At 42.2% G+C, this 576,716-nt stretch overlaps 1 protein-coding gene and 3 non-coding genes across 5 annotated transcripts; 3 read left to right on the forward strand and 1 right to left on the reverse strand.

Moving 5' to 3' along the window:
- The first annotated feature begins 10,056 nt into the window (after positions 1-10,056).
- Positions 10,057-457,229, forward strand: WDR7 (WD repeat domain 7). 2 transcript variants are annotated; one of them, XM_029059993.1, is made up of 28 exons: positions 10,057-10,110; positions 47,628-47,799; positions 54,453-54,559; positions 55,831-55,909; positions 58,035-58,209; positions 58,658-58,734; positions 60,143-60,262; positions 65,384-65,529; positions 66,106-66,208; positions 71,912-72,053; positions 72,374-72,622; positions 74,748-74,968; positions 91,098-91,293; positions 108,179-108,393; positions 130,281-131,050; positions 133,057-133,145; positions 142,307-142,396; positions 147,028-147,146; positions 148,535-148,658; positions 201,164-201,277; positions 275,645-275,866; positions 317,451-317,637; positions 343,103-343,220; positions 345,976-346,125; positions 346,491-346,573; positions 364,720-364,819; positions 448,513-448,617; positions 454,352-457,229. In XM_029059993.1, exons 2-28 carry the CDS (start codon positions 47,641-47,643, stop codon positions 454,553-454,555), a joined length of 4,464 nt encoding a protein of 1,487 aa, XP_028915826.1. In that variant the 5' UTR covers positions 10,057-10,110; positions 47,628-47,640; the 3' UTR covers positions 454,556-457,229. The 2 variants fall into 2 exon arrangements, with proteins under 2 accessions (XP_028915826.1, XP_028915827.1); XM_029059994.1 differs by lacking the exon at positions 142,307-142,396.
- Positions 271,669-271,747, reverse strand: TRNAK-CUU. The gene has a single exon. It is a non-coding gene; the product is annotated as a tRNA-Lys (tRNA).
- A 57,875-nt stretch (positions 457,230-515,104) lies between the features above and the next one.
- LOC114810986 lies at positions 515,105-515,242 on the forward strand. The gene has a single exon (XR_003758672.1). It is a non-coding gene; the product is annotated as a small nucleolar RNA SNORA7 (small nucleolar RNA).
- Positions 515,243-527,396: 12,154 nt separating this feature from the next.
- On the forward strand, positions 527,397-527,534 carry LOC114810827. The gene has a single exon (XR_003758518.1). It is a non-coding gene; the product is annotated as a small nucleolar RNA SNORA7 (small nucleolar RNA).
- Positions 527,535-576,716: the final 49,182 nt, after the last annotated feature.

Here is a 576,716-nt window from a genome sequence, read left to right on the forward strand (position 1 = left end):
GGGCCGGGTACCGTGTCCAATCCGACTCGCTTTATTCCGGCCCTGCACTTGTCACAGTGCCTTACACGCAGTAATAATAACGTCGGTATTTGTTAAGCGCTTACTATGTGCCGAGCACCGTTCTAAGCGCTGGGGTAGATACAGGGTGATCAGGTGGTCCCACGTGGGGCTCACAGTTCTAATCCCCATTTTACAGATGAGGTCACTGAGGCACAGAGAAGTGAAGTGACTTGCCCACAGTCACACAGCTGACAAGGGGCAGAGCCGGGATTTATTTATTTATTGCCATTGTACTTGTCCGTCCGTCTCCCCCGGTTAGACCGTGACCCCGTCAAAGGGCAGGGACCGTCTCTATCTGTTACCCCCTTGTCCATTCCGAGCGCTCAGTACAGTGCTCTGCACAGAGTAAGCGCTCAATAAATACTATTGAATGAATGAATGACCTCTGACTCGTGGCTCAGTGGAAAGAGCCCGGGCTTTGGAGTCAGAGGTCATGGGTTCGAATCCCCTCTCTGCCACCTGTCTGCCGTGTGACTGTGGGCGAGTCACTTCCCTTCTCTGGGCCTCAGTGACCTCATCTGTAAAATGGGGATGAAGACTGTGAGCCCCACGTGGGACGACCTGATTCCCCTGTGTCTACCCCAGCGCTCAGAACGGTGCTCTTAACAAATGCCAACATCATTGTTATTATTACGTCCTCTGAGCCACGCCGCTTCTCACCTGACAGATATCACAATTATTATTTAAATCCTACTCTCCTCTACTTTGACCGGGAGCCCCCACGGGGGACAAGAGAATGTGTCCAATTGAGTTACCTTGCAACTGTAAATAATAATAAGCCCTTAATGTGTCCAATTGAGTTATCTTGCATCTATAAATAATAATAAGCCATTAACAGGCACCATCATTGTTATCGGTCATTCATTCAAGCGTATTTATTGAGCGCTTACTGCGTGCAGAGCACTGTCCTAAGCGCTTGGAATGGACAGTTTGGCAACCCCGCCCAACAACGGGTTCACGGTCGAAAAGGGGGAGACGGACGACAGAACAAAACGAGTAGTCGGGCGTCAGTACCGTCGAGATAAATAGAATCATAGATATATGCACATCATTAATAAACTAGAGTAATAAATGATATATACGAATATACCCAAGTGCCGTGGGGAGGGGAAGGGGGAAGAGCAGAGGGAGGGAGTAGGAGCAGAGGGAAAGGGAGGGCTCAGTCTGGGAAGGCCTCCTGGAGGAGGGGAGCTCTCGGTTGGGATCTGAAGAGGGGAAGGGACTTAGTTTGACGGATGTGAGGAGGGAGGGCGTTTCAGGGCAGTGGTAGGACGTCGACGGAGGGACACGCGAGAACGAGGAGCAACCCAAGGATGTTTTCACACCAGAGGTGAAACGGGCTTGGAAACCAAATGATCTTCCCAACACTGGACCTTATCAGACGTCAACTGTACTCCTTTTGGGGCCAGGCCAGATCTTGCACTGGTTGAAATGCATTATAAGGTCCTGTAGATAACGGTACGGTTTCAGTAAAATATAATGTGAAGAAAGAAATCCATGATCTACTACTATTAAGCGGAGTCATTTTGCCTCCCAAGTTCCACTGTGCCCTCGGTACGTTGTGGTAGACGACAGATCGACCCAACCACTTTTGGCATTAGCCTTTAGGCTACATCTGCAATCCAGGCAAAGGAAACATCGGTGGGGGGGGGGTTTGTTGTTTGGGTTTGGGTTGGTGTAAAGTGGTGTACACTAGTCATCATGACTGCTGATGTTTGTCAGTATCAGTGCTGCATTTTGGTTTTTCTTTGGGTTAAATAAATGGTGGTATTTGTTAAGCGCTTACTATGTGCAAAGCACCGTTCTAAGCGCTGGGGGATCCAAGCTGATCGGGTCGTCCCACGTGGGGCTCACAGTTTTAATCCCCATTTTACAGATGAGGTAACTGAGGCCCAGAGAAGTGAAGTGACTTGCCCAAAGCCACACAGCTGGCAAGCGGTGGAGCCGGGATTCGCACCCATGAACTCTGACTCCCCAGCCCGGGCTCTTTCCACCGTGCCACGCTCCTTCTCTGTGCCACGCTTATGACTGCTGATATTTGTCAGTATCCATGCTGCATTTTGTTTTTTGTTTGGGTTAGTGTAAAGTGGTGTACACTAGTCATAATGACTGCTGATAGTTGTCAATATCAATGCCGAATTTTGTTTTTGTTTGGGTTAGTGTGAAGTGGTGTACGCTAGTCATAATGACTGCTGATAGTTGTTAATATCAATGCCGAATTCTGTTTTTGTTTGGGTTAGTGTAAAGTGGTGTACGCTAGTCATAATGACGGCTGATATTTGTCAATATCGATGCTGCATTTTGTATTTTGTTTTAGTTAGTGTAAAGTGGTGTACAGTAGTCATAATGATGGCTGATACTTGTCAATATCATTGCTGCATTTTGTTTGGGCCAGTGTAAAGTGGTGTACACCAGTCATAATGACGGCTGATATTTGTCAGTATCAGTGCTGCATTTTGTTTCTGGTTGGGTTAGTGTAAAGTTGTTTACGCTAGTCATTGTGACTGCCGATATTTGTCAATATCAATGCTGCATTTTGTATTTTGTTTTGGTTAGTGTAGAGTGGCGTACACTAGTTATAATGACGGCTGATAGTTGTCAATATCGATGCTGCACTTTGTTTTTTGCTTGGGTTAGTGTAAAATCGTGTACACTAGTCATAATGACGGCTGATATTTGTCAGTATCGATGCTGCATTTTGTTTTTTGTTTAGGTTAGTGTAAAGTGGTGTGCCCTACTCATAATGACTGCTGATATTTGTCAATATCGATGCTGCATTTTGGTTTGGGTTAGTGTGAAGTGGTGTACCCTAGTCATAATGACCGTTGATGTGGGTCAATATCAGTATTGCATTAGCTGCCAAACTACTTTGGCGAGAAATTCTCTGGGTCAGGTCGACACTCCTTTCAACCCACAAGTCGAGACACGTAGAACTTTGTGAACTCCCCAGGGCCATGGATTGGCTGGCCGGGTCACCGGCAAGGGGCAACTCGATGAGCGACCGGGATTCAGCTCCTGACAATTGTGTCCCTCGTTTCATCGGAACTTGGGAAGAAGAGGTTTTCTGGACATATTATTATGTCTCACCATCTGTCAGTTCTCCCCGGGTGTCCTCCAGATGAAGGAAGATAGGTCTAAGGCAAGGAGAAAGGTTGCCCAGCGGCTGATCTTCTCTCATCTGCGAGGGATCTATCCCTTCAAAACTGTTGTGCATCAGCTGGCCATCATGCGCCCGGTGAAGAGGGGTGGAATTTGCATCGCCACGTTGGAAGGTTGTTTCTGGAAATCAGATCAAGCTCCCATCATCGAAGGCGGCATCGTGGGCCTTTAAAGCAAAAAAAAAAAAAGGATGCTTATTCACTCATTTCATTCATTCATTCAATCATATTCATTGAGCAGACACCTGAAGTGTAGGTCAGGTGTGAGGCTCCGTAAAGCGGCGTGGCTCGGTGGAAAGACTCCGGGCTTGGGAGTCAGAGGTCATGGGTTCGAATGCCGGCCCTGCCCCCTGTCAGCTCTGTGACTGTGGGCAAGTCACTTCACTTCTCTGTGCCTCAGTTCCCTCCTCTGTAAAATGGGGATGAAATCTGTGAGCCTCACGTGGGACAACCCGATGACCCTGTATCTCCCCCAGCGCTTAGAACAGAGCTCTGCACATAACGTAACATAAAACGTAACATAACGTAACGTAACATGACAACATAAAACATAACATAATAGCTCCGTGCTTAACGAATACCAACTTTATTATCATTGTTATTACTTAACCTGCATAAAACCTAAGATACCTATACAGTGGGCTTCATAGACTGTCTCCTAGTAAGATTTCAATTTTCATCGGGTGGATGGTTTAGATGTTAATTTGAATATAAGGAGCGAAAAACCTGGGCTCATTGCAAACTTACGTTGAGCTACGCCATTAGATGAAGAGAAAACTGGGGATTCGGGGGCAAGAAAAGACCTCTTTGGTCAAGAGAAAATCAGCTATGGCTAGAAGTGTGATCTTGGTCCCCCTTAACTCTAAGATTAGGATCATAAGAAAAGTTCTAACCAGGCAGGACCTTCTGGCTGCACGGGTCTCTTTTGATTTTAATTGTTAGTGAAATCATTCGATGGTATCTTAGGGCTAACTGTTGTGGTGAGCACAGCCGGATGCCAAAACCATAATCCCCGCTGTGGGTGTAACGGGGCAGCAGATGTCAATCGCGTAGGTAGAGCCGGAGCAAGGACGAGGATGTAGCGGTTAGTAACGTCGTCATATTGGGGTGAAGTGACCGAATGAATAATTGAATATGTGTATACGTTAATGCTGAAGGTAGAGGGCAAGAGCAAGGCCTCGGGAGTCAAGAGGATGTGGGTTCTAATCCCGGCTCTGCCACTCGTCAGCTGTGTGACTGTGGGCGAGTCACTTCACTTCTCTGGCCCTCGGTTACCTCGTCTATCAAATGGGGATGAAGACCGTGAGCCTCACGGGGGACGACCCGATGACCCTGTATCTCCCCCAGCGCCTGGAGCAGTGCTCTGCACATAGCGAGCGCTTCGCAAATACCAACATTATTATCATCTGCCCGGATGTGCCGCCCACACCTCGGTCACAGCCGTGTGACTGTGGCTCCGCCGCTCGTCTGCTGGGTGACCGCGGGCAAGTCGCTAACTCCCATGTCCGTTGCCTCAGCTGTAAAATGGGGATTGAGGCTGTGCGCCCCAAGGGGGACAGGGACCGTCTCCAACCCGATTACCTTGTATCTGCCCCAGAGCTTAAAACAGTGCTTGGCGCTTAACAGATATTACTCTTATCATCATTTTGTCTCACCGTTTGTGAGGAACCTCCGGTGGCTGCCCACCCACCTTGGCATCAAACGGAAATTCTTTACTTCAGTCGGCTCGCCCCATCCTACCTCACCTTACTGATCTTCCGCTTCGGCCCGGCCAGCGCGCGCCGCTCCCCCGAACGCCGACTTTCTCACCTCGCCCCGATCTTGTCCATCTCGCCGGCGACTTCTTTCCCGCATCCTCCCCCTGACTCGGAACTCCCTCCGCCTCCATTTTCGCCAGACCACCACTCTCTCCACCTTCGAATCACGACTGATGTCACAGCTCCACGGGGCCTTCCCTGATCGAGCCCTCCTTTCCCCCCGGCCCGTTGTGTCGTCTACGCGCTTGGCCCCGTGACCTTTGAACGTTTCTTATTCCATAGTATTTATCGAGCGCTGGCTATGTGCCGAGCACTGTACTGAGCGCTTAGAATGGACAGATCGGCAACAGATAGAGACGGTCCCGGCCCGTTGACGGGTTTACTGTTATCTGCCCCACCCCAACTCCCCGGCACTTAGGTGCATCTCTTTAAATAATTTATTATGACTTATTTATCCATATTAACGTCTGCCTCCCCCTCTATCAGGTAAGCTCATTATGGGCGGGGAATGTGTCTGCTAATTCTATTGTATCGTACGCTCCCAAGCACTGAGCGCTCCGCTCCGCACACTGAAAGCGCTCAGTAAATACCACGGATTGATAGATTGATAGTAAGTGCTCGATAAATACCGTTGATTGGTTGATTGACTGTACCACTAGGTGGTAGGTATCCAGATGGAGCATGGCTCAGCGGAAAGAGCCCGGGCTTGGGAGTCAGAGGTCATGGGTTCGAATCCCGGCTCTGCCACGTGGCTGGGTCACTGTGGGCGAGTCACTTCACTTCTCTGGGCCTCAGTCACCTCATCTGGAAAATGGGGATTAAATGTGAGCCTCACGTGGGACAACCTGATTACCCTGTATCTCCCCCAGCTCTTAGAACGGTGCTCGGCACATAGTAAGCGCTTAACAAATACCAACATTATTATTATTATGATTAGCTCCTTAGCAGCCCTAGAACTAGCCATCTAAGGGTAAGGGTGAGACTAAAGAGCAGATCAGAATGGAGAGCGACAAATTATATGTTCTAGGCATAAAACAGTATAGACATCTCTTGATGGTTTTACCCTTTATATCAGTAATTAGACCGTGAGCTCCTCGTGGACAGGGACTAGAGTCCGGGCTTGGGAGCCAGAGGTCATGGGTTCGACTCCCGGCTCTGCCACTTGTCAGCTGGGTGACTGGGGGCGAGTCACTTCACTTCTCTGGGCCTCAGTTCCCTCATCTGTAAAATGGGGATGAAGACTGTGAGCCTCACGAGGGACAACCTGATGACCCCGTATCTCCCCCAGCACTTGGAACAGTGCTCTGCACATAGTAAGCGCTTAACAAATACCAACATTATTATTATTATTATTATTATTAACTTGTATCTACCCCAGTACTTAGAGTAGTGCTTGGGACATAGAAAGCACTATTGTGATTATTATTAGTAGTAGTGATTAGTAATAGGTGATTTTCAGCTCATTCATTCATTCAATAGTATTTATTGAGCGCTTACTATGTGCAGAGCACTGTACTAAGCGCTTGGAATGGACAAATCGGCAACAGATGGAGACAGTCCCTGCCCATCGACGGGCTCACAGTGTCAGCTGTGTGCCTGTGGGCAAGTCACTTAACTTCTCTGTGCCTCAGTTACCTCATCTGTAAAATGGGGATGAAAACTGTGAGCCTCACGTGGGATGACCCGATGACCCTGGGTCTACCCCAGCGCTTAGAACAGAGCTCTGCACATAGTAAGCGCTTCACAAATACCAACATTACGTTTATTAACATTATTAATCTGTGCAATATTCTAAAGTTAGGCACCACAGGAGCAATAATAATGTTGGTGTTTGTGAAGCGCTTACTATGTGCAGAGCGCTGTTCTAAGCTCTGGGGGAGATACAGGGTCATCAGGTTTGTCCCCCGTGAGGCTCACAATCTTCATCCCCATTTTACAGATGAGGGAACTGAGGCCCAGAGAAGCGAAGTGACTTGCCCACAGTCACACAGCTGCCGAGTGGCAGAGCCGGGAGTCGAACCCATGACCTCTGACTCCCAAGCCCGAGCTCTTTCCACCCAGCCACGCTGCTTCTCAATGACTTGGCATTTTAGCTCTTCCATTTTCATCACTTTTCCGGTAACGGCAAGCGGTTTCACTTCCCTGTGCCCGCTTGCCTGTCACGCACACGCAGAAAGGTTGGTATTTGTGAAGCGCTTACTATGTGCCGAGCACTGTTCTGAGCGCTGGGGGAGACACAGGGGAATCAGGTGGTCCCACGTGGGGCTCCCAGTCTTCATCCCCATTTTACACATGAGGGAACCGAGGCCCAACGATTGAAAGAATAATAAGGCTGCTAAAAAGTGTAAGTGTACAGTGTCCTGCACACAGTAAGTGCTCAATAAATACTATTGAATAAGGGTGCTAATAAGTGTAAGTGTACAGTGTCCTGCACACAGTAAGCACTCAATACGATTGAAGAAATGATAAGGAAACTAATAAGCGTAAGTGTCCTAATAAGTGTACGTGTAATAAATGTAAGCGTAAAGTGTCCTGCGCACAGTAAGCGCCCGATAACTCCGATTGAATGAATAATAAGGGTGCTAAGAAGTGTAAGTGTACAGTGTCCTGCACAAGGTAAGTGCTCAATACCTTCGAGTGAATGAATAATAAGGGTGCTAAGAAGTGTAAGTGTAGTGTCCTGCACACGGAAAGTGCTCAATGCGATGGAATGAATAAGGCTGCTAATAACTGTAAGTGTAATAAGTGTAAGTGTAGAGTGTCCCGCACACAGTAGAAGCAGCGTGGCTCAGTGGAAAGAGTCAGGGCTCATGAGTTCGAATCCCAGCTCTGCCACTTGTCGGCTGTGTGACTGTGGGCAAGTCACTTAACTTCTCTGTGCCTCAGTTCCCTCATCTGGAAAATGGGGATTAAGACTGCGAGCCCCACGTGGGACAACCTGATTCCCCTATGTCTACCCCAGCGCTTAGAACAGTGCTCGGCACATAGTAAGCGCTTCACAAATACCAACATTATTATTATTATTATTATTACAGTAAGCGCTCAATAACTCCGATCGAATGAATAGTAAGGGTGCTAACAAGGGTAAGTGCAGAGTGTCCTGCACACGGTAAGCGCTCAATAAATCCGAATGAATGAATGATAAGGGTGCTAACAAGGGTAAGCGTACAGTGTCCTGCACACAGTAAGCGCTCAATAAATGATTAAATGAATAACAAGGGTGCCAACAAGTGTAAGTGCAGAGTGTCCTGCACACGGTAAGCGCTCAAATCCGATTGAATGAATGATAAGGGGGCCAACGAGTGTAAGTGCAGAGTGTCCTGCGCACAGTAAGCGCTCAAATACCATTGACTGAATAATAAGGGTGCTAACCAGGGTAAGTGCAGAGTGTCCTTTACACAGTAACCGCTCAATAAATACGACTGAATGACTAGTAAGGGTGCTAACAAGTAGAAGTGTACAGTGTCCCGCACACAGTAACTGCTTAAGCTAGGATGGACTGAATGATAAGGGTGCTAACCAGTGTAAGTGCAGAGTGTCCCGCACACAGTAAGCGCTTAAGATAGGATGGACTGAATAATAAGGGTGCTAACCAGTGTAAAAGTGCAGAGTGTCCCGCACACAAAAAGTGCTTAAGATATATGATTGAATGAATAGTAAGGGCGCTAACAAGTGTAGGCGCAGAGTGTCCTGCACAGGGTAAGCGCTCAATAAATACGACTGAATGAATAAGTGTACAGTGAATGAATAAGTGCTTAAGATATATGATTGAATGAATAGTAAGGGCGCTAACAAGTGTAAGCGCAGAGTGTCCTGCACACAGTAAGCGCTCAAATCCGATTGAATGAATGACAAGGGTGCTAACCAGTGTAAGTGCAGAGTGTCCTTTACACAGTAACCGCTCAATAAATACGACTGAATGACTAGTAAGGGCGCTAACAAGTAGAAGTGTACAGTGTCCCGCACACAGTAACTGCTTAAGCTAGGATGGACTGAATGATAAGGGTGCTAACCAGTGTAAGTGCAGAGTGTCCTTTACACAGTAACCGCTCAATAAATACGACTGAATGACTAGTAAGGGTGCTAACAAGTATAAGTGTACAGTGTCCCGCACACAGTAACTGCTTAAGCTAGGATGGACTGAATGACAAGGGTGCTAACCAGTGTAAGTGCAGAGTGTCCTTTACACAGTAACCGCTCAATAAATACGACTGAATGACTAGTAAGGGCGCTAACAAGTATAAGTGTACAGTGTCCCGCACACAGTAACTGCTTAAGCTAGGATGGACTGAATGATAAGGGTGCTAACCAGTGTAAGTGCATTCATTCAATAGTATTTATTGAGCGCTTACTATGTGCAGAGCACTGTACTAAGCGCTTGGGATGAACAAGTCGGCAACAGATAGAGACGGTCCCTGCCGTTTGACGGGCTTACAGTCTATGTCCCGCACACAGTAAGCGCTTAAGCTAGGATGGACTGAATGATAAGGGTGCTAACCAGTGTAAGTGCAGAGTGTCCCGCACACAGTAAGCGTTTAAGCTAGGATGGACTGAATAATAAGGGTGCCAACCAGTGTAAAAGTGCAGAGTGTCCCGCACACAAAAAGTGCTTAAGATACATGATTGAATGAATAGTAAGGGCGCTAACAAGTGTAAGCGCAGAGTGTCCTGCACAGGGGAAGCGCTCAATAAATCCGATGGAATGAAGGATAAGGGTGCTAACAAGTGTAAACGTGCAGCGTGTCCCGCCCCCGGGAAGCGCTCAATAACTCCGATCGAACGAAGGACTGAAATCCCCCCGAAGGGGTGACCCCAAGGGGGAAGGGGGCGAGGCCCAGCCGGGCCGCGGCCCGCACTTCTGCCCTCCCCCAACATGGCGCCGGCGCCTTCGGTCGCCCCCGGCGGCGCAGGGGAGGCCGGGAAACCCCTCTCTCGCTGCCTCCCCCTCCCCGGTTTCCCCGGTGACCGCTGCCGTCGGGCAGGTCCTCCCTCCCTCCCCCCCCCGCCCTCCGCTTTTGCGACGGTGAGCGTCACGGCAGTTGGGGCCGCCCGCTTTACGGCGGCGGCGGCGGCGGGCGGTCGCGCTAGCAACGGCGGGGCCGCGCAGAGCGGCCCGAGATCCGACAGCCCGGGAGGTGAGCAAAGGGGGCCAACGGGGGGGGGGGGAGGGGAGGGAGACCAAGCCCACCTCCTCCAGGAGGCCTTCCCGGCTCCCCCGTCCCCTGCACCCTGTGCCCCCCGCCCTGCCCCTTTCTGCATTTGCTGATGATGTTGCTCTTCCCCTGGGCCCAGCGCTGTCAGGTCCTCCGACTTGCCCCACCTGCTCTTTGCCTGGGTTTTATTGATTGCCCCGCTCGTTGTCTTCATGAGGCGCCCATCCCCTCCGTCCTCTTCACCTCCATGGTGTTGCCTTCTTTGCTTTGGCTTTGCTGGGCCTCTTTCCCCCACCCCCGGAGACCGTGAGCCTGTCCTTGGGCAGGGGTGGGCTCTCTCTGTTGCCCGGTTGTCCGTTCTGAGCGTTTAATGCAGTGCTCTGCACCTAGGGAGCGCTCAGTACATACCATTGGAGGAATGAGTGGGCAGGGAGGGCCTCTCTCTGTTGCCCAACTGTCCATTCTGAGCGCTTAGGACAGTGCTCTGCACCTAGGGAGCACTTAATACATACCATTGAATGAGTGGGCAGGGATGGTCTCTCTCTGTTGCCCAACTGTCCATTCTGAGCGCTTAGGACAGTGCTCTGCACCTAGGGAGCACTTAATACATACCATTGAATGAGTGGGCAGGGATGGTCTCTCTCTGTTGCCCGATTGTCCATTGTGGGCGCTTAGGACAGTGCTCTGCACCTAGCGAGCACTTAATACACACCATTGAATGAGTGGGCAGGGATGGTCGCTCTCTGTTGCCCGATTGTCCATTTTGAGCGCTTAGGGCAGTGCTCTGCACCTAGGGAGCGCTCAGTACATACCATTGGAGGAATGAGTGGGCAGGGATGGTCTCTCTCTGTTGCCCGATTGTCCATTCTGAGTGCTTAGGACAGTGCTCTGCACCTAGGGAGCGCTCAGTACATACCATTGGAGGAATGAGTGGGCAGGGAGGGTCTCTCTCTGTTGCCCAGTTGTCCGTTCTGAGCGCTTAGGACAGTGCTCTGCACCTAGTGAGCACTTAATACATAGCATTGAATGAGTGGGCAGGGAGGGTCTCTCTCTGTTGCCCAGTTGTCCATTTTGAGCGCTTAGGACAGTGCTCTGCACCTAGGGAGCACTCAGTACATACCACTGGAGGAATGAGTGGGCAGGGATGGCCTCTCTCTGTTGCCCGGTTGTCCGTTCTGAGCGCTTAGTGCAGTGCTCTGCACCTAGGAGGCGCTCAATACATACCATTGAATGAATGAATGGGCAGGGATGGTCTCTCTCTGTTGCCCAATTGGACTTCCAAGTGCTTAGGACAGTGCTCTGCACCTAGTGAGCGCTCAATAAATACCATTAAATGAATGGACGGGGTGTTCTCTCTCTGTTGCCCAATTGTCTATTCTGAGCGCTTAGGACAGTGCTCTGCACCTAGGGAGCGCTCAATAAATACCGTCGACCCAATGAATGGGCAGGGACGGTCTCTCTCCGTTGCCCAATTGTCCATTCCGAGCGCTTAGTCCAGTGCTCTGCACCTAGTGAGCGCTCAGTAAATACCAGTGGACTAATGAATGGGGCAGGGATGGTGTCTGTTGCCCAGTTGTCCATTCCGAGCGCTTAGGACAGCGCTCTGCACCTAGGGAGCGCTCAATAAATACCAGTGACCCAATGAATGGGCAGGGACGGTGTCTCTCCGCTGCCCAGTTGTCCATTCCGAGCGCTTAGTCCAGTGCTCTGCACCTAGGGAGCGCTCAATAAGTACGATTGAATAAATACTATTGACCGATTAGCCTGTATCCACCCCCAGCACCTAATATGAAGCCTGGCACATGGTCAGCGCTTAACCGACACCGTAATTATCATGTTGATGGCACCGTTGCCTGCGCACTGGTTTTGTTGCCTGTCTCCCTCGTTAAGACCGCGAGCCCGTCGTCGGGCAAGCGTGGTCCCCGGTCTGTTGCCGTGTTGTCCGTTCCAGGCGCTCAGTACGGTGCTCTGCGCGTAGCGAGCGCTCGGTACCTACGATCGAATGCCCCTGGTTCCCCCGGTCGGTGGCTTCGTGGTGCCGGCGGGCGGGGCCGGCCTGGAGGGCGGCACCTCTCCGGCCGTTGCCCGACGAAGGCCGATGTCGCTCTCCCCCTCCTTAATAATAGCGCTGAGTATCTGTTAAGCGCTTACTAGGTGCAGAGCGCCGTTCTAGGCGCCGGGATGGATGCCAGGCGATCAGGTGGGCCCTCGTGGGGCTCACGCTCTTCATCCCCGTTTCCCAGAGGAGGGAACTGAGGCCCAGAGACGCGGAGTGGCCTAGCCCGCGTGGCGCAGCAGGCAAGGGGCGGGGAGGAGAATAATAATAATGACGTGGGTATTGGTTAAGCGCTTACTAGGTGCGGAGCACCGTTCTAGGCGCTGGGGGAGATGCGGGGTCATCGGGTCGTCTCCCCCGTGAGGCTCCCGGTTCATCCCCATTTTACGGAGGAGGGAACCGAGGCCCAGAGGGGTGAAGTGGCCCGCCCCCAGTCCCACAGCTGCCGAGGGGCGGAGCCGGGATTCGCACCCGTGACCTCCGACTCCCAAGCCCGGGCTCTTTGCGCCGCCGCCGAGCCTCTTCCTTCTGGTAGCGAGATTCCACGCTTCTCTTTATCTCGTTGACGTAGTTTGGTTCTGTTCCGTTCGGCTCTGCCCGTCACTGGGCGGGGCCGGCGTCTCTGTTGCCCGGTCGTCCACGCCGAGCGCTCAGTACGGTGCTCCGCACGCAGTAAGCGCCCGATAAACACTATGGAATGAATGAATAATGACGGTGGCGCTTTTCAAGCGCTGACTCCGTGCCGAGCACCGTCCCGAGCGCCGGGGTGAATACGGGGTCATCGGGCCGTCCCACGTGGGGCTCCTTAACGTCGCCGCCCGCCCCCGCTGCCCGTCGCTTCGTCTTCCCCCCAGAAAGCCGAGGGCCGAAGTTCTGCAACGGCCCCCGCCCCTCCTCTGCCCCGTCCCCGAGCCTCGGGGTGACGTCGGTATCCGTTAAGCGCTCACCACGTGCCGAGCACCGTTGGAAGCGCTGGGGGAGAGACGGGGTCGGCAGGCCGTCCCACGCGAGGCTCCCGGTCCCCGTCCCCGTTTTCGAGCTGAGGGAACTGAGGCACAGAGAAGTGGAGTGACTCGCCCCCACGGTCACCCAGCTGACGGGCGGCGGAGCCGGGATTAGAACCCGTGACCTCGGACCCCCGAGCCCGGGCTCTTTCCCCTGAGCCACGCGGATGTACTGAGCGCTCAGGAGAGTACAGTGGCGCAGGGTCGATAGACGCCTTCCCTGTCCACAGCCGGAAGCGGCGCGGCCGACTGGATGGGGCGAGGACCTGGGTTCTAATCCCGGCTCCGCCGCCTGTCTGCCGTGTGACTGTGGGCGAGTCACCTAACTTCTCTGCGCCTCAGTTCCCTCATCTGTAATCTGTGAGCCCCTCGTGGGACGACCCGATTCCCCTGTGCCTACCCCAGCGCTTAGAACGGTGCCCGGCACGTAGTGAGCGCTTAATAAATACCGACATTATTATCGTTATCATCTGCGTGACCTTGGGCAAGTCACTTAACTCCCCCGCGCCTCAGTTACCTCATCCGCCGAATGGAGATGAAGACTGTGAGCCCCAACCCGCTCATCCTGTACCTACCCCGGTGCCGAGAACGGGGCCTGGCACAGGGTAAACACAGATAGACGCCATCGAGAAGCAACCAGACGAAAAAAGCGTCGTCTAGAGGGTCGTGCCCGTTATCCCGTCCGGGGCCGATTCGGGAAAAATAATAACTCGAGACACCCCAAACCCTCGCTGACCGAACAGAATTGAACGGGCCGATGCCAGAGATGGGCCAGCCCGTGGTTTATTTTTATTTTTGGGTCCTTCAAATATGAAACTATTCAAAGTGGTCTGAGGCCCAGTGAGTTTGGATAATTGGTCTTCTACTGTGGAGTTGGGCCTGTCAGGCCAGTGCCGTTCCTCCCGTATTGATTTTTGGTTTCAAGGTTTCGATTTTCAAGATTTGGGGTTCTTTTTCCCCCCCGAAACAATCCTAGTACCGTCGCGGGGCCCGTCGGTGCTACCTGACCCGTCGCTTTACCTGTGCCGAAAAGCACTACCTTTGCCTCTGAGCACTTACCGTGTGCGGAGCGCTGTGCTCGGCGCTTCGGAGCGTACAGTACAATCCACGGGCGCATTCCCTGTCCACGGTGAATTTACAGTCCGTTTCCCAAATGGGGCTGGCTCACAGGCTTAATCCCCATTTTACAGACGAGGGAACTGAAGCACTAACGTTGGTATTTGTTAAGCGCTCACTAGGTGCCGAGCACCGTTCTAAGCGCTGGGGGATCCAAGCTGATCAGGTTGTCCCACGTGGGGCTCGCGGTTTTCCTCCCCGTTTTACAGGTGAGGTCACCGAGGCCCCGAGACGTGACTCGCCCGCCGTCCCACAGCTGACAAGTGGCAGAGTCCGGGATTCGAACCCACGACCTCCGACTCCCAAGCCCGGGCTCTGTACTGAGCATTTGGGGAAAAACAAGCTAATCAGGTTGGACACGGTCCATGGCCCACATGGGCCTCACGGTCTTAATCCCCATTTTACAGACGAGGTCACTGAGGCATAAAGAAGTGAAGCGACTTGTCCAAGATCACACAGCGGGGTCACCCGGCAGAAACCGAGAGGAGCCGGGATTAGAACCCAGGTCCCTCGGACGCCCAGGTCCGTGCTCTAGTCGCTAAGCCGGGCTGCCTCTCTGGTAAGTGGAAAGAGGCCGGGCTCGGGAGTCAGAGGTCAGGGGTTCGAATCGCGGCTCTGCCACTCGGCAGCTGTGTGACTGTGGGCCGGTCACTTCACTTCTCTGGGCCTCAGTTCCCTCATCTGGAAAATGGGGATTAACTGTGAGCCGCACGGGGGACAACCTGATGACCCTGGATCTCCCCCAGCGCTTAGAACGGTGCTCTGCACATAGTAAGCGCTTAACCAACGCCACCATTATTATTATTATCATTATTATTATTAAGACTGGGCCGTGCCTGTATCTCCCCCAGCTCTTAGAACAGTGCTCTGCACATAGTAAGCGCTTAACAAACACCAACATCATCATTATTATTATTATTATTATTATTATTAAGACTGGGCCGTACCTGTATCTCCCCCAGCGCTTAGAACAGTGCTCTGCACATAGTAAGCGCTTAACAAATACCAACATTATTATTATTATTATTATTATTATTATTATTAAGACTGGGCCGTGCGATTCGCAAGGCAGAATTGGGTTTGGTTTAGGATTCCTGCCACCTGGGAGGACAGCATCCCGCAAGCGTGAAATCAATCAGTTGTATTTCTTGAGTGCCTACGGTGTGCAGAGCACTGTACTAAGCGCTTGGGAGAGTACAATATAATAGTTGGTAGACGCCCACAGGGTGCTCGTTACAAGTCCGGTAACCCACGGGGAAAACCCCACCGGGACATTCCTTGACTGTTGTTTCCCCCGGAAGCCCTCGGTTATAGTAATAATGATGATGATATCTGTTAAGCGTTCACTACGTGCCAAGCACTGTTCTAAGCACCGGGATGGATACGAGGCGATCAGGTGGTCCCTCGTGGGGCTCACGGTCTTCATCCCCGTTTTCCAGAGGAGGGAACTGAGGCCCAGAGAAGCGAAGTGGCCTAGCCAGCGTCGCGCAGCAGGCAAGGGCCGGGGAGGAGAATAATAATAATGAGGTGGCTATTGGTTAAGCGCTTACTGCGTGCGGAGCACCGTTCTAGGCGCCGGGATAGATACGAGGCGATCGGGTGGTCCCTCGCGGGGCTCCCGGTTAATCCCCATTTTACGGACGAGCTCACCGAGGCCCCGAGAAGCGAAGTGACTCGCCCCCAGTCCCACAGCTGACAAGTGGCAGAGCCGGGAGTCGAACCCGTGACCTCCGACTCCCAGGCCCGGGCTCCTTCCACGGGGCCCGCGCCGCCTCTCGACAGAGCTCCGAACCCAGGAGGCGCTCACCGAGCAGCGCCGCCGCTACGCCGCCTTGCAGGATTCCCGGGAATACCTGCCACCTTCCCGCTGGGCCACCCGGAGCTTCCAACCCGTGGGAGTGGGATTCTGGGGGAATTTAAGGAGCGGGAGCGGGTGTTTTCGGATTGGAAAACACGGGGCCGCTTGGGGATTCATTCACTCGATAGTATTTATCGAGCGCTTACGCGGTGCGGGGCACTGGACCGAGCGCCTGGAACGGACAGATGGGTGACGGAGAGAGACACGGTCCCCGCCCTCTGACGGGCTCACGGTCTGATCCGGGGGAGACGGGCAGGCGGGAACAGTGGCAGTAGATAAAATCGAGGGGATCAACATCTCGTTAAAACAATAGCAGGTAAATAGAATGAGGGTGATGTACATCTCGTTAAACAAAATAAATAGGGTGATGAAGATATATCCAGTCGAGCGGACCACTCCAGTGCCGAGGGGGAGGGGGGGGAAGAGAGGGTTTAGCCGCGGAGAGGCGAAGGGATGTCACCGGACTCTTGGTCATCCCGGCCGTCGCCCCCTGAGGCCCCTCCGGCCCCCCTTTCCTCCGGACTTGTCGGACTCTGCCCTTTGGATTTTTAAATTTCTTCGTTCCGGTCTCTTCCGATGTCTGCTGACGATAACGTTGGTATGTGTTAAGCGCCTACTATGTGCAGAGCACTGTTGTAAGCGCTGGGAGATACAGGGTCATCGGGTTGTCCCACCTGAGGCTCCCAGTCTTCACCCCCGTTTCCCAGATGAGGGAACTGAGGCACAGAGAAGGGAGGTGACCCGCCCGCAGTCGCACGGCCGACAGGCGGCAGAGCCGGGATTCGAACGCGTGACCGCGGACTCCCAGGCCCGGGCTCTTTCCGCTGAGCCACGCTGCCTCTCTGTGTCTGCCTTTTTCTTAGGTCTTGAAGCTGGAGAGACGGGGACTCCTTCTAACCGCCCCATCCCAACCAGCGCTTGGTGGAGCGCTCTGCGCACGGTAGAGGCTTAATAAACATTCCGATTACTAACGCGCACCTCCGGCCCCTTTGGATCCCCTGGGCCTTGATAAGGTCTTCGCCAGCTGTGAGAAGAAACCTGAGGTTGTCCGGTTCCCCCCGGTTTTTCCTCGCCGAGCTCTCGAGGGGTGGCCTAAAATATAAAGGGCACACTCGTGGGTCTGAGGGATGGACCTCAAGCGTCGTTCATTCACTCAATGGTATTTACTGAGCGCTTACCATGCGCGGAGCACTGGACTAAGCGCTCGGAATGGACACTTGGGCAACAGAGAGAGACCGTCCCTGCCCATTCATTTGTCCGATCGTATCTATTGAGCGCTTACCATGCGCGGAGCACTGTCCTAAGCACTCGGGATTGGACGACTGGGCAACAGAGAGAGACCGTCCCTGCCCATTCATTTGTCCGATCGTATGGATTGAGCGCTTACCATGCGCGGAGCACTGGACTGAGCGCTCGGAATGGGCGACTGGGCAACAGAGAGAGACCGTCCCTGCCCATTCATTTGTCCGATCCTATGGATTGAGCGCTTACCATGCGCGGAGCACTGGACTGAGCGCTCGGAATGGGCGACTGGGCAACAGAGAGAGACCGTCCCTGCCCGACGATGGGCTCACGGTCCAAACGGGAGAGACGGACAGCGGAACAAAAGAGAGCGAAACAAAAACAAGACATCATCGAGATAAATAGAATCAAGGGGATGTACACTTCATCAACAAAATAAATAGGGTAATAGGTAATATATAGAAATGAGCACAGTGCTGAGGGGAAGGGGGAAGAGCAGAGGGTGGAGGGGGAGCAGAGGGAAGGGGGGGGGCCCAGTCTGGGAAGGCCCGAGTGTCTGACTGACACCATGCTTTGTGGCCCGGAGGAGAGATAAATAATAATAATAACGATAATAAATAATGATTACATCTCTTAAGCATTTACTGTGCGCCAAGCACTGTTCTGAGCACCGGAGGGGGAGATATACGGTAATCAGGTTGTCCCAAGTGGGGCTCACAGTCTTCACCCCCCATTTTCCAGATGAGGAAGCTGAGGCCCAGAGCCGTTAAGTGACTCGCCCAGAGTCACGCAGCTGACGGGCGGCGGAGCCGGGATCGGAACCCGTGACCTCTGACACCCAAACCCGGGCCCTTCCCGCTGAGCCGCGCCGCTTCCCTAAAAAGAGGATAGTGAACGTATTTCCTGCTGCTGCTTCATAGCCCTGCTCCAAACTGAAAGCTGAAATTCAGCCTCAGGAAGCCGTAGCGTTTGCGTCTTCCATTTTTCCGTATTCGTGTAAGAACAGGTTTGCTTTCCATCCGTAGTCAGTCGAAGGAATGGCCATCGGGCTCTTGGAGTTATTTTATAAATGAACACCGAGTTAGGTCACCGACTCCTTTATCACCGCATCTCTCTGTTACCCCGGTTGTGATTTTGTAGGTCTTGAATTCTGCATTTTGGGGGCGGTTTGATTTTAGGGCATTGTGTTTTTGACCCGTTCCCGACGCATAACAGATAATCGTCGTGGTGCTGTCGGAATAGAATCAGACGGCATTTTTGTGGAATTTGGAGGAGAAGATGATTCCCCAGTTTCAGTTGAAGAATTAATGTTATTGCCCTAACATAAGTTTTTATGTATCGATTTATCCAACTCTTCTTTTAGGTGGTGTTAAGGTTAGGGTTCGGTTGTCTCTCAAAGTATTTCTTTCTCCCTCTTCTTTCCCCGATTAGACCCGTAAGCCCGTCGGAGGGCGGGGGCCGTCTCTATCTGTTACCGATGGGTCCGTTCCAAGCGCTCAGTCCGGTGCTCTGCACGTAGTGAGCGCTCGATAAATACTATCGAATGAATGACTACTATTCTGTGAAAGTTCTTTTCCCAGTCAAAGCGGATAAATGGTTGTGATTTTCTGAAGAGAACGGGGTCGTGGGCTTTCCGTCCGGCAGTTTTAAGGGTAGCGTAGACCCGATTGCTGTCACGTACTCACCAGGATGATAACTTTGAAGTTATCATCCTTTTCTCAAGGAAATACAGATTCACCCGGTGCCCCAGGAGAGATCCGATCGCTTCAGGCTTTGTCGACAGACTCGAAAGCAGATGGCACGCTGCTCGGTTTTAAGGACTCGGTTTTCACAGGTTTTCTGACATTTTGTTTTCTCCAAGCCTTAACCTTTCGCGATGCTGAAAGTTCTACCGTTCTGGCGTCTTCGTTTTGCAGTGATTTGAAGTGCGCTCGGTGGGAGCGTGGTTAACTTCGTCTCTCCTCATTTTAAGTCTTCAAAACTAATCTCCGGAAGGTCGTCTTGAGCTTTCTGCGTAGTTGAGACCCCGTGGGTATTTAAGATCTTATTATCTAGAGACGCAGCGGGGCTGAGTGGCAAGAGCCCGGGCTTGGGAGTGAGAGGTCGTGGGTTCGAATGCCGGCCCTACCGCTTGCCAGCTGGGTGACTGTGGGCGAGTCGCTTCGCTTCTCTGGGCCTCAGTGACCTCATCTGGAAAACGGGGACGAAGACGGGGAGCCCCACGTGGGACAAGCCGACTCCCCCGTGTCTACCCCAGCGCTTAGAACGGTGCTCGGCACCTAGTAAGTGCTTAACAAATACCAACGTGATTAATCCTGTTGGATTTCTAGCTTCCCTACCTTGTATCGCCAGCCGCCAATTTAGTTCCTTCTAAACGTTTACTGTTTAATGTAACGTTAAAAAAAAGTTAGATGAAATTATTATCACCGTTATCGTCCTCACATCCGGGCCGCACTTAAGAATTTCTACCCGTCATTAAATTCCGTGGCTTCTCCCTTAGCGTCCCTCTCCCCGGTAGACTGAAATCCTCGAGGGCACCCATCCTATCTACCAATTCCGTTGGGCTCTTCTAATCTCTTCACACGGTGCTCTGCAGATAGTAGGTGCTCAGTAAATACTATAAATTTTTTGTCATCATCAAATTCGTACTGACCCTTGTATATACACACCGTTATTCTTGGCCTCTGGATAGTAAAATGTCCTTGCGCTTATGGATTTGTCCCTAGAAGAGGCAGTCACTGTATGGATTTATAATCCATTATTTACTCGCTTACTTCATCCCGACACGTTGGCGCTACAGCCTTTTATCCTCGGCCTCGCTCCCGTTATTGGAAAGGGATTAGTATCCGTCCCCCGTTAGACGGTAAGCTCCTCGAAGGCGGAGAGAGTGTGTAGAGAAGCAGCGTGGCTCAGTGGGAAGAGCCCGGGCTTGGGAGTCAGAGGTCATGGGTTCGAATCCCAGCTCCGCCGCCTGTCAGCGGGGTGACTGTGGGCAAGTCACTTCTCTGTGCCTCCGTTCCCTCATCTGTAAAATGGGGATGAAGTCGGTGAGCCTCACGTGGGGCAGTCTGATGACCCCGTGTCTCCCCCAGCGCTTAGAGCGGTGCGCCGCGCATAGTAAGCGCTTAACAAATGCCGACTTCGTTATTATTATTATTATTATTATTATGTTTTCCTTTGGTCGTACTCTCCCGAAGGCTCACTGCGCGGGTGCTGTAAATACCGTGGAGTCAAAACCGTGACCGACCGACCCCCAGGCATTTACCGTTTCCGATGATGCTTGTCGTTTAAGTGCTCCTTAGGTTCGAACTAATCAATCGGTCGTGTTGATTTAGCACTTCTAATAATAATAATGTTGGTATTTGGTAAGCGCTTACTAAGTACAGAGCACTGTTCTAAGCGCTGGGGGAGAGACAGGGCGATCTGGTTGTCCCACGTGAGGCTCACCGTCTTCATCCCCATTTTACAGATGAGGTAACTGAGGCCCAGAGAAGTGAAGTGACTTGCCCACAGTCGCCCAGCTGACTAGGGGCAGAGCCGGGATTCGAACCCTTGACCTGACTCCCAAGCCCGGGCTCTTTCCACTGAACCACGCCGCTTCTCTGCCTCGCTGAACCTCGCTACTTCTGCTTCTTTTACTGGGTGCAGAGCATTGGACTAAGCGCTTGGGAGTACGACAGATTGGGTTGACCTGGTTCCTGCCCAGGGCGAGCGAACCGATGAGGGGAGACGCCCGTTTACGGAGCCGAGTCTCCTTACGTTTTTACTCTGTCATTTATGTTTTGAAAAAGGAGGAAGAAAACGGCCGTATGAGAAGCAAAACGAAAGCAGTCCTATCGTTCGGCTATTTTGGTCCTTTGAATTCATCGCCCAGGAACTTCTGTATGAAAAGCCAAACAGAAACAGTCCTCGTTGTTCCACTCCTTTGGACTTTTTAATTCCTCACCCAGAAACTTCTGTATGAAAAGCAAAGCCAAAGCGATCCTTATTATTCGACCGTTTCGGTCTTTTCAGTTCGTGGTCCAAACCGCGTTGGCTGGTATGACTTTCGGCGGGTTTAGCCCGAGCGATTGCTCTTCGAGGATATTTTAAAGGTAATCCTCTGTGAAGTTGTTTGCAAAAATGCAAAGTTTTATTTTGTTAACTCAGCCAAGTAATAGTTTGAGCTGCCGACTGACTTTTGGGATAAGATCTAGAAGAAGGTAATCTAGAAGCAGCCTGGCTCAGTGGAAAGAGCCCGGGCTTGGGAGTCAGAGGTCATGAGTTCGAATCCTGGCTCTGCCACTCGTCAGCTGTGTGACCGTGGCCAAGTCACTTCACTTCTCTGTGCCTCAGTTCCCTCATCTGGAAAATGGGGATTAACTGTGAGCCTCAGGTGGGACGACCTGATGACCCTGTATCTACCCCAGCGCTTAGAGCAGTGCTCGGCACATAGTAAGCCCTTAACAAATACCAACATTATTATTATTATTATTATTATTATAAGCATTCTTCACTGATACGATTCGCCCATTTGTGTTAAGTAGAGGTAAAAGGCGAGGAGTGGAGGGAAGACTCTATCGATTGAAAAATGTTAGGTAGTGTACTTTTTTCCGTTACGATACAATGATGCTTTAAATTTCATGTGCTAATAAAGAGTTCTTTAAATCCATCAATAATTATTGAGCTCCCACCTTCTTGACTGTAGATTCATTGTGGGCAGGCAACATGATTCCCAACTCTTTTGTGCTCTCCTAAACCCTTAGTACAGTGCTCTGCACACAGTAAGCGCTCAATAAATACTACGGATCGATGGGTGTGCGACACATTCTGTGTTTAAGGGAATGCACTGGAGGTGAAAAACAAAGCTCCCCGCAGGCAGGGATCAATATAAGAGTAACTGTCGACGCGTGGCATAGTGGATAGAGCACAGACCTGGCGGTCGGAAGGTCATGGGTTCTAATCCCGGCTCCGCCGCTTGTCTGCTGTGTGACCTTGGGCGAGTCACTTCACTTCTCTGGTCCTCAGTTACCTCATCTGCAAAATGGGGAGTGAGACGGGGAGCCCCACGAGGGACGGAGACCGTGTCCACCCGATTTGCCTGTATCCACCCCAGCGCTTAATACAGTGCCTTGCACACAGTAAGCGCTTAAATGCCATAACTATTCAGAGAGAAGCAGCGTCGCTTAGCGGAAGGAGCCCGGGCTTGGGAGTCAGAGGTCGTGGGTTCTAATCCCGGGTTCTGCCACATATAAGCTGTGTGACTTTGGGCAAGTCACTGAAATTCTCTGGGCCTCCGTTACCTCGTCTGTAAAATGGGGATGAAGACTGCGGAACCCCACGCGGGGCAGCCCGATTACCTTGCTCTACCCCAGTGCTTGGCACATAGAAAACGCTGAGCCAAGACCGTCATTATTATCCCTTTTCAGTGATGCTGCCGAGTCGGTATCCGGGTGAAAACGCACATACCGGTTTTATCGTTGCTCGCTGACTAGAGAATATTTGAACCCAGTGCTTAATTTGTGCCAGTGGGCTTGCCGTTTCACGTATAGTAATGCAAATGCGTTTAATGTAATAAAGCACGCTTTGTTCCTAAAACATTCTCATATTATGAATCTCCTTTTGGTCCTCACGACATCCCCGTGAGGTATGGGTAAGGCGGGTATTTTCTCCACGTCGCAGCTGAGGTTCAGTGACTTGCCGGAGGTCTCCCGGCCGGTTCTTCCGGCTTCCAGACTGGCATCGTTTTCCAAAACCCCCCCCGTGGGTCTTGTGCTTGTGATGTATCCGACGTGTTGCACTCCTGGCCCCCCTTCCATTCCCGGGCAAGCCCTGGTGTAGTTTATGCTAACGTCGAAAAGCTTACGTTGCTTCCAGGTTAGCTTTCGGTAAAAAGCCCGGCTGTTTCCACCGGATCGAGGGTGAAGCCGTGACACCCAGATCCCCATCTCCCCGTGACTCTCCCCTCACTGTAGACAGCACCACCACCCTCCCTGTCTCACCAGACCGTAACCGACTCACCTGTTCAGTCCGTCACCAGATCCGGGCGGTTCAACCTTCACATCACTGCTAAAATCGCTAGAGAAGTGGAAAGGGCAGGGGCTTGGGAGTCGGAGAACGTGAGTTTGATGCCACTAAAGCACATCTGCAAGGGGCCTTCCCCGACTGAGCCTCCATTTCCTCTTCTCCCACTCCCTTCTACGTCATCCTTACACCTGAATTTGCACCCTTCATTCACCCCTCCCTCAGTCCCACACCACTTATGTACATATCGGTGCTTTATTTCTATTAACGTCTCTTCTTCTAGACTCTAAGCGAATTGTCGGCGGGGAACGTGTCCACCGACGGTGTTCTAGTGCCCTCCCAACTGCTTAGTATAGTGCTCTGCACCCAGGAAACACTCAATAGGATTGATCGGTCGAAACGCTACTTGGTAGTCACACGTGCAATTGAAAGATATTGATTTGCTATCGTTTTAAACTCCGGGGTTATTTAGAGATCCCCAGACCGGTTTCCGGGAACTAGATTGTGGAGGATTTCATCTTTGTCGAACTGTTCCCCAGAACTGCGCCGGTGGTGTGAACGGTTGCAAGATAACCGCTTTTTTTTTGAACTTCTCCTTAGCGGAGTTGTGCCGTACACCCAATCGGGCCACAGTTTTGCCCGGGGAAGAAAAATTCTGCGGGCCACGACGCTCTCCTTCAAGGAACCGTCCAAAGGAGTCACCGCTTCTGGTCAGTGAGGGGGCAGAAAATAAGTCTGAAGCTTTAGATCGTCCTTCAGACCCAGCAGAGGGAGATAGCGGAGCGGCAAACTATTTCAGCTCTGGCCTGATGCTCTGGTGCATCTCTCTCCTAGTTAGGCAGCCGTGGGGTAGATCAGTGAAAAGAGGATCAAGGCAAGACAGAGAAAGTCGAATCTGTGAGGGATCCAGAGGACGACGTGTGACCCGCAGAGCGGTTGGCGGAGAGGGGTGGGGGCAGGAGAAAGTTGACCATCCCGGCATTTTGTGACTCTCTTCATTCATTCAGTCGCATTTATTGAGTCCTTACTGCGGGCAGAACCCTCTGCTCAGCATATGGGAGAGTGCAGTATAACGGTAAGCAGCCCCGTTCCCCGCCCACCACGAGCTGACCGTCGGGGGAGGGGAGACAGGCTTTAATGTAAATAAATAAATTACAGATAATAATGATGATATCTGTTAAGCGCTTACTATGTGCCACACGCCTAAGCGCTGGGGTAGAGCCATGGTAATCAGGTTGTCCCACGAGGGGCTCACGGTCTTAATCCCCATTTTACAGATGAGGTGACGGGCACGGAGAAGTTGAGACATGCCCGAGGTCATACGACAATAGCAAATTCTGTTTATTTGCTATTGTTGTAATGAGATGTTCTTCCCCTCGATTCTGTTTATTGCCATTGTTCTCGTCTGTCCGTCTCCCCCGATTAGACCGTGAGCCCGTCAGAGGGCGGGGACTGTATCTGTTACCGATCTGTCCATTCCAAGCGCTTAGTACAGTGCTCTGCACCTAGTAAGCGCTCCATAAATACTATCGAATGAATGAATACAACAGTTAAGCGGCAGAGCCGGGGTATTTCCATCCTCAATGCGCTTGCCGTGGCCTCCATTTTTTTTTGTTGTTGTTGTTGTTGTCTGGTTCGTTGATCTCCAGTTGAGCACGAGGTCACTCATTTGGCCCTGTGGATGCGAGAAAGCTGGTCCGCAACTTTGCTTTCCCCTTAGGTCTGGTGTGAAGGTCTGGACGCGTGCAGCGTCGGCAGTTGCCCGGTGCTCGATGGGCTGGAGTAGCCCGAGGATGGCAAGGGCGCCGTTCCCTCTGCACTGGAACTTTTCTCAGTTTAGCACAGAAATTCTTTCATTCGGTCATTCATTCATTCAGTAGTATTTATTGAGCGCTTACTATGTGCAGAGCACTGTACTAGGCGCTTGGAATGTACAATTCGGCAACAGAGACAATCCCTGCCCATTAATGGGCTTACAGTCTAATCGGGGGAGACAGATGGACGAAAACAATAGCAATAAATAGAATCAAGGGGATGTACATCTCATTAACAAAATAAATAGGGTAATAAAAATATACACAATGAGCAGATGAGCACTGTGCTGAGGGGAGGGAAAGGGGGGGAAGGGGGCTTAGCTGAGGGGAGGTGAAGGGCGGGCAGAGAGGCGGCAAAGGGAAAAGGGGAAGCTCGGTCTGGGAAGGCCTCTTGGAGGAGGTGAGCTCGGCAGCAGAAGAGTATTACCACTCTTCTAGGAGTGCTGAGGGGCCTAAATGACACACAATTTAACGGGGCGTTTTTGAACTGTTGAATTTTAAACTTCACCGTGGTGGTGGTTTTGTTTTTCCTGCTACGTATTCCGTTGTATTGTACTCTGTCAAGTCCTTAGTAGAGTCAAACGCTTAGTACAGTGCTGTGCACACAGTAAGTGCTCAATAAATACGATTGAATGAATGAATATAGTGCTCCGCACTTAGAAAGCGCTCGATAAAAATGATTGGTGTGCTGAATATTCTAAGTGCCGGGAGAGATACAAGATAGTCATGTCCCACATGGGGCTCACAGTCAAAGTAGGAGGGCGAACAGATATTGAATTCCCCATTCTTGCAGGTGAGGGAACTGAGCCTCAGAGAAGTTAAGTGACTTGCTCAAGGTCACACGGCAGGGAATTGATGGAACTGGGATTGGAACCCAGGTCCTCTATCCACTAGCCGTACTGCTTCCTTGTTAGGGTGCGTGTCTCACCGGGGGAGTGTTCTGACCTTTAGGACATTTTGGCAGACTGGTAGCTTTTAAGAACCTAGCTGTCAGGTTACCTAAGAGTTCCCCAACTATGGCAACCAGCCCAAATTGCGCAGGGTGAGGAAAATTAATTTCCGGAACAGAGAAGCACTGTGAACTAGTGGATTCTAGTCCCAGTTCTAGCAGTTAGTCTGCTGTGAGGCCTTGGACAAATCACTTAACCCCTCTGTCATAAGAATAATAATAATAAGAGTGTTGGTATTTGTTAAGCAGTTACTATGTGCAGAGCACTGTTCTAAGCGCTGGGAGAGATACAGGGTTATCAGGTTGTCCCACGTAAAGCTCACAGTTAATCCCCATTTTTACAGATGAGGGAACTGAGGGCCGGGGAAGTGAAGTGACTTGCCCACAGTCCCACAGCTGCCGAGTGGCGGAGCCGGGATTCGAACCCATGACCTCTGACTTTCGAGCCCGGGCTCTTTCCACTGAGCCGTGCTTTTTTGTATCCCATTATCCCTATCTGTAAAATGGAGCTAAATTACCTGCTCTCCAAACCTCTGAGAATGTGAACCGCAGGTCGAGTAGGGATTGTGTCCGATCAGATGATTTTATAGGTAACTCAGTGCTTAGTACAGTGCTTGGACACTTAGTAGATGCCATCATAACTAGTAAAGTGCGAGAAATTTTTTTTATCCTGGAATACTTTGGTACTGATAAAGTGCCAGTGATTTGTTTTCTGGAGTACTTTGATCTTGTACTTTGATCTTGAAGAGGCAGTGTGACTTAGTGGATAGAGAACGGGTCTGGGAGCCAGAAAGACCTGGGTTGTAATCCGAGTTCTGTCACTTGTCTGCTGTGTGACTTTGGGCAAGTCACTTCACTTCTCTGTGCCTAAATTCCGTCATCTGTAAAATGGGGATTAAAACCCCGAGCCCCATGTGGGACATGGACCGTGTCCAACCTAATTAGCTTGTATCTACCCCAGTGCTTAGTACAGTGCCTGGCACATAGTAAGTGCTTATCGAATACCATAAAAAAACCCCACAAAAGCAAATTAACAATATCGAAAGAGCCAGAAATGATTTTAACACCCTGTACATTTCGTATTCATTTGGACAGGGAATGTGTGTCTACGAACCCTATCGTATTTTACGCTCCGACACGCTTAGTAAAATGATCTGCACACAGTAAGCCCTCAGTACGTATAATTGATTGATATTTATCCTGTTCAGCTCAGGCCTGGAATACTTATTTTTGACTGTCATGAGCCTTCGTGAAGTTTGCCAGGTGGGACTGAAGGCACGGAATCTGCCGCTAATTTGCCCTATAAGGCTTTCGTCTTACCAGTCGTGGTCTAGACTATAAGTTCCTTGTGGGGAGGGAATGTTTCTGCCACCTGTTGTAGTGTACGCTTCGAAGCACTCTAGTAAAGTTTTCTGCATGCACTAATCGCTCGATAAATGCGATGGATTGACGGTTTTGCCGACCACTAGGATTTTGAGGAAGTTGCTCAGGATGCTTTGTTGTTACACGTTCCGTTGTGCGGTTTAATGCCAGACCAGCGTGGAAATATTCACCTCGATCAGTTTTTCCGATACTATTCAAGGGTTCCTGGGGTCAGTGCAGTTGCCAGTAAAAAGAAGCACCATAGGGTATCCTTAAACCTTCTAAAAGCGTATGGGCTGGCCCAGATTGTTCGAGTCAGCTTGCTGTTTCGTTCTGTCTTTTGAAATTGAATTGTGGTTTATTGTGTCCCTCAACTTCAGTCATCCCCTTCCCTATCAAGTGCTATTTTGCTGCAGTCGCACCCTCTGCGTCAGGCTAGGAGACTAGATTTTATGGGCCTGGATAGTCTTCAAAGTATGCACAGTTAAGAGGCTCCTGATTTTTTATAAAACTGACATTTTCAACTTAGGAGAAGTACTCCAATAATATGTTTAGCAATGTTAATATGACATTTCCGCGCTCATTTTTTGCCCAATGCAAATATTTTGAAAAAATTAAAAGTGCCTGGTAGAATTACCTCAATCTGTTGGGGTTATAGAATATGGTATGCATTAATAAATGAAACATAAAGTTATGAGTATAATATACATTTTTATTTATAGGGACATCAAACCTAGGCCTCATTTTAATCTCAGTTACTTGAAGAAACTGGGTAAATACTTTTTTTTTTCCTGGTATTTTAGCATTCTGAATTCTGGATTCTTTTTCCCATATCAAAAATTGAATTGACTGTGGATTGAATCCTAAAATATCCATGTAGTTAAGTGAAAATTGATATTGTCCTGAACTCTCTGCACATTTCAACATCAAAACTGTCCACTAGAAATAGGCAGATGCTTCAAACCGGTGCCCGTGTTCTGGCTCCCATTTATATGTGTGTGTAATTTTCAAGGGTAGGTGGAACCTACTCGAAAGCCCGTATTCGGTTCCTTATGAAAGGATAAAGCAGTTTTCTGCATGGATTCTGAAATCCGTCAAGTAACTACCTGTCTTTATGCACTGCTTGAATTTCAGCTAGAAAAATAATATTCCAATAAGGAAATAATGTTACCTTGCATTTATATACTGCCTTTCTTTCAGTGAGCTCAGAAAACTTTTACTCCTGTAGCGTTTTTTTAACGGTATTTGTTATAGTGCTTACTATGTGTCAGACAACCTGTTAAGCCCTGGGATAGGTACAACTTAATCAGTTCGGCCTTAGTTCCCGTCCCACATGGGGCTCATAGTCTAAGTATTATCACATTTATTCTTTAGTCATCACTGTGTGTTAAGGAGGACAGAAGGTACTTGTGTCAGAGAACAAATATTTATTGAGTGTACAGAGGTAGGTAGAGCAGCGTAGGTAAATAATTCATGTTACCCATATGGCAGTTAGAAGAAGGAAGTGGGAATTTAAATCCCAGGATCCAGCCCTTTCAGTTATTTGTTTGGGTCAAGCCACATGAAGCAAGCTATCAGTTTTCATTCTTATTTTGAATGGTAACCTCAGTGTCTATATTTACACTGAATGTTTACCATCAAGGAAGAATATTCATCAGTAACGTTGGCTAGGAGAGTAGATTTTGGTCTTTGTCAACCTCTTGCCGGTTAAGGAAGATTACTGGGACCCTGAGAGAACCACATTTTAAAAAATTCCTGGGAAACTCAGGATAACACAATCTTGTTTGTGAAAACGGAAAGGGACCTAAATTTTTACATTTCAAGTTTGTATTAATGAAACTACTTAGACCGAGCTGAAGTCACCCCAACTAGCGTACACTTCTTTTTAATAGTAGTCGTTAAGCGTTTGTTATCTGTCGATCAGTCATCTGTATCGAGTGCTTACTTTGTGCGGAACGCTGTATGTGCCAAGCACTGTACTAAGGTCTGGAATAGATATAAACTAATCTGATTGGACAAAGTCCATGTCCCACGTAGGATTAAAATGCAGTCTAGGTTTGATGTCCTTATAAATAAAAATGTATATTGTACTCATAACTTTGTTTCATTTATTAATGTATGACATATTCTATGTCCCATGAGGTAACTGAACCCCAGATGAGTTAAGTGACTTGCCCAAGGTCACACAGCAGACAGATGGTGGAGTCGGAATTAGAACTCAGGTCCTCTGGCTCCCAGGCCCCTGCTTTTTCCACTAGGCCACACTGCTTCCCATTCACTTTGCTCTAACCAGTTGAAAAAAAATAATAGGCGTAAATCCATGGGGAAACACTGGCCTTCGTCATTAATGATAACCCTTCAGGATTTAGTAAGTTATTGTTTTAGTCTAAAAAGCCTTATCTGAACTTTACATAAATGAGTTTAATATAAAGCTATGATGTATCAACAGAGTTTTACGGGAGAAAACATTACATCCCTGAAAAAGCCCAAATTACCAGGGCAGAGGTGTAATGCCAGGAAAAATAAGAAACGGCCCAAGATACGGCAGTCGTTTACTGAAGTTATTTACACTGTGCTCGTATATATAAAGTAGATGTTACTTGGGTTAGGCTACTTTACATTTATGAGTGCTTTAAAGGTCTTACGGTCTAATACGTGTACAGTACTAGGATATATTTAGCAAAATGCTTTTATAACTTAGCAGTTCAGAGGTGGTTGATCCGAATTCCTGTAAATGACCTTCTCCTCTGTTCTTCCCTCCCTGAATTTTGGATGGTGGTTCTAGTTTAGGTGATCTGCAGCCCTATAATCGCTCTCAAACTCCGTTCTTTTCGCATCCTTCCCCCTCCTCGGAAATCCGCAATTGCTGCCCGTTCCTCTCTGCATCAAGCGAAAACTTCCTGCCGTCGGCCACGTGTCCTCACCTGCTCTCCTCCTTCATCATCAGTGGGATTTGTTGAGCGCTTACTATATTGTACCACATCAGAGTTGGCAGACATGATCCCTGCCCATAATTCCTTCAGTCATATTTATTGAGCACTTACTGTGTGCGGAGCACTGTACTCAGCGGTTGGGAGAGTACGATACAGCAGTACAGACACATTCCCTGCCCAGAACGAGCGTGCAGTCTAGCGGGTGGGGAGACCCATGATGAGCTTACAGTCTGTATAGAAGAATAATAAAAAATAATGTTATTTGTTACGTGCGTCCTATATGTCAAGCACCGTACTAAATACGGGATGATCAGATCCCACAGGGGGCTTATAGCAGTAATTGTGGTATTTATTAGGCGCTTACTATGAGCCAAGCACTGTTCTAAGCGCCGGGGTAGATACCCGGTAATCAGCTTATCCCACGTGGGGCTCACAGTCTTAATCCCCATTTTACAGATGAGGGAACTGAGGCCCAGAGAAGTTAAGTGGCTTGTCCAAGGTCACACAGCTTACAGGTGGCGGAGCCGGGATTAGAACCCACGTCCTCTGACTCCCAAGCCCGGGCTCTTTCCACTAAGCCGCGTTGCTTTTTATAGTCTGAGCAGGAAGGAGAACAGGAGGGAACTGAGGCACAGAGAAGTTAAGTGACTTGCACAAGGTCACCCGGAAGGCAAGGGATGGAGCTAGGATTAGAACCCAGGTTCTCTTCTCATTCCCAGGCCTGTGCTTTTTCCACTAGCCTTTAGAGAAGCAGCGTGGCTCAGTGGAAAGAGGCCGGGCTTGGGAGTCAGAGGCCATGGGTTCGAATGCCGGCTCTGCCACCTGTCAGCTGTGTGACTGTGGGCGAGTCACTTCACTTCTCTGGGCCTCAGTGACCTCATCTGGAAAATGGGGATGGAGACTGGGAGCCCCACGTGGGACAACCTGATGACCCTGTATCTCCCCAGGCGCTTAGGACAGTGCTCGGCACATAGTAAGCGCTTAACAAATACCAACATTATTATTAGTTTACCTACCTCTTGATCTTTTACTCCCTACCCTGCACTGTCCCCTCCTCCTTAGCCAACCTTCTCACTTTCCGTCGATCGATCAGTGCTGTTTACTGAGTGCTTACCATGTTCAGGGCACTGTACTGAGGGCTTGAGACGGTACAATAGAACAGAGTTGGCAGGTGTGTTCCCTGCCCACAGTGAGCTTACAGTCTCTCTGTCATTGGCATTTTTCAAAGTGTTTCCTGGGGGCAGACCGCCGTACAACGCCGTACCCTTGGGAGAGAACAATGCAGCAGAATTGGAAGACGCATTCCCAGCATTGAGTGAACTTCCACTCTAGAAGCTCATTAATGTAAATTAACACGAATAAGTTATGGAAAGGTGCCCAAGTGCCGTGGGGCTGAGGGTGGGGTGACTACCAAGTACCCAAAGGGTACAGATCCGAGCTCAGAACCGCTCCCGCCTCCGTCTTCTGATTAGCCTCCCCTCTCCCGGGCCTTAGGGGAATTTGCCTCCCTTTTCAGATTTGTCGGGATGCTGCTCGCCTCCATCTTCAAAAGCTCCTCTGCCATCCCGTCTTCTCCCGGAAGCTTTTCCCGATTAATATTCTTCTCTCCAGGTTTTCCAGTTCCAACTATCACTTACGCCCTCGCAACTTCCCGTAACTCTTACGTACTCACTGATTTCCACATTCTGCTATATTATTTGTTCACCTATCCTCCATTCCCGTTCTTCTTCTCTGTAAATCGTAGTTTGTCCATTTCTGCTGTTAGGTTGTAAATTTCTCGAGGTCGAGGATGGTGTTTCTTCTCTCTATTTTATTCCTAAGTGCTCAGTACAGTACTCGGCACACAACGCTCAGTAAATGCTATTGAGTGAATAAATACTATTGATCGGTTAGGCTGTAAGCCCGTCGGTGGGCAGGGACTGTCTCTATCTGTTGCCGATTTGTACATTCCAAGCGCTTAGTACAGTGCTCTGCACATAGTAAGCGCTCAGTAAATACTGTTGAATGAATAAATACTATTGATCCGTTACTTCTGCTGGTATGCAAGTTTTTTTTGTACATACACCCGGTTTGCTCCTTTACTCTGGAAAATCAGAAGTTTATTATTAGCGGTGAGTGGGATCATCTCTGAAATGTGATTGTAAAGTCCCCTCATCTTCGATATTTGACAAAGATACCATACCTGAATCAAGAGAAGAATACGATGTACAGACCTACTGTTGTCTTTTCTTTCCAATTCAAATCTCATAGCATGCGTCGGTTGGGCCTCGAATCGTGATTGTATTCAATCGTAATTAAATTGTTTTGTTTCTTATGAAGTCCGTAGGGCCAGAGTCGCATAGTGGTCATTGTATTTCAGTGTTTTTAACCCTAATTTTTCCATTACGTTCCAATTGCAATGCAGTTCTCATCTCAAGCAAAATTTTATTTTCTATGCAGCCACGCCAATCATCCTCTTGGCCTGCTCATTCTTATCAATATTTATACAGTATCTGTTCTGGCATTTTGCATTATTCATGGAACTGAGGCAACAATATTTTTTTTTCCCTGAGAGAGTAGACTTGGAAAGAATGCGTTTTGGGCATAATAGTCCCAAGGCCCTTTTCCTGCTATCGTCTAGCCACCAGAAAGTGTGAGGGAGGAGGCAGACAGTGTAGTCTGGGCCTTCAGATGGCATTTGATGATTGGGTAGAGTCCCCTATTAATAAGCGGCAATTGGAAGCTGGAATTTCCTGACAAAAATGATTTGTTTGGGCCAGCGCAGTCTAACAATTTTGAGATCTACCATGCAGAATTTTGACCAAATGTGAGAAATTCATTCAGCGTATTTATTGAGCGCTTGCTGAGTGCAAAGCACTGTACTAAGCACTTGAGAGAGTACAACGGAAGAATAAATGAAATTCTCCCATCAGCCAATTCATGCGTGAGAATCCTCAGAGACATCTTTTTTTTATTGCAACCTCTCTGTCTACCGGGTGCCCAACATGGGCAGGTCTTCCATATTGTGTGTTTTCCGTGCGAGTTTGGGATGGAGCGCTAGGAGAGTAGCGGGGTGTTCGGATAATGTGCATCGAGCTGGGTAGAGCACATTGTGATTCTGGCCCTGGTAAGGCACACGGTTCCGTCAACATGGAGATTATATTGTAGGAGAACCGAGGGAACAGTGCTCTGCACGTAGTAGGTGTTTATTGAATACTGTCGAAGATGGTATGATGGTCGACGAGTTCTTATCGTGACTTTTTCTGCTGAACTTTAACTGAATGTCATGGGACCAGTTTAACAAGAGTCTTGAGTAGGTAGGGCATTTTTTTTTTTTTCCCAATTTGACCCACACAGGCACAGCTGTAACTTCCGACTGATGTAAAAATTGGATGGGAGCTGGATTACTCTCTTAATTTGAGGGAAACCTACCAATAATAGATTTACAAATCAAGGCTACGACCAGTTCTGCCGGAATGTGTTTTTAGCTATGGTGTGAAGGAATTAGGGAGCTTTTGGATATCGGATGCTATAGTGCGTGTAAGCATGTGATGCCAGGCACCGCAAGTGAGCGTTTCATAATGCGATTTTCTTGTGCCGACGCAACCCCCGTATTTTAGGAGGACTGGATGTATTAAAACCTTAATAGCTCTCTAAAATTGCTTAAAATCATTAAAACCCAAACCGCTTTTATAGGTTGCTTTGGCTTATTTGCTCTAATTTTATTTTTGCCTTGGTTAATAGGTTCGTTTGCAGTCACTGAAAGGAAAAAGAAATATTGATTCCTTTCTGATATTAACTAACCCAGGGAAGGATCTAGGAGTCCATAGGGATATAGGAGCTGCCTAATTCATTCTTCCACTAACGCGAGTTTGCTATTCCATAAAAATGAAGAAATTTACAATGATAGCTCAAAAAAGTCATGTTGAAAAGATCAAATAAATCAGGTGGTGTGGGAAGAACACTCTGTAGAAGATGTGTTGTTTTTGTCGTTTTTCTTTAAATTCCTGTAATCAAATCCCCCTTTCAGGTGAATTTATGAAACAGTAGGGTTAGATTTCCTTTTTCCCTCTAAAAGTCACTTGCAAAATATTTTCAGTGAAGTCACTTTATCTCTACTAAAGGTAAAAACTACCTCTACTTTTCCGTGGAAAGAAGATGCTTGTGTTTCCGTAGAATTAAGAGAAATGTCCTAAATATGCATCATTTTAAAAATTAGATGACTTAGTTTAAAAAAAAATGAACAGCACAAAGTCTGTTGTAACACCCACACAGGATCTCATGCTTCTAAAGTGACATTTAAAAAATGAATTTTCATGTATTATGCTGGACAGTGGGCTATGGAACAAGCGAGCTGGTGGTGCATATCCATTTACAATATGTTTCTAAGCATATTTGCCAAGAAATTCATTTTAATGTTGGATGCTGATCAATACTGTTCTAGTTCCCCTATTCTACTATTAACCTTTCTCATTAAATTGAACTCTTTATTGAAAGTAGTCTAGTAAGATGTAAGAAAAACTAGATTTTTTTTTTAAAGTTAATGAAAAAATGATTAAAAATATGATGTCTAGACATCCATTACATTTGTCCTTTTCTGGTGCTTATTTTTCAGTTGCTTTGCATTGGTAGGAGAATATTATTTTCCATTTAGTCAGTCCAACAGTGATGTTTGTGCCCTGTATGTGCTTTGAACAAAATGCCGTTGTGGGGTTGGGGAATGTTCTTCCAGCAGCACGCACCTGTCCGGGTAGAATGCCAGGTGATGTTGGAAGAATCAGCTGTGCGCTTATCATCACCATCATCAGTGGTATTTATTGAGCGCTTACTGTGTGCAGAGCACTCTACTAAGGAGCTTGGAGAGTCAAATTCAACCCTATAACAGAGTGGGTAGACACGTTCCCTGCCCACAGCGAGCTTCCGGTCTAGAGGGGGAGACAGACACTAATACAGATAAATTATTTTTGTGCATAGCAATAGTAAAGATCTGTGTACTACACAGTGGAATTGGTATTTATACGTCTAAGGGGTACAGAGCACTGTCCTCAGCACGTGGGAGACACTAGGAAGAAACAAGACACATAATCCCTGCCCCCCACGAGGAATTTACGATGTAGTGGAGGTGGGGGAAATTGTTTACAAATAGTGGGAGCCTGAAGAAGAAGAGTACAGTGCTCTGCACGCAGTCAGCGCTCGATAAATGCGATCGAATGAATGAATGAACAAGGAGAGCAGGAAGGAATACAGATAAACAGGATGAAAAATATAGGAATAAATTCGTATAAAAAGTATATGCAAATTAAAAAACAAACCCGTGTCCTTAAGTACTGAGGCGAGGATTAATATACGTAAGTCAGAGGGTGTGTGTGGGGTTGGTGCTACTGGGCTGTCCTTGACTCCTCTCTCTCTCATTCGACCGTGTTCAGTCCATCACTAAATCCTGCCAGTCCCACCTTCACAACCCCACTAAACTCTGCCCTCTCCTCTCCATCCAAACTGCTGCCACAGAAATAAAGTCACTCTTCCTATCACCCCTAGGTTACTGCATCAGCCTCCTTGCTAGCTCCCAGCCTCCCGTCTCTCCCGACTCCAGTCCCTACCTCACTCTGCCGCCCGGATCGTTTTTCTCCCAAAACGTGCAGGACCCGTCACCCCGCTCCTCAAAAAACTCCAGGGGTTACCGGGCCACCTCTGCGTCGCACAAAAACTCCTCCCCATTGGCTTTAAAGCTCTCCATCCTCTTGTCCCCCTCCTACCTCACCACCCTTCTCTCCTAATGATAATAATAATAATGATAATAATGTTGGTATTTGTCAAGCGCTTACTATGTGCAGAGCACCGTTCTAAGCGCTGGGGGAGATACAGGGTCATCAGGCTGTCCCACGTGAGGCTCACAGTCTTCATCCCCATTTTACAGATGAGGAAACTGAGAGAAGTGAAGTGACTGGCCCACAGTCACCCAGCTGCCAAGTGGCAGAGCCGGGATTCGAACCCATGACCTCTGACTCCCAAGCCCGGGCTCTTGCCACCGAGCCACGCTGCTTCCCCTCTCCATCCCAGCCCACGCACTCCGCTCCTCTGATGCCACAGACCTTCTCACCGTGCCTCCATCTCACCTGTTTTGCCGCCGACCCCTAGCCCACGTCCTACCTCTGGCCGGGAATACCCTCCCTCCTCTATTCCGACAGACTGAGACTAGAGGAGTGCACTGTGCAGGCTGGGCTGAAGTAGGTGCTTATTGTTATTATTACTAATATTATTATTATAATCCTCATCCGGGCTTCCCCCAGGTCGACCAGTCAGTCATATTTGAGTTTTCACTGTGTATCTTGGTGCCTCAGTTACCTCATCTGTAAAATGGGGTTTAACTGTGAGCCTCATGAGGGACAACCTGATTACCCTGTATCTCCCCCAGCGCTTAGAACACTGCTCTGCACATAGTAAGCGCTTAACAAATACCAACATTATTATTATTACAGAGCACTGTACTAAGCTCTTGGGGGAGTGTGATTTAGCAGCGTGGCTTAATGGCAAGGGCCACGGGCTTGGGAGTCAGAGGACACGGTTCCAATCCCGGCTCCGCCACTTGGCTGCCGTGTGACTTTGGGCAAACCGCTTCACTTCTCTGGGCCTCAGTTACCTCACCTGCAAAACGGGGATTCAGACTGTGAGCCCTGTGTGGAATCACCTGCTTACCTTGTATCTACCCCGACGCTTAGAGCAGTGCTTGGGACATAGTAAAAGCTTAATAAATACCATCCTTATTATTATTATTATTATTATAACAGAGTTGGGAGGCACGTTTCCTGCTCTTGACCAGTTCACTCCTGCTGGTCTTTTGCCCCAACTTCTCTGCCTCCAGTCTCTCCCTTTTCCAGTCTTTTTTTTTTCGCTCTCCTGACTGAATTTTTTTAAAACATCTTCCTGCACACACGTATCCCCCACTCTTCTCAAATTGTCGATGGCTGCCCATTCGTCTCTATATTATGCAGAAGCTCCTGATGGTTGGCTTTGAGGCACTCAGTTGCTCTCTGCGTCCAAACTTAGCCTTTCCTTTTCCACACGACACCTTAGCTCCCATTCAAACCGACTCGCTCACTGTGTCTTGTTCTCTTTTCCCCTGCCACCCACCTCGTACTTTCACCTTCCCTCCTACTTGGATCTTCCTCTCCCTTCAAATCAGTTAATCACTCTCTTCCTATTTTCAAAGCCCTTCTGAAATTACATTCCCTCCAGAAGGCCTTCCTTGATAAATCTCTTATCTCCCTTCCCTGCTCCCCACCCTCCTCACCCTCTCCTACCCCCACTTAAGGGTCTTCAACACCCCCAGATAGAACTTATGTATATATCTTTATAGTCTATTCCTTTCTCTCATCTGTAATTATTTTAGTGTCTGCTTCATCCACTAGGATGTAAGCTCCTTGTTTTGCTCTCTTTTCCCTCTCCTCAGCCCTTCGTCCAGTGCTCTGCACACAGGTCCTCAAGTTTTACTATTGATTGGGGGTTTACTGAGTGCAGTGAATTTTACTAAGCGCTTAGGAGAGTATAATATAACAGAGTTGGTAGACACGTTCTGTTCCCTGCCCACAGTGAGTTTACGGTCTAGTTTATATGAAGAAATACTTTATTGTAACTGCCGACAGAATAAGTCACACAGTGACGTCGGTTCAGAGTCTAATCGGTATAGGTTCATTAATACGTTAATAATTGATGCAAAGATATCGAGACAGTATATATTTCTGCTGTTTTGGAAATTAGCCAGTCTGAAAAGCAGAATCAGAGGAGGAAGGTTATCTTCTTAATTTCATAACAATTTCTGTCATTTATTAGAGTCGGTGAGAAAACGTTTTGCAGGGGCTTTCTAGCCAACAAAAACCATCACTTCTCTGAAGTAGACAAAGTAAAATATAAAGTTATTGCCCACCTGGATTTTTGAAAGCCAGTAATTTTAGACAGGGAAAGAAGAATGGCATAGTATCTACAGCATTCTGTTTTTAGAAAGCCTAATGCATAGATTTGGCTTTTGGTTTGTTTTCTGTTGAACGTTTATTGGGCAGTGTTGTTTCTACACAGAAGTTTCTGACATTGTGTTTTGTTGCACTGATCCCATCTAGATCATGAATCTTCTAGTTATGAATGTCAGTTTGTTAAAATGGTGAAGCTGAGGGGAGTCGGGCATCACTGTTTGAATTTGGTCTTGGAAGCAGGAAATCCTTTTCATGATCCACCCTGGCAGAGATAGGGTTTTGTGTTGAGTTGTGAACAAGCGGAAGGGTATGACCTAGTGAAGCTTATTCATTCAAAATAAATACGATTGAATGAAAGAGTGAATTATGAAATGGGAAAGTTTGGCAGGGAGACGTACAAGAGGTGGGTTTGAAAGAAAGGAAGGCTGGATGTGGAGGAATTGGAGATGATTGCTGGAAGAGTTGCCGGATTATTTTTTTTATTTATTTTCTTTTAGTATTTGTTAAGCACTTTGTGCCAGCGTTCCAGTACTGTACAAGCTAATCAGTTTGGACACAGTCCATGTCCCCCATGGGGCTCACAGTCTAAATCTCCATTTTATGGATGAAGAAGTAACTGAGGCACAGAGAAATGAAATGACTTGCCTGAGGTCACACAGCAGACAAGTAGTGGAGCCAGGATTAGAACCCACGTCCTTCTGACTCCCAGTCCCATGCTCTGTGCACTAGCCATACTGCTTTATACCTTGCCTTATCTTTTCTGCAGGTGCGCTCTTGTCGACCTTTTATCCCAAATAGAGCTTCTGGCTTGCTCAAGTTAATCAAACGGATTGAAGAAGGACTTTTTATTTTAAATTTAACTAAGCCTATATTACAACCTAGCAGACTTTCTCAGATAATTTTAACTAAAGTCTGTGACTAAAATCTGAAGTTAATATGCCTAAAAGCTCTCTGCAGCTTAATCTGCAGTCAGATAGAGAAACATAAGAGACAAAAGAGAAATGTGAGTTCATTTCTACTGTAAATCTCCCCAATCACATCTGACAGTAAAAATGTTCATAAATGGTTTTTATTGAATTGCACATTTTGATTTTCTTGGAATTTCAATTTTTGAATATTATAGCACTGTTTGAAATATTATTTAAAATTTGTCTTTTGGAAAAGAATGGCAGCAGTAAGACATTAACGATTTATTTTCACATATAATTGAATTTGATTGTCAATCAGTGGTATCTGAGTAGTCTATTTGCCACATTGGGAAAAAAAAAAAAGTAATTTAGCATGGCTGTTAATCAATCAATGGTATCGGTAACGGTAGAGAAGCAGAGTGACTTAGTGGAAAGAGCACGGGCTTGGGAGTCAGAGGTCATGGTTTCTAATCCCGGCTCCACCACTTATTAGCTGTGTGACTTTGGGCAAGTCAGTTAACTTCTCTGTGTCTCAGTTCCCTCCTCTGTAAAATGAGGAGGAAAACTGTGAGCCCCACGTGGGACAACCAGATTACTCTGTATCTACCCCAGTGCTTAGAACAGTGCTTGGCACAGAGTAAGCGCATAACAAATACCATCATTATTATTTTTATTTATTGAGTGCTTACTATGTGCAAAGCGTTGTACTAAGCGCTTTGGAGAGTACAGTCCAGCAGACTTAGAGGACTCGGTTCCTCTCCTTAATGAACTAACATTGTGATGAGTTGGCGCTGGAAGAGCATAAGCGACTTTTGTATGTTTTAATGCAAAGAAAAAGAAAGTGTGGAAACACCTGCTCTAGGTGTTGTTTTTTTTTTTGGTGTGGTATCTATGTGTCAACTACTGTGCTAAGCAGTGGGGTAGGTACAGATTAATTAGTTTGGATGCAGCCTGATTAACTGTGATTAATCTAATTAACTGAGCCTCTTGGGGTTCACAGTTTAAATAGGAAGAAGAGCAGGTATTTAATCCCCATTTTACAGTTGAGAGAACTGAGGCCCAAAGAAGTGAAGTGACTCAGGGTCACAGAGATGACAGGTGGAGGAGCCGGGAGTAGAACCCAGGTGCTCTGCCTCCCAGGTCCGTGCTCTTTCCATCGGCCATGCTGCTCCGCGTGTTGAGGGGAGGCAGCTCTGCACACGGTAAACACTCAGTAAAGGTGATGGAACGAACGTATGAATGGAAATATCATCCGGGTCTGCCCAAGGTAGAATTCTCCCTTGACTGGAAATGGAAGGACCATATCTGACAGTCGGACTGTGGCCACTGTAAAATCAGGTCTCATGTCACTGTTGTCTCAATAGATGAGTGTGCTCATTAAATTCCTAGATAACCAAGTTCTTTGGTTCAAAGGTTCTGGATAAATGGGTATCGCTTGATAATACCTCTATAGTAAGAAGAATTTTGAGTCCTTAAGTTGAAGAAATGTCAAAAATCCCATGGGTTTTGAAGGGGAGGGGGAACAGACTCTCCACACTCGTGATTGCGCTTCTCCTTCTCGCCCTACCCTAACTCCCTCAGATCATTTTCTTTAGTTGAGGATCCTAAATGCCCCGTCCCAGGTGCTGATCATATTAATTAATTAATTAATTCATTCATTCATTCAGTCAGTCATATTTATTGAGCGCTTACTATGTGCAGAGCACTGTACTAAGTGCTTGGGAGAGTACAATAGAACAGTAAACAGGCACATTCCCTGCCCACAATCAAGTTGGTTGCTCAAATTCAGTGTTCTGTTCTTGACGAGGAAAAACGTTGGTTGTGTGCCCTGCTGTTGGTTTTTAAAGGAAATTGAGCTCTTCAGTGGGAAGGTAGTTAATACAAGTTAATGTATCCTTTTGGACACAAAATATGACGGGGAGCATTCAAATATCTGCTAGTTCAATCATTTCAAGCCATTTGTGGTACTGTAAAGCTTAAGGAATTTAAGGTACTCTGTTGTGAAAACCCAAATCTTGAAAATTGTGGCCTTATCAGTGATATCTCAGATTTCTTTCAACAGCCTATGCAGTATTGGAAGGCTACACGATACGTTTTACCGTAATTTTGGAGAGAGAAGAAATAATCTCTTTTACAGAACATGCTTTGTTCTCAGTTCGGTCTGTCTCATTCCTCGTGCTTGATTGATTTAAACATGTTCCATGCCAAAGGGAAGATTTGTAGTTTAGATAGCAGTTAATTGATGTAAATAAAAGTCGACCTTAGCTCTGGAAATAAAACGACAAGTACCACAATAGGTAAACTTTGCTCTCTTCTAAAATGTACAATTTTCCAATTTGAGAAATTAGTGCTGAAAATAATCTGTTGTTGTTTATTTGTTTGATTGGTCTCTGTGTTTTTTACTGCATTGTGTGTTGGGTCACCTCAGAATGAATCCTAGTAGGGAACAGTGGCTGTACGTGGTATTTTTGGATAGGACATTCCCTCTCGGTTCCAAGCTTTTAAATCACCACCAATTTTTTAAAAAAATCCATCTGTTTATCCTCAAGGCTGAAAATGCAAAGGGCAGAAGATAAGACTAACTGTGTTTTATATGAAATGGAATACTTTTGTAAAGCTCATGTACAGCAGTTTAAAATAAAGGGTGTTTTTGTTTTGTTTTTGAGGAACGAAATACCACTTATTTCCTTTTCAGTGCCCCCCGACCTTCCCACCCATTCCAGTGATGGGATCCCCACGCTGAGACATTGAGTCCAGCTATTGGCGATTGATTCTACTTTTTTTTCGGCCTCATGGCCTGGGCTTCTAAAAAGCCTCCACTTGGCGTCATCGAGAGCTTGAGAGACAGTTGGTTAGAGTCCAGTTGGCTCATTCTCCGTAACTTGTAGCAGGACATGGAGGTTAACTTTTCTTTCCTTTTTTTTAATGGTATAAATGCTTATTCATTCATTCAATAGTATTTATTGAGCGCTTACTATGTGCAGAGCACTGTACTAAGCGCTTGGAATGAACAAGTCCACAACAGATAGAGACAGTCCCTGCCATTTGACGGGCTTACGGTCTAATTGGGGGAGACGGACAGACAAGAACACTGGCAATAAATAGAGTCAAGGGGAAGAACATCTCGTAAAAACAATGGCAAGTAAATAGAATCAAATGCTTAATATGTGCTAGGTATTTTACTAAGCACTGTGGTAGATACAAGCTAATCAGGTTGGACACAGTCTGTGTTCCACATGGGGCTCACACAGTATTTATCCCCATAGTACAGGTGAGGGAGGTAACTGAGACACAGAGAAATGAAGTGACTTATCCAAGGTCACGCAGCATTCGCGTGGTGGAGACTGGATTAGAACCGTGGCCCTTCTGACTCCCAGGCCTGTGCTCCATCCACTAGGCCATGCCGCATCTCTTGGAATTTCCTTGGGACCTGTGAGAGGTTCCTTCACAGCCAGGTTTCAGCATCTTATTCGGAATCGATTTTCCCAGCTGGGGACAAAAAAATGCAGATTTAGTTGTGCTGGTTTAGGAAGAGAATAAGTTCTCCTATAGCAGGAAGGGAGGAAAGAGGACTGAGTTGGCAGATAGATGCATTGCAAAGGGAGATCTTAATTTTGGATCTGGCAAGATCCCATTCGGTTACTGGGAAAATTCAGGATGGTCAGTGCTGGGTGGACAGTGTCTAGGTGGTTTTCCATCCGATTTTGCGTCAGGCAGTCTGGTTTTTCTGGGTCTTCCGCCTCTTGACGGGGGAAATGGTATAGTAGTCATTTGTCCGTCTTGCACTAGTTCCTAAGCCGTTTGAAGGCAAGGGGCGAGTCTTCTAACTATAGTACTGTCCTGAGCACTTAGTACAGACCTCCAGAAGTGCGAGCCAATTTTAGCTCCAGCATTTTAATAGGTCAATCAGCAAGTTTTTAAGGTCCTCCAATTCCTACAAGGATTATCTCCTTACGTATCCAAAGTATCCGCCCCAATTAATGTGAGAGTGATTTTCATCTTCTCGATTTCAAAAGAAAAAAATGGATTCAAGGAATGTTCAGAAGTATAAACGGTTGTTTCCAAAAGGTGAATGCGCCCTGTTTTTTGTTTTTGTTATATTTAACAGTTAATTCTTAAAACGAATGTGTATTAAGGGGTCGGCAAAGGGTCGTCTGGAATTCTTGAGTTTTTGCATTGGTCCCCTTCAGCTGTGTCTGGCTCTGAACAGCTCACTAATCTCCTTTACTTTCATCTGCCGTGCCTCCCTCCCAACTAGCTTCCAGAGTTTCCTTTTTTCCCTTTCTCCCCCAAAACGCTCCCCTTTCCTCCTCTCTTTCTTTCAAGATATCCCAGTAACAATTTCAGAGCTAGTCCACCCCAGCCTTTAGTCCTTTAGTTATAAATTAATGCTCGAAAGGAATTACTAGATGTGCTTCAGCTAACCAAGTAACCTAAGAACCACCTACGTTCTGGCTTGAAAGCATAGAATCGTGATGGACTTTTATAGATCATTTTCCAGTGGCTCTTTTTAAAAATTAACTATACATTCCTACAGAGTGATGTGAATGGGGAGGGCGGGGGGGCGGTCCACTAAAGAAGTCAAATGGAAGTGTAATCGGGCTGGTATTTACAGGCTGAGATTTTGAAATATATGGCATTTGAGAGAGATCGGTTTGCATGTCAGCCAAGATTTAACCCAGTAATGTAATGAGAAAGCATTTGGAAAGCGACTTGGGTCATGATGATTTGAGGACCCACACTGGAGGACGGGAAAGATAGCTTAGGAATAAATGCATTGTTTCCTCAGAAAGGGTGAGAGAAATAAAGCTTGAAGACTTGAGAAATTTATTTTAGGAGATAAACCGATGACTTTCTGCTCCTACTGGTTTCTGAATATTGATAAAATAGATGAAAATGTATCCTTTTAATCTTTGCAAATTAGATTGAATTTGAGATGACTTTAGTTTTGCCATCATCAGCAATAAAACCTCTAAGTGGAATAGGAGGAACAGTCTTTATTAAGTCCCTGTTATGTGCAAAGCGCTGCGCCTAACGCTGGGAAAGAAGTTCAAGGATATGAAAAAGATATGGTCTCCGCAGTCGAAGGATGAAGGGTGAGATGTGTTTGGCGACTGACGCGAGAAGCAGCGTGGCTCAGTGGAAAGAACCCGGGCTTGGGAGCCGGAGGTCATGGGTTCGAATGCCGGCTCCGCCACTTGCCCGCTGTGTGACTGTGGGCAAGTCATCTCACTTCTCTGTGCCTCAGTTCTCTCATCTGTAAAATGGGGATGAAGACTGTGAGCCTCACGTGGGACAACCTGATTACCCTGTATCTACCCAGCGCTTAGAACAGTGCTCTGCACATAGTGAGTGCTAAACAAATACCAACATTAGCATATAGACAAAACAAAACTCTAAATGCCAAGGATAATGATAAATACGACTGGAGCAGCAGGATGTCAAGCTCTGACATCCCGAAACCTGATGGCCTGGGATAGATTGAAGATAGTTTGGACACAGTCCCTTTCCCACATAGCATTCGCAGTCTTAATTGGAGGAAGGAGGATTTAATCCCCATTATACAGACGAGGTAACTGAGGCACACAGTTCACGACTCAGACCAGTGGTCCCAAAATGGCCTGACTGAGGTTCGATAAATCGAGAAGACCTCAGGCTGCCAGGGTTGAAGTCCTTCCTGGGCTAGAGCCCGGGCTGATAGGAGTCCAGTGGCCTGGGGAGGTGGGGCCGCCTCTCTCCTGCATCGTCCGCCTGGAGGGGCCGGAGACAGGGAGCAAATTTAGAGCTCACACTTACCAGGCTTTAGTTCTGAGTTGTAATTGAAATTCCTTTTTTTCACAGATCGTTTTTTAGAATCACTGGTTTGGTCCTTTTCCTGAAATGATGACTGGTGGCGAGGCCGGGTGGTCGATCGTCTAGTTAGGTGTTAAAGTTATCGGGCAAGTCTGGTTCTGTAGTAGATTTCCCTTCAGAGTGGGGACTGCGACACCCGTATCTTTTTTGGTAGAAGTTCCTCAGATCAAATTGGATTTGGGCTTTTAATTAGAAATAGGACTTTGTTAGGGAAAAATGATGGTAAAAATCCAAGCCTCGGGTATCTAGAGATTGGAAATGTATTGCTGTGGTTAGTAACAACAATGTCGGTATTTGTTAGGCGCTTACTACGTGCGGAGCGCTGTTCTAAGCGCTGGGGTAGATGCAGGGTCATCAGGTTGTCCCACGTGAGGCTCACAGTCTGAATGCCCATTTTACAGATGAGGTAACTGAGGCACAGAGAAGTGAAGCGACTTGCCCACAGTCACACAGCTGACAAGTGGCATTCCTAATTGCCATTGCATACTGCCCTCTTCGACACATGGTGGGAACTTAATGAATGATGTGAATAGTGATTACCAATCATTTATAGTAAAACATTATATTCGTACAGCACTTTTATTGTTCCAGAGTATTCTCAGTGTATCTCATTTTAGCCGCACAACATCCTGTGCGCTGAGGAAAGGCAGATATCGTTTGAATTTAGGTAAACTGAGGTCAAGTCCCTCTAGACCGTGAGCGCATTATGGGAAGAGAATGTGTCTGTTCTATTGTCCTCTCCCAAGCGCTTAGTACAGTGCTCTGTTTCACAGTAAGTGCTCAGTAAATTCCACTGATCAGTTAAGGCCACAGAGAGTCGGTGGAAGAGCCGGAGCTAGAACCTAAATGTTCTGATCTCCCGTTTCTCAGTCCTTACCACTATACCGTGCTTCCTCATGTAATTGAAGTACTTTTATTCAGGCTGAGTTACTGGATGGAATTTAATTAGTACGGCTTTTGTACTAGAGAAGCAACATGGCTTAGTGGAAAGAGCCTGGGCTTGGGAGTCAGAGGTCATGAGTTCGAATCCCGGCTCTGCCACTTGTCAGCTGTGTGACCGTGGGCGAGTCACTTCACTTCTCTGGGCCTCAGTTCCCTCATCTGTAAAATGGGGATTAACTGTGACCCTCACGTGGGACAACCTGATGACCCTGTATCTCCCCCAGCGCTTAGAACAGTGCTCTGCACATAGTAAGCGCTTAACAAATACCTACATTATTATTATTAGATTTTTTTTTAGTGGTGTCTTTATTCCTTGAGCACATTGCACTCTCTCTCATTGGATAACCTTTTACCTATTTTTCCAGAGAGCTATCGAGCCTTCCAATAAACCTGTACCCTGATTAGTTGCTTGAGGTGGCTCCCCGAGCCCTTTTCCTCCCAGTTGAGTAGGCAACCGAACTCTAGATGACAGGAGCACGTGTTCCACGCCTCGGGCCACGATATGAGTCTGCCGTGTGACCTTGGGCAAGTCACTAAACTCTGCGCCTCAGTTACCTCGTTTGTAAAATGGGGATTAAATCCTCCTCCCTCCAAATAATAATGTTGGTATTTGTTAAGCGCTTACTATGTGCAGAGCACTGTTCTAAGCGCTGGGGGAGATACAGGGTAATCAGGTTGTCCCACGGGAGGCTCCCCGTTTTACAGATGACGTAACCGAGGCACAGAGAAGTGAAGTGACTTGCCCGCAGTCACACAGCTGACAAGTGGCCGAGCCGGCAGTCGAACCCGTGACCTCTGACTCCGAAGCCCGGGCTCTTTCCACTGAGCCCGACTGTGAATGCCATGTGGGTTAGGGTCTGTGTCCGAACTAATTAGCTTGAATCTATCCCGGCCCTTAGAACAGTGCCTGACATATAGTAAGCACTAACAGATACTGTATAAAAAGGGAGATTCACGGGAAAATAACTCAGTGTCGGGAATAATTTTATATTCTGTGTACAGCCAGTTCTGCCACACACTGTGTGGAATCATTATATGCTCCGGTGGAACCTTGTAAGAGAATTAGGCAACATTTGTGAGCCAGCGTGGATACAGCATGCCACTGTTTTAGAAGAACCAGTTTGTGTGAATGTGTGCGTTATAAAACTGGGTATATATAGAGAGATGGAAAGAAATTGTGAAATATAATTATCACTTTATTTTAGGAGTTCTTAGGGAGCAGACTTTATCTTTGGTACGTACTAACTCAAAACAAATAATTAACTTGAAAATATATGATGAGGGAAACCAATTTACCCCTTTTTGCCATTAAAATGTAGTCCAAATTTAACACTCTGGGAAGTTAATACCTTAAATGGAAATGAAAAAAAAAATGAGCACATTTTGACGTCCAAACCGTGAATCGCCTCTTATGTCGTACAGATGGGCTTAATTCTCAAAATCTTGTAAATATGACGTTCACGGATTCCCTCCTTTTCTCTGTGATTCATTAGGCTCTTTGTGAATTTTTCAGGTGTGAAAGCAAGATGGCAGGAAACAGCCTTGTTCTGCCAATCGTCCTCTGGGGTCGCAAAGCTCCGACGCACTGCATATCGGCGGTCCTTTTAATGGATGATGTGTCCACGATTGTCACAGGATGCCACGATGGCCAGATATGTCTCTGGGACCTTTCATTAGATCTGGAAGTAAGTCCAAAGCCACTTTTTTATGGATCTTTATAAACTTGAAATACATGCATCTCCACGTTGGAAAGGGTATCTGCAGGCACATCTGCTCCAAGAGGCCTTCCCTGACTATGACCTCCTTTCCTATTCTCCCACTCCCTTTTGCGTCACCTTGACTTGCTCCCTTTATACATCCCCCTTCCTAGGCTCAAGGCACTTAGGTACATATCTCACTTAACTTCTCTGGGCCTCAGTGACCTCATCTGTAAAATGGGGATGAAGACTGTGAGCCCCACGTGGGACAACCTGATTCCCCTATGTCTACCCCAGCGCTTAGAACAGTGCTCGGCACCTAGGAAGCGCTTAACAAATACCAACATTATTATTATTATTATTATTGTTATATCTGTAATTTGTTTCTATTGATGTCTGTCTCCCTCTCTAGACTGTAAGTTCATTGTGGGCAGGGAATGTGTCTGTGTATTGTCCTCACCCAAGCGCTTAGTACTGTGCTCTGCACACAGTAAGTGTTCAATAAATGCCATCGAATGAATGATTACCACATCTTCTGAAGTAGCGCTTAAGGCAGTTACTTATTCTTTTTCCACACCCTTGAATTCTGTCATGAATACGGCGCCCTTTCATTCTGCGCTGGAAGCAACTCTTTTTGTCTTTATGAAATCTTTTAGTCTCGCCTGCCCAGCTTCTACTCGCTCTCAGAATGGTGACTTGCCCAGAGGCAGGTCTAATCAAATACGGCTCACGGTTAGATGCCTCGCGGTCAGCAGAGGATGGCTGGTTAGCCGCGCTCAGCTCCGTGCTCTGGGAGTAAGTGCTCTGGGCGTGGGGATTTCCAGGGGTTTGCAGTTCATGCAGTTATCATGGAGTGGACACCTCTAGGGTAGATTCCCTCCTGTTGCAGAGGTGGGGGGTTTCTTTGGCCTGAGCAGAACTACTGGAGCTCAGATATATCACTTGTTTGTCCCCCTCTTTCTTTGTCTCTTTTTTTCTCTCTCTCTCACGCACATGTGCGCGCACACGCAATGCGCTCCCTCCGTCTCCCTCATCCTGCGTAAGACTATTTGGCCCACTATTTATCTTAATTATAATGATATGGTTGTTTGGATGTCGACGTTTATCCCTGTCCGTCTCTCTCATTGTACTACCATTTTCTGCTTGTAATGGAGCAGAGATTTAGGGTGAGTAGAGGCTTTTGGATTTGCCAAGAAGGAGGTCACCAGTGACTTCCGGGAGGGCAGTTTCTGTGTAGTGAAGGGAGCGGAAGCCAGGTTGGAGTAGGTCAAGGAAAGAGTTCGAGGAGAGGAAGTGACGGCAGGTGTAGACAGCTCACGCGAGGAGTTTGGAAAGGAATGTTAGGGAGAGGGAGCTGTTGGTCAAGGGAAGATTGATTTAGGATAGGAGATACGTGAACATGTTGGAAAGCGGTGGCGAAGAAGCCTATGGAAAGTGAATGGTTGACGATGAGGGTCGGGAGGGAAGGAGAGAGAGAAGTGTTTTGTTTGAAAAGGTGTGAAGGGATGGGATTGGAGGTACTGGTGGAAGGGATAGATTTTGAGAGAAGGCTGGAGATCCCTCTTCAGATATTTCTGGGAAAGATGAGTCAAAGAAGTGACAAGAGGAGGGACGGGAGAGGACCAGGGGAAACGTTAGGGAGATCATGCCTGATGGTTTAAATTTTATCAATAAAGTACTTGGCCGGGTCAATTCCAGGAAGGAACCGGGGAGAGGGGAGAGTATGTGTATGTGGGGGGGTGTTGGCCGAGGCGGGGTCTGGGGGAGGGGAGGGAGGGCAGTGGAGGCACGGAGGGACAGGGGATTTGATGGAGTTAAATGTGTGAAACAACTGGTGTGGTCAGTGGGAATGGAAGTCAGGATGGAGAAATAACGCTGCCGGGTGGAGGAGAGGGAAGAAGTAAAGCGGGCGGGGATGAATTGGCGATGGATGAGGTCAGCCTGGTTTCTGGATTTCTGCCAGCAGCCCTCCACAGCTCGCTCTCAGGAGGCCCAAGGTGGTGAGCTGGTGATGCGAGATCGTCGGAGGGACAGGGGCCTGAGGGAGTGGACTGGAGCGGATGGTGACGAGGGTGTCGATTTGTATGCCATTATATATCTGTGGTTTAGTTAAACATCTCCGTGCTGTGACTGTAGAAGAGACGCCCAGCGTGGCTTAGTGGAAAGAGCACCGGCTTGGGAGTCAGAGGACATCTGTTCTAATCCCGGCTATGCCACTTGTCTTCTTTGAGACCTTGGGCAAGCCACTTAACTTCTGCGCCTCAGTTACCTCATCCGTAAAATGGGGATTAAGACATCGGGACAACCTGATCACCTTGTATCCACCCCAGTGCTTAGAACAGTGGTTGGCACATAGTATGCGCTTAGCAAACGCCATTAATATTATTATTTTTATGCCCAGGTACCCCCATCTCACTCGGCGGCTCCAGGCATGGAAGCGTAGGCCTCGGGGTGTTGGTGGTGCATCCTGGCTTTGGATGTGGAGCTGTTGCTTGAGGGTGATGCTTAAATATTGATCCAACATAAATCCTCTTTCTAATTACCATTTTTATTTTAGTCGTAAATCACTTTGCAATGAAATAAAAATAGGAAACTACAGACCTTAGTTTTGTGGCTCCGGGGAGTATTTCTCAAATAACCTGAGTTTAGCACTCTACCTTTAGTTATTTAAGTATGAATGCGGCCCACGAAATCCTGGGCTGGAAGTTATTTGCTTCGTCCTCCCACCTCAAGGCGGTATTAAACTTAGGCGACCTTGGACAAAATGTCTCTCGTTTTTACAGTTGGCTGGAAAAGGCACTTCATTAAGCTAAAAGAAAAGAAATTATGAATCCAGAGACTCAAATGAGGCCACAGACTCAGCACTTAGTTAATGTAGGGAGCAGACTGCTGTCTCGCCTTTACAAGTCAGGTGCAAGAAGATGTAGGAGGGAAGGTTCCCGGGGAGGCAGCCGTGACTCTCGTCTGAGACCGGGCCTCGGATCCGCCTGATTGACGCAGGATTTCGGGGAAGCAGGAACACCGGCGGTCCAGCCGGCGCACAGAGTGATTCAGTCGGCCTCCTTTGCATCCCGCAGAAAAGGGGGTACCAGTCAGCTGACTGCCTCCTGCCCAGTTTCCCCTTTTGGACGATCCGAGCTGTTTCGTTATTGCCAGGACGGAGCGAGCCTCTGAATCTTTCCCCGATGTAGTAACCAAAGCAGAATGTTCAGCTGCTGGGGTGTATTTTCAATTTCAGGGCTCTGATATTTAGAGACGGAGCTGATGATGAAAGCGTTTTACAGAAAAGTGCTTGAAAAGGTCAATGTATTACAGGCGGCCCATTCTGTTATGTGTAAGACCTATCCTTTGCGTATCATCTAGAGCGAATCCCACTGGACTGTAGTCTTTCAGTTTCCTGGCTGTTTTCCTTTTTTCTTTTCAGAGAAGGCCATTCAATCAATCAGTGGTACTTCTTGAGCACTTACTATGTGCAGAGCACTGTTCTCAGTGCTTGGGAGAGGACGGTACTCCATTTTTAATGGCTATATGATGGGTGGTTTTGGTGTACGGCTCTCCGCTTCTTGGGTTTTTGTTTTTTTTAATGATATTTGTTAAATGCTCAAGTGTCGGTCACTGTTCTTAGCACTGGGGTAGATAAGGTTATCAGTTGAACACAGTCCCTGTCCCACATGAGACTCGCAGTTTAAGTAGGAGAGCACAGGATTGAATCCATATTTTACAGTTGAGGAAACTGAGGCGCAGAGAAGTAAGGAGACTTGCCCGAGGTCACCCAGCAAGCAATTGGCGTGACTGCGATTCGAACCCAGGTCCTCGGACTCCCAGGCCCATGCTTTTTCCATTAGGCCAGGCTGTGCTTCTCACTAGTCCATGTTGCTTCTCATTGAAATCAGTCAATCGATTGCATTTATTGAGCCCTTCCTATGGGCAGAGCACTGAACTAAGCGCTTGGGAGAGTACAATATAACAGAATCAGCAGCCTCGTTCTCTGCCCGTAACATGCTCACAGTCTAGAGAGGGAGACAGACATTAATATGAGTAAAAACTCTCCGCGCGAATGTTGCCGAGGTATTTTTTCCCCCCTACGTGACTCTTCCTACTGGATGGGTGTCTCGGTGACATTTATTCTCCTCACATGACCGGCACAGCTCAGCCTTGTTTCTGCTTTTTGAAAACAGATGTCTCATCTGGGAAAACAGGCAACATTAAAATATTAACTCTTCAACAGCTTGTCTTACATAATGTTTTTCTGCTCATCTTTTTTCTTGTTTCTATGGAAACGTCAGCAAGGTGGTCAGGAACTGAAATGGTGAATGTCAACACGGTTTCTAGTTGTCAGCTGACCCCGGTGATAATAATAATGTTGGTATTTGTTAAGCGCTTACTATGTACAGAGCACTGTTCTAAGCACTGGGGGAGATAACAGGGTAATGAGGTTGTCCCACGGGAGGCTCACAGTCTTAATCCCCATTTTACAGATGAGGGAACTGAGGCGCAGAGAAGTTAAGTGACTTGCCCACAGTCACACAGCTAAGTGGCAGAGCCGGGATTCGAATCCATGACCTCTGACTCCCAAGCCCAGGCTCTTTCCACTCAGCCACGCTGCTTCTCCATCAGTCTGTGGTATTTATTGAGGAATTAACGAGTGCAGAACACTGCGCCAAACTCTTGGGAAGGTATTGTACAGTGGAGTTGGTACGCACGATTCCTGATGGATCGGTGGTATTTGTTGAGTGCTTACTATGTGGAGAACACTGTACTGAGCGCTTAGCAAGTACGATACAACAGAGATCACGGACAAACTGTTGCAGATACGTTCCCTGCCCACAATGAGCTGGCAGTCTTGATGGGGAGACAATTAAATTACAGATAGGGGAAATGGCATTTTAAAGTTATGTTTACAAGGGTTGAGAGTGGGGTGAATATCTAGTGTTTAAGGGATACAGGTCCCCAATTCATTCCTGTTGTGGAGATCCATTTTTAGTCTGTAATCATATTTTCCAATTTTCAAAGGAATTTTTACTGAAGCAGTAAGATAATAGAAATGATCATTTTGACTTGCGTCAAATTTTCCGGCAGGCTGAGTTTCTCCTTATGAAAAGACGTTAACGTGTGCGCAGTATCGGAGGGGAAGGCAAAGGCTTTGGAGCTGATCGGCCATCGGAGCTAAACGTTTTACCCCAGTTTCGTAATCAATCAGAGCACTGTACTAGGTGCTCTGGGAGAAAACACTAGGGGTAGAATCGGTCATGGCAAAGTGGCTAGCGCACGGGCCTGGGAGTCAGAAGGTCATGAGATCTAATCCCAGCTCCGCCACTTGTCTGCTGTGTGACCTTGGGTAAGTCACTTCACTTTTCTGGGCCTCAGTTACCTCATCTGTAAAACGGAGATTGAGACCGTGAGCCTCACGTGGGACGGGGACTGTGTCCAACCCGATTTGTTTGTATCCACCCCAGTGCTTAGTACAGTGCCTGGCACATAGTAAGCGCTTAAATGCCATTATTATTATTTACTGAGGGCTTACTATGTGCAGATCACAGTATGAAGCACTTGGGATAGTATAATACAACAGAGTTGGTAGACATGTTATCTGCCTGCAAGGAGCTTACACCCCAGAGGGGACACCAACATTAAGATAAATTACAAATATGTTCCTAAATGCGGTGGACCTGTGAATGAAGACTTTTTTTAATGTTTTTTTTTAGCATTGATTGTAAGCTAGGCAACTGAGCTGATCAGGTTGGACACAGTCCCTTTCCCATGTGGGGCTCGGTCTTAATCCCCATTGTACAGATGTGATAACTGTGGACCGGAGAAGCGAAATACCATGCCCGAGGGCACCTAGCAGACGAGCGGCAGAGCCGGGATTAGAATCGTAGAATTAGAATTAGTACAGTGCCCTGCACATAGTAAGCGCTCAATAAATACTATCGAATGAATCGTGGTCCTTCTGATTCCCAGGCCCGTGCTCTATCCCAATGGGGTCATGCTGCTTCTCCTCGGCCTCAAGGAATATGTAATTTGAGGGGAAACCAGTGCAAAGGAATTTACAGACAGAAGGCAGAAGTGTTTAAATTGTAGCCTACGTTCATTAATACGTTCAAAAATGCCCTGGGGAATTGTGTTTAAGTGCCGCAGAAGTGCTGGGATGATCCTTGGGAAGTTGGGACCTGTTATTCTAGGATGAAATTTTGCTTCTCTAGCAACAATTCCCTAACCCTCTTGTTGTATATATCATCTTCCTTGTATTTTATATTGTGTGTTACATCCTTCCTTAGCAGGTCTGTTGGCCTTCACCTCTCCCCTCCCGTATTCTTAGATCCCGAACCCTGGAGAGCTGGGGATCGAGTCTTTTCTCTGTTGTTCTCTCGACAGAGCACTTAGTACAGTGCTCTGCACCAAGGAGGTACTAAATGATAGTTTTGAGTGGTGGAAACAAAGAGCTAAATAGTTTGGCCGTTCCTATTTCAGGGTCTCTTCATTCCTCCTCCCATTCTGAGCACTTATTAGCGTAGAATATTGTCCTGAACGCCCAAGGGATTAGGTCCTCAGGGAGTGTATATTTCTATTGCAAAACGTTTTCCGTAGCGAGTGATTAGCGTCTTTGGGGCATACACAAATATGTGCTTTTACTATTCTAGATGAACCCTCGGGCTCTGTTGTTCGGCCATACAGCTTCAATCACTTGTTTGTCCAAAGCCTGTGCTTCCAGTGACAAGCAGTATATTGTGAGTGCCTCTGAAAGTGGGTAAGTCTTCTCACTTGGTCATTTCTCAAAAGTGGGAAGGAAAATGATGCCAGTTCATTAATAATGTAGAAAGTTTTTTTGGTTTGGTTTTTTCCTTTTGTGCCAAAATAAAGTTTTTGGTTGTGTCTAAAGGCATTAATTTTAAATGCATTTTTAAGGATAGCACTCAGCAGCATCTACTGGGCGTTATTATTTTTGTGACTATTTAGTATTTAGCTTTTCCTCCGGCAGGCCGTGGGCACTTGACAAATTCCTACGGAATGGGCATGATATAATGAGGTTGGGAGAATGCTTTCAAGTTATTTGGTCTCATTATTGGTTAATATACTTCCTTGCTGTTAAATGTTACAAATAGGGATACCAGTCACTTGATTTTCAAAATTGCCCCGTTTGTAAAAGGAAGCCTTAATGCCCAAGTAGAAAACCCGAAGCATTCGTTTAAAGACATGAAAACATACAAAAGATCAGAGTGTTTCTTAATGACCTTGCTTGCTTTCCACGCAGTTAATCCTGAATCCAGTTTATTCAGATGTTAAAATAATGTATCTGAGTGCAGATATTGCGGTCTCCATCTGATACTGAATTTTTTTCTTTTTTGGACGTTAATTCAGTAAGGTTAGAAATGATGTGATTAGAATCAGAACTGGAACATTGAATTTGATTTACAGTATCATGTGCTGTAGAATAGAATCCTGTTGACCATTTCATTACTCTCTGTCTTGGAAAAACTGAAAGTATTGAAACTTCTACCTCTAAATTAACTCAGGTCATGTTTTTTATATAAAGAAGTGGCGTTTTTATGTAGCAAAATTATTATGCTAAATCACATTTTAAATTTTCCATTATAGATATCGAAACCATAAATCAAAGGGAACCTGTTTTCTTTGATTTTTAGTGAAGTATGTTTCGTGAAGCCTAAGAGAAAATTCGTATTAGCATCACTTGGAAAGAGTCAAGGATTTTGAGTTCTCTAAATCCTGCTTACATCTTTTAATATGTTATGAATCGAAACCTTCTCCTTTTATTCCATTAGCAATTAGGAATAATGAGGTTCATCTTCATAGTAACAGATGAATTCAATCACCAGATATTACTCAAACTGAAAAGAGGAGGATTTAAGGAAGAGTGAACATTTTGTGTTGGATTAAATGCCAAAGAAAACGTTTCGGTCCAAATCTTCCTGTGGATTAAAAGGGGATCCTTTGCAGAATAAAAGTATATTCGGCCAAGTTAAATGATATCTTTGTTCCTTTTTTTTTTTTTTTTTTAAGAGAGATGTGCCTATGGGACGTGAATGATGGAAGATGTATAGAATTTACAAAATTAGCCTGCACCCATACTGGTATACAGGTCAGTGCTCCAGGACACCTTGTCTTTGTCACCGCATGTAGACTTTCGTTATGCGCTCTAGATTCTAAGCTCGTTATGGGCAGGGAACGTGTCCGTTTATTTTTATATTATATTCTCCCAAGAGAATATATTATATTCTCCCATTTCCCCTATAGTACAGTGCTCTGCGCAAAGTAAGCGCTTAATAAATACTAATGGATGAATGGACGAATGCTCCGCATCTACAGCTGTTAATCATCTTGCGATTTAAAAACTTGAAAATCACCTGGTCGCAATCCTTGTCCAGATGCAGGTGGTCTGTCGATATGGATTGGTGAAAGATTAAGAAGGGGTCCTGGGAGTAGACTGAGAGGGAAGAGGGAGGTGTCTGTTCATCTGCCCTCAGGAGGATTCAGCAGAAAGGATGGGAAAAAAGATCAGAAAAATGAGATAATCAGTTACTACTAGATTTTTTTTTATGTCACTCAGCTTTTATGGATAAAACATTTATATTTTCAAAGCCACTGCATTTCTTGACCGCTTCATGATGGGTATTCAGTCCACGGTCCTTCGCCTTTAAGAGACGCAGTGTGGCGTAATGGAAAGAACCCACGTCCGTAGAGCCAAACAACCTGAGTTCTGATCCCAACTCTGCCTCTTGCCTGCTGTGGTGACCTTGGGCGGGCACTTAACTTCTCCATCCTCTAGTTTCCTTATCTGTCAGATTCAGTGATTCAATGCCAGTTCTCCCTCCTATTTAGCTCCGCGAGCCCCCTGTGGGACAGGGTCCGTGTCCGATCTGCTTATTTTAGATTCACTATTAGTGTTAATAATAAGAATAATAATGTTTGAGCACCTCCTGTCTCTCTGGCCTCCTTAAGGGTACTTCCTTTAAGGCTGCAGCCATGGCTGGTGACAGCTGGAGGACCCCCATCGTGGCTCAGTGGAAAGAGCCCGGGCTTGGGAGTCAGAGGTCATGGGTTCGAATCCCGGCTCGGCCCCTTGGCAGCTGTGTGACTGTGGGCAAGTCGCTTCACTTCTCTGTGCCTCAGTTACCTCATCTGTAAAATGGGGATTAACTGTGAGTCACGTGGGACAACCCGATTACCCTGTATCTACCCCAGCGCTTAGAACAGTGCTCTGCTCATAGTAAGCGCTTAACAAATACCAACATTATTATTATTATCTGTCAGTTTCTGGCCTTGCCCCGGCCAACGTGAGTATTGCGTATATGGGACACCTCCCGGGTCTGTTCCCTTAGTAGCTTACAGAAGTCATGAAGCTTGGCACAGTTCTGAGAGTCTTGGCTATGTTTTTTCGGACTCCCAATTCTAGGAGCTTTCCCTGAGATTAGAATGAATGCAGGCCATGGACTCGGGGATGCTCTGTTTTTTTCTTTTTCCCGCTTCCCCTCCCTCTTAATACCACATCAGAGAAATGATGAGGTGGCAACAGAACTCCCACCGCTGCCTCTTTCCCCTGAAGGAGGAGCCAAGAGTGGAAAGGGGCCAGAGCGGTGACGCTCCATTGCTCTCTCTCTCCGGATAGGAGGTGGTCTCTTCTGTCGCTATCTACGGACCTATTCTGTATTGAGGAAAGTAGACATAATACGGAATTCGTTATAATTGGAAGCCCGGCTTAGGGGCAAGAGCACGGGCTTGGGAGTCAGAGGTCGTGGATTCTAATCCCAGCTTCGCCACGTGTCTGCTGTGTGATCGTGGGCAAGTCACTTAACTTCTCTGTGCCTCAGTTACCTTACCTGTAAAGTGAGGATTGAGACTGAGAACCCAGCGTGGGGCAACCTGATGACCTCGTATCTATCCGAGCGCTTAGAACAGTGCTTGGCACATAGTAAACGCTTCACAGATAGCATAGTTATTAGTATTATTATTATAGTGCTTGATATTATGGGGCAGGGACCACGTCTACTTCCCATCTGTGTATTCCAACGCTTAGGTGGGTGCTCTGCACACAGTAAGGGCGTAATAAAATATGGTATTACTACTACTTGTCAAAGGGAATAGAGATTTGGGATGGAATATTAATTATTTTCTTAAAGCACTGGACAGCTGGGATTTTAATTAGGGATTCTTAATTGCGATATTGATGGAAGTGTGAAAGAGACTCTCTCTTTTCATTAATTAAGTTCTACCAGTTCTCCATTGGGAGTCAACGCGAAGGAAGACTACTCTGCCACGGGCATTACCCTGAAATCCTCGTCATGGACGCCACCAGCCTTGAGGTTCTGTACTCGCTGGTGTCAAAGATATCCCCTGACTGGATCAGCTCCATGAGCATCATTCGATCTCACAGAACCCAAGGTAAATATAGATTCCGTTCTTCCGAAATGGGTGCGGTGCCGTGTCGTTTCACGGTGGAAACTCGCTGTGCAAATAAACTTTGTTTCAATAGTAATAATAATAATTATAATGTTGGTATTCGTTAAGCGCTTACTATGTGCAGAGCACTGTTCTAAGTGCTGGGGGAGATACAGGGTAATCAGGTTGTCCCACATGAGGCTCACGGTTAATCCCCATTTTACAGATGAGGTAACTGAGGCCCAGAGAAGTGAAGTGACTCGCCCACAGTCACACAGCTGACAAGTGGCAGAGCCGGGAGTCGAACCCGTGACCTCTGACTCCGAAGCCCAGGCTCTTTCCACTGAGCCACGCTGCTTCCAAGCTTTACCTTGCTAGCATGAAGAGTGAAATATAATTTGGATGTAATTAAGAGGGCAGTGCCGATCATTTGGAACGTTTTCCGTTTCAGAGGATACCGTTGTAGCAGTTTCAGTGACGGGCATTCTGAAGGTGTGGATCGTTACCTCTGAAGTTAGTCGTATGCAGGTAAGGAAGATGGAGCTGGGGGTGGCCAGAGCCTCCTTATTTTCCCTTTTGTGTCCCCTGATAATAATGTAATAATAATGTTGGTATTTGTTCAGCGCTTACTATGTGCGGAGCACTGTTCTAAGCGTTGGGGTAGATACAGGCTAATCAGATTGTCCCACGTGAGGCTCACAGTCTTCATCCCCATTTTCCAGATGAGGTAACTGAGGCCCAGAGAAGTGCAGTGACTCGCCCACAGTCACACAGCTGACAAGTGGCAGGGCCTGGACTGGAACCCATGACCTCTGACTCCCAAGCCCGGGCTCTTTCCACTGAGCCACGTGCCCGTAAGATCCTTAGAGGCAGACTACAGTCTGCCATCTCTGTTACGTTGTACTCTCCCAAGCGCTTAGTATAGTGTTCTGCACACACTAAACGCTCAAGAAATACCGCGGATTGATTTTTGGCTAGACAAGGCACCGACCTGGATATGTCAGTGATTAGGAAAATCCTGTGGATGAGAGAAACTGGATGGGTTCAGTACTAGTGATTTTGTGAGAGTAGAATGCAGAGTGAGAGATGGCGTTTGTTAACGCTTCCCTCACACTCCTCCACACTTCTTTGCCAATAATAATGTTGGCATTTGTTAAGCGCTTACTATGTGCGGAGCACTGTTCTAAGTGCTGGGGGAGATACAGGGTAATCAGATTGTCCCACGTGAGGCTCACAGTTAATCCCCATTTTCCAGATGAGGGAACTGAGGTCCAGAGAAGTGCAGTGACTCGCCCACAGTCACACAGCTGACAAGGGGCAGAGTCGGGATACGAACCCACGAACTCTGACTCTATCCATTGAGCCACACTGCTTCTCTGTAATAATGGTGGTATTTGTTAAGCGCTTACTATGTGCCGAGCACTGTTCTAATCACTGGGGTGGATACAAGGTGATCAGGTTGTCCCCCGTGAGGCTCACAGTCTTCATCCCCATTTTACAGATGAGGTAACGAGGCGCATAGAGGTTAAGTGGCCTGCCCAAGGTCACACAGCAGACGCGTTGCGAAGCAGGGATCAGAGCCCACGTCCTCTGACTCCCAAGCCCGTGCTCTTTCCGCTGAGCCACGTTGCTTCTCTCAGGGTGTCTCTCTCCGGTGACCTTCGTAATATGTATCGATCCTATTTCGTCCCGTGTGAAGTCTTACTAGAGATTGTCAAACCAGGCCTGGCAAACACATTTATTATTGAACGGCTCTGGAACTTCCCGTGGTGCCTCTTTCCTCCGCCCGTAATAGAGGAAAGGAAACGTTGGATATGGCAACCTATCCTTTCCACTTATTTCGTTTCGTTTTGCTTACGCGAAATTGTCTGAACTGATGAAATGTAGTGGAACTGGTCTGACTTATTTTGTCGGTTGTTTTTTTCTTTGTTTGTAGGATACCGAACCGATATTTGAGGAAGAGTCCAGACCGATTTATTGCCAGAATTGCCAAAGCGTCTCCTTCTGTGCTTTCACTCAAAGGTCACTCTTGGTTGTGTGCTCAAAATATTGGAGGGTAAGAATAACCAGTTAAGTTCTTGTCTCTAGAAGTGTGGATTTTTTCAAGCCGTAGGTCGGGGCAGAAAATTGTTTTAATTTGGCCTTATGGAAAGAGCACCGGCCCGGAGGTCAGAGGACCCGGCTCTAATCCGGCTCAGCCCTTTGCCTTCTGTGTGACCTCGGGCAAGTTGGCTTAACTTCTCTGGGCCTCAGTTTCCTCATCTGTGAAATGGGTGTTAAATACCCGTTCTCCCTTCCCCTTACACCGTGAGGGACTTTTCGGATCTGATTATCTTGTACCTAGTCCAGCGTTTATTTCAGCGTTTGGCCCTAAGTAGGCACTTAATAAAAACCACAACTGTTATTGTTAAACTCTGATTTTACTATCTTTTAACTTGAATACGCCCTGTGGTACGAATTAACCTACAGGAGGTCGAGCACTAGGGATGAGTTAGAGGTCACGAGCAATAAGCGAGCGGCGAGAATTGTATAGACTGGGAAGTAGCGGTCCAGTTAAGGATCTCTGAGGGTCTGTTCAATTTTGGGTACGTTGAAGCTGTGCAATAAACCATCGGTCTTCGAAGACATTGAGAAGCTTCGTGCCACAGAGGCGTCTCTCCAGAAGGAGTGAGGGGGATGCTCCCTTCACAGCCGGCTTCGGACGATCCACTGCTCTGAAGCAGCACGAGTAGGTTTCCACCCCGGCGATGTTCCGTGCAACACGTTATAGAAGAACATTTAATAATGTTGGTATTCGTTAAGCGCTTACTACGTGCCGAGCACTGTTCTAAGCGCTGGGGTGGACATAGGGGAATCAGGTTGTCCCACATGGGGCTCACAGTCTTAATCCCCATTTTACAGATGAGGTAACTGAGGCCCAGAGAAGTTAAGTGACTTGCCCACAGTCACACAGCTGACAAGTGGCAGAGCCGGGATTCGAACTCATGACCCCTGACTCCAAAGCCCGTGCTCTTTCCACTGAGCCACGCTGCTTCTCTACCACCTACACAGCCTCACTGCCCCGTGGCTTCTGCCTTACCCTGGCGGTCTGGGCATCTTGGCCCTGCACTTTGCCCCTCTACACTGTGAGCTCCTCCTATACACCGCGAGTTCCTTGTAGGCAGGGCTGGGGTCTTCCAATCCTGTTATTATACTCCCTCCCAAGTGCTCAGTTCAGTGCTCTGCACACAGTGAGAGATCAGTAAATACCATTGATCGTGCTGCGCTAATGGAGCACCGTCGCCCCACCACCATCCTCGAGTAGGGCGACGTCACGGTTATCTTTGAGGAAGCCGTGTGGTGGCCCTCCTTGAGAAGAGAGATAACGTGACCGTGTTTGGGAGAAGACACGCAGCAGATGCTTTCGGTAAGGGCTGGGTGACCATCATCTCTGGAGGGTCCCTCGTTGTTGCCCCACAACACGCACCTCCTTCACGCAACAGCCCAACTCAGGTTCCTGAAGCCAGCCCGGTGTCCGCCTCCGGGAGTCAGACCAGCTTGGAAAAGAGGGCAGTGAAAGGGCAAGCGACCCCCTTTATGATACGTGTAGGTTTAGTATTCAAGTAGTACTTGTGAAGCATTTACTATGTGCCAAGCACTGTTCTAAGCCCCGGGGTAGATACAGGTACAGAGAAGTTAAGAGATTTACCAAAGGTCACGCAGCAGTCGAGTGGCAGAGCTGGGATTAGAACCCATGACCTTCCCAGGCCTGTGCTCTGTCCACTAAAACATGCTGCTTCTAAGGTACCCTGATACTTTTCTACAAATACTGATGGAATATTTGCAAGCTCACCGCTCCCCCATTTCCCATCGTTGCTCCTGGCTGCTATTTCGTCCGTACTTGAAAGCGTTTACGGTGGTGTTTGCAGTAGGGGTGCCGTCCGGGTCCAGGCAGCTGATCAGCTCCGCATTCTGATACGGAAAACTTCAAAGCCAAGGCTGTCGGGGACATATGATGGTGCCAGTTTCACAACTCAGATCTCGATGTTTTCCTTCTTAAAAGGAGTATATACTTCTCAACGTAGCGCAGGGGGAAGGGGAGGAGAGGAGATAATAAGCCTAGTGGAAAGAGCGCAGGCCCGGAGTCAGAGGATCTGGGTTTTAATCCCCACTCTGCCAGTGGCTTGTTGTGTGACCATGGGCAAGTCGCTTAACTTCTCCGGGCCTCAGCTACCTCATCTGTAAAAGGAGGATTAAATCCTCCTCTTCCCCCCCCCGGGCTCTGCCATTTAACAGCTGTGAGACCTTGGGGAAACACTTAACTTCTTTGTGCCTCAGTTTCCTCAACTGTAAAAATGGAGGTCCAATACCTGTCCTCTCTCCTACTTAGTCTGCGTATCCCATCTCGGGCAGGTTAAATTGTACCTACCCCAGGGCTTAATACAGTGATTGACACAAAGTAAGCCCTTAAATATAATTATCAGCACTTATGCACACCTGCTTATATTGTGCTACTTAGGAGAATACTTAAAATTATGAGCACTTTTACAACTGTACAGACGAACGTATTTCATTTTTTTTTTAACTTTCCGTAGTCTTTCTAGTATTTATATTTTTCTCAAGACATACAACTTCTATTTTCGAGTATAAACTCCTTGAGGGAAAGGACTATGTATTTTTATTTTTATAGTGTTCCTCAAAGCGCCTGATATATTGCCCTGTCTGCAGTAGGTGCGAAATAAATGCTAACTAATGAATAGGTTTCCTTTTAGGAAAATTCCATCAGTATTTATAGAAAAGTATCAGGGTAATAATAATAATAATGTTGGTATTTGTTAAGCGCTTACTATGTGCAGAGCACTGTTCTGAGCGCTGGGGGAGATACAGGGTCATCAGGTCATCCCGCCCGAGGCTCACAGTTAATCCCCATTTTACAGATGAGGAAACTGAGGCACAGAGAAATTAAGTGACTTGCCCACAGTCACACAGCTGACAAGTGGCAGAGCTGGGAGTCGAACTCATGACCTCTGACTCCAAAGCCCGGGCTCTTTCCGCCGAGCCACGCTGCTTCCCCAAGGGTCCCTAAGGGTACCTTAGAAGCAGCATCTTAGTGGATAGAGCACAGGCCTGGGAGTCAGAAGGTCATGGGTTCTAATCCCAGCTCTGCCACTCGTTTGCTGTGTGACCTTGGGTAAATCTCTTCTCTGTACCTGGATCTACCCCAGGGCTTAGAACAGTGCTTGGCACATAGTCAATGCTCAACAAGTACTATTATTATTATTAAATACTAAAACTACATGTATCATAAAGGGAGTTGCTTCTATACTAACGTATTTTGCAAAAATATAGGAAACTAACTTCATAGCGTGCCCTAACATATGAGAAGCAGCATGGCGTAGTGGATAGAGCATGGGCCTGGGAGTCCGAAGGTCACGGGTTCTAATCCCAGCTCCGGCACTTGTCTGCTGCGTGACCTTGGGCAAGTCACTTCACTTCTCTGTGCCTCAGTTACCTCATCTGGAAAATGGGGATTGAGACTATAAGCCCCACGTGGGACAAGGGACTGTTTCCAATCCAATTTGCTCGTATCCACCCCAGCGCTGAGTGCAGTGCCTGGTACATGGTGAGCACTTAACAAATGCCATTATTATTATTGTTATTATCATTATTATATTAAGAAACATTGTCTTCTGCCTTCAGGACAAATCTACTTGGATGTTCCAACTACGCCTCAAATTTAACATATCCCAAACAGAACGCCTTATCTTTGCCCCCATACCTTGCCTTCCCCTGACTTTCCCATCGCTATAATAATAATGATAATAATTGTGATATTTGTGAAGTGCTTACTGTGTGGGCTGATGGGACTGGACACAGTCCCTGCCCCACGTGGGGCTCGCAGTCTTGATCCCCATTTTACAGATGAGGTCACTGAGGCACAGAGAAGTGAAGTGACTTGCCCAAAGTCACACAGAGAAGTGGCGGAGGCCGGATTAAAACTCAGGTCCTTCTGACTTCCGGGCCTGTGCTCTATCCAGTGGGCCATGCTGCTTCTCTTCTAGACAGCCCCCCCGCCCCCCCGTCTCACGAGCCCATAACTTGGCGTTATCCTCCGCTCGTCTCATTCAGACCACTCATTCGGTCTGTCACCAAATCCTGTTGGTTCAGCCTTCGCAACATCTCTAAAATCCATCCTTTTCTCTCCATCCTAACAGCTACCATGATGATGCAAGCAATAATAATAATAATGTTGGTATTTGTTAAGCGTTTACTATGCGCAGGGCAGTGCTGGGGGAGAGTCAGGGTAATCAGGTTGTCCCACGTGAGGCTCACAGTTAACCACCATTTTGCAGATGAGGTAACTGAGGCCCAGAGAAGTGAAGTGACTCGCCCACAGTCACACGGCTGCCCAGGGGCAGAGCCGGGATTTGAACCCCTGACCTCTGCCTCCCAAGCCCGCGCTCTTTCCACTGAGCCACGCTGCTTCTCATCCTTATCCTATCGCACCTTGCTTACTGCATCAGCCTCCTTGCCTGCCTCCCGTCTCTCTCCATTCCGATTCACACTTCCCTCTGCTGCCCGGATGATTCTTCTGCAGGTTCAGTCCACGTCTCCGCACTCCTCGAGACCTGCCAGTGGTTGCCCGTCCACCTCCGCATACAACGGAAACTTCTTGTCATTGGCTTTAAAGCCCCTTCCTCGGTTACCTCGCCGCTTTCCTACTACAAACCAACCCAGACACTTTGCTCCTCTAATGCCAACCTTCTCACTGTACCTCGATCTGCCCACCTCACTGCTGACCCACATCCTGCCTCCGGCCGGAAACACCCTCCCTCGTCCTATCTGACAGATGATCGCTCTTCCCACCTTCAAAGCCTTATCAAAAGCACTGAGCCCTCATTTCTCCTTCTTCCTTGTACTTGGACCTGCCGTCTCTGCGCTCCCGGCTCCACGGCGCTTACGTACCGTTCGTAATTTATTTATATTCATGCCCGTCTCCCCCTCTAGACCGTAAGCTCGTTGTGGCCAGGGAGTGTATCTGTTATATTGTGTTCTCCCAAGCGCTTAGTATATCGCCGTGCACCCAGTGAGCGCTCGGTAAATACGATCGATGGTTGAAGTCCGCATTCTAAATACTGTCTCCTAAAAGGTAACGACGTGGATTTATAACTGTGTGTTTTCCTTTGGTTTCTTGAAGGTATTTGATGCGGGGGACTATTCCTTGTTGTGTTCGGGTCCTAGTGTAAATGGAAAGGCCTGGACTGGAGGTGACTTTGTGTCAGCTGATAAAGTGATCATATGGACGGAAGATGGGCAAAGTTATATTTACAAGCTACCGGCCAGGTACTCGCTCATAAATAGCAGGTTAGGACTTGAGGAATATATTAAAATTTCAGAGTCAAGGTAAAACGTACACTAAAGTTGGTTATTTTAGATATTACGTCTTGTGGCGCGAGAGCATGGTGAAAATTGCAATGAAAACATAGTGGTGTGCCTATTTAAAATGTTTTATGCTCCGAAGATTGGTACAGATTTAATATGGAAACCTCTCAGATGTAGAATTTTGGTACGTTTCATTTGAAAATTAAGCTACGTAGTTATTTTATGTTTTTGAAAATGGGTGCTCTTCAGGAAAGTGGGGTTTGTATACTCTAGACTGTAAGCTCACGGTGTGCAGGAAATGTGTCTGTTATATTGTATCCTACCAAGCGCGTGATACAGTGCTCAGCACAAAGTGTGTGCTCAATAGATGCGATTGATATTCATGTAAAATTAGTAAATTCACAGATTTTTAGACACAGCGCCTACATTAGATGGATAATGAGATTGCTGCGTTTATCCCCCAATTCAGAAAAACCCTACTAGTGAAATGTTGGGATTTAAGGTTTTTGAGTTACTAGTGTTTTCTGTCATCCTCAGTTGCCTGCCGGCTAGTGATTCGTTTCGCAGTGATGTGGGAAAGGCTGTCGAAAATGTAATTCCTCCAGTTCAGTGCAGCCACTTGGATAGAGAGGATAAAGAGGTAAGAAGTTATGTAAAACTGTGCGTGCTTTTCAGATTTGAATATTTTCTCTTTTGAAAATTTCTCCATGTAAAAGAAAAGTTTCCTGCTCTTGATAGCTCAGCATTTTAAAGAATTATCTGATCATCCACTTTAAATCTCACAGTGCATATTTTCATTTTCATCTCGTCTAACCTCCCCTCTCTCCTTCCCCCACTACCATCTCTCTCTCTCTCCCTCTCCTCTTGCCCTTCCCACCTCTTCCCGTTTTAGCATGTCCAGAATTAACAGCGATCGATCGATCATGAGTAGGGCTATTAAGTTTTCATTTTGAGCCCAGGGAGTGTACAGATTGAGCTGGCCACCTACTTCATCAACAGAATTGAAACTAGCAGGCATGATCTCCCTAAAATCTCCCCTGCTCCTCTCCAATTCCCGCTTCCTCTTCTGCCCTCTCCGCCTCTCCCTAACATTCCCTGTACTAATTCAAGAAGAGTTCTCTCGCCTCTTCTCGAAATTCCCCACCCCCCACCTGCGCTTCTGACCCCGTCCCTTCAAACCTTTTAAAAATCCTCACCCCCTCCCTTTTTCCCTCTTTGCCTGCCATCTGCAAATGTTCACTTTCCAATGGCTTTTTCCCCACTGCTGCCAAACATGCAGTTTCCCCATCCTAAAAATAAGAAAAACCTTCTTTGACTCCACCATTCCTCTTCAAACTTTGTGACAGTTATTTGCACCCACTGTCTCCACTTCCTCTCCTACACTTCTCTCTTTGATCCCCTTTATTCTAGCTTCTGCCCCCTTTACTTCCTGGGCTTTTTCCTGCCTTGGGCACTGTAGACCACCCCCTTCTTGAAAGTTTATCCAACCTAGGCTTCACTGACACTGGCCTCTCTTGGTTCTCCTCTTATCTCTCTGATCGTTCCTTCTCAGTCTCTTTTGCAGGCTGTTCCTCCGCCTCCCATCTTCTGACAATAGTGGTCCCTCATGGCTCAGTTCTAGGTCCCCCTTTATTCTCCATCTACACCCACTCCCTTGGAGAACTCATTTCCTCCCGTGGCTTCACCTACCATCTCTATGCAGGTGATTCCTAAATCTGCCTCTCCAGCCATCACCTCTGTCCTTCTCTGCAATCTCATATTTCCTCCTTCCTTCAGAGCATCTCTATTGGGACGTCCTGCTGACACCTCAAACTTAACATGTCCAAAACAGAACACCTTATCTTCCCATCCAAACCCTGTCTCTTCCCATCTTTCCCATCACTGTAGACAATACCGTTATCCTTCCTATCGCTCGAGTCCATAGCCTTGCCGTTGTCTTCGACTCGTATCTTGTCATTCCACCCGCATAGTCAAATTGTCACCAAATGCTGTCTATTTTACCTTCACAACATTGCTAAAATCTGCCCTTTCCTCTCCAACGAACGGCTACCGTGCCGACGCCAGCACTAATCCAATCCTGTTTTCACTCAACTACTGTCTACCTCCTCACCGACCTCTCTGTCTTTGTCTCTCCCTGCTCGTTTGTACTTCATTCTGCCGCACAGATCATTTTTCTAAAAAAAATTCAGTCCACGTCTCCCCACGTCTAATGGTTGCCCATCCACTTTGGCATCAAACGGAAACTGTGTATCATTGACATCAAAGTACTTAATCCACTCACCCCCTCCTATCTCGGCTCAGTGATCCCCTATTACACCCCAGCCCGCGTACCTGGTTCTCGTAGTGCCAGTTTGCTCGATGTTCCTCAGTTTCGTGTATCTCTGCCAACCCCTTTCCCAAGCTTGGAACTCCTTCCCCCTCCTTATAATAATGTTGGCATTTGTTAAGCGCTCACTATGTGCAAAGCACTGTTCTAAGCACTGGGGTAGTTACAGGGTCATCAGGTTGTCCCACATGAGGCTCACAGTCTTCATCCCCATTTTACGGATGAGGTCACCGAGGCCCAGAGAAGTGAAGTGACTTGACCAAAGTCACACAGCTGACAAGCGGCAGAGCCGGGATTTGAACCCATGATCTCTGACTCCCCAGCCCGGGCTCTTTCCACTGAGCCACGCCGCTCCTCACTACCACTCTCCCCACCTTCAAAGCCTTATTAAGGTCACATCTCCTCCAAGAGGCCTTTAGTGATTAAGCCCTATTTCCCCCGGTTCCCTCTCATTCACTAATTCATTCATTCATTCATATTTATTGAGCGCTTACTGTGTGCAGAGCACTGTACCAAGTGCTTGGAATGTACGATTCGGCAACAGATAGAAACAATCCCTGCCCAGCGATGGGCTCACGGTCTAAACGGGGGAGACAGACAACGAAACAAAACAAGTAGGCCTCAATACCATCAAGATAAATAGAATCCTAGTTATATACACATCATTAATAAAATAGAGGAATGAATAATATATACAAATTCTGCGTCTATCCACTTGGATCGCTGACCTTGGGGCGTTGCATATTTGTTTCACCCCAAACCCCACAGCACTGAGGTACATCTCTTTAAATTACATATTATAAATTATCTATATAAACATCTGCCTCCCTCTCTAGACTGGAAGCTCGCTGTAGTCTGAGAATATGTCTGCCAACTCTGTTGTACTGGTCTCTTCCAAGAACTTAAGTATGGCGGTCTACACATAGTAAGCACTCAGTAAATACCATTGGCTGATAAATATTGATCAGTATTCAGACTAAAATGAGGACATAAGATAGAGAGGGAGCAAGAAAGAGAGGATATGGGGAAGAGGGAGAGGAAAGAGCAGAGGAGAGAGAATAGTACAGTGTTACGGATTTACCTTCTTCCTCATCCCTGTTAGAGAGAGAAAGGCTTTTTTCCACTTTTTGCAAGACCAGTTTGCATTGTAAAGTTAGTGAAGCGCTACTGACCCAGTAGTGCAACTTCTGAATGTTTGCAAAATCACTTTGACTTTATTTTCATTATTTATTATTAGTGAATATTCCTTTTTATAATAAATTTTGCTTAGCATTTCTTGGAAGAGTAAAGGTGAAACGTCATTGCGGGGAGAGATCGTACAATTCTGAAAAAAGCTTAGAGTGCTTGTTGTAACTAAGGAAAATCACACACCTCAGAGAAAAGTAATCAGGTTGAAGTGACTCGGCTTGCACCCATTTTAATGAGCATTTCACCATTTTTTCTTGAAATTAACATTGCAAGAGTGCAATTCTGGGCCTTAATTAGTAACCCTACACAGTTGTACACAGTACAACCCATCTACCATTTTAACTACCATTATTAGAAACTACCACTGAGTGCATCTAGTTTGGCTGACCTTGTAGGGATCACTACTGTGTTTTGCCAACACAAATATAGGGTTGGGAAAGAGGGAAAGGGCTGAAAGAGTAAAGTACAGGAAGTCTAATAATAATAATAATGTTGGTATTCGTTAAGCGCTTACTTTGGGCCGAACACTATTGTAAGCGCTGGGGTAGATACAGGGTAATCAGGTTGTCCCACGTGAGGCTCACAGTCTCCATCCCCATTTTACAGATGAGGTCACTGAGGCACCGAAAAGTGAAGTGACTTGCCCAGAGTCACACGGCTGACAGGTGGTGGAGTCGGGATTAGAACCCATGACCTCTGACTCCTAAGCTTCTGCTCTTTCCACTGAGCCACGCTGCTTCTCTAGGGGATGCAGATAAAATCATATAGTTCAGGGAGAAATAAAGGGCAGGCAGAGAGAAATGGTTGTGGAAAACAGGGAGCGGTGAAAGAAGTGGGAAGGTAATAAGCTATACAGAGGCAGTGTAGTGGATAGAGTATGGCCCTGAGAGGCAGAAGGACCTGAGTTCTAATTCCAGCTCTGCCACTTGTCTGCCGTGTGACCTTGGGCCAGTCGCTTCATTTCTCTGCGCCTCAGTCCTCATCTGTAAAATAATAATAATGTTGGTATTTGTTCAGCGCTTACTATGTGCAGAGTACTCTTCTAAGTGCTGGGGTAGATAGAGGGTAATAAGGTTGTCTCATGTGAGGTTCACACTTTTCATCCCCATTTGACAGATGAGGGAACTGAGGCACAGAGAAAAGTTAAAGTGACCTACCCACAGTCACACAGCTGACAAGTGGCAGAGTCAGGTTTCGAACCCATCACATCCGACTCCCAAGCCCAGGCTCTTTCCACTGAGCCGCGCTGCTTCTCTGGGAAAAAATGGGGATTGCGACTGTGAACCCCACGTGGGACAGGGATTTTGTCTGACCTGATTTGCTTGTATCCACCCCAGCTAGTACAGCGTATGGAACATAGTAACGCTTAAATACCACAATTATTATTATTATAGATGGGACAGTGTAAACCAAGGGTTTACTGACACAGTTCTCTCCTGCTTCTCTTCATGCTTCTTTGTCCGATCCTTCCCAGTCCTTTTGCCAGCACGTCCCACCCTTTTACTGAAAAGCGGCGTGGCCTAGTGGATAGTGCAGTGGGTCTGGTCAGTCAGAAGGACCTGAGTTCTAATTCCGGCTCTGCCAGTTATTTTATGGTATTCGGTAAGCACTTATTAAGTGTCAAACACTATTCTAAGTGCTGGAGTTGGTACAGGTTAATTACCAGGGAAGTGGCGGAGCTGGGATTGGAACCCAGGTCTTCTGGCTCCAAAGGTTGTGCTCTTTCCACTAGGCCACGCTGCTTTTCTTGTCTGCCTCATGACCTTTGGCAAGTCACTTAACCTCTGTGCTTCAGTTGCCTCATTTGCAAAATGGGGATTAAGACCGTGAGCCGCATGTGGGATTTGAACTGTGTCCAACCTGATTAGCTTGTTTCTACCCCAGTGCCTAGTACAGTACCTGGCACATAGTAAGAGCTTAACAAATACCATTTTTTTTAAAAAAAGTGACAGAGTACGAAGAGGCTGACAAGCATAGTGGAAGACAGGAAGAGATGGACTGTGTGAAACACAAGTATATTTAATGTGAATCAGCTAGTATTAACCCAAGCATCTTTAGCAGTTGTATTTCATTCCTGTTCTCAGCACTTTTGTACATAGATATATATTTTTTTCTTTGCTTTTTAAATTATTCAACTGTTTAATAGTATTAGTATTATTGTATTATGTGTTTACTGTATGTCAAGCACTGTCCTAAATGCTAGGGTAAGTATAAGTTAATTAATAGTAATAATGATGATAATAATAATATCGGTATTTGTTAAGTGCTTGCTATGTGCCGAGCACTGTTGTAAACGCTGGGGTAGATACAGGGTAATCAGGTTGTCCCACGTGAGGCTCACAGTCTTCATCCACATTTGACAGATGAGGTCACTGAGGCACCGAGAAGTGAAGTGGCTTGCCCAAAGTCACACAGCTGACAGGTGGCAGGGTCGGGATTAGAATCCGTGACCTCTGACTCTTAAACCCATGCTCTTTCCACTGAGCCACGCTGCTTCTTTGGTTTGGACACATCCCGTGTCCCACAGTCTAATCTTGATTACTACTTCCTGATATATCTTTGTGAATTCATCCTGTGCCCTCTATTTGTAAATTCTTTTTGTCTTTTTCACTAGATTGTAAACTCCCTGAGGATAGAAAATTTGTTTTCTGTTTTCTTTCAAGTGCTCAGTACAGTGTTTCACACTCAGGTGACCTTCAGTAAGTAGTACTGGTTGGTTGATACAACTCTGGGAAAAAAGGAGAGTGGTGTTCTTCCATGAAACCCAATTTTCTGCTGATTTGTAACATACTCTAACTGGAAACTCATGGACATTTCTCTGTTCTGCAGTTACTAATCTGTCCTCCTGTGACTCGATTCTTCTATGGACGTAGAGAATGCTTCCATAAACTACTAATCCAGGGAGACTCTTCAGGAAGACTCTGCATTTGGAATGTGACCGACACACTTGAAAAGCAAGCCGGCGTAGACGGTACTGACGAAAACAGTATCTTTTTTCCTAAATACAGTATTTCAAGGAAACATTTCTTCCTTTGACTGTATGAAAGTATAATTTTGGTGGGGGAGAATAAATGCGTAGACGGTACTGATGCAAACAGTATCTTTTTTTACTAAATACAGTATTTCAAGGAAACATTTCTTCACTTGACTGTATGAAAGTATAATTTTGGGGCGGGGGGGGAATAAATGGGAAGAAAAGGTAATGGCTATATTTTGACATTTTCAGAATGTATGTTTTTACCTGTGCCGGGTTCCATCCTTTATTTTTCTGTCCCCCCTTAAAAAAAACAGGATTGAAAATGACAACTTCCACTTGTCTTCAGGAGGCGTTTGGGAAACTCACACCCTGTCCAGCTGGGATCATAGACCAGCTGAGTTTGCTTCCCAGCAGTAATGAACCACTTAAAGTGACAGCGAGCGTGTACATTCCCTCACACGGGCGGCTCGTTTGTGGCCGGGAAGATGGAAGCATCATTATTGTGCCAGCGACACAAACTGCGATAGTGCAACTGCTGCAAGGGGAGCATATGCTCAGGAGAGGTACAGAAGTGCAGTTTTGAACTCTAACAAGATAATAGTGAAAATAATTTAAGGATTAGGGTATTATGCCATTGTTGCCTTTGTCTTTTTTTTAAACCATATTCCGAATCAGGTGCTGGGTGTTGCTCACGCACTGTTGAATTATGTCAGCTGGAACACTGTTGTTTTCATGATCAACATCTCTCCTTTTGAAATTAATAGAGGTGACACTTAAGGGAGTTTACTGGGGGAAGGCCCAGGAACTTGTCCTACTTGCTCTGTCAGTGGGGAGATGATAAACTACAAAGCTCTCCACCAGCACTTCACATCTTCTATGTGGCCTACTCCTGAGCTCACTGTCTCCTCTCTTCCCAAGGTTAATTTAAAACCGCACCTAACTCTTGCCTCTCCTGCCTCTGTCAACTTGCTCGCTCTGTTCTCCTGGCCTGGAACTCCCTCTCCCACCCCTCAATGTCCACCAGACCCCGTAGTTTGCCCCCATCTCCTGGCTTGCCTGATACACACCTTCCCCAGTTATTTCACGACACCCTCATATCAATTTGGCAGCCACCCTGAGCATATAACTCTTTTATGCCCATGCTCAGTACCCTATTTATAATTTATACACATACAGTTATTCAGCTGTTTTATCCTGGCACAGTCATACTCCCGCCTGTTTTTATTGTCTTCCAAAGACTCCTGCTATTCTGATAATAATGTTTATCAGTCTTCATCAATAGGTTGGAAAGCCTTCACTCTCCAGTGGCTTTTCCCCTGCTGCTTTCAAACGCACTCATGTCTCCTATTTTTTTTTTAAAAAACCTTTCCCCTACCCCTCCACAGCTTCTTCCAGTTATTGCTCATCTCTCTCCATTGCCATCCTTTTCTAAACTCCTGATGTCCTCTCCTCCAATCCTTTCCTTGATTCCCTCCAGTCTGGCTCCTGTTTCCTTTACTCCACAGAAACTGTCCACTCAGAGGTCACCATGATCTCCCTCTGGCCAAATGCAACAGCCTTTACTCCGTCCTAATCCTTCTTGACCTCTCGGCTGCCTTTGACCCTGTCAACCACTCCCTTCTTCTGGAAACATTATCCAACCTTGGCTTCCCCGACACTGTTCTCCTCGTATCTCTCTGGTCTCAGATTCAGTCTCTTTCTCATACTCCTCGTCTGCCTCCCGCCCCCTTACTGTGGAAGGCCCTCAGGGCTGCAGCCCTCATTTAGGTGTCTATAATTTATTTATTGAAATTAATAAATTTCCCTGTAGACTGTATGCTCGTTGTGAGCAGGGAACATGTCTGCCAACTCTGTTCTCTCCCAAGCAGTGCTCAGCACGTAGTAAGAAGCAGGTGGCCAAGTGGATAGAGCAGGGGCTTGGGAGTCAGAAGGATCTGGATTCTACTGTGACTCTGTCACTTGTCTACTTTGTGACTTGGGGCAAGTCATTTAGCTTCTCTGTGCTTCAGGTACCTCGTCTGTAAAATGGGGATGAAGACGGTGAGCCCTACGTGGGACGTGGCCTGTGTGCAACCTGATTAACTTATATCTACCCCGGAGCTGAGTGCAGTTCCTGGCACATAGTAAATGCTTAACAAGTAACATTAAAAAAAAAAAACAAAACACTCAGTAAGTCTGATTGATCTGTTGTGGGCAGTGGATGTGTGTTTTGCTCTGTTGTACTTCCCCAGTCAGGCTCTGCACACAGGCAGTCAATAAACACCACTGATGGATCAATTGATCGTTAAGTACAAGAAAGATGCTGAGTCAGCAACAAAGGGAAACGCTCTGGAGAGTTAAACGTTAAAGAGCCACAGCTGCCCCTGCTGTTACCACCCAGCTACAAATAGTTTCCTTGGTTCAGTTTCTTCTACCCGGTCTCACAACGAGGTGGGGATCCTGAAGAAAGAGTTCCAGAACCCTTATTTTATAAAGAAACATTACCAGTAAGTGAAAGAGCTGAACTGAAGCACAGTAAAACGTGATAGCGATAAATGTCTTTAGCACTTATCTGCTAACGTTATTTTTTAGTCATTTAAAAATGGTGAGCGTTTTGGATGTCCAATTCACAGCTGTAGTTTGAGATGTTTATTGGAAATGAAAGACTAAGATGATTCTGCTCTAATTTTTAACCGATCTCCATCACAGGTTGGCCACCTCACAGAACTCTACGGGGTCATCGGAACAAAGTTACATGTTTACTGTATCCTCATCAGGTCTCCGCTCGTTATGACCAAAGATATCTGATCTCTGGAGGGGTGGATTTCTCCGTTATAATCTGGGACATATTTTCTGGCGAAATGAAGCACATCTTTTGTGTGCATGGTGGCGAGATTACCCAACTCCTCGTTCCTCCTGAAAACTGTAGTGTAAGTTGACTATAGAAGGAACAAAAAAATCAGTGTGTGAATCAAAGATGAGACGCAGTTGTGTTTAAGCAGAGCGTGCAGTAGAGGTGTGTGAGGTTAACTTGCCTCGGACAGAGTTTGAGTATGTAAAAATATGTGACTGTTTATAATTTTTAGAGCATACTTTCATTTTATTGCTTCTGAGGTGGTTACATTATGAAAAATGTTATCGTGGCCAGTACTCTCACCTTGCATGGTAGAGTACATGTTCATCCCTGAAAGGTATTGTTGCCCAATCATCAGATATATTTTTTATCAATGGGACAAAGGATCTTTAATCAATTTTAAGGGGATGGGGATATTAGTGTATGTGTTCTTGATATGGATTATTGATTACTTAAAGGGTAAAAATCTTTTCTGGAGAGTGTTTTGTGACTTGTTAAAATTACTTCTGGACTCATTAAATGCTTGCCATGTTCCAGGCACTGTCCAAAGCACCGGGATAGATAAAAGATAATAAGGTTGGACACAGTCCATGTTGCATGTGGGGCTCACAGACTTAATGCCCATTTTACAGATGAGATAGTTTAGGTGCTGAGATGTTAAGTGACTTGCCCAAGGTCACACAGATGTCAGATCTGGGATTAGAACCCAGGTCCTTAACCTCCCAGGCTTGTACTCTTTCCACTAGGCTACGAAGGGGGTCATTGAGTACAGACTGTGGAGGGCAAGCCATCTGGTTGCAATTTGGTTTTTTTAAATACACTTTTTAGGTTTCCACATCTCAGTAGTCTTTGAGTGCTGTGTGGCTATTTTGGGTCCTTCTCTTTCTCTGTGTCATTGTGAAGGACCCACGGCCATTGGTATAGGACTAAGGAGTGAATATTTGAGATGAGAAGGTATAATACTGATAATAGAAATTGTGCTGTTTGTTTCATGCCTACTATGTGCCTAGGCCTGTACTAAGATCAGTCACAGTCCCTGCCCCACGTGGGGCTCGCAGTCTAAGGGGAAGGTAGAATGGCTGTTTCATCCTCATTTTACAGGTGAGGAAACTGAAGCCAGAGAACTTAAGTGCCTTGAACAAATCAACACAGCAGGCGGTGGCGCCGCCAGGAATACAAGTCAGTCATATTTATTGAGCGCTTATTGTGTGCAGAGAACTTACTGTGTGCAGAGCACTGTACTGAGTGCTTGGGAGAGTACAATAAACAGACATATTCCCTGCCCACAACGAGCTTATGGTGTAGAGGGCAACTCAGGTCCCCTCACTCCCAGGTCTGCCCTTTCATTCAGTTGGTTTTATTGAGCGCTTACTATGTGCAGAGCACTGTACTAAACACTTGGAAAGTACGATTCGGCAGCGGATAGAGGCAATCCCTGCCCAACGACGGGCTCACAGTCACTGCCCTTTCCATTATGCCACACTGCTGCTTATTTGCAGTGTATCAGGACCCTCTCTGCACATGTCCCACTTGTGTTTGCCCATTCCCAGGGCGCCTCCCTTCAGCCGACCCGCTGGGTACCGGCTTCAGATGGAGGGCAGAGTTCCACTTTAATCTCTGAAGCAGCTCCTGGACTTCAGCCTGAACATTTTTCGGCATTTAAATCTAAACCGTTGATTGATGAAAGCAGAGTTCCAGATGCTGTATTCCCCAGGCTTTTTGAGGCCAGGGATTGTGATTGCTCTTATTTTGTCTCCTCAGCTCTTCCACAAGGGACGGGTTCCGCGGCTAATTTCCACGTCGGTACTCTTTGCTTAGTACAGTACACAATGAATGTGTACATACGATTACTGCAAGTGCTCAGTGAATATTATTGGTTTGTTCCTGACATCTCAAAGCTATCTGAGAATATTGAGTAGAGTACAATAATCTCTCTCTACCCTTTTAAAGAACCAGTGAAATTAAGCTAGATTCCTAGTTGATCTATGCAAAAGATGACATAGGAAATGACTGACTAAATTAGAGAATCGGATCTCTTACATCAGTACTCTGAGTTAAAAATCATCGACTTGAGTCATTTCTCAAACGTATCGTGATTCTAGGTCTGTGAAACTCTACTGAAATTTATCCTTTCTCTGACAGTAACATTTCTTTAAGTGGTCATTTCCTATTACAGAAGATAAACATGAAACTTCAGAGTTTTTTGGGTTTTTTTTTTTTTTGAACTAGAAGAACAAATACATTTCCAAAATTGAAGATTTCTTTGCTTTATGTATTTTTGCTTATTTATATAAAGGCATTAAGTTGACCTCCATACCAAACAATACGAAAATTTGTATTTGAGCCATTTGTCCGATTTTTGTAGCTGGCAGTGTGTGTGAGCTTCACTGTTTGGTAGCTGATTTTCAGCACCTTGAAAAAATTATAATTTCCTTCTTTCTTATAACTAACATTTAAGACTATTGATTGGGCCCATCACGCTGCCCTCTTGTAGGCATATTGTAATTTAACAAGGGAAAGACGTATTGCTTGCAGTCGCTTGTTCGGTGAGCTGGTAGTTTTCAAGCATATCAATACATGTGCTTAAAGACCACTGGGTCTGATGGATGCCAAACAAAAAACCGAGGATGGGAAGAGCATTGAGAAAATCCAAGCAAGCGTCTGTGGTCTTGTACACTGCAGAAGCGGTGCACGGACTCATGACCATAATATTTCTATTAAGCTGGCTTAATACATCTCATTTAGTGCCTGGAGAATGATTGGTATGCAAATTTATTCTGAATTGAATTTTAAATAGAAAGCTATTTTATGGCAACAGAAGATACTTTATATGAAGTTGACTATCCTTGAGATAGAGCAGAAACAATTTAACACTTTTTTTTCCTTCCTTGAAAGTTTGATGATGCCTGTAAGGATATTAATATTTGAAGCGGCTATTACAGTTGTTTTTCTTTAAAGTGGTATGCTTTTTATACTGGAAAATTAAAGGCATTCAAGCAAGAGGACTGTTTGTTTTCCCTTAATACTGAAGCTTCAGGTTTAAGTAGCAGCATTATTCCCTGTTGTGAATTATTCAGTCTTAAGTTCCTTCTTGTTGTTATAATTATTATTATTATTATTATTATTTTAAATGGTATTTGTTTAGCCTTTACTTAAGTCGGGCGCTGTTCTCAGTGCCGGGGTAGATACAAGCTAATGAGGTTGGACCCGGTTCATGTCTCACATGGGGCTCACTGTCTTCATCCCCATTCCCATTTTACAGAGGAGGTAACTGTGGCCCAGAGAAGTAATCGGTATCAGCTGTGTGACTTTAGGCAAATCACTTAACCTCTCTGTGCCTCAGTTACCTCATCCGTAAAATGGGGATTAAGACTGTGAGCCCCACGTGGGACAACCTGATTACCTTGAAAGGTGCTTGGCACATAGTAAGCGCTTAACAAATTCCATCATCGTTATTATTATTAAAGTGACTCACCCAAGGTCACACAGCAGATAGGTGGTTTAGACAGAATTAGAACCCAGGTCCTTCTGACTCCCAGGCCTGTGCTCTTTCCACTAGGCCATGCTGCTTTTCTTATTTTGGCAGCCATGATGATGCTTTGGTTTTCTTGGCTGTTAGCCAGTGTCAGTGTTTTTCAGTGGGATGGAGCTGCTTTCCGAATGCCAGGGAAGGATGCTCAGTTGCATATTTCCTGTCTTGTTCCACCTTCATTCTTCCTAGCTCATCCTCTTTAAGGCTAACATTTCTCCTTCATCCCACATTTGTCTTTCCTCAAATCACTTCTGTATTTTCAAGATGTCTCCTTTACAGATATCTTCACTAAAATTGACATGAGCCTGGTATTTCATTAAAAAAAAAAAAAGGAAATGATTTTATGTGCTTTGTGGATTTGAAGCGTGGATTTTAATTTCTTTTTAGGAGGGGACATCTTTCTCAGTAATGGAAAGCATTTTTAGAAGTGTTTAATGGAATGGATAAATCGAATGACTGGTTTCTTATTTTTAAGTATAATTGTCATTGGTCAGAAGACATTAGGGAAAATAGGAATTCCAAAGACCTATGTAAAATAAGAAAGGGTTGAGCCTTATTTATATTGAGATTTGGAAGTGTCCTAAGTACAAGTGTTCTCCTTTGTCTCTGAGACTTTGTGAGGCATTCGGTGAAGACTATAAGGACTGTAACCTATATGGGCATGGCATCGGTGAGGCTCTGCTGTGGCCATCAACTTCACCTCCACAGTTTTTCAGGGAGGAAGGGTAGAGTGGCCAGCCTACCCTGCCTTTGGGTTTGGAAAAGAATCTAAGGAGGATCCAAGATGGTAGGATGTCTGTGGCTGGGTCCTCCTGTGAGAATGGGAGCCTAGGTCTCCACGGCACCTTTGCACGGAGCCTTTGCAAGGTGAACGCTGATCCTCATAACCCTAGCGGGAGCTTGATACAAACAAGCATTTAGCTCTGGAGCGGCTGGTGTCGTGGCGGCATGTTTTGCGTGGATCCTGGGAGGTGCGCGATGGGGCGGGATTGAGGAGGAGAGCTCCGTGGTGGGAACAGAGGAAGCTGCTTCACCTGCCCATTGCCCGATGATGATCGGGATTTGCGTGGTGAAACAGGAGCTCTACATTTTGCACCTCCTCTTTTCCCTTGCCTCTAGGTTTTTTTTGTTTTGTTTTCGGTATTTGTTAAGCTCTTTTTATGTTTCAAGAGCTGTACTACGTGCTGGTGTAGATAAAGCTAATAAGGGTAGACACAGTCCATGTCCCACATGGTATTCACAGTCCTATTCTCCATTTTACAGATGAGGGAATTGAGACACAGAGAAATGACTTGCCCGAGGTCACACAGCAGAGAATGATGGAGTTGGGATTAGCACCCAGGTCCTTTGAACTACCAGCCCCATGTTCTTTTCACTAGGCCTTGCTTCTCTCTCTCTTCTCCACCTTCTTTTCCTCCCTTTTTCCTCCGATTTTCCCTCCGCCCTCTTCCTTCACTGCTTTCTCTCTAGTTCTCTTATAGCCCCACCGAAATTATCTTTATATATGCTTGTCTAATTGATTTGGGCCATTCTTTAGCCTGGTAAACTATTTCAACAGCGGTAACCCAGCTTGTGCTGAGCTTCCACTTGCATCTTGGTCAGATTTCGTACCCACTTAATCCTTTTGGAGGGCACTGGGTACAGAAAGGTTATTCCTTCCCCCATGTAAATAAATAAAGTGGCCCCAGAGTCACTATATATCTAAGTAAGCTTCTGTGTGTGTGTGTGTGTATATATATATATTTCAGATCCTGATACAGTGTATATAGAGTCAGTCATTCATATTTATTATTTACTGTGTTCAGAGCACTGTACTAAGTGTTTGGGAGAATACAATTCCCTGCCCAAAATGAGTCTGTAGTCCAGAGCGGGAGGCAGGCATCAATATCAATAAACAAAAGTACAGATATGTACATAGGTGCTGTGGGGCCGAAAGAGGGAATGAATAAAGGCAGCAAGTCAGGGTGATGCAGAAGGGAGTGGGAGAAGAGAAAAAGAAGGGTGAAGTCAGGGAAGCCCTCTTGGAGACGATGTACCTTCAGTAAGGCTTTGAGGTCGGGGAGAGTAATCGTTGGATATGAGAGGGAGGGTGTTCCAGGTCAGAGGCAGGATGTTGAGGATGTAAGAGGTTGGCGGTGAGAGAGTGAGGTTGGCATTAGAGGAGCAAGTGTGTAGGCTGGGTTGGAGGAGGAGAGTAGTGAGGTGGTATAAAGATCACCAAATACTAGCTTGCATGGGTAGACATATTTGTATATTTATATATACATATATGTATATATCTATATATAAAGAGAGATTATCTTGGGGTGTGTGTACTTTATAGCAATCAGACTGATGTAATTGTAACTCTGGGGCCACCTTATTCATTTACATGGGGGACGGAATAGCCTTTCTCTACTCGGTGCCCTCCAAATGGATTAAGTGGGCAGGAAATCTGACCAAGATGCAAGTGGAAGCACGGCACAAGCTAACCATAGTTGAAATAGTTTTTACCAAGCTAAAGAGTGGCCCAGATCGATGTAGAATCAATATTACAGTCGGAAAGAATTCAAAAAGGAGATTCACATGAAAATTTAAAGTCACACAGATTCAAAGCTGCACATACGGTCAGGCCACGTGTGCATTTCACTCTGAGACTTTTCCTCAGACGAGAGTTGAAATAACAAATCCCGAAAGTCATTCTTTATGTGCATGGCCCATTTTATCTCAGTTACCGGTTTAGCAGAGGAACTCAACGTGTCAGAGCAAACAGGGATAGATTTACACCCCATCAGAGAGCAAAAAGAGAATAATCATGTATAAGAACTCAGCTCTGTCTTTGATGTGGGTGAAGATTGCCTCTCTGGCCTGTGCCTTTCAGACAGCCCCTGGGCTGGGGGGCTTGATGTAGCCAACAATCAGTCATATATATTGAGCACTTGCTATGTGCAGAGCACTGTACTAAGCACTTGGGAGAGTACGTACAACAGGAAGCTGGAGTGCATGATTTTCTAGGATTCTCCGGGACAACTTGTCTTTATAACTGCAGGTAGACTGTTAGTACGTGCTCCAGACTGTAAGCTTGTTGGACAGGGGATGTGTCTGCTTATCATTATATTGTACTCTCCTAAGCTCTTAGTACATGTTCTGCCTCCGGTACGCAATAATAATAATAATGTTGGTATTTGTTAAGCGCTTACTATGTGCAGAGCACTGTTCTAAGCGCTGGGGTAGATACAGGGTAATCAGGTTGTCCCACGTGAGGCTCACAGTTAATCCCCATTTTACAGATGAGATCACTGAGGCATAGAGAAGTGACTTGTCCACGGTCACATAGCTGACAAGCAGCAGAGCCTGGATTCAAACCCATGACCTCTGACTCCCAAGCCCGGGCTCTTTCCCCTGAGCCACGCTGCTTCTCCTAAATACGATTGAATGAATGAATGAAAGAATGCCAGCATGTCGCTTGGAAAAGAATTGGGAGTAGGCTTCTCCTTCTGACAGGGAAAAACAAGTAGTGTATTTGCTGAAATTTCTTAATCATTTATATTTTATGAAAGTAACTTTGGTGTTTTCCTTTTTGCAATGAAATATTTCATAATATCTCTTCCCTCTAGACTGTTTGATCACTGTGGGCGGGGAACACGTGTACCAACTCTGTTATATTGTACTCTAAGTGTCGTGTGGAGTGCTGTGCACACAGTAAGGGCTCAAGGAACACCACTGATTAAATACTATTTACAAGAATATAAATGCCCCGTATAACAGAGAAGCTGAATGTAGTTGAGGAAGAGGATAGTCATATGGTGTTTGTCGTATTTTCCACGTAACTCAGGCTACGTAATGAGAAAATGGTCATTTGCTTTGGGATGTAAGCTTTGAGACGAAAATGTACTTAAATATTTTTTTGAAATTCAGCAGTAAGAATCTAAAAATACTTTGTGTATTTCATTTTTCACCAGTTTTATGGTTTCAAGCCTGCTCCGGTTTATAGCTCCAGCTCTGCCACTGACCTGCTGTGTGACCTTGGACAAATCTCTTAACCTCTCTGTGCCTCGGTTCCCTCATCTGTAAAATAGAGAGAAGTAGGTGCCCTGTGCTCTTTTTCCTGTTTAGGTTGTGAGCCCCATATGGGGCATAGGCTGCCAGAACTGATTATCCAGTATCTACCGCAACATTCAGCACATGGTAAACCCTTAATGCATGCTGCTATTTTTCCTGCTCTTTTTAAGCCTTTTAATGAATGCTGCTCCATTTGCTACTATCTGCAGATATTTCTTTGGAAGTTGTTAGATGACTATGTGGAATTTTGCCATTCCAGGTTACTATGTCATTAGAAACTCTTAAAGAAGAGGTTAACTCACAGACTATTTTAAGTTGCTTAGTACAGTGCTCCGCAGACGGTAAATACGATTGAATGAATGAAGTTGCTCCTAATTTTGTGTAGTCCTGAATATGCTTCGCCCTGAGTAAGCGCTTAAATGCCGTCGTTACTAATTTTTAAAAGCTTAAAATTGCTTCACAGCTGGTTTAATGATACCCCATCAACTACAGTGGTGGGTTTTCTTTTGGAGATGATTCTGTTAAAGTATTGGTCTTATAAAAAAAAAAATTCGTGATTTTATACACAGAGCATTTTTATGAAGTCTAGGCTGAATTCTTTATAGATTGAGAGAATTCTTTGTTCGCGGTGAAAGATGAGTAGCTGTCGCCACATACGCAGAACAGACAGCAGGGGACAGCATAGGTTTACGGCTGCTGGTGTGTTTTCCCCTCCTGTACCACAGAAGACACTAAGAGAATCTCTTTTAGGCTAAAGAGGTCTGGTTTTCCTTCTCCTGGAAACGGAGTTGCAGTGGGAATGAAACCCATAATAAGGCGGTGGATTTCTGCCGTCATAAAACATTAATGATACAATTCTAGACCTATCTTACTACTCTTTTTTAATCTTTAGGCGGTATCATTAATGATGATCACTGTCAGTGTGTGCACGTGAGGCTGAAAAAGCAAACAAAACTCCAAACTGATGACTAGCGAACAGTCCCATCCAAATGCCATGCGTGCTAAAAAGTCATTTGATTTGTACTTGTAGCTGCTGTTTGCTGAGTCTTTTCTCTTTTTCTTCTGTCCTCTTTCACTTTAATAAGGTACTTTGATTCAAAAAGATCCACCTAATTTCTGTTTGTGACTCATACACTTCCCTGACATTAGAGGAAGGAGGTTTAGGATTCTATTTTCATTTTGTAGCTAATAAGGTAATTTTAAAATAGGAATTAGTGTTTCTGTCTCGGGCTATTTATACTATCAGTTATTTTGCACACTGAGAGGATCGGGAAGTATCAGATAAATAGATTTCCCCATTTCAGTGCCTGTATAAAAAGTAGGATCGAGGGGTCTATGAAATGGATAAAGCACAGGCCTGGGAATCCGAAGGAACCGAGTTCTATCCTCGGCTCCTCTGCTTCTCTGCTCTGTGACTTTAGGCAGGTCACTTAACTTCTCGGTGCCTCAGTTACCCATCTCTAAAATGGAGATTAAGACTGTGGGATGTGGACTGTGTTCACCTGCACAAGTCTACAGACTCTTATATTTACTCTCCCAAATGCTTAGTTCAGTTCCTGGCCTTAGTTCACTTGGTGATGAACAAGTGCCATAAAAAAGTCTGTTAGGAAACAACAGTCATTTCTGCCTACTTTAAAGCTAATGGTCATTTGCAGAGAGAAAAAGGCTTGAGAACCTTTATGTTAATAGAGCAAATGCTTTTGGAATTATTTTCAATTTAACAAATTTTCAACACTATCTCCCCTCCCCCCAATTATATTGTCATAATTTACATGGATTGCATGAAAGCTTTTTGGGGCCCTACCAGAAGAATGTCCAAAAAATAAATAAAAGGGAGTTTTGGAGCCAATTAACCCAAGGTGGTCTTTGATCGCCGAATGACTTGATTTTGATTAGCACATTTTGGACACATCTTCTGGAGGACTGATTCTCTGGAAAAGACACTAATGCTAGGAAGAGTCCAGGGAAAACGTGGAAGAGTCAGACCAGCAGCTAGATGGATAGAAACCATAACAGAAGAACTATTATCAAGTTATGGATTATGGTAGAAAATAGGGCGTTCTGGACAAAATACATCCATAGATTTGCCATGAATCAGAAACAACTCAATGGCATTTGATAATAAAAAAACCAAAAGAGATTTTGACTTCATTCAGTTGCATTTATTGAGCACTTACTGTGTGCAAAGTACTGTGCTAAGTTCTGGGGAGAGTATAGTGTAACACTGAACAAGCACATTCCCTGCCCACAATGAGCTCACTCAGAGTTTGCATGCCAGGATGTGCTTCCCGATTGATTCGGCAGATATCTGTGGCTCACCTCGTTTTCCTCTAATCTTCCTAACCTACCTTGACTATGGGGACTTGGGTGGGGTGTTTCCAAGACCACTCGTATCTGGTCTTGGGGCTCGCGCCCGTCCGAGTACAAGAACAGCTTTATGTATAGTTGTGCATCTCTCTCCCTTTCTATCTCTGTCCCATTCTCTCAGTACCCCCATGCAGTGCTTATAAGTACTGTGTATGTTTGGGTGGCTCTTCACACAGATCTGAAGAAACTAGTGATGCACGTAACTTGCAGGCGCACGTACGTGATGCTGAAGGTTAGATTTGCTCCAAATAAAGTCATGTCAAAAATTGTTTTCAGCGCCTCTTCCCACTCAGTCCATGTTTCACTCTCCCGAATCGTTTTTCTAGGGGGGAAGAAAAAAGTTCACTTTTTTTCACTCCCCACTCCTCAAGAACCTCCAGTTCTCCTCCAGCGGTTGCCCTGCCACTTCTGCGTCACACAGGAACTCCTTATCATTGGCTTTAAAGCACTCAATTAGCTCATCCCCTTCTACCTTATCTTGCTGATTTACCATCACAGCCCAGCCACCGTGTTCGTGGGGCACCAGCTTGCTCACTGTGCCTCGCCTATCTGGCTGCCGACCCCTTTCCCGTGTCTTTCCTCTGATCTGGAGCAGACGCCGCCTCCATATCCGACAGACCACCACTCCCCCACCTTATTAAAAGCGCATCTCCTCCAAGAGGCCTTCCCCAATTAAGCCTTCTTTTATCCTGCTCCCTCCTCCTCCTTTGTCATCTATGCACTTTGCTCTGAGCCCATTAGAAGCAGCGTGGCTTAGTGGAAAGAGCCCGGACTTGGGAGTCAGAGACCGTGGGTTCGAATCCCGGCTCTGCCACTTGTCAGCTGTGTGACTTTGGGCAAATCACTTAATTTCTCTGTGCCTCAGTTACCTCATCTGGAAAACGGGGACTAAGACTGTGAGCCCCACGTGGAACAACCTGATTACCTTGTATCTAACCCAGTGTTTAGAATAGCGCTTGGCCCATAGTAAGCACTTAACAAATGCTATTATTATTATTAAGCATCTGATATTCCTTCCTCCTTCCACTTACATATCCATAAGTTTGTTAATGTCCATCTTCCCTGTCTAGACTGTAAGCTCCTTGTGGGCCAGGGAATGTATGCAACCAACTGTGTTGCATTGTATTCTCATAATAATAGTGGTATTTGTTAAACTCTTACTATGTGCAAAGCACTGTTCTAAGCGCTGGGGGGATACAAGCTGATCAGGATGTGCCACGTGGGGCTCACAGTATTAATCCCCATTTTACAGATGAGGTAACTGAGGCACAGAGAGCTTAACTGAGTTGCCCAAAGTCACACAGCTGGCAAGCTGCGGAGTCGGGATTAGCACTTAGAGTGTTGCGTACACAGTTAGCACTCGATAAATACCATTGATTGAAAACCTCTTTCAAAAAATTACTGTGTCCATGTCTAGCTGCTCAGTCCACGTTGGTTGGAAAAAAATGAATGTGTAAAATTATAAGGAAGTAATTGACTATAATGCAAGATTTTAACTTGTTGCTGAATCGTCCTTTCCAAACACTTAGTACAGTGCTCTGCACACAGTTAGTGCTCAGTAAATATGATTGAATGAACTTTTGGTAAGAAAGTCTAGAACTTGTGTCCTTTTTGGGAAAAGAATCTCTGCTCTTGGTTGAAAAACAAAAACAGGAATAGGGTACTGTTGTAGTCCACACTTCCACTAGCATTTGTGAGTGGTCATTCGCGGGGTAGAATTTTTAAAAGGAGGATTTAAATAGTCATCTCAAGTAGATGGATATCTCACAGAAGACACTTCTGGGAAGATGTAGGCACAATAAGTAGGAATGATTTGTAAAGTAGAAAAAGAAACTGAATACCTAAGGTGGATTAATGGTGACTTAAAGGGAAAAATATTATGTGTAAGTAGTTTTGTCCTGCTAAGGCCAGGGGAAGAATGTCCAGAGAGTTGAAATTAAATTTAAGGGGACTGTATGTTCAGGTTTGAAAAATGAAGGCAAAACATACTGTGATGGGAAATAATAGATTAGAGTAGCTCCCTGAAGAGCTGGTTTAGAGGGTGGGCTGGTTGTCTCTGATTTCTATCATTCACAATGATATTCAGGAACGGGTTACATAAGAGGTTTCTGGGAATGGTTTAAAACGAACTCCTATAAAATGCAAAGGGTCAGACAGAATGACCTAGGTGGTATTTTCTGACTATCATATTCAAGATGCTTGTGGTACTTTACTATTCAGCACTAATGTATTACCGGGATTATCTACTGGGAAATCCAAAGAGGGACTTTGTTTTGTTTAATATTGGAGGTCTGTGATTAACATTACTTACCTTGCATACGATAGTGGTGAAACTCATACAGTTGATTCACCATCCCCTATTCCCCTCAATCCATTTGTTTTCTAGGCAGAAATAAGATGCTGCTTAAGGTCTACTTTCGCATAACTCCTTTGTGACATGCATCCTGGCAAAATTCATCTCAAATTTATAAGTAAAATAAGGATAATTGGTTCTAAAAAAAACATTTAGGCAATGTAACTCTTGTCCCGAAGTTCTGCAAAATCAACTTTATCGATCCTGTATTAAGAAAATGTCCATTTTAAAGGAGAAATCATGAGGTGGTTATTTTCTCTTCCCCTGAAAGGAAATCTTGGGTGTAAATAAAGTATTTCAAAATTTAGAATCTGAAAGAGAGGAATTTAATTTCAATTTCTCCCCCAAAGCAGGATGAGTTCTGAAGTTAATGTTTACAAAATACTTAACATTACAAAATTTTATAAAGCACACCTTACTAATTTGGATTAAGGGGACAAGTGTCGTCGAGGGAGGGATGAGGGGGAAAAAAAAAGCCTCATTTTAGGAATTCATTAAATTAGAATTTCACTATGAGTGCTTTCAATGCTGTTTCAAACCTTTTGTACATATGTGATATGCCTGTGTGTGTGCATGTTTGTATGTTGGTGTGCATTCTTATGTGCTAAATTTAGATTTGGCTTCCAATGACCTTCTCACTTTCTTCCTCTGAGTCTTTAAATCTGCCATGGGCAGCAGGAAATTCAGGAAGTATTTGAAGTCTGCCTCTTGATGTTTTCCTGTTGCTTACAGTTTACTTGAGGCTTCCTTTTGTAGGATAAAATCGATCTTTGGTAATAATAAAGAATCAATCAATGGAATTTACTGAGCACCTACTGCGCGCAGCGTACGGTAGTAGGAAAAGGACAAGGAAGAAGGTTTCGGAAATGCAGAAAAGGAAGAGGAATATCTAGCCTGTATCATCACTGAGTTCTGTATTATCCATGTATTGTGCTAGGCATAATATTGCCACTGATTTCAAAGTGCTGAACATACATTATCATAACACTCTGAGATCCAGGAAGTGATTAGACATTTTCTCGGTATTCCAATTGAAAAAATCAAGACCGGAAGGGGAAAATACTTTCCCTAAATCACAGAGGTATCCCAGTAGGTCTGGAATGCTCATTTCTTGAGAAAGGAGCCTAAAATATGTTAATTTCACCTGAAAAATAGAACTAACATTATCAATTAAATATATTAGATATCTGTCCTTGCCTTGAATAAATGATATTGATTATTTCTTTGTGAGTGTTTTCAGTTGTATTTATTGAGTGCTGACTGTGTGCAGAGCACTCGACTAAGCTGTTGGGAGAGGACAATTCAACAATAAACAGACACATTCCCTGCCCACAGCAAGTTTACAGTCTAGGGGGGAGCTTACAGTCCAGAGTGGTATAGTTAACTCTATACCTTTATAGAGTTGTATCCTTTACTCCCTGTTTGAATGCTCAGTGATATTAATTTCATGCGCAATACTACATTTGTGGAGAAGATGGAGCAGATGTAATAATAATAATAATAATAATGTTGGTATTTGTTAAGCACTTACTATGTGCAAAGCACTGTTCTAAGCACTGGGGTAATCAGGTTGTCCCATGTGGGGCTCACAGTTAATCCCCATTTTACAGATGAGGTAACTGAGGCCCAGAGCAGTGAAGTGACTTGCCCACAGTCACACAGCTGACAGGTGGCAGAGCCGGGATTCAAACCCATGACCTCTGACTCCGAAGCCCAGGCTCTTTCCACTGAGCCACGCTGCTTCCCAACTTGTAACTGTGATACCTTTTTTATCTTTGGTTTAATATTAATAATGATGGCATTTGTTAGCACACTTACTATGTGCAAAGCAGTGTTCTGAGCACTGGGGAGGATACAAGGTGATCGGGTTGTCCCATGTGGGGCTCACAGTCTTCATCCCCGTTTTCCAGATGAGGTCACTGAGGCACAGAGAAGTGAAGTGACTCGCCCAAAGTCACCCAGCTGACAACGGCTGAGCCGGGATTGGAACCCATGACCTCTGACTCCCAAGCCCGGGCTCTTGCCACTGAGCCACGCCGCTTCTCTAAATTGTAAGAGGAAGGAATCCATCTGAGGACTGAAACAACACTTTAAAATAGATCTTGGTAAAATACGGGACTTAGAAACCTCTTTTGCCACTGTCGGAGCAGAATTCTAGTGTGGATGGAGCATTGGTCTGGCATAGTATTGGCATTTTTTATTTTCTTAGGTAAAGGTTAGAATTAGATTAGAACATTTTCCCGAACTTGGATTTCTGAGTCACAGAGCACACTGTAAAATTCACTTTGTATATATATAAAAAAAAAAGTCTCATGCTATCTGCTTTTTTATCCGTGTGTTTTCTCTGGTATTACTGGTTTCTCACTGTACAGTTACAAGGTCAGAATTCTTAGAGAAACAGCGTGGCGTAGGTGGATAGAACACAGGCCTGGGAGACAGAAGATCATGGGTTCTAATCCCGGCTTCGCCACTTGACTGCTGTGTGACCTTGGGGAAGTCATTTCACTTCTCTGTACCTCAGTTCCCTCATCTGAAAACTGGGGATTGAGACTGTGAGCCCCACGTGGGACAGGGACTGTCCAACCCAATTTGCTTATATCCACTCCAGCGCTTAATACAGTGCCTGACACATAATAAGCACTTAAGAAATACCATAATTCTTCTTATTATTTTGCTTACCAGGTAAGATTTTTATCTTTGGCTTCCGGTTTTTGTCCTTTTGATGTTATTCAATCTCCGTGCCTCTATTTACCCCTCTTTTTTAGTGATGACAGAACTCCTAATTGGATGTGACCTTTTAATGAAGTCTATAAATTCTATTGAGTTTATTTTAACGGAAAGTTCTGTAAATACTGAATGTAATAAAATAGCATTAGAGCCACTATTGTCTTCCGGGAAATGGGTCATCATTTTACCAATTAGTGAATTCAAAATTAAGTGATGCTTATTTTGGCAGAAATAGAAGGTAGAAATAGAAATGTGGTAAGTGCTTTCATATGTTTCTATGTGTTTTGTGAAATTAATCAAATATTTGAAATTGAAGACCTGACAGAAAATTATTTAGTGGTGTGTTATTGTATCCACTAGAGTTAAATTATTTTTGATGGTTTGTCTTTTGATTTTTTGGTCTATAGTTCAGGTGCTTAGTACATTGCTGTGCACATAGTAAGTGCTCAATAAATGCTATTGATTGATTTATAGTCACCCTTTGTTGATGGTCAGAAAGACCTTTGGTAGTCTTTAAAGGCATAAATTTGATTATTTTTTAAAAAGAGAAAATTCCTGAATAATAGTTTGATTAAATATGTACGAATGAAAATGAGCATTTGGTGTTCATTGAAATAATCTGTCATCTTTCATTTTTGTCAGTGTCTGATTGAATTTAAGAAAATTTTGTGATCAAATTTTATTTCCTATTGAGTTTGTGAATTTCTTCTAATAATAATTCACTTTCTCCCTTCTTTCTAACCTATTAAAAATGAGCAATAAAAATAATTTAAGACTAAAGCGACATGTTTTGCATCGAAGTAGCTGAGTACAAAATTTCCGTGTTCATTTTTCTGTGTGACAGCCTTTCCATTTTATAAAGTAATTGTTAGGTACACAATTGCAGTATATTTCAAATGCTCCCTCTAGACTGTGAGCTCGCTGTGGGCAGGGAATGTGTCTGTTCATTTTTGTATTGTACTCTCCCAAGTGCCAAGTATAGTGTTTAACACACAGTAAGCACTCAAGACTGAATGAATTAAATGCTATTCATGTGTCATATCTGTATACATTCATGATACTGAACAGTAGGAATGCTTGTCAGCAATAGTATATTTAATCATCTCATATATGTGGTCTATCAGAAGACTATAAACATTATAGATATCACTTCCCAGGATAATTCAGTTGTGTTTTATTTTTCAGACGAGAGTCCAGCACTGCATCTGCTCTGTGGCCAGTGACCATTCAGTAGGTCTTTTGAGCTTGCGAGAAAAGAAGTGCATCATGCTGGCATCCCGTCACCTTTTCCCTATCCAAGTAATTAAATGGAGACCTTCGGATGATTACCTCGTGGTGGGATGTTCAGACGGCTCCGTGTACGTCTGGCAGATGGATACCGGTAAGAATAAGCGGAAGGGTCGGAGAGCAGATCGTTTGAATGCGTACGGTTCTTCAGCGGTGCGTATTCAGCTTTAGGAAGGATGTCTGCGCAGATATGAAAAAGTTGCTTCCTGGCACTAGCGGTCGTCTGCGTGTCGTGCTTAATTAATTTGGAAGCATTAAATGACTGAGATTGTCCTCATAAATGGCCAGATATTTAAAACGTGGGAAAAGCTTACGCGCATTAGAGCAAACACAGCCCAGAAAGTGTTTGGTAGCATGTGTCTGCCCTGGGCAAACCTCTAAGTCAAGTTTTAAAAAAAATCAAACCAAGATAAACTTTGTAGACTCCACTCTGACTTCACTAGCCATTTCGATTGGGCCGCTTGCTTCTGGCACTTTTTGTCCTAATTTAGCCTTATGGTCGGACTCATGCAGACAGAGAGGTTTTGCCATTGAATTACATCCTTATGTGTGTGCCACGGTAATTGGTTTGGCTCAGGATTTGCACCGTTTGTCTGGGTGTGCTGTCAACCTGCCCTGGAGAATAAAAGGCCACTTGGGCCATCAACGGAACAGGGGACAAGGTCAAGGGAATGGGAAAGTCTCAAATACTGCATCAAGCCATCAGGTGGCCGGCTGGCCACATAGATGCGGGGAACCAGAGGCAGCCCCGGAGGGCGGATTAGAGATCTGTGGCTCCAGAAACATCCGTCTTATCTGCACGGTGCAGTCTCCTCTGAGATTACGTGACACCTCCCGCTAGGCGAGTCTCATGCAGATTCCCGAACAGACTAGGATATTATTTTATCAGTGCCCCACGGCACTGATGTTCATATCATTCATTCATTCAGTAGTATTTACTGAGCCCTTACTACATGCAGAGCACTGTACTAAGCGCTTGGAATGTTCAATTCGGAAACAGATAGAGACCATCCCTGCCCAATGACGGGCTCACGGTCTAAATGGGGGAGACAGACGGCAGAGCAAAACAGAACAAAACAAAAATAAGATAACATTATCAAGATAAATAGAATCAAGGGGATGTACACCTCATTAACAAAATATATATATAATTTGTGTATGTGCGTATATATATATATTACATATATATATACACAAATGAGCACAGTGCTGAGGGGAAGGGGGAGAAGCAGAGTGTTGGGGGGGAGGGGGAGGGAAGTGGGGGGACCGTCCTCATAAATGACTCACAAATGACTGATATGATATCAGTATATCACAGAAGCTGCTTGGCTTAGTGGAAAGCCATGATTCTGGATTCTATTTATTTCTATTGTTTTTGTCCGTCTGTCTCCCCTGATTAGACCGTGAGCCCGTCAATGGGCAGGGATTATCTCTATCTGTTGCCGAATTGTATATTCCAAGCGCTTAGTCCAGTGCTCTGCACATAGCGCTCAATCAATACTATTGAATGAACGAAAGAGCCCGGGCTTGGGAGTCAGGGGATGTGGGTTCTAATGCCGGCTCTGCCACTTGTCAGCTCTGTGACCTTGGCAAGCCACTTAACTTCTCTGTGCCTTGGTTACCTCATCTGTAAAATGGGGATGAAGACTGTGAGCCCTACAGGGACAACTTGATTACCTTGTATCTACTCCAGCGCTTGGCACATAGTAAGTGCTTAACAAATACCATCATTTTTATTATTAGATATCTTTAAATTATATTATAAATAATTTATATTAATTTCTGTCTCCCCATCTAGACTGTAAGCTCGAGGTGGGCAGGGAACATGTCTACCAACCCTCCAGTATGCGCTCAAGACTGTGAGCCCTGTGTGGGACAGAGACTGTCCAATACGATTATCTTGTACCTACCCCAGCGTTCAGAACAGAGCCCGGCACAGAGCGCTCCACCAATACCATAATTATTGAGAAGTAGCATGGCATAGTGGCTAGAGCACAGGCCTGGGAGGCAGAAGGTCGTGGGTTCTAATCCAGACTCTGCCACTTGTCTGCTGTGTGACCTTGGGCAAGTCACTTTACCTCTCTGGGCCTCAGTTACTTCATCCGCAAAATGGGGATTGAGACTGTGAGCCCCGTGCGGGACGGGAACTGTGTCCAACCCAATGATCTTGTATCTACCCCAGTGTTTAGAGCGGTGCCTTGCACGTAGTAAGGGCTTAACAAATATTTTTATTAGTATTATTCATAAATACCAATGATTGTGGTATTATAAAAAGTCTTCAAAACACTCTTGCTCCAAGAGGGTTGTTGTTGTCCGCCCTCCAAAGTGAGTTCATATTGATTATCTCAGACAAATGCCTAAAGGTGATTTAATCGATCATTTTTTGAGCGCTGAGTGCAGACCACTGTACTAAGCACTTAGAGTATGAAATAAAGGGTTGGTAGAAACGTTCCCAGCCCACAGCAAGCCCCATTTTGCGAGATTTGTTTCAGTACACCCATTTTCTCAGACTTAGTGTTTTTCACACTAACCAGCTAGGAAATAATCCTTTTCTTCTTTTAAGCTCCTTTAAAGACATATGCATCTACTTAGAACTACATACATATTCCAGGAAACCATTCTTAGTTCCGAAGATTGAATGATGATTGCCATTAATGTCTCTTAAATCAAATCAGGGATTGTAGTACTGGAAGGTCTATGAATCTGCTTTTTCAGAATTTTTGTAGATAAAAGTTACAGTGAGCTAATTCAAACCTATAGGGGCATTAGTGGATGCTGTTCTTCTAACAGATGCAATTATACACGAGTTTATAATCATGAAATCTCATGGTTACATTTTGACCTCTAAAATTAAGCCCTAGATGCCAACCAGCCATGGATTTCTTCATAATAAAATGGAAAAACTGAATTTGAAAAGTGTTCAGCACTAAAAAAAGGTACACATTATCTGTCTCTTTTGCTGTTCAGGCTTCCCGAGTAGAGATATAAGTTTCCCTCGGGAGTCCAAAGGGCATATGCTGAAGGTCTTGACATTATTTATTTATTAAATTTATTTATTTATTAAATAAATAAAAAATGAAGCCCGATGAAGCAAGCCGATCCAAGGTTTTGATGTATGAAGATTACATAAACTCTGAACCGATATCAGCCTTCTCTTGTTGGTATTTATTTCGAGAATGAAGGTCTGGTAGAATAAAAATATTCCGACCTATTGGTGAGTGTGCCGGTTAACTGAGTTTTGGCTCTGGGTGGCATCGGTTTTTCTTATTTAAAGAACTGTTCGGAATAATTCTCCTCTTTTTATCGCTATTCAGCTTCTTTACATTTTTTCCAGGAGGTATTTGTTTCCATTTTCTTAATTGTCATGGAATGCAGTGGCAGGCTCTTGATTTTCAGGAAGAAGGAGCCCTGTATAACGTGGCCTAAGCCGAGCTCGTGAGTAGTTCTCTCCCACAAAGGGGGTGAAGTGAGAGCGACTGGGCGTATGGTTGGTAATGTCCATTTGTGGTTTCCCCGTGGCCTGTTGGGATTTGTAGTCTAAGCAAGCTTCCAGGAGAGTTCTGTGGGGAGCGGGATTGTGGTCAGTGGAAAGCAGTGACACTTTCCCGGCCCCAAGAAGGCTTTCAACAGATAAAAGCCCCCTCCCTGCACGGCTTTAGAAGATGGTCCGAACTCGGGAATTCCTGGAAGTGTGGGCTGTTTTTAATGCGAAGACCCTTCCAGGAGTCCAAACTGTTCCGAAGCTGGGGAGGCTTCTGTGGCTTTGGGCTTGGAGCCATGTGGAGAGCGAGGACTCCTCCCTGTGAGAACTAACTGGCCGAACCACTCGGGATTTCTCTCACGGCACTGCCACATTGCGATGGCGTATCTTTCAAAGAGAAATCCCAGGCAGACTATACTGTGTACTGCATGGCACTGGCTTTGGGGCAACAGCAGAAAATGTTCAACAACAACAAAAAAAAATGTGTACAGTTTAACTGAAAGTATAATAGGGCTTGTGTTCAAGATCTCAGTCTTTTCATTCCGTTCAGATCAATCAGTTATATTTATTGAGCGCTTACTGTGTGCAGAGAGCTGTGATTAGACTGTAAGCCCGTCAAAGGGCAGGGACTGTCTCTATCTGTTGCCGATTTGTACATTCCAAGCGCTTAGTACAGTGCTCTGCACATAGTAAGCGCTCAATAAATACTATTGAATGAATTCTAAAATGCGAAGAGTTTAACTGAAGGAGTAATGGGGCTTGTATTTAGGATTTCAATCTCATCCTTTCATTCAGCTCAATCAGTAATATTTATTGAGCGCTTGGGAGAGGACAGTATAACAGAATACTCTTGGGGAAATAAATTAAAAAATTGACAGTAGCCTGATTCTAACTTGTGATAGAGTTAACTGATGAAGGATAGTTGTTGATCACCCATTCTGGGAAAAAAAACAAAAGAAAACACCTCTCCTAACCTCATGGCACTCTCCAGTTACATCCCTCCTATAATTCCTTCTCCAAACTCCTTGAGCGAGGTGTGTACTCTCACTGCCTCCATTTCTTCTCCACCCCCTGCAGTCTGGCTTTCCCCTCACCCTTTACTCCATGAAAACAGCTCACTGTAAGGTCACCAACGACATCCTTTTTGCCAAATTCAATGGCTTCTATTCCGATCCTAATCCTCCTTTGACCTCAGCTGCCCACTGCACTAGACCACCCCGCTTCTACTGGAAACATTTCGTTAACCTTGGCTTCACCGACAGCTGTCCTCTCCCGGTTCTCCTCCTGTCTCTCTGACTGGTCTTTCTAAGTCTTTTTAGCTAATTCATCCTCTGCTTCCCTCCTTCTATCTCTGGAAGGGTGCATTAAGGCTAAATTCTGGGCTTCCTTCTAGTTTCCATCCACATCCCTTCTCTAGCTCCTACAACTTCTGCTGCCATCTCTACACAGATGATTCCCAAATCTACCTCTCCAGCCCTGGCTTCTCTCCTTCTCTGCAGTCTTATATTTCCCTCCGCCTTAGGGACATCTCGTCGACACCTCAAACTAAATATGTCCACAATAGCACTCCTCACCTTCCCACCCAAAAATCAGCCTCCCCCAACTCTCCTATTACCATAGACAATACCACCAACCTCCTTTTATCCTTACCCATAACCATGGCATGATTCTCAACTCATTTCTCTCATTCAACCCCCACGTTCAGTCCTTCACGAAGCCCTGTCGTTTCTATCTTCACAACATCTGTAGAATCTGCTCTTTCCTCTCCCTTTAAACTCTTAGCACGTTGTTCCAAGCACTTATCGTTTCCCGCCTGCACTACTTCACATTAGAGAAGCAGCGTGGCTCAGTGGAAAGAATCCGGGCTTGGGAGTCGGAGGTCATGAGTTTGAATCCCGGCTCTGTCACTTGTCAGCTGTGTGACTATGGGCAAGTCACTTAACTTCTCTGGACCCCAGTTCCCTCATCTGTCAAATGGGGATTAAGACTGAGAGCCTCGCGTGGGACAACCTGATGACCCTGTATCTACCCCAGCGCTTAGAACAGTGCTCTGCACGTAAACGTTTAAATACCAACGTTATTATTACTGCATCAGTCTCCTTGCTGACTTCCAGACCTCCTGTCTTTCCCCTCAGCTACTCCAAACTTCACTATGCTGCCTCAGTCATTTTTCTGAAAAAACATACTCAGTCCATATGTCCCCACTCCTCAAAAACCTCCAGTGGTTGCTTATCCACCTCTGGATGAAACAGAAACTCCTTACCATTGGCTTTGAAGCACTCAATTATCCTTCTCCCTCCTACCTTACCTTGCTGATCTACTGCAACTCAGTCTGTTCACTCTGCTGCTTTAATGCTAATCTACTCTCTGAACCTCAGTGTCATCAATCCCATTGCCAACCCCATACTCATGTCTTGCCCAGAGCCTGGAAATCTCCCCCTCTTCATATCTGACAGACCACCACCACTCCCCACTTAAGAACCCTCCTGAAATCATATCTCTTTCAAGAAGTCATCCCTAAGTCCTCATTTTACCCATCCACCTGCCCTTCTACATTGACCATGCACTCGGCTGTGTACCCCTTAATCAGTCAATCTGTGGTAATTATTGAGCACTAACCTTGTGCAGAGGACTGAACCAATTGCTCGGGGAAGTACAGTACGGCAGAATTGGCAGACCCCTTCCCTGCCCACACAGTTGTGAAGGTAGAAACGACAGGCCTTCGTGAAGAATTGAATATGTGTGTTGAATGCTAAGATTTGAAAATCATGCCAAGGTTATGAGTATGGATAGAAAGGAGGATGGTGGTATTGTCTATGGTGATAAGAAAGTCGGGGGAGGCTGATTTTGGGGAGGGAAGATGATTGCTATTTCGGACATATTTAGTTTGAGGTGTCAGCGAGATGTCTCGAAGGCAGAAGGGGAGACAGACATTAAAAATCATTAGACAGGTACATAAGTGCTGTGGGGCTGTGGGTGAGGTGAAGCACTTGGATACTACCCCCAGCCCCACAGCACTGATGTACCTATCCTTAATACTCCGCAATTATCAGTCAATCATTGATATTTGAGTGCTTATTGTATATAGAGCATATTACTAAGTGCTCAGGAAAGTACAGAACAGCAGAGTTGGTAGACGTGATCCCTGCTCACAAGGAGCTTATTGCCTACAGAGGGAGACAGACATTAGAATAGGGATAAGGGAAATAATAGAATATAATAATATTTGCGTAAGTATTGTCGGGCTGCGGTGCATATCGAAGTCCTTGAGGTATATACAGTCAAGTTGACAGTTGACTAGGAGAGGAGGGCGGATGGGAAAATAAGTTGCTTAGTTGTCTGGGAAAGACTCCTGGGAAGTCGTGATTTTAGGAGTTTTGAAGGTGAGAAGTCGGATATGAAGTGGGAGGGAGTTTCAGGTCAGAGGGAGAATGTGGTCAAGGGGTTGGTAGTGAGATAGGTGAGATTAAGGAGCAGAGGGTAGGCTGGAGTTTTCCCTCTCTGGGATTTATTGTATTGCTTGTCTCCCCCTGAGACTGTAAGGGCTTTGTGGGCAGGGATCATGTCTACCAAACTCGTATTGTAGTTTCACTAGTGCTCAGTACAGTGACCTGTATACAGTAAGCATGTAGTAAATTCCATTGATTGATACTTGTTTTACCTGGCTGATAATTTTCATCACTGCCATCCCTCCCTCCCTCCTGCCTGGAAGTCCCTCCTCCTACATGACAGATCAGCCCGTGGAAAGAGCATGTGTCTGTTTCCTGTTATAGTGTACTCTTCCAAGCACTTAATACAGTGCTGTGTACTCAGTAGGTGCTCAGTAAATACAGTTGAATGAATGAATGTTCATTTCTGTTCAGGAAGCCTTCCCTTCAACTGTCATCCCCCCAGCAACTTATTTTCCCTCCCAGCTGCCTCACTCATGCACTTAGTCCCACCCCTTAAGCACTTAGGCGCTCCCTCTGTGTCTACCTACTGTATTATATTCTCGCGTGCTCTTAGCACAGTGGTCTGCACAAAAAGTAAGAACTCAAATACCATAGATTTGATTTGATTTTTGACTTGCACCACCCCCCTCCCACCCCGAATGCTTAGCACAGCACTTAATAAATACTAAAATTGTTATTACACGTTCCACCTATAGCAAGTAAGAAATTTACCGCCCACAGAGATTTTGTACACAAAGACTGCAAGCTCGTTACGGGCAGGGAATGTGATTGTCTTTTCTTGTAATGTGCTCTCTTAAGCACTTAGTAGCTTGCTCTGCACAAAATAAAAGCTCAATAAATATGATTGAATGAATGAATGTTGTAAGATGTGGTATTGCGGCCTCATAGGTGAATATGACCACATACATATTAATAATAATGATGTTGGTATTTAAGTGCTTACTATGTGCAGAACACTGTTCTAAGCGCTGGGGTAGATACAGGGTAATCAGGATGTCCCACGTGAGGCTCACAGTCTTCATCCCCATTTGACAGATGAGGGAACTGAGGCCCAGTGAAGTGACTTGCCCACAGTCACACAGCTGACAAGTGGCAGAGTCGGCATTCGAACTCATGACCTCTGACTCCCAAGCCCGGGCTTTGTCCACTGAGCCATACTGCTTCCAAGCTGTTTGCGTGGGTTGCGAGTTACCAGCCAGTAGAAGCCGAGAGTTCTAATCCCGGCTTCGCCACCTGTCTGCTCTGTGACTGAGCAAGTCCTTCACTTCTCTGGGCCTCAGTTCCCTCATCTGTGAAATGGGGATTAAGACTGAGTCCTACGTGGGTCAACCCAATTACCTTGTATTTACCCCAGCGCTTAGAACAGTGCTTGGCATATAGTAAGCGCTTAACAAATGCCATCATTATTATCATTATTATTATTATCAAAGCAATTTGGCTATATGCTGTGAAAGTTCACCTTTATGAAAACCTATGAAAAGTGCATCGAAAGGAGACGTGAAAGAGCCTTTTTTCCCCTTACAATTGTCACCTGGTTTTCCTTAGATAGACTTGATTTAAATTCTTTGATTCTGTAATATCAAAGTGAATCTGAATGGCTCATTTAAGCCCAGTGACATCGATTTTTGTGTATTTAAAGTTGAACTCCGACATTGTACAAGGTTGATGGATGTTTGCTAAATGCGTTCACTTGCTTTGTGTGAAGTATTTTCCCAGATACAGGGCAAAAATTAGGAATTAAACAAAGCAGAGTAATCAATTGCCAGAAATTCAAAATCAGACTTTCCACAAAAGTGCAGGCTTGTCTACAAGAAACTTTTTTCCAGAACATCACTGTGCCAGCTTTATGAGTTTGTGATTATTGTAATGCCCTCTTTTCTCTTTCAGTAGATTTCTCATAAAAGCAGGAGATGGTGCTGCGGTTCAGTCTTACGTTTAAAACTGATATATTTGAAGTAGCACACAGCACTGGTTATGATTTGTGCTGACATATGGGTCGTGCTCTATTTAGTAAAATACAGTATTTTATGAACTTTGAATTTTCTTTAGAATTCAGGTGTATTAGTTTTACATTGGTCAAATTTTCTTGTCTGCAGTGACTCAGTTTTCTTGGTGAATAATGAGGGAAATGCAGCTTTAGGACTATATAGATTGTAAAGATAATTAATATTTATGATATTTAAGTGTTTATTATGTGCCAGGAACTGTACTAAGCACTGTACAAGCAAATCAGTTTGGACATAGTCCATGTTCCACGTGGGGCTCACAGTCTCAATCCCCATTTTACAGATGAGGTAACTGAGGCACAGAGAAGTGAAATGACTTGCTCAAGGCCACACAGCAGACAGGACAACTTCCCCCCTTCAAAGCCCTACTGAAAGCTCACCTCTTTCAAGAGGCCTTCCCAGACTGAGACCCCGTTCCCTCTGTTCCTCCTCCCTTCCCCATTGCCCCGACTCCCTCCCTCTGCTCTACTCCTCTCCCCGCCCCATAGCACTTGTGTGTATATGTACGTATTTATTATTCTATTTATTTTATTAATGATATGTATATATTTATAGTTCTATTTATAATGATGCTATTGATGCCTATCTATTTGTTTTGTTTTGTTGTTTGTCTCCCCTCTTCTAGACTGTGAGCCTCTTGTTGGGTAGGGATTGTCTCTATCTGTTGCCGAATTGTACTTTCCAAGTGCTTAGTACAGTGCTCTGCACACACTAAGTGCTCAATAAATACGATAGAATGAATGAATGGTGGAGCCACGATGAGAACACATGACCTGACTCCAAGGCCTGTGCTGCAGCAACTACACCGTGCGGCTTTTCAATAACAACTGTGGCGTTTGTAAAGCATTTACTGTGTGCTAAGTGCTTAGTACAGTGCTCTGCACACAGTAAGCGCTCAGTCAATACCACTGATTGTTATGGCAGGTTTACGTTTAGGCCTAAGACTAAGCTTAAATGGAAGTGGCTCCTTTCTACCTTAGGAGTCAGTGGAGAATGTGGCAAGACTGTTTCTGGCCTCTGCAGAATGCAGTGCGAGAATGTCTGAGACCCCTGAAGGTTGACAGTTTCCGAATCATTTTGGTACAAAATGGAATCACTCAAAATAAAACAAAAATAAATAGTACCTGAGATTTGTTAGGTTTATTTTTCTCCTAGGAAATTGTTTGTACCAGTGAATATGAGACTCAGATTCAAATTCAAAGTGAAATTTTATAGGCGGACCCAAATATAACCCATCTGTTGTTGAATATGTATTTTCTGAGATCCCTTTATTCAGCAGTGGTTTTTAAACTCACTAAAATGTGCATTATATTTCACTGTCAGGTATGCAGACTTAAAAAGAGCAATTAAATGTCACCTAGGAAAATATACATTCCATGGATTGATACATTCGTGAGTTTTTAATGAAATCCTCTGTTGCTGAATTTATCTGGATTATTTGTAGGGCATTCGTGTTTAAGTGCTTGATTAACACATACAAATTCCACTTCTATTCCCTCTCCTTTTTTCAATTATTTACAAAAGTATCTTCATTATATGTTAATAGAACAGTGTTCTCGCATAATGCGGAGAGCATGGCATTACTCTTCCAAAGTCTGCTTAGAATCTCAAAATAACATCTAGAGGAGCAGCGTGTCAGTCATCAATCAATCAGTCGTACTTACTGAACACCTACCGTGTGCAGAGCACTGCACTAAATTCTTGGGAGAGTTGATAGATGCCTGCCCAAAACAGATTTACAGTTTAGAGGGGGAGGTAGATATTAAAGAAGGGAACAGACAGTCTAGTGGTTAAGCGCATGAGTCTGGGTGCCAGAGGACCTGGGTTCTAATCCTCAATAATAACAATAATAATGTTGGTATTTGTTAAGCGCTTACTATGTGCAAGTACTGTTCTAACTGCTGGGGCAGATACAGGGTCATCAGATCGTCCCACGTGAGGCTCACAGTCTTAATCCCCATTTGACAGATGAGGGAACTGAGGCACAGAGAAGTGAGGTGACTTGCCCACAGTCAGCTGACAAGTGGCAGAGCTGGCATTTGAACCCATGACCTCTGACTCCCAAGCCCAGGCTCTTTCCATTGAGCCACGCTGCTTCTCTATGGAAAGTGTGTGGGATCGTGGGCAAGTCAGTTAACTTCTCCGTGCCTCAGTTACCTCATCTGTAAAATGGGGTTTAAGACTGTGAGCTCCGCTTAGGACATGGACTGTGTACAGCATGATTATCTTCTATCTACCCCCGTGTTTAATACAGTGCCTGGCACATAGTAAGTACTTCAATACCCCAAAAACCACCCCCCTAAAAATCTCAAAATAAACTGTCTCGAGTGATTACGTAGGGAGCAAGAGTCAACTCAGGACACCGGAGAGCACAGTACAGACCTATTTGGGAATGTGTGTGAGTTTTACTAAATTGCAGTTATATAGCAAGAGGGTGTCATTCATTTTTATTATGATTACAGCCCCAGTTTGTGAACTAGTCCTCAACTCACTCAGTTCCTACATTTGTCTGACCTCCATCCCCTGCAGTGTTTTGCAGAAGTACCATTAATATTCTTAAATTACTTTAAGATACTTGGAACATATAAGCAATCTGTTTCTATTATTAAATCATCACAAATTTGGGCTGCAAAAGAACACAATGAAGATTTAGCAGGACTAATGGCAAACTGGAAGGAATTTACTTAAGCTTCTGAGGACTGCATTCTCATTCTTGTGAGAGGTTTTAACTTCATTAGGAAATATTAATTCCTTTTTGAAGCATTGTGTTTCAAAGCTGTTTATTTTTGTCATTTATATCTGGAATTTTTTTTGGCATAGACTAGGCGAGATCAGGAGATTGGTAAATTTTAGATCAGGTTCTGTCATGATGGATTTTTTGCCGAGGCCACGGGTGACTTTGTCCTAGCAGTAGTTGAAAGACCTTTTTCCATCTTGATTCTTCTTCTCTAAAGCTTTTTGATCTAAACTTAGACACTGGGCCATGTTGGGAAGTAGCATGGCCTGGTGGGAAGAGTACAGGCCAGGGAGTTACGAAACCTGGGTCCTTATCCCCCGTTCTCACCTATCCCGCCGCCGACCCCTGGGCCACGTCTTCCTGCGGTCCTGGAACACCCTCCATCCTCACCTCCGCCAAACTCATTCTCTTCCCCTCTTCAAAACCCTACTTAGAGCTCACCTCCTCCAAGAGGCCTTCCCAGACTGAGCTCCCCCTTTTCCCTCTGCTCCCCCCACCCTTCACCTCCTCTCAGCTAAGCCCTCTTTTCCCCCCTTTCCTTCTGCTCCTCCCCTTCTTCCTTCCCTTCCCCTCAGCACTTTACTCGTCCGCTCGACTGTATATATTTTCATCACCCTATTTATTTTGTTGATGAGATGTACATCACGTTGATTCTATTTACTTGCTATTGTTTTAATGAGATGCTGATCCCCTCGATTTTATTTATTGCTATTGTTCTTGTCTGTCCGTCTCCCCCGATTAGACCGTAAGCCCGTCAAAGGGCAGGGGACTGTCTCTATCTGTTACCGATTTGTACATTCCAAGCGCTTAGTACAGTGCTCTGCACATAGTAAGCACTTAATAAATACTATTGAATGAATGAATGAATCCCGGCTCCGCCATTTGCCCATTGTGTGACTTCGGGGCATATCAGCTAACTTCTATTTCTCAGTTTTCTTATCTGCAAAATGGGGGTTCAATACCTGTTGCCCACTGTATATTAGATTGTGAGCCCCAAGAGGGATAGGGACTGTGTCCAACCTTATTATCTTTTATCTACCCCTGGGCTAACAGCCCAGTGTTCTGCCTTGGCAAGCATTTAATGAATACTCTTACTACCACAATAATTCTAATTAATAATTTGGACTCAGATACAGTATTAGTTTTGTTTGCTTCTAATTGGTCCTTCAGTTTCTTCTTTGGAGATAGGTGACTTTTTAGATGGCATTTGTTAAGGGCTTGCTACGCATCAAATACTGTTCTAAGTTTTGGGGTTAGATGCAAGTGAATTAGGTTGGACACAGTCCCTCTCCCCCATGAGGCTCACGGTCTAAGTAGGAGAGAGTAGAAGAGAACTGAGGCACAGAGAAGTTAAGCGAGTTGTCCAAGGTCACACAGCAAAGAATTGGAAGAGCTGTGATCAGAACTCAGGTCCTCTGACTCCCAGGCCTGTATGCTCTCCACTAGGCCAGGCTGCCTCTCCGTGATCCTTTGCTTTTCTCTTTAGGTCCTGGCTTGGAGGCTGATTTTCTAATAGGGCTATGGGCCCCAGTCTGGAGGGACGGAAACTATGCCTGATGGATCACCTTGAAATAATAATCAATGTTGGTATTGATTAAGCGCTTACTATGTTTAGAGCACTGTTCTAAGTGCTGGGGTAGATACAGGGTAATCAGGTTGTCCCACGTGAGGCTCACAGTCTTCATTCCTATTTTACAGATGTGGTCACTGAGGCACAGAGAAGTTAAGTGACTTGCCCACAGTCACACAGCTGACATGTGGCAGACCTGGAACTTGAACCCGTGACCTCTGACTCCCAAGCCCATATTTACCCCAGTCCCAGTATAGTCCCAGAACTATACCCCAGTATAGTTCTCAGCACATTGTAAACGCTTAACAAATACCCATAATGAGTCAGTTTTGGCTTCAAATTTGTGCCCATCTATCCCATATGTAACCATGACGGCCCAGTCAGTGAACTGACCTCATGATTGGTAGGGTTACAAACCCCCACTTTTTTATGGTATTTGTTGAATGCTTACTATGCGTTACTAAGAGCTGGGGCGGATGCAAACTAATCAGATTAGACGTAGTCCGTGTCCCAGACGGGGCTCACAGTCTTAATTCCCAGTTTGCGGACTGAGCACAGAAAAGTTAAGTGGCTTGCCCAAGGTCTCCCAGCGGACAAGTCGCATAGCTGGGGTTAGAACCCAAGTCCTCTGACTCCCAGGCCTGTTCTTGATCCTCTAGACCATGCTGCTTCTCGAATCAGACATGAAAGACAGAATACACACATGTGCATACTACTCCCAAACATACGCATACCTATGTGTATGTATTGTATATATATAAAGTGATAAAAAAAGTTTGATATTCAAAATGAGTTCATGAACACAGCTATAGAGATGTTTTATACTGTATTATGACAGTTTGCTGAAAGGAAGATAATGCGTTGTGAATTTCAGAATAAGTTCATAATGGAACACCTTTTGTAATAGATGCTTTTGTAACTTAGACTTTCATAATTAAAATACCAAGGGGTGGCAGAAACATAGTGCCAGTGGGTGACAATGATAAATCATCTCCGGCTCCAGCTAATCTGAACCATTCCCTTTGATTCATTTACCATCCACACGGCTAGTCCTGAACATTCCATTCCGTTGAAGACGTATCCCTCACTCAGCGTATGGGACATGTCAAAGTGGTTGAAAGACAGCTTGGAGATAGTACAAGAGAGGATTCACTGTGAGAGGGTACACGTGGAGAAGAGAGGGTGAAGGAAAGTAGAGGATTTTAAGGAGTAGAGAAGAAAGATGGGGCATAAACTGAGAGATACAGATATAATAATAATGTTAGTATTTGTTAAGCGCTTACTATGTGCAGTGCACTGTTCTAAGCGCTGGGGTAGACATAGGGGAATCAGGTTGTCCCACGTGGGGCTCACAGTTTTAATCCCCATTTTACAGATGAGGTAACCGAGGCACCGAGAAGTGAAGTGACTCGCCCACAGTCACACAGCTGACAAGTGGCAGAGCCGGAAATCGAACCCGTGACCTCTGACTCCGAAGCCCAGGCTCTTTCCAATGAGCCACGCTGAGTTTTGTTTTTCCGTAGTGCTCTGACATTTATTTCCTTTGTTCTCACAACGTTCCCACTAGGTAGGTGTTACTCCTCCCGTTTTACAGATGAGGAAACTGAATCCCAGAGAAGAAAAATGGCTTGACTGAGGCAGCACCCTAAATTGGTGGTGGAGCTGGGATTAGTTACCCTGTAAACTCGTAGTGGGCAGGGAATGTGTCTGTTTACTGTTGTATTGTACTCTCCCAAGCGCTTAGTATAGTGCTCTTCACACAGTAAGCTCTTAATAAATACGATTGACTAACTGGTCCTCTGACTCCCAGACCGACACATTTTCCGGTAGACCACGATGTCTCTTATAGGCAGAGCTTTCTCTCTTGCTTGAGTTCGGGGCTATGCCCTTGATGATTTGAGTGACCTAGCTAGATTTTTGTTTGTTAAGGAGTAGAAATCAGTAGAAGTCAACAAAACAGTGGAAGTTGAAGGAGTGAAAATATTCGAAAGAATACCCTTGATTTTAATAGATAAAAGGGATTCGGTTCCTGGTTGTGGGTGATGCCGTGAAAGAGACTGATAACCTCGTGATCAGTGGTATTTATTAAGCATTTACCGTTTTCTGAGCTCTGTACTTGTCTACCAACAGAATTGGTAGACTCAATTCCTACCCCCACCAGGAAATTACATCATCACCATCATCAATGTTATTTATTGAGAGCCTACTGTGTGCAGAGCTTATACTAAGTTCTTAGGCGAGTACAACAGAGGGCTTTTTTAATGGTGTTTGTTAAACACGTACTCTGTGACAGCAACCGTACTATCACTGGGGTAGATACAAAGTAATCAGGTTGGCCGTAGTCCATGTTCCCCATAGGGCACACTGTCTTAATTGCCTTTTTACTGATGAGAGAACTGAGGCACAGAGAAGTGAAGTGACATGCTCAGAGTCTGGTTGGTAGACACATTCCCTGCCTACAACAAGCTTACAATCCCTCTAGAGTCCCTCTAAACTGTAAACTCTTTGTGGACGGAGAATGTGTCTGTTTATTGCTATATTGTACTCTCCCTGTCACTTAGGACAGCCCTCTGCACACAGTAAGCGCTCAATAAGCACAATTGGCTGATTAGAGGGGTAGACAGATATCAATATAAATGCATAATTTATAATATATACTTTACGGGTATGTACATAAATACTGTGGGGTTAAAAGTGGAGCAAATATTAAACGCTCAAAGGTCGCAGATCCAAGTGCATAAGTGACACTGAAGGGAGAGGGGGTCTAGAAGGGGATATAATAATAATTATGGTATTGTCAAGCATTTACTCTGTGCCAGGCGCTGTCCGAAGCGCTGGGGTGGATACGAGCAAATCAGGTTGGACTCGGTCCCTGTCCCACACAGGGTTCATAATCTCTATCCCCATTTTACAGATGAGGTAACTGAGGCACAGAGAAGGGATGTGACTTGCCCAAGGTCACACAGCAGACAAGTGGCAAAGCTGGGATTAGAACCCAGGTCCTTCTGACTGCCAGGTCCGTGCTCTGTCCACTAGGCCTCGCTGCTTCTCACCATCATGTCAGGGAGGTTGGAGAGAGTAGCGTCCTAGTCGGGTGGTGATTTCTGGGAGATGTCGTGTCATATGGCTTTGATGTTGTTGAAGAAGATGGCAAGGTATCGTGTGCCGACACAATCAAGGGAGCGAAACTACAAGCTTCCAGTGGTTCCGAGGGATATAACGAGTTTCCCGATGTCCTCTGGTTGGCCGTTGTCCATCTCCCCTACTAGACTGTAAACTCCTTGATGACAGGATCCCGTCTACCAATTCTAATGAATTTTCCCAAGGGTCTAGGAATGTGCTCTGCACACAGCACTCTCTCAAAACCATCGATTTGTGAGAACTTATAGTCTTCACAAGTGAGCAGAAAGAACCGAGAAGCCTGCCTTCCCACGTAGACGTTCACCCAACTGGTGTGGAGCAGAGGCAGCAGATTAGGAGGCCGAGATTTGGCAGGTCTCACTGAAGGGATCGAAACAGAAGCCAAGATGCTCATTGTGTTGGAGAGGGGAGCCACACACCTTATAGGTGCTGCAAAATATGTCGTCTAATGAGTGATGACCAAAGATCTTGTTAATTTGAGGTGCCGTATGCTACTGGGAAGATCTTTTTGGAAATATTTTTGGGCAGTTCATCATTTAAAAATCTGATAGACCGTACCCTACCTAATGTGCAATCTATAATGTTGTTCCAGGTGCTTTGGATCGTTGTGTGATGGGGATCACAGCGGTAGAGATCCTGAATGCTTGTGATGAAGCAATCCCCGCTGCCGTCGATTCCCTGAGTCACCCGGCTGTCAACCTGAAGCAGGCCATGACCAGACGGAGCCTTGCTGCTCTAAAAAATATGGCCCATCATAAGCTCCAAACCCTCGCGACTAACCTGCTGGCTTCCGAGGCGTCTGACAAAGTGAGTTTCGTGTCTGAGGACAAGTGCGTAATTCTACAGATGTTATTTTTGCAGTGTATTCTGAACCTTATTTTGGCAGAGTGGCTTTTGAGACTTGGCAGTGAGCATCCTGATTTTGGTGTATCGTTATTCGGTGGACTCGAATCTTCTTTATTTTGAAAGATATCCAGTTCTAAAGCAAGGCAGAGAGCAAGGGTGGAGATGCACAAATCTCCGTTTCAGTCAGTCGTATTCACTGTGTGCGTAGCTTACTGTGTGAAGGGCACTGTACTGAGCACTTGGGAAAGTAAGATATAACAGAGTTGCCGCTGACACATTTCCTGCTCACAGAGAGCTTCCTTGGCCCTATGCAGGCCCCTTTTAGACTGTCAAGCTCATTTTGGGTAGAGAATGTGTCTGTCGTTGTACTCTCCTAAGACCTTACTACAGTGCCCTGCACACAGTAGTAGATACTCAGTAAATATGGTTGATTGATTCCACAAGTCAAAATTTACATGCCTTTTAAAACTTGGGTAAATTGGTGGCTGTCAACTGGGATGGGAAAATTTAGTTGAAAGAAATTTGGAGGGAAGATAAGGAGATCAGGTTTTAGCTTATGGAGCGTAAGCTGTCGGCAGGACATTTGTGAGGAAGTGTCCTGCGGGGCGAGGAAATGGGAGATTGCAGAGAAGGAGAATGATCGAGGCTAGTGAAGTAGATTTGGGAGTCATCCGCACAGGTGGTAGGTGTTACTCATGTGAGCAGATGAGCTCCTCAAGAGAGCGGGTATAAAGTGAGATAAGAGGACTCTTGGGTAAGTACTAAGTGCCGGGGTAGATACACACTAATCAGGTTGGATACAGTCCATTATCCCCCATGGGACTCCCAGTCTTAATCCCCATTTTACAGATGAGGTAACTGAGGGACAGAGAGGTGCAGTCACTTGTCCAGGTTCAAATGGCAAACAAGTGGCCGAGCCAAGTTCAGAACCCAGGTCCTCTGACTCCAGCCTGAGCTCTTTCCATTAGACCACCCTGCCTCCCCGTTACGGGGTGGGAGGCCGAGGGAGAGCTGACCAAAGAGTCCGAGAAGGGTCGGCCCCAGAGGTACCCGGGGAGAACCGGGAGAGGACTGCAGCAGTGAGCCAAGGGTAGGTAGGATTTTTAGGAGAAGCAAGTCATCCACAGTATTGAAAGCAGCTGAGAGGTGGAGAGAGAGAGAGCCCCCGAGTAATCGAGTTAGCTGCATATAGTTTGTAGCACACAATCCTAATTCAATTTAATCTGAAGCATTTCACATAATGTTGTGCTTGCCAATTCCGTGTTTCCCTAAAATATAAAGATCGTATTGATTTTACCCTGTCGGGCCGCTAACAGGTATGTGTCTGAATGTCCGAAGTTCTTTACAAATTGAATTTAACTTTGTGTAGATCTTGGGAACTTGTTGGCAAAAGCAGGTGTATGTGTCGGTCTGATTTCAAATCTAAATGATTTCTTTTTCTCTAAGTGATCCTCTAGGAACCAGAACTACAGAAAAACCGATTCACAACTGGAATTTTGAAAAATATGTGGTATTTTACCATTTATGAAAGCCTTTTGTAAGTGGTTATGGTCCATTATGTGATTTTTACAATCTTGTTTGTCCCCGTTTTAATGGCACGTTTTATAGTGCAATTAGTGATAAAAGCACCAGATATCAGAGACACTACTCTTATGTATTGTAAAATATATTGCTTGTGAACATAGTTGGTCCTGTAGCAGTGGTAATTGTTGCCTAGCCTATGAGGAAAACAATTATAGAAGGAAAAAACAAGCTTTAGGAGCTGAGGCTGCAAGAGGATAATCACTTTATGAAAAATGTATGCCGGCTGAGCCATTAGGGATTTGTCTCACTGCACTCCCAGGTTGAGATGGCAGATCTTTCAAAGGAAAATCACAGAACGTAACCGTACTCGCATGACATCAGCTTTCGGACCCCAGCGGAGAATATTCCAAAAAAATCCGAACAATTAAACCGAAGTCGTCCTAGGCTTTCTTTTCAGACATCAGTCTTTTCCTTACGTTTAGCTGTAGTTTAGCTCTCGCTGTAAAACCTGACGGTGGCTTGATTCTAATTTGTAATACCTGCTAAGGAATAGTTGGAGGTGATAAATACTTTGCATGGATGATTACATTCATCCCTGCGAGTATATACGCCACGTACATCAGCCTCGACAGTAAGCACAAGATATATACCAGCCCACAGAAATTTTTTTATATGAAGATACTCAAGTAGTAAAATAGTCATTTTATAAAGATTTTTTCACTACCCATTTTAGTTGGAACATTACTGTGTTCCATCGGCTTTAAAGCACTTAATCAGTTTGGCTCCTCCTACCTTGCCTCACTGTAGCCCAGCTCACGCGCTCCACTCTTCTAACGCTAATCTGTTCACTCTACCTCAGTCACACCTATCTTGCCACCGACTCCTTGTCCACATCCTCCCTGTGGCCTGGAACTCCTCCCGCCTTCGTACAGATGCCCCCTCTCCCCACCTTCAAAGCCTTATTAAAGTCACATCTCTTCCAAGAGGCCTTCCCCAGAGAGGTCCTCATTTCCCCTACTCTCTCTCCTTCCGCATCGCCTGTGTACTTGGATCTGTACCTTAAAAGCACTTATATTCACCCATCTTCAGTCCTGGAGCACTTAGGTACAAATCCGTAACTTATTTCAAAGTTTGTCTCACCCTCTAGGCTATCAGCTCCTTGTGGCAGGGAATGTGTCTACCAACTCTGTTGCTTTGTGCTCCCAGGTGTTTAATACAGTGCTTTCCATACAGAAAATGCTCAACAAGTACTACTAATTGAAGAATTAGGGAGCTCTTGTTCCACAGCACGTATTTGGATGAATACGACGTCAGAAGAAAGAGTTTGGGACATGTGTATGGAATCTTTTAATACATGTTCAAAGAATGCAACGTTCTCCAGCATTTAAATTCCAACGTTAGAGAACTAACTGTATGTGAAATGGGAATCTTCGATCCCCAACCAGTCACTAGCAGGTGGAGTGCAGCCTGGTACACCTTCCCATCGTAAGTCCCTCCCCACCTGCCACTTCAGCATTTTGAGATCATCCCACCCCTTGGACACTCACACTCCGCCAACCCCTTGGAGCTTGTTATGTGCGCGTCTTTATACTCCACTGCTCTCCTCCAACCAGTAATTCGTTTCAGTGTCTGTCTTGTGCCAGAGTGGAGAGCGAGGAATGGTTTGAAAGATAGCTTGGGAGGAATGAGCAAAGGGAATTGAGAAGTAGCAGGTCAGGAGAGTAGATAAGTAAAGTTGGGTGAGTTGCTTTAAAAAAAAAAAACAAAAACAAAACCTTAAATCCTACCCAGTATTTTCTGGGAGTCTCAAGGGGTCTGAGATAGGGCTAGCTGGAGATATTTATTGTGTAGCCCTATTGGACCACTTGAGAGTTGAATCATCTCACTCGATCATTGGTGTTTATTGAGTGCTTACTGTGTGCAGAGCATTGTACTAAGCGCCCCGGAGAGTACGGTCCAATAGAGTTGGAAGTCATGAGACTTGCCCCCAAGGAGCTCCCAGGCTATAATCCTGCTTTCAAAATCCAGCCCCTCGACCTCTGCCTCCCAACCAGCGCGGCTCAGTGGAAAGAGCCTGGGCTTGGGAGTCAGAGGTCATGGGTTCGAATCCCGGCTCTGCCACTTGTCAGCTCTGTGACTGTGGGCAAGTCACTTAATTTCTCTGGCCCTCAGTTACCTCACCTGTAAAATGGGGATTAAGCCTCTGAGCCTCACGTAGGACAAGATGATTACCCTGTATCTAGCCGAGCGCTTAGAACAGTGCTCTGCACATAGTAAGCGCTTAACAAATGCCAACATTATTATTATTATTAACCCCATTCCTTTTAATATGCCCACTCTTCTTGCTCCCTGGCTTTCTTCAACTGCTCACTCTCTGATGGCTCCTTCCACTCTTGTTTCATACATTCCCATTTGTCTTCTTCCCTAAAAAAAACCCCTAACTTTTCTGAACCCCATTATCCAAACCAGCTGTCACCCCATATTCTTCTTTCTCTTTTGGTCATATTCCTTGAATGGTTTTTATTTACTTTTACACTCCCCCCACACTTACCTGGCGCATAGTAAGTACTTAGCAAACATCGAAAAGAACCCCTTTCACACTTTGTTACACCATCCCTACAGTACTTTCATACATATTCTCATACTCTGCTGGTTTCTCTATCTGTAGTTTATTTTACTGATTATCTCCCCAACTATGTAAATTCCTTGATAGGGGATACTGTCTCCCAACTCTATTGTTCTCTTTCAAGTGCTTAGTATAATGCTCTGCACATAGTAAAGGTTAAATATCCTTGAGGCATTGATTGGTTTACTGAAGTACTTAAATGGCTTGTAGTGGGGAAAATAAGAGAGGTGAGAGATTAATCAGTCAAGGCCCCTGGAGGAGATGCAATTTCACAAGGGCTTTTTAATTTGGGGAGATAGAGATCCAGGCAGAGGAAAGGGTGTGTTCAGGAGGTTAGTTTTGAGGTAAAGTGTGTATCTTGGTTTGAGAGGAATGAAGTATGTGAACTGGGATCTAATGGAAGAGGGGTGAGGATAAGTAGTGGGAACAGAGCTGATAGAGTCCCTTGATACTAAATAAAGTTGTAAGATATAGTGATCTTCGGTGACCTTCAAAGGAACAGTTTCAGTGGATTAGAGGAGTTGAAAACCTGATCGTATAGAGTCAAGGAGGGAGTTGGAAGAGAGGCGGCAGGTGTAAAACAAATTCATTTGAGGAGTTTGGACAGGAATGGTTAATCAAGAGTATGTGCGTTCTTATCACATTGGCACTTCCTTTTGGCTACTGAACGGCTATCTCCTAATTTTGCAGGACCTTCAAGGCTAAGTTCTAAATCCCTCTTCCATTTTCCAATTGATACCTGCTCCCTTGGAGAACTCATTCACTCCCATGATTTCAAATACAACCTCACTGCAGATGATTCCCAAATCAGTCTTTATAGCCCAGACCCCTCTCCTTCTCTGCAGTCTCATATTTCCTCCGACTTCAGGAAATTTCGACTTAGATGTCTCGCTGACACCTCAACGTACATGTCCAAACCAGAACTACTTATCTTACCACCCAAATCCTGGCCTCCCTAAGACTTTCCTGTCACTGTAGACAACACCACCATGTTCCCTGAGTCACAAATCCATAACCTTTGCATTGTCCTTGACTCATCTCTCTCATTCAATATGCATATTCCGTCACCAAATCCCGTTGGTTCTATATTCACGGCATCTCTAGGAGTCACCCCTTTCCTCCCTTGACTACTGGATCAGCCTCCTTACTAAATCTCTCTGCCTTTTGTCTCTCCCCCCTCGAGTGCATACTTCATTCTGCTGCCTTATCATTTTTCTCAAAATCCATCCAGTTCACATCTCGCCACTCCTCAAACACCTTCAATGGTTTCTCTTCCATCTCGGCATCGAACGGGAACTCCTTATCATCGGCTTTAAAGCACTCGATCAGCTCTCCCCCTCCAACCTCACCTCATTGATCTCCTACTACAACGCAGCCTGCACACTCTGTTCCTCTTACACCAACCTTCTCTCTGCATCTCGATCTCATCTATCCTGCCATCGACCACTTTTTTGGGCCCTCCCTCTGGCCAGGAACTCCTTCCCCCTTTATTTCTGACAGACCACTACTACTCTTCCCCACATTTTGAGCCATGTAAAATCACATATCCTCCAAAAGGCTTTACCGGACTAAGCCCTCATTTCCTCCGTCTGCCCTTCCTTCTGCATCACCTCTACAGTTGATTTGTCCCCTTACATACTCCACCTCCGTACTTCGGCACTTATGTCCTTATGCTTTGCCCTTTTCTTATCTCTTATTTTTTAAATGTCTATTTTCCTCTCTGGACTATAAGCTCTTGTGGGGCAGGGACCATTTCTGTCAACTCTGTTGTACTGTACTTTCAAAAGCTCATAGTACAGTGCTCTGCACACAGGAATCATCCAGTAAATATCAATAATAATCCTCAAATTGAACCCCCTTCAAAATTACTTCTTGTTACTCTTAATGAAAAGGAAAAGTCATTGATTAGAATGTCACAGAGGCTTCTCTTTGTTTCCCCTCAATAGGAAGAAAGCCAGAACAATAGGGGTTTTAAAAAAAGTTTTGAGAAAGTCAGCCTGTTTGCACATTAGTACCCTGTAGGGAAGTGATCTTCTCTTCTTGTTTCCCTAAAAATCTCTCTGCTCCTCTCAGAATTGTTTCCAAAAACACTTGAGCTGTTTTCAGTTGACTTAGTGGTTTCCCAAGAAATGGACAGCCTAAAGTGAAGAACATAGTTTTGTGGAAAAAATAATCTTTTGTGGAAAAGACAGCCAGGTGAATTGGATTCTCATCCTGACGACTATTGATAATCTGTTTGACCTTTAGAGAGGCACTCGGATTCATTCTCTTATCTCTTATTCTTTATGGAATTGGTGATGATGTATCTCACAGAATTTTGTGAAAATTAAATTCACTGGAATTTGGGTACAGCAAAAATTCACATTTGGGGCATTAATTGATCAAATCCTAAAAAAAAATATTTTGGGATTAGACCACCAGTGTTATGACAATATTTAGCTTTTGAGTGGCTTCTTAGACGTTTTAATTAGTTCTGAGATGATGAAAAACTGAGAGACTAGATCCAGTTGATCTTTTTTGCCATCATCGCCAATATCTAATTTTCTATGAATGTTAGTGACCAAATTCCTTCAGGGACAAGATGGAATGTGGTAGCAAGTAGCAATCAGTTTGCTACCCATTTTAGAGATTTCATGGTAAAGTGCAAAAGAGGCATGGATATGTGAAGAAGCCAGAGGGCTAACACCTATGTTATAAGAGTAGCCTTGGTTAATAATAATTCTATTATGCAGGGTAGTAAAATGAGAATAAAAAGTCTGGGCATTCTCGCTCTTGTTACCTCACACAATGAGTGGGTTGGAGAAGCAGCGTGGCTCAGTGGAAAGAGCAGGGGCTTTGGAGTCAGGGCTCATGAGTTCGAATCCCAGCTCTGCCACTTGGCTGTGTGACTGTGGGCAAGTCACTTAACTTCTCTGTGCCTCAGTTCCCTCATCTGTAAAATGGGGATTAAGACTGTGAGCCCCACGTGGGACAACCTGATTCCCCTATGTCTACCCCAGCGCTTAGAACAGTGCTCGGCACATAGTGAGCGCTTAACAAATACCAACATTATTATTATTATTATTATTATTAATATGTAATCTGGTGATCTGTGGAGACTGTGATATAAATTTCAGAGAATTTGGTTCTGATCTCTGTCATTTGTTCTTCCAAGGTGTGGATTGTATTCCTGAAAAAGCTCATGTTGTCCAAAAGCTGTGATTTATGGATTCTGGGTTTGCTGCTGCATATGTGGGTGGAACTGTTTCTTCCAACTTCATTTACCTTGATTGGCCACATTGTGGTCCATCTGGACAAATCAGTTAATTAGTGATATTTATTGAGCACCTACTGTGTTCAGAGCACTTTACTAAGCATTATGGGAGAGCGCTGATTTTGAAATTGGTTTCTTTCTATATGGGTAATGAAAACAGGCATTATGGCAGGTATTATATTTAAAATTTTCATCCATGCTGTGATGCATGGAGAGAAAACTATGATCAGTAAGTTTATTCTTAGCCACCAAGGTGGTACAGGCACTTAAGCATCTCAGAACAAGATAACAATGTAGTTTTCCTGTTGCCTATAAAATGTAATCCATTGGGTACCAGTACAGCTTAGTGGAGATTAGATGGGCCTCAGAATCACTTTGACACTTGCCTGAGGTGTGACCTTAGGCAAGTCACTTAACTTCTCTGTGCCTTGTTTTTTTTAAATCTGTAAAATGGGGATTAAATCCTAAATAATAATTGTGGTATTTAAGTGCTCACTGCTGTACTAAGCCTTGGGGTAGATACAAGATAATCAGGTCCTACACGGAGCTCACAGTCTGAGAACAGGTATTTTAAACTGAAACAGGTATCGAATCCCCATTTTACAGACAAGGGAACTGAGGCACAGAGAAGTTAAGTGACTTGCCCGAGGTCACACATCGGGTAAGTGACGGAGCTTGGATTAAAACCCGGGGTCTCTGACTTCGAGGCCTGTGCTCTTTCCACTAGGCCACTCTGCTTCCCTGCTTCCTACTCTCTCCTCTTTACGCCATAAGCCCCAATTCATTCATTCATTCAGTCGCATTTAGGGTGACGGCGAGATAGACGATATGGAGGTAGAAAGAACGGTTGGCACTAGGGAAGCGAAGTGTGCAGGCTGGGTTGTAGTAGGTTGGCACCCTTTATTCACCCCACCCTCAACCCCACAGCACTTAGAGAAAGAGCGTGGCCTAATTTATTTGCCATTGTTTTAATGAGATGTTCTTCCCCTTGACTCTATTTATTGCCATTGTTCTCGTCTGTCCGTCTCCCCCGGTTAGACCGTAAGCCCGTCAAATGGCAGGGACTGTCTCTATCTGTTGCCGACTTGTTCATTCCAAGCGCTTAGTACAGTGCTCTGCACATAGTAAGCGCTCAATAAATACTATTGAATGAATGAATAATGGATAGAGCACGGATTTGGCTTCTAAATCCGGCTCCAACACTAGCTTGCTGTGTGACCTTGGGCCAGTCACTTTGCTTCTCTCTGCCTCAGTTACCTCATCTGTAAAATGGGGGTTAAGACTGTGAGCCCCCATAACTCGATTTGTTATATCCACCTCAGTGCTTAGTACAATGCCTAGCACATCGTAAGCGCTTGACAAATACCAAGCAGCGTAGCTCAGTGGAAAGAGCACGGGCTTGGGAGTCGGAGGTCATGGGTTCGAATTCCGACTCTGCCACTTGTCAGCTGACGGTGGGCAAGTCGCTTCACTTCTCTGGGCCTCAGTGACCTCATCTGTAAAATGGGGATTAAGACTGTGAGCCTCACGTGGGACAACCTGATTACCCTGTATCTACCTCAGCGCTTAGAACAGTGTTCTGCACATAGCGCTGAACAAATTCCAACATCATCATTATTAGTATTATAATAAAATCTGTAATTCATTTAAATTCATGTCTTTCTCCTGCTCTGGATTGTAAGTGCCCTGTAGGCAGTGAACTTATCTATAGACTCTGTTGTAGTTTACTCTCCCAAGTGCTTAGTACAGTACTTTACACACAGTAAGCAGTCAATAAATATGGCCGATTGATTAGCTAAGAAAGGTAGGAGGGGGAGAGCTGATGGAGTGCCTTAAGAGAAAAGAGCTGATGAAAGGGGGAAGGGAAGGCGGAGAAAGACAGGCTGGTGAAGGGAAAATTTACTGCCATTCCAAGCCATCCTCCTCTGAACTTGACTCCGTACCATCAACTAATCCCAGATATCTTGTCCAGGCCAAAGGATGATTCATTCATTCATTCAGTCGTATTTATTGACCCCCTCCTGTGTGCACGGCACTGTACTAAGCACTTGAAAAGTACAGTTCGGCCACCGTCAGCACTCCCGCGGTTAGGGGATCTGTCTCACCGTCGGCGAGTAAGCCGGACATCATGGCGGGTCCTACCATAGTCTTTTCTGATGGTGAGACAGGGCGCCAAAAAGGACTCACTTCCACCCAACCGAGGATGTCTGTTCTCCATAAGTTATTGTGGATATGAGGGTAAGGAGGCAAAAGTAGGCACATCACTTTAAGCATCATCAAACAAAAGGTTTTTTCTTTCCATTCTTTACCAGGGCCACAACTCCATAAATGACCACAATATCATTATGGTCCCTTGCACCGTTTTCTAGTTGAAATTCTTATTATTGTCCTTCTAAATAAGCCTCCCGGCCTTCAGTTATCATGGCAATCTGTACACGTATACTAGATGCTAACTCTTAGGTCAGTTCATTCTAGGTGAGTAACCTGCTATTTGAGTAGAATAGCAGTAATAGTCTTTCCTTGAAATGGTTTAAGCAGCACTCTGAAGGGGCAAATATACAATTTCTTCTAAGTTGTCATTTTGCTACCCTTTATTACTTATCACCCCAATTCATTTCTACATTATTCCATATTTCCGCTAGCTCACAATGTGTATCCTATGTGTCCCATAAACTATTTCATTTAATTTTTGCTCTCCATTTTCTTGTCACCCAATTCCTTTGGCCAACTGCACTTAACATCCTTTGGCTCCTTGAGAAATCTATAATTTAGATACCCTTGCATTCTTTATTGCTTCTGCACATTGCTCTCGGGCATGCTTTGTCATTTATTCCCCTGAATATCAGATTATCTTTAATGAGCCGCTTCTCATTCTCTGCGGTCCTTCAGGTGTTTCTGCAGTTCTCCCTTAAAGACAAATAAGAGTAGGTGGAATTATCCCAATTTTTATGCAGGGAAACCGAGGCACAGAGTTTCTAGTTACAGCACTAATTAGGGAGCCACCTGGTGAATTGGTGTTCCAGAATGAACCAGTTGCCTGACAAATATATACATTTACTAAAATATCTAACTTGCATCTATCTAGGAGAGAGCTTTCTTATATGACAATGCTAATGTCCTTTATCTTGGGTAAGTTTTATTTAAAAAACAAATAAGTTCAGAAACTATTTTCCCAACTAATTTTTAGTGGAAAGTTCCACATTATCTGTGATTCCATATGGGGAAAAGCCTTCTGATCGGTACTCAATTTAGGGGTTGGGATTGTGGAATTGTAACAGTCCATTAAGGAAACGTCATCACCAGGGCATAACCATCGTAACCCCTCGTTTCCCCTCCTTCCTCTCCCTTCTAGGCTGTAAGCTCCTCTCTAGACTGGATAGTCCTTGGGGGCAGGGAATGTGTCTACCAACTCTGTTTAATTACACTCTCCCAAGCACTTAGTATTCATTCAATAGCATTTATTTTCATTCATTCAATAGTATTTATTGAGCGCTTACTATGTGCAGAGCACTGTACTAAGCGCTTGGATTGAACAAGTCGGCAACAGAATAATACAGTGCTCTGCACACTGTAAGTGCTCAGTAAATACGATTGTATCTCCCTTGCCCTTGGATTCGCACCGTTTATTCACCCCACCTTCAGCCCCACAGCACTTATCTACGTATCCGTAACTTACGTCCTTCTATTAGTCTGTCAGCTTCTCGTGGGCAGAGAGCGTGCATACCAACTCTGTTAACTTGGACTCTCTTAAGTGCTTAGTATAGTGCTCTGCACCCAGTAGGCGCTCAAGAAATAGGACGGATTAACGCAGAGGTGGAGAGGCAACCGATAGAGATATTTGAGGAGTGGGGAGAAATGGAGTGAACGCTGTACACACCTAATATTTTCTGTTACTTTTGCTATCCCTAATTTATTTAGGTGCCTTTATCCCCCCGCTATTTTGTAAACTCCTCGAAGGCAGGTATCCCGTTGTTTTATTCCTTTGCCCTCCCCCAGTGCTTAGTACAGTGATTTGTACGTTGTGAACACTCGATAAATACTTCCCATTGAGATCCGGCCGCGTGGAGGGAAACAGGATGTTGCCAGGACTCCCGGAGAGTTGCGTGTGATCCTCGACCAGTCAGTAGGTTTGCAGAAGGAAGGGGCACAATGGACGCGACGCCTCATCTCCGAAACAGTAGCCTCGGCTATTTCAAGGCTAACCATGCTTAGATTGGAACAAAAGATAGTAGTTGCTGATCCTGTTGTTGATTGATAAATGAAGCAGGAGCCACAACAGCTGTTAAGCGGGAGATAGTGTCCATTCAGATGCCTCCTTCTCTTTTTCCCCCCCCCCTTAAATTGCTCACCAGTTTTGTGTATTGTCCATATGATGGTTATTACCTTTCCTGCTTTTAAGTATTCTTCTTTTTAAACAGGTTAATAATTCGGTTTCCTTTTCATACAGATTAAATGTTGCGATCATTTTGATGCCAAATCCTAAAATCCTTTCAATTATGCAGTGAAAAAAATCTATAGCGCTTGTCTTTTGCTCTGGTTTACTGTGTTCCTGCACGCAAATGGCAGAAGGGCGGCGGACAAGCTTCCTCTTTGATTATTGCTGCATAGAAGCCCGTGATGGTTTCCTATCCAAAAACAGGGGATTGAGATAATTAAATTAATGCATTTATCCAGTTGCGATTCAAGTGGCTTCTCAGAAGGGAAATGGATTTGCTTTATAATGTGCCACTGGTGATTTTAATAACAATGGTGGAACGGCAGAGGGCACCAAATATCCATTTTCAATTTTATTTACACCATCCCTTAACTTTTCCTTCTACAAATTAAGCAATTTACGTTGCATTACAGTTATTTAGTATCAGGAAACGAACCGCCCGGATATTTTATGATGATTTGCCCAGAATGGTTGGCATAAATATTTGTTCTAATGAGCGTTCCCTGCTGAAGCGATTTTAGTGTTTCATTAGTGGTAGGCACCGATCCTCAAGTGTTTTTTACATTGAGCAATTAGCTTAATACCTCTGCTATCAACCCATGAAACCACAAATAATCTCATATATTAATAAATACAATTATGGGCTGTTTGTTCAGAAAATGTAGTTATTCAGATGTATTAACATAAAATTTAGAGTAATTGGATTACAAAGTAGGTTATTCTATTTCTTGGTCTATTAAGGTTTTATATGTGAATCAACATTTTTTTCCTCAGTATCGTACTTACAGGTGATGATGTCAAATGTGCTGACTAAAAGAAATGTTTATCTCATCTGTTATTTCAAGGTATTTAATCCCTGGCTGACTTTTTTTTTTTTAAGTATGCATATTTTTTTTTTTTCCTTCCCTCTTCTATTGTTTCCTCATACTATCTGACATTGATTACCTATATGTCCAGGTAGTATTCTGTACGATTTTATACTGTTACTGCATATTAAGTCCTAATGTTGAATGCCTTAAAGAGCATGGGCCTCTTCAAGCGATGTGGACTAGAATTTTTTTTTAACAAAGCGCTTGTAAACAAATTGAGGTTTTAAGCAAGGGTATTGAAGTGAGGGGTGAAAAATTATTTCTGTGGTCACCATGTCTATTTCCTACACATTCAGGCAACCAGCCTTTTTCTTTACTGAGTATTTGTCTCACAGTGAAAATGTGGTGATTTCCTTATAGCCTGGAATTCAACTACTTTTAGCACGTATTTTTGTCTCCTGAGGCCCCATTGTCTCTCACCCCTCAGTCAATCAGTTTTATTTATTGAGGGCTTACTGTCTGCAGAACACCATACTAAGCACTCTGTGTACAACAGAGTTGGTGGATTCATTCCCTGCCCGGAAGGAACTCACAAACTAGACGAGACGTGACATTAATTTGAACAGATAAATTAGAGCTATGTATATGTGCGGGGGTGCCTAAAGGGAATAGATCCGAGCTCAGTGTGACAGGGAATGTATCTGTTTATTGTTGTCTTCTCCCAAGTGTTTAGTACAGTGCTCTGCACCCAGTAAGTGCTCTATAAATATGATTGAATGAATGAGTGAAGTGCATAGATGATGTAGAAGGGAGAGGAAGTAAGGGAAAAGAGGGCTCAGCGGGGATGGACTCTTGGTGGAGATGGGATTTTAATAAGACTTTGAAGATGGGGTGAGTGGTGGTCTTCCATCTATGGTGTAGGAGGGAGTTTCAGGTCAAAGGGAGGACGTGGGAAAGGGCTCTATCAATCAATCGTACTAAGCGCTTGGGAGAGTACAGTATAATGAGTTGATAGACACATTCCCTGCCTACAGTGAGCTCACAATCTAGAGGTGGGAGCAGATATCAATATACATAAATTATAGATATGTACTAAATGCTGTGGGACCGAGGGAGGGATGAATAAAGGAAACAAAGCAAGACATCGTTATCGCAGAAGGAAGTGGGAAAAGAGGAAAGGTGGGTTAGTCAAGGAATGCCTATTGGAGAAGTTATGCCTTCAATGAGTGGAGAAAGTAAATGTCTCTTGAATATGAAGAAGGAGGGTGTTCTAAGCCAGAGGCAGGATGTGGTGAGAGGTCGGCGAGATAGATGAGATCGAGGTACAGAGAATAGGTTGGCATTAAAGGAGTGAAGTTCATGGGCTGGGGTGTAATTGGAGAACTGTTAGGTAAAGCCAATGGAAAGTAGTTTCTGTTTGAGGAGGAGGTGGATGGGCAACCACTGGAGGTTCTGGGGGAGTGGGGAAATAATGGACTGAATGTTTTTGTAGAAAAGCAATCTGGGTAGCAGTGTGAAGTATAGACTGGAGCGGGTAGAGACACGAGTCGGGGCGGTCAGCAAAGTGACCGATAGAGTAATCTAGATAGGCTGGGATAACTGGTTTGAATAACGTGATGATAGCAGTTTGGATGGAGAGGAAAGGGTGGATTTTAGTGATCTTGTGAAGGTTGAACCGACAGCACCTAGTGAGAGATTGAATATGTGGAGAGGAATGGTAGGAGGGAGGTGGGGCGATACTTGGAGGGAGTTGTGGGGTCAAAGGGGCTGTTTTTAGAATAGGTGAGACTTGGGCATGTTTGAAAGCGAAGGGGAAGGAGGTATTGGACAGTGAACAGTTGAATAAGGTGGTTAGGGAAGGAAGAAGAAAGGGAGCAAGTGGTTTGATAAGATGTGAAAGGTTAGGGGCAGATGCACAGCTGGAGGGAAGTGGATTTTGAGGTAAAGCAGGAGATCTCCTCTTGAGATACTGCTGGGAAAGATGGGAGAGTTGAAGAAGGACAGGAAGAGGGAAGGAGGGGTGAGGAGCAGGGGAGATTTTAGGGCAGTCACGCCTGATATTTTCAATTTCCTCAATAAAGTAAGGGGCCAGTTCATTCGGGGCAAGAGATGGGAGAGGCTAGGGTGGCAGGAGGTTCGAGGAAGGAGTTAAATGTCTGGAACAATTGGCAAGGGCAGTGAGCGTGGATGTCAATAAGGATGGAGAAATAATTTTCCTGAGCAGAGTTAAAATACATGAGATATACGAGGTCGTCCTGATGTCTAGATTTCCACCAGCAGTGCTCTGCGGCTTATGCGTGGGGGCGAAGGAAGCGAATGTGGAGTTGATCCTGGACTGTGCGTTAGTAGTACGAGAATGACAAAGTGATAGGAGAGCGAGTGAGTTGAATTGAGTGGAGATCGTGATGTTGAGGCCATCCATTTGGTCATCAAGGAAGGGTAGTCTGGGTATGGTGGCTAAATGGGGCGTGATCACTTGAGAAAATTAGGGTCGAAATATCAGTGGTCTCTTTGGGGGATCAGGACAGATTTGCAGGGAGGAGTGTGTGTGGGAGAGAAGGCAGGTGAGGAAGTTGTGTTCAGATAATGGGATTTCAGAGTTAGTGAGCATAGAGATTGTACAGTGACTAGAGATGATGAGATTGAGTGTGTGTCCAGGTGGGTGAGTGGGAGAGCTGGGGTGGAGCTGGTCAGTGGAGTTGAAGGGAGGTAGAGAGAGGGCAGCAGGGGCGTCATCATTAAGGGTCGGCAGTGAAATAGATGCGAACGGGTACAGTGAGCGAGCTAGCGTTAGTGGAGCGAATCATGGTACCTGGGCTGTGGTAAGGCACGAGGAGGAGAGTTGAGTGAGTGCTTTAAAGCTGATGGTAAGGGGTTTCTGTTTGTGGAGGCGGTCGATCACCACTGGAGGTTCTTGAGGAGACGTGGAGTGAACTTTTTTTTTTTTAGAAAAATGATACAGGCAGCAGAGTGAAGTAAGGATTGAAGTGGGGAGAGACAGGAGGCAGGTAGAACAGTGAGGAGGCTGCTGCAGTAGTTAAGGCAGAGTAGGATAAATGCTTGAACCAGCGTAATAGTTTGTTTGGAGAAGGGAAAGTGAATTTTAATGACATTGTGAAGGATGGGCCCATAGAATCTGGTGACAGATTGAGTATGCATGTTGAAAGAGAGAGATGAGTTGAGTACTTGGTAAGCGCTTACTCTATGCCTTATCGATCAAGTTGGACACAGTCCCTCTCCTACATGGGGCTCACAGTCTAAGTAGGAGAGAGAAGGATTGAACCCCCAGATGGGTAATTGAGGCACAGAGAAGATATGACTTTCCCAAGGTTGCACAGCAGATATGGTGCATAGCCAGGATTGGAAGCCAGACCCTCTGACTCCCCCGGCCATGCTGTTTCCACTATGCCAAGCCGAAGGGGGTGTAAACCGGATAGGAGGGGAATAATCATTCAATCAGTGGAATTTATTGAACACTTATTGCGTGCAGAGCACTGTATTAAGTGCTTGGGAGAGTAGAACAGAGCTCGTAGACATGTACCAAGGAGAAGAAGTGGAGGCAGTGGATCAGGGAAGGAAGAATGAAGTGGACAAGTTTTTTGATAAGGAGAGAAGAGATGGGGAGAGAGGCAGACATGTGGAAGGGGTAGCTTTGGCTGAGGTGAGAGATGTCCTCGGGAGATACCGCTGAAAAAATTGGGGGAGTCGAAGAGGATGCAGGAGGAGGGAGAGACTGGAGAAGAGGAAGGGAGATTTTAGGGCAATCACGCCTGATGGCTTGTCTCATCAGTATAGCATGTGGCCAGGTAACGAGGAGATAGAGATGGGGTGGGGAGTGAGAGGACAGAGGTTTGAGGAGGGAATTAAATTTCTGGAATGCCTGGGCAGTGGGTATGGGAGTCAGGGTGGAGAAGTGTTGTCAGGTGGAGGAGAGGGCAGAATGAGAGCAGGTGAGGCATAATATGAGAAGGATGAGGGCAACCTGGTGTGTGGCTTCCTCCGGCTGCACTCATTCATTCATTCGATCATAGTTATTGATCGCTTACTATGTACACTCTGCAGCTCGAGCCCAGGAACAGAGGAAGCAGACTGTGGAGGTGATCCAGGATTGTGGGTCTGTGGTACAAGATCGGTGGAGGGTCAGGGAAAGGATAGAGTTGAATTCAGTGGAAATGGCAGGGCTCATGGCCTTCATTTGTGCATTAAGTGAAGGTAGGTTGTGCATGGAGACCTAATGGGGCATGATGACTTGAGAAGATTGGAAATGATCAGAAGATCGGCGGTCCCCCTGGGGCAACAGGACAGATTTCTGGGGAAGGGATGCGTGAGAGAGAAGACAAGTGAGGATATTGTGGCCCGATAGAGGAATTTCGGAGTTAGTAAGGATAGAGATTGTACAGTGACTAGAGTTGATGAGCTCGAGTGTCTAAGTTGGTGAGTGGGTGAGGTGGGTTGGAGCAGGAGGTCAGTGGAATTGAGGAAAGAGAGGAAGTGGACAGTGGAAGGGTTGTCGGGGATAGCCACGTGGATATTGAACCCCTGGATCAGTTTTGGGATGGAGAAAGTCACTTACTCCCTCCAACCCGAGGTGCCTCCAGTCCAAACTTGACCCTATAGGCTGGATCATATTTCAGTTAATCATATTTGAGTGTTGGCTTTATACAGCACACTGTGCTAAGCGCTTGGGAGAGTACAAGATAATGTCGGTAGACACATTCTCTGCCCACAAGATCTTACAGCCTAGAGGAGGAGCTTACTGTCTAAATTTTTTTTTTTTAAAAAAAGTTCAGTCCTCATCTTCCCCACTCCTCAAAAACCTCTACTGGCTGCTCATCCATTTCCCTATCAAACAGAAACTACCTACCCCTGGCTTTAAAGTTTTCCGCTCTCCCCCTCCTTTATCTCCTGATTTCCTACTTGGTTCCAGCCTCACACTTCACTCCTCTAACGCCAAATTACTCACGGTACCTAGATCCTCACCTATCTTCAAAGCCTTTCTCAAATCTTAGCTCCTTCAAGGCACCTTCTTAACTCCTCATTTTCCCATCATATTCACCCTCTCTTCTGTTTTGCCTCTGCACTAGGCTCCGTACCCTTTAAGCACTTTGATACTCCACCCCCAACCCACAGCATTTAGCACAGCACTGTACCCTGCCATTTCCCCTATCCCTAATGTATTTTAATGTGTTTCTCTTTCCTACTAGGCTGTACGTTCCTGGAGGGCAGGGATTGGATTGGAGAAGCAGCGTGGCTCAGTGGAAAGAGCACGGGCTTTGGAGTCAGGGCTCATGAGTTCGAATCCCAGCTCTGCCACTTGTTGGCTGTGTGACTGTGGGCAAGTCACTTAACTTCTCTGTGCCTCAGTTCCCTCATCTGTAAAATGGGGATTAAGACTGTGAGCCCACGTGGGACAACCTGATTCCCCTATGTCTACCCCAGCGCTTAGAACAGTGCTCGGCACATAGTAAGCGCTTAACAAATACCAACATTAATATTATTATTATAAGGATTATGCTTACTAACTCTATTGTATTTTACTTTCCCAAGTGTTTAGTGCTGTGCTCGGCACAAAGAAAGCGCTCAATAAATACCATTGACTGATCTATTCTAATATCTAGTAGTAATTGTAATATTTGTTAAACACTGACTATGTACCAATCAATGTACTAAGCACCAGGGTAAATCAATCAGGTTGACACAGGCTCTGTCCCACATCGGGCACACAGGGTAGGGGAGATGGAGAACGTATATTTAATCTCCATTTTACAGATGAGATAACGGAGGCACAGAGAAGTTAAGTGTCTTGCCTGAGGTTGCACAGCAGGGAAATGGTAGAGCTGGGTATATGAACCCAGATCCTCTGGCTCCCAAGCCCTTTAGTCTTTCCACTAGGCTATGCTGCTTTTCTGAACTAATAAACAGTCTTCTTTGATACTTTTCAAAGGCTGATATTTGATGCCAGTTGATTTGATTACATTAACTGGTATAGGTTTAATATTTACCTATATTGTCAAAATATAGCTAAATGAAGCAACGTGGCCTAGTGGATAGAGCACGGGCCTGGGAGTCGGAAGGACTTGGGTTCTAATCCTCGTTCGCCACTCGTCTGCTCTGTGGCCTTGGGCAAGTCACTTCTTTGTGCCTCAGCTACTTCATCTGCAAATTGGGGATTAAGACTGTAAACCCCCATGATTGAGACGTGGACCGTGTCTAACCCGATGAGCCTGTAATACTACTAAAAATGGTGGTGTTTGTTTAAGCACTTACAAGGTGCCATGCACTATTCTGAGCGCTGGAGTGGATACAAGCAAATTGGGTTGGACAGAGTTCCTATCCCACATGGGGATTACAGTCTTAATCCCCATTTTCCAGATTAAGTAACTGAGGCAGAGAGAAGTGACTTGCCTAAGGTCACAGAGCAGACAAGTGGTGGAGTTGAGATTAGAACCCATGGCCTTTTGACTCTCAGGTCTGTGCTCTATCCACTATGCCATACTGGTTCTTTATCTACCCGTGCTTCATACGTAGTAAGCATTTAACAAATATCATTTAAAAAATGGTATTATCTTGGGCCTAACCAGTGTCCTTTCCAAGAAGGAAGTCCTATGTTACCTTTCACTCCCAACTGCCGGTGAAAGCTTCTGTGGACTTTTCCGTGAACCAGCTTCCGGTCGCAGAAACTGTGTACTCTTCTTCATTTATTTTTCTTCACCTTTGCTTCTCAGGTCATTACTGACCTGTGTGTATATGGTGGTGGAGCTAGCTTCAGGAGCAGTGTTGTGCTTTATAATAACGACAAGGCAACGCAGAGTTCTAATGAAAATGCAGTGGTGTTATACATCAGCCTTTTCAACTCCCAAGAGAAGGAAAATCTTTGGACATTTTCCCAAAACATCCGAAATGAATTGATGCTCTGCTCTCATTTTACTCTCTGTGCCTTATTTCTTTGAATGCATATATTGGTTTCCAAGACAATTAATGGCAGAGCAGATTGTAATGATTCTTTAGGTGAAATTCTTGAAAAATTCAAGTACACTTGACCCCGTATCAATCTTACTACCCTGCCTGTAAATGTCATGTTGAAGCCGTTTTAACCAATGTCTGGATTTCAAAAAGCCCACACCGTCTTGCATGATAGAATTAGGACATCGGGATATTGATGCTATGATGTGGCCATCGTCTCTCTAAAAGCTTAATTTAGCTACCAGGCTATGATGGACAGTGTAATTTTGAGCTGTGGGAAGGATTTTGTACATTCGTTTACTCTTCCCATCGAAATGCATCACACTCCTGAGAATGACTGTGAGATCCTACTGGCAGATTGCCTGTGATTCCTTTGTTAGACTTGGTATTTACTCAGCTACCACTTTACCAGATTTGAAAATCTAGGAAAATCTTTTTGTAGCCGCGAGTGGTTTTTGTGGTGATCAGAATCCCACTGGTTGTGAAGGCCATGGGACTTGCAGCGATAATGGTTTTTGACTGTAGCTCTTGCTACAGTCACGCCTTTCACCTGAACCAAAATTTGCAATTAGAGAGTTCTTTAAAGGTTCCAGGGTTTAAAAAAACAACTTGAAAGGGAACTAGGAGAGTTGTGATTTGCTGTTGCTGCAGACTGCTGAATTTTTATCAGAACTTCCAAATTTAAGAGCTTTCTTAGCTTGACATGAATGATCAATACATATATATATATATATATATGTGTATGTGTGTGTATATATATGTGTGTGTGTGTGTGTGCGTGTCCAGTGTAATCTAGTGAAGGAAATACTGGACAACGAGTCAGGCTACAGTCCTAGTCTTCTCACTTGTTTCCTAGGAGGCTGAGATATGAACTGGACAGATTCCCAGCTTTTCCACCGATTAGCAGGGTGACATCTCTAGTCTCTGTTTCCCTACATGTAAAAACCTAGAAGAAAACAACGGCATTATTACGGTAGATGGGTTTGATAAAGTACTCCATGCTTCTTGGTAGAAAACTATACAAAAGGCAGTATGCTTTTATTGGTTTTTCCATTTTATATCCAAATTTTATCCATCTTAGAATGCAGAGGAAATCACCTGACCCGGAATACTTTTCAACCAAAATTTCTCTTAAATTGAGATTTCTATCTTAATAACATTGCCTTAATCTCAAACAATATCTTTGTGAGCCTTTTGCTTTTTAATAGTTGTTTTATGGACTTTGAGTGAGATAATGTATTGGGAATTCAGGATTTTGAGTAAGTCAGTGTTGTGTTTCCTTTTCTCCTGCGTCTTGTTAAATCAGATCACTGTTTTTTATTTAGAGTCAAGTTTCTTAGACGAATTCCTGAACTTTGAATATACAGTCAGTATTTCCATACTGTGAGCTTCATTGCACATCAATCAGGGGTTTTTATTGAGTCCCTCCTTTGTGCAAAGCACCATTTTAAGTTATTGGGAGAATATAACAGAGCTGTTAGACACAATTTCTGACTCTGAGGAGCTTGCATAAAAGGGTGAAAATGCCCAATGAAGATACTTATTTTTGGAGAACTAATTGTATATCTCCTTTTTAAATACTGTAAAAGCATGTCAATTTGGGCTTCATGAATTCAGAATTAGTTATAATTTGTTCATTATGAACAGATGCCATGATTTCATTATTCAATGTGGGGGCAAAAACTGGTAGCGATTTTAGGGGGTCTAGGACCGATCTTACAAAACCTAACACTAGGGTAGCAGGCTCAGCTCCTTCATCTGTAAAATGGGGATGAAGGATGATTTAGTCCTTCATCAGATAAAATGGGGACTGTGAACTCCACATGAACCATGAACTGTGTCCAATCTGAGTAGTGTATATCTAACCCAGCACTTAGTATAGTGCCTGGCACTAGTAAATGCTTATCAAATAGTATTGAGGGAAAAAAAAGGTGTAAAATATTCTGAGCTCTTTGGAAAATAGATCTCTCCATCCAAGAGATGATTTTTATTTATAAATTCAGCTAATAATGAAGTGTTTTCTGTGTTTACCAAAATAGGGACTTTTGTAAGTATTCAACGTATGCCTAAGCACAACATCTTTCCATTTATATTTTAACTTCTTTCTGAATTCTTCCAGGTATCTTTGACTCCTACTCTAGAAGACTATATAACTATTTAAGGATAATTTGTGTAATTTTCAAACATGAAAGATAAATGCCTTTAGCTTTAACAATTTCTTAAACATCATTATTGCAGGGGAATTTACCTAAATATTCTCATAACTCCCTGATGGTTCAAGCAATAAAGACCAACCTAACGGACCCGGATATACACGTGCTCTTCTTTGATGTGGAAGCGTTGATTATTCAGCTACTGACCGAAGAGGCCTCTAGGCCCAATACGGCTCTTATTTCCCCAGAGAGTTTGCAAAAAGCATCCGGCAGTTCTGATAAAGCAGGCTCTTTTCTGGCTGGTAAACGAGCAGCAGTCCTCTTCCAGCAAGTCAAGGAGACGATCAAAGAGAACATCAAGGAACACCTCCTGGACGACGAAGACGAGGACGAGGAGACGATGAGGCAGAGAAGGGAAGAGAGCGATCCAGAATATCGGTCCAGCAAATCCAAGCCATTAACCCTGTTAGAGTATAACCTAACTATGGACACAGCAAAACTGTTTATGTCTTGTCTTCACGCATGGGGTTTGAATGAAGTTCTGGATGAAGTTTGTCTGGACCGTCTTGGGATGCTTAAACCCCACTGCACGGTATCATTTGGTCTCCTGTCCAGAGGAGGCCATATGTCTCTGATGCTTCCTGGTTATAATCAGCCCGTGGGTAAGCCATCTTTTGGAAACATGGAAGTTGGACAAAGGCCGCCAGGAGCAGATGGAGTAGGAAAGGGGACTTATGGAGTATCCCGTGCTGTCACCACTCAACACCTCCTCTCAATTATTTCTTTGGCCAATACTTTGATGAGCATGACCAATGCGACATTTATTGGTGATCATATGAAGAAAGGGCCTACCAGGTGTGGATTACTTTTTGTGTGTTAATTTATTTTGCTTATTGTTTAAAGACACCTATATACTAACAGCACCCCCTCAAAAACAAAAAAAAAAACCAATCCCACAAACTTCAAGACCCACCTTCTTGATTTACTGCTTCCTCCTTTCTTCATATCGAAGCTATTTAAGAACAGTGGCTTAATCTGGATAATTTAAAGAATAGTTGAAATGATCGTATTGGTGAAAAATAGACCCCAAGTTAGTTTTATCCCCACCCTAAGAAAATGCTCAACAGCTGAGTTAATGATCCAATTTGAGAGCGTATTCCTCTTTTGTGAGATTTACTGAGAAAAATGTCATTCCAGGGTCAGCACTTGATTAAATCATACTATCCGTGGAATTCCACCTGACTCCTACTAAATGTTCCTACTAGAATTTAATTTAATATGTTAAATCCAAGTAATCTAATTACAGTGATTTGCTTCTAACGTGTACCTTTGTAATGATTACTATTCAGTGGTGACCTTACATTCTGTGGCCTGGGCAGTGATTCTTTTGGGAGATGACTGGGAATTTCTTTGTGATTCTAAATGTTTTTAGATGCATTGTTGTGACAACGGGGAAAATTCTCTGCACGTGAGAGTCCTCTTCCTCATTTTTTTCAGAATATTTTCAACTAATATGCAATAGGAATATGAATTGTTGCTCTCATGTATGAGTCCCTGAAACTTGTATAGTTTGTGGTGTTCCCCTTAAATTGCTTTTTTATGGTACATATGTGCTTAATATGTGTCGAGCACCATTCTAAGTGCTGAGGTAGATGCAGTTAATCACAATGGGAACAGTCCTGTCCTCCTTGGGGCTCATAGTATAATTACTATTATTAGTAATCAGTATTCTAATTAGCATAATTAGGAGGGAGAGCAGGTTTTGAATCCCCATTTTACAGTTGAGGAAACTGAGGCACAGAGAAGGTCCCAGAGCAAGTAGCCAGAGCCGTGATTACAGCCCCGGTCCTCTTTCTCCCGCACCTTTACTCTTTCCCCCAGGCCATGCTGTTAACCGTGCGCAGAGCACTGTACTAAGCACTTTGGAGAGTGCAACAGAATTGGTAGACACAATCCCTGTCCACAGAGAGCTTGTAGTTTAGTGGGGAAGACAGACATAATAATAATGTTGGCATTTGTTAAGCGCTTATTATGTGCAGAGCACTGTTCTAAGCGTTGGGTAGATACACGGTAATCAGGTTGTCCCATGTGAGGCTCACAGTCTTCATCCCCATTTTACAGATGAGGGAACTGAGACACAGAGAATTTAAGTGACTTGCCCACAGTCACACAGCTGACAAGCGGGGGAGTTGGGATTCGTACCCATGACCTCTGACTCCCAAGCCTGGGATCTTTCCACTGAGCCACGCTGCTTCTCTGACATTAAAGTCAATGACAGATAGGGGAAAGAAAAGCGTCTGAGGGAGAAACTAGTATTCTTGCTTTGCTTCCCCAGTCCCTTATGCATTTTTAAAATTGTAAGATCAAGGATTTAGAATTTCCACTTTGCCCTGCTTATGCACCCTGGGTAGATCAGGTGGCCAAGGGAGGATTGCTGTCTCAATTGTGCTGGTTTTCAGAATTTCTTGGAGCGTTTATTTCTACTTCTTTAAATGGTCATTAAACAATTAGTGATAGTACCTTAAATCTCTTTTAAATGGCTTCTCCTTAGTCAAATATTAGAGAAAATTTCAGGTACCAGATTTATATTTTTCCTATAATATATATATTATTTTAATTGCTACAGTCACAGTAGGCAAACATTCATGCCGGGAAGCACATATGGTTGCCTTTTTAGTGCAGTGAATGAAACTACTCAGTTTGATGAGTTTACAATAAATACTTTAATAAAACTATAAAACTAAGGAATTAAGTTTTGCGTTTCAGTACTTTTTTAACTGGATTGAAATTGGTGTATTTTCTTTTGTTTATTGTCCAGTGGTGAATTACAATGTCCTTGTGTCTCTCTCTTTCTTTTAAAGGCCACCTCGGCCAAGCACCCCAGATCTTTCTAAAGCAAAGGGTTCCCCTCCAGCTTCCAGTAATGTTGTTCAAGGACAGATTAAACAAGGTAAAATTAAATCATCTTATGTAATTGACTTGACATTTCAGCTCTAGAAACTGGAGAAGCTCAGCTAATGCATAATAATAGCATTCGTTGTGTCTGTAACTGTTAAAGAAGAGAAAAGCTGTTATATTCCAGATGAAAATCTGGGTAATTAAGATGTCAGTTAAAAAAAAAAATGTGGTTCATGTAGTAGTAAATGAAAAATGGCTGATTTTGCTATATTGGAATAGTCTTTGCATAGGATAGGTCTAACTAAACCTTCCAGTAGCTAAAGTTATACGGGCAATATTCAGTACATTTAAGAACTATGTAAAATGTAGCCCACATTTGCAGAATTTTGGGGAGATACTTTCGCTTTGATGGTAAATGAGATGAAATCATTGGATTTTGAATTCAATAATAAAAAATCCTACAGTGAGTTGTCCTCTCAATGTGCCTACCAACTCCGTTATATGATGCTCCCCTGAGCGCTCTGTACAGTGCTCTGCACACAGTAAGTCCTCAATAAATACCGTTGGTTGATCCTGTCTAGTCTCTATAGTTAAAAGTTGAGAATTGGGATCAAAATTCTTTAGAAGTCTGCAGATCTGTGTTTGACTTTGAGCATGTACCGTTCTTTTGACATTTGGGACTCTGTCAGATTTTGTTTCACTGAAGGAATATGATTTCTGATTTCTCAACCCATTCTGCAGAATACCAGAACCGAACTCTAAAAATGACCACTGTCTCGTAACAGGCTCAAAAGAGAACAAGTTGCTAAATATTGGCTTCTCTCTTGGACCTTCACTAAATGGGAAAAAATAGAACAACAGATCTCTCTCTCTCGGTTTTTCTTCCGTGCTTATCTTCTGTTTTCTTCATGTTGCATAAGAAAGATTTTCTGGGGTGGTGAGGTAAATTCTTTTCTGCCACTTTGCTCAATTATGCAGATCAGGCAATGATAGTCCACATAGAGGCTGTCACTCAAGGGGAAATGAATTCGTCCTATTTAAAAAAATTTGATTAAAGTGTCTTGTAAGAATAAGTTCACTAAAGTTATTTAGCTTTTGTATGTTTAATGTAGTTAAATTCAACTGCATCACAGACTTCCTGCCGTTAGGGAGATTTTTATTTTTTTCAGTAGGAGGTCTGTTTCTGCTCTCGTTCTTTTTTCCTCTTTGCAAGGGGAGCGGATGTTAGAAAGTGTTCCAGTAGCAATATGTGACACGTTCACTAGATATCAATCACCTCACCACCCCAGTGGTGTTGAGTTGGATGACCTGGTCAAGTCATCCCACTTTCATTTGGTGCAAATGGCTGAGAGTAGAAGGCTTAATGCATCCCCACCCGGCGGAGCATTGAGTGTTGAGAGCATTGAACGGGGCATTGAGAACTGAGCTCTAGATTGTTCATTTTAGGGATTGAGTTTGACAGTTTCCGGGCTGAGCCTGTAGAGCTGTAGGACACGCATTAGCCTCCTGGATATATTCTTTAGCAGCAAGATCATCAGGCATCTCTTCTTCTAGAGGAAGGTTTCGAAACTTTCACAGATAGCCTGGTTCCACGCAGCGATCTCTCTGAATACGGAGTGGAAAATCAGATGCTCATTGCCTCCATCCAGCAGATAGATCAGGGTAACTCGATCTGTGCTGCTCTCCCACTTCTCCTTCTGGTTTGATTGTACATTTTCCCCATGCTCCAAAGATCGTACTGCTCTAGGCTGTAGCATTTTGATAGAAAGCATCGTTCCAAGGAATAGGAAGGACGGCTACGGACAATCCATGTAAGGGAATGTAGCTGGAAAACTTTTATAGGGACTGGACAGAGAAATGCTGGTATCCAAGCCAGCCTGCATTGTTTTGTTTTCTGCCGGAATGTCCATATCGTACCACCTGTGTTCCTTCTCTAAATTTCTCTGGCCTCACACCGCTATACAATCATCGTTCGATCATATTTATTGAGCGATTACTATGTGCAAAGCACTGTACTGAGCACTTGGGAGAGTACAATAGAACAACAATATACCCGGCGACAATAATATACACTATTCCCTGGAGGAGTTCTGTCGAGAAAATCCCTGTCCTCCGAATTTGACGCGCTCAGTCATTTTTGGGAGACAACAGTGATTCATTAAAACCTTGCACCTGGAAGTGATTTCACGTCAACTCTTGTGTGGAGCCAAGTGTTGTTATATGGTACCTGGAGCCTTGGCTCTGTGGTTAAGACCTATAAATTGTCACTATTTTTTGTACCGCTCAAGTCTGAGAGCTTCTGCAGTTTATCCCCATCTCTATGGCACGTGGTGTTCGGCTCCATCATCATTTGATAGGATGGGCATTGAGATGCAGAGATCTAGCTTCCAAGTTTCAAAAGCATTCTGCCCTATCTTTTGATTCAGTGAGTGCTTGCTTTGAGTATTTTTATCATCTCTCGCTAAAACGAAGGTTTCTCTTGCACGAATTCAACTTTATTTGTTAATGTTCTTGAGTCTTTCAAAAACGGTCAGTGGCAAAACATTATCTGACTCTTTCTGGGGGGTGTGAGGATCTAGGGATTTCGGCAACAGGAAGGGCTAAATTTAGGTTCTGTCTAAATAATTCCTGTATTGCAATTAAAATTTAACCAAGTTGAATCCTTTTTCCCAGTGGTTCTTGATAGCAGAAAAACTGATCGTCATCAATAGATTGTGAGCCTTTATGGGACTAGGACTTTGTCTGAACAGACTATCTCATTTCATTCCCAATGCCCAAGCACAAGTCTTGGCACATAGCAAACTCTTTAATACTAATAATGGTGGTATTTGTTAAGCGCTTATGATGTGCAAAGCACTGTTCTAAGCGCTGGAGAGGATACAAGCCGATCAGGTTGTCCCACGTGGGGCTCACAGTTTTAATCCCTGTTTTACAGATGAGGTAACTGAGGCACAGAGAAGTTAAGTGACTTGCCCAAAGTCACAGAGCTGGCAAGCGGCGGAGCCGGGATTCGAACCCACGACCTCTGACTCCCAAGCCCGGGCTCTTTCCACTGAGCCACGCTGCTTTACAAATGCTATAGTTCAACTGTGGTCTTAAGTGATTATTTTGTCAGGCACTGTGTTCCTCGCTGATGAATACAATGATTAACACCTCTGTTAAACACATAATTCTTGGTCCCTCTCTTACAAGTGTCTCGGTATAAAATGAGGAGGGCAGAAATATAGAAAATAGGTAACAATTACATACCAGTCACAGTATATTACAAACAATTAGACTAAATATAGTCAACATTAAAATAAGTAGCTCCAACAGTCCTAGGAGGATGTCACGTTGCTCCCCTCCCCCCTTGCCCGCCCCCAGACTGTAAGGTCATTGTGGAAAGGGAATGTGCCTGTTTATTGTTGTATTATACTCTCCCAAGAGCTTAGTACAGTGCTCAATAAATACGATGGAATGAACAGTAATCTTTGCTTAAAAACTGCTGCAGATTTCCCGGCTTCTAAAGGGCTGGGAAGGCAGGCTTCACTCCCATAGTGTCAAGTGGAAGGTCAGAAGTTGCCCCTACTTTCTGACCGCCCTCTGCAAAAGTAGAGCTGTAAATGGTGAGGATTCTCTGGCCGTTTACGGTCTAGCTCCTCCTCCTCTGGTTCTGCGGGGTTGGGGAGAGGCAAGGGTGGGACTTCACCCCCACAAAATGGGATGGGACGAGAGAAGGTGCCCCTGGGACCCGGCTGTGCTTTTTATACTTACCTGGAGCTGCTGTTCTTAATCTTTGAAGTCAGCCAAATAACGATAATGGTATTTAAGCGCTTACTATGTGCCAAGCACTGTTCTGAGCACTGGGATAGACACAAGAAAGTGAGGTTGTTTCACGTGGGGCTCTCAGCTTAATCCCCACTTTCCAGATGAGGTAACTGAGGCACAGAGAAGTTAAGCGACTTGCCCAAGGTCACACAGCAGACAAGTGGCAGAGCCGAAATTAGAACCCATGTCCTCTGACTCCCAAGCCTGTGCTCTTTCCACTATGCCATGCTGCTTCTCAAAGAACTGTCTGGATGTGGTTACCAAGAAAAAATGCATATCCCGTCATTATTCCAGTTGGGTTTTGTTTCTTTTTTAATGGTATTCGTTAAGTGTTAGACACTGTACTAAGTGTTGGGGTACCTACAGGCTACTCCGGCTTATAGACGCTGTTTATATCCCACATGGGGCTCTTGATCCCTATTTTACAGCTGAGGTAACAGGCACAGAGAAGTTAAGTGGCTTGCCTAAGGTCACATAGCAGACAACTAGCAGAGCCGAGAGTAGAACCCAAATTCCTCTGATTCCCAGGCCCGTGTTCTATCTGCTAGATCATGCTGCTTCTCAGTTATGAAGTGCTCAGCAGTTACCACTTACTCCTAATGGTTGGAATGCCATCCAGGAGGCCATATGAAACTGCCTTCTCTTTTGCTCCTTTTTTGATGGATGCCCAACTTTTTCTAGCCTACTGACTTTTAGCTCTATGAAGTCTGATCCACATGAGCCATTGTCTTCAATGTTAATACAGTAATTGAAGAGCTTTGACTATAGACACCTTGAAATCGGAGTCCAGATATTTTTTTTTTGTATGGAATAGTAGCTAGCACACTGTGAGCGTTCTGTTAATTATTGGCATTGTAAAAATCAAATGCCAAACTTACTGAAGTGCTGTGCCACTCTTTTCCGTGACGGCACACATTTTCCTCTTGGCATACTCTCTATTTCAAAATGAAGGGTTTTATAGGATAGATTCTGTTTTGAGGGATTCCTCTATGATGGAAAAAAAAAAGAAATCTTCCTGGGTGGACAAGGAACAACTTTTAAAGTGAGAATATTTCATATATATTATTTATATATGAAATTTATATAGGAGGGGCAACCATGCTTTCAGAGAGTGGGATTACTTTAGTTTTATTATTCTTGAGCAGCAGAAGGGTGAAGGTGAGAAATACTTTAGTTTCATTCATTCAGTCATTTATTGAGCGCTTACTTTGTGCAGAGCACTGTACTAAGCGCTTATGGTCTGCCTTTTAGAATCTCACTGTCTGAATTAGTAAAACCAGAAAGGGAGGCTTTATGCTTGTAGACTAGATTTATTTATGTCAACTGAACAAATAAGATTATACTAACTGGAAAAAAAGTAAATTCCATTACTACCACTACTAAAAAGGGGCAAGAGTTGTTAGGAAACTTTTGGAAACATTAAAAAAAAATGCCTAATATTCCTCTTAAAAATAAGTGGTTACCTCAACTTTCTAAACTGAGATGTGGGGTAGGTAATGGCTGATAAGAAATGCCAATTATAAGAAATAAAGGTTGCTGGGACTCTTACTCAAGTTTGAAGTAAAAATTAGTAGCTAATATTGATGGAACTTGGATTTAGGGCCTTGCAGCCCACGTTTGGCTTTTAGTTTTTCCCAAGCAACATGGTGGTTTCCATATTCAGGTCTTAGTTAAAAATGGAAATAAATTATTAATTTTCAAGTGCTTGCCAGGAAAAATCTCCTGCATTCTGTTTTTGTTCTCTTTTTGCAAATGGGCTGATGGAATAATTTTATTCTCTTTACTAAATTTTTGCTTTTTGTCCTCTTAACTCACAGTTGCAGTTTGGTAGTCTTCTTACTTAGCCTGCACAGATGGGGATGGACATTGGTTAGGCATCGAACTGGTGGTGCCTTTGTGTAGAGCGCTTCCTTCTAGAGGCATATATCATATTACTTAATGCATTTTTAATATTTTTGGCCTTTACTGCAGGTACCCCACTAAAAATGGGAATTAAAAATCCAATTTCAAAATAAGAATAATTTAAAATGTAAAACATTTTATATTCTTACATTATATCTTAAGGCAGTCAAGTAATTTGATTTCAGATTTCCATACATTAAAGAAGTTATCAACTTCAGATGGCTAGGAGGTAAAATAATTAGCCTGAAAGAGATGTGCTACTCTCATCTCAATGTCTACTGTATTTTTTAAATGGTTTTTTATTTCCATCTCTGATAAAGCTGCAAAATTATATCTATGATATGGCAACTTCTGGGGAAAAAGGCATATTATTGAATATATTTTATGGTGCATCCATTCTGTTTTTTTTGTCGTTGTTTGTTGGTTTTTGTGAAAACAATGAATTTTGGGTTAGATTGATGTCCAGATCCCTGGGCCTGAGTCCTTCCCCTTTACTATGCCCCGCCTGGCCCCATCGCCACGCCCTGGCTCCCTGACTTTGATTCATTCATTCAATCGTATTTATTGAGCACTTACTCTGTGCAGAGCAACATACTAAGCTCTTGGGAGACTACAATACAACAATAAACAGACACATTCTTTGCCCATAATGAAGTACTTCTGACTGCCCCAGCTCCCCATAGGGACCTCTGGATTTTGATCCCTGTGGAGTTCTGACTGTACACCATCTGATGGCCTTATATCTACCCCAGTGTTTACCACAGGACATGACATAGTAAACCTTGTATCGGTCCCTCCCACGCACGTACTTAATGTGCCGCCATCTTCCCTGAATCCTTGGTGTAATTTTAATTGTGTCCAAAGACCCAGAAATCCCCTGCCAACTTAAGTTGTTTGGAACCAGGGTGACTGTAAGCTCCTTATCAATCAGTCAATCATATTTATTGAGCACTTAATATGTGCAGAATGCTTTACTAAGCACTTGGGAAGGAACAGTATAACAGAGTTGGTAGACATCTTCTCTGCCCTGCTTTATCGCCTATGACCTAGAGAGGAGCTTATGGCCCATTCATTCATTCAATCATATTTACTAAACCCTTTGTGCAGAGCACTGTGCTAAGCGCCGGGTAGAGGAGCTTGCAGTCTAGAGAGTTCCTTGCGGGCAGGGATTATGTCTACCAACTCTGGACTTTCCCAAGCGCTTAGTATTTAGTACGCTGTAAGTGTTCAAATACTATCGATTGATAATTTCTTTCAATTTTGTCAGAATTGTCCTTTCCCTTTATATGCTGTCCCTTCAACTTTAGCTAAAATTCCCATTGCCAAATAACTTTTTCAAACATAATATTGTGAAAGGTTTACACCAATACTTGCCAAAGAATTCTAAGAAAATAATTTCCCTCTGAAATTTTTAAAAATCCATTGCTGCAACCTACATTTTAACGTGATGCATTTCCTTATATAGTGCTCTGATGACAATTTTTTGCATACTACTTTAAGTGATTTCTATGATAATATAAGTTAAGACTGTTATTGAATAGAATGTTTTATGTCATTTACATATGTAATCTATAATCCAGGAGGGCTTTTTCTTCAATATTGTTTTGTAAATATAGTGGATTGTCAGAGGTGGTGGAGCAAGGAATTCCAGCCTATTGTGGCTTGGGTGGTTTGAAGTGGGGCCAGAAAATGTGCAAAGCAGTGAGAGGCAATATTGCAGTGATGACAAATGCCACTTTTCCGTATGTGTTTCTAGAAATAGTAGAGAGCCAGTGACCCTACTTGAACTTATTGCTAACATCACTTCCAGCGGTGGCTGAGACTTTTATGAAAAGCTGTCCTTGGTACACTGAGCCACTAAAAATCTCTACGACTATGTAAACGTTTTGTTATTTTTTCAAGACAGTGTTTTCCTCATTTAACTTAAAAAACTTTATCTGACTTTTAATAGACACTTCATTCCCACCACTATCTACAAATTTCTCATACTCTTTTGAAAGTATACTAAAAGTCTAGCCCTTATTTTTAGGGTTTTTTTTTTCCTAAACAACGATGAAATAAGTTCTCAAACCAGGGAAGCCATATTTTAGTTCCTCCTGAGCCAAAGTGGTAGCAGGGAAGCCCAAACCTGAAAATCCAGACACAAGTCCATCAGGATTGCTCTTTCCTCATAATGAAGGTGGTAGATATTTTCCTGGCTCACACCAGTTGTACCTGTTAATATAAATAGAAAAAAAAAACGGATTGAGAAGTCAGTCTTTAATGGATTTCACAATAAATTGGACTACTGTAGTTAGATTTTGGGGGATTTGAAATTGAAGGCTAAATGTATTTTCCCCGGTAAGTGCGCATTAGAGTAAGTTTAGTTTTATCTGCAAAAGGCATCGATAAGGAACCACCTTTTGCATTTCTCTAGTGTGCCGTGGGTTGATGGTTACCCTAGTGTTCCTGATCTGGTCACACGTGCCAGCTTGACATTATGATGCATTCGTGTGGAAATTATGAAAAAGTAGTTTTCATGCAGATGTCCTAGGGTGACAAAAGAACTTCACTGCATGAAAAGCAAACATACCATTCAGAAAACAATGCTTAATCTGTTCAGGAGCCTGAACCTATTGCTGTTCAGCAACTGAATAAAAGAGAGGGATTAATTTGAAGATGCTTGTGCATGACATATGCTAATTTCTCCATAGGAAGGAAGTGTCAAATAGTGACCTCGAAATCTTAACATTGACCCCCAGTTGTAGAATGTGTGTGCCATAAGGTCCTTTTGCCTTTTCATATGATAATTGAAGCCCAGAGGTAATAGTGGGTAAAATAAAGTTTGTTATTCATTTTGAATTGCCGTCATTGTAACAGTTAGGCAGTTTTTAACAGTCATCTTTAACCCCTGGGATATTTGTCCTTTAGAAAAAAAACTTTAATGGAAAAGCATAGATTATTTATATATTGGTTTATACACAGGATCTCTCGCTGTGATTTTTTTTTTATGATTGGTTTGGCCTTTAAAAATATCACAAGTAGAGAGATTTATTTGGTAGTTTAGAATAACTTTTGTAGAGTGGAAGAGAACTTTCAGGAAAGCAGCCGAAAATATGGCATTTCTTATTTTGAGGATAATTCACACTTAAGGAGAGATATTCAGGGGCACACTGTAGCATGAGATTAATTTCCTAACAAAATGGCATTGATACCACTTTTTGACCTTTCTTTGTTATAGGCAAAGTTTTGCCAGTTGTGTAACAATACTTGGCATGACTTCTAACTTGAATCAAAAGTTAAATTTAAAAATAGTAAATATTTGAATTTGAATGGGAACACACTCTTTTGCAATTTTTTAATCGATGGGGCCTTCTGGTAAAATATTTTCATTTCTGTAATACATGTGTCAAGGCCTCTGCCTGTTTTCCTTTTTCATTCTTTCTTCACTAATGCAGATGAACGTTTTCTGGCACTGCTGTATCTCACTTTCTCTCTTGTCTTTATTCTATTTTCTTCTGAAAGCTGCTGCACCTGTTGTTTCTGCTCGGTCTGGTGCTGATCGCTCTGACCTTCCTACTCCTGCTTTACATACCTGTTTCTTAGTAAATGAAGGTATTTTCACTTTAGTTTCTAACAGTTTATTCCTTTGCTTTCACGTTGTGCTTACACTCTGTTGGGAAATGGTTCTTTAACTTACACATGCATTTGTTTTGTAGTCTGTGAGAACAAAAAGTTCCTGGTATAGCTTTAGCAGTTAGGACGAACTAAATTTAGTCCTGCTCGCATGTTTTGCGTAGGTCATGCTTCCTCAGCGATCAACTGTTTTCTACTCTATGTTCTATTAATTTTTAGGTTGTGAGCCCCTGAGCGGCCAGGGATCATGCCTAACACCTCTCCTGTGTAAATGCTTAATATGTTATATCAACATTATTATAATATTACTCCTATTATGTGACAGGATGATGATGTGTTATGAAAAATTTCTGTGTGTATGCCCAGGATGTTTTTGAAAAGTCAATACACATCTGTTTTTATCTCTGAGAAGCAGTAGGAAAGTTATAGAAACAGCCATTACAGGGATGAGGGAGAGCTATAGTTGTTTAAAGTCTTAGGGTAGTAATAGCTTCTGATTTTCCCTGCTTGGGTATTATTCTTCTCCTCCATTAACCTTTCCTGGACTGCTGCTTCACCGTTATGGTTTCCTCTTTCCCACCACCCCGCTTCCCTCTTCCATCTCTTCCTCTTAATTTGCTCCCTGATAGGGTCCTTGATGTTGCATTAGTGTACCGTAAAGAAGCTTTGTCCGTGTTGGATTGCAAAAAAAGTTAACCCTTCAATTTTGATTTGTTCAAATACAATAGACTTCAAGTTGGCATATCATTTTTAGTGATGAGTGGTTCTCCTGATAAGGGTGATGGACAAGTTTCCTACTAGGAATCAGTTTTGATTCCAAAAGTAAAATTCCTTCATTTTGGGACCATCAGAACCCATCAAACACAAATTGCAAACTTTTTATCAAGTGCCTACTGAGTTCTGAAACATAGTAATGGGCTGGAAAGAATACACTGAATCACAGATGGCTCTTAATTGGCATAAACCTGGAGAAAAGTTAACACGGACCCCAAGGAAGCCAACTCAATAATTCAGCAGTCAAAAACAAAATATTTACGGCTTTGAAAAAATAGTCCTCTGGCTCTCATGCTTCTTCATCGCTCCATGCTGGGCTATCTAGGGAAAAAACCATTATGCCAACTCCTCTGCCCTCCTTGTGTCTATACAGAGGGCAAGGTATATCTGTGGAAGCTAATATGAAGTGGAAGCTGTCTTGACCTTCAGAGGCTTCTCCGTCAACCTCATAGTTCAGTTCCCCTTGGAATCAGGTCAACCCTTGGTGACCTGAGGTGCTTTTCCTCAGTGCATTCATATTTTCCTTTGCCTCATGTGATTTCCTGAATCTCTCTCAATTTTCTGGGGGTGACCCTATCATTTTCTGGGGGTGACCCTGCCCTTCAGGAGGCCTTCCCAGACTGAGCCCCCCTTTCCCTCTGCTCCTCCTCCCCTCCCCATTTCCCCCCTCCCGCCCTCTGTTCTACCCCCTTCCCCTCTCCTCAGCACTGTACATATTTGTATATATTATTTATTACCTTATTTATTTTGTTAATGATGTGTATATCTATGCTTCTATTTATCTTGATGTCTGCACTAGACCGCTTGTTTTGTTTTGTTCTGTTTTGCTTTGCTGTCTGTCTCCCCCGTTTAGACTGTGAGCCCGCTATTGGGCAGGGATTGTCTCTATCTGTTGCCGAATTGTACACTCCAAGCGCTTAGTACAGTGCTCTGCACATAGTAAGCGCTCAATAAATACTCTTGAATGAATGAATATTAGCTTATGTGAACCAACTAAAGTGATTTCTTGAGACTCAGGTAATATGTAATCTGAAATATTGCCCAGGGCTTTCTTTTTTTTAATGGTATTTGTTCAGTGCTTATAATGTGCCAGGCACTGTACCAAGCACTGGACTGGATACAAGCTAATCAGGTTGGACAGTCCATGCCCCATGTGGAGCTCACAGTCTTAATCCCCGTTTTACACATGAGATAACTGAGGCACAGAGAAGTTAAGTGACTTGACCAAGTTCACACAGCAGACCAGTGGCTGAACATGCTTAGCTAAATATGTGCGTGGTATCATAAACGTCATCATGGAGTGCGTTGCCTTGGAGCTATCTTCTGCTTCCATGTGCTGGAATAAGTACCATGTTTTTTGGTGGGTTTGGCGTTTCCAAACCAAAAAATGGCGAGACATTATGTATATTTCTAGCCCTTGACTATAGAAATGTAGTCCCCAATTACCAACTCTTTTGTATTGTACTCTCCCAAGTGCTTAGTATAGTGTTCCTCACATTGTAAGGTCCTAATAATACAATTGGTCACTTGATTTATACTGAAGAACCACTGCTTCATTCCCTGAAGGCTGCATATATGTTTGCATGTGGTATCAAGTATGTGGAAAAATGATGATTTTTAGAAGTGACCTGCCTTTTATTTAATACCTAAGCTTTCTCTTTAACGGAGAACAGAACTTAGGTTTTTTGCCCAGAAAAATATCCTGAATGAGACTGTTGGAAATGATGGCCAGGTGGTGTTTTTGAAAGTTCTATGTTTTTTTAAAATAATTTTTGTTGCTTTGTTTTAGTAATTTGCTTGATGGTGCGCCTCAAACAGAAACTCCGTACTATCGGCTTTAAAGCAGTAAATCAACTCCCCCCACCTACCTTACTTACCTCCTTCATTTTCTTCTACAACCCAACCTGCATTGTTCCCTCTTCCAATGCCAACTTATTTATTATACCTCAGTCTCGTCTGTCTCACCACTGACCCTCTACCTACCTACCTCTGGTACCCTCTACCTACACTCTCCCTCTGGACTGGAACTCCATCCCTCTCCATATAAAAGAGGCCTCCATTCTCCCCTCCTGCAAAGCCTTATTGAAATCGTATTTCCTCCAAGAGTCCTTCCCGGTTAAGCCCACTTTTCCTGCTCCCTTCTGTACTCTTGGATCTGTACTCTTTAAACACTTGATATTTAAAATGTTTTCCATAATTTTAATTTATTTGTACTGATCAACATTTTAAACATCCCACAGCAGTGTGCTATAGCCATTTTAAAATTCATTATTTCAGTGACATTCATTTATTCTTAGATAAGCAAATCACATATGGATTAGAATTCTAAAATAACAGTTAAGCACATTGAACTATTATAAAAGTAGAGGGTGAATACCAAATTAAAAAAAATAGTTTAAAGATGAAGTTTTCAGCTGTTTTAATTTTTTAATTGTCTACAACTTTTGGGAAAAATATTATATTAGGTTTAAATTTGTATTTCAGTCTGTAGGTGGGTGAGAATATTTTAATGCCATTGCTTCAGATATAACAACTCATAAGCAGTGCATCATTGTATAAGCAAATGTGCTGTGTGCCTTTATTTTTAAGGTAATTTTAGAACATTTAAACATAAGGATATCTTCCTCATTAATGAGGTGACTCCTGATAATTTATGCTTTTCTTTTCCTCAATAGAAATTAGGTATATGTAGTGATGCAATTTCTCACACATTTTGTAATCCTAAATTAGTTTATTTTTACAGAGTTCATGGGATGGGTCAGATAAGTTGTCCCATTGTTCTGATTCAGATGACTTGAGGGAAGAGATTGACCAGGACACATGGTCTAATCCAGAGAAGAGTCCAGTCTTGTAGTTCTCGCTCTGAAGACAATCTGGTCTCCTTTTGCACAGAAATCATCATAATTTGACTTCAGATTTTTAAAAGAACATATTGGCACCCAATTCTGGACATATGGTCGTATTTGTATAGTTTTAAAAATCTCAGCCGTGCATAATTGGACATTTAAATCTTTTATTCAGGAAACTAGGATTTGTATTTTTGGAGACACAATATTGATAATATATTTGCATGAAAATGGCATGTGAAACGTATATTTAGCAACCTTAAATTTGTAATGTCTTTTCAAGGGAAAAATAAAAACATCTAAAATATCAAATTAGTTTTTCATTTCCGCACCGCCCCCCCTCCAATTAATTTACCTCCAGTATAAGTGTAGAAATTAAAATTAATTTTGGTCAGTGAGAAAGTGGATTATCAAACACTTTAAATAGGGCCTCCTCCCATCCCCGCCCCACAACAGAGAAGGAATGAATTTTCCTTTTCGGCAGATGACAGTGACACACAGATGGCCTTGTTTTAACTGACACATGCTCATCTTTTGATCTCTGCTTGGAGCCCCCTTTAAATGGATATTTGAAAGCAGTTTCAAATCTGTCATCAACAGGTATCTATAACTGTTTCTGTGCCACTCTATTATTAAATGTATGTTGCATTTCAATGGTGTTCCTATCCATTTGTGTTGTTTCCACATTTCTGGGGGTCAGAAATTTTGTTTAATATTTAATATGAACTTTTCTTTGAGGTTCAAGTGGCAAATTCCAAATTATAAATCAAAATACAGTAAATTTGGGGCCACTTAAAATTTATTTTGTCTGATAGCCAGTACTCTTGTAGGCAATAAGCTTTTTAGCTACTCATTTCTCATCATAGAAGAGTGCAACATTGACACCAATTTGGACAAATCATATTTTCTGTGCACATACAGAAAATACAAGTGTAAAAATTTGAACTTTCCAAATTTTTTTAAATGTTATTTTCATATCCAATTCAACAGGATGGAGTCAGCTAGCTGCTATGCACTGTGTAATGCTGCCAGACCTACTGGGATTGGATAAATTTAGACCTCCACTTCTGGAGATGCTGGCTCGCAGGTGGCAAGATCGATGCTTGGAGGTAATATTAAGGTGGTATAATTAGAAAACAAAAATGGATATTGGTTATGAAAATGGCAATTTTAGACAAAGCTTATAAATAGTTCTGAAACAGATTCTTTTTAAAATTTCTGGTTTGAGGCTATGTAATTCATTTAATAGGAAACAAATTTTGTACAGCACTGGAAAGACTAAAGTCTTTGATGAATAGTCTGAATAGTTTCAGCAGTTTTCTTTACAAGTTCTTTTATTGTTGAAGGTGCTTAATAATGCATTAAAAGCCAGGTACTGACACAATATCCACCATGTGTACTGCATTTTTTTCGTATGTAACCAATAATTGTACTTGTCAGGAAATGCCTTTTTACCTGCCTTAATCTTTTGAAAGATTGTTTTAATTTTGTGAAATCTGGAATCACACTTAAAACAAAATCTATTTTTGTTTAGCAAATGTCTTTCTAGGAAACAAATTTTACTCTGGGAGCAAAATGGAAAGTAATTTACCTAATACATTAGCGTATACTCGTGTTCTTTGTTCTGCTAGTTCATTTGCCACTTTGTTTCAGCTTAGATGCAATTTAGAAATAGTTGATAGTAAGGGGTTGAAAATTTAAAGACTCATTTTTGAGGTGTAATATTTGAAATTCACAATGCTTCAATTCTTAAAATCTCACTGAGATTAGATATTTTTCATTTGTTACCAAGGTGCATTTTCTAAGGTGCCTGGAGTCAATAAATGATTAGGGGCTGGTTATTTGATCACTGACTAATGGCCTTGACATCATACCTGTGCTGCCTTGGCCAAAAAAAAAAAAAGATTGAATGTCTAACTTTAAAAGGAGCAAGGATAAAATGTGGGACAACCAGAATATGAGTAGGTATATACTGATTAGTTTAATTGGAAATCCACTTGATTCATTTTGTGCCAGCACACAGGGAAAAAAATAGTATTTTGTGAATATTTTAAACCCACAACAGAATATTTTTATATTCTCAAGCTACTATTAAGACTTTATAATAGTTCATTAAAAGTGTATTTTCTGTCATTCGAGCCTGAAAAGACTATAAAGTGTGGTCTTAATTCTGCAAGATAGTATATGGCTGCCATTTTTTGCTGAGTGAATGTTCCAATGACCTTAATTCAAGATTTATAGCCAGCTGAAATTACAGGGCTTAGTGTAGTATGCTGCACAGACTAAGCGCCTAATAAATACTGTTACCCCTTGGCTGAAATACAGAAAAATACAACTAAAAACAATCTTGCTTTATATTTTATATTTGTCCAGCTCACTTGAGAACTTTATGTTTCGAGGTAATAAGCCTATTTCCCAACCTAGTTTTCGATAGACAATGAAGCGGAAGTGATGCTAGACCTCCAGCTTTTAATTTGGGTCCATTTGCGTTATTTAGGTAAGAGAAGCTGCCCAAGCCTTATTGTTAGCAGAACTTCGGAGAATTGAACAAGGAGGACGGAAGGAAACGATTGATGCCTGGGCTCCTTATTTACCTCAATATATGGACAGCGTTATGTCCCGTGAGTATTTATTTTTTGTTTTGGCTTGCCCTCAAATGGTTCAGCTGATTGCATCTATTTGTAAACCTAACGATCTGCTCACCAAAAATACACTTGCCACTGCCAGTGACCATCAAGCCTGTCCCTTGATATGTATACCTATATCTCTCTATATAGAATGCTATAGAATATAGAATAAAAGAGACAGAAACATATATCTATCTATATCTCTCTATATAGATATATAGCAGTGCTGTAGGGTAAATGGCACAAGTCACACTTGGCATGTTCTTGGCATTAGTGGAGCTTCTCATTCTGGTTTCCAGTGGTCACACACCCACACACATCCCTCCCTCCACTTTTCTGACTAGCCTGGTATGAGTGGTGTGTGGTTCGACTCAACGTTTCACCTTGGTTACTAGCCTTTTCTCCTCCATCCGGTCTGGTTTGATATTAATAACAATAATAATGTTGGTATTTGTTAAGCGCTTACTATGTGCAGAGCACTGTTCTAAGTGCTGGGGAGATACAGGGTAATCAGATTGACCCACATGAGGCTCACAGTCTTAATCCCCATTTTGCAGATCAGGAAACTGAGGCCCAGAGAAGTTAAGTGACTTGCCCACAATCACACCCCTGACAAGTGGCAGAGCTGGGATTGGAACCCTTGACCTCTGACTCCCAAGCCTTTGCTCTTTCCACTGAGCCATGCTGCTTTTAGGATATTGCAGGATATTGGCATTCCTGCTAAGGGGTTTAGTTGTAGACAGGACAGTTTCATCAGTGTCACTCTTGTGCCATATTTAATATCAGTGCCAAGACAGAATCGCAAACAATTGAGGACCTGTTCTAGATCCAGTCTTGCTGGGCAGGGCGTGTGAAAAGAATGTATGGCAGTAGGATTCCCCCCCCAGATTGTTGTATGGTGTGCCCAGTTAGGCAACCAAAGTAGTCTAGGGGGGAATGACGGTGACGGGCAAGCCCAGGAGTTGCACAAGAAGTTGTACTCATAGTATTCATGATTAGTTGTGCTTGTTACCTTGCATTTCTCCTTCCCTGATGCAATCCCCTGGCCCTCGGGCCAAATTCTTTTTGTGATTCTGTCATGCCCCCCAGTTCAGATTTTCATATTAGTGTGCTAGACTCCACTTTTGGAAACAACTCATAGACAATTTATATCACCCCTTCATAGATGAAGGTCCTTAGAGAAGCAACAGACAGTGATAATAGTGAAGGTACCAGAAGTGAATATTTATTGAGGGGCAGTTTGAGGATGGAGGAAAGAGAAGTAGCCAGAAAGACTTATCAGAATGCGTATTCACAGTCAAAATTTTTCCTTTGGGAAAAACTCAATATATACATACATTTATGTATATGCACATATCCACACACTATGGAGAGATATACATATAGACATGCACACAAACCTATAGAGAAAGATATACATTGAAGCAGAATGGCCTAGTGGCAAGAGCACGAGCTTGGGAGTCAGGGGACGTGGGTTTTAATCCCGGCTTTGCCAATTGTCTGCTGTATGACCATTGGCAAATCACTTAACTTCTCTGTGCCTCAATCATCTGTAAAATGGGGATTAAGACTGTGAACCCCATGGGAGACAACCTGATTACGCTGTATCTACCCCAGTGCTTAGAACAGTGCTTGGCACTAAGTAAGCACTTAAATACCATCATCATCATCATTATTATTATTCTCTATGTATGTATACACACATATATATTCATAACAGAAATACTAGTGATTGTAAAAGGAATGAATGGATAGTGGAGGCAGTCTGTGATGTGGAAGAGAAAAATAACTTGGAGTTAACCAGATTGTGCATTTCAAGACAATTTTTTCATTTTAAAATAAGCTCCATGTAATTTATTCATCTAATCCTCACAATTATAATTATATTCGTAATTCAACTTCCTGGTATGAAAAGTAATAGGCAGCCTAGTTATGACAATGTTTAGTGTCTTCATTGAGCCTTGCCCAGGAACTTAGCGTGGCTCAGTGGAAAGACCATGGGCTTTGGAGTCAGGGCTCATGAGTTCGAATCCCAGCTCTGCCACTTGTCGGCTGTGTGACTGTGGGCAAGTCACTTAACTTCTCTGTGCCTCAGTTCCCTCATCTGTAAAATGGGGATTAAGACTGTGAGCCCCACGTGGGACAACCTGATTCCCCTATGTCTACCCCAGCGCTTAGAACAGTGCTCGGCACATAGTAAGCGCTTAACAAATACCAACATTATTATTATTAACTTCATAAATTCAAAATATTTTCTTAGCTTTGAGTATTTACCGTATGCTGAACACTACTTAGCATTTGGGAAAATGCAGGGGAGTTGGTTGATAGAATCCCTGCCCTCTATGAGTTTCCATTCTAGTGGGATATTGACTGACTCTCATTGGTGCACATTTTTGCCAGACTTAACCTTGGAATAATTAAAAAAAATGTATTTGAATAAAATCATTATGCAGTGCTTATACAGGTGCTTTTTCCACCAAGTTTTCTCCCAACTGGCTTCCTAACCTGCTGATCCCTTGTCCCAGCTTCACAAAGTCTGCTCAGAAACCCTGCAAGGACACTGAATCTAAAACCCAGGACTTCAGTTGAGTGGGATTAAATTATCTGATGTTTCAAATCCAATTCCAGAAAGTAATTACTCACTGAATATGGAAATTTTAATTCCTTTTGTGTATGTATTGATTTATGTGATGCTTCAGGTAGATATGAATGTTTGTCTTATGAAGGCTTTTCAGTAGTATTTATTTTAATTACCTAGTTTCACTACCCTAGTCAAATAGAAATAGATTTTACCAAAAGTTTTTAGGTCTAGAATTTTGATCAAATATTTTTGGCGCAAAATATAAAATAAACTCTCTTAGAATTTATGTATTCAAAAACATAGACAACTGCATTTCATATTGGAAGATAACACTGCTGTTGATGAAATGCTGTCCAAACTCCCCCTGAGTGTGCTTACAAAAAGTGTGTGTTTAACACAAACTGTGCCAAACTAAATGCATTTAAAGATTGTCTTTTGTTGGGTTAGTGCTTTTTGTTACTCGCAGCACCTGTTGCTGTTTTCAAATCTTGGAATCCCAATCTTCCCAAAGCCTCTGCTCAGGGAGAACAACTCCTTCCCAGATGCCACATTCCAAGCTGCTCTCTTTCCTGCTGTCTGCAGCTGCTCGTCCTGACACAGAAGGCCTGATTTCCAGTGACACAGTGGTGATTTTCTTTGTCATTGATAGTTTTCTATTAGTTATAGCGCCACAGAGTTGAAAGCCCACCAGATGCAAGACTTTGATGGTTGTTTTGTGAGAGAACATGGCGGGCAATTCTTACAGCTTCTTTTCTAACCCCTTTCGCATTCAGAAGAAATAGTGCATTTCTAAATAGGGCTGCTTAGATTCACAGATTTTTGTGATTTGTCATGTCAGAGATTGAACAACTGCAGGCCACCTCATTATAATAGGACTTTTTTTTTTTTAGGAGTAGCTTGAGAATATTTTATAATCAGTGAAAATCCCTTGATATGTTTTTCCAGGAGAGGAGATGGATGCTTTGAGCTATTCTCGAGCTTTTTTCTGGTCCTCCAGTGGCCCACAACAATAAAGTCTATGTTCCCTGTTAGGAGATTTGAGGGAGATCTTGTCAGTTGTCCCTTGGCTAGTATTCAGAAGAAGTAAAAATATTAGTTTATAATCTTGGGAGAAGACAGACATTAAAATAATTTACAGAGGACGAGGAAGAAAAAGAGAAAAGGCGCATGAGTTCTTCAAATGTCAAGTCATTTCTGACCCATAGCGTCTCCATGGACGCACCCTCTTCAGAACGTCCTATCATCTGTCGTAAAGTCGTTCTGATATGTGTATCCAAAGAGTTTTCTTGTTAAATATACGGAAATGGTTTACCATTGCCTTCTTCCACACTGTAAAAACTTGAGTCTCTGATGTTATCTGTGATCAACGTTTTGATAATGATGATGATAGTGGTATTTATTAAGCACTCACTACAGGCCAAGCACTGTTCTCAGCAGCAGGGTAGATATGAGGTAATCAGGTTAGACAGAGGCCATTTCCCATGTTGGGTCACAGTCTTAATCCCCATTTTACACATGAGGTAACTGAGGCACAGAGAAGTTGAGTGACTTGCCCAAGTTCACACAGCAGACAAGTGGTGGAGTTGGGATTAGAACCCAGGTCCTTCTGACTCCCAGGCGCGTGCTGTATCCCGCAGGCCACGCTGCCTCTCACTCTGGCCAGCAGTGCCTTTCCCATGCCACTGCTGGCCAGTACAGGTGAATCGACTTTGGCTTAGACCTTTCCATTATGGGGAACCCTAGAAGCAATGTGGCTCAGTGGAAAGAGCCTGGGCTTAGGAGTCAGAGGTCGTGGGTTCTAATCCTGGCTCCGCCACTAGTCAGCTGTGTGACTTTGGGCAAGTCACTTAACTTCTCGGTGCCTCAGTTATCTCCTCTGTAAAATGGGGATTAAGACTGTGAGCCTCACGTGGGACAACCTGATTACCTTCTATCTACCCCAGCGCTTAGAACAGTGCTCGGCACATAGTAAGCGCTTAACAAATACCAACATTATTATTATTATTATATGGCATATCTCTGTGCTTCATCTGCATATGCATATTCACGATAAGGTGTCAATTCATAGGAGAGGTATGAGTTAGTGCTCATGTAATAAGAGTATGAAGTTGTGAATATGTGTTGTAGGTGATTTTGTGTACACAGACGTGCAGGTGGTGAAGTGCTGAAGTGGCATTTTCGGGAAGCTAGAACCTGGGGTGATTAGCAGTTAATCTGGGAAGGCCTCCTGGAGGAGACGTTACATTTTGATCTCTACTACTAATTTCACAAAGTGGGGTTCCCATCCAAATGCTTTTGGTTGATATGTTATTTCCCATATTTTCAAACCAAGAAGTAAGAGCATGTGCATTTTTTATCATCGTTTCAGCTTGGCTATGTCAATATGGAAAGTGATCATAGATTCTCTGGACTAATAGGGACTTTGCTATGTCTAGTTGTTTGTTGTTTCTGGGAAAGATTACTCTGAAACCATCCCAGGAAAATATATCTTTCCTGGTTCTTAACAAAAATCAGGGAAGTTGACGACATATCTTCAGCCTCATTTAAAGTCAGTCCGTAAAACCATCAGCAATCAGTTGTTACTGTGTAGCCAAGTCTAATGTTCTTCCAAGGCTTCAGTCATGTCCCGTATGGTCACATTAACTCTCAAACTCTTTCTCAGTTATGAGTTCCAATGAGTTCCAAGAGAGACTAGCACCTTTTGGTCTTCTCATAGGTGGGCATGAGTCTCCCGAGCTGACCATTTAGGGATAATAATAATAATAATGATAATTATGGTATTTGTTAAGCACTTACTTTGTGCCAAGCACTGTTCTGAACGCTAGGGTAGATACGAGGTAATTAGGTTGTCCCACGTGGGGCTCACAGGCTTAACCCCCATTTTACAGATGAGGGAACTGAGGCACAGAGAAGTTAAGCGGCTTGCCCAAGGTTACACAGCAGACAAGTGGCGGAGCCGGGGTTAGAACCCATGTCCTCTGATTCCCAAGTCCATGCTCTTTCCACTAAGCCACGCTGATCCCTTCCAGGTTGCCAAACTTTGGGGCCACCCTGCCAGGGGGCTGGGACTCACTGGGGAATCTTTGAAGGTTTTTTCTCATTTGAATCTTTTTAGCTTGGGGTCAAAAGCGTCTCCCAGAGACTGAACCTCTGCAGTTGATTTCAGGAGGAGGAGCACTAGTAATAATGGTATTTATTGAACACTTATTGTGTGCAACTAAATCAATCAGTTTTATTTCTTGAGCGCTTACTGCATGCAGAGTCTTTTGCAAAGTGCTTGGGAGATTGCGGTATAACAGAGGTGGGAGAGATGTTCCCTTCCTACGAAGAGCTTATGGGCTAAAGGGGACAGATATTAAAATACATTTTGGGTATATTCATAAGTGCCATGGAACTGAAGCTGGAGTGACTAATGGGAAAAAAGTGCAAGCACAAGGGCAATGCAGAAGTGAGAGGGAAGTAGGGGAATCAAGGGATTAGTTGGGAACGGTCTTATGGAGAAGATGTGATTTTCATAAGGCTTTGAAGCTGGGGAAGAGTGGTGGTCTATTGGATAGGAAGTCGAAGAGAGTTCTTGACCATAGGCAGGATGTAGAGGAGGGGTTGGCTGTGAGATAGAGTAGGTTGGTGTTAGAGGTGCTAAGTTAGAAGCAGTGTGGCTTAGTGGAAAGAGCACAGGCTTGGGAGTCGGAGGATGTGGGTTCTAATCCCGCCTCTGCCGCTTGTGTGCTGTGTGACCTTGGGAAGTCACTTAACTTCTCTGTGCCTAAATTACCTCATCTGTAAAATGGGGATTAAACGTGTGAGCCCCACGTGGGGCAACCTGATTACCCTGTATGTGCCACAGCACTTAAAACAGTGCTTGGGACACAGCGAGCACTTAAATACCATAATTATTATTATTATTATATGAGATTGCTGGGTTGTAATAGGAAATCAGGGAAATCAGCAAGGTGCGAGGTGATTGAGTGCTTTCAAACCAATGGGAAGGAGCTTAAGTTTGATTCAGAGGTGGATGGAAAGCCACTGGAGGTTTCTTGAGATTTGGGAAGCATGGATTAAACACTTTTATAGAAAAATGATCCAGGCAGCAGAGTGAAGTATGGGCTGGAGTGGGGAGAGAAAAGATAGGGTGGTCAGCATAGAGGCCGATGCATTATAAGATGGGATAAGATAAGTGTTTGGATCAGCGTATAGCAGTTTGGATAGATAGGAAAAGATGGATTTTAATGATGTTGTGAGGGTAGACCTGGCAGGGAGAGGTGACATTGAATATGTGGGTTGAATGAGACGGATGAGTTGAAGATAATGCCAAGGTTATAGGAGGATAGTGGTGTTGTCTTCAGTGATGGGGAAGTGATGGGGAGGACGGGGTTAGTGTAGGAAGGAGAGGAGCTCTGTTTTGGATGTGTTAAGTTTGAAGTGTCAGCGGGATATCCAAATAGAGATGACTGGAAAAAAATATTAAACTGTAGAGAAGGAGAAAGAACAGTCCTGGAGCTGTAGGTTTGGAAATTGTCCTCATAGAGATGGTAGTTGAAGCCATGAAAGCAAGTGAGTTCTCCAAAGAAGTGGGTGAAGGTGGAAGATGGAAGGGAATCCAGAATAGAGCCTTGAGGGACTCCCACAGTTAGTGGGTGGAAAACCAGGAGAAGACAGTGTCGAGGAAGCCAAAGCTGGATAATGTTTCCGGGAGAAGGAAATGGTTTACAGTGTTTTAGGCAGCTGAGGGGTCGAGGAGGATTAGGAAAGATTAGAAGCTGTTGGATTTGGCAAAAAGGAGATCATTGGTGACCCTTGGCAGGGCAGTTTCCGTAGAGTGGAGTCAGGGGAACCAGCTTGGAGAGGGGTCAAGGAGAGAATTGGAGAAGAGGAAATGGAGGTGGAGGGCATATGCAACTCTAAAGGAGTTTGGAGAAAAATGGTAGGAGGGAGATTGGGGGGTAACTGGAAGAGAGCCGTGGGGTCAAAGGGAGTGTTTTGTTTTTAGGGTAGGGTTACATCAGTATGTTTGAAAGCTAGTTTCTCTTTCCTACTGGGGTTGCATAAACTAGGATGGAATGGAGACTCCTCAGTGTTATAGAGGGGAGATGGTGCTGTTTCCTGGAGAGGGGAGGTCATGTGACTGACTGGTGCCTTGACAGGTGTTGAGAAGCAGCATGGTTCAGTGGAAAGAGTGTGGGCTTGGAGTCAGAGGTCACGGGTTCTAATCCCGGCTCTGCCGCTAGTCAGCTGTGTGACCTTGGGCAAGTCACTTGACTTGTCCGGGCCTCAGTTACCTCATCTGTCAAATGGGGATTAAAAAGCTGCGAGCCCCACGTGGGACAACCTGATCACCTTGTACCCCCCAGCGCTTAGAACAGTGCTTTGCACGTAGTAAGCGCTTAACAAATACCACAGTTTTTAAGGCACGATTTTCTCTTTTCTACCGGGTTGGGAAATTCTGGATGGGATGGGTTTCATACATTGTGCAGGGAAAGCCAGTGCTGGTTCCCAAGGAGGCAGCTTGGCTGGCTGGTTGGGGCAGCTGCTTCTAGCTCATTTCCCCCAGATTTTCTCCCGTAGATTCCAAGCTGAGCTTTTCCATTTTTCTGCTACCTTACATGACCTCTAAGTGTCTTGACATTTAGAGTTGGACAAACCCTGTCCTCTTCCCAGCTGTCCCACCATTATAGATTACACTGGCATTCTCCCTGTCTTCCAAGCCCATAACCTTGGCTTTCTTCTCAACTCATTTCTCTCGTTCAGCCCTCATATCCAGTCTGTCACCAAGTCCTGTCAGTTCTTCCTTCACGACGTCACTAGAATCCTCCCCTTCCTCTCCATCCAAGCTGCTACCATACTGGTTGAAGCATTCTTGTATATATGTTTATTCACCTCTATAATCAATTATTTATTTTGACTGCTATGGTTATAAATACATTTAATACTAATAATGCTACTTGTTATGCCCTTACTATGTGCCAAGCGCTGTTCTGAGTGCTGATCTAGATACCAGTTAATCAGATTGGACACAGCCCGTGCCCCGCATTGGGCTCACAGTAATAATGTTGGTATTTGTTGGTATTTGGTAAGCGCTTACTATGTGCAGAGCACTGTTCTAAGCGCTGGGAGAGATACAGGGTAATCGGGTTGCCCCACGTGAGGCTCACAGTTCATCCCCATTTTACAGATGAGGTAACTGAGGCACAGAGAAGTGAAGTGACTTGCCCAAGGTCACACAGCTGCCAAGTGGCAGAGCTGGGATTCACAGTCTTAATCCCCGTTCTTTACAGATGAGGTAACAGGCACAGAGAATAATAATAATAATGTTGGTATTTGTTAAGCGCTTACTATGTGCCGAGCACTGTTCTAAGCGCTGGGGTAGACATAGGGGAATCAGGTTGTCCCACGTGGGGCTCGCAGTCTTAATCCCCATTTTACAGATGAGGGAACTGAGGCACAGAGAAGTTAAGTGACTTGCCCACAGTCACACAGCCGACAAGTGGCAGAGCTGGGATTCGAACTCATGAGCCCTGACTCCAAAGCCCGTGCTCTTTCCAGTGAGCCACGCTGCTTCTCAGAGAAGAGAAGTGACTTACCCAAGGTCACCTGGCGGACACGTGGAAGAGCCGGGATTAGAATCAAGGCCCTTCTGACTCCCAGGCCTGTGCTCTGTCCACTGTGCCATGCTGCTCCTGTTTGTTTGTATCCCCCATTAGAGTATAATAATAATTATGATGATGATAATTGTGGTATTTTTTAAGTGCTAACAATATGCCAGGCACTATACTATACTAAGCAAATTGGGTTGGACAAGGTCCCTCCCTGTCCCACTTGGGGCTCACAGTCTCCATCGTCATTTTACAGATGAGGTAACTGAGACACAGAGAAGGTAAGTTATTGGCCCAAGGTCATATAGCAGGCAAGTGGAGGACCAAGGATCAGAACCCGGGTCCTTCTGACTCCTAGGGTCGTGATCTATTCCGGTGGCAGCACACTTTTCTCGTCTTTAGTCTCTACTTCCCAAAGTATCTGGTACAACTGCTGCATCAAGGAGGTGCTCAATAAATACTCAGTCTTTAGTTATAAAGTGCTAGAAGAAGCGAAAACAAGATGGGGTATTGTGGTAATGTAAATGCAGGCAGCATGAAGGAATCTAGTTTGGAGAGGGATGCTTATACCTCTTAGCGTGCACACAGTAGGAAGATCTCTAGTGGAAATGGAATTGAAACATTGAGGAATAAAAATTTGTAAAATTTTTCAAGTGAGCACCTGGGGCATTATGAATTGGAATAATGCATACTGGTGGTAAATGCAACCAATCTTCCTATCTAGATTGTAATCTTCTAGAGGGTATGGATAACTTGATTGTGTTACACTGCGTCCAACTGAATAGTGTGTATCTACCCCAGCACTTAATTCAATCCCTGGTACATAGTAAGCGCTTAACGAATACCTTAAAAAATCCTTAGTGTAGTGTTCTGTAAAGAGCTCAACTGTATATATTTCCATTACCCTATTTATTTTGTTAATGAAATGTACATCGCCTTGATTCTATTTAGTTGCCATTGTTTTTATGAGATGTTCTTCCCCTCGACTCTCTTTATGGCCATTGTTCTTGTCTGTCCGTCTCCCCCGATTAGACTGTAAGCCCGTCAAACGGCAGGGACTGTCTCTATCTGTTGCTGACTTGTTCGTTCCAAGCGCTTAGTACAGTGCTCTGCACATAGTAAGCGCTCAATAAATACTATTGAATGAATAAGTGCTCAATAAGCACTATCCATTGATTGATTAACTGCTCCTCCCCCCTCCCCTCCCCTCAGCACTGTGCTCATTTGCTCATTTGTATATATTTTTATTACCCTATTTTGTTAATGAGATGTACATCCCCTTGATTCTATTTATTGCTATTGTTTTTGTCTGTATGTCTCCCCCAATTAGACGGTAAGACCATCCATGGACAGGGATTGTCTCTATCTGTTGCCGAATTGTCCATTCCAAGCGCTAAATAAATACTATTGAATGAATGAATAATTGAAATCTAGGTTATTAAACATAATATTTTCTCCACCTAACTGTGCTATTTCTGGAGGTCACAGATGAGGTAGCTATCAGGAATAGTATTATCTGCCCCTTCCGAAGTGAAATTAAGATGTGTGTTAGAGAAAGGGATTCAGTCTTAACCACTGAATTGGGAGAAAGTCTTTCCCCAGGTCTGTGGTCCCCAAGGGAGATGGTGACTGTTTCCAAGAGGAGTATCAACTGCTGGAGAGCTAAGGGGAAAATCTTACAGAACATATTCTAAGCTAGGAGGTATTTTGAGTAAATGAAAAAAAGCCATTGTATTCTGAGTCATTTACTTCCCTCAGGATATTTGTAGGTTTCTTCTTTCATTGTGTGTTACCATAATGGTGTGTTAGGATGTCTGTCAGTTCACCTGAATTCTATCACATAGGAAGGTTAAACAGCAGCACTTCCATCAAGGCTTCAGTAGACAACTTTGGATGAAACATTTAAACAGGAAAAGAAGCATGGCCTAGTGGAAAGAGCACAGGCCTGGGAGCCAGAGAACCTGGGTTCTAACCGGACTCCACTGCTTGTCTGCTGTATGGCTTTGGGTAGGTCACTTAACTCTGAGCCTCAGACACCTCATCTGTAAAGTGGGATTATGAGACCCTGAGCCCCACCTGGGACATGGACTCTGCCCAACCTGATTAGCTTGTATCTACCCCAGAGCTTAGTACAGTGTCTGGCACATAGTAAGGACATAACAAATACCATAAAAAAAGACAAACCCCAAACGTAATCCCACAAAGAACTCAAAGACTCTGCATGTACTACCCATGAAACACTCACACCTATTCAACAGCCTGTGTATTTCCATATATATGTAGCATTTACATTTTGACTCTCTTGCCTCTTCTGATAATAATAATAATGTTGATATTTGTTAAGCGCTTACTATGTGCAGAGCACTGTTCCAGGCGCTGGGTAAATACTGGGCAATCAGGTTGTCCCACATGGGGCTCACAGCCTAAATCCCCATTTTACAGATTAGGTAACTGAGGCACCGAGAAGTGAAGTGACTTGCCCACAGTCACACAGCTGATGAGTGGCAGAGCTGGGATTCGAACCCATGACCTCTGACTCCCAAGCCCGGCTCTTTCCACTGAGCCATGATGCTTCTCATTCTATTCATTCAGTAGTATTTATTGAGCACTTACTTTGTGCAGAACACTGTATTAAGCGCTATTAGAGGTCAATAGAAGTAATAGTATATGTTTTAAGTACTGGTTATGTGCAGAGAATTGAACTAAGTGCTAGGAGAGAATATACAGGTAAGAATTAGACATGGCCCTTGTCTCTCAGGGAGGCTCACAATCCAGAGTTTAAGTAAGAAGAAGGGATGGGAGACAGATGCCTCGGAAGTGAGGAAGCATTAAAGCCCAACAAAGATAAAATAGGCTCAAAGTTGCAGCAGTAATTGAGGGGTCGAACAGCAGGCGGGACCAAGTGGGCCCAGTCCAGGAGAAGGAATTTTTCGTGGCGGGAAGGAAGATGTGTTACTATAATGCTTTTCTTAGCGGCCAAGAAAGGGTCCAAGAGTTCATGAGAGCAGATTTTATGAACCAAGTCATTTACTTAAAGTGGACTTAATTTCTAGTTGAAAGCTTTTCACTTTGTAAGCACTCACCAGTGGAGGAGATGAATTGGCATTGGTGTATTGTGAATTAATAATAATAAGATATTTGTTAAGCACTTACTATGTGCCAGGCACTGTGCTAAGTGCAGGGGTGGATGCAAGCAAATTGGGTTGGACACAGTCCCTGTCCCATATGGGACTCACAGTCTCAATCCCCATTTTGCAGATGAGATAACTGGGGCACAGAGAAGTTAAGTGACTTGCCCAGAGGCACACAGTCAGACAAGTGTGTTTTACATTGTTTTCTTTATAATGCTGTGACCTATGACCTTCTGATTCCCATGCTCTGGCCACTACACCGTGAGTTAAATCACATTTAACTCGTGGATAACGGATGTGTCTACCAACGTTTCTGTTTTGTGTTCTCCCAAGCACTTAGTACAGTGCTGTGCATATACCATAAATGCTCAAAACATATCATGGATTGATTAAGTGTCTATTGTATGCAGAGCACTGTACTAAGTGCTTGAGAGAATACAATACAAAGAGTTGGTAGAGATGTTCCCTGCCCAGAAAGAGTTTACAGTCTGGAGAGTGAGACAGACATTCAAGAAAATTATGGATTTGTGCATAAGTGTTGTGGAGTTGAGGGTTGGGTGAATAAACGGTACAAATCCGAGGGCAAGAATGATGGAGAAAGGAGAGGGAGTAGGAGAAAGGAGGGTTTAGTCAGGGAAGACCTCTTGGAGGAGATGTGATTTCAGTAAGGCTTTGAAAGTGGGCAGAGTGGTGGTCTGTTGGACTTGAAGTGAGAGGGAGTTCCGGGCCAGAAGCAGGATGTGGGTGAGGGGTCAGTGTCTAGAGAGACGAGATTTAGCTACAGTGAATAGGTCGGTGGTAGATGAGTGAAATGAGCATGTTGGTTTGTAATAGGAAAAACATTGAAATAAGTTGGGGGGGGGGGGGGGGGGGCAAGGTGATAGATGGCTTTAATGCTAATGGCGAGGTGTTTCTATTTGGTGTAGAGGTGGATGGGCCGTTCATGAGGACTGGGAAATCATGGACTGCAGGGCTTTTTAGAAAATTATCCCAGCAGCAGAGTAGAATTTGGACTGTAATGGGGAGAGACAAGAGGCAGCCAAGTCAGCAAGGAGGTTGATGTAGTAGGCAAGGCAGGTGTGGTTAAGTGCGTGGATCAGCGTAGTAGCGGTTTGGAATGAAAGTTAAGGGTAGATTGGACTTTTAGTGACGTGATGGTAGAACTGACAGGATTTGGTGACAGATTGATCATGTGTGTTGAATGAGAGGGTGTTGAGAAGAATCCCTGATTAATGGGAGGAAGATGATGCTATCTGTAGTGATGGGAAAATCATGGAGAGGACAGAGTTTGGGTGGGAATATCAGGAGTTCTGCTTTGGATATGCTAAATTTGAGGCGTCAGCGGGATTTCTCCTAAAAAATAGGAGGAACTCTGAGGCTGCAGAGGAGGAGAAACATCGGGGCTGAAGATGTGATTTGGAAATCATCCGCAAAGAGATAATATTTGAAGCCATGGGTGAGCACAGGCAAAATTGGGGAAGGGAGATTAATTGCTGGCCTTTAACTTTGGGCACTAGTAGCTAATTATGAAGTCAGTGTTTTAACCACCTATTCACAGCTCCAGCCAGACTCTACAGAGCAACTTTTACTCTGTTAATAGGTATCAATCCAGTTAGTACTAGGACAAGATTAAAGCCTGTATTAATTATAAATTAATTTTTAAATTAAAAGAATATCTGCCAAGCCATCCTTAAACGTATCCTTTCATTAGATTGCAGTTTAGTGGAGTAATATATTTTTGTTATCTCTTACCTGAAATGGAGGAATTCTCAACCAGAAAAGAGTGACTAAATAAAGATTTATTAAGTGAATGGAACATCTTCAAAGCCCCGCCACAAAGCTGAACAACTGGATTCAATGATTTTGTTGGGATCAAAGACAGCTTGATTAATCCATGTGTCCTACATTAAGCCATTTTATCTTCCAGCAGCTGCTTTAGTTGGGGAGAAGGAAGTCCTGATCTGTGTTGTGGACATGAAGAAGAAGGCTAGAAAACTGTATTGAGTCTTGTGACCTCTTTGCCTATCCATGATTCTTTAATCGTACTGAATTAAATTACCATAGAACGGACAAGAAAAAGGAACTATTCAGTGAAAAATGGAATCATTTCAGTATTTTTTTAAAAAAATTGTTTAGACTGTAAAATATTTTTCCCCTAATGGGAATCTCCCTCCTCCCACCATAATGGAACCTGAAATTTAATGTTCAGCTGGGATTCTGTTTTTTAATATCGAGTGCAAAAATGTTAGGCACAAAATGCAAAGCCATCGAAACAAGAAAAGTTATTGGACTTTGGAACAAAAATGAGTTATAGTGAACCTTTTTCAGTTTATTACTAAATTTTATGTTTTTCCACAAATTTCTTCATTGTTCAGATGGTGACCTGATTAACATTCCTCACACCCAATATTAAATTCAAGTGATATTATTGACTAATGCGATGTATATGTATTCTGAGTCATTCATGAGCAGTGTGCCAAAACATTTACCTTTATGTATTTTAAAGGCCAAATTTTTTTATTCTATTAGTCATTTTTATGAAAGTCCTAAAGCCGTTAACTAAAATTGACAATTGCATTATCGTACCTCAGGAAAACATAAAATATTATAAATTTGTCAGATTTTGAACATAAATATAAGCAGTCAAAGGAAATATAGCTTTAACTACACTGAACATGATCTGGATATTATAAATACTTTTGCCATTCTTTGTATTAGGATTTTTCGGAGGAGTGCTTGACCTTTTTATGAGGTCAATTATACTGCAGTTTGTAGAATGTGACTGTTCTTGTGCTTCATTTTGAGGAGTGGCTACTATAGCAACTACTGATGGCCCCTAATTTCTTTCCTCTAGAGTGATGCAGACTGACCTTAAAGGGTACAAGGTCACAAATGTAATTATTCCTGGTGTGTGTGTGTGTGTTTGCTCACACTGACTCGTGTGATTTCTGCCTTATATCACCATTTGTAAATTCTAACAAATTTTTAAGCCATTAAAAATCAAATCAGTCAAAATCTCTTCTTCCCATCCTACAGTCTGACTCCCTTGAAAAATATCATTGACAGATTAGTAGATTAATACATTTATTGCAAAGGCTGATAAAGGAATGTGCAGCATCATGCCTAATACATATCGATGTCATCTGAAAGCACCATCCTTTGTTCTTGGTGAATCTCTGCCTTTTTAGCTTCCTTTTGTGTTAAGGTTACCAGGGTCAGAATCCCCTTTTTTTCGTCCCCCCCGTTGGCCGGAAATGAGGATTTCTTTGTTCACTGAAACCTAATCTAGTAAGTGTTTTGAAGTGTTTGTGGATAAACTAATATTTATGTTGGAATTTCCAAAAAGCCATGCCATAGTGTCTTTTAAGTTGTGGCATACTATTTAAATGATGTGCACCCTTCTAATGCTACTGTAACAATAGTCAATCTAAGGAGAAATTGGGATGGAAAAAGTAAAACACAGAGAGAAAGGAAGGATAGTCACAGTGACATTAAGCGGAGGAAAATTGTATAGTAGCCAGTGAAAATGAACATTAATCTCTAGATATACGTAGAAATACTGATACTTAGCTGGTTGGTGTGCAAAACCTCTTCTAGAATTCTAGACTGAGTTTTCCTGTGGAGGAGCGATCACCCCTGACTAATAAGAAAGGGCTCAGGAAGCAAAGAGTTCCTTCTCCCCACCACCTCCTCTCAAGGCTCTCTCAGATACCTTCAAACGGTAACTCTACAAACTCTGTAAATAGTTCCTTTGGTCTAGGAGGCAGAAATGGTGGGGTACGGCTTGTGTTAAATCCAAACCCGTGCAGATACGATTTTTACTATGCCTTTGGCCAAATAGGATTCTGCGATTGGAGTTCTTTTCTAGAAGCCGATCATGTGCTAAGGGAAGAATTTCCTTTATTTTGCTTTCTGAGGTTCCCGAGTGATGAATGCCAAACCAGCAGGGGAAATACTCATGGTATATGAAATAGCGTATTTATGATCGGGCATCTTTATCTGTTTGAGATGATTCTTTGGGACTCAAGAGATTAGCGGGTCTTCTCTCCAAAGGAGGTTGAGGATTTCGGTTCCAAGACCGGGCCAGGAATTGAAATTAATTTTTAAGCAGCACAGATTGATCATGAGGTGAACGGCTTTTGAATTGTTTTACTACTGACCTAGACCGTGCAGTTTTCCTTATGGAGTAGCAATAGGATTTCTTGCTGACAAGTATAACTGCTCTCTGCAATTCGTCAAAACCATTTAGCTCTTTGTGATGTCAGTTGAAGGGGATACCGTCCAACCATCATCAGAGCTGGTCAGTCTTATTTGTTTTCTCTCTGTTAGAAACCATAGAAAGCTGAGTGAAATGACCAGATCATTAGGAGAAGTGGCTTCCTTTAGCTAAGCCGTCAGCACATTAGGTTATGTGCCGCATGCTGTGGGGTTCCTAAGAGGTCAGGGGCTCCTCAGGATTCATCAAATAACTTTAAGTTGTCAGACAACTGTCCTCCGAGCTAATAACCAGCCCTGGAGTAGGATGAATTGACGTGCCCTGACCACTGTGACGTGGGAGAGCAATGCATCGTATTTATTGAGCACCTATTGTATACCGAACACCCAATATAACAGAATTGACAGACACATTCCCTACCCACATGGAGCTTATGAAGTAGAAGGGGAAGATCAGGCCCAGCACCTAGCTATCTTTGTCGTCTTCTCACAGAGGATACAGTCCAGTACCTGAATGCCACTGTCCGGGCCTACTGTCCGGGCCTAAGTCTGGGGATTCCCCCACAGTGGTGGTTCATTCTGTTCCCGTCCTTTCCCCTGCCAGGCCAGTAGAGTACTCTTTTGCTGAGAGGCAGTTTGTAAGCCCAGGGAGGACGACTGATTGCTCCTCCATTCGACTCCAAAGGCAGAAAATGATCCTTACCGCTCACGGACCTCAGCGGGTGTTACTCTGTCATCCAGAGTCAAGACCCAGAAGGCACTAGAAATTTTCCACGCAGTCATTTGTGCCCCCTTTCTTGTGTTCTTGTCTGTGTTTTCTGTAAATATTGTGGTTTTGATAGGTGAGGCTGCTTCAACTCTTTATTGTGACGAAGCAAAGCACACATTCAGAATGCTTCTGAGTGTCACATTCAAGCGTTGTCCAATATGTATGACAAAAACGGGAGGGCTCGAAATGGAAATGCTGATGTACCTTAAAATAGAGTTCTTCTAGTAGTCCTTGCTGTAACAAATGACCTAATATTAGTCACTATGAGGAGTATGATATTGATTTGTGCCATTAGTCTCTTGCTGATTTGCTGAAGAACAAAATGTTATAATGCTAATGGAAATAAAGTGCTTTACAAAAACTGCACATGAATACCGGAACATGGCCTTTCAATAGAACAAGGGTCTAGTAAGCTTTTAAAAATATATTTACTTTATTCTAGTACAGATACTAATAATTTGTCAGAGTTTTATTTTCTACTCTTATAGTAGAAGACCTGTCTATTTCCTCATCTTTATAATATAAATGGACACCCAAGAAGACATTTTTATTTAAAAAAAAGTTTCAGAATGTAACATGTCACATTCTGGTAAGAATACTCATTTTATTACCACTTAATGTGTATCATTTGTTAAATTCATTTCTGGTATTTACATATTTTACTGTTGGGAAAGGTATTTTAGTGGTGATCATATGACAGATTAATCTTATTTTTGCAGTGAAGGGAAGGTCTTAATTTAGACTTTTTTTTGATTGAATTGGCTTTGCTCCTATGCTCAATAGATACAATTCTTGTTCCACTTCCACATTATAGAATTTTTGCAAAATCAAGTTGTATTTTTAAAACAAAGAAGCTCATCTTCAGTTGTATACCATTTTATAAAGCACCTGGTTGAATTATTACTAGAAACTTTAAAATTTTCTTCCCAGTTAAAATATCATTCTAGGAATTGGTTGAATTTGCTACCAGTGGTATTTTATGAATAGAATTATGAAAGTGCAGATTTTACAGGTTTTGAAAATACTGAGTTTAATTCCTATTTTTACAATCACACATTATGTACCGTTTGTAAAATTGGCAGACACGTATATTGAAATAAGAGCTTAAATTTATAAATATAAAGAAAATTTGGGAGCAAATGCTTTTTTTTTATTGGTAGTAAGCACTCAATTTGACCCCAGACAGATTGAGATTGATCTAGTTTCTTTCAGACTGTGAAATGCCAGTCCACTCATCTGTAACAGTACTTACAATTTTTATAACCATTCATATTGCACTGTACCAAATAACAGTATGCTTAATTTGTTTTGTCTTTTTTAAAAGATATTTTATCAAATGAACATTTTTCATTGCACATTGTGGGAACAAAATTCTTTCACTACAGTCCTTTTTATTCACACAAAAAAGCTCTTAGTTGTATCAATCTGTAATTAGGCTTTTACTTACATTTCTTCAAAAGACCTTATCAATTTCAATTACTGTTTTATTATGGTATTTGTTAGAAGCTTATTAGGCAGTGGGGTAGATGTAAGGTAATCAGGTTGGACACAGTCCCTGTTCCTCATGAGGTTCACAGTCTTAATCTGCATTTTACAGATGAGGTAACAGGCACAGAAAAACTCAGTGACTTCTCAAGGCTCCACAGCAGAAAAATGTCAGAGCCAAGACTTGAACTCAGATCCTCTGCTTCATTAGAAAAATAGGATAATGTGAAGAGGACCATATTCATTCATTCATTCAATCATATTTACTGAGTGCTTACTATGTTGAGGGCCCTGTACTAAGCGCTAGGAATGTACAATTCAGCAACAGATAGAGACAGTCCCTGCTCAACAATGGGCTCACAGTCTAAACGGGGGAGACAGACAACAAAACAAAACAAGTAGTCATAGAACTTATATCTTTTGGGTATCGTTTTAGTGTTGGAGCAAGCAGCTAAATGATTTTGGGGCTGCCTTTGGGGGTACTTTGAATATATTTATAAGCCAAATTTGTGAGGTTTTAACTCCACATGTGTAAAGTAAACTGAGATGCCTCATCATTAGAAGCATCACCTCCTCATCTATCTATTTATCCATCAGACTGGTTTTTGAATCTTTAAATGTTGAATTTGAATAACTATTAGAAACCATAGTAAATTAAATTATTTATTGAGAACTTGATGAGTACGTTGCACTGTACAATGAGTTTGGGAAGATGCAACGAAGACAAAACATGTATTCCCTTTTCACAAAGAGCTGAGGGGGTAGACAAGGCACAGAAAATATTATCAGTTGGTGGGACCAAATAGGTGGAACAAGAATCAGATAGGAAGTAGAGTGAATATGCCAGGATGAAATCCTGGCCTCAGTTATCCCATCTGTAAAATGGGGATTAGGCTGTGTCCAACTTGATTGGCTTTAATAGCTCTTAGTGCCATGCGTGGCACATAGCGCTTAACAAATACCATAAAGAAGTAGTGCTGGGGACCTGAGGGATGGGTGAATAAAGGAAGTAAATCCAAGTATACTAGGGTGATGCAGAAAGGATTGGGAGAAGAGGAAATGAGGGCTTAATGAGGGAAGGCTTCTCAGGGAGATGAGCCTTCAACAAGGCTCTGAAAGTAGGGAGAGTAATTGTCTGTCAGATATGAAAGGAAGGCATTCGAGGTCAGAGGCAGGACGTGGCCGAGAGGTCGGCAGTGAGGTAGATGAGATCAAGGTACAGTGAGTAGGTTGGCATTAGAGGAGCGAAGTGGGTGGGCTGGGTTGTAGTCCGGCGCTTAGAACGGTGCTTGGTGCATAGTAAGCGCTTAACAAAACCATTATTATTACTACTAGTAGTAGGAAAGTAGCAAGATGATGTAGAAGAGGGCAAAGTGATTGAGTTCTTTAAGCCAGTTGTGAGGAGTTTGTTTTTTGATGGGGAAGAGGATGGGCACTCACTGGAGGTTCTTGAGTGGGGAAATGTGGAATGAACGTTACTGTAGAAAAATGATCCATGCAGCAGAGTGAAGTATGGATGGGAGTGGCGAGAGAAAGGAGGCTGATGTGGTAATCAAGATACCAGTTGTTATGCAGGCTGCACTTTATTGGAGATTCGTTTCACAGACTGCCCGGTCTCCAGGCACTGTGGGTGACAATCTGCCTGGCCCAACCCTGGGCGCTTCACCAACTCATTCTGGCAGGAGGTGCCCAGAGCACCACAGGCTCAGTTGGGCACAGAGCCTCAGAGCTTCACCTGGGGGATGCCCCTCCCTGAGTTCCCGTTGTAGACTCTTTTCACACAATTCTTCATCGTTGTCACATTTTGCCCCTTATTTGCTCATTGGTCAATTCACATATGTTTCTCCTTTGTCACTCCTTAATAGGGGACCCTCCACCATCTCTGGATGTAGGCCGAGCAGGGTCCTCTATTTCTCCTACTTATTTAGGGGGGAGATGAAAGGGGGGAAACGGAATCCAGTTTGGCCTTGGGGCCTCTTCCACCGGGTGGTTTCTTATTCTGCTCTTAGTGCTACTCCCAGGTGTCTTCCCTTCCTCTTTGAAGGAAGCCCATGGCTGCTCATACTGCTGGTGGAGAGGAACCTGTATACCAGGTTTTAGTGCTAATTCATATTGGTCTCCTGATTGGCTTCCCTAGTATCCATCACTTTGCCTGGTCCCTTACAATTTGGTAACCTTCCTTAGAGTGACTCATATTTTCTTTTGTGCTGAAGGGAACTATTTCTGGAAGGATTTATTATTCTTTTTTTATTGTGGCAGTCATGGTATATAAAATTTTTGTGACTGCAAAAATGAAGGTGGATGGGTGAAGAATATAGATAGATTCATCTTTTTCATAGGCTCCTCCTCCTCGAATCAAGAACCCAAGATCAGATTAAAACATGGAAGGAGAACTAACAGTTTCTAAAACAGGTTTATGCTTTAAAGTCAAATGAAGCATTACTGAAATATGGAATCCCGATAAATTCTTCAGAGTAAGAACACATTTTCTAACGTGGAAAAAATGTGTTCATAGAACTTGTTCGCTCATCATGATTAGAAACCTTTATTTGATCACCCGTTTGTAAATAGTGTTACGCAAACACTAGTAGTCTCAAGCAAAACATTAATATTTAGCTACTTGTTGTTATCATTTTCTTGGCCTTTAAGATATGGATTTGTTAGTAACTAGTTCCAGTGCTTATTAACTCTCCAATAATTATAATTGGATAATGTCTGAGTATAGATTAGTATATGCTTGACTTAGCTCCTTATGATAGGCATTCAATGGCCAACTTTGACATGTCTCAGTGTTAGTCGTATTTATTTGTTTAACTTAATGGATTATGGTGGATAAAGGTAAATCTAAGTTGCTGTTGATTTGGGATTTCTAATCCTGAAAATCTCAAATTGAATTTGTTATTTCAATTTCATCTAGGGCCTGCCTAAGGAAGTTAAAACTGTTTTGCATGCATGACCTCATTATTCTGAAGTAATGTGAAGATTAGTTACTACTCGCTAAATTAGATATCCCTAATTATTAGCCTCTGATGCTAATTCTGTCTGGGCCACAGTGTGATCTACAGAATAAAGCCCTAAACTAGTAGTTGAAAGATCAGGAATCTCAACCAGTTTTTTTTGTTTGTTTTGTTTTTTAGCAAGTTGCCATGCAAGAAATCTTAGTCATTTTTGATATGTCCTTGATTTTTATCCTTCATAGCTGGTTTTAATCAAATCTTGTTCTTTTTTTCTATATATTTTCCAACTCTGCTGCTTTCCTATTTATCTATAGAGCTACAACTTTATTCTAGGCTTTTACTCTCTCTCCCGTGGATTTCAGCCACCTCCTTAATTGTAGGTATCAGTACCAATCCTCACCAATCAATCCTTAAAACCACGACAACAAGTTGTCTTCTGAATCTATTCATTTGGCCATTCTGCTTACCTCTGTAGGATATGTGATGCTTTTTCACTGTTCTTGAATCCAAAGGGTTCAATATTCCTGCCTTCAAATTCAAAGTCCTTCACCCACCTATCCTAATTCCTCATCTCCTCCCCACTCTGATCCCTAACCCTTCTCATGCAAGTTAGCTCAAGCTTCTATCCCTTTGCTCTAGTCAAGGTACCCCTTTGCTTGTTCCCCAGCAGCTAGCATGAGCCACTCATTCAAGCAGTTGTGGAAAAGTAATGAGTAAATGCACAAAGCCTTTTCAAAAGAGCTGCCATTTGTTTTTATCCTTTAAAATCATTTATGAAACATCTCTCTGAGTATGATGCAGTGGTAGGTACTTTCTAAGTGAGTAAAACAGGCGAAGTCCCAACCTCCTAGAATCTTAAGATATGAGTCGCAGTAGTGAAGCAGACAAACATACAAGCAACATGAAGACCAACACTGAACAAATATTTAGGTTTTGAATTGCTCTTGGTGTATACCTTCAGGTTTGTGTAATTTCATGTTAAAGCCTTGGTCAAAAAGTGGTTAGTTTTATTGTAGTCCACCTCAGTCTTAAGCAACGAGAACTGCTGGATGTGCCTTATTTTTGCCTTGGTTCCTACTTCTTCTTTCAGTAGCAAAATACCTTTAGTGTTTGTTTTCAAAGTGCTGAGGTACTTCTCTCAAGACTCTTAGCTTGTTGTAGATAGGGGATCTGTCTACCAACTGTTTTTTATTATACTGTCACATAGTAATTACTCATTAAATATGACTGATTAATGGAAGACATACAATTCTCAAGTCTATGGTGTGTATTCAAAAATTGTATTTATGAAAAAGAAAAAGAACAGGTTTCTGATTTTTCTCCCTTCATCCCTAAATATTTAAAAGGTCATTCAGTCAGAGTCCATTCCACCTCTTGGAATAAGTCATTAGCTGAGAAAATCTATGTGGCCAATGCCTCATGCATTTACTTCCTATTATTCTTATTTATTATTTACCATAAATGTCCTTTGCACTGTAGTGTATATGAGCTCATGCTGAACAACAAATAAAATTCCTACAGTAAAAAGCTCACAATCCAAAAACATGAGGAGCCCAAGATAAGTGGATTAGTTCTTTTTACACGAAGCTGCCTTTGACCAAATAGTGTAAAATTCGGCATTTAAAAGGTAGGCTTGCCTTTTTCTTTGGTGTTGCTTGTCACAACCATCTTAAGCAATTGGTTGTAGGTCCTTGAAAAAATAATTCAAAGAAGGATAATTGTGTTTCAGAATAATTACAACATCCTTTCTCTTCTTCTGTCAACTCTCTTCTCAGGCCTCTGATTTGCTGCATAGGATATTTGGGTTGTTAATTGGACGCTATGACTAAATGACAAATTTAGCTATGTAGCCTTCTCTTTATGAAAGGTCTGGCTGGTTTCCTCTTTGCTTCATGACAAGTAGATGCCAAAGTACAAATAATAAAATAAAATATGCCAGTTTCCTCTTTTGTTCCCTTAATTGCCTCTAACCTTTCTTTTGGCAGTGATTCTTTATAGTTGGGCTACATTGCTGAAACTGAAGTAGTAACCTTGCTTTTTGAGGTGTGATTACATTAACTGACTTGTGATCCCCTTGTTAATAAAAAGTTTCAGAAATCAGGTAAATGTAGTTCAGAACCCTTGGGACTAGACCATTGTAAATTAACCTTATTCTCAGAATGTCTCAGTACAGAAACTCAAGATTTGGGGGCAAGCTGTTAATCTATGCAATTAAGCAAATTCACATAGTAACAACCTATAGGACTGCACTCTCTTCAAAAGGTTAAAAAGTGAATCTTTGCAAAGCCAATTTTGGAAGCCCAGAAAACTCACAATATTGTAAAACTGCACTAATCTAGTATTTTAGATTTTATTTCTGAAGGAGTAAAATGGAAAAAACCAGCTTGCCACTTTAAAAGGGCTTATAGTATTGGTTTTGAGGAGAATGGATGGAGCTTGTCCCAGTGATCTTAAAAAAAACTTTTAAGCTGGCAAAGCCCTTAGAATCACCAGTCAATTTTACCTGGACAATTATAATGAATATCCTGCATTACAGTGCACACTTCTGGGGAATCCAGAAGATGAATCAGGAAGGAAGGGAGCAAAATGCTAAATAAAGCCCCATTAGTACCAATTGGCCTTTAGTGTTGTATTGCTCTTCTAGCTGAAACTTATGAAAAATTTCTTGAATTTTGCATTTTCTCCCTTTAGCTTTGCTGCCTCTATTTTTGTTCTCTTCTTCACTAGTAAGCACTTGTCGTATCCCTCTTCTTTTCCTACCTCCTTTGTTTCCCTTTCTTCTCGTCCACTGTATCATTTCAGTTTTCCAATTTATATACTTGATCTTCCTTCTCCTCCCGTTAGTGCACCCCTTAATATGTAACATCTCCCCTGCCTACGTTGCCTAGTGTATTGAGCACAGGTCCGGTAGTCAGGAGGACCTGAGTTCCAATCCCAGCTCTGCCACCTGTCTGCTGTGTGATCTTGGGCAAATCACTTCTTTGCTTTCAGTTATCTCATCTGTAAAATGGGGATTAAGACTGTGAGCTCCATGTGGGACATGGACTGTGTCCAACCTAATTTGCTTGTAACCCCGTCAGCACTTAGTACAGTACGTGGCACATAGTAAGCATGTAACAAATACCACAATGAATATTATTATTCCCTTTTCTTCTCCTGTCTAATCATCGTGGTTGGTCTTAGCCTGACTGGTTCTCTCAGCCTGGGTCATCATCAGCCTGGCAGCTTTGGCACATCCTAGCTTTGTCTTGTCTTATGCTGGCAAGTCATCTCCAGAACACGTTTCTCCAGAACATCCCACCTCCATCTGTAATTGGTCTGGTAGTGTATCCATAGATTTTCTTGGTGAAAATACAGACGTGGTTTACCATTGCCTTCTTCCACACAGTACACTTGAGTCTCTGCCCTCGATTCTCTTCCATGCCACTGCTGCCCAGCACAGAGGAGTTTTTACTTGTAGCAGATGGCCTTCCTCCGCTAGCCACCATCCAAGCTAGGAATGGAATAGGTATGCACCTGCTTGACTCTCCCTCCCATAACCGAGACCAGTAGAGTACTGGAAACACTCCAGGTACAACCTGAGAGGGGAACATCCTGCCCAGACCACTCTAAGTGGCCTGGAGCCATCTCCACAGCTGACCTCAGGGCTAGTCCAGCTATGCCCTAACTGCCCATTGGTGGGTTCTTCCAGTCCTTTCTGTTGCTCTGGTCCTGAGTTTCAACAGTCCCTCATCATTCCTGTCTTATTACCCTGCTGGGGAACCTGTCTTCAAGTGAACAGAGTAGTTCCAGTGCATTATTTAAATACTTTTTAGTGGTGTGTGTGTGCAGAAAGCATGGTTGTAGGGTATTATTATTATAGTATTAAGCACTTACTATGTGCCAGGCCCTGTACTAAGCGCTGGAGTGGTTACACACAAATTGGGTTGGTTATAGTCCCTGTCCCACATGGAACTCGCAGTCTCAATCCCCATTTTACAGATGAGGTCACTGAAGCCCAGAGAAGTGAAGTGGCTTCCCCAAGATCACACAGCAGACAAGTGGCAGAGCTGGGATTAGAGCCCACGGCCTCTGACTCCCAAGCCCGAGCTCTTCCCACTAAACCACGTTGCTTCTACACACCCCATTCACCTTATTTCCCTTCCCAGTTTTCAGGGTGAGAGGGGGAACTGGTGCTGACATCAGACAATTCCCTACAGATGCTGGGCTCCCTGGAGCCTGGAAACTCTGGGCGTGGCAATTCTGGTGTTTGTGGTAGCTTCACTCAATTGGTGTGTTGCTGAAGCAGGATGGTCTGGCTTATTTAAGCAATAATGAAAAAATGGATCACTCTCAAATTTGGTGTGTGTGTATGTGTGTGTAGATATACATATATGTGTATAAATATATATTTACATCATCAATCAGTGGTATTTGAGCACTTTCTATGTTCAGAGCACTCTACTAAGTACTTGGCAGAGTATAATAAAGCTGAGTTGGCAGACATACTCCGTACCCTCAGTGAGCTTACAGTCTAGAGGGGGACACAGTTATGTAAATAAATTATATGTAATTAAAAAATATGTACACAAGTGCTTTTGTGCTGACGGTGGGGCAGATACACACCAAATTTGTTGTTATTGAATTAATCTTCTAAGGCTTCTATTTTAGGGAGTTCATTTCGATTGTTGAAGATATTGCCTTTTAAGGCATGAAATTCTTCTCGGTCCCTATGCGTTTTTTTCCTGCAGGAATGCACTAGACTCAAAGTACCTCTCTGGTGAAAACCCACAAGCTTACGACTACAACCCTGTAGACTGAAAGCTTGCTGTGGGCAGGGAATGTCTCTGTTTATTGTTTTAGTGTACTCTCCCAAGCGCTTAGTACAGTGCTCTGCACACAGTAAGCATTCAATACATACAATTGAATGAATGAATGAATGCAATGCTACTCAGCTACTAGTCACTATTATGGGAACAGACACCTTGGAAAAGGTAAATGGAAAAATGTAAATAGAGGTAGGATTTTTTATTTCTTTTTCTTCAAGAGCTTTCTTTTCTCAGCTACTACTCTGGAGCCATCATAACTGAGGACTTTTGCGTGTTCCTCTTACATCAATGTCTCTCAGTGCCCAGATGCAGACTGGAAAGTTTAAAGGAAGCTCTTTGAGGGCAGGGACCATATCTACCAGTTTTATTGTCTTCTCCCAAATGTTTAGTACATTCTGCTTCACGCAGGTGTTCAATAAAGAGGTTTTATTAGTAGGTAGGTAACTTTCTTGGCTGCAATAGGCCCAAGTAGTATCATTTTTTCTTAATGCAAGAATAATTTGATAATATCCAAAAAATTGATTAGTGTGTGCTAAGCAAAAGCAAGGCCATGTTTTAAGGCAGCTTCTAGGTCAGCAGAGAAAGGAATAGTGGGAGGCACAGACATTTTCAAAGGGGAAATGTTTAAATTCCAAAGTATTTTGACAGAAAATGTCTTTAAAATGTTTTCTTTTTCATCAAAACAACACAGTTTCATCAAATATTTCGATAATGGAACAAATGGAACTGGGTCTGGGTATGATGAATGGAAGCATTTGCCAGATTGAAGAAGCTGGTCTGGATCCTTTTTATTTTATTTTATGGTAATCATAGTTTTCTTCCAAAGACATGTACATTACTCCAGTGATTGAAACATTTGATATTATTTAGAAACAAATAATAGGTTTGGAAATCTACCGCAGCCAACTGAAACAACTGAATGAAAACATTTATTTGACATGCATTTTATTTGAAAATGCGTAGTTTTTAATAGAAAATTTGATGGTAATGACTGGAGTGTAATAAGTGGTTGCAGTAGTGAAAGTTCAGTGTAATAAATGAGTCAACTGTCTTGATTACTCCCTACTTAATTAAATTTCCCCATGGACTAATGTGTGGTTGTATCTATTTTGCAATACTAGAGATAATACAATAATAATTGTACTTCTGGAAATTTAAAAAGCACCTGAAGTTAGAGTAGTTGTTTCATCTGATACTGTTAGGTGTATAGTTTATTGGACCATAAAGCACAAAGTATTTTAAACTAAAATTCATTATGCATATATTTGTAATGCAGTTAAAGCAACCTTTTGCATGACTGATTATGAATCTAACTATTCAATAGGCTAAAAGTAGCATTTAGGTATTCCTATTACCCGCAATATATAATATGTATATTTATATATGTCTTGTTGAGCAAAAAAATCCATGTCGGATTTGGGTTCTTAGCAGTATTTACAGTAATGGTAAGCAATTTCAGATGTTGCTTACAAAATCCATGAAGATTAGTAACACTAGTGGAGAAGAGAAGAAGCATCCTACTCAGCAATTCTTGTAGCTCAATTTGTTTGGACTTGGATGATGATAGAAAACAAATGGCTTTGGTGATTAGAGCCTTTTTTATATTCCAAGTCAAATCTATGGTTTCGTATTATTGGCGGAGCTTTTAATGTATGCATTTTATACACTATCTGGACGAACCGTGATGTGGCTAGAAAAGCAGTACTTCACAGAACTTTATAAGTGGTAAGAACTTTCAGAATCATGACTTAATGACTTAACACAAGACCCTGTGGAAGTCACATAGGCGGTCCCTTGATGACTTAGCATAAGACCCTGTGGAAGTGACTTTGGTGGTTCCTGTTTATGCTTACGAGAACTAGGGTAACATATTCATTCCCTTATTGTGAAATGGTCCATATCCCTGTGCATCTATGCAGATCTGTTTATCTAGTACATGACTTTAAAAAAAGGACGTATCCCCTTCCCTCGTCATCTGTACAGCGAAGACTGGGAATTGATCTAGCTTGCACGGTTGAAGGGTTAGTGAAATATTTCTCAGGAGGGGAATGATGTACAGCTGACCCTCATGTACAAAGGACATTTATTAATAACGGTGAGATATTATTCAGGCTTTTGGGTGGGACTGAAAAGACTGATGTGCGATCATCATTTTCTTCTCCAATATGTACATGTGTGATGGTTGTGCAGCCTGGCCTAATGGAAAGGGTACGGTCCGGAGAGTCAGAGGACCTGGGTTCTAATCCTAGCTCCGCCACATCCCTGCTACATGACGTCCCTTCTCTGTGCCTCAGTTACCTCATCTGGAAGAAGGAGATACAATTCCTGTTCTCCCTCCTACCTTTAGGGACTGATTATCTGACCTGATTATCCTGTATCTCTCTCAATTTTGCTTTATGTCACAAAGTCAGTTCCATACCTGGCCATTTTATGAGTAGTGAGTGTCATCATTTGTTAGTCTATTACTATAATTGCTAGTTAGCAATGATAGAATTTTTCTGTTCATTTGTTTTGTTAGAGCTCTACAGGATTAAAGTAAACCCCAAATTGACTAGTATCATGTCACACATCTGTATTCACAATACGTAAGTTAATGAATGATAATTTTTTTATAAATTCCCATAAAATCCAAGTCAAGATTCTTTTTTTACCCCAGACTAGACTATAGATGAATAAATATTCCATATTTATGAGAACACCCTTGGCGTATGGAATTGTACTGTAGTTTGCAGGAAAGGGTCAAAATTTTGTTCAGTATATTATCACTGGTGACAAAAAAATTGTCATTAGGTCAGTTATTCCCTCAATCTGCCTAAAAGTCCACAATCTTCCAACAGGTTTGTCTTGGTTCTCTCAGTTGCTAAGCATTAGAACAGTGCTTGGCACATAAGCGCTTAACAAATACCATAATTATTATCATTTGATTTTGGAGCCCCCCAGAAGGTGTGGAAATGACACGGGCAGTTAACCATAGCCAAGTAGTTATGAAAAGTATTTCCTCCCTTAACTCAAACTGAAATTTCTGGCCCACATTATGTAATAATAATAATAATTATGGAACTTGAGTGCTTACTATGTGCCAAGCACTTCTGAGTCCTGGGGTAGATATAAGTTAATCAGGTTGGACACAGTCCCTTTTCCAGATGGGGCTCACACTGCCCATTTTACAGCTGAGGTAACTGAGGCCCAGAGAAGTGAAGTGACTTGCCCAAGGTCACAAAGCAGACACGTGGCCGAGCCGAGATGAAAACCCAGGTCTTCTGACTCCTAGGTCCATGCTCTCTCCACTAAGCCACACTGCTTCTGTAACACACCTCTGTGTGTGTGCCTTTAGTCGTATGGGGATTTTTTAGGGCATCCTATCAATTCAGTCTCTGTCTCTACCTGTAGACTGTAAGCTCCTTTTGGGCAAGGATCATGGCTATCAATTCCATTGTACTTTCCCAAGTGCTTCTTGCAGTGTTCTGCACACAGTGAGCATGCAGTAAATTCCATGGGTTGACGGATTTAAAAAACAATTCATTTGAATATTGAAAGTACGTCAATGAAATCTTGTTATACCACCACTTTTGGGAGACGGAGAACCTCCCCACATTTTCGGCCACCTGTAGTTTGCCTACAGTGCAGTCTAGAGAAACTAGAATCAAACCAGCTCAGAATTATGCCAGTGTTTTTCAGTACTTTTTCCTCTGTTTCTAGAGAAGCAGCATGGCTCAGTGGAAAGAGCACGGGCTTGGGAGTCAGAGGTCATGGGTTCTAATCCCGGCTCCACCGCTTGCCAGCAGTGTGACTTAGGGCCAGTCACTTAACTTCTCTGGGCCTTAGTTACCTCATCTGTAAAAGTGGGACTGTGAGCCCCACGTGGGACAACCTGATCCCCTTGTATCACCCCTAGTGCTTAGAACAGTGCTCTGCACATAGTAAGCGCTTAACAAATGCTATCATCATTATTATTACTTTTTTCTATTTCGCTCTTTTTATTTGCCCTCCATTGTTCCAGGGGTAATGTGAGCAGCCGAAAAAGTAGCATGTTCTCAGGTTGACTCTCTGTGTCAGGTCCCTTGACCTAATACTATATAGGGGCAGTGACACCCAAGGGGCCTTGAAAATTCATGGTGCCAAGCTTGGCAACCCCATCATTCTGCTCCAGCCATGCCAGCTCTGGGGACATGAGAGGCACTTAACAGAAGTACGCAAAGGAGCAAAAGATGTCCCCGATAGCTTTACATGGTTTAGTGCCATGACCTCGAGAAAGTTCTGTTCGGAAGAAGCCGTTAGAATCCTTTCCGAGTCTATCATTTCACCTGTGGTATATGACTGATTTCATCATCTTGGGAATGATGTTTTAACAGGATTGTTCTGTGGCAAAATAATATTGCAGCTACTCCCTGCTAGAAGTCCTTTCACCTGTAAACTTTGACTTATTTTTCCATCATTGTGCAACTCTGGCATTATTTAACTCACCTGAACTTTATCTCTTACGGATGCCTACCAGTAATAGCATTTTATATAGTCCCTTAAAATTTTATATTCATATACTCACCATCTATCCATTTGTGTGATTCAATGAAACATTTGAATACTTTGGACTTCCAGGGAAACCCGACTGTTGCATGATATGCATTCGTATGAGCCTAGAAAAATGACAAACTGCCGAAGAAATACACTTTCATACTAGTAATGAGTGTAATGCATCTATAGAAGCATGTCGTTATTCCACTACATTACACTGATTAAATCTCACAATTCATTTCAAAGCCTATCCGTATCAACCTCATGATTTAAAGGAGGGCAGAAAGTGGAATTAACTTACGGAGCACCAATCTTTAACTATGGCAGAGCTTTTAAAGAATTAACTTGTAAGCAAAGTTATAAAAATATTGAAACATGGCCAAGACAAACACTGGGTTTGAGATCTAGAAGTAAAATATTTAAAGGGAAAAGCACTAGCAAATGTTTAGAAATCTGAACTAATGTGTTCACAAGTACATGAAGTGTGCAAAACAGCTACAAAAATAGTGTCTAAATGATTGCGAGACCTAAAAATAATGGCAAGACTTTACCTCTACTTATAGATATATGGTACATGGTATATAGACTTTTGCAGGCTCACTCTTGTGGATTTTTAAAAGTATTTATTATGGCATTTAAATGCATCTGTTCTAAGCATTGGGGCAGATAGGTAGGAGGGAGAACAGAGATTGAATCCCCATTTTGCAGTTAAGAGAAGAACAGAGAAGTTAAGTGAGTTGCCCAAGGGCACACAGCAGACAAGTGGCATAGCTAGGATTAGATCCCAGGTCATCTGACTCCCAGGCCATGGTGTTTCAATTAGATTATTTGGTCACATCTAGTTGAATTCAGTTCCAAATTGTCTGTGCCAGCATAGAGAAGACCTCTCTGCAGGGTCACTTATACGTGTCAGAGAATATAAGTAACTTCTTATTTGGAGAATAAATTCATTCTTTTTATTTATTCTTTCAACATTGCATGCCTGTCTGAATGGAACGCAGTGGGGTATTCGAGGAACAGCCATGCACTTGTGCATGGTGTTGATCAAAGCGTAAATTCTGCAGTGCATAATTTTCTTCCAAGTGGGTTTCAAGAGGGTAGTACCCATGTTATTAGGAGAGCTGACTGTATCAACGTTAATGAAAACTGGTAAGTAAAAGCACGATGATAAGAACATTGTGGACTAGCAATATCACCAACTCTGTTAGTTTGTACTCTCCAAAGAGCTTAGTACAGTGCTTTGCACCCAGTAAGCACTCACTAAGCAGTGTGGCTTTATAGTGGATAGAGTACGGGCCTGGAAGTCAGAAGGACCTGGGTTCTAATCCCAGCTCCACCACTTGTCTGCTGTGTGACTTTGGGCAAATTGCTTCACTTCTCTGTCCCTCAGTTACCTCATCTGTAAAATGGGGATTAAGACTGTGAGCTTTATGTGGGTCAGGGACTATGTCCAACCTGATTAACTTGTACCTACCCCAGCCTTATTACAGTGTCTGGCACAAAGTAAGTGCATAGCAAATACCATAAGAAATAAAAATGATTGATTGTGAAGACACTGATTATTGTTATAACTGTGGTATTTGTTGCACGCTTACTATGTGCCAGGCACTGTACTAAGCGCTGGGGTGGATACCCGTAAATCAGGTTGGACACAGTCTGTGTCCCATTTGGGGCTTACTGTCTTAATCCCCATTTTACAGATTAGGTAACTGAGGCACAGAGAAGTGAAGTGACTTGATCAAGATCACACACCAGGCAAGTGGCAGAGCCAGGATTAGAACCAGTGACTCCCAGGTCTGTGCTCTATCCACTAAGCCATGTTGCTTCATAATACGCCTATCCTAACAAGTATTTAAAATCACAAAGAATTATGACTACTGACTGTAAGACTGCAAGCTTGTTATGGAAAGGGAATGTGTCTATTTTGATTGCACCCACCCAAGTGCAGAGTTCAGGGCTCTGCACACAGTAAGTGCTCAATAAATGTTACTGACTGACTGAAATACACATTTCTGTAATTGTCAGTTATATCTGAAATAGAACCTTAAACACAAGTTTGACAGTGGCATTAGGGTTGTTTTTACTTCAGCAGTTTTATGTGATTATTGGTCATGTGAATAGATTCTCCTCAGAACCCTGTTACCTGGTTATTAGAAGCAATCAAATATTTCTTCCTCACTAAAATGCCACTTACATTTGAGAAAAGAAAGTGATCACTGTGCGGTCTTGCATTGGTTCCAGAAGTGATTGTACTTGAGTGGTGCGTGGCTACCCAGTTCTATATATATAGAGAGAAGCAGGATTGCTTAGTGGAAAGAGCATGGGCTTGGGAGTCAGAGGACTTGGATTCTAATCCTGGCTCTGCCACTTGTCTGCTGTGTGACCTTGGGCAGGTCACTTCACTTCTCTGTTCCTCAGGTCCCTCATATGTATGAGTTTCTGTAAAGCGCTTACTATGTGCCAAGCACTGTTCTAAGCGCTGGGGTAGATACCAGCTAATCAGGTTGTCCCACATGGGACTCACAGTCTTAATCCCCATTTTACGGATGAGGGAATTGAGGAAATCCAAATCTGACACTTTTCAAGGAATTAATTTTATTTTCCTTAACATGAACGGACTTTTCCGGAACATTTTTCTCACTCCTGCAGTGTGGAATCTAATTGTATCTAAAATTTGAAGTCACACTTCTCTACTAAAATTAATTGCATTTATCAGTAAGTTTATTCATTCCCTCCTTTTGGGGAAATGAACACATCACTTAAAAAATGGATTGGAGAAATATTAGACCCATGTGATTTGTGAGATTGTGATTTGCTGACTGACGTTCGTGAGGCAAAATTAACTCTCCAGCATCGAGTGTACGCCCAAGAAATGAGTGGGAAATGGAGTCTGGCCAAAGTCTCAGTAGGGGCTCTGCAGATGTCCTGATAGTCGTGGCTGAAGTAGTTAAAGGAAGTGTTAGACAATTGATGCTGAGTCAATATTACTATTGAAAAGAATACAAACGGTAGATTTAAATGGAGGTTTAAAACCACACATCCAAACAGTGATTGCTTGATTGTAAAAGCTCCTCACCACGTAGGCAAGTTGACATGCACAGCACATCTGCACTGTACCCTAAAGGTTTGCTCATGAGCAGGATGAATTCACAAACTTGAAAAGTCACTTCCTATGCCCTGGTATATGCAATCGTATTTACTGAGTGCCTACTGTGAATTTTACCATTGGTATTAGAGAGGGAGAAATACCTCTCACCACATGGAAATCTTCTTGAAGTGTCCAAGACAAGTAGGAACAGAAAAGAGATTGTAACATGCAGAGAGATGTCCTCGTCCAGATTTTCCCATCACTGTAGACAGCATCACCTCCTCTCCAGTTTCACAATTCCGTAACCTTGGCATTAGCCACGACTCATCTCTCTCATTCAACCCAGATATTCAATCTATCACTATATACTGTCAGTTCAGCCTTCACCATATCACTAAAATCTACCCTTTCGTCTTCATCTGAACCACTACCATGTTAATCTGAGCATTTATCCTATATCATTTTGTTTAGTATATCAGCCTCCTTGCTGACCTCCCTGCCTTCTGTCTCTCCTCACTCGAGCCCTACTTAAGTCTGCTGCTCAGGTGATTTTTCTACAAAAATGTTCAGTCCATATTTCCCCATTCCTCAAGAACCTACAGTGGTCGCCCATCCACCGCCGCATCAAACAGAAATTCCTTAACATCGCTTTAAAACATTGTCACCTTGCTCCCTTCTAACTTACCTCACTGCCGTCTTACTACAACCCAGCCTCCACACTTCACTCCTCTAGACCGTCCTCCCTCTTTCATATCTGACAGACAATTATTCTCCCCAATTTCCAAGCCTTATTGAGCTTATTGAGGGCACATCTCCTCCAAGAGGCCTTCCCTGAATAAACCCTCAATTCCTTTTCTCCCATTCCCTTCTGCACCGTCCTGGCACTTTGATTTTCACCTTGATTCACCCCTCCCCACCCCACAGCACTTATGTACATAGCTGCAATTTATCTATGTTAATGTCTGTCTCCCCATCTACATTGAAAGTTTGCTGTCACCAGAGAATGTGACTACCAACCCTTTTATATTTTGTCTCTCCTAAGTGCTTAGTACAGTGCTGTGTACACAGTATGCGGTCAATAAATACGATTGATTGAGATGTTTGGGTTCTGAGCTGTCACTAATGCAGTTCTAGCTTAGTCTCAGAGATTTGTGTAGTTTTCACCCCTGGCAGTGAAGGCAAACACCTCTTAGAAAGCTCCCTGTGCCTCTGGGAAATGTGTGGAAGCAGCTTCCTTGGTCATGTAGTTTTCTTGCCCCCTTTCCTTACCTTTCATTCATTCATTCATATGTATTACTGCATACTTATTTTATGCAGAGTTCTATTCCGAGTGCTTGGGAGAGTACAATACAACAAAAAAGACACATTCCCTGCCCACAGTGAGCTACCTTCAAGTCCCTTGCCAGGTATGATATGAGAGTTTGAAAGCACACCTTTCTTAACCATCAGAGACTGACCTGGACTCAGCAGTAGAATAGGCAGATTAGTAACATGCTACAATCCCAAAGTTAGGCAAATAACTACAAAAGAGTCCAGACTCTAGGTGTTTCTAATTGTTTTTGAGAAGACGGCAAACTGAATGCGGAAAGCAACATTAGTACGTGCACCACAGTATTAGTTTTGAATTATCTTTGGTAGATCGGAACTTCATAGCCTTAAAGAAAGCTGGGCACAGTTGCCCTCTATAGTTTCAGATTGGCCTGAATGTCGATGCTAGTTGATACCTTCCACAGACATGGAGTCTTCTAAGGGAAGTTTTCTAGCTTTCTTGTTTTAGTTTTCTGCTGGGTCTTTTCTATATCCATGCATCGTGGGACACTGTGAAGCTAAATATCAATTCAATGACAGCATTTATTTCTGTGTCACTGATGTTACGGGCTGGTTATGACCCTGATCCTTTTTCAGACCTTTATCTGAATGTGTCTACCGACTCTGTCATCTTGTAATTTCCCAAGCGCTTAGTACAGTGCTTGGCACACACTAAGCACTCAAATGGCATTTGGTATTTGTTAAGCGCTTACTATGTGCAGAGCACTGTTCTAAGCGCTAGGGTAGATACAGGGTAATCAGGTTGTCCCACATGAGGCTCACAGTCATAATCCCCATTTCACAGATGAGGTAACTGAGGCGCAGAGAAGTGAAGTCATTTGCCCACAGTCACACAGCTGACAAGTGGCAGAGCCGGGATTCAAACCCATGACCTCTGACTCCCAAGCCCGGGCTCTTTCCGCTGAGCCACGCTGCTTCTCTGTACCGTTTGACGGTCAGTCCATAGCGTTATACTGATTGTGAAAAATGATTCCTAATCTTCCGAGGACTCCTGCACATTTTTAAAGGTTGTATACGGTGCTTTACTCACCACCAGAACAGCGCTGTAGAGCCGAGGAACCTCCATTCTCAGCACAGAGTTGGTAACAATATTTAAGTGGCCGCCTTTGCCCAGTTTGCAACTAGAATGGCACTTACTATGTGCCGAGCACTATATTAAGTGCTTGGGAGAGTACAGTATAGTAGTAAAACAGACACATTCCCTGTCCACAATGAATTTACAGTCCACTCTGCAGGAATAGCGTGTCTACCGGTACTATTTTCCCCTCATGCTTTGATGAAGTCACAACTCTAGTCAGAGCCATTAAAAATCCTAGGCCAACTGACCTTTCCAATTAGAAGGGATTTGCTGCTGCTTAGTTGCCTTCCTAAGCTTTTCATCAATGGGAGAAACACTGCAGAAATGACATAAGATTCCAAGGAAGCCACCATTATCACAGTCTTCAAGAGGAAAGAGAAGAGATGCTACTCTTATTGTAGTAAGCACTTAATAATAATTTTAGGATTTAAGTGCTTACTATGTGCCAAGCACTGTTCTGAGCACTGGGTAGATACAAGGTAATTAGGTTGTCCCACATGGGACTCACAGTCCTAATCCCCATTTTCCAGGTGAGGTAACTGAGGCACAGAGAAGTTAAGTCACTTGCCCAAAGTCACACAGGTGATAAGTGGCAGAGCCGCGATTAGAACCCACGACCTCTGACTCCCAAGCCCGTGCTCTTTCTACTGAGCCAAGCTGCTTGCTCCACACACTTGATAAATGCCTTTATTATTTGAAACCTTCGGTAGACTTAGAATCTAGGAACTGCTGAAAATGTCTGGCAGCCCTTAGAAGTTTGTCAATATCAGAATATCAGAATCTGACTAGTCCCATCAGAAATAGGGAAATCTTGTTAGTCTGTTTTCCCCTCATCAATAGAGTAAAGCAGGGCCCAGTCCTGTAGGCCTTGTCTTTTTAAACCTATGTTCTGTAGCTATGCTCTTGGACATAGAAGGGACTGTAGATTCTGGTGTCAAAATATAATTAGGACTCAATTCCACAAGCTGAGGGTATCATCAAAAGTTCTTGAATTACATATTCATCCCTGGATAGTTGTATAAAAGAAGTCATGTGGATCATCATCAATGTTAATGATGGTAATCATCAATGGTGATGATCAGTGGTAATACATCAATGAGATGCAGCATGGCTCAGTGGAAAGAGCACGGGCTTGGGAGTCAGAGATCATGGGTTCTAATCCCGGCTCTGCCATCTGTCAGCTGTGTGACTTTGGGCAAGTCACTTCACTTCTCTCTGCCTCAGTTACGTCATCCGGAAAATGAGGATTAAGACTGTGAGCCCTGCGTGGGACAACCTGATGAGCCTGTATCTACCCCAGCACTTTGAACAGTACTCGGTACATAGGCGCTTAACAAATATCAATATTAGTATTATTATTAATTATTGAGCACTTAATGTGTGCAGAGCATTGTACTAAGCACTTGAGAGTGCAATACAATAGAGTTGGTAGACAGGTTCCATGGCTCAGTGGAAAGAGCCTGGGCTTTGGAGTCAGAGGTCATGGGTTCGACTCCCGGATCCGCCACTTGTCTGCTATGTGACTCTGGGCAAGTCACTTAACTTCTCTGTGCCTCAGTTACCCCATCTGTAAAATGGGGATTAACTGTGAGCCTCATGTGGGACAACCTAATTACCCTGTATCTACCCCAGCGCTTAAAACAGTGCTCTGCACATAGTAAGCGCTTAACAAATACCAACATTATTAAGTTCCCTGCCCACAAAGAGCATAGTGCTTGGTACAGCAATATGTGTAGCATGAATGCAGTAAATAATGCTGTAGGCTGGAGGCCATTTTTGGCTGTTTCTTTATGGCATTTGTTAAGCCCTTACTGTGAGCCAAGCACTAAGCGCTGGGCTAATCAGGTTTGACACAGTGCCTGTCCCACCTGGGGCTCACAGTCTTAATCCCCATTTTACGAATGAGGTAACCCAGGCAAAGAGAAGTGATGTGTCTTGCCCACAGTCACACAGCAGACAAGCAGTGGATCCAGGATTAGAACCCAAGTCCTTCTGATTCCTATGCTCGTGCTCTATCCACCAGGCCACGATGCTTCTCTTTGTATTAATGAAAGTTTTTTCCTTGAGCCGAATGACTGGGACCTCGATATCATTTTTAGTCCTACCAATACTAGGCTTACTTTTCTTACTTGAACATTTTAACTAGAAAACCCTAGAAAATTATTTAACTCAGATATGTGAAGACGAATTTAAATATTTTGTTTTTAAAGTTGTAGGAGATTTTTTATTTAGTTAAGTAATAAAAAGAAAATTTCCAAACCTCATATATTAGGATCTTTCATTCTGGAAGAGGGATAGCTTCATCATTAATATAGGTAATTTAAGTTCATGCACCTAAAATCTGAACAACAACTTTTGTTATATTTATAAATATTTTAAGAATAGACTTGAACCATTGTTAAGAATATTATTATCTTTTTTGTGGCGTCAGTAATTATTTTCTCTCACTCAGTCAAAGAATGCTAATTCATCTTTGGAAATAATTTTGTAACATTAACTATGTTTCTCAATTATGGTTCTATGTTAGAACCGCACTGTTGTTTTGCGAGCCAAATTTAACACCCCTGGAGAGGGAGACTATATCATTCCTTGGTCAGGAAAATCTTTCACATCACTGATAAACTGAAAACCAATTTAATCTTATTTGGATAAAAGATGATTTTCTTTTGTAGAATTCTTAGGTGGGTTTAAAATTTACAATTAAGTAGATGTCTAGCAAAGATTTTTAAATTGTAATTTTGCTTTACCTTGACATAGGAATTTTGATATGTGCATTTAGCACACTATTTCCCCCTTAATAGTATAACCTCTGCCTACGCAATTTGAGCAATAACAGAAATCTATTAATGGTTTCTAAGATTGTTTGCCCCAAAAGATAATCCTCCTTTGTAGTATTCTAAGGTATACAACCTTTCTGTTTGTAATTTAGATTTCTGATTCAGTTGGAGGTAATAATTTTAAGTTTATACTTGAGTACAATAAATAAATTAGAGCTGTTGTCAAGACAGATTTGCCTTCATTTCTCAACACTCTGTGGGCTTAACAATAAATCTCTGATTTTATATGTGCCTTCTGAAACTAAAATCGGTGTTGAGTCAGCTCATTGCCTGAAATTCAGAGAGAGACCTGTGTAAAAAGGGCATTGTGAAGTGAAAGAATTAGATCTGATTTCTGCCTTGGATCACATTTAGGCCATTTTTAAGAAAGTCAGGGTTTACTGTACTTTCACATTGGGTACATATTAAGTAAAACTGTTCACTTTCCACCCTATTTTCCATTTTCTGTGTGCCATTAGCAGATATTGCTCATCTATTGTTGTACGCAACAGTGTGCCTTTTTTTTACACAAAAAAAGACTGTTTTACAGTCCAGATTTCCTAACAATTTCCTATGGCATGCCTATTTCCTACCCATTCAGACTGAAGCCTATCAGCACAGCATGCAAGTTGTGTGTGCTTAATTCAGCTCGTAAGAGTTTTTTGCTGAAGATTCGGTGGGCACAATTTGCCTTTCTTTCCCTTTTTAAAATGTTGAAATGATCCCCTCCCAACCAAAATGATGGATTTCCTTAAATTTTCCTAGAGACATATTTGTCTAGCAGGCAGGAATTTGTGGTGAGCGATTTTACATTTCTGATACTGAAGCTGAAAAAATGGATCCTGTGTCTTTAACGGAAAGCTAAAGGTTATCTTTCTGTGGCCTTTGTGTGTATGTGCTGATGTGGATGTAGGCAGCCAGACAGGCAATGTGTGCAAAGAGACTAGAGAACCGGCTGTGGATCGATAGAAGTGGTGTGAAGTGAATTAATGTGAGGCAGGCAGTCTGTCTGTCATAAGGATGCAGGGAATGTGGAGCAGTGTTGGTCAGTCACTGCAGAGATCTGCTTCCAATAAATTTAAACCTTCTGTCTGAAAATAAATTATAGATACTCAGAGCACTCTCACTCCCATATTGTTAAATTGCAATTTGTTCAGGTATATGCTCATACCAAATTGTTGCCTCTTTCGTACTTTAATTGGACCTCTGCAAAACTACAGTTGGGAGAAACAGATGAAATAAAATGCCCGCTATTCTTGAAATTTGGATGTTTTTCCAACATCGGTGGAAATCCATGTTGCCATGGGAATAAGAAATGTAATTTCGTCCTATATATGAATATTCTGCCACCGGATATCTCGACTTATGAGGCCCTGTCGAGGTATTCGTTGATACAGAATTTTGACATTTTTTTCATCGCTGTCTGTTTTCAAATAAAGTAATAAAAATTCATTTGAAAAGGTTTCATACACCGATATAGATTTAGATGCCTTTATTTTAAATACTGTCCTAAGCAATACAGCGATTTAATTTGGATTTATAAGCTTCTGATAGGTGTTAGGACCCTTTTCATCTAAATGATGGGCATTCATTGATATTACTCATAAATGTCGCTCTAAATGATAGGTTTATTTTTTCATACTCAAAGCAGACAATTAGTTGTTTGAAGACTAAATACCTGCTAAAATAAACTCTAACCTCCGACTAATGGGCATGACAATGCCTTTCCCTGTTTTAATTTATAGATTGTGTCGAATTTAAATTCCCTATTGTATTAGCCATCTCTGTCTTCATATTGAATATGACCAGTAAATTAGAGCTAATATCTACTTAAACGGCAGTTACATACATTGTGAAATAATAGGTGACTCATCACAATTTCTTGCAAACAAAAATTGTGGTAATGGGGCTCACATGCTGGCTGAAGCTCTCATCTGTGTCTAATCAATACTGCTAATAATAATACTACATTGCATTTATATAGTGCTTTTCTTTAGGAGCATTTTCGTGTCTGTTTTCTTATTTATCCTCATAGTGCCCCACTGTAAAAGGGGCCCACAGTCCTATTCTTGTTACAGAGGTGGGGAATCTGAGGGACCGAGCAGTTTAATGACCTGGCCGTGGTCATGTGGTGGCTGTCATTGGATTCCTGACCTGTTCCCTCTTTCTGCTCTCCCTCTTCCCCAGTAATGCCTTCCTTTCTTAATCGTCCCCAACATCTGGGTGAATGGTGTCAGCCCACGATGTCGCAATGAAACCATCTGTACATGGACACCGTCGTTATTATATTGCAATGACAGCTGGATTTGAGGGCTGTGAGGGTGGGTGGAGCCTGGAGTCATCCAAAGAGCCTTCACTGTACCTTGTTTTTTGGCTTTGGGATTAAACTCTAGCTGGGCTCTGTGCTGACAGTGGCCAGTAGATCCACCTTGAGCTTGCTCCTGATTCGAGGTACCCTGGGAAGCTGAGTTCATTCCTGAACCCACTCCCTAATGTTATCGTGCTTTGGGGGACATCAACTTGATGGGTGACATGGTGTTGCTGAAAGCATCAGTGCTGTTCTTCCAAATAATGCTCTTTAATTACTACGGCTTAATCGAAAATGCCGCAAACCATACTTGCTACTGGTATTGTCAGCCAGGGACCAATTACATATAAATACAGTAGGAATTGATCATAAATGTCTTTTTGTGTCAGCTGCCCACAAGCTAGTTATATCTTGACTACTCATTTTCTTCATCACCGTCTTCATCACCATCATAAATATTGAGTAGGCACCTACTGTGTGCAAAACATTATACTATGACTGGGGAGACATACCCAAGAATTAATCAATCATATTTATTGAGCACTTACTGTGTGCAGAGAACTCTGTACTAAGCATTTGGGAGAGTACACTATAGCATACTTGGTAGATACATTCTCTGCCCCAAATGAGCAAAGAACAAAACAAAACCAAAAAACACCAGCCCCATCCTTGAGTATGCAGTTGAATCAGGATGACAGTAAACATAATTGATTAATATACAGTAGTTAAGAGTAACAGTTTAGGTAGAAATAAGAATGAGTGAGTAATCCGTCAGTAGAAAATGAACGATGGCACATAAGTGCACAGAGTATGGCTACCTGGGAAGGTCAAAGGAATACTAGTGAATGTCTTGTATAGGAAATGGTTTTCTAGGAGGGGTTTGAAAAAAGGGAACTATGTGGCTTGGAAAAGTTGCTGGGGAGTGGCTTTTAGAAAGGAGGAAAGGGCAGTTGGTTTTCTGTTTTCCAAACCACAGATAGTATTTTTAGGGGGCTAAATAATGTGTCCACATAGTATTTATGTATAGGCCTGAGGTCACATGCTCAAAATCATATCCTAAAATTGTTTTTTTTTATGTTGCTCTTTCGACGGCTCGCAAATCTTATAAGACGACATAAAGCCTTCCCTTCATGGCTTTGGGGATTGTGTACTTTTTTTAAGGGGCTCAGATGGAAGGTCAATTGGAGTAGCTGTCTTTTGGGACCTTGAGCTCATTATAAACATTGTGTGACATATGGAGAGATGACCTGAGTAGGCTGACCAGAATATTTGAGTCCCACAAATTTCTCTTTCCCTTTCCCCGATCCTCTGTGAAATGTGGTTTTCAGACTCCCAGAAGCCATTTGATTTCTTTTGCTGGCTCTATCTTTACCTTCCACTCCCTAAGTGTGGATGCCCCTCAAGGCTCAGTTGTGGGTCTCTTCCTCTCCTTAATTTTTTTTTTATAGTATTTGTTAAGTGCTTACCGTACACCAGGCACTGTACTAAGCACTGGGGTAGATACGAGCTAATCACAAGCTAATGTCAGTCCCACATGGGGCTCACGGTCAAATTTTACGGATGAGATAACAGACACAGAGAAGTTAAGTGATTTGCCCTAAGTCAAACAGCAGACAAGTGGCGGAGCTGGGTTCAGAACGTAGGTCCTTCTGGCTCTCAGACCTGTGCTCTTGCCACTAGCCATGCTGCTTCTCACCCACCCCTTTGGGGACCTTATTTATTCCACCAGTTTGAACTATCATCTTTATGACCTCCCAAACTACTTCACTAGTCCTTAGAGAAGGGACTAGACTTCCACATGGGAGAGTACAACGTAACAGAATCGGTAGGCAAAATCCCTGCCCGCAAGAAACAGTCTAGAAAGGGAGACAGACATCAGGAAGTGTATCTCTCAATTCTGTTGTGTTAAGTGCTGTGCACTTAAGGAGCTCTTAAATACCATTGATTGATTAAAATAAATTATGGGTATGTATGTAAGTGCTGTAGAGCTGAGGGTGAGGTGAATTAAGGGTAAAAATCCAAGTGCAAAGGTGAGGCAGAAGCGAGAATAATAACAATAATAATAATTATGGTATTTGTTAAGCGCTTACTATGTGCCAAGCTCTGTTCTGAGTTCTGGGGTAGATACAAGGTAATCAAGTTGACCCACATGGGGCTCCCAATCTTAATCCCCATTCAACAGATAAGGTAACTGAGGTCCAGACAAGTGAAGTGACTTGCCCGAGGTCACATAGCAGACAGGTGGCGGGGCTGGGATTAGAACCCATGACCTCTGACTCCCAAGCCCACGTTCTCGCCACTAGGCCACCTTGGGCTTAGGAGTGGAAGGCATCTTGGAGAAGGTGGATTTTTGCAAGGCTTTAAAGGTGGGCAGAGATTTGAAGGTGGAGTGAGTTCCAGGCCGGAGGCAGGACGTGGGCATGGGGTCAGTGGGGAGATAGAGAAGGTCAGAGTACCACGAGTAGGTTGGCCTAAGAGGAGCCAAGTGTCCGTGCTGGATTGAAGTAGGAAATCAACAAGGTAATATAAGAGAGGGTCAAGAGAGGGAGTGCTTTAAAGCCAATGGTAAGGAGTTTCTTTTTGATATGAAGGTTGGGTGGACTACCACTGGAGGTTCATGAGGAGGGGGAAACATGGACTGAATCATTTTTTTAGAAAAATGATCAGTGCAGCAGAGTGAAGTATGGACTGGAGTGGAGAGTGGCAGGAGGTCAGCAAGGAGCCTGATGAACTATGTAGGGTGGGTTAGGCTGAGTGCTTGGATTAGCATAGTAGCAGTTTGGAAGGTAACAGTGTTTTTAAGGTTGAACTGACAGAATTTGGTGACAGATTGAATATGTGGGTTGAATGACACATAACTGACTCGCGCATCAGCCTCCTCACTTTCCTCCCCAATTCACATTGCCACCCAGATCATTTTTCTAAAGCATCTGCTTGCATCCCTTCACTTTTCAAAAGTCTCCGAATCAAATTCTTCCCCACATCAAGGAGAAATGCATCACCATTGCTTCAAGACTCTTAATTAGCTCTTTTCCAGTAACTTATGTTCACTACTCTCCCATTACATCCCAACTAGAATGCATTGCTCCTCTCAAGCCAACCTACTCATTTTGCCTGACTCATCTCTCTCACTGTCTACTTCTTGCTCATGTCCTCCCTCTTGCCTGGGACTTCCTCCCCCTTAACGTCTCATACACAAAGCCGTTCAAAATGGCATGTTTTCCAAAAGGCCTTCCCTCATTAATCTCTCATCTTCCCACCATATTTCTTTCCTCCAGCAACCTCAAAACTTCCCCATCGCCTGAGCACTAATTTCTGCCTTGTCCCAACCAGCACTCTTGTGAATATCTTTTAATTCTTTCCTACTTGTAATTTATTTTAATGTTTGAATCTCCTGCTAGATTGTAAGCTTCTCGAGGGCAGAAATTGTCTGGTAATTCTGTTGTATTCCTCCAAGCACTTACTGCAGTGAGTACTTGCTCACTATATGTTATTGATTGACTGGCTATTTTCTTAGATTCTGATTTTCAGACTCTTTAGTAGGGATTCGCTTCCTGGCAAGTTTAGCCATTGAAATGAGGCTCTACCTCTGTATACGTTTTATTACTCTGCTCTGGAAGTAGGGCCAGGTCAGGTACAGGTCTCATTGTCCTGGGGCTACAATTGTTCAGGTTAGGGTGGATTCCAGTGCTGTAGGTCTACTGTCAACTAATGCCTTTCAATTTGAGCCAGTAAGAATGTGGATTCTCTTCCCATCATTTATTTCTCAGTGAGTTAAACTGCCGCCAGAGGAATATCTTTGAACGCATTACGGGTGTGGGTAAATGTGAAGAAAGAGATTTCTAATCACTCGTGCATTGATAAGCTTGAGGTGTCATTACAAGTTGATGAATTTTAGAACAGAGAGTTTATCCAAACCTTAGTATATTTTTTACTGTGCCTCAGTCTCATCTATCTTGCCACCAACCTCTCACCCTCATCCTGCCTCTGACCTGGAGCACCCTCCTTCTTCATATCCGACAATTACTCTCCCCACCTTCAAAGCCTATTGAAGGCATAGCTCTTTCAAGAAGCCTTCCCTGACTCTAAGCCCTCCCTTCCTTTTCTTCCATCCCTTCTGCATTGCCTTGACTTGCTCCCTTTATTGATCATCGTCCCCCCTAGACCCACAGCACTATGAACATATCCTGATTCATTTATTCATATTAATTTCCCCCTCTAGGCTGTGAGCTTGTGGGCACAGAATATATCTACTATGTTATTATATTGTACTCTTCCAAGGGCTTAGTACAGTGCTATGCGCACAGTAAGTGTTCAATAAATACGATGAATTGATTATTGACCTTTATTATCATGTGAGAAAAATAGAAGTAAGAGATATATAGGAGATATTGCCATAAATTCAAAATTGGCAACAGGAAAGATATATAAATGCAAGTTTCTATTATGTCATATTTTTTATTTTGAGTAACAAGATAATAATTGTGGTATTGGAGGAGCAGCGTGGCTCAGTGGAAAGAGCATGGGCTTTGGAGTCAGAGGTCATGCGTTTGAATCCCAGCTCTGCCACTTGTCAGCTGTGTGACCGTGGACAAGTCACTTAACTTCTCTGTGCCTCAGTTACCTCATCTGTAAAATAGGGATTAAGACTGTGAGCCCCACGTGGGACATCCTGATTCCCCTGTGTCTACCCCAGCGCTTAGAACAGTGCTTGGCACATAGCGCTTAACAAATACAAATACCAACATTATTATTTGTTAAGCACTTACTTTGTACCAGGCAATGTTCTAAGCACTGGGGTTAGATACGAGATAATCGGTTTGGACACAGTCCCTGTCCCGTAGAGGGCTCACAGTCATAATCCCCATTTTACAAATGAGGGACCTAAGGCACAGAGCAGTGAAGTGACTTCCCCAAGGTCACATAGCAGACATGTTGGAGCCAGGATTAGAACCTGGGTCCTTCCGACTCCTAGGCCTGTGCTCAATCCCCCGATCCAGGCATGTGGGTATATGTGGAGTATATAAACTCATATGTGCTCTAGAAAATAGGGCATTTTCCACTTTTAAAGGCCCACAAAAATCACATCTCTTCTAGGAAGCATCTCCTGACTAATTTCTCACCCTACTCCTCCCCCTCCACCCCTCTTATGTCACCTTTGCACTTGAGATCTCATCCCTACAGCATTTATATACTTAATCCTCCCACCAGCTCCCAGCACATCTTTAAACTCTCTTCAATCAGTCAATTGTATTAAGCACTTAATATGTGCAGTGCACTGTACTAAGCGCTTGGGAGAGTTCAGCACAACAATAGAACTGACACATTCCCTGCCCACACGTGTTTACTGTCTAGAGGAAATATCTTTACATGATTACCATTCTAATCCAGGTCATTTTTAGTGGCACGATTCCCCACTTAGTATGTTTGGATATTGAGTTTTACTTGGTCTACTTTTTAAAATGGTCTTTATTAAGCCCTTACTAGGCACGGGTCTAATTGCTGGGATAGATACAAGCAGTCAGGTTTAACATAGTCCATGTCCCACAAAGGGCTCATAGTCTTAATCCCCATTTTACAGATGCGTAACTGAGGCTTAGAGAAATCAAGTGTCTTGTCCAAGGTCACACCCTAACTGTAATTTTTTAGTGTCTGTCTCACCTGTTAGATAGTTCCTTGAGGACAGGGATCACAACTACCAACTCTTTTGAACTTTTCCAAAAGCTTTCTGTAATGCTTTGGACAGAGTAGGTGCCCACTAAATAATTTGATTTATACCATAATTATTGGTGATGAGACTCCTCATTTTATGAAGCTTTGCATTAATTTGGTTACGGAGGTCATTGCAGGGATCTTAATAAGAATGGTGATATTTATTAATCTCCCTGACAAGCACTGGGGTAGATACAAGATATTCAGATTGGACACAGTCTTTCACAGTTCAAGAGAGTGGGAGGAGAGTTATTTTATTCTCATTTTACAGAAGAGAAAACAGAGGCACAGAGAGGTTAAGTGACTTGTCCCGGGTCACCCAAAGGGCAAGCGATGAGGCCGGAACTCAAACTTGGTTTCCTGACTCCCGGTCCCATGCTCTGTCTACTAGGCCTACCTACAGTAGTAATAATAATAATGGCATTTGTTAAGCACTTACTATGTGCCGAGCACTCTTCTAAGCACTGGGAAAGATACAGGTAATCAGGTTGTCCCACGTGGGGCTCACAGTCGTAATTCCCATTTTACAGATGAGGGAACAGAGACACAGAATTTAAGTGACTTGCCCAAAGTCACACAGCTGACCAGTGACAGAGCCGGGAAGCAGCGTGGCTCAGTGGAAAGAGCACAGGCTTGGGAGTCAGAGGTCATGGGTTCTAATCCCAGCTCTGCCACTGGTCAGCTGTGTGACTGTGGGCAAGTTACTTCACTTCTCTGTGCCTCAGTTACCTCATCTGCAAAATGGGGATGAACACTGTGAGCCTCACGTGGGACAACCTGAATACCCTGTATCTACCCCAGCGCTTAGAACAGTGCTCTGCACATGGTAAGTGCTTAACAAATACCAACATTATTATTATTTTTATTATTATTATTATTACTAGAAACTATGACTTCTGACTCCCAAGCCCGTGCTCTTTCCACTATGCCACGCTGCTTCTCTAGCTTCCAGGAGCTTCCAGTAACAGTATACCTGAAGCGGTTGGGAGTCTGAGGACTCTCCCCTCCAAGATCCAGCCTCTTAGTTGTTTACCGTTGTTGCTTTGGCTTGAGGACTCTCTGCTTGTCGTTACAACTCACCGCTTTTGATTTTTTTCTGCCTACCCCAACCTAAGTCATGAGTCCCATTTGGGACAGATATAGTGCCTGATCTGTCTTTGCCAGTATTTAACACAGAGCATGGCACATCATAAGCACTTAATGACTATTATAACCAAAAGTATTTATTGAGTACAGTGCACTCTACTAAGAACTTGGGAAAGTACAGCAATTTTTCTTGCCATCAAGGAGCTAACACTGTAATGGAGGAGCATTAAAAAAAAATAGTGAAATAAAAATAATGACAGTTGCATAAGCGTAGTTACACAGATTCTGAGGTTGGGGGTAAATAAAGCACCCAAGTAGCAGAAATGCCAGGTGAGATTGTGTGATTTGGGTTGATAGAAATTAAAGAGGAAAAGCTTGGTAGAAAAGGAGGGATTTGAGTAAGGACGGGGTGTGGTCTGATGAATTTGGAAAGAGAGGATGTTACACTGGGCAGGGGAGCATTGTGAGTGAGGGGGTGGAGAAGGAAGAATTGAGTGCAAGGTACAGTAAGGAGGTTAGGTGAGGAGGAAGGAGGTTAGCGTGGTGGGAATAGCAGGTGAAAAGAGTTGGGGTCGATAAGTAGGAAGAAAAGAGTTGGTGGAGAGCCTTGAAGCCATTCGGAGATGTCTTTCTTTTCATTACCTTCCTTTTATCACTCCAATTCCTCAATTCAGTGGCAGCTACTAAAGGGATGACTACTCCCTTTTGGAAATCTGTTCATTGCAAATCAGCCAGACATTGATTAAATGATTCATAACAGTAGTATTCAGGCAGAAAAATATGCTAACGTGGTTTTTTGCTTATGCCTCCTTATACTAGAAGAAAAGGTAGATTTCTTGAGAAATTTGGCCTCTTATGTGCGTTTTGGCAGATTTTTAAGTGGAAGTTAAATGGAATGAGAAAATGGAATCTATTTTGGAATTGACTCTAGGAAGCTCCTTTTGAAATCAAATATTGAAGAAGTGCTTCTGTATTGTATGTGTTCTATGTGTATTCAATCAAAAGTATTTATTGAGTGCTTACTGCATGCAGAGCACTGTACTAAGCACTTGGCATAGTCCATATCCCACATGGGGCTCATGGTCTTAACCCCCATTTTACAGATGTGGTAACTGAGACGCAGATAGATTCAGCAACTTGCCCGGCGGGGTCACACAGCAGACAAGTGGCAGAGCTGAGATTGGAACCTTCCCCTTCTAGACTGTGAGCCCATTGTTGTGTAGGGATTGTCTCTATCTGTTGCCGAATTGTGCTTTCCAAGTGCTTAGTACAGTGCTCTGCACATAGTAAGCCCTCAATAAATGTGACTGAATGAATGAACCTAGGTCCTTCTCCCTCCCAGGCCCGTGGTCTCTCCGTATTTTAGGTCTCTCCCAGTGCTTAGGACAGTGCCTGATACATAGTAAGCACTTTACAAATACCACAGTGTTCGAGAAGCAGCGTGGCTCAGTGGAAAGAGCATGGGCTTTGGAGTCAGAGGTCATGAGTTCGAATCCCAGCTCTGCCACTTGTCAGCTGTGTGATGGTGGGCAAGTCACTTAACTTCTCTGTGCCTCAGTTACCTCATCTGTAAAATGGGGATTAAGACTGTGAGCCCCACGTGGGACAACCTGATTCCCCTGTGTCTACCCCAGCGCTTAGAAGAGTGCCCTGCACCTAGTAAGCGCTTAACAAATCCCAAGGCTTTTTATTGATGTTCAATATATTGATCTTCTTCAATCCCATCCCTCAGCACTTGGTACCCCCCGTGCCTCCTTCAGCTCTACCCCCCTCCCCGCCCCACAGCACTTGTGTATATACGTACATATTTATTATTCCATTTATTTTATTAATGATGTGTATATATATCTATAATTCTATTTATTTTGATGCTATTGATGCCTGTCTATTTGTTTTGTTGTCTGTCTCCCTGCTTCTAGTCTGTGATCCCGTTGTTGGGTAGGGATTGTCTCTCTCTTGCCGAATTGTACTTTCCAAGCACTCAGTACAGTTGCCTGCACACAGTAAGCGCTCAATAAAAATGTTTGAATGAATGAATGTAGTAAAACAGAGTTGGTAGAAATATTCCCTGCCCACAAGGAACCTACAGGGTAGAGATCTCAGAGAGTGAATTATTTACATTATTAATGTCCGTCTCCCACTGTTAGACTGTAGGCGTATTGTGGGCAAGGACTGTGTCAGCCATTCTTTTGCCTTTCATTCTCCAGTGGGCTTAGTACAATGCTCTGCACATAGTCGGCACTCAGTAAATTCCATTGATTAATATATTGACTGTAAGATGAATTTCCTATTTGGTCAGAAGATATTACTTCTCCAGAGTCTTGGTTTAAAGTAATTGAAGCTGGCTTAGAATGACAGGCTTTCCTCCTTTTCTTCAACAAGAACTAGAGGAAAGGGATGATGGAGGTGGGGCACTCCTTCGCGGAACCACTTTGACTTGAATTGAGGATGTTCTTCAGGAGAAGCAGTACTGCTGTGGGACAGAAGGAAGGTAGCTGTTATGGACACCCAGCCTCAGGCCAGAGTGATTTGCCGATTAGACTGTGAGCCCATCAATGGGCAGGGATTGTCTCTATCTGTTGCCGAATTGTCCATTCCAAGCACTTAGTACATTGCTCTGCACATAGTAAGTGCTCAATAAATACTATTGAATGAATGAATGAGGAGATGGTGGTGATCATGCTGGTCTAAAGCATGTGGGCTAGACTGTAAACTCTAAGCTCGTTGTGGGCAGGTCTTGCAGGCACTTAGCACGGTGCTCGGCACAGAGTGAGCTCTCAGTAAATGTGATTGACTGGATTTGGGACTTGAAACATTTTCAATCTTTTGACTTACTTTTGGCTTAAACTACTCAATCGGTATTTGTGTTAAGGAGTACTGCTGCCAGATAAAATATAGGAACTAATTTTTTTGAGGAACTGCTAGCCACCACCTCTTTAATAGTAAAGATTTTTTTTTAACCTATGGTTGTGTTTTTCTGCCAGTCTGATGAAATAATTTGAAAAAGGCCAAAAGTCATGTCTCCTCTTTGCCACATTACTGATACTAACTCGTCTCTGAACTTTCTTTGGTTCTGTCTGACATTTTTGATATAGGTAGCAAGCTGTTAAATGAAAGATAACTTATCTTTCCAATCAAGATTTTTTTTTTCCAGCAAGTGTCACTATCATAGTAATTTTTCCTCAAAATATTGGCCAAATAAGCAAAATGAGGTTGACAGTTTGTGTCTAAATTGGTTTACTTCTTTAGTGGTTCTCATGATCTCTATATCCATACCACACTTTTCTGTTTCTTCTGATCAAGACAGATTTGCAACTTTATTTTTCATTCTACAAACCATAAAAGAACTCAAGGTGATGACAAGCACTTCTAGTCCACCTTTCTATTTCTAGAATGACTGCATGCCTTCTGAAATGTTGCATTGCTTTTCAGTTTTGTAGTCAGGATATTTATTAGTCCAAACTAATTCCTTACTGCAAAAATTTAATCCCATTTGCTGTTGGTCCTAATAATTAAGAGAAGTGTGCACTGGCTTGGAATTTTGTAAGGATTTCAAGAATCTTTTCTTTAACATTCATAAATATGACTATAAATCAAAATCCCTTTTGTGTTATAGAGTTAAATTTATTCATTATTTTGTTGAGGTTTGTGCAGTACTAATGGAAAGGTTAGCTTCAAGTTAAAAATGGACCTTGTGTTCATCTTTATGGCATATTAACCTCGAAGCCTAATCATGACTAATCTGAACCTACAGAGTTAACTGCTCAATGGATAAAGGGCATACAAAAAACATATTCTTCTCTGGAGTGGCCTATGTGCCCTCCATCCTGCAGACTAGTTTTTCTGTTGATTTCAGTGTTCATTTTGGACCAGCACACTGGAATCTTGTTCCTCTGCCTAAATTGAAAGTGATATTGAGATTCATTTCACAGAACTCTTTCCAGGAAGCAAATTCACAGATGGTAGAATTCACTGTTTTTAATTGCCCTTTTCCAAAAAAGTTGATTGCATGCTGTATTCATTTGTTTTAGCTGGAGTGACAGCAGAATCCATTCAGACTGCCACTTCAAGTCCGGATGCTTTGAGCTCAGAAGTAAAAGTTCAGGAAGAAGAGCATGATCTTGTCGATGATGACATCACAGCAGGTAAGCACGAAGTGCTATAATGGAACGCTGATAGAGTTTCATGCCATATTATTAAAATGTACTGGGTTATAGTCTATAAAAGAACAAAATTGTAACGAGAGAAATGGATCTCTAGTTAAGGTGTACTTATGGTTTAGCCAGTAGTGCCAGACTTGATGGTTTCATGTCTAGTTTATTTTTATCATTTACAGAATGAAACAGATTGTGGTATAAGTTATTTCTACTGTGGGCAGAGAATGTGTCTGTACTATTGTTATACTGTATTTTCTTAAAATTGGTTAATTGATCGAGTGACCTGATGCCTATAAATTTTCTTTTACTAGTTCTCATAAAGCATATTAGAGTTTTCAGATCTGTTTTAGAGTACACTTCTAATATTCTAGGAAACTTATCAAATTCAGCGGACGACAAGTATCAAAAAAAAAGACCTTGAAACCAGCATTCAAGATCTTCTCTATACTAATGACTGTGCTCCAAAGGCACATATACTCAAATATGTAGATAATAAAGGACGTCTCCTCAAATGATTACAGACATCTGGTCGTAGCTAAGCTCAAAGGAGATCGGTGTTATACCAACTTGCAGTGGGGAAACCGTGCATATAAGCTGAAGATTTTCATTGATAATGGGGAATATTGTCCCAAGTAACATTGTCCAATAATGATGAAAATGGAGTCCACTGTCAAGAATGATGGGTGAGCCTTAGTCGGAGACTTCTCCAAGAACCTGAAATCTAATAGTGGTAGTTTGCACGATCAATCAGTGGTATTTATTGAGCACTTACTCTGTGCAGAGCACTATCTTAAGTAGTTGGAGAAGTACAGTACAACAGAATTAGCACAGTATTGCTTGCATTCTGGCCCCTACCAGTTATGGCCCCACTGGAAGACAGAGTTCAAAATATATTAAAATCTTTCTACTTGCATTACCCATTTACCATCTTAGGGCTGCTGATGTACCCAAATGCTCTATCTGAGCAGACAGCTGCCTCATGAGCCACCAGGGCCAAAAACAGAAGTTAAATTGAAATCCAACTATCCACCAATAATTGAGCATCACCAAAATATTTGTCACCATTCTCATTCATTCATTCAGTCATATTTATTAAGCACTTACTGCGTGCAGAGCACCGTACTAAGTGCTTGGAAGACTACAATATAACAAACTGGCACATTTCCTTCCTGCAATGAACTTACAGTCTAGAGGGGAAGACAGACATTAAGTAAATGAATTACAGATATGTACATAAGTGCTGTGGGACTGGGAGGGGAAGCATTCTCATTGCTTCTGCTTGGATAGATGTAATTGGACACGGTCCCTGCCCTCAAAGAAAGCTGGGTCTCTGGGCAGAAATTAGATATGCTAACATAAAATCAACATAAAAATATTCAAATACAATATTTATGGGAGTGCATTGAAAAGCAGAAAGTTTTTGGGAGCACCTTTCAGTTGGGCTGGGGTTAACTAGAGCAACTTCCAGATGTGTACATGAATTCTAAGGAAATTGACTGATGGGTTGGCATTTCATTTGGAAGTACCTTTTTTGAATAGCTTTGAAGGACGTGAGGTACCTGATCTGTCCAAACTGAGAAGGCAGGGTTTGCCGTGCAGCAGAGAAAAGTTTGTTTGGGAACAGTGGAAAAGAATGTATATTTTGTTATATTCTACGCTCCTAAGCGCTTAGTACTGCACACAATAAGCACACAGCGTGGCTCAGTGGAAAGAGCCCGGGCTTCGGAGTCAGAGGTCATGGGTTCGACTCCCAGCTCTGCCACTTGTCAGCTGTGTGACCGTGGGCAAGTCATTTCACTTCTCTGTGCCTCAGTTACCTCATCTGTAAAATGAGGATTAACTGTGAGCCTCACGTGGGACAACCTGCTTACCCTGTATCTACCCCAGCGCTTAGAACAGTGCTCTGCACATAGTAAGCACTTAATAAATACCAACATTATTATTATCATTATTATAATGTAGTGCAAACTGGAATATTCATTGGAAAGACAATGGATAGAAAGGGAGAGGAGAGGTCTTCTGCCTGAAAATAAGTGATGAGTGCTTTAAAATGACTATATAGACAGGATATGCTCATTAATCTCTTCAGCCACATTAGCACAGAAAATATCACTATCCACAGCCGACCATTGGGTATTCTATCATTGTTTTTTGTGCGTAAACATTTCTGTGTTTCACGTGACTAATGTAAAACTAGGCTGTTACTTACATTTGACTTTGTGTAGATTGAAACGACGGTGTTAGCTTTTGCTTTATAGCTTTGAAATCATATTTAGAGTTAGTTATTGTTAATTCAGTGTATTTATTTAGTAGGTAATGACGGATGACAAACTGCTCATAAATTGTTCCTGCTTTATTTTAATTCATTATCTTAGTTCAGTTGAACATCAACTTTACATCCTCGATACCTGAGAGGATGGGAATCTATTCCGTGGGGAGCAGATTTGAGGTTGCCTAATGATCTCCCTAGGCAATCCAAAGCTTTCATTATAGAACATGTTAACTTGGTGCCTGCCACATATGGCAGATGTATAGTTGACTAACTTGAAGAATTCTTTTTTAAAAAAAATGATTCATAGTTTTGGAATAAGAATAAAGTGATGGGTAGGAGTGGGCATGATTGGTGTTTTGCTAAATCGAGTGGTGTTCTAGCTTAGTGGCAATCGTCTGGCAAAGATAACGGTGCACTAAAAAATAGAATGTGAGCCTTGTCCATTTGTGAAAACAGTGCATCAGGTTTTGTGGCTGTATTTTGAGGGGTTTATCAAATAACGTTCTTCCGATACTGTAGGTTCTTATGCTTAAACCTCTGCTAAAAGGCAAGTTTTTTGTTTTTAGTTTTGATTATTTTATTACTGATTTTCCTGTTCGTTTCTTAATTCCCCCACGAAGCATTCGTCTTCCCGATCATCAGAAAGAGTGGCTTGATTCCTAGATGCTTTGGTTACAGAAGGGTCAGTGTGATGCCAGAACATTTCAAGCAGTTTGCCTTCTGGAATGAATTATGTCTCATTAAAGAACATGATAAAGTTACATTGTACCATTGCCCATTTTTATTTAATTGCCCAAATAAGTCAGAAATGATATAAATAAATCCACTCTAGTGATATTTATTTTATACCGAAAATCCTTCCAAAGCCCTAAAGAGGGTATGTTAAGCATATACAGTATGTGTCTTTCGTGAATTGATTTATTCTTTTCATGCCAACTTACATGATGGGTACTAGGGCAAGAACGTCCAATATCCAAATAATTTAAATAACTAAAAGAGACTTCCTTAACATATTGTCAAAGCAACTAGCATATTGCAGTCTATAGATCGTTCATGTTACCTTTAGATTGTGTGACTTGATTGAGCTGGGTATAGATTTTTGTGAGGGTTTAAAAGAAAACCATATTTCTTTTTATTGACTAGAAGCCTATATAAATTACATTATGAAAAATATGGTAGGCACATTGGGAGAAGCATGTATCAAATGCAGTAATCTTATTTCGGGGTATCCAGATGATACAAAACAAGTGCACTATGTGAAAATGGGCCATATACAATCATTACATTTGTAATCTAGCTAATATTCTCTACCACCAGAAAAGCTTAGGCCTAGTCATTTTTTCTCCATAAAGGAAGAGAGATAGCGTCAGATGTATGCTAATTTTTAAAAAAATCCCTCCTGCAGCTCCACATTAAATTATTGGTAGTACTGCATTTTTTTTTAAGTTTATAGAAATTTGGAGTATTCACACATGCACTTTTGAGGGTAATTTTTATTCTTCACAAAATTATATCAAATAGAAATGCGGCACTCTAAGGAAGTCCTTTTAAAATAGCATTAAACCTAGTTGTTGTTTGGGTGATTGTTGTTTAAAATTGACACAAGCCAACAGTCGCATTTCAAATAGACAAGCCAGCTTCTGAACTGAAGGTCTTAGTTATTAAGTGATTGGTTATAAAGGTAGAGGTACATGGATAAAGCTGTATAAATGTAGTCTAAGATCAATTGAAACTAATTAAATTTATTTGAAGTGAATAGTCTTAACTGGAAGAGAACAGCTGGAAAACTGGAAGAAAAAATTGAGTCTTGATTGAGATAGTTGAAGCCTCACCTTGTCATTTTAAAAATATGATGCAGCTTCTTTCTATATCTGTCTTTTTAAAGCTAATATCTATTGATCGGCTCTACAAAGTAATGCTAGTGTGCATTGGTCAACAGGAATTTCTGTAGTCCAACCTAAGGTTCACCAACCACTTTCATTTATACACGTAATATTTTCAAAGAATCACTTTCATGTTAATCCTTTTAGGGGTAAATGCATTATTTAGTTCAGGTAGAGGAATTAAAAAAGCCTGTTACAGGAACATATTTTTTTTCCTAGTACCCAGCGTGGTTTACGAAAAACCTGATGAAATGCTTCAGGTATTTAAAGTAAGATTTTAACGATTATGTGACTTTTTTTCAAAACAGTGTATTTGGCGAAATTGTTTCATGTGAGTATTTTCTAGATTATCGCATTAGCTTTTGTTTACGTATATTTATTTTAAATGTTTTGTTCTTGTTCTGGAGAAGTAAACTATTAAATGTCAGGTAAATAAGCCCTTGAAAATCAATATTTGAACATAAAATGACAAGACATATTTTTGTGCTGGTTCTCTAAAATATCCTAATTATGTAGAGGGGTGTAAAAGTAGACTACAGTAGGAAGCTAGTATTCAATAGCAAATTGTAATACTTGGAAAAAAATACAGCAGTTAAGGGGAGTTGTTGTGAAGTTCGCGGGGGAAATGATTGCTAAGAAATGAATATTTTTTAAAAGTTTTTAATTACGTGATACCGTAGTGTGTTGAAGGATAGAATTTTGATTGTGAAAGAAGGTAGTGATGTATTCCTGAATTTTAAAAAAATATTTCAGACTCTTAATATCTTTGCCTTTTGAAAAGTGTATGTATGCCTTTAAGAAATACTACCGCAGTGTTTGGAGGGTCAGTACTGCAGTGCCTTTCTAAATGGCTTTAGCCCGCCTCTTTTTCAATATAGCAAGAACATGAAACTGACCATATAACAGTGATAAGGGGTCAGAAGTCACCGACATTGTCAAAGACAGACAGCTTGATACTACATCAACAGCGTTGTTGACAGATTCAACTACTTAGAAAGAAGCAATAATACACTGAGCATAACGAATGTGGGAATATGTGTACTGAAATTTCTTAACTAGAAAATTCTTCCAAATCATTTTAAGGAAGGAAGTTTCATTGAACAATTAACTCGTGAGAAATGCGGCTTCTTCTAGGTCTGCTTCTACAGAAGTGGACCGTGCCTGAAGAAAGAGAATATTAGTATTATAATTTATTTAATGTCATTGGTCTGAGTGACACGATCACATATATTTTAGATACTACGCAAGTCTAGTTTGAAATTACTTTCCGTACCTCTAAACCGTATTGTAAATTTTCTGAAACATGTACTAGTAATTTATAATGAAACATTCTATCCATAGCACTTATAACTTTAAGTTAAATATTCATTTTAGAATCGCACATGAGATACTGAGCTTAATTGTTCTTGATTTTACAATCTGAAATCTAGATGTTAAAGCTTCTCCCCCTCATCTTGTGTAGTTCTATTAGGTACAGGAATTCTTAAACCAGAATTTTGTAGAAATATTTGTCACATTTTTCATATCTATTCCTTAATACACTGCAGTCTTTCAAGAACAGAAATGCCATTTAATAAATCAGTTTGAAAGTATGATGGACCTTTAAATCAACATTACTTGAAGATGTACAATCTTATCAGCATTACAGATCTCTTATCATCACTAGACCTTTTTTAAGGTATATTGCTTAAAACAGCCGTATTTTTTGTTCTAGCCATTGATTATTTTCCAGCAAAAATCAGCACTGAGTAATAAACTATTTTCAGGTCCTAACAATTATTTCATATGTACAATTTGCATGCACAGTAACTAATGTTTTCGATGTCTGCCTGCTTTTTTTTTCCAACAGTGATAGAAGACTTACACTTAAACACATACTTGTACACTGAAAATCAACATCTCTGGTGTATAGCGATATAGCTGAAGAAGGACTTTTAGACTGAGACTAAATATTGATTTGTGCACATTACTGCTTTCTGAGGGCTCTATCTCATAAAACGTTTACACATTCTCCCTGGCTGAAAGATGGAGAATTTACCCCATATTACATTGTAATTCAGGTTCAGGGAAAAAAATTTGGTTTTTTTGTATAATAAAATCAGTGTAGGCTACTTGGCATAAAGGTTTAGAAATTAAAAATGATTGAGAACACTTTAAAAAATGTGTTTACATGTTTCATGACTGTAAATTTTAAAGATATACAAAATATGTTGGGTGTAATTTCTTCAGCATAGTCTTTTAGTTTAGTACTTAGATTAAAAATTAGTCTGAAAGTTTGAAAACAATCAATTGAAATCCTCTCAAATTGCTAGCTTTTTCTTTGATTGTAAATTAGGAATACTAGTAATGGAAAATACATTAGTTAAATACATTGACAGTCTTAGGGGATTGTATATTAACAAAGTTTTGATGTATTGTCTGTACTGTTTCTTTCGAACAGAAATTGAGAGAATTATATTGTCTTACATCGTTTTACAGGCATTTGCCTTGGCTCTATTTTTTAAAATGAAAATAAAATTAGTATTTTAAGTATATAACATAATTAGGAGTAAGGTGGTGTATCCTATGTGGTTGAATGCAGGTGTGATTAGAAAATCATTGAATCTCAATGCTGTAAGTTGACTTTGAGAAATATCACCTAATGTCCTGCTCCTAGGCAGGTGGATAATGAAGCCCACCAGGACAGATGGTGGCCTAGGATATCTCCAGGGAGGGAGAATCTTCAGCCTCCTATAGAAACTAATTCTGGTGTTCTATCTTCCTGAGTGTGAAGTTTTCCATATTTTACATCCAGTTCTCTCCTGCTTGGCATTCTGTGGACCTGGGAAGCAACTGGTTCATATCTTTCCCATAAAAAACACCCTGTATATATGCAAAGGCAGTTAATAATCATAATAATGGTATTAAGCACTTACTATGTGCCAGGCACTATAGTAAGCGCTAGGGTGGATGCAGGCAAATCGAGGTGAACACAGTCCCTGTCCCATGTGGGGCTCACAGTCTTGATCCCCATTTTACAGATGAGGTAACTGAGGCACAGAGAAGTGAAGTGACTTGCCCAAGGTCACACAGCAGACATATGGAAGAGCCAGGATTAGAACCCATGACCTTAATAATAATAATAATGTTGGTATTTGTTAAGCGCTTACTATGTGCAGAGCACTGTTCTAAGCGCTGGGGCAGACACAGGGTAATCAGATTGTCCCACATGGGGCTCACAGTATTAATCCCCATTTTACAGATGAAGTAACTGAGGCACAGAGAAGTTAAGTGACTTGCCCACAGTCACACAGCTGACAAGTGGCAAAGCCTGGATTCGAACCCATGACCTCTGACTCCAAAGCCTGTGCTCTTTCCACTGAGCCACGCTGCTTCTCTAGCCACACTGCTTCTCTTCTGACTCCCAGGCCCGTTCCTATCCACTACACCATGCTACCTTTAGCCTTTTCTTCTTTAGGCTAAGCCCCAATTCCGTCGTAGCAGTCAGGTAATCAATCAATGGTATTTATTGAGCACTTTCTGTTTGCAGAGCACTCTACTCAACAACACCTGGTGAAGTACAGTACAATAGAGGTAGTATAGTATAGTTCTAGGGAGCTTGCAGACTATAGGACTGTAACCGCTGTAATTTGTCATCTCTCAACCCTTTCTGCTTTTTCCCTATATTTTTTCAGAGGTGACTTAGACCATGCCCCTCTTTATTGCATGTATCTGCTTTCAAGTAGAGAGCCTCTCAGCCCATTAGACACCAGTAATAATGATAATAATAAGAATTGCAGTATTTAAGCATTTACTCTGTACCACACATTGTGAGGCCCATTTGGGTCTTGATTATCTTGTATCTACCTCAGCTGTTAATATACTCTAAGTAGGAGGAAGAACAGGTCAGGGAACTGAGGCACAGAGAAGTTAAGTGACTTACTCAGGTTTCCTGACTCCCAAGCCTGTGTTCTTTCCATTAGCCATGCCGCTTCCCTTAGCCATCTTTTTGGGGGGTTACATTTGGTGGTTTTTTTTTGTTTTTTGGTTTTTTCCCAGATGTGCCTTTTACTTTTGTTCCCTATTGTATATGCTTTGTGCCTGCTTTCTTCTCCCATTAGATTAAAATCTCTTTTACTTCTTTTCTATGTACCCAAGCACCTAGTAATTTTTAGATTGGGATTCCCCTGGTAGAGAAGGACCATGTCTAATTGCCATCTGTGTATTCTATCCCAGTGCTTATTTAATACAGTGCTCTGTACACAGCAAGCATGTAATAAATGCTATTACTATTATTATGGTTCTCTACATGTAGTAGCCATTCAAAATACTGATGATAATTGAGATAGTTTAAGAAAACGTTAGCAAAAATTGGCATTTGTTCTCAGCAGTATCTGTTGCTTACTATGGCTGTATCACTGACAATATTTTGCGTCTGTGTATCCGATAAACTTGTAAGCTTTTCGAGTGCAGGAATTTTGTCTTTTGTCCTTTTTTGTTCTCCCCTAAGTATTTAGGACAGTGCTGTGCACAGACCAGGTGCTCAATTCATACAACTGATTGATCACTGGATCGATTAGGGAATATGCAGAAGATGTTAAAGACTCACTGATCCCTCAAGGGCCTCAAGCTCTCAAGGAGTTACAATATAATGGGGTAGATGACAGACGTAGGTTGACATAAATTCCATAGATGAAAGTAAGGAAATAGATTAATAGGTACGGGAGAATGAGTGAATAGCAATAAAAAGATAAGTATACCCTGTTATTCTTTCTCTGTGAAAGTGAGTTCTCCATTCATTTTCCTGGTATAGTTTGTGAACTCCCTATAGGTAGAGTTTCATGTCTGAGGTAATATTCTGGAACTTCTGCCCAGTGCTTAGTACAGTGCTGTGCATATTGTACAAACTTAGTTCACTACCTTAACTGCTATTCCCCCTCTAGGCTGTAAGCTCGCTGTGGGCAGGGAATGTATCTGTTTATTGCTATACTGTACGCTGCCAAATGCTTAGTGCACACAATAAGCACTCAGTAAATGTGACTGGCTGACTGACTATATGTAATTGGCCTTCATATTCAAAGAACTTAGAGTTGATGGTGAAGTGAAGTAAATGTGTGAAAATGGGTAATGAGTAAATGGGCCCCCTTCTAGACTGTGAGCCCGTTGATGGGTAGGGATTGTCTCTACCTGTTGGCAAATTGTACTTTCCAAGCAGTGTTCTGCATACAGTAAAAAACCTTAAAATACGATAGAATGAATAAATGAATGACTGAAAAAATTAAGTGGGACCTGCAGTCTTGACCACGTTGTACACACAACAAGGCTTTCTCTGTTTTATTGTAATGTTTCATATTTGCAGCAACCGGTTGTGTTTTTGTTTTGCCTCCTTGTCTCTCTTTGCCTCAAAAAATGCCACTCCTTTCATGATAGCAGTTGGCCATGCATATCTATTCTCTGCAGCTGACTTCCGGTTTTCAGCTGTGATCCGGCATTGTTGGGAGGTATGTTTTTCTCCCTTTAAAATATTTTCTCTCTTCCTGCTTTTGCTTTCCAATTTAAGCTCTCCACACAGCAGTTATCCTGATATCCTGGGTATCCTGATAGGGCTGATGGGAGCCTAGCTTCAGGATTAGGAGTCCGACCTTTCCTCTGGACTGTAAGCAACTTGCCGGTTGGGCTTGTGTCTTTTAAATCGGTCATGTTGTACTCTCCCACGTTCTTAGTACAGTGCTCTGCACACAGTCAATATTCAGTAAATACGATTGACGGAACTTCATTGTAGAACTTCATTCTTTGTGATCTTATCTTGCTGTCTGATACTAAGTATGGACCGTAAACATCACTGAGGAACTACTTAGAGGGATCAGATGATTACTGTTCTTCTATGACAACAATAATAATAAGAAGGAGGAAAAGTGTGGTACTAGTTAAACACTTACTATGCACCTAATGCTGTACTTTGTCCTGAGGTAGAAACAAGATCATCAGGTTGGACATATGTTCTACATATGTCTCACCGTATAAGTAGGAGGGAGAACAGATTTTGAACCCCCATTTTACAGATGAGAAAACTGAGGAGCATGAATGTAAAGTGACTCGTCGAAGGTCTTGTAGAGCTAAGATTAGAACCCAGGTTTTCCCAGGCCCGTGTTCTTTCCATTCTGGAAAACAGGAGAGATAACTAAGAACTACAATTCTCCGGATCTTTAGTTTGGTCTGTATCCTAATACCAAATGGCTGCCATATTCTGATGGTAGTGCCCCAAAGGATATGCTGGCTCTCTTGATTAGTTTTCCACTTCCTTGTCTATCATTGCATTGTAGGTCATATTTACAGCTAGGCAACACAACTCTGTGATGGTATTTACTTATAGGTTGTTGCCAAAATGCATTTTTAGTTTAATGAATGTCTTCTTTTCTATTACCAAAATTGTCACTATAGAGAACTCTGATGTGTCTGACTAGTGCTGTTTATTCGAAAGATTAGTTCCTGACTCTTGTATGTCATACTCATGTTGATACATCTCAGCCTTGTGGTTTTTAAAAAAAAATAATTTCAATATAGTACAATCCTATTCAGTTTCTTGTCAGCCATGACACACATCTTTTTGGCTGTACTCATTCTCAGTTGGAATTTCCTATATTTCTGGTGTTTTCTTACCCCTATGAAATATCACCCTTAAATGCCATCTTTGTGTTTTTTATAAATTTGTGAAATTTGGCATCCCTTCGCAGGTAAGGCTGATCTGAAAATCTGATCAGTATGCTCTCGATTTGTTCACCTAGTTCATCACTAATGATGTTGAATACAACTAGCCCTGGGGCCAGTCCCTAGGAGATATTATTCAGTCTCTCCTTCCCTCCCGCCCCCTCCAAACTGTTTGATACTGAGCCATTGATGAACACCCTTAAGGTGTGACCCTTGAGCCATTCTCACACCAAGCCAACGGGCCTTATGATCAAGTCCATACATTCCCAGCCTGTCAATGAGAATGTCATTTGGGACAGAATCAAAGCTTCACTGAAGTCTAGACAGATTATATCTATTGCTTCTCCCTGTGGTCTGTCACTCTATCATAGAAAGAGATTAAATTTGTCTGGCACTATTTGCTCTTCAGAGCCATGTTGGTGCTTCCTAGTATCTTATGCTCTTCTAGGTGGTTGCAAATTGATTTTTGATGATTTGTCCTTGTGTCTTTTTAGGTATCAATATTAAGCTGATTAGTCTGCAATTAGTAGGGTTTTTCTTTCTCCCGCCCTCCCCCTCTTTTAAAATCGGCCAAAGCATTTGCCCTTTTCCGGTCCCCAAGGATTCTTTCCATGAATTCTCAAAAATAATAGTGGCTTTGCAGAAGCATCAGCCAATTCCTTAAGTATCCCTGATGCATGTCAATAAGGCCCAGCTAAGTTAAATATACTGTTTTTTTAATTGCCTTTAATTGCTTCTTTTCCCATTCTTCCCAACATTATATCCTATCCAGAATTGCAGTAAATGTTTCTTTTGATCTTCTTTACAACTGGACATATTACAGATGATATCTTTTTGCTTTCAGCTTTTCCTTCCTATTTACAAAATTTTGTGATTAACTGAACTGACATCTAGTTACTCTTCTGTCTTTTCTCTACCTTGTCATTGTTGAAGAACTGTCAATTTTCTTGGACTACTTTTCCTCAAGCTTATCTTCAGTTGTATCGTCTCATTTTCTCACCAAGTCAATCCACTCCTTTTTGTTTCTTATTGTCTACTCCTCCTTCCTTGGGATCCTCTTTACCAAAAGTTTTTGCGCCAGGTACATATCAATCAACAAGTTGCAGGAAACATTTGGATATGGATGAGGGTTCCATAATGGCTTGCCATAAGAAAAAATAGGGATATTTGAGGAATGGTTTGTGTGTCTCTGTAAATGTTAAGAACAATGTCAAGAAAGGCAACCATCTTAGAATTCTTCTAAAGATCTTGCAGCCATTCTAAGCAATAAAGTATCAGGCTGGATAGACCGTGGTTCTTATTAGACTCACTTGGGTTGGAAGACAGGAGCCAAAAACTTGCTAAACTACTGAGGATAAGAAGGAAAGAGGAGCCCTTCACCAATCCAAACATTCAAAAAGAATGAAGGATTATACATTTCTGCTAACAATGAATATTTTAATCAGAGATAAAATTATTATTAATAATGTTATTAAGCACTAACTATGTGAAAAGCACCATACTAAGCCCTGGGGTAGTCACAAGATATCAGATCGGAGGCATCTCCTGTACCACAATGAGCTCACTGTTTAAATAGGGAGAACAGATATTGGCTCTCCATTTTACAGTTGAGGTAATTGAGTCATGACTTGCCAAAGACTTGCTCAGAATCATACTTCCGGCAAATGGCAGAGGTGGGATTAGTAGACCATGCAGCTTCTCATTTGAAAAAGAATGTAAGAGGAAATTCAAATGGAAGCTTTATACCTGAACAAAAGACCACAAAATAACATGCCAGTCCCTTATTTTTTTAATTGTATTTAAGTGATTACTATGTGCCAGGCACTGTACTAAGCGCTGAGGTAGATACAAAATAATCAGGTTTGATACAGTCCCTATCCAACATGAGGCTTATAGTCTTAATCCCTTTTTTACAGTTGAGGGAACTGAGGCACAGAGAAGTTAAGTAACTTGCCCAAGGTTCACACATCAGTCAAGTGGTGGAGGTGGGATTATAACTCAGATCCTTCTAACTCCCAGGCCTCTGCCCTATCCACCAGCCATGCTGCCATAATTCATTTTTTCCAACAAGGATCATTAAGACAAGATGCCTCACCGCATATCCCAGGTCAAAACTCAGAGCAAAGCAGCCAACTGCTCTCAGGCCCACATCTAAGGGATGAGGCTTCCTCCAAAATTCTACCAAAGAACTCCAAGAACTTACTTGTCAGCTGTGTGACTTTGGGCAAGTCACTTAACCTCTCTGTGCCTCAGTTACCTCATCTGTAAAATGGGGATTAACTGGGAGCCTCACATGGGACAACCAGATTACCCTGTATCTACCCCAGCACTTAGAACAGTGCTCTGCACATGGTAAGCGCTTAACAAATACCAACATTATTATTATTATTATTATTGTTAATATCCTTGACACCCCCTGACTACCATAAAATGCAGAAAATTTGTCCCTTGGCCTACTGGAATTTTTTCTCCCCCATAGTCATTGTCTATAACTCTCTTCCCACTCCCAACAAGACCGCTCATTGAGCATTTTGAAATTGCACAGTTTTTAACAACTGATTGCTCTTGTGGATTGCAGCATAGTTCTGACCCAGTAAAAGTATTTCTAATGCTCTTACGTTAATATGGTCACTTCCAGCAAGGTATCTTCATTTTTCTGTATTAAGGATCGCATAGTAGTATATATTAAGTCCCTCTCTTGTGTGAAGCACTGTACTAAGCACTGGAAAATATTACCCAGTTAGGAATTAAACACGGTCTCTTGCCCAAAGTCCCAGGACGACATGGAGGGGCACAGCAACGGTTACTGGGAAAGCAGAATGGCCATCTCCTGGCTGGGGCATCATGACATGTGCTATAGCTAATTCCTTTGTTTTCTGCATCAGGAAATTGATCCCAGTGACCAAAAAAATCAGTGTGATCACCTGCTTCTGGCTAAAGTTGTTTACTGTCAGATATGTAACTAGTTAAAATATAAATCCTGACCCCCAAGTTATTTGGCTAATTGACTTTAAAAGCATCAACCATCTTCTCCTTCTCCCTATTACGCCTCACACGTTTCAATTGTTGAATTTTACTATTCTTAGACCTCTAAACATGCATTTATATCCTTAATGAACATGAAAACATCACCTTGATTTTTTTTTATCATTTTCCCTAAGGAATTGATTTCTCTCATATCAACATTTCAATTATGTGTGCTATCCCACTATATCTCTTGTGGTCCAGTTACATTTTAACTGTAGTCTTTAGCTAAGAACTCCAGATATTCCTTTTTCTTTCCAATTTTTCTTGCAGTTATGAATGCACATTTCAAATATTCCGCAGTTTTTCCTTCAGTTACCTTATCTCCCACACTAGAATGTTCAAAGCCTTTTCTGTATATCAAGACTCCTCACAGATCAATGAAAATTTTGATTACCTTTAGACTAATACATATGTCTCCAAGAAATTTAATTTAAAGCCATCACAACTAGGTGTCAGTCTGTTCTTACAGATACATTTTCTCTTCCTTTGTGAGGTGGATCCATTCCAACAGCCTGGTTCATCTCCAGGACGAGTTGGCCTTAATGGGAGGCTCAGCTCAGCTAGAAAAAAATAGAATAAAGTGCTTAGCATCATAAAAATGTACAGTAAATGGATATGAAATTACCTAATTAGGAAACTGACTTTTGACCTGTCTATAAAAGATTCCATGTTGACTTTCACCCTTCCTCCTTGCATATTTTTATGGCTACAAAAAGTGCCTAAGGCTAAAGAAATTCTTCTTAGATTTTTAATTCTGCTAATCTCTTGAAGTTGATTTTTAAGTCTAGAAGATAGTTTATTTTCTGAAATAGGCCTAGTTAGATTTCAACAGAAATCCAACAAAGCATATAAAGTATTATTTAATCACCTGTGTTTAGCTTAATATTCCTCATTTTGAAAAATGTATAACTTCAAGTAGATGTGCCAGTCAGTGATCTTGCAAACAACAGGAGAGATGTTTTGGGTATATTTAAATCTCCTTGCTGTCCCATGGAATGGAATTAAGACTTCTTCAGAAACAGGGAAGTTTAAGATCACTATTTTAAACAATAAATGGTGTTTATTGAGACCTTATATAGAAAATATTACTTGGGAGAATATGATTCAAAAGAGTCGATAAACTCGATTCCTGCCCACATGGAGTTTACAGTCTTGTTGGGAGACAAACTTTAAAATAAATTACAGGTAGGGGAAACAGCTTGTTGTTTACTTGCCATCCTCTCTCTAACTGTGGGAATCCCTCAAATCTCGGTTCTGGGTTTCCTTTCTATTCTCCAGTTACAACCACTCCCTTGAAGAACTCATTTGCTCGCATGGCTTCAACTCCCACCTCTATGTGGATGATTTCCAAATCTACATCTCTAGCCCTGACCTCTCTCCTCTGCAGTCTCACATTTCCTCTTGCCTTCAGGACATCTCTGTCTTACTAATGTCTCAAACTTAACATTTTCAAAGAGGAATGCTTCATCTTCCCACTTAAACTCCGTCCTCTTCCAAGTCTTTCCCATCACTGCAGATAGCATGACCATCCAACGTGTCTCACAAACCCATAACCTTGGCATTATCCTAGACTCATCTCTCTCATTCAAACACGTATTCTGTCACCAAATCCTATTGGTTCAACTTTCACAGCATCATTAAAATGTCCCCTTTCTTTTCCATCCAAACTACTATTACACTGATGGAAGTACTGTTATCCCACTTTCATTACTCCATCAACCTCCTTGCTGACCTTCCTGCTTTCAGCCTCTCCCCACTCTTGACCATACTTCACTGTGCTCCCCAGATCATTTTTCTAACAAAAAAAACCAACCAAACAAAAAAACTCATTCCATGTTTCCCCACACCTCAAGAACCCTCATGTGGTTGCCCATCCACCTCCACATCTAACAGAAACTCCTTCCCATCCACTTTAAAGCACTCAATCTGATTGTCCCCTCCTAAATTACCTTGCTGATTTCCAACTATAAACCAGTCTGCACACTTAGCTCCTCTAACACCAACTTGCTGTACTTTGATCTCACCTATTTCACAACTGACCCCTTGTCCATGTCCTCTCTCCCTCCCCATCCATATATATTTCAGACAATGCCTCTTCTCTCCTCACCTTCAAAGCCTAGTTATAAGCTTCAACTTGATATAAATAGATATATATATATATAATGAGGACAACATTATTTGTGAGTGATTCCCAAATCTGTCTTTCTAGCCCTGTGCTCTAATCCAGTCTACAATCCCACTTCTCTTGCCTCCAAATGAATATGTCTAAAAATGGCTCATCTTTCCTTCTAACCCATGCCCGCTCACAATTTTCCTCCCTAAACCAGAAGCCCACTGCTGTAGTACCATCTTCAACTCTTGCTGTCTTTCAACTTTCATATTCATTCTACTGCACCTGCTGGTTCTTCCTAAAATATATCTTGGATTCTCCCCTCTCCTCTCCATCGAAACAGCTACCACTCTAGTATAAACTCTGTGTCATAGTGTGGCTAGACTATTGTGTCATTCACCTCTCTTAGATGTATGTTACACACTCATGCTTGGATCATATTGAAAATTCATTTAATCATATTTATTGAGTGCTTACTGTGTGCCAAGCATTGTGCTGAGTGCTCGGGAGGGTACAATACAACAGCAAACGGATACAATCCCTGCCCACAATGAGTTCACAGTCTAGAGGAGGAGACAGACATTAATATACATGAATAGATAAATTACACATATAAACGTATGTGCTGTGCAGATGAGACAGAGGATGAATGATGATCCTCTGTCAGGGATCCAAGTCAGGGTGATGCAGAAGGGAGTGGGAGAAGAGGAGAGGAAGCTTAATCAAGGAAGGCTGCTTGGAGAAGATGTGCCTTCAATATAGCTTTGAAGTGGGAGAGAGGAATTATCTGTCTGATATGAGGAGGGAGGGCATTCCAGGCCAGAGGTAGGATGTGGGCAAGAGGTCGGCGGTGAGACAGACAAGATCTAGGTAAAGTGAAAAGATTACCACTAGAGGAACAAGTGTTTGGGCTGGGTTGTAGTAGGATAGTAACGAGGTGAGGTAGGAATGGGCAAGGGGATTGAGTGATTTAAAGCCAATGGTGAGGTGTTTTTATTTGATGCAGAGGTGGATGGGCAGCCACTGAAGTTTCATGAGGCGTAGGGAAACATGGTCTGAACTTATTTGAAGGAAAATGATTCAGGCAGCAAAGTGGAGTATGGACTGGGGTAAGGAGAGACAGGAGGCAGGGAGGTCAGCAACGAGGCTGATACAAAAATCAGGGTGGGATAGGATAAATGCTTGCATTTACATGGTAGCAGTTTAGAGGGAGAAGAAGGGGCAGATTTTAGTGATGTTATGAAGGTAGAACTGACAGGATTTAGTGTTGACTTGAATATGTGGGTTGAACGAGAGAAAAGATTCAAGGATAATGCCACGGTTATGGACTTGTGAGACAAGGAGGGTGGCGGTGCCATCAACAGTGATGGAAAACTGAGTAGGAGGACAGGGTTTGGGTAGGAAGAAAGTTCAGTTTTAGCCATATTAAGTTTGAGGTGATGGGAGGACATCCAAGTAGAGATGTAAGTAATGTGAGACTGCAGAGAGGAAGAGATATGTAGATGTAGATTTGGGTGTCATCAGCATAGAGATGATAGTTGAAGCTGTATGAGTGAATGAGTTATTCAAGGGAGTGGGTGTAGATGGAAAATAGAAGGGAACCCAAAACTGAACCCTGAGGGACACCCACAGTTAGGGGATGGGAGGCAGAGGAGGAAAGAGACTGAGCAGCAAGAGAGATAGGAGGAGAAACTGGAGAAGACAGTGTGAGTGAAACCAAGGTTGGATAATGTTGAGAAGGGGATGATGGAAAGAGTTAAAGGCAGCTGAGAGGTTGAGAAGGATTAGGATGGAGTACAGACCACTGGACTTGGCATTTGATTGGGATTGGAAGTCAGATGGGTGGGAAACATGTCCGTTAATTCTTTTATTGTACTTTCCCAAGGGCGTAATACACAGTGCTCTGCACATAGTAAGTGCTCAATAAATACGTTGTTTGATTCTCTCTCTCTCTGCTCCACCCCTCCCTCTTCATCCAAATTGTCACCCCACTGGTTCAAGCACTTCTCGTGTCTGATCTCAACTACTCCATCCCCCTCCTCACTGACCTTCCTGTCTTCAGCCTCTCCCCTCTCTTTACTTCACTCTGCTACCTTATCATTTTTCTAAAAGAATCATTCTGTGTTTATCTCTCCTCCACTCCACAAAAACCTCCAATCGTTGTCCAACCATCTCCTGCGTTTGAGAAACTCCTTGCCATTGGCAACAAGGCTCTCAGTCAGCTGTCTCCCTGCCATGTATCCTTGATCCTCTCCCCGTGCAGCCAACTTTGAGATATTCATTCAAATCTCTTCCTCCTAATATTAATAATAGTACTAATTATTGTATTTAAGTGCTTACAATGTGCCATGCACTATACTAAGCATGGAGGTGGGTATAGACAAATCTGGTTGGACACAGTCCCTGCCCCATGTAGGGTTCAGTCTCAATCCCCATTTTACAGATGAGGTAACTGAGGCACTGAGAAGTGAAGTGACTTGCCCAAGCTCACACAGCAGACAAATAGTGGAGTCAGGATTAGAACCTATAACCTTCTGACTCCCAGGCCCATGCTCTATCCTCTTGGCCATGATACTTGTCATCTGTCCTGCTGCTGCTACTGTCTGCCATTGCTCCTCGTCCGCTACAACCCAGCCTACACATTTCACTCTTGTAACAACAACATGCTTAATGGGCTTTGATCTCATCCATCTTGTCATTGACGCCTTGCTCACCCCCTTCCCACCCCCTTTATATAGGTAGACCACCACTCTTTCCTTCTTCAAAGTCCTACTAAAATCATATCTTCTCTAGAAGGCCTTCCCTGAATAATTTCTCATCTCCCTATCCTGTTTTGCCAACCTCTGGTATCACCTGTTTGCTTAAGTCCATAGTTACTAAGCACTTTGATACCCACCCAACCCAGTAGTACTTTTGGGTAAATCCTTACGGTCGATTGAATTCCCATTACCTGTAATTTATTTCCGTGTACATCTCCACTGCTAGATTACGAGATCCTTGAGGGGGAAGGGATTAGGCCTGCTAACTCTATTGGAGAAGCAGCGTGGCTTAGTGGAAAGGGCTTGGGAGTCAGAGGTCGCAGGTTCTAATTCTGACTCTGCCACTTAACAGAGAAGTTAAGTAACTTGCCCAAGGTAACACAGCAGAGAAGTGGTGGAGCAAGGACTAGAACCCATGTCCTCTGACTCCCAAGCCCATGTTCTTTCCACTAAGCCACGCTGCTTCTTCCTACAAAACATCTCCCAGATCTGCTCCTCTTCACCCAGACAGCTTCCAATTTGGAATAAGCTCTGGTCATATTGTGGCCAAACCGCTCTATCATCCATTTCATTGATATCCCTCCCTCAGACTCTCCAATCTGTGCTACACACTGCTGCTTGAACCATCTTCTCGAAGAATCACTTGACATTCCTGTCATCATTCTGCAAAACCCTCTCCTGGATTTGTTTGTTTGTTTGTTCTTACTGTTATTTGCTAAGCATTTACTACCTGCCAGGACTGTATCAGGGTAGATACAGGCTAATCCGATTGGACACAGTCCATGACCCACATGGGCTTCACAGCCTTAGCTCTGCCACTTGTCGGCTGTGTGACTGTGGGCAAGTCACTTAACTTCTCTGTGCCTCAGTTCCCTCATCTGTAAAATGGGGATTAAGACTGTGAGCCCCACGTGGGACAACCTGATCCCCCTATGTCTACCCCAGCGCTTAGAACAGTGCTCGGCACTTAGTAAGTGCTTAACAAATACCAACATTATTATTATTATTATTATTATCCCCATTTTATAGATGAGGTAGCTGAGGCACAGAGAAGTTAAGTGACTCTTCCAAAGTTGCACAGTAGACAAATGGCAGTCAGGATTAAAACTTGGATCCTATGACTCCCAGGCCCAAGCTCTTTCCACTAGTCCACATTTCTTGGGGTGACTTGTGTTCCCCAGAGTTTATACAAGTGATTTTGGCCTCAGAGAAATTGTGATTAGGTCACACAGCAGGCAAGTGGCAGAGCTGGGATTAGAACCCAGGACTTCGGACTTCTGTGTCCTCTGTATCAAACTCCTCATGACTCCTCATCGTCCAGATCATCTCACCTAAAATATTAAATCAGCTTACCTAAAATATTCATAAATATTCCCCCTTCTAGACTGCAAGTCTGGTGTGGGCAGAGATTTTCTCTATTGCTGAATTGTACTTTCCAAGCACTTAATACAGTGCTCTGTACACAGTAAGCACTCAATAAATACAGTTGAGTGAATGAATGAATGAGTTCATTCATTCATTCTCTGTATCCACTTCTCACTAATTCAGTCTCTTGGTTCTGCCTAATCTAGTCTTCTAACTCTACCTCACCTCCAATTCAGCACGTAATACAGTGCCAGGCACATAAGTGCTTAAAAAACAAGCATTAAAAAACAAACCCAAAACCCTCTACCATCCCTGTCCCCAGCTCAAGCTGTTCCACTGTCTTGGAATTCCCTTCCCAAATCAGACAGACCATAGCTCTCCTGAAATCATACCTCCTCCAACAAACTTTCCCCAACTTATTCACAGTATCCCAAGTTACATAAATCATTAACCATCTCTAGCTCCTAAATGCTTATGTATATTAATTCTTAGCATTTATGTTTGTGTTTAATTGTGCATGTAACTATGTCGTTTGCTCTTTTTAAATATTTATATGTCTGTCTATCCCATTAGAGTGTAAACTCCTTGTGGACAGAAAATGCATCACTTCTTTTTTTAGTACTCCTTAAGCATTTAGTACAAAACTTTGCTCCCAGTGGGTACTCAATTAATATTATTAGGCTATAATTGTTCTCTAGTAAGGTAAATTCCGTGTTCATATTTTCATGTGGTTGTCCTGGGATCTTGGATGGAGTCAGCTATAGGAGCTGACTAAGATTTAAAAGCAGTGGGACAACAAAGGGATATCAATAAGTCTGGCAGTTCTTCATTGGGCTTCTCTTCCCATTTTCATTAAAGAATGAGCTAGAGGATTATCAATGTGCTTAGCGACCTATTCCATTGTAAAGAATGATTATGCAGTATCGAATAGATTTCCGTGGATGACTTTACTCTCCACTGAGTCTGCTTTACTTGCATATTTCCGAGTATCATTTACAACAGTAAGTTGTTTTTTAGCATTATTGTATGGTTTTCCTGATGTTCTGAATCTCCCTGTTGCTTCCGTTGCCCAGAAACATATAATTGAGGGAGGAACTATTATGGAATGCTTGTCGGGAACCTTCTGAACTGTAAGGGCATGTGGTAGAAGAAAGTGGGTTGATTGACTATTGATTATGACATGCAAAGGTGTCTCTTATCCTGGTTAAAAATCAATTCTTGTAAAAAATTAAGCCTGGAGTTAATTTGTACTTCATTAACGTGTATTTTACTTGAGGAAATATTTTTCCTTCATAGTTAATTATTTATTATGTAAAATTTTTCAAAGGCTAACATTCCAACTGTGAGATAGGTCACATACATTCAATTTAGTAGAAGTCTGCTCGGGAAAAATATGTGAGTTGCTGAAATCACAAATAATCCAAGCAATTTCTCCCAAGGTTGAAAGCAAGGCCTACAATTTAGGGATTTCTGTGCTGCCCTTAGACTTTACTTGGGTTCCTATAAAGCAAAGCATGAATTTCTCAAGCAATAGGGTGATGAATCTCTGGTTCTCTTGTTGGGGCAAATTATGCCGTTTTTTTTGCAGGCCTCCAAACAGAGTAGCCTGAAAAATTCTCGACATCATAGAGCTACCTTTAGCCTTTACAAAGGAGAGTGAAAAGAAGGCATGAATGTTGAGGTTGAAGTTCATGGCATTAGTCCCAAAAGGAAGGGGAAACAGCCCTAGGAGTTGGATGGCCATTTACTTCAAGGGTGGGTGGCAGGTTTCAGTGAGTGAGGAAGTTCATGGATTACATGAATGTGGTTAATCGAGAATTTACTGGAAAAGACTGCAGCAATACCTAAATCAGCTGCATAGATGAGTTTCATAGGTGAGTGATCTAAAGATCTTCTAGCATCAGCAGCTTGCAGTGGGACCTAGATTGGCCATTGTAGATAAAAATTAGGAAGAAACATGATTTGTCTATTACCTTACTGTTTTGCCCCTTAGGAAATGTTTAGACTGTGATTAACGACCAAACTGGTGTAAAGGACTTAAAAAGGTGCATAGCAGTGACCCTTTTTTTACTCAAATTCCTCTTTTTACTTTGGGCACAGAAGATACTGATAAGTGATGGTATACGTGCCATAGCTGCTCTGCAATAACAGTTACAATTTGATAATATCTAACTTTCATTTGTGTCAGATAAAGTGACACAAGGGAATTTTAATATGACAAGGTAACCATGCAGACCTTAAATGGAAAATATTAAAATGTACCATTTTTAGGGAATGAGGTTAAAATGCATGCCATAGAACAGCAGTGAAAAACGGGGGAGCCCAAGCAAATCCTGGAAGATTAACTGCCAGGGCAATGGAGGTCATCAGAGGAAAAGTCATCTTTTCAAAAATAATAATGATAATAATGTTGGTATTTGTTAAGTACTTACAATGTGCAGAGCACTGTTCAGGTTGTCCCACGTAAGGCTCACAGTCTTAATCCCCATTTTACAGAGGAGGGAACTGAGGCACAGAGAAGTTAAGTGATTGGCCCACAGTCACATAGCTGACAAGTGGCAAAGTTGGGATTCGAACCCATGACCTCTGACTCCCAAGCCCGGGCTCTTTCCACTGAGCCACGCTGCTTCCCAAAATAAAATGCTTACCTGGGTCAGGAGAACAGTCATGCCCATAGAAGTGGCAGGACCATGTAAACATGAAAAAGAATCTCAAAATCACCATATAAGGCATGCTGATTTCTGAGACTGGTGCCTTATTGCTAAAATACCTGCTGTGTGAAACCAGAGAGGGACTCCCTGTCAAAAGAGGGCATTCCAGAGAACGTTGGACCAGGATATGAATGGAATTTATACAGAATTCTACAGAAGCCTTGTTGAATTTGGCCAAACCTAAATGATGGTCAGAGGATATTTGGCTCAGAAGAATTTAATTGAAAAAGTAGTACAAGGGAAGATTAAACTGTAAATTCAGAAATAACTTTTCGACTCAGATCTCTCAGTTCATTTTGAAGTTTGAACTGTTAGGATTTGGTGACGTATTCAAGCTGTCACCAAATCCTGTCAGTTCAGCCTTCACAGCATCGCTAAAATCCTCCCTTTCATCTCCATTCAAACTGCAACCATGTTAATCCAAGCATTAATTCTATCCCACCTTGATTACATAATCAGCCTCCTTCCTTTCCTCTCTGCCTTCTGCCTCTCCCCACTCCAGTCCGTACTTCACTCTGCTACTTGGATCATTTTCCTACAAGACCATTAAGTCCATGTTTCCCACTCCTCAAGAACCTCTAGTGGTTGTGCATCCACCTCCACATCAAACAGAAACTCCTTACCACATTGGCTTTAAATCACCTTGCCCCCTCCAACTTTTCTGATTTCGGACTACAACCCATCCCGCATGCTTCACTCCTCTAACCTTGTCTATCCTAATCTAATCATGTCTAACTCGCCTCCAACTTCTCATCAAAGTCTTTTCTCTGGCCTGGAACTCCCTTCCCCTTCATGTCTAACAGCATTTACATTCATACCTGTAGTTTATATTATAGTTTATATTGCTGCTGTCTCCCCATCTAGAGTTGTTGTGAGCAGGGAACACGTTGACTCAGTTATATTGTACTCTCCCAAGTGCTTAGTGGAAGGTTGTGTACACAATAAGCTCTCAATAAATACGATTGGTTGAATTAGTGAAGTCAGAAAACCAGTCCTTTAGTGTTTTTATTAGCCTTTTCCACAAGAATAGTCTAGGTGATTAATGAGGTACCTACTGATATGGTAGTCCCTATGTCTTAAAGTAGGAGCACTTAGAAAAATGTGTGGAAAAGGGAAGACTAATATTTAAACCATAAATTATAAGAGTAATTTAAAAAGCCTTATTTCTCTGGGCTATTTTCCCACAAGAACCAATTGAGCAGAATCCACCACATGGAAAGCCTGATTCCAGGGCAGAGGCAGCATGCTCTCTGTGCCTCAGTTCCCTCATCTGCAAAATGGGGATTAAGACTGTGAGCCCCACGTGGGACAACCTGATTCCCTTGTGTCTACCCCAGCGCTTAGAACAGTGCTCGGCACATAGTAAGCACTTAACAAATACCAACATTATTATTATTATGCCTAGAAGCAGCCTCCTCTCAGCAGAGTATGTGCAGAAAGTGAGACAAGGCTGTCAAGACTCTGTTCCTCAAAAAAAACTCTGGAGCATTTCTCCCTTCAGAACAACTCCTTATTTTTGAAAAATTGTAGTGGTTCAGCCCATTTGCTTCATGGGAAAAGTAGTTTCTTCTTTTTTTCTCTGTAATTCCCTTGCCAGCTTTCAACAGGTCCTTGATTGGATACTTTGAAACCATGGAGCTTTCATCAAAGACAGACTATAATACAGCACTGTATAACAGATGCCAAAGTTAATAGCCAAAGAATCTTCAACACTATTAAAAGCAGGGAACCAGCTAGGAAATCATAGGGCAGGGAGGAGCCAGTTAGGTAATTGATGAGCACTGTGTAAAAGGTGCCCTTTGGAATGGAAAGGAGATAGCTGGAGGCTCAGTGAATTATTTTGTTTGGCCTATAAGGAGGAAGATGTAAGAGTGATTTTCATGCCCAAATTGCATTTCTGGTCCAGACAATCAGGTCAGAGGACCTGGTTCAACTTGCAGTGACCAAAAAGGATCTTTTAGTCTAAAGTGGTAAACTAGATGTAAATAAATCACTGGGATTCTGACGTAACTCCGAGAAATAATTGCAAAACTCATGGTGACCGTATGTGTAGCCATATGGTCTAGTGGATAGAGCTCAGGTCTGGGATTCAGAAAGTTCTGTGTTCTAATCCCAGCTCCTCCACTTTGCTATGTGAGCTTGGGCAAGTCACTTAACTTGCCCGAGAAGCAGCGTGGCTCAGTGGAAAGAGCACGGGCTTTGGAGACAGGGCTCATGAGTTCGAATCCCAGCTCTGCCACTAGTCGGCTGTGTGACTGTGGGTAAGTCACTTAACTTCTCTGTGCCTCAGTTCCCTCATCTGTAAAATGGGGATTAAGACTGTGAGCCCCACGTGGGACAACCTGATTCCCCTATGTCTACCCCAGCGCTTAGAACAGTGCTCGGCACATAGTAAGCGCTTAACAAATACCAACATTATTATTATTATTATTATTAACTTATCTGGGCCTCAGTTACCTCATCAGTAAAATGGGGATTAAGAGTGTGAGCCCCATGTGGTATAGGGAATGTGTCCTGGTATAGGGAATGTGTCCTGCCTGATTCCCTTCTTTCTATTCCAATGCTTAAATGAATGCTCAACACATAGTAAGCACTTAACAAATACCGTTATTAATTAAAGCTCCTGAACCAATGTAATGCATCTCTGTAATAGTAGTAAAGTATTTATTGAGGGCTTACTGTGCTCAGAGCACTGTACTAAACACTGGAAGAGAATACCCAGGTGGGAATAGACTGGGTCCCTGTCCATCGGGGCTTAAAAAATTGATCCCAGGAATTAGATAAGTATATCTCACTAATAAATTGCTATTTTAGAAAAATTGCTAATTAAGTTTAGAATCAGTGACTACTTACAAAATCACAGTCTTTTGTGGAGGGAAGACAACATGGTGTCTATAAGGAAAAGTCACACATTATGAATCTGCTGGTATCCTTGAAGGACTCATAAAGCTTGTGGAAAGAAGCAGCAGGGCCTACTGGAAAGAGCCTGAGCCTGGGAGGCAGAAGGACCTGGGTTCTAATCCCAGCATCGTCTCTTGTCTGCTGGGTGACTCTGGGCAAATCACTTAACTTCTCTATGCCTCAGTTATCTGTAAATTGAGGATTAAGAATGTGAACCCTATGTGGTACAGGCACTGGGTCCACCCTGATTATCTTGTATCTGCCCCAGAGCTTAGTACAGTGTTAGCACAAATTGCACAATTATCATTAATAATAATAAAAGGGGTAGAAAACCAAACAGAAGTCATAGTTTGCCAAAGTACACATCCATGATGAACCACACTTGGAATACTGTGTGCAGTCCTGGCCACTACTTCTTAGGATAGAAAAGAACTGCAGAAGGTAGGAATATCAAGGAGATGGAATTAGGAGAACTAAAAATCTTTCTTAGGGAATAGAAAAAGAATTGTAGGCCAGCCATTAAAAAATATAGGCTGAGCGAGGACATGATTGAAGCATGCAATATGGTGACTATAGCTAGGAAGAAATTGTCACCAAATGCCACAATACTTTTTGCTAGAGCATAAGGATTTGTTGCCTTTGAAAGTTGTGCAAGGCGGTGAAAACATTTGCAGGTGCCGGGAGGCCAAGAAGATGACTGCAGTAAATCCATCAATCGTATTTATTGAGCACTTACTCTGTGCAGAGCAATGTACCCCTGGAAGAGTACAGGATAATAGAGTTGGTTGACATGTTCCCCCCTCGTGGGCTTGACCCTCTCCACAACGTTTTGGGCAGGAAGAGATGACGGCCCATTTCACTCCTTGGAGTTGGAAAGGGGTCAATGGTGGAACAAATCAATTAAATTGGTGTATTTATTGAACACTTACTGTGTTCAGAGCACTTTACTAAACTTGTGGCAAAGTTCATTGCAACAGAATTGGTAGACTTGTCCCATGCCCACAAGGAGCTTACAGTCTAGAGGAGAGGCAGGCATAAGTTACATACATGTACATAAATGCTGAGGGTGAGGTGACTCTCAGAAGCTTAAAGAGCTTAAAGGGTACAAAGCGAAGTGCAAGAGTGACGCAGAAGAGAAAGGGAATAGGGAGACATGGCTCAGTCAGGGTAGGCCTCTTGGAAAGGATTTGATTTTAATAAGACTATGGAGGTGGGAAGAGTGGCCATCTGTCGTATGTGAGGAGGGAAAGAATTCCAGACCAGAGGGAAGACGTGGCCAAGGGGTCGGCAATGATATAGACGGGATCGTAGGTCTATCCACGATCTCATTGGAGGCCCTACAAAAATCTGGTAAACGTGGTTAAAATAGGCTGCCAAACAGTGGGTAACCAGTAGTGCCAAAGTGAGAGAGACAGAAAGAGATCATACACAGTTCTCTTCTGGAAATTCTTACAAGAAAACAAAAGTATTTGTTAAGCAGAAAGAAAAAAATATCTTACCCCATGAAAATAGTCTTCTGGTAGGATCCAGGGTAGGAACAGTCAACAGACAGGTTTTGTCTCTGAGTCATTACTAATTTTTTTTTTTAATTTAGCTGTACTCAGTAATGGGTTTATTTATTGACCTTTGGCAGAGAAGACAAACCCTCTCCTAGAAAGCTCTAGTGACTCTCTTGGGAAATGTAGGCAAACCTGTCCATTTGCCTCCTGAATCCTGTAGGGATTTTTTTTTTCCCCTTTCCATTCTTTGAAATTTCCTAATTAGAATTGCAAGCGCACTGCTATTATTCAAGGGACTTTTTTCACCTAATACCTATTTCTTCCCATCTTTTCCTTTCTGTCACCCTATTTCTGTCTTCTATTCTTCTGTTTTTGTTCTTTTCTCTCGCACTTTGTTTTTTTTGCTCTCTTCCTATTTTCATCCTTGAGAGGCAAAAGAGAAAGCAGTGCCAGGTGCAGGAAACATCGAACAGAAAATTAAACAAAACAAAGTATAGCTTTTTTGTAAGCACATTGGGACTGGAACTATGAAGTACTTTATTGGCCTTTTTAGAAACGCGTGCACTTGTAGGAGAATTTTACCGTCGATGGTGTCTTCTTGTAAGGCAAAGGACAACTCTCTCTATCTTTTTATATATGTATTTCAGATGATAAAGTTTTCACACACACTCTCTAATAAAAATTTGGCACCTTTGATATCAGTAAGTAGAAGAGGGGTTTAAATTCATGGACAAGTGGTCAATAATGGGTTACTGAGGAGAAAGTCAGTTGCATAGTATGGGATGATATTTAGTACATCCCAAAATGTTAGGATTGTTATCAAAGTGGATAATAGCAATAGGATACAGTTATTCAAAGTATCCAATTGCTATGCTCAGAAAAGCAATACTGGACAGGATATACCGTTGGTCTGATGCAGTCATGGTGTTTTTAATGTTCTTCTGAAGTAAAGAATAGAACAAAATTTAGAATTATGGAGCTATAATTCCTCTTTGAAATGTGTTGAGTTCATAAAACACTTGAGCCTTTCTCTTTGATTTATCATATTCCAGCAGCACCTTGATGGAATTATAGTGTCATAATTCATAGCCAGCTTTTTGTTGTGCTCTGTGCTGCTAACTTTTGAATAACGTCTGAAAATAGCCCTTCTCATTAGCAGTAGCCAATGAGTGGAATTTGGGGCAGCGTCTACTAAGGCACTGGTATCTCTGATTTGTACGAATGAATGAATTTGTACCAGTTTTATAAATTCTGTTATGAACTTGAGCAATGAAATCATAGGCTTTTATTTCATGGGACTCGTGGCCCCTGCATCTTATACTGTGTGTTAGTGTCATTAGGTTCACCCCCAAAGCTTTTGGGGCTAAGGCGACTCACTTTTTGGCGCCAGAATGGACTGGCAGTGGAATCAACTTGGCAACCCTGCTCTTTGGTTTCTGTAGGTGAGATTAGACCTTTGGACCAGGAACTTGTAGGGTTTAGCCATCCCTGGAGGAGAGTCACCTCCTCCAAGCCTGCTGACACCAGCAAGCGGTAGCGGACACTAAAAGTGGGCCAGCTTATCTTGAGCCACCATGTTCTGCTTGATGAGAAAAGTGCATTGTGGTGGCTCCTTTTGGACCCTCAGTGGCCTGGGGGCCCTCCACCTTCTCACAGAAATTTATAGCAGGGTTTGGAGAGTGGACTGCTTTTCAGTTGTGTGTGCCCAGAAAGACCTGGAATGTGTCCTCTTTTCCTTCTTCTCTGAGCCCAACCCCAGCACCCAGCAAAGAACTAGAAGCAGCGTTATTAAGTATTGTTTTCTACCCCATTCTTCCCTTCCCCTCTGTCTCCCCTCTCCCTTTTGCTTTCTTTTTTCTCCCTTCTCATTTTAGGTTATTTAGGTTATTCATTTTCTCATCTTCCCACCTCTATTTTTCTCTTCTTCCCAGGCTGCACCCCTATTCATTATAGAAGCAGCATGGCTCAGTGGAAAGAGCCTGGGCTTGGAGGTCAGAGGTCATGGGTTCGAATCCTGGCTCTCCCACTTGTCAGCTGTGTGACTGTGGGCAAGTCACTTAACTTCTCTATGCCTCAGTTACCTCATCTGCAAAATGGGGATGAAGACTGTGAGCCTCACATGGGACAACCTGATGACCTTATATCTACCCCAGGGCTTAGAACAGTGCTCTGCACATAGTAAGCAAATATACCAACAAATACCAACATTATTATTATTATTCCCCCATGATTCAAATTGAGAAGTGGGCATCCCTAAATAAGTGCCTAGTACAGTGCTTTACACACAGTAAGCACTAAATAAATGCAGTTGAATGAATGAATGGGATTTCTGGTTTTTGATGGTATTCTTGTTGGGATGAAATTGCTGAGGTGGCTTTTAGAGAGAGAGCTAAACTGGTGCTAACCAGACCATTTTCATTGACATTTCCCTCTCATCATTCAAACTTGGGAAGCAAAAGGTAAGGTCATTTAAAATATTCATTTCTGTAGTTTCTGAGTTAGCTTCAATAAATAATTAACATTCAAGATAGAAATGTTTACATTTTGAAAGGTACATAGAGGCATATATCTGCAAATATAGTATATCAGTGCACTAATTGGAGCATCTTGCCGAAGGAAGGACACAGAAAAGCCCATTGTTAAAGTAGTTTTACTGGTCTGCAAAATATAATACAAATGGGAGTCAATAAAATAGATGTGTAGAGAGCCATCCTTAATATTCCATTTCCTTGATTATTCACAGCTTGCATAAGTTTAGTAAGTCAAATTTATATTAAATTATTTCCCAGTAATTTAATTCTTCTTTTTAAGGATTTTTTTGTTTATTGTGACGCATATAAAAAGCCAAATCATTTATAACTTCCACCTTACAAAAGCATTTCTTGAATGAAATTTGAATGACTAAGAACAGATGACTTTAAGAGTTCAAATTCATTATAATTGTTAAACATAAAGTTTGGACCAAAAGAAATTATTAATTGAAGGCTGTGTATGGATATAGGTTAGTTCACCCACTTGCCTGTTTTATTGCCCTTCCGAGGCCAAACTTAACGGTTTTCCTGGACATTCGCTTCCTATTGGAGTAAGTTCTTTTTGAATTCAAAGTGACAGGTGCAACCCGCATTACTTCCCTCTCATCTCTGACTAGGCTCCTGCCCAAAATTTGGTGAGAAGTGGAAGTTCACAACAAATGAAACCATCTGCCACCCCCAACAAACAAGCTAATGACCCACTGTTCAGGACAATAAGGTTGCCAAAAGAGTCAGCCCCTCGACAAAGTTCCTGCTGGGATTCATTTAAGTAGGTTAGACCGAACCTGAGAACCTAACATAGGCCCTGTCAACATACATTTTGGTATGTGATCCCTCACCAGCCTGTCATACAGAGATCAAAGAAGCTTTTAATTTGTGTTTAATCACTTCTTAAAAAACCATCCACCATATCCTACATTGACTATTGTAGAGAAAACAACAGATAAGTGTTTTGTTTTTTTTTTAAACTGACTGGACTCCGGGTCTTTCAGATGTTAAATAAGAAGATCCACTGGCTGCTATATTTCTCTTTATCCCTTTTCTATCATCATTTGCTGTCATTTTGAAGTAGATAACATTAGGGTCATTTAACTATAAAAAAAAATGAAAATGTTTTTTCCCATTTAAAAGTATTTTGAGGAAAAGTCCTGGAAAGATGTCCAACCAATTTTATTTCAACCCACAACTTTTCATTTGAGTGACTACCTATCCCTTAAGTGGCCTTACTGTTGAATAACACACTTTAAAAAACTTAACAGATATTTTCCCTTAAATAAAATTGTCAGTATTCACAAATGGAAGGATGAAATCTTTTATAAGGTACTATGATGCCATTAATGCAGAAATACAAGCTGTGAGTGTTCAGATATGGACATCTGCCATTCAGACAGATGTCAACCCATAAACTTCTGACAAAGGAGAAAAATGTTTATGCAGGTTTATTGGATGACATCTGTTTGAGTGACAGATGTCAGTGCAGTTAGGGGGGTATTTAATTTTAGCATGTTAGTCTTAGAAAATGTTAATGTGTTCATAGTTTGGGCTGAATATAAAAAAAAGAACAATGCCAACCAACAGGGGATGTTTTTGAAGAGATTGTGAGGAATAAAAATGCTAGGATGTTTTGGTCAAGTATTGCAAGGATATGACCTGCAAAAGGAGTTGAAAAATAGCCACTGTGACCATTTTGTGAGCCACTGTGACCAGTCAGAAAAAAAATGTATTGATTAGCAATGGCTGACATTTCAAAATGGCTGTGTAGAAAAATGTTATTGGATTTATTAATGTTTCTTGTCAGCGTGTAATCACCAGCAAATTTAGGTAAAAATGTCACAAGCAGAATCCATTTAACAATTTGGTGTTATAAATTTTTAACAAGTTTTATAACCTCTAATTTTGATTAGTTTATTTAAAAATGTCACTTTGTTGCAGCTTTATCAAAGTCAAGCACCACAGAAAAAACTGATAAATTAAAATGAAAAGTAAAAAGTAATTTGGGAATGCAATTTGGCGGTGGCGTTTTCCTTAAATTTTAGATAGAAAGACAACAAAGTGAAATGAAGCCAAGCATCCAAGCAAAGTCGAAGCTATAACTCTCATCCTGCTAATAATCCATCCTGATTTTAGCAAATGCAACTCTCAATTTTGTATTACTCTTTTTGTATAGGAGAAGTAATATTTATTGTAGAAATGCATTCATCGACCGGATAATCTATCTGCAAAAATTGTTTGAAGATATGACTGAATGAGTGAGAGTCAAAGTTTGATTTGTAATCTCTTTTTTTTTAAATTAACTATGCTTAAGAACTGCATAGAAGAGCTACAAGCTGACCTGTTAAGGAAATTCACCTCTCTAGGAAGAGAGTAGCTCAGTGACAATGGAGGGTAAATAAGTGCCTCTTTGCAGCACAATATTTCTTGAAGTTTTTCACAATTGAAGCAACCTAGTGCTTCCTTAGTTCTAACATTTTCTCTTCACCTTGAAATTCCCCATAGTTCCCTCATCCCAAAACATCTTATGCCAAGAAAGAATCACATATATGGGGCAAAACCTATTATTGGCCTCAGTAGCAGTTGATTCTTTTTAATAACTCATTAATATTGATTTCCCCTCTTGTGCCTAAAAGGAAAATGAGTTTCCCTCCCCTCTGTTTTTGATTCTATCATCTGCTTCACTGTGTGTTGCAGATATAGTGAGGAAGATTTAATCCCTTTCTTAAAGTGATTCTCATAAATACTTTTAATATATATCAATCCAAACAGCTTATGAGAAAATATAAGCTAAGAAACTGTCATCTAACAAGAAACACAGAGCCAAGGTAGAACATTAGTAGGCACGGAACAAAGCTGTCTGGTTTGTATTAATTTAGAAGATAGATATTTACATATAAAAATGGATTTGAAGTCTTCACTCATTTTGCTTATATAAGAGAAATTAAACAATCTCCTGTTTATTTTCAGAAGGGAAACCCTTTAATTGAAAATGTGTGGAGAAAATTATTGTTGTCATAATCCAGGTTTCAGAATGTTAACTTGAGTTCAACCTTTGTAAACTCATTTTAGGCAGGGAACACATGTACCAATTATATTGTATTAATAATAATGTTAATAATGTTGGTATTTGTTAAGTGCTTACTATGTGCAGAGCACTGTTCTAAGCGCTGGGGTAGATACAGGGTAATCAGGTTGTCCCACATGGGGCTCACCATCTTAATCCCCATTTTACAGATGAGGTAACTGAGACACAGAGAAGTTAAGTGACTTGCCCACAGTCACACAGCTGACAAGTGGCAGAGCCGGGATTCAAACCCATGACCTCTGACTCCCAAGCCCGTGCTCTTTCCACTGAGCCACACTGCCTCTCATGCTCTCCCACATGCTTAGAACAGTGTTCTCCACTCAGTAAGCCTTTAATAAATACTAGACAGGTAATAGTTCTCTTTATTGTTTTAATGTACTCTTCCAGCACGGAGTATAGTTTTCTGCACACAGTAAGTACTCAATAAGTACGATTGAATGAGAGGTACTTTGATTTCACTTTATTAATCTGATACTTCAAGTTATATTTGACTATTTAGAATTTCACATGATCATTTTTCTTCTAAGGACTGTTTCATTTCCACTGATTGAGAGCTGAAGATTCTTCCCTTTCAAACCACTCCTATGGGCCATAGGCCCTGAAAATGTATGGTTGCTCCACGTCCACCATGGGATCTTGGGTTAGGCCTGCTGCACTCTTAAACATATTTGTGAGTAGCTGTGTAGTTTAATTGGTTTACTTCTTCCCACGTTTAGAGATCATAGGGGACCACTAGCCGAAACTATGGGAATGTCGGGAGGTTCTATGAGAGCACGCTCATAACCAGCTAATCTGCTTCTACCCTTCTATAAGTCCTTCAGAAATTTGAGGCAAATATACTTTGGGAAGGTTTTCCAAACTGAGTTCTGGCCCACAATGGACTCCACACCTTTCGCTATGGGTGTTCTCAAGGCTGCTTCAGGACTCATATGAATCTAAGGAACCTTTAGGAACCCTGAATCAGCGTCAAGTATCATGAGAACCTCTTTAAGGCATCCTTCTGTGGGGAGCCTGCAGTTCTGGTCAACCAACTGGGCTTGTCTTTTCTCTTTTAATTTAAATCATAACATTAATTGCAGAACATCTGCTGCCATCCGGTCTGGGGCCATGGACATGATAGTTTTGTGGAATAACCTTTCAGTAACCATCTACAGATGAACTTGGGCGTACTTGGGATGGCACTTTATTATTTAGACTACCTCGCTCTTCTCTTTTTCTTCCTTTGAAAAACTGAAGTCACAATCTGAAAACCCCACATGCATTTATCGAGAACTGTTGCCCTGTCAAAAGCAGCAAGAATGGATTTAGCAGTCTGCCCCTAAAGAGAAAATAGTTCTAAAAAGTGTTTGATTTTTTTTTTCATTTCTTTGGTTAATAAAATATTATTAGGTGTTATTTACCAAGAAATCTAGCATTTCCTTGAAGCCTAGTACAGCCCTATGAATTTAGCACATACAAATAAACCTAGGTTGATGGTGGCCAAACAGATTGATTAGCACTTACTAGACTTTGTAGAAGTGAAGTGTTCTAAAGAAATCCTTTTTAAGCTTTTTGATCATTTACTTAAAACTTTGAAACACTCCTTGTTGAAAGGAGTTAAAACAGTACTGAGAGTAGTAAAGTATCTGTCCTTGCCGTTACCAGCCAGCCTTTTCTTCAACTCCCCCTCCCCACCCCACAGCACTTATATATGTGCATATATATTTTATATCTATATAATTATATTTATTTTGATGCCTGCTTGCTTGTTTTGATGTCTGTCTCCCACACCCTTCTAGACTGTAAGCCCAGTAAGCCCAGGGATTTTCTCTCTCTCTATTGCTGAATTATACTTTCCAAGAGCTTGGTACAGTGTTCTGCACACAGTAAGTGCTCAATAAATATGATTGAATGAGTGAATGGATTTACCACAGAACACTAATTCGCTTCTGGTGTAGGCTTTGCTTAAAGTGGGCTAATTCTTTGTTTTGTCCACCCTGCTTGATTAAGCCTTATTTCAGTTCACCATGTAGCAGTTGCGTGTGTCCCCTGAAGTGCCTGCCCCTTAAGATCGCATTATGGATTATTTTGTTTTGTAATTTGCTGCAGTGTGTTTTGTTGGTGATATTTATGAAGGTAATACTTGAGAGCCGAGGCATGCCTTCTTGAGCAGGTCCAGATCTCATTGTCATTTAGAAAGTTGTATATAGTAAAGCTTGTGTGAAGCTGCCCCTCTAGACTGTAAGCTCCTTGCGGACAGTGAATATGCCTGTCAACTCCGTTCTGCGGTACTCTCCTAAGCGCTTAGTACTGTGTTGTGCACACAGTAAGCACTCAATAGATACAATTGATCGATTGATTGTCCTTTTGGGACCCTAGTTAGCCTCAGTAACTCTGCACGATGTATAGACAAGAAAAGTAAGACTTCATTTTCCAGACTCGATTAATCCTGTGGCCCCAGTGGTTCTTGTCTTGGTATCAGAGAATTCTGAGGTTAAAACGTCATGTAGGACATCCACATAGATGTTTCTCCAGAATTTCCTGCTAAATAAATCTAAAAATGAATTCCTTAACCTCCCTCCTAAAACCTCTCTTTCATCCAACTTTCCAGTTACACTTGGCAATCCCATCCCCCTCCACATCTCTGAAGCCCTCAACCATGGCATTATCCGTAACTCTTCTGTGCTTTCAGTTCTGGCACCATCATACGTATTTCCCCAATCCACCCTTTCCTCTCATTTCCACCAACCAAGTCCAGACACTTGTCATAATCTGACCAGATTACCGTATCAGCCCCCTTCTGTCTCTCAGCTATTTGGTCCATTCTTCATTCTGCTGCAAAGATTTTTTATACAACACTGTTGGTTCTGTACATTAATTGATCACCCATTCCTCTCCAGATTAAGTAGAATTTCCTGTCCATAAAGGTACTCCATCAGCTCTCTCCCTCTTATCCAATCTGTTGTCCCACTTCACTCCAGCTCACATTCTTTGTTTCTCTTATTGTAACCTACTCACCGCTCCTTATTGTAACATCTCCCGTCTTCCACAGATTCCTTTTCGAAAACGACAAAATAGTAAACTGCTTTTATTCTGAAAGCTAATACCCTAGGCTGCCCACCTACATAGTATTTGGGTGGCTGGTCTAGGTGAGCATGATCAGTTTAATGACAGCAAGAATATAATAGGCACAGAAAGGGCAAGATAAATCATTCGATCATATTTATTGAGCACTTACTGTATGCAACACACTGGGGGAGTACAATACAGCATAATGTAAATGTTTTAAGAGGGAACAAACTTTTGCTCTCAGTCAGTGGAAATGAAATAGTTCTTCAAAGAAAAATGATTCTTTGAAAATTCTAAATAGTAACATATATCTTGAAGCATCAATTTAACAAACTGAAATCAAACACCTCTCAGTCAGTCAATCGTATTTATTGAGCACTTTCTGTGCAGAGGACTGTACAAAGCAGTTGGGAAAAAACAGTATAACAGAGTTGGTAGACCCGTGCCCTCCCCGCAATGAGCTTACAGTCTAGAGGATCATGGAAAGAAGAATAAAAAGCAATAAGTAGATGAAATGAGTGGGGGGGGAGTACAAGTAGAGGATAAGAGGGACAGAAAGAGACACCACGAAGTAGAAAGACAAAGAGATCAGAAGTGAAAACTGCATAAATCATGTGTGATAAAGCTTTAGATGAAAGTAGAATATTGGGAACCGATATGCTAAGAGTTCTTCATCACACTCCCCTCCCCTGCATGTTCTGCCCCTGCTCAACTGAATACTGAGGTGCAGGGCCAACATCAGACAGGAAGCAAGAGAAGCAGCTGCTTCTGGGAGAACGTTTATGGCATTGGCGGATTGATGTCCTCCCTCCTCCAAAGCTTAGGTGAAGGAGTGGTGTTTCCCCCCGCCCCCATCCCCGCTCAGCCAGCCAAAGGTCTGAAACTTACTCTGCCAGTGAAGGTTGCTCTGTGCCAGATCCACTCTCACCTAAATCAAGCATATCATTATTTCTGTTAGTAAAGCATACCTAGGGCTTTATAGTGATTTGTTAGCATGTGTCGGTTGAAATCTTCAGTTGATTGTATCCATTCGTGACCTTTTAAACAATTAGATTCTGTAAACATTTTATAGGGACTTAAATTAGTTGGTCTAAATGTCTAGCATTTTAGATTATATTAAATTGTATAAATTGATTTCTCCTGTTTTAAACGAGGCATGTCTGGCTCCATCATCAAGTTACATCCTTTACCTACTGTTTATATTATGATGTACAATATCAGACTAAGGCATTTTCTTTTAACATAGTGATGGATTTTCAATAAGAATGGATTTGTCACTTTTTTAAAACTCAAGTGTATCTTTACATGTGATTTTTGGCTCTTCAAGGCTATTGCTTTTTACAAGAACAAAACGAATACCAGATTCATGAAAGAGATAAAAGGGGTATCTTGATGGGACAAAGTTACTTAAACTAGTACCCATCAGTATTTGTCATTCAGAAATATGTCTAATTCATAGTTTGATTTTCTATTTTAGATTTTCTATGAAGGCATCTTTTAAAATAATAATTGAGGTATTAAGTGCTTAACAAAAGAGGAAGCTAAGGCACAGAAAAGTTACATTTGCCCAAGGTCACACACATAGGGGATACAGAGGGGAGGACAGACTGGGGAAATGAGGGCTCAGTCAGGGAAGGCCTCTTCAGGGAGATATGATTTTGTAGGATTTTGAAGGTGGGGAGAGTGGTGGATGGTCAAATATTAAGGGGAGGAGTTCCAAGCCCAAGTGATGATGTGGCTTGGAGACGATAGAGGGATAGATGAGATTGAGGTTCAGGGTAATTTGATATTAGCTTGAGGGTTGGGTTTAATGGGATATCAATAAGGGTAACATAGAATAGAGAGAGGTGACTGAATGCTTTAAAGCCAATGGTTAGGAGTTTCTGTTTGATGCAGTGATGGAGGGGCAACCATTAGAGGTTCTGCAGAAAAATCATCCAGTCAGCAGACTGAAGTTTGGACTGGAGAGGGGAGAGGCAGAAGTCGGGGTTGTAAACAAGGAGTATAAATGCAGTAAAGGTGGGAAATGATATGCTTGTGTCGGTGTGGTAACAGCTCGGATAGAAGGGAAAGAGTGTTTTTTCTAGAGATTTTGTGAAGATAGAGCCAACAGGATTCATGGCAGATATACGTATCTGATCTTGGGTATTACTTCTGGATAAAATATATTTTATGCTCATAAAGGCTATTGCTTTTTACAAGATCAAAATTATAACAAATTCATGAAAGAGATAAAAAGGATCATCTTGGTGGTACAAGTTTACTTCTGGAAACAGCACAATAGAAGCTTTCTCCCTGATAAGTCTGAGCCATCATACCTCTAGGAGTGTCAGGTTTTCTAGTTCACCAAATAGGTACTTAAAATGGACATTCTTGTTAATGGTAAATGTTTTAATCTGCAGGTATCCGGTAAAATTACCTTGGCAAGTCTTTTCAGATCAATTCACCTACTCTTAAATCTTCACGTTCGTAAAAGAGGAAAGTATAGAAGGGACAATAACGTCTTGAAGTCAACATTGGTGGTGGAATGATCATTTCAAACAGTGTAGCTGTCTTCCCCAAACATATCCACTCGTACGAGTGTCCTGCTTTTGCTCATATGACATGTTTCCATGGAAACTCCAGCCTTCAGCTGTATTGCTTCAATCCATCAAAGTTTTGCTTGTTGCGCTATTAGAGCTGCCGCATCTTTTAATTTCAGCTCTAATAGAACAAACTTGCATTGGTTAATCAAAAAGTTAAGTACCCAAAAGATGTTTCCCATATTAAGCAAAAGATAATGAATGGCAACTGTGTTTGCTAGCTGTATTTGACCTGATTTTCCTATTCCTTTTGTTGTCCGGAATCAATCAGTGATCCCTTAATACCTTCACACCAGACCTAAGAAAAGATGACCAAGATAAGGAATAGAATGCAGTCCTAATTGCTTGACATTGTCTATGTATGACATCATTCAGTGCAAGCGTCAAAAATTGTTCGGTTGTTAGCTTAAATGGAGTCTTCACTTGGCTTGGTTAGGCACTGTTAGCTTTCTCCTCCTCCATCCCTGTTCCCATACAGATCTCCTCATCTTCTCATCCAAACCGTGTCCTCCCCCTGAATTTTCCATCAGTAGAGACAGCACTGTTATTATCCCTGTCTCATGAGCCCTTAACTTTGGCATTATCCTCAACTCATCTCTATGATTCAGCTCTCATTTTCCAATCAACAAGCCCTGTTGATTCTTTCATCATATTGCTAAAATTTACACTTTCCTCTCCATCCAAACTGCTACCCTGCTGATCCAAACACTTGTCATATCTCACCTTCAGTTCTACATCAGACTCCTCACTGACTTTCTTGCCTCCTTGCCTTGTGTTTCTTCTCACTGCGTTCCTTACTTCACTCTGCAGCCCGGATCATTTTTTCTGAAACAGAATCATTTGTTTCTTAAACATATATGTAGAGAGAGAGAAGCAGTGTGGCTCAGTGGAAAGAGCACGGGCTTGGGAGTCAGAGGTCATGGGTTCGAATGTCAGATCTGCCACTTAGCTGTGTGACCGTGGGCAAGTCACTTGACTTCTCTGTGCCTCAGGAACCTCATCTGTAAAATGGGGATTAAGACTATGAGCCTCACGGGGGACAACCTGATTACCCTGTCTCTGCCCCAGCACTTAGAACAGTGCTCTGCACATAGTAAGCGCTTAACAAATACCAACATTATTATATGCGTATATATATGTAAATGTGTGTGTATATATATCTTTTCATTCTGACTAAATTCTCCACCCTCGTAAGGGGTAACACTTCTTGGGTTAAATTTCTGAGGCTGAGAAAATCCATGATATATTTTAAAAACTTCTAGTCCCAGTGGGAATAGTAATTTCTTTCTTTTTGTTTCAATTTAAAAGAATCATATTTCCGTATGTTGTGGCCGTTACTCATTTCATATTATTGATGGAGAAACAAATCTTGAGAAACAAGGTGGAGTGCAAATTCTCTTGCGGTCCTACATTCTTCTCATGGTTCCAGGATGAGACTTGAGATTATTGCAGCATCAAGCCAGCAGAGCTGTATCAATCAGTCAATCAAGTGTACTTGTTTGTATTAAGTTTTTGGGAGAGTGAAATATAACAGAGTTGGTAGATGTGTTCCCTACCCACAATTAGAAGAAATTCTCAACTCTAGTAAGGTATTTGGTCTTTTAGAGAGCTGTTCCCCATCCCTAGAAGGACCTAGGATCATAGGATCCAGCTCCTTTCTTTTGTGCAGATATATGATTAACCATTTCTAAGAGATGTACTTGCTTTTCCCATAAAGATTTACAGACCTGGAAAAGCCATCACCTATCTTGGTGTCCCTTTGCAGTGTTTCACCACTCCAAACATTTTCCTTACACAAACTTTTTTTCTTACACCCAAACAATAGCACTTTCATTTAACCTCATTTTATCTTGTTTGTTCCTCAGTGGATATGCGGTTATAGTCTTTTTCATAAAAGCTGTTCATATACTTTGAAGGCAGTTAAGTCATTCTTTGTTCTACTGGTTTGTTCTTTTAACTCTTTCTTATAGAATTTATTTTCTTCTCCTGTGTCATTTTTTGTCACTCTTCTGAACCTATCCTAGTCTTAGTCCATATCTTCATTTGCCATCTAGTTGCTAAAGTTAGACACAATAATAAAGGTCTAACCAGTGCAAATATGTCTTGACTCCAGTATGTCCCACTTCTTAATAATGCTTTCAAGGACCTTGTTGGCTTTTTAAATATTGGCACTATGTTGACTCATATTTGGTTTCTGGTCACTTTGACCCCTAGGCCCTTTTCTTTTTAACTTATGCCTAGCCAGGCTCTGCTCATTTTGTATTTGAGGTGTTTGTTTTTCATCTCTTAAGTGCACTGTCTTGCACATTCCCTTTCACATTTCATCTTGTCTCAGAGGGCCATTTTGATAATTTATAAAATTTAATTCGATCAATGGAATTTATTCAGCTCTTCCTGTATGAGGAGCACTGCTCCTCCCCTCTAAATGTTGGCCAGCCCCCACCCTACTGAACATCCCATGCAGGCTGATGGATATCCTTGCTCTAAATTTCTTTGTCGTGGCTATCACTGAAAGTATTGAACAGAACTATCCCCAGGGACAGTCCCAGAGAAACTACCTTATTTGTTGGTACAAAGACACTGAATCCTAAGTTTTGGGTCTCATCTGGAGCCACTTGTCTACCTGCCTAACCGTAGAAGAGTCAAGAACAACCTTTGCTATCTTGTTGATGATATCATTTGGGAAATAATGAACAACTTTATTGATGTCTAAGTTGATTAAATGATTTCTTTCTTTGCATGTTTGACCTTCTAATGCAGGGGTTTAAATTTTGTTTGATTTGGTATTCAAAAGTCCATGATGGTTGCTTCATGGAATCTAATATTATTCTTCTTGGAATTTGTTCTATCTTCCCAGGTGTTTACTAGTCTATAATTACTTGTCTGTAATTTCCAGGATCATGTGAGTGAATGATTGAAAACCAGTAGGGTTACAATATTTTCTTTTTTTTAAATCTTTTTCCATGATGTCTCAAAAATAATGGCTAATAATTCTCTAAAAATAGAGACCAGTGTACAGGTTACATGTCATTGGGCCCTACTGATTTAAATATTTCATTATTTTACTAATGATGGCTTCTTTCCCTGGTATGATTTGTTGTTCCAACTTATTATACTCTGGGGCATTTGCCCTGATGAGTATTCACTTTTGAATATTTTTGGTAAAAACACATAAAAGTTGTTTTTATCAGTCATCTTTTGATTTTACTGTCTTTTCTAACAAAGGTGTGACATTTACTTTGGATCCCCTCTTTGGCATTAAATAATTAAGGAAGACTTTTGTGTTTATCGTCTATGCATCTTACTATTTATCTCTTTCCCAACTTTCTATTTTATTATACTCTCTCTGCATGACTGTGCTTTTTCTATGTAGAGCTTTCTATATCTCCCTTCAGGTCTCTCAAAAGTTCTTAATTTAACCAACTTGACACCTGATGATCCTTTTTGAAATTCCCAGTTAGTTCAGTAGCCTGCAGAAAGGCTTTACGAACCAAACTCAGTTCTTCTGGACTTCTTTACTTTTTAGTCTTTTCTTCCATCTGGTTCTTCTTACTAGTTAGTTCACTAAACCTGCTGAAATGTCCTTTCTTAAAATTTGTTTTTTAGGTGGTTGATTTCTTCCTTACTTTATGATTTTGAATATGCTCAATTATTCATTCAATAGTATTTACTTTAGTACTTAGAGGAACAGCAAGCCTGAGTGGAAAGAGTTCAGGCCTGGGAGTCGGAGGACCCAGCTTCGCCACTTATTTGCTGTGTGACTTTGGGCAAATCAACAGTTTCCTCATTTGTAAAATGGACACTCACTGCCTGTTCCTGTTAAGCACAGAGTAAGTTAAGTTAAGCGCTTAACAAGCACCGTATCAATACTACTATGTAAAATACTGAGTATTGTACTTAAGCACTTGGGAGAGTAAATAGAGTAAGAAACACAGACCCTGCCTGAAGGACCATACAGACACAAGGAATTCACAAATGCTAGGGTTATCGATATCAAAAGATTAGGAAGATAAATAGACAGTTTAGTATGTGTAAATTCAACTACATCAAGAATATGCTTTAAGTGCTAAGCTATATAAATTTAATCTCTGAGTTTGGTAGTTGATTTGCATAACCTGGGCAGATGAAAGTTAATTGAGAAGTGTCTCCTGGAGGAGATGGATTTCTCCAGTAGGGCTTGGAAGAAGGGAAGAGCTGTGGTCTGGTGACTTTGAAGAGGAAAGGAGTGCCAGAGAGAAGGGTGTGAGGAAGGAGATGGATGTGGAATTATTAAGGGTAAGGTGCAGTGAAAAGCTTAGATTGAGTAGAATAAAGAGTGGGAGTTGGAGTGTTGTTGGAGAAGAAGGCTGATGAGAAGAACAACAAAGTGAATGGACGACCAATGTCAGACATTTATCTTTGAGGAAGAAAAGAAGGGATCATCGTTGGAAGCTTTTAGGGATTGTAGTAATGTGTGTAGGATCATGTTCAAGAGAAATGATCTCCTCAGTGAGTGAATAATGGACTGGAAACAAGAAAGCTGAGGAGATCAGTGAGCAGGCTAATATTTTTTTTTTTAAAGCGCATACTATGTGCCGAGCACTGTTCTAAGCGCTGGGGTAGACACAGGGGAATCAGGTTGTCCCACGTGGGGCTCACAGTCTTCATCCCCATTTTACAGATGAGGTAACTGAGGCACCGAGAAGTGAAGTGACTTGCCCACAGTCACACAGCTGGCAAGTGGCCGAGCCAGGATTTGAACCCATGACCTCTGACTCCAAAGCCTGTGCTCTTTCCACTGAGCCACGCTGCTTCTCTAATACAGTAATTTAGGTGGGATATGATGAGTATCTGGACCACGGGATGAGCATTTGGATGGAGAAGAAAGGGTGGATCTGGAAAATAGTCTGCCTCTCCCTGCCTCATGGAGATATTGTGAAGATGAAATGAGGTCATTGGTGTGAAAGCACTTGGACAAAATAAAAGCACTTTACAAATGAAAAGTACTATGATGATGATGATGAAGGAAAGTCCTAGCAGGATTTCTCCTTCTGTCCTCCATTCTGCCCGATTATAGCTTTTGCCATCTTCAAAGCCCTCCAAGATCCCACCTCTTCCAAGAAGCCTTCCCCAATTAATTCTTAACATCCCAATCACTTCTACCACTCAATCACAATGAGCTTCGACTGTAAGCTCATTGTGGGCAGAGAATGTGTCACCAAGTCTGTTATACTCTCCCAAGGCTTAGTACACTGCTCTGCACACAGCACAGAATAAATACTATTGATTGATTAATGAAACAGCCACCCTTAATACTTTTAAATTTTATTTCCATCTTGAGTATTCACACTCACACACACACACACGCACACATATGTGTGTGTGCATGTGTATATATATTTATTTCATCATATCCCAACTGGATTACTCCATCAGCCTCCTTTCTGATCTCCCATCCTCCTGTCTCTCCCTGCTTCAGTCTATACTTTACTCTGCTGCCTGGATTATCTTTCTACAGAAATGCTCTGGGCATGTCATTCCCCTCCTCAAAAATCTCCAGTGGTTGCCTCTCAACCTTGGCATGAAGCAAAAACTTCTCACTCTTGGCTTCAGAGCTCTCTGAATGACTGGCCCCCTCCTACCTCACCTCCCTTCTCTCCTTCTACAGCCCAGCCAGCACACTCTGCTCCTGTGCTGCCACTGACTTCCTCACTGTGCCTCGTTCTCACCTGTCCCGCCATCGACCCCTGGCCCACATCCTACCTCTGGCCTGGAATGCATTCCCTCCTCACATCCACCAAACTAGCTCTTTTTCCCCCTTCAAAGCCTTATTGAGTGCTCACCTCTTCCAGGAGGCCCTTCCAGACTGAGCCCCCCTTTTACTATCCTTCTCCCCTCCCCATCATGCCTATGCCCTTCCCCTGCTCTACCCCCTTCCCCCACCCCACAGCACTTGCGTGTATATTTGTACATATTATTCTATTTATTTCATTAATGATGTGTATAAATGTATAATTTCTATTTATTTTGATTCTATTGATGTCTGTCTACTTCTTTTGTTGTCTGTCTCCCCCTTCTAGACTGTGAGCCCACTGTTGGGCTGGGATTGTCTGTATCTGTTGCCGAATTGTACTTTCCAAGGGCTTAATACAGTCCTCTGCACACAGTAGGCGCTCAATAAATATGAGTGAATGATTGAATGAATAATTGCATTTATTTAAATATTTATTTGCACAATTCAGTTGAGACATTACCTCCTGATATATGTATATTTCTTGCTGGTAGATTTTTATTGTTTTTCTTGCTTTAATTATTTGTGCACTCTTTTTATCTGATTTCACCTATTAAATTATAAACTCTTGAGGGCAGGGAATATATGCCCTGCTACCATTTTACTATTCCCAAGTGCTTAGAAGGTACAATAAAATGCTTAGCACTCTGGTGGCCTGACAAATATCATTGATTGATTTAGCAGTGGGCTGAATATGAGTTCCACCCACCAACTTCGGAACAATCCTTTTTCTGCCAGCTTCATGATTACAGTCAATAAATATTGTTTAATTATTGAGATATTCTGAGACATTATGGATCACTGACCTATACCCAAAATGTTAGATATCACAATAACATTGTGATGATGGACAAATTGAAGCTTTGCAATACCAGAGAGTAGTTTCACTTGGAGATAATAATGCTTGCTACTTAGGTGTCCTAAATATGCAGGTGCCAGAAATAATCTTTGACCCACAGATTTTAGTGCACCTTGAACACAGATAAAGCTCTACTCATACCTGTGTAAGTACATTTGGCATCTGAATATCAGGTTGACCTCTCAGTAATAACTCATGTAGTCACTGACTGTCACATAATGTTCTTTGATATTAAACAGAACTGACTCTTAACATTTAGTCTTGAAACTCTTAGAACATGTCCAGGCATGACTGAGTTGCTTATTAAATACTTTTTAAAATATTCTAGGTTTTATAATACTTCACTTATCATGAATTGGTCAGTCTGATTTTGAAATGTCTTCCTAGATTCCCTTTGCAATTACTTCATAGTATCATATCACTGACTCTGATCTAGAAACTCCTTTCCAAGAAGCATTTCAGAGTATTCTAGTTCTTGGATCAAGCAAAGAATAAAAAACAGAAAAACAAAAATCTGCATCTGAAAGTTGATTCTGCTCCCATTTTACAACAATATCTCTTTGCCCAGTTGAGAGGTCTTAGTATTGGTCAACTTTGCAGTTTGGTTAAGTAGTTTTCTTTTAACGTAGTGAATACAAAAAAAAAAAAATGAAAAATTGGACACTCCTAGAGAGAAAGCTGGAGACCATGTTTCTTCTTTAGTGAGGACTTATATTAAGTTTAAAATTTTACTGTATTTCCTTTGGACCTTTAATAAATGTTAGTTGAACTATCACTGAACACCTTGATTTAACCTAATTTCCACTGGCCTCCTGTAGTACCTCCCACCATTAAGATAAGCTACTTCTTTAACTGTATCTCGTCCCTTCATTAGCAATAAAGGAATTTTTAGAAAAGATGACATTATGATTTTCTCAGTATTTGTCCTTATAGGCATTCCTCATTATTGGCTTTAAGGTATATGCTTCCGTTGTTACACAGTTCACTGTGGAAATCTTGGTTGTGCAATTTGAACAGAAGACACATAAAAATGAACGTATAGTTTAGAATTGTATGCCAGGATCCATGGTTGTGTGGCTCAGTAAGTAGGATAAACAGTAAATGCTTATCACTGTCCTTGACACATAGAAGCATGTAACAAGTACCATAATTTATAATGAAATACATTAGAGTAATGATTGGGGTGATGTTAAAAAAAAATACATGTCCACAGTCTTACCTCGCAGTAGTAGTTCCTGGAATGATGGTAGTCAGTACTGATTCACAACCCGATCATTGCTACTGACTGGAAGTACAAAATGGTAGGTCAGAACCTCCAAAGATAAGTAAGTAGTCTTGTGGGAGTTATTCTTCCATTAATATATTTGCTTCCATAATAAAAACTCAGCACTCACAGCACTCACTTGCATTTAAATAGGATTTACTTATGTAAATTGACAACAGAGTATTTAAGTTGTGATTTAATCACCTCATTATAAAGCTCATTTTGTACAAATAATCACAGTACATTGTATTAGTCTGAATTTTTGTTTAGTTTTCTAGATCATAAATTGGATCTACATTTGGATCTGTTTACAAAATCTGTGCCTTTTTCCCCTTAACCTAATGCTTCCATACTCTTTTCTAATAAAAAAAATCAATACAAGCGGCTAGCACTCATGAGTAACCCTACAATAATAAACCTGTACATATACAATTGAGGAAAAAATTAATTTCAGGGAAGAAGCAGGTTATAGTTTTAGCCAAATTCAAACCTTCATTTTATGAATCAGAAAACTAAAACCCTCCTTTAATGTTGTGGTTTATCTGGGAAAGTGTTTGCCACACTATCTATCTTTAACTATTTTGAATATTATTTCATTTTTGTTAGATAGGAAAATGATGCAATGTTTAATACTGTGGATAAAAAATGTGTTTAAATTTGCCTTTTTTTCTGTTTTCTGCAGAATTTTGCCTTGAACAATGATATTTTTAAGGCTATGACTTTTAGAGTATTTGTTTTCAGTTCACATTGGGGTGCCCATCTTCACATTAGGAAAATATATATATATATGGAAAAATCTTGTTATATATGAAGCAGGCTGAGATATAGCCTTGTAGAATAGAAAATTAAAGGTCGTGATACATGTAGCTCTTTGTATAAATGGGTATATTAGGCTTGAATTATTATCAGTATAGCCCAGAACTGTTATTTCATTTGCATGCCTATTTTTTATAATCTTGTAATCACGATCTTCAGTCATATAAATTAAAATGTAACTTCAGTTCTTATGCAAAATATTGAAAGTGATTCGTTTTCTTCATTCTTTTACCAATCTTTGGTGGTTGCACTTTGATAAATAAATAGATCATCTAAGACTCAATAGGCCAATTGCAGCATATAATAGCTATTCAGAAGCAATTAAACTGCCTTTTTTCATGCCGGCATGTGAGCGCGCCCTTTCACAACCTTCAACTTGATTCGCGGTGATTCAAAATTAACTTAAAAGTCTTGTTTGCTGACAGCTTAAAGCTTAATTGACTGAAAGCCAAATAGAGTGTGTTCTGTATTCAGCACTGAGGCTATTGATAAAGCCATGTGTAAATTGTGCATGTTGAAAGACGGCGATTGGGCCCCCTGTTCTCGTATTAGCCCACAACTTAGCATTGCTGCACAGTCAGAATTGCTTTGTCAAGTCTTTTTATCACACCAGGTTAACTCTCTGGAGTTCCTCCAGCAGCCACAGCAGCCGCAGTACTGTAGCAGTCTAGTGTTCAGTTGCCACAACACTGAAGGCCCTGCTAAAATTCCCATATTTGGGGCCTCATATTTTGTTTTTTGTACTGGGCTTCTGTTTCGGGACCGTGTCGGCTGGTAGCATATTTAAAGGATGGTCCAAAGGATGGGTTGCTTTTTGTTGTCTGTTTCAGAGTGAGGGCGGTCTTTGAGGAGTAATGTTTTGCAGAATCCTAAAACATGAATAGCATCTTATTGATTACTGTTTTATGGAAACTAAATAATTGGTTATTCCAGGTATTTATTTAAGGTGAGGCATACATGCATAGGAGATGTGTTGAGTGATAATCATTTCTGGAAAGCGAACAGAATTAAAGTGTGCAGATGTGGTAGTAATTCCATATGTAGGGAATTTGTGTTATACCGGCATTACCAGTCAGTAAATCTCTCCCTCTTCTGAAATGAATGTTAATCCCATAGACAAATCATAAGGGTAAAATTTTGATATACATATCAAAATTATATAGACATGAAATAAATAATAAATTGTATACATTTGATATATATGTGTATATATGCCTATATATGTATAGTGTAAAGTTGCATAAGCACGCTTATGTGTAAATCTTTAAATGCACCAGTATGTAGGCAAAAGGTGGTAAAACATTAAATCAGTGCTTTCAATTTTGAAGGGGAATAATTCTGAAATAATAGCAGAAAAGTAATTCACCACTGCTCCAAACCATTACCCGTATTTTCCCTACATGTTTGGGAATCCCACGTTAAAATAGTAGTTTGTATCTGGCATTTGTGCAAGCACTTGGGATTTGTATATTTAAACAATGCATATCTCACCCTTAAAATCTTACCGTGTATCTTTATGGGATTTAAAAATATTTAATGGGTAAAGTGGCAGATCACTGATGGAGGGCTTCCTTTTGTTGTTTTAAATTATGGAATTAGTGTGTTTCAAAATTAAGCTTGATTAAACGGAATAGCAAGTATTTTCTTAAATCTTATAATTTATCATTTTTGCAACATTCTCAGTTTTATAAAAAATTTAGATTGAATGCATGCAGAGTTTGTGAATTTAAAGAAAAGTGAATAAAAACAAAATAATATCTTAATATTCAGGACCAAGTTTTAAAAGACATCAAATCGTTTTGTTTCTTTTTCTGCATCTATTTTCCTGTTACAAATCTCCGAATTACAGTGTGACACTTGAAAATATCCCCTGTCCTGTAAACTGGCACCTTTGCTCACAGGAAAATGGAATTTCAGTTTGAAAAAAGCATAAGGCTTAGATTTTGATATTGCTGTATCTCTTATTGATTTTCTGGCAAACCATGGCTATCTAATTTTACCTGCTTTCCAATTGATTTCCAATAAGAGCTCAGTCTATTCATAAAGAATCAGGATAAGTTGCAACTCAGTTTCAAAATGACTGTAATTTAAAATAGTTTGTTACTCTTACATTCCTTTTCAATAAAATAGTAATCATGCTTCAAAATGTGAAATCTAGAAGAGTACTGGTTTTATTGAAGTTTTACCTATATCCAGAGAGATTTGGTACTCAAGGATGAATTGCTTTTATTGATCAGATTTTTTTGTATCAACAGTTAATCTAACATATCTTTAAAAGCTAGAATTATTTGTAAAAACTATTTTAGTTCTTGTTTTTGATTATACTTGTTACCAAGTATATGCAAACTCATTTGTCCGTACGAGGGAGAATGTCAGAGTAATACTAATTTTTTCATTCTAGTAAAAACAATATATAACTCAATTTAGTTATGAAATAAAAGTCTTGGGAAAGGAGCAAAAATTATTACCGGGAAATGCTTTTGTAAATATAATGCATATGAACCATTGGAAAGTACACTATTTCCTAGAATTCAAGTGTTGCCTCTTTAGAAATGCATCCACTTTTCCATTACTCCTGGAAGCCTTTGGAAAGATCAGGAGAGAAAGAGTTAGTTAATTCATCCCCCAAAGAGGAGCAGTTTACCTTTAAAGAGTATTTTATGTAGGATCAGACCTAATAGTTTTAGTTTTCTAGGTTATAATACCATATCTGTTTAAAAATACAAATTCCAGTAAATTATAAATTATTCAAAGTGAAAAGTAGTTATTAAACTTCAGCATTTGTATTGCTTTGGAAAATTAAAGGGTAAACAGTTTTATTCGTTCTGATTATTATTGGAATCCTCTCAAATCTTATACAGGCAGATAGTCTTAAGGTTTTATGTATACACATGTAAAGATATAAAAGATCAGATAAGGATCTTATCTGATTGCCATTATTGCTTTTTTCCCTAATATTGCATTTAAGACGTATCTCAAAGAATTTGAAGATTCCGGGACCAAAATAGTAGTATGAAATATTTGCTTTTACTAGGAAAATGCAGGTCAAATTTTGTATAGGATTACTTAACAAATTTGTTTTTACATGGCCTTTTTGTATCTGAAGGCAAAATAAATAAGTGTTTTATATACATGTAATGAATAGTATAGTGGTGTGGTGAATAAATTGAGTGCATTGTACTATTTCATTCCTTCCTGTTTGAAACTTTAAAAAAAAGGTGTTTTAACAGAAAATAATGAAACATTTTCATCTTGGGAGAAATGATTAACAACATAGGAAAATCAGAGGACTTTTAGTCACATTTACATTTTTGTAAGCTATAATCATCCTAAAAGCCCTAAACGGTATATATTTTACATAGTCCAGTATTTGCACATGGTGCAAACACATGCATTAACATATGCATAGATGGGTGCCCAGATAATAATACCACAATGCAGTTAAAGAAAAATATTATTCAGTGTTGTGATTTATTTAATATTTAATGTTTTTTGAGCAAAATGAAGTTGCTCTACCGATTAGTCGTAAAATGACTTTTCTCTATTTTTTACTAGAAGCTTAAACCCTGATCAAATGAATATATTTCCATAAGCATTGAATAATTCAGGTGATAAGTTAAGGTTGATATTAAATCTCATGAAGTAGCAATCTTTCTCTACTTTGGAAGAAGTTATTTTCTCATTTCCCGAGACAGTTGTGAAAACCGTTTTTGTTTTCTTTGATTTTTTTTTCCAATGTGGTAGAATATGTTGATATCAGGTGATGGTATGTTGTAGTTAAATGAGATATAGTGTTATGATTAGCTTAATTGTAAGCTCATCCAACCACATTGAAACCAGTTTGAATGGGATGAATATTTCATTGGGAATTTGGGGGCTGATCCATTAAATCCTGGAGTAAGTCAACTTTAGGAATTTCTAAATCCAGAAGGGTAAAATGTAAACACATTTTGTCAATGTAAATGTACACTGATAGAAGGCTTGAACATATTTTCACTGTTAAAACTCATATGCATGTGTTCCAGGAACAATATGTAAAATCTAATGGCCAATGCTTTAAGTGAGATCATGTTTTTTTCTAAAGAGTATTGTTAAATGGAGTGATATGAACTTCCTTAAGTGCTAATGAGTTCTTGGGTAGTCTATTCTAATACTTTAGTGGATGCTGAACAAGTTTAGATGTTAAGCTTTTTAGGAAGAGTGAATGATGGCTAATGATTATTTAATGACAGATCTCTGGACTGAAAGGCATTTAGCACTCAAAGTATACTGCAAAACCTATTTCTCAAAGCTTCAGACAGGTTTATTTGGTCTCACCTTGAATAGAACAGGGCTGTATTGATTTCATTGGTGTGGATTTAAACACACTATCGGCTTAGAATAGCACCACTATGCAGCAGAAAATGATTGTCTTAACCCTTACGTTTACTTTTAAGTATTCTTGGTATAATCATTTGGGCGTGCAATATTATCAGGATTTTGGTTGAAACATTTGGGCCCTGGGTCATTTGCAATTAATATGTGTTAATTCCTGAGTGAGTGGAACTTATAACGTGAAGCTTTTAAATGAGATGTCTTTTCATATTAAATTTGAAATCATGCTTTTGCCAGTTTTGCCATATACTTATTGGAGAAGATGAATTTTACACCTGTGAAGTAACATCTGTTACATTTGGAGCTGAGGTTCCTTCCAATCATTACAGATGTCAGGGGATGAGAAATACTAAGTAGTTTTATAATTGTTCAAAATCGTGTGTAATCCAGTACCCAGATCTATCTCTCAATGAAGGAAAATGGATTTCATGTCTGCAGTTCTCCCTTGTCTTCACAGTAATTTATGTTTTTATTATCTGAATGAAGTTGAGTGGAATGTTCTCGACCTTTATTCTCATATGGCTATTCCTAAAATACTGAATTCATCATTTAAATTTCCATACATGTCTTCATGTATAAGCCAATAAAATTGAAAAAAAAATTAGTTTATAATAAGATCCAGGTTTTTTTCTAATTCCCTAATTGTATGGATAAATTGAATTCAAAGGTGTATTTTTTTTTTAATTTCAACTCTAATGATATTGGACAACATCAGCATCGTCATCTTCACTTATCATCACCAAGAAATGATATCCTGCCCCATGTATTCTCTAGGCAACAATAAATTTGAATAGAGGGTCTGTGGCTTTTTTTGATTTTTAAAAAATTTATTTCTTAAACATCCTCCGTGAATCTGCCATCCTGAAGTGCAAATTACCAAGAAGTAATTTTATCTTGAAACAAATTCAGGATGATGCCCCATAATTTCCTTAGGTTTACTCCAAATCACATATGGCCAAGGACAGGCCACCATTTCCTAGGAAAAGATTTGTGAGAGCCTAGAATAAATAGAAAAAAAACCTATCTTTGACAGTTCAGTATGAGGCCTAGGTAGATTTAAAAAGATCTCTGATGATAGCTTTAAGGATATTTTGATGGGGCAATACAACACATCAAACTGGCATGTAATGTTTTCAACATTTAATATAGGTCTTCTGAATGTACTATTTAAAAAAAACTAAACTAAAACCATTGACCCAGAGGCCAAACATGGAGGATAAAAGTATTAATGCATAAGTAAAACACTACCAGGATAAATAAAGCTTTTTTAATGCTACAGAAAACAAGACCTCGGAGGGACAGAAAGTGTTTTCTTCAGCAGGAAATGCCATCAAAACTCTACCTGTAAACTATTGAACTCTGAGAAAGTCACCTTAGGAGATTCAAATTGGGGCGTTTTAACTGTATAACCCCAAATTTGCCCAAAATCAGACATCTGGTATTTAGGGCGATCCAGGAAAAGTATGACCCAGTTGATAGTTCTGTGAAAGCCCCAGGGGCCATGGCTGAACTAGATTCCCATAAAAGAAATGATCAAAGTTGGGATTTATTCAGGCTTCTCAGCTGCCATCGAAATTTCCCTTTTCCTGGAAATGCTTTCTAACCTCAGTTTCACTGATACTGTCCTCGTCTATTTCTCTACCTAATTTTCCGACTACTCTTCCTTTTCATCCTGGCTTCTGCTCTGACTCCCACTATAGGAAATGTGGGGGCCTCTCAGGGCTCAGCTCTACGTCCTTTTCTATTTTCCATCAACATACACTCTCCTAGAGAACTCATTAATTTTCCTGGTTTCAACTACCATCACCAAACTGATGATTCCTAATTCTGTCTTTCCATTCCTGATCTGTCACCTTCTCTGTAGTCTCATATATCCTCCTACGTTCAGGACATCTTTCCTTGGATGTCCTGCCAACATTTCAAACCTAAGATTCTAAACAGAACTCCCTATCTTCTTCTGTAAATCCTGCCCTTTCCCAGACTTTCCCATCACTGTTGGCAACACCATCATCTTCCTTGGTCACAAGCCTTCAAACTTTACTCATCTCTCTCCTTTGACTCCCCCCCCCAGTCATTCAACCAGTATATAATAATAATAATAATGTTGGTATTTGTTAAGGGCTTACTACTTGCAGAGCACTGTTCCAAGTGCTGGGGTACATACAGGGGAATGAGGTTGTCCTATGTGAGGCTCACAGTCTTCATCCCCATTTTACAGATGAGGGAACTGAGAGATAATATATATATGGAGAAGCTGCATGGGCAAGTGGAGAGAATTCTGTACTTACTGGTAGTCAGAGGAGCTGTCTTCTAATTACGACTCTGCCACTTGCTTACTGTGGGGAACTCAACCTCTCTGTGCTTCAGTTTCCTCATCTGTAAATGGGGATTAAGTACCTTTTCTCCCAGTTATTAGGATTGTGAGCTGTATGTGGGACAAGGATTGTGTCCAACAAAATTTTTTTGTCTCTACTCCCGTGGTGAATGTGGCATATAGTAACTACTTAATAAATATCATTTTAAAAAATTATTATTCAGTCACCAAATTCTGTTCATTCTACCTTCATAGCATCTCCAGAATCCACGTAAACTGCCACCAGGCTACCAAGCACTTGTCATATACCAAGCACAACTACAGCTTCAATATCTTCGCTCACCTCCCTGCCTCTCCACTCTCCAGTCCATACTTCTACTTAGACAGCATATCACTTTTCTAAAAAATTGTTCTGCAGACATCCCCCGCTCCCCCTCAAAAATCTCCACTGCTTGCCTATCCATCTCTGCTCCTCTCTTCCCCAACTACAACCTCTCCCTCACACTTTGCTCCTCTAACGCCAATCTTTTTACAGTGCCTCGATCTGGTCTTCCTTGCCATTGGCCCCTTAAAGCCTTCCTCCTGACTGAGATGCCTTCCTCCTTCATATCCGACAGACGGTCACTCTTCCCTTTTTCAAAGCCATACTCAAATCATATCTCTTCCAGGAAGCCTTCACTGACTAACCTCTCTTAGCCCCTCTATAAGCGTCTATACCTGCTAATCATGTTGATACTCATCCCACCCCAACAGAACTTTCGTACAAATCCCGATACGCTATGGCTTCCCCTGTTATTAATTCATTTTGATGTTGGTCAGTCGTATTTATGAGTTCTTACTTGCAGAAAGTGCTTGGAAAATACAATACAGCACTAAAGAGAGACAGTCCCTGCCCATAATGGACTTAATGTCTGCCTTACCCACTTCTCTATAACATCCTTGAGGGCAGGGATCGTGTCTACCAAATAATAATAATGGTAGTATTTGTTCAGCGCTATATGCCAGGAACTATTTCTAAGCACTGGGGTTAGATACAAGATAATTGGGTTGGACACAGTCCTTGTCCCACATAGGGCACACAGTCTTAATTCCCATTTCCCTCAGCACTGTGCTCATTTGTATATATTTTTTATTACCCTATTTTGCTAATGAGATGTCCATCCCCTTGATTCCATTTATCGTGATTATGTTGTCTTGTTTTTGTCCGTCTGTCTCCCCCGATTAGACTGTGAGCCCCTCATTGGGCAGGGATTGTCTCTATCTGTGGCCAAATTGTACATTCCAAGTGCTTAGTACAGTGCTCTGCAAATAGTAAGCGCTCAATAAATATTATTGAATGAATGAACTTTACAGATGAGGGAACTGAGGCCCAGAGAAGTTAACTGACTTGCCCAAGGTCATACAGCAGACAAGTGATAGAGCCGGAATTAGAACGCAGGTCCTTCTGATTCCCAGGCCAATGCTCTAACTCTGTTGTCTTCCAAACAATTAATGGAAGCAGCATGGCTCAGTGGATATAGCATGGACCTAGCAATCAGAAGGACCCTGGTTCAAATCCTGGCTCCTCCATTTATCTGCTGTGTGACTTTGGGCAAGTCACTTAACTTCTCTGTGCCTCAGTTCCATCACTGTAAAATGAGGATTAAGACTGTGAGCCCCATGTGGGACAACCTGATCACCTTGGATCCTCCCCAGCGCTTAGAAGTGCTGTGCACACAGTAAGCACTTAACAAATGCCAACATTATTATTATTATTATCAAAATGTCTAAATAGAATCATAGATATATGCACATCATTCACAAAATAGAGTAATAAATAATATGTACTAATATACACAAGTGCTGTGGGAAGGGTTAGAGCAGACCCTACCTACCTAGTTTCATGACCCTGTCACCAGGGGTTGCTCCCCCTTAGTTTCAGGTGCTCAACCTATGTGCCCTTCACCAAGGTTTTGACTCCCTCTGAATTCAGGTGCTCAATATATGAGCGCTTCCCTCAGGATTCCCTCCTCTCTAAATTTGGTAGCTCAGTGACAAGTTCCAAAAGTGATATCAAGCCACCACTATGTATAATAGCTTTATTTACACCACAAACAGGAAATAGATGCATACATGCAAGCACATACACACACACACACACACACACAGATACAGAATAGTTGCTCATCCAACTGGTTTTTCCCACGTCTTTTCCTGCAGAGGTGATTTCACGTTGGAGAAATTCAAGGAGTCCGGCTGTCCACGGCACGATATCCTGGTTCAAGCCTTAGGTGCTTTGGCGTCTGGCTCAGTAGGTGTCTCAGTGCATTGGTTAGGTGGTGTTGGCATAGGTCAGGGGACCAGTTCTCTCCCCCTTTTATCCACTGTTTCGAGTTTTGGGAGCAGGAGATGTGGTCTTCAGTGTGGCCTTTTCAGGATTGCCTGCTGTCTTCCTCATTTTCAGCTGATTCGGGGGTGATGGTGATCCTTCCCCCAGTGCTTACCGCCCCCGTGAGCATGTCCCCATCCAGCAGACTTTTTCCTGCCCAGCAGCTTAGTTTAGCCCCTCCTCAAGCCCCTCTGCAAAACATTTCTCCACTTCTCCCCATCCATTCAAGTCCTCTACAACACTTTTCAGCAAGATAATTCAGTTTCTCCTCAAATTCCTCCTTTGTCCTTGTAGCTCACAGGGGTCAAATAATCTTCTACGCGACAAGATGGAGTCACTCTTGCTCACCACAGTAAGAGCTCAATAAATACATCGATTGATTGAATATACTGGAGTTGAGATGTATGAGGTAACGTTTAAAGCTACCGAGGCTCAAAACTGCAAGGGTCAATCTTACGATCTGATTAACCAAAATCAGACATCATGTATTTCGGCCACTTAGCCAACTAAGAACTTGCTTGTGAAAATGGCAGGAAACAGGGTTCAGTCTAAAAACATCCCCATATAACTCATCTAGCCTCCCTTTTACCCCGGATCTAACTCAAGTCAAGATAAATCCTTTCCCATCTGGAAATCTCTTCTGTCTGGGTCTACGGAGCAGGCAGACAGATTCAGAACACTGCAGGAAGTTCCAAAAGGCTGACTGCATTCTGCTAACTTTGACTGCAGGAGACCTTAATCCCACCCCTGGGTGAATGGACCTTTCAAGAACCTGAGCCTGACCCCTCCCAGAGTGTTCCAGTGATATTCTGGGAAAGATAGGGAAAAACCAGCCTCTTTGCCCCATTAGTTTCGTTGTTCTGTGCACCTGCCTACTTCCCCGCAGTCCTCCAACCTAACTGTTTTCAAAGGATATTTAAAGCATACTGCTGTGACCTTGCATCCTATCATATGTCCAACTCTTTCCTCAGCCTGAAGAATTATAGTTCTTCTGGAAATCGCTCCAGACAAACAATGTGTGTACCTAGGTGTTACTAGGGTCAATTGGATTTTTATATTTACATCACTGAGTTGTTTTTTTCTTCCATCATTTATTTTTCTTGACTATTTCAACTCTGGATCAGAAGTCTTCTTCAGTTAATTTAAGGATTTTTCACACTTGCACAGGTTTAAGGATTTTTTTATAGATTAAGCCTCTACTATCTTGTGATTCTAGTAGCCATGTTCTCAGTTGGGTTACTAGAATACTGTTGTAAGGTCATTGGTTTCACTTGTCTCAGAGAAAGAGTTTCATTTCTTACAATGCTGTATGCAAGGTGAAGAATTCTACTTTTCATGTGGTTTTTAAAAACAATTCTATGTTGGGGGATTTCATCATAAAGCTATTTCATCTTAGGTTTCTGGTGTTTATGGTTCTGAGAGTTTGCATTCATTCATTGAATTGTATTTACTGAGAGCTTACTGTGTGCAGAGCAGTATACTGAGCACTTGGGAAAATACAGTGTAACAATGAACTGCCCACAGCGAATTTACAGTCTAGAGGACTGGTGGGGACCTTTCATTCTCTACATTAATTTATTGCATTTTTAAGTAGCTGGCACTTCAAGAACTAATTGTCAGCAAGTATTGATAATGGCTAATGTTCTCTCTGGCTCGGATGTGAAAAGAGGGGACAGAATAAAAGCTAGGGTGAAGCGATAGCCAAGAGCCGATAAATGAGAGGGAGGTAACTGTTGAAAGCTTTGAATCCCGGTGGTCAAGAGTAGTTGTTTTCTACCAGAAACTATGTGGAATCATTACAGATTTTTGAGGAAGGGAAAGATCGTCATCATAAATGGTATGTACTGAACACTTACAGTGTGCAGAGCACTGTACTAAGCGCTTGAGAGGGTACAGCACAACAAAGTTGGTAGTAGATAAGTTCCCACCCCACAACAAGTTTAGAGGGGGAAACGGATATTAATATGAATAAATAATTTTAAAAGTGGTGTTACAATTAGTATTTTAGAAATGTGCAGTTGAATGTGGGGAAGAGTGAAGATGAAGTAGGTTTAAAGCCAAAAGATAATAATAATGATGGTATTTGTTAAACACTTATTATATGCCAAGCACTGTTCTAAGAGCTGAGGTAGATACAGGCTAGTCAGGTTGTCCCACGAGGGGCTCACAATCTTAATCCCCATTTTACAGATGAGGTAAGCAAGGCACACAGAAGTTAAGTGACTTGCCCAAAGTCACACAGCTTATAAGTGGCTGGAGCCAGGATTAGAACCCAGGTCCTCTGACTCCCAGGCCCCTGCTCTTTCCACTAAGCCACACTGCTTCTCTGCAAAAGATTGCAAAAGATGTAATGCACACTTTCCTCTTCCTGCACCTACAGCTTGCTCGATGTTTCTCTATTATCCAGCTTGCCTCAGGTTCCTTTCCCACATCCTTCCTCTGTCCTGGAATACCTTACTCCTATATGTACACCAGACTGCCACTCTCTCTACCCTCAAAGCTTTATTAAGATCACATCTCTAAGAGGCCTTCCTATCAGTCAGTCATTTATTGAGCACTAAATGTTTGCAGAGCACTGTAGTAAGCAACTGGGAGAGTACAGTAAGATGGAATTAGTAGACATGTCTTCTCTGCCCATGAGTATATAGTAAGTTTAATTCATTAATGTCTAGAGGGGAAAGTACGTCAATGTAAATAAACAAATAAATAAGTTATGGATATGAGATTATGGATATTTATAAACAAGTGCTGTAGGGTGAAGGGAGGGTGAAAAAAGGGAGCAAATTCCAGGGCAAGGATAATGCTGAAGGGAATGGGAGAAGAAGAAATGAAGGCTTAGTGAAGAAAGGACTCTTCAGTAAGGCTTTGAACCGGGGGGGGGGGGGGGGGGGGGGGGGGGGGGGGGAGTAATTATCTGTTCGATCTGAAGAGGGAGGGTGTCCAGATCAGTGGCAGGATGTAGGCGAGAGGTCTGCAGTGAGAAATAGGTGAGATGGAGATACCGTTTACAGGCTGGAATGTACCGGGAGAGCAGCGAGGTAAAGTAGGAGCAGACTAAGTGATTGCTTTAAAGCTCATGATTTGATGTAGAGGTGGATGGGCAACCACTGGAGCTTCTTAAGGGATGGGGTAATATGGACTGAATGTTTTTGTAGAAAAATGATCTAGGCAGCAAAATGAACCGTGGACTGAAGTGGGGAGAGACAGGAGGCAGGGAGGTCAACAAGGAGAATGATCCAGTAAGCCAGGTGGGATAGGATAAATGCTTGGATTAATGTAGTAGCAGTTTGGAGAGTAAAAGGAGGAGTTTAGCGACGTTTGTGAAGGTTGAACTGACAGGATTTAGTGACAGATCGAATATGTGGATTGAATGAGATGGATGAGTTGAGGATAACGCCAAGATTACGGGTTTATGAGACAAGAAGAATGGTGGTGCTGTTTACAGTAATGGGAACGGCAGGGGAAGGATGGGGTTTTTGGTGGGAAGATGTTTTGTTTTGGATATGTTAAGTTTGAGGTGTCAGCAGGACATCCCCAATTAAGCCCTCTATTCCCAACTCCCTCTTCCTTCTACATTATGTATGCACTTGGATTTGTACCTTTTGGACATTTGATAGTCACCCCACAGCACTTATGTGCATATCATTAGAAATAATTTTCTGTCTTAACCTCTAGTCTTTAGGCTCCGTGTGGGCGGGGATGTGTCTGCAAACTGTGTCGTGGCTCAGTGGAAAGAACACAGCCTTAGGTGTCAGAGGCCGTGGGTTCTAATCCCGGCTCCGCCACCTGTCAGCTGTGTGACTTTGGGCAAGTTACTTGACTTCTCGGTGCCTCAGTTACCTCATCTGTAAAATGGGGATTAAGACTATGAGCCCCAAGTGGGACAGCCTGATTACCCTGTATCTACCCCTGCGCTTAGAACAGTGCTCGGCACGTAGTAAGCGCTTAACAAATACCAACATTATTTTTATTGTATTGTGCTTTCTTAAGTAATTAATACAGGGCTCTCCACAAAGTGCTCAATAAAAGATCCCCGTCTCTCATTCAACCCTCATATTCAATCCATCTCTAAATCCTGTCTGTTCAACTTTTCCTCTCCATCCAACCACGTTAATCCGAGCACCTATCCTATCCTGCCTTGATTACTGAATCAGCCTCCTTGCTGATCTCCCTGTTTCCTGACTCTACTCACTCCAGTCCATACTTCACTCTGCTGCCCAGATCATTTTTCTACAGAAGCGTTCAGGCCAGGTTTTCCAACTCCTCAGGAACCTCCAGTAGTTCCACTTCCACATCACACAGAAGCTTCTTACTATTGCCTTTAAAGCTTTTAACCACCTTGTCCCTCCTACCTCACCTTGCTGCTCTCTTACTACAACCCAGCCTGCACACTTTGCTCCTCTCATAATAAACTTCTCAGTGTAATTCGAGCTCATCTAACTCATCACTGACCTCCCTCTCGCGCCTGTCGCGCCTGTAGCCTGAAACACTATTTTTTTTTAATGGTATTTTTTCATCATTATGTGCCAAGTACTGTACTGAGCATTGGGGTAGATACAAGCTAATCAGCTTGTACTCTGTCCCTTTCCCACGTGGGGCTCACATTCTTATTCTTCATTTCACAAGAGAGGTGACTGAGGCGCAAAGGGTTAAATGACTTGTCCGAGGTCACACAGAAGACACGCGCCAGAGTCAGGATTAGAACTCAGGTTCTTCTGATTCCCAGGCCCATTCTCTATTCACTAAGCCATACCGCTTCTATCCTACGGAAAATTACTCATCCCCATTCCTAGCACCTCCTCCCAGAGGTTTTCCCTGACTAAGCCCTCTTTTCCCTTCCGTCCACTCCCTTCTGTGTTGCCCTGACTTGCTGCCTTTATTCATCTCTCCTACCAGTTCCACAGCACTTATGTACATATCTGTAATTTTATTTATGTATATTAATGTCTTTCTTCCACTGCAAGCTTGTTGTGGGCAGGGAATATAATAATGTTGGTATTTGTTAAGCGCTTATTATGTGTAGAGCACTGTTCTAAGCGCTGGGGTAGACACAGGGTAATCAGATTGTCCCACACGAGGCTCACAGTCTTAATCCCCACTTTACAGATGAGGGAACTGAGGCACAGAGAAGTTAAGTGACTTGCTCACAGTCACACAGCTGACCAGTGGCAGAGCTGGGATTCGAACGCGTGACCTCTGACTCCCAAGCCCGTGCTCTTTCCACTGAACCACGCTGTTATATTCTACTCTCCCAAGTGCTTAGTACAGTGTTCTGCCCACAGTAAGTGCTCAATAAATACTACTGACTACCACTGATTGAGTGCATAGCTCACCTGTAAATTGATGAGATCCTGTATCAATGGGATGGTAGTTAGGGAGAAGAGGAGGAACTAAATTGCAGGATGCAGTGGCAGATGAATGTGAAAGCAGTAAAAGAAACCAAGTCAGTGGTGTTACCCAAAGGATCTTATCTTATGCTGTTGAATCGTTTCCGACACGTAGCAATTCCTTGGACGCATCTCTCCCAGAATGCCCCACCTCCATCTGTAATTATTCTGGTAGTGTATCCATAGAGCTTTTTTTGTAAAAATACAGAAGTGGTTTACCATTGCCTTCTTCCACTCAGTAAACTTGAGTCTCCACCCTCAACTCTCTCCCATGCCGCTGCTGCCCAGCACAGGTGAATTTTGACAGGTAGTAGATTGCTTTTCACTCGCTAGCCCCTGCCCGAGCTAGGAATGGAGTGGGTATGCCTCTGCTTGACTCTTCCACCAGTAGCCGAGAGACGTAGAGTACTGGAAACTCTCCAGATGCAATCCTGAGAGGGGACCCAAAGAATACTCACCTGTTATTTTGAAGCCTTTTTGCTTCTATTCAACTGCCTGGAGTTTCAGCTTCCTCTGTAAATATCACATTCATGCTGCTGAAGTTGATTGGGAAATGAGAGAAGAAATTCGGGGAAGAAGCAGTGTTACTTCCAAAACTCAGGCTTCCATGTCACTTTTTGAGTGAAAAGGAACAACAAATTGAGGGAATGTGCTTCTGACAGCAAGTATCCTTCTGGAAGAAATAGAAGGTACCTGTATGCAGCATTGGTTATAGAGTGAATACTACAGTGCATGATTTCCATAAATTGGGGTTGCAAGTTCAAACCTTCATATTAGAAAATAACTAGAAAAGAAAATTATTACTAGGAAACAGGATATAGTTTGCATTAAATTTTGATGCTACTTCACCGTTAACTAGAGAAAATTGTAGCTGTAAAGAGTTGACAATTTGTTTCATTTCCAGTATTGAGAAGATAAAGTAAAATTTGACCAAAAATGTGTATGTTTTCTCTTTTGTTATGTGATTATTTAATAATGCTATTATTTATTATGTTGGTATGGATTAAATTTGGGAGGCTCATGAACTTTAATAATTTTAAGAGAAAATCTTACATCCCCCCTCATTTTCCATTGGTGTGACCCTCAGATGAATCAGCTAGGTGAAAATCCCTTTAAGCCAATTCAGGACTTGTGGAGTCATTTTAAAAAATTAACTACAGGTAAATGAACTTATTTGACTCCACTGGTGTGGGTGAAAGTCAAAGCTCTAAAAACTCCTTTTCCTCTTGCAGAATAGAGCAGTTTTTATTTCATAAAGAAACCGCTTAGTGCCCAATGGTAAAAAAAAAAAAAAAATAATAAGAGAAATCCTCTGAGCTTGGCTAAAAAGTAGGTTTCAGTATTATATGCAAGTAGACTGACATTGCCATTATAGAAATAGACTTGTGTGGCAGGAATTATAAATAGCTTAGTCTGGCGGCATTCCTAACAGCATGACAGCAGTTGTGAGAGAACTTTGAGGGATATCTCTGAAAGTGATTTGTGATATTTTGGGGGTTTGCATAATTTTATTTCTTAAAGTCAGACCACTTAAGAACAAGCCTATGTACTGTTAAAACATTCATTTCCGCTTCAGGAGAACAGCTCACACTGCCATCACTGCTCAAATGTTGCAGCTTTTAAAGCCTGTGCCATCCATCTTAGATTCAATCTGAGAATGTGTCAGTCATAACTAGAATTGAACATCTTTTTGAAATAACTGTGATCTATAAAAGGTATTGATTCTCTTTTTTTTAAATGGAAGTTTTAGGAACTTATTGCCTTCTTATAAGGTAGACGTAGATATTCTTTTCACCCCCACATAGTCATACAAGATCATTTTCATGGATATTTATTTAAAAAATGATCTGAGCCAAGGAATCACCTTCATTTGCTGTTGGATTTTTGAAGGAAACAAAATATGATAAGGACTTCAAAGAAATTATGAATGCGATCTACTGACAGATGCCAAGACTGAGGGAATTGTTACGTGGCTTATCTTAAGAACATGCAAGTGACCCTCGAAGCTTAAAATGTATAGCTGTTGAGTTAATTGATGTACATTCCCATGGTAGTGATCATATTAAACTTACTTTGAAGTCGAAATCACTTTGGCTTTTCCACATGCGTTGTCTTTATCAGACTTAGAGGGGTTTATGTTATTTTTCTTTTTGTATTTAGGAGGTTAAGCAAGAGTATTGGTTCAAAACTAGATGAATCAAAATGGCAATTCAGAAAGCAGAAGTAACATTATAAAATGTAGACTTTATGGTCTCTCTCTACTTAGCCACATTTTTCTTCCTACTCTCATCCATTCTCTGATCCCCTTCTTGCTGATCTTCTCTTGATTGAAGGGATGGCCAATTAATTTTATATGGCAGACAAATTTTTACATGTTTGAATGTAGGTTTATCAATCAGTCATAATTATGGAGTGCTTACTGTGTGTTGAGTGCTGTAATAATAAAAGTAATAATGGTATTTGTTAAGGGCTTCCTATGAGCCAAGCACTGTTCTAAGCTCTAGGGAGATACAGTGTAATCAGATTGTCCCACATGGGGCTCACAGTCTAAATCCCCATTTTACAGATGAGGTAACTGAAGCACAGAGAAGTTAAGCCACTTGTCCAAAGTCACACAGCCGCCAAGTGGTGGAGTCAGGACTGGAACCCCTGACCTCTGACTTCCAAGCCCATGCTCTTTCCACTAAGCCACGCTGTTGTACCACTAAGTGCTTGGAAGAGTAATTACAATAGAGTTAGTTGACATGATCCCTGGCCACAAGAAGCTTACAGACTTGAATGGAGGGAAAAAAATGTAAGGAAAAGATTTTGCTGATTTACCCACATGCATTCTAGCTTTTGGTAAAAATCAAGGCAGTTGTAGAGACTACTGTTTTTCAAAGAAATAAAAAAAGTTTAAATTAAATTAAAAGTAAGCTCACAAAAAGTTTTACTAACCCATACTTTTCCTATTAGCATACTCTATAAATAGGCAATCAAATAAAGTAAACCAGTATTCTCTTCTAGTTACTCACTTGTCCTACAACAAATGAATGTGACTCTTTTTGATGCTGCCCTGCAAACTGAAGAAAATATATATATATAAATCTGACAAATACACTGGTTCACATTATCAGTTCTGAGTTGGAGCTACCTATTGGGTGAAATACAGTAGGTGTGCTAAAAATTGAGTTGATTATTGGGTGTGAGTGGAGTAATATTTAAATAAAAATGAAAGTGATAGAAGAGTTTAAAGGTTTGGATCATTAGCTACAATATGTTTCTAATTTTTTAAAATGTCATTGCTGTTTTGTTGAGGGGGCAATTTCTTCAAATTTCTTGAAGAACCTATTTTTAATGAGAACTGCGGCATGTTTCCATATGTTTTCTTTCCCGAAAGTCTGGCTTTTAACAGCAACTGACTTTGCTGTGAAAGTTCTAAACATACCAGGCACAGTGGTGTGCAAGATGTTCCATGTAAAAAAAATAAAATAAAAAAGAATGAAAATATGACTAGCAAGCCCTGAAATGAGAGCCAGATTGAGGGCCCCCTTGTTCCCTCCACCCCTACCCTCTTTATCCTTCCGATACGATAAACTCAACTATAGGATATACTCAACTTTAAACGTAAGCAAAAACAAATTAGACAAGATCTGTCAATCAGTCAATGCAGAGCAATCTACTAAACTCTTGGGAGAGCGAAATATAACAGTATAACAGACATAGTCCCTGCCCACAACGAGCATACAGTCCAGAGGATTACCCTGGAGGATACGTTTTGTTGTACTTATTTAAATGGCATTTGTAAAGTGCTTGTTATCTACCAGGCACTGTACTAAGTGCTGGGGTAGGTAGAAATTGCTCAGGTTGGATGAGGGAAGTGAGGCACAGAGAAATTCACTCAGTCGTATTTATTGAGCGCTTACTGAGGGCAGAGCACTGTACTAAGTCTTTGGAATGTACAGTTCAGCAAAGAAGCTAAGTGATTTGCCCAAAGTCAAACAGCAAAGTGGTGGAGTCAGAATTAGAACCCAGGTCAATGCTCTATCCACTAGGCCATCTGCTTCTCAACTTATGAGTGATTTTATTTTATTTTTTTTAACTGCACAAAGTTGACCATTGCAAACTGATTTCTCTTGAATGTGGGTAAATTCTTTCTGATGGTAGAGGGAAGCATTTTCCAGTTCATGGGCAAACTTTTGTAATCAAAGGTAATTCTAAGAAAGTTGCAGTTTGCATCTGATGTTACCGCTAGCTACTGTGATATGCTTCTGTCAGTGCTTAAGAAATCATTGAAATTTTAGTTATTTTGGTGCAGCCAAATATCTGTACATATTCAATATGTAAAATTCCCTGAGATAAATGTGGTTCTGTGATGAATTTTCTGCCTTTTGACAACATATTTCAGTGTTATTTATTTTGTGATATGTATTTTGAGGCCTAGAACAGGAGAGGAAGGAAAAAGTAGGGAAGAAAAGAAAACTGAAGCAAGAGAGGGAGAGTGTTTTTTACCCTTATTGACTATCAGTCTGAGAGCTTTGTATCGGACATGTGCCAAATATTTTCACTGCATTCCCAGCAGTCACAGTCATTTGTAAATTACTTCTGGAATTATTCATTGAAATATTCATATCATCCGCTCCTACTTAATTTCATTTTACTAACTTAAATCCCTGAAAATTCTTACATTGTCATGTGCTTTGTCCCCCAAATTAATTCTTAAAAACTCAATGCTGTGTAATATTCTCTTCTCCCACTATATTCTCATGGTTTTCTACAAAAAGTGCAATAAGAAGGATTAATTCCAAAAAGTAGATGTATCTGATGTTTGTGCTGAAGAGTGTTTGATTTTGGTACTCTGGTATTTGATCATTAATACCAATTCCAGCATTCAATGATTAGGTCCACTAGAAATCATAGTTTACTATTATTATTATTTGCATAGTCCAGTTAGTTTTCCTTTTCATCACTGCTTGTCAATGTAAATTGAAAGAATGATACTTTTTCAATTCATTATCTTCTTAAACATGTTACTCTACAATATTAGGGGAGTAGGAAATAGAAGATTTTCCTAGATTTAATTATCTTAATCAAATTAGGTAATTTAGTATCTTTAAAAATATGTTAGGTTTATCATGCAGTTTGGACTAAATCCCCCCCAAAAAATCATCATAATATTAACTGGAATCACTGATGCTGTTACCTGTTTTTGGCTTGCTCAAATCTGAAATTTCAGACTTGAATCGTCCCTACACAAAAAAGACAGATTGTTGAATTTTTCATTTTGCTTTCTTGTAATATTTTTTTTATATCATCTTGCAGAAAATTCAGATTCAATTTAATTTAGAAAAGTGATGCCAAATCCACCATGTGGCCGAATAATTTTTCCCAGCACCTTGGCAACATCTTAATAATCATAGCCTTTAATGAAGCTGAGCTAGATAATACTCTGGTAGACTCAGGCTATCACTAAAATAATCTCTTTGTTAACAACACGTATTCTTATATTGTAGCCTTATGGTAATAAATTGGTCTGGCATCTACTTCTCCCAGGTTTTAATACCTAATACAATAACAGTGCACCATCAATATATGCCTAATAGCAGATATAAACTATCTTCTGGTAGTCCATCTCTCATAAAACCGCCTTTAGCCTTAATTCAAATCCATTGATTCCTATTCCAGTTAAAGCTGAAGAACTTAATATGTCCTTTAATCCTTTTATTATAAGATAGGATAAAATTAATTTTTCCCTAGAACAGTGCAAAGCCAATTAACATGATCTTTAGAGTTATTTAGTAAAGTGCTTCAAACTGTTAAATTTATCCTGACCTCATGGTTGCACTCTCTGACTACTTTTTAAATGAAGTAATCAATATTTCACAGCTCTTTAACCAGTTTAAACTTCTCAGATGTTTTACTTATGTTTTATTTAAACAATAAGTCAAATGTTTACCCTAGTTAGTGTAACTCTGAAGACAATTATTCTACTCTACTGCCAGTGCATTTGTAGGGAACTTAGTTTCCATTTTGCAGTTCAAGTTAGTATTTAAAGTGAAAATTAGCCATCTTGAAGAAATCTATCATCTCCTTTGCTGTGCAAGATAGAAAGTAGGTTTTATTTCCAATTTTAAATATGGAGCATTTAGCTATTTTCCCAGTGTAGCTTGTGTTTTTCACATTGAGGTTTTTGAGGTTATTAATTTTCTTACTGTGATAGGGTGATCAACCGTCCTGTCAAGAAAATGGATCTCTGTGTCACCCTTTAGCATGATTAAATGGAGGCACGTCTCTATGAGAAAATACCAAATTTTCATGAGACAAATGAAACTGTAGAAAGAACTACTTTTATGGACATTGTTTTTTTCAAATCTCAGAATTTCTCATTCGGTTGTCGGTTTATATGTAGGAAATCGTTACAGTTAATTGTATGTACCTCCCACTATGTCAGATAAAATACTACAACAATACTGATGCAATGACTTCAAATTTTTACTTAAAGGAACAGTATGATATGAATAGTAGAATGCGGACAGGCTTAGCTGCTAATCAAAGTCAAATCTATATTGGATTTTCACTCTTTTGAGGGGGTAGACATTCACGTCTTTCCTCGTTTTTAAAAGGGAATGACTCTTTGTTATATGGATATTGGTCTGAATTACATCTTTGAATCCTGGGAGGTTTACATCACTATATATTTACCACACTGAGCATACGGAGTGCAGTTGGCCAACAGGGTTGTATGTCACGTAAACACCTACGTATTTCAAACTTTGAATTGCCCCGATTATTTATTCCCTAAATCATTTCACATTTGATCAGTTAGGGGCGGGAGTGACTCCGGAGGTAGACCCGAGATCAAAGTTCTCGATTGTTTTCAGCCCTTCATCTGTTGAGGGATATTTTCAGAACGGCAGATTTGTCATTTTGAGGCGCACGTAGGGGTTAATGTAAGATTATTGTAATCAAACAAAAGGAAGACCAACAAGAGGGGAGGAAGAAGTTCACCAAGTGTTCCTGTTGTTTAATTTCTTACTGGAAGAAGCACATGTGTGCTTATTTTTTTTTTTCCTCTTTAAGCAGTGGCCATTGCAGAGGCTGAGTGGCTGGGGTCAATGCCTTGCCTATTGATCAGTATCCCTGCAGTCCCTTGCTCCAGCATCTGCTTCATTGGCTTCTTTCAGTGCCTGCTTCAGTACATTAGAATAGAAATCCATAACCAGAGCTGTGCTCATCCAAGCAGGGGAAGAAACTAAATTAAATGGTATAAAACAATCTTGGATCAGGAGTTTGTGCCAATTCATCTTGATCTTAGATGTCACACCGGGCTCTCTGTCTGAGCACCTGGGCTAGAGGCAGCCATAGTGAAAATAGATGGAGCTGCGATCATTCATTTGTCAGCTAAGGAGCACGGCCGCGGTTAGCAATTCCCTTCTGCAGAGGTCAGCTGACAGAACAATCAGTGCAACTGCAGAATGGAGCTTTCCTTTGAACTATTGTTATGGAGCATGCTTCTTGCTGGGCCTGGGGGAGGGGGAGGGCACAATGTTTGGCTTCCTGCTTCAAGTATTCCATGCCCAGAGTGCAACCATACTGTGTGTCTCTCTGTGTCTCCCTGCCTGTGTGCCTGGATGTAGATATATAGACCTTTTACGCCGGGTTTATGTTTGTGTATATACATGAAGCTGTTATTAAATGCATGCACCGCGATATAGATTATCAAACTGTTAAATATCACTTTGTCTGGTGTTAAGGTCCATTTTCATCCTTCTTTCTAGGGAGGCAGTGATTATTGATTTTTTTTTTCCTTAGCATGGTTAAGCTTTTAGATTTTTTTCTTTACTTGCCATAGAGCTACCAGGACTACAGTTGGAAATGGGAATATCTGTGCTCATCCTTTTTTCAGTAACATTTCCTTTTCAATCATTCTCCAAACATAGAATCTCTAAATAAAGTTAGAAGCACATATGGAGAGGTCAGGAAGCAGTGCTACCGTCTTTATTTTTATTCGTTCTCATTTTACATAGGGATGTTTTCAATCAAGTCATCATCTTGAAAGTTACTAAATGACAATTATTGAAATGCAGGTGCTTGCCTTTAAATATGAACATCTTTTCCGTGATATACACTATTCAGGTCCATAGATCTCCAAATCAGAAAAATACTCAGTAAATCTGAAGAACAGGTGATGATAAACATGAGCTAATTCTAAAAAAAATACAGATTGAATAAGAATTTCCTTTAATAATTATTGTTTTTAGCAGAATTACAGAATCAGTCAATTGTATTTATTGAGAACTTATTATGTGCTGAGAACTGTACTAGTTGCTTGGGCAACTACAATGCAATATAGTTGGTAGATAGGATCCCTGCCCCCAAGGAGTTTACAGTCTAGAGGGGAAAACAGACATTAAAAAATTACAGAGTATAAGGATACACTCATAAGTGCTGTGAGGTGAATGAGGTGAATATCAATTACTTAAGGGATACAGATCTAAGTTTATAGCCTTCTCAGGGAATGGCAAATAGGGGAAATGAGGGCTTAATAATGTTGGTATTTGTTAAGCGCTTACTATGTGCCGAGCACTGTTCTAAGCACTGGGGTAGACACAAGGGAATCAGGTTGTCCCACGTGGGGCTCACAGTCTTAATCCCCATTTTGCAGATGAGGTAACTGAGGCATCGAGAAGTTAAGTGACTTGCCCAAAGTCACACAGCTGACAAGTGGCCGAGCCGGGAGTCGAACTCACGACCTCTGACTCCGAAGCCCAGGCTCTTTTCCACTGAGCCACGCTGCTTCCCACCAACGTGGGGCACGAACCCACGACCCTGAGATTAAGAGTCCCATGCTCTACCGACTGAGCTAGCCGGGCTTAGTCAGGGGTAGCCTCTGATGTGATTTTTAGGAGGGGTCGGAAGAGTGGCAGTCTGTCATATATGAAGTTCATTAATTCAATCAGTCAATCATTGGTATTGATTGAGCGCTTACTCTGTACAGACAGGATGATACAACAGAGCTGCAAGACCCATTCCCTGACCACAAGGAACTTACAGTCTAGAGGGAGAGACAGGCATTAAAATAAACTACGGATATGTTCATAAATTCTGTAGGGCTCAGGGTAGGGTGAATGTCAAGGGCTTAAAGGGTAGATATTCAAATGCACAGGTAATGCAGAAGGGATAGGGAGTAGGGGAAACGAGGACTTAGTCGGAAAAGGCCTCATAGAGGAGATGAAATTTTAATGAGAGTTTGAAGGGGGAGAAATGATGGGAGATCCAGGCCAGAAGGAGGACATGGGTAAGGGTTTGAAAGTGAAATAGATGAGATTGAGGTACAGTGAGTAGGGTGGCAATAGAGGACTGGATTGTGCAGACTGGGTTGTAATAAGAAATCAGCAAGATAAGGTAGGAAAGGGAGAGCTGGTTGAGTGTTTAAAAGCCAATAGTAAGGAGTTTCTGTTTAATGAGGAGGTGGATAGACAACCACTGTAGAGGTTCTTGAGGAGTGGGGAGGCTTGAACTGAAAAGTTTTTTTATTCATTCATTCAATAGTATTTATTGAGCGCTTACTATGTGCAGAGCACTGTACTAAGCTCTTGGAATGAACAAATCGGCAACGGATAGAGACAGTCCCTGCCCTTTGACGGGCTTACAGTCTAATTGGGGGAGACAGGCAGACAAGAACAATGGCAATAAATAGAGTCAAAGGGAAGAACATCTCATAAAAACAATGGCAACTAAATAGAATCAGGGTGATGTACATCTCATTAAACAAACAGGGTGATGAAAATATACATTTGAGCGGACGAGTACAGTGCTGAGGGGATGGGACAGGAGAGGGGGAGGAGCAGAGGGAAAGGGGGGGAGAAGAGGGCTTAGCTGCGGAGAGGTGAAGGGGGGTAGAGGGAGCAGAGGGAAAAGGGGGGAGCTCAGTCTGGGAAGGCCTCTTGGAGGAGATGAGCTTTAATTAAGGATTTGAAGAGGGGAAGAGAATTAGATTGTTGGAGGGGAGGAGGGAGGGCATTCCAGGACCGCGGGAGGATGTGGCCCAGGGGTCGACGGCGGGATAGGCGAGACCGAGGGACGGTGAGGAGGTGGGCGGCAGAAGAGCGGAGCGTGCGGGGTGGGCAGTAGAAAGAGAGAAGGGAGGAGAGGTAGGAAGGGGCAAGGTGATGGAGAGCCTTGAAGCCTAGAGTGAGAAGTTTTTGTTTTGTGCGGAGGTCGATAGGCAACCACTGGAGGTGTTTAAGAAGGGGAGTGATATGCCCAGAGCGTTTCTGCAGGAAGATGAGCCGGACAGCGGAGTGAAGAATAGACTGGAGTGGGGCGAGAGAGGAGGAAGGGAGATCAGAGAGAAGGCTGACACAGTAGTCTAGCCCGGATATTACGAGAGCCTGTAGCAGTAAGGTAGCCATTTGGGTGGAGAGGAAAGGGCAGATCTTGGCGATGTTATAAAGGTGAGACCGGCAGGCCTTGATAACAGATCGGATGTGTGGGGTGAACGAGAGAGCCGAGTCAAAGATGACACCGAGGTTGCGGGCCTGAGAGACTGGAAGGATGGTCGTACCATCCACGGTGATAGGGAAGTCTGGGAGAGGACCGGACTTGGGAGGGAAGATGAGGAGCTCAGTTTTGGTCATGTTGAGTTGTAGGTGGCGGGCCGACATCCAGGTGGAGACGTCCTGGAGGCAGGAGGAGATGCGAGCCTGAAGGGAGGGGGAGAGGACGGAGCAGAGATGTAGATATGGGTGTCATCTGCGTAGAGATGGTAGTTGAAGCCGTGAGAGCGAATGAGTTCACCAAGGGAGTGAGTGTAAATGGAGAACAGAAGAGGGCCAAGAACTGACCCTTGAGGAACTCCAACAGTTAGAGGATGGGAAAAAATGATCTGGGCAAGAGAGTGAAGTCTCATGGCTGGGTGAGACAAGAGGCAGGGAAGTCAGGAAGGAATCTGATGCTGTAGTCAAAGTGGGATATGATGTATCTATATCATCATAGTAGTTTCTTTGTATGGAGAGTAAAGGGGTGAGACAGGTGAAGCGAGGATAATGTCAAGGTTATGGGCTTTTGATACATGGGGATAGTGGTGTTGTCTACAGTGACGTGAAAGACTAGGGGAGTACAGGGTTTGGGCGGGAAGATGACAGTTTCTTTTTTGGACATGTACTGTGTGCAGAGCATTGTACTAAGTGCTTGGGAGAGTACAATGAAATAGATTTGTCAGTGGGCATGAAGTAGTAGTACTATTTTCCTATATCCTCCAGGAAGTCCTCCCTGATTAATCTTTCATCTCCCCACCCTGTTCTCCTTCATTTCTGTGTCCCCTGTGCACCTGAGTCAATGCCACCTAATCAATTAATGGTTTTAGTTGTGTGCTTATTATGTACACAACAATCAATCAATTTACTGAGTGCTTACTATGTGCAAAGCACTGTAATAAGCACTTGGAAGGGTACAGTGGAATAGATAAATATGGTCCTTGACCACAAAGATCGTACACTCTATTCACCCAGACCCCACTTCCACAGCTTTTATGTACATATCTTTATATTCTGTTGCTCCCACTATCTTTTTTTTGATGCTTGTGTCCCCACCCCCACTCAATTGTATTCTTCTAGGGACTACCCACTCTGTAGTTTTGTACTTTCTCAAGCACTTAGTACAGTGCTGTGCACACCTTGTCAGCTGTGTGACTGGGCAAGTCACTTCACTTCTCTGTGCCTCAGTTCCCTCATCTGTAAAATGGGGATGAAGACTATGAGCCTCACGTGGGACAACCTCATTCCCCTGAATGTAGCCCAGCACTTAGAACAGTGCATTGCACGTAGTAAGCGCTTAACAAATACCAACATTATTACTGTAAGCCCTCAACAAATACCACCGATTCTCTCTTGGCACATTTCCCTTCCTCTCCTCCTCATCATTTTCATTTCCCGAGGTTGGAGCCACTGGGTAGAACCAACCATAAATTCTTCCTGCAGTTCCAGTATTTCTCAAAGGGCACTTAATTTACACATAAAAGACTTCTGGGTGCTGATTCTGTGATAGTTAATATCGGGGCTGAATCCACTGTACCCAAATGAGTTGAGACTACTCAACTTGACAGAGCTGCACAACAGTGATGAGTTTGTATGGAAACCTCTGATTTTCCTCCACAGGCAGTCCCCTTGCCAGGTCTAAAAATTAATTTTCAAGTGGGCTTTTCCATTAGACTAATTTGAAAACTATGCCAATGTAGATATGTGCCATGCTCAGTGTTCTGAGGCCTGCATAACCCAACTCCATAGATCAGTTTATTCTGATAACTCTCTTCTCAGACAGAATATCTGACTTTCAGCAGTTGGTTTCACAGATTCTTGCTTCCTTCAATTTTAGGGAGAAGATGAAGGTAGCAATCACTTATAGAACTTAACGACCTAGCAAACGCTTGCTAACTTTGAAAGCCTTTGCAAATCCATTTTTTATTTCATTTTTATCTTTCTGTTTGGATCACTGATCATGGCAAAGCAATAAAATAAAAGCACCGATTAGCTATCCCAATTAATGCCTTACATTTTGATTCCTTTAAAGACAGCGTAAATTGTTTTCAAATATTCAAGAAATGGGAGGAGGGCATTTGATAAGAGAGGTAAGCCATTTCTAAAATAACACAACTCTAGTCTTGGTAAATTAAGAATGGGATTTTAAGTGATTTTTATGGTTTCTGCCACAAGATGAACTCTTTTTTGCTTGTTTGAGGTTTTAATTGGGGCTTTCGTTATGCATTTCAGGTTGCTTACCAAGTCTCCCACAAATGAAAAAAATCTCCACATCCTACGAAGAGCGTCGGAAACAAGCTACAGCTATTGTTCTTCTGGGAGTGATTGGAGCAGAATTTGGGGCTGAAATTGAGCCTCCAAAATTGTTGACAAGGCCTCGCAGTTCCAGTCAAATCCCTGAGGGATTTGGTTTAACAACCGGTGGATCAAATTATTCATTGGCCCGACATACTTGTAAGTATTTATTTATTCCTTAAATTTCTCCAGTCTTCCAGAGCATGTTTATTGTTCGGGAATTGCTTTTCAGTACATATAGTTTTGTCAATAAAATCATAATTAGAATCATGTACATGTGTGGAGCCCTCGAATAGTTGACCCAATTTATATGTTATAGGTCAGGGAAATAGAAGTCATTCTGTTCACTAATTACACTGACTTAATTACTAGGAGAAAAAAACTTCCTTTAATAGAATTTTAAATAGTCATGAATCATTAGCAATCTACTTCCACTTCTGGGCAAAATCATCAAAATGAGTTTGTATTAACCTGATGTTAACTATGAAAAGATCAGCTTTATCCTGGTAACATCTCTTCAGGTCTGTGACTTCTGTTCTCTAAGCCCATGATCATCTTTTCCATCAAACTCTTCACATACTAGAAAACATTCCCACTCCTCCTAAAGCCCAGGTGCTTGTCTATTCCACTTCATTTCAAGCAGAAACTTATCCATTAGCTCAAAGGCACTCACTCAGTTCTCTCCCCTCTACTTATCTATCCTCAGTCCACTCCCACTATGCCTCAGCTCACACTCTTGATAATTTTCAAGGTCACTTACTTACTCTGCCTCATTTTCCTCTCTTCTGTTGCCGACCTCATGTTCATGCCCTTCCCCACCATTTGTAACTTTCTCCCACCTTTATATCTGACAAACTACTACTCTCCCCATCTTCAAAGGCCCTCTGAAAACTCCCCTCCCAATTCATTTCAATTCTCCTCAGTTTACATCCCCCGGCAACTGCCATTTCAACACTTCCATGCCACACAGTTACAGTCTTGTACGTAAATGCCTTTTCTTTCTTTTTTATTTCAGTGTCTCTTTCCCCTACTAAATTGTGAAATCCTTGAGGACAGCGCTAGGTCATTTTTTAGCAGTGCTCAATAAATATTGTTGACCGATGGATTTGAGTCACTCTTCACTCTTCTTTTTGCTTGACTAGATGACCCCAGAGAATAGAGACTAGGTCTTTTGGACTCTGTCTCTTCCTTAGGTAGGCAAAAGCTAGGTTGTAGAATCAAGTAGGGAATAATCAAGGAGCTCATGACTCCATATTAAAAATGAACAGATGCAGTAATTATTAAGTAATAATCTTCCAGCTTTTCCTAGAGTGAATTTTGGAAAAGCAGCCTGGCTCAGTGGAAAGAGCCCGGGCTTGGGAGTCCAAGGTCATGGGTTCGAATCCCGACTCTGCCCCTTGTTAGCTGTGTGACTGTGGGCAAGTCACTTCACTTCTCTGTGCCTCAGTTCCCTCATCTGTAAAATGGGGTTGAAGACTGTGAGCCTCACGTGGGACAACCTCATTCCCCTGTATCTACCCCAGCGCTTAGAACAGTGCTCTGCACGAAGTAAGCGCTTAACAAGTACCAACATCATTATTATTGTTGTTATTTCCTGATATGACAGTTGTGATCACGTTGTTGTCAGCTGTTATATATTTAAAAGTCATTAATTGTACGGAATGCTCACATACAACTTGTGGTAGTAAACAAAGATTGCCATCTTTATTCTACAGATAACATCATTAAGACAAGGTGTGATGGACTTTTATAATTGCTAAAAGAAGACCTTCACTTCTTTTGTCATGAAATAAGTAGAGTTAGAGGAACCGGAGAGAAATAGTTGGAAATAGAAACAGTTCAGAGATGCATTTCTCACTCTCATACTTTCACTCAAACAAAACACCCATTATGCCCCACCTTTTACAAATTCGTATGCGTTGCAACACAGATGTCCACCGTGACAGTAGCAGGTGAAGGTGAGTGAGCCCATGACCCAGTGGACAGAAGAAAGTCAGGCAGCAGGGCTTGTGTGTTCATATAATACTAATGATGATATTTAAACGCTCAATTTCTGCCAAGAACTATGTTACGCTCTGGAGCAGATACAAGATAATCAAGTCCTACATGGGACTCACAGTCTAAGTAGGAGGGAGAACAAGTAATGAATCCCCTTTTCAGATGAGGGAACTAAGGCCCAGAGAAGTTAAGTGACTTACCCAAAGTCTTACAGCACACATATAGTGGAGCCTGGATTAGAACCCAAGTTATCCCAGGCCCATGCTCTTTCCACTAGACCATGCTGCTTCTTTACATTTACCTTCTACTGCTATTGCTGCTTTTCCACAGTAGATTCCACATGGTAACTCGTGGCCCAGAATTTATGCCTCAACCAACTAATACGGGTATTGCATTTAAAATTCCACTCAGGCATGGTGGCTACGGCACTTTGCTTTCCCTGCTACAGCTGAAGTTCTCCTCCACCCTGAGTGTGACTGGCTTGGTAAATTCATGAATCTCCTGAATGAGTGTTCTAAATATTTGTGGGGCCTCTCATATGTGGGGCAGGAGTGGGGGAGATTAGTGACTGGTTTTTCGTATTTTCTGTCCTTCCTATACCTCTATCCACTTCCTCATATCATTGCTTGTCATAGACCCATACACGTCTATGGGAATTGAAGTTGGGGGCTAAGAAGTGGTTGGTGGGTTGTGAGGAAAAAAACAGTAACTTGCTAGGTTTTTAAAATTTGGGGTTTTTTTTTTCTTCTTTCTGTTGTTTGAAAAGACCAAACCACAACTGGCAGAGGGAAGTTATGCTGGGGCAGAGGAGGGGAATGTAGTTTGTACTTCGGGCTTTTTCATGACTTAGTCCTCTGAACCAATTGCCTGAGCAAATTGGAATACTTAGAAATGTTGTTCCAGAATGCTGAGTGATTTTTTTTATGGATAGAGATTAGAGTCTTTCCTAATGATAACAGATATCGTGGTTGTCATGTAATCTTCTGAACAGTCTCTCTTCCTTCATTGTAGCACCACTAAACCCATTGCTCACACTTTTCTTCTGCCTGGGATTTGTTCCCCTATCATCTTTGCCCAATTATGTCCCTCCTCCTACAAAGACTTTTTAAAAAGCCATCTCCTCTGGTGTCATTCTCTGATTAATTCTCCCATCTGTCCATTCATTCCATTTTGTCAACCACTTAGGTACTTGTATTCCTTATCCCTTCATTTTGTTTTTACCAAATAACTTGTGTTTCTTATGTCTTGCCCTTTCCACATTCTTTGAATCACCTCAAATTCATCAATTATGTCTACTTGTCTCTCCCCTACTACTTGAAGGCAAGGAACCTCGCTTATGCTTCTTCTTTATGTTCCAAAATGCAGAAAATAGTATGCATTCAGTAAATCATTTTGTTGATAAAATATATAAAAGATTCATTAAAAAGGACAGAAATTTACAGATTTAGTTTCTGATAGGTTTTATATAAAATAGGATCAAATATCTATAATATTAGATACAAATAATTCTAGTATTTTTTAAGTGCTTACAGTGTGCTAGGCACTGTACTGAGCACTGGGGTGGTTACAGGCAAATCGGGTTAGGCACAGTCCCTGTCCCACACGGGACTCATAGTCTTAATTCCCATTGTACAAATGAGGCAACTGTGACACAGAAAAGTCAAGTGACTTGCCTAAGGTCACACAGCAGACAAGTGGTGGAGATGGGATTACAACCCAGGTCCGGGCTGTTTCCACCAGGCCATGCGGCTTGCCATAGAGTTTGTATTCAAGGTGCTTATGGTCCTCTTTTATCAATTTAGCAAAATCTAATGCAGTCAAATTTTGGAAATAGTGATTAAATCACCACCCTTACAGGCATTCCTAGCCTGGAATAGCAATTGCAATTTCTCTCCCAAATAGCTCCTTTGCAGTCTTCCAGACTCACTGAGAAAGGGGGAGGAGTTGGCTTGCTTCTCCCTCGCCACTGTCGTTTTTGCATCATTTTACCTCCTCCATCCTTTTCTATCTCTTCCTTAAAAAGCCCTCTACCACCCATTCCAGATACTAGTCACAGTTCTTTACCTCCTCCCCCACCCCCCCCACCTCCCTGCCCCCAGGACCACCTCCAACTTTTTGAATCATCTGGGCCCTTTTTCACATTACTTCTTTTTTTCTCCATCCCTAAATTGATCCTTGGGGACTTCAATAACTAAATAGAGTTCCTGGCGATCCTTCCTCTGCCTGCTTTTTCTCACTCATCAACTGCACTGACCATTCTGGTCCACCTCAGCTCTCACCCGCTCACCAACTTTGACACACGCTCGATCTCATCATCTCTAGTCACTGTACTATCTCTACCCTCACCAACTCTGAAAACCCACTCTCTGACCCACAACTTCCTCACCTGCCTTGTCACTCACACACCTCCTCTCCACAAGTCTGTCCTGTTCCACCACAGAGACCTCATCCAATTTTGTCAAGTTATCATGCCCCATTTAGCATCTATACCCAAACTACTTTTTGCTTGATGACCAAACTGACACCCTCGATACCACGGTCTATATTAAATTCAAATCAATCACTCCCTCATCCCTTTGTCAATCTCATACAGCTAACCTACTGCCCAGGGTCACCTCCTTAGCTCTCTTCACTCCTGTGCCACAGAGTGCTAGTTGAAGAAACCTAGATATCAGACTTGGTCCACCTCGTGTTCATTCTTGCGTGCTCTTACTCTGCCTTTTCTGGACGGCAAAATTATTTCTCCATCCATATTGGCTCCCATGCCTATTACCCTCACCCGCTGTTCCAAATGTTTCACTCCCTCCTCAAACCACCTCCTCCCTGCATCCCCTATGTCTTTCTCCCTGCTCCTTTCCAGTTCCTCCCTCCCTCCTTCCCCTTCTTCAACTATCCCATCTTTCCCATCAGTATCTCAAGGCGATCTCCTGCCTTCTCTCAAAATCCACCCCTCCACCTGTGCTTCTAACCCCATCCCTTCTCACTTTATCAAAACACTTGTCCCCTCCCATCTTCCCCTCTCTGACTGCCATCATCAACTCTTCACTCTTAAATGGCTTCTTAGAACTTAAATGGCTCTTAAATGGCTTCCAGCGCTTAGAACAGTGCTTTGCACATAGTAAGCGCTTAACAAATACCAACATTATTATTCTTCCCCACTCCTTTCAAACATAAGCACTTAGTACAGTGCTTTGCACACCAGTAAGTGCTTAATAAATATGATTGAATGAAACATGCTTATGTCTCCCCTTTCCAAAAAAAACCTCTCCCTTGACTCCATGGCTCCCTCCAGTTATTGGCCCATCTCCTTCCTACCATTCGTCTCCAAACTCCTTGAGAGTTGTCTACCCCTGCTTTTCCAAGTCCTCTCCTCCAGTTCTGTCCTAGACTCCCTCCAGTCTGGCTTCCTTCCCTTTCACTCCACAGAAACCACCTTCTCAAAGGTCACGTGGGGCTTACTGTCTTCATCCCCATTTTACAGATGAGAGAACCGAGGCTCAGAGAAGTGAAGTGACTGGCCTAAGGTCACACAGCTGACAAGTGGCAGAGCCAGGATTAGAACCCCTGACCTCTGACTCCCAAGCCCGGGCTCTTTCCAATAAGCCACGCTGCTTCTAAGTCTGAAAGGTGACTACTCTCCCATCTTCAGAGCCCTACTAAAATCATATCTCCTCCAGGAAGCCTTTCCTGATTAACTTCTCACCCCCTCTTCCTATTCTCCCAAGGTTTTAGGCTGTATTCCCTAAGCATTTTGTTACTCACCCCATTCCCACAGCACTTATGTCCATATCCTTATACACTGGTACTTTCCCTACCTGTAATTCATTTTAATGTTTGACTCTCCCACTAGATTGTAGGGCAGGTATTGCCTACCATCTTTACTGTACTCTCCAAGTGGTCTGCCCACAGCACTCAATAAATGCCGTTGATTGATTGATTGGATCAGGGAGACGCTCGAGGCAGGGAAATGAACAAGAAAGCTAATTCAATAATTTAACCATGTTTTACTAGCGTGGTATTTGTTTGGGCTGAGAAGAAGGGGCAGATATGGGAAATGATTAGGAAGAACTAGCAAGATTTGGCAGTATATTGAATGTGAAAGCTGAAAGAGACCAAGGAGCCAAGGATAATACTAAAGTTGCCAGCTTTGGGTACTGTGGGGACGGTGATGAATGAGGTGAGGAAAGTTAGGATATGGAGTGGGTTTAGGGGAAAGATGAGTATTTCTGTTTTTGGCGTACTGAGTTTGAGGTGCTAATAGGACATCCAGGTGACAGACGGAGTGGCTAGAGCCTGGGAGTCAGAACGTCATGGGTTCTAATCCCAGCTGTGTCACTTGTCTGCTGTGTGACCTTGAGTAAGTCACTTAACTTCTCTGTGCCTCAGTTACCTCATCTGTAAAATGAGGATTGAGACTATGAGCCTCATTTGGGAGAGGGGTTTTGTCCAACCTGATTTGCTTGTATCCACTCCAGTGCTTAGTACAGTGCCTGGCACATAATAAGCACTTAATAAATGTAATAATAATTATTATTAATATCCTGAAGACAAGAGGAGATGCATGATAGCAAGTTAGAATGAGTGATCAGGGATAGAGAAGCTTCCCCCTCTAGACTGTAAGGTCCCTGTGGGCAGGGATCATGTCTACCAACTCTGATACATTGTACTCTCCCAAGCTCTTAATACAGTGCTCTGCACACAGTAAGTACTCAATAAATACGATGGGTTGATTAATTTGGGAGTTTTCCTCATAAATATGGGCATTGTCCATGAGCTTCTACTTGAGTGAGTGTGGAACTAGTAGAATAGAAAATACCCACAATAATAGGATGTGACTTTTTTTTCCTCAAGTATATTTTTCATGGTGAGACTGCCAAAAATTAGTAAAGCAAGATCTGTTATAATGTAGCCTCTCATGTTTTAATACTAAATATGTTGCTATCTATAGCTGTGGATTTTGTAACACATTTAATTCTTGGTTTTTAAAAGGTCAAATCAGAAAACCAGATTAAATTTAGGGTAGTTACAATTAGAGACACCTCCATTTGGTTATGTTCATCAGAACTGGAGAGCTTATGAATGATGGTAAAATAGTAAGATTTCTTATTGTATCTTCAAGTTACCATAACATGTAGAGGAAATCCCCAAAGTCCAAAACTGTGTTTTTAGTACTGTGCTCTGTTCCTAACTAGTCAGTTCCTCTGTTCCTAAAAATTAGTACTATAGGGTCCTTTCTTACTACCCTGATCATGTAGCCTGGAGAATTGAAGGAAGATTGCAAGTTGGAGTTACTATCCTTCTTGTCTTCTCTTTCTCAGTCCAACTAATGTACTTTCATCTTCCTGTTTCTTCTGAGAAGCAGCGTGGCTCAGTGGAAAGAGCCCGGGCTTGGGAGTCAGAGGTCGCGGGTTCAAATCCCAGCTCTGCCACTTGTCAGCTGGGTGACTGTGGGCAAGTCACTTCACTTCTCTGTGCCTCGGTTCCCTCATCTGTAAAATGGGGATTGAGACTGTGAGCCTCACATGGGACAACTTGATGACCCTGTATCTCCCCCAGTGCTTAGAACAGTGCTCTGCACATAGTAAGCACTTAACAGATACCAACATTATTATTCTGATGTTCCCTCCCAATTCCGGAACTTCCTTTCATCTGTCATAGTCTCCCTTTTCAACCCTAATCTACTGACCTGTACCTCTGCCTTGCTCCTTTCCTCACTTCTGCTTGACTTGTGGTTATGCCTTTTTATATGATTTTAGTAGTAGTGTTGATGATAATTACAATAAAGATAATAATGATAAGGATTGTTAAATGCTAAATATATGCCAAGAACCGTGTGAGTGCTGGGGTACAAGATAAAAGATAATTGTATCAGACAGGGTCTCTGCCTCACAAAATGCTCACAATCTTAAGTAGGAGATATAGGTAATTTAATGCATATTTTACATATGACGAAACTGAGGCACAGGGCAGTTAAATAACTCATTCAGGCTCACACATAGAAAAGGGTCTTTTCCATAGAACTGCCTTTAAAAAAAAAAATCTTTCCAGGATGCCCATATGGCTGTGTCATATATCCACTCATTTCTAAGTAATGAGGGGCTACACAGATTAATAGTATCAGAAGAAACTATTATAGTAAATAGTGCAGATATTGTCCTTCAGAACTATTTGATTTTCTTAGGTCATCTCATCTAATGGAAAATGCTAAGACCACACATAAATGAAATGATATTTGAGATCTAATCATCTTATGACTGTCAGTTTTTTATGAGGTGTTAGTGAGCTAGATAATGTATAATAATGTATAATATCTATACATTTTGAAGTAGTTAGTGCTTTATAAGAAAAAACTAGAGAAGCCCATGCAAATCCCAGGGGAGCCCAGCAAAAAGATCCACTTAAATTAAAAGCAAAGAGTACATTATTAAATTATCTATTGATAAAATACTCTTAGATCATTTTACAATTATTTCCTAAACATCTATAAGAATATGAGAACACATGAAATGCCATTCCTGCACCGGCCCAGTTGTCTACCAGTGAAATATTCTGGCAATGAAATATGGAGGCTTGCCATCTTATTGCCCCTAACCTCTCTCTCTTCATCCCCAGTTTTCCCTCAAGAAACCCATGATACAATACTTCTCTATGGATTTACCCAAACCATCTTGAGCCCGCAGATATTTTAGCCTACAGAGCATATTATTGACCTAACAAATAGCACGTACCACCCACTCAATGAAGACGTGTTTCCTTTCACTTGTTTTGAGTCTACCGACTTTTAGTTTTAATTGGTGCCCCTTTGTCTAGCTGGTTTTGCTGGTGAATGCTGATTCACTGCCTTAGCTTTCTTCAGAATTATCACCAGTCTGTAATGTCTGACTGAAGTGGGGCAATAGTTCGCTATCATTTGCACATCTCTTGGGGTTTGTGCCTTAGGAGGCAATAATTTGGCTTAGTAGTTAATAATAATAACGGTATTTGTTAAGTGCTTACTGTGTGCCAGGCACTGTACTAAGCACTGGGGTGGATATAAGCAAATTGGGGTGGACACAGTCCGTGTCCCACATGAGGCTCACAGTCTCAATCCCCACTTTACAGATGACGTAACTGAGGCCCAGAGAAGTGAGTGACATTCCCAGGGTCACACAGCAGACAAGTTGGGGAGCCGGGATTAGAGCCCATGACATTCTGACTCCCAGATCCATGCTCTATCCACTGTGCCATGCTGCTTCAGTTCTTAGGTGACTGTTTCTAGGACTGTTTTTGATGCTCACAGTCCACTGAGTTGGAATAGTTTCCTTGAAGAATGGAAATATCTTTTAACAAACATCAGTAGCAAGGCCTCATGTCTCTTCTTCCATTGTGACTGCTTAAAATAAATGGACCCACTCCACCCATCCCTGCATTACCCCTCTTTGGTGATGGGGAAGGATTGGACAGGGCACTGTCAGCCGTGGGGTTTTTAGTAATCCCAGAATCTCCCAAATTTACTGAGCAAAATCCAATTTTATCTACTGATGGTATAAGATGGTTTTGTAAGGTCTGTGGAAGCCATGTTGCCAACTTGGAATACCCCCTGCACTTATTCTATATCTGACACTCTGTAAAGATCATGTGCACTGGGCCACACTGTGATATAAGCAGCATGGCTCAGTGGAAAGAGCATGGGTTTAGGAGTCAGAGGTCATGGGTTCTTATCCCCGCTCCGCTGCTTGTCAGCTGTGTGACTTTGGGCCAGTCACTTAACTTCTCTGTGCCTCAGTTACCTCATCTGTAAAATGGAGAATAAGACTGTGAGCCCCAAGTGGGAAACCGGATCACCATGTATCCCCCCCAGCACTTAGCACAGTGCTTCTCATGTAGTAAGGGCTTAACAAATGCCAACATAATTATATTATTAATTTTATTACATTATTTATAAATAATTATTTTTATTATATTGTCTATATTTAATTAAAAATTAATGATGATGATGAAGTTGGTATTTGTCCCACATGGGCTCACCGTCTTAATCCCCATTTTACAGATGGGGTAACTGAGGCACAGAGAAGTTAAGTGACTGACCTAAAGTCAAACAGCTGATAAGTGGCGGAGCCGGGATTAGTCACCACCTCCGACTCCGTGCTCTTTCCACTAAGCCATGCTGATTCTGGGATGTATGCCACACTGTAATTCCAGGAGCATTTAGTCAGTAATATCCTTCCATAGCCGGTTCAGGTATACTCACTTTGAAAGGGATTGTGTCTACCAACTCTGATTTATTGTACTCCCCAAGCGCTTAGTACAGTGCTCTGCACACAGTAAGGGTTGAAGAAATGCAGATTGATTAATTGATCTTGCCAGTAGTGGAAAATGATAATAGTGCAAAACTGAGCTTATTTCTTTATTTTGATGTTGGTGGTGGCATTTTGGGAATCCTGCAGCATCTCCTCAGATTTTCATTTGTTGAGGAAGATTGGAGCTAAGCATTTAAACAGGACATCCCTTTCATGTTTGTAGATCTCAGAGATTATAACATCACGTCACTAGGGCTTTGCTGATTTTCCAAGGCTCTGTCTGCTGCCAGAACTGCTTCAATAACTGGGATATCTGCCACGTCTTTGAATCTTGGTAGATTTTCTGAGTTTTGAATGACTACATCTTCAGTAGTAGAAGGTGTTGAAGAGACTACAGAAATGTTCCCATCTCTCCAGGATTCAGGATTCCCCTCTCTCTGATTGGGCCAGAGCACCATAACTCTTAAGAAGTGCTGTGTTCCTGGGTCATTTAACATTTTAAATAATGTATACAAGTTATTGGGCTCATGTATCTATCACCAGTTCCTTTACCTAATTTGCAGGTCATAACATAAGATTCTCTAAACCTCAGTTTTGTCTCTGTCCTGAGTTGCTTCTAGGCACAGTAACTGTTTTGTTACGAACAGAACTTTTAATCTCTGAATCATTTTTAGTAGACCTGGTGATCAGTTTCTTATCAGTTTCTTCAGACACCATGGAGAAATGGTCACTGTAACGTATTTTGGAGATTGCGGTAGAAGTTTTCTGTCCTAAAAGGACTGTTGTAATATTGCTGCATAAGAGCATGATGAAGTCGAAATTCTCTGTTCCTAACCTGTTCATAACTGTTTCCACTAAAACAGTAAAATTGGCAGTTTTCAGATAGCTAGTGTGAAAACTGAACGCGGAAAAGCTATGTTTCTTCTAGTAGTTCTTTTTGAAAATTGAGTATATATTGTTTTATCTTTCTAAGCATCGATTTTCCACTTCCTCTCTATGGTCAAGTTCCTCCCTTACTCTCATATACAAGAGGAGTCTGAAATATTGAGCGAAATTATGCTACTATAGTAAAGATATTGTATTTATTGAGTTCGTATGTACTGAGGTGCAGGGAAGTAATTAGGGAAGGCTTGCCTGAGAAAGTGAGATTTTTAAGAGGGTTTTGCATGTGTGAGTCTCGTGGCCTGTCAGATCTGGGTAGGAAGGTGATTTCAGCCTTGAGGAATAGCAAGGGCAAGGGGATGGAGTTGTGAGAGCTGAGGGCAAGGTAGAATTAGATCGGCCAGTCGGTTGTATTTATTGAGCGCTTATTGTCTACAGAGTACTGTAGTAAGTGCTTCGGAAAGTACAATAATAAAAGAGTTAGTGGACACGTTCCCAATCCATAGAAGCATACAGATCTCGGGCTGGGAGGCAGATATTAAGATGCATCATGAATATATACATAAGTGCTTTGGGGTTGAGGGTTTTGGTGGGTGGGGTGAGGGGGTGGGGTGGTAAAGGGCACAAATCGAAGTTCAAGTTAGATGGGTATGCTGCTGTGGTCTTCCTCTGGGTATTTCAATAAGTAATGCTCACTTAGGCCATTCCTGTCAGAGAGAAGGTTATTTATTTCATGGTTATGCTGGAGAATTGAATGATAACAGATTAGATCTGAGAAAGAAAGCCTGTTTTGCACTTTTAAATGGACAATACACCATTCACAAGTATACAGGAGGAGGTGGAGAACACCTCTGTACTCAGTAATGCCGTAGACATTGATTACTTAAGACTAGGGAGTTTGCCTGTAGGGTCCCTGCAGCCCTCTCAGGGCTCAACCACTATAATAATAATCATAATTATTATTGTATTAAGCTCTTACTATGTGCCAGACAATGTACTAATCACCGAGGTGGATACAAGCTAATCATGTTGGGCACAGTCCCTGTCCCCTGTGGGACTCACCATCTCAATCACCATTTTACACATGAGGTAACTGAGGCCCAGAGAAGTGAAGTCACTTGCCCAAGGCCACCCAGCAGACAAGAGGTGGTCAAGATTAGAATCCATGATCTTCTGACTCCCCGGCCCATGCTTTACCCACTACACCATGCTGCTTCTCTGCTTCCCATACATAGTCAATCAGTTAGTCGTAATTACTGAGTGCTTACTGTGTGCACAGCACTGTACTAAGACCTTCGGAGAGTACAGTACAACAATACAACAGACACATTCCTTGCCCATAATGAGCTTACATTTAGCCTTTGATGTCTTTACGCCTTTACTGGGAGGACTGGATGTGCCGCTTTGACTTCTCTTACTTAGGAGAAAATAATAATGATGGTATCTGTTAAGCTCTTACTATAAGCGAAGCACTGAAATCAGAATGGTGAATGCAAAATGTTGTCAGCATTTTATTAATCTTTCTTAGGAGGAAATACAGATGCTATGAAGCTAGGGAAAGGCCCCGGAGAAGGGTAATTTAAGATCTGGGACAGCACTGCTGCCTTACTTGACTCCCATACCTTTGGGAATATTTATAAAACATTCCTGGGAGCATAATGTGTGTCACTAGGACTTCCCATCCCTAGGGAACATCAGGGCAGTGCGTGTGTGTTACCAATCTCCTGGGTGAAACGTATGAGATGCCATGGTATTCCAGACCAGAGTAAGGACTGGGAAGGCTGATGAGCCTGGGAATGGGGTGACTCACCCAGAGGGTGATTCTAAGGACTGGCTTTACCGTCATGTCTGGATAAAGCTAGTCACCTGTGGGGATCTATAGGTTCAAATTCTCTGCTATGGAATGCTGAATGTTTCTTAGGTCTTTCGCGGTTTCTTATTCAAAAAGATTAGGCAATAGACTGTGATTCTGGGAGCGGTAGGTAGAAAAAGTGATAAATTATTTATAATAAGGTCAGTCTCCCTCGCTATACTATAAGCTCATTTAGTATAGACTATAGATAATCTACAGTCTGTACTACACCTGTTCTCTCAGGTCAAGTATGTGTCTACTCTGTTATATTATACCCTCTCAGGAGTTAGTACAGTGCTTTGCATACAGTAAGGGCTTAATAAATATGATTGATTATTCTCCATTTTTCCTTTATGTTGTGGACCTCTCCCCTAGGTATATAGGTAGTTTCGCCCTTAGATTTGGTATTTTAGTTGGCCCTAATGGCAGAGGTCCTGAATGCATTAAGGTAAGTCTCACAGGGGTAAACTTTGGGGCCAGGTCTGTGAAGCTTAGTGATGGTGCCACTTTTGATTCCCAATCGGGCTCCCTAACAGGTTGGGCAATACTAGAAACACTAGTTTCCGACTGCCAAGAGATGATTTTTGATATAGATTAGCACTTGAGTGTACTAAGTTATGAAACGGTCTATGTGAGCTGTAGCTTTTTGTATATTGCGGTCCAAAATTAGTACCTAGTCAGTAGGGAAGCTATCAGAGAACTGTTCTGGTGACCTCGAACCTTTTGGAAATTATTGGAAGATGTTACAGAACCAAAACAAGATGGGCGTTTCTTTGATTTTTATCTCTGTTTGGTAGAGTTTAAGGGGCGATTTCTGGCACATTAAAGATTTTTCAGACTTCTCAAACACCAGCAGAGATCTGTAAGCCACAGAAAGTAATGTATTAAGCTGAAGCTCATTTAAAATTCCACTTTGTCTGACTGACTGTCACATTACAGAGGAGTCTGCTCAATGCGTCTCCAGTGTCATTTCTTTGACCTCCAATAGGCAGTTGGCGTGGGTGGAGCGTGCTGTTCTGTTTCTGGGAAGAGATCTGTTCTGGGCAATAACGTCAAGCCTAAAATATTGATAAGTGGCCATTTTCACAGTCTATTGTTAAAGCTTCCAGGTACAGTCAGTAGGTCATCAAAGCTATTTCATTGGAAACCGTAAAGCAGGGCTTATTCTAAACTCATATTTTGTTAGGCATGTTGCCCTGAGTGATGTTTAGTCAAAATATTCATGTTATATTCTTATTGAAAGAACACAGTATTATGCTGAATAAATGGGAAATTCAATATTCTGCTTCGAGACATGGTTTTTCCATTTAAATTCTAAAACAGCAGAATTAGTCTAAATAACTCAATTAAGGAATGTTTATGTATAATTAAATTATATGTAGCTGTACACATAAACTCATGAAATGCACACACCCTTCACCCGCTTCTCCAGGCCCCCAGCTTCTGGTCTAAGTGAATCATTTATATGCTCTAATATGATTATGGTGGGTGCAGGCAATGAATACTTAATTTTATAACTGGCTAGGGTGATGTTGAAGCACTCAAGGAAGTTAGAAGAGTCCCAAAGCAGGGACATAATCTTGCCATTAAAAAGAAGCCAAAGAAACTAAAACTGACAAGGAAAGGTTGAATTTCATTCATTGGATTAATGAATTATGAATTACTCAATTGCAGATAAACTACGGATCAGAATGTTGGACACAACATTTTGACCACTTTAAAAAACATTTCAGTTTTTGGAGTTGCCCGGTAGATGACAAGCAGCATGACCTGATGGAAAGAGCCTGAGACTGGACGATAGGAGACCTGGGTACCGATCTCAGTTTTGCCATTTCCTTGCCGTGCGGCCTTGAGTAAATCACATAACTTCTCTGTGCCTCACTTTCCTCATCTGTTCTCCCTTTTCTCTCTCCCCTTTAGAACGTGAGTCCCACGTGAGCCGGCAACTATTATTATTGTCACGGTTACAATTTTATCATTATCGTCATCATTGTGATAATTTTGGTGATTTCCTCACCTTGAAATTATATATTTTGCATCTGCCACTAGGCCATGATCCATTTAATAGTAATAGCAATAACAATAATAATGGTATGTAAGTGTTTACTCTGCACTGTGGGCAGAGAACAAGTCTTCAAACTCTTATATTGGCTTATTCTTCCAAGCGTTTAGTACAGTGCTGTGCACGTGATAAGCACTTATTAAATGCAACTGATTGATCTGCCAAACACAGTACCGAGTTCTGGGTTAGGTACAAGATAATCAGGTCCAACACAACCCCTGATCCCCTGGGGCTCACAGTGTAGAGGAGACGGAGACAATTACAGATGAGGAAATTGAAGCACCGAGAAATTAAGTGACTTGCCCAGGTCACTCAGCAGAAGAGAAGCGGCGTGGCTCAGTGGAAAGAGCCCGGGCTTGGGAGTCAGAGGTCATGGGTTCAAATCCCAGCTCAGCCACGTGTCAGCTGTGTGACTTTGGGCAAGTCACTTAACTTCTCTGGGCCTCAGTTCCCACCTCTGTAAAAGGGGGATTAAGACTGTGAGGCCCATGTGGGACAACCTGATCTCCTTGCATCCTCTCCAGCCCTTAGAACAGTGCTTTGCACATAGTAAGCGCTATCATCATCATCATAAATTGCAGAATCAGGATTAAAACCCAGACCCTTCCATTCCCAGGCCCCTACTCTTTCCATTAGCCATGTACTTCATTGCCCAGGATCATCCACTAGAAGCGTATAAACTTCCCTGCAGACTGGTTGTATAGCGGATGGAGCATGGGCCTGGGAGTCGGAGGGACCCGACTTCTAAGCCCGGCTCTGCCTACTTGTCTGCCCTGTAACCTTCAGCAAGTCACTTCTCTGTGCCTCAGTTACCTCAGCTGTAAAATGGGGATTAAGATTTTGAGCCCCATATGGGGCATAGACTGTGTCCATCCGATTTGCTTGTAACCACCCCTGGCACACAGTATTATTATCATCATTATGGTTGTCATTATGAATGAAGAGGTCATTCTCCCATAACTTGGCAGCTTCAGCAGCAAAATATGAGAATCAGTTTCTCCCAGGAGGTTGAATTGTGCAGTATACCTAGTATTTGCATTCTTGCCAAACCCTGCATGAAGAAAAGCCTGCGATGTAGCATTCGCCCCTTCTGCCAACTTACCCATGCACACAAGCCACTTTTCCTGACATGACATCATGGAAACTTCCAATCACTACTTCCCTATTTAGAGAAGTGTGGATCAAGTGAAAAGTGCACGGGCCTGGGTGTCCGGGGACCTGGGTTCTAATCCTGACCCTGCCACATGTCTGCCGTGTGACCTTAGACAAATCACGTAACTTCTCTGTGTCTCAGTTAAACAATCTGTAAATGGGGATTATGCCCTCCTGCTTAGATGGAGAACCCCATGTGGGACAGGGATTTACTTATACTTACCCCGGCACTTAGAAGAGTGCTTAGCACATAGTAAGCAATTAGCAAGTACCTTAATTATTAATAATTACTGTTTCTTAGCAGCATCCTACAGCGGGCTTAGCGGAAAGAGCATGGGCTTGGGAGTCAGAGGATACAGGTCCTAATTCCGACTCTGCCACTTGTCTGCTGTGTGACCTTGGGCAAGCTGCTTAACTTCTCTATGCCTCAGTTGCCTCATCTGTAAAATGGGGATTAAAACTGTGAGCCTCATGTGGGACAACCTAATTACCTTGTATCCACCCCAGCGCTTAGAACAGTGTTTGGCACATAGCAAGCGCTTAAGTACCGTAATTATTATTATTATCCTAGCCAAAATGCTTATTAATAATTATCATTCCCTAGCAGCATCCTAGCCAAAATGTGTAGGGAAAACACATTTTCTGTCAGACAAGAGTCAATCCTGTACCAGCCAAATTTCAGAGAGGAGATGGTGAGGTGCAGCTTGCTGCCCATTGCTAGGACTAAACAAGGAAGAAGCCCAGTTAAGTGAGTAGCTGTGAAAAGGAGAGGCATTGCAAAGCTTGACTAGACCATGAGCAGTGCGGCCCCGTGGATAGAGCATGGGTCTGGCGGTCAGATGGACCTGAGTTCAAATTCTGGCTCCGCTACTTGCCTACTGCGTGCCCTTGGGCAAGTCTCGTTACTTCTCCATGCCTCAGTTATTTCATCTATAAAATGGGGATTCTGACCTCGAGCCCAGTGTGGTACATGGACTCTTGTCCAACCTGATTTGTCTCTATCCCAGGGCTTGGTATAGTGCCTGGCATCTAGTGGTGGTGAGGTCAGCTTTTGTTGACCTTCTGCAGGTCACCCAACCCCCTGAGCAATTCTAAGGGGCAGGAAAAGCCCTCCAGCTCCCTTTTGAACTTCCAGAGGTGGAAATCTGAATTTGAAAGCCCGATGAGGGGAAATAGAGGCCAACATCCTATTTGTAACAGGAAAGAATTTCTTCCCAATGATGAGATGCAGAGATTGACAGTAACAATTAGAAAAGATGTTTTTATCTAATCTTGTCTGTTAATGAGGTTATAGGTAGACATGTCTGCTATATATGCACATTCATACACTGCTATTTGGTTAAAAAAAATTCTGTTGGGGCCTTTTTACAATGCAGATTTTCAGATCTGTGCCAATATTTACAATGGTAGGTTCTACCCAGTGACTGGATATTCTCATTTTGTTGCTGTGGTGGAAAAGGAAGGTCAGCATTCATTAGAACTCACTTACCCTTGTACCACATGTTATCTAAAGGCTAATTTAGGAATAAAGGAGGGTGGGAACTGGAGATATTGGACCATTTTTATCGTGGGGAACCAGCATGGCCTAATAGAGCTCGGGCCTGGGAGTCAGAAGGACTTGGGTTCCAATCCCAGGTCTGCCACTGGTCTGCTGTGTGACCTTGGGCAAGTCACTTCACTTCTCTGTGCCTCAGTCTCCTCATCTGTAAAATGGGGATTAAGATTGTGAGCCCCAAATGGGGCAGGGACTCTGTTCAACCTGATTAGTCTGTATCTACTCCAGTGCTTAGAACAATGCTATGGACATGTAGTTAAGTGCTTAACAAATACCATCATTATCATGGCCAACCCTGGGTTTAAGACCGCAGGCCAGTGCTCTCTGGCAAAAGTATCCTTCCTTTGACCCCATTTCCTGGCTTCTGTGATTAGAATTATTTAAAAATTCTCCTGGTGGACTTGGCATGACATCTAGCATTAATCTCTGTGGACCTTACAAATTGCTCACAAGATATTTAATTATAAAATGCCACCCAAAGAATTCCTCATTACAGATTCATAGACTTGCACCCAAACTGCAGTTAATGCCATGTTTATAAAGTTAATGGGTTGAAGAATCTGAATAACTGTCCTCTCTTGAATATGAAATTAGTAGGCTAGTTTTGAATGCAGCGTTTTGCAAAACCCCCTCCTATAAACGTAGTTCACTAATCATAAGGTTTATGCACTTTAACTCAGTCAGTGTCATGCTAAACAGATTCAGTCCTACTTGTGAGTTAATGATAATCCCCCTGATTTATGGAGTACTTTTGTTCTTAGATGCTCAGATAGATTCAGGTGTGCTGTGTCATTTATCCTACCCTCCTACCTGAGGGGTAGGTAAGGAGCAGGGTTATTTCTTATGTGGAGGTTTTTGGGCAAGGAGAAACTTTGATTGCTTAAGATCAGGCAGCTTATTAGTGTGCAAAAGCCAAGACGAGAATCTAATTTCCCTAATTTTCAATATAAGCTATTTCTCCCAAAGCCCTGGTGATTCCTTAAAGGTCAGTGGAGAATTTCATGACCAAGAAAAGTGTTGGAACAGTAGGAATCAAAGACTAGCATAAGATGGGGTGGGTGAGTCATGGAAGCTTTCTGAGGAGAGAAGAATGGGGAAAAGAGTAGATAGGAATCAGAAAACAGAGGAATTCTGACTCTGGGACAGGGGGAAAGGAGAGCTCTGTGTGCAAAGTGCGAAGGGCAGGGAGCAACTAAGCAACTCTTTTATTGTACTTTCCTAAGCTTCTAGGACAGGACTCTGCACCACATATTCCACAGATTGATTGAGAGGAAACAGTAAAATTAGTCAGAGGCAAGATGACACAATTTGCTTCTGACATTTGTATTACAATATATTAGAAAATCCAAAATATTGGTGAGAGATACAGTAACATCCTACCATTGCATAAGATTTATGTCATCATTAAAAATTTTGGGTAACTATTATTTTTGTCTCCTGGGTGAGCAGTAATATTAAGGAGGGAACTAAAGGTCATGAATCAGTGTTAAAAACTCTGTTGTGGAGTACCAGAATTGCTGTCTGGAAAACCAAGTAGAAAAAAAACCCTAAAACACTTTTTTGAAAATAAAATTGTAATTTGTGTTTATGCTCCTATTTGCATGCTTTTTTCAGTTTGCTTTTCAATTTGTCAGAAAAGTTTAAAAGAATGTTCCAGTTACTACCTTCTGATTTTTAGGGAATGATAATAATGATGTTGGTATTTAAGTGCTTACTTTGTGCAGAGCACTGTTCTAAGTGCTGGGGTAGATACAAGGTAGTCAGGTCGTCCCACGTGAGGCTCACAGCTAATCCCCATTTTACAGATGAGGTAACTGAGGCACAATAATATTAATATTTGGTTGTCATGATATTCAAAAAGTAAAGTTTTCATGATAACTTTAGGTAATTTCTCAAATAACTGTAATAATAAATATGGTATTTGTTAAGCGCTTACTACATGCCAGGCACTATGCTAAGCGCTAGGGTGTATACAAGCAAATCGGGTTGGAACTGAATTTGGTCTAAAAAAAAAAATGTTCCTTACAAATCTGGATATATCTGCACTTCATATAGAAAGATGCCGATGGCATCTTGTATGTATCTGTGTGTATGAATACCATTTACAGGGGGGAATCTCTTGCCCCCTGTACCCGTGAGAATATAGTATGGCACTTTTTTTGGTCTCTTGATATTGGAGGTAAATCTTGTTTCCTTAAATGGAAGTACCGTCTAGACTATAAGCTCCTTGTGGACAGGGAATATGACTACCAACTTTTGTATTTCACTTTCCGAAACGCGCAGTACAGTGCTCTAAATATAGTAAGCACTTAATATCATTAATTGATTGATTGCTCAGACATCACCAAAGGAGCTGTAAAATGACCTTATCTCTTCCTCAACTTAAGATCAGGGTGGAACTGTCTGTGTGCGTTAATCAGGGTTATTTATCGAGTGCTTACTGTGGGCAGAACAGTATACTAAGAGCTTGAGAGAGTACAATACATAAGAGCTGGTTGACATTCCATGACCACAAGGAGCTTACAGTGCAGAGGAGTATTAGGACTTTAGTGTTAATTTGGCAATGATATTTTCTCCCACCAGCAGGATGTGAAATTGATTTGTTATTCCAGTAATAGTGAGGATACATGGTGAGGTGGCCAGCAGCAATAGTAGCTGTAGTCTATGGTCAAGGAACAGAATATATCTGTAAGAATTCAGCTGCATGTCACATTGCTGTACCCTGCCTGACCTATTGTAAATAAGCCGCTTTTGGATACCAAACTCAATTTGGCCTTTGTGGGTTGTAGGGTCTTTACTTCTTTGCCACAGCCAAAACAAACAAACAGAGTAGAACATAATAAAACAAATTCAAGCAAACAAAAAGATTGAGAAGGGAGTTCCAAAAGAAAAGAGGATATTTACTATATCAACTTTAGGAGGGAGACACTGATCTTTGTTTACAAACCTAATTGGAGCCTTCAAGATAATATTTAGAAAAAAAGAGTTTATAGTAGCAGTAGTTATCTTTCCAGTCTGAGTCCATATCCATGGAGAAGAATTGGCCCAGTGCATTGCCTTGCAACGTTGTGGATGTATTGTGATATGTTAATAATGTCCATATTGGAAAATATGTAATGATTTTTTAAATGTTTACTATGTGCCAGGCACTGTATTAAGCTCTGGGTTCGATACCAGAAAATCGGGTTGGTCACAGTCCCTGTCCACATGGGGCTCATAGTCTTAACCCCCATTTTTACAAACGAGAGAACTGAGGCCCAGAGAAGTCAAGTGAGTTGCCCAAGGTCACACAGCAGACAAGTGACAGAACCAGGATTAGAAACCAGGTCCTTCTGACTCCCAGGCCCACTAGGGTTTAGTACAGTAGATGGAGTTTCCTCATGTGTAAAACAGTATGGGATCTCTTAGGGTAGTAAACGTGAAGATTTTAAGGTAAGTTTGGAAGTGACTAGCGTATTCACTTTTTATAAACGTAACATCATTTCAAATGAATCAAGTCATTTTGAAATGGAAGGAACCTTTAATCCACATCAAAACGATAACTTAATTTGTTATCGAAGATGGCATTCTAAAATTGCTTTTATATTGAATTTATTTTCTAGTAACAGTTTTCAGAAGCTTTGACATATAGCTTTGCAACTGTGGCATCCTCTTTATAGCGTTTCTCAAGAAAAAGAATGAACTATCATTTTATTGTGATTTCTTCCATTAGTCTGAAGTGTGGATGGGACAAAATTCCAATAGCAGTGTTTAACCCAGTCCCCGAAAGCCTCACGCTGTCCTGTGGCAGTGTCAGAGTATCCCAGGATATCTAAGTAGGAGGGAGAGGGATTTAATGCCCATTTCACAGATGAGGTTACCGAGACACAGAGAAGTTAAGTGACTTGTCCAAGGTTATGCAGCAGCCATAGGCAGAGCTGGGCCTAATACCCATGTCCTCTGGCTCCCAGGCCCGTGCTGTTTCTAGTAGGCCATGATACTGCTTCTGTATATTTCAGTAATTACATAAATGTTCATAATTACATAGTAATTTAATAAAATAATTTACTTTGGCTATACTTCAATCAATCATTATTCTATATTGAGTGGCTACTATGAGAAGCAGCGTGGCGTATGAGAAGCAGCATGGCATAGTGGATAGAGCACAGGCCTGGGAGTCAGAAAATCAAGGATTCTAATCCCTGGCTCTGCCGCTTGTCTATTGTGTGGCCTTGGGCAAGTCACTTAATTTTTCTGGGCCTCAGTTACCTCATCTGCAAAATGGGGATTGAGATTGTGAGTCCTACATGGTGCAGGAACCGTACCCAACCCAATTTCCTTGTATCTACCCCAGGGCTTAATTAAGTGCCTGGCACAGAGCAAGCACTTAACAAATACCATCATCATCATCATTATTATTATTATTACTGTTGGCAGTGCACTGTACCAGTTGGCTTACGGGTTAGCCATTTAGAAAAAGGCAGAGCTGCCTGTCAGATCAGCCAAAAGCCTTTCTTCTCTTGGATTTAGGAATTCCACCTGACTTTCTAATGTTTTAGGAATCTCTTAGATTCCTATTAGCCAGTCCTGTCTCCTCCCAAATGATTCTAACTTCCCAGGGAATTCTGGAGACTGTGATGTTTGAGGATCAAGGGAAAAGTAATTCCCAGAAATGAAAGGGTTATAAAAATAGGCTTCCATCTCATCCTTCACTCCCATTTAGTTAAAGTTCCGCTTACAATAAGCGCCTGGATATTTATACAGCCAGGCTCTGTCAACACATAGTCATTGGAAGAATCATGCTGTAGAAACCACAAGTTGAATATATGTCAGTAATATATCATCAAGAAGCATTTAAAGATCTCCAGGGAGGGAAACTCCACAACCTCCCTTGCATTCTCTGTTCCATCCTTCCAGTCAACAGTACAATCTCTATATCGTTCTCTGAATCCTCTCCATGGCAACCATCGCTCTTAGATGGTCTTTGTGTACTTGTGCCAGAAGGAAGGGGATTAGACCAAGATGACGTTTTTGAGGCCTCTTTAGCAAATTTTCCTTTGAGCCTACAGAAAATCTTTATTAAAATCAAATTACCAGCTAGTGTAGAAGGAAAAGGGAAGATTCATGTAAAATGGACCCAATTTTCAAAAGCATCATCGTCATGGCCTCGTTAATGCAGTCGAGAGTATTTCCTACTGGTGTGTGAATACTAAAGGAAGGGTATACGTGATTTACTATTATGATTGTATACAAAGAAAGAAATTGGAACAGATATCACATGTGATTGTGGGAGCATAATTTGTAAATGGGTTAGACTGCTACATACACTTTCCCAAACCAAGGAACGTATATTTTGCAGTTTCTATATTTGAAAACTGATGGTATTATCTTAGGGATAGTTTCCATCAATGATTCCTCTGTAAGAATTGTAGTTGGGGAAATAGGACATTTTTCAATTGAGGAGCAACAGTTGCCTGTTGTGTGACCTTTGTTAGTCACTTCTTTTTACCTCAGTTTCCTCATCCTTAAAATGTGGATTCAGTGCTTTTTCTCCCCTCCTGCTAAGGCTGTGAGCCCCATGTAGGACAGAGATTGTATCTGTCCCGATTAATTTGTATTTATCCCAGTTCTCAAGAACAGTGCTTGACACATAGTAAGTGCTTAACAAATATCCTTTAAAAATATTTCCGTTAATTGTGTTCAGTTCATCCTTCTTTGGAAAAAGTTTGCATCAGTTATTACCTGTTCTACCTCCTACTTACTGTGTGAGCCCCAGGTGAGCTGATTATCCTCTATCTACCCCAGCACTTAGCCTGTAATCACTTAAATACTGTTATTATTATTACCACTGTCACTGTTATTACTATCGCTATTATTATATGTTTAAAGGAGACAAAAAATAGTTTTCTTGTGAAAGTTTAGTCAAGGCATATTTTCACATTGCACGTTTTAATAATTGAACTTTTACTTCTACTTGTGAAAAGCCTGATCATGTTCTAACATCAGTACTGCAACCAAAAACTTAATCTACGTTTTCCAATAGCAACTATGAATGGATGTTACTACATGTACCTGTTTACTGGTACTCTTCAAGACTGGATGGGATTAGTTGATAAATGTAGTTCTTTATCTTTGATGTCCTTTTCATCATTTCCATTTGGGTTGCATCACAAATAGGCAGTACGTCAGGCAACATCTTGCAGCCCCTCATTATCTTGAGAGAGAGGTTTATGGAAGCTAGAATCTTTATGAACTGACTAATAAATATTATCATTAATCAGGCACTACCAGAATCAGTATGGCTGTATATCACAGTGGGGCATATTGGAAGTGATCTTTTCAGTATTTCAGATGAAGGGAAAGCACAGACCATCTTTGAATTAAACTTCCCAATTGTGGGTTAACATCAAAGTCTTAATGAATTTCAGAAATATTCTGCCACCATCATCTGGGTCTCTTTTTGTGTTTCTGGTCTCATATGATCCTCTTTCAGTTTAACAAACTATCAGCATAATAGGAAAACAGAGAGAGTTTTGTTTAGGAATTGTCATAGTTACAAGATTATGCCCCAGAGGCATATATACTTACAAATAAGAAAATATGCAGATTATGAACTACTTTCCATCATCACTCCAGCCCATCAAATTGATGTTTAGGCTACAGAGAGCAGACAATAAACCAGGGAAAACAATTGGCCTTCATTAGTAAGGCTGAAAACTGTGAAGGAGTTTCAGTTTAGAAAGTTCAGTGATTAGCTAAGAACTAGAAAACCAAATCAAGCAAGTCAGCATATCCATTAGGAGATTGGCAAGAATGTGGTATCAAGCTTCAAACCAAATGTTCTGGTGCCATCTGACTTCTAAAACATTATAGATGTATTTTTGTAGGCGAGGAAGTTTTCTGTTATATTGTTGTGTTGCACTCTCGCTTAGTACACATGCTCTGCACAAAGTAAGCAAGCAATACATGTGATTGATGGGAAGCACCTCAGAAATAATAATAATGGGGGTATTTGCTAAGTGCTTACTATGTGCAAAGCACTGTTCTAAATGCTGGGGGGGGGGGGTGCAAGGTGATCATGTTGTCCCACATGGGGCTCACAGTTTTAATCCCCATTTTACAAATGAGGTAACTGAGGCACAGAGAAGTTAAGTGACTTCCCCAAAGTCACACAGCTGGCAAGCAGCAGAACTGGGATTAGAACCCACGATCTCTGACTCCCAAGCCCGGGCTTTTTCCACTGAGCCACATGAGATCTGGTTTGTTAAGCAGCCCCATCAGTGTCTCACGTGCTATATTTAAAAAGAAAGACAAAGAATAAACAATCAGTGGCATTTATTAAGCGTTTACTATGTATAGGGCACAGGAACAGAGGACTTATGCCCTGCTGTAGTTGAGTAGGAATGGTGTGACTGAAAATAGTGAGGGCAGAGGAGAGATTTTCAGATGAAAGAGAAGGTTCACCACAGATGGTGCGACTTAATAGCTGAAAGTCGGAAGACGGTGGCGACAGATAGGCCTAGTATTGCCAACCAGCCACTGTCTGAGAACTAATGGTTTGAGTCTTTTGTAAATGTGATAAAACCCAAAAGCGTGCCCTGCCCTGACACATACATGACCACCACAGTGGATGTGCCCTTGTGTGTACATCATATGGTAGGAACCCCTTCTACCCACACTAGCTTTTTCCTCCATACCTCTGCCGAGGAAAGATTGTCACTGGTGTCCATTTTTTGAAACTCTTCAAACCACTGCCCGTAGTGCTTCAGAGATGCAGTCCTCGCTCTTGTACCATAATTGGTTCTTTAAAGTCATATCATATGTCAAAGTGCATTTTCCCATAGGAACAATGTTATAAATTGGGGTTATATTCTTGACCCAGCAGCCAAATAATATATTTTCACAAAAATGACAACAACTGAGTGAATGAGTCAGGCGCCTCCAGACGCACTGTGATGTGTAGGTACTTGCGTTGCCGGCATCCGACGTAGTCAATTTGCACCTGTCTCGGTCGTAAGCGTGTGCTGTCCTGACACTGTGAAGTTGAAGCTGAGAGGAAGCCTTGAAGTTGTAGTAAATCTTAAATTGGATCATTTTCATCAAGTCAAAGCATAGTAAATAAAGGAGAATATAAATTTATCTTCACTTCAGATATGGTTTACGCCTGGCTTTGCATCTGTTTTCTCAGTTATCTCAATTGAATCCTACAAAAGACATGCATTTTCATTTTACCAAATTTTTTTTTAATATTGCTAAATGTTGAAGTGATTGTATACTGTTTTGTCACACAGAACAACCCTGTGTTCCTTATTAAAAACTAAGGTAGTCTAGGGACTTCTGGGTCTATATGGAAGATTCTGGGAGTTAAATGTCGATGCTCTGCCTCGAAGCAGTGGCCAAGTTTCATGTTGTCCCAAGGTCCCTTCCAGCTCTATGTTACTGTACTCTACTAAATACTCTGCTTGCAGTCCATCTCTTCACAACTGTAAGAGTTTCCATTTGTTCCATGGTATTTATTGATGACCTATTTTGAACAAGAAAACAGAATGACAAAGCCAAAGAACCAGGGCCGTTCTTTTATCAATCAGTCAGTTGTATTTATTGAGCGCTTCTGAGTGCAGAGTACTTAGGAGAGTGCAATACAATATATCGTTGGTAGGCTTGATCCCTGCCCGCAGGGACTTTACATCCCAATAGGGAAGACAGACATAATAAATTACAGGTGAGGGAAGCAGCAGAGTGTAAGGATATGTTGCATAAATGCTGTGGGGTTTACAGCTAATTAGAGAGATAATCAATTAATCAACCAGTGGTATTTATTAAGTGCTTACTAAATGCAGAGCACTGTTCTAATCACTTGGGAGAATACAGTATAACATAATCAGCAGAAAATGTACCCGGTCCATAATGAGCTTACAGTCTGGATGGGGAGACAGACATTAATATGAAGATAAGAAAAGCACACAAAAATTGTATTTTACAAGAGAGCAGGTAGAAAAATGTAGAATCATTTGGAATATTTTACAGTAAAACAGTACAGTCATTTATTTTCAATTGTATACTGACTTCCTGCCACAGAGATCATATAGGGAGAGCTCAACCCTAGGTATGATATTTTGTAAAAGAGTGATTGTGATTTTACTAAACATTCGGAAGAACATGAGCGTCTCGGGGAGAAAAAAAGGAACAATTACATATACCCCTAGAAATGGTACTAAGAAGCAATATTCAGGTTACATGCAATTACCTAGTTCTTTGTCCTTAGAAATTTAAATTATGGAATATTTAAATATGCACACCTCCTGCTTTTATAGTTTTCCACAGACCAATTTTGATCAATAGTTACAATTCATTTATTATTTGGCAGTTTTAATCATTTTTAGATGGGCATTAATATTTCAGATTTGTCATTTAAGTTTAGCTATGGCTAGATCAATTTTTCTTTCCATATAATAAAAATAATGATAATGCAGGCCCAGCCGTTTACTTCCATTGGGCCAGAAAATTAGTTAAGAAAATTAAATACTATTATTTACGTTGAGGATTATTGAGTTTAATTAAGATAGTTTAATGACCTATGATAGCATCTGTATCTGTATATATGTAGTATCTGAGCATCTTATGCTTGGGATCATTTGCCCTCAACAGGCCAGTAATACATTTCTCTGTGTTTTATTATCTAAGTCAAAGGAGTTCATATAATGAGCCTCCAGAGAGTACGCAAAACAGCAAACATCTGTAATTACCCCTAATACTTAGGAAAACTATATGGACTCTCATTACTTCAGATGGTGAACATAGCACATACTTTAAAGGGAAACTAAAACCTTCTTTCAATATGATTTTGGGACCAGCTGCCTTCTGAAACGAAACTGGAATACAGTAAATTTCTATATCACGAAAAATGTACAATATTAAATTGTATCATCATATCAATTGGTTCAAAAAGGTCCCCTGACAGCAACTTCTTAAAGTTTATCAAATTCCAAAATACCAGTTCCAAAATGCTGACAGACTCTTTCAAGACTGCTAACAATAGAAAATTAATTTTAGCCACAGGCAAGAGTGTTGTAATTGATGCCCAGTTGAGGAGCAAGTCACATTCATTTATTTCCTCAGCCTGCTATATTATAAACAAATTTTGGGAGAAATTATTGTTTTCTTTTTCATAACTTGTAATATGGTTTTATACACCCAGTAAGTATTTGAGCTGGTAAAGCTAGGTTCTCTCCATAAATTGAAACAAGTCTGATCTAAAGCTCATTTACTGTCTTGGAACGGAATTGATCTTGCTTTCACATTTGATTCACCCACTGCAGATTTTGAGAGGAAGAAAAATAGCATTGTTAGGTCAGTTTAACTAGGCCAGAAGTAGATAGGAAAGCTGGCAAACCAGGTCTTTTCGGGGTTATTTGTGGTTTATATTTTAAAACTATGTAACTTCTTTTAATATAATTAGCATGTGTTTTTGTAGCTATTCTAAATTCTGTTTATAATCCTTCATAGACGCAATGGGAGTGCATTAAGTTATTATTGCACTGTCAAAAAATCAATTTGTGATTGCTAGGATTCACTGGTGTAAAGTCTTTAAATCTATAATACATGATTTTGGCAAAGATCTTAAAATCATAACAATTATGGCCCGTAATAATTTAAAATGAAATAATATTGCTTTTTTTTTTTTTGCCCAAGTGTGTGGCATCACAGTAGTATATTTCATAGACTCCTCAGTTGAAGGAAGAGCTAAATTTGTTAGATCTCAGATTTCATTGGAATTTCATATTGTTTTAGAATTATTAGATGTTCAATTATTGTTAAGTATTGTTCAATTATCGTAATTATTGCTACGAAATTGTAAAAATGTAGACATGAAGGCAATTGAAAAAAGCAAAGGTAAATGTATTGTCTTCATGGAAAGGCATCATGCAACTAGGAACCTTCATTTCATTCATTCATTCAATAGTATTCATTCATTCAGTAGTATTTATTAAGCACTTATTATGTGCAGAGCACTGTACTAAGCCCTTGGAATGTACAAATCGGTAAGAGATAGAGACAGTCCCTGCCCTTTGACGGGCTTACAGTCTAATCGGGGGAGACGGACAGACAAAAACAATAGCAATAAATAGAATCAAGGGGATGAACATCTCATTAAAACAAAGCAAATAAATAGAATCAAGGTGATGTACATCTCATTAACAAAATAAATAGGGTAATGAAAATATATACAGTTGAGTGCTTACTATGGGCAGAGCACTGTACTAAGCACTTGGATTGTACACTTCGGCAACAGATAGACCTGTGAAACTTATCCTGACATTTTTATTCTTTCATGGTTTTATTAATCTTAAAATACTTATAATTTAAGTTTTGATCATTTTATTGTCTTATAGACTAACCCTCTAGAATACCTTATAAAAGGAAACATTTTAAACCAATTCTTGTTAATTCTAATTGCCGTCAATTTATGTATAGTGAAATATAGCTTAGCAATTGGAATATATACCATGTCTGCTGATTTTTAGCTGATTTCTATTGAAATTAGTAGATAATATTCCCATTCACTGTTTCCACAATCCATTTATTTTAGGCAACTTAGTCTTTTTTAGTCTTTAGGCTTTCTTCAAGCACATTTATATTGCTGGGAAGTGAAAACTTCATTGTTTTAAATAAGCCCTTATTTAGGTTCACACATTTTGGACAATATCTGATGAAAACAGTTGAATTTGAATTGGAAAAGAATAGAAAAGAAGAAAACTAAACCTTATTTTGTCTGTGGTTTGTCCAGTATGGCAGGAAGCGGCTAATTGCTTCTCTTCCCTTTTGAAATTTCTAAGATTGAAAAAGATAGAATTTATTGATTAACTACATAGTAAATATACCATTGTCACTCCTCCTAGAAAATACCCACATGCATTCGCATATGGCAGTGTGGCAAGTAAATGCTGGTTGTGCTTCTCTGCACCCAAAAGTATTTAATTTTTAAAATTTGGGGCTGAATCAATTTAAAGTCACTTTTTGAATAGGGTGCATAACTGTTGAACAAACACAAGGTGAGGGAGTATGGAGCTGTTAAATATTTCATTCTCTTTAATACCTAACAAGTTTTCATTTTGCTTGTAAAATAAGGAGAGCATACTCAGAATATATTTTGTCTGCATAGGATTAAATTTTTAATGCTATACTTTGCTCTCTTTGCCCGTAGATTTCCCAAGTGTATATTATAGTAAAATCATCATAGAGGTTTAATGTACTTTTTGGGTAATGAAATTCAATAAAGAATTTAAATATAGTTGAAATAAGTTAAATGGGCATCGCTCATCAAATGTTATTCCTAAATACGGTATGGCTTTCCCTTTATATTTATGATAGCACCCCCATTTAGTGCAGGTAACAGTCATGGCCTTGATTTAATTAAGTGTAATTAATTGCTTCAGCTTTTGGTCCTTGCACTATCTGTACTATTTGGCTGCCTCATTCTCGTTTTTCCTTGAACATTATTTAGATCCTGAAGTAAAACTTGTACTATCCTAAAGTAAACTAAAGAAAATTAATAGGATAATCCATAAAAGGTGACTACTACTGGAGAACGTTGACACAAAAGACAAACAAAATAACGTATAATAATAGTAATTATGGTATTTACTTAGTGCTTACTATGTGCCAAGAACTGTATGACAGTGTTAAATGGATACTAGCACATACAAGCTTAAAGGCATAGAAATTTGATTCCAGTGATTCTTCCCCACTGTTTTCAAACATGTTTATGTATCCCCTTTCCTAAAAAAACCCAAAAAACCTCCCTTGAGTCCATGGCTCCCTCGAGTTATCACCCCATCTCCCTCCTACCATTCGTCTCCAAACTCCTTTAGCAAGTGTCTATACCCACTACCTCCACTTCTTAAATTCTCTCCATTTCCACCATTTCACTTCACCGATAGTGCTGTCTGGAAGGTCACTAGTGGCCTTCTTCGTGCCAAATCTGACAACCTGCATTCCCTCCTAATCCTCCTTGCCCTCTCAGCTGCCTTCAGCAATGTGAACCACCCCCTCTCCTTCTCCTGGAAATCTTGACTTCACCAGCACTGTCCTCTCCTGGTTATCCTTCTGTCTGTTTTGACTCTTCATTGTCAGTCTCTTCGCAGGCTCCTTCTCTGCCTCCCACCCTCTAACTATGGGTCTCCTTCAGAGCTCAGTTCTGGATCCTCTTCTAGTCTGCATCTACATGCACTCCCTAGTAGAACTCATTTGCTCCCAGGGCTTCAACTACCACCTCTACACAGATGATTCCCAAACTTTCATCTTGAGCCCTTATTTCTCACCTTTTCTGGAACCTTACATTTCCTCCTACCTTCAGGACATTCTCCCTGGATGTCCCACTAGCACTTCAAACTCAATATGCCAAAATATAACTCATCTCACACCCAAACCCTGCCTTCCTCTGTCTTTCCATATCATCGCTATCCTCCCTATCTCATATGCCCTTAACCTTGGCATTATCCTCAATTCATAACTTTCATTGAGCCCACATATTCAGTATTACCAAATCCTGTCCCTCTACCTTCACAGCATCCCTAAAATCCACCTTTCCACTTCATCAGAACGGGTACTACACAGATCCGATAACTTGACCATGCAGTAGCCTCCTTGCTTACATCCCTGCTTCTTGTCTCCTCCCACTCCAGCCCACCCTCTAGACTGTAAGCTCACTGTGGGCAGGAAATGTGTCTGTTATATTGTTATACTATACCATCCTATAGTGCTTACTATAGTGCTCTGCTCCATGAATACTAGTAAATGCTCAATGACTACTAGTGACTGAATGACTTCACCCTGCTGCCCGGTTCATTTTTCTAAAATAACGTTATGTCCATTTCTTCCAATTCCTCTAAAGCCTCCGATAGTTGCCCATTCACTTCTGCATCAAACAAAATCCTTACTATCGGCTTCAAAGCACTCAATCAGCTTTCCCTTTCCGACCGTATCTTACTGATTTTATTATTGCAATCCAGTCGCACACTTCATTACTCTAGTGCCAGCCTACTCACTCTACCTCAGTCTTGTCCTTCTCACCACCTACCCCTTTCCTACATCCTCCCTCTAGCCTGGAATGCCCTCTCCCTCCGTAATCCACCCTTCTCACCTGCAAAGCCTTATTAAAATCACATCTCATTGAAGAGCCCTTCCCTGATTAAGACCTCTTTTCCCCTACTCCCTCTCCCTTCTGCTTTGCCTAAGCACTTGGATCTGTAGCCTTTAAGCACATGATAGTCACCCCACTCGCAGCCCCACAGCATTTATGTCCATATCCATAATATATTCATATCAGTGTTTATCTCCCCCTCTAGACCGTTAGCTCCGTGTGGATAGGGAAGTTGTTTAGCAACTCTGGTTTTTTTGTTTTATTTTGTTTTTCAATGGTATTAAGCACTTAGAGTGTCAAGCACTGTTAATAAGCACGAGTGTAGGTACAAGTAATCCAGGTCATATACAGTTCCTGCCCTTGCCCATGCCCCTCATAGGGCTCACAATCTAAGTAGAAGGGACAACAGGTATTGAATCCCCATTTTGCTGTTGAGGAAACTGAGGTACAGAGAAGTGACGTGACTTGCCCAAGCAGGTGGGTGGTGGAGCTGGGTTTAGAACCCACATCCTCATACTCTCAAGCCCGTGCTGTTTCCACTAAGCTACTTCTCATTACTCTTATTACTAGATAAGACTTTTAGATAAATTTCCAAAAAAAAAAAAAAAGAGAGACCATATAGGATCAGATGGCTTGTTTATCACTTAATATTTTGTAATGAAGCATGCTTCCTTTAGTTGAGCTCAAACATAGAACAGTATTCTTTTCTAATGGATTTTTGGCGTGTTCACCAAGCTAAATCACGGTTATATATTATCTATAGCTTTCTGTAGATTTGTTAATAGACATTTGGTAAATATAAAGGCACCCTCATCATCACAGAACTGTTAATGCAGTCTTTGGCTACTATAGCAAAGCTGATGTGTATTGGCGAATTCACATTAGCATAGCCACTGCTTGTCCTGCATTAGATAATGGACTCAAAGGTTAAGAGCAAAGGATTTCAACAGCTCCAATCAGCAGAGCTTTTCCAGGGCTAATTACCTCTTTACTGCGCTGACTCTAATGTGACATGTTTATTGCCTTAACTAACAACTCATTAGCTTAGTTGATGTTTTTGTCAATATTAATTCGTTCATTTAAGCCAAGTCAAAGCTTAAACAAAGATGTCCAGACTGAGAAACGGCAGCAGAGTGACTTTTTGTTTGCTCATCTTTTGTCATTTTAGCTAAATTCAACAACAAAAATGTAAAGGAGAGACATGTCCTACGATACATTTCTTGAAGAGATAGGCATTTGCCTGTTAATTAATATTACCAACTAGGATGTCAGTGTTGGATAACCTAAAAGGGGCAGTTCATAGCCTGATATTTTTGGTAGTGACAAACTGTTGCTAGCTTTTGACCAAATGTCTTCAAAGACATGTTACTTGTGTAGTTCATTTCATTAAAGCCACTAGAGAAAAGCACTGTAGTTCTTCAGAATAATTTAAATAATTACTTCAGATAAAACCCCTTAAAATTGCATTGCAATCTGTCTGAAAATGATGGCTAAGCAACTTAATTAGCAAAGTGTGAATTATTTAAATGAAAGAAGAGGGAATTATGAAGTTTTAATGAAATATTTTCTTCTACTCAGTTCCTGCCATATTAGAAGTTAATACTAATGGCCTTTTTCAAAGAATGTTGCTATTTGAACTTCATTTACTTTTTATTAACGATTTACTAAATTATAACTGTCAAGTAGCAATTTCAGAAGCAAAAATTAATTGGGCTCAATTCTTCCTTTGAAAAGTGAAGGAAGCTACTTACATTGGATAGTTCAGTTAGCTATTTCCAGCCATTTTATTTTGAAAACCATTTAGTTCAGGGCAGTCTAGACTATAAGGTCCTTGTGGACAGGGAACCAGTCTACCAACTCTATACTCTTCCAAGCACTTAGTACAGTGCCCTGCACACAGTAAGCACTCAGTAAAGACAAGTGATGGATTGATAAATAAGCAGTAATGGCCTTTCTCAAAGTAAGCCTTTTGCCACTCAGTGGTAAAGTCAGACTCTAAACTCCTAACCTACACATTTTACTCTGCTAGAGAACAACCGTCATGTGGGACAACCTGACTACCCTATATCTACCAAAGCGCTTAGAACAGTGCTCGGCACAGAGTAAGCACTTAACAAATACCAACATTATTATTAGTTGTCGAGCTCCATTTGGGTGAGGGCCTCTGCCTGACCTGATTATCCTAGATCTACTCCAGAACTTAGTACAGTGCCTGGCACAGAGTAAGTGCTTAACAAATTCATTCAGTCATATTTATGGAGCACTCCCTGTGTGCATAGCACTGCTCTAAGCCATGGATTATCATTATTATTATTATTATTATGGAGTTAATGGTATGCCACAGCCAATCAAGCTTCTGTGGGAGTTGTATGATTTCAAAACATCCAGTCAGAACTTGTGCTAGATGTGGGCTGGGTAAAAAGGAAAAGAAAAGTGAAACTACATTTCTCCAGAAGCAAACGGACAGATTCACTGTATCTCACAGCAGTAATGAGGTTATTATGGGTAAAGTAAAGGTTATATATAGAATTCCCTTAGAGGCAGTCAGGACAAGAGTCGTTCTCTTTACCCAAGTAAGCCACGAGATACACTTCTAACGACTAATCACTAAGGTCCTGTTTTTCCGGTGTGGTTTTAATCATAGTTTTCCATTTTGCATTTCTTTACAAGTATATCCTTCCAAGAAAAGTATTATTTTCTGACAGTTATTGGGTTTGGGAATCCTTGGTCGGGCATCTTCACAAAAGTGCCTTTCAGCTTTTCCAAGAATTTCTGCCGATTGTCTTTTGAATTCCAGCCAGATTTCAAATCTCTTCAAAAATGCCTCAGTTGGTGGAGGATTTTTTTTCATTTTTATCTCCTCATTTGGGTGACTTTATCATGGAGGGTTTTGTCTCATATTCTTGTTCTTTATATGGAAGTAAAATAAGCAACAATATATGATTTAGCCTGATAACCTATGTATGTTTTGTTAGCCATGAAAACAAGGAAAACAATTACAGGGCTGAAATTTTCAATTCACACATATGAAGGCTTATTATGTAGGAGTTGCAAGCATCCTATCTTCGCAAACTTATTTTGCAGAAGATAGACCCTCTGGGACAAATTGTGCTCAATTTATGCTTGAGTCTTACTGAATGGAATTGTTTATTCCATGACCAAATTTTAAGTCTAGGAAAAAGATGTTTTCCTTAAGAAATAAAATATTCTTCTTCAGAGATTTCCCATTCAATCTTAGTGGTAAATTTGGCCTTTACTTGCTGATGGAATTTCAAGTTCTAAAGTTGTGGTTCCTTAAAAGAATTCTCCTTAAATACGTTTGCTTATAGCATTGTTTAGAAGATAAAATGATGTTGGAGTCAGGGCTCCTGAGTTTCCCTCACTAATTTGCGAAATGTTTAACCCTTGTGTGTCACACTGTCCCAGACTTAAGTGAATTTGGAAAGTGAATAAACCTGTCGGTTGAATTTTAATCCAGACAAGACAGAAATGATCCTTAGAAGCTAAGAATAACAACTGAGGGCAGCAATAGGCATCATTAAAACATTCCCTAGACAAGGGGATATGTTGCTTTTTACCTGTCTCCATCAAGTGTTTGGACATAAATAGATTTGGTTTCTAGGTCCAGCCTTGTAATTATCTCCCAGTAAACTGTAGGTAAATTAGCCCACACAGTCACCCCTCTCTATTTCTGTTTGGCAATTTGGAAATGATGTAATTTCCCACCTTCATTAACCTCAGACTGTTAATTATTCGGTAACAGATTATTCAGTGCTCTGAACTCCTTAGAGAAGAATAGCACAATGCAACTTCAAGCAGTGTTTAAACTGAGGAGAGGAGATGGAGGAAGTGAGAAAAGTATCTTGCAAAACCCCAGATCCAGGCTTTTTCTTTCATTAAGGAACATAGTGGAAAGGGCTAAGGTGTACCCCCTGGAGGAGGAAAACCATTCAAACCCATAATTTGCAGAAGCAACTCCAGAAGCTGCAAAGACAAAGTTTAATCTTTGAGGGTAAAGAGTGTGTGGGTCCTACATTGACCTTTTTGCACAGACAACACACACGCACGTGCACACACGTGGAGTACACCAGTTGTGGCGTCCTTTTTGATTTTTAAAAGACAAAGTTTTTGAAGTAAACAAACAGAGAGAAGAAATGGTATCTTTTCACAGTTGATCCTTGTTTTGCCTCGTTGCCCAGGCAGACCAATCCGTACACCAGATGTATGTACTGAGCATCCATTCATTCATTCAATTAGATTTATTGAGTGCTTACTGTGTGCAGAGCACTGTACTAAGCGCTTGGAAAGTACAATTTGGCAGCACATAGCACATTCCCTTCCCTCAGTGAGCTTGCAATCTAAATGGGGTGACAAAAGAAATTACACATAGGAGGAAGAAGGAAAAGGGGATATGTACTTAGGTTTATGTTTAAGTAATAGCATATGTATAGGAGATGACAAGAGCTTGAACAAGATCACAAGCTTATTGATATCTCTGAAATCATTTTCCTAAAATAAATGGTGCCTTACTTTTTCTATAACTTCAGTCAAATGCCACGGATATAAAAGAAGAATTGAAATACCTTTTGACCTGTGTAAATGCAGAGCAAGGCAACTAATTTCATGTAATTTGACCCTGTCTTAGAATTATTTTTATTTGAATAGACTAATTTTTTGAAACCTAAAAGAATGTTGAATGTTCCTGGGCCATGTCTGTTCTGTGACAGACATGCTAGTAAGTGGAAGAGGGTTTTGATCATTAGGTAACACTTTGAAATAAGTGTCCAATCATTAATTCATTTGGCATTCATTGTAATAAGACAAATCATCACAAATTCCTTGGGTTTTAAAGTGCCGATAATCGGTAACCCCAAGGAATTTCATTGTATTGCCCTATTTAATATGTCATTATTTTCAATGTGACCTTTTTCTCCCTATACTTTAGACTTCACTATGGAGGGTGTGGTCCTTTTCCTTCATTCACATATTCAGGGATTACTTTATTAATATCAGCATTCAGGTTTCCTTGGGTAGGAGTCTGAGAGACTTCCCTCCCAGTGGCAGTTCTCATCTAGCTCCACATGTCTGCTGTGTGACCTTGGGCCTTAATTTAACTACTCTGGGCTTCAATTACCTCATCTGTAAAATGGGGATTAAGAATGTGAGCCACATGTGGGACAGGGATTGTGTACAACCTGATTGATGTGTAGTTACCCTACTGCTTAGAAAAACACTTGGCACATAGTAAGCACCTAAGTACTATTATTATTATTATTAGAATTACTGGAATTCAAGCAACAGTTTCTCAGATGGGTTGCAGTAAAGTTTACTTGCCAAGTAGTGAATCCTGTGATTTACCTTGCAGTGTCCCCTAGGATGGACACTGCAGGATGGGCATGGATCAGGATTCCAGGCCTCCAGCAGCACACTGTGTGCACCCTCCATGCACTTCCTCGCCTCCCGGCCCCCCCCCCCCCCAACAGTGAAGTGCCTGGCACATAATAAGCACTTAACAAATACCATAGTTATAGTTATTATTATTATTCTGCATCATTATGAACTTGGATCTGTACCCTTTTAACACTTCATCTCCATCCCATCATCAGCCCTACAGCACTTAGGTACCCATCCATAATTTATTTTAACGTCTCTCTCCCCCTCTAGATTACAAGCTTCTTGTGGGCAGGGAATATGCCTACCAACTCTGTTGTATTCCTCCAAGTATTTGGTACGGTGCTGTGCACACCGTAAGCACTCAATAAATGCCATTGATTGATTGATCCAGAACTTATGTCCTCCTGTTGGCTATTTCCCTTCTTTTGTAGGGTTCCCCCACCATCTTTCAGTAGGGTCCATCATTGTGAAAGTTGTTCCATCTCTTTCAAAGAGATATTTGTGACTTTCAGTCATATTCTGATGATTCATAGGTCCAGTTAGTTGTTTGAACTGAAAGAAAATTTTGCACGTTGGAGTGATCTTGAAAAAAGGATAGACTACATTTCCTACTGAACTGTGCACACCGTTTGTGGAGTGTAAATCACGTTAATTTTAGCAACAAGCAGAGATGCAGTCCATTTGAGGGCAAAAGATCTTTGAGACTAGTGCTGGTTTTCCCTGTCCTGTCATTCACTGTAAAAGCACTTCCAACATATCTGGGCCAAGTAGTCATATTCTCCATACGATCTGTCCCAGTTTGTCAGAAAGATGATTGAAAATATGAAGAAATCTCTCACTTACCCACTTGTTTATCTTTGCTCTTTGGAAAAAATTGTCAGAGTAGTGAGCAAGCTGCCTCAGCAGCTCCCACCACAGAGGCTGAGGGAACTGGCCACATCCCCAATATTGCCTGAATGGTGCTGCCTGTAATGAATACAGCAGTAGTGGAGTACATTTAAGAAAAATAATGATTGAAATACTATAAAACATTGTACTTAGGAAACTTTACTTCACCTTTGCAATATTACTTACCAAAGATATGTCCCTAGGCAGCCCTATTCACTTAGATTGAAAGCCACCGCTGCTGGTTTCTGAGAGGTGTCCTCAGAGAGCAGTGGCAGTGTTTTCTCTCTAGTTCGTACCACTTTCTAGGAATAGAGAATTAACGGGAAAGTGGGAAATTTCTTGGCATTTTGAAATATCAAACTGACGGACTAGAGTAGGCAATGGGTATTAAAAATAATGGAATTAAAATATGTTGTTTGTAAGGTAGTACCAATTGCTAAAGTTGTATTTAGCGAAATACTTCAGAATACCTTTATCATGGAGGGGGAGTTGCTGAACACAGCATAAGCATTTTTGAAAATATAAAAGCTTAAGAAAAAAACCTAAATATAGCCGGGATAATTTCTTAATCAGGTGCCCCCCAAAAAAATCATGAGCCATTTTTTATCCTTTCCTTCTCCAGCTTTTTGTCCTTGGTTGGCCTGAACTAAAAGGGAATTGTAACAGAGAGGGAGATCTGTGGAAAATGGAGATAGTAATAAGAAACAGTCCTACAGGGTATAGGTTCTCTAGTCCTATTCCTATTTTGTTCCAGTCTCGACTTCCATTTCTCCTTTGAGCTAATTTCTGGTGCCCACCCAGGCACTGACCACTGTATATTAGTATTTGGACATTGGACAACTATTTTTATTAGCTGTTCTTCTCACCATCTCTGGGAAAGCAATAGAGTCAACTTTTACATGTAAGACTCTGGTACTGTAAAGTTAATTATATATTCCTCTCGACAGTTGTACATCTGGCTCAACCCATACCACCCTTTTTTCTGTCCACACCGAAGAAAACATCCAGAACGTCCAAAGTTATTTGTTTGGTAAATTTAAAATTTTTCTTGAGCCCACACATCAAAAATGGAAAGACCTATTGGAAGTTACCAACTAGTGAGTCAGGAGGTCATATTCTATTACCTTCAGGGCCATCAATAAATATTTCAGATCAATGGATGTTAATAATGGTGATGATGTTTGTGGTATTTGTTCAACCCTTCTTATGTGTCAAGCACTGCTCTAAGCACTGGGATAGATACAAGTTAATCACATCAGATACAGTCTCCATCCCACAAGGGGCTCCCAGTCTAGAAGGGAAAACAAATATTGAATTCTTATATTAGGACCAGAGAAATTAAGCTATTTGCCCAAGATCACACAGCAGACAAGTAGTAGAGCCAGGATTAAAAACCGGGTCCTCTGATTCCCAGGCTAATGCTCTTTCTACTAGGCCATGCTGCTTCCTATGGATTTATTATTCACCAATTTGTCCACTATATATATATATATATATATATATATATATATATATATATATATATATATATGTAGATATGTAGATATGTAGATATGTATATATATATATGTGTGCGTATGTGTATATAGAGTAATCATACATAGATGTTTAATTATTCAAGTACATTGCTTGTTTGTAAATACTTAGATACTTCTCTCCCCCATTAGGATGTAGACCCCTTCAAAGCAGGGATCACATCTGCCTATTCTATTGTACTCTCCCAAATTTTTTAGTACAGTATTCTGTATATAGTAAGTGCTCCATAAATGCCATTATTGGGTCGATTGATTGAGAGTGGTAGCACCGTGCATTGAATCTAGCAGGTACTCCCTGAGAACTACGACTACCCTTCCCTCCCCACAACCTTCTGCTCTTCCCCTTTCCCTTCCCCTTCCCCTCAGCACTGTGCTCATTTGAATATATGATTTATTACCCTATTTATTTTGTTAATGAGGTGCATATCTCCTTGATTCTATTTCTCTTGACGATGTTGTCTTGTTTTTGTTTTGTTCTGTTTTGCTTTGCTATCTCCCCCGTTTAGACTGTGAGCCCATCTTTGGGCAGGGATTGTCTCTATCTGTTGCCGAATTATACATTCCAAGCGCTTAGTACAGTGCTCTGCATATAGTAAGTGCTCAATAAATACTATTGAATGAATGAGTGAATGAACTACTACAACTACTCTCTTCACCCACTATACCCCAGCTTGACTACTTCATTCCTTCCAAGCTAACTGGCTAACCGAATGTCACACTCAACTCTCCCCCCAATCCATCCATCAGTGGTATTTGGTGAGTGCTTACTGAGTACAGAGCACTGTACTACATGCTTGAGAAAGTACGGTATAATAGATATGGTAGATAGAATCCCCATCCACAAGGATCTTATAGTCTACATTCACCTTTCTCATGCTGCTTCCCTGGCCTGGAACTCCTCTCTCTCAGTCCTAGAGGTCAGAAATTTCCCTGTTCAATGCTTTAGTAAAATCCACCATCTCTCATTAGCCTTTCTTCAATTAATTCCCTATACCCTGAATCTTATCATCCCAATGATTAGTAATAATAATAATATTGGTTTTTGTTAAGTGCTTACTATGTGTCAGGCACTGTACCAAATGCTGGGGTGGATACAAGTGGATCGGGTTAGACACAGTCCCTGCCCCGCATGGGCCTCACATTCTCAATTCCCATTTTATAGATCAGATAAGTGAGGCCCAGAGAAGTGAAGTCACCTGCCCAAGGTCACACAGCACCCATGACCTTAGAACCCATGACTTTATAGACTTTCTGATTCCCAGACCCCTATGTTCTGTCCATTATGCCAAAGTTTCTAAATTACATATTTACTTATACCCAAGTTCAGTACCTGTGTTATTGTGTATATTCTGTTGTATATTCTTGTTTTTAAAATTCTCATCACTCTGTAAATATTTTTATTTCTTTCTACCCCATAAGAGTGTAAACTCCTTGTGGAAAAGACATGTGTCTTTTGCCCCTGTTGTTTGTTGCCAAACACTTAGTATAGTGATTTTATCTCCTGGGCACTCAATAATAATAATAATAATGTTGGTATTTGTTAAGTGCTTACTATGTGCAGAGCACTGTTCTGAGCGCTGGGGTAGATACAGAGTAATCAGGTTGTCCCTCATGAGGCTCAATAAATGCCACTACTGCTTTTTAAACTAAATCATTAAATTAAAAAAATCAAGAAGGAATATGCTTAGGTTTATAAGGTTTATGTAGCCATAAGTTAAAAGCTTCTACAGGTTAGGTTGTTTCTTATATCCCTTTAGGACCAAAATTCATCAAAGTTTATCTGCGATGTAATATATAAGTACATAGTATATTTATGGGGTGCTATATTTATGGGGTGCCTACTGTGGGAAAAGCTATCTATGAAGCATTTGGGAGCATTAAAAAGTAGTAAAATGCATAAATCTTGCCTTCAAAGAGCTTACAGTCTGGTGTGTTGTTTTTTTTTAGTCATTTTAGACATCAAGAAACAAATGACTCACCTGTTTGCTTTTTTCTTCCCTTTTTTTATTTTATTTAAACCATAGGTAAGGCGTTGACATTTCTTCTACTGCAACCACCCAGTCCCAAACTTCCTCCACACAGCACCATTCGTAGAACAGCTATTGATCTGATTGGAAGAGGCTTTACCGTGTGGGAACCTTATATGGATGTTTCTGCTGTCTTAATGGGACTTCTAGAGCTCTGTGCCGATGCTGAGAAACAACTTGCAAAGTATGTCTCTCTTTTACTTATTATTTTCATATTTTCTGTTTCATCTGTGTATTTCCTTACAGTTACTCCATGGAACAAAAAAATTACAGAGTATAAGCTCTTTAATTGAGAGGAGAAAACACAAAGGGTAATCAGTGAATTCTTCCATTTTGGCTTGATCTGTGACTTGTGTTGTATCTCCATTACTGGTTAGGTATCTGTCATGGAATTTGAACAATTCTCAGTGAAGAATAACATTTCTGAAATGGAGCACAATAAAAATGCATATAATCCTGTAGAAAGCCAACATTATAATTTGAAGTTTAAATTCATATTTAACAATATTACCTCAAGATGGTGGCTTCTGAGGGCTTATGCATAAGATTGCTTAATCAAACCAACTGGAACACCAATACCATCATAATCTTTTAATATGAAGTTTGACCACATTTAATTTTGAATGGTAAATGTGAAGGGTTACATGTTGATGAGTTCTTTTATTAATGCATCGATAATCAACAATGTTTAAGTGCCTAAATTGCGATTATAGTTTGATTTCTGCATTTTTAGCAGTAATTGGTACTAGAATGTAATACTCTTTTTTGCCAAAGGATTAAAAAGCTCTACTCTCTCAGCTGGGGAAAAGAAAAACATAATTTCTAGATCTCCAGTTTTAGCCCACAGTCTTGTGTTTACCCTCTTGGCATTTCTGCCGTGGACTTCACCCTCTGACTGAACAGCACTGACTTCACTGATTTTAGCCTGTCACAGGTACTACTTTTGAACAATGAAAAAAAAGACAACACAAGCGAGAGGCATCATAGTTAAATGTCAGAGCTCTTAGAATGAGCTGTGCCAGGACAGTACACTGGTTGGAATTACAAGCAGTTGTCTGCTTTTTCACAGCCAAAGGCAGAGGGACTGTGTGTATGTATTAGGATTTGGTAGGAGAGGGCAAAGAGAGGATATGAGAGATTTGAGAATCGAGAGGTCTGAGATGGAACCAGAACAAGTGGCTAATTCATCCTTGTCCATCTAGACGCTACACAAAATATAAACATTCTTCCCAAAATGAAATCCAGACTTTCTTTGGCCAGTTACATTCTAGTACTTCAGCATGGTATCCATGACTGATAGTTTGGCAATTATTGTTCTAGGAATATGTTTTAGCAAACTCCTCAAGGGTGATTATGTCTACTAACTCCATTCTGTTCTTGAGTGCTTGCCATAGTGCTCTGCACAAAGTAAGTGTTCAAATAATACTGATTGATTGATTGCTGCTGGATCATTTACAAAATTGTTAAATAATCTTTAAACTGGCATGCTCGAACCCTGGCACTATATTTTCTAGCATTTCCTTTTTCTGGTTTTCATAGTTTTTCATAACTTGAGCTTTGAGGCCAACAAAACATATGGGATACATTTGGAATATTTCTGTTTATTCTTAAACTTTCCTGATCCAAATTAATAATACAGTAGTTCACTTTTCATTTCAAAATTTCTGGGTGTTTATCCCATGTTTCATATGAATTTAAAAAATCACAATTATTCACAGCATTTTGCTATATTTCTGTGATATTTAGATCCAGCTCCACAAGCAGTTGCAACCAAACCTATGAATTTACTCGTCTAAGTTGTCAAGAATCAGTCTGTGGAGACAAGTCAGTCAATTCATGATTAGCTGGGCTAAGGTTGAACCTGAGATACATGAATAAATGCATTTCACCCAATTGACTGAAGCAGCATGGCCTTGTGGATAAAGCATGGGCCTGGGAGTCAAAGGACTTGTACTCTTATCCTGGCTTCACCACTTGCCTGTTGTGTGACCTTGGACAAGTCAAACTTCTTTATGTATCAGTTTCCTCAATTGCAAAATGGGGAGTTAATGCTTGTTGTCCCTCCTACTTAGATTATCAGCCCCATGTGGAACAGAGACTGTACCCAGCCTGATTAACTTGTATCTATCCAGCACTTAGAACAGTTTGACACCTGAAAGCCCTGAAATACCATAAAACAGACACAAAAAAAAACTTTCACTAGAGCTACTAACAAGTAGCAGAATTGAGAGATTTAGTTTCATCTTCATAACTTTTCACTGCTCAGGATCTGGAGAATGCTGATAAATGGAGAAGTAGCCAGAAGGCAGGCAGTGAAGAGTTTGGAGGGAATGGATAGGATAGAGAATAATCAAGAAATACATATCTGGTCTTTTCCCCCTTTTAAATGAAAGAAACTCATCATCAAGTGTACAAATGTGAGGAAAAGGTACCTGGAACTGGTAGACTTTTATACTGTGCTGATTGCAACATTTCCTTCCCTTCCAAGATAGGTAATAAATTCCACAGTCCCCATGCAGGTATACATGATTCAGCCAAGTTTTGATATTCGAAAACATTGCTTTATCGTGAATGGCTGCGATTTTCTCATAGCGTACATACAGTTTGCCTCTGTCCTAGAACCAGCCTGGCATGGTGTCTTAGCCCTGTAGGTAAAAGTAAATCCTTCTCTCATCTCCTTCAGCTGCCCTGTTCCTAGCTTCCCAACCCTTCAACATATTTTTGTTTGAACTTCAGTCACTGAAACTACCTTCTTGGTCCTTCCTCCCCATATCCCCCACTCTCCATTGTTCCGAAGAGTTAAACTTTACCGTGGTTCCCACTGGGACTGTCCTGATGGCTGGACGACTGGATCCTGATCCCCTCCACCTTGGCTTTTCCCAGCTACCTTTCTGTCGGAATACTCTCTGGCCAACTTCACCTTCTCTTCCTGGCCATGTCCCCGAGATCTGTGGTCTCTTTGCCCTCTCAGCTTCTTTTCCTTTCCTAGATGATTTGCTGGAACTTTCTGGTTCCAAGCCTAATCTGCATTATTTTTCCAAATAAATATTTCCCCTCCAAATATTTGGCAGACTACCTTTCTTTGGCTTCTTTCTATTTCATTATTCAAATGTGTGGCAAATAGTTTAACAGCTAACAGTTTAGCATAGTCATCTAGCATTTTCATATTCTCTGAAGTAACTAAAATGTAATGTTGGTATTTGTCAAGCACTTACTACATGCAGAGCACTGTTCTAAGCAATTACAAAATTAATTTTGTGATTACAAAAGAGTTTTTTAAGATGGTTTCATATGTTCTAGGTAGTTATAAAGCTTACATATTTTTTACCAACTCCACCTAACATGGCTTAGGTAAGAATTGGGCCATGTTTGGGAAGCCGTTTGTGAAACAAAAGTATCCTTAGCGTGGTGAGAAATAGGGAAGTATCATTCATGATAAACCAAATTAGGACTTATTGATTGATGTATTTCTCTGCACAGAACCAAAAGCATGATTGCTGGTTTTGGTTTTAACTCTGCCTGAATTTAACGTAGCTATTGCCTTCATTTAATTTATGATATATGAGCGTACCATATTATCTTCAGATAATGGGATGTTACAGGTGAATGTTGGGAGGCAACAGTAGCAAGTCAACCAATTCAGAACAATCAAGATAGAACTGCCTTGGCCAACAAAATCTTTGATAAAATCTTGACACTGGGGTGAAAATGAAGCAGTTCCAGGCACTGCAAACGACAAACACCTTCTCACAGTATGGGACAATTTAGTTGAAATTATGAGGCTGGGAGAGATAATTCCTGGATCAACAATTTGAACCAGTTTGTAGAGGTAAATATCATCCTCAGTGGCATCATCTTCAAATATTCACAACAGCTGCATGCGTAATAGCTACTAAATATATTATTTGACAACAGTGATAACACAGATAGATGTCAGTATTGCACACCTTTCAGTGGGACACTGTGTATAAACTAATAACTCCAGTAGTCACTATTTGGGGTCAAAGGTGTAGAGAGAATTGCTGAGCCAATTTTGCTGATGTCTTCAAAATTCAGATGATTTTCCCAGCATTCTGTTCCCAATATGCCAATATGCATTAATATGGGTAAGTAATAAAGGAATCAATTGACACTTCAAAGAAAAATCAGGACAAATGACTTTACCTAAAATATAATTAGCTTTAAATAGTATTTATGTTAATGATTTACCAACTGACTAAAGCCTTAGAAATAGAATTATTTCTATTTGTCTTTCAATCCTAATATGTGTTTTCAAATGTGAATTGAAATTTAATCTCCATTATATATTATTTACGCTTTAAGTGAATTTGATTAATTCCGTATTGCTTTATTCAATAATTAAATTCTTCTATTCAGAGGTAGGATATGTAACTTGAAAATGTCATCCAATTCATCCCCCTGCATGTTCTGTCATCTGTTCATAATTCATCCCTGAGAGATTGTTTCACATAAATTTCCCAAAGCAATTGCAGAAACTCTTTTGGGATTCCATTCCAATAGTCCATCAGGATGTTTTTCCTTACCTAAGGTTAATTTCTCAATTTTATTAGTCTTTCATTTGGAAATATAAGGTCTCAAAAAAAACCCCAAATAAATGTTTTTATAGCATGGAACTGGAACACTAATGGGGGAGGAAGGGAATATGTCCAGGTAATAGAAGATTATGTATATTATGAAGTCTTATGTATCTTTTATTGCTACTCTTAAACTTTTTACTGCCTAAAATGGATAGATGCTAAAGATAAAATTTGTTATGAGGCTACTGTTCAATTTGAATAGAACTGTAGTATGATTTAGAAAAATATTTGATTGCCAAATCCATAAATGTCCAGGTTCACACTTTCCTTGAATATTTCTTTACACATATTTCACTGTGCTTTGTCATTGCCTTTTTTCTTAATTTTTGCAGTCAGATTTAAATCCTTTATAAAGTGTCGAATTATTAGGCTAAGTAACATTTAAACCTAAAATAATAATAATACTATTTGAAGCACTCATGTGCCATGCATTGTTCTAAGCACTGAGGTAAATAGAAATTAATGAGATCAGACACAGCCCATCTTTCACATGGGGCTCCCAGTGAAAACAAGACTTGAATCCCCATTTTATAGCTGTACAAACTGAGGCACAGAGAAGTTAAGTGACTTTCCTAAAGTCACCCAGCAGGCAACTGGCATAGTTGGGATTAGACGCCCAATCCTCTGGCTCCCAGGATTTCACTCATGCTGAAATTTGATTGGGAAGATTTTGCTGTGTTGAGTTTTTATGGTAACTCTGTAGAAAATAGGAATTCATTTAAAGCTTTAAAACTCGTTGGTATGTTTCATCGTTTTCCTTTCCAAGTTATCAAAACCAAAAATGTTTTCCAACTATGAAACTCCTCTGCATGATTTTGCTGACACTATCATCAGTTACTGATATTTAATGTCACTTTGATCTGCTCCAGGGAGTCTTCCTGTCTCTTATCAGTGCTAACCTTTAAAATATCTGGGCAGTGATGAACTCTGTGTGGATGCTTCCTCTCTATGTGAAAGAAAAGGAGGTAATCTTGGGTAGCATAAGCCTTTTCCTGGTATAGTCTTGGTAGAAAATTAGATTCCAATGATATTTTCTATCTTAAAGTTCCAAAATTAAGTAGCTTGGCCAATTTTATGTGAGAAATATTTAGGAATGAGCTTCATTTCATGGTAATGATTATGTTTCAATCTTTCATCCTTGTAATCAGTTTTTAGTTTGTATTTATATAAAGTTGCATTTATATTGGACTTAAATGTAGAATGTCCTCAAATATAAGTGAATATTGTTTTTCCAGAGGTAATTTTAGTCTGGCTCTTCCATCCTTTTTTTGTCCTCCAGATTAGTACGGTTCTCTATACACGAGAGCACATGAGTAAATGAATGTATCAGCAGGAAGCCTTGAGGAACCCAATGTAATTTCCGTCACGATAAATTGCATAATAAGCAAGAAAGTGTTTGCTTATTAATCCATAACAAGATTTAGATTGAAAATGGCCTGTTACATCCATGACAAGTACAGTACTGACTGCAGAGGAACCAAGGTGGAAAGAAACAGAGCAACAATTTTGCAGGGGGTTAAGTGTGCATCTTACCCTCCTGATGCCCTGCTGAGCTGCCCCTTTTTGTGCCTGATTTACCGTGTACACAATAACAGTGCACAGCTGCCTTGCTTCTGTCCGGGATGTTAAGCATGCTTTATGAAGGAGCTTTCATGTCAGGCGTGTGCTTTTTAAAATTTCACTTCACATTTATTGACAAAGGGAAAACACAAGCAATGTTTCCTTTTTTCCCCCCCTATTCATCTTTAGGCCAGCAAAAATACCCTTAGTTCAGGCCTGCTGCCTCATTCCCCTAGCCTATTTAAGCTTCTTTTTTCTCCTCCTCCTGCTCTTCTCCCCTTTGCTACAATGCCCCCTACCCTCAGTCGCCTCTCATCTTCTTTTCCCCTTCCTTCTTATCAAGATTACTATAATACTTTTCTCATATTAACCAAGCTTTGATTTTGGGGAATGAGTTTGCTCTTTGCATTAGGAGTGCCACTGATGTGTTTTTAAGTTTGTCATCAAATTTTAAACCAATGTTGAGAAAGACTGATGGTGGTAGGAAATTATGGGACTTATACTTTAGCGACTAAACAGTTTAAGTTAAAATAATGAATTTAAGGGTAGGAGATTGTAATGAATGACGGGGAGACTCTTTTATTAAGGATATCCATGCTAGCCTCGAGCTTAGAATTTTTCCTGAACCTTCGTTTCTTAATAGATAAGAACTCAATTTCATCCTGGAGATCAACTTAAATCCGGACTTTTTTTTCTTGGTTCTCCTAACAAAAGGGCCCAATTCCTGCTGCTGCTACTGCAGTGGAGAAGTTAGTTGGTTTCCTTTTTTGTAAATCCTTTCCGGATGGAGAACATTTGGATGTGCAATTCACAAGATGCAAAAAAGATTCCATAAAGCTTTTCCATTTAGGTTGAACATGTTTAGACAGCAAATAATTATCTTTTATTCCTTGTGCCATTTTCTTATGCTCAGGATGCTTTGGGCTATTTAAAAAATTCAGTCCTTTAGAAATGCCAAATAAAATAAAAAGGTAAACTATGTCAATAGGGAGCAGGATATTTAAACAATTAGTTGTAAAGTTATTGCTTAAAAAAAAGAAATGGAGAATAAGTACTTTGAAAAGTCCATAATTTTAAAGCTTGTTTAACTTTGGAGGCAATTTTATTATAGCCATTAAAGAAGCTGCCAGAATTTTCAGTTAAAATTTCGTGTTGATATTTTCATGGAGCAGACTTGTGAGAAAATGGCATACTTTCACAGTTATAGCAGTCTCCAGGGACAAGTGTGTGTAGTCCCTACTCTGTGCTTTAAAATAAATAAGTAAATCTTTGACAGTAATCCTGGGAGGAACCATCATTTCATTCTGAAATGTCTTTCTATTTCCAAATATTTAGAGTAGTTTTTGTAAGAGAACTAGAACTTTTTGTCTGCTGTTACTGTGACCTGAAAAATATGTCTAAATACGGCCTATGATGAGCTGGTCTTTCAAAAAGACCACAAGTCCATTTTGGGCTGGGATTGTCTCTATTTGTTGCTGAATTGTACTTCTCAAGCACTTAGTACAGTGCTCTGCAAAGAAAGCGCTCAGTAAATACAACTGAATGAAAAAAGGATTGTTAATAATAATGTTGGTATTTGTTAAGTGCTTACTATGTGCAGAGCACTGTTCTAAGCGCTGGGGTAGGTACAGGGTAATCAGGTTGTCCCACATGAGGCTCACAGTCTTAATCCCCATTTTACAGATGAGGGAACGGGCACAGAGAAGTTAAGTGACTTGCCCACAGTCACACGCCTGACAAGTGGCAGTTTGAGCATGTAAGAAGCGGCATGGCTCAGTGGAAAGAGCCCGGGCTTGGGAGTCAGAGGTTATGGGTTCAAATCCTAGCTCTGCTGCTTGTCAGCTGTGTAACTTTGGGCAAGTCACTTAACTTCTCTGTGCCTCAGTTACCTCATCTGTAAAATAGGGATTAAGACTGTGAGCCCCACATGGGACAACCTTATTACCTTGTATCTACCCCAGAGCTTAGAACAGTGATTGCACATACCTGACAAGTGGCAGTTTGAGCATGTAAGAAGCAGCATGGCTCAGTGGAAAGAGCACGGGCTTTGGAGTCAGGGCTCATGAGTTCGAATCCCAGCTCTGCCACTTGTCGGCTGTGTGACTGTGGGCAAGTCACTTAACTTCTCTGTGCCTCAGTTCCCTCATCTGTAAAATGGGGATTAAGACTGTGAGCCCCACGTGGGGACAACCTGATTCCCCTATGTCTACCCCAGCGCTTAGGACAGTGCTCGGCACATAGTAAGCGCTTAACAAATACCAACATTATTATTATTATTATTACATAGTAAGCGCTTTACAAATGCCATCTTTGTTATTATTAGGACTCTCATACTTTGTAAAAATAATTAGATAATTTTAGTTAATTGAAATCAGAGCCACATTTAGAAGGTGAGCAAACTTCACATGTGGAAAGGCTGCTCTTTATGGTCTCCACTCCCAGGAATAATAATTGTTGTGGTATCTGTTAAGCGCACATTATATGCCAAGCATTATAGTAAGTGCTGCAGTAGACACAAGATAATTTGGATGTGGTCACTCTCCCATAAAGGGCTCAAAATCTAAGCAAGAGGGAGAACAGGTTTAAATCCCCATTTTACAGACAAGGAAACTGAGGCCCAGAGAAGCTAGGAAGCCAACTCCAGTCCTCTGACTCGCAGGCCCATGCTCCCGCCCCATGGAGGGTAAAGCTCATGCTTTTGCCAGCCAACAGCTGAAGGAGCATGGCTTAGTAGAAGCTTAGGAGAAGCAGCGTGGCTCAGTGGAAAGAGCATGGGCTTTGGAGTCAGGTCTCATGAGTTCGAATCCCAGCTCTGCCACTTGTTGGCTGTGTGACTATGGCCAAGTCACTTAACTTCTCTGTGCCTCAGTTCCCTCATCTGTAAAATGAGGATTAAGATTGTGAGCCCCACGTGGGACAACCTGATTCCCCTATGTCTACCCCAGCGCTTAGAACAGTGCTCGGCACATAGTAAGCGCTTAACAAATACCAACATTATTAACATTATTATTATTAGTGGATAGGCAGAAGGATTTGGGATCTAATCCCGTCACTGCCACTTGTCTGCTGTGTGACCTTGGGCAAGTCACTTCATTCATTCATGCATTCAGTTGTTATTTAGTGAGCGCTTATTGTGTGCAGAGAACTGTACTAAGTGCTTGAAAAGTACAATTTGACAACCATTAGGGACAATCCCTATGCAACAGCGGGCTCATAGTTAACTTCTCTGTGCCTCAGTTATTCCATCTGTAAAGTGGGGATTAATACTGTGAGTACCATGTGGGACATGGACTGTGTCTAACTTGATCTTCTATCTACCCCAGCACTTAATAAATACAGTGCCTGGCACATAGTAATTCCTAACAAATAGCATAAAAGGAAACCCGTCAGCCACACAACCCAGTGGAGCTTTTGTGGCCTCTAATCTGGTTGAACTATTCTGTCCCTGCATCTTCCACATCTGAATGCCGGGTGAGCCTGCTGTCCCAACAAAGCCAGCCTTTTGCTACCCCAGACTAGATGGAGGGTATGGGATGTTGGATCCCGAAGCCAGTGACCACCAGACTCAATCCAGGAAGGTGGCAATGTAAGGAGCAGAATTATTAAAGCAGGTTATCGACTTGCCTGTGGAAGCCAAACAAGTAGTTCTGTCCCCAGCTACTATAAAGACTTGAATCAAGAGGTTAAGATATTTATGGCATAAATGTCATGTTTCATTTACCTACCCAATGGAAACCAAGAAGTTTTCAGTTAATGTTCTTAGTATGTGCAAAGCACTGTACTAAGCACTTGGGAGAGTACAGTGCAACAGAGTTGGAAGGCATCTTGCCTGTCCACAACAAGCCTACAGTGTAAAGGGGGTGACAGACATTAATATAAATAAATGATTCATAACTTTTTCTAACGGAGTTCACTGTAGGGTCAACTGCTGGGTTTTCTTTCCCAAACTGCTCCACCTACCTCTTCCAATATCACAGTCTACTGCTTTTCATCTCTGTTAGAGGCTACTGTCTTTGATCTTCACTTTCTGCCATTGCCTTTGATGCCCAGCACTGGGACACAGTGAACAGTGTGTTCTCCCTGGAATGTTTGCCCAAATCTGGAAATCACCAATTCCAAACTGAAAGAAACTTTCAGATATAGCTCTGTTTCCGTGTAAATTCCGGAATCATATTGAGGTGAAAAGAAGTACGATACCTTCTTTAACGTAAACTAATGTGCTGCTGGTGAAGTGACTTTCAATAGGTTGCTTAATGCGTGTAATGTGGTTACACAACTGGATACATAGTGACTGGATGAAAGATTTTATTTATCAATCACTTGGGTTTACAAAGTGATTACCGTATACAGAGAGTGCAATAAAATGGACACGTTCTCTGTCCACATTGAGCTTACAGTTACTGTGCTTGAAAAAGAAGAAGCAGCCTGGCATAGTGGGTAGAACACGGGCCTCGGAGTCAGAAGGCTCTAATCACAGCTCTGCTACTTGTCTACTATGTGACCTTGGATAAGTCACTTAACTCCTCTGTGCCTCAGTTACCTCATCTGTAAAATGGGGATTGAGATTGTGAACCCCACATGGGACAAGGGACTGTATCCAGCCTAATTTGCTAGCACCCAACCTAGCACTTAGTACAGTATTTTTTAAAAATCCTATAGTATCTTAATTTCAGAGCAAAAAATTTTGTTATAGCTCTTTTAAACTACTTTCCTATGGAAAATGGAAAAACTTATATTTTCTATAATCAATTTATGCCTAGATGGTCATATACATATATTACTACATGACTCATATAGTAATAAACTTAGCTGACTTAGTCAAAAATTCAAGTAATGGAAGAAACTAGAGAAAGAAGTTGGACTTTTCTTTTTCTGTCTCGTGGATTTGCATTGGCTTTATTACTGGTAAATTTAAGACATACAAGAGCATTTAAGTCAGATTTTAGATCAGAAATGGCCAAGCCTCGTGAACTAAAGAGCCACATATCAATTGATCAATCAACCATTGGTATTTATAGAACACTTTCTATGTGCAGAGCAGTATGGCCTAGCAGAAAGAGCACTGGCCTAGGAGTTGGAGGACTTGGGTTCTAATCCTGCCTCCGCCACCGGCCTGATATGTGACCTTGAACCAGTTTCTTTTCTGTGCCTCAGTTCCCTAAAGTGGAGATTCAACGTCTATTCTATGTCCCACTTAGATTGTGAGCCCCATGTGAGATAGAGACTTTGAACTGATTATCTTATCTCCAACGCTTAGTACGGTGGTTTGCACATGGAAAATGCTCAACAGATACTATTATTATTATTATCATTATTAATAATTGCACTAAGCACTTGGGAGAGCAAAAGAGGGTAAAAAGATATGATCCGTAGTTGGGGAAGTGGACATTATAGAAAATGAAAAGGATAAGTGTAAGGATATGCTTGTAAGTGCTGGGTAGAAGGATTGAGTACTTATGTGCTTATGGGTGCACACTCAAGTGCATAGTGATGCAGAGGGAAGGGGTAATAGGATGGAGAGATGAGAGGTTAGACAGAGAAGATTCCTGGAGGAGCAGTGATTTTCATTTCTAGTTTAGTTTTAGTGATTTTAGTGGTGGTCTGACAGGAATTATGGGGAAAGAGTTCTAGGTAGAGGCCTGGGACGGTGTCAGCTGATAGAACTGATCAGATCTAAAGTGTCAGAGAGCAGCCATTTCCAAGGGAGGGGTCCATCAGTCAATCAATCAGTCGACAGTCTTTGAGTGCTTACCGTGTACAGAGCACTGTACGGTGGGTGGCTGTTGTTCCCATGAGACCAGCTGGTGAGACTCATATTAAACTCCGTAACTCTGCACCCGCCACCAAGTGACCTCCGGGGAGCTTAGCTTAGCTTGGGCAGAAGTTGGTGTTAGAGAGGGCAAGCAGCGAGCTGCCACTCCTCTTCAGCTCAGCAGCCTAGCCACCATCCCATCCTCCAGCAGCTCCTTGTTCTGGGACTCAAGATGGAACAGGAGATATGTAGACCCGGGCTCCGGGCTGGGCGGGGTCGGGGAGAAGGTGTGGGTGCTTCCTCCAAGCCAGAGGCTTTTGTTGTTTAGAACATTCATTCATTCACTCAGTAGTATTTATTGAGCGCTTACTATGTGCAGAGCACTGTACTAAGCGCTTGGAATGAACAAGTCAGCATTCCAAGAACAAAGCAAGGGGATGGCCAACAAAGATGGGATTTGAAAAGGAGAGACGGGGATGGAAGTGGTGGTGACTGTGTTGGTGGGAGCGATACACTGAGTCGCCTTCTGCCTCTGCCCGGCTTCCACTTCCTCTAATTCACTCAGGTTGGTGGGAGGTGGGTGGGGATGGCCAGTGTTTATCAATCAATCATTCAAAGGAATTTATTAGTAGTAGTAGTAGCAATAATAATTGTAGTACTTGTTAAGTGCTTCTATGTGTCAGGTACTGTACTAAACACTGGGATGAATACAAGCAAATGAGGGTTGGACACAGTCCCTGTCCCATATGAGACTCACAGTCTTAATCCCCATTTTACAGATGAGGGAACTGAGGCCCAGAGAAGTGAAGTGACTTGCTCAAGGTCACACAACAGACAAGAGGCAAAGCTGGGATTAGAACCCACCTCGTTCTGACTCCTAGACCTATGTTCTATCCACTAGGCCATGCTGCTTCTCTTTATTGAGCACTTACTGTGTGAAGAACAGTGTACAAATTGCTTGGGAAAATAAAAGCCACTAGAGTTGTTAGACACAATCCCAGCCCACAAGAAGCTTACAGTCCACAGTGAAAAACAGATATAGAAGTGAATTACAGATCGTCCTCCTCCTCCTCTTCCTCCTCTTCACTCTCTCTTTAAATTGCTCTGACACGTCACCCCCTTAATAATGGTGGTATTTGTTAAGTACTTACTATGTGCAAAGCACTGTTCTAAGCACTGGGGGATATAAAGTGATCAGGTTGCCCCATGTGGGGGTCACAGTTTTAATCCCCATTTTACAGATGAGGTAACTGAGGCACAGAGAAGTGAAGTGACTTGCCCAAAGTCACACGGTTGGCAAGCAGCGGAGCCGGGATTAGAACCCATGACCTCTGACTCCCAGGCCCAGGCTCTTTCCACTGAGCCACGCTGCTTCTACAGTTCACCTGTCCCCCATGAAGCCCTCCCCAGCCTAGAATGGGCTAGAATAGCGTGGCCCTGCAGTAAATTTGGGAAATTCTGCCTGCGTCATTACAAAAATAAGAGATTTCCAAAGGTCAGAAATCTAATACAGGCAAAACAGATTCCAGTCCTAAATAATTTGATTTGCCATTATTTTCCTCTAGAAATATATTCACGTATTTGCATATATGCATTCTTGTCGTAAGAGTGAGGACTTCACTAATGCACCACGTTTGTTGAGCACTTAGCATTCCTTGTAATTAATGTAAATAAGTGACAATTCATATAATTTAAAAATTAATTTTAGAAGGGTCTTTGGACTGAAATCCACATATAACTCTGAATTACAGTAATCCTCCATTATTTTTATATCGCCGAACTCTCCTGGGCTCTCGGAGCATAGCCTTGCGTTCTTTGAAGGTCTGATAGCAGTAAACAAAGATGAGCATTTGCTGTACATTGGAAATCAGCTTCAGCAGCCCAGACAATAGCAACAACGGTGCTGAAATGACTTGACAAACAGAAATGGCACCATTACCGCAAGTACCCAGAAATTCCACCTGGCAATCAGCACGTTATTTTTGTTTGTCAGGTCATTCAGCCTCTGGTGGCTGCTCTTGTTTTCTTGCGGCCGAAGTTGATTTTCATTGTAAAGCAATGTTCAACTTTGTTTACTGATGTTCAAACTTCAAAAAACGCGAGACCATTTCAAAAGCCCTCCCCCACTTTCAAACCTTCGTTCCCCTTCTTCCCCCACCTCTACCCCTTTAAGGTGCTCTCCTTCTTGTTTCTGTGGCTCCTATTAGGGGAGCTGATTACACTAAATCCTCACCTAGGATTCCTCTCAACACAGCAGCTAATGCGACGAAAAGTGTCCTCAATTTGAGGTCTACCTACAGTGAGGTGCTAAGTGTTACAGACGAAATGTGGCCTGGATTAAGCCTCTGCTACTTCAGTTTGCAAGAGTGTTGTTATCGCTGTAAATCAACAAACTCATTAAAATCTGACCGTACTGTCTACTGAGCCAAACTTCCTCCTTCCATTTTCTCCTCCTATTTTGCTCTCTTTGCCTTTTCCCACGCTCCCACCCACCAACCACTATTCTGAAGGCTAATGAAACTGATAATGGTATTTGTATTTAAGTGCTTACTATGTACCAGGCACTGTTCTGAGCATTCTGGGGTAGATACAAGATAATCGGGTTGGACACGGTCCCTGTCCCACATAAGGCTCACAGTCTTAATCCCCATTTTACAGATGAGGTAACTTAGACACAGAGAAGTTAAGTGACTGCCTGAGGTCACACAGGAGACAAGTAATAATAATAATAATGTTGGTATTTGTTAAGCGCTTTCTATGTGCAGAGCACTGTTCTAAGCGCTGGGGTGGATACAAGGTAATCAGGTTGTCCCACGTGAGGCTCACAGTCTTCATTCCCATTTTACAGATGAGGACTACTGAGGCACAGAGAAGTTAAGTGACTTGCCCACAGTCATACAGCTGACAAGTGGCAGAGCTGGGATTCAAACTCATGACCTCTGACTCCCAAGGCCAGGCTCTTTCCACTGAGCTACGCTGCTTCCCCTAAATTGGGAGTTGGGATTAGAACCGGGTCCATCTGACTCCCAGATGCGAGCTCTATACACTAAGGCCATGCTGCTTCTCTAACTGGAGATCTGTGGTAGAGAAGGAGCATGGCATAATTGAGAGATCACGGGCCTGGGAGTCGATGGGTGTGGGTTCTAATCCCGGCTCTGCCACTTGAGTGCTGTGTGACCTTCACTTCACTTCTCTGTGCCTCAGTTGCATCATCTAGTAAAATGGGGATTGAGACTGTGAGCCCCTCATGGGACAGAGACTGTCCAACCCGATTTGCTTGTATTTCACCCCAGCGCTTAGTACAGTGCCTGGCACACAATGAGCACTTAACAAATACCCCAATTATTATTATTAATTGGGGAGAAGCAGGATGACGTGGTAGAAAGAGCACCAACTATGCTGTACTCTCCCAAGTTCTTAGTACAGTGCTCTGCACACAGTAACCACTCGATAAATACAATTGGTTGGTTGATTGCCTGGGAGGCAAAAGACTTGGGTGTGAATGCTGGTTCTGGCACTTGCTGTGTAACCTTGGACAAGCCACTTAACTACTCTGTGCTTTAGTTTTCTTATCTGTAATATTATTTAGTGCTATTATTGAGCACTTCCAGTGTGCAGAGTACTGTACTAAATGCTTGGGAGAGTACAAGACAACAGAACCCCCAACGAGCGTACATGGGCTATTAATTCCTGTTCTCCCTGCCCTCTGGATTGTGAGCCTGTGGGGCAAGGAATGCATCCAGCCTTGTATCCTTGTTTCTTGGCCCTTCCACTCATCAGCTGTGTGACTTTGGGCAAGTCACTTAACTTCTCTGTGCCTCAGTTACCTCATCTGTAATATGGGAATTAAGACTGTGAGCCCCATGTGGGGCAAACTGATAACCTTGTATCCACCCCAGTGCTTGGAACAGTGCTTGGCACATAGTAAGCGCTTAACAAAATGCCATCATCATCTATTCCAGCACTTGGTCCTTACTCCAGCACTAAGAAATAGCAGTTTTTATTATCATTATCCTGGGAGTTGCTGACCCCGACCCCAGCCTCATGGAGGTGGTGGGAACCACATCCAAGGTGATTACTCACAGTCCTGATTCTCGCTGAGAGGATAGGAGAACGGGGAGATTATTTCTGAACCCTCTTGCCTTTCCGGGGATGGGATGGGGGTGAGGCATTGTGTCAGTATCCTACAGCTGTAAATAAATAAAACTGCTCTCCAAATTCAGTTTAATCAGGTTTTTTGGGGGAAATTGGGCACATAAGGGGAAATTCTGGTTTAGGAGAGGTGCTGTGGCAGGGTGGAACAAGTATAGAACTAAGTGTTCCCATGTGGTAGTCCCAGCAACAGGATAAAATGCCTACCTACCTGCCTTCTTAGATTGTGTGCTCCTTTTGGAGTAGGACCTGTGTCTGACTTGATAGTTATGTATTTATCTCAGCACTTAACGTCGCGCTTGACACCTGGGTAGTGCTTAATAAATACCGTAAATACAAAATTTTCTCTCCTGTTCCATGTAGAGGATGTACTAATCAATTAGTCATGTTTATTGAACACTTACTATACGCAGAGCACTGTGCTAAGCCCTGAGGAGGGTACATTGCATACACAATTGCAGAATGCCCCATAACTGGAGCCGTGAAGAAAAGAACATGGTAAGAACTAAGGTAATAACTTGAAAACATCTGTAGCTGGGAGCTGGAAATATGGTGTACAGAACAAAGAAATAGGGGAAGAAGGAAACCCAGTAGTTAAGAAGGGTGCAAAAGTAGTAATAGGACTCACTTGCCGCGTGTTGAATGCTAAAAGGGCATCTGCCTTGGTTTGGATCTGTGATTTCGGTGCAGTGTGTCTGTTCTTTTATGCAAAGCTTTAGCTCTGAATAAGCACATGCAGAGCAGCTGGTCCAGCTGCAGGAGGCAGTTAATCTCTGGTGGCATACTACCACTGCTGAGGGGAGTGATGTTCATGAATTAACAAGGAGCCTGTTGCGTTTTGGAAGATCTGTGTCTTCCCGAACATGGAGGAAGAAACAGATTGAACGGGACGGTTTGGATGTCACTGGTGCCAAGGGTGCTCTGCATTCTGAAAACTTGGGCGTCCCCAAATGGGATCTTCAAAATTTTCCATTTTGCACCAAACCCCTATCACTTTTTGTCATCGACTGTTTCAAAAGGCATCTTGATAGATGCTGATTATGGAAAAATGAAAAGCTACTGAGGTGCTCTATCTGGGTTGCTAATTTCCCAGATTCCTTTTCCAAAGCTTAACCAACTGAAACCTTTAAAACACTTATAGGCCTGATCTCCCTATAGTTATAGGTCGGATTTTTAAGCTTTGATGTTTACACTTTCTTTATATAAGGATTCTTTTCTATTCATATATTTACATGAATATGGATGCACTCATATTAATTTAATCTATGAGTTTTGTGTGGGTGTGGGAAACTTTCTAATTCTGTGTTTACTCAATTAATATGTTCATTTGGTATAACATATCTGAAATGCTATTTAGAAAATCAGCAAAGCAAGGGTTTAAAGTCTGGTCATAGAGCTGAAGGTAATTGCAGAGCAAATTGATGTGGACAAAATGAAACTCCCAAATACTTTGTATTTTTCCAATCATTCCCCACTGGAAAATCTATATGCATTTAAACTTAAATTTTCTGCTGCAAAAAAAAAAATTGACATTCTTTAAACTGCTGGTCTTATTTTGACATATGGAAAAATTACTGATTCAGATTGTGGTATTTAATTGAAATATTCTTGCATGCAACTTTTAAACACAAATTTTTACACAGGCAGAAAAAGGAAAAGTTAGGATTTGCAAGCAATTTGAGGAACATTATGAGATAATTCAGGGTGGTTTTTTTTGTTTTTTGGGGTTTTTTTTAGATCACATACATGAGTTTTCTTCTTTGTGAAGACTGGTTGCATTAGAGAAGCAGCGTGGCTCAGTGGAAAGAGCATGGGCTTGGGAGTCAGAGTTCATGGGTTCAAATCCTAGCTCAGCCCCTTGTCAGCTGTGTGACTGTGGGCAAGTCACTTAACTTCTCTGTGCCTGTTACCTCATCTCTAAAATGGGGATTAACTGTGAGCCCAACGGGGGACAACCTGATTACCCTGTATCTACCCCAGTGCTTAGAACAGTGCTCTGCTCGTAGTAAGCGCTTAACAAATACCAACATTATTATTACTGGGTAGTCTGAAGAGTCAGCAGTATGGCCTGAATCAGAGGACCTGGGTTCTAATACTGGCTTTGACACTTGCTTGCTGTGTGACGTTAGTCAAGTCACTTAACTTCTCCGTGCCTCAGTTACCCCATCTGTAAAGTGGAGATTCAATACCTGTTCTTCCCCCCTATTTAGACTGTGAGTCCCAAGTGGGACCTGTTGATCATGTATCTTCCCCATTGCTTACTACAGTGCTTGGCACATACTAAGCATGGGTTCTAATGTTGGCTTTGCCACTTGTCTGCTGAGTATCCTTGGGCAAGTCACTTCACTTCTCTGGGCCTCAGTTACCTCTTCTATAAAATGGGGATTGAGACTAGGAGCTCCACATGGGACAGGAACTGTGTCCAACCCAATTTGCTTGTATCCACCCAGCACTTAGAACAGAGCCTGGCACATAGTAAGGACTTAACAAATAATAATCAGCACATAACAAATGTCACTATTATTATGATCATTATTATTAGGGTACACTTTGGAGAGTACTTTTATGTGAAAGGTTTGTGAATTGAAAATCGGAATGTGACACAAATTTTGTTATTTTATTTTAATTCTGCAGTTCCTGATCTTTTGCTTATTGTTTGTTTTCTATATGCTACACAAGCAGACAGTGAATTTTACAGGGCATTAGGGATGGTCATCCCTCACCGTCCCAAGATCGGCCCCTAGCTATAAAGCTATGTACTTCCACCCCCAAAGGCTTGAGGGCAAAAGAGTAGCTGTAGTTGACGATCATGACCTCTTTCTGGTGGGTTGGAGGTAAGGAGCTGAAAACTGGAGCATTCCAGAATGGTTTCCCAAGTTCGAACTCATCCACCCTCTTTGACAACCATCTGTTAAACCTCCTCCACTCCACCTCTGAAGCAAGCGGTTCTGCTCTTCTCTCCCTCTTCTCTTATCTAACAGCAGCCAAGAGGAAGAGCAGATGATTCTTATCTTTATGCATATCTCTCTGTCTCTGTTCTTCCCAGTCACTCAGTTTTACTGCCTCTTGTCACTCTGGATCACTTTCCCTCTCTCTAAGTCACTCTCTCTGTCTCCCTAGTTTCAGCTGGCCCCTCTCCTCTCAGAGTTGATGTTTGTTTCTCTTTAGCTCTACTTCTGACTTCTACTTCTGGCTCTCTAGTGTAGGCTTCTTGTTTCTCATTGCATTTATGAGGATCCAACTTTTCTGCCTTTTTTTAAAACCACTGTGGTACTCGTTAAGTGCTTACTATTTGCCAGGCACTGTACTAAGGCCAGGGGTAGATGCAAGATAATTGGGGTGGACACAGTCCCTGTCCCACGTGGGGCTTGCAGTCTTAATTCCCATTTTACAGATGAGGAAACTGAGGCACAGAGAGGTTAGGGGACTTGCCCAAAGTCACCTGGCAGAGAGGTGGCAGAGCTGGGATTAGAGCCCAGGTCTACTGACTCCAAGGCCGATGCTCTCTCTAGTAGGTCACACTGCTTCTGCCTTCAATTTTGATAAAGGGAAAAGGAGGTAAGCCAGATCATGAAAACTATTTCAAACTCTGGGAGAAAAACATAGATCGAAATATCCCTTTCAGTCCAAGCCCGTGGCATGATGAGGAGAAGAATGACTCTCTGGAATAATAATAATAATAATAATGTTGGTATTTGTTAAGCACTTACTATATGCAGAGAACTTTTCTAAGTGCTGGGGTAGATACAGGGTAATCAGTGTGTCTCACATGAGGCTCACAGTCTTAATCCCCATTTTACAGATGAGGTAACTGAGGCACAGAAAAGTTAAGTGACTTGCCCACGGTCATACAGCTGACAAGTGGCAGAGCCGGGATTCGAACCCATGACCTCTGACTCCCAAGCCCGGGCTCTTTGCACTGAGCCATGCTGCTTCTCTTAAACCAAACCACCAAGCAACTACAATGGAGCTGGGGTGGGAGTGCAGCTCAATAATCAATCAGTAGCATTTATTGAGCGTTTAGTGTGTGCAGAGCACCGTACTGAGTACTTGGGAGGATTCAATAGAGTTAACAGTCACAATCCCTGCCTCAAGTGGTAGCAATAATATTCTTTAGTAGTGATAATTCTTAAGTGCTTAGAAGTCCCCTTGGGAGACTTACAATCTAAAAATGATTTTACAGTCTTTATAGTCCGTCTCCCATTCTGAAACTGCTGGAAATGTTGAAATGCTATGAAAATGCTGCGCTGAAAATGACAAATTAGCAGAACCACAGTTTCAATGTTTGATAATCTCATATTGCTCCAGATCCTGTAATGTACAATAAACATAAAGCAAACAGCTTTAAAGTTAGCTGTAACAATGTTGAGGAATTTTTGATGAAATGGTCAATCTGAGTATGGGTGAGCATGATCTAGTGAAAAGAACCTGGGAATGAGACTCAGAGAACCTGAGTTCTAATCCCAGCCAAGTCACTTGCCTACTACTGAGGTATAGGGAAGTTAAATAATTTAACCAGAGTGAGTGACTTGGGCAAGTCATTTAACTTCCCTTTGCCTCAGTTTTCTCAACTGTAAAATGGAGATTCAATCCCTTTTCCCCCTCCTATTTAGATTGTGAGTCCTGTAAAGAGAGGGACTGTATCCAACCTGATTGGCCTGTACCTATCTACCTCACTGCTTAATAAAGTGCTAGGCACATAGTATACCTTTAACAAATACCAAAATTATTATTATTATTATTGTTATTGTTACTATTATTATCTGCTTTACAGTTTAAAAGTGTGATTGATGAATACTGAGTCAAGGAATCACAGTAGTGAGTAGCAGTAATACACTAAGGTTGGAAAAATGAGTGAAAAGGACTGGCTCTTGCACAGTATTTTGCTGCCTGAGATAATCCCAATGAAATCTCTCTTGTTGCCTCCATTCTCTCCCTCCTCCTTCACCTTCCTCCGCTCTCCCATAATAATAATAATGTTGGTATTTGTTAAGCGTTTACTACATGCCGAGCACTGTTCTAAGCACTGGGGTAGATACAGGATAATCAGGTTGTACCATGTGAGGCTCACAGTTAATTCCCATTTTACAGATGAGGTAACTGAGGCACAGAGAAGTTAAGTGACTTGCCCACAGTCACACAGCTGACAAGTGGCCGAGCAGGAAGTCGAACCCATGACCTCTGACTCCGAAGCCCAGGCTCTTTCCACTAAGCCATGCTGCTTCCCCATCTTTCCCAACAGTATCTCAAGAGGCGATTCCCTGCCCCCTCTCAAAATCCATCCCCTCCCCTTGGTCCTCCAACTCCATCCTTCGTACCGCATCAAAACACTTGGCCTTTCCCATCTTCCTTCCCTAACTGCCATCTTCAACTGAAAACTGTCCAGTAGCTTCTTCCCCACTGCTTTCAAACATGCTTATATATCCCCTATTTTAAGAAAACCTTTCTTGATGCTGTGAATCCCTCCATTTGCCTCCTGCCATTCCTCTCCAAACTCAATCATATTTATTGAGTGCTTACTATGTGCAGAGCATCATATTAAGCACTTGGGAGAGTATAGTATAGTAGAGGTGGTAGACATGTTCCTTTCTTACAAGAATCTTACAGTTTAGAGTGGGAGACAGATTTTAATATAAATTATGGTATGCAGTGGGGATGAGCATAAACTTAGAAGATACACAGTTCCTCTCCCATATGGGGCTTACGGTGTAGAGGGGAGAACTGTTTCTGAATCGCTCAAGCAGGTGAGGAAATGGAGGCACAGAGATGTTGTGACACTTTTTATTCACCAGATCATGCTGAAGATGAGAAGGTATTTTTCAGTCTTGCCTAAAGGAGGAGCAATTTTCCTCCAGGCATCAGATTAGATACAAAAAGTATCTTCTCATCTGCCTTTTTTTAGCCATATATACAAATAATTCTTGATGATCATGTACTCTTTAAAATCCTTTTGGAGGAGGAGGCAGTATACCACTCTATTGTCAGAGAAGGTAGCTCCCCATTTCAGTCTTCCATTTGAATCACTGGTATTCATTAAACACTTAAATGCTTGGAAGAGTACAATGCAATGATAGACACAATCCCTGCCCACTAGGAGCTTATTGTGTCTACAGGGGGAAACGGACATTAAAATAAATTACAGATAAGGAAATGTCAGAGAATAAGGATATGTACATAAGTGTTATGGGGCTGAGGGGATGAATTTCAAGCACTTACTGTAGTGCTCTGCATCAGTAAATATGATTGATTAATTGATTACAGATCCAAGTGCCTGGGTGATGCAGAAGGGAGAACAACTAGGGAGAAATGGGAGTTTAGGGAAGGAGAAGGTGTGATTTTAGGTGGGGAAGGTGGAGAAAGTGATGAACTGTAAAGTCTGAAAGGGTATGGAGTTCCAAGCCAGAGGGAACACATTAGCAAGGGGTCAGCATGAGAGATATGAGATTGAGATGAAGAGAGTAGGCTGGTGTTAGAGTCAGATGAGTGGCGGGTTGTAAGGTAGGAGGGAGATTGCTGATTGAGTGACTTAAAGTAAGAAATTTTGTACGATACAGACATGGATGGTCAGTCATTGGAAATTTTGAGGAGTAGGGACATGTGATTTGACCTTTTTTTAGAAAAATAATCCATGGAGTAATGTGAAATATGGACTGGAGTGGGGAGAGACAAGAGACAGGGAGAGTGTTGAAGTAGTCAAGGTGGGTTTTAAGTGCCTGGATAATCATGGCAGTAGTTTGGAAGAGAGGAAAGGACAGGCTCTAAGCATATTAAAAGGTAGAATTTAGCGGATTTTGTGACACTGAGTATGTGGATTGAATGAGAGAAATGAGTTGAGGAAAATGCCAGAGTTATGAGCTTTAGAAACAGGGGAGTAGTGGTGTTGTCTATAGCGATAGAGAAAGACTAGGGAGATCAGAGTTTGGGTGGGAAGGTGAGGAGTTCAATTTTGGACATGTAGTGAGGTTTTGACAGGACATCCAAGGAGGATGTTCTGAAAGCAGGAGGAAATGTGAGATTGCAGAGAAGGAGAAAATAGATTTGGGAATCCTTTGAAAGCCAACTGTAGTTTTATATCTGGGAAGCAGTTATAGATCTTTCCTTATTCACCAGAAACTTCATTTACACCGACCCAGGCACAATGGAGTCAGAGGGAGTCAAAATAATAGAGAAACAGACTCACAGAATAGAGGAATGGACACTCTAGCCAGGTGGGAAGCATAGTACATTCGTGAATAGGAAACTGGGAAGGATTGGTTAATCTTTTTTGCATGTATACATTTGAAGATTGGATATTCAACTAGTTTAATAATGTGAAGTACAGCAAAGTATTAAAAAAAAAGGTATCCATTCTTCTAAATAGGCTGTTCCCAAAAGCATATTTCTTTCTATGTTGGACTGGAATGTGTCACACTAAAGAGGGGTTAATGGAAGAAAACTGTCAATAGAGAGTGAACATAGTCCCAAACATTGTTAGAAGACAAGAGTTGCGCACAGACCAACTTGGTTTCTGTCAGTCTGGAGGGGAGCTTTTCTTGATCCAGGGTTTAAAGAAGATCAGGAGATTCAGAGGGAAGTTAGGAAACCACAGCAAGCAAGGAGGAGCATGTCAGCAGAGCAAAGAGCAAGATTTCTATTCACACAAAATAGACTTCAGGGTCAATCAGGCATAGTTCTTTTCAGCCGCACCCTCAAACGTTTGGAACACTGCTGTGCACCAAAGCACCCAGATGAGTGTCCCTCCTTATAGTCACAGGGGAGGAGAATGCTATAAAGCCAACATTTCACCCTTAAATCTTCTCCCTTCCTCCATTGGATAACTGTTAAGTAGCCAGATTTACAAGTGATAAATGGCTGGACTCTCCTGCCCCATCATTCTCATCACTGCCCCTACTTACTCAGCTAGTTTAAAAATGTTAATCCTATGCTGATTTTTGCAATCAGGAGATCTACAAAGTTGAGTAGTAGCAGCTTTGAAATTCAGAACAACTATAGAGCTTTGCATATACGGGAACATGTAGCTGTCTGTCCTTGCATTTCAAAGTAACAAGATATAGGTTAATCAGTGATATTGGAATGCTGCTTATGTGCAGAGCACTGTACTAAATGCTTGGCAGAGTACATTATAACAGAGTTGGTAGACATGTTCCCTGCCCACAGGAAGCTTACAATCTAGGTATATTATTTTACTGTAGATTCACTTGCAAAATGAATATATATATATATATATATATATATACATTAAACTATAATAATCTTGTGAATGTTTCATTCAAGGTTAAAATATTCTATCCTAGATAAACTTCTGGTGTGTTTTTGGAACTAATGCTAAGAACTAAGATGACTATAACTTTTTTGCATAAAGCTAGTAGATTCTTTAATTGATCCAAGAAAGAGTTAAATAATAGTAGTAATAGTATTCATTGATCGCATACTGGGTGTGGAGCACTTACTAAGAACTGGGACTACAAAGGTGGGAATTAGATATGGTCTAATGGCTGTATCTTTAGCTTCTGTAAACTTTTCGGTATTTACAAGATTTGAAATTGCTCACTGAAGAGGGAAATTGTAATTTTATTTTTCACTTGTAAAGCAATTCCTAATTTATACTGTTAATGCACACTTAACTGCAGCCCTCTAGCCAAGTCTTAATAGATCTATTTGTACTCTCGTCAACTTTCTTATTTGTGGTATGTTGATATTATTAAAAAGGGATGGAAGAAGATCAGATTTCTTCATTTGAAGTGCTACAGTTGAAAAAGACAAACCACACATCATTATTACTTCCCCAGATAGTCACTATTGCTAATTTAAAAAAATACTCAATACTAAAAATGGTGATATTTAAGTGTGTACTATACACCAAAATCTATTCTAAGTCCTGAGGTTGATAAAAGTGAAATTAGATCAGCCACAATCCCCATCCCCTATTTCTCTACCGGGCCTGCTAGTCTAGCTAGATTCCTCAGAGTGTACCTTTGACAGAAAAATCAGTATCAACAGAGCTTGTAGGTTACCACCAAATTTTTACTGGTGTAGAATGCTGATTGGCAGACAAATTCCAAAATTGCTAAGCATGAGTGAGGTAGTGTTTCTTAAAACATTTCAGCAAAACTCAGAAAGAAAATGGAATTAATCTGGGCATTTTAAATTGTTTTAGACCGTGAATCCAGAAATAGAGTTTTCCTTAAAGAAAAGCTCAGGTCTTTGGTAAGAAACGTTCACATTACCTCTAAATTATAGGGGAAAAAACTTTAGAAATAGTTGGCACAAACATTCTTTCTTGCCTTATTCTGAGCTTTGTAATATGTATTCAACACTAGAGCTTGATAATTTGTTAACAAGGTCTTTTTAACACTTTCGACAGATGCACATACTGTTTTCAATCTTCACGGTTAATTATTCAATTTTGTATTTGATGCTAGAACACCCTGACTCCTAATCACTGCTCATTGTTGGAAGTCCATTATATTCTAACTGTTTGAGTGCTCCCATTGACCTTGAACTGACATTATAAGCTGTGTCTAATCTTTTCACTCTATATTTCTAATGCTTCTTTTCTTTTTTCTCTTTGTCTGATCCCTGTTTAGCATCACAATGGGACTGCCTCTGAGTCCAGCAGCTGACTCCGCCCGCTCCGCAAGACACGCTCTCTCACTCATTGCCACGGCCAGACCACCCGCCTTCATCACAACTATTGCCAAGGAGGTGAGAAGCACCTTCCGGCTTGCCCAGATTCCTACTTCTAAAGAAATACTTCTTTTTCCAGTCAGAACCAGCAGGCAAAAAATTGAAATACTAAAAGTTCAGTTAGAATAAATAACCTATTGGAAAAAGCACAGACTTGAGAGTCAAAGGTTCTAATCCCAGCTCCACCATTTACCTGCTGTATGACCTTGGGCAAGTTATTTCACTTCTCTGTGACTCAGTCCCCTCGTCCACAAAATGGGGACTCACCTGTGCTCCCTCCTACTTAGAATGTGAGCCCCATGGGGGATCTAATCATCTTGTATCTACCCCAGTGCTTGGCACATAGTAAGCTCTTAAATACCATTATAATCATTATCGTAAGCAGGCCTTCTATTGGGTCAGAAGAGTGATTCAGCCAACCCAGTAGTAGTAATAATAATGGTATTTGTTAAATGCTTACTATGTGCCAAGTACTGTTCTAAGCGCTGATAGTCTGTCTCCAACATTAGCCACAGGGTGCTTATAGGAGCAATTTGATGTTTATCATAACATAACAATTTGTGTAAAATTAGGTCCTTAAAAAGGGAAAGTGATCTATCAAGCCTTTGAAAATTGTGAAAGGACTTTCACCCTCACCAATTAGTAAAAAAATGAGTGCTTCCCATCTTGTCCTCAGCCTGAAACTACAGAGATGATCAATCACTTAAATGCACAAGTGTTTTGACAAGCATGTGGCTTTTTGTAACACTGAACAAAATTATTCTCTAAATATTACATTGCTACGAGATATCATTAGTAGATGCTGAATTTGTCCTCGAAGAGGTTGATCAGAAAAGTATTTTGTATACTACAAAAACTTGACAGTCCACCACTCTCCTCACTTCCAAAGCCTTATTAAAATCTCTCCTCCAAAAAACCTTCCCTGATTATGCCATCTTTTCTTCTACTCCCTATCCCTTCTGCATCATGTAAGCACCTGGATTTGTACTTTTGAGTCCTTGATATTCACCCCTTGTACACATCCACAATTTACTTATTTTATTGTCTATCTGTCCCTTTACACTGTAAGATTGGTGGCAGAAAACATGTTTGCCAACTGTTATATTGTACTCTCCTAAGCACTTAGTACTGTGCTCTGTACCCAGTTCATGCTCAGTAAATACCATTGATGTATATTTCTTTATATATTCTTTCCAAAGGGTTGTGCATACTACTCCAAACAACTTTGTGGCATTGGTAGGTGTAGTTTATCATTGAGCTTTCTTTCAAGTCAAATTCTCTTTCCATTCCCAGCGGGTAGAGTAGGCTCGCATAAGCATATTCTGGCTCAAAATTGCTTTTCCCAACATGACCACCTGTAGACAACCTATGTGATACTTTGATGGACATGTCTCAAGGGGACTTTGCCAGGTTAAATAAAAATAGGGCTAGAGAGCACTCAAACTCCCAATTCTTCTGGAATCACTTTTTAGCTGCCCTTGCTCAGGCATAGGACTCAACTATTGACCATCTGGACCAACAGCAGAGCTCAGAGGGCATTAGCAGGATATATATCCACGATCTAAGTGTAAGTCATAGAATAAGGAGAGATTTGGAGGAATGGAGAAGGTTCATCCCCACTATCATCTAGCAGTGTGGCTTAGTGGAAAGAGCCCGGGCGGGCTCGGGAGTGAGAGGATGTGGGTTCTAATCCCATCTCCGCCATTTGTCTGCTATGTGATCTTGGGCAAATCACTTCACTTCTGTGGGCCTCAGTTCCCTCATCTGTAAAATGGGGATTAAACTGTGAGCCCCTTGTGGGACAACCTGATTACCTTGTATCTGCCCCAACACTTAGAACAGTGCTTGGTACATAGTAAGTGCTTAACAAATACCATAATTATTGTTATTATCTAGGAAACAGGAAGATTGGGGAGGGAAAACATAGGCTCAGCCTCTTTTGGAGTTTGAAAACGAAGCACAGAAATATGAAAGTTGTACAATCAGTTTATCAGTGATCATGATCACAACTCAGACCTTTGTTCTGCTCAGTCTGCTTCTTAGCTCTGAGAGAGACAGACTGTATTGTAAGAACTAATATATTTTAGCAGATGCATTGTATCTTTCCTTTTTCTGCCTTTAGTAGTAGCAAAAGATGTTCGGAAGGACAATCTGATGATTACCTTTGTTGACTTCTGTCTGTTCAGGGAGGGGTGAATATGCATTCTAAAATCTTTAATGTTTCCTCTAAATGATGAATTTAGCCAAACCCTTGTGATACTTTCTGCCTGCATGATTTCCCAAGCTAAGGGATTCCAAATACTTATTTGCCAGTCGATCAATCAGTGGTGTTTATTTGGGTCTTACTGTCTGCAGAGCACTCTTGTAAGCACTTGGCCGAGAATTCGTCTATTTTTTGTTATATTGTAATCTCCCAAGTGCTTAGTAGAGTGCTCTGACACAGTAAGTGCTCAATAAATACAGTTGCCTGACTGACACTTGTCTTATGCCGTCGAGTCATGTCTGACCCCTAGCGATGCCATGGACAAATCTCTCCCAGAATGCCCCACCTCCACTTGCAACAGTTCTGGTGGTGGTACGAGAAAGTATATTGCACTAGAGATGAAGATGTGATCCCAGCCCACAAGAAGCACATTCAGTGAACCAGCTCCAAACAAATCTTATGTTTTCATAGATTCCATTTTGACTAGGTATATAAAGTAGATATTGCACAAAAGCAAGCAGTTCCTGGAGGAAAGCGATGTAATATGACTTGAATCTTCTTTTTTTGTAGGTCCACAGACATACCGCCTTGGCAGCAAACACTCAATCTCAGCAGAATATTCACACCACAACTCTTGCCCGGGCCAAAGGAGAGATCTTGAGGGTCATTGAAATCCTTATTGAAAAAATGCCTACAGATGTGGTTGACCTTCTTGTGGAGGTAAGATTATCATACTGTAATTCCACTGTGAGAAAGTGTGTCTTTCTATGCACATCGAAACATTTCCTCTCCTTTTCTCCCCTGCAAAATATATGTTCACATCTACCATGAGAAGTAAAGACCTAATGGAGGAAATTTAAAGATTGTAAAAAACGTTTATGGGGGAAGGAGATTGTGAATCCTATGTGTATCAGGGACTGTTCCTGATCTAAGTATCCTATTTCAAACCCGGTGCCTTGAATAGTGCTTGGAACATAGTAAGTACTTAACTAACTAATAGGAACTAGTATACCTCCCTACGAAGTATGAAAAAGCAATATCAAGTACTTTAAAAATATTTAAATTGGATGAATTGTTTCCCACAGGTTATGGACATCATTATGTACTGCCTTGAAGGATCCTTAGTTAAAAAGAAGGGACTCCAGGAATGTTTCCCAGCAATCTGCAGGTAAAGAAAGATTAAATAATTTCAAGAAGGAATCAATACTGACATGTTGAATAGTGTCCTCTGATTAGCAGTCGTACATCACTAGAGGTGGAAAAATCTTTATGGTGTCAAAATTTGCATTGTTTTTTAAATGAACAGTTTTGGCTAGGCTCTTCCCAGCGATAGAGAGCAGTTGGATCCCATCATCATTTCCATTCTCATTCAATCAATCGTATTTATTGAGCACTTACTGTGTGCAAAGCACTGGAGTAAGCACTTGGCAGCCTTTGTCCCTTTCTTGTTGAAGATTGTGATATAGATAGCATGCTTACTACAGTGCTCTGCATGCAGAAAGCACTAAATAAATACAATTGAATAAATTGCAAATCATGTGGCACTTTCCCAGAGTCCCAAATGTTGAGAGAGAGCTTGGGTAACAATATGAACAGCACCGCCCTCCTCTGTGTCTTTCCAACCACTCCTTACTTATTGATTTGACTGATATGACATCAGGTGTACAGAGCCCTGCTGTTTCTGCTGGTCCTAATTGCAGTACTGACTAAAATGTTTCATTTTAAGAATGTATGTGTGCATGAACACTGTGTTGGGGTATTTATTAAGTGCTTACTATGTGCTAAAAACTGGGGAAGGTACTGGGAGATATCACATTGGGTTCTTGTGTTTTCTCCTCAAGGACATAAACATAAAGGTGAATTTTTTTGTAAATTTTTGTTATTCCAATGCAGTAGCAGCTGGGTTTGATGAAGTATGCCAATCACAGAAAAAATAAGCATGAAATGTCTGTTTGGAATTTGTCTTCCTGTTATGCCTGTTTATGCTGTTGTGATACCTTTATTTTTAGAAATTATTATGCAATATAGTATCATATAAAATTCAAAAATATTATCAAGACAAAAATGTAAGTCAGAAATTGAGGTCAACTGAAGATAAAAATAAAAGTTTGAAAGGAAGTTTCTGAATAATATTTTGCTAAATCATCAGAATGTTCTTGCAACATTTGGGGGATTTCAGGTATAAACTAGAATAAATTAAATATATCAATAATCTTGCACTTTAAAAATATATATCATTTACTCATATAGAAGTCAGGAAATCAATATGAATTTCAATAGTACTTAATATTGATCAGTATTCAATATATATTATTGTTGAATCAATATACCATTCTCAAGTCAGTAAATGGTGAGATTTTTTAAAATCAATTATCTTGTCCCTGTGTAGAGCAAAATGCTTGGTTCATTTTTAAAATGCATTAGCAAGTGGCTCATTTCTCTGTTTTAAAATTAAATACCATTCGATATTTCATTTTATGTAATTCAGGTAATATTTAAACAGTGTTGAATAACTAATTTTTTCATTCAGAAATTATTAAAAATAGATGAATTTTTAAACCTAATTTCTTTAAAATTGTCATCTAGATTAATGAATTAAAAGTTTCTTTTGTTAAAAAAAAAATCAGAAAATGTTCAAGTCCTGCAAAGTCACTGTTGTGTGCATAGTTCTTTACATAATGATAATTCTTATAAATTAAAGCATATGTACTGTCTTTCATACTTGAGGATTGTTTCATATTAAATTTACTTTCTATTTTACATACGTCTTTGAATCATTAATTAGGCAGTTTATTACTTTTACTCTTTTCTGTTACACATTTCCCAGCAAAGAGTGTTCCATAGGATTTCTCTGGGAATCAAGTATCTGAGTGCCAGAAATATATTTTTACCACCTCAACTAAGCTGATGGGTTTTAATGAAAGACTTGATTAAAGAGTTAATGATGGTAGGGAATCTCTTAGATGAAAAAAAATAGTGGAAAAAGGGCAATGTCCTGAAAATATGGTCTGAAATTACTGATGCACCTTCATTGTGTCGTGAGGGGAGGGAGAGGGAGAGGGAGAGGGAGAGAGAGAGAAAGAGAAAGCTCATGAACTTTGATACTGTGCTCATGAACAGTATCAAATAATTTGCTATAAATGACAAAATAGAAAACCCACATCCTGGAGGAACTCTAAAAGAAGTATGTGGTGATGACTCTTTCTTGGTCCTTGGCTAGCAGCAGATTCCTGACTGTGTTAATACCAGACTTAGATGGGGAAACAGCTAGATAAAGTCACTAAAATAGCTGGTAATGTTAATTTTAAAGTATAAAGAGAGTTGTATTTTGGAACACCTGCCATTTATTTTCCAGAATTCTAGCTATTCTTTTGCACTTGTATATATTTCATATTATGTAAGTGAACATATATATGTATATATGTGTGTGTTAGACTTGCTATGTGTACAGTCTCACTCAGTTTTACTCAATTGAGAACAAAGATTGAATGGTGTTTAGATTTTAAACTCCTAAACTATAAGTTCATTGAGTAAGACCCATGTATTTTATGTATTCTGTTCTGGTGACCCAGTAAACTTATTATTTAATCAATACCTAATTGTTTGAAATGTTTATATAGGTTGGTTACATACTTTTATATTGAAGACAGTAAGGTCAACTGTTGATGAAAGAAAAATACACTGCTTATTTCTGGAAGTCTATTAACTCTTCCAGGCCCCTAAAGTATTGCAGTCTTTAATGCACTGAAAAATGTAATTTACCAAAAGTCTCTTCTTGGCATAGAGGCAGGTGAATAGCTGGAAGTAAGGGAGTAGAGCTTTTTGGGGTTTTTTTTTTTCCCTAAGTGCTTGAAAGATTGTCATTAGATGGGGCAAGGAATTTGAAAAGGCTTTAAATAGGTTTTGCTTTGACTGAACATTTATAACATTCTTTAGCCCATAATCGTTTACAGTAATTCTTCCATGTAGCTGCAATAACATTTCAATGTTTAGGGAATTACAATCATACTGACTCCTGCTACCTGCATGTGTATTACAGGAACATGGAATAGCCCTTAGAGAAAGCAACTCTAGCACTTAGCGGCTGTTATTCAGCAATTAAAAGCATCTGGCTTTCAATGTCAGAATACAAAATGTTTTCTCAGAAACCAGGATGATAAACATCTAGAATTTGTTACGGAATCTGTCTGCAATATCAATCCATCGGTCGTATTTATTGAACGCTGTGTGCAGAGTACTGTACTGAGCACTTGGGAAGATACCATACAACAGACACTTTCCCTGTCAATAGCTACAATAATATAAGCCTTTACCTGTGAATAATGTAAACCTTTAAATAACAGCCCAATTTGCAAACTCACATCATCTGAAAATGGCATCAAGATCCTATATCTGTTTTATGACATCCCTTAAGATAGTTTAAAAATGTGATTTTTAAGTTGATCATTAGAACCCAGCTAAATATATTTAGAAGTGATGGAGGTAACAACTTTATATGATTTTTGGTACGAGCAGCCATGCCTACTGGAATTGACTCTGAAATCCCTTGTTTATTCAGCATTTGAACATATTGCCAGCTCTCCTAATACTGAGTTAAATAATAATATAATGATGAAGTGGGTAATACGATGCAAGCTTTTCTTTTTCAGTTGTTGTCTGCTTTGTGAACAGTAATAGGCCATCACCTAGAGTATAGATTTCTCTAATCTGCCAGGACTGTGAATGGATAAATCACCTGGATTTTCAGAAGTAGTGTTGCCGTTGGAATTTAAAATATCCTCATGTGGGTTAGCTATTTTGAACTCATTGTCTTTTAGATGACCTCTATTGTGTGGAACCAAAAAAAAAAAAGACTCCCTTTGTTTTGCCCCAAATATATGATTTAAACTGACAAAATCATCATTCATATATGTTTTTGGAAGACAAATATGTTTTCCATTACAGACATTTTAATTAAAACTGAATTAAGATAATTCAATTTGAAGAATAAAATAAATGCTCTAAGTGATATACAAATGACTGTAGTAATTATGATTAATTTGCAGTACAAGGAATATTTGAAATGTAGATCCTAATCCTCAAACAGTAGAAAAAACAATAGCAATCAAACTGCAATTGAAAAAATGAGTCTTTAAGGGAAGTTTGCATTTTGTTAAACTTAGTTGTTATGTAGAAAGACTAATTCTGCTTTTCAAGCAAAAAGCGGAATCGGCTTCATTCATCTAAATTGGCTACTTGCAGTTAAGTAAGGAAATGAATCCTGTCTATTTTAGTACAGTAGTGTGTGCTGGTCATATTTTTAAAAAATCTCTTCCCATCATATGGTTTGTTCCATACTAAGAGAATGATAACACTACTGGGATTTCAAACAGTTTCAATCCCAGCTCCTTAAAAATTTGTTTAATTAGCTCATGCAGCTTATTCTTAATGGTAAATATTATAAATTTAATCAAGGAATCAAAGGGTTAAAAAGGCTTCAGTGGGCATCTATTGCAAGCTTCTCTTGAGGATATGCTACCTAAATTGTTAGATCTAAAAAGTCCTTTGAAATCTTCCAGATTCCAACTTCTGCAGTCCTCCTTTCAGTGTAAACAACAATAGGGAGACAACTCTAAATTTTAGACTGATTAGGTTTTTAACCTAAGTGAATTGTTTTTGTTATTTGAAGCCTTTTTAGGTTACGATCAAATTGTTTTTGATTCTGCACTGTTTCGAAAGTATTTTTTTTGTGTGTAATTTGGAAGGTTTCTAATTGGCTGCTAATTTAATATTAATACTTGGTAGTATTTTCTAAAGAGGCATTTTAGACATTTTCATGAGAAGTGTTATTAAATATTTCCTAATATACCATTGTCATTAGTCCTTTCTCTGTCATATGTCACCTGAAATAGAAAAAATGGCAGCAGAAGCCACAGGAACACATGAGTTCTCTAAAGGTCAGAAATTAGAGAGCAAAAAGTAAAGGGTCTTGGGCGTATATTGGAGAACACAATCAATGAGAAGGACCACGAAGACAAACCTCGAGAGAGATTTTGAAGAGACCCAACATAAAGCCATGTCTAAGATTGGGGTGGGTTGAGAAAAAAAGATTGATTTACAGAAGATGATGGAGAGGTTATTAAGAATGAAGATGGCAAAGAGGGATTTGAACCTATAGACACAATTAAGAGACTAAATGGCTTACTGTAAAAGATGGTTTTGTGTGTGTGTTAAGAGATGTACACTTATGAAAAAATGGAATACTACGACTGAAAGACATCATTTAGTCTGCCCCGCTGCCTTCAGGCATCGTTATACCCAACCATCTTAGTGAGATGGTATTAAAGACCTCCAGAGAAGGATGTTCCATAATCTCCCTTTGGTATCCCATTCCAATGTTTAATAATAGATGAAAGATGATTTACAGTGATTTTTAAAAAGGACATTTCACATAATATTCTTTTACAATTAGTACAGTTTTATAAGTAAAGTGGGTGTTGTAGAGAAATTTGTATCATATAATATTATACTAGATCAATTAACATGTGGAATTTTCTTTTCAAGCATGCCATTTAATCTATTTTAATTGTGTTTATCTTCTAGAATTTTAACCCGGTAATCTTTTCTGTTTTCAAAAGATATGATCAAAGGCTTTCCATTACAGAGCTGTCAGTTTCATGCTAATGTACCCTGACTCATGGGGCCTTTACAAGTAGCTTCTAGTAAACCTGCAATTGTTTGACTAAATTGAAAATACATTTTTAAGGAGGGTCACTGGGGCAGGTAACAATCTAGCATGCTGATTCCTGCCTAGCTCTTAGGGCAGTTGTATTCTTTGTTGATGGTAGTTTGTCTGATGGCCTGGGTGATTGCACAGAAATATCCACCCGTCTTCCAAAAACGTGATTTCAACTTCCAGTTGCCGAAGAACAGCCAGGGGTTCTTTGTTGTTTCTGCCAAAGGACCACCATTCAGGCTAAGGAGATGACCCTAGGGAGTAAAGCAGAGGGAGGAGAGCTTCTCCATTCATCCTCACCCATATCCTCATAAGGCACAGCTCGAGAAGGAGGCAGAAGATTTACATTATAATAATAATGATAATGATTATGGTGTTTGTTAAGCACTTTACTAAGCGCTGGAGTCGCATACGCAAATCGGGTTGAACACAGTCTCTGTCCCGCATGAGACTCACAGTCTTAATCCTTGTTTTACAGATCAGGTTATTGAGGGATCCTCCTCTGAGTCACAGAGGAGTTAAGTGACTTGCCCAAGGCCACACAGCAGACAAGTGGTGGAGCCGGGATTAGAACATGAGACCTTCTGACTCCCAGGCCCACGCTTTACCCAATACACCGTGCTGCTTGATTGAACCTCCTCCTACACTTTCTTTTCTTTCAGCAGCCACATCTGTTCTCTAGGTTGTGGGAGAGCAGAGACAAGTCAGGCATCCTGAGTGCTCACCTCTGTTCTCTCTGTTGTGATTTTTCCAGGCCTGGAAAAGCACAAACAGAGCTATAGGAAAGTAGGACATAAGGGCAGTGCAGCTGAAGTATGTTTAGCACTCTTATCAGTTGTTTTCTCATTACAGCAGTCCTATGAGGTGAGAATATTTACTTATGTTTTTCAGAAGTGGCAACTGAGGTCCAGAGAGGCCTAGTGACTTGCTTAAGGTCACACAGCAGGTCAGTGGCAGCACTGGAAACTAAAACCTAGCTCTCCTGTCTCTCTGACCCACATCTGTTCCAAGGGACCGTGTCACCACCACAGCTTTCTACAAGGATCCTACTGACTTCACAGTGTCAGAGCTGGCAAGAGAATGAGGGGAGGAATTCTTGACGATCTGTGGACTGCCAGCCGCAGAATAGCTGTGTGGCCAGGACACGGTGCACCCAGTGCAAAGTGCACTCTACCCTTCTGAATTAGGATTGTCACTACCCAGATTGATTAGTCCCGTCAAAGGCAGTGGGAGACTACTGCTGGCCAGCCCGTTTTTCCAATGAATCTTGATACTTAGATTGGAGACAAGGAGCTACCTGCAAAGCTGCCAAAGGCCATGCTTAACGATGGATCTGTTTTTGTTAGCTGACAAAGAAAATATGCTTTTGAAATATGCTTTGAAAAAAGTTTTGGGCACATTCATACATCTGAATTACAAAACATTGTAATGTGTCTTAAAATTGAACAGTTTTCCCTCTTCGCTCATAAGTGTTTATATTGGGTGAGCAGAAATGAGGTGGGTTGGTTAAAAATAATTGTAACCTAGATCAGTGTTTGCACTTACTTTCAAAACAGCTTTCTCCCCTTTACTAAAGAAGTTTACTTTCCTATGGTTTTCCATCGGCCTATGTACACAGTTACAAGTAGATTTCAATTTCATATTCATCTCCATTGAATTAGATTTTTTTTTAAATGCAGTCACTAATATACATCACATTCAAAATGTGCCTGTTTTAGCCAGTGCAGGCACTTCTGAATGTACACTTTCATAGTCATCCATTGAATTAGATTTATTTTCTTAATTGTTAATGTACATCACATTCAAAATGTGCATGTTTTAGCTAGTGCAGTTACTTAGAAATGTAATTCCACAAGCCTTAGCAGTTGTGGTGATCAGACATTAGTTGTCCAGATAGACATGAAACTATTTTACCTTTGGTCCCAGGATTTATGTAACTGCAGAGTTGCTCCTCTAATACCAGTGTACCTCAGTCTCCTCTATCTCACCGCCTACCTCTAGCCCAAATCCTGACTCTGGCCTGAAATGCTGTCCCTCTTCATATTTGACAGGCAATCACTCTCCCCACCTTCAAAACCTTATTAAAAGCAGATCTCCTCCAAGATACCATCCCCAACTAAGTCCTCATTTCCTCTTCTCCCACTTCCATCCATGTTCCCTTTGCGCTTGGATTTGTACTCTTCCTTCACCACTCTCTCAACCCTAAAGTACTTACATACATATCCATAATTCTTTTATATTAATGTATGTCTCTCCCTTTAGACTGTAAGCTCTTTATGGTCAGGGAATGCGTCTGCCCTTCTGTAGTATTGCATTCTCCGAAGTGCTTTGTACTGTGTTCTGCAGATAGTAAGCACTCAATAAATATGATTGATAGAGAAGGGAGTATATTGAAAATCAAATAGATGACCCCCAATATGACTCAGTGTCTTGTACTCGCTGTTTTGAGAGTGTCAAGTTTGCATAAACAAAGGAATAATGTTGAAAAATATGCTGAAGATTAAAAATATATTTTGGTATTAAAAATTCAACAGAGTTGCTCTCCAGTTCCTTAGTGATGACGAGTGTTATTGCTTCTAAAATAGTATAGAACATCTTATTTTGTTATAGGCACTTTAGTTCTGGGGTGGAAATGACCTATAAATGGTGGAAATATATCAAAAACTATACTACTGATCTTCTCTCCCTAATCTTTTCCTCCATCTATTGTTCCGAATGTACCATTTTTTCTACTAGATTGTAGGTTCTTTGTGGGCAAACCACATACCTATTCAGTCAGTCAATTAGTGGTATTGATTGAGCACTTCCTGAATGTGGAGTACTGTACTAAGTGCTTGGGAGAGTAGAATAGAAGAGTTGGTAGACACGTTTTTGTTTTTGTCTGTCTGTCTCCCCCGATTAGACTGTAAACCCATCAATTGGCAGGGATTGTCTCTATCTGTTGCTGATTTGTACATTCCAAGCGCTTAGTACAGTGCTCAGCACATAGTAAGCACTCAATAACTACTATTGAATGAATGAATGAATGAATGAACGTTTCCAGACCACAATTAATGTAATTCTATTATACTCTCTCAAGCATTTAGTTACAGTGCTCTACTCCAGTTTGACACCTAACAAATGCTAGGTGTTCATTGGTTGATGTATTGAAGATATGTTAGCATTTAGATTTATGTTCCTGGTCAGATATTTCTCAGTCTCAGAGCAGGCTGGGTAGATTTTCCAGAAATAAGGACACTAGGGAGAGGAGAGGGATGCTTCCACACAGCAAGATTCTTGAAGGAGATCCCACTCTATATATTTAAAATCTGCTTTGGGACCACTTGTTTCCCTGCAGGCTGGGGGGTTGGGGACTCTTGGCCCTTTCCTGTTTAATATTTCACCATTTTTCTCTACTTGTTCCCCCTCCATTCTGAGCCTCTCGACCAGGATTCAGTAACAGTAACAGCAAATGTTACAGTAAATAAAGGCCTATATTCTTGTTAAATTTGATGCAGTCCTAGTTCAAAAAAAAATTGAGCCATTGCTTCACCCACTCTTCAGTAGTTGCATATTTTGTGAAGTACTATTATGTGATGGTCAGTTCCTTGACTGGCCCAACTGTATCCTCCAGCCTACCCCCAATTCTCCCATACACCCAGTCTTAAGTGTCAAACCATGCTGTGCCTCAGTATGTGCCAATTTTTCAATTTGCCAGGCACTGCCAGTACCAGACACTCTATTAAGTGCTGGGGTAAATACAAGCAAATCAGGCTGGACACAATCCATGTCCTACATGGAGCTCAAAGTCCTAATCTCCATTTTGCAGATGAGGTAACTGAGGCACAGAGAACTTATTCAGTGACTTGCCCAAAGTCACTCAGCAGACAAGTGGAGGAGTCTAGATTGGAACCCAGATGCTTCTGAGTCCTTGGGCCATGCCCTACTCAGTAGGCAACACTGCTTCTTACTATGTGACAAGTATAACTTCAGGTGATTGTGAATGAATGTACAGTAAAACTAAAAACCTGGCCTGGTGGAACTTGCAATATAATGCAAAACCAAATTATAGTTTTGTGACTATAAGCATATCCCACTATAGCCCATAATATCTTCCTCAAAGATGTGGATATTTTGTGAACAGTTATTTCATGGAATAAGTTTTCGTATGGACGTACATTTTTACATGGGGATTCAGGCCCTCTCAAAAAATAATACGAAATGTTTTATGCATGCAATCTGTAACACTTAATATCACTAAACCATTGCTTATTTTCTAGTAAAGTTATTCACAGCATACCACCAGATTAAAGATTTGTAGTGTGATTATTAGTCTTTGCAGGACACTGCAGTCAATCAATCGATTGTATGTATTGAGCACTTACTGTGTGCAAAGCACCATACCACATGCTTAGGAGTGTACAATACAACAGAATTAGCAGACACTTACCCGCCCATAACGAGGTTACCATCTGGAGGGAAATAGACAATGATATGAATATATAACTACTTGATAATATATAAGTATATGTACATAAGTGTTGTGGGGGTTTTGGGGAAGTGAATATCCAGTGTCCAAAATTCACAAATCGAAGTGCATCAATGACACAAGGGAGAGCAAGTTGAGGAAAAGAGGGCTTAATCAGGAAAGGCTTCTTGGAGAAAATGTGACCTTCAGAATGCTTAGTAGATGAGAGTGGTGGTCTGGCATATATGGAGGAGGACAGAGTTCCAGAGCAGAGGGAGGTTGTAGGAATGAGGTCAACGGTGAGAAGTAGAAGCTTGCGCTGCTGACTATGGTAATGGTTTGTCCACTTTAGGTTGAAAAATATGCTTCTCCTACTCTTTATCAAATTCCTTGTAGTAGGCTAAGTCCTCCTGGACGACTCTACACATTTTTTAATTCCTCTCGCTGGATCTTCATTAGTTTTGAATAGTTCATTGACTATCTTAAAATTGATGCTGCCCTCTTAATCCAAAGTCCTTTGCTGATGGTGAAAGGATCATAACTTAGTTATATGTTTCTGCACCTAGACTGAGAACTCCATGTGAGACAGAGATTGGGTCCGACCTGCTTATCTTGTGTCTTCCCCAGTGCTCCATACAGGGCTTGGCACATACTAAGCCCTTAACAAATGCCACAGTGATGGATTAGATTGTCAGAGTTTAATGTAATCCTCGTTGAATGATTATTCTTCAGAGCACAGTGAGTTTAGCTTGTTGACATCAGCCTTACCCACTTCTAAATTAAACTGCCTCCCTAATTGCTGGGAAGCAGTGCGGCTCAGTGGAAAGAGCATGGACTTGGGAGTCAGAGTTCATTGGTTCTAGTCCCGGCTCCGCCGCTTTTCAACTGTGTGACTTTGGGCAAGTCACTTAACTTCTCTGTGCCTCAGTTACCTAATCTTTAAAATGTGATTAAGACTGTGAGCCTCATGTGGGACAAACTGATCACCTTGTATCTGCCCCAGTGCTTAGAACAGTGCTTTGCACATAGTAAGTGCTTAAAAAACACCATCATTATTATTATTATGAATTCAACAACTCCTTTTGCTATAGCTACTCAGAGGTTTCTTCAATACCTTTAAGTTTGGTGCACACTGTGAGCAGAGCTTTTTCTTTGTGGATTCAGTTTTTCTTGCTGTTCCATAGCCCAAGAATCCCTGAATATTATTCACTGCATTCTAGACACAAGAACCATTTCAGATGGTTTGGGCCAAGTTCATTATCCACTGCAGCAATAGTAACATCTGATGGTCCCACTTATCCATTGGTGGATAGGCTGAAGCCAGTTGATAGCATTTTGGGGAAGAAACCCCACTTTAACTTCTGGTGCCCTTTTTTATGACATTTGTTAAGCAGTTATTATACATTCATTTATTCAACTATATTTATTGAGTCTTTACTTTGTGCAAAGCACTGTACTAAGCCCTTGGAAGAGTACAATACAACACCAAAAAGACCTATTCTGTGCCCACAGAGAGCTCACAGTCTAGAGGGGAAGATAGACTTTAATATGCATAAATAAATAAATTACAGATAAATACATATGTCCTGTGGGGATGGGAGGTAAGATGAATGAAGGAAGCAAGTCAGGGCAATGCTGAAGAGAATAGAAGAGCGGAGGTCTTAGGGAAGGCTTCTTGGAGCAAATGTAACTTCAATAAGGCTTTGAAACAGGGGAGAGCAATTATCTGATAGGAGGGAAGGTGTTTCAGGCTAGAGGTAGGATGTGGGTGAGAGATTGACAAAATGGAGGTACAATGAGATATATATTAACTGCTATTGCTATGCACCAGGCACTGTTCTAAGCACTAGGGTAGATACAAAGTAATCAGGTTTGACAAAACCCATATTCCAAATGGGGCTCACAGAATCCCCATTTTACAGTTGGGGTAACTGAAGGCCAGAGAAGTTAAGTGATTTTCCCAGGGTCACACAGCAGACAGGTGGCAGAACTGGGATCAGAACCCATGTTCTTCTGACTGCCAGGCACGTGCTCCATCCACTAAGCCGTGGTGCTCTAGATTGTGACTGCTTATTGTTGTACTCTTCCAAGCACTTAGTGCCCTAAGTGATCAAGAAATATGAATGAATGAATGAATGCTTCTCTGTCCTCCATCAACAGTGTTGTAAAAGACAAGTTATTCCTCATTAGGGATTTCTTCACAGCTGGAACAATCTCACCGCAAAGCCAGCCTTGAAATAGGGCTCCAGTCAGCTAAGTTATTTAAACTGTAAGCCTCTCCGAGGGGCAGACACCAAGTTGAATTCCCACTAGTGTAGTCTTTCCCAGTGCTTAGTACAGCACTCTGCACACAGTAAGCACTTAATAAATGCTAGTACTGTAGAATTAGCTCTCCAGAGGTACGTCTTAGAAGGCTTGACCTTTCCTCCTTGAAAACCCTAGAATTCTCAAACTGATAGATGAGTAGAGGTGTGAGCTTAAATTTGCCTGCCTCATTATCACGAAGCACCTGGGTGAGCTTGTCCTTTGCTGGTTTATGTCTTGGAGCAGGCTTTTTCTCAGTAAGAAAATTGCCAGCTGGCATTTTATTCCAGAACAATCCTATACTGTCCACATTTTTAAACACTTTGTGAGCACAATAGACATCTTCTTCAGTTAATTCAGCCAATTTTGAAGGATAAGTTAAAGCACCTTCTGTGTCTACGTTAGCAGCCTTTTCAGATTGTGCAAACTTTCCCTTCTCCTTAACCTAGCAAACCAACCATGACTTGCCGAGAAAGGTAACTCATCCTTAGCTCTTTCTCCCATTCTTTTTCATGTCATAAAGACTCTTAAATTTAGCTGAAATAATGACCTCACTTGCTAGAAAACATTTCTGTACTTGATTACCCAGTCATATTTTGATTTATCATTTACGATTGTAAACTGTCTGCACTTTTCACGTATCCCTCAATTTTATCTCTGTCCATTATAATTGTGTTTATTTAACTGTTTATTGAGAAGCAGCCAAGTAGGTAGAGCACAGGACTGAGAGTCAGAAGGCCTGGCTTCACATCCCAGCTCCTCCACTTCTCTGCTGTGTGACCTTGGGCAACTCACTTAACTTCTCTGTCCTTCAATTTCCTCATCTGTAAAATGGGCATTAAATACCTATTCTCCCTCACCCTAGGCTGTGAATCTCATGTGGGACAGGGAATGTGTCCAATGTGATTATTTACCCCAGCACTTGGCGCAGAGAAAGCACTTAAAAAATACCACCATGGTGATGAAGCATGAAGCAAAATGGCTTAATGGAAAGAGCCCGGGGTTGGGATTCAGAGATCGTGGGTTCTAATCCTGGCTCTGCATTTGTAGTTGGGTGACTTTGGGCGAGTCACTTAACTTCTCTGTGCCTCATTTACCTCATCTGTAAAATGGGGATTAAGACTGAGCCCCATGTGTGTCAACCCAATTACCTGGCTTTGTGAAAAGAGCACGGGCTTGGGAGTCAGAGGTCATGGGTTGTAGTGCTGGCTCCGCCACTTGTCAGCTGTGTGACTTTGGGCAAGTCACTTAACTTCTCTGTGCTTCAGTTACCTCATCTGTAAAAATGGGGATTGAGACCGTGAGCCCCACGCAGGACACCCTGATTACCTTGTATCTATCCCAGTGCTTAGAACAGTGCTCAACACACAGTAAGCACTTAACAAATATCATTATTATTATTATAATCAGTGCTTGGCACATAGTAAGCGCTTAACAAATACCATCATTATTGTTATTATCATTATGATGGATGATGATTATGACCGTGCAATGTAAATCCAGCCAATGAACCTGATATTTTTGCTTCCTTCCTCCATTTTCAGTGTGTTCAGGATGCTCATTTTCATTTCAGAGGCATGAGTGTTCCTACTGTCCTCTTATCACTATCATTTCCCCCTTCCAAGACATTTCTACATTGTTTCAATTTTTCTATAACCAATTTTAAAATGATTCATTTCAAAATATGACATGACCCTAAAATGAGGTAATTACCAAACAAATAAGGGACTCTTCCTGTGCTGTTTAGCAAAGCACAGTGCTTAAGATATACTTTCCCGCTGATACTGCCTTCCGTATCTTCCCCTGCATTCTCTCCCTACCCTGGCCTCTCTATCAATTAATGCTATTTTTTGAATCCTTACTGTGTGCAGAGCACTGTAGTAAATACTCCCCTCCCATAATAGCTTTTTCTTTCTCTCATCTTCCTGCTCAACTTCTTAGCTTGTGGTCCTTACATGCTGAACTCTGTTGTGATTCTAATTCATTCAATCATATTTATTAAGCCCTTACTTTGTGCAGAGCACTGTACTAAGTACCTGGGATTCTAATTATGACAGGAGGATACCTCTTCTACTTTGCCTTTGGGAAGGGGGGGTTTCCTTCACTTCTGCAGGGCAGAGGCTGCCTAATCCACGCAATAATTGAACATAACCAATCGGCTTGTGTGCTTTCTACCCCAGCGCTCAGTCCAGTGTTTGGCACAAAGTGAGCACTTAACAAATACCACGATTAATACCTCTATTTTCAGTATTACTATTAACATTGTTAACATCTATCTGGCAGTACTTACAGCTCCTGGGCTACGTCAGCTACTGGAGCAAAACATATCTGTCTTGATTGACTATTTTCATATTTAGTCCATTTTCCAAGCTTTGTGTAATCATCCTTTTCGTATTTATCATCAGTGATATTTATTGAGCACTTACTATGTACAGAACACTGTATTATGCACTTGGGAGAGTACAATGAAACAGAGTTGATTAGACATGTCCCCTGCCCACAACGAGCTTACAGTCTAGAGTCTTATTCTCCTCCAAGAAGCCTTCCCAGACTAAGCCACACTTTTCCTGATCTCCCACTCCCTTCTGTGTCACCCTGACTTGCTCCCTTTGCTCGTCCCCTGCCCACAGCCCCATAGCACTTATGTATAGTTCCTAATTTTATTTATTTGTATTCATGTCTGTCTCCCCCCTCTAGACCATGAGCTCCTTGTGGGCAGGGATTGTCACCATTTATTGCTGTATTGTACTTTCCTAAGTGCTTAGTACAGTGCTCTGCATACAGTAAGTGATTAATAAATAGGATTGAATGAATAAGTGAGTGAATTGCCCAGCATGGAACCTTCTTGTAATTTTTTAAGTGTCATATCTTTAAGAAGAGTCAACACATAGTTTGCAAAATCACCTTTAAACTGTAAATGAAACAAATTAGAAAATAGTGGATTCTTTTTGTATAAATAATAATTTTGGTATTTCTTAAGCGCTTATTGTGTGCCAGGTGCTGTATTTAGTGCTGGGGTGGATACAAGCAAATCAGTTTGGATACAGCCCCTTCCCACATGGGGCTCACAGTCTCACTACCCGTTTTCCGGGTGAGGGAACTCAGGCCCAGAGAAGTGAAGCGACTTGCTCAAGGTCACACAGATAAGTGGGGGAACCGGGATTAGAACCCCTGACCTTCTGACTCCCAGTCCCGTGCTCTTTCCACTACGCCATGCTTCTCCTCTTTATAGCATTATCTGTGGTGTGGGGGGTAGGCTGTTAGCTTGCGGAGGGCAGGGATCGTAACTACTGATTCTTTTATCCTCTCCCAAGTACTTTGTGCGGAGCACGGAATTCAGCACTTGGGAAAGTACACAGTAAGTGCTCCATCAATATTACTCATTTATTGAGGCCGTATGTTTTGAAAGACTTTGAGTATTTTGATCTTACCAAACTAGTTTTTTTGGGCACCTGAAAGTTAATAGTCGTGGTAGTATTTTTACTAAATTAGTGGAGCACTAAACCTGGTAAATAATACCAAGTGGGAATTAGACATGGTCCTTGTCCCTTGGGGGGCTCACAATTAAAGAGTATCAGAGTATAAAGAGAAGGGACTGGAGAGGGATACATCAGGAATGATGAAACATTGAAATATAAGGGAAATACCCAAAATAGACACAACAGCATTAGGTTGCTGTGGCTAGAGGAAAATAATTTCAGGCTCTCTTAAAACCATAACCCAGCAACCACTGTAGCAGCCACCGGTCTTTCTGGGGTTCATGGAGGTCTCATTCTCTGGGTGTTTTTCTCTTTCCTGCTGGTGTGATGAAAGGAAGGACAAAGTACTTGGTGGTGCAGAGGAGAGGCAGAGCCAGATCCTGGCGAGGCAGCATGGCTGGCTGTCCATCCGGTTGCTTTGCTGTCTCCCCGGTTTAGACTGTGAGCCTGTTATTGTGCAGGGATTGTCTCTATCTGTTGCCAAATTGTACATTCCAAGAGCTTAGTACAGTGCTCTGAACATAGCGCTCAGTACATTCGATTGAAGGAATGAATGAGTCCAGAGAGTGCATGGCAGTAGCATGTACCCCCAGCTCAGCATGCGTGGAGCATGTCAGGAACAGGATCCTTGAGGGTGGTCCTTCAGTGCTTAGTACAGCGCCTGGCACACAATAAGCATTTAACAAATACCATTAAAAAAATTAGCCCAGGCGCTTTGCTTGGACAAACTGTTTCATACTAAATTCACTTTCAGGGCTAAAATCACATAGCTTTGTGTTACAAAGGTTAAATATATTTAGAAGCAGGGCGGGCAAGGAATAGAAGCAGCAGGGAAAGGAGTGGAGCGTGGGCAATCTAGCCAGCTAGTATTATTCAGTGGAAAAGTTCATTGGAAAAGCCTTTGCAATGCAAAATCTAAACTCAGCCGGTCCGCCTCTCTTAGCTTATCTTCCCTAAGCGGAACGAATGGCAAATAGAGACAAATGTAACATATTTAAACCTACCGTGTCATCAGCCCAGGTTCACAAGACCATGCACTGAAAAATATAATTAGGAAGGTTGTGAAAGAAATCAGGTCAACCCAAATTGAATAGAAGTTGAAAATAAGATCCAAAACACTAGTACTGCGCTGCTTCGTGAAATTGATAATCTCAACCATTGGATGAAATCTCTCCTTGGCCCTCATATAGGAAGGATTAATAAGAGTTTTCAAGGTTTTTTTTTCTGAGCTGATGGGTTAAAAATAATCTATCGAAAAGGTCTAAGCTATTATCTTAATATAATGTTTAGAATAATTATTTCTGCTCTTTAATACTGTATAGAATGTGGAGGCAGGTTATTACCATTAGTTTGAAGCTTTTCATGATTGAAAAAAATCCTTTTTATTGATGTTCAAATGAAATCATTTTATCACCCTGGTAAGATTGCATTTTTCAATTTGCTCTTTCGATATCTGACAAACATTTCTAATTTTTCAAACATAAATCTGTTAAGGAGATTGTAAAGTATTTTCAAAACAACTTGTTCAGAGCTTCTCCTTGAAAGACCTGTAGTGAGCCCACTACAAGCTGCCTTGCTAGTGACTGACTGTGATCCCATGAACAATAACAAAAAGAGACTTTGCGAAGCCACTGATGGGCTCTACCTGAGTCAGGTCATTGCTGGCCTGTGGGGGTGGAGCATGGAGGGAGGTGTGGCTTTCTCTCCTTGTTCTACCCAGTAATGGGCCTGGATCAATCAGTCACTGCCACATAGAGCCACCTCTGTGATGCCTAAAGCAGATAAAAGGCGGTGGTTTTGAAGTGGGAGGGGGCATGGAGACAGAGGCACACCTGAGGCATGAGGAGCAGAATCAGGCAGAGACGTCAGAAGGAAGCACGCCGGGAGCAGCAGAAGCAGGAGGAGAGCATCATTCAGAAGAACAGCAGAAGGGAGCAGAAAGAAGCATTGGCAGAATGGGTTCCTTTGACCACAGACTGGTTTTGGAGTGGAGTGGTGGGAGTGGAGGGAGTGAGTGTGTGTATGCACTGTGGTAACACCAAGTTAAAAACTTTACACAGTAACCTCGGTGATCAGAGGTGTGGTTGGATCACGTGTCAGTGAGGCTTCCCCGGTCCCGGAAGGTCCTGGTTGGTACAGATCAGGGGCTCACGACAAGAACAATAAAGAATCCTTCTGTTTTTATTAAATTTCAGTTGCTTCTAAGAGGTAAAAAAAAAGAAAACACCGGGAAGCTTCTTAATGTGGTTCTGCAGACTCATTTACGCAATTTTGCATAAGCAAGATTATGGGAAATTGAAATGTATTAATTTTCCTATTCACAGACATGGATGAGCTCTCACCTGTTCTTGTCGTAATGTTCGATTCAGGTTCTACATGGTCAGCTATTATGAGCGGAATCACAGAATTGCAGTTGGAGCTCGCCATGGTTCAGTGGCCCTGTACGACATCCGGACTGGAAAATGTCAGGTAAATAAATCATTGTGACTTCCTCTCCATAAAGTGTGGAAGTTATTGAAGGAAAGAGAGACTAGCACTGCACCACTTGACAGGCCGAGCTGCTGGAACATTATGGATAATGCTGAAGAGATCAATAGTTTAATGAAGGAATCAAAGTATATAGAGCTCCACTGTCTTCATTCACTGAAAGTAAGGGGTTGCCACGGATGGGTTAATAATAGGAGGCCAGAATAAGGCGTTACTTCTCACAAACTAATCTACAATAAATCTCTTATCTTTTCTAGTTTTGTCTTGCATTCTACAAGAGGCTGTTGGCCTCCTCATATTTTTATGGAATCCTGGGATATGTTTCCAAGAAAATCAATGTTTTGGTACTAACAGATGTTAGGAGAAATAGGGGATTTCTGCCTGGTTCAGAGTATATGTCCTTCAGTGAGCCTGTGAAGATAAGATCCATATAGCATTTAAGTGTCTAAACGAAAATGAAAACTTAAGGCATTTGTACCACTGTCAAACTCTGGGATGTGTGCAGGGTAATCCTATCCGATGTAGATACTGTGTCACATGGGATCTCAGAATCGAAGAGATAGGAAGAGCAAATATCCCAGTTTACAGATGTGGAAATTGTGGCACAAAGAAATGAAGTGACTTGGCCAGAGTCACTAAGCAGCACAGTGGCAGAGGAGGACTAGATCCTTGGTTTTCAGACACTCTGTCCCTTGTTCTTTCAACTAGACCATGCTGTCTCTGGGAAATGCTTAATTTGTGATGATGGTGTAATGGTTACATAATGTGTAAGATTTACAACTTAGGAAACTTTAAAATTGCAATTATTGGTAATGTTTTTATGACATTTTAATCACAGTTTACAAAATAACAATGGTGGAGATTTTTTAGTTGCCTGGTATAAATTTAACCTAAAGGTAAGTAAAGCCTGAACTTATGCAAGCCATTTGTTGACTTTTGGGGGGAATATCTTGAATTTTTGTGCCATGGTATTTTGTTGGTATTAAGAAATTAGTTTATGTCTTCCTAGAATTCAGTTAATAATTAGATTCCCTTCACTCTGAGCTTCTTGATACTTAGTGACCTTTTATCATATATAGTATCTTAGAAACACTACAGAAATGTTTAGTTTTCATTCTGTTTCTGTCTAACATCACAAATATCCAGTGCATTCAAAACCAACTTTTCCCACTGTTTTATTTTCTTGACTTCTATTATGTAATTTACTTATTTTAACTTCTTAGCACTTCAGTGCTACTAATGTTTATTTAATTGTTCATGGGATAATATTATACATATAAACATTAGTCCAATAAGATTTGTCAACCTAGCTTTCCCATCTTATTTGACAACACCATCACCCTCTACACTGTGAGCTTGTCGTCTCGACTATGAGCTCATTGTGGGCAGCGAATTGTGTCTGCTAACGCTGCTATATCATACTCTCCCTAACACTTAGTACAGTGTCGAGCACATAGTAAGCACCCAATAAATGCGAGTAACTGATTGATCCTATTTCTGAAGAATGCAAACCTACTATTGTTCTTGTTCCTCACACTCTTTCAGTTGTCACATTCAATCAGTTACTATACCCTTCAGTTTGTCCTCCACATTTCCCTGTTTCTGCTTTCACCTCTCAATTTAACAGCCGCCTCCCTTGTCCCAGTTAGATACCGTATCTTCCTCCCTCAGGTCTTCCTGTCTCTATCTAGCATCTTTCCTCTCCCTTCAGCTGCTTGTTGCACTATTATTATTATTATTATTATTATTATTATTATTATCATCTATGGGGTCATTTTAAACATGCCTCACCACTCCTCAGAGACTTTGAATGTGTACCCATTTGTCTCCATATACAGCAGAAAGTCTTAACCCTTATAATAATAATAATAATTATGGTATTTGTTAAGCACTTACTATGTACCAAGCACTGTTCTAAGCACTGAGGTAGATACAAGGTAATCAGGTTGTCCCACGTGGGGCTTACAGTCTTAATCCCCATTTTACAGATGAGGTAACTGAAGCATAGAGAAGTTAAGTGACTGGCCCAAAGACACACAGTTGACAAGCAGGGGAGTCAGGATTAGAACCCACGACCTCTGACTCCCAAGCCTGTGCTCTTTCCGCTAAGCCATGCTGCGTCTTCACCTGTATCTTCGCCTGTGTCTCTTCTCATCACTTAATACAGTGCTAAGCACACAGTAAACACTTTATAAATGCTATTATTACTTTTGTACTATTCTCCAGCTTCATTTCTTCCAACCCCACTGTGTCTTATTCTGTAGTCTTCCACCTCCAACCCTAGATTCATTCATTCAGTTGTATTTATTGAGTGCTTACTGCATGCAAAGCACTGTACTAAGCACTTGGGAGAGTACAACATAAAAAATGGACACATTCCTGCCCACAGCGAGCTCACAGTCTAATGCATTGCCTTCCTCCTATCTGGATTTTCTTGTCCCTTCAAGTCTGCCAGACCCTAACTCCCGTCATCTTCAAAGTCCTTTTAAAGACTTGGCAGACATGTTCCCTGATCCCAAGGACTTGATATTGGAACTGTTGGATCTCATAAAAATCATTTAATGTCTAGGTACACAATCTATGTTATAATCTAGAGGCCCCCTGTTTTATTGTCATCCTAGGTCTCATCTTGAAAACAACACGATGGTTAATGTGCTGCAAGCCGGTTCATATTTTAGCCCAACAGGGAAAGCTCCTTATGCTTAACAAAATGCATTTGATAGGCAACATAGCTAATTCAGTTAAAGTATATTATCTGTTGGTATCCTGCCTGTCACTCATCATTATCAAAGGAAAATAAGACCAAATCCACTTATTTCTGCTGTGGTTGCAGTCAGTCAGTCAAACTTATTGAGTGCTTACTCTATGCAGGGCACTGTACTATGTGCTTGGGAGAGTACAGCACAACAATATATCAGTCATATTCCCTGCCCACTTTGAGCTCACAGTCTAGAGAGGGAGACCGGAATTAATATACATAAATTATGGATATGTGCCTGAGTGCTGTGGGGCTTTGGGTGGGGTATGGGAGGTGAATCAAGGGAGCAGTCAGGTCATTGCAGAAGGGAATGAGGGTTTAGTCAGAGGCCTCTTGGAAGAGATATGTCTTCCATAAGGTTTTGAAGATGGGAAAAGTTATTGTCTCTTGGGTATGAAAAGGAGGGCTTTCCAGGCCAGAGACAGGACATGGTTGAGAGATTGATGGTGAGATAGATGAGATTGAGGTTCAGTGAATAAGTTGGCATTAGAGTTGCCAAGTTTGTGGGCTGTGTTGCAGTAAGAGTGTAGCCAGGTAAAGCCCATAGTAAGGAGTGTCCGTTTGATGTGGAGGTTGATGGACAACCACTGGAGGTTCTTGAAGAGTGGGGAACCATGAACGTTTTTGTAGATCAGTGATCTGGGCAGCAGAGTGATCTGGACTGAAGAGAGGAGAGACAGGAGGCAGGGAGGTTAGCAAGGAGCCTGATACAGTAATCACGCTGGAGTAGGGTAAGTATTTAGTTTAACGGTTATAGCAGTTTGGATGGAGAAGAAAGGACGGATTGTAGCTATGATGTAAAGGTGGAATCGATAGGATTTAGTGAAAAATTGAATATGTGGGTTGAATGAGAGAGGGGAATCAAGGATAACACCAAGGTTATGGACTTGTGAGACAGGAAGGATGGTGCTGTCTACCGTGATGGGAAAATCTTGGGGAGGACAGGGTTTGAGTAGAAAGATAAGGAGTTCTGTTAGGACATGTTAAGTTTGAGGTTTCGGGAAGACATTCAAATAGAGATATCTTGAAGGCAGCAGGAAATGTGAGATTGCAGAGAGGGAGTGATGAAGATGTAAATTTGAAGATGTAGATTTGGGAATCATCTGCGTCAAGGTGGTAGTTGAAGCCATGTGAGCAAATGAGTTCTCCAAAGGAGTGGGTGTAGTTGGAGAATAGAAGGGGATCCAGAACTGAACCGTGAGGGACACTCATTTAGGGGATGGGAGGCAGAAGAGGAGCCTGCGAAAGAGACTGAGAATGAGTGGCCAGAGCGATAGAAGAATCAGGTGAGGACGACTGTATCATCAGTGAAGATGAGGTTGGATAATGTTTCCAGGAGAAGGGAGTGATCGACAGTGTCAACAGAAGCTGAGAGGTCGAGGTTGGATTTGATAAGAAGGAGATCATTTGTGACCTCTGAGAGGGTAGTTTCTGTGCAGTGAAGGGGACGGACGCCAGGTTGTAGGGGAACTTGAGAAAACTTGCTCAAGGAGTTTGGAGAGGAATGGTAGGTGGGAGATGGGGCAATAACTGGACAGAGTCATGGGGTCAAGGGAGGGTTTTTTTTTTTAGGGTAGGAAGACATGAGCTTGTTTGAAAGCAGTGCAGAAGAATCCAATGGAGAGTGAACAACTGAAGATGATAGGGAGGGATAAAGGGATAGGGCAAGTGTTTTGATAAGCTGCCAAAGGATGGAGTGGGATGCGCGGATGGAAGGGTGGATTTTGAGAGAAAGTAGGAGATCTCCTTGAGATACTGCTGGGAAGGATGGGAGAATTGAAAAGGAACAGGAGTGGGGACGGACTGGAGAGGAGCATTGGAAATTTTAGGGAGATCACCCCTGATAGTTTGAATTTTTTCAATAAAGTAGGTAACCACATCATTAGGGGCAAGGGATCGGGGAGGCAGGAGGACAGGGGATTTTGAAGAGGTAGTCAAATGTCTGGAATAACTGGCGAGGGTAATGGACATGGGTATCAATAAGGATGAAGAAAAATTTTGCTGGGCAGAGGAGAGGGCAGTGTTGAAGCAAGGATGAACTTGAGGTGGGCAAGCTTGGCCTGATATCTAGATTTCCATCAGCAGTGTTCTGTGGCTTGTGCACAGGAGTGAAGGAAGCAGACTGTGCAGATGATCCAGAGCTGTGGGTTAGTGGTACGAGATCTACAGAGGGATAGGAAAGCTAGTGTGTGGAGTTAGTAGAGGGGGTGGTGCCGAGGCAGTCAATTTGGTCATCAAGAAAGGGTAGTTTGGGTATGGAGGTCAAATGGGGCAGGGAAGGGGCCAGGAGAGTTTGGAAAAGTTAGTTACAAACATTTGTCACTAGCTACTACCATTTTTTAAATCAAGTTTTCTGTAATCACCTTAGGCTAATGATAGATTTCTATTTCTAAAGATTTAACTCTCACTTGCAACTTGCAGCTCCATGCTTACTGAAACATGGAGTACTAAAAATTTAACGAAGATTTATTAGTGAAAACTCTTTAGGGGAACAAGTAGGTGATTTGTAGTGGTAACCCGTTCAATAGGTCTGAAAAAACATGGCTTCCAAAATGTGCTGAACAGTTTTTCCTCTATATGAATCTTGAACATTCATCACAGTCTTCTAAAAATAGAAGGCCAGAAGCGTTGATAGACTAATGAAATGCTCAGATCCACAGTTATGTGCATGGTTAAATCTGCAATCAGAATCTTCCATCTGGCAAACCCTCCCCTTGGTTTGGCAAGCATATAAGTACCTTTTTTGTATATACTGGGGTAGGTACAAGATAATAAGATTGGACACAGTCATGACCCACATTGGGTTCATAATCTAAATCCTCATTTTATAGCTGAGGAAACTGAGGCACAGAGAAGGTAAGTGACTTGCCCAAGGTCCCACAACAGATGTGGCAGAGATTAGAAACAAGGCCCTCTGACTCCTAGCCCCGTACTCTTTCCACTATACCAACTTACTTCTTAACCTTGTCTTGTTGATTTTCCAGCCCTCTTAAAATATGTTCCATAGAATCACCACTGGCTTTGTAATAAGATATTTTCCCTAGCTAATCAGTCGAGCAGTGGCATTTATTGAACACTTAGTATAGAGAAGCAGCGTGGTTTAGTAGAAAAGGAGCATGGCTTAGTGGAAAGAGCATGGGCATGGGAGTCAGAGGTTGTGGGTTCTAATCCTGGCTCCACCATTTATCAGCTCTGTGACTTTGGGCAAGTCACTTAACTTCTCTGTTGCCTCAGTTACCTCATCTGTAAAATGGGGATTAAGACTGTGAGCCCCACGTGGAACAACCTGATTACCTTGTATCTACCCCAGCGCTTAGAACAGTGCTTGGTACATAGTACTGAACAAATACCATCATTATGATTACAGACAAAGCACTGTACTAAGCACTTGGGAGAGTATAATACAACAGAATTAGCAGACACGTTAACTTCCCATAACAAGCTTGCATTCTAGAGAATGTTAGCCTTCTACCTACCCGATTTATATTGTGAAAGTAGTGGGAACTAAAATTAATGAGCTTCTCTTAAATTAAATATAGTAAAACAAGTTAGGACATAGTAGAGCTTTGATCATTCCAGTCAGTTATTTTATACTGTTCTTCATTGCAATACCATCAATTCCAGACATTGTGAGGAAAACGTCAGAAGGTATGCTAGGGGAAGCATATGTGCACTTAAAAAGTGTGGGATTAAGGGTAGAACTGGCAACAATGTACAGGTGACAATGTTCCCGCTTGAATCAATCATATACATTGAGCACTCACTTTGCGCAGTACACTGCACTAATTACTTGGGAGAGTGCAATTTGACAGGGTCGGTAGACACGCTTCCTACCCACCAGAAGCTCCCACTTGAGCAGCATTTACTGCCACAAGCCCTCTCTGAAAGTGTGTGGCTCCCTCGACTCCGTGGCTGCCTTCAGTTGTCACCCTATCTCCCTCCTACAGTTTCTCTACAGACTCCTAAGTGAGTTGTGAACACCTGCTGTCTCAAATTTCTCTTCTCCAGTTATCTTCTTGATCCCCCCACAATCTGGCTTCCATCCCCATCTCTCCACATAAACCACCCCCTCAAAGGTCACCAGTGATCTTGTTCTTGCCAAATCCAACGGCCTCTACTCTGTCCTAATCTTCCTCGACCTCTCAGCTGCCTTTGGCACTGTGGATCACCACCTTCTCCAGGAAAAATTATCCAACCTCGACTTCACTGCCTCTGTCCTCTCCTGGTTCTCCTTTTATCTCTCGCTGTTGATTCTCAGTCTCCTTCACAGACTCCTCCTCTGCCTCCCACCCCTTAACTGTGGCGGTCCCTTAAGGTTCAGTTCTAGGTCCCCTTCTATTCTTCATCTTATACCCACTCTCCTGGTGAACTCATTTGCTCCTGTGGTTTCAACTACCACCTCTATGCAGATAACACCCAAATCTACATCTCCAGCCCTGATCTCTCTCCCTCTCTCCAGTCTCGTATTTCTTCCTTCCTTCAAGACATCTCTATTTGGATATTCTCCCATCACCTCAAACTTAACATGTCCAAAACAGAACTCCTTAACTTCTCACCCAAACCCTGTCCTTCCCATCCCTGTAGACAGCACCACCATCCTTCCTGTCACACAATCCCATAACCTTAGCATTATCCTTGACTCCTCTCTGTCATTCAACCCACATATTCAATCCATCAGTAAATCCTGCCATTCCCACCTTCACAACATAACTAAAAGCCACCCTTTTCTTTCCATCCAAACTGCTACCACATTAATACCGTGGCTCAGTGGAAAGAGCATGGGCTTTGGAGTCAGAGGTCATGAGTTTGAATCCCAGCTCTGCCACTTGTCAGCTGTATGAGTGTGGGCAAGTCACTTAACTTCTCTGTGCCTCAGTTACCTCATCTGTAAAATGGGGATTAAGACTGTGAGCCCCACGTGGGACATCCTGATTCCCCTGTGTCTACCCCAGCGCTTAGAACAGTGCTCGGCACATAGTAAGCGCTTAACAAATACCAACGTTATTATTATTATTAATACAATCACTCATCCTATCCCGCCTGGATTACTGCACCAGCTTCCTTACTGACCTCCCAGTCTTCTGCCTCTCCCCACTCCAGTCCATACTTCACTCTGTTGCCTGGATCATTTTTCCACAAAAACATTTAGGACATGTCACCCCATTCCTCCAGTGAAAAATCCAGTGGTTTTTCCTCCTAACCATCGGCTTTAATGCACTCCACCACCTTGCTTCCTCCTTCTACAACCCAGCCCACACACTTCACTCCTCTAATGCCAACCTTCTCACTGTGCCTCGATTTCACGTGTCTCACTGCCGACCCGTAGCCTACATCCTGCCTCTGGCCTGGGATGCCCTCCCTCCTCAAATCCAAAAGACAATTACTCTCCCCCGCCTTTAAAGCCTTATTGAAGGTACATCTGCTCCAAGAGGCCTTCCCAAACTAAGCTCCCACCCCCCGCCTTTCCTCTTCTCCCACTCCTTTCTGCGTCTCCCTGAATTACTCCCTTTGCCCCACAACACTTATGTACATATCTGTAATTTATTTGTATTGATATGTGTCTCCCCCATGTAGACAGTTCATGTCCCACATGAGGTTCATAGTCTTAAACCCCATTTTACAGATGAAGTGACTGATGCACAGAGAAGTTGTGACTTGCCCATGGTCACAGAACAGACAAGTGGCAGATCCCAGATTAGAACGTTCTTTCAGAAAAATGATTTGGACAGCAGTGTGAAGTATGGCTTGGAGAGGAGAAAGCAGGAGTCAGGGAGGTGGACAGTGAGGGGGTTGATGCAGTAGGCAAGGTGGAATATAACTGCTTGGATCAACGTAATAGCAGTTTGGATGGAGAAGGGCAAATTGTAGAGATGTTGTGAAGGTAGAAGTGACAGGATTCCATGGCAGATTGAATATGAGGATAATACCAAGGCTGTGGGCTTGTGAGACAGGGAGAATGGTGGTTTTCTCTACAGTGATAGGAAGTTGGGGGAAGACAAGGGTGGGAAGGTGAGTTCCGTTTTGGACATGTTTAATATGAGGTGTCAGCAGGACTCCATGTAGAGAAGCAGGCAGGGCTTAAAGGAAAGAGCACAGGCTTGGGAGTCAGAGGTAGTGGGTTCTAGTCTCGGCTCCTCCACTTGTCAGCTGTGTGATTTTGGGCAGATCACGTAACTTCTCTGTGCCTCAGTTACCTCATCTCTAAAATGGGGATTAAGACTGTGAGCCCCACTTGGGACAACCTGATAACCTTATATCTATCACAGCGCTTAGAACAGTGCTTGGCACATGATAAGTGCTTAACAAATATCATTATTATTATTAATATTAGAGATGTCCTGAAAAGGCAGAGGAGAAGAGGAGGGGTCAGGGTTGACAAAGTAGAAATGAGAATCATCCAGGTAGAGATGGTAGTTGAAGCCAAGGGAACAAGTGAGGTCTCCATGGGAGAAGGTGCAGATAGACTTCAAGGGGATTAATGTCTGTCTCCCCCTTAGACTGTGAGATTGATGTGGGGGGAATATGTCTGTTTGTTGTTATATTGTACTCTCCCAAGCGCTTAGTGAATGCTTTGCACACAGTAAGCTCTCAGTAAATACAAATGAATGAATGCATGACCCAGAACTGAGTCTTGTGGCATCCCCATAGTTAGAGGGTCGGAGGCAAAGGCCAGGGATCATGTCTACTTATTCTGTTATTCTCTCCCAAGCACTTAATACAGCGCTGTCCTAAATAAACTCAACTCAATAAATACTATTGATTGATTGGTTTACAAGTAGTGCCTCAATGTCATAATATCTGTTCCTCCTTCACAGCACTATCAAAAGCAAAAAACAAGATAACAGATGTGAATTGTGCTAAATTCTCTTAAAGCACAACAGAAATCCAAAATGGTATTACCAAAGAACACATACCCAAAGTCTCTAATAGGTGAAACTCCCAAATAGTATATTTCGGGGCTCAATCGCCTTTCTCTAGATTTACGTGGCTGTAATCTCCCTGTGGGCAGTTATGTTGTCTTCCAACTCTGTTGTACTCTCCCAAGCCTTTAGTATCATACTCTGCACACCACACTCACTAAATACCATTGATTGATTGATGATATCCTTCCCCTGAGAAGGTTATGGTCAGAGAGAGGGATTTCAGAGTTGGTGAGAGTACACCTGGTGCTGCACTTATTTTGAATGGAAAGCTGGTATCCCTGCTTGAAATACTAATAAAAGGAATTTCTTTCTCTCTCTGAGTATAGGTGCGTAGTGAGTTTAGATTGCCAAGTACACTGTCAAAATAAATAATTCTGTAGTAATATATCTAAACGAAAACAAAGACGGATTTTGATAAATAGTAAGACACATTCACCTGAGGAAATTTTAAAGAGCCTGTCACCTGTTAAGCCAGAACTCAGTAAAGCTTTAGCAGGAGTTCTCCCCTTACGCCCCACCCCCTGGTTCCCAAGCAATAGTCTAGGCACAGGGCTGAGTGCCCTGAGTCCTTCCCAGTATCTCACATCAATGCAACTGAACTTGGGTACTACTTCAAAAGGCGAGGCAGGCAGCCTCCTCAGCACTCCCAGCAAAAGCTTGCAGTGCTATCCCCTAGAATGCCCTAAACAGCAAACGTAGAGAACAGTTGGATCCAGGACTAAACATGCTCTTTGAGTATAGCCCTCAGGGACCTGCAAACTTCAGGCTCAAGGAAAAAAAGTTCGCTGCTCTGCATTGCTTAAATCTTTGTTGTACCAGTTTAATAATGCAATAGGAGACAGAAGTTTGAATGTGGAGAGAGTGTTTGAGGTTAGAAAGTCTCAGTTGTTGTCCACCTCACAGAAAATGGGGTGGAGATGAGGGGATGTCTATGTTTAAGATATGCCAACATACACTTATCTCCCTCTCTAAATCTAAATATATCTAGATATAGATGGTATATCTGTGATGATGAAGTGTTTCAAACTCAGATCCATTTCAAGAAAAGGCGAGCTTTATCCTTCAGTGAGTAGGTGGATGTACATGTCTGTTAAACACTAATTATGAGAAGCTAAATCAGAAACTGAGGCTTTTCATAAAAATAAAAAGTCACTTATGGTAGCAATTTCTCCATTGCTTTCATCATAAGTTGCCTTTTTTTATCTGGGCATCTGCTTTTGGGAAAGCAGTGTATCATTTGTTGTAATTGATGAAATGCTGCCATGTTAAATATGTTGATGAAGTTGTTTTGACCTCTGCAATTTTGTAGAAGAAACTGAGTTTATTTTCCCAATATAAATATAAATTTTGCAAGCACTTTACAGGATACTTGATAAAAGAGCACTTATATTGGGAACTATTAGTTTAACTGAAATCTCAGCAAGCACACCCAAATTGACTGAGGTTCACGAAACGATACACCAGTCTTCTCTAAAAAGAAAAAAGATTTTACTTCTAGTTAGGAGGAGCAATGAGCCTTGGGGATCTGGTGGACAGTAAGATTGATGATTCTTTAAGACAGAGTTTTGAGGCTTCAGGCACAGTTTTCACAGAGCAGAAGTCTATAACGCTTATACATCAAGGGCACTTATCTAGTGATTGCAAAAATTGCAGCAAGAATTGACTACAGTACTTAGTCAGACAGTGACATTTTAGATATTTTCCTCCTGCTCTTTTCAGCAGTCGGTTTTATGGCAGGTGCGTCTTATGACATTCTAGAAGCAACAGCCAGAAATGTGGCAAGATGAATGGTTGGTAGAGACAATGGCCTGCTGACACAGTGTTGAAGAATTACCTACCAACCCTCCCATTTTAAAAGTGAAATGCTATTTAGAGAGGAATTGTGCTGAAACAGATGTCTGAAGCAACGGTTTTAATTAACCTCATTCTAAACTCCATGTTTTGGGAAAAGAATGTAAAAGATATTTTCCTTCATTTCACATTCACTTAGTCCAATGAGTAACTTATTCACTACATGAGAACTCTGAGAAAAGCACTGAAGGGATTATTTTGTAAATGTAGTCCATTCCAGTTGACTGGCAGCCTTTTTTTTTTCAGGGTCAGTGAAACGAGTTCTAAAAGGATCCCTCAACAATCTAGAAATAAAGATTTGGTTAAGGTTATAGTTGAAAATATATGAGGAGCAATACTAACCGTAAATTCCTTGTATTGCCACTAGCCCATAACAATTATAGTTGGACAACTAAATTTTCATTTTCTCTCACACATATATCCTTTCCCCATTCTACTCATGGCCATTCTTACCAACTGCTCTTTTACCTTTCATAAAATGATGAGAAAATAGAGCTTTTTGTGAAAATTGAAGAAAAAAATGATCAGAAAAGGACACAATATAGTTCATTTATTGTAATTACGTTGTCCGATTTTCAGTTGACCAATTGGATTTCCTTTGGGCTCTTGTTATGTGGCATGCTTCTAATTTTCATTGCTGCCTATCAGTGTATAAGCAAATGCTCAGGAACAGATAAATTGAGGGTTAAATCAGTATTTACCAGCAAATCCAAAAGGTTGATTTATTATTAATTGTTTTTTCTTGATGAAGAATTCTATATGAATACCTTTCATCCCCATTGGGTTTGAAAACAAAAATGAATGCTTTGGAGAATTCAGTTAATGCCAGTCATGGAAAAGTAACTCAGTAAGCACTCTTAAAACGAAACAAAACAGTCCTAGTGATCTGAGTTTTAATTGCTCATATCCTTCTGATGACCTTTCTGGTATTAAAATTTTTTTAAATTATTATGTAACATTTATTTAGTAGACGCAAACCTGGTGCTTTTAAAAACCATAGAATTGAATGAGTCATCAATCATATTTATTGAGCACTTACTGTGTGCAGAGCACTGTACTAAGCACATGAGACAGTAAAATGTAATAGAGTTGGTAGGCATGTTTCCTGACCACAATGAGCTTATAGACTGGAAGGTTTACATAAAGATAATAATGAACAGTATCTCTGGATTCCACCCAAAAAAGGAAAAGCTAGAATTTAATACATCTAACAAATGCTAAGTAACAAACTGGCTAATAGGTAAATGTGCCTGATAGCAATTTGATGAGCAAAAAATGATTCAGTGGTTAAGGAGTGGCTTTTCTTAATAGGCAAATTAAATTGGAGTTTTCCAGCCTGAAGAAGTGAATATTAGGAGGTACAGAAAACTCTTGTTTCTTTTTACCAATGATCTGAAGAACTGTAAAATCAATAAATTGCACTTATTGAATGTTTTCTCTTTGCAGAGCACTGTACTAAGCACTAGGCAAAGTACAATATAATAGAGTTGGTAGACATGTTCCCTGCCCGCAGACCTAAAGGACTTATTAAGAAAAATTACAAAGGTGATAAAACTTTTTAACAAGTTTGTATAATCATTACTTAAGAATAGGGGGACAAAAACTGTCTCTTGGGAATGGGTGAGATGGAGATTTGTTTGAAAACATGGTGTAATAGATGATTCTCTGTCTCTTCTAGTCTTATAAATATATGATTATTAAAAGACCTGTTATCCCCCTAAGGAAGAAGCTGTATCAATACTGCTTGGGCTTGTGGTAGTAGTAATAGCATTTATTGAACTGCCACTGGAAAGTGCCAAACAAATTAATGACACATTCCCTGTCTCCAAAGAGCTCCCGTTATAACAAAGGAGACAGACAAAATAGTATTCATAAACAGTTGAGTATACATTTGGTTAAATGTATATGCAGAAGTGCTAAAGGTGGATATAAATAAGTACATAGGTGCTAGAGATGGGTGATCTGATAGTAAAAGTAATAGTGTTTATTGAATGCCTAGGAAGTACAATGTACTCTTCCAATGCTTAGGAAAGTACAGTAGAAGTCCACAGAGACCTTACACTCTAAGAGGGTTTGTATTTAAGAGTTCCTACCTTTTCTTATGTGCTTGTACTAAAGACAATCAGCAATATACAGTAGATTTTTCTGCCATCTACTTTGTGTGCATTAATGTGATGAAGTGTAAATATTAAAAAGTTAAGGCCATAGGGAGATATATAGAGAGAAGCTGTTGTAAATCAAAGATGAAGTCTCTTAACATGTCTAATACCATGGCTTTTAACAAAATTAACATGTCCCAAACAGAGCTCCATATCCTCCCACCCAAATCCTGTCCTCCCCCAGATTTTTCCCATTACTGTGGACAGCACCTCCATCCTTCCTGTCTCACAAGCCCATGACCCTGATGTTATCCTTGACAAGTCTTTCTGTCAACCCACATATTCAGTCTGTTATTAAATCCTGTCAGTTCAGCCTTCACAACATTGGTAAAATCTGCCCTTTCCTCTCCATCATGTTACCACGTTAATCCAGACACTTATTCTAACTCAGCTTGATTACCAGATCAACCTCCTTGCTGATCTCCCTCCCTCCTGTTTCTCCCCACTCCAGTCCATACTTTGCCATGCTGTCCGGATCGTTTTTCTACAAAACACTGAGTCATGTTTCCCAACTTCTCAAGAACTTCCAGTTGTTGCCCAGCCACCTCCACATTAAACAGAAACTCCTCACCATCAAACTTAAAGCACTCAATCACCTTGCCCCCTCCTGCATTACCTTGCTGCTCTCTTACTACAACTCAGCACACACATTTCACTCCTCAGGTGCTAGCCTGCTCAGTGTACCTCAGTCTTATATGTCTCGCAACTGAACTCTCACTCGTGTCCTTCCTTCCGGCCTGGAACACTATCCCTCTTCAAATTTAACTGACAATTATCCTTCCCACCTTCAAAGCCTTATTGAAAACACATCTCCTCCAAAAAGCCTTCCCTGACTAAGGGTTCATCTCCTCTTCCCCTCTCCTTTCTGCATCATCCTTGTTCTTAGATTTGCTCCCTTTACTCACCCCCCTTCAGCTCCATAGCACTTATGTACATATCCATAATTTATTTGTTAATAGTAATGTCTTTCAATCGTTCTTGTCTGTAAGCTCATTGTGGGCAGGGAACATGTCTACCAACTCTTGTATATTATTATAATTTACTCTCCCAAGAGCTTGAGTGCTCAATAAATATAATTGATTGACTGGTCTATTCCAGACTTTGAATTTTCCTGAGACTGTCATTTTATCAACCTGAGGGCATAGCTACGCCTCCATTGTAATTTGTGGAAGTGCATTCGTAGATATGAGTTAAAACTTTTTCTACACATCTACAAGTGCTGTGCTGTAATTCAACAAGACATAGTACATGAAGAAACCTCAGCAAATTACCAAAATGACTTCTCGTAATATAAATAGAGGTTCAGAAAGAAGGAAGCATCTTACATGCATGTTTACCCAGTAGTATGTCATTCATGGGAAGCAGCATGGACTAGTGGTTAAAACACAGGCCTGGAAGCCAGATGACCTGGGTTCTAATCCCAACTCTGAGATTTTCTTGTTGTGTGACCTTGGGCAAGTTACCTAACTTCTCTGTGTCTCAGTTTCCTCAACTGCAAAATGGGGATTAAGTACCTGTTCTCCCTCCTACCCATGAGCTTTATTTGGGACAGGGTCTGTATTCAAACTGATTAATTTGTAACTACCCCACATCCTAGAACCATACTTGACACATAATAAGTGCTTAACAAATACCAAAAAAAAAAATTCAGTTCCATGAATATAGGCAAAAATTCTCAAAGCTCATTTAGTCAGTGTCTATACATTTCATTAAACTTCCAGCCTCATACATACAAATTAATCTGAAGAAGTGTCATGGTAGACCTATTTATCTGGTATATGAAGACATATGTGGCTATTTCTAGGTAAAATGCAGGTACTTATTTTTAAGGCATGCACTTTATATGCATTTAATAGCAGTGTGTTGTGATGATTCCAAAATCATTAGGTTTGCCTGCATGGAATAATCCATATATGCATTTGTTTTGCTGAGTGTGGATCCTGGCCAAAAAGGGATTTTTTACAGAAGGATTTTTTGTCGTCATTTTTTTAATGTACTTTCCCTGTGCAGTGACAGCCTCTGTGGTCATTAAGTGTAGAGTTAGGATCAGTGATCATGTTGTTTTTGAATTCTTGGCTGAAAATCTGTAAGCTTTGGAAATAAATATTCATTATCCTACTTGAAAAAAGGGGGCTTATGGTGTCAGAAACTAGTGTTCTTATCCTGAGTCCTGAAAAGCAGTGTGGGTTAGTGGAAAGAGCATGGACTTGGATGTCAGAGGATGTGCATTCTAATCCCGGCTCTGCCACATTTCTGCTAAGTGACCTTGGTTTAAGCCACTTAACTTCTCTGTGTCTCAGTTACCTCATCTGTAAAATGGGGACCGTGAGCCCCACGTGGGAAAACCTGATTACTTTGTATCTACCCCAGTGCTTAGAACAGTGCTTGGCACATAAGTAAGCACTTAACAAATACCATAATTATTATTATTATCATCCTCACATCTGGGTTTCATCTTTTGGGCGATACACAAATTAGATTGTGAAGGGTTTAATGATCGGGTTTATGCCCTTGTTGATCACTTCTCTATCAGTAGTGAAAGTGGAAACCTTTTCACTCTTTAGCAAGGCTAAATGAATTTCTTCCCAAATATCCCAACCCGTACCTCACTTCCATGATGGGGAGATGTCAACTATCAAATTGCCAAAATTAAGTAAGTCCTTGCTAGGATTGGATCTTTAGTGGTAAAAGTTTCTGACCAATGGACCTCCTAGTGGGTCTCACATTATCAATCAGTCAATCAGTGGTATTTATTGAGTGCTTACTGAGTACAGGGCACTGTACTGAGCACTTCAGACAGTCCAGTATAGCAATATATCAAGTGTTGGTGGACACATTTCCTCCTCACAGCAAGCTTACAATCTAGAGGGAGAAATGGACAGGTATAGAGGGAATCCAAACCAAGTTGGCTAATGTGGCTACCTGGTGCTGGCCTGCAGTTCTGTGTCACAGTGGTGATCCTACATTGTGGTCAACTGGATATAGAGTAATTGGTGCACCTTGTCTGCCTACTTCCTTATTGCAATCCAGGCCCTACTGGGAATATACTGTATATAGTATATAAAGTAAGAATAGATATATCTCTATATTTATATCTGTCCATTTTGATATAGATGATATTGTCTGCCTGCACATAATTTGCTTCATTGTAAGTATGTATGTATTTTGCATATATACATGATACATTTGCAAATGTGCATGTAACTCCTTGGCTCCTGTGTCATTTAGTCAAACAGTTGTAGCAGAATCATTTTACAGTGTCCTCTTGGCAGGTGACATCATGGAGAGTCACCCACTCATTGTTCACATTTCCCAACCCTGAAGCACAGTTTCAAACTATGAGATATAAATGTGGCAAACAATCAGAAACAGGGAGGCTGGTTTCAAACAAATGAGGCAAATCCAATATAAGCCTTGCAAAGAGTAACTACAGCAACAATCAAAGGACTATCTTTATGTCTGGGCAACGTAGAAGACTATTGGTGACCTTCAGGTCTCACCACCACAACTGCACAGAGAGGAAGTAACTTCGATGTTAGTATGAAAGAGAGCAGTAATAAATGATATTCAGAGTAGACAGAGAGTGTAGATGCGTCTAAATTTGTATGTGTGAAGAAAGAGATCTGCCCTTGTGGTATAAGTTGATGCTTATTGATGGTGAAATCTTAATCTATGTGCAACTAAATATTTTTCCCTTTCTGCATTGTAATTTGCAATCTATTATTCTCGTTACCGTTTTCATTTCTGAATCTTGGTGCCACACTCTTCTCAAAGTCTTTGCAGTGAGAGTTAGCCAAATTTTAATTACCATACACAGGGATGTGCATCACTTATCAATCATTGATATTTATTTAGCACTTACTGTGTGATGCTTTCCGGATCATCGTCTTCCTACAGAAACACTCTGGGCATGTCACTCCCCTCTTTAAAAACCTCCTGTGGTTGCCTATCAACCTTCACACGAAACTAAAACTCCTCACTCTTGGCTTCAAAGGTCTCCATCACCTTGCCCCCTCCTATCTCACCTACCTTCTCCCCCCCCACCTCATCTCCCTTCTCTTTTCTACTGCCCACCCCGTACCTCCGCTCCTCTGCCGCTCACCTCCTCACTGTCCCCTGTTCATGCCTGTCCTGCTGTTGACCCCTGGCCCATGTCCTACTGCTGTCCTGAAATGCCCTCCCTCCTCACATCTCCCAAACTAACTCTCTTCCCCTCTTCAAAGCTCTACTGAGAGCTCACCTCCTCCAGGAGGCCTTCCCAGACTGAGCCCCCCCTTTCCCTCTGCTCCTCCTCTTCCCCTCTCCCCCACCCTCTGCTCTTCCCCCTGCCCCTCCCCTCAGCACTGTGCTCATTTGTATATATTATTTATTACCGTATTTATTTTGTTAATGAGGTGTATATCTCCTTGATTCTGTTTATCTTGATGATGATGTCTTATTTTGTTTTGTTCTGTTTTGCTTTGCTGTCTGTCTCCCCGTTTAGACTGTGAGCCCGTCATTGGGCAGCGAATGTCTCTATCTGTTGCCGAATTCCAAGCGCTTAGTACAGTGCTCTGCACATAATAAGCGGTCAATAAATACTATTGAATGAATGAATGATGCATACTGTACTAAGCACTTGGAAGAGTCAATGTAACAGAGGTTTACAATCTTTGGAAGACAGACCTTAAAATATATTACAGAGAGGGGAAATAATTGAGTATAAGGATATGTACATGAGTGCTGTGGTGCTGGTGAGTTTCAAAGTGCTTAAGGGGGTGCACAGCCAAGTGCATAGTTGATGCAGAAGGGAGGGTGGATAGGAGAAATGAGGACCTAGGAAAGACCTCTTGGAGATATGATTTTAGGTTGGTTTTGAAGGTGGAGACAGAAGTAGACTATCAAATGTGAAGGGAGAGGGAGTTATAGCCACAAGGGTCAGCAGTGAGCTAGACCAGATGGAGGTACAGAACGTAGGTTAGCGTTAAAGGAGAGGACTATGCATATAGGCTTGTAGTAGGAGATCTGCAAGGTAAAGAGGGAAGGATCAAGCTGATTGCATTAAAGCCTGAGGTAGGGCATTTCTGTTTGATGTGGAGGTGGATGGACAACACTGGAGGTTCTTGAGGAGTGGGGAACTGAAGGAAGAGACAGGAGTCAGGGAAGTCAGCAGGGACGCTGATGCAGTAGACATAGTGGGAAATAAATGCTTGGATCAGAGTATAGCAGTTTGGATAATGAGGAAAGGGCAGAGTCTAGAGATTTGTGAAGGTGGAACCAATAGGGTTTTATGAAAGACTGACTGTGCAGGTTGAATGAGAGAAATGAGTCAAGGATAAATGCTGAGATTATGGTCATGTGAGAAATGGAGGACAGTGATGTTGTCTACCCTGTTAGGAAAGTCGGAGGAGGACAGGATTGAGTGGGAAGATGAAGAGTTCCCTTTTGGACGTATTACATTTGAGGTGTTGGTGTTACGTCCAGGTAGCGGTGTCTTAAAGGCAGTAGGAAATGTGAGACTGCAGAGAAGGAGAGAGGTCAGGGCTGAGAGGTAGATTTGGGAATCATCCATGTAGAGATGGTGGTTGAAGCTGTGGAAGTGAATGCATTCTCCAAAGGTGTGGATGTTGATGGAGATGAGAAGGGGATGCAGAAACTGAACCTTGAGGCATCCCCAGCCACACACACACACAGTTGGAGGATAGGAGGCAGAGGAGGAGCCAACAAAAGATATTGAGAAGGGGTGGTCATTTCTGGCTGAGTACACGTGCTCTAACATAAAATCATATAACTAAAACTCATAATAATAATTGTGGTATTTATTAAGTACTTACTATATGCCAGGCACTGTACTAAGCTCAGGAGTGGGTTCAAGGAAATCAGGTTGGATACAGTCCCTGTCCCACTTAGGACTCACAGTCTTAATCTCCATTTTACAGATGAGGTAAGTGAAGCACAGAGAAATGAAGTGACTCACCCAAGGCCACACAGCAGACAAGCAGAAGAGCCAGGATTAGAACCCAAGAGCTTCTGACTCCCACGTCCATGCTCTGTCCACTATGAAAGAGGAAGGGTGTGCAGGAAAGATAGAACTCAAGCCCCTCCTCTTAGGAATTTTAAACCTGTAGCCCCCTTCATGTTTTGATCTACTCTGCTCAGGCTGTTTTGGGTAGCACCAACTACCACCCCAAAAGTCCAGATTCCTAAGGAATTCTGGAAGATTTTGTTCCCAGAAGTAGAGTAGGCTACCGTCTTCCCACTTCTTGTTTCCTCTGGACATAGTTCTTCCTCCCATTGGGGATTTTTTTAAATGTAAAGCCGGGTTCTTCAGCTATGCCACATAATAATGTTGGTATTTGTTAAGCGCTTACTATGTGCCGAGCACTGTTCTAAGCGCTGGGGGAGACATAGGGGAATCAGGTTGTCCCACATGGGGCTCACAGTCTTAATCCCCATTTTACAGATGAGGTAACTGAGGCCCAGAGAAGTGAAGTGACTTGTCCACAGTCACACAGCTGACAAGTGGCCGAGCCGGGATTCGAACTCATGACCTCTGACTCTAAAGCCCGTGCTCTTTCCACTGAGCCACGCTGCACATCTGCGACACCCCTTCACTGTGATACATCATTAGAGTGGATACATATGTCTCTACACAGAATTTAGGGAGTCTGAACCAGCTTTCATTTAGGCAGGGGGAGATGCATAAGGTCTCATTAGTGCAGTGTGAGAAGAGTCTCTGCTGGTTCTCTGGTAAGGAAATTTGGGTGAACTGTAATGGCATCATGGAGTTTTAGCAAATTTTTGTCTGATCCTCCACTAGATCAAAAGATCCTGTCTAATGTTTTCCATCTTCAGAGTAAAGAACATGAAGAGCTGTTCGCAACCGGCATTGTCTGACTTGGAGATTGATTTTAAATCGTCCGGATTGATCATGTACTAATGGATCTTAAAACACACACACACGTGCACACACACACACACACACACACACACCCCACAACCTCTAGATATAATTAGAATTACAGTGATTTGAAAGCTGTTCATTAGCATTGTGACCACAGGAGTGTATCTCACAGGAGATAAATAGCACCACTGTGGATTCCAATATTCATGTCTCTTGGATTTTAGCTAAATATTTAGAAATAAGCAGAGCTTCCTAAAGAAGTAGATTTCTAAATTACTCACCATATTTGTCATCTCCTTATAGTTTTCTAAACTTTTATGTAAAAATCTGCCAACCACCTGAATGTAATGCTTATCAAGTGCTTAGCCTGAGAAGCAGTGTGGAATAGTAGATAGAGCATGGGCCTGGGAATCAGAAGGTTATGGGTTTTAATCCCAGCTCTGCCACTTGTCTGCTGTGTGACCTTGGGCAAGTCACTTTCCTTCTCTGTGCCTCAGTTACCTTATCTGTAAAATGGGGATTGAGACTTTGAGCCCCACATGGGACAGGAACTGTGTCCAACCCGATTTGCTTATATCCACCCCAGAACTTAGAACAGTGCCTGGTACACCGTAAGTGCTTTATGAATACCATACTTAATCCTGGCCAAAGCTAGTCAAGTTATACTGCTGGTTTCAAACAGTGAAATTTGGGGTGATGGTTGCTCAACACAGATTTGGTAATGATAGATGGGCAGCATAGCACCCTTTGAATATGCCTATAAAATTACTTTCCGTTTGAGACTCTTCAACATAATCAAGGTCTTAAGCTTTAGTTGTGGTTATTGTTTTCATTGATAGCGCATTATTTACCAGGTCTAGTAATTGGGCAACTGTTCATTTTAATTGTGTCTGTTAAAGGAATGTTTTATGAAATTGCATATTCAAAAAGCATAAATCCATTATGAGATTTAAAATGCAGTTATTTTTCCAAACCTTCCCTTCTTGCATGCAACAATTTTGTTGCCATAGAGACTAGATAATGTAATATAACTTTACCAGAATGGAAAATGGCTTTTAACTGTACTGCATGAACATCTTAGTTTAAAAATGCAGGATTCAGAATTATAAGCTTATAGTCAGTAGGAACTTTAACTTTAGATTGTCCCAATCGGTGTGTTTACAGTAATGAAACAAAACAAGACAAAACAAAAAACAACAATAACCCCAGTTCCACAGTATATCCAAATAACTTGAGAAACAGAACCATATGTATGAATTATGATGTCCTTTTTAAGGAGCAAAAATCTAATAGAAGTCACTAAACCAATTAACTTACAATTTCTTATGCCTTTTATGTTACCGTTTTCCTGGAAGTGTAAAAGAGGAGTATATTGTTTGACCATCGAAAAATAGTTATCATCGCAGAGGGACTATTTTGTCATGATATTCCAGGCTAAAAAGCATTACTTTAAAAATCCATGTGATAAACGGTACGATATCAGTTATGACCTTTAATTAACTGATACAGTTTTACACAAAGGAGGGTCTGGAGGGTCTGCTGCTTTATAATACTGCTAAAAATAGAGATGAAATGAAGTCTTTTGTGTAAAATTCTGCCAATCCTGTAACTGTACATACCCTCTATTTTCATGCTAAGGTGAAATCAGGTTTTTATGTTCAGGATTTGACTTGTTCTCGTTGGAACAGGAAAATAACTTCCACTGTAAATAATCAGAAACCAGTCTTTCAGTTTTGCACGTATTCATTTTTCCTTCCAGCATTTTTATTCAAGTTTCAAGAAAGATGACTTTACATAGTAACTTAGAAATTACATCCAATGATTAACAGAATGATGGATGTGATGAATCACCTTTTCCTCAAAAAATAATAAATCAACATTTTTCTACCCATGCATTTTTACTGAAAAACTTGAAATATTAATATCATATATTTAACAAGGTGTCAGATGCAAATACTAACTATAAATACTTCCCTCAGAACCAGAAATACACATTACATTATTATCTTTCTTCTTTGGAAACATTTCTTGCAAAATAGTACAAATGGAATTATTTTAAAATCACACTCTTCCCATTCATATTTCTAATTTTCTGAGTGTTTGAAATACCAGATCTTTTGCAATATCCAGTCTAACCAATATAAATTTCTGCAAATCAAATTCTTCTTCATAATTTCTCTAAACAAAATATGTTCTTTATAGTTTCTAGTGATGCATTTTATAGAAATGTGAATGAAAATGTTTGGCTTCTACATCTTTTATTAAAGGAGCTGATTCTTGGTTAGCATTGATATCAGCATGCTGCCTATTTTCATTTTTAGTTAAATTTCAGGTTTTAAAGCTTTATTTAAACAGAATGGTCTGTTGGGATTTTTAAACTATTTAAAGAGGCTTATTTTAAGGATATACTTGATTACAATAACAGAATGTAGCTTATTGTTCACCCCACAGAAAGTTTGATTTAATTTCATTTTGAGGATGCTTTTTTCCTGCAGTGGTAATAGTGTATTGTGGGAAGTGGAACGGGGCAGTGTCCTTCCCATAGCGGTATTGATTTGCCCTTCAGCTGTTTGCAGTGCATAGAGAACCTAGGGCCTTGTTGTTGATTATCTACACAATGTCTCTGTGAGCATTATTGACCCATTGCCGCTTACTGCCTGTGGCTCTTGATTTTTCACACCGTCTCCATGACACTCATAATAAAACATACTATCTTATTGCTACTCAGCTCTGGGAGCCAACTGATCCAGCTTTAGAACAACGGCAGCATTTCTGGAGAACATTTATTGTATGTGGGGTAAAGTGTTGTAGCAATTTTAAGATTGTCTTGTGCTCTGGTTTTAGTAGATACCTGTATAGCATGATTCAACACCACACTATAAAATTTTATTTTCCTAAAGACAAAAGACCATGCTCATTTTACATTTATATTGTTGGAAAAGAGGTTTGAAATTTTACAGTGTTACAGCAAAATTCGTTGAAAATAGTTGGCCAATAGTTTTAAAATATAAACTCTCCAGTAACGATTCTACAATACAGTTCATTCTAAAGCCAATCGTAAAGAAATCTCCTACACTATTTTACATGGACTAATTCGGTGTTTTGAAAAATCAACAAGTAATATTGGAAAGTACTGCGATTTGAATTTATTCACAGCAAGATCTAAAATCTTTTGTTTTGTTCTCTGCAAGCCATAGAATGAATATAGGTGAATTCCTATGCCTCCCCTCTCATTTTCTAGTTAGCTAAATTATAAACACATCTTCTGCTTCCATGTGTAATGTGTTGGGGGGGAGAAAAACTTCATATTTAAGTATTTTATGGATTTAACAGTTGGTAATATAGTGTTGGTTCAGTTGTATAATTTTAGTATCTTTTTTGATCTGTCATCAGTAAATTCTCAGTAACTCAACTATTGATTTTTAGAGCATTTGACAAACTTAGGAAACACACTGAGAAATATTAAGTCTGTGTTAGTGTAAAGTAAAACTTAATTTTTAGAGAAACCCTGATATATTCACTTTACTGAATTAGCAATTTCCTGTGGTGATCTTAGTGTCTACACAAAGGCCACCAGGGATTGCAGTTTTATGTTAGGTTAAATCAAAGCATATCCATGTTTTACACTTGGATAAGTTTTCTCGGACAGTGGGGAAGTTGTTTTACTATTTAAAGGGAAAAAGTATTCTGATTTGTAGAATATATTATGATTAATCAAAACTTAATTGAGAAGCAGGATGGCCTACTGGATTGAGAAGCATTGTGGCCTAGTGGATAGAACACGAGCCTGGGAGTCAGAAAGACTTGGATTCTAATCCCGGCTCTACCACTTGTCTGCTATGTGAACTTTGGGTAAATCACTTAACTTCTCTGTGCTTCAATTACCTCAGCTGTTAAATGGGGATTAAGACTGAGTCCTACGTGGAACAGAGACTGTGACCAAGCCAATTTGCTTGTATCCAACCCAGCGCTTAGTACAGTGCCTGGCACTTAACAAATACCACAGTTATTATTTATTTATTTCGATATAATCAACTCCTGTTTTGTTAACCAGCATTCGTGTTCAGGATTAAGGACTTGAGCACTGCCATATTTTTAAATGAAGCTCACTATTTACAATGTTTTAAAACACTTAAACCTCTTTAAACTACTGGGCTGATTTTTTTTACATACCACAACATTTGCAGTGAATAGGAGAAAGCATGTTTTTGATGCGACATCCTATTGCTAGATAGGTCGCGACCATACTATGATGAAAACAATAGCCAAAGAAGTAGACTAACCTCTGTCTTTTGTATTTCACAAATTCTAAAGTTCCTGTGTTTTGACCTTTGAGATAGGATTTTTTTAAGCATTTGAGTTTTGATGACCATGAGAGGTTATAACAATAGATCCTAAAGGCAGACATTTTCCTAGATCAAGTTTTAATAACTGCATGAGAAACTCCTAGTGCATAATTGGGCCTTTTAAGGCTTTTCACTTTGTCTTCTTATTTAGATAAGTCTGAGATCACAAACAAGCAGAGCACAGAACTCTCTGATTTAGTTTTAAGTGTTCTTCAACCAATTTGTTTTCCCATGGCATGGTATAAACTATTTTGGTATAGGGAAATTATTTTTACATAAATGCTCCCACCTCCCAACCTAATAATAATAAGAATAATAAGAAGAATAATTGTAGTGTTTGTTAAGCGCTGTTTGCAGGCCCCTTACTGAGCGCTGGGGTATATATAAGCAAATCGGGTAGGACAGACCTCCAGTCTCCAATGGGGCTCACAGTCTCAATCCCCATTTTACATATGAGGTAACTAAAGCACAGAGAAGTGAAGTGGGTTGCCAAAGGTCACACAGCAGACGAGTGGCAGAGTCAGGATTAGAACTCATTAGAAGGTCTTCTGATTCCCGGGCCCACTGTGCCATGCTGCTTCTACGTGTCACAACTGCGCACACAGACACACATACACATACACAAACAAACCTTTCATGATAGACACCTTTTTAAGACCTCCCCAAAATGACATTTTTTAAAAGTTTTGATTTTTGCATGGGATATGACACCTAAAACTCAATCCAGTACCCTCAAGAAAATACAGTGCCCTCTTTCTCCTCCCCTAACCCCCCAGCCCCACCAGAATCTGGGATTCTGGCAGCAGTTCAATAACAACAGGGAAAAATAGCAGGATAGACTGTAGGCATTGTTATGCTAACATTGTTCTTTTAGGATTGACCTTTACTTTTATGGATTTAACACCTACAGGAAGTCAGGGTTTGAATCGGTGAGTATGAGTAGAGCAGGGAGTTTTACAACAAACCGTGCTCATAATGAATCCTCCCACCTGATGAGGTTTGATGGTCTGATATGCGTATTCCTTTTAAGCCATAATATTTCAGTCAGTCTTTGGGCATTAGAAGCCTTTTTTAAGTGTGTGTAGGGTTTCCTCTAACTGAGTCATAGTTATCAGGTTTTGCAAAGGTTAAGGCTTATCATCTGCACAAAAAAAGGTTGAGGTTTCATCAAAAACTTCCATCCTCACAACCTTTCGACCACAATTTGATGATTATTATTGATTATTTCACAGCCTTTCACTCACTCTCTGCCACTGCGGCCAGCCTTGATATACAGATAGGGCTGCAGTCCAGCTAAAATAAGACTCCATCTTGATAATGGACTGAGATGAGATACTGTTATTTGATAAAGATAATTGATGTTTCACAGTGAATTGGAAAGCAGTTCCAGGAGTACTATATCTAGTGTTGTAGTCTATCCCCAAATATGGTACTTGTATATAAAATAGAACAAAAGAATTTGACACCTGGTCAGGTCTTTTACAAAGCATCCAGTACTGATTAAAAACAAAACAAAACAGGTTTACCAGACTGAAGCTTTGATTTCAAAAATAGACTAGAAGGAACACTGCGTTTCTCCTCATCTTTAGATACAGGTTTGTTTCTTAACCTTACATAGCATGGGTGTTATTGATCAGATCCTTACGGACTTAATACCTAAATCCTGTATTTGGATTCTGATGAATCACTGTCATGCATGAGCTGGGTATTTTAGGTCAAAGTTAAAATTTCATGTTACCATTAATTTCTGGAGCATTTTTCCACACTCTATGAAAACACAATTTAAATTATTGATCACAAACAATTATGACACCTGGCAAATGAATGTCAAAGAGTCAGAGGACTTGCTTTTTTTGATTTCTCTTGTCAATTATTAACCCATTCCAAGATAAAAAATCGTGGGTATTTACATTAGTGATTGTGTGCATTTGTTGACTGTTTTTCTTTCGGGAGCTAGGTTTAAGTTGATTAAGGTATCATTCATCTTAGGTACTGTTCATCCGATTTCTTTTAGTCTTGTTATCACCTTCGTAACCCCTAATTAAGCAATAAGGCTTGACAGGGAGTATGGTTATCATGAGATAATGACACCCCAAGTGTGTTATGAGGCACAAGGTTCAGCTGAGTGCTTCTAATCCTCTAGGGGTGTGATTATCTCATGATAAACATTCCACATTGCAGCTCATTGATATTATTGCAGTGTGTTCCTGCCATAGTAATGTAGTTGGAATTGCAATATCTATGCAAAAACCGGTTTATGTTGACTTAATAAAATGAATAAAATCTGGACTTTTGTTCAGAGGTGTAAACAGAAGTTTCAGTCTTGAAGGAAGACCCTTACCCTTTGGCACCATATTTAAATGACTGATCCACCAAAAAAAAAAAGTGTTCCTAAACCAGCAATTTATATATGGACCATGAAAGCAACACAGAATTGTGACCAGTGAGATCATTTTCTTGGTTTGAAAAGGGATCACTTTATCTTAAATTATAGAATACCAAGAAATTGGCCATGTGCTTAACTCTCATTTCATATAAGGAAGTCTGTTCTTATTGTTGGGAAATTGTCCAGAAGAATAATTGGCACTTCTGTTTTGGAAAATCCATGCAACAGATTAGTTGCAACTGCAATAATTCAAAATACAATAAGACCATCTGAAGGATTAATTGCTTTTTAAGTATTCATGTTTTGGCATTTACGTATTTTTAATTGAGAGTAGCTCAGTAGACACAGCTGTTTTTTTCCCCAAAACTTCTCTGAAAATGAAAAATAAAATTATCTACAATCATTTAAACTAATGTTCATCTTCAGGATTAATATATAAAGGCAAAATAAATCTTCCTTTAGTTTGTAGATTACTCAAGTGTAGTTGTCTTTTTCTAATAGACATAAAGTTTTGTCAAAACGTCATTGCTAACTTTCTGATGCTTCCAGCATGAACTTAAGATAGCCTTTTACTTCCAAAAAAAGATGATCCTCATCTTGTTTTAAGATGCTGTTTCATTTAGACTAGGAAAATGATGGTTTTGTTGTAAAATTGATACTTTCGAAAAATTAGTCCATTTTAAGTCCTAATTCTTTTGAAATTCTGAAAACAGTTGAAAATATATATGAGGACACATGTAATATCTAGTATTCAATTTTCTGTACCACATGGAGCTCCTAAACCAATTTAAAACTGTATAAACTATTCAAGCAAAGTGTTGCCTGAAAAAGTTCCAGGCTAATGCTTAAATGTTTTGGCATATGTTTAAGCTATAGATATAATTAAAAATAGATAACTAAGGCCTTTGAAAAGGTTTACTCGATATATTTCCTTTACCAAACAAGCTCTAATCGGTTAAAATTTATTATGGGGAAATTAAGGGTTACTTAATTTACTGACGAAGGAAATCAAATTCAGTTTTGTTTTGCTTTTTAATGCCAGTGGTTTTCCTTTTCTCTCCTGGGCATTGCATTGGAGACATTTTATCATTAGCCAAAATGTTTTAATGTTGTAGATGTGAGATCCCGAAAAGTTATTATCTTTGGAAGATTTTATCTGACCAGTGCAGGAACTTCTTAAAGATAACATATTAAAAGCCTTAAATTTTGTTTGAAACTTTGCTATGAGTATTTGGATTTGAGCTTCACTAGCCTCAGGTCAGAATCGTGTTTTTTTTCTACTTCATCCATTCTTTATGTTTCCTCCAAAGCATCTCTATGACTGATCCTTGACCTTGATGAATCATCCTGAGGTCAACATATCACAAGAAAGATTCTTAGTCATTAGAGCTACGGTACAGTTGCATGGCCCACCGAGTGCTCTGTCTCTCTGCCGAAAAGCTTACACTGAGAATGTCGTGGATAGATTAGTATTAAAGTCTGGGCAGAACACCCAATCTCTACAGCACATTAATGAGCTGCCATATAATACCCTTCCTTTAGATGTAATTTTTGAAAAGGACACACTAGTCTTTAATGACTGTTTATTAATTATGCTCTTTGGAGTCATTGATTCTTGCTATTCCTGGAGACTATTACTTTAAGCAGAGGCTTGTCATTAATAACCATATTCTGGCCTGAAAATTAGAGGATGTTTGCATTAGACACAGGTAAGCTTTTCTTGTAGACCATTGAGAAGCAGCGTGGCTCAGTGGAAAGAGCACAGGCTTGGGAGCCAGAGGTCATGGGTTCGAATTCCAGCTCTGCCACCTGTCAGCTGTGTGACTGTGGGCAAGTCACTTAACTTCTCTGTGCCTTAGTTACCTCATCTGTAAAATGGGAATTAAGACTGTGAGCCTCACGTGGGACAACCTGATTACCCTGTATCTACCCCAGCGCTTAGAACAGTGCTCGGGACATAGTAAGCGCTTAACAAATACCAACATCATTGCCAATGATGGCAATTTGTATAGTGGTGACAATTTTGGCTCCATTTCTTTCCTCTAGGAAGAAGCCCTACTGCAGAAAGTGTTCTAAATTGGAAAAGTTGTGGTGAATTTCATTGCGGCCTTTAAGTGAAAAGAATAATCCCAAATCCTCAATAATATTAATAAAAATAGTAATGTTATTTGTTAAGCTCCTAGTTTGTCCAAGCATTATTTGATGCTGGGGAAGATACAAAATAATCAGGTCGGCCAAATTCTCTATCCTACATTGGGCTCATAGTCTAAAGGGGAGAGAAAATAGGCACTTAATCCTCATTTTAGAGATCAGAAAATCTGAGGCACAGAAAAGCTAAGTATCTTGCCCAAGATTACCCAGCAGGTATCTGGAAATATCGGCGTAGGTATTGGAGACTTTTTGCTTCATTAGATATGGGTATTTATCACCACTTCCCTATAGGTCCATTGCATATCTAACAAATTATCATTTCATTTTTTTTAGGGTTATCTGAAATCGTGCTCTTCTAGCCACAGTACCCTACGATCTTTATCACCTCTATTACTTCTCATTGTTTTGTTTCATCTCTCCTTTTATGTTTGTTGCCAGTCCCTTCACCCCCTTTCATTTTTAGATTATAAACCCGCTGAGAGACAAGGGTCCGCATCTAAATCTCATCCTCCTTTTATTTTCCAGTGCCCTGTCCATAGTAAGAACCTAATGCTATTACTACTGTTGAACTGTGGCTTTTCAGAACTTTAATGATAAAACCTAGTCAGGTATCCCAAACCAGCTGAAATAATTTTCCTTTTTCTCCCTACCTTTTTAATAGAAAAGTCATATTTCAGCTTTTATGATGTTCTCTTAAACCCTGTCCATACCAGGATAATATCACTTTTGTCCATTAAGCTACATTAAACATAATTTTAAAGAATAGTTAATCATGATTCCAAGCTATCTACAGAATTAAGAATATTTAGAAGTGTCACATTTAAAAATTGACTACCTGAGTTCAAGCACAGTGTTGAGTTTCCAAGAATCATTCAAACTTGGCTTGTGCACAACAACGTAACTCTGTGGGTTGGAAAATTGAGTATTTCTGAGCAAAAGTTGAGGTTAATCTAATGGGGCTACATATTCGAGGATCCGGGATATGAACCCAGGTCCTTCTGACTCTCAAGCCCATGCTCTTAAATCTGTGCTACCTCGAGGTAACCTTGATTTGTGCTCCTACATTATCTCCATATTTGAGGATTGTGAATATGAAAAGAAGATCCATGGTTGCAGATTGGTCTTGACTACACAGAAGTCTAGCTAGGGGAAGTTAAGTAGTTGTGCCTTATTTCTTGAGTTTCTGATCATTTTTCATTACGTAATCTATTGCTTAAAAATTAGATTACAAAGGTATGAAATAGCAAATAAATGCCAGTAGATGGCCACTTGTCAGCTGTGTGACTTTGGGCAAGTCACTTCACTTCTCGGTGCCTCAGTTCCCTCATCTGTAAAATGGGGATTAAGACTGTGAGCCCCACGTGGGACAACCTGATTCCCCTGTGTCTACCCCAGCGCTTAGAACAGTGCTCGGCACATAGTAAGCGCTTAACAAATACCAACATTATTATTATTGTTATTATTACCCTGGCCTTGCAGTCAGTTTTCGTAATTGTAGTGAACATATTGCCTTTTTAAAATAATATATAATTGAGTATAGGATTAGACTCACATAAAATTTAGATTATTAATATATTTCAGAATCTATTAATTTTTTTCTGTTCTAATTACAAATGCTGCTCTGCTTTATTTTTTTCAATTGATTAATCAGTCAGTAGACCTTGTTGAGCATCTACTGTATGCAGAGCACTAAGTGCTTGGGAAAGTTAAAAAGATTTAGAAAACTTGAGCCTTCTTGGAGGGAACGTACAGTCTTGTGGGGGGAGACAGGGACTAAAATTGTAGATAGCAAGAAGTAATAGTATATGTGGCATGCATACTTACAATATCAGTAATGCTCACGTATATATCTCAGATACAGCTTTGAAGGTGGGAAGAGTGGTGGTCTGTCAGATGTAAAGGAGAAGGGAATTTGAGGCCTGAAAGAGAACGTGGGCAAGGGGTCGGCAGTGGAGTAGATGACATTGAGGAAGTGAGAGTAGAATGGCATTAGAGGAACAACGTGTGCAGACTGAGCATACATGTAATTTCTGAATGCTAAGGAGAGTGAAAATAAGTTCTGAAGTGGTGTAGTTGCCTGAAGGATGATACTTGCTTGGTGCACTCTACTCTGGTGAAAGCATGGCTGAACGAAATAAGGCTGCGGGTGGAGATATGTGAACCATCTTCACTATAATTGATGCCTTGTGCAGGGTCCTGGTCCAGAAGGTCTTGTAATACACTGGAAGGAGTGGCAACTTTTCACTGTGTGGGTGGGGCAAACATGGGAGTGGATCTTGAGGTTGGCTGTGGGGGAGGGGGAGTGCAGCAGGGGGAACTTTCAGTGAACGAGGGCAGAGGAGGGAATGGAAGAGAGTGGAAGAGAAGGGAAAGGAGGAAATAGAACGGGAAGAAGAGAAAGGGATATGGAAATAAGATGTAAAGGGACAATAGAAGAAGAAGCAGCATGGCTCAGTGGAAAGAGTACAGGCTTAGGAGTCAGAGGTCATGGGTTCTAATCCCAGCTCTTCCACCTGTCACCTTTAAAGCACTCAATCACCTTGTCCCCTCCTGCCTCACGTTGCTACTCTCTTACTACAATCCAGCCCACACACTTCTCTTGTCTAACTACAACCTACTCACTGTACCTCGATCTTGCCTGTCTTGCCTCTGACCTCTCGTCCATGTCCTGCCTCTGGCCTAGAGCAACCTGGCTTAGTGGAAAGAGCACGGGCTTGGGAGTCAAGAGGTCATGGGTTCTAATCCCAACTCCGCCGCTTATCAGCTGAGTGACCTTGGGCAAGTCACTTAACTTCTCGGTGCCTCTGTTATCTCATCTGTAAAACGGGGATGAAGACCGTGAGCCTCACGTGGGACAACCTGATGACCCTGTATCTACCCCAGTGCTTAGAACAGTGCTCAGCACATAGTAAGCGCTTAAATACCAACATTATCATTATTATTATTATAAAAGGAGGAGTGCCTGCAAACTATTCATTCATTCAATAGTATTTAATGAGCACTTACTATGTGCAGAGCACCGTACTAAGCGCTTGGAATGTACAATTCGGCAACAGATACAGTCCCTGCCCAATGACGGGCTTACAGTCTAATCGGGGGGAGAGAATATAAGCAGATAGATAGATGTATATAGTTAGCTGTCCTTAGTATTCAAAGAAGACACCACTGATGGAAAAATTCACATATGAGTTTGGGTGGAGCTGTTCACAACAAATGTCACTCCTTGTTGGGCTGTTATGTTTAACATTTGTGCGTCTTGGCACTGTTTTCCCTTTTTACTCCTTGCTTCTTGTTCCTTATGACGATTTTGATCAAAAAGAGTGCCTCTTCTCTTCCAATACAAAATCAATAGGGCAGGATTCTGTGTATGAGTTCAGTGACATGGAAGTAAACTCCTGTGCGGAGTAGCATAGTCATGAAGAGGGAGACAGACATCGTCTCCCCCGATTAGACTGTAAACCCGTCAATGGGCAGGGATTGTCTCTATCTGTTGCCGAATTGTACATTCCAAGCGCTTAGTACAGTGCTCTGCACATAGTAAGCACTCAGTAAATACTATTGAATAAATGAATGAAATAAATGAATTATGGATATGTACATAAGTGCTGTGGGATTGGGGGGTTGGGGAGGTGAATAAAGGGAACAAGTCAGGGTGATGCAGAAGGGAGTGGAAGAAAAGGAAAAAAGGATTTAGCAGGGAATGCTGTTGGGAAAGGGGCCTTCAATAAGGCTTTGACGAGGTGGAAAAGAGAAGTATGAAAATGTGTGTCAGGTATGAATAGAGAGGATGCTCTAATAATAATAATAATGTTACTATTTAAGCACTTACTGTGTGTCAAGCACTGTTCTAAGTGCTGGGTTAGATACAAGGTAATCAAGTTGTCCCACGTAGGACTCACAGTATTCATCCCCATTTTACAGATGAGGTAACTGAGGCTCAGAGAAGTTAAGTGACTTGCCCAAGGTCACTCAGCTGATAAGTGGCGGAGTTGGGATTAGAACCCATGACCTCTTGACTCCCAAGCCCGTGCTCTTTCCACTAAGCCAGGTTGCTCTAGGCCAGAGGCAGGACATGGACGAGAGGTCAGAAGCAAGACAGGCAAGATCGAGGTATAGTGAGTAGGTTGTAGTTAGACAAGAGAAGTGTGTGGGCTGGATTGTAGTAAGAGAGTAGCAACGTGAGGCAGGAGGGGACAAGGTGATTGAGTGCTTTAAAGCCAATGATAAGGAATTTCTGTTTGATGTGGAGGTGGATGGGCAACCAGTAGAGGTTCTTGAGGAGTAGCGAAACATGGACTGAACGTTTCTGTAGAAAAATAATCTGTCCAGCAGAGTGAAGTATGGACTGGAGTCGGGAGAAACAGGAGGCAGGGGCGTCAGCAAGGAGGTTGATTCAGCAATCAAGGCAGGAAAGGATAGGTGCTTGGATTAACATAGTAGCAGTTTGGATGGACAGGAAAGGATGGATTTTAGTGATGCTGCTGTGGTTGAACTGACAAGATTTAGTGATAAATTGAATATGTGGGTTGAATGAGAGAGAGGAGTCAAGGATAGTGTCAAGGTTATGGGCTTGTGAGACAGGATGGGTGATGGTGCTGTCTACAGTGATGGGAAAGTCAGGGGAAGATAGGGTTTGCGTGGGAAGATAAGGAGTCTGTTCTGGACATAGTAAGTGTGAGGCTATGGCAGGACATCCTAGTAGAGGTGTCTTGAAAGCAGTAGGAAATGTGCGACTTCAGAAATGGAGGGAGATCAGGGCTGCAGATGTAGATTTGGAAATAATCCACACAGTGGTGGTAGTTGAAGCCATGTAAGATAATGAGTTCTCCATGGGAGTGAGTGTAGCTGGAGAATAGAAGGGGACTCAGAATTGAACCTTGACCGACACCCATATTTAGGGAGGGGGAGGCAGAGAGGAGCCCGCCAAAGAGACTGAGAATATTTGGCTGGAGAGAACCAGAAGAGGACACTCAGTGAAGCCGAGGTTGGACAGTGTTTCCAGGAGAAGGGGTTGGTTGACAGTGTCGAAGGCAGCTGAGAGGTTGAGGAAGAATAGGATGGAGTCGAGGTCATTGGATTTGACAAGGATATCATTGGTGAACTTTGAGAGGTCCTATTAATACATCTAGGAAGCCCCCAACTTCCAGGAAGTCTTCACCACTTAATTCATAATATCCCAGCTGCATCAGCCCTAGACCCTGCCTCATCACTTTTGTATTCATGCTGATGTATATTTTATTATCATGTTCATCTGTATACCGTTATTTATTCAGCTTTTTTGTCCTGATACGTTTGAACTGCTTACCACTTTATCCTTGTACCTCCTCCTGCTTTCCCTATTTACAAACTATTTTTCTACATCTCACTCATTAAAATGCAAGCTCCCTAAAGGCAAGGAATCTCTGTCTTATTCCTGTTGTACTCTCCCATTCAGCTCCGCTGTCGATCCAAAGGAAAGAGTGCTGCTTTGGGAATCGGGAGACTTGCATTCTAGTCCTGGTTCTGCCCTGTAGCTGGCTAACGTGGACACAGGCATCTTTCCCCGCCATATACAACAGGTTGCACTCTTACTCACCCATTTATTTCCTTGTTGTGCTCTGTGCCCCAGGAGGCCCATGACTGGCAGAGAATGACTGTTTATCACAGGCTGTAAGCACTATCATCAATTCAAGGCTCAATGTCATTTTTGACAAGCGATTATTTCATGCTCCTATGTGTCTAGTACAGTGCCTAATTCTAGTAGAAGCAGCGTGACTCAGTGGAAAGAGCCCAGGCTTGGGAGTCAGAGGTCATAGGTTCTAGTCCCGGCTCCACCGCTTGTGAGCTGTGTGACTTTGGACAAGTAACTTAACTTCTCTGTGCCTCAGTTACCTCATCTGTAAAATGGGGATTAAGACTGTGAGTCCCATGTGGGACAACTTAAACACCTTGTATCCCCCCCAGCGCTTAGAACAGTGCTTTGCACATAGTAAGCGCTTAACAAATGCCATCATTATTATTAAGAGAAGCAGCATGGCTCCGTGGAAAGAGCACGGACCTGGGAGTCAGAGGTCATGGGTTCTAATGCCGGCTCCGCCGCTTGTCAGCTCTGTGACTTTGGGCAAGTCACTTAACTTCTCTGTGCCTCAGTAACCTCATCTGTAAAATGGGGATTAAGATTGTGAGCCCCACGTGAGACAACCTGAACACCTTGTCTCCCCCCCTCCCAGTGCTTAGAACAGTGCTTAGTACATAGTAAGTGCTTAACAAATACCACCATTATTAGTAGACCCTCAGTGAATACTGCTGATTGACTGAATACTAAGTGTGCTTTTTTGAATAATAGAACTACGCTATTGACCTATATTTAATCTGTGGTTAGCTCTGACCTCCAGCTCTTTTTCTTCTGTATTTATAGCAGAACCAATCATTCTCAACCTGCATTTCTCTTCTTTCTTTCTTTTTGTCCTCAAGTGTTTTACAGACTCAGCAGTCATAATTATCATTTTATAAAATGTTTGATTTCTATCAATAACCAGTGACACGTAAGAAAGGACAGCCTATTTCACTAAGCTCTTGTTCACAATAAATGATTGACAACTGTTTATTTGTCTTATCCCAGTCCCATCTGTATACAGTAATCAGTAGTTTATCCTGGAAGCCGTCTGATGACTTTACAGGAAAATGCCATTCCCATGCAATTGTTTCCTATAAAGAAGGTTCAACAACAGGAAAAAAAACCCAAAAACCTCTACCCACCCTTCCCTGGACAGTAGTTTCTCCTGACAGCTCTAACAAAAGTGCTTTACTAACACACTTAGCATCTGTGCATTTACAGAGGTAAAGACACAAAAAGTCTACCAGGGGAAATAGTAGGTAAATTTAGATATATTTCCGCATTCTGGTGATGTAAATTCAATTGTTTTTACAGTCCAAGGTTTTGTTTCACCTTTATCCTAGACACTACGTCACACTTTTTACGATAATAAAATTTTAAAATCATAGACCTGGTGATGGGACTTCAGAGATTGGTCAGCAAGTTTACTATTTTTCCAGGCAGGCTGGACTCATTACAGCAAATAACATCATTCGAAAATAAATAAATAAAGATCAGAAAATTGATTATTGTGTCAACTTTGGCATCTATCTACATAGCAAGCTGTTCGTGGATAAAAGCTAACTTAGATGGAAACCTTAATAAAGGCATTTTCTTTTTGATTCCATCTTTTTTACTCGAGTGCCAGAACTCGCTGTATCATTTAAATGTGAGGGGCTTGTTTCTTTCTCTTTTCCTTTGCACCATTCTGACACATCACAAAAATTAGTGCAAAGATCTGTCTCTACTTCAGAGAAACAGCATGGCCTAGTGGATAGAGCATGGGCCTGGGCATCAGAAAGACCTGGGTTCTAATCCCAGCTCCACTTCTCTACTGTGTGGCCTTGGGCAAGTCACTTCACTTCTCTGTGCTCAGTAACCTCATCTGTAAAGTGTTTATTAAGACTTGAACCCCACATGGGACAGAGACTGTGTCCAACCTGATGATCTTAAATCTCCCCCCGTGTTTAGAATGGTGTCTGGCACATACTAAATGCTTAATAAATATTATTTTAAAAATGGATTCTCCCATCAAGAGCAGTGGAACAATCTTATTTCTGAGACTTCAGGACCAAGGACATGGACGAAGGAACTGATTATTGTGAAAGTGGATCATTAGTCCTACTCATGTCCAATCAATGCCTAAGTGCTGAACCTGTTGGTCATATTGGTTAAGGTGGCTTTGCCCTCAACCTTCAAAAAAAAAAAAGCACGTTCAGTCTTGTATTTGCAATGTTTGCTAGATTGTCTTTACTTTTCGGAAAACTGTGGAATTTAGGGGAGTTATTTCATGTACAACAATTCTTGTTCAGTGTCCTCTGCAGCATCTTCCTGCAGTGTGACTCTAATTCACAATGATCCGAGCTAATACACACAGCAGTTATTCTTATGGAAGAAAAGCAGTCCACCTCACTCTCCTAGCTATAGATCATTCACTGGGAAGCACTTCGCTATTTCACATGCCAATCTTGAAATGACTCCTCGGGTAAAGTAGTGATTATTGAGGACAGACTGCTTTAATCGGCATAGGTAAGGGAATAAAGGAAGTTATTTGGTTAGCTAAATTATTCTTTTTCATTAAGAGCTCTTTATAGAATTAAATAGCATAGGTTTGAGGTTACTTTACACTGAGCAGACCTCATGTGTCTTCAATTTTGATTAATACGATGCACCACTAGAAGGAAATCTAGTGAGTAAGCTTTTTGGCTTTCAGGCACTCAGTCAATTCTCTCCTATGTATCCACTTCACCCATTACATTCCAGCTCTCACTCTTTATTTTTCTCAAGATAACTTACTCACCGTGCCTCACTGTCCCCTCTCACACCGCTGACCTAACAATAATGATTGCGGCATTTGTGAGGAGCTTACTCTCTGCCAAGCCTTGTCCTAAGCACTGGAGTATATAAAGTACAATCAGATGACACACAGTCCCTGTCCCACATAAGGTTTACGTCTGAGGAAAGAGACCTTTTCCCACAACGTCGCTCCCATTTCATATCCCATAGACCACTGCTCTGCCCATCTTCAAAGGCCTTTCTTAATTAATTTCTACCCTCCCCATCTTGAATCTCCCAGCTGCCATATCTCGGAACACATAAATTCTCACAATTTCAGAACTCCCTACTCCTTTATATCTGACAGAACACCGCCATCCCCACCTTCAAAGCTCCCTTAAAATTACATCTCCTCCAAAAGACCTTCCCTGGTTAAGCCCTCATTTCACCTCCCTGCCTTCCCCTCTGCATCAACCAAGCACTTGCCCGTGTACCCCATAAGTACTTTGATATTCATCCCAGCCTCACAACTCTTCTATACATATCTTTATACTCTACTATTTTCCCTACCTGTAATGTATTTTAGTGTTTGTCTACCCCTAAAGACTGTAAGGATCTCCTGGGCAGTGATGGTGCCTGCTAACTTTTTTTTTCTTTTTTTGGTGAGGGGATATCTGTTTAGTGCTTACTATGTACCAGAAAATGTTCTAAGAGCTGGAGTCGATTCAAGATAATCAGGTTGGACACAATCTGTGTCTTAATCCCCATTTTACAGATGAGGTAACTGAGGCACAGAGAAGTTAAATGACTTGCCTAAGGTCACACAGCCGACACGTGGCTGAGCGGGGATTAGAACCCAGGGTTCTTCTGACTTCCAGACTTGTGCTCTATCCAGTAGGCCATGCTGCTTCTCAGTTCTTTTGATTGTAGTAATAATAATGATGGTATTTGTTAAGCGCTTAACTATGTGCCAGGCACTGTACTGTACTTTCCCAAGACCAACATTATTATTATTATTATTATTATTATTATTATTAAGTCCTTACTACTGTACTCTGCACACAGGAAAAGCTCAATAAATACCACAGATGGATTGATGTTGAGAAGCAGCGTGGCTCACTGGAAAGAGCACGGGCTTTGGAGTCAGAGGTCATGGGTTCGAACCCCGGCTCTGCCACTTGCCAGCTGTGTGACTTTGGGCAAGTCACTTAACTTCTCGGTGCCTCAGTTCCCTCATCTGTAAAATGGGGATTAAGACTGTGAGCCCCACGTGGGACAACCTGATTCCCCTATGTCTACCCCAGCGCTTAGAACAGTGCTCGGCACATAGTAAGCGCTTAACAAATACCAACATTATTATTATTATTATTATTATGTTTTGACCACTTGAATTGTACTTTGCTTTGTCTCCTGCATTAGAAACGTAAGCTCCTTCTGGGAGGGAACGTGTTGTATCTCTTTATTCTGAACATCTTAGGTGTCAAGTACAGTGCACCACACTAATTAGTACTGTCCCACATAAGGACCTCTATTAGTACTACTACGATTTACTACAGCGTGACTCAGTGGAAAGAGCCCGGGCTTGGGAGTCAGAGGTCATGGGTTCTAATCCCGGCTCTGGCACTTGTCTGCTGTGTGACCTTGGGCAAGTCACTTCACTTCTCTGTGCCTCAGTTCCCTCATCTGTAAAATGGGATTAAGATTGTCAGCCCTATGTGGGACAACCTGATTACCAAGAACAGTGCTTGGCACTTAGTAAGCACTTAACAAATGCCACCATTATTAGTAATAATAATATTACTACTGAATTGGAATGCAGGCAACTAGAAGGTATTTGGGGCACTGTTTTTAACCTGTCTCTATGAACTGGTTTTGATATTGCACATGCCTGCCCCATTCCCACTTGCTTGGGATCATGAAGCTCTAAGCTGGCCAAACTTCTTTCCTGATGTTTTTTATCCCAACTCAAGGAGTCTCCTTGAAGTCCGCTGAACTGTCAGCTCACCACCAACTGCACTCCTTTCTTCCCAGTCATCTCCACCGTTGGCTGTACAAATGACCTAAATTCAAGGAGGGACCGAGGGTTGGATTGGTCACTGTGAAACTGCTTCCCAAATGTCATTGAAGTGAAGCATGAAGTATTAGGAAAACACAGTGAATACTGAAATTTCATTAGGCTCCATTTTGATTTTTCTGGGTGGAAATTTTGCCAGTCGCAACAGCTGGTGTTCAGCAAAATATATATGTACACAATGCGGCAAAAATAATGGGCCCACTGGGCCTGGATTTTAGAACTTTTTTTTTTTTTAGGACTCTTGAATTTATTGGCCAGGGGAATAATAATTATGGTATTTATTAAGTGCTTACTATAAGTAATAATGTTGGTATTTAAGCGCTTACTATGTGCAGAGCACTGTTCTAAGCGCTGGGGTAGTCACAAGGGAATCAGGTTGTCCCACGTGGGGCTCACAGTCTTAATCCCCATTTTACAGATGAGGTAACTGAGGCACAGAGAAGTTAAGTGACTTGCCCAAAGTCACACAGCTGACAAGTGGCAGAGCCGGGATTCGAACCCATGATCTCTGACTCCAAAGCCCGTGCTCTTTCCACTGAGCCACGCTGCTTCTCATGCTTCTCTTGACTATATGTCAAGCACTGCAGTGCAAGCGCTTAGTACAGTGCTCTGCACACAGTAAGCGCTCAATAAATGTGAATGAATATTCAAAGTACTGGAAAAATGATAATTGTAGATACTTGTGGTTTTTATTAAGCCCTTGCTATGTGCCAAGCACTGTGCTATTGTACTCTCCCAAGTGCTTTGTACAGTGCTTTGCGCATAAGTGACCAATAAATACCATTGATGATTATAATGAGCCATATGAGTCTCACATTCTTAGTAGAAGGAAGATCCACTATTGAATCCCCATTTGCAGATGGCAGGAATAGAGGCACAGAGAAGTTAAGTGACTTGCCCCAGGGCACTCAGCAGGCAAAAGTCAGAGCCGGGTTTAGAAACCAGGTCCTCTGACTCCCAGGCTGTGGCTCGTTCCACTGTGCCATGTTCAATGAAATGCGTTTTGTCAGCCTTGCCCCTTTTATCCTGCCACTTTACAGTAGCCCAAATCAATATTTAAAATAGTGACTTTCACTCAGCACCATTTTGATTGCCAATCAGTTCAACTGATTTGAGCATCTTGCCTGGCTTCGGCCGTCAACGCGCCTTTACGCAAATCTCAGGGCTCTGCTCCACCCTTCAGGGAGAGGCAACACCAGATTCCTGTTTGGTGTGAAAACCTTTATAGTTTGCATCAAACTGAAACCTGCCCACATACAGCTATCACAAGTAAAGCCTGGAAACCTGTAATTTTCTAAAGAACTGTGGGTGAGTGAAAGAGCAGTCAGTGTCTGAATAATCAGTACTTTAAAAGATACTTCTTTTCTGTTCTAAGAAATCACTTTGGGGATTGTGGTCTTATATCAGAAATTGGTATGTTCTGCCAAATAAGTTCTTCCATCCGATACAAATGAATGTGTTCAAGGTGGAAGATGATGCTTCTGATGGTGAGATGTGTTTTTTCATCATGGTGTGTGAATGTGGCTGGTAAAACTGATGTTATACTGACAATTCCTTCTGTGTCAGGTGGAACAAGCCCTTCCATATCCAGTGTTCAGGACGAAACAGCATTGCGTAGGGCATAGAGCATGGGCCAGGGATTCAGAGGACCTGGGTTCTAATTCTGGCTCCACCACTTGTTCTGTGACCTTGGGCAAGTCACTTAACTTCTCTGAGCCTTAGTTACCTCATCTGTAAATGGGGATTAAGACTGTGAGCCCTATTTGGGACAGGGACCGTGTCCAACCCAGTTATCTTGTTTCTACTCCATTGTGTAGTACAGTGCCTGGCACATAGTAAGTTAACAAATACCATTATTGTTATTATTGTTAGCTTTACATTTGTTATTCACAGTGACTGGTGCTGTTTCTGTTTCTCTTCAATCAACGGTATTTATTGAGTGCATGTTGAGATCTGTCATAATCCTCCTCTAGACTGTAAACTCAGATTGTAAACCCATTGGGGAAAAGGAATTTATCTACCAACTCTGTTGCATTGTACTCTCCCTAGTGCTTAGTACAGTACTCTATCCAAAGCACCAAAAGATCATTTCTTCTGTCCATTCTCTATAGCAGTACCCCATACCAGCTCACCAGTGAGCAGCTATTTGGACATCCTGCTGCTATCCAGTCTCCTCGCATCCATTGTGATATGCGGCATGTGTTGTTTGCTGTTGGTCTGACTACATTCTAGGATCTCAGGATCCTGTTTGCCAGGTTAGGTGTAACTTTGGTGAGACTGCATTAGAGGTTGAAGGTTGTGTATGCGTCACAGCCAGAGAAAGGGTTGGTTGCTAGCTACACTTACTCTTTGTAACTTTGGCTTGCTGTGAATCATGTTGCCATCGCATTGTGACACTGTCTGTCAATTTCCCAGAGGAAGTATAATAGCCTTCTTGATTTGGTTCACTAGTTTCTTGCATGAGTGATTCAAGGACAAGCCTTGAGGTTGGTTCACGGCTCCACTTTCTTCAGTACTGGGGAAAGGATTTGACAAGGAATTTTCTAATTCTGATGGGCCAGTCACATCATTGTGGTGTGATCTTGGGATCTTAATCAACTTTTTAGGGCAACAGAACTCTTTTAGTAGTTCTCCTACTTCGACCCAGCCTGCACACTTCACCCCTCTAATGCTAACCATCTCACTTTAATTCGATCTCATCTATCTCACCGCAGACTCTCACCCACATCCTACCTCTGTCTTGGAATGCCCTCCCTCCTCAAATCTGACAGAAAATTACGCTCTCTCCCTTCAAAGCCTTACTGAAGGCGTATATTCACCAAGAGGTCTTCCCTGACTAAGCCCTCCTTTCTTACCTCTCTCCCTTCTGAGTTGCCCTGACTTGCTCCCTTCATTCATTTCCCCCGCAACCAGCCCCACAGCATTTAGGCACAAATCTGTAATTTATTTATATTAATATCTGTCTCCCCTTTAGACTGTAAGGTCTTTGTGGGCAAGGAATGTTTCTGTTTATTGCTATATTATACTTGCCCAAGTTCCTAGTACAGTGCTCTGCACACAGTAAGTGCTCAGTAAATACGATTGAAAGAACTGAATGAATCAAGGTCTACAGTACTATTAAAAACACCATGAAGAGGACTCAGTATTGTTTCCTGTATTTCTCCTGAATTAATTCAGTTGCATTTATTGAGTGCTTACTCTGTGCAGAGCACTGTACTAAGCACTTGGGAGAGTACAGTTCAGCAATAACCATGCACATTTCCTGCCCACAAGGATCTGACTGCAGTGTTATAGACTTGTCCCAGCTCTTCTTCTGGACCAGTCAACCCCAAAGTTAACTTGTACGAGCTTGGACAATCATTGTATCTCCAGGTTCTTAATGCCCTTTAGCTAGTTTTTAATTTGCCAAACACAGGTTGGTTATTTTAGTGCTCACTGTGAGAGAGCCCCCAGAATTAACCCCTCAAAAAATTGCCACCATCCTTTGTTTGCTACCTCATCTATGTACATAGATCTGTGACCTCGGGACATTTGATATTTGCCCCACACTCCACCCCTCAACACTTATGTATGTATCTTTACATTATATATTGTAAATTATTTATATTAACGTCAATCTCTCCTTCTAGATTCATAAATTTGCCCATAAGTTTGTTATGGGCAGGGAACATCTCCACTATTCTGATGTTTTGCATTCCTCGAAGCACTTAGCACTGCACATAATAAGCTCTCAATGAATAACATTCATTCAATCATATTTATTGAGTGCTTACTGTGTGCGGAGCACTGTACTAAGCACTTGGAAAGTACAATTCAGCAACAAATAGAGACAATCCCTACCCAGCAATGGGCTCACAGTCTAGAAGCAGGGAGACAGACATCAAAACAGGTAAACAGGCATCAATAGCATCAATATAAATAAATAGAATTATAGATATATGCACATCATTAATAATATTAATAGAATAATAAATATGTGCATATATATACACAAGTGCTGTAGGGCAGGAAGGTAGGTAGAGCAGAGGGAGGGAGTCCGGGCAATGGGGAGGGGAGGAGGAGCAGAGGAAAAGGGGGGGTTAGTCTGGGAAGGTCTCCTGGAGGAGGTGAGCTTTCAGTAAGGCTTTGAAAGGGGGAAGTGTGCTAGTTTGGAGAATGTGAGGAGAAGGGGCATTCCAGGACAGACTGATTGATAAATCGGCTCCCCTTGATAAAAAAAGGAAATAATTTGGTCTGGCTAACTAGTCAATGCTGCTGTAAGAAGTTAAATTCTAACTCCTCTAAATTACCCTGTTGTGGCATGCCTCTGTTTGACCCCAAGTTTGCTCACTGTGGCTATTAGGCCCTTGGAGTGGGACTCCAAATTGGTGTTTTCAACAATTAAAGGTCCTCGATGTTACTTTCCTTAATTCAACAAGTTAGAAACAAAGTTTTGTTTCAAACTACATTGGCCCAAAAGCCAGTATGTTTTCCCTAGCCCCCTCCCTTTTGCATCTCCTGGTACTGCCCATGCACCCAGACACACCAACCCTCCTGGAGTAAGTAACCACTCTTCCACATTTAGAACACTGGGAATGTTATGACAGTCTTTTACACAAAACTGTGTTCCCAGAGCCGTTCATTCTTGTAAGTCAGTGATATTACGTTCTTTTTTCCCTGATCTGACTAGAACTTCTCTCCATATATTATGCACCCCTTGTAGGTCAAGGGCTTTGAATCAATGCCAGTGTGTTCTTCCCAGCACTTAGTACAGTGCTTTTGCACATTATAAGTAGTTAACAAATTATTCTGACAATTGAATTAGTAGGAGGGCCAAAAAGATGTCCATTCCACCAAATGAAATTCAGTAAAATTATCTCTTGATTCCAGAATTCTTGCTCTGCATGGGGAACAGATGTCATAAAATCTGGTTTTCTCTTTTATATCTGTTCTCTTATAGACAAATGAAATCAGTAAAGGAAGAGTAGGAATCCAGATGAGGACTGTCTTTTATTCTTATGCTACCTGAGGAAAACAAGGAACTCCCCTTAGGTTTCTAAATCAAGAGATGTATTTGTAGTCTACTGATGGTTTTGCTGCAGTCCACTGCAAAATAGAATTTAAAGACGGAGAAATTTAATTACTACAATAATGATGTGCTAGATGAAGACAAACTTCATTACAAAACTAAAATTACAGCCAAGCCTGGTAAAAAGTTGCTGATGCTTCTACATCCAGGGAAATTGTAAATCAAGATCCAAATTTTTCTTTATTTTAAGTGTGTGGTTTTGGAAACTTGGCATAATTAAAGCTACCAAGTTGAGTTTCACTCTACATGAGGGGAATGCCTCATTGACAATTAAGCCAAGAAGGAATTGGAGGCAAGGCTTACTTCTGTTGTTGCTTTAAATTTTTTTTTTAATGTTACCAAATCATATAAAACTGAACTTAGATTCATTTGCTAAAGACATTTTCCTTATCCCTAATTTACTTTAATGCCCGTCTCCCCGAGTAGATTGTAAACTCCTTGTGGGCAGGGATCTTGCCTTCCAATTCTATTGTATTGTACTTTTCCAAGCACTTAGTACAGTCGTATGCTCATAATAAGCACTCAATCATCATCATTATCATCATTATTGAGAGTTTACTATATGCTAATGCAATACTAATTGCATGGGAGAGTACAGTACAACAGAGTTGGTAGACACATTCCCTGCCCAAAGTGAGTTTACAGCGTATGGGGGGAAGCAGATATTAAATAGGTAAATCATAATATATAATTTATAGATAGATACATAAGTGCTGAAAATACCATTGATTGATTGAGAGGCACTAATAATAATGGTATTTAAGTGCCTACTATGAACAGTAAGCACTGTTCTAAAAGCTAGGGTAGATTCCAGCTAATCTGGTTGGACACAGTCCCTGTCCCACATGGGCCTCACCATCTTAATTTCCATTTTACAGATGAGGTAACTGAGACACAGTGAAGTTAGGTGATCTGCCCATAGTCACACAGCAGACAAGTGGCGGGACTGGGATTAGAACCCCGGACCTTCTGAATCCTAGGCTCACTATGCACTAGTCCATGCTGCTTCCCACTTGAGGTTCAAATAGCCAAGTGGTCCAAAACAGTCACTGCAAAGCAATTTCAGAAACCAAATATGTGCCGCATTCTTCAGAACTTTAATATTTAGACTTAATGAAATAGATCTACCTTTTAACTCATTTATCAAAAAATGTTTCAGTGCTGGTGAAACAGTATTAACAAAGGAGCATCTACACTTTTTAATAAGTTTAAGGCACCTTAAAAACTGAAAAAGCAGCAAAGTTAATTGAATTTGAGTTTTCCCTTTCATTACCCCTTCTCTCAGATAATTTGCAATTTAGGTGTTAGGTGTTATGTGTTCTGGTTAAAGGCTTACAGGTGGGAATGTTGGAACTAATAACAAAAATGAGTTTTGGAGATTATCTAGATTTAATTTATCTTTGCGGTTCTTGTCCTTTATTAGAATGGACAATCACGAGTGGCTGTCATGCACTGCAGTTTAATTTGTGATCCCACTAGGTTGAATTAGCTAGGTAATGGCCCTAATGTAAGCTTAACTTTTAATTACACTATTTTAGTTCTCACTGAGCTATATGAACATATTTTTCACTTTTTAAATGACTCAATATTTTATACATTTGATATTAATATTGGAATTTCTAGTTTTTTATTATGTGCTTTACTTAATTTCCTCATCTTTTGAAGAAAATTCTTCAGCCTTGTCTGCATGGAAAATGTCAAGGACTCCATGTATTTCTTAACGGGGCTGATGATATCTGAAATTTTATCCAATTAACATTAGTAGAAATTGACAGAAATGATTCCAGGGATGGAGAATAGGCTTTCTAAAGTAAGGATAGAGAAATTAGAGTTATTAAACCTAGAGAAATAACTGTCTTCAAGTATGTGATGGTTTTATAGCAGCCGATCAGTTATTTTCTATTTCCCCTGAGGACTGAATGAGACGAAATGGGTGTCAATTAAAGCAGGAGAGATGTAAGTGGGACCTTTCAGTTGAAAGTGGCTAATTAGAAGCAGTAGCTCTCTAAACTCTCCTATCCCTGCCACCAGCTTCCTTGGATTCTTTGAACCTGCCTTGAGGTCAACCAGAGTGAATGCAAGTGGGAGGTCAGGGAGGGAACAAACCCCAGAAGCTTTCGGTCAGTCTGGTGGACATAGGAGGTCTGAGAGTGAACTCAGAGGTGGTACTAGTGGTTTGTGTAAGGCAACCTAATTTTCTGGGATTCATTGTGAAACAGGAGGCGTGGTCTCTCGCGTAGAGCCAAAAAGCGGGAAAAGAAGGCAGAGGACAAAGTTACCGAGGCACAGACAGAGATAAGGTTAAGGAACAACAGCAGTGGCTAATACATATATTTAATGTAATACATGTAATTAACACCATCAGGTCTGAGCTCCCCAAAGTCACCCCTCCCCCTCTTGCCTCCCCTTCCCAACCCTCTCCCCTACTTTCCCATCCTTCCCTGCAGTATCCTTAGAGGAGATCTCCTCCCTCCTCGCACGTGCCATCCCCTCCACCTGTGCCTCGGACCCCATTCCTGCTCACCTTATAAAAACCATCGCCCCTGCCCTCCTCCCCTCCTTAACTACTATTTTTAACCGCTCACTCTCCAATGGATTCTTCCCCTCTGCCTTCAAACATGCCCATGTCTCCCCCATCCTAAAAAAACCCCTCTCTCGACCCCACTTCCCCTTCCAGTTATCGCCCTATCTCCCTACTACCCTTCCTTTCCAAGATCCTAGAATGAGTCATCTACACTCGCTGCTTAGAATTCCTTAACTCCCATTCTCTCCTGGACCCCCTCTGATCTGGCTTCCGTCCCCTCCACTCTACCAAGACTGCTTTCTCTAAGGTCACCCATGACCTCCTTCTTGCCAAATCCAATGGCTCCTACTCTATCCTAATCCTCCTTGACCTCTCAGCTGCCTTTGACACTGTCGACCATCCCCTCCTCCTCCACACCTTATCTCACCTTGGCTTCACGGACTCCGTCCTCTCCTGGTTCTCCTCTTATCTCTTTGGCTGGTCATTCTCGGTCTCCTTCGCAGGCTCCTCCTCCCCCTCCCATCCTCTAACTGTTGGAGTTCCTCAAGGGTCTGTCCTTGGCCCTCTTCTGTTCTCCATATACACTCACTCCCTCGGTGAACTCATCCGCTCTCATGGCTTCAACTATCATCTCTATGCAGATGATACACAGATCTACATCTCTGCCCCTGTCCTCTCCCCCTCCCTTCAGGCTCATATCTCCTCCTGCCTCCAGGACGTCTCTACCTGGATGTCTGCCCGCCACCTAAAACTCAACACGACCAAAACTGAGCTCCTCATCTTCCCTCCCAAGCCCGGTCCTCTCCCTGACTTCCCTATTACCGTAGATGGTACGCCCATCCTTCCCGTCTCTCAGACCCGCAACCTCGGTGTCATCTTTGACTCGGCTCTCTCGTTCACCCCACACATCCGATCCGTTACCAAACCTGCCGGTCTCACCTTTATAATATCGCCAAGATCCGCCCTTTCCTCTCCACCCAAACGGCTACCTTACTGCTACGGGCTCTCATAGTATCCCGGCTAGATTACTGTGTCAGCCTTCTCTCTCATCTCCCTTCCTCCTCTCTCTCTCCACTCCAGTCTGTTCTTCACTCCGCTGCCCGGCTCATCTTCCTGCAGAAATGCTCTGGGCATGTCACTCCCCTTCTTAAAAACCTCCAGTGGTTGCCTATCAACCTCCACACAAAACAAAAACTTCTCACTCTAGGCTTCAAGGCTCTCCATCACCTTGCCCCTTCCTACCTCTCCTCCCTTCTCTCTTTCTACTGCCCACCCCACACGCTCCACTCCTCTGCCACCCACCTCCTCACCGTGCCCCGTTCTTGCGCATCCCACCAACAACCCCTGGGCCACGTCCTCCCGCGGTCCTGGAATGCCCTCCCTCCTCATCTCTGCCAAACTAATTCTCTTCCCCTCTTCAAAACCCTACTTGAAGCTCACCTCCTCCAAGAGGCCTTCCCAGACTGAGCTCCCCTTTCCCTCTGCTCCCTCTACCCCCCCCTTCACCTCTCCGCAGCTTAACCCTCTTCTCCCCCCTTTCCCTCTGCTCCTCCCCATCTCCCGTCCCATCCCCTCAGCACTGTACTCATCCGCTCAACTGTATATATCTTCATCACCCTATTTATTATGTTAATGAGATGTACATCACCCTGATTCTATATATTTGCTATTGTTTTAGTGAGCCGTTCTTCCCCTCGATTCTATTTATTGCCATTGTTCTTGTCTGTCTCCCCCGATTAGACTGTTAGCCCGTCAAAGGACAGGTACTGTATCTGTTACCGATTTGTACATTCCAAGCACTTAATACAGTGCTCTGCACATAGTAAGCGCTCAATAAAAACTACTGAATGAATGAATGAATGTATTTTCAAACCCACACATTTATTTATTCAATAGTATTTATTGTGCTTACTATGTGCAGAGCACTGAACTAAGTGCTTGGAATGAACAATTTGGCAACAGATAGAGACAATCCCTGCCCAATGACGGGCTCACAGTCTAATCAGGGGAGACAGACGGCAGAGCAAAACAGAATGAAACAAAAACAAGACAACATTATCACGCTAAATAGAATCAAGGGGATGTACACCTCATTAACAAAATAAATAGGGTAATAAAAAATATATACAAATGAGCACAGTGCTGCGGGGAGGGGAAGAGAGAAGGGAGAGGAGCAGAGGGAAAGGGGGCTCAGCTGACGGGAGAAGGGGGATGAGCAGAGGGCGGAGGGGGAGCAAAGAAGGAGCAGAGGGAAAAGGGGGTAGCTCAGTCTAGGATGGCTTTTTGGAGGAGGTGAGCTCTCAGTAGGTAAAACACACACACGTCACTTAGGTGACTCTGGGAGAATTCTGATCACTCACCATTGTCCACTTATGTGGTGGCTTCTAGGCCCCAGAGTGACAGTCCAAGGAGGTTGTGTTGTCAAAATCTGTGGTGTGGCCAAAGGTGCGTCAAATTGGCTGTGCCAGAAACCTTCAAGAAGCAACAGGAAGCCAGCCAGAATGGCTATGGCTCTGATGGCAGCAGTGGTAATTGTGGGGAATAAGCAGGGGCGGCCCTGTCGCCTGAAATTCAGGCCACCCCTCCTATTTCCAGATTATTTTTTTGAATGGAATTTGTTAGTGCTTACCATGTTTCTGTTAGAACTGACTCTTCTAAGCACTGGGGTAGAATTTGGCCAGACACAGTCTCTGTCCCGCATGAGGTGCACAGTCTAAGTAGGAGGGAGAACAGGAGAACTGAGGCACAGAGAAGTTAAGTGACTTGCCCAAGGTCACACAGCAGGCTTTGGGCAAAGCTGAGACTAGAACCCAGGTCCTCTAATTTCCAGGCTTGTGCTCTTTCCACTAGGCTACACTGCTTCTCTACATTTGGAGACACTAAGCCTCTCTGCAGAATACATTAATCTATCTATGTTTATGAGGGTTTTCTTGTGGTGATCATCTGATTTTTCTTAAATCTTCCCTTTTCAATGTGTCTTTATTCTTGGAGAAAAGTTAAAATATGATCTAGGTTGTACATGTTTGATCTTTTTAGTGCCTGGCAATTAGAAGCATGTAACAGATTCAAATTTAAAATGGAGTAAATGGAATTATAGTTAGGAAACGCAACTTTTTTTTTCATTTTTATGCTTTCGAAGGATATGTTCCGGCCTTTCTTTAGCCTCCTAAACTAATATGTTCAAATCTTAGGAATATTCCAGTATCTGCTGTTTCTTTCTATTTTTATTTTCTCTATGGGCTAAGAATGTAATTCTTTATGAGATTCTCTACATTTAAAATAGAATTCCATTGTATTCAAATGAGTTGCTATCATTGGCATCAGTCCTTCAGTAGTTTTAAACACTTAATGTGTGCAAAATACTGTGTACTAAAGGGTAAGGAACTTCAGAAGAAACTGATCAAAGCTTTACAATTGCGTCATATAGCTAGATCTTGCACAGAATGGATCAAAACCAGGTGCTGAACAGAAGCAGTGATTATGCTGAACTGACTTAATAAATTGATTGTTCATTTTTTTAATACTCCTATCTCTAGTACAAAAGAAACAAGTGGTCAGCATCCTAAAAATTGATACCAAAACAAACCCAGATTAACTCAGTGTTAAGTACCGTGTTAAACTAATGCAACGTTTTTGGATTTTTTGTTATAAATTCTCTAGGCTGGTCCTCCAATGATGAAATAATAGACTTGTGTTGAAATATCCAAGGGTTGTGTTTTGTTCCTACATCTGGAGTTGTTATTATCAGCAGCAGCAGCATTGCACTTATTAAGCACTTACTGTATGTCTAGAACTGTTCTAAGCTCTGGATACATACAAGTTCATCACAGTGTAATTATGAGGGTTAATGTGCATTGAATCCCCATTTACCAAATGAGGAAACAGAAGCACTGAAAAGTTAAGTGACTTGCCTAAGGTCACACAGCAGACAACTGGCAGAGCAGGGATTAGAGTCCTTAATTCCCAGACCTATGCTTTTTCACTACTCCATGCTGTTCCTCATTTATACAAACATAAACAGCAAGAATTTAGGAAAGCAAAATCTTATTTCATTCTTTTTAAAATAGAATTCTTTTTCACAAGCTAATTTTATGGGCAGGGAATGTGTCTACCAACTCTGTTATATTGCGCTCTCCAAAGTGTTTAGTACAGTGCTCTGCACACATTACGCGCTCAATAAATGCATTGAGTTGATTTGTTGCTTGATTGAAATATTTCATCCCTTATGAGTGTGATTTCTAAAGTTAGAATCCTTTACAATTTAGGCATCCTGGAATTTTCTTTTTTTCCCCCACTTGGATCACTTCCTAGAATCAGATTTTTTCATAAAGAAACAATAATATAGACCTGCATGGCACATTGCCATCAAGAGAGGAACATCTATTTTGGAGCAAAAGCTTTGTATGAAAAGAGAGATGAGGAGGCAAAAGAGGAAACAGCACCAGGTGCTATAAACATTCAAAACCAGGGGCAACATCTTTGGATACAGTATTGGACTTTGAATATGGACAATTTATATATAACTATATGTATAGATATGGATAACGGTATCTATGCTTTTATGCACCATAGTCCAAGCTCCTGATATTGGGAGTAGAAAATACTCTAAAAAGAGCCTTGGTAGTACACTTGCAAAGGAGAAGGGAAAGACAATGATTTTCTCTGTTTTTCTCCCTTTGAGCTTTACCATTCAAACAAAATAATCCTTTTTAAAAAAATTCACTTGTATCATATTGGAGAAGCCATGTTCCGTGCCTTGGTAGAGGCTCAGGAAGAGATGGGAGGATGAATAAGGAAATGGGGGAGGAAAGAGAAGCTAGTCTCTGATCATTTTGTTGCTCTCTGCTGTTTGTGAATCTAAAGATGAGGAAGGACACAGAACACCATTCAGGTAGGCCTCTGGGCATCTTGAGATTCCTCAATTCCATGGGCAGGATGCAGAGGTCATAGGCTATTTCTTAAAAGAATAATTTGAAACAGAAAACCCCCAATGTGCAGACAAGGAAGACTGGGTTTTCTGGATTTTCCAGCTCCCTATGGACCTGTGAGTGATTTTGTTTAAAATGCAGGTCATTTGGGAGCTATGCATATACCCGTGCCTCTCTTCCACCGGGCAGCGGGAAGCCAAAGGTCAAGTGCTGCTAGCGTTCCCCATGCTTATATGATACCACAGTTGCATGGCTTAATTTTTTTAAAATATTATTTTGATAAGCTTATAGAAAAAACATTTTTTAAAAAATGAAATTTCTAGGCAGGATTGCTCCGTAGTGTGAAATATGGTGTCATGAAGTCAGTGAAGAAACTGTGAGGTCTGAATTCTGTTAACAGTTCTGACATGACTGCCCTTTGGGTCATTAGATGTCAGTTAACCTACTTCTTTTAGTTTCCCTTCCTGTAAAGTGATGATAATAGCATTTACATGAAAATGAACGATTGATGGAGATTGTAGAGTGCATTAATCTATGAAATGTGCTTTAAGGATGTTGATACCCAAACAATTTTTCCTCATATTTAAATAATATACAGTCAGCAGTAATATTATTTCTGTGCATTTGAGCATGGCCAAAAGCATATCATTACCTGAAGTTAAAAAAGAATAAACTGAATGGAACAGAAGAGGTAGGAAGACAAGCATCTTTATTTTCATATGGAATAATTTTGAATTTATTTGAAGATAAATACCGTTTCCATTTGTAATTTTAGGCTTATGTTTCCTTTGAAGTAAGATCATACTGAAAATGTAATAATCAATTAGGTATCAAATTTCATTTAAACCTGGTGACAAAATTATGGGCCTCCTTTTAAAAAGTCTAAGGACTGGGAGTGTGAGGGGGTGTGGGGGGCGGGGGAGAGACCCAGTGAACAATGAAAACATTATTTTTCTTAGAAGCTTGCCTGTATATGGATATTGCAAAATTAGAAATATGGACAGAAAACACAAATACCTATTAGAAAAATGGGGATTAGTTTACATACAAATATTCAAAGCATAAATGTGCTGAAAGACTAAGGGTCTTATGGTTAATAAAGGAGAATAAATGAGATAAGCTTTTGAAGTTGAATTTGGCCGGATAAAAAACATTCATTCATTCATCATTCATTCACTGGTATTGATTGAGCGCTTACTGTCTGCAGAACACTATACTGAGCACTTTGGAGAGTACAGTACAGCAATAAACATACAAATTCCCTGACCACAATATACCTGGTTCTTCAATAATCAGGGCTTGCTTTCTTGCAGAACTCCACATTAAGGAAGACTCATAAAGTACAACTTCAAGTTTGACACCAAATACATGGGCACAGCTATTTATTCTGACACTGCACACACTGTCTCCAAAAGTATGGTTATTAAGGACTTTCTTTAATTCTGCCATTGTGTTTTTATATTTTTTATAGTATTTGTTAAGCACTTACTATGTGCCAGATACTGTTCTCAGCACGGGGATATATACAAGGTAATCAAGTTGGTCAATCCCTGTACCACATGGGACTCACAGTCTTAATCCCTGTTTTTACAGATGAGGTAACTAAGACACAAAGAGTGAAAGTGATTTGCCCAAGGTCACACAGAGACAAGTGGCAGAGTCAGGACTTGAAGCCAGGTCCTTCAAGGGCTGGGCACATGCTCTATCCACTAGGCAACACTGCTTCCCTTTTATATATGTAGTTGAAATGTGTTCTGGCAAAATTGAGTGTACTGTTTTAAGGTACCAAAGAATCAATCAATCAATCAGATCAATCTTCATCATCTGATTGAAGATGTTGAGAATCAATCAGTCAAACATATTTATTGAGCATTTATGGTGTGCAGAGTAGTGCGTGAAGTGATTGGGTTAGTGAGATGAAGTGAAAAAGGGAGGTGAAATGTCTTTCCTTTATGAATCTTGAAAATTATCCAAGCATTTTGTTTTTGTCACTCTCAAATAACCAAGAAGAAATCAAATTGAAGATGCAGCTAAAAAGTGTAATACATGAATCTGTTGCCAAACTGTACATTCCAAGTGCTTAGTACAGTGCTCTGCACACAGAAAGCGTTCAATAAATACAATTGAATGAAGATATGAATGAATCTCCACTCATAAACCTAATGATTAGTAGGGGAAAATTTCCTGGATCTGTCTATGACTAAAAGGTGCTACCTATGTTTCTTTCCTAATGTAAAAGCTACCTATTACTAGTTTTTTTTAATCATCATTATGTTTAGGGGGAATTAAAAATTGTGGTATTGCATTGGATCTTTTTGAATGACCCTTATGATTGGAAGACCAGTCAGCCAGTCAATTGTATTTATTGAATGCTTACTATGTGCAAAGCACTGTACTAAGTACTTGGGAGAGTGCAGTCTAACACATTCCCTGAACACAACGACCTTACAGTCTAGAGGGGGAGACAGACATTAATATAAATAAATACATTACACATCTGCACATAAGTGCCAAGGGGCTGAGATAGGAGATGAATAAAGGGAGCAAGTCAGGGCAACGCAGAAGGGAGCGGTTGAAGAGAAAAGGGGGGCTTAATCAGGGAAGGCTTCTTGGGGGAGATGTGCCTTCAATAAGACTTTGAAAAGGGGGAGAGTCTTTGTCTGGCAGATTTGAGCAGGGAGGCCTTTCCGGCCTGAGGCAGGATGTGGGCGAGAAGTCAGTGGCGACATAGGAAGATGGAACTACATTGAGAACGGTGGAATTAAAGGAGCAAAGTGTGCTGGCTGGATTGTAATAGGACAGTAGCAAGGTGAGGTAGGAGTGGTCAAGGTGAGTGAGTGCTTTAAAGCCTTCTGGGTCCATTAGTAAGTACTGCCAGCTCCTCTTTTACCCTCCCCATATCACTGGCTTTCTTAATGTCAGGGTATTCTCTGAGATCATCCTCCCTAGACACAGGACAATAGGGCTAGGTTGGGGAAGAGATTAAAATGTTGTTTTTCAATTTGATTGTAGTGCTACAAAGAGTACTCCTTGGGCGTGGAAGTGGTGCTGTCTCTGTCACCCCCAAAATACTGATCTTGTCTTTAAGGTAGTGTAATCCATACTTGTGTGGGCACACAATTTAATATTAGTCTTGGACACAAGTACAATAATGAGGGAAATACGAGATTTTGCTTCGTTCACTTTCAAAGATGATGCAGCTGATGAAATGAATTTGTCCGTGAGAGTCTGGATGTAATGACTGAAATGAGACGGATACACCTTTCCACATTATTTGGACTAAACGGTCAGTGGTGGTTACAGCACGAATGTGTTTGCCGGATAAGTGTGACTGTCAGCGTGCCACTTGGTATCCAAGTCATTGCAGAGTCTTTGTTCAGGGAGAGCAAGTGACCTCTCTCATTCATTCAGTTATATTTATTGAGCACTTACTGTCCGCAAAGCACTGTACTAAGCACTTGGGAGAGTACAGTATAATAACAGGCATATTCCCGCTCACAACCAGCTCACAGTCTATAAGGGGAAGATGCTTGTCAGGCTAGTCTGCTTCATTCATTAATTCATTCATTCAGTCGTATTCATTGAGTGCTTACTGTGTGCAGAGCACTGTACTAAGTGCTTGGAAAGTACAATTCGGTAACAGATAGAGACATAGAGGTTGCTGCAGGGGCCTCCCAGCAGCCCACGGCCATGGCATCTGGTTGAAGAGTGTGCTCTAATATGTCTTTAAATTATTTATACAATTTAGGGCTTATATAGTATGAGAAAGTAAATTCTTCTGTGATATGTTCCAGTAAGAAATTGCTACTAGTAATGGGTCCCTCTCAGGATCACACCTGAAAAGTTTCCAGTACTCTGTCAGTGTTGGCTACAGGAGGGAGAGTCAATCAGGCATACTCTGTCAGTCTTGGCTACAGGAGGGAGAGTCAATCAGAGGAATAACCATTCCATTCCTAGCTTGGGCAGTGGCTAGCGAGTGGAAGGCAATCTGCTACAAGTCAAAACTACCTATGTTGGACAGCAGCAGCATGGGAGAGTGTCAAGGATGGAGACTCAAGTTAACTGCGGGGAAGATGGCAATGGTTAACCACTTCCGTATTTTTACAAATAAAACTCTATGGATACACTACCTTGGGCTTGGATTGCAGGTGGAGGTGGGGCATTCTGGGAGGCATATGTCCATAGAGTCGCTATGGGTCAGAGACGACCCGACACCTTAAGACAAGACAAGAAATGGGATGGAATTAAGATTGGGTCTCTATTTACTCTGAAGGTAGAAAAACAGTTAATTTCCCTTAAACGGGCACCCTACTACTACAAATGCAGTAATGCCAGAGGCATATCTGCAGACTTACAGTAAGAAACAAAGCTTAAGGTGAAATGTATATAGTTCCAGGGGAAAACATCCCAACCTTTTCTTGTTTAGAAAGGAGGAGGAGGTGCGTGAATTTTTGAAATACTTAAAATTAAAATTGCAAAGCTGCATTATAAGAATGAAGCTTTCCTGAAGCATTGGGGGGTATTGAATGGCTGATGTTATACTTATTTTCCATTTCTAATCTCTCTGATTTTCTGTGATTTTATTTACTATGTTGTCATTTTACTATCGGAGTAAATTAAGGACATCATAAGAGATATTGATGTTTTTTCACTTCCACTGAAGACTGCTGCTTTGTTTATTTTGCTTCTTTTCAGTATATTACTTTAATGAATAATACACTACGTCCCTTGAAATAGTTAGTAATGCTTCGTGAGCTTTTGTATTTAGCTGCATGCAATTATTGCGGCAAAGAATAGAATTTGCAAACTGTATGTTGATTAGATAAAGCAGTGATTTGCACGTAGCCTATTTCAACACCAAAAGACCCAGGCAATTCAGGTTTCTCTAACTGGGTGGCATTCGAACTTGGAGAAAGGGATCCTAGTCACCCTAATCATAGACCTACACGTTCCCCTAACCATGCCACTGCTGTGACAGCAAACTCAGTTTACCTGCTCATTATTGGAAGTGGCTGGAGTAAGGCAGGCAAGAAAAAGGTTTGAGGCTCCAGGTTGGACAGCTGACTGTTGTAAAGGAGATAGGTAAGTAGGAAAAATGATTGGCTCCCCTTGGACAGCCACAGTCAGGGAGAATGGTTGCAATCAATCAGTCAGTCAAGCATTAATATTTATTGAGCACTTACTGCGAGCGGAGCAATGTACTAGGGCTTGGGAAAGTTCTGAGAAGGAGCATGGCTGAGTGAGGAGCAGTGTGGCTTGGTGGATAGACCCTGGGCCTGGGAGTCAGAAGGACCTGGGTTCTAATCCCACTCTGCGACCTGTCTGCTGTGTGACCTTAGGTAAGTCGTTTCACTTCTCTGGGCCTCAGTTACCTTATCTGTAAAGTGGGGATTAAGTGTGAGCCCCATGTGGGACAGGCACTCTGTCCAACCTGATTAACTTGAATCTGCCTTAGTGCTTATAACAGTGCTTGGCACATAAGAAGTGCTTAGCAAGTACCATACATCTTCTGATCATTATTATTACTGTACAGTAGAGTTGGTAGAAATGATCACTGCCCACAAGGAACTTAAGCCCAGATAGAAATTTACCAGCCACCGATGTTACTTAGCACAGAACACTGTGAGGGGGTAATAAAGAATGTCCCTGCATATAATCGATCAATCAGTCGTATTTCTTGAGTGCTTACTGTGTGCAGAACACTATACTAAGGGCTTGGGAGAATACAGTACGAGAGAGTTGGTAGACACTTTACTTGCCTACGGCAGACTTACAGTCTAGAGGGAGAGAGAGACATTAATATAAGTATGGATATGTATATAACTGCTGTGGGACTGAAGCGGGAGATGAATAAAGAGATCAAATCAGGGTGACGCAGAAGGGAGTGGGAAAAGAGGAAATGAGGGCTTAGAGACTGCCTCTTGGAGGAGATGTGCCTTCAATAAAGCTTTGAAGGTGGGGAGAGTAAATGTCTGTCGGATATGAAGTGGAAGAGCATTCCAGACCAGAGGCGGGATGTGTGCAAGAGGTCAGCGGCAAGATAGATGAGATTGAAGTACAGTGGCATTAGGAGGATGAAGTGTGCGGACTAGGTTGTAATAGGAGATCAGGGAGATGAGGTAAGAGGAGGGCAAGAAGATTGAGTGCTTTGAAACTGATGATGAGGAGTTTCTGCTTGATGGGGAGGTGGATGGGCATCCACTAGGGGTTCTTGAGGAATGAGGAAACATGAACTGAACGTTTTTGAGAAAAATGAACCGGGCAGCAGAGTGAACTATGGACTGAAGTGGGGAAAGACAGGAGGCAGGGAGGTCAGCCAGGAGGCTGATACAGTAATCAAGGTGGAATAGGATAAGTGGTTGGATTGATGTGTAGCAGTTTGAATGGAGAGAAAAGGACAGATGTTGTTAAGGTTGAGCTGACAGGATTTAGTGACAGATTAAATAGCCAGCCTGAAACTATATATGAAGTTACAGCCAAGGTGGTGTCCTATTAGAGGTGATTATAACTAAGTTGTATTATTCCTTGTATTTAATATATTTAATGTCTAGTAGGTATCTTGACACAGAGATGGTGGTTGTTTCCTAAGAGAAGTAGTGGGAACGCCTTCCTTTCATTCAATAGTATTTATTGAGCGCTTACTATGTGCAGAGCACTGTACTAAGCGCTTGGGATGAACAAGTCGGCAACAGATAGAGACAGTCCCTGCCGTTTGACGGGCTTACAGTCTAATCGGGGGAGACGGACAGACGAGAACAATGGCAATAAACAGCGTCAAGGGGAAGAACATCTCGTAAAAACAATGGCAACTAAATAGAATCGAGGCGATGTACAATTCATTAACAAAATAAATAGGGTAACGAAAATATATACAGTTGAGCGGACGAGTACAGTGCTGTGGGGATGGGAAGGGAGAGGTGGAGGAGCAGAGGGAAAAGGGGAAAATGAGGCTTTAGCTGCGGAGAGGTAAAGGGGGGATGGCAGAGGGAGTAGAGGGGGAAGAGGAGCTCAGTCTGGGAACGCCTCTTGGAGGAGGTGATTTTTAAGTAGGGTTTTGAAGAGGGAAAGAGAATCAGTTTGGCGGAGGTGAGGAGGGAGGGCGTTCCAGGACCGCGGGAGGACGTGACCCAGGGGTCGACGGCGGGATAGGCGAGACCGAGGGACGGTGAGGAGGTGGGCGGCGGAGGAGCGGAGCGTGCAGGGTGGGCGGTAGAAAGAGAGAAGGGAGGAGAGGTAGGAAGGGGCAAGGTGATGGAGAGCCTTGAAGCCTAGAGTGAGGAGTTTTTGTTTGGAGCGGAGGTCGATAGGCAACCATTGGAGTTGTTTAAGAAGGGGAGTGACAGGCCCAGATCGTTTCTGCAGGAAGATGAGCCGGGCAGCGGAGTGAAGAATAGACCGGAGCGGGGCGAGAGAGGAGGAAGGGAGGTCAGAGAGAAGGCTGACACAGTAGTCTAGCCGGGATATAACGAGAGCCCGTAATAGTAAGGTAGCCGTCTGGGTGGAGAGGAAAGGGCGGATCTTGGCGATATTGTAGAGGTGAAACCGGCAGGTCTTGCTAACGGATAGGATGTGTGGGGTGAACAAGAGGGACGAGTCAAGGATGACACCGAGATTGCGGGCCTGAGAGACGGGAAGGATGGTCGTGCCATCGACGGTGATAGAGAAGTCTGGGAGAGGACCGGGTTTGGGAGGGAAGATGAGGAGCTCAGTCTTGCTCATGTTGAGTTTTAGGTGGCGGGCCGACATCCAGGTAGAGACGTCCCGGAGGCAGGAGGAGATGCGAGCCTGAAGGGAGGGGGAGAGGACAGGGGCGGAGATGTAGATCTGCGTGTCATCTGCGTAGAGATGGTAGTCAAAGCCGTGAGAGCGGATGAGTTCACCGAGGGAGTGAGTGTAAATGGAGAACAGAAGAGGGCCAAGAACTGACCCTTGAGGAACTCCAACAGTTAAAGGATGGGAGGGGGAGGAGGCTCCAGCGAAGGAGACCGAGAATGATCGGCCAGAGAGGTAAGAGGAGAACCAGGAGAGGACAGAGTCCGTGAAGCCAAGGTGAGATAAGGTACGGAGGAGGAGGGGATGGTCGACAGTGTCAAAGGCAGCAGAGAGGTCAAGGAGGATCAGAATGGAGTAGGAGCCATTGGATTTGGCAAGAAGGAGGTCACGGGTGACCTTAGAGAGAGCAGTCTCGGTAGAGTGGAGGGGACGGAAGCCAGATTGGAGGGGGTCTAGGAGAGAATGGGAGTTAAGGAATTCTAGGCATCAATTGTAGACGACTCGTTCTAGGATTTTGGAAAGGAAGGGTAGTAGGGAGATAGGACGATAACTGGAGGGGGAAGTTCCTTTTTCAAAGTAAATGAAGAACAAGAAGTCAAAGTATTTTGGCTTGTTTGTTTTGTTTTTAATAGTATTTGTCAGAGAAGCAGCATGGCTTAGTGGAAGGAGCACGGGCTTGGGAGTCAGAGGTCATGGGTTCTAATCCTGATCCGCCACTGGCCAGCTCTGTGACTTTGGGCAAGTTACTTAACTCCTCCGTGCCCCAGTTACCTTGTCTGTAAAATGCGAATTAAAACAGCACCACGTGGGACAACCTGATTATCGTGAATCTACCCCAGTGCTTAGAACAGTGCTTGGCACATAGTAAGCACTTAACAAATACCATTATTATTATCATTATTATTTGTTTAATATATGCCAGGCTCTGTTTTACGCACTGGGATAGACACAAGTTAGGCAGGTTGGACAGAGTCCTTGTCCAGATAGGGCTCACAGTCTTAATCTTCATTTTACAGATGAGATATCGGAGGTACCAAGTTGACACAGCAGGGAAGTGGCAAAGCCAAGATTAGAACCCAGGTTCTTCTGATTCCCAGGCCTATGCTCTATCTATTTGGCCATGGTGCCTCTCTTCCAAGTGTTCCAGAGAACACTTTTACACTTCAGTTTCTATGATTTCAAGTTGCCCCCCCAAAATTACCAGGGACAATTAATAACGAATAATTGGTTTCTTTCAATATATTTTCATTTTCATTCTGTTTTCTTGTTTCAGTGCTTAATTGCAAACCTCCCACTTGGTGAAGCATTAGAAATATCTCCTTATAATCCCCTTATATGATGTCTATGCTATTCATATTATATATTTAGTTTTTGCAGTGCTTATCAGTACCAGTGAGTTCCATAGGTGTAGATTTGGTTATAAAGATTTATATGCCACAAAATCCATCAATGCCACAAAGGAACACTTGCCCACCATGTACAATTGATTTGAAATATGAACAACAATCAAAAAGTTAGGTTAGGCTATCTCAGTGCCTGAAATAGCTAGCCAGTGTGAGCTCTAAAAAGAGATCCAGTGGTTAGAAAATGAAGGAAGTAAGAGAAAAGATTTAAAAGGAAAAATAATGTGAAAGCCCATATTTGGCCTGACAGTAATTTCCTATACTTTTCAGCAGTATAATTCGTTCCCTGATTGTAAAGTGAATGTGACTGCTTGCATCTGTGAAAAGATGTAGGCTGGTAGTGGGAACACAGATAAAGATTTAAATCAAATTACAGAGGGAGGAGATTGTCATCATATGCATTTTGTTGGTGACATTTCTAGTCCCTTAAATGAAAGTAGCATATTTCCTAAAATGTGACCCATAAATTGAATGTTTTAAATATCCGGTCTTAACTAATTTAGTTAGAAGCGTAGACTGAATGAAGAAAACATTGCATATTTTTTCAGTTAAGTATTTTTTCTCATTAATGCACATATCACTGAAAGTGAAATGGATTGACAGAGTGTTGTTTGTTAGATACCACATTTGAAATGATGTAATATTTAGAATATATGTAATAATACATTTTACGAACATGTGTAAAATGTCCTGTGACAGCTGCAGCTGTCATCCAATTTTTTCTGGATTAAGTTTGGGCAAGAAAGAAGCTGCCTCATTTTCTAGTTGTCATTTGTCCAGGAAGTAAAAGCAAATTGTAATGAGGGAATCACAGCAGGAGAACCTCCTAACAAATGAGAGGCATATATTGACTGACAGCCAGCATGCCATTTCAGTGATAAATGTATTTTTATACACTGCTGTTCAAGGTCATTTTGTGCTCTCATTGTCTGGGGTGATCAGGAGTGGTCCATTTCACATTTTAATTCTAAATAATTGTATTTCCTGATTCAAAGTTGTACTTCTGTATGATTAGTATTAAATGTAATACCTTGAAAAATTTGATCCATTTACATGCTTATTCATGGCTTTATCTTGCCACTACTGAAGAAACCATTTGAAAGACAGGAAATTGCTTAAAATGTAAATCTGAGAGATTTTAGGTATACGATAACTGAGCTATGTCTATTATAAGGAACTTGTAATTTTTGTTCATTATTTTGGGGAAAATGGACATTAATTATTTGAAATAATTTCAAATTTAAAATATTGGCTTTAAAGGATTTCCATTTAAAATGTGCATCAAATGTTAAGATGTCTAATAATTAGGTATGGGATAAGTATTGGAAGGGAAATTAAGATAGCTTCAGTATCTTCCAGAGAATACAAGAGTACATCTTAATAAGTATTTTACAATTATTCACGCTGAGTTGTGTAAAAATATGAGTATTGTGAATTTATATACCAAAAAAAGAAACATTCCTGTGTATAATTGAGCATCAGAGTAATACATTCATCCACTATATTAATCTATATCTATATGTCTATATATATCTTAATTCCTCTCTTTTCCTTGGATGCTGCTGCCTCACTTCCTGAAGCGAGGAACTGTGGATGGTTTTGCAATCACTGTATATCTGCTTGTCTGCTGGGTGATCTTGGGCAAGTGACTTAACTTCTCTTTGCTTCAGTTACCTCATCTCTAAATTGGAGATTAAGATTGTGAACTCCCAGTGGGACCTGGACTGTGTTCCACCTGATTATCTTGATTCTACTCCACTGTTTAATACAGTGCATGACATACAGTAAGCTCTTAGCTCACTATGTATATTTATTTTCAATAATAATGATAATAATAATTATGGTATTTGTTAAGGGCTTACTAAGTGCCAAGCACTGTTCTAAATACTGGGGTAGATACAAAGTAATCAGGTTGTCCCTCATGGGGCTCATGATCTTAATACCCATTTTACAGATGAGGAAACTGAGGCACGGGAAAGTGAAGCGATTTGCCCAAGGTCACACAGCAGGCAAGTGGCAGAACCGGGATTACAACCCACATCCACTGACCCCCAAGCCTGTGATCTTGTCACTAGGCCATGCTTCTTCTTTGCTTTCTCCCAAAAATATGTGGTAGGTTATTTAGCACCTTCAAATATGTTTCAAAAATGTGTTTTGTATTTGTTCATGGAATGGTTATCTAGCTTTTTCTAGTGCATAGTCGTTATTTGTCTCTCTGCACTTTGAAAGGCCCTAAACATAAATTGTTCAGATAACATATGATTAAAGCGGATGAATGGCACTTTATTTTCACTAGATTTTGTTTGTTTTATTGGTTTCATTCTTTTGCATATGCAGTTGTTAAAATCATCCTGTCACCATAGAGGAAGTGGTCATATTGTTCCTATCGTCTGGATACAGACCAAATTGGGAAATTGTAATTTGGGAACAATACAATCCTCATTTAGGATAAAACTTACGTCTGTGATGTAATGGGAACTCATTTGTTTATGGACTGGAGGGTAACAAGCATATTTTTAGGTCTATAACCGCTGCACCTCTCTTTACCTGTGCACTCATTAGAAGAAACCACTGGTCACATATCAAATTCTTCAGTTCTGCATATATAGTAAGTGACTGAGTGATTAGTAGCTTCAGTCTTGGAGATAATGGACCAACTATTTAATTTTTTATGGTTTTATTAAAACTTCAACTAAGCACATCGTGGCCTAGTGGAAAGCAGCGTGACCTAGTAGTAAGAGCATGAGCCTGGTAGGTCGAGGATCTGCGTTCTAATCCTCATTCAGCTACTTGTCTGCTGTGTGACTACAGGCAGGTCACTTAACTGTTCCATGCCTCAGTTACCTCACTTGTAAAATTGGGATTAAGTTGGTTAGCCCCATGTGGGACATGGACCGTGTCCCACCTGAATAGCTCATATCTACCCCAGCGCTTAATACTTAATACTTAATGTCTGGCACATACTAAGCTCTTAACAAATACCATTATAAAAACATCCATTCAAATATGTTCGTCACTTAAGCCAACGACGGTTCTGAAAGCAGCTTTGCATTGGCCATTATTATATTGCAATATTTAGATGGTCGGAAAGATGTGCCGCAGCTTAGGCCTGTGTCCGTCCCACTCGACCTCGGCAGAAGCAAGCAGGAGAGGAGACGCGTCCTCCTTGGCTTCTGGGGCTCAGGTGGCCCAGGAGCCCCAGGGTTGCAAGGCTGCAGGAAGAGGGCTCGACCCCAGTAATGGCAATGACCTACCTCCCGTGTACATCAAAAAACAATTTGTATAATGGATGTCAACACTTTGGAAAAAAGAAATATGTGTGTGTGTGTGTATAAAATATGTATAGAAAATATTCTGGACCAGCAGTTTTATTGTTTAACTTAATCCTTCATATTTCTAGGCAGAGAATAGCTTTCCCTAGTGAAAGTAGAGTTCATTATATAAACTTGAAATTAGGGGGACGAGGGAAAGAAATTAGGTAGCATTTTTTGTAGTTTGGACCAAGGGCTCACATTATCTTTTGAGGTTCTCCCAGAAGCTGGTAGTAATGATGGTTATCTTGTCTTATGCTGTTGAGCCATCTTTGACCCACAGCGATTCCATGGACACATCTCTCCCAGAACGCTCCACTTCCATCTGCTATCGTTCTGGTAATGTAGTCATAGAGTTTTCTTGGTAAAAATACAGAAGTGGTTTACCATTGCCTCCTTCCACACAGTAAATTGGAGTCTCCACCCTCGACTCTCTCCCATGCCACTGCTGTCCAGAAAGGTTAGTTTTGACTTGTAGGACATTGCCTTCTGCTCACTATCCACTGCCTAAGCTAGGATCGGAATGGATATGCCTCTGCTTGGCTCTCCCTCCCCTAGTCGAGACTGGTAGAGTATTGGAAGCTTTCCAGGGGAGACCCTGAGAGGGGAATAGTAGTTGTAGTAGAATAGGATTTATTAAGCACTTACTGGGTGCATATTCTGCTAATATTGAGGTTGCTGATGCTGTTCCCTAAAACCTGCAAGACTGTGGATGGTTAAGGTAATGAATAGTGCCAAATACAGGAGCTTTACCATTCTTTGTGGTGCTAATTGAATTGGAATGAAGGCTACATATCTACTTGAAAAATGTGGCACAGACTGCAAAATCCACCTATGGGGATGCAGTTAAGACTGAAAAGGCCACTGTGAGCCCAACAGTCCTGACTGTACTGGGCACATGCATAGACCATTGCAGCGTGGCTCAATGGAAAGATCCCGGGCTTGGGAGTCAGAGTTCATGGGTTCGAATCCTGGTTCTGCCACTTAGCTGTGTGAATGTGGGCAAGTCGCTTAACTTCTCTGTGCCTCAGTTACCTCATCTGTAAAATGGAGATTAAGACTGTGAGCCTCATGTGGGACCAACTGATTACCCTGTATCTACCCCAGAGCTTAGAACAGTGCTCTGCACATAGTAAGCGCCTAACAAATACCAACATTATTTTTCTCTGTGCCTCAGTTCCCTCATATGTAAAATGGGGATTAACTGTGAGCCTCACGTGGGGCAACCTGATGACCCTGTATCTCCCCCAGCGCTTAGAACAGTGCTCTGCACATAGTAAGTGCTTAACAAATACCAACATTATTATTATGCTCTTGTGTTTGTTGTTTGCAGAATCTACTGCTGTTTCCACTTTTGCCTCCTTTTCCTGGATCATTTTTCCAGTCTTTTCTAGACTGTAAACTTCTTCTTGACTGTAAGCTCATTGGGGGCAAGAGAGCTTGTCTACCAACTCCTCCTACCATTCCTCTCCAAGCTCCTTGAGTGAGTTGTCTACACCTGCTATCTGAAATTCCTCTCCTCCAATTCTCTCCTTGACCCCCTCCAATCTGGCTTCTGTCCCCTTCACTCCATAAGAAATCACCTTCTCAATAGGTCACCAGTGATCTCCTTCTTGCCAAATCCAGCAGCCTCGACTGCATCCAGGATCTGATCCCAACTCTACCCCTTGCCTGTTGTGGGACATGGGGCAAGTCACCAAAGTTCCCTGCAACTTGGTTCCCGCATCTTTAAAATGGAGATTAGATACTTGTCTTCCCTCCCGCTTAGACCGTGAGCCCTATATGGCCCTGGGGCTGTATCTAATATGATTGTATTGTATTTATAGCACTTTATTGTATTGATTGTATTTGTAGCACTTGGGACAGTCCTTGGCACATGGTAAATGTGCCATAGCAATTAAGTACCACAGTAATTAGGATTACCAATAATAATAATAGCAAAAATACTTCAGTAATGGCCACCATCCAATCTTTTACTTCTGTGCTTGAGATCCTATTGCAAGGAAAAGGTCTCTGGTGACCTTGGAAAGATGGTCTCAGTAGAGTAAACTGAGTAGATTTTTCAGGCAAGCAGGAGTCTCATAAAAGAAGGCTGAGAAGATGAAAGAATGGAAAGGGGTGGGAAAGGTGATGAGACTTTGTGAGCTTGTGTCTGATGGTCTTGATTTTCATTCATAGAGTTGTTGGCAAGCTCAGTCGGGGTCAAAAGAGCGAGGAGGCGGGGACACTGTGGGCTAAAGGAGGGTGCTAAAGGCCCAGAGTAATTGGTGGTGGTAGTAGGCATGGGAGTCGGTGAGAGAGATGTAATGCCACTTAGTGGAATAGATGGCAAAATTATAGCAATTAAGGATGAATTTGAAATGGTAAAACTCAGCTTGGAGCCTGGGTGTCTGCCAGTAGGACTCTATAGCGCAAACACTGGAGTGGAGGATGTGTCTGATGGAGGTGATCCAGGACTGAGAATCGGTGGTGAAAGATCAGAGGAGTAGGGCAGAGAGGGAGTTGGGTTTGGTGGAGAGTTCAGTCTACAGGCCATAGATTTGTGCTTCAAGAGTGGGTATTTAGGGAGACCAGGTGGAACACTGAAATAAGTAGAGGGGATCTAGAGATTGGCTTTCTCTCTGTAAGAAGAGTGCCCTATAGCAGGGGAGAGGGGTAGGGGGCCAAGTAGGATTTCAGAATTGGCAAGGTGAAAAATGATAGAATGAGCAGTGATGATTAGATCCATCGTTTGTCCAAGTTGGTGAGGGGATAATAGGGGATTTAGTAGGAAGTCTGCAGAGTAAGAGTGAGAGTAGGCAACTTGGGGGTCATGGGACTGTACATATGGACAGTGAAGTCCCTGAGGATCAATGGAGGAGAGGAGGAGGAGTAAGTAAAGATGACAGTTAAGTGGATGTGTTCAGGCTCTTTGGTGATTTTGCATTGTTAGAGGTGGTGTGGAAAGGGATGGGGAAGGAATGGAGTTTCCTAATTACCAGGCAGAGTCACGGGTGGAGAGATAACATGTCCATCCTACTTCAGATGAGGAACTGTACTACAGGTGGTAAATAGAGCTGGAGACTAGAGTTATGAAATAAAAACCAGTGTGTTGTAAACCTGAAACAGGGTGTAAATTTCAAATCCTAAGTGCCATCTGTCATAACTCGAAATCTTATAAATTAAGACTAGCCCGAAATACGAACATAATTCAGGCCTGTCAGCCAACGGTTTGGTCAATAAGGTGCCACAGTTTAGCTCCTGAATGCATCCAAGGTGCCTTTTTCTTATTCAGACAGTGAAATATAGTCACTTTTCTTGTTTTCAGAAGCCAGTTTCAAGGAAAATTTACATTGTAGTGTGCCATGACAGACACTGAGCATGTGCACATAGTTAATTCAGATAAACATAGATTCTTGGGAAAAGGTTCCCAATATATTCCACAGCACCAAAATATACAGTGAAAATGTGTCACAGAAGTTGTGTTTTGTGTTGATGACCGTAAGAATATCCATAGCACATTCATTGAGCAAAAGTAGATCATTGCGTTTCCAGTTGGATATGGGCCAGTGCCTCCCCGGCCCCCTCTCCCCACCATGTTTCAGGTTTGATGTCTTGATTGCTTTGAAGGCTCTCATATTAATACTAATAATAATAGCATTTAAGCCCTTGCTACATTTCAAACACTCTATGTGCTGGGGCAAATACAACATAATTAGGTCCCACAGGGGGTTCACAGTCTAAGTAGGAGGTAGACCGGGTCCTGAATCCCCATTTTGCAGATGAGGAAACTGAGGCACAGAGAAGTTAAGTGACCTGTCCAAAGTCCCAGAGTAGAGAAGTGGCAGAGCCAAGATCAGAACCCAGGTTCTCCGTACTCATCTCCTAGGCCATGCTGCGTCTTTCATGGAAATCTGTTTATCGGCTACTGACACTGCTATGATGAAGCTTATTTGTACACTCAATTTTGCAAAAATGCACATTTCACTCTGAGTATTTCACTATGCTTTTCAGTTAGAACGCTTTGAGGGAATTAAGGAACTTTAGTCCAACAGTGTAAGTCTGTTTTGATACAGTGTGACTCGGAACCTTAAGAAATGGTTTTCATTCTATGCATGTGCACTTGCTTGCAGTATCAGACCCATGAATACTACGACACAAGTTTTCCTTACAGCAGAAAGGTTTCACAAGAACACAGCTCCCACATTCTAGGAGAACTGGGTGTGTATATACCTTTTTCAGGTTCCTTCTGCCGGTCACTCATAACAGGGGCCTGTGCACCGGTGCTAGAATAGTCTTTCTATAATATCCCAATGTTCAATGTGTAGTTGTGTTCTCGTGTTTGACAGACTTCTGTTTGGCTTGTTTTTTCCACTACAAAGTTAATTCCCATCATCTGTGAGTACCCAATAAGCAAATTTGGGCAAAGAAGGCAGCTTTTAGTGACACTGAATGTAGCCCCCTATCCGTAAGACTGACCAGTGGGTTCTTAAATAGGACAGTTCATATGTCAAACAGTGCGGCTGTCTCTTCAGTAACTCAGCGATCAATATTTTTGGTCTTTTTCTTGCTCCGGGTATTTTTGTTAGGATTTTTTTTTTTCCTCGATAGGGTGTGCCCGCACACCTGCCTAGGCCAGCAAACCATCCTATGGACACTTACAGATCTGTCATGTTAGCTTTGCCATCTCTAAAGAAGAAATGTGTATCATAGTTTTCCACAGAGTTCTTCAGCTTGCTAGAGTTGAAATTCAGGACTTCTGGAGCTTTGCCCTCTCCTTTTGGAATGATTGCTGTATCCTTAATAACTAAAACCCATAACCTGATTTTCATGGTGGCATATTTTAATGAAAGCATCTTCAGGTAGGGAACGGCTCCTTTGTAAAGGCTCTTCGTGTTCCTAAGCAATCATAAATTAAAAATCAGTAGGCTTAATTACTCCTACAGATTCCAGAAGCTATCTTATTGTGTAATTCTCTATCTAAATATGCATCTTGGTGGACTTAAATAAAAATCCTTTGCCGTAAAATAGTTGCCGTAATGACACAAACATGTCTTCCCAAAGATACCGTATCTCCCTTTGAAAGAATTCCTCTCCTTAATATTGTAACCCCCTTTTATTGTAACTTAAAATGATTTCTACAGTTTTTATCTTCCTTGGGTTACTGTGCAACCATAGAAAAAATCAGATCGGAGCTACTCTTTTAAACAAATAACTGTTATTGTATAGAAGTTAATGCAATATGCCAATTCTTCATGTTTCTTTGTAGTACTGGTATTTAAGATTATTAAATCTTAGAGATATAAACATAATCCCCATAATTTACCAGTTACATAATGAATGAAGAGCAGCATATGTGTAGTGCGAAGTTATTCAATCTCAGAAGACCCAAATAAAATGCATTTCATATTAAAATCCCATTTTCTAAAGTCAAGTGAATCATCTAACCTACTGAGCCTCTAAAGAAGTGATAAAACTCCCGTCCTCAGCCAGCCAAATCTGAAAAAAAAAAAAAAAAAAACCAGAGTGGTTCTGTAGAAAGCTTTTGATTGAGTAACATAGATTTGAGGATCTGATCTTTTCCCTGACAGATAAATAAAAGGGTAAATGTTTAAGTGTACATTAAGTAGCAGACACAAAAAAGAAATCTTCGTTTGAAAAGATTAACGTTTGCCAGAAGGTCATTGTAAATTATAATGTAAATAAAATGATGATCATTACGAAGTCCACCCAGAGTAACAAGCAACAAAAGGTAAATCTCTATTTTAAAGGATTAACATTTACTAGGGAAGCACGTAAATTAAAACATCAAAGCAATTGGGTTCCCTTAAGGATTGCAGTTATTTGGATAAATTGTCAGTGGTGAAGAGTGCAACAAGTGTGCTAATGCTATTGATTTTCACCTTTGTATTACCAAAACATTTTTCATTGACAAATATTAATTGCTTGTTAAGTGCTAAGGAGTTTGATGGTCTGAATATCGAATCTTATAATTAATTGGCCTTTTAGTTTTCCTTATCATTAGGCAAAAGTGATTACATTAAAGACACAAGGGTTTGCTTAAGCCAACGTATCTCATACTTGACATACAGTAAGTAAATATTCCAGTAGAGCCTACTATCTCTCCGTTGGACCACAGTATTTCTTTTGCTTTGTATATACTATATTCTCTTTGTCCAGTTGTAAGGCATTTGGGGCCAACACATACATTTCTGCTGATCTAGTTGGTTGTCAAACATTTCATTTATTTTACCCAATTTACACCATGTCATTTAAATTTAATTTGGATTCTAGCTATCAGTGTAGATTCTTCTCTCTTAGTATCAAAAACTAACAAACAACAACAGTTCAAATAGAAAAGGCATAAAAGGCTCCTATGCGTCTATGGGAAATAAAGATTTATGTTACAGGCTCACAAAAGGACCTCGCTACTTTATCCAACAAAACTGATATTTATCATTATAAATAAGGAGCGTAACAGCAGAGGGGAGAAGGAAAGTTAGCCAGGCTTCTTCCCCCTTCTTTGATTCTATCTTGTCCTCCTTCTCTTTGAGGGCAGCTCTAGTCATCCCTGATCACACCAACACTTGGATCATACATGGCCTAGGCAGCAATGGCACCCATTGTTCATTGAATCAAAATCCCCCTTTTTCTCTTTTCTCCTTCCCTCTCCATCTCTTTCCCCTTCTCCATCTTTTTCATCATTTCATTTCTCCTTTTCTGTCAGTTTCCTTTTCTCTCAGTCTAATCCCTTTGCTTCCTGTTTCCTTTTTTTCCCCTCTCTCCTCTCAAATTCCTTTTCATTCATTCACTCAGTAGTTTGTCCCTCTGGACTGTAAGCTAGTTGCGGGCAGGGAATGTTTATGTTCATTGTTATATTGTACTCTCCCAAGTGCTTAGTACAGTGCTTTACAAACAGTGAGGACTCAATAAATACCATTGCCTGACTGACTAGCATTTGTTGAGCACCTTTAGGATGCACATACTTTGGAGAGTAGATTGCTCCTTATTGAGCTGCTCTGGTCAGTGTTTAAGTTGGGTTTCGTCAGCCATATTCCATATGGGTTTCTTTCAATGCTAAAACACTGGGCTATTCAATGTGAGGTTTTAATCTGGGCCTGCAGGTGTGGTTAAAAAGACTAATCAATGCACCGTTCTTTCTACACAGTGCACGTGTACTTTGCTGGGCTGTTGCTTTGGTGCTCTCTTTCCTGTTATTATGAGCATCCTGAAATCTGTATTCTGTAAAGTACTGTACGTACAGCGTACATACAAAGGTCATGTACCCTTAGTGATCAAGTCTTTTTCATTAATTTTAAATATTTGATTTCAATACTGTTTTGTAGCAACTGTGTTACAGTGAAACCTCATTGGTTAGAAGCCTACTAACCCAGAACACATGGTAATTCGAAAAGGAATTTAAAACTGTGCTTCCCTTTTCATATGTACTTCTTGCCAAGTAGGCAGGTTTCAACCTAAACTGTGCTCAATTAACCTGCAGCAGGAGACTCTGCAGAGTTGCTGTGGGAGAAACACAGAGCACTTCTGGTCTCTTCAGCTGTCTTTCTCACAGGTTCATAGGAACAAAGAAAGAGAGAGAGACTGTTAGAGGCACCGTGAAGCTCAGCACAGATAACGGCAAAGGAAAATGGAGACACACACTCGAAATAATACAGCTTAAAAAAGAAATGTTTTTACAGTTAAGCCTTTCCCCTAGTTCTAGCCAGATGTTCTCCCTTTGGAATAAATTAAGGTAGTTTTACTCAGATTATTTGATGTTGCTCTTTAACCATTTCTATTATATGGAGATAATTATTCAAGAGTGGCTTATGCAGTACTGTGCTATTTGGGGACCTTCTGAAGGCTCATTTTGGTGGTTGCTCAGAGTGTCATGAAGAAGATGCTTTTCAGTCTATGTAGAGAAACCTGGAGGTCATCCTTACCTTGCTAAGGGATTGGGGAAGAGAGGCTGGCATTTGGATTCTCCGGGCCCCGAGAACCGTTATATTTGGACATCTCCGATAGGATGAGAGCCCTAGCTCTAACATTTTTGGAAGAAACGTATCAGGAAGTTGATCCAAGTCACCCCCATTGTACATAACTACATAATAGTCAGGGACTTTATAAGGGAGGGGGGATTTTGACTTTTCTCTGGAATGCCACTTCTAAAGGGATGAAGGATAGGGGATGGTTAGATTCATTCCACAAGCTTTTCAGGCCTGTCTATTCTGGGTGCGAGTGCTTAGAAGCAGTTTATAGCTTCTCTCCTTCCAAGGAAGCTGTCCAGGCAACTTTCAATTACTCAGGTTAATGAGGGGAAAGCTTGGCATGCACGCTGCATAATTTGCATGTTCCTATTGATTATCCGTGGTTTGGGATTGCCTGTGCCAAGTCTCTCACACATCACTGTGAATAATCGAGAATTAGCTGGAGTTCCTTGGCTCAAGCACAAATGCAGTTCTAAAATACAGGAGACCATGCTCTTTGTAGGCCCCTCAAAAGGGAGCTTTTTCATTTCTAGGTAACTTATATTTGCCACCTGTTTGTAGAAGGAAGTTAGTTTTACTTTGCATTCACATGAGCAGAGATTTCTGTAAATTAAAAATAGAAATTAAAAACTGATGAGCAGAAAAATCCTATCCTTTGCATTTTCTTAGTTCATTAATATTTGTGTGACAAATGATCAAATGACGTTTTAATGTAAAGTTTTATGTATGCAGTGTATTTATTCACCTTGGTCCCAGTAATGATGGTTTACTTCTTCGTCATTCATTTTAACCTGAAATAATGTTTATTAAATGCTTACTGCTTCAGACACTTCCTGGCCCACAGAGTCATGAAATGGGGTCAACACATGCACTTTACTACCTCCTTTCTTACTCCTCCCCTCCCACACTGATCTTCTGATCAAATAAAGATTAGGATAGCATATTAAACTGATTTGGTAATGTATGTATAGCAGCAGTTTAAAGCACTCAGTCACTTTATAGCAGTCCTTAATATCCCCATTTGATGTAGTGTTCTGTGTATGACATAAGGGTGCTAATAGGTACATATTTAAATTTATAATTTATCATTGCTACTTAATATTTTTCCAAGTATTCAACTTGCTTTATGAGAATGGATTACAAACACTAAGATATTTTAAATGACTCAATGTCTATTTAATAGCTGTAATTGATACTTGAGGAAAAACTTGAGTAGTTATACATGGCTATGGGAAGATATATGCTATTAAAATTATTTTCCAGTGTGAAAATGAGGCTTTTAAAATATTTCAGGTGTAATGTGGCTTTTTTTCTCATACTCACCATTTTAGGACTTATTAGGTTCTTACAACTAAGCCAAGCTGAGAAATAATGTGGTTTAGTGGAGGGAGCACAGGCTGGGAGTCAGAAGGACCTGGGTTCTAATACCAACTCTGCCAATTGCTTGCTGTGTGACCTTGGGCAAGTTACTTAACTTCTCGGTGCCTCAGTTTCCTCAACTGTAAAATGGGGATACTTGTTCTCCCTCCTACTTAGACTGTGAGCCCCATGTGGGACAGGGACTTTGTCCAATCTAATTAACTTGTAACTACCCCAGCATTTAGAACAGTGATTGAAACATGGAAGAGTTTAACAAATACTATTTAAACAAAAAAAAAAAAGTATAAATCTCTCTACTGAGCCCTGAGGCAAATCGAGGAAGTCATTTCAAAGAGGGTAGTTCAAACCCAAAGTCAAGGAGACCGGGGCATCTTACTCAAGTGATATAATGTAAATCACAATGAAAAAAATTTGAATTCAGCAGTACAAATACCAATCGTAAACTATCTCAATTAAGCCAGTAGTTGGATGAGGTAAATTAGAGAAGCAGCATGGCTCAGTGGAAATAGCCCGGGCTTGGGAGTCAGAGGTCGTGGGTTCTAATCCTGGCTCCACCACTAGTCTGCTGTGTGACCTTGGGCAAGTCATCTAACTTCTCTGTGCCTCAGTAACCTCATCTGTAAAAATGGGGATTAAAAAATGTGAGCTCCAAGTGGGGCAATCTGATTACCCTGAATCTCCCCCAGTGCTTGGAACTGCGCTCAGCACATAGTAAGCTCTTAACAAATACCATAATTATTATTATTATTATTGTTAATCCTTGGATACCTCCACCATTGCAGGCATGGGATAAAGTCCATGGGGATAAAATGTTGTTACCGTCCCTATGTTCCAAAAGTTGGGGAAGGCAGCCTGGATGGGGAATGCTCCCTGAGGCACTGGGTAGCCCCTTTGCTCCTCCTTTTACATAATCCCCTAGCTCTGGCAGTTTGGCCATTCCATTCTGGGCAGGCCGGTTTGCAGAGATTAGGCTTCTCTCCCACTGGGTCGAGCAAGATAGAGGAGACTGCCTAGACACCCGGGAATCCTTCAGAGCTGTCGCAGCTTGGATCTATAACAGAAAAGGTTGGTTATGAAAAATGGCAAAAGGAAAACACTAATGCTCTAGGAATAATGGATAGTCTGGTCAGAGGCAAGCAGTCAAGAACAGTGTTCTAGAACCCAGTGGCAGAGAGACTATTGAAGAATAGTTGGTCAAGCGTCTCAAAGGCTAAGTTAGATCAGAAGAGGTTAATTAGGATCAGAATGGAGACAAGTCTTATTGTTTGGACAGAGGGGGAGGTCATTAATGTAGTTGCAGTGGAATTGAAAGAGCCCAGGAGGGATGCTGATCTCAAAATAGGTTCACTCTATTGCTGAGTTTGGGTGTTTGGAAAACCTCAGGTTGAAAAAGTGTCTATGATGAGTTTTCCTATAGACAAGGGGGATAAATTAGATTAATTTGTAAAGTCCCTTCATGCTCTACAGTTCTGTGGTCCTGAAATTTTTATATGAGAAGTGAATATACAGATACATTTTAATGATTTGCAATGATGCGTCCAAATCTCACTAAATCAGAGTACTAATTGGAGAAATTGCAGGTCTGTAAATGTAATTTCACCATAATAATTGTGGCATTTGTTAAGCACTTACTATGAGCCAAGTTCTGTACAAAGCACTGGGGTAGATAGAATACAATCAGATGAGACATAGTCCCTGTCCCACATGGGACTACTGCTTTAAGGGGGAGGGAAAACATTATTGAATCCCCATTTTCCAGATAATTAAACTGAGGCCCAGAGCAATTAAGTGACTTACCCAAGGTCACACAGCTGGTAGATGTCTGAGGTGAGATTAAAACCCAGTGCTCTTTCCACTGTCTTTGGGTGCTTGGCTGAGCGGCCAGCGTTTCATCATCACTGCCTCTCTGTAGTAACTAGCTGCTAATTGGAGCTTTGAGCCATGGTTTAAAGCAAAACCTTCCTTCTTTAGATCAAAACATAGTCTCTCTTGTGTTGTAGTAAGTAGGCAGACTATAAGACATAGTGGAAACACATCTCAAAACAATCTATATCCAGATATCCTAATCTGGTTGAGAGACCTGGGGAGGAATCAGGGTAATATTTCTTAATAATATTGGTCCTGGAGATCAGAACTGAGAATTCTCAATAGCTGTTTGGTTTAGGCAGGGGGCAGCTCATCAAAACCTTCTTCCTTTCTTTTAACTTTGCCCAGCCTATTTTGCTTTCCTGTCATTGGCAGTTGATGTTTATTGACCAGTGACCTATTTTTAAAGGATTTTCAGGGAAGTGATATTGTTGTGTCTACAAATATTTTCTCTACCTTCAGTTTGTTTCCACACGAGGTGTTTATCTTAGATGAGACCCTAGCACAATCTTAACAAAACTGGTTATACTGGGGATGGAGGGATGGTAGGGAGATAAAAAAAGAAGACTCTCCCTTACTTCTTCCTCTCCCCCACCCTGGATTTTACAATATTTTACAGTATCCCTTAACTCTTCCGCCATTCCTAAATTCCTTTTATTTAGAGTAGACATTTTCCCTTTTCTGCCACCCCTTGGATAACAAACAAAGCTGTCAGTCAGGAAGATGTCTTTGTTTTCTTTATGCCTTTAGTAGTTCTCTGAATGCCAGTCAGCCATGAAATAAGCTGCTACTTCTTTTGCGATGTCAAGGAGACACACAGATCATACCTAGAACAGTCTTCATTATCTAACATCATTTGGCACCTGTTACAATATATGATGATTGCTTCAGTTTTAGAAGTTGCTGTGGGATCATTAGATATTCATGAATGGCTCAGGGCAGGTTTGGAAGACTTGAAATAAGTGATCGTTTAATTGTGAAGCTCACACCTGTAAGACTTTATTCTGGGGAGGAATGATCTCTCCTGCGTGCTGTTTTGTGAGCTGTCCATCCAATAGCTTTTTTAGCTTGTTTTGTGATTCGTATTCTGCACCTGCCTGGTTCATGTGCCAGAAATGCTGTTCTCCTTTTGAGGTGACTGCTGGACTCTGTGTCACTTAGCATTCTAATAATAGCCCATGTTGCATGGGTTTTTTTGAGGTTTGATAGTTTTCTAGTTGCCTTTTTAACTCGGCAAAGTTGATGCTCACAAGGAGCAATCCTGTCGTCAACCTGATTTGGGTGGAGACAGGCAATTTGAAGAGCACCTCTTCTGATCCGCTTTCTCCACCAGGATGAGCCAGTGCATATTAAATAATCTTAACAATAGTGGTATTTGTAAAGCCCTTACTATGTGCCAGGCACTGTACTAAGTTCTGGGGTAGATACAAGATAATCGGGTTGGACACAGTTCCTGTCCCTTAGGGCTCACAGTCTTAATCTCCATTTTACAGGTGAGGGAACTGAGGCACTGACAAGTTAAGTGACTTACCCAAGTCACACAGCAGACAAGTGGCGGCACCGGGATTAGAACCCAGGTCCTTTGACTCCCACGCCCGTGCTCTAGGCCACTCTAGGCACTAGGCCACATTGTTTCTCAATCATAATACGGTTACTCAGACACCTGGGGTGTTACCCAGTGATGCTGCTGCTTCTTCGACAAGCAAGCAACCAGTGTCCCCAACCGCCTACTTGTGAAGGACTCTATTTTGATTTCCCCATCTAAGCAGGACATGCTTTTGAATTATTATTGTGGTTGTAAGCTCCTTTGAGGACAGGGATCATGCGTCTCAACTCATGTTGTAATCATTGTAATATTTTTTAAGAGTTTAGTACAAAGCACTGTACAAAGCCTAGATGCAAGATAATTGGGCCAGACTTAATCCCTGTCCCGCATGGGGCTCAAAGTCTAAGGAGGAGAGAAAACTTGTATTTAATACCCATTTTCCAGGTGAGGAAACTGAGGTACAGCAAAGATAAGTGACCTAGTGCAGAGCTCTGGTGCTCACTAAATTCTGTTTATTGATCGACTTGCCAGAGGTGGCACAGCAGGCAAGTGGTGGAGCAGGGACTAGAAGAAGACTCCCAGGCTTATGCTCTTGCCACTAGGCTGTGCAGCTTCTACTTCCCCAAAAACTTAGTACTGTGCTCCGCACACAGTAAGTGCTCACTAAATGCCACTGATTGATTGATTTGATAATGATCCCCCATGGCCAAACACTGCCAGAGAGGTGGCCTGATTTAAGAATGCTTTCTGTGGCCAAGGAAGAGATAATCTCTGTGCACTCTTCTTGGGAGAAGACACTGCTGTGCCTTCATGCACTCATTCATTCATTCAATCATATCTATTGAGCGCTTACTGTGTGCAAAGCACTGTACTAAGCACTTGGGAGAGTGCACTATAACAACAGAGACATTCCTGCCCACAATGAGCCTTCTTCCATTTCTTTAGGCCGTATTGAACAAGGCCCTCACTTTTACCATTGCGGCATTTTTCCTATTTAACAGTGTAAATAGAAAGCCACAAAATTGTGACATTGGTGGAGTGAAAAACTGCAGTCTGTCAGATATTGTAAATGTTGCACTGAAACTTGATATTTATGAATCGTTGATCTTCATTGATTTCACTTAGGACAGTGGTATAAATTTTCAAAGTTTACTTGTTGGCATGCAGAAGGAATTCAAGAATATGCATGTCTAGTAGCGTGGTGCTACTATCATCTTTATCAGTGATACTTATTGAGCATCTATTGCTTGAAGCACATTGTAAAAGTGTGTTGGGGACCTACAGAAATAGTTCCACGACACAGTCCCTGTGCTTAAGGTGAGGAAGACAAGTCAACATACAGAGATGTAAATAATAAACACAAGTAAATTAAAAGAAATGAATAGAAAGTTCATAAGTATGCTGAGGGGGCTGGGAGACAGAGTAATCAGAATTAATCAATCAGTAGTATTTATGGAGAGCGTACTGTGAGCAGAGCTACTACTCTGAACTTCTACTCTCCTGAACTCATAGTATTGTGCTCTGCACACACAGAGCACATCCAATAAATACCATTGATCGATTCAAAAGCAAAGAGGTATTTCTAAGTATCTGCATAGGATAATGATAATATTAATTATGATATTTTATAAATTCTTACTGTGCCAAACACTGTACTAAGTGCTGGGAGTAGATGCAAGTTAATCAGCTAACAAATCACACAATTACAAGTATTATTATTGAAGATTGACTGAACTATTATAATGTTTTAGATTTTGGCTCTGTGGCGTAAATGTACTTCAGATAACACTGCCAACTCCTCGTGCCCCTTAAATGCCACTTAGGATCAAATGGCAAGAAAGGTTTACCAGTGTTGTCTTAAGGCATTAAATCCACCAGGGTCTAATCATAATAATAATGATAATAATTTTGGTATTTGTTAAGTGCCGTCATGTGCTAGGCACTGAAATTAAGCACTGGGATGGATACAAGCAAATGGGGCTGGACACATCTCTTGGGTTTTCCGGATGGAGTGGAACACATGAAAAGAATGAACAGAGGCACACATAAATTTAACTGTGTAGTGAAGAGATCATAAACACTGAGAAAAAGTATTTTTAAGACAATATAACATAGCTGAGAACAGTTGGAAGCAGTATGGCGTAGTAGAAAAAACATGGGAGTCAGACCTGCATTCTAATCCCAGCTTCACCATTTACTTTCTGTGTGACCTTGGGCAAGTCACTTAATGTCTCTGTGTCTCAATTCCCTTATCTGCAAAATAGGGATTCAATATCCATTCATTCATTCAATTGTATTTATTGAGCGCTTACTATGTGCAGAGCACTGTACTAAGTGCTTGGAATGTACAATTTGGCAACAGATAGAGACAATCCCTGCCCAATAACGGGCTCACATCTTCCTCCTACTTAGACTGTGAGCCCCATGTGGAACTAGCTTGTCTTGTATCTACCTGAGTGCTTAGTGCAGTCCTTGGCATATAGTAAGTGCATAACAAACACCACAATTGTTATTATTTTCTTTATGGTATGTTAAGCAGTTTTGATGTCTTTCTCCCCACTTCTAGACAGTGAGCCCATTGTGGGCAGGAATCATCTCTCTTTGCTGCTGAATTGTAGTTATCAAGTGCTTAGTACAGTGCTCTGCACACAGTAAGTGCTCAATAAATACGATTAGATGAAAGCCAGGCAATGTTCTAAGTGCTGGGATAGATACGAGATCATTAGGTTGGACACAGTCCGTGTGCTGAGAGTCTTCATCCCCATTTTACAGATGAGGTCATTTAGGAAAAGAGAAGTTAAGTGACTTGCTCAAGGTCACACAACAATATTATTTTTATTAGTATTAGTTGGAAGAGAGTAGCAACAGAAGAGCAACATAGCTTTCAGTAATTCGAAATGGGGTCGGATATGGTTAACCTAACCAAAGATGAAATACAGAATCAGAGCGTCTTTCGCGATGGAGTTCTGCATAAGATGATATAAAATAATCAGATTGGACACAGTCCATGTCCCTCGTGGGGCTCAGAGTCTTGCGTGGCTCAGTGGAAAGAGCCCGGGCTTGGGAGTCAGAGGTCATGAGTTCGAATGCCGGCTCTGCCACTTGTCAGCTGTGTGACTATGGGCGAGTCACTTCACTTCTCTGGGCCTCAGTTACCTCATCTGTAAAATGGGGATTGAGACTGTGAGCCCCACGTGGGACAACCTGATTCCCCTGTGTCTACCCCAGCGCTTAGAACAGTGCTTGGCACATAGTAAGCGCTTAACAAATACCAACATTATTATCTTAATCCCCACTTTACAGATGAGATAACCGAGGCACAGAGAAGTTAGGTGACTTGCCAAAGGTCATACAGTAGGCAAGTGGCAGAGCTGGGATTAGAACCAAGGTCCTTCTCCAAGGCCCATGCTCTAGCCACCAAGCCATGCTGCTTCTCTGTCGGTTTTGTGGTCTGCATTGGTTTTCATCTGCAGACCAATGCACTAGTGTCATTTTTCTTGGGAAAGGATTATTTTCTCCAAAGTGGATTATAATAGCTTTCAGTTTCAGGTTTGTAAGCTCTTTGTGGGCAGAGAACTTGACTACCAACTCTGCTGTATTGTACTCTCCCAAGCATTTATTACAGTGCTTTGCACCGAAAGGATTGATTGAGAAACTGAATAGTAAGAACCCAGGAAAGAGAGCTCATCCACACAGTGATACCTCCCCAGGTGATTAGTACAGTGCTCTGCACACAATAAGCACTCAATAAATGTGACCGATAGATAATGCGAAGGGATGGGAATGGCCTTTTCCAGAAAGGACAGGTGCAGTTGTGTTGCTATTAAACAATTCCTTTTAAGTGGCCTGTGCTTCTCCTTCCTGCTCTGTAAAATGGAATTACTTATATTTGTTTGTCCAGGACATTGAGAGTACTTGCTGAAAATGTTCTCTGAGTGCAAAATGTTTTGTTATTAGCCCTGTCTCCATTCCTTTTCTTCCACAAGATAAGGAGGCGTTTAACAATTCAGCATTCTACTCCTGCCAGGGATAATTGCTTTATATCTCTTATTGTTCATAGCATTTCTTGAATTAGATTAATGTCTTTATGTTCCATTTCTGTCTTTGCAAGACAGATTTCTTTGTCCAATTAAGTGGAGAGACATGATACTCATTTGCATGTTAAAAGCTTCCAGTATCTTTTATTCATATTGCATTGTTTTATTTATTTCTTTTCGTTTCTAGCCCCTCAAAATGGCAAGATCTCTTGTTTCCAGCCCAGTGCTTGAGATCCCGGCCATTGAGTTTGGCCCTATCACAAAGCATTTATGTGTTCCCTATGATCCCGATACAGCTGCATTCCTAATGCGGGAATAGAGGTTAAAGTCAGTTCAGGCCCCACCTTTTACAGATCAGAAAAGTTCAGAGATTCTGAACAGACGACAATAGCAACATTTCCATTCCGCTGAGGGCTGAAGCACCTCTCGAGCTGAAATTGTAACAGGCTCACCAGATGTACCAAGTAGTTTAAAATAACAAGCGTCTCTGACCTGCCGCAAGTGGCACTTGCTATCACACAGGGTGGTTCTGTAACCCTGCGGGTAGCTCCTAGAGGCCTCAGAGATTGTCTTTCTGTGCCTTTGACTATGAACAAGGTCACGAAAGCCAGCAGCACTTTGAGGGTGGAGTTAGACCGAACAGAGTGCCGGTAAAAGAAGTTGTCCCTAGTCCCTGAATGCCTGTTCCAGTTTTAGTTATTTCAAAGCAGGAGATTTTTTTTTCCTTTTTTGAATTTTGGTACCCAGCTTTGCCACCTAGACCTGCAACTCCACAGAGAGCAGGGGCTGAGCTGCCTCTCGCTGCCATGGAAGCCTAGCATCAGACTTGGCTTCACTGCAGCACCGGTCCCCGCCTGAGGCCCAGCCAGATTATGTCTCAAAGCCTTCCCAGGTTGAAGGATTCTATGACTGATTCTACCTTTCCTGACAACTTCTGGCACGAGTTTCCTCTGCACAGTCCTGTTGCCGCCGGCACCAATCGGTCCATCAATAATAATAGTAATTATCTATTTGTTAAGCACTTACTATGCGCCAGGCACCATACTAAGCTCTGGGGTGGATTACAAGCAAATGGGGTTAGTTGGATACAGTCCCTGTGCTATGTGGGGCTTACAGATTCAGTCCCCATTTTACAGATGAGATAACTGAGGCACAAAGAAGTGAAGTGACCTGCCCAAGGTCACACAGCAAAGTGGCAGAGCCTGGATTAGAACCCATGACCTTCTGAGTCCCAGACCCATCATCTATCCACTATGCCATGCTGCTTCTCGTATTTTGTATCACCGTCAATTACATTTATTGAATGCTTACTGTGTGTAGAGAACTGTACTAAGTGCTTGGGAGAGTACAATAGAACAATAAACCGAAACTAATAAATAATAACAATAAAGCTTACGGATTAGAGACAAGTTTACAGCTCAGAGGCACCATTATTGTCAGGTCTCCTCCGCTGCCCAGACTGCCCCATCCTTTCCCCTTTCCATCCATGGCTCCATAGCCCTTTCTAGACTGTAAGCTGTAAATACAATCGAATGAATGAATGAATGAATGAATGAATGAATGAATGAATGATTAGGGTCTTACACATAAAAGGGGGCCCTAAGGCTTGAGCCTTAAGAGCACCAGAGCAGTGTGGATGCTGATAGAATAATAATAATAATAATCATGGTATTTAATGATAGAAGACAGGGAGAAATAGGTAAAAACTGTCATTGGAAAAGCAGCCCATTTTCTACCCTTTCCTCTGCTACTCCTCCAGAAACAGCAAGAATCAGATGTGTCAGAACTATTAGCCTTATTCTCATTCCCGTATTATTAGTAGTTGTATTTATAATCTACAAATACACTGTTCCTTGCTCAGTGGAAGAGGACAGACACGAACATTAACAAAAGTAAAATGTAACTCGCAATGTAAATGTGTTACAATTTAGCAATTAAAGAATCTAAAGTATTCTACGTGAATTATGATTGCTTTTGATATTCTATTTTAGACCATTCATGGACACAAAGGACCTATAACTGCAGTGGCTTTTGCTCCTGACGGCCGATATCTTGCCACCTATTCAAACACAGATAGCCATATCTCCTTCTGGCAGGTAAGTGTCCTGCTGCTGGAAATGGGGAGAGTGTAGAATGGGGCTCAGTCCTGGTTTCTGATGGGTTTCCTAGGGTTTTCTACCCTTAATATGCACTACTCATTTTATCTCTTTCACCAGCCAGTTTTTTGGTTTCTTTTTTTTTTATATATATATAAAGGGCTTTGAGTCCTCAGTCCAACTGCAGATAATTTAGGCAAAAGGAAAACACGACCATTTGATTGCTCTTAGAAGCATTTCCAGGATAAAAAGAGAGAGATGTTGTTTTTGATATCATAACCAAATGTGACTCCATTTTCAGTGTATGTTAACGCTTGTGATTAAGTCCCCATGGTGCATTTCAGCGTCTGCACATTTCCTGGGTGGCAGTCTTTGGCTGCCGACTTATCAAATGCCTCATGGCCTATTCTGTACTTAAAACAGAAAACACTAAGAGTTAAATTTATTCTTTTACTGTTTTAATGCCCCCACAGTATCTCATCGGTAGCTTGTAATCGCCTAAATTCTAATTTGCCACGTTGTCAGTACTAAAATCCTAGCCCACCATTTCTTTATAGAAAGTAAACAGCAAAGAAAACCCTAACCCTGCCATCGTTACTAATTCAGATTAGGACCTATGAGTCTCCAAAGTAGTTCAGACTCTATATTTCTTTATAAGAATGCTAATTGATAGTGTGAGTTCACTGAATTGCCTTGGAGGCTAAAATAAGGGACAAGGCCCCCACCCAGCCTGCCAGTGGTTTATTCAGTCAAACCCCAAACCCTGTAGCTAACATCGTAGTAACTGCTTAATTAACAGCATTCCACTAAAGCATGATCATTTCCAAATCTGTTGCTGACTCCCTTTCCTTAGCCCATCCAATTTATTTTCTCATTTTCCTGGGTCTCATATATGCCCCCAGTATCTTAATCAGCTCATTTTTAACCAAGATGGCCTCAGAGATCCCCTCTGAGCTACCTCTTCCCTGTTTAGTAATCACACTGTTCTTGTACTCATTCCATTTAGAGCTCAGTATGGGATGATTAGTTGCCTACCAGCATTTCCTTATAAGATTCATTTCCCTCCCCCTCATATTGCTTTTCTCCTGTTTGCCTCCATTGTTTGCTTCTATAATCTTTAACGGGACTCAGTCTCTTGGGAATGTCTTCTAGACAACACCCAGTCCACTTAGGGATCCTACAAATATACAATCTAAATAGCATCCCCCCGATTTCTCTTGAAGCCCAGGCAAGGGCTTCTTCCAGTGTACCATGGGAAAGAGTGCATCTGCATGGAAATGCAATCTATTTCGTTTCCATGCGGAAACACTTTCCCGTGATACATCGGAAGAATGGATCTTTACATTAGAGCCAAGTGAAGGCAGCAGTTGGAATAGCTCAGTGCATCAACATTACTGCCTATTTCAATTTTAAACAGACCATACTTCAGTTTTACCAATAAAATGTGTTAAAACTGCTTCCTGAGCTCTGATGAAGGATCCCTTATTTGAAGTGGCTTCAAAGCACGTTGATGAGTTCATTTTTAGCGAGTCGTGCACCACCCTGCCTCTCTCTCTAAATGTGCTCTACTTATTTGTTTGGACAAATGTAGTTTCGTTCTAATGATGTATGATAATTCTTTCATATTATTCCAGTAAGTGTACTGTAATATATTTTGAAAAACCTAATGAAGTCTTATTAATCCAAGACCTTACTAAAGCTATCAGCCATTAAGTCTGTGCTGAGAAATGAATGTTAGTAAGAAGTATTGGATGGAAGATTACCCAAGTGAGAATTAGTAAAGTGCTATTGTGTGAGTGTGTGTGTGTGCGTGCGTGTGTGTGTAAAATACCACTAATGTTGAAAATATTGTCAGAGTCTATTTCCAGTTACTGCATTGAGTAATGTCTGCAGGCAGGCATCTATGAGAACAGAAAAGTGATATGAAAAGGTACAGGTTTGGGAGGAAGTATCTTTAAAGGGATGGAAGAATTCCAACCTGAAATTACAGTCAACTTTTGAACTTTTTGGAAATATTATCTAGTCTTGACTCTCCCCACCCATTTTTTTGTTATTTCTGCACTCCAGGGGACTTCAAATTTTTCATGCAGACGAGTTAAATAAAATAAAACTTTTGAGCAGTTGGTGTGCACCCAGTTACATAATTTAAATAGAGGGGAAAGAGAAGAGAGAAAAGCGAGAGGAGGAAGATTTTTCAAAGAGAAAGACAGGGAGGCAGTAGAGAAAGCACTGTGCCTGCTTTTTTCGGTCACTCAGTTGTATTTAATGAGCACTTTCACATCTAGCTCATTCTCTCCTCCTCCTCCTCCTCCTCCTGTACTACCACTGATGCCACTCTGGACTGGTTCATGTTGGGGGTGAATCTTTATCCAATACTTGCGGAGACCACAGAATCTAGCCAGGGGATCTTCTTACCCCCGACCCATAGTTCAGTTCCCTGGAGAGGAAGAGGGCAGCACTTCTCGGCCTCTAACCACTGCCGTCGCTTTTCTTCTCAGCACCTGTGTGGGTGGTTGAAGGTTCTCTTTCCTACTTCACTTGCTTGGCCCTCCACAGTTTCATTGCTGTTTGCCCTGTCACCCAGCAGGGATGGGTAAGAGGGAGAGGGTGAGAACTGCTCCAGCTTGCCTTGTTATGTAGTAGGGATCCCACCATTCTCCAGGGTGGGGTCACATCCTGCCAGGAGAGGCCAATGAGTGGAGTCACCATCTTAACTGCCCCACCCCACCGCCTACTCTGACTCAAAGGGGTTCTCCCTGAGCAGGAAGCAATGAGGGAGAAGATGATGTTGTCACCCTCAGAATGCCAAGTCTGTCCTTGGGCTGGGTGTTTATGCTCAGCAGCCAAATCAGGTTTGAAGAACCATGCCTGCCTGCCTCACTCAAGGATCCACTTGGGGTTGTAAGTGTGAAGTGTGTCTCCTCCCCTCATTCAGTCATTCATTCAGTCGTATTTACCGAGCACTTACTGTGTGCGGAGCACTATACTAAGCGCTTGGAACGTACAGTTCGGCAACATATAGAGACAATCCTTGCCCAACAATGGGCCCTCCACCACCCTGCCTCCCCGTTCCCCTCCACCCCAGATTTTTCTATTTCTTAGCATTTCTGATAATACAATTTTAAAGTAGGTTGGCTGAAAATTTGAATGTTATCTTCATATTTCATTTTCTGGAACCAACCCATCCCCCCACAGCAGCAGATAGTCATGAGTTGAATGTAACAGGCGATTACTTCGGCAATGAGGAATGAAAATGGGCTTTTCATTTCAAAACAAGTTCAAAATTAAGTTCTGGATAATTGTAATCAAAATATTGACACTTTTAAAAAAAAGTTTTTTCCACGGGTTTGTTTGTCCTCTATAAGCACAAACAATATACCAGGGAATGTACTAAGCACTGGGACAGATACAAGATAATCAGGTTAGCCAGAGTCCCTGTCCCTTATGGGACACAGAGTTTAACTTGGAGGGGGAAGAATTTAATCCCCATTTTACCGATGAGGTAACTGAGGCACAGAGAAGGTAAGTGACTTGCCCAAGATCCCACAGCAGACAAATGACGGAGCCAGGATTAGAACCCAGAGCCTCTGGCACCTAGACCCGGGCTCTTTACACGGCGCTGTGCTACTTCTCAGGTAATATTATGAGCCAGTGGCCCTTGAAGAGTTTAATACAGCACATTTCCATGGAAAGGGAGACTGGCACCTAGGGCCAGGTTCTAGCATGTGTGCTTGAGGTGATTAAGGGCAGGGAGTCACCTAAGGGAAGATAATAGCCACTTTTACTAGGCTTCTTGAATATCTTATGCCTGTTTGCACCACAGTTAACGTGTCAGGAGGGTAGAGGAGCAAAACGGAAGGTAAGTGGTCAGATGCACTGTCTGCTCTTGGCACTAAGTAATTTCGAGTGGATCATGTTCCACACACACATATTTTCATTTTAAAAAGTCTACAAAGAATGAAAGCCGCTGTGCAGTTTTCATCTGGAAATTCTGATCTTTGGAAAACCTAATATGCCTGATGAAATCTTTCTTTTTTTTTAATTTATAAATGTTTAATGGAAACTTGGTTATATTTATACCCTTAAAAATCCAGAATTATTCTATTCCATTATTTTGGAAGCAAGAAGAACCAAAAAAAAAAATCACACAGGATAAGTAGGAATATTCGTTAAACCTCCCGTTGACCTCCCAAAAGAAATGAAGCATTGATTTTTAGCCAAAACAGCCCAATACCCCAATACCAAGCATGACATTGCCCTTTTTTTAACGTGTGTTTCGTTCAACTTCTTTATCAGAAAGAGTTAAATATACCCATTCATTTGGTTTTAAAATGTGACCTCGTACACTAGTGATTTTTTTCACCTCTATGTTGTATTCGGCACTATTATTAATGCAGGAAAATCAGTAACATTAGTCATCTTAAAAGGGTTATTACTCAAGATGATTTAAATTGTGAAAATGTCAGTGGTGCTTGCATGCTCCCTGCTAGAGATGCCATGATTTACACTCTCTGACACCATTCTGCTGCTGAGAAGGGCCAGAAAAAGTAATGGCTTATATTTTGCACTGATCAGAATTCAGAACATGATATCAGCAATAACACATCTTAAATGTCCCAAGATTTGCCAAGGTTTCATATGTCAAATCTTATGTATACAGTTGGACCATAATCTGTAGGTTTTACACAAATCCCAACAACTGAATACAATTAGAAGGAAGTTTTACAAGGGAGAACCATAAGAATCGAGAACTACTCTAAGAAAAGGATGATTTCATCGATTTCATTTGTTATCCACAGAGTTTTCCTATTGATGTGTAATAATTGAATAAATGGGAGGCTACTTTCAAATAAAAGAAGCTCAAAAGATAATTTCAGAGAACTGGTTGCCTAATAACCTGTCATATAAAATGCCTCTTGGTACCCTTTTGAAATATTATTTAACTAAAAGGTGCGATGTGTGTAAGATTTACTTAAAACGCCACCTCACAGGCTAAATCATAAAGCTAGTACAGTTTTTGAAACAATGAGATTGACTGAAGGTAAGGCACTAACTGGTAAGAAGGCATTGTTGGTAAGCTTTCAAGAATCCCGCTGGCTTTGTGTGAGGTGGAAGCAAAGAAAAGATCAGCCGCAGACAGTGTTGAAATACTGATTGAGATCTCTCAGTTTAATTTGATGGGAGACCGAGTCAAAGGATTGTGTCCAAAAAGCGACGAGGGCAAATTGTGAGATCCGAATCAACATTTCCCGCTCTATTTGTTCCTCAACTCTGCTGTTTCCTTGTCCTAACAAAGAGCACAATTCGCAAAACCATGCAGTCATTCTGTTCATTTAATCGTCTGGAAAGAGTGACTGTTAGCTTTGCTATTAAGAATACATACTTTAAAGAAAACCCATTTTCAATAAAGTGACATTAATGTGTGTTCCACAAAATATCTGTAATTGAGTATTAATAAGAGAATAGAGACCTGCAAATTAAATTTCAGCCATGCCTATGAAAAGACGATTTAGAACCGCTGCCCTCACGGCCGCTGCATCAGGAATATTTCCAGTATTTCCAATAGACCTGCGGCATCTGAGAAACTAAACTATGTGAGGAAAATGAATGAATGTAGTGGGAGAAAGTGCTTCCTGCCTATCGGTTCAGCCAGGTTCCATCAGGGAAGAGGAAAAGAGAGTAATTCCCTTTTTTTTTTTTTTCCTTCCATTTATTGTTCTTTGTCTTTCTCCAGATGAATACCTCCCTGCTGGGGAGCATTGGCATGCTGAACTCAGCCCCCCAGCTTCGCTGTATTAAGACCTACCAGGTACCCCCGGTCCAACCTGCTTCACCAGGTTCACATAACGCCCTCAGACTGGCCCGCCTGATCTGGACTTCCAATCGCAATGTCATTCTTATGGCGCACGATGGAAAGGAGCACCGGTTTATGGTGTAGGGTAGTTCTCTATTACTATATCTCTGTCTTTGGTTGAAACTTGTTTGCGATCCTCTAGTTTTCTGTCCTTACTAATGCTGGATTAGCCAGTCCGGCGCCTATCTAAAGTCATCCAGTGGGATCAGCCCAGACTGCGACCCTTCCGCATGGTTCTCTACAGCCGAGTCCTGCTTGTGTCAGCTCCTGAGTCAGAGGCATGCATACCAGCTCAACAGTATAGGGTTATTCTCTGACCATGTAGTGTTTCCCTGACATTAGGGGCAGGGAAAAAGAAGGCAGTTATTGGGAATGCTCCGTGTTGCTTGGTGCAACAGAAGCAGGAAAATCAATAAACACTGTGATTGCACTCCCAGGCTAGATCAGCATTTTCAGGAATCTAAACCCAATCTCTGAAATACAGTTGAACCTAGTAGCTTTTACATAGGATGTTGAGGCAGTGCAGCAGTTCTAATTATCAATATTGTTTTCCTTTGAGATGCTTAAGGAATACTACTGTTTACCAAAACGGGTTCTATGTTTACATGTACTTTCTTCAGGTGATTACTGGGTTCTGTTTCCTAGGGTTTAGCAGTTACCTTCTTTCAAAAGAACCTAAGTGGTCTGGGATTCAAGAGAAAGTATATGAAGAAATTCTCTTTCAGAACAGGAACAGCCAGTTTTAGGCACATATTTTCCTGCAGTGGTATAGCGTGAGGACATATTCAGTAGATGACAATAAGATGCCTTGCTTCTTGTGATGTAGAGAAAAAAGAATCATTCAGTCCACAAACTGAGGGGGATTTTTTTTAAAAAAGCTTGCATAACAGGAAAAGAGTTTGAAATGACAGCGATTATTTCAAAAAAGAGACAAGCCCACCATTACTTTCTGGGGGTTTTTTGTTGTTGTTGTTGTTGTTGTTGTTTTTAAGGTGCTTCCTTCCCTCCAGAGATGCCCAGATCTGTATTTCATAACATGGTCATGCAGGTGATTTTGACAAGTAATGAACAGAAGCTCTGTTGCAACACAAATATTCTGGGTTATTAGCAAATACGTCACAAAGTTGTGGGGAAAAAAACACATGGATAGCGAGGAATTTATATTCCTCTCAGTTTATTAGAACATTGCTCCAATAAGGATGTCCATTCCTTTTAATATCCATTTTAACTGTTCACTTTTTTCAGCTTACATATCCATTTATGTCAAATTAGATGGGTTCACGTTGGTAGTAAAGAAAGAAATCCATAAGATAGCATTTTGTGCAAATTATTTCTAACAAAATATTGATGTGTGTAGAGTTTATATTTTCTTTGCCATTTTTTTTCTCCAAGAACTCACAGAAGGAAAGAGCTTTGTAGGTAAATGATTTATTAGAGGAAAAGAAAATGAAAAGAGAAACCCCAAAAACTGTTAAAGATGAAAGCAGATGAGTACTTCTCAATTTAAAGAACATTGATTTTTCAGAGGCTATTTAATATACAAAAAGTGGGATCACAGTCCAGAAGCAATGTATCTGTTGTTCTACTGTTGTTTTTTTAAGCAGAGTAAAAAATTAAGGCCATTAGGAGTGATGATCTCATTTCTCTGTAAATTGTATTATTTCCAACCGTGGCTAAGCTGTTATCCACTGGTGGTAAAATTCTGTAGTAGAATTCAGATGTGTATTTTCTTTTTTTAGTGAAATTTTGCCACTTGCATGTACACTGTATTTATAATGACTATATATGTAGTTTCCAAGGCAAGAAGCAAAGGGTCTCACAGCAGAATCCTTACTTGTTTGATGTATTTGCTCCATTGCTCAATTGAAATAGAAGGAAAACGAAAAGGTGCACTTTATGCTTTCTCTAGTAGGCACTTCCAAGTTGTACTTAGTCCTGCCATAAGTTTGAAAAGAACATACCGGAGTTTACCATCTCGATTTAAATATGGGTTCCTCTAAAAACTATATTTGGTGATGGTATGGGAGAAAGGGTGCTTTCAGAGGAGCAAATTCCGTCTTTTAACAAATGCTTGCTTTCAACAAAAAGTTTAATGCAATTTATAAGAAAGAGGGGGTGGAAGTTGGCAGGTGAAGTTTTTCTCTTCCAAATTCAGTTGTGACACATAACAAATATTTAAAACTATAAGTGGTAAAAGCTAAATTAACAAAGCCCTAACAAGATTATCATCTTCCAATCTCATGTAGTTTGTTCAGACAGTCAAGGTTATAGTCTGGTGGTTTCGTATTATGAACCTCTGAGGTGGAGTCACTGTTGGATAGTTAGGACTATCTAACTGCTAAACTAATATTTACATATTAGTTAAACAGAAATCTACTCTTTGCTACTTGTCAGATGCAGTCCCAAACTGCATCACAGCTTAGATCTCTCACCTCTGCAGTAAACTTTGTATTGTCATTCCAGTGTAAGCTTTTAGTGTTTTATTGATTTGTTAGTACAGTATTTGGACTTGTCCTTGTAAATGTAGAGACATATGGGGCTTCATTTGGCAGTTTACAAGTAAAAGATGACATAATTCGACACCTGTATGAAAATGTTGTAATGATTGAAGTCGGTGTGTACGGTAAATGAATTAGAATGTCTGCCTCTCAAGACATTTCTTGACTATTCCACTTAAGAATTGCTCTGTGTACTAAATGTCCCTGTGTACATATGTGTGTGAAATAAAATTAAATTGTACAAAAGACCATTTTCCCCATACTGTCTATTTTGCTTTGGTTTGTCCACTTTCCTACTGGATTCACAATGGATATTTCTATGTGGATTTAGTGGGGGTTTTTTGGGGGGAGGGGGTGCCCTTTGGTATCACTTGGCCAAATAAATCTTGCTGTCTCTCAGTTATTTTTTAATGTCCCATCAAAGGCTGGATAATTGGGTTTGAGAAAGCTACAGTTTCATTCTGAAAAGAAGCTGAAAAGGGAATTTCCTCAATGCCCCAGAGTCTCTGTGGTGCAGCCAGATGGAGAAATATTCCCTGCCAGAACCTCAACAATACCCTCTGCGGTATGTGTAAGGTAATTGCACTCTTATTGCTATTATCTCCATCCTAGATTGCCCCTAAATAGAGTATTAATTGTTCCAAATTATACATTGTTAGATTTGGTGACATGAACTGTTGCCCTGTGGGAGCTGTGCTGAGATCATTGAATTCATTTCATTTAATACTTAGTTTGGAGCTGAATTTGAATCCCCGAGGTAAAGGAGCATAATTGGTTTTGAGCAAGAATAACAAAATAGGTCATTATTGCTTACAGAGGTTTATAGTGTAAGCTGTAAATATAATCCTTTTCTTTCCATTTCCAGATAAGCAGATAGGATAGTTTGCATTAAGTCAATCATTATGTAATGGTATAATTTTCTGTAACAATTAGATAAGCACAAAGGGAATTGATTGCCACCTATCTGACTTTTTCAAATTTCCAAGATGTCCAGTCTGGGAATTGTTATAACATCCAGCAATGTCTTAAATGTTTTTTTATAGGTAAAGTAGATGCAATATCAGTTCTGTATGATTGGTGGTCACATAAACTGATCAAACGTGGAAAGGGCATGGCATTAATAGGAAGGTAAAGCCAAGCAGTGCAGGATGAACTTTCACCTTTCACCTCTTCGGCTGACTGACAGAGCTGAGTGTTGAAAAATCAATACATTGGAGCCAGGAGGGAAATATTTCCAACCTCTAACTAGAGAATGTATTTTGACAAGGCCAAGATAATCCAAGCTGCACAGGAGAAAGAGAAAAGAAGACTCATTTTTAAAGCTTGACACTTCAAGGTGTTTTTGTACAATGGTTTAGAGAGCGTCAATACATACAAATACCAAAGGTCAAAAAGAAAAGCCAGAAGAATTTCAAAAATTAGATGTTCAAGTCTTTTGCTGTTTAGTTTACAAACCAAAAAGACCACAGAAGGGTTTTGCTGGTAATTGTCCTTTAAATGAAAGTATTTTACATGTTTCTTTGCCCTTGCCTTCCTTACCAGAAGCTTAAATTTAACAGCTGTCCTTCCAGCTCTTTGAAAAATTAGACTGCAGTGGCCCTGCCATCTTTGTCCAGTACAGTACTCTGATCTTCAAGGACACGGTTTTATCAGTTCTTCAATGAGAAGGTAGTGTGCTTTTCCTTAACTGAATATGAGCACTGTTCAAATGTAAGGCTGAGGGTCTTACTCTTGCGATTGAAATAAATTGAACTTCTAAGAGATTGTCGGCTCTTTCAAAAGCATAAATATAAAAATCAGAATTTTTATGGAGTGGACAGGTTAATGCATTTCCAAAAACTGAGCAATTTACTCCCTTCTCACTAGCAAGACTAATTTCCTAGAAATTGTGTTAATTTTCTGGATTCATGCCTTCCTCAAATGTGTATGTATGTGTGTTTGTGTCTACACATATATGTGTGTATGTATATACAGACGTATGTGTTTGTGTGGGTACAATCCTGTTCTTTTCACAGATCCAGGAGCAGAACATCATCCAGCAACTCACAGAAGAGTACCAGGCAAACAGTAAGCATTTTACAGATTCCATTAAAAAAAGAAAAAGGAAAATGGAATTCTCCCAGATGGTTATACAGTAAGAAATTTCAGGGATTTTCTAAGGGCTGGAATAGATATAAGCTAATCAGGTGGGACCCAGCCCCCGTCCTGCATAGGTCTTAGTCCTCACTTATAGATAGGTTAACTGAGGTGCAGAGAAGTGAAGTGACTCTCCCAAGGTCACACAGCAGACCAGTGGCAGAGCTGTAATTAGAACCCAGGTCCTTTGACTCCCAGGCCCGTGCTCTATCCATCAGGTCACACTGCTTCTAATAATACGCATGGAATGTGAATTTGTAAACATATTAGCTGGCCTTTGAGTTTAAAATGATACAATACAATACTGGTAAGCTTTATCCATGAGTGCATTTGTAGCTGAAGGGACTACTAGCACTTAATAATAATAATGTTGGCATTTGTTAAGTGCTTACTATGTGCCGAGCACTGTTCTAAGCGCTGGGGTAGACACAGGGGAATCGGGTTGTCCCACGTGGGGCTCACAGTCTTAATCCCCATTTTACAGATGAGGTAACTGAGGCACAGAGAAGTTAAGTGACTTGCCCACAGTCACACAGCTAAGTGGCAGAGCCGGGATTCGAACCCATGACCTCTGACTCCAAAGCCCGTGCTCCTTCCACTGAGCCACGCTGCTTATCATTTTCACATAAAGCAGCATCGTTTTGTTGGCTAGCGGCAGCGCTTCGCATTGTTTTAGATTGTGCTTCATAGTGTTCTGCTGTTTGGGGAAGAAGAGATTGGGTCTGAAGTGGAGGTAGAGAAGGAGGATCCTGCTGTGAAAGTTGAAAACTAATGGGATAGTTCAAGGATCTCATTACTTATGCTGTAGTGATGATAGTGGCTTTTATTACTTCCACTGAGTCTAGCACTGGGCTAAGTGTTGGGATAGATACAAGATAATCAGGTCCCTGACCCACATGGGACTCACTCACAGTCTGAGAGAAGGGGAGCAAATATTTAATCCCCCAACAAAAAAAAATGTTGGTAGTTGTTACTATGTACTAAGCACTGTTCTAAGCACTGGGGTAAATACAAGTTACCTGTCAGTGTCAGGTTGGACACAGTCCATGACCCTCATGGGGCTCACATTCTTACTCCCCATGTTGCAGATGAGGTGACCAGGCCCAGAGAAGTTGTGACTTGCCCAAGGTCACCCAGTTGACATGTGACAGGGCCAGGATTAGAACCCAGGTCCCTCTGACCCCCAGGCCCATGCTCTATCCACTGAGCCATGCTGCTTCCCTAACAGTTAAAGAAACCAAAGCAGAGAGAAGTTAAGCGATGTTGCCCAAGGTCACATTGCACAATGTGCTGAAGCAGGGACTTGAACTCAAACCTTCTGACTCCCAGTACCATACTTTCTCTAAGGCCAATTCTGGCTCACATATTTCTAAATTATTTAAATGGATAATACAAAATTTGAAATACCTTACCTTTAACCTACACTCATCTATCTTTAAGAATGAATTAGTTAATAGTAGAAAAGCTGGTAAAGATTTTCTTATCAAAGTTCCATTTAGTGGTTAGTAGTATTTTACACAGGGTATGGTGCAGATGTGATCTGAATGGGCACACACTTCTGTAGAGCGAAGCCATAAGAACTATTGGTAATTGTCTATAATAACAATTATGGTACCTATTAAGCGCCTACTATGTGCCAGCCACTGTTTTAAGCACTGGGGTGGATGCAAGCAAATCGGGTAGGACACAGTCCATGTCCCCTGTGAAGCTCACCATCTCAAACCCCATTTTATAGATGAGGTACCTGTGGCCCAGAGAAGTGACTTACCCAAGGTCACACAACAGACAAGTGGCAGAGCCGGGATTAGAACCCATGACCTTCTACCTCCCAGGACCGTGCTCTATCCACTACGCCATGCTGCTTCATACACAGCTTATCAGTAGTAACCATGATGGCAGGCAGCTACCTCAAGCCATGCCTGTTTTGAGATGTCACTGAGATTAGCAGGATCAAAACTGCTCTCATCACAGCCTCTTGCTACCATTTCTCTTTAGGAAGAAAAAAAACCAAACAGACTATGAGCCCCATGTGGGACAGAAACTGTGTCCGACCTAATTATCTTGTGTATACCCAAGCCCTAAGTACAAAGTGCTTAACAAATACCACAATTATTATTGTTGTTGTTGTTTTTAGAGTTGTTATTGTCCTTTAAAAAATATTTTTTCCATTAGCCTAAATTCTAATGAAAATGCATCACTGTTGAATGTTACATAACTTAAGATTTTAAAAATATACATGCTCTCCAAAGACTGTCAATCACATCTGAACAAAGCTCACACACCAAAAAAAAAAAAAAACCCACAGAGGTCAGTGGTATTCTGAATTACATCAAAGGAATCGATCAAAAACTTTTGCCGAAGAACGTAATTCTACAATTTTATAATGAGTCTTTTCCTGAAGACAAAGGATGTTCTTCCCCGCTGAGTCAGAAATGCACTTAAGCAGAGCTTGCGGTGCTTCAATTAAACATTTAAGGTTTTGTGTTCTTAGCTAAGGTTTCAATTACTTTAGAAAATGTCATTTGATTAGATGCCAGTTAAATCTGTGGAGGGAAGAAGGGGTTGGAACTTTACTCTAGAACCAAATTTCTTTCGCAAAAGATTTTCACAAGTAAACTAAAAGAGATCTGTCTGTTCACATGCTGGGTGCAACTTTAGGAAGTGCAACAGAAATTGAGGAGGACCATCACGGTAATAAAGAAGAATTGTTTTTCAGCTTCTGCCGTTCTCACAGAACACGAACAAAGCAGGATCAGCATCTCTAAGAGCTTGAAATAGGATGCAATAGAATGTATCATGAAGACACTAACTTTACCTTCCAAAGTTCATCTGGATATACCTTCAAATTCAGTACCTCCTTTCCAAATAGAGAGAGAAAAGGTCACTGAAAGGGACATATCTGGCCCTTCCAGGAATAACACCAAACACTGGTTTTTGTCCAGCTCATTTGGGAATAAACTCCATCAGCGGAAAGAAGCTTGAGTCATGTGAAAGTCAATTCGCTTAACATAAACCCCATGCCATGGGTCACTGTGTAGCATCTGATCCCATAACCACTTTTCCCAAGCAACTTTACCAGTACTGTCACCTTCAGTTTTTTCTAGAAGAAGGTCATATGTCTCTTTCAGAGAAAAGCTGAGAGCCCTTTTGAGCCAGCTCACCTTCCCCTTTCCTGCAGGGAAGAAGAGTAAGTGCCCTTGAAAAACTATAAAGGGAAAGAGAATGTGCTCATTAGAGGCAATCACTGTGCTCAATTAAGGTAATTCGATTGTGCGAGAATCAGAGAAGAAATCTCATTTTAAATGTTCAACATAACATGAAGTGTGATAAGAGGTTCTCCATTTGAGCAGCAATGAAAAGAATTTGAAAGATGTCAAATCTGAACCTGCAGGGCACTGCAGAATATCCCACGTGGAATCTACCTCCGAAGGTTGTTCTGAAGTTGCCACACTGGTCTCCAGGAAGCAGACAATGTTCTCCTTGCTTCCAGGTGCTGGTTTGAAGACTTCTATTAGTCCTGACATTGCAAGGGACACTAGTTGTTCATTGATAATGCAAAGTATTAACTAGTAAGCTGCTGAGATTTCATTCATTCAATAGCATTCACTTAGTAGTAATAATAATAATATTTGTTAAGCGCTTACTATGTGCCGAGCACTGTTCTAAGCGCTGGGGTAGATACAAAGTAATTAGGTTGTCCCCACAATCTTAATCTCCATTTCACAAATGAGGTAACTCAAGCACAGAGAAGTGAAGTGACTTGCCCAAGGTCACACAGCAGGCAAGTGGCAGAGCCGGGATTAGAACCCACGTCCTCTGACTCCCAAGCCTGTGCTCTTTCCACTAAGCCACGCTGTTATTGAGAGCCTCCCATGTAGAGCACTGTGTTATATTAAGCACTCGGAAGAATATAGTAGAAGTAAATGAACCTTGTCCCTGCCCTGGACGCGATTAAAAGTCTCTCCCTTGATACGTTCTCAGCAGGTGACACACCTACTAGTGGTCTGTGAAATTTCGGAAGTGGATTTTTTTTTTAATTCTTTCCTTTACCTCATCTCACCAGTTCTTTCCTCTTGATTTTCAGCTTATACGAGAATATCTTCCACTGGTATTTGGGAAGAGTTCAGAAAACTGTTTTAGGTTGATTTTCTGACACGGAGATCACTTTTGTTACTACTCTATTTTTTCAGGTAACCTGTGGTTTCACTGCTGAATGTTTCTTCCCAAATGTCAACTTGGTTATGAGGATGAGGAGACATCTCAGGAATTGATGGCCACATTTTCAAAATAAAACAATGAATTAACCTTGGCTGACCCTGCCTACGCTTCTCTGCATAACTCCCCAGAATTATTTTTCAGATAAGAAATAACAAAAGAGATTACAAGCCAGGCTTCACTGTCTTAACCAAATGGGAATAGTGGGAACTCTTCCCTTGAGTTGGAAGCATGTGGGCATTTAGAGGAGTAAGGTGAACGGATTCAGTTATTTGAGAAAAGTGTTGAAAATCAAGGAGCTAGTTAATAATAATTATATTTGTTGAGAGCCTACTGTATGTCAAGCACTGTACTAAGCACTGGGGTCGATACAAGGTAATCAGGTTAGACGCTGTCCCTGTTCAACAAAGGACTCACAGTCTGTAGCAGAACAGATATTTAATCCTCATTTTACAGATGAGGAAACTGAGGCACCAAGAAGTTAAGTGATTCACCCGAGGTCACACAGCAGCCAAGTGGTGAAATTGGGATTAGGACCCATGTCCGCTGACCCCCAGACCCGTACTCTGTGTGCCCTGATTTGTTGTGGCACTTTGGGAAGTCACTAGAAAAATCAGACCTTCCATTTTTCCCATCTGTCCAGTGGGAATAATAGTAATCTGTAGAGACCTGCTGTTGCATTTGTGAACTAATAGATTTCATTTTGACCTTTGTCCTCCCGGGTACTAGCCCTGCTGGATACAGTGGAGATGGTTCGCTTCTCTACTTTCCTAAGTTATCTCCTCTGTCTGTCGATAAGCTGAAACTTGCTCATACCTGCTCTTCCTCTATGCATGTAAAGAGAGTTATACACCCACCTCAACGAAGACTAATCTTATCCTCTTTGGATAGACACATTGGCAGCACAATCGGTGGCATTTATTGAGAAACTATTGGCCACAGTATTCAACACCTGGGAGTTTAAGGCCAAAATGAAGCAAGAGATACAGCCACTGTCCCCAGGGGGCTTGCCGTCTAAGGGGGAGACCGACAGAAATAAATTTTCCTCAGACTGGAGTAGGAAAGCCAGCATGACCTATTGAAACAACATGGGCCTGGGAGTTAGAAGACCTGCCTTCTAATCCTGGCTCCACCACTTGCCTGCTGTGTGACCTTGGGTAAGTCACTTAATGTCTCTGTGCCTCGGTTTCTTCATCGGTAAAATGGGAATAAAATACTTATTGTCCCTCCTATGTAGACTGTGAACCCCACATGAGGTAGGACTGTTTTCAACCTTGTTATCTTGTATCCATCTCAGACCTTAGTATAGTGCTTGGCACATAGTAAGTGATTAACAAATTACCACAATTATTAAGAGGAAAAGCAGTGATTGTAATAAGTAACACAATATGTGCATGAAATAGCTGAATAAATAATTGAATATGCTTTTAGATATATATGCTAAGCTCAGAGGTTTAATACAAGAGCTATTGGGTTGATGGGACTTTGGGGTGAGGGATTTAATCAGGAAAGACTTCTTGGAAGAGGTAGAATGTTGGGAGAGTTTTGAAGATGCACAGAGATGTAGCGGGGAGACCTCAGTAAGCATGTGTAATTTTGTGAAAAGTCATGAGCAGAGGAGAGTTAGAAAAGAACCAATATTTCAGATAGAGAAAGCTAATCGTGAACATTAAATTAAGGAGCACCATAATTAATGGTAAATAATTTCTGCTTGTTGTAGAGCATAATTGATAGCCATTGAGGTTTCGAAGGAATGGAGAGATGTGTACAGAAAGTTTAAGGAAAATGATCCAGGTAGTATGGTGCAGTATAGGCTAGAGTCCTCCCCTTGTCTTTCCCAACTGTGAGACAATATCACACTATCCTCCCTATCTCATAAGCCCTCCCTATCTCATGAACCTTGGCCTTGTCCTCGGCTCATCTCGCTCATATTCAATCTGTCACCAAATCCTGTTGGTGGTTCTACCTTCAAACACCACTAAAATCCACACTTTTCCTACCATCCAAACTGCTACTCTGCTGATCTTCCTGCCTCCTCTCTCTCCCCACTCCAGTCCATTCTTAACTCTGCTGTCCAGATCATTTTTCTATAGTAACATTTAGTCCATGTTTCCCCACTCCTCAAGATCCACCAGTGGTTGCCCACTTCCTCATCAAACAGAAACTCCTTAACTTTGGCTTTAGAGAAGCAGTGAGGCCTGGTGAATAGAGCACAAATCTGGGAGTCAGAAGGACCTGGCTTCTAATCTTGTTCTTGTATGCTGTGTGACCTTGGACAAGTCACTTCATTTCGCTGTGCCTCGGTTACCTCATCTGTAAAATAGGGATTAAGTCTGTGAGCCCTATGCAGAACATGGGCTGTGACTAACCTGATTATCTTGTATGTATTCCAGCACTGACTACAGTGTCTGTGTCTGGCACATATTAAGCACGTAACAAGTACTGCTATTTAAAGAACTCAATCAGCTTGATCCCTCCTCTATTACCTCCCTGTTCTCCCATTACAACTCAGCCTGCATGCTTCACTCTTCTAGTGCCAGCTTACTCACTGTGCCCCAATCTCATCTCTTGCTGCCAACTCCTTTCCTTTATCTTCCCACCGGCCTAGAGCACCTTCCCCCTCCATATATGCCAGGCTACCACTCTCCGTCAAAGAAATCACATCTCCTCCAATAGGACTTTCCCAATAAGCCCTCTTTTCCCTGACTCTCTCCCTTCTGCATCACCTCTGCACTTGGGTCTGTGCCCTTTGGGCACTTGGTATTCACCCCACCCTCAGCCCCACACCACTTATGTACGTATCTATAAATTATTCCTTTATATTAATGTCTGTCTCCTCTTCTAGACTGTAAGCACTGTATAGCAACTCTATTGTACTCTTCCAACCGCTTAGTACAGTGCTCTGCACACAGCAAGCACTCAGTAGATACCATTGATTGATTGATTGACAGATGGAAGACCAGGGAGGAAGCTAATACAGTAGACTCTCCAATATAATGAAAACCTGAATCAGAGAGGCCATGTGACAAATGTGGGAGGAGAACGAGAAGGATTTAGCAGTTGATTATGACAGCAGAAATACAGTGAGAAGTTGAAGATAACACCATCTCTGGGGACACCTGGGACAGGAAGGAATGGGGCTATTGACAGAAATGGAAAAGATCATAGGTGGAGTAGGTTTGCAGTGGAAGATGTTTTAGGCATGTTGAGTTTGAGGTGCCGGCAAGACATCTAAGTGCAGTTGTCCTGGTGTTGAGATGTAGATCTGTCGGGGGGCGGGGGCGTCATCCGCCTAGAGGTGGAAGCTGAAGCTATGTCATTTCTGAGGAGAGGGATGAAATCACTGAATTCCCTTCAGTTCCACATTGGTCTTACCTCTTTTAAAAGTTCATTGACTAGGATACGCATCAGGTGACCAGTGTCAAAGCATTTGCCAGCCCCCATCACAATTTCAGCTTCTGTTTCTACCTCTTGATGGATGACGCCCCTCAAGGAAGCAGCATGGCCTAGTGGATAGAGAATGGGCCTGGGAGTCAGAAGGTCATGGGTTCTAATCCCAGCTCTGCCACCTGTGTGCTCTGTGACCTTGGGCAAGTCACTTCACTTTTCTGTGCCTCTGTGCCCTCATCTGTAAAGTGGGGATTAAGACTGTGAGCCCTTTGTGGGACAGGGACTGTGTCAAACTGAATTATCCTCTATCTACCCCAGGGCTTAGAAGACTGCCCGGCACATAGTAAGTGCTTAACAAATACTATCATTATTATTACCACTATTAATAATTTATATGGGGGAAGGGACCTGCACCTTTCTCCCCTGCCAGTCTATTTTCAAATTCCTACTAAATCCCTAGGCTTCCTCAATGCGGTGTAGTTCTTCCCCTTCAGGTGAACAAGGTTGATGGTGTTTCAAACTCTATGCACTTCTTAGAAGACAGTGTTCTAGAAATACCCAACCGAATGGTGGATATCAATTCACAAGCCTGGAATTATTAATAGATTTCAGAACCCAATGGAAATACTTTAAATCTTCAATTTTATAAGAAGAAAAAAGTCAGTAGCAGCAGCTGGTGGCGGAGGAGATTCAATTCTGAAGCTTACAAAACCAGCAGCACCTAAGTAAGGCCAGAGCCTATTTGACCATTAATCCCTTGCCCATGTCCTTCCTCTGGCTTGGAACTCCCTTCCCCTTCATATCTGACAGATCATCATCCTGCCCACCTTCAAAATAAAATCACATCTCCTCCAAGAGCCCTTATTTCCTAAGCACTTGAATCTGTACCCTTTAAATATCTGATATTCAACCCACCTTCAGCCACACAGCACTTACGAACATATACGTAATCTGTTTGACTGTCTGTCTCCCCCTTTAGATTTTAAACTAATTGTGGGCAGGGAATATGTTGACCAATTCTGTTGTTCCCTTCCAAGTGCATAGTATAGCTCTCTGTTCAAAGCTCTCAATAAATACTATTGATTGATTGATCCAATCTCTTAAAAGATATATGCCTAGGTGTAGGGGACTCTGACCACTGACATCCATCCTGGAGCCTCAGGATGTAAAGTCTCTTGCTCAGGGCCCCAGTCGCTCTCTTTTGGCTGAGAGAAAACACTGATTTAGTGTGCAGAGTTAAAAAGGGAAACCCCTGAGTCGGCTTGAAGCTCTGCTTGCGTGTTATATTCATTTTTAGAATCCATATCATAGGTCTCAGACACCAACTCAAAGCAGAGGAGTTGTATTCACTTATGGAGCCTAATAACTGGACAAAATAGGACATTAAAATCCTTGGAGGAGATAAAGTCAGATTCTTCTAATCTAGTTTTCCCTGCATTTTCTAGGGAGCTAGACACAAAGTTGCTGTCTAGATAATGGATCAGAGAAGGGAGGTTGTGATCAAGCAGATGAGATTCCCACAGTTTAGGAATGAAGGTTAAAATTATTGATCGTGTATTGGAACCTGTTGTGCCCTGTTGAAGGCCATAGCCTAGCTCTAAAGTTAGAAGATGAGTATTTGGATAGTGGGAGAACTGTGATGCAGGTTGAAGGCTTTTAATGAATATGGGTGTGCATATATGTATAGCTAAACATACATGAACATACTTGTATTCATAATTCATCTTGATTGAAACTGTTACTATTTACATTGAGCTTTACCCATATGGGTGGGTGATAGAAAAAACTAATGCCTTGCTTACAGTTCCATCTACACAGTGCACACCTCGATCTTCCTCTTCGTAGTATCAGTGCAATCAATCTTTGCAACACCTGATGCAGTTTTCAACTCTGCCTTTTTGTGCAAGGAATTATCTGAACTGTCTGCTCAAAAAGAACCATCCCCTTTCATTGTCTATCGGCCACTCCTCCCATCAGCTTTGCATATTATTCAGTCAATCAATCGAACCAATTTATGGGGCTTTTTTGTGGTATTTAAGTGCTTATTACTGTACTAAGCACTCAAGTCGATACAAGGTAATCAGGTTGGATGCAGTCCACGTCCCACTAGGGACTCACAGTTTTAATCCCCATTTTAAGTATGAAGTAATTGAGGCACAGAGAAGTTGTGACTTCTATTCTGCACAGACCATTGTAGTAAACGTTGGTGAAAGTGTACTAGAAGAAAAAGACGTAGCCCCTACCCTGAACAGGTTTCTAATCTAATGAGGGATGGGACAGGGAAACAAATTATTTATTAAAGTGGGAACTGTAAACTCCTTGTAGGCAGAGATCATATCTACCAACTCTATTGTATTAAAAATGCCCAAGTAATAATGTTGATATTTGTTAAGTGCTTACTATCTGCAGAGCACTGTTCTAAGCGCTGGGGGAGATAAAGGGTAATCAGGTTGTCCCATGTGAGGCTCACAGTTAATCCCCATTTTACAGATGAGGTAACTGAGGCACAGAGAAGTTAAGTGACTTGCCCACAGTCACACAGCTGACAAGTGGCACCCAATAACTGCCCCATAAATACCACTGACTGAGAAGGAGGAATAAGCATTTAACTGGTATTAGTATGAGTATGTCAGTACAATAATAATAATAACAACAATAATTATGGTATTTGCTAAGCAATTACTACTTGCCAGGCACTGTACAAAGCACCAGGGTGGATACAAGCAAATTGGATTAGACACTGTCCTGTCCCATGTGGGGCTCAATCCCCATTTTACAGATGGGGCAACAGAGGCATAGAGAAGTGAAGTGTTCTATCTGCTAAGCCAAGCTGCATCCCCTGAAATGGATGATTAAAAAATTGAATGTAAAATTACATAAATATATGACACGCCTATAGGTACTTTATAAGTGTATAAGTAGTGTATAAATACTGAAGATGGGTGTAGTGGGGGTTGCTATGGGTTGAGGCAACTTAGAATTGGGGAATTAATTGAGGAAGGTTTTTTAGAGGAAGGGGAATTTTAGGAGAGATTGAAGATGGGCAGTACTATGGCCTGGTGGGAGAACAATATAAGCAAGGTGAATTTGGAGGGAGCAAAAGGTGCAAACTGGTAGGTAGTGACTCCTGGAATGGAGAAAACTCATGGAGAACCTTGAAGTCACCAATATGCTGCATCATTTGAGGTTATTTCAGTATGTCTTCAAAAGGTTTCGTTTGTCTTTCCTGTCATCGGTCACTCCATTCAGTGCAGATTTTAATCATCCTTTCTCTGCATATGCCTCCAACTGTGGCCTATTCTGTACTGAAATGAGCCATTCCTTCAATGATTATAACTGAGTCCATTCCTGGCCTTTTGGTATCCAAACCTGCCTGTCTTTCACTGTCATGTGTGACACACGGCTGACCTTAATGCAACTGCTGGATAAGCTGAATGTGATGTTGGTAGAAGATCCGGGTCTTGCAAAGTTACGTACGGACAGTAAGCTTGTTGTGGGCAGGGAACGGCGTCTACCAACTCCGTTATATTGTATTCTCCTAAATTCCTCTGCAAACAGTAAGCACTCAATAAATACCACGGATTGATTTATTGATTGATACTATGCTATTCATTTCAGACTAAGGCTCTGCTACTTTGTTGGACAGGATGCTACTGACATGGAAGAAGTCTGGACTAAGGTTTCCCTAAAATGGACTGCTACATTATTTAAGTCTTCTGGGCAACAGACATCTTTTCAGAGATGACCACTATAGAAGGTGAGATCAGATCCACATGGGCGAATGTGACTGACAAAACTGACCTTGTGACAGGCAGTTTCTTTTGCACTAAATGCACGTAAAGATCATTCATGGCCTAGAGGGATGAGCAAAGGACTGGAAGTCAGAGGACTCGGGTTCTCATCCCAGCACCTCTACTTGCTTGCTGTGGGACCTTGGGCAAGTCCCTTTACTTCTTTCCTCTACTGTGAAATGGGGATTAAATACTTCCTCTTCTTCAAGCTGTGAGCTCCACATATGTTAGGTACAGGCCCAAACCAGATTACTGTGTGCTACCTCAGCACTTCAAACAGTATTTGGCACATAGTAAGTGCTTAACAAATGCTGCTATTATTAATAATAGTAATAATAATAAAGTGTGTTCCAAACAAAGCCTGCCTGTGTTTTCAAGACTAGCATTGATGTTTTAGGGCATTATTTTCTTCCTAATCATTAGTTTTCTATTTGTTATAGAACTGCAAGATTGAAGTTCACCAGGGAAACCCTCTGGTTAAACTGGCCTCGAGTTTGGAGAGGCAGGAAATGTTTAAGGCACTTTTTCTAGCTCCTTTCTTCCCAGGGTGGTGGTGGAAGTAGTAGGAGGAGAAGGAGTGGAGTCGTATTTATTAAGTGTTTACAAAGGATTGTGCAGTGCAGTAAATTCAGAGGGTAAACACATTTGACCAACCTTATCTCGCAATCTAAATAGGGGTACACAGATTAAACAGTGGAAAACAAAGCAACAAAAATTACAAAAGCAGCCAAGACCACATGTTTAAACAAAGTATCTAAACGGTTTACTGCTGGGCAGAGTCACACTTCTCAGGGCTTCTAGGCAGACAGTCTTTATCTCCAAACCATTGCAGTCTCTTTGGGCATTAAAGCAGTTCTAAAGACAGGTTCATCTCAACTCATCTCCCTCATTTTGACCAGCACATTCAATCTGACACGAAATCCTATCAGTTCTACCATCAAAACATTTCTAGAATCCACCCCTTCCTCTTCATCCAAGCTGCAACCAACCTTATTCAAGCACTCATTTCCTCCCTTGACTATTCCATCAGCCTCCTCGCTGACCTTGCCTCCTGTCTCTCCCCTCCCCGGTCCATGCTTCAGTCTTCTGCCCAGATCATTTTTCTGAAAAACCATTCAGACCATATCTCTCCATTCCTCAAAAACCTCCAATGGTTGCCTATCCATCTTCATATGGAAGAGAACTCCTTACTACCGTTTTAAGGCACTCAATCAGTGGTCTTACCTAGCTCATCTACTCCAACCCAATTTTCACACACCTTCTTCTAGATCTAAACACCAATTTACCAACCGCAATCTTTGTGCCACAATCTGGTCTATCCCTGCCACTGACCCCTTGCCCACATCTTCCCTCTGACATGGGATTTTCTTCCTCCTTCATATCTGATAATCCTCTCCTCTCCCCCACCTTACAAACATTGCTCAAAATCAACGTCCCCTCCAAAAGACTTTCCCTGATTAACCCTTTAGTCCCTTCCCTGCCATCCTCTTTAAAGCAACTATGCCCTTAGAAGTGCACCCTTAAAACCTTGATATTCACCCCAGTCCCACAGCACTTATGTACATATCCTTATACTCGTACTATTCTCCCTATGAGTAATGTATTTTTATTCCTGTCTACCCCTGTAGACTGTAAGCTCCTTGTAGGCAGGGATCACATCTACCTACTTATTCTATAGTATTTTTCCAAACACTTAATACAGTGCTCTGCATACGGTAATTGCTCAATAAATTCCATTGATTGCTTGACCAATATCTTGGGCATCCTCCTTGCACAAGACTTGGGAAGGATGGGGGGATGGGGCGGAATTCACATGTGCTTTGTTTGCCTGTCTTGTCTTTCCTATTAGCTGTAAATGATTTGAGGTATGGGGCCTGGACTCCAAATTTCTAGAGGGGTGGTACGTTGCCAAGAATAATCAATGATATATTACTGTTCTACACATTTGAGGATGACACTACTGAATTTTCAAAAGTATTTGATTTTTGATTGTCTGGGCATTCCCTAGAGAGTAGCTAGATGTTGAAATTCTTACCAATTTTCACATCTTTGAAGGGGAATTGGACACCAGTGGGCAAAGTAAACCAAGTCAAGATCCTATATCTTCTGGTTCCTGGTTCTGCCACTGATGCACTGTGTGCCCTATGCAGGTCACTTAATTCTTGGAGACTCAATTTCCCCAACTGCCAAATAGGATACTAATCTGAGATGGAAAGCACTTTGCAGTTCTTGCTGTAAAGTGCCAGCTACTCATAGCTATCCTAAGGGTGGCTGCTTAATTGCCTTTGAGCAGTAATTTGTTTCACTTTATCAAATGACCACCACACTTGGATACTTTGAACAGGTTCTGTACAACTCCCTGTTAGGGAAAGTACAGAAGATATTCATTATTGCTTAGTAGATGGTTGCAACCCAAACATGTTTTGCAGTGTGTTTTGTCACCACCAAAATGCTACAGTTCTAGCTGAACCTTTTGAAATTGTTCCTGAGGATTTTTTTTGTTTTTGTTTTCCCACTCATTTTTGTTTCTGTCTTGCTGTTTTAACCCTGTCTTTTCCCTGTGGTATTTAGCATTTGCTTTCTCTTCTGTTCCTACCATTTGTTTCCCCCCTTCTTTCCCTGTTATTTCTTCTGGCTCCATTTCTTCTTTTTCTTCCTCCTTTGTCTTCCCCCACTTTTTTCCTATCTCAGCCAACCCAGCTACACACCTCAACCCAAAAAGGCACATATAATCCTCACAAAATACACTCAGCATAACACCAGATCAACACCTACACTCAAGGCCTTGAGTGAAATTGTGCCCAGGCCTTGGCTGAAATTGAGTCTGTGGAGTCCTATACTGCTGCTGACTCTAGCTCACAAGATCTCCTTTAAAGACATCAAAATTGTAGACATTACTTGGTCTGGTTTTCAACAAAGACTGTTATTAGAGCAGTTACCAGCACTAGAGGACTGGGCCAATTGGTTTTCAGCCTCAAAGACTACCACAGAAGAAATATGAGAATCAGCATAGCCTGGCAGAAAGAGCATGGGCTTTGGAGTCAGAGAACCTGGGTTCTAATCTTAGCTTTGCCACTTGTCTGCTGTGTGATCTCAGGCAAGTCACTTCACTTCTGTGTACCTCAGTTACCTCATTTGTAAAATGGGGATGGAGATTGTAACCACTATGTGGGACAGGAACGATGTCCACCCTGATTAATGTGTATCTACCCCAGCGCTTAGAACAGTACTTGGCACATAGTAAGTGCTTAACAAGTACCACAATTATTTCTTATTAAAAAGAGCAGGAGGATATGGTGCTGGGCAAGTTGCAAGGAAAATCCTGCCTTTTGAGACAGTAAGTTCATCGCCCTGGCCATTAATATATTAACTGCCTCTAGCTTCAGGATGCTCTCTTGGGAATGGCCAAGGAAAGCTCAAATGTATTTGGCTTCCACTTCAACCCAGGTTTCTCTCCAGTTGTCAGCTGTATCTATTGAGTACCTGCTCTGAGGAGAGGACTGTACCAAAGACCTAAGGATGTTTAAACTTATGTCAGAGTCAGTATCAGCTTTTCAAATATACAATTTATTTCACAAGGTTGACAAATTCCCAGGATAACCTGATCCCCTGAAGCTGCACTTGAGGCAATTTCTTGGCCACAGAGAATAAGGAATGCTTTGCATCAGCTTCCCTCAAGATCCTTTTTGGGCAATTTGTCTTTGATGGTTTGTTAATCTATCCTTGCTAATTGCTGCAGACACCACACATGGAATTATTAAGTCATAACTGTAAAGCACAAGAAAACCAGGCCACTTCTGGACCTAAAACTCTGAGAGTGAGCAGGAAAGTGGAACCAGGACTACCACTGTGGGCCTCCTCCTCAGTTTTGCTGTAACCTATCCAACTACACATTGCTTTTGCTGCAATTGTTCAGTCACCTTTTCCAGACATTATAATCTACCCACGATCATGGGTGAGACAACCAGGCTGTGTTCCAGTGTTTCTGAGGAATGAGATGGAGAATTCTCCCAATGTTCCATGTGCTCCCAATCCAGTCCTAGGTTATTAGTCCAGACCATCATTATGCCCGATCTGGAAGTTGTCCTACCTCTCCTTGCAGAAACCCTAGGGTTCAGGCTATTTTTCAGTGTTTACAAAGCCTGAAGCCACAGGAATATTTACAATGGAAATTGTTTATGATGATTATTGGCCTTAAAGTACTGCTACAAGGTAAAACTTCTTATTTTTTGGCATAAGACTGAATAAGTAGGGGTGGTCCATCAACTGACGTTTTCTTCAGATGCTTTGGTTTATCTTGAAGAAGATCAGTAATGAAAAAAGCTATTCTTTGAAGTATCAGACTTGGGGGATCCTTGATTATTCAATGTGGATTATCAGTCATCTATTCAGATTTTTACATTGGTATTGTAGTGGACTGTAGGGGGTATTTTCAATAATTCTAGGCAGATATATAAAGGATCTTTCTTTATCAGGAGGAGGCTGTCAAGGGGTTATTTATCTCCACAGGGACCTGAAGAAGAGGAAAATAGGCTTAAATTGTAGCAAAAGAGCATTTGATTGGACATGAAACACAACTTCTTGACTGCCAGGGTGTCGCAGACCAGCTACTGAGGTTGTGGAATATTTATTCTGGAAGTAGTTTTAACACAAATAGCCAATGGTCTTGGGTTATTGAGGAAGGAGACTGGACCAGCTGACCATTTGAAGTTCCTTAGCTCAATGATTTTATTTCTAACCCAAATACCAAAGAGAAACAGCATGGCACAGTGGATAGAGCATGAACCTGGGAGTCAGGTCATGGGTTCTAATCCTGCCTCCGCCACTTGTCTGCTGTGTGACCTTGAGCAAGTTCCTTCACTTCTCTAGCCTTAGTTCCCTCATCTGTAAAATGGGGATTGAGAATGTGAGCTGATTTGCTTGTATCTACCCCAGCACTTAGTACAGTCCCTGGCACATAGTAAGTACTTAACAAATACACAATTATTATTTTCCCATAAGCTTCTTCCAATACCATCTCACCTTCCCCCCTAGATTCTGTCCTCCCACTCATTTTCCTATCACTATACAAAACATCAGTATTCTCCTGCTCTCCCAATCTTGGTATTATCCTCAATATTTCTCTGACTGAGGCCACATTTCAATCTATCATTAAATCCTGCCTACCTCTAAAATCTTCCCTTTCCTCTCCGTCCAAGCTGCTATCATTCTGATCCAAACATATCTTTTTAATCATTCATTTTATTTAACATTTACTGTGTACAGAGCACTGAACTAAGTGCTTGGGAGGGTACAATCTAACAGAGTTGGTAGACATGTTCTATGGACATGTATGTAAATGCTGTGGGCCTGAGGGTGGGGTGAATAAAGGGTATAAATTCAAGTGCAAGGGTAACACAGAAGGGAGAGGGGAAATGAGGGCTTAGCAGGAGAAGAAGGCCTTTTGGAGGAAATATACTTTTAATAATAATAATGTTGGTATTTGTTAAGCGCTTACTATGTGCCAAACAGTGTTCTACCCACTGGGGTAATCAGGTTGTCCCACGTGGGGCTCACAGTCATAATGCCAATTTTACAGCTGAGGAAACTGAGGCACAGTGAAGTGACTTGCCCAAGGTCACGCAGACAAGTGGCGGAGTTGGGATTAGAACCCACAACCTCTGACTCCCAAGACCAGGCTCTTGCCACTAAGCTTCTCTAAGGCTTTGAAGGTTGGGAGAGCGGTAATCTGGTTTAAATGGAGGGGGAGGGAGTTCCAGGCAGGAGGCAGAAGATGTGGGCGAGCCTACTGTGTTGTAGTAGGACTGGACTACTACATCAGCCTCCGCATTGATCTCCCTGCCTCCTGTCTCTCTTTATCTCTCTCTCTCTCGTTGACACTTCATCTGCTGCCTAGATCATTTTTCTGAAAAAAAGTCCAGTCCACATCTCCTCACTCCTCCAAAACCTCCTCCAGCGGTTGCCCTTCCACTTCTACATCAAACAGAAACTCCTTACCTGTGACTCTGACGTTTAATCAGCTCTCTCCTCTCAAGTTTATCTCACTTGTCTTCTACTATAAACCATCCCACACACTTTGCTCTTCTAACACCAACCTACTTGTACCTCGATCTCATCTATTCATTCATTCAATCGTATTTGTTGAGCGCTTACTATGTGCAGAGCACTGTACTAAGCGCCTGGAATGTACAATTCGGCAACAGATAGAGACAATCTCTGCCCAACGACGGGCTCACAGTCTAAACGGGGGAAACGGACAACAAAGTGAAACAAGTAGTCAGGCACCAATACCATCAAGATAAATAGAATCATAGATATATACACATCATTAATAAAATAGATTAAATTAAATATACTACAAAAATGCACAAGTGCTGTGGGGAGGTAGAAAGGGGAAGAACAGAGGGAGGGAGTAGGGGGAAGAGCGGAGGCGAGAGTAGGGGATGGGGAGGGGCGAAGGGGCAGACGGGAAAAGGGAGGGCTCCAGTCGTGGGAACGGCCTCCTGGAGGAGGTGAGCTCTCAGTAGCGGCTTTGAAGAGGGGAAGAGAGTTAGTTTGGCGCAACTCAATCATGTGAGGAGGGAGGGGCATTCCCAGGGACAGCGGGGGACCGAGGACGTGGGCCGGGGTCGACGGCGGGACAGGCGGGAACGAAGCACCGTGAGGAGGTGAGCGGCAGAGGAGCAGAGTGTACGGGGTGGGCTGTAGAAGGAGAGAAAGGAGGTGAGGTATGAGGGGACCAGGTGACGGACAGCTTCATAAAAACACACATCACTGATGTGAAGCAGAGATGCAGAAGCAAGAGAAGGATAAAAGTAGCAGTATGGTCTAGTGGAAAGACCACAGACTTGAGGACTGTTGTGCCCAGTGCCTTTGGCAGGGAAGGCCTGGGAGAATTGGCTGGAGCATTTAGTTCTATCTGCTTCACTTGTGTAAGTTTTGTGTTCGGAGATTCGTTAAGAATTCATTTTGATGAATCCCAAATGCATGCACCATGAAAAACAATTAGCATTAATAGTGTAAAAGAAAAAAATCAATAAATAGATTCATTTTTAAACTGTAATAATTTATTTGTTTCCTGACTTTTGGGAAATACTGCATCTTCCAATGACGTTTCAACCATTAAGGAGCAGGATTGAAATGGTTCGTGAAATAAGATTTATATCGGAAGGTCTCAGGATGCAAATATAGGCTCATGAGTTTTCCTCCAAAGCAATAAATTGTAAACAAAGCAAAAGAAAGAGAAAGAAAATGCTTTTGCTGTGAAATCACCCTAACAGAACAGTGTTTTCTGCAGTGTTTATCATACAGTTTGTTTCCTTGAATACTTATAAAGGCAAGAGAGCAGATGGTAAAAATCACAGAGAACAATGATTTGGAGATATGGCAAGAAGAATAAATTACTCATTCATAAGGCCAATAATGTGGGAAGAATAAATTCTTTTAAGATGAAATGGGTAAAGGCAGGGACTTGATGTGGCACAAAGATAGAGGGGAGGTATTTCCAGATGGGTACTAGCGGCAGAGGAGAAGGCTCATACAACAAAAATCAAGTGATTGAGTGGATGAAGAAATGGGAAATGATTCTGGAACCAGAAAAGACACAGTGGCAGAGAAATTGGCTCTCAAGGGAAAGCAAAGAGAAATAAGGAAGACTGCACAAGGGAAGAAAAAACGTTTTGCCAGATACGTTTAAGCATTTCAGGCACAATATCAATTTTTTTTATCCTTACAGGGACGTTTAAAGATCTCATGATCTATTATGGGAGGACCTTATGCATCTGTGAATATGCAGGAGTAATGGGTCATTGAAAATAGCTTTTCTTGGGGAATTAAAAAAAAATTCGGGAAGTCTCATTAAACCAGGATTTTCAGGATGGCAGGATTTGAAATGGAGGTACGGCTATCCTGGGGATGAATGAATGAATCACTGTAATATTTGCACTTTCATTTGCAGTGAAGTTCACCTGCATTCTCCAACAGATTCAGTGGTTTACTACTTTCTCTGGTGGTCTTCCCAACCACCGGCTCTGCAAGTTTTCTTTTTCCACTTGTTTCTTACTTTTCTGATTCTGCCTTTCCTTTTTTTTGGTTGTTGTTTACTTCCATCCAATTCGGTTTCCCTTGCTGAGTACTTTTTCCTTGGGTCTGTTTTTCCAGTTTATTTTCTCTGTTTAGACCTTTCCTCCTTCATATTCTGTTTTCTCCCTTGTCCTCCCACCCCGCTGCTGCTTTCCTTTTCTCTGTTTTCTTCCTTTTCCTCATTCTTCCCCATCCTTGCCTTGATCTTTTACATTTCTTTCTCCCATCTGCTGTGTTTCTCTATGTCGGCCCCATTCTGCTCACCCCAGAGCCACTCTCCACTCTTACCACGAGAGAAGACAGTCTTGGTTCTGGACTTCCCGAGATCTTGAACGACTGGAGCACTCGGAGTTAACGCCCTGCCCTGCACTGCTCCACGAACTCTGGTCTCCAGAGAGGATGGCAGCGCAGTCAGACTGACAAGCCTGATCCCCAAAGATATCCAACCCTATGTTTTTTGTTTTATTTTGTTTTTAAGGTATTTGTTAAGTGCTTGCTAATGTACCAGGAACTCTCCTAAGCACTAGGGTAGATACAAGAATGGACACAGTCCATGTCCCACATTCTCACATTCCTAATCCCCATTTACCATATGAGGTAACTGAGGCACAGAGAAGTGAAGTGATTTGCCCTAGGTCACACAGCAGACAAGTGAAGTGGAGGAGCCGGGATTAGAACCGGGATTAGGTCCTTTACTCCCAGGCCAGTCCCCTATCCACTAGTCCACGCTGCTGGCAGTTCTTCTGCCGTCATCACTTCCCCAGCTATGCTTGATAGGGTCAGGGGAACAGGGGCCAGTAAAACCTCTTCTCTTCTGCCTGTCAACTTACTCTTCACTATCAGCCCTGTTTTGATCAATCAGTGGTATTTATTGAACACTTACTATGTGCAGTGCACTGTATTAAATACTTGAGAGAGTACAGTACAGTAGAGTTGTCAAACATAGTCCCTGCCCACAAGGAACTGGCAGTCTAGAGGGGGAAACAGACATTAATATGAATAAATTACAGACAAGCACATAAATGCCATGGGGTTGAGGGTGGGATGTCTGTTTCTCCCCTGCCTAGATGTCTAGGGTTCTTTTGTCTTACTGAAACACTCCCTCTTTATGTCTTTAATGCTCTTTCTCTGTCACCTAATTCCAGCTGGTCAGAAACCCTCCCACCTCTCTCCCTGTCTTCCTCCCTCCCCTCTCACTCTTCACATCTCTCTTGCCATCTCTCAGTGTTGCTACCAATTTCCAACTGGGTGGAGTTTGGGAGTATATTGTCCTCAGCCAAAGTCTTTTTCCTGATATTGCCATGAAAAAACAGGCTCTGTATTAGACATGCTCACAGAAAGGGCTGTGAAAATAGCTATTGGCCTACCTAAAGCTTTAAAAAAATTGGATTGAATAATAATGGTATTTGTTAAGCGCTTACTATGTACCAAACACTGTTCTAAGCACTGGGGTGGATACAAAGTAATCAGGTTATCCCACGTGGGGCTCACAGTCTTAATCCCCATTTTACAGATGAGGTAACTGAGGCACAAAGAAGTTAAGTGACTTGTCCAAAGTCACACAGCTGGCAAGTGGTGGAGCCGGGATTAGAACCCACGCCCTCTGACTCCCAAGCCCATGCTCTTTCCACTGGACCACGCTGAGTACTAATTTGTCTCCATTCTATTTTCTTCCTCATGTTTCTGGGGAAACTGAGGCCACAACTACAGAGCTAAAAAGACTACGCAGGCTGTTCCTCACAAGCATTTATTGTCACAGATGCCTTACCATCAGGTATGAGCTCCTAGTTCAATCATGTGACTGTGACAGTTGATGGGAATGAAAACCATGATTGGGCAGCTTTGATGTCCATTTCACTGTCCTAGTGAGGCATAGCCTGAGAGTATCCGTTGTGTTATGATAAACTAATGGCATTTATTGAGTACAGGGCACTGTACTAAACACTTGGGAAACCACAAGAGCATTGGTAGACACGTTCTTTGCCTGCAAGGAGCTCATAATGTGATGAGAGAGACAGACTATGAAATAAATTACAGATAAGGGAAGAGACAGAAAACAGGGATATATTCATAAGTGCTGAGGGGCTGGGGTGAGGTAGTACAGTGTTCTGCACCCAGGAAGTGCTCAATAAATGCCATTGGCTAATTATCCAAGTGCTTACAGGGTGAGGGCCCAAATCCATAGGTGATGTGGAAGGGTAGGAAAATAGGGTGGGAAAATGTCAGGTTAGTCAGGGAAGACTCCCTGGAAGAAATGTGATTTTATTGGAGCTTTGAAGATGAATAGAGTAGTGGTCTGTCATACATGAAGGGGGAGGGAGGTCCAGGCAGGAGGAAGGGGTAAGCAAGGGATCGATGATGAGAGAAAAGAAATTGAGGTACAGTGTGTAGATTGGTGTTGGAGGAGCTAAATGTGAGGGCTGGGGGGTAGGGAGAGGAGCAAGGTTATGTAGGAAGGGGACAACACCTTGTAGTTGCTTGGGAGCTTGGAGGCTGCTGAAATAGGAGCAGTAGGAAGGAAGAGATGGGAGAATCTGGTACGGGGAAGTAGGCAAACTGCAAAAGGAGAGGAGGACCGATGCCAAATTTTCCAGCCCAACAGTACTTCTGAAAATAGCAGATTTTGCTTGTATATCAGGAGGATCAAAGACAGAGGGAAAAGTGGCTCAAGACTTTCTCAGGCAGCTGCTGAAAGCTGACAACGAACCGCTTTTATAGCTTCAGTCAATGACCTGTTCACAGCACGCTGGTTGTAAGATTACATTTCAAGGTGATCGTCATCTTTGACCTTTGTGCCGGCTCAGACCACTGGTCATCCATCTTAGGGCCGCTCCCAGCAACCCCTTGGCCATTTTTACAGCCAGCAAACATGAGCCATTGATTGAATTGATTGAAATCTACATCTGACACGAAGGGAAGGAAACTCGTTTCCTCCCCTGGAGTTTCAGGCTTGGATTTTCTTTCCAATGTTGCTGCTCCCCTCCCACACGACCCGCTCCGCATTCATCTGTGATGAATTCACCTTTACAGCCATTCACTGTGTCATGGTTCGTACTCCATCCATTATTGGGTGCCCTCTTTTGAATGAAGACAGGATTAAAATCATTTCTTCCGCTTGAAAGATCTTGAGGCTTTATCCCATTCATTATTTCATTAACAAGTGGGACTATTTTGTCTTTGGGCTTGAGCCTTCTCTCTATGGAGAGTGAGCCTCTCGGAGGACAGGGACCATGTTTAATTCCCAAGTGTGTATTCACTTGGAAGCAGCACAGCCTAGTGGCTACGGCACGGGCCTGGGAGTCAGAAAGACCTGGGTTCTAATCCCAGCTCTGTCACTAGTCTTCTGTGTGACCTGGGGCAAATCACTTAATTTCTCTGTGCCTCCGTTACCTCATCTGTAAAATGGGGATTAAGATTGTGAGGCCCAATGTGGGCAGGGACTGTGTCCAACATTATTAGCTTGTATCTATCCCAGAGCTTAGAAAAGTGCTTGACACATTATAAGTACTTAATAAATACCATCATCATCATCGCCCCACTTATTACAGTGCTCTGCAAATAGTAAGTGCTTAATAAATACAAATATTACTAATACTTCTATGACTTATATTACTATTACTGCTGCCTTGGACATGAGTAGAAATACAGATGTCCCCAAGACTCCTCAGTTCTTTGGGGCTGCTTTCCCTTTCAACCTCAAATCTGCACCTGGGTAGGGAGGGTGGCTAAAATGTAACCCCATTCCAGATCTGATCTGCCGTATTGATAGGCACAGTGGTTCTCACTATGTCTACCCATTCTGTGGGCTGCGGCATATGAGAATTTCTGACATCATCATCCATCACTGGCTCGGAGCCTTTCAGAAGTTGGGGGCGGAGGGGAAATATAGCGTCCTTCCCTCTTAAACCTCCCTTCATGCTCTTGAGTGTGACAGTTGTTAGTAAAAGTCATTAAGTGGCCCACCAGTGCACATAATTGTCCACTCTGATTGACACAATAGTCTGGGAACACAAGGGAAAAATCATAGGCCTGCACCCACTGGCCTCATTCTGCGTTTCTATGCTCCACTCCTGTTAGATTGCAGAATGCCCCTTAATTCCAGCTAAATTTCCAGTCTTGCAGCCCTATTCTCCCTCTCCCACCTTGAAGCTGATGCACAAACTGTCCTGACTGTGTGGAAAACACCTCCCTCTGCTTGTCTGTCCTGTTTCCTCCTTTCTCTCTTAATAATAATAATAATAATAATGTTGGTATTTGTTAAGCGCTTACTATGTGCCGAGCACTGTTCTAAGCGCTGGGGTAGACATAGGGGAATCAGGTTGTCCCACGTGGGGCTCACAGTCTTAATCCCCATTTTACAGATGAGGGAACTGAGGCACAGAGAAGTTAAGTGACTTGCCCACAGTCACACAGCCGACAAGTGGCAGAGCTGGGATTCGAACTCATGAGCCCCGACTCCAAAGCCCGTGCTCTTTCCACTGAGCCACGCTGCTTCCAGCTCTTTTAAACAGCCATTCAAAGACCACCAATCTCCTCCAGAAAGCTTTTCCTCAGTCATATTTATTGAGCACTTACTCTGTTTGGAGCACTGTACTAAGTGCTTGAGAAAGTACAGTATGAAAGTAATCCCAGTGATTCTCCAACCAGTCAGCAGAAGCTGGGACCCACCTCACTCTCTAAATTCATTCCTGTTGTCACTGTACTGTACAGCAAAATTGATGCCAATCATATGACTGTCACTGTCTATCTTTTGTAGGATTCCCACATACCCGTTGTTTTAGTATGAGGCCAATAACAGTTTGAGTGTTTGAAATATAGAAATAATACTTGAGTCATATACCAAAGTTCTTGTTTTGAAACGTGGAAAGGGAAAATAATGGAAAATGGAAAATAATGCCTTTTCCCACACTGTAGGTCTGAGTATGTGTTGGAGTTGGTGCTTTTGTGTGTGTGTGTGTGTGGTATTTAAGTGCTTACTATGTTCCAGGCCATGTATTAAGTACTTGGGTAGATGCAAGCTAATTAGATTAGATGCATTTCACGTCCCACATGGGGCTCACAGACATAATCCTCATTTTACCTAAAGACCAGAGAAATTAAGTGACTTGCCAAGGTCACACAGCAGATGAGTGGAAGAGCAGGGATTGGAATTCAGATCCTCTGACTCTCCAGGCCCATGATACATGTTCTGAAAATAGTAGATATAAGAGAAGCAGCGTGGCTCAGTGGAAAGAGCACGGGCTTTGGAGTCAGAGGTCATGAGTTCGAATCCCAGCTCGGCCACTTGTCAGCTGTGTGACTGTGGGCAAGTCACTTAACTTCTCTGGGCCTCAGTTCCCTCATCTGTAAAATGGGGATTAAGACTGTGAGCCCCACGTGGGACAACCTGATTCCCCTATGTCTACCCCAGCGCTTAGAACAGTGCTCGGCACATAGTAAGCACTTAACAAATACCAACATTATTAATATGACTGGATAGGGGCAGTATTAATTGGAAAATAAATTCAGCTCAGTCCCCTTGCTTTCAGCTCCAGCCTATGCTGGCCCTATTGATGGGTGAAGCAGGGTTCTAAACAAGAGAGGGCACCATCATCACCACCACCACCACTCCGGGTGCCCAAGAAAGATCCAAGCTCTCCACACATGCTCAGAACATAAGCATTTGTAATTTGGATTCTGAGCAGCATATTTGAATCATTGTTTCACATCTCCAGAAACACTCGAGACATACAATTTTCCCCATGACAGAGGAGCAGCAACAAATGTATACTATCTGGGCCAAGATTTTAATAATAATAATGGTATTTGTTAAGCGCTTACTATGTGCCAAGCACTGTTCTAAACACTGGGGTAGATACAAGGTTGTCAGGTTGTCCCACATGGGGCTCACAGTCTTAATTCCCATTTTACAGATGAGGTAACAGAGAAGTTAAATGATCTGCCCAAAGTCACACAGCAGACAAGTGGCGGAGAGGGAATTGGAACCCACGACCTTGGACTCCCAAGCCCGTGCTCTTTCTACTAAGCCATACTGTTCATACTAGATTTAGTGCAATTCACATTTCTGGTGGGTATGGAGCAGCCAGCTGAGAGAAGAAAGCTTGTTTGGGCCTTTGATTTATTGCCATGGATTCTGTGGGTGATGTACAAGGATCCTTGGTGTAGGTGGCTGGGCACCATGGCCCTTCCTGTGCCTCTGCCTTGGCTTTATCCACATGCACCTCTGCTCTGCTTCCTCTCTCCCAGAAATCTCATCTGAATTTAGATTGACCACTGCACTCAGTTCAAACTCCTTTCAAGACCTCCCGCAGCACATCCTAATGCTGCTTTTCTTACAAAAGTGATTTACAACATGGTGGGCAGTAGAGCAGGAAAAAAAAGAACTTTATGTCCGTATGGGAAATAACGCTTTCTGAATCAGCCTTTAAGCCTTGCATCTTAACCTCTGTATCCTTATTAATAATAACAATGTTTTTTGTTAAATGCTGTGTGCCAGGTTCTGTTCTAAATGCTGGGATAGATATAAGATAATTGTGTTGGACACAGTCCCTGTCCCACATAGGGCTAACAGTCTTACTCCCCATTTTAATAGCTGAGGGAACTGAGACACAGGGAGGTTCAGTGACTTACCCAAGGTCACACAGCAGTTAGATTGCAAAGCGCAGATTAAAACCCAGGTCCTTCTGACTCGCGGGCCCATGCTCTAGCCACTAGGCCATGCAAAAACAGAATAAGAATCAATCAGTGGTGTTTATTAAGCACTTACTTACTATATGCAGAGCCCTGTACTAAGTGCTTGGGAGAGTACAGTATGGCAGAGTTGGTATCTGTCCGCTGATGTAAGTGTTGGCAGTGTCTGCTGATGTAAATGTCTATATTGAATATGAAAGTCTACAATAATATCTGTCTCCTCACTAGATTGTAAGCTCGCCACAGGCCACATGTCTACCAGCTCTGTCGATTTGTACTCTCCCAAGTGCTTAGTACAGTGCTGTGCCCACGGTAAATGCTCAATAAGTAGCATTAATTGAGTGAAGAACTCAGACTGTATTATGAGAGGAATTTATTCTCCAATCCCTTTTGGTCTGTTGCCTCATTTAGGAGGGGGATGGTGTCGGGGGGAACAGTAGGTTGCCTGTCCCGTTTGGGATGGGAACCTTGGAACACAGACTGATGAGCTGACTTTCCCTAAGGTGACCCAGTCGGTGGTGGTGCCACATTGAAAGCCCCCAGCTTTCCTGACTCTGAGCTCGGGACTTGCTCTCACCCATCTTGCTTGCTTCCCTCGGCTTCTGGGCCTACACCCAGTTACCTGGGTCATATGACCAGGGTCTAGGGGAGGCAGGGAAGGGAAGGAAGGAATGACAAAATGCAGACTCCACACGCACAGCGATCAGGGACAGAAATCCTACTTACTTTCAGGATACACACCTTTCAAGGGAGCAAGACCCGGCCCAAATATCCTATGACGCCCTTCACAACCCACACTGGGCCCCCTCAGATCATAGATGCTACTGCAGCTATGGCCTCACATTCTCTGGAATCTCCCAAACACAGCACGCTCTGTGGAAAATGCCAGCCTTGTTTTTATCATGTGAACGTTTTAATACATACACCCGAGAATTTTACCTGTTGACATTTAAAAATGTCAACGGGGAAGCAGCGGGGCCTAGTAGAAAGAGCAAGGACTTGGGTGTCAGAAGACCTCGGTTCTATACCCAGCTCCACCCTTGCCCACTGTATGACCTTGGGCAAGTCACTTAGCTTCTCTATGCTTCAGTTTCCTCAACCGCAAAATGGGGATTCAATACCTGTTCACCCTCCTACTAAGACTGTGAGTCCCATGTGCGATGAGAATCTCGTCCAACCTGATTGACTTATATCAACCCAGCTCTAGAACAGTGCTTGACACAGAGTGCTTAACAAATACAATAATAATCATCATAATAATCTAATAATAATAAGTCCACTGCTGAGAGTACAAACCCATGTAAGTAGAGTCAGCCCTGAGACTTGTTCAGGGAAAATGTCCCTCTAGACTTTGAGCTTGTTGAGAGCAAGGAATGTGTCAGTCAGTACAGAGCACTGTACTAAGCCCTTGGGAGAGTACAATAAACATAATAGACACATTCCTTGCCCACAAAGAGCTTACGGACTAGAGGGGGAGACAGACTTTAATATAAATAAATAAAATTACAGATACGTACATATATGCTGTGGGAGCTGTGTCTACCAACTCAGTTATAGTGTACTCTCCCAAGCACTTAGTACAGTGTTCTGCACACAGTGAGCACTCGATAAATACAATAGATTGGTATGAATCTGCTTTTGCAGAATAAGCAAGTAACTGGATGAGCCCCTTCTCACAGCTATACCTCCGCTGCACAGGACCTGGGTGGAAATCCTTTCGTGTAACAGAAAGGCAATTTAAAGCCAAATGAAGATGACCCTTTAATAGTCACCCACTCTCCCCTGTGCTCCAGACTAGGAGGATGGTGGAAATGGATGGGTAAGGGAATTTCTATAGTGACGGTTCCTATATCACCTTTGTTGAGAACAATTTCCTGGGCTAGTTAGGATGAGAAGAGAGGAGTCAGGGGTCTCTAGCTAGATGTGAGCAAAGCTATGGACTGTCCCCTAGAATGGAGAGGGAGGTACTCCCCGAAGAATGCTAAGTGATTGGGTGAGTGGAAGAGAATAATGATGATAACTGTGGTATTTGTAAGCACTTATTATGAGCCAGGCACTGTACTAAGCGATGGGGTAGATACAAGATAATCAGGTTGGACACAGTCCCCGTTCCCCGTGGAGCTCACAGACTGAATCCCATTTTGCAGATGAAGAAACTGAGGCACAGAGAAGTGAAGTGACTTGCCCAAAGTCACACAGCTGGGAAGTGGCAGAGCGGGGATAAGTTCTCTGACACCCGTGCTTTTGCCACTAGGCCACGCTGAGAATCGATATACATGACCTCTGCTGTTAACTAACTTTTAATCTTTGGTGGGGGGGGGGGGTGGTGCAGACACTAAAGTTATTTAGAGAGAGAAGAAAGAAGGGAAAGTGGACATATATAGTGTCCCCATAATAGTAATGGGGTATGGTGAAAAATATACGTTATGGTTGGTTGTAAATACACATGTGCCTAGCATGCACAGATGTGCCAAATTGGCAGGTGGATGATATAACCTGGGGAAATTAGAAACTAAACAGGGAAGGCCCTTTGGAGTATATGGGATTTCCAAAGATCTTTGAAGATGGGGAAAGCTGAAGTCTGGCATTCTGAAGGGAGTGGGAGTTCCAGACAGGGGAAAGACATGGGCAAGAGGTCAATAGTGGGAGAAATAAGAATGAGCCACAGTCGGTACATTAGTTTAAGAGGGATTAAAAGTGTGGACTATGGTTTAGTGGGAGAAAATAGTAGATAGCTCTATCTAAACATGTCCAAAACAGAACTCATCTTTCCACCCAAACCCTGTCCTCCCCAAATCTTTCCCATCACTGTAGACAACATCACTATCCTCGCCATCTCAAAACCCCATAAGCCTGACCTTATCCTCAACTCCTCTCTCTCTGTCACCAAATCCTGTCAGTTCTACCTTCACAATATAGCTAAAATCTGCCCTTTCCTCTTTATCTAAATTGCTATTACTGATCCAAGTACTTAACCTATCCCACCTTAACGACTGCATCGGCTTCCACACTGACCTCCCTGCCTCCTGTCTCTTCCCACTCCAGTCTATACTTCATTCTGCTGCCTGGACCGTTTTCTAAAAAAACATTCAGTTCACATCTCCCCACTCCTCAAGAACCTCCAGTGGTTACCCAAACTCCTCCGCATCAAACAGAAACTCCTTTAAAGCATTCAATCAGTGCTTCCCCTTCTATCTTACCTTGCTGATTTCCTACTAAAACACAGTCCACACACTTCGCTCCTCTAATGCCAACTTATTCACTGTACCTCAGTGTCATCTGTTTCACCACCAACCCCTTGCTACATCCTCCTTCTGGCCTGGAATTCCCTCCCACCACTTTCCCTACCTTCAAAGCCTTACTAAAATCACCTTCTCCAAGAGGTGATTATACACTTGGATCTGTATCCTTTCAGTACTTGATATTCACCCCATCTTCAGCCCCACAGCATTTATGTGTATTTCCATAATTTATTTTTATTGTCTGTCTCCCCATTCTAGGCTGCAAACTCCTTGGGAGATGTGTCTATCAGCTCTGTTGTATTTTACTCTCCCAAGTGCTCAGTGTAGTTCTGTGTAAACAGTAAGCCCTCAGTAGATACCACTGATTGATAGGAGGAGAGAACTGATTGAGTGTATTACAGCACATAGAAATCAACTTTCCTGTTGACTTCTTAGGAGGGATCACTCGAAGGGGGGCCAAAGCAACATTGGCTAGAAGATGAGATCCAGCTTCCCTCACTGCACCGCACAACTATTGCTCAAAAAAGTGGAAGATGGCAGTTCTCAAGGCTATCTATCTGCTTCATTCTGTGCTATTAAATTCGCTTAAAACCATTTTTAAAAAGGAGCCGATCCTCGGAGTATTCTCCCGTGCTGCCGCAGATCAAAGGTTTAAACTGAAAATAGTTCACACAAATCCCAAGTAATTTCCCTTCGTCTTCAGACATGTTCAGCTTGTAACTTACCCGGTGACTAATCTTCCAGCTTTCCAGATGGATCTGACGACGGCAGAGCCACGAAGTCGCTGGGCCTGAAGTGTTCACTTCTTGTGAATAATTATTTTCTCAGAGTCTAGCTGGGAGCACTTAATTGACAAATCTACCCTCATCGACAGACGTCTCTTTCCCCCACCTCACTGCTCCCAGAGACCCAGCGGTGTTTCCATTACATGTGCAAATGTGCCCAATTAGAGGTTTCCAGGCAAATCATCTGCCTGAAACCACGTCCAGTTTCTCTTATGGAGGGAAATACACTTGCCTTAATCCCTGTGTCCTGTCTACCCTTACGTCTGGCTCAGGGAAGTTGCTTAGATGGGCAAGGGGCCGGGGTCCAAGAACTGCGGACAGGGTCGAGCCCTAACTGACTGAGTCGAGAGTGACCGGTCGATCAGTTGTACACTGGCCAGTTTAGCTCCCAGCTGGTCCATCCCCTGACTGGGACGGATATGGCATTGGACCACTTTAGAAGCAGCGTAGCCTAGTGAAGCAGCGTGGCTCAGTGGAAAGAGCCTGGGCTTCGGAGTCAGAGGTCATGAGTTCGACTCCTGGCTCTGCCACTTGTCAGCTGTGTGACTGTGGGCAAGTCACTTCACTTCTCTGTGCCTCAGTTCCCTCATCTGTAAAATGGGGATTAAAAGTGTGTGAGCCCCACGTGGGACAACCTGATTACCCTGTATCTCACCCAGAGCTTAGAACAGTGCTCAGCACCTAGTAAGCATTTAACAAATACCAACATTATTATTATTATTATTAGTGGAGACAGTGTCTCCCACAGGCCTGGGAGACAGAAGGACTTGGGTTCTCATCTTGGCTCTGACACTTGCATCCTGTGTGACCTTGGGCAAGTATCTTAACTTCTCTGGTCCTCAGTTACCTCATCTGTAAAATGAGGATTGAGATTGTGAGCCCTCTGTGGGAAAGCGACTGTATCCAATCCAATTTGCTTGTATCCACCTTTGTGTTTGGTAAAGTGTCCGGCACCTAGTAAGCACTTTACAAATACTACGATTGTTATTATTATGGTTGGTATTTTTTTTTTAGCCTTCAGCTTCCCTCGGCTTTGACTTCTGCCACCGAGTGTCATGGCTCAGAAGCAGTGCCTGTGTTCAGAGGGACAAAAGAAGGAAATGCCAAAGCTCTGGACCAAGTGGGAAGGGACAGACTTGCTCCGGAGACTTTGTAGTGGAGAAACACTCTAGGTTCAGGTGGCCTCAGATGGACTTTTACACTGTGGTGAGTATGAAGTCATTCACTGTGGTGAGTATGAAGGCCTGACAAATATAACATCAGTTGCAGTTCCTTGTCTGGTATCCACGAGGACTACCTAGCTCCGGCATGGACCTGGGTGGCATTAAACAATCCCTGCCCTTCACTGGCCCTCCTTCTGCTTCTGGGTGGTGGGCGGAACCACATCCCTTCCTCCTGAGAAATAGTAAGGGGCTTAGAAAAACTAAGTGGAATCTGATTAATATCAGGCTGCCACACATTTCCCTGCTCATCTAGAAATTGAGCTGTTTATGTCACTGTGCAACCAAGTATTTATCGGTTTTTAAAAATATGCCAGGTGGTATTAAAAAACACAAAATTGACCTCCAAGAATGTCAAATTGAATCCGCAAAAGTACCTGCTGTCATCCCAATACTCAGGGACTGCTGAAAGAGATGGGATATGAGAGAGGTGTTGATTAATAATCTCTGGCTTTTTCTTAAACCCTTTAGGCCACATGGTGCTTTATCTAGAAGAGCCTTTCTTCAGCAAAAGGGTGCATTGTAAAAATAAGGATGGTAAGACCCAAAGGAGCTGTGAGGAATGAATGGCCACAGGGTCCAGGAAAATCAGAGATCAAAGGGCATTGAGGACAAGGTCCAAGATTCCCAGCTCTTGCTCACCAGAGTGCTACATAAACCTCAACCACTGATCCAAAAAACTCCAGATCAGAGCATCAGGCAACTCCATGTTCCATTGCACAGTTTTAAGGAAAGGCAAATGCTGCCTACTGTCATGTGGGGGTAAGTGAGTGAAGAGGGGCATTTGTAAACATGGGAAAGGCATTCCCTCCCTTCCTGTGACAATTTAATTCATTTAAAATTTTGGCCTCCTTTGGGAACTTTGACTCTTTCCAAGTCTCACAAATCAGGTGTGATTTAGTAAATTATTTTTTTAAGTAAAAATGATTGAAACCCGCAATTGCAAAGTATAAGGGAAATGGGATCTAAACCCTCTGAAGGATGCAGTGATTAGCAAGTTAAAACTGGGGATTTCTCTCTTGCTCCTGACGTTCACTTTTTTTCATCTCTTTTTCTGACTGTCCCTATATCCCTTATCCCTTAGCTATGGATGCCACTCAAGGCTATGTTGGAGTCTCTCTTCTCTTCTCAATTAATACTTAATCCCTTAGGGAGCTCACCTCCTCCCATGACTTCAGCACCACCTCTATGCAGGTGATTCAAAAGTTTTTCTCTCTAGCCTTGACCCCTCTCTCCTTATATGCCATCTGGCATTACTCTTTCCTGCAAATCATTTCCATATGGATGTCCTGCTGTCACTTCGTGGCTCAGTGGAAAGAGCCCGGGCTTGGGAGTCAGATGTCATGGGTTCGAATCCTGGCTCTGCCACTTGTCAACTGGTGACTGTGGGCAAGTCACTTCTCTGTGCCTCAGTTACCTCATCTGTAAAATGGGGTTTAAGACTGTGAGCCTCATATGGGACAATCTGATTACCCTGTATCTACCCCAGTGCCTAGAACGGTGCTCTGCACATAGTAAGCGCTTAACAAATACCAACATCATTATTATTATTATTATTACTTCAAACTCAAGATATCCAAACTTACCTTCCCTCCCAAATCCTCTCATCCACCCAACATTCCCATTTACAATGTCACTGACAACATACCCTTGTTCACACCCTCCCTCTTTCCTAGAATTCCCTTTTCCTTCACATCCAACAGGCCTTTCTTCCCCCATCCTTCAGGGTCTAATAGAATGCCATGTCCTCCAGGAAGTCTTCTCTGTCTAATCTCTCACCCCACCTCACCCTGCTTTCCTTACCAAATATGTCCCCTATGCCCTTGAGTCTGTACACTCTAGGTATTCAGGTCCTCGCCTCCCCACCCCAAAATTAAACAACACCCCACACAGCACCTGTGTATGTATCATTAACCTCAGTTGCTTCCCTTATCTGATATTTATTTTAGTGTCTATCACCCTCAAAAGGTTGTAAGGTCCTTCAGCGTAGAGATTGTGTCTACTTACACTGCTGCGCTTTCCCAAGAATTTAGTAGATTACTCTGGACAGAACAAGCACTCAAAAAATACCATTAATCATTTGATAGTTGACAACACCTCATCCCTCTCCATCTCTAAAGCTTGCAACCTTAACAGTATCCTTGATTCCTTGTTCTCTTTCAACTCTCACAATCATTCTGTAACCTGTTGGTTTTTCCACTGCAGTATTTTCCTTTGGTCTTCTTCCAAACTACACTAGTTATAGAACACTTCATATCTTGGCTTGGCTACTGTATCAACCTTCTCTCTGGCCTCCTTGCCTCCAGCCTCTCACCCTCTTCAGTTTAGAATGCACTCTGCTACTTAGATCATATTACTGAAATTCAGTTCTGCACACATCATTTCAAAAACTTCTAATGGTTACCCATTCTCCTCCACATCAAATAAAAACTCCTGGCCATTGTCTTTAAGGCACTTCATCAATTCTTGCCATGTAAATGCCCATGCTCTTGAGCTCCTACACCCCATATCTCATTATTTATTCATCCCAATATCATCTTCTCACTGTCTTATTTTCAAATCTTCTGCCTTCCCGCCGGAACACCCACATTTGCTCTCACTTTCTCCCGATGGTAACTCCTTCCCTCTTGAAATCTGCTGGATCCTAGCTCTCCCCATCTTTGTAGTCTTACTGAAACCCCACCTCCTCCAGCCAGCTTTCCCAATGAATTTTTCTTTTCCCCTGATGACATCGTCCCAACTCTCACTCAACACTTTTGCACCATCTCTCATCACACTTTTCTACCAATTTACATACTCTATCTTTTCAGCACTTTTTCCTTTTGTCTGTAAAGTATTTCAGCATCTGAATCTCCTTAGTCTACAAGCTTCCTGAAGGTAGGGATCCTAACTTCTTCCTCCTAGCCCTCAAGCACTTAATATAGTGCTGTACAATGAGTAGGCGCTCAGTAAGTACTATTGACTGGTGAGTGATTGTAGCAGAGAATAGGAAGGGGGCACCCACCCTCACAGGTCCACCTCAAGGGCCTTTTCAGGCTGCAGGCTCCCCAGCGAGACCAGCTGCACCAGCTCCAACCTTTCCCTGGAGGGTTTTTTTATGGTATTTATTAAGTGTTTACTATATGTCAGTCCCTGATTATTAAGCACTGAGGTAGATACTAGCTAATCAGGTAGGACACAGTCCACATCCCTCATGGGGCTCACAGTCTTAATACCCGTTTTACAGATGAGGTAACTGAGGCTCAGAGAAGTTAAATGACTCGCCCAAGGTTACACAGCAGATAAGAAGGGGAGCCAGAATTAGAATCCAGGTCCTGCTGATTCCCAGGCCTATGCTCTTTCCAGTGCTTCTCAGTTACAAAGAATGATTCCTCGGGGCTCCTCCAAACCCCAACTTCCCCATTAGAGGGTAAGCTACTTGAGCACAAGGACCAGGCCTTCTATTTCTAGTATAGTATATTTCCAAGCACCTACAAGAGTGTTTGTGCTCAGAAAGCACCTTTGGGTGAATGAATCCTTAGAGAGGTCACAGCATTGCCGAGTAGCTGCACACCCAACCCTGATCGTCGATTCATTGATGGACACAGGCTCACACCTTCTCTGATCACTGAACTGAGGGGGGCAGAGTGAGGCCGTAGCCTGCGGCAGTTCCAAGGACTCATTTCTCTTGGGAATCCCAAATTCTCCTGGGCGTTCCAAAGGGGAGAAGGCTCATTAAGGTTAAAAATATAAGCTCGTTTAGGGCATGGACTGTTTCTTTCATCTTACTGTGTGCTCCCAAATCCTCGTACAGTCTGGAAAAGCAACCTGGCCTAATGGGAAGAGCACGGGACTGGAAGGTGGGGTCCCGGGTTCCAATCCTGCTTCTGCCACTTGCCTGCTGTGTGACCTTGGACAAGTCACTTAACTTCTCTGCCTCAGTTTTCTCATCTGTAAAATGGTGATTACCCGTTCTTCCTCTTACTTGACTGTGAGCCGTGTGTAGGTCAGGGACTGCATCTGATCTGATTGTATTGGATCTATCACAGCTCTTAGCACAGACTAAGCACTTAAATACCCCAATAATAATTATTAATAGTAGGAGTACAGAGTTCTAGAATCCCAGTAGATGCATGATAAGCATTGCTGAAGCCTATGATGATGGTAAAGGGAAAGAAAAGGAGAACTATTTTGATGTAATGAGGACTAAGGGCCCATCTAAGGATGGCTCTTACTCTAGGAATGGGACAACAGCATTGTCCTTGGCTAGAAGGGAGTTGTCCAAGATCCAAGGCATCCAGATAATTATCCTTCTCTCTCACAGTCCCTGTAGACCCAGGTCCACAAGGAACGTTGGCCACTTTCCCTAGCTGAGGCCGCAATGGCCATCTTAGGGATCTGGAAGGCGGCCAGAGCCCTAGAATGAACAACACTGGAACAAGATGATTGCTGTCCCCGGTAAAAATGCTATATTTATGTCTCCTTGCTTTATGGGCCCAAAGTCCTCCACAGAGTGTCACAAATCCACATAATATTCCCAAGTGTTACATTGTGAATTTGGGTCTCTGATTTAGGTGACAGGTTTGAAAAACACGCACTGCCAGACAACTGCCTCGTGATTATAGATGGTGGGGAGGCCAGAGAGGACTCGCTTCTCCCACAGAGGCAGACAGTAATTTACACTTGAAAATTTGGATGCAGGCCCGCAGCTGATGGAATTCCACCTCTTGGAGGTTCAGTCAGCCCTCCTCTGAAGGGCTCTTCCTCCAATCAAGATGGCCACCTTGTGAACCAGGCCATCGGACCTGCCTCTGGGAGGCCGACATAAGAGAATAGTTACTGTTCCTGCAGAAGTTGCTCTCGGGACCCAACCAGGCCAGTATCATCCAACAGAGAATTCCAAGGTTCTTTTTTTTTTCTCCAAATGGCTTGTTTGGGTTCATGCCTGGAACTTTGTCCGAACATGGCTTTGGCGGATGAGGCAAAACTAAGCCTGATTTTGGAAATAGATCATTCCTTGGCATCTGCATTTCCAAAATATTTTGCCAGAGAGATACCCTATCAAGCATTCAGTAAGTGAGTGGCTAGGTGGGTAGTTACAGACACTCAGGAGAAATCTGTTCTTTAGCAATTCTAGGCAAATGGATTGCTTTGCCTGGAGCTTAGTTAGAGGACCCAAATACTGTGACATATTCTATAAATGTAGGAACTTTTCTCAATGTATTAAACTAAATTCGTAGAACCTGACTGCCACAGTGGAAAATTTCTCGCTCATTAGGGCATTAATCAACCCTTAAAAAGACATTGCTCCTTAATTATACTACAATTTGAGTCTGTATTTGTTCTGAACAAATGGAGGAGATACTTTTTTTCAATTGCAGTGGATTATCTAGCATGTAGGTGATATTTTAGAGTATCAAATGTATCCAATGGCCCGGACTTTTATAAAAATCTCTGATAGTCTCTGTAAAATCGGCTGTTTACCTTCATGTTAATTTGAGTGTCTGATGGGGCTTATCCTAAAGGTTTAAAAGCATTTTGAATATGGTCCTGGGCCCCTGTATATATGCAGATCCACCCCTTCAGGCTCATCTGTGTGTGCACATTCACAACCCCCCGCGATTGGATTTGGGAGTAGAATGACCACTTGTCTCCTTTGAGAAACTTTTGTAATTGCCATTCAGATAGGTAATGTGGGTGGAAGTTTTTGTGCTCTTTAGTGACACTCGGATCTTTGTAGTTCATTACCTAATGCTCATTCTTCACTGGGCACAGCAGGATCTGCTGTTAAAAGAGGCTTTGCCAGACCAGGGGATTATGGGTTGGGGACTGGTGTGGCAGATGGTAGTGCTTACAGCTAAACTGTGCTCGGATGCTTTGTACATCTTGAAAAGATTTCTTTAGAAGTTAAAGTTGGCTTGGGAGGGACAATAAGGTTCAGCCTGTGGCTTTGAAAAGGAAAAAAAAAATCTGTTTTATGTTTCCTCCTTCATTTTTTGTCCCTTTCATTGAGAATGTACTGTAGCTAGATTGCTTCCTGAATTTCAGTTCAATTACTTTCCTAATAAAACTTGGAAGAGTCACCGACACAGGCGAAAACTAAAAGCTGTTCTCTAAGGCTTTCCTGGCTGCAAATTTGCACATTGAGATATAGAAGATGGAATCAGTCGGCACCTTCAAAACAGTCACAAATTACCAATGAATGATGTCACGGGGAATAGAATTTTGTGATTTTCTATTATCATCCATTTAGGGTTTGCTGTCTGTTTTAGCGGACACTCTCCTCTGCAAGTCATTTGGATAAAAAATCTTTTGCAACTGGGAAGAGCATTGATTTCCTTTTATTTTCCTGTTACTTTAGCCTGTGGTGATTGTTGTTGATTCTCCTACCCAAATCTCAACAGCAGGCAGATTGTTCTGTTTCAGCAGATCCATTTACACATAGAGAAGCAGAGAGCGAGTGAACGAGAGAGACAGAGAGTGAGAAGAGCAGAGAGAGATTGAAAGAGGCAGAGAGAAAGAGACTGGCAGAGAGAGAAAGAGAGAGCATGTCCATAAACCATCTCTGGGATTGCTCACTGCTTGTGAGGTCTGATGTGATTTGTTGGCATTTAATTTGGTGGCTCTTGTTTTTGCTGGGTGTTCTCTCTGAAGCGATGTATTGAAGGGAGGCAGCTTTTGCAAATGAAAATTATCTGGGAGGAAGAAGGCCTTTGAAGGAGCCAAAGAAAAACTATAACATTTTGTTTCTGGTCTGGACTAGTCACTGCAGCTCCCTATGCTCTCTCCAGTCCCTATGCAGGCTCCATTGATCATTCATAAGATGTCAGGTGGCCTACAGATGGGAACATGAGTCTATTGATTTTAACTAGCTCGCTAAAATTGAAAAAAAAAAAAACCCTTTAAAAACCCCCGTTTAAGCTTTGTTTCCTAAACGATGATTCCAAGGTTCCACGTTTGTCAAAACAAAATTAAAAATATCAGGGACCGACGACATAAAAGGCATCGTCATGGAGTCATTAACCTTCTACTTGCCTGAGTTTTCTGCCTGGGAGAGGAGAGAAAAGAAAGGAAACACCCAACCCTCTCCACCAAACCTTTTTATAAGTGCCTACATGAGAATGAAAAAATGAATTCAACCGACCCCAAATAGGCAACAATTCCTCAGCTGAAGACCTACAGGGTATGTAATCAAAGCAGGAGCCCCAAGATGAGTTCCCATCAAGTGCATTGACTTGGAAAATGGGGAAAGTTTAGGGTCATGCGGATGTGTTCTCTGGGGAATGCTTTCTATGGAAAACTGGAAGCCAAAGAGAGCTTCAGTCATCACTGCCACAGTTATTTACTTAAGGGCCGTTTTATGCATGTCTCAGTTTCCGGCAAATATTCAGCAGCTCGTCAACAGCTACGGTGCCAAAATGGGACAGCTTTATTTATTCACCTGTCCCGTGTTAGGGTGGACTCCCTGGTGAATCAAAACCCAAACAGTAACTACTCTCAGGGTTGCCTTCCCATCCATATGGCCTGGCTTTGTTTGGGTAGTTTTTTGGAGTGCTCTTGTTGGATGGATTTTCTGACTGTATCAGTCTTCTTCCAAGATTAGCCCCTGGGTTGGTGGAATACCAAGCTGCAGGGAGAACAGTCTGCTTCAGAGTTCTTCAACAGACCAATGCCTAAAAATCTCCTTGTGCTCTTAGGGATCGTGTCTCCTAAGCGCAGCGCTTAGAACAGTGCTTGGCACATAGTAAGCGCTTAACAAATACCATAATAATAATTATTATTAAAGTTCATTGCTTGGCATCCATAAGCACTCAGTAAATACCACTGATTGTGCTTCATCCATTCTATAGTCTTTTTTAGTACCCACACGTTGTACTGTGTGTTGACAGAGTACAAAGTATGAGACATGATCTCTGCTCTCTAGGAATTCCAGCTCAATGTTGTGTCTGTCTTTAAATCTTCTGTCTTGCCCTCCTCATTTGGGTATTTCCCTTTTCAGTTCAACTGCAGAACACAACACAACTTCCTAAGACACAGAGTTGCTGAGGCACGGTTCACATAGATCTCCCGACCCACCCGACACACGTTGGTCCAACCCCGCTAAGTCGTCATTTGTCAAGCCGAATTTAAACTAAATTCAGAGAGAGGTTAATTTGAGGGAAAGGCACAGAGGAGGGAAATATAGAACCAGCCTCATCTTTAGCAGGGGCTCTTTACTTGGGATCCCTGCAATCGTCAGGTTGGTCCTGGCAAAGAAATCTCAAGGGACGAGAACAACGAAGTCTGGGAAGCATTAGTATTGAAGAAGGTTAAAGGCCAATTGGAATACTGCCTTGCCTGGTGAGTTGTTTAAGCTTTTCCTCTGGCTGGTCTGGGCCCCTGGAGCCAGTCTGAGTTGGCTGCCTACCTTGAACCAAGCCCTCTAGCCCTAAGAATTTGGGTTGTCTCATCCATGCTCTGCTGGAAAGCTGCGAGGTGCAATGTGTATGCTACTTATTACTGGGAGCATCCCTCTAGATGGTAAGCTCTTCCCTCCAGAATGTAAGCTCGTTGTTGTATTGTCCTCTCCAAAGTGCTTAGTAGTAGTAATAATAATAATAATAATTGTGGTACTTGTCAAGCGCTTACTATGTGCCAGGCACCATACTAAACGCCGGGATAGATACAAGTAAATCGGGTTGGACACAGTCCCTGTTCCACAAGGGGCTCATAGTCTCAATCCCCATTTTACAGATGAGGTAACCGAACCCCAGAGAAGTGAAGTGATTTGCCCAAGGTCACACAGAAGACCAGTGATGGAGCTGGGTTTGGATCCCAGGCCCATGCTCTATCCACTATACCATGCTGCTTCTCAGTACAGTGGTCTGCACACAGTAAGTGCTCAATAAATATGATTGAATCAATGAATGAATGAATCCCAGCTTTAGCAACATCCCTAGGGTGTTGAGGAAGGAGCTGGGGCTGAGTTGGGTGTGGGGTCTTCTAATTCCGAGGGAACCAGGGGTAAGAAAACAGATTGGGGAAAGGACATCGACTAGGATATTCCTATTCTGCTCTGTCCCATGTAGGTTTTAAGCTACTTCACTGTCAAAAAGAGAAACATCTGAGGCTTCAGAAAAGTAACCCTTTAATTGCTATTGTTTTGGAAATTCAGAAGAAGAGATAAAATAATAATAACTATTATTATGGTATTTGTTAAGCGCTTACTATGTGCCAAACACTGTTGTAGATACAGGTAATCAGGTTGTCCCATGTGGGGCTCACCCTTTTAATCCGCATTTTACAGATGAGGTAACTGAGGCATAGAGAAGTTAAGTGATTTACCCAAGGTTCACACAGCAAACAAGTTGCAGAGCCGGAATTAGAACCCATGTCCTCTGACTCCCAAGCCCGGGCTCTTTCCACTAAGCCATGCTGCTTCTCTCAATTATGGAACTACGGGGATTATTGTGATTTTACTGGGTTGGGGATACATTGAATAAAGGGGAGACACAAATCAAATCACTTATCAGATCCAAATTATGGTTTCCCCCAACTTTCCTTATTGTTCTTTGTTTTCTTGACCAATATTGGACAGCTGGACAGTTTAAACTGGTGATCTGTATGATTTTTTGCATCAAGTTGGCATTTAACTTTTTTAAAGCCATGTGCCACAGTCCTGCTTCCTGTTTACCCCAGAAACCTTGATTCGTCATGTCCATATGATTGACAGGCGGTCGACCCTGGAATCACCTCAGGGACACTCAGGATCCAGGCAGACTATCAGTGGGGGGAATGTCAGGAGCCCAGACTGAACCAGAGACATATCTGTCATTCAAGCAGGCCTTTGAGTCATTCATTCTTCCATTCATTCCACAGTATTATTGAGCACCTCCTGTGTGAAAAGCACCTGGGCTAGGTACTTAGGGGAATAATGTAAAAAAAAAAAATCTAGTCATTGTCAAGGCATTTACAATTTAATGTGAAAGCTCAATTTGGAACCTCTGTCGACAATGCCTCAAACTACTGTTTATTAGTCTTCCCTTACTGGATTACAACAAAGAGTATTCTCAGCAAATCTGCCTATCAGTAGCAGGCTAACAAGACAAATAGCATTAGTATTGTTAAAACACAGGCAGATTGCGACCACTTTTTTCAGACTTCCATAGGCTTGCCCTAGGCAGAGGCATGCAATAAGGGTTTGTCAGAAATCATTTCTTTCAATGGGATTTTTACATTTTTGATAAATTTCTGTGGCTTGGAGATGAAAATCCATTATGCAACATCAGCCTTGCAAGAAATTTTCAATAATCATCAGGCCTCAAAAATTCTATTTCACTTGTCTGGAGTTCACCCACATTAGCCAATGTAGCTCCTGGCTATCTGCACTCTCCACGGTGCCCCATGCCCTTTGGCTAGAGAAATAATAACAACAATGATAACTAATTCTGGTGCTTGTTAAGAGCTTACTATGTTCCGGGTCCCGTTTTAAGTGCTGGGGTAGATCAGAATGATCAGGTTAGACACAGTTGTCCCACATGAGTCTCAAAGTCTTATTCCACATTTTACAGATGAGGTAATGGAGGCACAGAGAAGTTAAATAACTTGCCCAAGGTCACACAGCAGGCAAGTGATAGATCCAGGCTTAGAAATCAGGTCCTGCTGACTCCCAGCCTCGTACTCTATTCAGTAGGCCACACTGCTTCTCTAAATAAGCAAATAAATAAGCAAATGCCCAAATTCCTCCATTAAGCATAGACTAAATGGAAGCATAGCAGAATGGAGAATCCAGAGTGAATTAATTTGCTTTCTCTCTGGTGTTTGATTTGGCATTGATCCCCTGTTTAATCCACTTTGGGACCTGGGAGTCAAACGACCTGGGTTTTTCCTTGTTCCACCACTTGCCTGATGTGTGTCCTTGGGCAAGATATTTAACTTCTCTATGTCTCAGTGTTCTCATCTATAAAATGGGGATAAAATATATATTCCTCTTGTCAGCCTGTGGGACAGGCACTGTGTTCAATGTGAAGCTACTTAAGTGCTTAGCACAATGCTTTGCACATAGTAAGCACTTAGTAAATACCACCATTATTATTAGTAAAAATTTTCTTCAAGTCTGATCACCCTTGTTCAGCCAAGCCAGTGACTATTTTCAAGGCTGCTCTACATCTGAGAAGATCAGGCAGCGAGCAGAGAAAACCACCTCTGTCATTATTTTTTTTCCGTTTCCTCTATGCACGTGGTCATTCAGGTGCTTAGCCCAGAAATGGGACTTCTAGGAAGTTCTCACTTGGAGGACAGTGCATGTTCTGCACATTTGCTAGCAAGTATTTTGGTTTTTTTCCCTTTTTTCTCTTTTATTCCTATCTTACCTCCCTGATTACCTATTAGAACCCAGCACGTTCACTTTTCTCCTCTAACACCAACCGACTCACTGTACTTTCATCTTGTCTATCTCATCATTGACTCCCTCGCCCATGTCACCATGTCATCTCTGACCTGGAACTTCCTCCCCCTTCAAATCCAACAGATGATCACTCTCCCTACTTTCAAAGCATTATTACATTCACAACTCCACCAAGAAGCCTTCCACAACTAAGCCTTCATTTCCCTCACTCCTTCTCTCGGCATCACCCTGGCACTTGGATTTGTACCCTTTAGTCACCCCACTCTCAGCCCCACAGCACTTACGAACACAGTCGTAATTTATTTTAATATCTGCTCCCCCTCTAGAATCCTTGTGGATAGGGAATATTTCTACCAACACTACGTTGTTCTCTCCCAAGCACTTAGTACAGTGCTCTGCACATACTATGTGCTCAATAAATCGACTGACTGATTCATTTTCTACAACTGCCCCATTTTTACTAAAGACTTTCTAATTGCCAATACTTCCCTCAAAGGAACTGAGACTCTCACTCTACTACAATGTATAAACGAGACTCAGGCAACACGAAGGCAGGAAGCAGGATCAAGGTAGTTAGCTTTCTAGATATGTTCTTTACCTGACCTCACTCATAAAAGGGGGTTTCTTGGGGTGTTCATTTTTTACGTGTCCTACTTTGATGTTCCTGCTGTTTTTGAGTTCCCATCTTGTATAATTGTGTAAAGAATGACTTTATTTTCTTTTCTTAATTGTGTTATTGCTGTTTCTTTTGTTTATCATTTTTTGACTTTTGCTTTTCCCCGGTATTAACCAGAAGTTGAAAAGACTCTCCCTCGACTGACCCCAATCCGTATTAAGTCACTCTGTGTGTCATACTTTAAAGTGATCTCTGTGTGTCATACTCTAAAGTGATTTATGAAATGGGTGAGGGTGCAGAAATGTCCATTGTTGAATTCTATCAGTTGTACCTTCACAGCATCACTAAAATCTGCCCTTTTCTCTCTATCCAAATTGCTACCATACTGATCGAAGTATTTATACTATCCTGTCTTGATTACTCCATTAGCCTCCTAGCTGGCCTCCCCGTCTCCTGTCTCCCCCCACTCCAGTCTGGTCCCCGGATCATTTTCCTACAAAATTTATATGATCCATTTCCGCCCATTCCTCAAGAACCTCCAGTGGTTGTCCAACCACCCCCAGATAATAATAATAATGTTGGTATTTGTTAAGCGCTTACTATGTGCAGAGCACTGTTCTAAGTGCTGGGGTAGAGACAGGGTAATCAGGTTGTCCCACGTGAGGCTCACAGTCTTAATCCCCATTTTACAGATGGGGTTACTGAGGCACAGAGAAGTTAAGTGACTTGCCCACAGTCACCCAGCTGACAAGTGGCAGAGCCGGCATTTGAACCCATGACCTCTGACTCCAAAGCCCGTGCTCTTTTCACTGAGCCACGCTGCTTCTAGATCAGATCAAACTGAAACTAGTTTCAGATCAAACTGAAACTCCTTACCAGCAGATTTAAACTGCTCAGTCACCTTACCCTTGCTGTCTTCCTTCCTTCCTCTCATACTATAATGCAGCCTGAACACTTAGCTCCTCTAATGCCAACCTACTCACTATACTCTGAATTAATCCATCTTGCTGCTCACACCATCACCCACATCCTGCCTCTGATATGGAACACCTTTCTTCTTCATAATAATGCTGGTATTTGTTAAGCGCTTACTATGTGCAGAGCACTGTTCTTAGCGCTGGGGTAGAGACAGGGTAATCAGGTTGTCCCACGTGAGGTTCACAGTCTTAATCCCCATTTTACAGATGGGGTTACTGAGGCACAGAGAAGTTAAGTGACTTGCCCACAGTCACCCAGCTGACAAGTGGCAGAGCCGAAATTCAAACCCATGACCTCTGACTCCCAAGCCCGTGCTTTTTCCACTGAGCCACGGTGCTTCTCTGTCTCTATATATGTTTAAGAAACAAATGATTCTGTTTCAGGAAAAATGATCCGGGCTGCAGAGTGAAGTAAGGTCTACAGTGAGAAGAAACACAACGCAAGGAGGCAAGGAAGTCAGTGAGGAGCCTGATGCAGAACTGAAGGTGAGATATGACAAATGTTTGGATCATCAGGGTAGCAGTTTGGATGGAGAGGAAAGTGTAAATTTTCAGCGATATGATGAAAGAGTCAACAGGGCTTGTTGATTGGAAAATGAGAGTTGAATCAGAGAGATGAGTTGAGGATAATGCCAAAGTTAAGGGCTCATGAGACAGGGATAATAACAGTGTTGTCTCTACTGATGGGAAATTCAGGGGGAGGACACGGTTTGGATGAGAAGATGAGGCGCTCTGTATGGGAACAGGGTTGGAGGAGGAGAAAGCTAACAGTGTCTATCCAAGCCAAGTGAAGACTCCATTTAAGCTAACAGCCGAACAGTTTTTGATGCTTGCGTTGAATGATATAGACAATGTCACATCCGACAGCCGTTCACTCTCCCTACCTTTAAAGTCTTATTAAAAGTGCGGCTCCTGCAAGAAGCCTTTCCCAACTAAGCCCTCATTTTTCTCTTCTCTCACTTCCCTCTGCATCACTCTTGCACTTGAATTTGCACCCTTTATTCACCCTTCCCTCAGCCCCATTGCACTTATGTACAAATCTGTAATTTATTTATATTCAATCAATCGTATTTATTTAGTGCTTACGGTGTGCAGAGCACTGTATTAAGTGCTTGGGAGAGTACAGTATAACGGAGTTGGTAGACACGTTCCCTGCCCATAATGATCTTTCAGTCTAGAGGGACAGTCATTAATATAAATAAATTATGGATATGTATATTAATGTCTGTCTGCCCCTCGAGACTGCAGCTCACTATGGGAAGGCAACAGGTCTACCAACTCTGCTACATTTGTACTCCCCCAGTCGCTCAGTACAGTGCTCGGCTCAGTAATTTCAATTGATTGATTTTACTACTATTGAGGGTTTAAAGATATGCTATTCTGTGACCACAGATGGCACCAGCCCTCCCTCCCAGCTCCTGGGCACAGAGGGACTGGGTGTGAGATTGCTGATGAATCAGTCAAACCATCACCACTCCTCTATAAACAACACAAATTCAGGTCCTACTGACAGTAGGACATAACCTTTTCTTCTTGACCACTGGTGTCTGAGCAATGCTCGCTCAAATGGCAGGGGGCCAGAAAATGCTAACACATAATAATAATAATGTTGGTATTTGTTAAGCGCTTACTATGTGCCGAGCACTGTTCTAAGCGCCGGGGTAGATACAGGGTCATCAGGTTGTCCCACGTGAGGCTCACAGTCTTAATCCCCATTTTACAGATGGGGTTACTGAGGCACAGAGAAGTTAAGTGACTTGCCCACAGTCACACAGCTGACATGTGGCAGAGCCGGATTTCAAACTCATGACCTCTGACTCTGTTCTCTCCCTGGGGAATAAAAATGTGTGTGTGTGTGTGTGTGCACGTGTGTGTGTGTGTGCGCGCAAGAGACTTTCTTGTTGACACTCACATTCTCAGATTCAATCTCTGTAGACCGTGAACTCCCACCTGTAAACCGTAAGCTCCTAAAGAGCAGAAATAGTGTCAATCAACTCTATTGTATTGTAGTGTTTAGTACAGTGCTCCACACAAAGTACTCAGTAAATGCCATTGATTGAAAAATTGCAGCACTATCAGTATCGCCTTTGAATCAAAGGGCAACTCTACTCATAATTAAGCTCATGCCAAGCCGAACTGAGCTTGGGTTAGAGAACGGAGGTCTGGTCTCAGAACGTGATGACTCACCCAAATCATTAAGCCTGTAAAGTTTAGGAATCACAATTTTCTCCTTCATAATAAAACAGGTAATGATGGTCCTTGTAAAACTCCCACTTCTCAGAAAGTTGGTGTAAGTTGGCAAAGTTCTTTGAGCTCTTTGGAAGGGTTCTGCAAATCAAAATGCTTGAGCACTACTACTTTTGTAATCCCAAACAGATACTTTTCATTCAAGGGCCCAAAAGAAAATCCAGCTTTTGATGGACTAGAAGTCTCCTCTGATTATATTGCACTATAACATCTCCTATAATCTTAGACCTCAACTGGAGAGATGACAAAAACTAGGTTTCATCCTAGAATATTTCTTCCAGTAGGCTCGGATTTTTAGAGGATGGAGGAACCCAACCCTCCCCAGGATAGGGACCCTACCCAGGACCTTTGGCAAGTCACTTAAATTTTCTGTGCCCCCAAAATGTGGCCATCCTCCCTTCTGTGGAGAGGTGGCTGCCTTGGCTCCCAGGCACAGCTATTTTCACCCAGGTCTTTCCTTCGCTGGCACTCCTGGGCTGTGATGATCAGGGAGAGGATTGTGCTGATGCAAATAGCAAGTCATCGTTTCCCCATCCACCCTACACCTTCTCTGAGTGTTATATCCTTCCCATTCCCATCCCACAGACTCCACTAGAAACTCTGGTGGGAAGGGACAGGTTTTGCAGGCCAGGAAAAAAAAGAGTTCACAACTTCCACCTGTATTTCATTCCAGAATCCAACAAGCATCTCTGTCTGGAAGTATATCTCTATATCTAATTTAAACCCCTGATGCTGCAGCCTCAGCCCTTATCTTTCTGTTCTGTCTGAAGTGAAGATGGTCAACCTCCTTATACAATTCAACTGCCAAACAGGACCAATAATACATCCCAGGGACCTATGATTGATTAATAAGATTTGTTTATAAAATCCAGGTGTTGTATTGGAAATCTCCCCTTCCTCTAGTCTGGGCTGTGTTTCCTCCTTCCCTGAATGTACAACCTGCTGAGGTCGAGAAGAGATGAGGCTGGTATTCCCAGTTAGTCACAGAGGCTGGCCTCTGCTCACTGCCTTTCACCAGGAATGAGCCAGCTTCTGGCTGAAGCCAAAGGTTATACCCATTACCACAATTACCAGAATGATCTTTCAGTCTAAAATAAGCAACCTGGCCTAATAGAAAGAGCAGGGGCCTGGGAGTCAGAGGATTTAAATTCTAATACTGGTTCTGTCACTTGCCTCCTGGGTGACGTTGGGCAAGTCACTTAACTTCTCTGTGCTTTAATTTCCTCATCTGAAAAATGAGAACAAAATACCTGCTCTCCATCTCCCTTAGTTTGTAAGCCCCGTGAGAGACAGAGGCTGTATCCAACCTTGATTGTCTTGTATCTATCCCAATGCTTGGCATGTCGCAAATGTTTTAACAAATGCCATTACGATTATTAATAATGCTACGAATAATATTTCACCCAACTTCCTGTTCAACCTAAGCGTCACTGTATCATTCACTCATTTAATGTTTGCTTTTTCAATGATATTTGTAAAGCGCTTAGTATGTATCAAGTACTGTTCTAAGAGTTGGGGTAGTTACAAGTGAATCAGGCCAGATACAGTCCCTGTCCCACACAAGACTCATAGTCTAAGGAGGAGGGAAAACAGGAGGTACGGATCCCCATTTTACGGTGAAGGAAACAGCCATGGAGAAGTTAAGTGACTTGCCACAGCAGGCAAGTGACAGAACCAGGATTAGAACCCAGGTCTTCTGGCTCCCAGGCCCATGAGTTTTTCATCAGACTATGCTGCTTCTCCACTGTGGACTCCCTCACTGCCCCTCACAGTCGGCTGATTGCCCCAATCCACTTCATCTCGGGTCCTGCCCCTCCCCTCCTCCTGCTGCCCTTCCAAAGAGGACCACGATTCATTTCTCCAGAACATCTCAGCCTCTCCGTGATCCTCCATACACTAGTATCGCACACTAGTTCTTGACCCCACAGGTCATTCAGATTGTACTGAGCCTAGGTGCCAGCCTTCTAAGACAGCCTGTCAAAATGTCCCTATCTCTCTATTGCCTGGCACATGCCCCCTCTCTTCTAATAACGTACTGCTTTCCTCTCACACCACTGGTCCTTGTTTTCGTGTTCTTTACTTATTGACTTTTATTCATTTCCACGAACAGTACATTTCTCAACCTCTTTACTTAACTAGATTCTTCTGATGCTAGATTCTGGAGTGGGCACATGATGGGAAAAGAGGCTTTAGATCTGAGAACGATTTGCAATTCTCCAATTCCTCTTTTACACCTTGCTCCATGATCTAAGACATATTTCCAGCCCCAGACTGAGGAGGTGGGAGGGGATTGAAGGATTGCTGTCCTTTCATAGACTTTGCAGGCAATGTTTGGGTTTTTTATCATTTCAGGTTAGCATAATAGGACCAACAAAATGTAATTTGGAGCACTAAATCACCAACCTCCAGAATGACTTTAGCGTGGTTGTTGCCCAAAGAACTGCTTTAGAGGACCCTGTTTCCCACTTAACCCCCAAATTTCCTGGAGCATTGTTTCAAAACAATGGGGCTATATTTAGCAGGATCCTGGGGGAGCCAGGGTGAAAGGGCAGAGGTCAAGATGCTGAGGCCAAAGGCCTGAGACCCAAGGGAAAAAGGGAGATTAAATATCCTGCTTCTAAAATCTGGAGGTTTGGATAATTAATTGATCTCCAGACATGAAAGCTTTAAATTACTGTTCTTGGCATACACTGCCTTCTTTTACTTCATTTCTTTTTCATGCCTTCCTTCGGCAGAAACCAAAGCCAGCCTTTGACGCTCGCAAGGATTTTAATGCAATACCTGATTTTACAAATGCCTATCTAGGTTGCTGTAATGCTGTGTTTAAAAATCTTTCTTGGGACCAGACCCTCAAAGAACTGTGCTAAGCCACTGTCTTTGCTGAGTTGTCTTATGCAGTAATATGGGGAAAAACAGTGCCCTTAACAGGGCAGATCCCACTGTGATAGGTGCCACCTAAATAGATCAATAGTCTTGTAACATATTGAACCATCTGGAGCTAAACCAAATGATGGAAAAAAAAATCAAAGCTCTACAGTTGCTTCTTTTACATAAGCTCTTTTGAATTGGGTTGAATGGGGCTGGGCCTATTTTAGATAAGGGAAAATGAGCTGGTTCAAAAAGCGATTCACAGATGTCAAACTAGACCTGTTCATGCCCACGCCAACTCTGCTAGTGCCAAGCTTTGGTGTCATGATTCTGCAGCTACAAGGTGGAGTTGGGGGGGAAGGGGAGGGTAGAGGGCCTTCTGGAGGGCCCAGTGACTTCTATTAAGTGACCTGAGAATGCAGCTTGCAGGCTTTTAGTCACACTTTTCTCACTTCTTTCCTGTAAAAAAATCAATCTGCCCAGAAATCTCTTTTCGGTGAAGACTCTAAACCTGAAGGACATTTCAGAAAGACATGCTTTTTCCAAAATTCTTAAAGTGATGACTGCAAACATTCCTCTCTCATGCCCCCACTATAACAACAACAACAAAAAGCCCTATGGAAACATATAGGGTGCACATGTATTTGAATGGGTTTGAGTATGGAAGAGAGATAATGAGAAAATTGATATAACATCCTTTTCATTTTCTCCCTTCACGTGAGGCGGTGACTCCGACAGCCATTATTACAGCAGTCGGTATTTATTTCTTGACATATGTGTGTAGGTGAGGGGATGAGAATCATGGTATTTCTCTACCCCACAGACGTAGTAAATGGCCTTTGACCTGGGGGGGAGGGCTCTCCCCTGACAGTACCAAGATCGAATGCTAGGTTTCTCTATAGATTCATTCTGTGTTAGTGTTGGTGGGGAAGACAGGGTGAAAACGGCTTCAGATCTGACGGTTTCTAAAGTCGCATGAGCACTTGGATCTGTGATGTTCAACTGAGCCCTGCAGTACGTATAATTTAGTAGTGAAGGTGTGGCTTGTGGTATGGACACATCCACTCAGACTGGGGCCTGGAGAGAAGAGGATGAGTTTCTCTTCTTTCTTTTGGGGTTCATTGAGAAGAAAAGTAAAAGAAAGTGGGGGTTTGGGCCTGAAGTGGAGCCTTTTTAGCTTTTAGCCTACCTGAGCCCAGATTCGACTACTCTTCTCATTCTTGGCTGGAATCACGAGCACAGCACAAGACAAACAAAAGCCCGGTTCTGGGAGCCAGAAGAAGGAAAGCCCTGATTGATTTGCACTTGTTCATCTGTTTAATGTCCCTTCTCCCTGAGCGCCCATCTCGCGTATAGCAGTGCTGCATTACAAGTCCTGCCACGCCGGCCACTGACGCCTTGGGCTCTGGAGACAAGTTGTGAAGGTTACAGGGTGCAGCACGCAAAATGAAAATCCATAGTTTTTAAACCTTTATGAATTGAGAATGTAAACCTGGAAAATGGATCCCGGGTTTCTAACGGCCGGCTCGCGCCGCCATCTATCCATCCCGGCCGTTCCCCTGCTTGTCGCGTTCACCGTTTCCCTGGGCTTCGGAGGAAAATTGAACTTCCCCCTCCCTCCTCCCGCTCCGCCCGGAACACAACCTCCAAATTGCCCTTTCACATGGGGACGGGGGATTCCATCTCGCTCCGCAGAGCTCATCAGCAGGGCCCCTGAACAATAGCTGCCTAAGGCACAGACTGAACCGGACAGCCCAGTTGGGGCCCAGAAGGAATGGCTGATAGATCTGTGCATATCGACAACCCTTGCCAGCACTCGGCACCGATAAGGGATGGAAGGAAAGGGTTCTGTCGGAAGGGCTGGGCTTGAAGGACGTCTGGCCGGTGAGTATGTTGTGGCATCCACTGCTTAAGTGGGCATGTGGATTGTGTTCTTGAGTCATTCGTGCATTCAGGACCCACCCTTAACCCTCTCAGCTCTTGGTACGGTGATCAGAGACCGGCGGCAGTTTAGCCCGGTGGTCTGACTGCCTGGCTGGGCCTGGCAGAACAGAAGGAAGGTCTATGCAGTCAGTGCTGCTTCCTCTCAGAGACCGGAGGGGTGGAGGGAGAAGAGACGAGCCACTCATACACATCTTCCCAATCCTCAAAAATCTCCAGGTGGTTACCCATCTAACTACACATCAAATAGAAATTCTTTGCCATCGGCTTTAAAGCATTCAATGACCTTGCCCCCTCCTACCTCACCTCACTACTCTCCTACTACAGCCCAGCCACACACTTCGCTCCTCCAGTGTCAACCTACTCTCTGTATTTCTATCACATCTCTCTTGCTGTTGACCCTTCTCCCATATCCTGCCTCTGACCTGGAACTCCCTTTCCCTCCATATACCAGATCACCACTCTCCCCACCTTCAAAGCCTTATTAAAATCGCATCTCTTCCAAGAGACCTTCCCCGATTAAGTCCTCCGTTCCCTGACGCCCTTTCCCTTCTGTGTTGTCCATGAACTTGGATCTGTACTCTTTGGACCTTTGGTATTCACCCCACCCTCAACACCACTGCACTTAGATACATATCTGTAATTTGTTTATTTCTGTATATTAATGTCTGTTTGTGTTGTACTCTACTCCCCTAAGCATTTAGTACACTTCTCTGCACACATTAAGTGGTTAAAAAATACCATTGATTGATTGGAAAGGGCATCCTGGGGAGTAATGGGGCCAGAGGTGGGAGATGTTTCAGGAAGAAGCCAGTGGACTAAGGCATGATTGTGGCTCTGAGGCCCAGAGTGGGAATAATAATAATAATGGTACTTGTTAAGTGCTTATTATGTGCCAACCACTGTCCTAAGTGCTGGGGTAAATCCCAAGGTAATCAGGTTGTCCCATGTGAGGCTCACATCTTAATCCCCATTTTACAGATGAGGTAACTGAGGCATAGAGAAGTTAAGTGAATTGCCCAAAGTCACACAGCTGACAAGTGGCGGAGCTGCGATTAGAACCCACGACCTCTATACTCCCAGACCCGTGCTCTTTCCAATAACGGGAAGGGAAAATATGAAATCCAGAAATGCTGTTTGGCCATCCAGCCTGCATCCGGCAGCAGACAGCATGTGATGTGTGACCTTAGGGGCAGCACTTTGAACTCCTGCCTCAGGACGCATGACTGTCAGAAGCCGGCCCTGTTCCATCCATTCTCCTGTGCCCGCCTCCCCAGAACCAAATAATAATAATTATTATTACTATGGTATTTGTTAAGCACTTACTATGTGCCAGGCACTATACTAAGCGCTGGGGTGGATGCCAGCAAATCGGGTTGGACACGGTCCCCTGTCTCATGTGGGGCTTGCAGTCTCAATCCCCATTTTACAGATGAGGTAACTGAGGCACAGAGAAGTGAAATGACTTGCCTAAGGTCATACAGCAGACAAGTGGCAGAGCCCAGATTAGAACCCAATACTTTCTCACTCCTAGGCCTGTGCTCTATTCACTGCACCAGGCTGACCAAAGTCACTAGACAATCAACTCTCTCTTCTGCTTGGCAACATTTCTATTTCCCCTCTTCAAATCCCAGCCTCATCAACTTCCAAACCTTTCACTCTTCCCTGAAATCCTCAGTTCCTCACCCACCACCCTCCCTCACCATTGACCACCTTTACCATCTGTTTCTCTTCACCACTCTATTACCCCCTTCTCATCTGCCTTCTGCTTTCCAGCTGTTTTTCAATAATAACTGTGGTATTTGTTCAGTGCTTATCGGGTACCAAGAATTGTGGTAAGTACTGGGGTAGATGCAATACAATTGGATCAGACATATTCTTTGTTCCAAAAGGGCTCATAGTATTACAGGGTAGGAGAACAGGTATTTAATACCCATTTTACAGATGAGAAAATGGAAGCAGTGAACAGTTAAGTGACTTGCCCAAGGTCACGCAGCAGGCAAGTGGTGGAGCTGGGATTAGAACCCTAATTTCCTGCCTCCCAGTCCTGTGCTCTTTCACTCCAAAATGCCACTTCTCAAAAGCTGGTCTCTTGTCTTCCCTTTAAATCTATTCCCTCTACCTGTGCACTCACCCTATCTCCTCTCGCTTCTGAAAGCTCTTAGATCCACTCTTCTCCCCTCGCTTCCCTGCTCTCTCTAGGTCTCACTCTCTGTTGGCTCCTTTCCTTCTGCCTTCAAACATGCTCATGTCTTCCCCATATTTCAAAGTCCTCTCTGGTTCCCAAAACCTTTTTCAGATATCACTCTGTCTCCATGCTCCCGAACCTACCCAAACTCATAGAAAGGACCATTTACACCCATTGCCTTCACTTCCTCTGCCCCAACCCTCTTCTTGACTCACTACAAACTGACTTTTGATCCCTTCACTCCACTGAGGATGTACTCTCTAAAGTTACCTCTGATCATCCTGCCAAATTCCATGGGATCTGTCTCATTCACCTGGACTTCTCAACTGCCTCTGTCGCTGTGGACTCCCTCCCTCCTCCTTGAACCTCTTCTGGTTTGGCTGACACAGTATTAACCTAATTCTCCTCCTACCTCTACCTCTGCGATTGCTCCTTCTCAGTTTTGTTTGCTTGCTCTTTTTCTGTCTCTCATTCCTCCCTTATAATTTACAATTATGGTACTTGCTAATAATTACAGTATTTCTAAGCACTTACTACATGCCAAGCGCTGAGGTGGACACAAGATGGGCACAGGTTGGACAAGGTTGGACACAGTCCCTGTCCCACATGGGGCTCCAGTCTAAATAGAGACTGTAGGTGTCCTGCACAGCTCTGTTCTGGGTCCCCTGATCTCCTCGCTCTTGAGCCACTCTCTCGTGGAGCTCGTTTCTTTCATCGCTAGTCAGATGACTCCCAAATCCACCTCATTAGTCCCGGCCACTCATCTAACTCACAAACCTGCATCTTCTCTTGCTCCTAAGACATCACCCGCAGGCACCTCAAAAATAATATAGCCTATCCATCTTTCCTCCTAAATCTACTCCTCCACCTAAGTTTCCTATCTCAGTATTCCCTGCCCTGGGGGCCAACGACTTCAGTATTATCATGGACTCCTCCCAGTCTTTCACTTATCACTTCCAATCTGCTCAAAATCCATCCTCTTTCTTTCCACACACCACTTCCGAGATCTATCCCTTCCTCTCCACTCAAACAGCTATGCTTTGGTACAAGCTCTGTTCATATCGTGATTAGACTATTGTATCAGCCCTCTCACTGCTCTCCCTGCCTCCAGCCTCTCCCCGTTCCACTCTATAATGCCCACTGCTGCAAGGATTCTCTTTCTGCAGAGTCAGAAGGCACACATCTCTCTGCTCCTTAAAACCCTCCACTGGGATACTGTGTGTCCTTCTGTGAGAAGCAAAACTCCTCACAATGGGCTTTGAAGTTCTCCACCAACCAGCTCCATTTTACATATTGCTCTCCACCTACTACTCTTTAATCCACATCCTTTGTTCCTTCTAACTGCCTCCATCCCTTTGTTCATACTCATCTCCCTCCCCAGATACAACAGACCACAATCCTCCCCATATTCAAAAGCCCTCCCTAAATCCCACCTCCTAAAATGCTGACAAGCAGTGTGATCTAGTGGAAAGAGGCTGGGTTTGAGCACTAGACGATATGAGAGCTACGCTACTTGCCTGCTTCGTGACCTCGGACAAGTCGCTTAACTTCTCTATGCCTCAGTTTCCTCATCTGAAAAATGGGGATTCAATACCTGTTCTCTCTCCCCCTTAGACTGTGAGCCCCATTTGGGACAGGGACTGTGTCGGATGTGAATATCTTGCATCTACACCCACAAATATATGCTTGACATATAGTAAGTGCTTAAGTAACACAATTATTAACATGTCTTCCCTAATTAATTCCCAGCATCCCAAGTCATAAAAACTTCTCACCCATTGCTTGCATTTATTTAGAACAGACCACATTGGCATTCTAAGATCAGAAAAATAGAGAAGCTTTCTGATCTAAAGAGCCACTTAAACCACGATAAAGCATGGCAGACTTGACTAGTAGAGGTTGTGAATTGTATATGAGTGGCTTGGGGGGCTGTGGAAAGAATGCTGATTATGCACCTGTATCATCTCTAGACTGTAAACTCATTGTGGGCAGAGAACATAATAATAATGTTGGTATTTGTTAAGCGCTTACTATGTGCAGAGCACTGTTCTAAGCACTGGGGGAGATACAGGGTAATCAGGTTGTCCCACGTGAGGCTCACAGTTAATCCCCATTTTACAGATGAGGTAATTGAGGCACAGAGAAGTGAAGTGACTTGCCCACAGTCAAACAGTTAAGTGGCAGAGCCGGGAGTCAAACCATGACCTCTGACTCCGAAGCCCAGGCTCTTTCCACTGAGCCACGCTGCTTCCTCATGTCTACCAACCCTATTGTATTGTACTCTCCCAAGTGTTTAGAACAGTGCTTTACACATAATAAACACTTGTAGGCAGGGAACATGTCTACCAAGCCTGTTGTATTGTACTTTCCTAAGTGTTTAGATCCCTCTCAGGGTCACCCCTGGTGAGTTTCCAGTACTCTACCAGTTTCGGCTATAGGAGGGAGAGTCAAGCAGGGGTCTACCCATTCCATTCCTAGCTTGAGCAGCAGATAATGAGTGGAAGGTAATCTGCTACAAGTAAAAACTCACCTGTGCAGGGCAGCAGCAGCACGGGAGAGAGTCGAGGGAGGAGACTCAAGTTTACTAATAATAATAATAATGTTGGTATTTGTTAAGTGCTTACTATGTGCAGAGCACTGTTCTAAGCACTGGGGTAGACACAGGGGAATCAGGTTGTCCCACGTGGGGCTCACAGTCTTCATCCCCATTTTACAGATGAGGGAACTGAGGCACAGAGAAGTTAAGTGACTTGCCCACAGTCACACAGCTGACAAGTGGCAGAGCTGGGATTTGAACTCATGAGCCCTGACTCCAAAGCCCGTGCTCTTTCCACTGCGCCACGCTGCTTCTCATACTTTCTATGTGTTTACTATGTGGAAGGAGGCAATGGTAAACCACTTCCATATTTTTCCCAAGAAAATTCTGTGGATACACTTCCAGAACGATTGCTGCTGGAGAGCGGGGCGTTCTGGGAGAGATGTGTCCGTGATGTCGCTGTGGGTGGGAAACGACTCGACGGCATAAGACAAAGCAAGGGTTTAGAACAGTGCTCTGCACACAATAAACACTCAATAAATGCCCTCGATCAGTCACCCTCACAGGCACTATTAGCAACATTGCTAAGCATTCTCTTAAAGGGCAATGCCATATTCCCAACTCTGGGACACACCATGACATTTGAGGGCTTTGTTCCTCTGATAGGGCCAATTGCTAGGACAGACCTATTGTCTGCAGAGCACTGTGCTAAGCGCTAGGGTAAGTACAATATTAGAAGACAGAATCCTCCCCTCAAGAACTTACTCCTAGTGGGGAGAAAGACACAAATTAATTTATAGGTAGAAGATAAAGGAGAGAGAGGTAGATGAGTTATGTAGATATGTAGGTGTAGATGCTTAGGTAAGTCATTAGATACAGAAGTGCTATGAGTAGAAGTGTTTAAATTCATAGTTGGCTTAGAAGTGCTGAGGGCCTGGCTGAGTCAATGTGTCCTGGGAAGGAGATGAATTAGTCAGGGAAGATTAATGTTACTATTAATAATAATATTACTAAATAATATATTGTTTTCCTTTTCCTCAAGCTGCAAAATGGAATACATAATGAAGATATCTTACGGTGCCCAGGTAAGCTTCTGGTCAGTAATATTTAAGTTCTCGGAGAACCTGATTGTTATATCTATTAACTTCAGAAAGCATAGAAATCTGTCCACTTGTATATTACCTTATTAGCATGTGCCTGAGGCACCATTCAGGGTTCTCCTCCTCACCGTTTCCAGAGAAGCAGCGTGGCTCAGTGGAAAAAGCACGGGCTTCGGAGTCAGAGGTCATGGGTTCGAATCCCGACTCTGCCACTTATCAGCTGTGTGACTGTGGGCAAGTCACTTAACTTCTCTGTGCCTCAGTTACCTCATCTGTAAAATGGGGATTAAGACTGTGAGCCTCACGTGGGGCAACCTGATTACCCTGTATCTACCCCATTGCTTAGAACAGTGCTCTGCACATAGTAAGCGCTTAACAAATACCAACATTATTATTATCTCTGATGTCCAATCAATCATGGCATTTATTGAGCACTTACTGTGTGCAGAGCACTGTACTAAGCATTTGGGAGAGTACAGTAGAATAGAGTTGGTAGATATGTTCCCTGCCCACAGCGAGTTTACAGCCTAGAGTGAAGACCCTGGATTCCTCTTGAGAGATTTACACTGTTTGGCCTTGGGGCAACTTGAAATGAGGTCTGGAAGCTTCCCCAAGAAACAGACCGTCTAAGAGTGTTTGAGCTGCTCAATTCCCCTCTGAAACTATTAAAACAACCCTTCCTTCCAGCTGACACCTCCCACTCAGCACTAAAGATTTCCCATACTGAAACAAGAAGCCCCCAGGAATGTGCTTCTCAAGAGATAATGACATCCTCCCAGGATTAGTCACGCCTTACCGCACCCCAGGGTGTGAATTAACCAGTGGTAAAGCTCTCAGCCACTGCTCCTTGGTCTGTTGCTTCACACACTGCAGAGCACTACGGTTACCCAGGACACTCAAGTAGGGGACCAGCACTGGTAAGAGCCAAGAGTTCTGAGCTGGATTGGCGATAGTAATAAATAATAATAATGATAATATTTACTAAGCAATTGCCAGGTGCCTGTTTTCACACCTAAGAACCTATTTCAGTGAATGAGATTTTTACCCTTCCCTAATATTCTCACCTTGTGCTTTAGGAAAACAAGGTCCTATTTGATCGGTCAGAGAGGGGGAAAGGGGAGCGTGAAATTCACTTGGGGAGTTTTTTTTTTGTTTTGTGTTTGTTTTTTGTTTTTTAATGGTACTTGTTAAGCTCTTACTATGTGCCAGTCAGTGTTCTAAGCACTGGGGTAGATACAAGTTAATCAGGTTGGACACAGTCCCTGTTCCAAATGGGGCACACAATCTTGAGGGGAGTTTACACTCTAGAGGGTGGGGTTCTACAAGGTTCTTCGTCAGACTTTAATCCAGGTTCTTTTGGAGGAAGGAGCAGTTCCTAACATTTCCTTGGGCCCTGAGTGAGAAACACCATTGCAGCCCAGGCAGCTGTGAAGGTCACTATTTTACTCATGCTCGAGTCATGACTCAGGCTGGAAGGCCCTGGCGGACATATATGTGAGCATCCAGCATGCTCTGGGGGCCGGGGCCTCTCGACAGGTGGAAGCAGGTGAGCTGCTGAGGGACTGATTGGATGGGGAGAGGATATAATCATCCCTGCCAACTGGATTCTGCAGTGCAACCTGAGCCACGGGCTGCCAGAGCATCTGCAGCTACTGCCCAGCAGAGCACAACGTATGGCGTAGTAGATAGACCACGGGCCTGGGAGTCAAAAGGTCATGGGTTCTAATCCCAACTCCATCACTTGTCTGCTGTGTGACCTTGGGCAAGTCACTTCACTTCTCTGTGCCTCAGTTCCCTCAACTCTAAAAGGGCAATTGAGACTGTGAGCCCTACATAGGAAAGGGATTCCATCCAGACCGATTTGCTTAGATCCACCCCGGTGCTTAGTACAGTGCCTGGCACACCGTAAGTGCTTAATACCACAACACAGCAGCTACAGGCCTCAGGCCAAACCAGGAGGGGACAGGACAAACCCTCCAACTCAACCCAGCTTCCAGCAGACTTAGCCTAATTCAGCCTATGAGCCTGTCTGACTCAGTGCTCCCAAATGAGTCTGATGGTGAGTAGGACTCTGACAAACTTCTCTCTGCACAACAGCCCCTTTGTATCAACCCAACATTCAAGGTTGGGGAGAGCAGACTTACCACTGCCAGCTCCCACAGGCTCAGGATAAGGAGGGTGGCTGCTGTGGGCTTCTGTGTGCTCCTATGGGTGCAGGAATCTGGAACTGGGGTCCACGACTTCTCTATCCCCAGAGCTTGGACCGAAGCTGGATTTTGGTTCCCCTAGTTTCCGCACCCCTCCCCTCCCATTCCTCATCCTCACACTCCGTGCGCTTTTACTCACCTCCAAACTGGCTGGCACCCTGGCTCCTTCTGGTTTGTTTTATTTTTTTATGCTATTAAGCACTTGCTACATGCCAGGCGCATTTTTGTTTAATGGTATTTGCTTAGCACTTACTATGTGCCACTGTATTAAGTGCTGGGGTAGATACTAGCTAATCTGGTTGGACACAGTCCCTGGCCCACATAAGGCTCACGGTCTTAATCCCCATTTTACTAGAGCCTAGAGAAGACGAGTGGAAGAGCCAGGATTAAAACCCAGGTCCTCTGACTCTCAGACCCATGCTTTATCCACTAGGCCACGCTGCCTTTCACCCGCCCGTCGACTCCCACTGCCCCTTCAATCTGCTGCCCACCTCCTGAGCCCAAGGCCACTGAACTCCTTCCTCCCTGCCTGTTTTTTTTTAATGATTTCTTAAGCACTTCCTATAGGACAAACACTTTACTAAATGCTGGAGTAGATACAAGCTAGTCAGGGTGGAAATAGTTCACGTCCCACATGGTTCTCACGGTCTTAATCCCTGTTTTACAGATGAAGTAACCGAGGCACAGAGATGTTAAATGACTTGCCTAAGATCGCACAGGAGACAACTCCGCCAACTACTGTATTGTACTCTCCCAAGCACTTAATATAATGCTCTGCCCACGGTAAGTACTCAATAAATACCATCGATTGATTGATGTATATATGTTTTTCTATTTATTTGACCACACTAAATAGTTTTATGTTCATCTACCCAGTTCAGGTGGATGCTCCCTGTGTTCAGGGAACACGACACTTCTTTATTTTGTATTTTCCAAGTTCTCAGTACTGTGTAGTGAACAAAATGGGTGCTCAGTAAACACTACTACTACTAATTAACCCTAGCTCATTTTATTTACTGACCCATTTGACCTTTTCTCTCTCTACTAATTGTATTTTTAATTGTTCTTTCACACACATGACTGTGCTGCTCCTAGTGTGAATTTACTTCTATGCCACTGGAGTTCTACAAGTTCTATAATCCCGTATATGGGTTATGCATTCATTAACAGTAAGGAGTGGCTCTTTCCACGCAAAAGCTTTACAAGGAAGAAGAAAGAGAAAAAGAGAAATAGAACCAGCCTTTTTGTGTGCACAGGATGACCAGGACTGTGGGTTATTGGTCTTTTCTAGCCATACATGCACTCATAGATAATTTCATCATCAGAAGTGTCCACTTTTACAACTATTTATACTGTATACTTGTAGTCTTATCTCTACTTTGGTCCAACTGAAGGTGTCTTCCCATTTAGCTCTGGCCAATCTCGACCCTGAATGCAGTTGCGGCTAGAATCCGTCTTTAACTTCAGAGAACGGGACTCTTCATTAGCTCTCCATCCTCACCTCCAATACACCTCCAAGACAACCTCCAATACTGATATGCTTCCTCTATCATCCTTTCATTTTCTTGCCTGATGCAGGAAGGTTCTGCTCCCCTTTATTCTCAGCGAGATAATCTTTGAATCTCTCTCGCTGAATTCTCTCATACTTGGCAAATCAATAGCCATTGCACGATTCCTTTCTGGATGCACAGTGAGAGGAAGATTCATAAATCAGACCTAATCCAGGGATCCAATGGCTATCACAGGTGCTCACTCTAGTTTTTGCTGCCACAGGAGGTTGTATGTGGTTTTCAGGAAAGGAAAATGAGATATTCTCTCAAATTGGGAAATGTTCAGGTATCCCCCTTTCCTGCTGCTCCTCAAAGGAGCACTAGGAAAATTCCATGTGCATATGTATTTTTTAATGGCATTTATTAAGTGCTTACTATGTGTCAAGCACTGTTCTAAGCTCTGGGGTAGAAGCAAACCAATCAGGTTGGACACAGTCTTTGTCCCACGTGGGACTCACAGTCTCAATCCCTATTTTACAGATGAGGTAACTGAGCCACAGAGAAGTTAAGTGACTTGCCCAAGGTCACAGAGCAGACATGTGGAAGAGCCAGGATTCAAACTCAGGTCCCTCTGACTCTTAAGCCTGTGCTTTATCCATTAGACATTGCTACCTCTGTTTGCAGAGAACAAAAATCAGCTCAGATCAAATTTACTTTTCTGCAGACAGGAAGGCTCTGGGGAGTGATGGAAATTGCATTTTTTTAGTGGCATTTTTTAAGCGCTCATTATGTGTCAAACACTGTTCTATGCGCTGGGGTAGATACCAGAGAATTAGGTTGGACGTAGTATCTGTCCGACATGGGGCTCAGGAGAGCAGGAGAGCTGAGGCACAGAGAAATTAAATGATTTGCCCAAGGTCTCACAGCAAGCATTTGACAGAGACGGGATTAGAATCCAGGTCCTCTGACTCCCAGACCCCTTCTTTTTCTACTAGGCCATGTAGCTATCAGCATAGGATTGAAGAGGTCTTGAGGAAGAGATCATTAAGAAGCTTGTTGTGGGCAAGGAAAGCATCTATGCGCCTACTAGCTCTGTTGTATTGTACTCCCCCGAATGCTTAGTGCATTGCTCTGCACATAATAAGCACTCAATTCATTCATTCATTCAATTGTATTTATTGAGTGCTTACTGTGTTCACAGCACTGTATTAATTCAATCATATTTATTGAACGCTTACTGTGTGCAGAGCACTGTACTAAGCGCTTGGGAAGTACAATTCAGCAACAAATAGAGACAATCTCTGCCCACAACAGGCTCACAGTCTAGAAGCTATATTAAGTGCTTGAATAAATACCATTGATTGATTGATTAGAAAGCATTTATTCAAAACCCAATGGGTTCACAGTTCTATGTCCTCTAGGTTCCCAAGTAAAGAGATGACTTGAAATGCAAAATGATGGTTTAGGGGTGGTGTTGAGGACCACAGTAGGGAGAGGTTGGAGGCAGGGAGACTTGTAAAAAATAAGTTACAATACTTGTTCAGAGATGACTGAGGTCTGGATGAGAAATTTGGCAGCGGGCACATTTAGAGGAAATGGGACTGAGTGAAAGTAGAAGTTTAGAAGGAAACATCATGAGGTGGCAGCTGACTAGATCTAAGGCTAAAGGATGATGAGAATCGTAGATAACATAGGGCTCAATATTAGACCAATGGAGAAAGATTATAGCTACTGAGGAAACTTTGGAATATTCATGTCTCTACAAAGGTCGTACAGCTTCATACCTGAAAGCAGATGAACCCTTGAGGGATTTGAGTGTAGGAGGATGCAAAGTTGGTGGACGTTAAAAAGTGGGGGTTGAGGGATGGTCAGAGAAGGAAGGAGGAAACCTGGGTCAAGGGGAGAAAAGAACTAGAAAAGGACAGTGCTGGAACCAAGGCCAGAAAGTGTTAGGACAATGGGTTCATTGTCTATGTCAGTGGGTGTCTGAGGAAAAAAACCATAAAATTATAGTTAGAAGTGACCTCAACAGACCATCTAGTCAAGTCCTTTGCCTCTAAGTGAAGCAGTGTTGCTTAACAAATACCAACATTATTAACATTATTATTATTGGAAAGAGCATGGGCCTGGCAGTCAGAAAACATGGCTTCTAATCCTGGCTCTGACACTTATCTGCACCTCAGTTTCCTCATCTGTTAAATGGGGATTAAATCATACTCCCTCCTACTTAGACTGTGAGCCCCATGTGGGACAAGAACTGTGTCAGACCTGATTATCTTGAATGATGATGATGTTGGTATTTGTTAAGCGCTTACTATGTGCAGAGCGCTGTTCTAAGCGCTGGGGTAGATACAGGGTAATCAGGTTGTCCCACGTGAGGCTCATAGTTAATCCCCACTTTACAGATGAGGTAACTGAGGCACAGAGAAGTTAAGTGACTTGCCCACAGTCACACAGCTGACAAGTGGCAGAGCCGGGAGTCGAACTCATGACCCCTGACTCCGAAGCCCAGGCTTTTTCCACTGAGCCTGGAGCACAGCAAGCGCATAAAAAATTCCATAGTTAATAGAGTAAGCACTTAAATAACGTAATAATAATAATAATAAGATGATTGTCAATCTACTCTTAGAGATCCTGAGCATTCCAAAACCTTGATCATAAGCCCACTTTTAAATTTAATCACTTGACTCAAAAAAATTATTCCTTTTGGTCTTCAGTAAATTCTAGTGTAGCAATTTAAACCCACTTTCTCTTGACTGTTCTTTTGAGGACCTGGAACAAATTTAGTTACTATCCTTCCCATAGGCACCCTCCATATATATGAAGAGTGTTAATATGTCACCCCTTAATCTTCTTTTCTTTAGGTGAATGACCCAACTATTTTAACCTTTTCTCCTAGAACCCATTTGCTATCTTCTTATTCACTATGGTTGCTCATCTCAAGATATCATCCAGTTTATACACCTCTTTCCCCGTGCTGAGTCCATATCTGAGCATTATTCAGTTCTCTCACTAAGGCCCAGCCACTAGTAGTTAAAACTCTACATGTCAACTCCATGTTCATTCAGCTAGCATGGAGAAGCAATGTGGCTTAGTGGATAGAATATGGATCTGGGAGTCGAAGGACCTGGGTTCTAATCCTTGCTCTTCCACATATCTGCTCATATATTTGCCATGGGTGAACTGCTTCATTTCTCCAGGCCTCAGTTACCTCATCAGGAAATGAGGATTACGACTAGGAATCCTATGTGGAACACGGACTGTGTCCAATCCATTTACCTTGTATCTACCCCAATGTTTAGTACAGTGCCTGGCATGTAGTAAACACTTAACAAATACCACTATTTTTTTTTTACTATTATTATTAGGAAACTGACTTAGACATAAGGTCTTTGGATGCCCTTCTCACCTTCCCTTCCTCTACTCTGCCCTTGATGAGCCGCCATCTCCAACCAGCAGGGTTTACTGGGAGCCAGAAGATGCTGCCACACAAAGACGAATTACCTCACACCTAACTTGGTGAAAGGTAGGAAGCTCAGGCCCTAAGTAATAATAACTGTGGTATTTGTTAACTGCTTACTATGTGCCAGGCACTGTTCTAAGTTCTAAGGTAGATACAAGGAAATTGGGTTGAAAACAGTCCCTGCCCCATTTAGGGCTCCCTGTCTTAATCTCCATTTTCAGATGAGGTAACCGAAGCCCAGAGAAGTGAAGTGACTTTCCCAAGGTCACACAGGAGACACACGGCGGAGCTGGGATTAGAACCCTGGTCCTTGTGCCTACCAGGCCCGTGCTCTAGCCACTAAGCCACGCCACTACTATTTGGGCTTGATTCGGTTGTTTGCATGACTAACGGAATGTACGGCAATTACTGCCTCCTCTCAGGAGGGATTGCTCAGGACTACTGCCACATCTGTTTAAGGGGGCGAGGGTAACATCTTGCATGGGAAGAAAAATGAAGCTAAATGTGGATAATGAGAAAATTGAAGATGGCAAAATAAAACACAGCTGCTGAAGGCTACAATCAGCAGGAATTGTGTGTCTGTGTGTGCGTAAGAGAATGTGTGTGCGTGTGTAATGATAATGTGTTTAGTAGCAGAAGGGAAAGTCTTAAAGGCTGGAGGGCTGGAGGTAGAAAGAAAAAAAGCCATTTGTGCTCACAGCTCCACATTTCTCTCTCTCTTTCTCTCTCTCCCTATCTCTCTTCCCTGTGCCGTCATCTCCCTTCTCTACACTATTATTATTGATCGATTGATCTGACTTTCCCAAAGCCTCCTAGCATGTTACAGGGTCACCAACTCACCGGCAATGGTTTTCACTATGCCCTCAGCTGCTGTGCCGAGCCGTGCCATGAGTTAGCTTGAACCACTCTACCTAACCCCCCCCCCCCCCAACAAATTCTTGTGTGTCATTCCTTTTTTCAGAAGAGTACATTGAGTCTATGGGCTTTCTCTAATCCCAGTGACTTCTCTGAAAGCCAGATAAGAGGCAGGAAATAGGTCTCCCCCCATTTTGTAGAACAATAAACCGAGGCAGATAAAAGAATTCAAGGGCTGAGTGGGGCTTGGGTGTTTTGGTACCCTGGGTAAGGGTGGAGTTTGGAGTCTGAAGTCATGAGCAGTGGGTTGGAGACAAGAGAATTGCAAGCAAGGTTGTCAGTTTGGCAGGAGTAAAAAGCATAAGCGGGGGAGAAGGCAGAGATGTAGGAGGGAACCAGCCAAGGAACAACCTGGAAACCAGTGCTTTTGTTTTATGTGAGAAGAAATGTGTAGCACTTGGAAATTTTTGAGGAGGGGAGTGAGGTGTTCCTAATGGACTGAAGACAGGAAAGACTAGAGGTAGACATCCCATGAGGAGGTGCCTCTAGTAATCTATCTCAGAAGGAATTACAGTTTGAATTATGATAGTGGGAGAAGTGATGGAGAAGACTGGTCAGACTTTTTGAGTATTGTAAAGGAGGGGTGGACAGGCCTCATGAACTGAAGCACTGCAAGCCACAGACATACTGCGTATGGATGAGCCTCAGGTCAAACAAATGTTCTTTAATGGGAATAGTGAGGGAGGGGTGATGGTAGCGAGTGGCAGAGAGCAAGTGACCTAGGGAGAGGAGGGCATGGTGGGAGCCGTGAGGGGAGCAAGAGACAGCTGCGGGGTGGGGTGGGGGTGTCACTACCACTGCTGAAGAGCAGAAGCAGCAGTATTTGAGAAGTGGCATGACCTAGTGGAAAAGAACATAGGCCCGAGAGTCAGAGGATCTGGGTTTTAATCCACATGCTTGCTGTGTGACCTTGGGAAAGCCACTTGACTTCTCTGTTCTTCAGTTTCATTCATTCAATAGTATTTATTGAGCGCTTACTATGTGCAGAGCACTGTACTAAGCGCTTGGAATGGACAAATCGGTAACAGAGACAGTCCCTGCCCTTTGACGGGCTTACGGTCTAATCGGGGGAGACAGACAGACAAGAACAATCGCAATAGATAGAATCAAGGGGAAGAACATCTCATTAAAACAATAGCAAATAAATAGAATCGGGGTGATGTACATCTCATTAACAAAATAAATAGGGTAATGAAGATATATACAGTTGAGCAGACGAGTTTCCTTATCCGTAAAATGGGGAGTAAGTACCTGTTCTCCCTCCTGCTTAGACTATGAGCCCCACATGGTACAGGGGCTGGGTACAACCTGATTATCTTGTATCTAATCTAGCATTTACTATAATGCTTAGCAAAAGTAAGTGCTTAACGAATTGTCTTGTCTTATTGCTTTCGAGTTGTCTCCGACCCATAGCGACGCCATGGACACATCTCTCCCAGAACGCCCTACCTCCATCTGCAATCTGGTAGTGTATCTATAGAGTTTTCTTGGTAAAAATATGGAACAGGTTTACCATTGCCTCCTTCTGTGCAATAAACCTGAGTCTTTGCCCTCGCCTCTCTCCCATGTTGCAGCTGCCCATCTCAGGTGAGGAAACTGAGGCACAGAGAAGTGAAGTAATTTGCCCAAGGTCACACAGCTAGCAAATAAGCAGATGGCAGAGCTGGGATTAGAACCCAGCTCCTCTGACTCCTAGGCCTATGCTCTTTCCAGGAAGCCATGCTCCTCTCTGGGGTATTCGAAGGGTCGAACCCCGACTGCCACTTCTCCTGCCGTCGAGTACCATGACCACGTCAGACTTAATAATAATAATAATAATGTTGGTATTTGTTAAGCGCTTATTATGTGCAGAGCACTGTTCTAAGTGCTGGGGTAGATTTACAGGGTAATCAGGTTGTCCCGCGTGAGGCTCACAGTCTTAATCCCCATTTTACAGATGAGGTAACTGAGGCAAAGAGAAGTGAAGTGACTTGCCCACAGTCACACAGCTGACAAGTGGCAGAGTTGGGATTTAAACCCATGACCTCTGGCTCCCAAGCCCATGCTCTTTCCACTGAGCTATGCTGCTTCTCTAACACACGCTGATTGGGGAGGTAAATACAAAGGAAGTGGAGTCATCGGGGCTGCAGCGACAGACATGGCACTCCCCGAACGAAGGCACAGTGGGTGTGCGCGGGAGGGTGGGGCGGGGCCCAGCATGCACTGCACCTGCAGGACTGTCTGCTCCCACAGCAAGTCCAGCATGGCTCCGGGCAGGGGCTACAAGGGGTCCTCTGGGATGGGGAATTGCACCCTGGAATCAACCAACAGAGTCATGCAACATAAAGAAGGGGGAGAAAAAGGGGGCACAGCAGCCCCTGTACTGAGCACCACATGTGTTGACGGTGCTGGCCAGGGCAATGCAGTCAGTCATTCAATCATATTTATTGAGTACTTATTGTGTGCAGAGCACTTTACTAAGCACTTGAGAGAGTACAATAAAATAATAAACCGACATATTCCCCGACAATAATGAGCTTACACTCTATCCGCTCTCCGGCCCTGGGCTTCGCTGTGGATTAGTGTGAGATGGGGACTGAAATGGTGATAGAGCAGCTAAATTTTAATTCATTCTATCCCTGCTCTTCATGGGCACAGAGCACTGAACTAGGTACTTTGAGAGTCCTGGGCTCAGGCACCCTAATCTCCTACTTTCGATGCTTCAAAAACTTTTTTTTTTTTACTTTCACTGCAATTCAAAGAGAGAGGGAAAAGCTATTCCCCGTCACAGAGCTCTTCTTTTAGCACTCTGTCCCAATCAGTGGCAGCGTGGCGCAGTGGAAAGAGCACGGGCCCTGGAGTCAGGGCTCATGAGTTCGAATCCCAGCTCTGCCACTTGTCAGCTGTGTGACTCTGGGCAAGTCACTTAACTTCTCTGTGCCTCCGTTTTCTCACCTGTAAAATGGGGTTAATACCTGTTCTCCCCACTCTCGGGATCGCATCTGGGGAATTTCCAGTACTCTACCAGTCTCGGCTATGGGAGGGAGAGTCAAGCAGAAGTATATATATTCCATTTCTAGTTTGGGCAGTGGCTAGCAAGTGGAAGGTAATCTGCTACAGGTCAAAACTCACCTGTGCTGGGCAGCAGCAGCAGCATGGGAGAGAGCCAAGGCTGGAGACTCAAGTTTACTGCACGGAAGAAGGCAGTGGTAAACCACTTCTGTATTTTTACCAAGAAAACTCTATGGAAACACTACCAGAATGATTGCAGATGGAGAGTGGGGCGTTCAGGGAGAGATGTGTCCATGGAGTCGTTATGGGTAGGAGACAACTCAACAGCATAAGACGAGACCTGCTTTCCATCCCTCTTAGACAATAAGCCCTATGTGGAATAGGGACTATGTTCGATTAATCAATCAATCAATCGTATTTATTGAGCATTTACTATGTACAGGGCACTGTACTAAGTGCTTGGGAGAGTACAAGAGAAGAGAGATGGTAGAAATGCTTCCTGCTTGTATACTGTCTTCCCCAGCATTTGCACAGTGCTTGGCATTTAGTAAATGCTTAACAAAACCTAAATTATTATTATCGTTAGCATAAGATGTCTTTTTGCTGAATGGGATGTGAAAGGTAACATTTGGAAAATTAAGTACTTATTTATAGATGCATTCCTAAATTCTAATTTATTATCTCTTATTATTGAATATGTACACATTATTTGAACATGTAGTTATTTTTTATTTTTTATCACAGTTTTCTAATACACTTATATCGCTTTGGTCAATTTTTGAATCTCAGGAACACATTAATCCACTTCATTTTCTATGGAAAAGTATGCTTCATTTAATGGTTTTACTTAACTCAATTTCCATAGAATTACTTAGGAATGGTAAGTGAGGTATGGCAGCATAGAGTGAGAAGAGTAGAAGACCAAGAATCGACACAATGTAGCGAGAGGGTGAGGAGGAAGATGAAGAGTCAGTGGGAAAGAGCAGGCAGAGAGGTTGGAGGAGAACGGCTATTTGAAGTCTACTGTCAGGAAAAACAAATGAGTTTAGTTCCTGAGACTTCAGGATCGAGAATCTATGAAGAGGAATTGTTTCTAGTGAATAGTGATTTGTGTAGCTTCCCTCACGCTCTCTCTCATCCCTGTCAATCATGTTCCCACTGGGACTCAGCTGCTGGGGCGGGGAGAGAAAGGGTGACACTCACTGTGAAGTGCCCACCAAGGATTTTTATGTGCAACACCCATTACAGCCAAAGTGATCACAAAACACTACCAAACAGATATTCACCTCAGTAGCTACTGCAATCTTTGCCACCCAACTTGGCTATCCATTTTTTTTTCCTTAATTCCCACTGGCCCCATCCACCTCACAGACGTGTTAAGTTGTTTATCACTCAGCACTGCAAACCTCTGAGAACATGGCCCCAGCCACTTAACTTCTCTGTGCCTCAGTTCCCTCATCTGTAAAATGGGGATAGGGACTGTGTCCAATCTGATTAGCTTGTATCTACCTCAGGTCTTAGTACTTGACACAGAGTAAATACCATCATCATCATCATTAATCATTCCCCTTCTTGCAAAACCAGGATTAGAACCCAGGTCTTCTGATTCTCAGAACTTTCCACTGGACCAAGAACAGGGTTAGGAAGAGAACTAGGAGAGTACTGGGTCAGCACAACCCAGGCAGGAGAGAGTTTCTAGAAGGCCAAGATGGTCAACAGTGTAAGAGGAAGCTGAGCAGTCCAGGAGAATTATTACAGAACAGAACCCATTAGATTTATCCAGAATAACACTCGCCATCTTGGCAAGTGTTGTCTCAGTAGAGTGACTAGTAATGGTATTTTTTAAGCGCATGCTGGGTGCAGAGCACTGGGAGAGAATGCACAGGAATTCAACATGGTCCCTGTCCCTTGTGGGGTTCCCAAATCCCGATTGAAGGGGGTTACATGCCTAACCACATTCTTCGGGAGCTTCATTCATTCAATAGTTTTATTGAGAGCTCACTATATGTGGATCACTGTACTAAGCGCTTGGAATGTACAAATCATACTTCATACTGCGTAGCTTCATACTGCAGTGCTTTGGTTAGGACCTGCCTGCAGCGGAGAACAGTGCCATCCTAGGAGAATTTCTGCATTCAGAATTCACTCCCACCCCTAGATTCTGGAAGGTAGCACTAATAGAGGCCTCTTGGCGTTTCCTCAGTCTTTCATACGTTGAGGAAGAGCCAGTGCATGTGATTGCCTGAACAGCTCCTCCCCAAGCAGACCATCAGTTCCACAAGCTTTGCCAATCTTTAATTAATCAATCATTCAATCGTATTTATTGAGTGCTTACTGTGTGCAGAGCACTGTACTAAGCGTTTGGAAGAGTACAATATAACAAGGCTCTAAATGGAGAAATGACTTTATCAAATGTCAGAAAGAATGCCGTGTTGGCAGGGTAACTATTTTTAGCAGAACTTCATCATCAGTGGAGAACTACTAATAATGATGGTATTTGGTAAGCAGTTACTACATGCTGTCCCACCTGGGGCTCAGAATTTAATTAGAAGGGAGAACAGGTATGTTATTAATAAATGCTTAATGAATGCAATAATAATATGCCCCAAGTACTAGGCTCTCTGATCAGACCCAGTACTTGTCCTACACAGAGGTCACAAGCTTAAAAGGAGGGGAGAACAAATAACTAAATGAGGAAACTGAGGCCCCAAGAGGTTAAGTGACTCGCTTAAATTCAGCAGACTAGTGGCAGTGCCAGGATTGAAATCCAGGCTTTCTGACCTTTAGTCCCTTGCTCTTCCAATTAGGCCATGTTGCATCCCATCAGGAGGAGATATGTGAAAACTTCTCTTTGAAAGCTAAATTATTCCATAAATATGCCTTTTTTCAACTCAGAAGCACAAAGAGAAAATAATTGCATTGTAATACTGACTTTAATGCATTAAGCTGTTGTTAATTCTTCATGCACACGATTATATTCTATACATATGCTGATCTATCTCTGAGAGGTATCAATAGAAGTGGTTGCCTTCAGCATATCTGTTTACAGACAACCTGGGTTGGAGGCCAACAGCATGGAAACTGGAGTCTGGAGAATTCTCTAGTGTTATGATGTACTGGAAAGATGTCAGGCTTCAGTAAGAGGTGAAATCTGAGATTTGATTTCCCGCAGAGAGCCATAGAAAAAAGAAGAAATACTGAGGCTAAGGAGTCAAACAGTGGGGAATAAAAAGACAGACGAAAGGGACCCTGGTTATTGAGAGAAGGAGATGAACAGAGTCAGAGATCCAGGATATATACAAAAGAAGAAAATGATTTTTGTAGATGACATGAGCCAAGGGGACATGTGCACTTTCACATGAAAGCGAACTACTTCTCAGTCTCACTAATGGAAAAATGCATTACTATGTTCGTGGCTGGATCAGCACACAATTCTAGTGGAGGCAGCTATTTATTTTGCATACTATGTGCTATACACTGGAGAGATGACAAGTTTATCAGATTGAACACCTTATCGTGGACATGGCTCACTAGCATATCCCCATTATTCAAATGAGGAAACTGAGGCCGCTAAAGCTTAAGTCTCTAGCCTAAGATGACCCAGCAATCCACTTGCAGATCTGGCACCAGAAGCTGGATCTCCTGATTACCAGTTCTGTGCTCTTTCCACTGGGCGATTTCTATAGTCTTTAGCCCTTTATAGTGCAGCTCACTGGGCTCAGTGAATGAGTTTTAAGAAGGGTTGAAAGTTTATAAAGTCATCTGCATCTCTTTCAAGAATAAGCTAGACAGTTAACTTTCAGGAATGCTTTCGTTACCTACAGTTACGCCCAGAAGTAGATGGATGATCTGAATGGCCCTTTAAGGACTGACCTAATTGCCCACCGATTCCAGAGTTTCTGGAATTCTTTTTTCCATGAGAGTCATCGAAGTCCAAGACTGAGGACTTCTATATTGGTTATTCATTCAAGTCCCCTAGCTTGAAAAATGGAGATGCTTTTTCCCTGAAATGCTGTAACCAGGACTCAAATACATGCAGTTTAACTAGAACACGGATTTTTCCCGATGTATTCTGGATAGATTATGATATGGGAACTAGATATTGCTCTTCGTGCAGGCACTTCTGCCTGCATACAGTGCAACAGTGGTTGAAAGAAACAACCGTTGCTTGACGTGTCAGTCCCGGGATGAGAACTACAACCTGAGTATTTCTTAAAGCAGGATTCTACTTATAACCCTCTTATTATAAGAGGAATGGGTATATGTTCCTTTATCTGGGAGTGACAACTGAAAAATCAAGGTTGACAAGGGGTAAATGCTAAATAATTAGGAAGTAGATGAAATACCAAAAGTCATCAAATAGATGGAGACAAAATCCCAAGCATTTACACTAAAAGTAGCATACCTGAGTGCAAATGCACACACACACCCCCTACCTCCTCTGCCCCACACCCCACTCCACCTTCCCCAAGCAGAATTAGAGCAACAACTGAGTGGGATATTTGTTTCACCACTGCAATCAATCGCATTTACTGAGTACTTACTGTGTGCAGGGCACTGTACAAACCATTTGGAAGAATACTCTATAACAGAGTGGGTAAACATGTTCCCTGCCCACAAAGAACTAACAGACCTAAGGGGGAAGGAAACCACAGATTGCCTCCCTGTTGGGGACTCATGAAATCATCACTGGTTGAGCTCTGGATATAATTATTTCTCATAATGTTCATGAAGTAGGCACATAGGGATTCCTAAATTAAAGAATACATAATCAAAATTATCATCCCAGAAGATGGCACAGTTCTGCTAAAGAGAGGGGAGATGGGGGAATCTTAGGAACCAAAATATCAGTAGACCTATTGTTGTAGGGAGAAAGTGACTGGTTGAGGATAAGGAGAGTGGGTGGGAGAGTGTGAAGTAGGCCCTAGTGGGAGTGGCTTTTCATGTCCTCCATCCAATCATTGTGCGCTCTACATCAGGGATGGAAAACTAGTGGTGATAGTAGATTGTCCAGGGGTCGTGTCTAGCAACTGTATTGTACTCTCACAGGTGGTTAGTAGATTGCTCTGCACAACAGCAAGTGAAGCAACATGATGCAGTGGATGGAGCACAGGCCTAGAAGGCAGAGGGTCATGGGTTCAAATGCCCACGCTGCCACTTGTCTGTGTGACCTTGGGCAATTCGCTTCTCTTCTCCATGCCTCAGTTACCTCATCTGTAAAATGGGGATTGAGACTGTGAGCCCATCGTGGGACAGGGACTGTGTCCACCCTGATTTGCTTGTATCCGCCCAAGTGCTTAGAACAGTGTCTGGCACATAGTGCTTAACAAATACCATAATTACTATTATTATCACCGATTAGTTAATTAGTGTTGATCTGCATCCTTCTCTTTTCTCTGGGGGTGATCAATCTACTCTATAAGGGGAGGGTTCGTGCTCATTCTTCCACTAGGACGCTGCTGAAATTTCAGCATTGGAGCCCAAAAGGACAGACTCTTCTTGCCCATTCAGCTGACCCTGACTTACAGAGCCATTATCTGAAACTGCAGAAAGTCAGGCTCCGGAATGAAACACTAAGTCATCTGAAGAGCTTGTTAAAACTTTGCAGGTGTTCATCATCTACTTACCATGGCTAAGAAAGGAAACCGACCATACACAGCCCATGACAGAAGGTAATGAATTGTCTATAACTGTGAAATGTGGCTCTTACAAAGAGTCGTATGGAGGAGTGGGAGTAAAAGGGTAGAGGAAAAATTACCAAGGCATTGTTGGTGCTGAAGGATAAACTACTTTGTATAGTGACACTCATGTTACAATGTCAATTGGCGGAGGGGTTTTGTAGTGAATTGTACGATGAAGAAACAGCCATGATTCAAAAGCTGTCATCGCGAGGCACCTCGGCACTGTATAAATAGCTCACCAGTCATCCGCTTTAATAGCATGCAAACAACATTGTCATGGAGCAGATGAGACAGGTCGCAAGTCAACCTGTCATATTCAGAGACAATTGAATTGATTTGTGTTTGCTTTCTCGTTTTGTTCCTAAATAGTGCACATGGAAAATGTGAAGGGATGGCAGTATCTCTGTTCTACAGGGAATGCGGGATTTCACCACTCTGAATTTCCCTTTGGTGGTTCTGCTGATCTGGAAGTGCCTGGCAGAATGCTCTGGTTTCTGCCTCATTCGGTGTTGCCGTAGCCTGATGGTTAGAGCCCACAACTGGCTTCTGAGATGTGTTTCCCACCAACTTCAAGTTTGTCACTTTACTGCCCTATGCCTCTGTGTTGATGTAAAACCAAGAAACAAAATATTTGTAATGATAATTATATTTGTTAGCTTATTACGTGCCAAGCATTACAGTAAGCACTGAGGAAGATAATCAGATAATCAGGTCCCACATCGGGCTGTCAGCATATATAGGGGAGGAAAAGGTATCAAATCTCCATTTTGCCGTTGAAGGAACTAAGGCACAGAGAAGTTAAGTGACTGGCTCAATGTCACACAGCAGACAGGTGGCAGAGGCAGGATTAGAACCCAGGTCTTCTGGCTTCCAGGTCATGCTCTTTTTACTAGGCTATGCTGCTTCTAATTTGTAGATTGTAAGATTCTTGAGGGCAGGAATCCTCATATTCTTATATTCTGCAGTATCTGTAATCTGTAATGTAATCTGTAATGTATTTTAATGTCTGTCTCCCTCACTAGATTTTGAGCTCTTTGGGGATAGGGATTGTGTCTACCAACTCTACTGTATTGTACTGTCCCAGGAGTTTAGTACAGCATTTTGCACATAATTGACTGGCCACGTATTTTACTTTCCCAAGCGAATAGTGTGGCACACAGCAGTTTTTCAATAAATAGTACTTACTCACGTGATACTACTATGAGCTCTAGGAGGAAATATTGTATAGATCTGAGCTGCTAAATATCACTACTGGTAATTCAGGCCTTGGCTGACTGCTGTAGCATGGAGGTCAGTTATGGTGCTGTCCCAGAGCCTATCAGGAGGTCAGCAGATCAAAGGCGAAGCATATCATACGCCAAAGGCCAAACTACCTCATTGGTATAAGAGGAAACATGATTTTACCAAGGAGATGGATGCAGAAATGGATCATTTTCCTGAAGTCAGGGCACTTGTCCTGCTGGGAATTTCTCAGCAGAAGGTTAACTTGAAAGAGATTGATTCAGTGGCTACCTAGAGACCCCACTTTATGGTTTGTGACTGTGCCCTCTGTGGCCCCCAGCCTCAGTTTCCCCACCTGAACATGTAGGAGCATGGTTTATTACCGGAGGAAAGGAATACTTTGACTAATCAGACACGGAAAACAACTTGATACTTGGTCCATGATTCACTAACTCAAGGAGAAATGATGAAGATTCAGACTTCCCCTGGTTAACCAGAAACACAATGACTCATGTGAACTCCTGAAATTATTTAATTGGAATTGGCAGGGGAGTTGGGGGAGAGTTTGATCTGTCCCCAATCTATCATATTTTTTCCAGTCGTCAGCTCTCGCACAGTGCTGTAGCTGAATGAAGGCAGATATGCTCTCTGAATCTTCTCATGTCCTTTAAGCACAAGACGGGTGTTGGCACTAATAATAATGATAATGATGATGATAATAATTGTGATATTTGTGGCACTTGTGGCACTTACCATGTGCCAGGCACTGTACTAAGCTCTGGGGTAGATACAAATTAGTTAGGTTGGACAGGGTCCCGTTCCCAGATAAGGCTCCCAGTCTTAATCCCCATTTTACAAATGAGGCAAACTGAGGTGCAGAGAAGTTAAGTGACTTGCTCAAGCTCCCACAGCAGACAAGTAGCAGAGCAGGAATTAGAATTCAGGTCCTTCTGATTCCCAGGCCCGTGTTCCATCCAGTAGGCCACATCCAGTAGGCCACACCGCTTCACTAGGAAGTTCTGTGTAGTGGGTAAACACAACTGTGGTTCAAAGTGAAGAGGTGTTTAATTTCAGTCAATCAGCAGTATTTGCTGAGTGTCTACTATACGCGGAGTACTTTACCAGGCACTTGGGAAAGGACAACAGTAGTAAGAGATGCAATTCTGCCCTTGGTTTTTCTGGCAGCGATTCAGGGGTCCTGAATGGAGGGGCAGTGAATTGACAGTCTAGGTCAGGGCAGAGAACCCAGGCTTGTGAGAGGCTCTGTACTTCCGCGTATATGCAGACAACACTACCTTTGTCCAATAGTGTGATGTTCTGCCACATCACACAGCCCAGTGAAAAGACAGTGATCGAGATACACTTTTGCCATTAGAGAAATGGAGTCCCGTGTGACACTCATCACTCTGACTGCCACTAATTCCCCTTTCTTCTGCACATCCAGGTCTCCACACAAAAGAGTTACCCAGTAAGTACTGTTGATGATGATGACAATGACAGGCAGGAAGCAAGAACTTGGGCCTGAGTTGCATTGGGAATTCATTATCTCAAGCTTTTGGCCAGTCCCAAACTGGATGGAGCAATTGTGCACTTTTTGCCGAGAATTTTGGAGTTAGCTGTGTGGCCGCCACTTTAGATACTGGAAAAGGGCTGATCTGCTTGGCAGGAGACCTCCAGTTTAAAACTGCCCGATTGTTCAGCTAGCTGTTTGCTCCATGGCAGGCCTCTAATTTCCCTGCAGGAGGGTCGTTGGCCTGCTCCTCTCTCCTGCAGTCCTGCCTGATTTGGTCCCAAAGACACGCACAGCCTAGGAGACGTTCCTCCTGCCCCATCTCTCTCCTTCCCTGGCTAGGGAAGTACATACTTGGCACACTGCGAGCGCTTAACCACAAGTATTATATTATCTGGTTGAACTGGATATTAAGGCACCTCAGTTGCTAGCGTTTCAGATTGATCTGGGAACAAAACCTCATGGTAATTGTCAGAGTTCTCTGGAATCTCAACTTAAAATGAGTGAGCCATTCCAGGAAAGCTTTGGAATATTGTCAGTTTGCATTTAGAACCATAAAGGTTTTCTTGGTCCAAAATGACCCTTGCCATTTTAAATATTTTGGTTGGTATATATCCCCAGACTCTCCAGGCTGTTCTGAATCTATCAAAAAGTTACTTTCATTATCTGCTGCTCATACAGAGAATGAAGGTGTTTTGGACATTTGTCTAAGTGCCACAGCTGTTGTAGCACTTAAGGAAACTTCATTTTCTGTGACAGGATGAGGTGGCGTTTCCTCCCAGCATGTACTTTGCTCCCAACCTGATGCAGGTCAGTGCTTTTCTGTCCAAGGGTGGACCAGACAGAATTCAGCCCCATTCTACCCATCTAAAAGTACATTGTCTATTCACATTGACGGGGGAAAAAAGGAGCTAAAATGATTAAGTCCCAATTTTGTTTCTAATTTCCTTCCTAATTAGATTGTCCCAGTCCTGGTGAAATTTGTCTCAATCTTTTGGGCGGTCTGCAAGTCCATGTTGTGTTCCGAAGGCCTGTGCCTTCAGTGGGGGGTAAGGGGGGTTGGGGGGGATGGTCGGTGGTTACATTGAGACGAATTCTGCTTTCCTAATGGGCTGGTGCCTCGAAGCTGTGAAAACTGCAATGTGGAAAAGCTGGCAGACTATTCTTTCTGCAGTTGGATGATAATAATGGTGTCAAGGACACCATTCAAGATGACGCCCAGAGAGCCATTCAGTATGGACCTATTTACGGCCATTATAAAATGCCTGTGGATAGTTCAACGACTGATTTTCCAGAGTCTTTTTCTACTGTCTGAAGGATCAGAAAAATCTATCAGCTGGAGAAATTAAGCTATTTTTCTTCAGGGGAGAGAAATAGAATAAGGTGCTTCTCACATTAAAATCCTGCTGTAGATTTCAAATGAATGAAAAATTGGTCTGCATAGTAATGAAGCCACAGCAATTTCTAGAAGTCTCCAAAATGGCTCCTTCCTGATGTATCTGAGTGGTATGGAATTGAAGGGCAGTCTTGAATCCCTCAGTTTGCTTTCAATTGTCTCTCATTGCTCCCTCCTCCCCACTCCTTGCTCTCTGGTCTCCCGGCTCTAGCCAAAGGCTAGTCTGAATCTGGTCTGTTAGGGGCGTGCGATTGTAGCATGAGCTTTCTATTACTACTTTTTATTCCCACGGATGAGGAACAATTCAGTGAAAAGCTTGACAACGCTCTTTATTACTGTGCGGGCCTCAACGTTCAGCGAACAGGAGGACGTCTGTCTTAGAGTCCCAGTAATCAGATCCGGTCCGGCTTCGGAGGATTACATTAATCCAACTCTGGGCGATTATGCTAAATGTGATACATGTATGATGCAACAACCAGAATGAAACCTAATCATTGATTAGCCATGAAACTTAATGAATGGAAGAGTGGTGTTAAGTTGACAGTGAAGAAACCAATGGAAAAAGCACAAAAGCAAGAAAATTCACTTAAGGATGCTGGGCCCCTTGTTAACTCTACCTTGCTTGTGTTTCACTACTACTTGGTCAGCATGGGACTGAGCGGACATTTTGGTCTGACATTTTCAAGTAGAAGTTGATATTTTTCAGTTTTTCTTTCCTAGAACTTTGAAAGGTGAAACTATTCCTGGGTTTGAGACTGCAGTAGACTGAATCCAAGATCTGAGTGGAAGCATGGGAAGAAAATGGAGAATGGGGGTGAGGAGCTCATTAGAAACATAGTTCAGGAAAGCTGAATTCTTCCTAGATTTGATATAGAGCCTAATTTCATGCCTGCTTTTTGTCCCTAAGGTGTCCCACTGGCTCACCTAGAGATCTAGTGGTGTAGAGGCAAGTGAGACCTGAAACCTATAAACTCATTTTTTTTTGGATGCTATTTGTTAGGCACTATGTGCTGGGCACTGCACTAAACGCTGGGGTAAGCACAAGACCATCAGGTTGGACCCAGTCCAGGTCCCACATGGAGCTCACAGTATTAATCCCCATTTTGCACATGAGGTAACTGAGGCACAGAGACTTGCCCAAGGTCACACAGCCGACAAGTGACCGAGCCGCAATTAGAACCCAGGTCCTTCATCTAAACACATCTAAAGGTCTCCATGGTCTTGGAGGAGAAGGGATGGCTCTAGGTCTGAGCCTCACCCCTCCTAGCCGAGCTACAAATGTTGTTAACAATTATGGGAGCCAACATCCACTCTCTGGCAGTCCCGTGAAACCCGGATGTAATTGGCGGTCTGAAAGCCGAAGTCACTCAGGATGCTGGGAGCCTCGGAGCTGCAGCTGGTGCCGTTTGGAAATGGCCGACTGTGAGCCCCACCCACATCATTTTCTTCCTAATGGTAGAGACAAGCTGAGAGCCGGAGCCTGGCTCTCCCCCAGCCCCGCTGCAATGAGTTTCTCGCACGATTCCTCCCAGGGATGAGCTGTTCTTCTGCAATCCTACGGCCATAAAAAGGCAGCCCATTTTCTTTTCCAGTCACTTTGGTGGCTTTTAAATGAGTGGGAAAGATTCTCTATCCCCCTCCCCCCAACCACCCCAAATGATGCCAAATCCCCTCTGTGGTAACCCCAGAAGCTGCAACTCCACAGCTTCAACAAGGGCTAGGAGGCTGCCCTCTCGGGCTTGAGATCTGCATGCTCAGCATATTCCAAGAATGGTTTCCGGCAAGTGCACTGCAGATACAGGTCACCCCCGGGGGACCTCACTCCTCCACTCCCTCCCCCAGCCTCCTCTTGCTGTTCTAGCTGACAAGGAGGAGATAACGCTGCAGAATTTGGTTGAAAATGATCTAATGTTTCTCCACTTCTAGTCTCAGTGTGCATTCCTTCCATTTCACTCTTCTTGAGGGTGGATTTTAAATGGTTGGGAACAGAGATTTTCCAAATTGTAAATTCGCCTGTCTATCATTACTCAGTGGGGCCTGCTTTCTGCCTTTGAAAATCTCTACTCTGGGTTTCACTGCTCCTATGAAAAACTATGCCCAACAGTCCCCAGGGTCCAGGAATTAATGCCTTAGAGGGCGAAAGGGCTGTGGGTAGTAGAGTCACCTCTGAAAAGCTGAACCACGAACCAGTCACTGTATTTGGTCCAAATGAAGCTGCTACTTCCTTGGCCCACAACTGTAAACCAGAAGGTAGCTGTTTTTCCAATTAATAACTATGCCATTAAGCGATTATTATGTGCTAAAAACGCAGGGAGACACAAGACTGTCAGTTTGGATACAGCCTCCATCCCATTCGGGGCTCACAATCCCTTACCCCCATTTTACAGGTGAGGAAACTGAGGTCCAGAGACATTAAATCACTTGCCCAAGGTCAGCCAGAAGGCCAGCGGTAGAGCTGGGGCTAAAACCTGATCTGACTCCAAGTTTCATGCTTTTTCTGCTTGGCCATGCTGCCTCCTGCTTCCATTCTCCTGTCACAAGCATTCACTCGGATTCACTCGGTTACTTCAAGATGCTGATTTTCCTTTTCAATACTCTCATCCCCTTCACCTGGATGCGTCGAAAGGCTTTGCCAAAGTGATGTGATTTAGTGGAGGAATAAAAAACATTTTCCAGCCTGTGGAACAATTTGGGCCAGCCTCCTTCTGAGGACCAGGATGGTAAAGTAATGAAATTAGTATTCTGTTCTACTTGCCCTTTACAGATAACTACTCTCTCCAGGCATGTGGGAAAGGAAGTAGCTCTTTCTGAATGAATAGATGAATCAAATTAACCCCGTGAATCCCCTTGTTTAAGGTGGGAATAATATGACCTCTTTTTTTAGAGGTGAGAAAACAGAAACTTTGGTAGGGTTGGAGGGAAGAGGTTTTAACAACACATAGCAGGATTTTGTTCCTTCTGTTTTTCCCCGGTTAACAAGTTCTCTGCAAAAGCGTTCCAGGTAATGGGGTAGGCTTCCTCTTTGTTGACTCCAACTTCACTGAATTCTACCAGAAAGGAAGTGATCTGCCCAATAAGCGGCTCCTCTACTGCTCCCGAGGCCTGATGGATAGCTGCTCGGAGGCACCTCGGCTGCAGCTCTGTGAGAGCGGAAGCCATTTTCTCCTCGCCCAAACCCGAGCATTCGGCATGGCTGCTGGCAGCCATCTAACCTTGTGCTGTGATCCGATCAGGTTTCATGAGCTCAGAGGGTCAGGCCAGGTCACATCAATACTCTGACTAGGAGACCTCAGCAAGCAGGGGGTCAGTAGGTGGGGTTCTGCTTTAGAAATGGATCTCCCACAAGGAGAAAGTGAGGGACCGTGATGAGTGTTTGGGGTGAGATCTGAAAAGGAGACCCAGACCAAGAGGAAGCGAGACCTCCAGCTGAAATATAGAGTTTAGAAAGGTAACTAAATCTGTGACAAAATCCTGCATTTTCTAACAGGGCAGCTAGGTGTTTAACAGCTGCTTCAAGTTTGCATATTTGTACGAATAAGGTCCGTTTCATAAATCACTGAAATAAACAAAGAAGAGAACTGCTTTAGGAAAGTGACATGGTCATCGGTCCCAAGGGATTTTCTGCTGAACAGCTGGATCTCTGAACCCCAGCTAACCCTCAGCTGCCCCTTTATCAGGCAGAGGCCTCAGTGAAAAGCCACTTGAATGTCAGCAAACCCAAGTGCCGTTGGAGTGACAAGGGGCACAAAGGTCAAAAGCTGGGATTTCCACTTGTTTCAAGCCCCGAGTTCAAACAGTACTAATTGTGGGGGGCAATGGGGTGTTTACATAGAGCCTACCTTGGGCATACACAAATCCAAGCATTAAAAGTCTGGTGGTACTTTTCATAAGAGAGATGTCTAGTTATGGGGATAAGCACAGATAAACTCCAAACGAGGTGGTAATTTCATTCTGCTTCGGTAAATTCCCCCCAGTGGTTCTGTTGATACAGCCAATAATCATGCTAGATTATTCAGAGGCTGACTCTCCAGATTTGTTCATTAGCTGGTCTCCTTGTTTTTCTTCCTCCTCTTTTCCATTTCCTGATTTTTGGTCATTTGCTAGTGATAAAAATAGTGTGACATTAGGGGAGGAGGAGAGGGAAACGGTAGGAGGAAAAACTCAGTGCTCTCTCTTCCGCCTCTTCTTAGTGGCTCTTGTAAAAGGTTTGGAGAGGGATGGGAAGGGGGACAGAACTGGTGTCCATAAAAGAGTTTTGGATTAGCACTAACCCTGATTTCACTAGATAAATCAAGTTGAATACATTATTTTCTGCTTCCTATCATAAATGGTCAGGTAATGTTACTATGGGCTCTAAGTGGCCAGTTATCACCCCTTGGTGCTGCATTATACTACTTTCCAAGTGCTTAGTACAGTATATCATACTTAGTGGGCACTCAAATACTATTACATCTATTCCCCACACACTTCACTCCTGTAGTGCTAACGTACTCTCTGAACCTTTATCTTGTCTGTCTTGCCACAGACCCCTTGCTCACATCCTCTCTCTGGGCTGGAACTCCCTCCTCCTTCATATCCAAGACACCACCATTATCCTCACCTTCAAAGTCATACTAATTTTACATCTCTTTCCAAGAGGCCTTCCCTGAAAAAGCCCTCATTTTCCTTATTTCCCTTCCTTTTTGTGCCACCTATGCACTTGGCTATGTACCCTTTATGCACTTGATATTCATCCCATCCTCAGGCCAAAGCTGGGGTACCTACGCTTATATTCCACTATTTCCCTTATTTGTAATTTATTTTAATCTGTCCCCCATCCAGTCGGTATATTATATGTGAGCTGGGAATGTGTTTACCAACTCTATTGTATTGTAATCAATCAATCCTATTTATTGAGGACGTATTATGTGCAGAGCACTCTACTAAGTGCTTGGGAGACTATAGTACAGCAGAATTAGCAGACACATTCTCTGCCCATAATAAATTTACACTCATAAACCCTTAATACAATGTTCTGTACATAGTAAGTGCTCAGTGAATACCATTTATTGATGCTTATTGATTCTGTCCTGAACACCATCAAAGAGCAAATTAGGAGATGGTGCTGAGTGTTGACTTTGTCTCCCTACTGCATCACCTAGGCAGAAGTCCATATTCTAATACCACTTGAACACCTAATCTTCTACTTGGTTGCCTCCCTTAGAGGCAAATAGTTGAAATATATTTTAATGTCGATCACTCCTGCTACACTGCAAGCTCCCTGAGATAGGGGATGATGTCTATTTACACAACCTTAATCATCGAAGCATTTAGTACAGTGCTCTGCCCAGAGTAAGCACTCAGCAAATACCACTGATTGAGATTAATAGTAAACACATAATTGCATCTGGTTTCTCCCTGGTTGCGAGATTCACTCGCTTTCCATCTCCACCTTCTCTTGTTTCTCCTATCACCTGACCACAAACAAATGCTATTGTTCTGAAGCGTTCTCTTGGTCATACATCGCAGAAGGACATGGCCTGGGTGCCTGATGATTCGGACACCAAACAGTGCTCACCCTAGCCATCCCACCCTACTGGGCCTCTGCTGAGGGGAGGGAAGCAAGCTACAGTTATTTATAATAATAATGATGACGGTATTTGTTAAGCACTTACTATGTGCCAAGCACTGTTCTAAGCACTAGGATAGATACAAGGTAATCAGATTGTCCCACGTGGGCTCACAATCTTAATCCTCATTTTACAGGTAAGGTACCTGAGGCACAGAGAAGTTAAGTGACTTGCTCAAAGTCACACAGCTGATAAGTGGCAAAGCCGGATTTAGAACCCATGACCTCTGACTCCCAAGCTGGTACTCTTTCCATTAAACCACGCTGCTTCTCTTATCCTATCGTATTCTCCTCCATCCTATTTAGAGTTTAAGCCCCAAGTGGGACAGGAGCTGTGCCTAATCTAATCTTCTTCTATCTACTTTGGTGCTTAGAACAATTTTTGGAATATAGTAAGTGATGAGCAAATACCATAATGATTCATTATTATCTTGAAGTGGGATCTGTCCTCCTTTCCCTACACTGGGCTTTATCCGATAGGGTAGGAGCATAGTGTAATGAATAGATAGAACTCGAGCCTGAGAGTCAGAAGGTCAGGGGTACTAATCCCAGCTCTGCCACTTGTCTGCTGTGTGACCTTAGGCAAGTCACTTCACTTTTCTGGGCCTCAGTTCCCTCATCTGTAAATTGGGGATTGAATCTGTGACCCCCATGTGGGACAGGGACTGTGTCCAACCTAATTTGCTGGTATCCACCCTAGCGCTTAGTACAGTGCCCGGGACGTAGTAAGCACTTCACAAATACCACAATTATCATTAATATTATTCATCAAAGCGCCAGCTGTAGGGGCAGCTGGGTTCTCTTCCACTTTAGCCAGGCTGGAGGGAAAACACGGGTTGCTACGTCCAGAGAGATTTGTACCTTCCAAGTGAGGGAGGGCAATGGAGAACTCTCTCGAGGCTAAGTGCATAGTCTACGGCTGTCTACAGTATGTACACTGTATATTGATCACGGATTAAGAGTGACAACGTTCCTTTAACATTGGAACCGTGGCAATTCAAATACTGGCTCTCAAGGGTGCATCTAGGGAGAATTCTTACTTTCTAAATGGGCCCCCGTCTATGCCACTTTTGCATTTTATTTTCTATTGCAGAGAATATTACTTCCCGTTAGGCTGTGTCTAGGAAACATTTTTAAGTATTCCTGTGGGACAATAACTTAGACAATGTATTTCCACTCCTGACATTATGAAATAAGTGCTCCAGGACCTGCAGACTTTACTGTAATATCACTAGAGACACCAGGCTGAGCACTCATGTGCTACTGAAGGACATAAATAGGCTGTATTTCTGTGGGTCACAGTACTTGACCAGCTTCAGAGAGTAGGTCGACTATTTGGGTGGTCATAACTAGGAAGTCGCCAGGCAGGGAAATTAGGTACAACTCAAGGGTGCGATGGTGGTAATGCTCCATTTCCCAATGGTCCAGGATTCTACCCAAAGATCTCAAAGCACTTTTAATCAAACTTCATTATACTGAGGCTAGAATGGGAGAGTCTGACTTACAAAAGCCATCCTGTTCAATGTTCATCTGGGAAAGAGGTGGCCGAGTTGGAAGTGAATCCAGGGCCTGATATCCAGGTCAACTCTTCCCTGATCTCTAACAGGGAATACAATCAGGGAATCCAACAGGGGAAGCAGCGTGGCTCAGTGGAAAGAGCCTGGGCTTCGGAGTCAGAGGTCATGCATTCGAATCCCAGCTCTGCCACTTGTCAGCTGTGTGACTGTGGGCAAGTCACTTAACTTCTCTGTGCCTCAGTTCACCCATCTGTAAAATGGGGATTAACTGTGGGACAACCTGATTACCCTGTATCTACCCCAGCGCTTAGAACAGTGCTCGGCACATAGTAAGCAAGCGCTTAACAAATACCAACATTATTATTATTATTAATCAATGTATCTGTTAAGCGCTTACTATGTTCCAAGCTCCGTACTAAACACTGGGCAGATACAACGTAATCAGATTGAATATAGTCCCTGCCTCACATGGGGCTCACAGTCTGGAGAAAGAACAGGTATTAAATTCCCATTTTCCAGAGGAGGGAACAGAGATAAAGAGAAAGTGACTTGCCCAAGATCACCCAAGAGGAAAGTTGGAGAGCTAGGATTAGAATCCAGGTCCTCTGACTCCCAGGCCCACATTCTTTCCAAAAGGCTAAGCTGCTCTTTAAATAATGCCTTTGTTGGGGATACTGGACCAGAAGGTCCTTCCCTTTTCTGCAATAGGCAAAAGAAGCTCCGAGGACTGTGCTAGAGTGTTCGGATCTTCATGTTGTTTGTACTCAGTGGGATTCCTGTTAGAGGAGGGGGTGCTACTGGTACTAAGAAATAGAAAATAGGAATCACTGGATCACCTCGTTATAATATTTATTCAGTGCTAATTTTGCTTCACCTCATATTTTAAGTTTTTAACATTAAACTTTCTACCATTTTACCCTTATCTATTCATGTTGTCAGACCATGGGATGACTGTTCTTGTCCTGAGCAAATGGTTGAAAAAGATTTGAAATGGTGGCAATAAGACTCTGGAAGTTGGCATTTTATTAAGACAAATGGGGAAGCTTCTGCCTCCATTAGAAGCTTCATTGTTTCAATCTTTCTTGCAAAGGAGCAAGCAAAATGTAGCATATTGATTTAGAGACTGGAACCTGCAGAGGTTTTGCAACCAAGGGACTTGAAATTTACTTTTAAGACCCTAAAAGCAGAGCTTCCTTATAAGAACTAGCCTCTTCTTTAGAGGAAACTTTCTGAATGAACAGATTCAGAACTCTCATCTGGCCATCTTATTCCTTAAATGTCAGCTATGAAGCCCTTCTTGCAGCATTTGAGGGCCAATTTTTTGCAACACGTTCTATTAGGCACTTAGGAATATTACAGGAGAAGTCCTTGCCTTCAAAGAACTTACAAGGTAATGGGGGAAGACAATACAACATGAAATACCTCCCTCAACGCCGCGAGAGACACCCAAGTGCTGAAAGGAATGTCTGCAGGCAGAGGGTGATCAGGGCAGCAAGGGAAGATTTCTTTAAGGAGGCTTATTGCGGCTTAGGCATAGGTGAATCAAATTAGAAAATGTTGGTATGATTGGCATGAGCGTGGCAGGAGAATCAATCATGTTTAGTGAGTGCTTACTATGTGCAAGAACTGTACTAAGGTCTTGAGAGAGCACAGTATAACGGCCTTGGTAGATACATCCCTGCCCACAATGAGCGTACAGTCTAGAGGGAAGAGAATAGTTAGGTACACAGGAGTCATCTGACAGAGTTCCTTGATGATAGTGACCAGGAGTTTAAGCAGAATGAGGGTTCTAATCCTGGCACTGCCACTTGTATGCTGTGTGACCTTGGACAAGTCACTTGACTTCTCTGTGGCTCAGCTACCTCATCTGTAAATGGGAATTCAATGCCTGTTCTCCCCACTTAGACTCCGAGACCCATGTGAAACAGGGACTGGGTCTGATCTAATTAACTGAGCACAAAGCAAGGACTTATATTTCATAACAATAATAGTGAGTGAGGTGATCGGGCCCCACTATTGGCTTCTGGGGAAAGAGGTGGTGGGATATGATCAAACTTTCAGAGGAAAACTGCTGGGTTTGGGGCAAATTGGCAGCAAAGTGGTGATTACAGTTAACGAGGCAGGAGGTGATGAGGGCTACTATAACGATGGTGGTTATATGAGTGGAAGATGGAGGAAATGTCTGGAATATTTCTGAGGATGTATTGCTCGAACCTACCGCTTCTACATGGAGAGGTAATAGACACATCATGGAAAATCTGACCTGTGCCATATCAGGCAAATTTGGAGTTATTGAGGACTTACCACTCCAGTGTTCATTTTGGTACTTTATTTGATGCATAGCTATTTATTATGTCTTGACTAGATTACAAATTCTAGCAGGGCAAGAAGCCTATCTCCTTCAATGTCTATTACCCTGCTCCTGCACCCCTCCATAGTTCCTGTGGGAGTGACCCACCTTGTGGCAAGGTAATGTTATTGCTGGAAGTAGGAAGTAGCTCCAGTATAAGGAAACATCCCAGAAGGGTTATATTGTAATAATAATGATGGTTTTTGTTAAGAACTTACTCTGTGTCAGGCACTGTACTAAGCGCTTGGGTGGATACAAGCAAATTGGGTTGGACATGGTCCTGTCCCACATGGGGTACGCAGTCTTAATCCCCATTTTACAGATGAGGCAACTGAGACCCAGAGACGTGTCGGCACTTGCCTAAGGCCACCCAGCAGACGAGGTAGAGCTGGGATTGTACTCTCCCAAGAGTTTAGTACAGTGCTCTGCACTCAATAAATATGATTGACTGACTAAATGGGGAAAATGGCAGTAGCCCCCTCTACCCTCCCACCCCAACTCACCAAAATCCCACTCAATCCCGTGGCTGTTGCTGTCACTGCCAAACTCCTGGTGTTCCTCTTTACCCATACAGCCATCCCTTCTAATGCTAGAAGTTTAACTTTCAGGATTGGATCCTGTATATTGACTCCGTACATGCAACTACACATTCAAGTAAACTAGGACTTCATTTGTGTTTGGATCATCCTTAGAACTTAGAGCTACTGCCTACCTTTCCCCTGTGAGTGTCTGCAGGCATAATTTCAGCATTTGGAGCCAGATAATCTTCCAGCTCCAGGACCCCGAATCTCAGCTCCTCTCAGTCCTCAAACTTCCCTACCCCGTCCCCGTCCCAAATCTGCCAGGCCTGCCGTGACATCAATGGGAGCAGAGCCAGTGGTTACAAACCGCAGAGATTTTATCCCAACATGAATGTGACTAAATAGGCAATATTCCACCCGTGGAAAAATAGAAAGGTGCTTTCTCTAGCCCCCCTCCTTCCCAACAAACCATACATGAGGAGTGGTATAACCTTAGATGGGGTTAAGGACATGAAGAATTCTGCCAAAATATCCTGCTGCCTCATTGTCAGCGAGAGAGAGCAATAGTGAGCTTCCTGCTTAGTTTAGAGGTGTCCTACCATCATCAATCTTGCTGTGGGGGGACCGCCCCCACCACAACCAGACCCTATGTGGTCTACAGCCTGCCGTGTGAGGCAGCTGGCAGAGGTAGCAGGTGGAACAGAAAATCTGAGACCTCTTCAGCATCAGACACTGCGGTACCATTACTTGTTTCATAAGCCACTGTTCAGGTTGGCAGTCACGTTGACTGTACATGGGGATGAAGTCTCTGTGTCTTGATAAGCGGTGAAAATGAGTCTGTGCATTGTTAAGCATCTAAGTGGGTATGTATTGTCATGGAAACTAACATTTTTTTTCACTGTATTTGAAATGAACGTTATGTAGAGAGTTGAAGAGGTGAGAGGAAGGGTAGGGAAAAAAAGAAATGTTTCCCAAACTCAATCTCTTTTGGCACAAATCTGCTGGTAGGGTGAGATCCATGCAAGACAACCACTCATAACTCCCATTAGCGAGTTTCTTCTCCCTGTCCCCTTCTTTCACCCACCCCCTAGTCAACTGACCATGTGGTCATTGAAAGAGCACCAGGTCTTCCAGCTCAGACCACTCACTCCTAACACTCTCCACCCAACAAGCCAATAGGCAGATGGGGTTGCCTGGCAGCTCCATTTTATATTAGACAGATGATGGGCAGTATCCCGTTGGAAATGGGAGACAAGCTTTGAACCCGTGACTTCACGACTGAGAAACTGTGTGGAGGAATCAATTACAGTGACGGCAATTTCGCAGGGCACCACGCACCCTCTCTCCTCTGCCTGCTGTGTACCGCTAGGGCACGGAGCACAACGAGTGAATACGCGGGAAGGGGAGAAGCACGTCACAAAATGCGCACCGAAAGTATTAACACTCAGAACCCATTTATGGCTGTTATGACTGACTACACAGTAGCACCCTGACCCAGCGGCTAGTTGCTTTTGGCCTCATTGCGGTCTTCACCGCCCACGTTAGGGAACACCGGCGGTGCTTTGCTCATAAACCCTCAATGCAGTGTAACCACAGAAACCATTCCCCCATTTGCAGAGCTGGGATTAGGACCCATGTCTGCTTGATTCCCAGACCCGTGGTCTGGGTGAATGAATAAACGAATGCATACATGCATGCACGAATAAATTGAAATAACCACTAGATGGCAGATTCAATATCGAGGTGTGACCATTAAATGAGTGGAATCTTCTTCAGAGCAGATGGATTATGGGACGAGGTTATAACAAGACAATATTATGCAGAATGAAATACTCTGCCAAGCATGCCTGTGAGAACAGTAGCACTATCCCCAAATTAAAAATGGCCCACGCAAACATTTCCTGGCAAACGTGGGCATTTACTGGCAAATGTGGGTATGACTTACCCCTAAAGGTCTTCAAATGCTGCTTCTCTCTGTGCTGCAGCTTTGAGCTCCTCTTATATCCTTACATTGCTTTGAGGCTGTATATTTCAAGTTGCTAAAGACTGGAGGAAACGAGAGAGATATCAGTGGTGCGTGCTTATGCCCAGAATGTCACACAGCAAAGTCAGTCTGTTTTCGTAGACACCATAGGGAGTCCAAAAAGTGTTCCATTTCCCAAAGGGATTTGGAGATTCATTGGACTATTTTAGAACACCAAACCTAGCCTGCATAGCACAAAGTAACTGTTCAGATTCTACCAAGATGGCATAGTGGATAGAGCACGGGCCTGGGAGTCAGAAGGTCGTGGGTTCTAATCCCAGACCCACCACTTCTCTGCTGTGTGACCTTAGGCAAGTCACTTCACTTCTTTGTGCCTCGGTTACCTCATCTGTAAAATGGACATTGAGACTGTGAGCCCCACATGGGACAGAGATTGTGTCCAACTTAATTTGCTGGTATCCACCCCAGCACTTAGTACGATGCCTGGAACATAGTAAGTGCTTAACAAATACCATCATTATTATTATTATTAGCATTACCAGTACCTTCTACTACTATTCTCAGATATTAGGAACATGTATGTCTTTTCTAGCAATTCAGGATGGCAGGGCTTGAAGACAAGAGTGAGGTTTTTGTCTGTTTTCCTGCGATAGAATGTTTACATGGAAGCCTCCTCATTGACCCACAAATGTGATTGCTCAGCAGCTGCTTCCCAGCGGGATGGAATCTCTGACCTTAGCTCACAACGTGCCTCGTTCTCTGGGGCCTGCTCTGAGAAGGACCCCTAGAGCACCAAACAGTGGGAAGACTTTGTCCCATTAAAGTGTAAGCTCCTTGTGAGCAGAGAATGGATCATCTTGATTCTGAACTTCCTAAACCTTTTGCACAAAGCACCTAGTGGGTGCTCAATAAATATTACTACTACGAGGAAGAGGGGGAGGAAAGGTTTGGGAGTGGAAGGACTCTTTGTCACTCAGGTAGAGGTGCTGACATTAGGCTCTCAGAGCAGACTGAGGTGAAATTAGTGCTATGTAGCTCTAAAACTGTCAGTCTTTCTTGTGGCAGAGTCTCTGGAACTTACTGTTATGTTCTGATAGGCTCAGAAAACAGGAAAAACAATATCTGGCCCATGAAGACCTGGCCATAATAATAATGTTGGTATTTGTTAAGCGCTTACTATGTGCAGAGCACTGTTCTAAGCGCTGGGGTAGATACAGGGTAATCAGGTTGTCCCATGTGAGGCTCACAGTTAATCCCCATTTTACAGATGAAGTAACTGAGGCACCAAGAAGTTAAGTGACTCACCCACAGTCACACAGCTGACAAGTGGCAGAGCCGGGAATCGAACCCATGACCCCTGACTCCGAAGCCCAGGCTCTTTCCACTGAGCCACGCTGCTTCTCTAGAAGCAGCGAGGACTAGTGGAAAGATCACAGGCCTGAGAGTCAGAGGACCTGGTTTCTAGTCCCAGCTCTGCCACTTGTCTGCTGTGTGACCTTGGGCAACTCACTTAACCTCTCTGGGCCTCAGTTACTTCATCTGTAAAATGAATATTAAGATTGTGAGCCCCATGGGGGACAGGGACTATATCCAACCCAATGCCCTTGTATCCACTACAGCGCTTATTAGAGTCCCTGGCACGTAATAAGTGCCTAATACTATTTTTTTTAAAAGAATGAATATATATGAATTCCCAGGTAGTTGTTGTATGATGAAGAGAATGCAGGCACACTCAAGGAGGGAAGTCAGACTGTGTGACAGTACAGTGAACTGATGGTAGGCAAAAGCAGCAGACCAGTCTGGCAGAGTTGCTTTCTTTGAAGCATCAAGAGGTGGTCCCAAAGATAGCAGCAGCTCTCTACGTGGCAAGTGTTTTCACAGCAAGGAACTATTTTTACAGACATACAAGATGAAAGGTTTGTTCTCCAGGAATTGGTTTCTTCAGTCACTGCTGCTGCACCATGGTTAGGATCTCACTTCACAGATCTTTGAAAATCTGTCTTTGAAATCAGAGATTCAAGGAAAAATAAAGACTGGAATGGACTTCACAGTTATAACCATTCAGTCCCCTGGACTGTGCCAGCTCAAACTAATGAACCAATTCTTGCTCTAGCTCAACTCATGCAAACCCCCTCTCCCACCTCCATGCCCTATGGGCTTTCCATTCTCCATGCCTGGACTCCCATCTCTACCACACTGAATCTCCTTCCTATTTTTGAAATCTACTGAAACCTTTCCATATAGAGAAGTAGCATGGTTTAGCGGGTAGAGGAAGATCTTGGGAGTCAGAAGGACCTGGGTTCTAATCCTGACTCTGCCACATGTCTGCTGTATGACCTTGGGCAAGTCACTTAACTTCTTTCGGCCTCTGTTATGTTATCTGTACAATGGGGATGAAGAGTGTGAGCCCCATGTATGACAGGGACTGTATCCAACCTGACTGACTTGTACCTACATCAGAGCTTAGAATAGTACTGGACACATAGTAAATACTTAAATACCATCATTATTATTATTTTTATATAGTCTTCTCCAGCTGCTCTTTCTGACACCAGGCAATCACTTCAAAAACCTCTTAGTAACTGTGATTATTTTCTCGAATCACCTTTGTCATTTGTATTTTATGTATCTTTATTGATGTTAGTCCTTATTCCCTTAAAACTAGACATTCCTGATTCTTCCTCAGTAATCCCTCTTACCCTGGAACAGTGCTCAGCAATAAATATTTGTGAATTAATTAAATGACCACAATCATAACAACAGCCAGTAAGAGACTGTACATTTCCCAAGATTCACTAACTGGCAATGTTTTCCTAATGTTTAATCTAAATATGTAATGTTATGGTAAGAATACACCGATTCTTCTTTGCTTCCCATTCAGGTCAAAGCACATGAGCCCACTGCCCATTTACAGCTGTGCAACACATTATTGATGTGAATGTTACACAACCACTGTGTCCCTTTGATATTCAGCAGTTCCTACCCTCTATTTTTCTAATGTGGACAAACTAAGCCAGACAAGTTTAGTACAGTGCCTGGGACACAGTAAGAGCTTAACAAATACCAGAATTATTATTATTATTATTTATTTCATTCTCTTCTTGCAGGCAGAGCTGGAGGAACCCATCCACCTGTTTTGGGTCATCCATCCACACAGAATAATTCCCCCAAGGCCTGCCCCCCGACCCCCAATAAGAGGAGAGGAGGGGGAGAAGGAGGAGAAAGAGGAAAAGGAGAAGAAGGGGGAGGAGGAGGAAAATGAGGAGGACAAAGAGCAAGAGGAGAAGGATGAAGAGAAGGAGAAAGAGGATGAGGAGGAAGAAAAGGAAGAGGAGGAGGAGTTGGAGAAAAAGATGATTTAAGCATTTCACTGAACTGAATGCTGGGGTTGAGACAAGATAATCTAGTTGGACACAACCCCTGTCCCACATGGGGCTTACAGCCACAGGGGAGAACAAGTATTTATATTTCCATTTTACAGATGAGGAAGATGAGACAAGAGATACTGTGACTTGCCCAAGATTGGAACCCAGATTTCTGATTCCTAGACCCAAGATCTCTCTCCCTAGGGCACAATGGCTGGGGCATGTTGTGAGAGGGGGAATAAGAGGAGATGCAGCACAGCACTACTTGAGAAGCACAGAGCACCCTGCTTATGAGTTAGTTTCAAGAGTCCTGATCATTTTTGAATTTCATTTTGTTGGATTTGTGATGCTCAGAACCCAAGACTGTATTCCATCTTAGGTAGGAAGAGAATTAGGATGACTTCATTTGGCTTCTAATGTATGGTGCATTGAAACAGGGCACATGTAAGTCAGGAAAACAGAATAAATGACTTAAAGACAGAGCAAAGTACACCTAAAACCAAAGAATTTAACAGTGGACTGTTGGGATACCCCCGCAGCACACAGAGCAGCCAAGAAAACAGCTCAGTGGAAAGAGCCCGGGCTTGGGAGTCCGAGGTCATGAATTCGAATCCCAGCTCTGCCACTTGTCAGCCGTGTGACTCTGGGCAAGTCACTTCACTTCTCTGTGCCTCAGTTACCTTATCTGTAAAATGGGGATTAACTGTGAGCCTCACGTGGGACAACCTGATTACCCTGTATCTACCCCAGCGCTTAGAACAGTGCTCTGCACATAGTAAGCGCTTAACAAATACCAACATCATTATTATTATTACTCTTGCACAAAGGCCTACGGGGCACAAAAGAGTGTGGTGCATGCTGCAGTCATTTTGGCCACCATGACATGCATGGATAGACTCTCACCATCAGGAATATCATCTTCCAAACAGAATGAGTGTGTGTTTGTATGTAAAGTAGTAATATCTTTCATTGAGCACCTTCTAAGTTCATTGCACTATACTATGCCCTTGGGAAAGAACAAAACAAAAACACGGATCTCTCCTACCCTCAAAGAGCTAACACACATATCCCTCTCAATTCATGCATCTTAAAAAAAAGTTTGTCTCTTTTATTCACGGATCACAGCTGATGGGCTGTTGTCGTCCTCAAATCTTCTCCTTCTGAACTTGTTCTTTCCCATTTTCTAAGTATGGGCTTCTTTCCTTAAATAGTTGTCAGTGGCTCAATATCAGTTGGAAAGAAGGTCAAGTTGAACCCACAAAGTTCTATACTGGCCTTGGTATACTGTTATTCTTGGTTTTTAAAACCATGTCAACAATACAACGTCAAATATGCATCAAACAGTTTAGAATGGGACCATTTGGGGAGATGCTTGCCAATATACCTGTGGGTAAGATCAAAAACCCTACATAAAGAGGAAGAAGAGTTTGGAACCTAATTTCTCGAAGTTCAGGCAGCTACCCTATTAGCGTTGGTGGCTGTGAGGGGGGGACTGTAGGAATATTTTACAAGGTTTTCTTCTCAGGTCCAGAGTAGCCAGTCTGCAGTAAACTTTACTTAATTGTTCAGAATGTGCTCAGCCTCAACTAAAGTTCTTTTTTCATCGTTTACGTAGATTTTTATTATGGACTTTTGAATTTGATCTTTTTGTGAAAGCTAGCTTAAAATAAGATCAATGTTCTCTCTCAGTATCATCTACTTATTTTCACTCCTTACTAAATAAACATTTGCTTTCCTCTTATTCCTAACACATTGGTAAAGATCTTGTTACTTTTGTATTCCTTATTGACTGTAACTCATTTTATGTCTCAGCTTTTACTTCATCTCAATGATGTTTTTCTTCTTGAGAACTTGTCAAGTGTCTATTATCCACTATTGGTTTCTTTTTTATTATGGGAATGTGATTTTAGGTCCCTAATAATACCTGTTTTAGAGAGAGAGTGAGAGTTCCTCTCCAATCAGTGCCCCAAACTAGCCATCTATTTATCTTTACCATGGAGGCTGTCAACTGCTTAGATTCTGCATTCTTGAATCCATTTTCTTTAGTCGGTTTCTTCCTTTCATATACTTTTGAGAAGTAGCATGGCCTGGTAAATAGAGCACAGGCCTGGAAGTCAGAAGGACCTGGGTTCTAATCCTGGTGCTGTTATCTGTCTGCTGTGACCTTGGGCAAGTCACTTAACTTCTCTGTGCCTCAGTTACCTCATCTGTAAAATGGGGATTAAGACTGTGAGCTCTTTGTGGGACAGGGAATGTGTCCAATCCAATTACCTTGTATCTACCCCAGTGCTTAGTATAGTGCCTGGCACATAGTAAGTGCTTAACAGATATCACAGTTATTATTAATATTGGATTTTTTTTTTTAGAATCCCAGCTCTCCCATCATCTGATCACTTTGTCTCCCAAGTTGTCTTACATTGGCCTTCCTATCAGTTAATTAATCAGAGGTATTTATCGAGTACTTTCTGTGTGCAGAACACTGTACTATGCGCTTGAGAGAGTCTTGTCTTATGCCATTGAGTCGTTTCCGACTCACAGTGACACCACGGACACAACTCTCTCTCCCCGCTCCAGTCTATTCTTCACTCTGTTGCCCAGCTCATCTTCCTGCAGAAACGCTCTGGGCATGTCACTCCCCTTCTTAAAAACCTCCAGTGGTTGCCTATCAACCTCCGCACAGAACAAAAACTTCTCACTCTAGGCTTCAAGGCTCTCACCTTGCCCCTTCCTACCTCTCCTCTCTTCTCTCTTTCCACTGCCCACCCCCACGCTGTGCTCCTCTGCCGCCCACCTCCTCACCGTCCCTCGGTCTCGCCTATCCCGCCGTTGACCCCTGGGCCACGTCCTCCCGCCGTCCTGGAATGCCCTCCCTCCTCACCTACGCCAAACTAATTCTCTTCCCCTCTTCAAATCCTTACTTAAAGCTCACCTCCTCCAAGAGGCCTTCCCAGATTGAGCTCCCCCTTTTCCCTCTGCTCCCTCTACCCCCACCTTCACCTCTCCGCAGCTAAATCCTCTTCTCCCCCCTTTCCCTCTGCTCCTCCCCCTCTCCCGTCCCATCCCCTCAGCACTGTACTCATCCACTCAACTGTATATATCTTCATCACTCTATTTATTTTGTTTAATGAGATGTACATCACCCTGATTCTATTTATTTGCTATTGTTTTAATGAGATGTTCTTCCCCTTGACTCTATTTTATTGCCATTGTTCTTGTCTGTCTGTCTCCCCCGATTAGACTGTAAGCCTGACAAAGGGCAGGGGCTGTCTCTATCTGTTGCCGATTTGTACATTTCCAAGCGCTTAGTACAGTGCTCTGCACATAGTAAGCGCTCAATAAATACTATTGAATGAATTTCTCCCAGAATGCCCCACTCTCCATCTGCAATCATTATGATAGTGTATCCACAGAGTTTTCTTGGTGAAAAATATGGAAGTAGTTCACCATTGCTGCCTTCCACACAGTAAACTACAGTCTCTGCCCTCGACTCTCTCTCATGCCGCTGCTGCTCAGCATGGGTGACTTTTGATTTGTAGCAGATTGCCTTCCGCTTGCTAGCCACTGCCCAAGCTAGGAATGGAATGGGTATTCCTCTGCTTGACTCTCCCTGCCATAGCTGAGAAACTCTCCAGGTGCTGCCTTGAGAGGGGCTTGAGAGTACAATACCACAAAGTTGGTAGACATGTTTCCTGGACAAAAGGCACTTCTAATCTAGAGGAGGAGACAGGTGCAAATGTCAAGTGCTTAAAGTGTACAGATCCAAGTGCATAAGTGACGCAGAAACAAGAGGAAGTAGGGGAAGTCCTCTTGGAAATGTGATTTTTGGAAGGCTTTGAAGGAGAGTCGTGGTCGGTCATATATGGACGAGGAGGTTCCAGGCAAGAGGAAGGACATGGGCAAGGGTTGAGCAGCGAGATATATGAGATTGAGTTACAATGAGTAGGTTGGTGTTAGAGGAGCGAAGTGTGAGGACTGCGTTGTGTAGTAGGAAATTAACAAGGTAGGAGAAGATGAGCTGCTTGAGTGTTTCAAAGCCAATGGAGAGGAGATTCTGTTTGCAGAGGTCAATGGGCAACCACTGGAAGTTCTTGAGGGTTAGGGATATGTGACTGAATTTTTTTTTAGAAAATTGATTGGGACAGCAGAGTGAAGTAAGGACTGTAGTGGAGTGAGACAAGAGACCGGAGGTCAGTGAGGAGGCCAATGAAGTAGTCAAGGCAAGATATTAGGACGTGATTCAGCATGGTAGTAGTTTGGATGGAGAGAAAATGGCAGATTTCAGCGACATCATGAAGGTAAAACTAACAGGATAATTGAAGAGAGAGATGAATGAAGGATAATGGCAAGGTTATGGGCTTGTGAAACCGGAGAATAGTGGTCAAAATTCGAATCTGTCTCAAATAGACAGTCACCACAGTCACAAGATTATAAGCAACTTGCTGGAGAAACCTAATGGACTGTTTGTGTTCAACTTGCTGAATTTTAGTCCTAGTATGTACAGGGCTAATTGGTAAGTCCCTATTTTAATTAGGTCTTATAGTGTAATAAGTCTATTAACTCTTTGCAGACATATTCATTCATTCAATCATTTATTGAGTGCTTACTTTGTGCAGAGCACCATGCTAAGTGCTTGGGAGAGCGCGATATAGCAAGAAATACTTACATTCTCTGCCCACAGTGAGCTTACAGGCTCACCTGCCACCTGCTACTGATCTCAAGGACCCTTTTCCACATTTCCTCCACCTTTACACTTTTGAACTTTGGTAACAGATGTCACTATTTTTGCTATTCAAGGCTACATACATCATTTCTCTGGCCCATCTTTCTTGAACATATCAGTATTCTCATCATGATATAGCTATCCCATCAAGATTCTGAAGTATGAAGGTAGTCATTATTTTGATTGTGTATGAAAATTTCCCAACCCTCCTGGGCATCTCTCATGCTTTAGCATTTGGTGTATAAACAGCTGAGATATTTGGCTTTTTTTCCCCTTGGGTTCCCTTCTTTCCTCCCTTTACCTTTTCTCCACCGTTCTTACAATTCACATTTCCCTATGGCATTTTGTCTGCAAAACATCAGGTTATGTCCCCAGAGCAGTGCACCTCGACTCTTTGGCAAAGAATTCCAAAAGAACTAGATTATGTTTGTTCATTGTCGTTCCTTCACTCTGTCTTCCTACCATTTTCTTTATTTTGTTCACTGTTGAAAAGACATGGAGTTGAGGAGATTCAGCTGCAGTTATGCTTGGGTTTTGATTTTGACCCCCTCCACTTTCAAAAAAAAAAATCAATACACCTTTGGAGAATCTGTGAGTACAGATTCATAAACTATTTAGTACAGTCCATTCCTTTAAGGTTTATATTATGATGGAATTCTGCATACTTTTACACTCAGTACAAAGGATTTTCTTTTTCCATCTCCTGAGGTGCAGTATGCTTACAAAAAAAAAATCTGCTTCAAGACACAACACTTCAGCATGTCTTATCTGTCCAAAGTGGAAGAAAGAAGCCTTAATTTACATCCTAGAAAGCACCGGGGTGTGACATAGGTCATAGGCTGACATGCTAACCCTCAACTGGAATGAGAAATATGAGTCAGGACAGCTAGATTTGAAAGAGAGACCGACATTGGAGGACTTGTTCTGGTCCTTTTGCTCCATTCCTGATGAAGTAGTGAACAAATCAATCACTAAGCGAAAGCTTCTAACCTGTGCCAAACCTCAGTCCTCAGCACTTACGGCTTTACTCAAAAATATGGTTTTTACCTTTGCCACTTTTTGTGTGTACCATCACAATGTCATAAATTTAAAACGTGACCAAAATGCACTTGGTCAGATACATTCAAGAAAAATTTTGGTCTCACGGGATATCAGTAGGTCCAATTTTCACTCCATCTCTGGCTCAAGTTGATCACAGCAAAACTAGGCCTGATGATAGTATGGTTCTGGTGGTTCTCTAAAGCCCTTCTCTCTGATTAAAGGCCTAACTGCCCTACTATTGTCATTCTAGTGAGGTACACACAGACCCTGAGTGCCCCACACCCGTATTCTTATCTAGACCCATGGTTTGGGGAGAAGGAACTCACTCAGTGCCCTGTAACCATGCTTCTGGCATTACAACAGACCATTCCTGAGGAATACAAGGCTCATGTACTTTCTGGTCCTGTACTTTCCACCTGGTGATGCCCCCCTCCCTGCTCCACCCTCATCCACACACACTCCTCCCAGCAGTAGCCAATAATGTAGGGAATCAGCATGGGAGGAAAGAGTTCTTTTTGAGTGAACAGGCACTAGAATCATCTGAGTACTTGAGTCATATTGTCTCCCACTGTGGGAGGTGAAGCAGAGACAGTAAGTGAAGAGAGGCTCCTTCCCAGACCTGAAATTACTGGGTGTCAGAGAGGGAGGTAGGGAATAAGGCAGCAAGAGTGGACTTGGGGGAGGCAATAGCAGAGCACATTCATAATGTCTAGCAACTATATTGTACTCACCCAAGTGCTTGGTGCAGGGCTCTCTACCCAGTAAGCAATCAAAAATATCAATTGATAAATAGTGACCTTTGAAGGAACAATGAGTAGCAGTTAGAGAGCTGATATGAATTGGTGGAGAGCCTTGAAGCTAATTATGAGAACATTTTACAAAGGGAAATAGATAGCTATAGCAGGCTCGAAGAGAGGAGAGATGGGTGCCAATGGGTAGGTTAAGATCATGACCAGGGAATATCATGCAGGATAGACTGAAAGCAGGAGAGGTTGGTGGCCGGGAGACTCATGTGAAGGCTTGCTAATCTACCCCATGATGTGATGAAAACTTGGACCAGGGTCATAGCTGTTTAGGTGGAGGGAAAGAACTGACAATAGTTAGAAGAGCTGAATAAGCGTGAAAGACAAAGAGTTATGGATGACTCCAAGGTTGTTAGACTTCTAGTTGTCCCACCTACTCAGCTACTGTATCTGTGAGAAGGGAACTCGCACGGTGTCCAAATAGCTGTGGTAAGGGTAGCTACGCAAGGAAAGAGTATAGAGCAAATATTTTATATCAATAGTGGAACAATTTCAAAAAGCGGGCATTTTAGCAGATTGTGGGATACAGTGCAAAAGCAGGCCAGCCTGATGAGCAGTAATAAGGAGAATGGTGACTCTGAGCAGAGGCTAAGAAGAATCTGCCATGGGATAGAATAGAAACCCCAAAAGACACTACAGTGGTAGATTCACCGATGCAGGAAAGAGCAATCTGTATGTACACACAAACACACATATACTGTACAGAATGTGTAGTGGATAGAGCATGGGCCTGGTAGGCAGAAAATCATGGGTTCTAATTCCAGCTTGACCACTTGTCTGCTGTGAGACCTTGGGCAAGTCACTTCACTTCTCTGGGCCTCAGTTACCTCATTTGTAAAATGCAGATTGAGAGTGTGAGTCCTACGTGGGACAAGGAACTGTGTCCAACCTGATTTGCTTGCTTCCACCCCAGTGGAAGTGTTGGAGTAGACTGCTGGGTACTCGGCACATAGTAAGCACTTAACAAATACCATAAGTCTTGATACAGGATAACCAAGTTGGACACAGCCCATGTTCAGCATGGGAATAACAGTCTTAATACCCATTTTACAGATGAGGAAACTAGGCACAGAGATGTTAAATGACTTACCCAAGGTCACGCAGCAGACAAGTTGTAGACCTGGTTTAGAAGCTAGCTCCTCTGACTCCCATACCTTTGCTGTTTCCACTAGGCCACACTGCTGATCCTTGGGGACATCAACCTCCATGATCCCCTGGCCAACCACTTCCTTTCACTTTTAACATCTGCTGACCTCCACTCCACTTCAGCCAGACATCAGAATGGACACCAGAATGGACACCCACTGGATCTCATCACTTCTAGACAATGCTCCATTCCATCCTCTCCAACACCCAGCCACCACTATCTGATTCTAGCCTTCTAAGATATCACCTCGCCTACCTCCTCTTTCCTCCAAATTCGGTTATCACCATGACCTCTGATCTCCAGGTCCACCACCTAGTTCAGGTGATTACATCCCCCCAGACTCCCTAGGAACTCTCCCATCCCTTGATCAAACAAATAATCGATGGTATTTATTGAGCACTCACTGTGTGCAGAGCACCGTACTAAGCACTTGGGACAGTGTCCATACAACAGAGTTGGTAGACCCCTGCCCACAAGGAGTTTATAGTCCACCAAGGAGGTTACAGTCTACAGCCTACAGTCTTGATCCTAAAGTCTCTATCCCCAACTCTACAACTCCCTTGCTCCCCTGCCACTCTCATACCTCCAACCCCCACTCCTCTGTAATACATACATATCTGTAATTTATTTTAATGTGTCTTCCCCTCTAGATTGAGAGTTCCCTGTAAGCAGTGTACCCATGTTTATCAATTCTGTTGTACTGTATTCTCTCAAGTGCTTAGTATAATGCTTTGCAAACAGCAAATTCTCAACAAATGCCACCGATTGATTGATTGACTGAAAGAATGACTCCTTGGGTGGTAACAGGGCATGGGCCAGGACTTGGGACTCAGAAAGTCCAAATTCTAGCTGCCACTTGGGCAGATGGGCTTAGAAGGCTGACATCAACATAGCTGAAATAAGGCTGGAAGAAGGACTGGTGATTTGGGCCTACAAAAACACTTGGCCTGCAAACACGAGTTTGGTGACAAGCGTTTGACTTGCCTGATACAGATCCCAGCCAGAAATGGAAACTTTGTCACCCTTACGTGCTTGTGGACCAGAAAAGTTGCTAGGGACACAGACTCAGAGGTTGTTAGGAGGTGAAAAGATAATGAGGTGAAAAGGTAAAAACCTAAGGATGTGTTTGCTCTCCCACAGAGAGTTAGTAACCAAGGAAATGAATGAAGACACACCAGATAAGGTTAATAAGCTTATTAATTGAGTTTTAGACACATTGTTTACCATTTCCTTCAGTCTTTAGAAAGTAGCTTGATAAAGTGAGGAACAATGAGATTTTATTCATCATCATATTCAATCAAAAAATCATTTCTCTTCTGAAGTTCTTGAGAAATGTGATCAGTCCAACTGTCTTGTGTTCAGGGTGGCTAGAATGCCTTTAAAAGACATTGAAAAGAGACTTAAAGGAAGTATAGTGTTGGCAGTGAATTAAGAGAATAAATAATCAGTTGAAGTCAAAAAATGTTCCTTGGAAAAAGGTACTATAAAAATTCAGAACATTTTAATGGCTATCCCAGAACTCACGTAACATACCAAACACTACAATTAGTGTTAACAGTAATTGATTCTATTTGCATATTTGTGTCTTAACTCATTTTAGTAATTTCACCCATGCAGACCATTAGCATTTCTAAAGGCTAATTCTATTGACAAGACAATCTTCATTTGTATGTAGTGGAATTTCGAGCTTATGCAGACAATCTATAACAGGCACCCTTGTACATCATCCTAATTATCACAATCATTTATTAAAGTACTTAACCTCATAAAAAATCTTATTGCATCATATGACACAACTGCAACCTCTCCAACGAGTTCACTTCCCTCCAAATACTTGCAGTTTGGGTGGGATTTATGACCGGGAGAACTTCTTAAAGAAATTCTGTACTTCGTATGTCCCCTATATCTCCAATATTAGGCTGGTTGTTGCTGTTGTTTTATAAACCACATTCAATATGGCTGAAGAAGTAATGTGGTAATGCAAAAGGTGTTTATGCATTTCAATAAGGCACAGGTTGCTGAAACTATGGGTCTCCTTCCCTGGAGATCTTTGAGAACAGTATAATGCTGATGGTTTTAGGCAGTCCTGCCTGGAGGGAAGGGAATGGGCTGAATAATTTTTACTGTCTCCTTTCCCTATGACTGAGGAAGAGAGAATTCATTTTTCCAAATTTAGAGTTTACTCAGAGTTGAGTTTTCAAAGCCTTTTGGGTACGAGTTTGTACTTGTCTGGAAAGTGTGACGAAAGAAAAGGTGTCAAAAACATTAATAAAGCAGCTCAGAGGACTTCTCAGAGATCAATACGTTCTTGAAAACTATAGTTGATGATTTTTAAATGTACAATTCAAACTAATGGATTCCATTCACTATAAGAGATACCAGATTAAGCACAAAGACAAGAGGGGAGGCGTTTGGGAGGACACCAGCTATTCAAATATTGTTGGAAATGATCCTTTCCTTCAATCATTCCCCAAACTGAATTTCCTGTACCTTTCTCACCTAAAGGTGAAGGTAATGGCGTTGAACTGTTGGGCTGGGGTAGCACTCCCTTCAGATTCTGAAAGGAATCAGGGGCACAATGCTTCAAGAAGGCAGAAATGTAAGTGTTTGAAAGCTCTCTAGTGACTAGGGACCATTAGAGGGCCAAGTTCCTGGAATTACTAGTTGGATTAAGAAACGCAGTTGTCAAATTAGCAACAACAGCTACTATGCCAAGGTGGGAAAACATATCAGGACAATGACTCTCCAGAGGGAGAACAGGAAGGAGGAAATGATTAAGCAAGTCTATGCCATTAGGGGAGAGCTTGGCACTCGTGGCTCAATCGTGTACTGCAGTGGAGATTTTAGTCATCGTTGGCTTCCCACTCCGAGGAGGTATCAGAGGGAGCTGGGGCTGGGTACCGGTAAAAAGGGAAGGCGGAAAAAAGGGAAGACATCAAGTCAGAGGGGAATATGCAATCATTAACGAAACTCCTAATCTGGCAGGGAAACGGCAATAGAAAGGTAGGGCTAATGGTGAGCTTTCCTTAAGAATATTATTATCAGTAAAGTTTTAAATGACGCATTAGGTTCTGGCCACTGATCCCCTGCTGCCATTATTCATTTCCAGGCTTACAGTTCAGCCAAAAAAAGGTATAAATTCTGGGTGCTGACCCCTTGTCTACACATTTACCAGAGAGCAACTGATCACAGATTTATTTATTAGCCCAGGAAGGATTGATTTATTTGGGTTTTGCTTGATCTAGTTGATTGCAAACATTAACTTCTGTTACCTTTTTAAGATTGGGAAGTCAGGATTATCAGAACCCCAGTGTTACCCCATTGTTTTGGGGAGCGATAACAGTGTTGGAGTGATAAGGTGTTGACTTACGTCTGGATCCACAGTCTGCTTTTGGAATCACCTGCTTGACACCGAGATATGATGACTGATTGCTGTCATCAATAATCTACCTGACATGGAGCCAGAAACTTCACAGTCTCAGATTAGAGGGTCAGGTACTTGCTGAGGACTTTGGTACTCCACTCATTAATGTTCAAACTATGGAAAAGATATCTGAATGGGAACAGAAGCTGACTAGCTGGATTTTAAAACTTCCTTATCTTTTAAGGAAAGCAAACAAACTTGAAAAAAAAGAAGAGTAGGGGAAGAAGAAACTCCAAAATGACTTTTGGGTTCCTTTCCCAGCCACAGAGCATTCCATGGCCTAGCCTGAATGTAATGTCAAAGAAGAGAGTATCAGACTGAGTCAGCTAAAATGCCAAATCATCAAACTTAAACCTTCATTCTTTCCCAGGTTTCTTCTTTGGAAAGGGTGAAGGTGAGAGATAGGACACTCTCCTTCCCCTAGCAGAGAAAGTGAAGAAAGTAGTTTGGGGCCAAACCACATGCTGATGCTTGTGGTCATTTCCAAAGGCATTAGAGGCTCCTTCATGAGTAAAATCAGTGGATTTGTGTGAGAGGGTTTTGCAATAGTAGGCTTCAAATTACTTATATCACAAATCAGAAAATATTGCTCCTCTTTTGTGGGTTAAGATATTGCTCTCCCAGTCTCTCTGACTTGGAATCCATCTGGGCAGGAATTGCAATCATTCAATCGATCATATTTACCGAGCCCTTACATATTTATCGAGCACTATACTCAGCACTTGGAAAAGTACAGTATAACAGAGTTGGTAGTCATATTTTCTGCCCACAACAAGCTTACAGTTTAGAAGGGGAAACAGACATTAATATAAATACATAAATTACAGTTATGTACATAAGTGCTGTGGAGCTGAGGGACGGTTGGATAAAGGGAGCAATCTAAGAGCAAAGGCAATGCAGAAGGGAGTGGAAGAAGAGGAAATGCGAGTTTAGTCAGGGAAGGACTCTTGGAGAAGATGTGCCTTTAATAAGGCTTTGAAGGTTGGGAGAGTAATTGTCAGATATGAAGAAGGAGGACGTTCCAGGACGAGGCAGGATGTGGGCAAGAGAGGTCAGCAGCGAGAAAGAGATCAAGATCGAGGTGCCTACATTCCGATGAAGTGGTCTACCCCAGTGCTTAGTTCAGTATTTTGGCACTTAGTAAACTTTTAATAAATACCCCTGCTATTCATCATCATTATTATTATTATAATTGTCAATATTATTGTTTTTGTTATGAGCTCAGGGAGGGAAATTAGAAGACTATCTGTATTGCTGAGACTGAGAAGTCAGGGATCTTTTTGAGGGCCCCCAGCTCAGGTTGTGGTCAAAGGAAGGAATCCTACTCCAGAGTTCTTCATACTTCCTGAATCTGCTGCATGAGACCAGCTGCATTGGAAATCACACACCCTGCAGGTGTTTCCTCTAACCTTTAACCTGACTTCCCTGGTTCAGGACTAAAGCCAACCCTTCCCAGGTTTACAACAGGCCTGTTGAACCAAGGGTGGTTCATGGCACCCCATGGGATTCTGACCCCTGAGCTAATCCATTGTACTAAGGAAGGATGAGGGCAAATCTACTTATTTGTTGCTTCAAAGACCATTTCAAAAGTGAAAGTGTTGGTGAAGATTAAAATTTTCTCTATCTTATAATATTATTTTAGTTCTCCTTTCTGGATTTATCATCTGTCCTCCCCTTGTCTCGCTTCTTTCTGTCAGAGGGCTTCTTAAAGGTATAGAAGTAGGTCAAGATTCAATTTGAGTAGTGCACTCAAAAAAAGCCACGAAGTCCGGCTAACACCAAGAGCAGCAGCGACCAAAGATACATTGAGGACCAACCTTGCCTTATATTTATGGATTTGGGCAGCAGTGGTCGGGGTCAGTCAGGACTTTAGCTCAAGGAGAAACAGCATGGCCTAGGGATGAGAGCATAGGCTTGGGAGTCAGTAGACTTGGGTTCTAATCCCAATGCCGCCACTTGCCTGTTGTGACCTTGGGCAACTATGCTTCATCACATTCATCTGTTAAATGGGGAATAAATACCTGTGCTCCTTCCTCTTTAGACTGTGAAGCCTCTGTAGGACAGAGACTGCATTTGATCTGATTATTTTCGACATACCACAGTGCTCGGTACATATTCAGTGCTTAAAAATACCACAATTGTCATTGTTACTAAGAAAGCATATGCAAAACAGGTCCCTTGTGTATGGGGAAGGGAATGCTTCTTCCAGTCTGGAACACAGAACAGCTCTTTTTCTCACAGGGGCTTCCTAGGATGTACTTCTCTAAGAGCTTCCTCTAACTCCCACACTAATCCTGGCAGTGATGACTGCTATTTGATTTCTTAAAGGAAGCAAACCTGAGCTCCGTGCCATCCTTTATTGAACCCACACAGGAACAGCTCAAGGCTTCTGTTTTGTCTGACAGGCAGCTGTCAGCCCAGCCAAGGCTCCTAATTGGTAATTGAGAAATATAAGAATGCTCTCTTCCTCAAGTAGGGAAGGTACCACTTGATGATAGTAATTAATTGTTCATTGATTCCCTCAGGTCATCGGGAGGTCTGCTTAGTTATTTCTGTGGCTTCCATGTGTGCAGGTCGAGGTGTTTGTTGCTGACTGGAATAAAGGGTGGGAATTAGGTGGCGTGCTGATGACATAAAGTAATTACTGCTATAATTAGGGTCTTTTTTTTCCCCAAAATGAAGGTCTCAGAACTCGCTTCTGGGTCCAGGCCTGGCTGTTTTTATATAGCACAGCGGAGTCTCCAAGGATCTGGTAGTCTGCAGTTGACTACAGTATTAAAATACACCTGTTTGGGGAACCAGGGATTGAGTATCCTGTTTTAATACATGCCTATGTCAAACGTTATAATTATTATGGGTGCTTACTATCAGTGCTTAGAACAGTGCTTGGCACATAATAAACGCTTAACAAATACCATCAGTATCATGTGCCAAGCACTGCAAAGTGCTGGGGCTGATAATATAAACAGATCAGTTATGGTACCTATTCCACATGGGTCTCACAGTCTAAGAGGGAGGGAGAACAGGTTTTTTTATCTGCATTTTACAAATGAGGGAACTGAAGCACAGAGAAGCTGAGGTACTTGTTCATGGTCACACAGCAGGAAAATGACAGAGGCAGAATTAGAACCCAGGTCATCTGACACCAAGACCTGTCTCTTTCCTCTTGGCCATGCTGCTTTTGTTGGAGAAAGAGCTATGGGGAAGAGCAGGGTTTACCTCGACCTGAGACACCTCCCTGTCTCTCAGTGCTCCACTGAGTACTAGGGAAATAACCTTTTTTTTAAAATGGTATTTGTTAAGAGCTTAGTGGGTATCAGGTACGGAACTAAGTGATGGGGTAGATACATGATGATCTTACACACAGTCCATGTCCCACATGGGGCTCCCAGCCTTAATTCCCATTTTACAGATGAGGTAACTGAGGCACAGAGAAGTTAAATGACTTGTCCAAGGTCACACAGCAGATGAGTGGCAGAGTCAGAACCAGAACCTTTGACCTTCTAACTCCCAGGGCTGTGCTCTATCCACTAAGCCATACTGCTTTTCCAACAAATGTTTCACCTATTAGTTGCTTATTGGTCTGTATGTCCTTGGTATGTTGGTCACGTCATAGTTCTCTGACTCAGACAAGCCGACAGGGACTGCGACTGCTTCACATCCCAACCATAAGGCCAACAGAGTGCTATGTGCACAAAGGTGCTTCATACTTTTTAATAATGCACACCTTTAACAATGATAATGCTGGTGGCGATAAAAGCCAGTTAGGAATGGATATTGAACCAGTGGGTAATGCTGTGACTATTCTACAGAGAAGGAGCCTATCTCAGGGATCCTGTACGACTTTTTGTCCCTGCTATTGGCTCCGAGCTGCTTCTCTGATCATTCTGAGAGAGGAGAGTGTCTGCAGAAGATGTGTAGGTCTTGGGGAGAGGAGTGATTTGGGGGAAATTCTTCAGGAAGTAGAGATGAAGGGAGTGAGAGGGCCCACTCTGCCAGCAAATGCACCAGTCACTCCAGGATCTGCTTATGTTGGGGCACAAGGATGGCAGTTTGGGGAAGGGAAGCCAGTAGAGAACAGGTGGTAGTCAGGACCGTGGGTGTTCTGGGAAGGAGTAGTGAGAAGAGCTGCATATTCTGCTACTGATGTGAGTTAGGATAGGGCAGGATATGAGATGTTAATGAGATGTTCATCCCCTTGATTCTATTTATTGCTACTGTTCTTGTCTGTCCGTCTCCCCCGATTGGACTTACAGTCCTTCAAAGGGCAGGGACTGTCTATCTGTTACCGATTTGTACATTCCAAGCACTTAGTCCAGTGCTCTGCACATAGTAAGTGCTCAATAAATACAATTGAATGAATGAATGATACAGAAGTTCCATCCAGCCTTTTGCTTGACCCAACAGCCATCTACCCATCCATCCAACCATCCATGAGAAGCAGTGTGGTCTAGCGGAAAGAGCATGGGCCTGGGAGTCAGAAGGACCTGGGTTCTATCCCAACTTCTCCCCTTGTCTGCTGTGTGACCTTAAGCAATTCACTTAACTTCTCTATGCCTCAGTTTCCTCATCTGTAAAATGGGGATTAAGACTGTGAGCCCCACATGGCGGAGGGACTGTGTCCAACCCCATTATCTTGTACCTATCCTTGTGCTGAGCACAGTGCCTGACAAATAGTAAACGATTAACAAATACCTCAATTATCATTATTATTATTCTCCATCCATCTAGCCAGTCATCCAGCCATCATTCCAGTCAGCCACCTAACCATCCAGCTATAATAATAGTAATTATGGTATTTGTTAAGCACTTACTATGTTCCAGGCACTGTATTAAACACGGGGGTAGATTCAAGTAAATCAGGTTAGACACAGTCTTGTCCCACCTAGGGCTCATAGTCACAATCTCTACTTTAACAGATGAGATAACTTGAGGCCCAGAGAAGTGAAGTGACTTGGCCAGGGTAACATGGCAGATAGCTGGCAGAGCCAGAATTAGAACCTAGGATATTCTCGCTCCCAGTCACGTACTATGTCCACTATGCCATGTTGCTTCATCCACCCAGCCATCAACCCACCCAGGCCTCCAGCCAACCGCCCAGCCAGCCAGTCCCCAGCAACTCAGTCATTCACCTAGCCAGACTGCCATCCAGCCAACCACCAAGCCATCCATCCAGCCAGCCACCAGCCATCCAGTCATCCACCCAGCCAGCCATCCAGTGGCCAGCCATCTAACCATCCAGCCGACCACCGAGCCATCTTTCTAGCCAGCCACCAGCCAGACAGCCAGCCATCTAGCCATCCAGCCAACCACCAAGCCATCCTTCTAGCCAGCCACCAGCCAACCAGTCATCCACCCAACCACGCAGCCAGCCATCCAGCCAGACAGACAGCCATCCAGCCAGCCACCAGCCATCCATCCAGCCAGCCACCAGCTAACCAGTCATCCACCCAGTCACCCAGCCACCAGTCATCCATCTAGCCATCCATCTAGCCATCCAGCCAACCACCCAGCCATCCATCCAACCAGCCATCCACCCAGCCAACCAGCCAGCAGCCATCCAGTCATCCACTCATCTACCCAGCCAGTCACCTAGTCAGATAGCGAGTCAGCCATCCAACCACCCGGCCATTCAGTCATTCACCCAGTCAGCTATTCAGACAGACAATCATCCACCTAGCCAGCCAGTCAGCAACCCAGCCATCCAGACACCCATCTAGCTAGCCACCCAACCAACCACCCAGCCATCCAGTCATCCACCTAACCAGACAACCATCCCGTCATCCAGCCATCAAGCCATGTAACCATTCAGCCATACAGCTAGTCCATCCAGAGTTGGAGGGAATGGGGAAGGTATGCATCCTCTGGCCATTCCAGAAGTCCATGTTCTGGTAAGCCTGAAATGTCTAAAGTGTATTTAGGATTGCTCAATCTGTGGTGTTCATCTTCTAAATGGCAGCAAACAAATTTCTACCTGGCATCATCTAGTTTGTCAGAGGAAAATATGCTCTGAAGGGATGTGGAATATAAAATGAACCCAGAAATGTTTTGGAATGTATTCTGATATAGAATCACTGTGCAACAGTTATTTTCCATGGATATAGAGTAGTGGTTCCAATAATTTATGCAAATTGAAATCTTTATGAAAATTTCCTTTAGCCATTCTAAAAGTTTAATGTCTAAGCCACATTAATTATTTCTTTCAATATACAGAAGAACAATTTGGCCTAATTACACACCTATAATTTGCTAACTTCTTTAAAAAAAGTCAGAGTTGCTTTGGAGATTTATCTTGACCCAATCAGAGGTCTTCTTTTGTTTTTCAAAGTGTGCTTTAATTAAATTTCTCATTTCCCCAGCATCAGTCCTGAGTAAATTGGCATGATCACAAGAGCCATGTAAACTGTTTAGAAAAAGAAGCAGCACCTACCAAATAGGGGGGATATGAAGAGAAGAGTGGCAGAGTCAATGCTCTATTGACAATACTTGTCTAATTAATACTAATGAGCTCCATTAGAAATATTCATCCTCCAAAACATATTTACCACAGCAGAGCCCAGATCTGCCCAGAGATGTTTAAACATACCCATGTGTGCATGCACATGTACACAAATGCACATACATACAGGCGCACACACAAACACACACTTCTCCCTCCCCCACTCTGAGATAGGACCGACCCCTGCATCTGTTTGTCTTTCCTTTTGTCTGGACTGCAGTGCAGGCTTCTGTTGCACATGCGTACCTCAGAGCGGCATTTGGCCCCAGGACTGAAATTGATCGTTTTTGGGTTTCTGGACAGCAGCAGACAAGGGTTCATGCTGTCACTTCCAAGACTTTTATAGACTCTGACAGAAAAGATCCAGGGATAGCTCCTTGTCTTTTGTATTCAGCTGATGCTGCGGTCAAAAATCCAAGCCGGGAATAGCCGGGAATGCAAAGGGGAAGAGCAGCCTCCAGGCCAGGATCCTGCTCATTAGGCGATGTGTGCCCTAATTCCAATAAGAAAATGGTTTCTATTCCCCTGTTATCTTTCTGTTATGAATTATAAGAGATGCCCATGGGGGGCCCCTTGAGGGGAAGGTGCTCCAAAAAATAATGTTAGCGTCTTCCACCTGAAGAAGGGGATCTCGGTTTGATGCGGGGCTTAAATGAGAGAGGAGCTCCTAGCAGCTTTCTGGGTGGCTTCTGGGATAAGAGGCTGAGCCGTGCTCCCAGTTGTTGTGAGTTCGAAGACGATCAATAGCTGTTATTTCCTCTACCCAATTCTCAACAGTAATTATCATTGTGGTATGTGTTAAGTACAGACTATATAATAATAATAATAATTGTGGCATTTTTAATGTGCCAGGGACTGTACTAAACACTAGGGTGGATACAAGCAAATCGTATTGGACGAACGCCCTGTCCCACATAGGACTCGCAGTCTCAATCCCTATTTTGACAGATGAGGTAACTTGAGGCCCACAGAAGTTAAGTAACTTGCCCAAGGTCACACAGGAGACAAATGGCGAAACCAGGATTAGAACCCATGACCTTCTGACTCTCAGGCCCATGGTCTATCTGCTACGTCACTCTGCTATGCCAAGCACTGGGGTAAAATACAAGATAATCAGGTCAGACACAGTCCATGGCCCACGTAGGGCTCACAGTCTAAGGGGAAGAGAGAACTGATATTGAATCTCTATTTCACAGATGAGAAAGTGAGGCACACAGAAGTGAGGAGACACACCCAAGGTCACACAGCAGGCAAATGGCAGAGCGGGGAGGTAGACCCAGCAGCGTGGCTCAGTGGAAAGGGCCCGGGCTTGGGAAGCAGAGGTCATGGGTTCGAATTCCAGCTCTGCCACTCGTCACCAGTGTGACTGTGGGCAAGTCACTTAACTTCTCTGTGCCTCAGTTACCTCATCTGTAAAATGGGGATTAACTGTGAGCCTAACGTGGGACAACCTGATTACCCTGCATCTACCCCAGCGCTTAGAACAGTGCTCTGCACATAGTAAGCGCTTAACAAATACCAACATTATTATTATTATTACCTGATACCCAGGCCCAAGTTCTTTTCCCTGGACTTTGTGCCCTCTCCCCTAGACTATGCTAGTACAGAAGCTATCTGCGGCCATTCTCATCTCTTGCCTGAATCTTAATACCTATGAACCTTTGAAGAGTTTGGCACCTTTGTGGAACAATGCTTAACTGGTTGAATTCCTATGGAGTGCACAGCCGTCTTTCATGTTCAAAGATGATAAAACTGATGGTGATTGCTTTCGGGGCAGTCAAAAAGATTAATGCCCGACCCTCAGTCCCCTCTGCTCTACATATTACTGTTCTCTGGGCAGAAGCTTTCAAGATTTACTCTCTGCTTTTCTGACATCCCTCAGACTGAATTTGCAATGTCTTTGAGTCCATTCTTTTCAGATAATTTTAGCTGAGCATATCATCTCCAAATTTTTTATCACCAGCTACCCAAAGAGAGCACTAAAAAGAAATGCAGATTTTTTTTTAAAAAAGATTTACTTTAATATATTTAATACGTATGTCTTATGTGCTAAAGCACTGTGCTAAGCATTGGGTGTAGATAGAGGGCCAGATTAACCTGGGAGCTCTGGCCTAAACATTTCTTCCAAACTTCTTTTTAATGGTATTTGCTAAGTGTTTACTATGTGTCAAGCACTGTCCTGAGTGCTGAGATAGGAATAAAATAATCAGGTTGGACACAGTCCATGTCCTAAATAGGGGTCACAGTCTAAATCGGAGGGAGGAGGATTTAATGCCCATTTTAATAATTATGGTATTTGTTAAGAGCTTACAATGTGCCAGGTACTGTACTAAGCACTGGGGTGGACACAAGCAAATCGAGTAGGACACAGTCCCCGTCCCGCAAAAGGATCACGGTCTTCATCCCCATTTTACAGATGAGGTAACTGAGGCACAGAGAAATGATGACTTGTCCTAGGCCACATAGCACAGATGAGGTAACTTAATCACATAGAAGTCAAGTGATTTGCCCAAGGTCACTTAGCAGACAAGTGGCGGAGCAGGAATTCGATCCCAGGTCCTCCCGCTCCCAGGACTGTGCTCTTCCCACTAGACCATACTGTTTCTCTAGAAATCTCCAGAGCCATACTCCAGTCCAGTGTAATACCTAGCCCGACCCAGCATTTTGCTCCTGATCTGGTCACCCTAGTCCCACCTAGAATCCAGCAAGGTGTAAAGGGAACGTGTCTGGGAGTCTTGAAGGACCTGGATTATAAACCCAGCTCTGCCACTTATCTGCTGGGTGACCTTAGGCAAGTTACTTAACTTTTCTGTGCCTTAATTACCTCATTTGTAAAATGGGGTTTAAGACTGTGAGCCGAATGTGGGACATGGACTGTGTCCAACCTGATCAGCTTATAACTATCCCAGCACTTAATACAGTGGTACATAGTAAGTGCTAAGCTAATACCATTAAAAAAAAAGGTACCAGCTCATTCATTCATTCAGTCACATTTATTGAGTGCTTACTGCGTGCCAAGCATTGTACTAAGAGCTTGGGAGAGAATACAACAACAAATGGACACATTCCCTGCCACAGTGAGCTCACAGTCTAGTATTGGTCCATGGGATGGCCTTGGGAACCCCTTCCCTGAGCCTCAGTTTCTTCACGTGCCAAATAGGCACAATAATACCTGTTTCCCCTCTACCTCACTGACATGTTGTGAAGACATTCCCATCCTTCCCTGCAGTATCCTCAGAGGAGATCTCCTCCCTCCTCGCAAGTGCCACCCCCTCCACCTGCGCCTCGGACCCCATTCCCTCTCACCTTCTTAAAACCATCGCCCCTGCCCTCCTCCCTTCCTTAACTTCTATTTTTAACCACTCAATCTCCAAGGGCTCCTTCCCCTCTGCCTTCAAACATGCCCACGTCTCCCCCATCCTAAAAAAACCCGCTCTTGACCCCACTTCCCCCTCCAGTTATCGTCCTATCTCCCTACTACCCTTCCTTTCCAAAATCCTAGAACGAGTCGTCTACAATCGATGCCTAGAATTCCTTAACTCCCATTCTCTCCTAGACCCCTCCAATCTGGCTTCCGTCCCCTCCACTCTACCGAGACTGCTCTCTCTAAGGTCACCCATGACCTCCTTCTTGCCAAATCCAATGGCTCCTACTCCATTCTGATCCTCCTTGACCTCTCTGCTGCCTTTGACACTGTCGACCATCCCCTCCTCCTCCATACCTTATCTCACCTTGGCTTCACGGACTCTGTCCTCTCCCGGTTCTCCTCTTACCTCTCTGGCCGGTCATTCTCGGTCTCCTTCGCTGGAGCCTCCTCCCCCTCCCATCCTTTAACTGTCGGAGTTCCTCAAGGGTCAGTTCTTGGCCCTCTTCTGTTCTCCATTTACACTCACTCCCTCGGTGAACTCATTCGCTCTCACGGCTTTGACTACCATCTCTTCGCAGATGACACGCAGATCTACATCTCCGCCCCGTCCTCTCCCCCTCCCTTCAGGCTCGCATCTCCTCCTGCCTCCAGGACGTCTCCACCTGGATGTCGGCCTGCCACCTAAAAGTCAACATGAGCAAGACTGAGCTCCTCATCTTCCCTCCCAAACCCCGTCCTCTCCCAGACTTCTCTATCACCGTGGATGGCACGACCATCCTTCCCGTCTCTCGGGCCCGCAATCTCGGTGTCATCCTTGACTCGTCTCTCTCGTTCACCCCACACATCCTATCCGTTAGCAAGACCTGCCGGTTTCGCCTCTACAATATCGCCAAGATCCGCCCTTTCCTCTCCACCCAAACGGCTACCTTACTGTTACGGGCTCTCGTTATATTCCGGCTAGACTACTGTGTCAGCCTTCTCTCTGACCTCCCTTCCTCCTCTCTCGCCCCGCTCCGGTCTATTCTTCACTCCGCTGCCCGGCTCATCTTCCCGCAGAAACGATCTGGGCATGTCACTCCCCTTCTTAAACAACTCCAGTGGTTGCCTATCGACCTCCGCTCCAAACAAACACTCCTCACTCTAGGCTTCAAGGCTCTCCATCACCTTGCCCCTTCCTACCTCTCCTCCCTTCTCTCTTTCTACCGCCCACCCCGCACGCTCCGCTCCTCCGCCGCCCACCTCCTCACCGTCCCTCGGTCTCGCCTATCCCGCCGTCGACCCCCGGGTCACGTCCTCCCGCGGTCCTGGAACGCCCTCCCTCCTCACCTCCGCCAAACTGATTCTCTTTCCCTCTTCAAAACCCTACTTAAAACTCACCTCCTCCAAGAGGCGTTCCCAGACTGAGCTCCTCTTCTCCCTCTACTCCCTCTGCCATCCCCCCTTTACCTCTCCGCAGCTTAACCCTCTTTTTCCCCTTTTCCCTCTGCTCCTCCACCTCTCCCTTCCCATCCCCACAGCACTGTACTCGTCCGCTCTACTGTATATATTTTCGTTACCCTATTTATTTCGTTAATGATTTGTACATCGCCTTGATTCTATTTAGTTGCCATTGTTTTTACGAGATGTTCTTCCCCTTGACTCTATTTATTGCCATTGTTCTTGTCCGTCCGTCTCCCCCGATTAGACTGTAAGCCCGTCAAACGGCAGGGACTGTCTCTATCTGTTGCCGACTTGTTCATCCCAAGCGCTTAGTACAGTGCTCTGCACATAGTAAGCGCTCAATAAATACTATTGAATGAATGAATGAATGAATGAATGAAGACAAAATCAGACTGAAGTATAACTTCTTTGGGGAAATCAAAATGTTCTACACATTCTTATTATAAGCCCTCTAGCATTTAGGTATGCCTCTCTAAATCAGTTTCTAGGCTTTTTGTTGTTGTTCATCTCCCCCCATTTAGATTGTGAAGTCAACAAGGCCAGGGACCTAGGCTTGCAATTCTGAAACATTCCTTGCATAATACAGTGCATTGCATAAAGTAGGCCCTAATTAAATGTTGCTAAAATTACGACATTCCTTTTAGCACATATAGGATGGGCACTGTAAGTAGCTATTCCTTGTCTTCTATCACTTGTCTGCTGTGTGACCTTGGGCAAGTCACTTAACTTCTCTGTGCCTCAGTTACCTCACCTGTAAAATGGGGATTAAGGCTGTGAGCCCCAAGTGGGACAACCTGATTACCTTGTGTTTACCCCAGTGCATAAACCCGTCAAAGGGCAGGGACTGTCTCTATCTGTTACCGATTTGTACATTCCAAGCGCTTAGTACAGTGCTCTGCACATAGTAAGCGCTCAATAAATACTATTGAATGAATTGAATGAATGCTTAGACCAGTGCTTGGCACATAGTAAGCGCTTAACAAATACCATCATCATCATCATTATTATTCCGTAGTCAGAAAGCTTTTCCCCCTGCCTGGGTATTCTACTAGGGATTAAGGAAGAAGCAGAAGAGTCTTTGCACCTCTGAATGGTACATTGTTACAGCTCCTGGAGCTTCAAGGGGAAAATTCAGCCCAGTGAAACATCACTCAATATATCGCACGGAAAGATGAAAACTCAGTTCACAGTACTTGTATGAGGTAGATCACTCTGAGGGAGGCTTAACAAATATTAATTGGCTGATGGGCTTTCACAGAGAAAGTAATTGATGTTAACAGGGAGCAGGTGACTTGTTCAAGGTTAGGGGAGTCAGAGGCAGAGATGGGATTAGTCCCCATGCCTGGTCAATCTCCTCTCAGTGAATCAATCTATCACAGGTATTTACTGAGCACTTACTGTGCGCAGAGCTTTGTATTTCGCCTCAGTAACTTGCTCCCCATATTTTGTATTTCCTGCTTTTTACCCTCTTGACGTTCCCTACTGTAACGCTAGTCTCATTTCCCCAGCTCCCTGACATAGGCAAATTGCTTGAAACAGATCTCATCCTCAGAAATGTCAGGCAGAGCAGGAGGAGAAGGGAAATAAAAAACCAGAGGAAGTTGGCAGAAGCCACTCCTTTGGGTTCAACTCTCCAAGGCTCTCCTGGATGTTCTGGTTCATTAACTGAACCTGAATTAGAAGGTCACCACCTTTCTG

The sequence above is a fragment of the Ornithorhynchus anatinus genome, chromosome 3 (assembly GCF_004115215.2).
Source record: "Ornithorhynchus anatinus isolate Pmale09 chromosome 3, mOrnAna1.pri.v4, whole genome shotgun sequence".
NCBI classification, from domain to species: Eukaryota; Metazoa; Chordata; class Mammalia; order Monotremata; family Ornithorhynchidae; genus Ornithorhynchus; species Ornithorhynchus anatinus.

Bases quoted from the DNA above. Each gene is read 5' to 3' on its own strand.
- WDR7 (XM_029059993.1), top strand. From the start codon at position 47,641: ATGGCAGGAAACAGCCTTGTTCTGCCAATCGTCCTCTGGGGTCGCAAA. The intron at 58,210-58,657 runs GTAAATATAGAT...TTTCCGTTTCAG, and splicing joins TCGATCTCACAGAACCCAAG to AGGATACCGTTGTAGCAGTT. The intron at 343,221-345,975 runs GTGAGAAGCACC...CTTTTTTTGTAG, and splicing joins TCACAACTATTGCCAAGGAG to GTCCACAGACATACCGCCTT.